This window comes from Thunnus maccoyii, chromosome 20 (assembly GCF_910596095.1).
Source record: "Thunnus maccoyii chromosome 20, fThuMac1.1, whole genome shotgun sequence".
Classification (NCBI taxonomy): Eukaryota; Metazoa; Chordata; class Actinopteri; order Scombriformes; family Scombridae; genus Thunnus; species Thunnus maccoyii.
The window spans coordinates 12,991,691-13,529,180 of NC_056552.1; the positions used below are offsets into that span (position 1 = coordinate 12,991,691).

Consider the following 537,490-nt stretch of genomic DNA (forward strand, 5'->3'; position numbering starts at 1 on the left):
TCGCACATGAGCAAACGTTTGCTTGTTACATCATAAAAGAGATTTGTCTCCTATCAAGAATTAGTAGGTTAATGTTTGACCCAGATACATCAGTGATCTGTGGATGTTCATTACATCAAAGAGTTTAAATTAAGCTTTCTCATTTAAATAGGAAAGGATCTTTAAAATAACACAGTTTTACACCGAGTGAGCAAGGCTGAGTGACTTGAAGTTTTTTTGTTCTCATAGACACAAGAAGTAGCTTTTCTCCTCTTTTAATTGATTATTAATCTTTAAAAGCATGTTGCACTTGGCAACCTACTGAGCCACATTGTCCAACATTGTTATTTCCATCACTTAACAATAGAGGAATATTGTAGCAGCACTGTAGCAGCATGGCAGATTTTCTTTTCTGAGGTCGACAGCACTTCAAGTACATCTACTCCAGCACCACATATTTAATAACTGTTCACATTTCCATCATAAACCAGTTAAAACTACAGTATCACGTACACATTTTGTCTACATTCCAGTCATAAAGCTCAAATCATCAACAGCTCTGACTGCTCCAAGGCTCAGTTGGGAGGCGAGAGATTTGCATCCTAAACCCTGCTGCACATGATGAGATAACATGTGGCGACCGTCCTCAGTGGCCTGCACAATTTTGCACAAACCTGCGCATACTTGGTAAGATCATCAAAATCAATTGTCACGGCCAAACTAGGATTATAATCATCATCTGAATCGTGTAGTGTCATGACTTTAGGAAAATGTGGGTGCTGAAATCTTCCAGGACTTGAGGCCAACTGTGCAAGGAATTTACTGGACTGTAGTTGTTACATCATAAGTTGTCATGCTTAGTTTAACCTTTAAAGTCCTTCTCCACTCAAAAATGTGCTCTTCTTATTGTTGCTTGAATGTTTGAGCTTCACTATGCAGAATAATTTGTGTGTAGAGTTTAAGACTAGAGGGCTGTTTTCACATTTCATCTGCTGAAAGTTTCTCTGTGTTCATTGAAAATCTGATTTTAAGGCATGAATGTACGAACATCATTTGTAAGATCACAACTAGTTTTTAGTCAATTGTGGTCCAGTATGCAACTTACACAAGTGTGATGTGGAAACTTGAAGCCTCCAGTGCACACACACCGAGAACAGACTTTCCAGTGAAGTAGGAGACATCTTGTGTCCAGCAGTTAACTTCCAAAATGAACAATATTTGCATATTCATAGCTTCTGGATTTTTAATGAGGTAGAAGTTATAGATGTCATTGTAGGCCTGTCAGTCCTTTTCCCCTCCAAACCACTGCAGTTGTTTAAAGAAACAACCTATGTAAGTTGGAAATAAGTGTTTTCACTTTATCATGATGTCTGTTGAACCTTTGTCTGTATTCCTTAAATAAATCATTTCATATTATAACTTCAAATAAGGACTTTTCATCCTCATAATCCTATTCATAATATTACATGGATTTGTTTCGGTGTTGAATGGATTGTTTTGTGTTGCATTTAAATTAGATTCCTATGTTCAGTAAGACCTGGGGTAGTACAAAAATGCCAAGATAGTGGGTGGATTAGAGATATAATGATTTATTATGTAAATTCAACCCTGTTTACTGCCAGTGTTCTGATTTGTAATACTTTCTCTGTAATTTTACCTTTTCATGTATTAAAAAAAAGAATTACCACTGATGAATTGCTGGATCCTTGTGTTTAAATATTTACCCCACACCAGATGTTCTGTTCCATCACTCTTACTGTGGTTTTTTTCAGTTGTACCATTAGTAAAAATTACTCAACATATACATATATTGCTTTGTAATTTGCTATTATTTGCATTTGCTTTCATAACCTTTATTTCCACAGTTACTATCTTTAAGACCAATAACATGTTTGAGTTGACAAGGCCAGCAGCTGACTAATACATTTTTACAACTTAATGTTCCCCAGATGGAATCTATGGTGTAATTTTGTTTAATGAAATCTGTTGGCACCACACAGGGAGGATCCCTGAGCCCTGGGTTAGATGTGTAGGTACTTCATTTACTTTCCTGCACTTCCTCATCTGCATTAGCAAGGTCATTTCACAATATTGTCCTCTAATTATGTCCTCGATGCCCCTTTCTGTGGAGAGTTATTGCATATAATGAAGATGAATAAAGCACTGAGAAACTTACTCAAGAGATTTAATGTTTCATTGATTCTTTTTCTGATTATGGTTATGATAAAACATCAAACATCTGTACACACATCACAAAGACAAAGACAGAGTCAGTCAGGCATCATTCAGCATGCAGTTACTGCATTGCACTATAACCAGTTCTTCCTCTATTATTATGGAGAAGTATATGTTGTGAAACGTGGCCAAGCAGCACCACATGGGAACTTGTCAGTCTCCAGATAAACCACAAACCAAGCAGAGTCCAACCAAAGCATCTCAGAGCAAAAACTAAACTCTCTGGACATCCTGTGCGCAGAAACAGCTGACGTCAGCTGCCTCACCAGTATGCCTGCTGCGAGAGATGGCTCCTTTTCTGCTGGAAATAGATGAGAAACATAGTTGGCATAGATGACAAGTGATAACGAGCAAACAAGAGGGAGTGTGTAGAGTGAAACATTTAAAACTGAGAGAGGAGAAGACAAGTGGGTAGATACAGGGGAACGCAGAGAGAATAGGGTTATGCTAATTTGAGTGGATGGGGAGATTAAATGGAGTCATTTCAGGTCACATGCCTACCAGAGACAAGACCCTAATCCTCTTCTCTTGCTACTTGCAGCTCCACATCACATACATACAAGCACACGCACTCTCATACAAATGCATATTCCTATATAATAGATGGTGACAGTTGTGGAAATGCAGTAAGACACCTGGTGCTGCAGGGGAAAAGACTGGAGGAACAAGACAGGTAAAATAGAGGATACATTATAAAATCTGCATGTAACTGGGACCAATACATTCCTTTTTAAATTGAGACATGTGTTCAAAATGAAACATTTTTTGAGTACTGCACTTCAAACATAGATTTTGAGAATGTTTGTGTGTTTTACTTGAGTTTGTGTGTGTAAAAGAGACAGAGAGAGAGTGAACGAATGGGGGGTATGTATCGTAAGTAGAGCGTAAAAAAAAGTTCCCCGAAGCATTTAATAAAAGATGATGCTGCAAATTGGATACCAGCTAGAGCTTGGACATGACATAAAAGCAAAGGATATCACTGTTTTCTTCTGTCATTCGTCTCCCATGTTTTGTTCTGAAAGACATTTTGATGGTTTTGAATGGCCAATACTTATGAAATTCTTGAACTTCATGAGGTTTGTACCAAACCCAAACCCAAAGTATTAACTATATGTATAGTGAAAGCTGATTCAACTTAAAGATTATATCAGCTATATAAAATATATTGTATATGTGCAGCTTTGCAGTATATGCAGTGAGGTCACATCGTCGCTTCACAGTTGATTTTTACAGTTAAGCTGATAGCTCTGTCTCTGGCATACACAATTACACTGAGAAGCCCTTGAGAAGTCCTTATCAGCCTTTTCATGCATTTATGATAAAATAATATGGACTTTCATTTGCATAATTACCTGCTGCACTGCAACTAAATATTGTGTCAGTGTTGGAGAATGGCAGGGGCTTTCAGTGTGCTGTCAAGCTACTCATTGCCAGCCTTGATTGTTTCAGACAACTGCCACTAAAAAAAGGACATAGTGTACAGACCTACTCTGTCTCTGAGAGAATACGTTCAGCATAAAAAGAAAAATCTACTGGTGTTTTAGTTGGGAAATTCGCACTATAATGCATTTCAAAGAATTAGAAAAGCATAGATAGATAGATAGATAGATAGATAGATAGATAGGTAGATAGATAGGTAGATAGATAGATCTATTCTCCCAGTGCTCAAGGATGAACTGGTCTGTTGGAGAATATTATCTAAATATTAATGAAATGCGGCGCCAAAGGCAGAATTTTAAAGGACGTTCACTTATCAGGCTTCTGGCTCATTAATTATCATGCCACAATTGTCCTGTTAACTTCTCATATCTGCTTGGGTGAGAAGAAGAAATCATTAGTATTCAGTGCCATTCCTTTGTTGTTCTATACTTAGCTCAGAGTGGTGGAGTACACTTCATACTGTACACAAGGTATCAATGTAAAACTGAGCGTGCTTGATAAGAAAAAAATGTCTATCATTAAAAAATAAATATGATTTGGTGGGAATGAAATCATGCAGTTTTACATGGGAAGGGAAGGCTGATAATTACACACACACAGAGAGAGGCAGGCAGGCAGAGAGGAGCTGTCCTTGGTGCTGATTCAGCCATCCATACTGGACTACTGGCTCTCTGTAGACTGTTGTGTCTGCCTAGTCGCCTGTGGCTCTCAGACTGTTTCACCCCAACAGTGTTAGCTTGTTTTACAGCAATGTACTTCTTTATTAAAGGAAAGGTTTATATTATTTTCAGGTCTATCTAGCTCATACAGTATGCACTTTACGTTTCACTGAAATCATTCCTCTTGTCTATGCTGGTCATGATTAGATCTGTTCCTAGAGTAAGTTCAATGTAAGTGATGGAGGATAAAAGCCACAGTCCTCTTTCTGTGCAGAAATGCATTTTGAAGTTCAGCTGAAGCTAATATGAAGCCTCAGGAGTTAAACAAGTCTAGTGCAGTTAAGTTCCCTCTTTCTACTTCCTTTATTTAACCAGGTAAAAGTCTCATTGAGAATAAAATCTGTCTTTCAAGAGAGACTTGGCCAAGAGAGCAGCATAATAATTGTTACAGCAATAAATACAAACCACATAAACAGACTGAGACACCTGTCACACACTACAAACAAGTGCACACAATATCCAGCCAGTAATACAAGATTATAGACAGAATCCAGTCAAGATGCATAAACAGTTATGGTTTTCCAAAACATACCTTTGTGTTTCCTAAGATTGTGTTTCCTTGCTAAGCTTCAGTGGAGGGATAATAAGAGGAAATTTTGTAAAAAAGACAGCAAATTTGGAAGATAACCACTTGATTAGATCAACTCAGACTGCTGATGCCTCATATTACCTTAAGCTGAATGCATTTTTATGAGGACTGTGATTGATTGATTCTGTCCCCCATCATTTACATTGCTATAGTATCGGGAAAGGATCTCTGCAAGCGGGGCCAGTATGGACAAAAGGGAAAAACTGCAGGGACCAATAAGACTTGAAAAATGTGAATCTATCCTTTAATTAAATATAAAAACATAATAGATGAGTGGAGAAACATAATGGACGCAGATACTTTCATACAGGGAAGTATCTGGGATCACTGAATGGTTTGATAACCAGACCAGATGAGGATATATCTGAAGTATTATGAGAGAAGAATGTGTTTATGCCATATGTACTATACTGAGAAAGTGTGAGCATTATTGAAACATTTAGTCATTTTTGTGTATCCTATTATCAAATATTTAAGATGTAAACAAAGCTGCATTAGTAAAGTTTCACACATCTCATCTGCTCTCAGTTGATCCACCTGCAACTCGCCGCCCACCTCTACGAGCGTCATCATCTCGGAGCCAATCCTGACGCGCTCCAGCGGTGCTTTTTGGCGTATTTTAATGCGTCTGGACCAATCAGGACGCGCCTAGCACTTCGTCACGGCGAAATCGAAGTTGTTGTAGAGCGCGTGTGTGTGCGCGAGGAGAGGAGAGGTAAACTGGCCGGTAGATGCGAGAGAGAAGCGCGAGGCAGCGGAAAGAAATAGACGAACCGAGTGACTTCCTGTGGATATTTTCTCCCAGTTTAGTTTATTGGTCTTTAATGCACCAATTTGAATCGCTAAACACGAAAACAAGACGCACGTTTTCGACGGAATATCTCACTTAAATTCAAATTCCCAGATGGATGCTGCCAATGAAACATGACTTAGCCCTACCTCTTTGGATGAGAGCCTGTAGCGATGTTTAAACCTCTGTGTGCATAGTTTCTTCATTACTCTATCGCCGTGGACTTATCAGTTTGCTTCAGTTTTGCTGTTGAAGGAGCATTTTTTTTTTATCCGAGATGACGGAAATCAGCGAGAAGGAGAACGAACCACAAAACCGGGACCTGCACCGACAACAGGCAACCGTGCCCAGCCAACCTGAATCAAAGGTAACAGCACACCTGTGTATATTACAACGTACAGCGAATAGATCATTGGTTATTGAAAAAAAAAAAATTCTGATGTTAATTTAAAGCACGGTTGATCTTTATTCTAGCTTTGGGTTCGTTTATGTTTAAGGAAAGTTTGACAAAGCTTGTTTTCTTTCTTTACGAGGCTAATTCTGTGTTGTCTGCAGGTCTTGCATAACAAGTCTAAGCCGCTTTAATTCTTTAACTACTCTGACCTTTAGGGCAGAGATTGCACGAAGGTGTGTGTGCTCTGTTGCATGTATATTGAATGCACAGAATAGCAGAGACACTGACTCAAAAAAAGACAGTTTTCTTAAAGTACAATGATGAAATGAGCTCAGATGAAGACTATTATTAATGAGAATGAGATGCAGGAAGATGCTTTATGTTGATAGTGCATCTCAATTTATAGAAAGCATCCTAAATATTTAGTACATACAGTAAATAACAGTGTCCCAGCAGAGTTATGAGCCTGTACCTTTGGTGGTCTTGTATTTTCTTGCTCAGAAAACACATCATAAGACACTGGATGACTAACACCATAATTAACCTGGTAGGTAGGGTGGCCCAGGTAAAAAGTGAGGTGCTGGGCTCCTATTAATCCCAAATTCCTTCCCCTCTCTGTACAATTCATACATTTCTTCTGTTCTTTCTCCACTAGAAAATTACCTGGATCCATAATTTTCTATGGGGCAATTTGACTGAACACATTCATTCAGGGATATGCTTCATCTTGCGATCAATATCCCACATCACAAGCTATACAGTATATCTGCTGTCCACAATGTAAGGACAGAGATGGGGAAAGAAATGCTTCATGTTTTCTGCTTCAGCCACTTGGGATAGTCTGCAAAAGGAATATAAATTGATGAAACTTTAAGACTATTGTATATGATTTGTTATTATTGCCTCTGCTCTTCGCTTACGTTTAGCCTTATTTTAGTGTTATTACTTGTTTTAGTGTTTCTTTATCCATTGCTGGATTTTGTATTGTTTTGTTTGCAACAGTTTGTGTTGTCTTCTTGGTCAGGTCTCCTTTGCAAAAGAGGTTTCCAACCTGAATAGTACATGCCTGCTTATATAAAGATTAAATAAAATATAAGGTGAAAATTAAACTAATTAAGGTCTATAATTAATCAGATTTGGCCTTAAGATTAGGAAGTAAAGCAAGACCCACCTGAAGGCCTTTATCTTGTCAGTTGTTATTATGCTTTAGTGGTGCATATTCTCAAATGAATACCCAATTAAATTAGCATAAATTTGACAGGTCTTGGGGCCCTGTAGTTCTGGGGCCCCAACTGATAATCCAGTTTTGGGTAGAAGTGTATAATAATCTCAGTCCAAATATGAAAGTATATTTTAAGAAATGATGAGCTTGTCATTTGGGATTGATCTTTGTATTTCTTACATGCAAACTTCAAACTGAGGATCTTTTGAGCAAATGATCATTTACCGACTTGACCTAAATCTCCTGCAACACATTTATTTTTTAACATTTACAAATGAGTGTCAAGAACAGCCTTAATTGCAGCGGCTACAAATCACATTATGGCCGCCTTTTGTTGGTCATCACCACAGCGGCCTGGAACGAGCCTGGCGGGGCGGTACTCTTGTTCTTTCTATTTGAGTATAGACAACACAATGGATGGTGGGCGTTTAGGTGCTGCGTGAATTTATGAGCAAATCAGCTAGCAGATGTTTGCTGTGTCTAGCTAGGGGCTTGGTCATAACTCACACAAATGGCCGCCCAGACAAAACAGAACTGGGCGGAAACAATCCTCCAAGCTGCGTCAGCCATGTAGCTCTGTGTTTGCCAAGCCCCCGCTGGAAGAAGAAAAGAGGATGGTGAAGATTAAATGCGTGTTACAACTTGGTTTCGGTGAAATGTACCCTTCTCTTTTAGAGCAGTGTGCTCGAGGGTATCTCTAGAGCTCCACTCGTTTCTTCCTGTCACTCTCAATCTTCTCACTTCTGCGTATTGCTCTATTCATCCTGTAACATTATTCTCTCCCCTCTTCTGCCGTCATCTTTTTCTCTCTCTTGGTTCCTCTTAATGCTTCTCTCTGCAGTCTTTCTCATCTCTTCATCAACCCCTCCTTTATCTCTCCCTCTCTGTCTCCCCTACTGTCCCTCGGCTCTCAGAGTATTTATTACAGCACTAAGTGAGCCTACCAGCTTTCTGAAGTGCTTCTAATAGAGGCTGTGACAGTGAAGCAAATAGCTATTCCACCTCCACCTACGGGCAAGGTGATAGCTCCAAAAAAATATTATTATTCCACTCTAATCACTTGGAGCACATGCTGCTGAAGTGCCTCGCATTAAGTGAGGAATGGAGCTAAAAGAGGATGATGAGCGAAAGTTTGGGAAGACAAAACAAGCGTTAAGCTCCATGTTGTTCAGTGATGGAGGAAATGAGAGTCAGCCGCTACATAAAGTTTGATATTTACAAAAAGACAAGTGGATGTAAGTGCTGATAATGCAGGTGTGCTGCTGTGCTCCGGTCCACAGGGCCTTCACACGGCTCATCACATCTTCAGCCAACACAAAGACGTTTTTATGAGGTGAAATGATGGCAATGCTTTTTCTCTCCTTTTTGCCCTTCACACTCACTTCCCCAAGCTCTCCTCCTTCTGCTTTTCTTCTCACTAACTTCCTTATCAGCCTGCGCTCTCCTCTTCTCATCTAATTCAATTCTAGTTCTAGACTTACAGTATATATTTCCCATCTTTTTTTTTTCTTCTATTGACTGTTTCCTATTTAAATTAAACCTGAAACGTGGTCTCACGTGTTTCCACCTGCACTTCACCTCTCTTTAAGTCCAACTTCTCTCATTCTTCCTTCCTTCCTTTCTTGCATCGTCTTCTTTCTTCACAGCTCTCTGCTTCCCTTTCTGAAGAGAGTGACCGGCTGGTGAAGGCTGCCTGAGCGCTTGAAAGAATAAGAGAGATTTAAAAATAGGATAGCCAGCGAGAGACATAGACAGAGAAAAAGAGGGGTACAGTACCTGGATGTGAGAAACGCATGGAAGAGGAGATAAGAAACAGCAAAAGAGAAGAGAATGTCAAATTAAGCCAGACTGGAAAAGAAGATATGAGTGACAGTGAACAGATGTTTCTTCACGGTCTCTTTATTTGTCTGAGAATCATGCAAGATCAAGGTTGCCAGTTCAGTCAGTTACTACAAACTACAGTTTATTGTTGATTAAGACTTCTCAATTTCCTACATTCCTTATCTTCAGTTTTAATTCTCAAACCATGCAAACATGAAAAACAGTCAAAATCCAATTTGTGTGTTTTACAGCTCATGAAAGAAATCGTTATACCCAAGTATAGCTTTAAAATTAACAAATGGTGCTGTTTTTGTTCATTTCGAGAGAGTTTTCCTCTTGGTTAACTTCTGAATTCCTGCATCAATAGGTGAATAAACTCCCTTAATGAGCAAATGAGACTGCAGAGCTCTCCTAATGCGATTATATGTATGTAGATGACATTTTGGAACAAACTTTATTCTGCCTCCTTGTGTTTGTTTCCTCTCTATCGCTGTTGGCAGGAGGATACATCACTCAGTCAATTAACTTCTGACAAACTATGATATGTTTGTATTTCTCCTGCCAGAATGATTGACTTGCACCGCCGACCTTTGAAAAAAACTAGTCTGCACAGAAAACAGATGAAGGCTTGCAGATAGTCAGACGCACAGTGAAAGACAGATACTTACGGCGACAGAAAACTTGCAAAGGATAGAAGAAGAGAGGAACGACGTCAAGAATGAAACAAATTCATGAAAGAATACAAGCTGAGAGTTTTCAGTTTTCACCGTGGCACCCTGCATGGATCCAGCTTTGACCCAGCACTGTTTTGATTAATGATGAAGTCATTGAATTACTGTCCTCGATTGAGTTCCGAAATGCTGCTGATCCAGCAGAGTGCCATGCAGTGTCAGGGTAAGAGTCGAGTCTGTTGGGGATAATAGACTTTGTTTAGTCCTTTGTTTAGTACTGACCTCAGGTTGCTGCTTCATTGACAGTGAACTTCTGAGGTTATTTTCTCTCTAAGAGGCAAAGTTGATGTAATGGAGTGGAAAAAATGCGTAGTTCTACTCTTCAGCTCTGAATAGCACACTCACCCTGATAACACCTGAAAAATGTGCACCTTTGACTGCAAGACTGAATGAATGATTAGTGCATAAACACAAATCATCACTCATTAAGAGCTTGTGTTGCTTAGCAACTAGGTTGTAACATGGTTATCTACTCCTCAAGAGCGCCCTGCTAGCACATAATTGTTAGAAAAATAACATTTACGCTTTAATTGTTTTTTGTACTTTGAGTCTCTCTTTCTCCGAGTGGTGGTTTATTAAATTGATTATAGAAAAAAATCTGCGTAGAAGAATTTCTCCGTTTACATTTATCCCTCATTTGCCTTTTAGTCAGTAAAGTAGGTTATGTTTTGAATACAGTATGGAAGATGATCTCATCCTGCACTCTGCACATCCCATTTTTTTCTCTCTACTCTCTGAAGTCAGGTCAAGTCAGTTTTTTTTGTATAGCCCAATATCCCAAATCCCAAATTTGCCTCAGAAGGCTTTACAATTTGTACAGTGTTACAGCACCTTTATCCTTAGACCCTTGATTTGGATAAGGAAATAATCCCTTTAACAGGGGAGAAATGGAACAAACCTCAGTTGACTGTGTGTGTGTAACATGAAGAGAAACACAGTGTGATAGTTGTTAACAGGGTAAATGGGCTGCTCAAATAAAAAAGAAACTGGACATGAACCTGTAAATCTTGTAAATATGTATTTTATCCTGAAAATCATGTGTGTCAACCTTAAAGTGAAAATACCATCAAAACATAATCAACTTGTTCTTATTGAGCACCCCAATAAGTGTTCTTTCGCCATTGTGTGAACATCAAAGAGCTGTTGTGGCAGTCACCTACAGTAATGCAAGCTACAAAAGCTCCTTATGCAGTTAAGCCTTTTAAACGGCTGGATTTGGAAATGCAAGCTTCTTTTGCTGCACACTCGAGCGGGCAGAAGTATCCGCTAGCACGAGGCTCATGCATCACAGCCCTTCAAACAACAGCCACACACAGAGCTGTAAATGTGACAAGCAGAGGAGCATAAGTGAATAATTTACCTTAATTCACACCTTTTCTTCCATCCAAGATATTTACATCTAATATAAGAGGTTAGAGGGAAACCTCAGGCTCTTGAGGTTCACTTTAGGTTCCAATGTGGAAGATCCTTAAAATAAATGTTGTATTGCCAATTTTGTAATTTCCTCGATATATAATCTTTATGATCTATAATCTTTAGTTATAAAGTTTTGACATGACAATGATTTGATATATAATACACTAAGTTCAGTGAGTCATGCTTGTAAAAAATTAAATGAGCCCCCCAAGCTGCTGTAACTATTTCACATAAAAGTAAATGCCACTACATCTGACTTTTAATAGTTGTTTTTTAAGGGAATTGACATTACTAACAATAGTCATCACTTCACCTCTCACAGGTGCTTTTTGGGAGCAGTGAAAGAATATTAAATGCATAATGCAAAAGTTATGTAAAAACCCTTAAAATCACTTTAATATATAGAGACAGAGGAAATCTATCAGTTCCTGCAATGAGAAAGCTGCAGTTAAACTGTCGGTTTTGTTCTGTTCCTGGAAGGTGTCAGTTTGTTCCAAGCCCAGCGACCAGCAATACAGCTTGTGCAGTGAAGCATTACAACTTTCCATTTGTACAAAAGGTCATTTCAGTAGGTGCACTTTTTTACCCAACAACGTTCAGCTGGAACAACGCCTAATGAGGTCATCTTTAATTCAAAACTCAGGTCACTAAAAGAAGAATGCCAAACTTAATTACGTGCCACTGAGTTTAGTAACGCCTTGAATATCATGAGCAGCTAGAGATGCGATGACAAACATGCAAGAGTCAGGCACTGTGGAGTAAGTTGTTCAACTGAGTCCCAGCTGCAGATCAGGCTTCTGCAGACGTGGCATGACAGGAGACCATCATAGATCTGGTTTCAGAAATAATGCATGTGGCACTTTTCATAAAGAAACAAGAGAAATATGGAATAAGGAGATATATATTGTCAACCAAACTATTCAATAATATTGTAGGAATAAGATGAACTAATATTGGATTATTTAGTATATTTGGCCTGCTCATGTTTCATCAATCAATAGGCTGTTGGGTCTTATAATATACAGTATACAGCTGCATAATAGCCGTGCACAAGGACACAAAGACAGCTGTGGCACTGTTCAAGGATAACTAAGATGCCTGATCAAGGACAAAACAAGCATTTTTTTGTCCAAACTAGTTTTATAAATGTGGCATAGTAAGTGCTCATGCATATTTCTGTGACCTGTGTGTGCCACATGTACACAACTGTACCTAATTTTAGTGCGACATCACTTCATGGGTGGCTTCTATCTAAATAATTTTAGAAATCTTTGACATACAATGTTCAGAAACTGATCCAGAAGATGAAGACACTGTGTTCAATCCTCTTTCCTGAGGTTTCCTAGATAACAAGGCTGGTCAAGAGTGTGTGTTGCATGGCCACAAACAAAACATTATTAATAAACCGTTAAACTTTAAGATCTGTGTTTCTTTTATGATGTGGTTCTTCAGCAGTCGCCTCACTGTATGACCTGTTATGGCGTGAAGCATGTAGAGTTCATTCAGGTACAGCGCTGAAGTCATGCTTGTACTGGCTGTCAACTGTTTCATACATGCTTCACAATCACTGGCTTATTCACAGGTGTGTCACTAGTAATGTCCAATCATTCATGTGGCGCATCCACCACCCACGTCTCCTTCTTATGCGGTATTTTTGGTGTTGTTAATTTAACTAAGATGTTCATGTATTTTTATTAGAGTCTTTGTTACTGCTCTGGTTCTTTGAGAGTAGAATCAGAGCCTATTCAGCCAAATCTAACTGTATTACCATTTGATATAAATGGTCGATTCTTTGACAGAAGTGTCTGACTGAAATTGCAGTTGTGCCTCAATCCTGAGTGTGCAATGGGACCTCTGTGTTGCATACTAGTGGCACAAGGATGACTTTTCGCCTTTCTCAGGCATCTCGCGTGAACAACCAACCCCCCACTTCTTAATCATTAATTTATCCAGGCATCCCTCACAACAGCCTATTTATAGAGGCCTTCACCGAACATCTCTACGCTCTGTGCTCATTTTCAAACGGACCAAAGAACAAAGCATAGACGTCTGCTCTGTCTTCCCACTGTTCTGTTTGTCTGTCAGAGGGGTGATAAAGAAAGGCCTCTGTGCATTGTGGAGTTTTAAAAGACAAGGGGGGTTGATGGTGGTGGTGTGTTTTCACTATCTCTTCCTTCACTCTCTTACCATGTTCCTCTTCCTGTTTCTGTCTTCTGTTTTTCCTCACTCTCTTTGACTGCCCTCGTACTTTTCTCTTATTCCTTCCTTCATCTTCTTCTTCCTCCAACCGCAGTCTGTTCTAGTACACATCTACTCGCACTGTGATGAGCTAATTGCTGTCAGTAGTTCAGCGTGTGACGGGTCTCCAGTTCTGTGATCCATAAATAGACTTTTCAAACCCCTTACAGAGACAGACAAGAGTGCTATGGAGAAATATAGAGATTTGCATTCATTAGAGCTCTGCTTTTGATTCTGTTCTGTTTTCAGGGGAGGAAGTTACAGGGTGTAAGAAAACACAGTGAAGCTGATTTTTATTTCCTCATATTTATGAACAGCAGCTATACTCAGAACCATGTGTACAAAATTTAAATACAAAGTCACATATACTATTATAAAGATTGTGGCATGTGAGCTCCAGTTGCAAAGCTCAGGCAGTTGCAGTAATACAGAGCTGCAATGATTGGTCAATTAATCAATTAGTCAATCAACAGAAAATTAATCTGCAACTATTTTGATAATCAAGTTATCATTTTAGCCTTTCTTTTTAAGCAAATATGCCAACATTTGCTGGTTTTAGCTTCTCAAATGAGATGGTTTAATGCTTTTTTTGGTCATCCATGATAGTAAGCTGATTATCTTTTGGTTTTGGACTGTTGATTGGACAAAATAAGTCTTTTAAAGATGTAAGCATTGACTTTTGGAAATTATAACACACATTTTCAGTATTTTCTGACATTTTATAGACAAAACAATGAATCGAGAAAATAATTGGTAGATAAATCGATAATGAAAATTAGTTAGTTGCAGACGTACAATAATATTTTCGTTGTAATAGCACTTGTACTTTGCACTGACAGTTAAGTTAATCTGAATACCTGTATGGGTTTAATGTTTCCCCTAAGAGACTTGCCTAACTATGTGAGGTTAAACCCTGGTTTTATGATCAGATCCCTCTAACAGTCTAATTGTCTCTGTAGGCTTTATCACACTGAAATTCGCACACTGGTTCAGCCAATGAGAGTGAGCCCACCAAACCCCTTTGGAAATGGTTGTATCTATGGCTGCTATGCAGTACTTTGAAACTACAGTCCATGGTTATACAGACCGTCAGAGGATTTGTGAAATAGAACTCACCTTGGTCCTGAAACAGTCAGATACGTACTCTACTTAGCTAATAGTATTTGTAAAAAAAGCAGGTGGACACCCAAACAATACAGCCATACGTGATTGTTGGACATCTCATTCCAAAACCGTGGGCATTAATCTGCTGCTATAACAGACTCCACTCGTCTGGGAAGGCTTTCCTCCAGATTTTGGCAGATTTGCTCCCATTCAGGCACAAGAGTGTCAGTGAGGACAGGCACTGATGTTTGGCAATAAGACATTGCTCTATTAAACCCAAAGGTGTTTGATGGCATTGAGGTCCAGGGTCTGTGTAGGCCAATCAATCAATCAAACATTTTTTTTTTGTATAGCACCTTTCATACAGGTTAGTGCAATTCAAAGTGCTTTCAAATCACTGACATAGTCATATTGAAACAGGATGTGACCTCCCACCTGCCCCCCCCCAAACGGTTACCACAAAGTTTGAGGCACACTGTTATACACTAATAAAAGACTATTGTATGCTGTAGCATTATGATGGCCTTTAATTGGCAGGCTAATGGACACCAACCTACTGGTCTACATACTTTTGACTATATATCATACTTCTTTAACTGTTTAACACTTTTTCTGAAATATTTCAGTGCTTAAACTTAACGGGATACAATAAAAGGGATTTTGTAGAAACAGTAAATACTGAATAATAGGTCTTTAGATAAACTGTATAAAAACACCCACTTAACCAATGTTTATTCATTGTTTTCATTCATACAGGTCTGTAGATGGTATAGATTTCGATGTGAATTGAATAGAGGAAACAGATGGAACCTGCTCATGTCAATATGGTAATTTGGAGCACCCCACTTTCATGATTACTCAACCTTGTAAAACTACTTACAAAATTAATTTTGCATTAAACTAGCCAGTATTCTTTAATCTCCATTTTAGCCTCGGTTTAATCCCTGTTTCTGTGTTTCTTTAATCTTTGTAAAAGCTCAGGGAGGTGTTTTAAGCTATTAATTGTATCTGTCATGTGTTGCCCGGTTTGTGCTTGAAGAAGTTGTTTCTTTTCCCTTGGAATTGAAGCAAAGACCGGCCTTCACCACAGATAAGATTAACAAAGTCAGGCAACTTAAAACATCTTATGGAGAGGAACATCCATTACTGAGTGGGCCACCAGTCGAGCCAAGAAACGGCCATTAAGGAAAGCATGGACTCAGCTCCCTGTAGGAAACATTTATGAGAGGCACTCACTAATGGGTCAACAGAGAGAACTCTTTTCATCACTCAAACTAATTGGCATCTGTGAATCTGTGGCTTAAAGAAGAAAAAGAGGAACCTGCTCGATGCTATTGATTGAATTTTCTGCGGAGGAGTGCAGATGGGTGATACAGTGGCTTTCAAAGGCATGATGAGGATGCTACCTCCTCAAACATGATTTTGTTGCAGAGAAACACTATTTGCTACATCGCTACAAGAAAAGATATGTTAATGCCACAAAATATACAAAAGTTAATGGTTCTGCTGACTAAAGAAAAGCAGACACTCTCCATGAATCCAGAAATAAATAAACATGTACAACATTGAAGTTTGAGGCAGGTCTACAAAACAGTGTTGCTGCCCAGTCACTAACATAGACAGCTAATGAGCTCTGTGTAAATTGAGGAGGTACTCTTCAGTCTCTATTTCATCCTTGCCCTCATTCTGCAGGCCATTCCCTTGATGTATGAGTCCACAGCAGTTATTATTATTTCCATATATTGGATCCCATCACTCCTGAGTCCCAGTAATTGTTTGTCCCCTTTATGTTCCCCTTTATCAGGGCTGGACTGGCAACAAAAAGCAGCACGGGAATTGGCTGTCCAGCGGCCCCAATTTGATACGGCAAATTCGAACTGACACATGTTTGTATCAAACCTCTCCCTTTCTGACTCTGCAACTGAATTTTTCAGATGACCAGTATTTTGTTGTATTCAATCAGTAAGACCATATAAGAGTGCAAAACATACCTATGCTTCAATTACTTTTAAACTTTATTGTTCAGTGGCACACATACCTGTCTCCATAGAGAAAGACTGCAAAGACTTCCTCAAAACTTTCCCTGTCTGACTATTGTTGTACTCATTAAATTCATGATGAATATTCCAACCGTGACATAGGCAAATACATATGTGGTGTATTATGCTACGTACTTGCCATCAATCTTGTAATGCAACAATAAATAACTTGAATGAAGTAGTCCAACCTGATCATATGAATGATGTATTGTGTTCTACTTCACTTCACAGACACACAATAACATTTAATAGTGCACACACACCTCTAATTGGATCTGTGCTGGTTTCTGCTCCCTCCTCCTCCATCCTTTCCCTTTCCTATTCAGAGCCATGTTCACCTGCTTGTTCAGATTGTAGAGTAAGTATATAACAAATCATTTTTATTGCTGGGCAATAAAATCAAAATCAAATATTATATGCCTCATAGTAATCTAAAAGAAAATTATCTAATTTACATGTTTATTTGACCCATTTACAGTGGAAGTTGATGACCATTTTTTAAACACTTTAGAGAAGTTTAGTGTAAACTTCTCTAAACGTTTGAGCACTGAGTCTGACTAGTTAAACCTTGAAAATGGTCAAACCTGCAGCGGGACCCTAGCATTGAAACCCTAAGGTTAACAAAAACATTTTGTTCTTTAGTTCACTTAGCTAGTTCACAGCACATGTAAGCATGACAAAGCACCTGCTCCCTGCTCACTACTCTTTGATGTTTCTACCTCTTCGCCACTGTCTTCATCATCACCCACAGACTGCTTAAATAAGTCTGTTATCTTAGCACACTTTGCGGTGTTAGCCAGTAATATCTTTTTTCTTTACTTGGCGCACCCTCTCTGTGCCACCAGCCGCAGGTTTTCTCTTTCTATCCATGTTTCGGCAGCGATTGCGAGATATTTTTAATGTTTGCTAGATACTAACTGCCCAAGTGCTAGATACTTTGAGTTTCAGTTGTGATGGCAACTGGTACCTGCTATTACAGATTGCACCACCATGTCACTGCAGCTAAGATGACCTATTGAATATTTGTATATATGTTATCTAATGCTGGGGTTGGGAAAAAAAATACCAGCCCTCAGAAGACCGACTCACCAGAAAAATTTGTGAAATTCCCAACGGCCAGTCCTCATCTGCCCTTTATTGTGGTCGAAAACACTGGATGGCAAGCAGGCGGGAAGCGGGGGCGGGCAGTGTCAAAGATAAACACAGTGTTTGCAGTGCATCACTGACAGCATCAAATGCAAAGGTGCAGGCCGCTCAATAAAACTAATCAAAGGTGAATTTTAAGGGGTATTGACTCGCAGGGATTCGCAAGGGATGGCAAATTTGTGATCTAAGGAAAGGTGGGAAAAAAGCTGAACATGGAAGATCAGAAGCCAGCCTAGCAGGGCAAGGACAGGCAGAGGGTAGAGCTAACAGGCTGTATTTTAACAGACTGATTTTTTTCAAACACTGCACATCCCCTCAAGCTGAACACTTTTTTGTTATTTCAAAGGTCATTCGTGTTGTTTCTATTTTAAATTGTCACTTCAGGACTTTATAGCACCCTGAAAATTTGGAAGTGTTTTTCTTTACCTTCAAAAAGTCATGACTAAATAAGCAATTTAAAGTTAGGAAATTGACATCCCTGGCTGTTATTTAATAAAAGTCCTGCCAACTACACCTGTCGAGTTGCTAAAACCTGATTGGTGCATAGAAGTATGTGACACTGACTTTCTCCACCTGAGCTCAGACCTACTTCAAACTACTGAGAGCTAAAGGCAAGAGCACAAATATACAGTAACCTCTTGTGAAATAACCAGAACTACTCTAACTTTTGCAAAAAGTTTTGTGATCGTATAGGACCCCGTCTTTCAGAGAAAAACTGATTGAGAAAATGGGTTTTCAAGACCTTTCAGATTTTTTCAAACACAGTTCTCTTGGCACTTGTTGTAATTTGTCATGTTCTTCATTGTAGAAAGTCACGTAAACTACTTCTTCTTCACTTTTTCTTTCAGCTTCAGCGACTGAAGCGCTCCCTGTCCTTCAAATCGGTCATGCGCAGCAAGAGCATGGACAACTTTTTCCAGCGCAGCAACGGAGACACTCGCCCACCCTCCGCTCTTATTACCACGCCTCCACCTGCGCCATCTCTTCCCCCCTTCTCTGAGTCTCCCCTGGCCTACGAGCGATCTCCCTCCCTTTCCCCATCTATCAGTCCCAACCCATCATTGTCATCACACTCACCTTCCATCAGTCCTTCATTGTCAAAGTCTCAGGCCCTGCCGATGCAGCCAGTCAAGACACACTGTTTCCAGGAGCACGTCTTCCGTAGGCCTGCCAACTGCCAGCGATGCAAACACATGATCCAAGGTAGGTAATTGTGCCAGTTACTTTAAGAGCAGTGTATTTGTGGTTGTGCCTGGATGGAGTAACCCAGAATTAGTAAAATTCACTATATTTTCCTTTTTTAAATGCATATTGTCAGTGGTTTCTTTGTTACTTCCATCACTTGAAGACGTAGGTGTCTCAAAATGCAGAAATCAGTGGCTGAATTTATGTACAATTCAGCACTGTGCAAAGATATCAGTTAAAATTAGCTTTGTGTAACAACAGATTTAAAGGGCAAGTTCACCCAAACCACAAATAAACCTATTTTCTCACTTAACCCCTCGTAGTATCAAGCCATGCAGATAGTTTTGGGTTTATTTGCACAGGATTTGGACATCTCTGCTCCTGGGACTTCTGCCACTTTGCCCAATATAACGAAGCTGAATTGTGTTGGTGCTTCTCAAAGGATTACTGCAGATCATTATGCAGGATAATCCACAAATCTCACTGTGGACAGTTAGCAACAAGATTATTCCCTCAGCAGAAAATGTTCCCAATGAAAATTATTGACAGCAACAACTGCGATCCAATCTTCTGTTCCATTAACATACCTCCACCGGGAGTTGTATCGGCTTTTTCTACAATTGGTATGTGGACATTTCTCAGCTGCACCGTTCATAAAACCAAATCTGTTGGACAGGTCAGCTCACTTTCTAGAATTTTTAGCCACCAGGAAAAAATCGGTATGGTCAGTTACATCCTGCAAATTGTAATAAAATTGAACTGCTTATGCTTTATGTGTGACTGATTCCACGAACTTAGGAGTTTATAACCAGTTTTATAACCAGAAAATTGACTTTGAAAGACACGTCAACTTATATCATGGTTTATTTTGTCTCATGACATCACTTTTGACAAATTGGATTATTTTATTCCGAACATGTTGAAATAACAAAATAAAATATATTGGCAATGAAACAAACAAAACAAAAAATAACTGCAAACTTTCAGTAAGCCACACAAATAATAACCTCTCAATGTTCGTTTGTCCACACTGGATTTTTCGCTCTTAAAATTACTGTAGCAAAGCCATTGGCATTATGATGATTATGTACAGGGCCCATATTCTGAAATTCCTGATACTGGCAAACTGCAAGGGCCTTCTTTAGGGCTTACTATGATTCATTGGTGTAGCCGATATGCTCTAAATTAGACTTCCGGGTGTTTCCGGGTGTTAAAACCTCACTGTTTTTTTTTTATACAGATTTATTGATGTCATTGTGTTAACTGTGAAGTATGTCTGTGTCATTTGGTTTTATGACTAGTATAACTCATTGTGACTCATTGGCTTTAGAACGATCTACACAAATAAACCACAATTTTGCCCAAATTAATTTGCTGAAATACATTTTGGTAAATGCTATAGAATTTCTGTATTGTTCAAAGACAATGCGTTGTAAATTTGCTATCAGTCACAAAATATCTTTGGAGTGTGGAAGCTTGTTTCTAAACATCTAAACTGTCACCCACATTACTTTTTTCAGCATTTTAAACTGAATAGATAATGAAGTGAAAATGAAATAGTGATTCAGTCTGATTATCAGGTCAGAAAAGTGGAGCAGCTCTCATCTTTTTTATTGTAAAAATAACTACAATTGCAAGCCCTCCAAGACAACCAAAGAATAGACAACCAAGGTGGCTTGTAAATGCAAATAAGCAGAAACAGGAAAGTAAAATGCAAATTTGCAATAATTAGACATTTTTTACTCTCAGTATATACAGTAGTTAAAACCATACTGGACAGACCACACCATCATAAACAGTAGTTTCTTTCTGCTTGCAAGACATTGCTTTTATACTTATAACACAAGTTACTGGTGTTTGCAGTGGGTGTGTTTGCTATAACCTGTTTATAATAGGACAGCTGTTTTCAGTCTGCCAAGATGTCTGTGTGATATAATGGATGTCGGTGTCCATGCAGGGAACTCCAAGCAGGGGCTGCGTTGTAAAGCCTGTAAGGTGGCGGCCCACCTCTGGTGCTCATCGGAGCTCTCCCAGCAGCCCTGTATTGGCAAGGTAAGATCATTTCAGTCTGACTTATCATTAAGTCTCACTACCACACACTATGCACCTTATGTGGCTAACAGTTACACCTAACTGCCCACATAAAATAAAACACAAAGTTTCGGCCTGGCACTTGGCTGGCACAGAAATGATAGCCAGCTTTCAGGAGATATTTGGTCATCTCCGGTGTGAAATTCTGTCTCAGATGCTTCTCCAAAGTCTGGCTGGATTTGTGGCATGGTCAATGAGACAGTAGTGACATACAAGTACTTGCTGATAACCAACTATTAGTATTAGGCCTAATAGTATTTCTAATAATAATGATTTACGTCAAATGCACTACATTAACCTCAATGATCATTCAATTTTTCTGATCTGTCTCTTGCTTTTTTCTCTTGATAGTGAAGCATTTAGTCACTTTATTTAAAATAGTGACCATTTTTTATGATCATGTGTTGGTATTATAGTTTAATTATATTTTCATTCTTCTGAAATCTGTCACTAACTTGTAGAAGGGAGCATTGTCACCATTGAGGAGATCACTTTTGATTGGACAAATTTCTCAGTCACAGGATTAGTGTACCGGTCAGTTTGGCTTTATATTAATTGATATAGTCACTGCTCTTTCAGAGGTTTGTGCAACTTAACCATATTTCTCAGTTGCTTTGCTCAGTTACTGCAGTTCCCTCCCAGTAGTAAAAACCCCAGTAGTCAGGCTTAGCATAGGCATTTTTTTTTTTACATAGGTAATTATATTTTGTGCATTTATTCAAGTAATTTACTGGAAATGCATGAATTCTATGTAGGCCATAGACTAACACAGACTGCATTGTGTCAGCAGAATTAAACAGCATCTGGATGCTGTAATTGTCTCTCTCAGTCAGTTGGCATAGCCTTTAGTCCTTGTAATATGCTTAGCCTCAAAGCCCCCTTCTTGTTAAAAGAGGATAAAGCCCTTTTCAAACCAGCGGAGACAAAAAGGTAGTGGTTATAAATGGAATGTGAATTGACCAGGGCTTTGCAGAGTAGACTAAGACACTGGCAGATGTGTGAAAGGGAAGCAGTGGGATAGAATAATCTTCCAACTATAAATACCATAAGAGGAACAAAAACTGAGGAGGATGATACTGATAAAGTTTCAGCGGCCAGGTCCCAACATTTTTTCACTCAGCCTTTTTGTCCTTACTCTCGCCTGTGTTGCTCCTCTCACATAACGCCCTCCTCTCTTCCTCTCTCTTGTCTGGGTGCTACATTTCCTTCCTCCCCTCTCAACTCTGTTGGAAAATCAATATCTCCCTGTACCAGCTGGTCTGGCTAATTCAGTGTGAAATTCAGTGTGTTTGAGGCACACACAATCCCTCGAGGATATGACACGGCAGGCTCTCGCCAAGCCTTCGGCAATGTCCTTTTCGATCACTGCACACTCATCAAAGCAAGTATTAGGCATTAAACAGAAACTGGATGGAGTTCGAGGCTACTTCTTATACATCTACGAATCAAGGTCTGGGATTCACGGACTCTCGACTAAATTGAAGTTACAGAATTGCACAAAGCTTTTGAGTACAAATAAGTTGTTGTGGAATTTTAGTAAAAGCACTGCAAGTGCTCATTTTATGGCAAAGTGATTGTACACATTTGAACTTTAATGGAAATGCAGATTGTAGACCTGATTTTGAGCAACAAATGTCCTTATGCTGATTAAAAAAAAAACCTGTCAGAAATAGTCAGACAACAGCATGATAGAATAAATCTAATCCTTGTGATGGGAGGGGAAACTTGATTTGCTGAGTAGAAGTGCCAGTCAAACTCCTGGGTTGACTTCAGGCCAGACAGAGTAGCAATGTTTTTGCTGCAGGGAGGAAAAAGCAAACTGATCGCTAGCACCAGAGTTCAGTGAAAAGCAGGAGGAGCGGACCATCTTGATGTGACTAAGGCACAGCTTGTGCAAGCTCGTGTTTATGTAAATTAGTACAATAACAGACAAAAAGAGTATATTGATGGCTGCACTTCTGGCTCGCTTTCAGCCCATTTGCCGAGTGCATCCATATATGACCACTAGCTTTAAAATATACCCAGAATCCAGCAGCTTTAAATTACTTTGGAATCATGACAACCTTTTGATAATCAAAGTTAATTAAACTTAAAGATGTATTACAGTTTGATAAAGCTGAGCACTGCATTAAATAATTGCCTCTGCAGGGATGCTATACACACTCATCCTCAGCAGACTTTGTGTGAGTCTCCTCTGTTACATCCCAGAGGTCAGAGTCTAATCTTGCTTTCTGTGAATCTCAACCGAGCAAAGTGAAATATCAGCTTGTCTCTTGACTTAAATTTCAAGATTGTCCAGTCACGCTGCACAGGCACCACTGCCGATACCTTGACATATAATTTGTCTGGTTGGTGTTTTGCTATGTGAGGTGAAAGGGAAGATTCAAGGTTCCTGATGATGAGGAAATAATTTAACTAGCTCCACTTCTGAGCACAACAGCTTGTTTCAAATTGGAGCACTGGCAGAGGAGTTGAGGGCAATTGTCTCTCATAATTAGCGTAATCCGGCAGCAAGCAAAGCGTTTGCCAAGTTTGTTTACATCTTTTATTTTGTTTGTCACAAAGTGCTTCACAGGAAACGCAGGACACACATAGATTAAAACAAGGATAATGAAAGTAATATTCAGGGAAAAAAAAAATCAACACAGATTCAAAGACACTTGGCCAGAGCTCGAGTCGTCTTTACACAGATATGTATATATGTGGGCACCTGTGGGATTTTCTAAATGGGTAGAAATGCTTTTATGTAATAACTTCTCATGTTATGATGGCATCAAATCACATTTTGAATTCATAAGGGGTTTCCAAAATATTACTAATCCTTATTATCATTGCATCATTAGTTAAAAATATGTTACAACTCTTATGAAATCAATATAGCGTCATTTCAGTGTTTAAGAGGTTAAGTTTGTGTTCCTTAAGCAAAGAAATAAAGAAGAGATTCTGGGCAAATTCTTATCTGTCAGTCCTGAAAGCAGTCAGCACATTCCTTCCATACCTTAAAGTGATATTTCACTTTTGGATGACTTTTGTACTTTGCAGAAGGTCTGCTCTCACCAGATCTGTCAAATTGTCACGGCAGTCATTTTGATTTATTTCCTTTTATATAAATGTATTACTTTACTTCAACTATCAGACATTGTTGATGAAAAGCATGCAAAATGTTCAAAAATGTAAATGTTGCACTCAAGTGAAACGTCTCCATTCGTTGACAGTGATATATCATGACGCAGCATACGTGTGAAATACTTTTTATGTAAAGTAATAGAAACATTTCCTGAGGTCAGTCTGGGTGAAAAAGTGGCAAGTTTTAACATGACAGATATTTTGCCTCCGTAGTAATACGCGGTCCTGAAAATGCTGTTTTATCTTATTTATATAATTAAATGAAGCGCAGTGATTAAATGCTGCTGAATTCAAGCAGCAGGGAAGCTGAAAAAGAGCTTTTAATACACTTTCTCATGGCATGTTATTTTCAGCATATATCACTTGGACAAGATGAAAAAAAGATGCTGAGATGAAATAAAACCGGTTTCTATTCAGAGAACATAGAACAGATTCATCACAGCTCCTCTGTCAAAAACAGGACTTTGTAATGTTATCTATTAGACTGATGAGTCATGTACTGTAGCTAAACATATTTCTCAGGCTAAATAAAGAAACAAAATCAGATATCAAAGGTTGTACGTTACCTTATCTGCATTGGTTGATCATCCCCAGTCTGACAGTGACAGGCCTTTGTGGTGCTTAAACACTTGGACCATGTAGATAAATTTGCTGAAAGGGAGATGAGACAAAGTTTAGTCATGCTTCATTAGGCATACAGCAGTGCTGGGGGAAATTTCTTTGAAGACTCACCCTTAAAACTCTTGGTGAGTGTATCATTTCCACTGACAGTGGGCAATAACACAGTAATAGATCGTAACGGCTGATCTTACTTACGTCTATCAATATGGAAAAGTATGTCAAAGGCATTTTTTTTGCTTCTGTCAAACTGTCTTTTAGGGGGAAAATACTGAACTACAACCTCATTCATCATAATTTCTCTTCTTCCTCATGCTGTCTATATACTGTGGGCTCAGATGAAAAAACTAAAACTCAGCTTGACATAAAAATGAGCAAAGTAGTCCCTGCTGTCCCTATTTATTTCTTTCCTTTTCAACTATACTGCATTAGCAATTGAACTTCAATGCTTGGCAGATGTGTGACATTCATTATAGCGTAGCAAAGAGTAAAGTAATGGGGGTCAAGCTGGAGAATAGGCATTAGTGTTTGCACTCAACAGATGTCAGCATTTGTATTGTTTAACCACGGCCTTAATCTTCTCCGAACCTCAAAGCATACATTAATATACAGTACCAGTCAAAGGTTTGGACACACTTTCTCATTTAAGAGAATAGGAAAGTGTGTCCAAACCTTTGACTGGTACTGTACATGCACAGATAATGTAGAACTATGTGAATAAGTGAAACATGTTTGTCAATGTGTACAAAATGAGACTGTAAAAGCCCTCAGCTTCTTACCTCTCTTGCACTTTTTGTATGCACATTATATATTTATACTGCAGTATTTTTAACTTGCAAATAAACTAAAAATAGATCAAATAAATCATGTATTTGAATGGACTAGTTGAGACTCAGAAGAAAAATATAATCCATGTGCCCACATTTTTCCCAAAATGTGTTTATAGTGCAAAATACCTGCATCAAAGTAATATGGTAGAGATTTCAGTTGAGCTGAAAAACCTTTTCAGCTACTCAGCTTTCATCACACAAACTGAAGCCCCACCTTCCCCAGATAAAATCACACAGGTATTGTCTTACAGCAAAACATCTGCCCTTTTTTGCCTTTTTCCGCCTCAAGTAACATTTCTCCTTCCCCTGTTCTCCCCAACCTGTCCTCTCGCCTCTCTATCTCCCCGTCTCTCTGTCGGCCTGTCAGACAGGAGCTTTTAAGAGAAACTTCAGCTCTCCTCTGCTGACCAGCGATACACTGGGTGTGGTCAGAGAGGCTCCTGCTGCCCAGGGTGAGTGATGGATCCACTGGTTGATTTATTACAGCATCAAACAACTGGATTCTCAGGATGACTAATCACCGTGTCTGTGGCCTTCAGCTATTGATGTCTGACAGGCCTCTGTATGTATGTGTGTGTGTTTCAATATAGTGTCAGCTATAAAACTGCACATATGTTTCTCTGTTCCATCTCGTCTGGCTGTGTAGAGGCGGGTAATGGCATTGTTGACCCTGTGTATGAGGCACTGCGCTATGGGACGTCGCTGGCTCAGATGAGTCGCTCCAGCTTCAGCAGTATCTCAGAGTCGCCCTGTCATGAGGTATAAAACACACACACATAAAAAACACACAGACACATAAAACACACAGACAGCTCCAGTCATTCATATAAATTCATGCTGACTATAATCATACTAAGAATATTGTTGACATTGCTGGCTGCAAACATCTCTTTATTACAGGAAGAAAAAGTGCAAGACAAACTAGAGAACCAGCCTATAGCTGAAGAGGAATCCATCCCAGGAAGTAAGTCCATTTGTTTGCAGCTTTGAAGATGAATCCCACCATTACATACTCTTTCATTGTTCACTGATTGCCTTTATTTGTTATGGTCAGTGCATTCAAGGTGAGTTGTGGTCAAGAGTTGCAAATTATAGATTTCGTTAACCTGCCTCATCTATTCCTATTTTAGTATCAATTTCCTATATTTTCTCAGACTTTTAAAAACTGAAAAAAATGTTGGTTTACTAGTTTTCTAGTCAAAATACGTCAATTTAGAAAGATCAATGCCAGTTGTCCAAATCACAAAAAAGGTGTTGAGGTTGTTGGATTATGCCACCAGTAAGCAGATCCAGAAAGATGTAAGCTGTGGCTGCATTGCATTCTGGTCTAGCGAGGCAGATGTTAGTGGAGACATTTGTATCTCCACCTTTTTCTACAGTTCATTTCCCCTTGATATTTGTTGGACATCAGAGCAAATTGATAAATCTTGAAAGACGTTTTGATTCAGAAGGACTGAAAACACAGTTACAGTTTCTCTATTTATCTGCTGTTAAATGTCAGTTTGTTTGAGCCACAACTGAAACAATGCAATTGGTCTGAAATTTAGATAATAAATTGTGAAACCGTCCTCCAAAAGCCTTTATAACATTTCAGAAAAAACAGTCTGGGTATTTGGAAAATTACAGAAAACCTTATTTTATAGGGTATACATTTTATTTCCATGGCAGTTTAGTACAGATGTTGAGCTTCTCTCCACAATGTGAGATGTTTGTCGTAAAGGAACATTACAAGCTAAATGTTGGACTGTTAAAGAACTACATTAATCCAAGATACAGCACACTATAGCCGGTGTGTGGGAGTGTGTGTGTGTTCTCTACCCAGAACGTTCCCTCTCGGTCTTTAGTCCCAGGAGAAGGGATCATCTCTGTTTGTACTGCTGCCACTTCACAGTAAATGACCTTGGCTTCGGCCTTCCTTCTGTTTGCCGCAAAGTGACAAGACCTCTCTCTCTGTATCCCTCCCTTTTCTTTCTTTCTCTTGAACCCACACTCTTTCCTCCCTCTCCTCCTCTGTTGTACACGTGACATTTCTTGTTCTCACACATACCGTCTTTCCCTCTCTTTTTCTTCTCTCTCTCTCTCTCTCTCTCTCTCTCTCCTTTTGTGTCTGTCTCTCCAGTGCTCACCCCTCCTGAAAGCGAGAAGGCTGATTCAGAAGACAGGGTCAGCCTGAAGGTGTGTAGTCAGCATTTCTATCTTCTTTCAGCTTGTTTTTCTTGGCACAGCTGCACTCTGTCAGTCCCCTTCAAACTCTCCATCCTTTTCACTTAGTTTCAGATTTCCATATAAGGGACATACAGAAAATACTCTTCATATTTCTCTCTATTTTTCTTTATTTCAGACTCCCAAGCGGGTAGAGGTTCACCCCATCCACACCTATGTGGCTCTCTACAAGTTCTTGCCTCAGGAGAAGAATGACTTGGAACTGCAGTCAGTCCAGCACATTTCTTTATATACTGTGTATTTGTGTGTGTGTGTATGAGGGTAATCAGGTGGGAGAGAGGAAGTGTGTACCTAGCCAAACTTTCACTGACACTCACAGACCATCTGCCTCCTCAGCGGGATGATCATAGGGGGTTGTAGGGTTCGGGTTGGGAGGAGGAGGGGAGCGTACTGGGAGGCCTGGAAGGACAAACAGCTGCGTTGAGTGTGTGACAGAAAAAAAAGAGTCTTTGTATGTTAGTAGGTGCAGGAAACTGCTGAGTGGTATGACACCCACCAGTAATCTGGAGGATGCGTCTGTGCAGGAAGACAGCACCGAGGTAGCTCTTCATGTGGACAAAGCGGTCCACGCTCAGCAGAAAAATAACAAATTTCCTTGTGACATTTACAGTAGTATACATAAGACAAGATAGAACAAGAAAAATGTTATAGCAACATCAACGATGCAGTGATAAAAGCTGCTGTACATGAACAATGTAGCCTGATTTTCCAACTTAAATGACTGAAATGGTTAGCTACATAGATAGGTAATGGATGAATGATGAAATAGCTAAAAGTAATCAATAAATACTAGAAAAGAGGCCCAGAAATAGCTAAATGTATCATATATGGTTGAAATAGTTAGCTAATAGAACAGATAGTTAAGTAAATGTGTAGGATATTGTTGAAATAGTTAGCTAAATGGATCAAGCAGTTGAAATATTTAGCTAAAAATAACATATGGTTGAAATAGCTAAATGTATCAGGTATAGTTGACATAGTTAGCTAAATGTACCAAACTGTTGAAATATTTAGCTAACATAAATAGTTGAAATAGCTTAATGTATCGGATATGGTAGAAATAGTAATAATACATTACTTGATATAAATATGCTTTTTATGGCATTAATCTTTACATTTGACTGTCCACTCACTTCTTGTAATGTAACTATGATATTTTCCTGTGAAGGGAAAAGTTTGACATTTTCCAGAATAAGTTTGCTTTTGTGCCGAGAGTTAGATGACAAAATAGTCTCGTGTGTGTACACTAAATAGGAAGCAAAGAGTGAGCTTAGCATAGCATAAAGACTAGAAGCTGGGAGAAACAGCAAGCCAGAACATTTCAGATGGTCATTTGGGATTGGGAATGCTCATAAATGCTTAAATAATCGTGTACAGTACAGTTTTCTCTGCAAGCACTTTGTCTGAATGTTTTTGCTCCAGGCCTGGCGATAGAGTTCAAGTCACAGATGACTCCAATGAAGACTGGTGGAAGGTGAGCAATGAAAAGAATCCATTTAACATTGATCCTTTTTTGTTTTCTCTCATTTAATTCTTCCTACTTAGCCATTGCTAAGCTGAATATGGAATAGATAATACGAACATGTGGCCTTCAGTTAGGCAGTCACAGAATCAGTTGACTCATCCATTCAAAGCAGATCCATGCAGAGACAGTAAAGACTAAAGAGCTGGCGGGTGTGCTTGAAGGACAGCAGGTGTGGGTGTTAGCGGAGCTAGTTAGCATGAAGAGGAAAAGAGGAATGAGGCAGATTGCAGTCAGTGTTTAATAAGGCAGCTGAAAATCTTAACCTTCACCTGCCGAAGGACAGATGGGTCTTTACATAAACAAAACACCTGGGAAAAGGACCAAGTTATTCACTTCAATAAACAGGCTGTAGAGTATCCATATTTGCACAGGTAATATTACTGGTATAAATGAACTAAAAAATTACATTAAACAATAAGAATTTTGTCAGATTGTTTGTTTTTTTGTTTGTTTTTTAGTTCAAATCTGATTATTTGAGAAGAATAAAACAAATTTCCATTTAACTGTCTAGTTTACTGTTGGACAGTTCAAACTGAAATGCTTATGGTAACAAAGTTTGCACCCTGTAATGGGTGTGATTTAAATGTCAAAATACATACATATTTTTTAATAGATAACTGACAATTACACCCAGAGAAATGTAGTGCCATTTCTGTGTAAACATGCCTTTGCTTAACGTGGAAGAACCAACTTCTCATGTGACTCCAGCCCCTACAGGCTTTGTACGCCTTTGGACAGAGTCTCTAAAGAGAATAATGGGGGATTAGGTTTCCGCAAATACAGATGCTTTTTGGTCTGATGTTGCTAATTAGGGAACAAAAGCAGTCTTTATTTTCATTTTTCTGCTAATTGTGATAGTTTATTCAAATTCAGTTTTGTTACTGTGAAATAAATGTGATGCATATTCAGGCAAATGGTCCAGTAAACAAAAACACACAAAGAATCTAATTATATAAAGTGGGACAAGGACTGCATTAGCTGCCTGTGTCATGTTTTTCCTGTTTGTGTTGAAATGCAAGCAAGCAGAGTAGTTACTTGTCAAAAATTAAGCACATTGTGGGTCATTCCATAAGGGATGAATTTCACTCAAACTAAGAGAAGTCCCGTACTTCTTCCATTCTGTACCATGATTCGAAACGAGACGTTATGGGCCATTTCTTTTTCCATTCTAATCAGCTCAAAACTGTCCAGAAAATATCTATTTATATCTGTCAAAGACTAACAGTGCGTTTGTGTATGTGTGTGTGTTTGCTTGTGTTTACCAGGGGAAAAGCAGAGACAAGGTGGGATTTTTCCCGGCCAACTTTGTGCAGCGGGTCCGCCCCAGTGAGCGGGTGTGGAAGGTCACGGCTGGTTTCCACGGCAACCGAGACAAAGGCGAGATGACTGTGAAAGAGGCCCAGGTGAACACGCATAAAATACACACAGTTTATCACTCTCTCTCTCCGTCTCTCTCTCTCTCCTTCTCTCACACACACACACACACTGAATACATTAAAAAATGTATGCAAATTCATGCAGAAAACTGCTGAGATTACAGAGGACAGCATGTTATGGCTTCCAGTGCAGCTCACTTTTAGCCTCAGTCCAAAAACTCTCTCACATTACAGAATGTCATTTGCCCCTCCTCTGGCTCCCCTACTCCCCTCTATCCCCCCCCTCACAGATCTGTGTGGGGAAGAATGAAGAGACTGACGGTTTTCTCCGGCTCAGCAGCGGGAAGAAGAGAGGCTTGGTCCCTGTAAAGTGTCTGCTAGAAATATGATGACGGCTCTCCTTGACCCCCTCAGTTTGATAATAAAGTTCACGATAACGGAGGAACACTCAGGAGCGTTTACCCGAAACCTCACTGACCGCCACCCACCTCCACCCCTCCAAAAGTGAATTGACAGCTTGAGTGGATGATAGCTCTGCCCACGACTTCGCTTTTTTAATGCAGACGGGTTTTAAAGGTTAAGACATAAAGGAGAGGACTTCTTTAGAGTTCTTTAGAGCTACTTTTCTTGTAGCATAACTTTGCTTTGTGTGGTTTTATACACACTCACAACACAAATGTAGCATCACGTTGAAGAGGATAGTGTGCAGGAAGTCTGGCTACCTCACTTGGCCATCTGTCTGCGAAAAATGGGAGAGGACTACATTACTGTGATGTCAAGGCCTACAGAATTTGGGGGACTTTGTGAGCAAACTGTCTTAATTTCATTATATGTGTAGTGATAACAAGGCATAAGAGATTGTGAATGATTGTAGATGTTTATCGTAGTTGCTTGTGCAAACACTTTTTGGTTGTTTTGTTTTTTTTCCAAACCTCTGAAAATGGATTTGATTTAGTAGATTTGATGCAGGAGGTAAATCACTTTTGTACTGTATGCGCAGACTGCTCACAAAATGCACACGTCTGCTGTAGTGCTATGAATCCATGATGTACATATATGTCACTCCTGCTCTGACTAGAAAATGATTCAGGTACTACATTATGTCTATGTAAAAATTTAAAAAAACGAAGTCTTCTCTGCTACATCTTGGTCAAATGAAAGTCATAACACACATACACACACACATAGAAAAAACGCACTCTGGGGTTTCTTTATTTCAAACTGCTCTCCAGTGATTAGATTACGGTGTATTGATGCTCTTCACAGCTCCGATGTGACAAATGCTTTGTGTGCACCTCGGGGAGCTTCTCTCTCAGTATGCCCTTCAATCACACAACTCTCTGCACACACAGATTTTTATAGTTCACTCTGTTCCATATACTGTAACTCTTAAAATCAACCGCTAGAATCTGCTTCCTGTCATTATATTCTCAGCGTTGTTTATCTGTATGTAATGTCCTGTAATATTCGCTGTCATATCCGGTTGTGCGCTACGACGTGAGGATGATGTGCTGTCTAGAGTTTCAGAAACGCTTGCTTTTTCTTCCATGGGAAGAGCAGAGCAGGGATATAATCCAGGATGATTGATTAAAAACCAAACTCAGTGTTGTTGTTTGTCAAAAAAAGTCAAACTTTCAGTCTCTCAGAGGGTCATGTACCAAACTCTGGCTGTCAAAAATTTACAGGATTTTTGATTAAAGGCTACCGTTTCTCTCAGCACACATGATTACTTTTTAAGTAACTCTGAGGGACTGTTATTGTTGCTCTAATTAAAGGTGATGAAAGGCAAAATCACCTAATACAATTTGATTTGTTGCTATGTCATTATAAACCATAAGGTGGTGACAAACTGCCTTTGTTGCAGCAATAACTGTAAATAAAATTATGACAGTATTTGTAAATAGCCTTATAAAGATACTGTATATATTGGCTCTAAATAGCACTCTGACCAACAGGTTTGCAGCTGTCCAGGAGCCAATTAAGGGCATTAACTTCACAATAATAATAAATTACAGGAGATTATTGTTTATTGTCCCACTTACATATGTATGCATCTCTTTGCTCAATTAACATCTAGCCCAATCAGCACAAATCTTTTCAAATACTATGCACAACAGTTCTAGTCACTCACTTTATTTTGTACTCAACTTATTTCCAGCGTAGCCACGTGCGTCTGTGTATATCTGTGCTTCTGCAGTTTGGATAAAGATTTGAATTTGGACTCCGGCTTTGGGAGCATAGCAGCTTTTACAAAGTGCTCATCTTGGATCAGTCTGTACCACGCTAATCCTTAACATTACCATCACTGACTAGAACCAGGATTGGCTCAGGATTAGTATTATCCAGGTGAATTCCAGCTCTCACCGTAATGCACACTATCAGGATAGTTCTCTGCATGGCTAGCAGCCCTGTGATCCTCACATCTCTCAATAAAGTCAGATGAACTCTCAAACTGTGTAATGTGTTATTTGGTTTCATACTGTGCTTTTGTTTTGTTTTGTCAAAGAGCTCAGGGCATTATCAGTAAAGGCGGTACTGGTATCGTAGATTGACTTTTGAGAAGAAATAGATATTTCTTCTCAAAAGTCACTCCAAGTTATGACTTAATTTAAAAAATCACAGAGAAGAACAATTATTTTTCCCAAACTGGCAACTGGGTTGTTTACCTCATAAGTGCTGGAATAACTTCAAAACATTCAGATTTAAATTTTATTCCCTCAAGACCTTGAGTGCAGGGTACAAACAACATGTATGATACAATAGTGACAAAAAATAGCACCTGGCAGGAATGAAGGGCAACAAAAATTGATGCAAAATATTCTTAAGACAGACACCTAATTTACATATAATGCTGTATTTGACGTGTTTGACTGTAATGACAAAATCAAGTAAAGATGGACATTGTACTTTGGCAAGTACTTTTAACTCAAGCAAAATGTGACACTCGTCTCCCACACAACTGTCATTACAAAAGGTAACAGACCTGATTTTTATCTGCTGTAATATTGGAGATTCTGTCGTTGCTAATCCTGAAGTTATGTAAATTCTGTCTGTAATTTCTGTTTTCATTCAATAGATACTTTTCCAATTTCAATTTCAGTTTTGGAGCATTATGCCAATTCTGTATAAACTGATCTTTCGAACTATGTTCAACAATTTCATCCAGCCGCACAACTTTTCTGGTGTGGACGCATCACTCATTTATTCACCACTACTCAGTCTTTCATTTGTATGTAGGAGAATACTGAGACTAGAGACTCACAAAAGACAAGTACCTAGGTTTGTCTCTCACTACTTCCTCACTATTTTGTACCCCAATCATGGCTGTCCATCCCTCAATTGGTCACTGGCCAGGCAGTGATTGTCACTAATTCGACAGTGACCCTGGAAGAAGATTAATTAGTGATGCTGTCAACCACACTTCTTGAAGAGTCGATGTGGTAAACGACAGGAAGATTGGGCGATATATTTCACTGTGTTTAATCAGTGTTGGTAATTTGAAGTGGTGACCTCATGGTGAAGGCCACTCCATTTTTTAAATGGGTATTACCAACAACACAGTCACTGGCTATCACAGACTAATAAGACATGAAAATGCAGATTTTAAAATATCTCAAAAGAAAAAAAAAACTTCTCCAGCCATGTCTTGCTGTGGCTTGTACTAAAAAAGCACTCATTTAAATCTGAATGTCTGCACTTTACCCCCATTTTCAATCTGTCATTTCACACTTAAATTCATAAGCTATTGAATTCAAACAGAAGACATCTCCCTTCGTGGCCACAGTATTCAAGTACATTGAGATCTTTCATTTGAGTTGACAGTGCAAAGCCTGAGAAGACTGCTTGTTCCTAATGACCATAAATAATATGATTAACTCCCAATGAAATTAATTGGCAACGGGCAAAGCTGCTGGCAGGCCATATACTAAGCTGGCAAAGACAGTGTTGTGTGTCTCTGTGTCTGTTGTATGTGTGTGTGTGTGCCTGCTGTGGTGCGAGGAACATTTCTCAAATCCTGACCCAGTTCTGTTATCAAATTGGATCAAATGTGATTTTCGTCTCTGTAGAGAGACAGAAATGTGTGCAACTGGCAGTACATCAAGCTACTCGTACACTTTACAAAATTGCTGACTATATTGCTAAAGATGGCGTGTTGCTTTCCACTTGATGTACCACTGAGCTGTCGCATGACAATGAGCAAAATCCTTTCTGTGGCTCAAATGGCTGTGATAAGCAGAGAAGGGTGAGTAACTGTCTCTCCCTTCTTTTACGCTACATCCATCAACCTCACGACAAGAAACTGAAGTGTTTGGTTTGGGGCAACAAATCCTAACTAAGAGTATCAAAAAGACTGGTGCCAAGCATATCATGCTCACTCCAGAAAATGAAATCAAATGGCTCATTAAATGTGTGATTTGTTACACAGTCATTTCTTGTCTTATAATATTCACAATCACAATGTTGCATCTTTTAAAACAGAGCAGCAGCTGGACAGACTTACAGTAGGGGTGATGATGGCAGCACAGGGGCGTTAACAGCAGGAATATGGCAACAATGCAAATTCTGGAGGAAAATCCGCGCTCAAAATAGCACTTGATTATATAGGCAGGCAGGCGGGCAGAGGGAGAGGAAAGTACTGTCAGAGGAGAATAAAGCTCTCTGGTTCTCAGCAGAGAGAAAAAAACACCTTACAGACCCCTGCATCAAACACATGCAAATAATAATAATCTCCTATCCCTCACTTTCTCTTACATATGAGTGGATATTATACACAGCTTGAAAATCTTGCTTCAGTTTATGGAATACACAGTAATATCATACACCGTGGATGCTCCCAAGAATCTTTTTAAATGCAATTCAGTCAATCAGCTCACCTGGATTTATTATTAGAGCATGGACAGAGTTGATATGCGGTCTCTGTTGTCTGACCCTTTACAAGTGGATTCTTGGGTTTGAGGTAGGGTTTATGCCATGCTATATAAGCAACAACAGCAGCAAGTATTTCCAGCAGTATTGCAGTGTTTGAAAATTGTGTTTGAAACAGCAGACGTAGTTTACTAAAGTAAGGGTGTGGAGGACAGGGTGGTGGATGCAGGAGACCAAAGTTTGTTACCAACCCTGTCTCCTAGAAATTATGTTTACATACCACTCAATTGTTTCTCCAGTTAAGTTGCATTGTCAAATGTATCACTGCCTGGATTGTGTTGTGTGAATGAAGCTGTATATTTATATGCCACACTGAAGTTGTAAGGGCAAGGTGCACATCTTGAGTCCCGTGTGTGGTTAGGTTTAGGCAACCACAGGTCTTTGGTTAAAGGATAGGTTCAGAATTTTTCAAATTTTCCATAAAACAATAGTCAGGTGCCCAAATAAACACTGACACCTGTTTTTATTGCTGTAATCATTCCCTCCATTCATACTGACCATTATAAGATCCCTTACAAATGCACTTTAAATTCAAGTGATGGGGGACAAAATCCACAGCCCTCCATCTGTGCAAAAATGTATTTAAAAGTTTATTTGAAGGTAATATGAGGCCTCAGCCATCCAAATGAGTCAAATCAAGTAGATATCTTTCAACATTACAGTCTTTTTAGTGCCAAATTCCCTCTTTTTGTTATTGTACTTCCAACACGGCTCAACAGGGAAACACTGTCCGTCGAGACTTTTTTTTATTGAGTTTGACTAACTCAGACAGCTGAAGCCTCATATAAGCTTCAAATAAGCTTTTAAATACATTTTTGCTCAAAACGAGGACTGTGGATTTTATCCCCTATCACTTACATTGTAAGCGCATTTGAAGGAGATCTTCTGATGGTCAGTATGAACAGGACGAATGATTACAGCGAGCAAAACATGTTTTAATGTTCATGTGGGCACCTGACTATTGTTTTAAGAGACACTTGAAAAATTGTGAACCTATCCTTTAAACTGTCTCTCATGAAGTGAAATAAGTTGAGCTTAACTTAAATCTACACATGAACAGCCAAGAAACAGTGAAACTTAAAGTGTAAGAACTGCAAGGTTTTGATTATTGTTGACTTTGAATTGTAATAATCATCATCTGGTTTGGTCCCCCTTGGTTTATAATCAGCAACACTCTTCAACCCACAAAGTTTCTGAATATCATGCAATTATGTGAATGAAACTAGTTTAATGAGTTGCAACATCAACACCAAATGCTGCACCTACAGCCTTTGCTGCCCACCTGAATTCTGGATTTGAACAAATTTTTAGGCACTACTTGCCTTTTCCTCCTCCCTGTCTTATGTTGTCACCATCCTCCAGTTCCAGTCATGTTTACATTTTTCTAGACCCCTGGCCAACTGGACCATTAAAAATGAAGAAGGTACACGGAGACAGCATGTTTAATGCATGGTCTCATCTCCTGCCGCTGAGGCTACCTCCGCTTTCTCAGGATGCTGCTTGCACAAACACACTCTCGGTGACAGGAATGAAGCACCACATGGCACAGTCCAGAGGTAAAAGACGGTACACTGAGTCCCAGGGCTTAAAGTCTGAATAAAGTCAATGCATATCCTCTGAGTTGATCTTGGAGGTTAAACAGGACAGAGAAATAGGCCCTGGGGTTGACACATGAAAGCTGTCTTTGAAGCATGCTACACTGTGAATGATAGATTTGAGGAATATGCTTCCTTGTTTCTATGGAAGGAGTATTTTCGGGGTGGCCCTGGGTGTTTTTCTGTTATGCAAAGAGATCAATAGAGTTTTATTTATGAGGAATGGATGCTTCAAACCATTGCTGTCTTTCTATTGTCTTACAGATAAAACATTTATAAAAAAGAGTGACATAGTACAATACTCTGATTAGAAAGAGAATTGAACTCAGCAGGAATACACACTTTAAAAAGAAATACCTTATTCTTCTTTCCAGTCATAATTAAATAATTAAAGCTCAAATTAAGGTAATACCCAGGTAAAATTATATTGTAGTGAATAGAAACACCTTCAGAATGGGAGTTTAGATGGATTAATTGGAAGTACTTTTCAAAACCATAATTTAATTGATACAATAAAGTATTTAAAATCAGAAACCAGGCGACAATTTTACTATAGACGTTTGGATGGACTCATCAAGTATTTAAAATAGTGCACAGAAACAAAAGTAGTATGAGAAAATCTTATTAGGCAGCCATTTCTTTTGCACTTACTTAATTTTCAAATATGAAGGTATAACACGATGTCATGTTACAATTAAATGTATGAATGTTGCTGCCAAATTAGCTCTTTTAACAGAATGGGCTGGAGGGTACTTAGGATACTGCCCAGTCCCAAAAATGTAATTTTTGTGGCTACAGATAATACACCAATTTACTAAATGACCCTTTAAATCATGTGATTGATGAAATGATTACCTCAGTGTTGTCTTTGAAGTAGTTTTCCACCAATGCTTGAATTAATGTTATTTCCATTTGATTGCTCCTGAGCAATCAAATCACTTCTTTTACTCACATAAGTGCAAAAATATATGCTAGCAGCATTTATCCCGCAAATTAGAGCATCCAATCAGAGGGCTCTGTTTATATGCGTGAAGTGACCCATTCCAGCTTTTTCAAAGGAAATCACTGGCAGTCATATGAATTATGAAATTTAAAGTTACATCTTCAACATGAAATGAAAAAACTAAAGAATTGTGTGAAAGGGTAAACAAAAATTTTATAGCGCTTTCCGACCCTGACGAAAGTTGCTTTTTAAAAATTTTGATATGAGAGTCAACATACCACTATATTGGGATCTAACTATCTCTATGTAGTATAATGATCTCTTTAACTTATCCTTAAAAACTGAGGTGAATGTCTACCCAGGAACCTGCCGTGTATGCCAGATGGCTGTCTCACTGGTTATCACAGATGTTTCACTGAATTAAGCCCATGACATCTCATGAAAACACAACACTAAGTTCCAGTCTTGCAGATTCATCCCACCTCCACACCTGCTCTCGGTGCTTTCACTCCAACCTGCAATAGGATTCAACACCACGGCACTTCACCTAACATACCTTTTCATCAGTGATGACTATTTATATGTTTTCTCTCTTCATCTCTAACCTTCTCAGTCATTATGTAGCTTTGATGTTATTGTTAGCCTCTTGACTCGGCTGCAAAAGGAAAATCAAGGAAGGTCAAGTATCACAATCGAGGGACAAGGTAATGAGGACATGACTCTTGGCTAGAGAGAGGAGTGTTTTTTTTTAATGTAAATAAGTTCCCCAGTCTGTGCTTTGATTTAAAAGGTTTTGATAGCTAGTTTGCTTTACTGTTCATGCCTGCTAATGACTACAGGGCCTCTGGTAATTTATCTCCACACTGAGCTGCTACTTTGCATTAGTTATACAGTCAAAAGGCACAGTTTCTGTCAACCTAATGATTGGGTAAACACACTCTTTTTGTCACTTACCAGTTTCCTAGTTACTTACTGCTTTCTTGTTATACATTTACTCAATCTACATGATACTGTGAACTATCAAGACATCGATGTGAGGAGATTAAAAGCCAAATTCAACATGGGAAATATGCTCATTCATTTTCTTTCCAAGAGTTTGACAAGAAAATCAACACCAGTCTCATGTTTGTACCATAAATATTTAGCTAGCTGGAGCCAGCAGCTGGTTAGCTTAGCTTAGTGCAAAGACTGGAAACAGGAGGGAGGAAAAAGCTAGCTTGGCTCTGTCCAAAGGTAACAAAATGAAGCTCACTAATCAACACATATATCTTGTTTGTTTAATTTGTACAAAAAATAACGCATGAAAACTGAAGTATAAACATGACAAAGAGCTCGGCTAGCAGTTTCCCCCTCATTTCCAGCCTTTTGGCTAAGCTAAGCTAATCAGCCACTGGCTCCAGCTACTTATTTAACATGCAAACATCAGAGGGATAACGATCTTATCTAACTCTCAACAAGAAAGTGAATAATTCTCCTTATTGTGAGGACTTTAAGCCAGTTAGCTTAGCTTAGCTTAGCGCAAAGACTGGAAACAGGGGGAAACAGCTAGCATGGCTCTGTCAAAGGTAGCAAAATCCACCTACTACCAGCAGCTAAAGCTCACTAATTAACATTATGTCTTGTTTGTTTGATTTGTACGAAAACTAACACACAAAAACTGAAGTGTAAAAACAACAACAACAACAAGAGGTAGGCTAGCAGTTTCCCCCTTGTTTCCAGCCTTTTGGCTAACATAAGCTAGCTAACCATCTGCATACTCTACAAAGATCTGATAGCCATCTCATCTAACTTTCAACAAATAAAGTGAATAATTCTCCTTATTGTGTAGACTTTTGAACACAATATAACACAACCTTACTGTGATATTTCAGAGGCTGTCGATGAACCCTGCAATTTTTAAATGAGGACTAAACAGAGTCTCATTTCTGCAGCATCTTTGTCTCAGTCTGAGTTGCGTGTTTCCTCTCAGGCATACATGATTGGAGAGTGTGTTGCCACAGGTCCTCTTTGCCTCACCTCCCCAACCTCAGCCCTCCCTGCCCTTTAATGGTTTCCAAATCCAACATGCTCTAAAATCTTGAAAGTGTACTTCCAAATCCATTAAGTCGCTAAGAAAAGGATTTTAAAATCCATGGGACAGGCTTTCTTTGCTCTCTCTCTCTCTCTCTCCCCACAGCTCATATCACGGTGCATTTGTGAATATGAAGATATTAATTTTTCAGCTACTCCGCCTCAGCTCTTTTCTCTGCCTATATATAAATATATATGCAGACACACTTCACATTCCACCACTCTATTGTTTTCCTTACGATAGGCTCAATTCAGCCAAAGTCTTCAATTTAGCCATATACCCTCAAAAGACCCTCTAAAATGTCCCATCCCGCTATGAGGAGGATAGGCAAAACTAATCTATTCAATTTGAAGTGCTTCACAGACTTTGGGGACTCTTTCTTCATGGCACAGGGATTAGAGGATAATTGGGGCTGCTCTGCTTTACTAAAGATGCTTTGCTTGCTATCAGCTGAAGTTACTTTTTTATACCACCCAAGTCAACAACTATGTTATGGCAAATAGATGAAAAAAGGGATAATATTCAGCATACTGAAGAATCAGCAAGACCAGGAAAGAGTTGGTAATAAGTCTAGCCTTGCCTGGTATGTTCTTACAAAGTGCAAGATTTTGAGAAAGAGTGCAGCAGAGGAGGTGAAGGAAAAAGATAGCAGACGATGACGATAGCAACAAGAGATAGGGCAAAGATGAAGACGGTGTGAAATACTGGAAAAAAAAATTCTCCTGTTCCCTTAGTTGTGAGATACGGTGATGAAAGTGTCTGCACAGCCTAAAGTGGAACTATAAAATGCCCAAACTGACAGTGCATGACTAGATTTAGTGCTTAAATGAAACATGCATCTCCAGTTTAAATTACTTTTGATCCTGTTATCTATTGCAAAGATCCTGTAACAGGGTTCTACTGCACTGCATCCATATCATTGAGGATCATTATATTTCCCTCCTTTGACCCTGCTTAAAATGTGCCAGCTCACTTCCATGACTCAGCATGCTCCCCATTGATCAAAATTGGTTTCTTCCATTGATTAAACATTAAAAATGAGTAATGTTATCCAGATGGCCCTTTCATAATCAGGTTGTTTTTGCTTACTTGATTTTTTTTTTCTTTACATGAGGAAATCCATCTGGCCTTCGAGCTCATCCACGTTTTGTAACACAAGTGTGATTGGGCCTACATGCGATGAAAACTTTCACACTTGAGCATTTGCTCAGAAATGATTTTTTTTTGTGAACAGTGAAAAATGCCTTTTACCTTTCCTATTTAGTTTAACTTTCTTTTCACGATAAACAGTGACTGACAAAGTTATCCAAATGTAGGTTATCACTGTTGATTACAACTTTAAGCAGATAGTCTATAAACTGTGATGGATTTCACATTTAAAGTAACAATGGTTGATAAAGTAAAGTACCCCTGAATTCCTGCTTCACTGATCCAGCACTGAGCTCATGCTGCCTTTTCTTCAACTCTCACGTTCCTCCAGTTCTCTCTCGAGAGGCTTTATTTAGTTTTTTATCTTTGTTGTGTTTCTTTTTGTTAGTAACTGTGTATATGTGCTTTCTGAGGGATGCTCCAGGCTCATGTGTAGACAGTTACACTTGAGGAGTTAAGTGTTGCTCATTGTTGGAAAAAAAAATAATCACAGGAAACAATTTAATTCATTTTGTATTTTCAAACAAAATATGGAATACCTTCATTAAAATTCACACATTTCTTGGAAAAATGAGAAAATGAATCATCATATGATCATGCTGCAGGAGTCAGATTTATTTAGCATTTTAATCAGTTATTGATGAATGAGTCTTGCTGACTCATTTATTATTAAATGAAGCATTTAGTTTACTGCTGCCTATAACTGTATTGATTCATTTTTGCTCTGTTTGCTGTTAAGCTCTGTCTGCTCTTAAGCTGTAGCTGTACTTTCTAAATCATAACTGACAACTGTGTTTATACCACTCTAACAGTCTCTTAGGACTGAAATTCAGATGTTAAGCAGAGGGTGGAGGGCTGCACAGCAAAGCCATCTCACATGAATCTAAATGGGACAGTCAGGTTGCATCCAGGTTAGGTACATCTCCCCTGCCTGTTATCTGTCAAAACAGCCGTGCTGACCACCAAAAGCATCACACAGTCCCAGTTATTGCCACTGATATTGTCCTCACTTGAACAAGTCTCATATCAAATTTGAGGTCGGTCAGCACCATGTGATGCATCCTGACCTCTAACTGGACACCTGAGCAGCCGGTGAGTACATGTCATCCTACACCACGACTGAAACAGCAAGAAAAGCATTAGATTAATGTTCTGGAAGACCAGTACAACAAATAAACAGGGGCCATAATGTGTTTTATGGGGTTAATGTACAAACCATGTGCTTAAAGTGATGTGTACTCGGCACAAACACTTTTAACTGATACTTCATTGTGTGAACATTGTTCAGATATTCTTAATCTGTGTTCAAACTGTGTCAGATTTGATAAATATGAAAACTTTGGCATAACTCTTCATGTACATGAGTCAAGATTTAAGGGAATAAATCATCTTTTTGTCAATCAAATGTGGTTATTGAGATAATGTCTTGATCATATGTATTTGATAATTTCACAACAAATCATAAAATTGTATAACTACTTACTAAATGGCCCTATTTTCAGTATAATTGGTAAAATTGAGATTTTGAGCTGTTAACTTTTTGATGATCACTAATGTGCAGAGGTACAAGAGAGCAATAAAAGCAATGACAGAGGCCTGAAGTCAAACCAAATGTGTCGTGACCAGAGAGCTGCCACTTTCAACCAGCTTGGATAAAGTCCAGGAGACTCAGATGATCAACATGACAACATTTCAAGAGCATCAGCTGACGGAAGTATTTCATCTCAACTGTAAGAAGTCCATAAAATCAATAAAAAGAGTAATATTTTCCCCAGTTTGAGCCAGTACACACATACTTAATGTGACTTTAGATGTGTTTTTGTGTTGAGCATGTCTGGGTGTAGCTGTAACGGACGAGCCCTGCTGGAAAAGAACAAGTTTAAAGAAGAAAAAAGCACAAGACTGGTTTAAGAAAGACATGACAGAGGCATCCATCTGGATATCAGATCTGACAGCCCTGTCTATCCGATTGATCTGTGATCTGTATCACCGAGCACTCCTCCAATCATCAATTGAAAGAGACAAACACGAGGGAGAGAATTAAACCTGATACAGTATATCAGTCCATCTACCCAACTAATCCAAAGAAATTAGTTAATAGAGGTGAGTGAAATCAACATGCGAGGAGTGAATATAGAATCAAAATGAGCAATTAGTGGATAAGACAGTGACAGAGCAGGATTAGGTTAATAATGTCAATTTATGAGCAAATTAATCCAAAAAGGTCTCATGATACTTCATAATACTTAACAGAATCAGACTTACATCATACATGAAAGTCAAAAATGACAAAAACACATCAGCTGATAGGACGAACAGCAATTAATTATAGCCCAAAGAAGAGAGGCAGCCCGACACAAAATGTGAAAGAGGGTCATCGAAACTGGCAAGTGCGGGGTAATTCTTTCAGATTTTAGATAATTGTTTTTACATTTAAAAATAGGCTTCCATTAATTGCTTTCATCTCCTCATCTCGATTGTTATCAAAGATATCCTGAACTCTTAAGGGTGCTCCATTTGTTTTGCCTGGGTTGAAGGCCAACTGTAATAAAGAGCCCCGCTTCATTTCAGCTCATATTCCTCGCCTTATCTAATCCCATTAAGGCTCACGCTTCAGGAAATAGGAGTGCCTCCTGGTAATGAAGAAATACATTAACTGAGCTACAAAATGGCCTCGCTGCACAAAGCCTGTTTTCTCCTTCAGTAATCCCTATGACATCTCTGTGAAGATCCTTCATTTATCTATCTAGATGGTTTCTTCTTTATATATATACTGCAGATCCATTTAGTAATGATTACATATGTTTAAACTGCAGTTTTAGGAAAAGCACTGTGTGTGGAGCTACTGCGTGGTGAAATTAAATCAGGATGTTGAGTAAGCAGATGCATTATGCTGTGTAAGCCTTTATTCCAGCTCCTCAAGGCCTTTGAAAGCCAAATTTTAAATAGGGTTCCTCACTGCCAGCCTCTAAAGCTGTCATATTGCTTATGCATGATGGTACTTGATCCTCAAACACCAGGTGTAGCCAGACTTAAAACATAAAGTCATCTGCCAGTGAACAGGGCTTATAGGGCAAGTTGTGGAAGAAAACTAAGGTTAAACCTTTAACTTCCCAGTCAAGAAGTCTAAAAAGTCAAGTATATTGTGTATCAAGCCATTCGCATGATCTGAATTGCTGCTATTGCTTTAAATAGACCTGAGAGCTAAAAATCCCCCCTAATTCTCTCTCTCATACCCACAAACACACACACACACACACACACACACACACACAAACAGCAGATCTCTCCTGGTTGGCAACAGATGTATCTGCAAAGACTTCAGTCACACCTTCTCCAGGGAGCATGAAAGAAGGAATCCTTCAGCACCCGAGCAGGAAGTGAAAATGACTGGATGACTGGAGCGTCAGCAGCTTAAGTTTAACGTAGCTAACGGCGGTTGTAAGCTGCAGCATGGACAGTGTTTGTATGAAGGTGTGATATAATCATTTAGGCTTCTCTTGTCTTCATGAAAAGCTCAACAGAGAAAATAATTTATGATCTACATCATTTATTAATAGCTAAATCATTTATTTATGAAAAGTGGGCTTTTAATAATAATTTGCTGGCTTCAGGGCTTACATCGTGTGACAAGAAATCAACTGTCATCAACTTTGTATGTGTTCTTCATCTCTCTCTGAGTTTATGCACCAATGTCAGCTGCAATCTTATTCAATGACTGATAACGGGCCAAATGATTGCTCACACAGTTAAGCGGATAAATTGATAAGTCGCTGATAAATGGACTAGTCACAGATGAAACGCATCACCAACACACCCGTAACAACTAACAAGCAGACATGCAAATGGGCAGACAACCAAACACAAAGGTGGAAGCAGCACTGGGTCTGCTGTCAAGGTATTTGTGCTAAATAAAGGCAGTTATTCCTCCTCTGGGAAGTCTGTTTTTTTTTTTAAGTAGACAATAGAGGTCTAAAATAGAGTAAATAAACAGTATGTTCTCTAAACTTCCAAACTCATTGCTTCAGCAGGGTAGCATGGCTTGTTTTATGTACGGATGTTTCTAAAAGTGCTTTATAAAAGATGGATTTTGCTATCACTTTGTTCATGTTTGTTCAAAAATACAAAACACACAAATATAAAACCGAGACCGATAAATAACACACACTTAGGTCTTAATCAAATAATTTAAAAATATAACTGAAAAACATGATAGAAGTGTAAATGTCATGCACTATGTAATATTAAGTCACAATGTATTAAATATTTGTTGTAATCTAGCATCTGCTGTTACTAAACCCTTGTTTTCATTAACTTGCTGGTCATTGGTTTGGTCCTCTACATGCATCATCAGCAGTTTCTGTATTTCACTGCACAGGAACAGCTCAACTTTTGAGAGCTATCTGCCAATGTGATTGTGATCATAAATCTAATATCTGAACAAACACTGATCATGTGCTGATGAAAAAGATAGGCTTTTTGGTTGGTATGACTAACTTGAATCTAGACTTCTTAGATTCTGGTGCTGGTTCTCTGCTGCCACCTGTTGGATTGTTGAGAACAGTGGCCCAAAATACAGTATACAGAACATTTGAGCAGGAATATTTACATTCCTCTGACCTAGTGTTGAATTATTCTGACACAATACATGTTTTGGTAAAAAAAAAAAAAATCTGAAGATCAACTCTTGCTTTTTACATACTTAAAGTTAAGGCATGTGTGTCCACTAACTAATGGGCAACTAAGTGATCAGGAATTTTAAATAGCATTCTGAGAAAATTCTGGGGAAAAAAAAGGTTGCAAGACAGATATGTAGCAGATTTGTTACTTTGACTTAAAAGTAAGATCCTAAGGATTGACAACCACAACACTGCTCCTGTTTGTAACTTGTATCACCTCATATGAAGTCATTTCTGATACCAAAACTACCTCTAAAACCAGTCAAATAATCACAAAACAATGACATTCTTTTGTTCAAATTTATTAACAACACAAGCTGAATCTGAGAATAACGTCAATTTAAATTCACTTCTTTGCAGTTTCCTCCTCCTTTGACAGGTTCTTAATGATCTCCTCTTTCTTGGCCAGGAGACGTTCCTCTCTGCGTTTGCGGGCCTCCTTTGTCTTTGAACGGCGAGCCTCAGCCTGGTCACTGGATGAGAAAAGAGAGGTGGAGACAGACAAAAAAAAAAATATGAATCTGACAGTTATGTCAAATGAAAAAAAAAAAAAACAACATTAACTAATGTTTAGACCAAGTATGATGTTCTCTAGGTGAAAATTTTACCAGTAGTAAAATAAATCATTTTAAAAAATGCTTTCTTTGTGCTATGACGGGGCCAGCTCCCATTCTATTTATATGCAGTTATATAAGATGATTATAGTTCTATAAGTTATATATTAAAATAAAATAACTTTAAAGCTCCTGTTTTTTGAAAATATTCATCTGAACTTACGCTAGAAGCTTCTTGCGAGCCTTATCTGCCTTCAGTTTGTGGATGTGCTCCATCAGGATGCGTTTGTTTTTGAAGACGTTACCCTTTGCCCTCAGGTACAGACTGTGGTACCTGGAGGAAGAGGAAAATGATCTCAGAGCGTCTCATAGCAAGATGACTTCTCCTGAAATTGGAATTAAAACAGTATACTGGCTTGTTCACCAGCTTGTTCATACATACATGTGCCTGTCAATTTTCTTGGACTCCCTGTAGCGACGAAGAAGACGTCGCAGGATTCTCATGCGACGCATCCATGTCAGCTTCTCTGGCATACGAGCGTTGGCAGTACCCTTTCTCTTACCTGAGGTAGGAGAAAAGTTGTAAATTGAATAAATTATAATGAATAAAATACAAGTGTAAATGTAAATGTATAAGTGTAAATGTGATTACTTTAATTTTACTTTAATTTTGGTCCATGGGCCAGTGAAAGTACAATTACAACTTTCAACTACATAATGATAGTTAAGGATTCAATGTAGAATCTAATCTAAAATAAAAGTAATATGCATTTTAGGAAATAGAAAGGGATGTTAGTTTTACCTACCATAACCCATGTGACGGCCCTTGCGGCGTGCCAGTGTGTTCTTGCGGCAGCGAGCACGGGAATGAACCGTCACAGGTTTTCTGATGATCAATCCATCCTTCACCAGTTTTCGGATCTGCTGGCCTGTGGTACAAATACAATGCAATACAGACAAATGATGTGCTGGCCTACGGGGTCCCGATCATTCACATGTATTGCAAGAGAACTCTCCTCAGCAAAGGAAACAACTCACGAGAGTTCGCGTTGGCAATCTCATTGGTTTCATTGGGGTCCAGCCACACCTTCTTCTTGCCACAGCGCAAGACGCTGGACGCCAAGCGCTTCTGGAGCCTGAGCATGCTGGACAAACAAGCCAAACATCTTTGCTGTGACAACAGGTATAATGTGATAGAAGCAGTTCAAGATATCCTTAAACGTTCCCTATGAACATATCCTAAAAGCAAAGGGTGATAAGTAGTAGTATCACATCTCATTTAACATTTTCTCTCAGCAGTAAGGTCTATGTAGTCTTGCATTGACAGTGGTGTAGTCCAAGTTTCTATTTGAACTATATTTAATCCTTGTTCATTCCATGGCTAAATACTTCATTAACCTTACTGACTGATGATTGTTGGCCACAGTTAATAGTGAGTAGATGACAAAAGCTTTATATGGCTCTGGATTACATATAAAAAGGATACAAGTGCATACAAAAAATAGCTAATAGATATACACAAAAAACAGAGGTTCTATTATTATGCTCACTGCAATGCGAACCATACTACCGAAATGGTTTGTTGTTGAATTACCATAAATATTTAGTATATCATTACTGTCACCTGATATACATGTGACAACACACTTTTCAAATCCAGTGAGCTTTAAAAGTATAAATTACATTAAGAAGAATTAAGTTCATTGACCTAACGCGTATTTTAGGTTGGTCTTCTGCACGTCTGACAGGAGATGGCAGACTGATGACTGCGACGCACAGGTGTGCAGTATTATTCTCTGTCGGAGTGAGACCCTGTAGTTGATTTTTTGAACGTAAAATGGGAAGGTACAACACAAACTGGAAGTGTCTGGCATAGAAACATTAACGTTGACCTTTTGATCGACTAAAAGGTAACGTTACTGGGACTCACTACGTGCCACCGAAGCAGATGAAAGTGGTACCTGGCCAAAATGATTTCTCTTTGTTATTGTGGCTAGTTTATTTAATTAAAGTGATTTTATTGATCAGCTTGTTCAACTAACATGCCCAAAAACTGATTTGTTGGCAGTTGCCTCGCCGATAAGAACCTGTGTTTTTTCGGTAACATGTTGTGACATGTATTACTAGAACATGGCTAACAGCTAACACACCGACACAGGCCCTATATGTATTTCGGTAGAAATAAACGACTTAACTCAAATTCGGACTAAGCCAGTCTTCCGTCTGGTCTTAAATAACTAAGTATATAACACTGTAAATGTATTTCCTAGAATAGAAACATGTTATTAAATGTCAACCGTCTTGCTTACCTCATGGCTGCAGCTAGCTTGATGAAGACGAAGGAAATAGAAAGGCTGAGTCTCAACCATTATTGCTGTCGTCACAGGTGACTCAACTGTGATAGTATCAGCAAAACCAGGTTATAGCTATTTATATAGCTCTGACAGTGCGTATATTTAAATTTTGTTCCAACTATGAATATTTTATGTCATATCTAGACTATGCTACGTTTTTAAAGTTAAACGTATTTATTGAATCGAGTGTATTGAATCATCCCATCCCACTCCCCCATTGGAAACACAGTGGTACGCTCCAATAAGATGCGCTTTCAGTTTCTGAACACTGGAGGGCGCGAAACATCCGTGAATCTTGACGTCTGTGTACTTTACAACGTTTTAAACATTTCCTGAATTAGTACATGCATAGTTTGTTTGTTTCGATAGATAGATAGATAGATGATGATAAATAGATACTTTATTTATCATTTAAATTCAAATGTCACAGCAGCCAATGAGGTAAAAAAGATAAAAGAAACAAATGCAATTAAAGGATAAATTATTGTATATACAATAACTAAATAAACTAACACAAATATAAAAAATAAATAGGAAAGAAAGAAGAGAATGGTCAAGTGGAAATTGCTATTGTAGTAAGGTGCATGATTGTCCATAGATGTACAAAATATTGATACCTGAATAATCTACACAAAGTATATACGTATGATAACAGCAGCATATACCCAAAATATGAATCTGAAATACTGCAACAGATGTGACGGAAAATGTAATAAATAATAAAAGTCCAGGTGAGCAGAGAAGAGTAATTTTTCTTGGTGTTTTGTCAAGATGATGCTGAAACAGGAATGCAATTTAAAAACCTTTTTTTTCTTAGTTTATTTTCACAAAATCAGAATATCACAGACCTTTAAGATAAACGTGCACATTTTTAAAAAGCATTATAAGATTATTTAAACAGAACAACGCACAGCCATGTCTGACTCTGGAAAAAAAAAGGATGACAAGAAAGAAACAATGATACAGAACAAAGTCAGTTCAACAGTAAAAAATACAGGTAGGTCGAGGAAAGAAGAGGTGATTTTCAGCAGAATAAGGGGAGGTCATTTCAACTTTAACAGCACACTCAGTATAATAGGAAAGCATCCAACCGGTTTATGTGAGCGTTGTCACCCTGAGGAGTCTATTACATATGCAATCATAGATTGTACTCAAGATCAAGAAAGACAAGCTCAGCATAAAAACTTTAATGAACCTGCCAAGTGGGTCGGGGTAGTAGAGTTTTCTTTGAGTTCGTCAGACAGACAGGATTATATAGGATTCTTGGTGTCTGATCCACACTCCGAAGCAGGAGGTGGCGGTAATGGGCTTAATACGCTGGTTTCCAACTGCCGATAAATCATGAAGAAGAGGAAGAAAAAGACCATTTTAGAAAATTGAATTCAATTTTCTATTATTCATTTTTATATGGAAAATTAACCGATAGGCGCTACAAAAACATGTTATTTATAAAATAAATAAATATTCATATTTTATTTAACCTTTATATATCAGGCACGTGCCATTCAGGTTGGAAACCTCTTTTGCAAGGGAGAGCTGACCAAGAAGACGGCACAAATTGTTGCCAACAAAACGATACAAAATCCAGCAATGGATAAAGAAACACTAAAACAGATAATAGCACTAAAGTAAGGCTAAATGTAAGCTAAGAACAGAGACAATAATAAATCATTTAGTCTTAAAGATATCAGTTTCATCAATTAAATTCCTTTTGCAGAGTGGCTGAAGCAGAAAACAAAGGGACGACAGGTGGATTTACGTCCCCATCTCTGTCCTTAGACTGGGGACCGCAGATATACTGAATATCTTGTGATCAAGGATATTGATTGCAAAATGAACTCAAGATACAAGATGTTGCATATCCCTAAATCAATGTGTTCAAATTGCCCAACAGAAAATTATAAATCCAGGTAATATTCTAGAGGAGAAAGCATATAAGAACTGTATGAATTGTACAGAGAGGGGGAGGAATGTGGGATTAATAGGAACCCAGCACCTCACTTTTTACCTGGGCCACCCTACCTACCAGGTTAATTATGGTGTTAGTCATCCAGTTTCTTGTGATTTTTTTCTGAGCAAGAAGATACAAGACCACCAATGGTACAGGCTCATAACTCTGCTGGGACACTGTTATTTACTGTATGTACTAAATATTTAGGATGCTTTCCATAAATTGAGATGCACTATTAGACTAAAGCATCCTGCATCTCATTCTCCACAATAATACTCTTTATCTGTGCTCATTTCAACTGATAAGTGTTACACGGACAGATTTTCCATTTTTCAATTTTCCATTTTTTATCAAACATTCCACAAATAGAAAAGCAGAAAACAGACCCAGAAATCTTAATTATACATTGCTCCGACAAACGAAAAAGACAATTTTAGAAAATTGAACTAGATTTTCCAATTCTCTATTATTATTGTTTTATATGGAAAATTTCATTGATAATCGTTACACGGAACTTCAGATTTTCCATTTTTCTATGTTTCTATTCAACATTCTACAAATAGGAAATTAAAAAAAACGACTTCAAAATCTTATTTATACATTGATCTGACGAACAAAAAAAATACATTTTTTCTATTATTCTTACCGAAGAAGAAGAGTGTCACAGTGTTGTAGTGAATGAGCAGTTCGGTGAGCAGCGCCGCCCCCTGCTGGCTGCTGGCTGAAGTGTGTAGCTGGCAGTTAGCTGCTGTCACACATCTCTGTCACCACTGAGCCGTCCAGTCTTCTGAGGAGGAGGAGGAGGAGAAGAACATTAGAGGTGCTGGTGTGGCGAGCCACAGAGGCTGTAAAAAAAACCACCCAAAGGGCTGACTGCGGTTCTGTCGACGGATTTATTTTTGAGATATGAGTCATCGTAACACTATATTGAAGGTAAGAGATGTCGTTCTCGCGAGCCTTGTTAGCGAGCTAGTGCTAGTTGCTACATCACCAACGTTAAAGTAACTAATGCCGCGTGTGTGCATTGTCATGACAACAGTAACCGTATTGTAAGGTTAGCTTACACCATGTCGTTGACACATTTGTGACTGGTAAAAGCTAAATCACGTTAGGGCTGGTTTTAGCGGTATAGAGCCTGTCGTTAGCCGGTTAACTCTGCATTGACATTGAAGTTCAAGAGGACCCTTGGCAGCACCAGTGAGGGGTTTTACACCTCTTCTCTGCTCCAGTGACTCAAATTAAATTGAACTAACGTCAGCTGCAATCCGATTTTAACGTATCTTACGTCAGGCTAAATGAGTCCCATTGTCGGTATCTGTAAAGCCCTACAATAGCGTCAGATATGCCTCATGTGGCTCTGCAATGTGCAGGAGACGGTGGCAGAAACCCGGAGACGCGGTTTAATAACTTCTATCACGAATCACGAAATGGAACAAGAGCTGTTTAACAAGGATACTGTATTATCAGGAGATGAGACGCCCTTCAACCAAACAAAAAACGGCGTTACTTTTGTGACTAAGCCAGACGTCAGGCAACCTGGTTTTGAGCCATTGTTGTCTGCACTGCTAGTTATCTGCACACAGCCCATCTGTCACATAGAGACTTCTCCTGTTTGACCTGCTTATTGCAGACAGCTTGGCTCATGTGAGACGGATTAACCTAGTGATATACAGTAGGAGTGATGCTTTTGTCACGTAAAAGACAAATTAAATGTAAATGGGTGCAAATGTAGCCTCATAAAAAGATTTCATATTTTACATAACAGTCCCTGTCACCTTATTAGGACGTTTTTTTTAATTGGTGAATATAAAAGAGACGCTGAATACTGTCTGTCTTTGCTGATATACCTGCAATACAGGTGAATAATACTATTTTTACTGTTTTATAACTGGAATTTTTTTGCCAACGTTTTGACATTTTTGTGATATTTGCTAGGTGTGTGTCGCTTAACTTTACAGTAAAAATAGTGATAGAACAAAATTATCTAAAATTAATGCCACAGATCAGATTATACTGATGGTAAGTAGTGGATATTAATGTTGCCTCAAAATTATTATCAGTGCGTTGCTTATAAATATAGCAGCAACATCTCGATTCTCATCTGAATTCTTATCACCCTGACACATTCTTGTATGTTTTGGGAATCAAGATAAGATGGATCTAATTTTTTTTTATTTGAATGCGAAAGAAGGCATAATATAGCCTCATTACTCTACATGTGCCAATGTTTTTACTTTCATGGCAACTTAAATGTTGCGTTAAAGGTTGCCATCACCTGTTACATAATCCCTGCTGCTCCTTATTCTTCAACATCTTTGTTTGGCCTCCAACAAAGTCACCCCATCAAGTGGAGTACTCCCGGTCAGTGACCCTTTTTTAAGAACCCAGTTTCTCTCATCAGTGTGCATATCATCTACTAGCCATCGCACCACAACAGCAGGACAAAGTGCATACATCCACTCCTCGACACTTGTGAGGCTGGAACATTTTTGCAGAGACGTCCCTTACCATCGATCTCAGACTGACTGATTCACAAAACATGAGCTACACTACCTTCTGACACACAGACAGTGTTTAGTATCAGACCATTCATTCATTAAATGACTCACTAACCTATTTCCAAACTAATGAGAGGCACTGGCTGTGGTGTTTTCTGTCAATTACCTTTGTATTCTCTTTGCACTTTGTCCTCGTCTCTACAAGCTGTTGGACTAAACATGTACTCTGCATTTTATTGTATAACTGTACATAGTTTGGCATATCAGTTGCTTCAATACATCATGACAGTAACAAAATGCTTATCATGAAAGTTTTGATTTATTGATTTGAAGAGTCTATTGTATCAGCCACGTAAATGTGAAAGTAGGGTACTTGTGGATCTTATCACAGCCATATGGCGGTCAAGGTACATGTCCGACTCAATGCATAGAGGGGCTGTCTGTTCTACTTGGTTGTGCATAGTTGGACAAGCATGTCCAATGAAGCTGATTTGCATGCGCCAGACAACTCAGATTAACAGCTCAGACAAATACAAAAGCAATCTTTTGATTACACATAATATAAACTGTACATGTAGTTAAGTGTCTGCTAGTGCTGTAAATCAGATCCATTTGCAGTCCTTAATTTCAAAATTAGAGTCAGTGTCTCCCAATTAATATAGGCCTACATCCCTGTTTTAGCGTCAAGTCCACATTTATCCAAGAAAGATGAATTTCAACACATAATTAAAGCAAATCATAAGGAAGTTTTCACAAGGGGATGAAAATTACGTACCTGTGTACAAAAATGGAGCTGAATAGTGCAATAAAAAAGGTGAGTTGAGGATAGTTACTGCCTTTCTTAAGCACACTCAGGTGGTCATTGAAAGACACAGCTCATACCTCCAGACACACACATGCCGTGTGTTCTTGGAACTACTGGTGGTCATGTTGCTTTTTTGTTTTTACTAGTCTCAGTTTCCACTGAAAAGCATATCCTCCAGTTTGCTAATTGATATATTCAAGTAACACAAACAAGAAACAGAATAATTAAAATGTAAAACTACTGTAAACCCCAAACAAGAAGCAGTTAAATGCACTGTGGACTGTACTTTATGTAAAGAGAGTCTTTGAATGACCTGAAGCTCATTGTGTCCCACTGCAGCGACCTCATCCCAACTATCATTCACCTGCTAATAAGTACAGAGAAAACAATAGAGAAACAACAGGCTGACAGGGGTGTTGTCAAAGTTTTTCATTGTCTTCACTGTAGGTATTTGGGGCCCAGACACTGCACACCTCCAGTGTAACAAAAGGTTAGCAAGACAGTAACCAGCGTAGTGTGGGACCATATGAGTGACGGTCATTTCAGGTCTTAAAAAAGACATATAAATAACAAATAAACTGCAGGAAAAACTGTCAAATCTGCTGTTTTACAGGGGTAACAACAATCCCTTAAGTATTAGACAAATTACTTCTCTTTTTAATGTTGTTAGGGATTTTTCTAAGTAGCTGAAGCAGCAGATTTTAATACTTTACAAGTATGTTTTTGGCACACCCCAAATTCTTGCCATTTCTGTATTGTCTGAAAGTCTTTCATGGCCTCTGACTAAACATTCAAAAGTGGCCCAGCCCTGATAAAGAAAGATTACAGATTAATCAAAACCTTTGATTAATGAAACCTATGTAATATTTAACTTAACCGTGAGAGATATTTATAGAGCTACAGTGAATACAGTAGTGACTCATCCCAACCCTCCTCTGGGAACTCATTATTTGTGCCAGTGGTCCAGGTTCCCTGGTGGTGGTGGATCGCAGGGCTGTACAGCTTTATGCGACATGTCAAGTGTAAATCAAGTGCTGTGTAGTCACGGGCACAAGTTCTCATCTGTGATAAACTGACTTGTAGCTTCTGTAGATAAAAAACATTTATTGGCTGCTTTGGTGGCATTATAATACTATTATAGTGCTGTTTTATTTATATTTATCTTTAATAAGGAACAATTTAGTTTGACAAAATGTATTTGAGTTAAATGTTTGTACATTTGAAGCATGTTCTCTATCAGTTAAAGAATTGTTTTCAAAGACAGATGAGTAATCTAAATCTGATTACACAGCACTATATTTGGCCTCATAAGTTGTAATAGTTGCGCCACATCTCTGCTCTGACATTATATTGTAAAGCTAGTTGTTTTTTTGTGTTAGATTCAGCTCTTCTGGATGAATCACAGCAACTTAGCAGCTTAGCTTAGCTGCTGCTGTAACGTCTCTCCGGTCCTGTGGTTGCTTCCTCTCCCAGACTCTGTTGTTTCTGATTCAACAGTGTGATACTTGGCCTCATATCTTCAAACTAGTTTTCTTCCAAATATACTGACATTTTAAAGTATTTAGTAGTATGGTATTTTAGCGTCTGGCTTCTTCCTATCGTTGGTGTAACATGGTAGACGGGAGTGTTTTACCGCCCTTGAAGGCACCACTACTGAAAATGAGGAAACGTAGTTTGTAGTCTAATGCAGATCTCTAAAGTCCGGCAGGTGAAGCGTTTTGCATCACCTGGCGGACTTTTGCTGGCAAATGAGCGGGGAGCTCTTGGTGCAGACAACATGGAGGGAGGTCAAACATTGTTTATTTGCATATACTACCCACACTGTAATGATACAATGCTGGTTGAAAATTGGCAAAGTTTCCCTTTAAGATATAGGGAAGTCACAAAGTTGTTGATGATGTTGTTGTTGTTGGTTGAGAGGCCATAATTGTGAACTGTAGTATACTGGTGTGTAAAATAACTCGCTAGCATCAGTGTGACTTAAGCAAGTCAAATTGCTGAACGATTAAATGAGGAGAGGCAAAAGGTGAACTTATTAAAATAATTCCAGACATTTGAGCAGCATAATAGACTTTTCTTTTAGGAATGTCACCTGGTTGTTCATAGTCTTCCTGTCTCTCATATCTTTGGGTGTGTAATGCACAATACTTTCTACTGTGGATTGTGGTCAAAATGAACTGCAATTGTATCTGGGGTTAAGTGTCTGAGGATGACTGAAACAATGTAAGCGTCACATTATTCAGAAAATCTGGCCTAACTGGACCAAACAGGTGCTCAGTGACACCCAACTCGTACCAGCAGGGTGATGGATCATGTGGGTGGGGCTAGACTTTTTGACTCTCATGTTGAAGTGAGGCTGATAACATCTGATTCGTGCTCAGAGTCAGATGTTGTAGCATGTGCAGAGCTATTGTACATGTATATATTACAGTATACATAAAGTAGAAAAATACTATAGAATAATAATAATAATATAATATTATAGAATATATATGTAACAGATGAATAATATACACAGAACATACCAGAGCTGCAACAATCAGTCAATAGGCAGAAAATCAATCTCCAACTATTTTGATTATTAATTGTTTTGAGTTTTGTTTTGTTTTTTTGTTAGAAAAAAATCTCTTGTTCCAGTTTATCACTTGTGGATATTTTCTGGTTTCTTTATTCTTCTATGATAGTAAACTGAATATCTTTGAGTTGTGGACTATTGGACGGGACAGAAGACGACATCTTTTCACCATCTTCATATATTCTGTAGACAATAATCATCAGATTAATTGATAATGAAATGACATACCAGTATCATGTTTCAGCTTTTCACCAGAAAATAATCTAGTCGTAAAGATATTGTCCAACAGATGTTGATGGATTCTTAGTTTGTCTGAAAAAGGGGCAAAATTTATATATATAATATATCTATCTATTATACTTATACATCTATATTTGAAAATAGGTTGAAAGTCTTCGATTATTATGGATTTTATTCTGTGATAATTTGTACTTGCTTTGTCAGGAGTTAATTTTTAAGGTGAAATGCTTTTTTTGTCTATTTTAAGAATGATCTGGTTGACTTCTGTGTCTTATTTAACATTTAAACCACACAAAAAGCCAACTATAACATTGTTTCTATGTGTATGAGCAATATTTCCATAGATTACAAAAGAAAGAAATTTTAATGTGGCTGTAATAAAATTATTTTAAATGTAATTGTATGATATCTGTGTGTCTCCTCAGCTTGCCAGCTAGTGGTGTGTGATCTGGAGGGAGAGTAAAGGACAGGAGAGAATATGGAGTTGTCAGATGGCTTGTTGCTGCAGGTCAACAACGGAGAACAGTGGTGTAACCGCTGGAAGCACCCCAATGACGACTCGGTAAGCCAACAGACCCACATCAACAATTCATCCTTGTAATGGCATTATAAGATCAGCATTACACATCTTACCAGATATATTAGTGTTTAATCTTGGCTTAGCACGCATTTGTTCCACAGAATAGGTCCATTTGTATTTTTTTGTTATTTGTTCACAATAATTGATTTCGGTGTATGGATGTGTGTCAAGGACCGCAGCACCAGCCCTTCAGTCCTGCGCTGTGTCACCAGCACGTGGAAGGAGGGACTGCTGAACAGAAAGAGGCCCTTCGTTGGTCGTTGCTGTCACTCCTGTACACCGCAGAGCTGGGTAATGTTACATCTCAGCTAATTAACTTAACATGAATACATTTACTAGACTCTGTGGTCCATTATATTGTTTATTCCAATGTGGATGTGTATAATTAAGAAGAAAAGGAGACGTCACCTGCCAAAAATAATTTACTGTGGCTTTTTAAAGACACAAGAAGTCCAGTTGAACATTAAAATGTATTTTCTAAGAATCAACCATACTCAAATTTGATTTAAAGCACACATATATTGTTATTTTACCCTAAATTATAGACTGTTTAACAGACATGTGTGTATCATGGTTGTCTCAACAACATTTACATGATCAGAATGAAAATCTTACTTGTTTTATTTCTGAAAGATGCTACAACAGGCATTTCTCGCATAGTTTTTTTGTTTCTTTTTAGTATTCACTTCCAACATAAGCCCCCCTGCAGCCGTGGGAAAAACACAATGAGTCATGCATTAGAATGTGACAAGCCAATGAGATGGCAATAAAAAAGACGGTCTCTTCATGCATGGGCACAAGAAATACTGGATAACAAATGGTAAATCAAAACAAAACTGACCAGACTGGCTTCCCAACTTCCCAAGAAGCCCCAGGTTGTTTAGCTCTTTGAGGACTGACAATTGAATTCAGTGTGTATTCCCTAGCATAATTAGCCAGGTAATTAGCCAGCAAACCAAGGCTCTTAGTGTAGTTGAAGTTATGTTGATTATTCCAGTGTTAATCATCTTCTCATGGTGAGTAATCATTTTGTTTCTATTCTAGGAGAAGCTGTTCAACCCCAGTATTCCATCTCTGGGACTGCGCAATGTCATCTACATCAACGAGACTCATACTAGGTACACAAAACAAAATCTACTCCATTATAATTATAATTTCCCTTCCACGGTATGTTGCTCTGTGTAGTTGATTTCCCTGTTAAGAGGAACATATTCAACTTTTAAAACTACATATTTAGCTGCTTGGTTTTCATGTGTTGCCTTGGCAGCTATTGAGCCTTAAAATTCTCCTTGTAGCTTGCAACAAGAGCTCAAGTTCTAATTCCTCCTGTATAGAGTACAATCAGTACAGTGTGAAGAGGTGCTTGCCTTCCTAACCTGTGTAATATAAATGGTTTTAAGTTAAGGGGATCATTCTGTGAAACAGTGGAAAAGTAGACAGATGAATAATTTAAAGTGTTTGTCAGTGGACACTGGACACATGCATCCAGTGACTGACCTTAGCAAGCAAAACTCAATAAGACACCTTAATACCTTGACTCCAAACATTATAATCATGGGTTTACTGTAAATCTAGACAGTTTTATTTATGAAATTCCAAGGCAATCCTTTGGCTAGACATACCTCAATGTAGGCTGTTAGCCATCATGCTACAAATTGCATGTCAAAAACTTTATATTCAAAGTTTATATTAACATTTGGACAGAAACATCCCTGAGACAAGATGGGCTGAAGTCAATATGGATAAGTTAGTGTTTACAGTTTTGTCAAACACAAATCTGTACAATGTTTTGTACATGTTCAGCAAGGTGTAACAAAAACTGACTTTAGCATGTTGTTTAGAAAGCCATGTGTAATGAATCTGTCAGCCTGAGCTGCTCTCTGGTTACTGAACATGTGTTAAGTTACCAGGAAATCAGTACAACCAACCCAGACAAAGTTTGGCCTCATTTGTACTCTAGCAGTCGTTCCTTTTTAACTGAACACTGAAACTATCATTTTTATTTTGTGTCTATATGTTAAATATATTCACAGATAGTTTTTTCTGTCAAATATTGTTCTGTATTATCAGTAAATTAATGGACACAGAATAAATTATTTGAGAATGTGTTTTCCCTTGTTCCATTGTATGTTGGTGCATGTTTGTGTTTGTGTGTGCTCGTGCAGACAGCGGGGCTGGTTGGCGCGCAGGCTGAGTTATGTGCTGTTTGTCATGGAGAGGGATGTTCACAAGGACATGTTCACCAGGAACGTGGTGGACAACGTGCTCAACAACAGCGGGTAGGAGTCAATGTAACATGAAACTTTTGTAGGAATGTTCCATCCAGTGCATGTCAGAGCATCATGACAGTGTGTCGTGACCCCAGTAGGATTAAAACCGATGACCTTGGCAACATCAAGGGTATTAAACTATACAGGGAGTGAAAACACTCAGCTATAAACAGTTTGGGATAAAGTGTGCAAAAGGAGACACAATTAAGTGAAATTCTGAAAAACTCTGCTCTTACTAGTTTTGTCTGAAGTGGTCAGTAGACAATAAAAGGCATCGTTATGTTTGTGATTTGTCTGTTGCAGGGTGGAGAGGGCTATTGTGAAGGTTGCCACAGATTTGGATGCTACAGCCAGCCAGCCTGGGCAGCAACACAAAGCTGTCAGTAAAGTAAAGCAGAAAGCCAGGGCCTTCCTCCAGGAAATGGTGGCCAACATTTCACCAGCCTTCATCAGGTACATACACAAGTCAGACCTCATTGTATCTATCCTTATATTATGTTACTGAATAACCCTGAATTGGATTTGATACTGCATCAGCTTAAGTTCTGCTTTTTTTTTTTGTTTCCGTTACGCCCTTTCACTTTTTGTCTTGTTCAGGCTGACAGGCTGGGTGTTGCTGAGGCTCTTTAATGGTTTCTTCTGGAGCATTCAGATTCACAAGGGCCAGCTGGAAATGGTCAAGAAAGCTGCTACAGAGGTCAGAACACACACACACACACACACACACACACACACACACACACACACACACACACACACATACACACTGAACATGGATTATACAGTTAAATGAGGATCTGCACCAAAATGTGCAAGGAGGTGTTTTCCATGTATATTGTACACATACAAAATTTGTGACAACTAAACACAGACAATGTCTGATAGACGTGCTACAAATACATTTCACACACTGACACAGTGACATGTTTACAGCACTTTTTGTTAAGTATATAATACTATGCACATACATGTTTTGTTCATGGATACAAGATAAATATCACTGGAGACGTTCAAAAAGAAGAATTTTGCTTGTACAAATCCATAGTCTTTTTTTTTTTTCTGAAGTTTCAAATTCCATCTGTTCCATCTGCCATCCTTCATCTATAAAATGCTCTATGTCTTGTCTTTGCAGCAAAATGTGCCCATGGTCTTCCTCCCTGTTCACAAATCCCACATTGACTACCTGCTCATCACCTTGATCCTGTTCTGTCACAACATCAAAGCCCCACACATCGCTGCTGGAAACAACCTAAGCATCCCTATCCTCAGGTAAAAGACCCAGAAAGCCTCACGTCAAGTTTGATCTGGTGTATTTTTGTTCTCTGTAAGTGAAACTACAAAGATCAGTTTGGTATCAGAAGAAGGGAGCTGCCTGGAAGTAGATTAGAGAAATGAAAGCAGAAGTAAAGGGTGCGTCTTAAGCACTTGTTTTACATTGAGGGAATATAAATGGATAACAGGTTGTCAACCTGTTTTATTCTAACCTGCTTTGAATACTATATGAAATTGTGAAGTGCATGGGTGCTTATCATGGAGGGCAAATAAATACTAACCTTAACTATTTCTGCCAAGAGCAGAATTAAATTCAGCGCCATGTACTTACTGGAGCGAGATAAGATCAAATTTCAGTGATCTTATCTGAGTGCATTTGCAATATCAAAGTGTGACAGGATGCAGAGAAGGAGAGAAAGATCAAGGATAGGAAGAAGTTTAAAAAATATATAAGAGCATGGAAAAAGAATGAGATAAACACAAGTGATGTCTTCACTGCTACAGTATGATACAGAGAAATATATGAATGAAAGGAGGAAAAAACTACAATAGCCTTTTTCTCATATTGTAGAGAATCACCTGTGTTTAAGTGTCAGGATTCGTTCAATCACAGTAATCTAAATGTATAAATAGGAACTAGTCTAAACAAACATTGCCTCTTCTGTTTACTGGCCTGTCACATTTTCTGAACTGCTATTTGATATATATTGACAGCTTTAGATTATGTGCTGGTGCAGCCAAGCAAAAATTGTAGCTGTCACTTCAGAAAGTTTTTTTTATGTAGCCACTTGATAAAACTTTCTTTGTTATCAGCACCCTGATCCGTAAACTGGGAGGATTCTTCATACGGCGAAGAATGGAGGAAACTGGAGATGGAAAGAAAGACATTTTGTACAGATCACTCTTGCACACAGTGAGTCTTTTTATTGTCTATAGTAAAAGCAGGTTTAACTTGCTGTTCTTCAGTCTGTGTTTTTTTTATCTCCTGGAGGAGATCATGTGTCCGTGTGTAGGTGTCTGCGTGTGTATCTGTCCGCAGCTAATCTCACATACTACCAGACCCATCAGCCTAATATATTTTGTGGACGTTTACTGTATGCTGAGGGACCTCTCATGGTTGCAGTGATTCACAACTTATTTTATAACACGTTTTATACCGCCATTGACTACTGACTCACTACTCTTTACCGGCTGGTAGGGACTGCAAGTGATCAACAACGGCATCAAAACGCATTTCCGGCAATCGGCTAGGCTAAAAACAAGACAAAGGCCACATTTTGTCGTGACTCAAAAACTGACATCCATAGAAAAGTTGATGAATAAATCCCTGTTTTTGTTAGTTTTGCTGCCATCTTGACTGTAAGGGAGCCAGGAGGGACAATTTAGTGAGATTCAACTTCTTTGTTTGGGAGGGGAGAAGGAGGTAGGGAGGGGTTTTATTTTGTGTGGTGTGTTACGAGAAAATGTTTGAAATAAATAACAATGTTTAAATTGAGAAGTTTGGGCTTATTGTCCCATTTATTGTTACCTTATTAAGTTTATACAGTCAGGCGCTCTGTAACAATACCATTACACTATTCTACAGATCTTCAAGAAAACTGAGACTATACATGCCCCCAGACACACCTGGCAGAGATCTGCACTCTACTTAATGCACTCTTCTAGTTGGTTTTGGGGTTTTTTGTTGTTGTTGTTGTTGTTAACATTCAATTATGTAACTGCAAGTAGTCTTCAGGCTTTTCTGCTGCGTGCTCTCTAATGGACAGGGTAACTTAAAAGCTTTTCTTCACATGATGTTTGCCCAGCTTTTTCATTTTCTCTTTTTCTACTTTATAGGGCTGCTGCACCATTTGCCTTTGTAATGACTTTCACACCCTATGGAATTTTCCCTTTTTAACAAAGTTGTTCAGACTGAGATATGCTGATTTTCATCACTACAGATGAGAAACCTACAGGTTATATATATATATATATCTGATATAACATATCTAGACCCATTATCAGCTATTTAATAATGCACATAGTAATGAAAAGATGTGCAGGTATAAATTTAACATGATAAATGGAGGTGTAGCCTGTTGGTTATATTGTTATATAACAACAGATGGTCTCAGTTTGACTCTTGTGACTGGTGGTTGCCTGGGTAACATTGTGAAGGGATATTAATTTAAGCAATCTGTTGTTTTGCCTTTCAGTTGACAGTTTGCCATATTGTTTGTGAGCATTTTAAGCAGCATCAACACAACAGGTCGATGTATAGTGAAAATGATTTCTTTGGTAAATTATTCCAACTCGTCCACTTATTGGAATGTATTTCCACAAAAACCTAATATGCGCAGTTTGCGTGTCAAGAAAGGCACTGGTGCTCGTGCTTTTTGAATAGACTTCATGAGAAATTAGAGAACCTGATTAAAACTGGAATCTGAACCTTTTGTTCAGGTCTAGTATTTGGATAATGAGGCTTAACAGGCTTCTATTAAAGAGCTATTCTACTGAGAATATTAATGCTTTGTCATTTTAAGCTACTTGTAGCATGCCTGGGGAATTGGAAGACTCTAAATGTGCTTTCTACAAAATAGTTGGGCTACTTAGTGGATTTAATTAATAGCACCATTCTGTCTGAGTTGAGAATTACTGTTATTATTTATGTTTGGAGTTTGTGTGAAGGAGTTTAGAGGCTGCTCTATATATTGTTCCACCAAGATAAGTTTGTATTGTGCCCCTAAGATAAGAGTTATCAGCTGACAACATGAGCAACTGTTGGAAATGACCTTCATCTTACCCCATTGTGCCTCCAGTATTTTACTGCACATCCTGCCGAACAGGGTATACAAATTTGTCACTGCAGTTGCGAAAAGTGGATCAAGTAGTACTTTAATGTGGTAGAAGATAAGACTTTAATCAGGCATGCCTGTGTGGTTCACAGAAAGGTAATTAGCTGAACTCGTTCACAGGCAGAAGTGCTAACAATAAAACAAAGCCAGGCGTTGCTTTAACTCCAGTTGTTCATATGAAAGCTGAATGTAGATGTTTGTCCTCTTCACGGCTATATGTCACAGCCTGGGGTCTATTTCAGGCTGAAGCATCTCTTCTCAAAAGTCTCTGCATAGCAAGAGACAGCTGTGTTCATACTGTTACACAACATGGCTGCCTTGGCATGTGCCCAGTTCCCTGTAGTGTGCAGAGGGGTCAAACTGTTGGTGACCACAACTCATTTTTAACTTGTAGTTAGGCTGCATATACAGCAGCAGCACAGCCTTCACCTGTCTGACCTCCACTCTGTATTGGAGTCAGTGTTGTGTTTTATATAAATTATAAAACACAACACTGACTCCATTCCAGCATTTGTCTCGCTTCTGACAAGCAATGCCACCTTTTTTCGTTCACCTTTATCCCACATGAACATGTTTCCTCTGTTTCATCGATCTTCCTCCAGTATACTGAGGAGTTGTTACGTCAGCAGCAGTTTCTGGAAGTGTACCTGGAGGGTACTCGCTCCCGAAGCGGTAAGCCGTCTCCACCGCGTGCAGGCATGCTGTCCATCGTGGTAGACGCACTGTGCACCGGTTCCATCCCAGATGTACTGGTGGTGCCAGTTGGCATCTCGTACGACCGTATTATTGAGGGAAACTACAATAGCGAGCAGCTGGTAAGAACTGAGATGATGTCTGTGTTTGCTTTGGCAACAAAGATACTACCGTCAATAACACAGTACAATAAAAATGCATTATATATTGTTTTTGAATTTGTGATTTGGAAGTTTTTTTTGACAATTCTCATGTTTACGTTTTAACTGTCTGAACTGAACTCTTCAATCCTATCAGGGCAAGCCCAAGAAGAATGAGAGTTTGTGGGGAATAGCATGTGGAGTTTTCAGGATGCTGAGAAAAAACTACGGTTGCGTCCGAGTTGACTTCAACCAGCCCTTCTCCCTAAAGGTGATTGACTGCAGATATACATCAGCTTTCAGACAAATAGAACTGCAGCTGTTATGAAAACTATTATTATTATTATACCAAATTGAAGAACACCCTTGATTTTAAGGCACCAAAAAACTCAAAAGTGTGTTTTATATAACATTTAAACTGGAATTAATGTCACAATTAAATTGTGAAAAATGCCAAAGTTTAGAGAAGTTTGTAGCCAGCACCCAGCTGTCACTCTGTTTGTCTGCCTGATTTTGTGTTTGTAATGAACCTTTTGTGTGTTGTGTGTAGGAGTACCTGGACTCTCAGAGAAGCCGTCACATTCCACCACCAGTGTCCCTGGAACACAACTTGATGCCCTCAATTATTTCTGCACAGTAAATGCAAACACGTTCACCTCCACCTCTGAAAGTCATTGATATCTTCCTCTGCATATTGCACAGGCACAAACCGACAGTCCCACCTGTAATGTAATAAACCCTCATGCCCGAACTCGACTTCTCCCTCCTCCCACTTCACAGCAGGGTCTGTTATCTGACATCTGAGAACAGCACTTGAGTTAACATCGGCAGGGGTCACTTGGGTTCAGCGCTGTCGCTGCATAATAAAACTGATACAGTCATACAGTACAGTTATAAGGACAGCAGTGTTCCATCCCAGCTGGTTCAGAGTCACAAGATCAGACACCACGCCAGCAGAGCTGATCAAATGCATCAAATACTTCATATACGTCTCATAAAAAGTGCCCTTAAGCGCGTATAGTACTACTCACATCATGCTAAATGATGGCATTTCTGAGTAGCCTGTTCTTGTTTGAAAATACTGTATCCTGCATGCTTGGTTGAATTATTTAATGCCATATTACAGATTACAGGTAGCTCAGATTAGTGTTTATGCAAAACACAAGTTTGTTTACAGCATCAAGCAATTAAACACAGAAAAGTAGCACAGAGGGCTCAAAACGAATCAAACATCAGATCCTGCATAAACACCGAAAAGTGCACGCAGGATTTAATATTGAATTTATTTTCATGTCGTGTTTTTCGAAACAAAAATGTAAATAATTTTGTCCCTTTTTATATTAGTAGATTTCAATCATGTGCCACTGTGCTTACATCGGTTTTCATCCTTTCAACAACCTACTACTATTTCACACAACCAGCCAATCAGAGAGAAGGAAACCAATTACTGAAATGAGCTAGTTTTCAAGTCAGAAACCACTGTTTGAAATTATGCCATTTCAAGCTGACTTAATAAGAGTTTTTTTTGTTACATAGTGTTGTTAGTGAAACTGTTTTTTTACTTATTATTCTTCCAGGCCCGACGCTCAGCTGTTCAATGGGCAGGAGGAGCAGCAGCTGAACAGAGAGCTGCACGATGACATCTTCAGGCGACAACTTATTAACAACCTGGCCAAGCATGTCCTCTTCAGTAAGAAATTTACAACCACTCCAGTGTATTACTACCCCTATATTGATACTTTATTACCACCAAGAAACTCCAGATTGTTGAGCCTTTAATATCAATGTTACAGTGAAACTTTTACCTTTTGTGTTGTTAGTTTGTGATATAGAAAGATGGGACAGTAAGTAAAAGACATGTCACAGGTCAACAAGTCATCTCAAACTCAAGCTAAATGTAGTAAAGCACGATTTATTCACTCACATCTCATTCATTTGTGATGTTAGAGCACCTGGCTGCTGCTTTATGAGGCACTCCTCCTTTATCTTGTCCAAGCACAACTGTACTCCTTTTCATCCTGTGTTAAAGGTGCACCTGCTTGCCGGAGCAAAGGCAGCATTCATGAAACACTATCCATCATACCGCCTTCATTAATTGAAATCCAACACAGCACGGCATCAGTCCATCCGCTTCACATCACTCAGGGCTTTTTGCCCCGGGGTAGCACAACAGAAACCGGTTCTCCCCAGCTCATTCAGCTGCATTCTCCTATGCAAGCCCAAATTTTTTTTTTTTTTTTTTTTCACACACAGCCAATCACAAAGCCTCCAGCTGGATGGCATGTTGTTTTGAGCCAATAGAGTGAAGGGGAGGATAGAGAAGCAGAAGAGGGGTGGAATGCAGTACCAGTGTTGGTGTTCACTAATGTTTTACACTCCTGAACTTGAGCTATGCTTAAGATGACCACTAGTAACCCTCATCCTAAGACATGTGCACATGCGAGTGCCTGCACACATACACACACATCCTTTTCTCTGTCTCACTGTATCATCAGTATATTCAGCTCTTATGGATCTTTTCATACCTAATTACCTAAAACAAACCTGGTACATTGAACATTTTTATTGGATTGTAAATTTTATTTTTATTTTTTTAATACAATTGTAATATTTATCACATTTATAATATTTGTTAGAATGTAATGTTAGTCATTATCAACCAGTCTTGTTTTTATGCTTTTGCTCAACATTAATGTCCCACATAGTGTTCATGTTATTGTCTTAGTCATTAAATTTTTATGTATGGTGTCATTTTCAAAGTGGGAAAGGTATTTGTTTTGATTGAGGTTGGAGCTGTGTAGCGTTAAATTTAGTTCACACGTTGTTTCCGTTTTGGTCTTGTTGTCTTTCTGTTGTGTGTTTTAACATATCCTGTTTCTGTCTTCCCTCACAGCTGCTAACAAGTCGTCAGCGATCATGTCTACCCACATTATTGCCTGCCTGCTGCTGTACAGACACAGACAGGTAAGTCCAGCTGTCTTTCATGTCCTCTCTATAACCTTCTCTTCTACTGTTCTGCTTGTGCATACTGCACCCTCTTTCCTTTTTTCCCCCTCCATTCTGTTGCTCTGATTTCAACTCCATTTCTCTTTTTCTCTCTCATTGTTTCCTCTTAATCCTCCCCATCATGCTTCCTCCCTTACACTAGCCAAGGTGATCCAAATGTCACATTCCTCTGCATGGTGGTAATGAATGTCTCTATGCTGGAGATCTTCTTCTTTCTGCATCCTCTCTCAACACTGCTATACATTAGTAGAGGACTTCTGCCCTCTGCTGGCACATTGATGGAAGTGTCTGAAAGTGAAAAGCATCCACTGAAATTATCTTTCTGTCCTGAGGAATTGTCCAGTGCTACACATAATAAACTTAACGCCACCTTAGTGTGTTTTACATGTTTGCAGTTAATGAAGTCAGTCATTTTTGGACATGATGCACATTTTTCAGCTTGTGTTTCCTCCTTTTTGCTCCAGGGCGTGGTGTTGTCCAAGCTGGTTGAAGACTTCTTCAACATGAAGGAGGAGATCCTGTCGCGGGACTTTGACCTGGGCTTTTCGGGGAACTCGGAGGATGTGGTAATGCGCGCCCTCCACCTGCTGGGAAACTGCGTCAATGTGACCAGCAGTGCAAATCGCAATGGAGAGTTCACCATCGCACCCAGCCAAACTGTACCGGCGCTTTTCGAGCTCAACTTCTACAGCAACGGCCTTTTCCATGTCTTCATTTCTGACGCAATCATTGGTACGTCGAGCCATCGGGTTACGTTTCGTGCTCACACTGATTTTTTTAGTCTTCAGTCCTTTTACTAAGAAAAATCTTCTCCAAAAGTCAGACTGTTGTCACTGTAATGTTGAGAAAGACTCGTCGTTTCCTCAGGCCTACAGATGTAACAGATGTTACAGTTTTTCTCCTCTAAATTTCTCTCATCATTTTTTGTCCAGCCTGCAGCATCCTGTCCCTGCAGCGAGAGCTGGTGGTGGAATCAGAGTCTGATCAGCAGCCTGGTGGTCCCAATAGCCTCCCTCTCAGTCAGGAGAGACTCATCCGCAAAGCTGCCGGGCTCTCCCACTTCCTTATTAATGAGGTGGCTGTCGCACCAGTAAGTCCTGTCCATATTGCCATCTTTCTGGACATTGCAAATTGCACAAAATGGGCCCATCAAGTAGTCAGAATACATTTCATTACTGTGATCAACCTATATCAACACTAGGTGTTCATTACTGTCATCATACGAGACTATTTATATGATCATTGATGAATTGATAAGTCGATTGACAAAAAACTAATTGAATAATCGTTTTAGTCATTTTTTTAAAGGGAAGATGCCCCTGGTTGCAGCTTCTCAAATTAAAGGATTTGAAGTTTTTATGTGTCAAACATGAAAGTAAACTGAATATCTTTGGATTTTGGACTGTTGATCAGACAAAACATACATTTTTCACTTTTGACATTGTATAGACAAAATGGAGAAAATAATCTGAGGATATATCAATAATGACAATAAATGTTAGTTTTAGCCAGAAATCTATTGGACCATCACCACTAACAGTTGATGGGCATTTCTTTTAAACTTCATCACAACAACACTCCTTGTCAATCGGAATATCTTACCCCTGATGATGTAAGTAATGTTTCAGAGGCTCTTACAAATTTGAAAACACAGAATCCTTTTTACGCCTCTAGAAATGGTAAAATACATTTATTGATTACCTATTGGCAGCTTCGGTCCAGTTATTACTATTGATGTTTGCCTTCAAAACCTCAGATTATTTTAATGTTTCTTCCATGTTTCACAACCTTTCCTCCTCTCTGTCCCACAGCCCTGTCAGACTATTTACCAGGTTTTCCACGATGCAGTGACGCGACTGATCCAGTATGGAGTTCTCTACGTAGCAGAGGTCAGTTTACGCTGCTGGTGGAAAAGAGTGACAGTAACCACTGTGACTAATGTTGGAAGTTGACTCCTGCCGAACATCCTTGGAGAAATACTGTCAACTATAATCAAATATTTGTAATATTTTGTGGGATTCTCTTTTTTATCATGGCTGTGTGTCTCTGTGTCAGGAGGATCAGGAGGAACTGAGCCCCAGCCCCACAGAGGAACCCTGGCCCAAAAAGTTCCCAGAGCCCCTCTCCTGGAGGAGCGATGAGGAGGATGAAGACAGTGACTTTGGAGAGGAGCAGAGAGATCGCTACCTAAAGGTCTGGTTTAGTAGACTTTTATACTTTCTTATTAAAGCCAACAACACCAAACAAAACATTAAATAAGGTGGTCCAACTGTTGTTGTTTTTTTTCTCCAGGTGAGCCTCTCCGCAGAGCACCAGGAGTTCTTCATCTTCCTACAGCGACTGCTCAGCCCGGTGCTGGAGGCCTACAGCGGGGCTGCCATCTTCGTCCACAGTCTGAGTCAGCCCATGGCGGAGTCTGACTACACCCAGAGGCTCTTCAGATACCTGCTCACCCGCACTGAGAGGGGAGTGGCTGCTTATGGTAATAACGCAATATTTCTCCACATACAGTACACTATAGAAAAATTAGCAAAGTTATTTAAAATTCATTATCCAGGCTTTGTTCCCACAGGGAATAAAAAAATAAAGGGTGCAGAATAATGCATGTGGTATCCTTTGATTCCATTTATTATCCAAATAAGACTCATTATTAAACCACAACAGGTACCTGAACTAATGCACTGGTGCTGAATTTATGGAATATGGACACAGTATAGTACCACAGAAAAATTACGTCTATCCAACATAGGAGATTAAGTGAAGATTAAATGAATTAAAACTGGGGTAGGCTTTTTTTTTGGCGTCATTAAAAAAATCTCATAATAACCTTTCAGCATATTGTAATTGAAGTGGTCTGAGAGAAAACTAGACTCTAGCCTGTGACGGGAGACTTTAGGCCAATCACGGGTCATTTTAGAGTAGGGCTGTACCGAATACTTCAAAGCTTCCTTTGTTTCCACAGGATTCGAACAGCAAAATCAATATTCAAATATTCGTATGTATATATTTTACGGCAGTCTGATAGGAAGAGGAGTTAGGAGAGCAAAGAGAGAAAGGGAGAGAAGATGTAAGCAGTGGGGGAGAGTGAGTCATGGTGCAGGTGCCTCCTCTTCCTCTCTGCCCCGCTGGCTGCCTTGGTGTCGCTTGTGCTGTTTGTGTTTTGTCAATCGGCGTCCAGCTCACCAACAGCAGCTGTTGGTGCTGCTGCTTCCCTGCCGGAAGAATCAGAGTAATTGCTGCCAAAGCTTTGAAGCTCCAAAAAAAGTATTTGGGAAAGCCCTATTTCAGAGAGAGGGCATTCCTATCAGCTGTTCTACAAATGTAGGTACGCATGCACATCCCTACAGATGGTGAAAGCCTGATTCAATGGCGGAAAATCCTGGAGAAAAAGTTGCTATTCCAGCATTGGCAACAGCTTTGGCTTTGATTTGGTCTATAAAGGGAAAAACTTCCAATGCCGGATCTATAGGCTAACGCTACTTTAGCTTTTGCCGTCATCGGTCTCTATCATTATTTTTACACTAAGCATAAATACTGTTTGTTGTTCCTTCATATGTTCAAATTTGTTCACAGTAGCTAATTGTGGTCTGTGTCATAGTCTTTTCTCACCTGTAACTCAGCCGTGGCAATTGAAGGTAACATTTACATTGAAAAGCACCCAGATGACCCGATGAACTCCAGGGATAGATCACTGGCAGTCGCCTCTGGTCAGCTTGTGGTGTGTGTGTGTGTGTGTGTGCGTGTGTATTAAGCACGTGCATATGCCCGTGCTCATCTGGCAGGAGGGGCTTAGGACAGAGAGGGGAGGCGGGAAAGCTGCAAGAGGAGGGCTGTATTTTCAAATTCTGGCTTTTTTTTTTTTTCCTTTTCTAGAAAACTGCCTGCCCCAGCTTTAACTAGTGATTTTTTTTCTTTAAGAAATATAAATCTGATTAATATATCTGTGCGCTTTGTAATCCTATTCTCTTCTTCTCCAGGTGAAAGTGCAACTCATTACCTGGTGAAGAACACAGTGAGGACATTCAAAGAGCTGGGGGTAAGAGGGTGTTGTCTTTAAATTGTGAATTCATTATTTACTGTATATATATTTAGCTCCAGCAGGAGTTAAGACACGCCTCTTGTCTTGTGGTTTTCTGTAGGTCCTAAAGGAGAGAAGAGAGAACCGGGTGACGACTCTGGAGCTGAGCAGCACCTTTCTACCTCAGGCCAATCGGAACAAACTCCTGCAGTACATTTTAGGTTTCACCCTGCTGTGACCTCGTCACCTTCAGCCCAGCTCAGACCCCCCCCAGGCTCCTTCCAATAAAGGGCTTCTACTGGTTACTTCTAAACAATCCCAGGTGCTACTCTGTGGAAAGCTTTACCAGGAAGTGCCTTCACGTAAAAGCCGCTAACTGTTAGCTGTTAGCCGGAAGAGACTTGAAGCCAGTCTTCCCTTTTGGTTCCAGTCTGACTATCTGTCGTAGAACTGTGCAGCTGATTAAAAAAAAAAACACACGTGCGGTTCATTGAAGAGGTACTTCTAGGAATCATACTCTCTTTGTGAACTTTGCCAGTAAAGTCATGAGGTTTTAATATAATCAGAATTTTAGTAATATACTCAAGCAGGTTAGTAGGTAAGAATCACAGCAATTCAAACAAAGCAAGCTGCCTTTCGTCTATACACGTGAACAAGAAAAATATGCATAGAAAATGGTTAAACATAACCAACAACGAAGGCATTTTTATATTAACTCTTTCTGCTCGTTTGTGAAATGCTGTATTCCCTCCAGTGCACCCCACTATCATACAGTAGAGAACTAGTCAGACGTTTAGAGAAAGACTCATTTTGAAAAGAAATTCCTGTACATAGACCATTAAAAACAATCTCTCTTATAGTTCATCAATTTATTTGTAGTGCATAATCTAAAATGTGTGCAGTCAGGTGTCATCAAATTTAAAAATTGAAGCAACATTAGAGAAGACGTTAAAGATTTGCTGACTCCTGAGGGATACAACATCCCTGCAACATGCATACATATCCAAAGTTTCATTTACAAAACTATCTGTCCTGAATCTAATACTACATACAAACAGTTAAGGTCAGTCATACTGCACAGTTACTGTTACTGAGATATCAAAAAAAAATAAGCAGCAAACAAGTTCATCCTCGCAAAAATCTCTGCTTAGCAAACACAAGATGTATCGGTTGAAAGTCAGACATAGCTTAAAACACGAGCATCCACAGTTAAGTGCTTTCAAACCACTACTATCTAAGTGCATTCGGTTACACTCTTCGTCATGGGTTTGGATGAAGAGTGAGTTTGATCTCTGTATGTGTAACACTTGTAAATCACCCTTCAATGAATGTTACATAGCACAGCACTTAAAAATACCTAATACCAGCCATCACATCCATTTAAGTTCAAACGAAACAAGCTCAGAAACTCTTTGGTCATGCCTTTCAGGGAAAGCAGAGATTTGGGATTACCACCATTTTTTTCCTGTATTATGAACACACTGTATGAAAGCCTTTAATAGCACCACTGCTGAGAGAGCATTTTTTTTCTTTGCACCAGTGGTTGGGCATTTGTTAGACAGAGGAATGGCGTAGTGTGGAAAAATAAATGGTACATATCCACTCTGTAATCTGTTTGAACAAAAGGTCACATCTCTCAAAGTTGGCTATTTGTGAAAAGAAGATAACGCTGTGTCCGCTGTCAAGAAACTTGAGGTCTTGGAGCAAGTGGGGAGGACATCTTTCTCCATTTGAGTTGTTTACTTTTAAATCCAGACTGCTGCAAGGAGCAGTTAACATTCTTGAAAGAAATAATAGTCAGGTTTACATATTCTTGTTTTTTCTTGGTTAAAGAAATGTTTCACCTCAGTTTTTCAGTAATTCAGTCTTACTTTAAAAAAAAAATCACAGTCTAAAAATGTACTTTTACTACCTGTAAGTAGATCCTGATAGTTTCATTTTGTTTCCCAAAATACAAGTGTGAAAAAAATATTGTGTCAGACAAGTTTGGAATAAAAACTCATGAAAATCAAAAAACTACCAAAGTAGAACATGAGAGAATAAAACCTGATAGTGAAACCTCACTGCACAGCGTCTGTGCATGTAGCTGCAGAACATTTACCAGTTTGCATTTTTATGTTAAAAACAACTTACAACAGGACTCAATAAACACACAAACACATTCTAAACTTTTTTTTTTTTTTTTTTTGCATTGTACCTGAACAAATGTGTAACAGCCAACTTAATGTTGGTTCGTGAATGTGCGCGATGCTGAAATGAGGCACAAACAGCTGACTGGAAAAAAGGAAGGAACGTGTTCGGAAAGGTCAGAGGAAGTTTGGTTAATCACTGTCATGATCGGAGGAGACGCGAACTCGAAATCTCAGATCGATAATGTGAAGACGGTGTGAATGTTAGAAACTTTCATTCAATAATCTGTCAGGGTAATTTTTTGATAAAAAATGAATCAAATGAGAATTGGGTGTCTGGTTTAAACGTATTTAAATAAATATCTTAAATATGTGCTGACAACGGTCTACAACACTGCTTGTTACAATTAATTTGAATAACAGCTTTATTTAATCTTATAAATCTGCATATTTTCATGCAGTTTTTTTTTTTTTTGTCAAATCTATGTACAAAATGATCCATAAATGTTGAAGGTTACTTGTTGTGGATTGATGAATGACACCCGTAGCATGTTGAAGAAGAGAAAAGTATGTTTTTTAAACGGGAATGTGAGCAGAGTGCGCAAAATCAGTTGACATCCACGTAACACATTTGTCCGTGCTGCAACTCAGTGGGAGACATTTAACGCATTTCTGAGCCCACAATCTGTAAAAGGTCCCCCACACACAGAGGGACCTCTCCGCCAAGATAAAAACCACTCTACGTACTGTACTGCATGTTTCCTCTTTGTCGCCTTTAATCATCGACACTTCAATGTGAACCTCTACTTAACCTGAGAATTGTATTTTACAGTCTAGTGTGTGAATTATGTCGAAGAGAAAGGTAGCTGTTTGTGTAGGAGATGAATTTGTTACCTCTTGAATGTATCTCATCTGTCCCCATAAAAGGTCAGTGTGATATTGTAGAATACTCAGTGGAGTCGGTACAGATATAAACTACTCGTGGGGGTTGTTGAGACTTGTTGGCTCTTTAAGCTGCATTAACAGCATCCCGCCACAGCTATGTAACTTTGTAGGTTTAAAAAAAAAAACAAAAAAAAACAAAGCCTGTATCTGGGGAACAGGTGCCTTTTTTTAATGCACTGTAGTGTTCTTTGGTTGTGTTTTTGTTCTGTTTTTGTGCATGTTAACAAAGATTATTCTGTGTGTGAATCCAAAAGAACACGAGTAGATTGTAACTTTAAAAAAAACAAAACAAAACATACACACACACACAAGAGCAGAGAACTTGTGGTTACCATAAGAAGAATCACCAGCTACTAAAATAAATGTGTCACTTTTTTTGTTGTTGTTGTTGCTTTCTGAGAGCAAAGCACAATTGGCATTATTAGATTTTGTTTTTAAATAAATTAATGATAGATTAACAATGGTCTGTTGTTTGTCTTTTTCTTTTGGCAGGATGGGACAATAAATGTTGGGATATCAGTGTTGTCTTTATTAATATTATCTGTATCATCAATCCAGAAGCAATGGTGTAATTACAGAATACTTTTAGTGTTAAGTTCTCTGTCCAATATGTAGTTCAATGAGAAAAAAAATACTGTATATATAACAAAAAATAATAAATACTTATCATAGACTGATACACATCAATAGAGCGAGCTCAGCTTACCTCCAGTAATAGTAGATGGTTCATCATAGCAATTTGAACATAACGTCTTTATTCATTCAATAAAATGTTAGCTCTCTAGTTTTTCATTTTTCTTCTTTTTGACAGTTGTGCACGTTTTTGCGGCCTAATTTTAGTAATTAATTTCAATGCAGTTAATATTCTTAACTGATGCATCTCATCTCTTTTGTCCAACATTTGTCTTGACATAATGGTGGTTTCTTTTAGGGTTTGGAAGCTGCATCTGCTATGTACCCCAACACTTTAGCATGAACTTCTCAGATTATTTTTTTTGTCCTATAAACCGGGCTGTATGAGTGTTCTGTGTTTTGTTTTGTCTTTTAAGTTGTATAAATGACTAGAACCCAAACAGATTCACTGCATACAGAGCCTCTGGTCATTTTGTGCGGCATAAACAGTATAAACTTCCTAAATTCCTTCACGTAGCTCACAGTAAGATCAGAAGTCACTGCGTGCCAGGTTGAGGAGGAGGAGGAGGAGGAGGGCTGGCTTGTTCATGTTAGGCTCACTGCAGGACAAGAGGAGGATATATGAAGGGCTGAGATGAACTGAAGCTGCTGTGGTCATGAGGCCGAAGCAAAAACGACAAGTGTGCGTCCTTCTACCCAACAAGCAGCACCTGGACTGTACGGTCAGGGTGAGTGGCTCTCAAAGTCCTTTACGGTCTTTATTTTTTTTAAGTTTTAGATTATAATGCATCAATTGAAACTGGAGAAATGTATAGACTCCAGATTTAATTGGACGTCAACGAAACTGTCTTTTTGTTTTTTTTGAAGACTGATAATAAACATTTTACATAGTTTTTGTTGATGTTCCAAAATCATGCAGGGACCAAACTGATCCTTAAAAGTGATCATTTGATCTCTGCAGAGTGGAAAAGCTTCTGCAAGAGTCTTATTACCATTATGGGACAGTGACGCTCATTTAATCCCACAATGATTAAACTCTCTGGAGAAGAGTTGACAGCTTTTTTGGGTAGGATGGTTCATTTTTTTAAATCTTTGGAATAAGCCCTTCAAATTAGGTTTAAACAACAATATGCTTTTCATGCAAATTATAACAATGAAATTATTAAAATATGCAAAGAAAATAAAGTCACTATAGATTTTACAGTATGTATCTGTGGTCAAGGAGGGATCACCATCACATCAAGGTTGCACCACACAACTGTCTGATGATATCACTGAGCCGAGTGGTGTGAGCTCTTGCTTCTTCTTCTTGTTTGTGTTATTGAATGTGTGTTTTTTTAGACGCAGGCCAGAGGCCGTGAGGTGTTGAACAGTGTGTTGAAGCAGCTTGGCGTCAGTGATCTCCAAGTCTTCGGCCTGGCTGTTCTCAGAGGTCAGTTTGAGCTTGTGTGGGAGTTCGGTAGAAAGTGTTTTGAATTAATTTAATGTGGAATGGTGAGAATTAGGGAGGCAGCTAATAACAAATGAACTTATGGGAATAAACAAAGGATAGAAAGTTATTCACTTATCAGCCAAAGAGGTTAAATCACATTAAATAAAATAACTATGTCGCCCATGTTCACTTAATATGTGAATTTCTTCCCTCAGATAATGAATACCTCTTTGTTGATTTGGAACAAAAGCTGAACAAGTACTTCAGGAAAAGGTGGAGCAGAGGATCCTTGATGGTGAGTTCTTTTCTCTCAAGTCTTTTGTAGTGTTGAATTTAAGCTCTGCAACCTTTTTCTAACAAGATTTACACTCTTGAACGGGCATATAGTGATAATGTATTGTATATTGTCTTTGTTACACAAATTCAGTTTGCTTCTTGAACTATCTAGAGAATGGAGGTTATATTCAGAAAGCAGTTTTTTTCAAATTAGCAACATTTCCCTTTGACTCTGTTGAAATATTTATTGTTTTTTACATTTACAGGTCCCATTCATCTTATTTCTGAGAGTGCAGTATTACGTAGAGAGTGGGCAGTTAATATTGTAAGTTATTCCTCTGTCTGAACATATACAAGCATGAACATTCTGCCCTCTTTGCATAACAATGTGTAAATAAAGTGTCTTATTGCCATGGATGAATTTATAGACTTTGTTGAACCCATGAAACAGAGTCAACTTCTGTGATTTGGTGTCTTATTTGGTTGTTTCAGGAGCAGCAAAGTGCAGCAGCTCTACTACACCGAGCTGAGGCAGAAGGTGCTGCGCTCACAGAGCCGCCATCAGGAAGCTCTGCTCTTCCAGCTGGCAGCGTCTGTGCTCCAGGCTGAAGTGGGAGATTTGGAGCAGAGAGAAGGGAGTGATGAAGAAGTGGAGGAGGAGGGAGAGGAGAAAAGACAGGAGAGAAAACACAGACATTACTTTCTTCCTGAAGATTACTTTCCCTCTTGGGTAAAAATTAAAACTTTTGGGCAGGATTTGTTGGACATTGTAAATTATTTGACATGTTTCTGTAACACGTGCTCGTGTCCACAGTTGATAAAGCGTCGTGGCAGAGAATACCTGCTCCGACACAGTCCGGTGTTGCACGGTGAGCTGAGAGGTGTGTCACGCAGCCAAGCCATCCTGCAGTTTATAAAAGAGGCCAGCAGCCTGCAGGACGGACCAGTCACCTTCTACAGGATGAGACAGGTCAGACTGTACACACAGGCTCCGTGTTTCAGATAACTAAAGAAAACTATCAGAAGGAAGACAGTAAAGGTTTAAACTGTGAGGATGTTTGCTGTTGTAGAAGAAGATGTTTTTTATTATGTGTCAAACAGTATCTCAGACACCACTGGTCTGATTTTGATTAAACTTGTAGGGATTAATCAATCATAAGTATAGACACTGTTCTGGTGTTAACAATTATGTAAATGTACATGTACAGCTCTAAATCTATATTTTTAAAGGTCCAATTTCAGTGAAAATCAGAGAGATTCTTATTGATTTGACTCCAATAGGCTGCATTATTTGACATGTTTGACTTATTTATGATTTTGTGATTTTTTTCCTTTAGTTTAACTTCCACAATTATCAGGATTGATGACTGACACGGAAAAGACTTAAACCTGACCATTCATGCTGGGAAAATATGTTTCCATGCTTATATTATCAACTGTTGTTCCTCACTGTCAATCACTGCGCTATATTGTTATTGTCAAGAAGATTATGGGAGACACAAACAACTTAAAATGTAACAACACAGTCATACAAATTCCTCCGTGTCCTGACGGCATCTGTCTGCTGCAACACTAATAATATGACCAAATCTGTTTACAGTCACCTTCTTCTTCTGTCATTTCATGTTCAGGAGAAAAAGATGCTCAAATGTTCAATTCTTCTTGGCGTTACACTGAAAGGAGTCCATATTTATCAGGTGAGTCTTCCACAGTGATAAAGTTAGGAATTTATTTTATACACATTAATTCTTGAAGGCTTTGACTGGAACTTTCTTAACTTGGCTCCTGAGTTTGTGTGTTTTACAAATGTGAACTCATTTGATTTTTCTTAAGGAGGTGGAAGGGAAGCAGTGTCTGTTGTATGATTTGTCCTGGACTAATATAGACCGCTTCACTTTCCAGGTTGGTCCCAAAGACTACACACACAGAGATACACAAAGACAAGCATACATGTGCAATACAACAATAAACTAATCTTGCACATTGCCACTCATAAACCTCTCTCTTTTATTAAATTCTATCTCTTATTCTTCAGGGCTGCAGGTTTGAAATCCACGCAGTGGGCTCTCTGTGCCTCCCCAAGCTGCTCTATTACACTCATTCAGCCTTCCACTCCAAACACATCCTGAGGCACCTCAGTGACAGCCACAGACTCCACATCAACACCAGAGATGCAGTCAGCTACATCCAGCAGCTGGAGGACATGCAAGGTCAGCAGCCTCATCTTTAATTTCCTCTGCTAGAACTGTACATGTTCATGAGTTGATGTAATTAAAAAGTTTGATCAGCTTCCACATGAGGGACCCAAATGTCCTGAAGATTTCAGGTAGCTGCATCTCCAGTTATTGCCAGCTCAAAAACAAATCCTTTATTTTGTTATAAGTCCATTTCAAACTTGATTTGTTCCTTTAAAAAAAAAAAAGTTAGTCATTTTAATGAGTTTTACATGATTGGAAAGCCTCCACTGAACATCTAATCAAACCATATTGCTTTTATTATTCAATTATTCTTCACATTCATTCAATAAATCCAAATTTAACTAAACAATATAATTGAAAAAACTTAATGAAGAATATTATTCAGACTCTAAACCAAAGTGTTTTCAGACACAAGCATGAAAACAGAATAAAATGGGACCTTTATGTAAATCAGTTTGTTACATAATCAAAGTCCCTGGATGTCTTTCTCTGTGTCTCTGCAGCCAGTCAGTTCTACAAAGAGGCCTACATCTGTGACACAGCACGGCTTATACAGAAACTCCACTGCAACAGCCTCACATCCTCCATGTCTGACTGCAGCGCTGCAGTGGAAACAACCACACATACCTGGACCGAAGAGGAGGAGGAGGAAGGCTCTATGACAGGTCAGCTGAAAGGAGACAATGGTGCAGCTCTTGATTTAGTCAGCTGTACTTCCAAGCTTATGAAATCTATTTTAGTAACTCATAGTAAGGCTACTTTGACACAGACAATTTACAAGCTAATTGGTCATAAATAGTTTTATTAGTTGTAGTATTTTTGGCTGGATATGAAGACACACTGTGTTTATGTTGATGGCAGAGTTTGAGCTGTGTGTGGACGAACCAGAAGAGGTTTTTGTTGACAACCCAGCTGAGGTGCCCTGGCTGGCTGAGGTGCTCCGTGCTGTGCCTATTGATGGACGCATGGTGTTACCTCCATCTTGTTGGACAGGTTAGTCCAAAAATCACTATGAAACAGTATCTAAAATAAGCTCTCATTGTGTGCTCATCATTTCTATCTCACATCATTTTATGTCCTCTTTCATGATCAGCTGTCACCATGGAAATGAAACAGGTGAGAAACTGCAGATTTATCTAACTGATCATTCATGGAAGATATCTACATCAAAGGTACCAGGGATCAACCAGAGTTTCCTCTCATGTTTGCTCAGGTTTTGAAGATGAGGGCTGATGAGGGCCTTTCTGTGGACTAGTGCACAGCCAGAGGCAAGATGGACTCATTACATGTTCTGCAGCTCAGCACAAGACCCCTAATACAACTGCCCTGATACTCACATCATTTTACAAATGAGTAATCACACTGAAGGTTGAGAGGTCAACTAATTCTGTACCTAACATATCAATTATAGTGGCAATTACTGTATTTCCAGTGTAACATAAGCATCTTTTAACTAGTATCTGCAACTATAATCAAAATAAAAATGTCAAGGAATAAATAAACGTGTCAAAAACGTGTCTGTTTCTGCTTACATTGAGATTGGTGACCTAATGTAATAATTTCACCTTCGACCTCAGCAAAATGCTAAATAGCCAGATTAAGTGGAAACATCTGTGTGGGTGTGCAAGGCTTTTAATGAGCATTTAAAAATGAAGGGAACAGTTTTGCCAGCATACAGGGTGAACAGAGACACAGATTATAGCACATGAAAACAGAAGTGAAATTATAAAAGTGACAGTAAAAACCAAAATAGTAGTGCATCAGTAGAAAAAAAATCCTAAACACAGAAATTGAAGGTTTAAATAGTATTTTCTTCCTTCATGTATTGTTTGGATTAAAAAAATGAAAAAGAAGAGCTTCTTATTACTACCAAATAATTTAATGAAATTTATAAGATAGAATCACTCAGTATTATCCTTAATATTGTCAGTGAAGCCAAATAATAGAATCAACATCAAAAACAATAAATTAAATATTAAACTAACATTTAACAATAAAAAATGTATTATTTTGGGTTTGGTTTCTCTCTATTGAACAATGTTATTGCACCATGTCTTGTAAGGAATAAGGCATTAATAAGGAATCACACATGATTCTTCCAATTCAACCAAAAGAAATCCAAAATAATTTTCCTGAAGAGCTGAGTAACATTTTCTTTGTCTGTTATTACAAGAGTACAACTCAAATATAATCAAGTATACATCTCTTCTAACTTCTCCAAGGTAACACTTTGTCAACAACTCCATTAAGACTTGTTTTAACTACAGAAACGAACTGCTTGTGAAAAACTGAAAATCTGAGTAACCTTGAATTGTGATGATGAGACATTATTATAAATTAGATCAGATAGTTGTACCACAGGGAGGGAAGGTGGCTTTTGCTTAATTGTATTATCTTTGTTATTCCTTTGCAGTTCTTTGTGAGGGGATATTAGATGGAAAGTTTCTATTTCTTTTGGTTAAATCATTCAGGCTACCGATGTCGTCTGTAGTCAGTCAGCCAATCAGCGCGACCGTTTATTGCTGCATTCAAGTTACATGGGATGAATGATACTCATATTAACGACTTGCCAGCATTAACGTCATTAAGATGGTTCTTTATATCCAGTATCAGTTTGATTTTCAGACACTCCCATAATATTACTCACCAAGTCGTATGTATCAGAGCTTTCTCTCAGTCGTAATTACGAATTGGCTTTTGATGTGAACAAGATTTACAAGTTGGAGTCTCGTAAATTACAACAATTCAGTCATGCCGTGAAGGCGGCATGTGACCCAAACACGGAAGCAGTACAAACGGATGCAAAAGTAAAAAGTTCAGGTTCCTGCGATGTCACATAAACGCAACCTAAACTAAACGTTATTACTATTACTATCCACACTAACTGTTAAAACAGCAGATACGTTTTGGATGCTATTGTTTTGTCCAGATGACTTTCTCTTGGTTTCGCGTTGCGGTGCCGCTTTGTGTTGCGGTGTTATCGGCTGCTGTCGCCTTTCTCGCACACAATCAAGGTAAGTGGATTAAAAGATGAGGCTGAAACTATGAAATGATCGAAAAAAGTCACTGTAACGGTGACAGATAACAGCTGAGAAGACTATCAGCTGTAATGTTGACTAACAGCGCCCTCACCTGGCTCTACTTCCGCCGTTATGTTGCTTGTGTAACCCCGGTTCTCCCTACAGCGATGCCGCCTCCTCTCCCTGCCGCTCTCGGTATCTGCTCTCTGGCCGGGATGGCACTCATCTGGAGGGACATTAGCTCGAAGATGAAAGGTGAAAGCCGGACACTAAGCAGCCTGCTCAGCCAGTACTTGGCGGTGAAGGGAGTCGGCTGGCTGGGCAGACGGCAGAGACGGAAACTTGAAGCCGATACGCTCAATGTGAAGCAAGTTCAAGAGGAGACTCTGCTGAAGCGCCTGCAGAAAAACCAGCACACATGTTATGGAAAACAGTATGACTTCAGCTCAATAAAAGGTAAAAAAAAAAAAAAAAAAAAAAAAAAGGGCATTTGTAATTTATCTGCTGTCTAACTGATGCAGGATAACAACCTGCATGTGTTGTACTACAGCTCTGCACACTGATTTGTCCTCTGACTACCTGTGATGTAACATTACGTACTACTGTTATGTATAGGCTACTATGTGTATGTGCAGAGGGCAGTGGCAGCATGGCCGTAGCCAGGATTTCAGGTCATGAGTCTAAATTCCCCAAAAACCACCCCTCCCTCCCCATCAAGAAAGTTTTGTCTAGGCATCAAACACGACCGTATAATTCTCTTCATAATTTTTTTTCACGTTGTTTATATTAGAGCTGCAACGATTAGTTGATTAATTATTAGTCCATCAACAGAAAATCTGTAGTTATTTTGACAATTAATTAATCGTTTTTGGTCATTTTCTAAGAAAAAAGCCAAAATTATGTGGTTACAGTTTCTTAAATTAGAATATTTACTGGTTTCTTTAGGCCTGTATGACAGTAAACAGAATATTTGGGTAGTGGACCGCTGATCAGGACAAATCAAGACATTTGAGGTTGCATCTTGAACTTTGGGAAACCGTGATGAACCTTTTTCACCATTTTTTGATATTGTATAGACCAAATGACTAATCGATTAATCAAGAAAATAATCAACAGATTAATTGATAATGAAGATAATCAATAGTTGCAGTCCAAATTTATATTCATTTAAATGTTAAATTACAAAAGATGCAGCAAATCCTAACAAATATATGACAGATTAATCGATAATAAAAAGTAATTGTTTTTTGCAGCTAATCTAGTTATTACTTACAGCACACTATAGTATTTTATTTTTTATCTACAATGCTGTCAAATATAAATATCATATATACAACATGAATATATAACATATTTTATGACAAATTAAGTCCTGCCTATAAAAATGTGGGACCACTTAGGGACCACTAACTATCTTTTTTAGGAGCTTTCAACTGCATCTCACAGTCTTCATCATTGAAAACAGTTTTCACTCATAAACAGAAACCTTAAAACTAACTGTGTACGGATGTTTTTCAGACAGCGGTGGCTTTCGGGCGCGTCACCCCATCACCACATACGAGCACTATCGTGAGCTCATCGGTCGCATCGCTGCGGGAGAGGAGAAGGTGATCATCGCTGAGAAGCCGCTGATCCTGGCCATGACCTCTGGGACATCGGGAGCCAGCGCCATGCTGCTCAGCACCAAGGACACTAACACTGAGTTCTTCCTGCAGGTGAACAGGCTGCTTGATAACGATGACAATGTATTGGGCCAGTTGCAGCCTAAAATGTGGAAACACAGTCTTGTGAGTGTCTGGAGAGTTGACAGTTTCAATGTCTTGTCCGAGGATGTCCTCCAGGGAAGAGGGGCATTGCTGAAAATGTTTGTGAAGTTATCAAGTTAAGTTAAAAGTTCAGTTTTAAAGTAAAATCGGCATAAAGTCATATGTTCACAGTGTTTCAGTTGCACTCTACGAGCTGAGGTCTGCGTAACAATTTCTCTCTGCTGTGTTGTTGTGCATGTAAAACTATGTTAATGGTGTAATAATGTGTGTGTGTTTTCACCAGGGAGTGACTGTGTGTTTAGACATCATGCGGCAGGCGTTCCCCGCCACAGATAGCCTCCAGCGCACAACCAAGTTCTTCTACACACCGACTTTTCGCCAGTCAGAAGCTGGCATTCCCATTGGGCCAAACTCCTCCACACCAGCCTCCTCCCACCACATGCTCAACCTCTATACCACCCCAGCACCTGCCTTCGAGGTGAGATACACAAAGTGATTATTAAGAGCGTCATCTCTTTGTCATGTATTGTATGATTAAAATTTACTGCAAATACCAAGTGATTTTTTTTTTTTTTTATCCCTTCAGGTTCCCAGTGAGAAGGACACTCTCTACCTGCATCTCCTCTTTGCTCTGAAAGATCCCAGTGTGGGAACACTGGAGTCCAACTTTGCCTCCACAGTCTTCTATGCCTTCACTGCCTTACAGGTACAGCATGATTGATTTATTATACATGTCATGAGAAAACACTTCCTGTGTTACCTCTGCTTTGATCTCTTTCATTGTTCTTTCATTCCGTATTCTATGTGATAAGATGCATAGAGAGAAAAAAATAGGCAAAATTGTCACTAAAATAAAGAAGAATGTAGAAATTTTGAAAAGAAAAAATCACAAATGCATCCATGAATGTTACATTTGTGAAATCATCTAAAATATATAGATTGTTATGTTTCAGAAAATCCAGGCAGGCAAGCAAAAAAGTAAATCAACTTGAATTTCATCAAACAGCAGCATCCTGTTGTTAATTTGGTGGAGAACTACTTGCAGTATCCTTCAAGCTTGCCTGGTTTGAGTCCCACTGGGACCTTTTCTAATAAAGTGGTCTGAAATCAGACCACTGAAAGTGTCAAGTGCTCTCTGACCAAAAAAAGAAGCTCTGCTAATTTGCTTGATGAACTAAGGATTAGAGAAGTAATTTCTGTCTGATCTCTATGTCCTGCAGGAGCGCTGGCAGGAGCTTGTAGAGGACATTGAGAGAGGGAAGGTCAGCAGCGCTCTGGCTCTGGAGCCTAAAGTGAGGGCCAGACTTGAGGCTCTGATGAAGCCAGACCCGGAGAGGGCTGCTCAGCTCCGGGCTCACTTCCAGGACGGCTTCCGAGGGATTGCAAAGCGCCTCTGGCCTCACCTCCACCTGGTGCTGGCAGTGGACTCAGGCTCCAATCAGATCTACGGGGACATGTTGAGGGAGAACTACTGCCAAGGAATACCTTTCTACTCGCCCTTCTACGCTGCTACTGAAGGTAAAAACCTGCACCTGTCATCCCTTTGAAATTAACTCATCTAAATGATGAAGTGGTGTGTTCTGGTGGTGGCGAGTTATTCTGACAAAGGGTGCATGTTTTAATATGAAACCTTCATGAAGCCATCTAACGCATGGTTTAATAAGCTGAATGTTAAGAGGGATGTGTGCATGTGTCATTAGCATTCACAGACCAATGGTTGTAAAATGTATGGCTTTGATAGGATTGATATGAATGTGTTTATTTCAAACTATAGTAATTTATAAAGCATTTTAGGCTTTTACAGTATAAGAGAAAAACACATTTTCTGTTTACAGATTAAAAAATGATCAGAGGTAACTTATATTGGGCATTTGTCGTCATTTTTGACAATTTATAAAAGAAAAACCTGTGATGCTCCATCGAAAAAATCAATGAGTAGATCAATCAGTAATGAAAACTGTCACTAGTTGTAGTTCCCAAACAAGAATACTGGGATTTTACAAATCAGAAACTCATCCACAGTCAGTTTCGGCTTTAACTGTGTGTATGTCCCCCCTGCAGGTCTCATAGGGGTGAATCTGTGGCCTGAGGAACCAAACAGACGCTACCTGCTGTGTCCTCGTTCCATGTTTTGTGAGTTTCTGCCAGAGAGCAGCCTGGAGGAGGAGACGCCTCACACTGTGCTGATGGAGGAGGTGAAGGAGGGAGACAACTATGAGCTCGTTATCACAAACGCTTCAGGACTCTTCAGGTCTGAGAGATGTTTCTTATTTTCAGTTTAGTTAAGTATGCGTAGAATTGTTCTTTTGAGTTGTTCCCAGTTTTGGTTGGAGTTTTAAAGTCCCAGTCAAACATTTTCTCTACAGAGAGCCGTTCAGTCACACAGGGAAATTGTCAGATGAGTGCACTTTTGTCAAACTCTAGACTACAAAATGAGACATTGTGTTCCATAATTGCTTTGTTTCATTGGTATTTGGATGTTGTTCCGCTTGGTTGCACAGCATCAGGACAGGATGATAATGTTTCTATCTGTGCTCCGGCTCCGTAAGACAAACTGACATGCAATTAAAAACTTATAGATGCTCAGTGTGTACGACCTACAAAACGTTTGAGTCTAGGTACTTCATGAATATTTGATGTGTCGGACAGCTGCATAAATGAGTGGTATTCGCTGTGTTACAGATATCGCATTGGAGACATCGTGAAAGTAGTTGGATTCCACAACCAGTGTCCTATTGTTGAGTTTCAATACAGGTACGGTTGTGCATATGCGTGCACGTTTATTGCATTTCATCTGCTCTTGTGAATGTTTGAAATGTACGACACACTGTAACTGAGTATTTTCGCCCTGCTTCTCCTGTCAGACGGGGTCAGATGTTGAATGTTCGAGGGGAGAAAGTGTCTGAGTCGCTGTTCCTTGATGTTTTGAAGAAAGCTGTTGCTCAGTGGCCCGGAGCACAGCTGGTTGACTACTGCTGTGCAGAGAGCGGCATCTTAGGTAAAAAGTCTCAGACAAAATAGAATTTTGAATCTAATACATGTGTATGAGCTCCTCTGAGCAGTTTGTCAGGCACAGTTTGCACAATAATGAATCGTATCTTTCTGTGGTGTTGCAGGAGATTCGATAGGCGGCTCAGATCCTCATTACCAGGTCTTTATAGAGCTGAAAGGTGTGAGGAACCTCACAGAGGCACAGCGATATAAGGTAAGACAATCCTGATAAGCATCACCAACAGACAGCATGTTTGCGCTTTATCATAAAAACTGTTTTTTTTATCCTCCTTCCTTCCAGTTGGACATTTGCCTCCAGCAGGACTCGGCTGTCTACAAGTCTTTCCGTATCAAAGGCAGCATCGGACCAATGAGGGTGCAGCTTGTAGCAGAGGGTGCATTCAAGGAACTTCGCAAGCAGATGATGGCCTTCTCAAACACGTCACCCAACACGTTCAAAATGCACCGGGTGCTGCGCAGGAAAGAATACGCCGACTTCCTCTTGGGAAAAACAGTTTCCTGAAATCTGAAGGAAAAGGAATTGTCGGGAAATGAGACAGTATGTGTGTGGACTGTAGTGAGCACTGACAGAATATAATATCTCCAGTTGTTATATCAGCGACTCACGAATGAGTTGATGAATTGTGCCTTTTGGAAAGTGACAAACACAAAAACAGAACATCATCAATTATTGGCAAAGAAAAATGTTAGTTTGACTGATTGATTGTTTTGTTGTTTCTTTGTACCATATTTATAAGTTTATTAAAGTGAACTGTTAAGCTGTTACTGTAGTTTTGTGTAATTCAATGTTTCAGGACCTTGTCTGACTTCCATGAGAATCAAATTTACACCATACAGTACCTGTTAAAAGTTTGGACACACTTTCTCTTTCAAGGGAATGAGAAAGTGTGTCCAAACTTTTGACTGGTATAAAGAATAATCATTCTGATGGTTGGAAAACTGATGAAGAGGTTCGCTGCCTTATCACCACTGGCTTGATGAAGCTGAAGAAAAATCCACACAACATCTAGAAAATTATCCGCACTAACCTTGCTAAATCTTGTAAAATGCCTACATTGCTATGTTTTTTTGATTAATAATATTCTTTGAATAGATACCATCTGGTGTTATTTATATGGCACCACCACACTCGCATTGTCTCATAAGTGCAATCAACTGTGAAGATTAAAGCAACATTTGGCAAGAAGTTTGTCTAAAAATAAAACTCCTGTTTTCTGCAGAAATCATGAAGGGGGGCCACAGTGTAACACAGAATAACATTGTAAAACCTTCTCTTTGAGAGAAGATGTCTTTTATCTAATGTATCTGCTGTAGGTTTGCGTCTCCAGCAAGTGCCAATTCAAAACCTAAAAGTGAAATTAAGGAGCCTAATGAGCAGCGAGCTTGTTAGAAAACACTGATTAGCTAAATCTGGACACAGAAGCATTAGATGTTCTGACTCTGTTGTCTCGTTTGTGTTCTCTTATTGAGAGCACTCAGACTGGATGTGCTGGTACAGGTAAACTAGGAGCTCTGCAGTTTCCTGTAATCAGATGGTGTCTTCTTTGGTGCTTAAATTCAAATTTTTTCCCAATCAATTAATACATTTGTCTTCAGAACTGATATTTTTGTCTCAACAAACTCCCCCTCATGAATAACCCTTTTTTTTCAGATAATGTAGGGCTGGACCAGTTTTCTTTTAGAACTTGCTGCAGTGAGTTGCTAAATTCTTCTAAAGCCACTAAATGTACTTGCCATGTCTGCGTTTACTCTTTATCATATTATTGACTTCTCTCAGTACAATGCCACAACTTTATCAACCACTAGAGGGCGATAGTCAATAGCTGTCATTCCTGCTTTCTACTCCAGTTTGTCAACTTGCAACTCTTTCTTTTCTCTGAAGTAAAACAGTGACTTCTTTGTCCTTATGCTGACTGTTGGTGCCTTCAACTTTATTGGCTCATTGTAAGTCAACCCAGCATAAAACAGTTTAACAGTTTTCTAGTGTAAATTTAGTAGAGAGGTCATTTTTAGCTGCAGTCATTTTGAGATCAGTGAGAGTATGGACTTAAATGTTTTCAACATCATTATGAGATTTTATGAGATGTACTTTTGCACCAAAGTTACACTCTTAGTCAATCACTGATTATTTAGCACAGGATGAGGCACATAGGCAGCTGAATACTGAATAAGCCCAGATCAGAGTTGAACCTGTCTGAAAGTGTTACTCTCATGTGTTTTTGTAACACAGGCTTCTCTCCAGCAGGTCTCTCCAATCACAAAGTGGGCTAATATTTTTAGTAACATCCCATTTCAGCAGAGACTTGACACTGCTCTCGTTGTATTTTGGGTTCACAGTATGATCAGACCAAAACAGCAGTGAAGTGAAAAGAGCTAAATTTACTTCCATTGAAGCTCAGACCAAATGGCTTTTTCATGAGGCTGAGGTGGTGTTTTCCTCCTTTGAAGGCTTTAAACCGATTAAACTGTACTTACATGAAGATGTGATCTGAAGTCTGGCATCTTACTCATGTTCTCCAGCACATCAGAGGTACCCAGGTGGTTCTGAATCTTAAGCACCGCAATCTCTCATAGCTCTAAAAAGAACTGAAACAGTAGAAATGATGGCTTTTCCTTGTTGTTTTAACAGGAAAACTTTGAAAGAAATAGTGATTTTAACCTCAGGAAATAGATAACACAGGTTGAATAAATAAAATGAAACAGTTGATTTCACAAAACCTTTTAAACACATACTGTAAAGAAGAAGTTAAAAATCCACAAAGATCACACTGAAAATGAGGCTATTTTCAAAATCTATGTCCATTGTTTGAATTTTTGAATTAAATAATTCCAAGTCAGGGTGCCACATAACAATATCTGGGGCAAACTTAAATTTTCTTAAAGGTGCTATGTGGAGTTTCCAGAAATTTCTTCTCATTAATGACACCTGTGGCCGTTAAGTGAGCCGCAGTCGACATCCTCTTGCTTGCACATGCGCTCGTACTCCTTCAGTGTGAGAGAGCAGTGGCACAAGACTATTTTTTGTGCTTAAGTGGACTCTTTGTTGGACTCTGTGTTGTGGTGGATGCCGGTCATTTGTTGATGTCAGCGGACTCCATTTCTAAGCTAACGTTAGCTAGTGTTGCACCTTGTTGGCACTGTAAGTGGGCATAAGAGCAGCTAGGCCCTTGGGAACACACATAAACGTCACATCTTTTGGATTTTCCCAGCAAAACCATCCTGAATCCTTTACATAGAACTCAGTCCACCGAGAAAGTCGGGTAGGGTCTCATTTTTTTATGTTACGTTACATCCGTTCACACATTGGCAATATAAAGCAATTAATACATGTAAATTGCTTCACAGTTCTTACATATAGCACCTTTAATGATGACAGTCTGCTCTTGTGATTTTATTGTGCATTATTAGTTTGGTTCCAGAGTTGAATATTATGACAGTATGGTAGAGAAATCTAGCATATTTCCATGCTTTCACTGTTTACAGATTGGCATTTTTTTCCCTCGTGGAGGTTTAGTGAGATGGTGTGTGTCTTCCTCTGTCATCTGCACGTGCCTCAAGGATTTACACATGCATATAAACACACACAAACAAAGCCTCTGAGCCCATCTGCTCCGGTCACAAGTTAATTCAATGTAAACAGCTGAGATTTGAGAATGACGGGCTTGATTTCTCAATGGGGAAGGACGATGTGTTTAATTGAGAGAAGGGATGGTGCATATTGAGTGAATGGAGTTGGCCACAAAGCTTATCTATCTTACAGTATAAGTCTGGATTAATTCCAGATCCAGGCTGTGGTTTTTCATTGAAGGTAAATAAGATTCCTATTTATTTTTTTATATATTCCAATTTGTTTAAAAACTTGTATTTGATTTTTTTTATTTTCTCAATTTAAATTGAGTAAAATCCCTCAGGCTTCACCTCTTGTAGTTTAGACAAACACAAAAGTCAGTTTCAGGGTTAATCTTAAATAACCCTTCAGTAATTTACTCAGTCCAGGTAAATGCCACCACTCCCCGCAGAGCTGAGAACTGTGGGAAATGTAGTTGGGGTTATATTTCATCTGGCCGTCTGTGCGTCACTCTGTCCTATTAGACCACAGAGTAGATAGTGAGCATGTTTAATGGATTAGCCTCTTTATTAGTGACAAGAAGAGATGGATGAACTACAAGATGAAAGAACAATAAGAGGCCATTAAAAATAGATAGCAGTGAAGGGCTGCCAGGGTTTGAATAGGATCCGAGAGGGGGAACAATACTCTCTTACAGTCTGCCAGCCAGTCTTTTACTTTCACTGGTTGTCTTTTTTTTTCTCTTTTTTCTCCAAATGCAGCTGGATGGTTTAATTGTGCACCTTTAATCACCAGTCAGCTGTACAATACATTGTTCTCATTGCTTTTTTAAAAGAAAAAACTTTTTCTTTTCAATATTGTTAAATTTTACCCTACAGTTATCTTAATGGGTCTATACAATTTCAAAGAAAGGCCACTTCATTGAACATCGCAGAGATCAGTTCATAAAAACAGCAGTTGCTGCCAAGACTGTCAATCAAGATCAAAACCAAACTTATTTTTCACCCTAAAGATTACAATCTTCATTTCTGGCTGTAGGAAATCCCCACACAGCTGCAGCATCTAATCAGCTCTTCCAATATTACCAACTCTATATAGCTGCATATTGTCAGCTGTCTATTGTTTCTGTTTACTGGACTCTCAGTCTGCATGAAGCTACATCTAATGGTCCAGAAAATATACTGACGAGATTTAAACATTCTTTTTTTTTTTTTCAAACTGACAGGAAGGCATAGAAAGACTAAAAATATTCTAGTTTCAAACATAGACAAAGAAGACTCTCCTGTTTTTAACCAAGGGAACAAGACAGCCCTACAACAATTAGTCTCGACTGTCATGTTAATTTGAATATGGAGGTGAGGCGCTGAACGGTGTATAGGAAAGCTTCAAAATGATATATCATTGCAGGATCTGTTCAAGGTTTTCTTCTAGCTTCTGGGGAAATCTATACAACCTTCGCACTGCATTGTCGCCTCCGTCCTAAAGCTCCACATAAATCACAGTGACAAAAAAAAAAAAAACCCAAAAAAACAATTCAGCTTCACATTTTAGTGAAACTCAGACTATTCCTCCCGCTGGAAATCTTTTACCCTCCACTTTAAAATGAGCTGAATGGACCTAGTCTAAATTATTATATGTCTAAATTATGTAAATACCTAAATTATACCTCTAAACCATATGAACCATGTTAACTCATGTCCACAAAAAGCATCCCCTAATTACCACAGCACTTGTTTATTTCATAATAATGAATATTTAATGGCAGTTGCATTAATTTAATTAATAGTAGAAGATCATCTTTCCACCATTACTGTTAAATTTAATGAGATTAATATTGACAAAATTCATTAAAAATGGAGATGATGTGGTTTAAAGATTAATGATTGTCTCTGTTCCTGTCAAGCAACTGCACTATCTAGAGGTATTTCCCCTCGTCGGCTAAGCTGTATTGTTTACTTGGTGAGTTAAGACACGATGTTACTTTGGTGTGTTTAGCATCAAGTCCTCATGAAAAACATCTCCAGGCTTATCCTTTTAATCCGCTCTTAGCGGCTTAATTCGGAGCTTTAATTCTCTCATGAGGATGCTGGAGGGTCCAGGAGGACAACAGTGACCAGCTCCATCCAATGAGGCTGAATCAGAGGTGCAGTGAGACATAGTTTGAAACATATACTCAAGGAATGGGATTTTAGGATATGGTTCAATAATGCTCCTGCAGCTCCTTCACTTAGCACAGAAAATATGTAAGAAAAAAAAAATCTGAATATTTCATTCTGTCCATTCCCTGAAGTCCCATCACAAAATAGCACAATAGCACACAGTCCAGCTGAATACAATAGGCTGCATTGACCGGCATGCAGGTAATCCATCTCTCCTTGATTTGCAGACATGCACACAAAAGCCATGTGCTGATAGTGGCACTATGGGATGTAATGGTGCTGTCAGCTGCTCCAAAAGCATCCGCCCTCCCTCTTTCCTCCACCTCTCCCTTCTCTCTCTCTCTCCCTCTCTCTCTATACCCCCACCACAGATGAAAAAAGGTCCCCACAGAGGATGCCAGCATCTCATTGGCTGGCATATCACAGGAATTGATAGGAGCAGGAGCAAGAGAGAGAGAGAGAGAGAGAGAGAGAGGAGCAAGTGAGAAAGCTCAAGAAGATGCAACTACTCTGCCACAGCATCCTGACAGAGCAGAAAGCTGAGCGATGCGAGAGCTGTAGACACATGCACTGTCTTTTGTGTCTTGCAGATACGTCTTATAGATGGAAAGCACAGTGGACTTACAGTAAAGGATGACTCCCTCCACGTTGCTGCTGGAATGATCTCTTCAGCTTAAAGGCTCATACAAGCAACAGCTGGGCTGACATATCTCAAGATCTTTGGATTTCAGCGTCACCTGGACTTGATCTCTCCTTGTTGACTGAGCAGCTGCTGGTGATTGCTACTCTTTATTTCCTCTACTACTTAAACGACAACACTCCACACCTCTGCATTGTTGGAGTGAGCTATTTTAGTCCTCCTAGGCTACACTATTGTCTTTGGGAGAGGCATCGCTTGGAGAAGGGTGGCTGCTTTTTAAATGTGTGTCCTCGCGGACGGCAGCGGACTGTCACCCTCAAAGTCTCCTGCACCTGGAAACCACCTGCTGTGCCTCTGGGATGGTGTGACCGCCAGCCAGCTGTTGGCTGTCCCACATCTGGGTCAAGATGCCTGTGATGAAGGGCCTCCTGGCCCCCCAGAATACCTTTCTGGACACCATCGCTACACGCTTCGATGGCACCCGTAAGTATAATGGAAACACTTGTACTTCTACAAAACTTATCCTTAGTCTTTACAAATAAGTAGAAATTGGGGCGTCCAGGTGGCCTAGTGGTTTAAGTCCCTGACCTAATCACAATGTTCCCAGTCAAGTCAGGCTAGGACCTTTGTTTCATGATATCCCTCCTCTTTCTCCTCTCATTTCCTATCAGCTCTTTTCTGTATCATAGCTAAAAAAGGGGAAAATGTGCCCAAAATATTTTTTAAAAATAACTAAAAACTAAGTCAGTAAAAGTCTTGAAGCAGTAACAGTGGAGCAGTCATCACAGGAAATAAAACTTACTGGAACACACTTGGTGTTTTCTCTGCCAGAATGAAAATTAATTACTTTGCATCACCTGCTAGAACTTGAATATTTGCATAAATATACCAAAAACACTTCAACTCTGCCTGACTAAAGCAGCATCTGCTGCTGCTGGTTGCACTGGGATGTGGGGAAAAGTTTGTTTGCATGTTTACAGGAAGACAAGAGCAGGAAATTGACCTTCAGAAATCATGTTGTCTTTTCACATTTGTTTCACATTCAGTAGTTATTGTAGCTTTAAACAAGCTGCTGCAGCCATTAGGCAGCGCTGCCATTTCTGCTTGGCTTGTGTCTCTTGTTTTGTACCTTGTGCCACCTCAGGGGAGGTTGTGGCTCGTTGTAAACAAATACCGTGGGGACGTCTGTGTTTGTTCGCTTGTCGATTCACCCTGTCCTCCCTCTGCTATAGTTGCAGCAGCCTGAATGAACGACTGTCTCACAGTTAGTCTCCGAGCTAGGTCTCAGTTCAGTGGGAAATAAACAAAGTGAAATGGGTGATATTACTGTGTAATTGATGTGTAGCGTATGTAATTATAGCTTTGACTTGTGAGTCAGGCATTCTAATGAGGTGTTAGAGGATCTCTCAAGAGCTTAAAACACACTGACACATCACTCATCAGGGGTTGTTCTAATATCTGAGCACTGAAATCGAAAATACAATTGAAGAGGTTTGTGAGAGGAGAAGATACACACAGAGAATCTACAGTGGAGATGACGTGTCACACGGTTCAGCTGGAGGACCAGGGGTCGTGCCCCCTTGTTGTGTCCGCCATGCTGAAGAGTCCTTGAGCAAAACATAGACTCCCTGCCAACTCCAGAGGGCTGCTCTCTGGTTGAACCTCCCCTCTGACCTCCCAGTGGAGGGGAACAAGGAGATTTCCCTTTGGGGCTCAGTGTCTTTTCTAATGTGTAACACCATTTCTCCTAGAGTCACATAAACTAAAGACTCAGTCTAATAATAATAATAATAATAATAATAATAATAATAATAATAATAATAATAATTCATCAGTTTTCCCTCTTCTAATGTTGTGCTTATTCATTGTTAGTAATGTCTGGAAACATCTAGTGGTCATATGAGTGTCACAGGACTGCAGATGTTGAGGTATTTCAACTCTAAATTTTGATGTCAACAGACAGCAGCACAATCGCAGCTCTAGACAGGAAATCTGAGCAAGCCCACATCCACTACTTTACTACAGACACTGCTACAAACTTTCACATTTTCAACATTCACTTCAGTGTATTAGACTCTCTATGCTTTCTTGCAGCATGCTTGTGAATGCAAAACCAAATAATTGCAATTTAGAACCACAATCGAGAGAAAAACATGCCAGTAGCAGCGGGATACACGTCTTTGAAACTACATGCCAATATTCCTCGTTCCATGGCCACTGCCATTCTCAATGCCACCATAGGGCTGTGGCTCCTAGAGGAGTGGCAGAGTGCCCATAGCTCAAAATAGCTTCCTTCCTGTTGCCCAGGCGACAGGGTCCCGCCACTTGACATGGATGATGCTTGAACACTTTTGGTCTTTGAGAAAAGATGGTCCGCTGAAGAGAAAACACTTGAACTTGCTTTGCAATCAAGGACTTTTAGAAAGCAGCTGGTCTCATATATTTTAGAAAGGCACATCTTAAAGCAAGTGTCATTGTGGGTTTTGCAGCTGCGGTCGTTTTTCAGCATCACCTCAAACTGTCTCCAAGGTGGCAACATTTTACAGCTTAAAAACTGTGGCTGTATATGCAGCCCTACAAGTTTTGCAGAGTACTTTATCTAAGCTTCTACATAACAGATATTCCTCATGGTGCAATATATAAATCTGAAGTGTTATCAACCAGGCATGCAGAGTGGGATCTGCAAAAGCAAGAAAATTAGGCTTTTGTGTCTTGCACCTGCTAGTGTGCTTTCCAGTTAAATCAAGATACAAGATAGGGTTTTGTGCAGTTTAAAAGATTATTTCTGAATAAAAATGTATGCCATCATTAATTTTGAGAAGATACTGCAAGCTACAATCAAGAATAAAAAAAAATCAGTTTTTGTCACATCAAATCTCCTATACATAACAAGATGTACACAAAATACTTACACCAAATAAGAACATACTATCCAGCCTTAAAACATGCAAAACATAATGTCTGTCACATATTTTCAGTACTTGAATTATTTAGACAGTTTCCGTCAAAAAAATGCTTTTAGATAAGCAGAATAAAACTAAAGCGTCACTGCGGACCAAGCAGCCACGCCATCAAACTGTCTAAATTTTTATCTAATATGTCACTCCAACCTAGCCTTTGCCTACACTGCTACTGCTACAGTAAATACAATTTGTATCAGACAATTATTTTTGTGAACGTCATTATCCTGTTTATTTTCCAGCATGCCCATGTAATTTCTCAGATTGCTTCCACTCTGCAAAACAAGACTGCATTCTCTGTGCAAAGCATATCTACGTGCATACACCGCTGGGCCAAATAATAGAGGCTTTAAAAGCATGAAAAAATCTTCTTTCAGCCATTATCTATTGTGTAGCTCCAAATTCCACCTTTTCCCTGCTATCAGGGGTTTGAGTGTAATTTCTCCATTTTCTGGCTCTGGGTGAGAGGTATTCATGCTCACAGATATTGATTGGACTATGGCTGTGCTATGACCTTAGGAATAACATTTATTAATACTGAAAAGCAATTTTAAGTTGATTTTAATTTTAACAGTTCCTGGACCGAGGAAATTACTTGTCTGTAGCATATAAGACTCCCCCAGTACAAGCAAAATGTCAGAACAGGTTCAGTCAGTAACCTTTGACACAGCACAGTGTATGTCTCATAGCAATGTCAGCGTTCCTGCTCCTCAAAAGAATTGCGTTGTATTGTGTATGTGTGTGTTTGTGTGTTTTTTAGCGCCTGTGCTCAGGGCTTGTGTTTGTTATGTGTGTTTGTATATATGTTGATTTCATATGACGTGTGTCTATAGTATGTTTGTGACATCTATTGATCCCTGAAGGGAAATTATTAGAGGTCAAAGGTTGGGGTCAGGTTGCAGAACAGCACCCTGGGAACTGTATTTTTCTCCAGGGCATGTCGGCAGGGCAGATGTTTGTTGTCATACAAGCTCAAACCCCAACTGTCCAGTTTCCTCCTTGGTACCACCACCACGCTGAGCCTGCCATATGTGTGTATGTCCGTGGGCGTGTGTTTGTGTGTCACAGCATACATGCCTGTCCTTTACACCCATCCCCACCTCCTCCCACCACCCGCGGCTCCTTTACACGACCTCCCCAGCAGCGTTTTTCGCATTGACAGCAGCGCTTGCCCTGTGGGGCAGTGTAACCACAGGGCAGCTGCAGGCAGAGATAAGAGCCAGGTTTATTTTCCCCCTACACACTTTTCAGTTGAAAGAACCAAAGGGGAGACAGCAAGGACTGTCAGATTGAACCTTATGGACCTAATTGTTACACAGCTGATGAACGGATCTTAATGGGCAACTGCAAAGGCCAGAGCACTGCAGGAGCAAACAGACAGAAATCAGTGAATAGCTGAAGCCATTGTGAGGCTTCATCCTTTGCTGCTTCTTTTGAAGCTCCTGGTATTTACTCTTACAGGTGCTATGTGTGATATACGCATTGGTTTGACATGGGCAAAGACCTGTGATGATACTGTGATTGTTAAGTAATCGCATGGTTGGTGGCTCCATCCCTGCCTCCTCCTAAAATGTATGTTTGAGCAAGACACTAAAATATAAATCCGCACCTTTGTATGACAGCTCCGCCTCCATCGGTGCGTGATTGTAGGTGTCAGTGGGTGTGAGGCTTTTTTGTCAAGCACTATATAAATGCAGTCCATTTGGCTTTTTATGATTCAGATCACAACACAACAGATACTTTTGTCAAACAAGTTCTAAATAATCAGACGTTGCCTACACGTGTCATTCTAAAGTCTTGAAAAAGCCATAGTTCATCAAAATATACAACAAGTGATTTATGATTTCTACTGATTCTCCTCATGCCTCTTTACCAGACCTCTCCTTGCATTCACACCCAACTGCCCCCATTAGGTAATTACATGCTGCTGGGTGATAATTAGCTGGTGAAGCAGTGGCCGAGCCTCATGGGCTTCATCTGTCTTTCATGCACTTCCTTCCCCACATGAGGAACTTCTGTGATATGGACACAATGCAGGCTCCTTGTGGTTAGCGGTAGCATGTAGTGTCATCATGTCAGATTACAGTTGTAGCGAGTCAGCACAGTTGTGTAATTAAAGAAGCTGGCGCAGCAGACCGGCCACTCGAAGCAATATCCCTGAGAGGATTACGGCCTAAGAATTGAGGCATTGTCACAAACACACAAACACACACACTCATAGAAACCGTTTATCAAATTGGGTCCATGTGGGTGAGACAAGAAATAAGTAAATAGAAGCTGAAATTTCCAGAATATAACATTGTCCACTCAGAACAGAACATACATCAATATCTCAAAGGAGACATGGTGTGCTTTTTGTATGTTGGATATCTATGTTAAACGTGGTCAAAGTTCCAAAACTTGATGTTTTTTTCTAGCTTGACAACTGATGTCAGCTCATTGCACATGCCTATAAACGGCCATCCGTTCCATAGGCTTGGTTACTAAGGTTTTTCCATACGTTGTTTTTGCTGCTCATATATTAGATTGGATTGTATTGCGGCTCAGACATGTACGGATGCATTTGAGAAGTTTACATTTTGAGTGAAGAATGAGAAGAAGAAGTGAAGTCCTGCCTCTATGGTGGCATAGTTTGTTTACATAGCATCCCTAGCTTCCGGAGATGCAGAGGGGCGGGAGGGGGGCCTTAAAGACACAGGAGCGGAAACAGCCTGTTTCAGGTAGAGGCTGAACTGATGGGTCAGTATGAGTTAAATAAGGAGTTTTTTAAACTGTAAATCATGCAAAAATGAATGTGCATAAATGTGCATAATATGTCCCTTTAAAGGAATATTTTGCCATTTTGGGAAATATGCTTATTCACCTTCTTGCTGAGAGTTATATGAGAAGATCAATATCTAGCTGGAGCCAGCAGCCAGTTAGTTATGATTAGTATAAAGACTGGAAACAGGGGGAAATAGCTCGCCTGGCTCAGTCCAACTTTTGAAAAAAAAAGAAGCCTACCAGCTCCTCTAAAGCTCACTAATTAATGTTATTTCTCTCCTATTTTACAGGGCAAGGCTAGCTGTTTTAGTCTCTATGCTAAGCTGCTCATTTGAAGAAAACTGGTGTTTCAAACATCCCAACTTGAATAAAACTTCTCTGAATCATGCAGAAAACTTCAATGACCAGTCTAATCCACAGTGTGAAGCAACACAGTTTGCAAAGCTCACACAGCAGTTTTTTCATTCTTTCTGGTTAACCTTTAAAGGCCACATATTATACTCCTTTTCAACAAGTTAATATAGGTCTCTGAGGTCCCCAAAACAAGTCTTTGAAGTTTTTTGCTGAAAATACCACTGAGATTATGCCTCTATAGCCCTCTGTTTCTGTCCTGTTCTGGATGGGCTATTTCTATGTCTATGCAAATGAGCTGCTGCTTCCCACGCCCCGCTCAGGAACTGGGTGTGACTTTCCAGCTGTGATACAATGTGTACAATGTGAGATTATATGAATGCAACAGGACTGTTGAGCTGTAGTAGTATCACTAATACTAGTATTACAGTAACGCTAAGCGTATCCGTGGACCAGAACGGACATATTAGCCTCGGCTTGACTCAACACACTCTGCCACAGCGGGGCACTACAGCTTAATGGTCTGAGCAAGTAGCTGTTGGCTGCTAATCAAAGTTACAAAACGTTGCCAAGCAAAGGAATTCCTGCCGTTTTACCATTTCTTTTTCACACGTGTATTGCTTCATGGCATGTCTATCAAATATATTTACATAACGTTATAGCAGCAACACATACATACTGGCAAGGATCATGGAGCAAAATGGGTTAACAACAAAGCTAGCTGAACTAGCGCTGCAGTATGAAAAGCAACATGAAAAAACAGTTATGTGTGAATAGTTATACCACCATCCAACCTACTACTGTTACTAGTTTAGTTGGTTTCAAATGAGGCTTAATGTTCACACAGTTTCTCTTGACTGTTGCTCAATATTACGACATTAGTCCAACATTGCTAGCCATATTAACCACGCAACATGCTAACGCCAAGTTCAACAGGCTAACCTGCTAAATAAACAGAAAAATGGCACAAAACATGGCAAAACTTACAGCTTCCAAGTTTGAGGTCGGGTCACGGACAGCTGGTATCGATCCATCCATGAGTTTTGAAGCAAATCCTGCTTTTTAATGGCCCTTGTTCAGAAGGCTGTCCGAAGTAAAATACAACAACACATACAACAGTTTTCCAGTTGTTGTGGGGATCAAAAATAAAGTGAATCCAACAGGTCACTTCTTCAGATGATAGGAGGACATAAAGACTAATGTGTTGGTTTTTGCAGACAACAACAGAACAATTTGATTCAGTAGATTCCAGTTGGTGGGGACCGTCAGCCTGCTGGGTGGAGGTCTATGTTAAACAGATCCCTTTATAATGTCATAAAGGGAGCCAAATTTGCACACATTTACTGAAAGATGGAGCAGGAGAAAAAGAGAGAGGATGGTCTTTTCGCATAGTTTGGGGGTTTCTAGACAGATCAGGGACACGTATTTATGTTGAAAAGACATGAAAAAGTGCATTTTGCATAATATGTGACCTTTAATACATCCTTACAAAGTGATTCATGACTATACCTGTCCTTGACCTGTTTGAAGGACCGATTTAGGGATGCTGAGTAGAGACGTACCTATTCTTAGGTAAACATTACATAATTCAGAGATGTGGTTGCTCTCCAACACTTGCTGGCTCACTGGGCCAGCAAGGGGTGGAATTTATAGAACATGAAAAAGAGGGCATGTTTTTTTCAACAGGATAGGCTATCACATTGTGTTCAGCCATTGTTTCTAGGGCAATTTTTTTTAGATATGAAAAACCAGAGCCACAGTTCCAGAGCTTTGGGACTTTACATGAAAAAAAAGCTTCATACATGATAAAAAGCAACAGTTATCAGTCTCTCTTCATGAAATCTATGTTCACAAAGATCTGCAGCAGACTATAAAACAGAAAACATTTCAGTTTCTCTATGTTGAAGTGTGGGAAGCAGTTACAGTAGCGAGGCATAGCAATAGGCATATAACCTCCCCTGCCTTTTGATGGATCCGACTAATGCCTGTCTCTGTAATTCCACAGTGACAGTTTAGTTGCTGCTCACTGCACATTCAAGAAAGGTTGTCACCGCTCAGAAAAGACATCCCTTATGGACTGCTTTCTGTTCAGTCTGGCCAATTAAAGTGCTAGATTGTGGAAATCATGGTAGCAGCTGCTTAATACTCCTCCTCCTTAGGCTCGCTCTCCATGGAATCGCAAAAATTCAGACCGGTCTGTGTGTGTGTGTGTATGTGTGTGTATGCTGCCTCTCTGCTTGGCATTCGGGAAATCTGGAGTTTTATGTTTTCATTTAAGAAGTAGGAAAAAAGTCAGTAACTGGGTGAAGTTTGATGCCTTAATCCTGATTTCTCTCTATAAACTGTAAGAAATAGCAAACAAATATGCATTGCTGTTTCCTTAAATATGTAATTACATCTAATCTAATAGATACATGAGTGTCTTTTGGTGAGTAAATCCCAACCAGGGATACTTGTACCTTCTGCATTGAATAGGAGGACATAAAAAAAATTGTGGCGTAGCTCAGCTAATTTAAAAACAAAAAAGATAAATTATGGATTGATTCAAATAGTTATACAGTAAAAATAATAACTTGTCAAAATAACCAGCAACCTTCCAGCTACAATAGGCTGACTGCAGTTTCACACCAAGCTCGGTCAGTTATAACACTTAAACACTACTGTATGTTGTGGGTTCAGGAAAACTAGTTAGCAAGCTAGGAGAAAAGTCAAATTGGAAAGCTAAAAGTGATGGAAAAATCGAGATTCTGTCACCCCAAGCGATAGTAGTATCATTTCAAACATGATCAAACATACTGAAAAATAATACTAATAATAAAAAATACACCAAACATTGAAAATTCTTGAATGACTATCTCCTGTATGGATCCACTGTAGCTATTGTGCTTTTTCTGCTGTGAAGGACTTTTCCAATTCCACAAAGTCGAAAGGTGAAGGGTACCTGAGCCTATTTGAGGGAGCGATGGGAGTACATTGGACAAAAAAGATTTTGAACCACTGTTTTATGAGATCCATGCTGTGTCTACAGAGATTGGACTGGGTAACAGGACAATTTAATGCAATCTAATACAATGTCCCTGCAACAAATACTTTTTTTTGTGAAGCTCATAATGGTTTAATTTTTTCTTTGTTTTTGAGATACATTGGTTCAACTATCAGCAATTCTTTTCCGGCTGTTGATTTTATTGCATTGTAAGTTGTTGTTATGTTCCCTTCATCAAATCCTGTGAAAATAATACATTTAGGCATTGTGAAAGTGGAGGTCCCACATTAAGTCTCTCGCTGTTTTAGTCCCCGCTGAGCATGCTGTTGTATTCCCCTTTGAAATGTTAAAAAGAAGAGCTGAGCAGGCTCTGCTTATAATGTGATGCATTTCAAAGCTCCTTCTGCTGGTAGACCATTCATAGTTCTAGCAGACAGATAGCCAAAAAAAAAAAAAAAAGAAAAGCAGCAAAAACTTGTTTTAGCTTATGAAGGTCACAGGCAACAACCAAGGGAATGTGTGACGTCAAACTATACTTATCACCAGAATAAATGTGTGTGGGTATTCAGAACAAATGCCTGTTAGTGCTGCAGCCTGAAGTTAGTTAGAGAGCTGGTGCTGTGTGTTTATGTCCTGTAGCCATAACTGAACAAAATGTAGCAGGAATTCAACAGAGACAACAGGCCAGCTGCTGGAGAGCTGTCCATGGTGCTGAAAACATGGCAAGAAGGAAAGTCAAGATGGTTTGTGGTGCTGAATGAACAGGACAAGTGACATCCAATATCTATATTGCATGATCCTGTGTAAACAGAGAAAAAGCCGGCATACCAGACTTCATATTCCACCACTTTAAATTCGCATTTAGATGTATGGCCCTTATGGATCTTCATCAGGTCATGTTGGTATATTGCATTTTACCATCCACAGCTTTACTCCCAAAGCAGGCACATCACAATATCAGCACCTTGAGATAAACATACAATGAACAGGTGAAGAGGATGGGGCGCTGACAATATTCCAGCATTATATTGGATGCTCAAATTAGGCTCAGTCCATCGCGGAGGCTGGATCAAGATTTGATAAGAAGCTCTTTTCATAAGCTGTAGAGTCACATGATGTCATTTAATGTGAAATATATATATATATAATAGAGTATTGAGGTCATCTACTGTATATTTCACATGAAATTAAGTGCACATAACATACTTTAATGTGGTAATATTAAAGTATGACCTAACCCTAACGTCTAACCCTTTCTTACATTCATCAAAATATAATTGAAGTGCCATTCAAGTGTCATCATATATTTTACATTAAATATTTTGTACATGTTGTAATCAATCATTTTAATATTACATTCCTTTTTCTACACATACTGGCTGGGTTAGGTGGATGAGAGGTCTTGTAATTACTCATGTGACTACTGAAAGTGTATTAATTAGTAAGTAAAGGCAATACATGCATTTGATGTGACGAGGAGTTATGTGAGATTAATAAGATATTAAGAGGAAAATAGGAACCTATCCTTTAAAAACTGTATCACATGAAAGTGGTGAAACATTATGTCTAGTTGTGTTTTTTCTGTGTCTGATCACCTTTTCTGTGATATCAACATCCAAAAACATGATGAAGATAAAAATATAAATATTTAAAGTACATGTTTAAGTATTTAATTCTTTAAATCACTAATTGGTCTTTGGTGAAATAACATGAAGCTTGTCTTAAGTCAGTGATTCTTAAATCTTTCTCTTTTTTCTCTTCATCCACAATTCACAGTTATGTTTTTATTCCTCTGGGACTTTTCTGCTTCCCTGCTCTCCTCTATTACCCAGTCAGTTTTTAAATTCTAGTCAAATCCTTCACAGGTTCATCTCATCCAATCAATTAAGCCTGAGTAACCTAAGAATCAATCGCTAACCTTTGTGCTCCTTTTAAACCCCAGTCAGCTGTTTTTATATCTTTCTGTCTGCAGCTCAGAATTCCCTCAACTACCCACAGCCTTCCTGACCACTGACATGACTCAGTTCAGAAATCAGACGATGGTGGCCTGGGGAAATTAATTTGGCCCGAAACTGAGTCCACACCAAAGTCTGATTTATGTTTACTTTGAACTTGTAAACTAGTCTCTCATCTGTTGAACTGACCCTGCAAAGCTTTGACACATGTTCAAAGAGCTAAACAAACTTTGATTCCAGTGCAAAGAACAAATTGAGCACCAAACTTCAGACTGAAACATGATGCAACTTGCTGTTTTGGTTTAAGCAAAAAAAAAAAAAAAAAAAGTTAAATGTCTGTATTTATTACTTTAGTTGCTCTTTTTTTTCCACAGAAGCATGTCCAAAAACATGCCTCCACTTCTTCTAACACCTCTTTACCTTCTCATGTCACCCTTTGCAGACAGTAACTTCCTGTTGGGTAACGCCCAGGGCCACCGTGGATACCCCATTGTCTATTGCTCAGACGGCTTCTGCGAGCTGACGGGCTTCACCAGAACTGAGGTGATGCAGAAGAACTGCAGCTGCCACTTCCTGTACGGGGCTGATACCAGCGAGCACGTCGCCCAGCAGATGGAGAAGGCTCTGGAGGGCCGAGAGGAGTACCAGACCGAGGTCCACTTCTACAAGAAGAACGGTGGGTGAATGGAACAGCCAAAATGTTTATTTATAACTTGTAGATCTCAGCAGGTAGTTTTATTAATTTAAAATTCAAGGTTATGAAGTAAATAATATGCCTGTCATCCTTTGTTCAAATGAAAGCACTTGATAAAACTCCTCTAATAACAGACTTTTATTTCCTAAATCTTTTTCTGGTTTGATCAGGCTGTGATCATCTGTTTCAGTTTTTGAAGTGAGATTAAATTTTTGCTCACATCATACCCATCTCACCACATTTATTTTTAGATTTTATAAGAGCCGAACATTTGGTTGAATTATGAGTCTCCACAGTGATGCACAGTTTTAAATACAGCAGTGCAACGCTTGCTTTTTGCAGACCATCGGATCGAGTGAAAATCATCAGTCAATTAATCCTGTGATTTGTTGACACTAAGTGTGGAGGTGCTGCGAGGATTTTCAAGCTTCATCTCATTCTCTGTGACATATTTCAAAGTCAGTCGTACTCTCTTAATGCAGAAAATGCAGTACGTTAACTGTATGTGTTTGTGTGTGTGTGTGTGTGTGTGTGTGTTTATGACTATAAGCTCATTTTTTATTACAGTAGCTTAAATATCACATTTAACTAAATCCTTCAAACTCTTAACTTCCAACTAATCCCTCTGACAAAGTTCTGCACTCTGAATACAATGTCATGCATGGAAAGAAAACATACAACCCTGTTTAACCTTAATCCTACTGACTGGGGTACCCGCAAGACCCCAGAGGTGTACTTTTTGTCATATCTCATAGGTGCTTTATTCTATCATTCCAATTTTTCATGGCTTTTTCAATCAATGTGTTCCTACTGATGTCATATCATTGTTTTCTGTCTCTGTTTTAATTAGTGCTTTTTAAAAATACCAATGTATTGTCAAAAGCACCCAATTCCGCCTATGCAGTTTTAATAGATGGAACTATTTATTGAGTTCATGTTTGCCATGGGTACACTCAAAAGCAATGACACTATAGCTAATGAGGGGAAAGACATTATCATTTTGTAATATATGCAAAAATATTATAATGCTGTTGCAAGAGCAAAGCAATGGAGCTCTAAAAAATACAGAGGAAAAAGAATAAAGACAGAGAAAGTGAGAGAATATTAAGGGGATTTAAGACTAATCTTAGCAGGTTTTCCATGATAAAGTCTGACACTAAAGAATTTCAGTAGATACACACACACACACACACACACACACACACACACACACACACACTGTCTGCTCGGCTGTGTGCCTGCTGCTTGCAAGCACAAAGCACACACAAATAGCGTCTCATGTTGTACAGTATTTACACCCACAGCCTTGTGCTAAAACACCACCATCTACACTGTTTTCTTGTTTTCTCTCCGTGTCTGTGCCTATCACACACACACACCTACACACACACACACATACACACACTAGGGGCACTATTGGAGATGTGAAACATCTGTTTGGTGGCAGGGTACAGTTTCTGCAGAGCTGCTAATGAGCATACTGGGTTATGGCAAGGTCTTGGATCTATGGTGCTCCTTCTCTGCCTGACTTGTTATAACCACCCCCTTACTTGCTCTTTCTCTTTGTGCACAATCCTCCAGAGCATGATCCATATCTAATTTGAGGTATTTTTAGAAAGGTTTGATAGTATCCACTGTTCAGACATGGTGAGAGCTGACATGACATGGGAAATTTCAAGAACTCAAATCATGAAAAGAGACACTCCAAACAGGGAGAAAGGAAGGTAACACAAAAAATAAAATAAAATAAAATCCTGAACTAAATGAACATTTCTGGTTTTGTTCCAGGGATGGCCTTCTGGTGTCTGTTGGACATCGTGCCCATCAAGAATGAGAAAGGTGAAATGGTTCTCTTCCTCTTCTCATTCAAGGACATCACTGACAGCCATGGAAAATGCCACCACAACAGCAAGAAGGAGGGTAAGCTACAAGCCCTGTTTACAAAAAACTCGCATTATTTGCTTACTTTGAGCATGATTTACGAGCGGGCTGTCTTTTGGGCCCTAGCTTTCATTTTCTCTGTGCACTCTTGTTCATCACTGTCACCTTCTACCCAGCACTTTTGTTTGTGCTGGCATTCCTTCACTGAACTCAGACAATGTTTTTTGCAATGGGGAGTTTGATTTGGGCAGTGGTGTGTCGTCAAGTGGAACCCGGGCACAGTCTGCTGCAAATACCAAGCGATACGCCGGGGGAAATAGTCTGTCATTGTGTTATAATGGAATCGAATGGAAGTCAAGTAACAGAAAACATCACTGATGGTTGTTTTTATGTCTTACTTGTGCAACAGGAAAAACGATTTCATTGTAAAAACAGGACAGAGATCAAACGTTGCATTAGACGACACAATACTCTCATTAGGTGGTCTCTGTCTCCAGCTCCCACCAAATTTCTTGTGATACAACCTTGTGATCTAGTGTGCCGATTGACATGCGCTCATCTGAGTGTCTGCATGACAGTTTCAGAGGACAAGAGGCGCAGGAGGAAGAGCAGCTCTCACTTCAACGAGGCCAGGAAGCGTGGACGTACCATGTTGTACCAGCTAACCAGCCAGTTCTCCAGGAGAGGCAAAAGAGAAGTCAACCTGGGTGGTGTGAGTATACCTTTGCCACTCCCACGTACTTCCTGTTTAGTTGGTTGCTTGTGATCATATTTTTTTCATGTGTACTCTCTCAGAAAATAAGCAGTCAGGAGTCACTCAGACATGCAGCGCCCTCATTTTTCTCCCTGAATTATTAATGTTGATATCTAAAAGATGTGTTTTCCGTAAAACAATATGAGGGAAGTCTTGACCCAGATTCCCAGAGTGCGGCTTATCTCAGTGGAAAATTCATAGAATGGATTTTTCTATTTTTAAGTCTGAATGATTTTCATCTTGCTTCTGTTGCATTTTTTGCCGGCAACCTGTTGTTTCGTGGCTTTAAATGGACAAACAGCAAGGTCAGCATGTCAGCAGTAGTTACTGGGAGGCACAAGGTGGTTGTCACTACCGATGAAAAGTGTCATTGGTCACGGGGAGTGCTGGGTGCGTCATCATCATCACTTTTTTGAGGTGGGGGGGTCCCACAGGTCCAAATGAGGCCGCTGTCTCTAACGCTTCTGTACAGTATGATGTATTTTGGATAGTGCATGACTGTCGGTCTCATTCCATATGGATTTCAATTGGTTTTTCAACCCTTTTCAGATAAGTGTGTCATTTTCCCTGTGCAAATGCTTGCCGTCATCTGTTTTTCAAGAGTGTTTGTCTTTCAAGTGCCTTAAGAGGCTATTTGTTGTGGTGAAACAGACCCCGGCTATGGTCTGTTTTACTGCCACTTGTCTTATTTCTACAGAACAAAGGCCTTTCTGGGCTTTGAATAATAAAACTCCAAGCAATGTTATTCAGAACGAGCTCCCGTGTTGCTCTAAGATACAAAACCAGAGCAGTTTTTTTAGCAGAGATAATCCCGCTCCCCCTCCCGCAGAGGCTCAGTAACCAACTGGATCTGTACTCAAACCTGTCCTTCACAATGTGGCGTTTCCTCTCAGCTGAGTAAAACCAATTCAGAATATTTCAGGGGTAAATGAAAAATCTTTAAAAAGTTGAAAACCTGTGACATGTGTGTGACTGATTCAGGGGGCTAATATTAGCATTTGAAAAAGAAAAATGTGAAAGCAATGAGAGTGAAATGTGAAAGTGTGTTTTTAGACAGATTCATTTTACCTTTTAGGTACTTTGAACTAACACTCTTGTTCATTTCAGCACTCAGATTGAAAAATGTCAAACGAAATTTTACCATTGAGGAGCACTCTTTTTCAAAGTACCTTGAACATTTTAATGGCATGCCTCTTAAAATGACACAAAAAATTTGAGTGCAGATTCATGCAGTGCTACAATCTGATCTATCACAGAAACTACTACAAAAATCAAGTTGCCTTTTGAAAACTTATTATTAATCTTCAAACATTCTGTCATTTTTCAGTGACTGGCCAAATGTATTTCAATTCCAGATATTTTATAGACTACTAGCCATTCATAACACAATGAAAAAGAATTTAAAAGTCATGTATGACAAATAATACATTTCTGAAACATACATTTACCATATTATATTGGAAAATGCGAACGTAGTTGAGTGAAATGACATCCATTTTATACTGTACTGTACTTGGCAGTGATAAATACCCTCACATGAACCTGTGTGCAGCTGACCTGCATCCTGTCAACACCTCCGAAAACAAAAGCTCTGCCATCGCTTTCAGACCCGACCTGCAGGTGCCATCCTGGGAATCAATGAGCAACACCTCCCCCTCTTTCTGCCAAACCTCCTGCTGCCCTGCTTCCAATCCCACCTACTTACAGATGGCACTATTCACTGGCACCATGCATGCAGGCACCACACATACGCCTGCTCTAATAGTGCACACACATATTATCAAGACAGTAAATGATGGCTTGCCCTCAGAGGAGGGCAGAGGAAAAACATACTGTACGGCAAAACATCAACACACTCCCCTGACACGCAGAATTAGATGCATAATATTTATCATTCAAATTTAATTCCAGGACTCTCAGTGTGAGACATTTTCACACATACAGTTTGCAGTTTCTCTTTCTTTCTCTCTCACACACAAACACTGTATGAAATTCAACCAATCAGAGATAATATGTTCACACCCTGCTCTTTTTTTTTCACACATACACACAGTCCTGCAGAAATGTCACTGTTCCCCTGTTCCAACCCTACCACCAGGAGAGTAAGTGTTTAATAGTGTTTATTAATTCCCACTGAGATGATAATTTACTTCCTCAAGGTAGACAGGGCTGAGAACATCTTAATGTCTGACATAAAGTTAGCAGAAGAACAACCTATAACTCATCATTTTACATAAAAAAAACACATTACAGGTTACAGAAAATTCAAAGCTTGGCCATAAAAAGTTTACCTTGCGATGAAGCTGGATTTGGAAGATCACACATCTGGCGCATCAGATTAATAAAAAGTCAGCAGATCACTAAAAACAGAATAGAAACATTCGGGTTTTAACTGCCTTTTTCAACTTTTGAGTCACTTTGTTGTAAATTCCATGCAGAAGAACAAATACAAAAATGCATTTTTGCCTACTTTATTTGTAACCTTAGGGACTGACAATAAAAAAAACAATAATTTCCAGCAGCAGCATATATTCAACGCAAGCTTATAAAAACAAAGCATATTAAAAATATAGGCTTCCAGTGTCTTTTTTGTGTGCAAAATAAAAAAAACATGGTTAGAAAACGTATGCCTTGAAGGTGGTGTTTTGTTTTCTCCTGAGTCTTTGGACTGTGTGTTGTGATTTCTACTGGTGACTTTGGGAAACCTTTATCTTGCAGACCTGTCACTGGTGTTAAACAGATACAATGCAGTTTGTATTGGAAATTAGATTCAAAGCTATAATGGCATGCAACACACCTGAGATAAAACATGTTAGTGTTTGCCTGTTTGCATGCATGGGTATTTCCTTACACTTTACCCTCTGCAGTTTTGTTCAGGTAATTTTATATCTATGTGTATATATGTGCAAATCAGCACATGTTATACATCAGTGAGTATTAATTAGAAGCCAAAATTCAAAAATTATCCCATGATAATCTAGTTGCCCATTAACCAGTCAGCTATCCAACCATTTCCCACAAGTGTAGGTATGTTAGTTTTTAGATTAAAATATAATTTTCAGATAATATGTTTCACTTCACAAAACTGCCTGTTTATATATTCATGAAACATGAATTAATGATGTGAATGCTGCCAGTCCTTCACTTCTACTGACAATGAAATGAATAAAAAGCAGAAAATATGATAAAGGCACCTTAGGGCTGCAACTACAGTAATGAATATGTTCATTATTGATCAATTTGGATAATTTATATGATTAATGACAGATTCTGAAAGCCCAATGGGACATCCTGAAATGTCTCGACAGTCCAAAACTCAAAGATATTTAATTTAAAATAATATAAAACAGAGAAAAGCAGCAAATCCTCACATGTGAGAAGATGAAGCCAGCAAATATTTGACATTTCTGCTTAATTATATCACTTACAACAATAAATTGATCATCAAAATAGTTGTAATTAGACTAATCAATTGGTCTATAGACAGAAAATTAATTAATTGATTGTGTCAGCTGTAGACGGCACAGTTCTTCTAGTTTATGGACTTTTTTTGATTGTTTGTTTTGTTTTGTTTTAGCACTATTTACCACCACCTTCTTCAACCACACTATGAACGTTATTGAACAAACTTTCCAAATTAAACTGTGTTAAACAATATAGATTAAATTTACAGTCATATCTGAAAATGGGAAGGAGAAATACAAGGAACAAATATAATAGAGATTAGATTAAATTAAGTGAGCAATATTTCTAAAATGCAGTTTAGATTTTAAAAAAATGTGTTGACAACCGTTTCTAATATCAGTGCAGACGTTACTACAGGTTACCATAGCAACAGTACGTGGGCAGTTAAACTAGCTAACTGTAGTTTAGGTTAACGCTCGCTTGCGTTAAAAACACTACAAACAAACTTTTAAAAAATGGCCGGCTGTTTGAAATTTTGGGTAAGTATGTAAGATATATAATACTGTACTCTCTAAGGTATCCTCTCATTAGAAAATGGTTGACTCAACGGAGCAAAACGCTTCTCCAAGCCAGTAACGGCTCCTTGGCATATTTCGCCATCGCCGGAAAATTAGCCAAATCATTAGCATTACCTAAGTTATTATTTATTCATGGGAATCGAGAGTAAATTCTGGTAAAGCCTGGTTCTGTCTCTTTATCTCTCATCCCCTGTCATCCTTCTCCTCCTTTTCTCTTTCTCTGCTGCTTTTATACGTTTTCTCTCCCTCTCCATCTGTCATTCTAACCTCATCTCCTGTTGGCCTCGTCCCTCTGGATCCTGCTGTCTCTTTCTCTATTGTCTATCTCTCACTTTGCACTCCTATTTTCTTGATCGCTCCTTCTTCCTCTTTCTTCTCCTGGTAGTGCAATTCAAATACCGAAGCACCCCATCCACTTCAACTTCTCTAATGACTAATTGATCTTGTGCAATTTTAAAATAAATGTACTTTACCTGAGTGCTTCCATTTTCTGCCTCTTTACTTCTGCTAAACTACATTTCAGGGAAACACTGTTCTTTTTGACTATATGACAGATACGATTTATAGATATAAAATCTATGGTAAGAAGGAAAAAAAAACATGCATCGTCCATGGATAAGGTGTGGCATAAAAAACTATAACTAAATAAAAAATAGGGGCTAATACATTATGAAACTGCACCATTGGCACACTTGTGTTTTGGCCATGATAGCACGAAATTGTGCTGATTTTAACCATCCACTTGAGTTTGTCTGTTTGTGTTTTTGTTATGTTTATTTCCCCCCTTTTTTAAAATGACTTTCCCCTCTTAGATCAATGGTTGTATGGAACACCAGAAGCCTCCTGTTATCATTCATTTTCTTTAAAATCTATGATCAGTTTATAAATATGATGCACATATGAAGTACTTAGAATTAGCTCCACCTCAACCAGCTGCATTAAAATGCGGTTTACACGGTAATGCATCAGTAATAATAATCAAATATAATTTATTATAACACTTAAAGGAGCATTTTAATATTGCTAATGTAGCCTACTTCTACTTAAAGATCCCCTAAAGACATCTTAAGATGTGTATTAAGTAGTAAATCAGCCACAACACTCCCCATAATATTTCATTTATCTTTTAAAAATCCATAAATGACATCTACTGCCTCTCCTGTCATTAAAAATTACAGAATCTATGAATATGCAAACAGTCCACATTAGACTTGTGGAAGTTGAATATTGGACCAGGACTGGCTCTAAACTAGTTGTGATGTCACAAATCATGCTCGTAGGCCCGCCCCTTAAAATCAGATTTTCAATGAGTGCAGAGAAACTTTCCACTTTCAGCAGGTGAATGTGAAAACAGCCTTCTAGTGTCAAACTCTGCTCATACATTATTCTGTACAGTGAAGCTCAAATGTTCAACTGTAGGAACAAGAAAAAAAAGCACATTTTTGAGTGAAGGGGGAGTACGAATGCAGGACTTTTACTTTTAACAAGTATTTTTACATTGAGATATTGCTACTTTTGTCCACCGTGACCATCCTCCCACTCTGACTATCACTATATTTTTCCCATTCTGTCTTTCTTCTACTTTGTCTGTTGCCTCCTCCATCATTCCCTCACACTGCATCTCTGTTTCTCATTGTCTATTGCCAGTGGCTGTTAGCTAACAATGTGCTCCTCTGCCTCCACACCACAGACAGATCTTCTCTGACTAGGTCTCTATTTGTAGCCCAATGGCCTGCCAGGCAGAAAAAAAGAGGGAGAGCTATACCTTTGCTGGAAACCACAGACACGCACAGAGATCTTTAAATAGGAGCGCAGCCATAAAAACATGGAGAGACAGAGGCGACAGGTTACTACTTAAAATTTCAATCATTTATAGAGATATCCTGTCATTTCCAAATGGATGTCTCTTAACTGATTTCAGAGGTTGCACATTTCCACGGCACTTTACGTACCTTATTCTGAGACTGTAGAGGTTGCATACTTGTTAATGCACCACATACTACATCAGATGCTCAAAAAATATTGAATGTTTCTTTCATAGATACCAAAACACAAGCACTCTGTCTGTGTTGTTGTTTATGTCTGTCCTGCCACTTTTGATGCTGTCAACTCATTAGTGTGTCAGCTGTTGTAACCAATCCAAGTCACGCTGACAAGTAGCTAGTAGACTTGATGTCAAGCTGCTCTGTTTCCTACTTTAATGCACTTGTTAAGGGCTATGAGAGCAATCTAAGGGCCTCTTAAGTTATGATGCATACAAGTCTTTGACTGACTATGAAATACAGAGCTCATTGTTTGGGTCCATGGCCTGAGCTCCTCGTCTCTCATCGGACTTTTCTCCTATCTCTCTTCTTTTTTTGCCCTCCACACACTCACACACAAACACACTCTCAGATAATGAATGTACAGTATATTTTTAGTCTGTTGCTGCAACCCGTTTCAGTGTAGAAGAAAACTGGACTGTTGGATTTGAAGATCATGTTGCAAGCCTGAATTAGACAGTTAAAAGTATGCACACTTCAAATTATATCTAACAAGTAGAACTGCAACGATAAATCGAGATTAATTGAGTAGTCGATTGACTGAAAATTAATCTGCAACTATTTTGATCATTGAATAATCATAATTTTTAAGCAAAAGTGTCAGAAATGTAATGGTTTCAGCTTCTCAAATGCAAAGATTTGCTTTTCTTTGCCATACATCACAAAAAAAACAAAACTGAATTGGGTTTTGCATTGTTAGTCAGACAAATTAAGACATTACAAGACATTATGTTTCAATCTGGGTAATTAAAATGGAAATTTTCAGTATTTTCGGACATTTTATAGACTAAACGATGAATCAATAATGAAAATTTTTGTTAGTTGCAGCTCTGCTAGCAAGTGTAATGATCCTTAAACCACACAATAAGAACTGAGCAATTAAGAATCAATCCAAAGAGTTAATGTGTTGTAACAAATGTACACCTGCTGCTTTGTTACTCAAGAGTAAGTAAGTAGTAAAGTAATATTTTGAGATGTAAATTCAAGGCTGAGGATCCTCTGCAATAGTTAGCTCTTCTTCTTCCCTCTTGCTTGAGGGAGTTTAGGAGCGGTTGAGTCACATGATAAGCTGTGGGTCTCCTCTTCCCCATCAAGGACAGGCTTTTATCAGCGGCAAAGCCCAAAGCCTGCTGGGAGATGTAGTTGGAAGAGTAAGCCATGGGCTACAGCTTGAGTTAATGAAGTGCGAAGATCAGCTGTAGCTGTGTGACATGCAGTCCCATGTGTCCCTGCAGTGCTGGGCTTTTCTTTTCTAATCATTGGGATGTGCTCGTCTGACCGCCTCGGGTACCAAAGGTCGTGCAGGCGTCCTGACCTCTGTGATGTAAGGCAAATTAAAAAACAGTCCAGCTTTCGCTGACATTGCTTGAACTATCATTACAGTGGCCACAGCTGTTGATGGCAGTCAGCATCTTTCTTCTAGTTTTTCCACTGTGGCTACAACGTCTGGATCCCATGATAACCCAAGAACTGAGACATTGTCCAGCAACCATAATCCATAGTTTAAAAGTAGTTTCCGTGTACATGTTCCCTCCTCATATAAAGCACCGACATATATTTAACAAGGAACAATTTGAACATTTTTCCAGCTAGAGTGTGTCATTGTTCTCTGGTATTTCTCTGAAGTACAAGCAAAGGTTGTTCATAGTCTCCCAATTACTTTCAAATGAAGTCAATCTATTTTCTGCCAAATCACACAGGCAGTTTAAGAGCCCATACAAGAAAGTCTTAAGTTAAGACTTCATTAACCAGCCTCCTTGTTTCTTGTCTCGCCTGTTTGTGAAGTGGCCACATTGTTCTTGGGTGGATTATGCCTATTTATCTCTCCTTTCAGTTTCCCTCTCACCACCGTCACAGGTAATAGCTTCTCCTCCTGTCTCCTAAACATGGTTAAGGCTATTATGTGCCAAGTGCACGGCCCCATTTGGAGAGCCTCAGTCTCATTATGTGCTGAATGGACTCCCCAACTCATCAACAATAGCAATTCATACTGTTTGCGATTGGATTTTCTCAGTAAAAAAAATAAATGAGCGGAATGAATAAGCATAACTCTCAAAAATAACAGTAGTGCATGGTCAATGTTCTAGTCCCCCTCAGTTTCTTATAATGGCACAGCTGCCATTTTGCTGTACCACCTGAGACTTAAAGCACTAATGGCATTTTGAGAGATAAAGTCAAGCGAAGGTCAAATCATGTATGAAATTATCAGTCGTCAACGTTGGTAATAAGTTTCTCCCTCACTGACCACAGTCCTATCTCTGTCATTTTGTATTTTTACTGCACGGTCATTTAGAAAGTTTATCGCTGCTTATAAGACACTGTGAAGAATAGATAACCAGCAGCATTACCATATTTGTTTCACTCGAGTTGCCCACCGTACTGAATCACCAGTGGTCAGAGCACATGAGAGGGTGCTGACATTTATATTGTCTGTCTCTGCAAAATCTTGGCACTGCAATGTCCATCTGATTATCATTTATTTTCACAGCACTCCACCTCGAGACCATCTGCTTATCAAGTTATGCGTTAATGCAGCTTCTCTAATGTGCTTTTTTTGTGTTTTATGAATTTAAGCTGAAAATTCAAGAGGCTGTAATTAATGGACTTTCTCTAACACCTAACAGCCAAACCCCCTTTATATATGTGTAGGCCTATATATAAGTGTGTGTTTATATGTGTTTGTGTTTTTACCGATCCTTTTAACCTCTATCTTTGTTTCTAACAGAACATGATCGACAAGCCCACAATACCGGAGTACAAGGTGGCGGCGGTGCAGAAGTCTCGTTTCATTCTGCTCCACTACAGTGTGTCAAAAGCCCTGTGGGACTGGCTCATTCTGCTAGCAACCTTCTATGTGGCTGTCACCGTGCCCTACAACGTCAGCTTCACGCCGTATGACGACTCGGTCACAGCTGGACGCTCCACCATCGTCAGCGATATCGTAGTGGAAATGCTCTTTATTATAGGTGAGTGTTTTAAGAAGTTACTGAGGAAAAACATGGCTTCTTGATTTTGACCAGAAGTTCTTGTGTCAGCCAGACTTAAGGTTCTAAAAGTTTAGTCACATCTACCCATGTGGTACTCTCAAAATCTGAAACGTAATAATATTGTGGCATTTTCAACTAAATTTTCTTATGAGGTGACACGACATTTTCATCATTCATTTTCTTGCCAACTATGGCAACAGAGCAACAAGTGCAACCCAGGCATCCTTTTCCCCAGACAACTCTCCCAGTTCCAGGCAACCTGGGTTTTGTAGTCCCTCATGGATTTCCTAGGTCTCTCCCAGGGACTCCCGCCAGTCAGTAATGCCTGGTAAACCTCCGAAGGGAAGCACCCAGGGGATGAATTGAGGTGCTTGAGCCTCAACGCGCTCCTGTCATTGTAGACGAACAGTGCTTTAATTCGGTTAACCGCTCATTACTGAAATTCTTACTGAGTGAGGAGCTATTGTCTCCTAACATTGAGAGCTGGAATGACAGATGAGATTTTGCTACATCAGACCACACACCCAGGGGTCGGCTTGTTGTGTGCTTGCCACATTTTGACACTTGGGTTAGACTGTGGTGTGGAAGAGTTTTGTTCATTATGCAAACTCCAGTTCTTTTACTTTATACAGTTTACATGAACCTGAATAACATTTCAAACCACCCTCTTGCCATTCTAGTTTCTAAAAATGTGGATGACAAACATCTTGGTGTGTTGTAAAGTATGCATCATATACTGTATAAGTGAAGCAAGGGGACTGAATCTGAGCTTGTGACCTTCCACACTAGCAATATTTCTCTTCCAGCCTAATTAATGCTGTATGAATGTATGTCTTTTTGTCGTGGTGGAAAACATTGCTTTGACTTTTGCATTTTCAGACATTATCCTGAACTTCCGCACCACCTTTGTGAGCCAGTCAGGCCAGGTGGTGTATGAGTCGCGCTCCATTTGCATTCACTACGCCACCACATGGTTCTTTGTGGACCTGGTGGCTGCCCTGCCCTTTGACCTGCTGTATGCCTTCAACATCACAGTGGTGAGTATTCCTGGACAAAAATACAGTGTGTTTAGCTCTTTTTCACTGCCCTCTGTGGCCACTGACATAAGCTGAAAATTGATGACTTATACAGAATGAAAATGCAGCACCTTGCATTCGTAATGCTGCTGTCATTTCTGTGACATGTAATCCTTAAATAGTAATTCATACAACAGATAAGCACATTTGTTTGAGCAAAGCAATATTCAGCTGTGTATATTCAGTATATGAACAGTCAAAAGGCAAGGGGATACTGGGTCCTAAAATCTGAACAACCTATCTTTCTCCTACTGCTGCCTCTTCCCTCTAACCCTTTCTCTTATTTCTTTTTCACTTTTTCTTCTTTCTCCACTATCCACCCCAGACCTCCTTGGTCCATCTGCTTAAGACAGTGCGCTTGCTGCGACTCCTTCGTCTACTTCAGAAGCTGGACCGCTACTCCCAGTACAGCTCCATGGTGCTGACCTTACTAATGTCTGTGTTCGCCCTGCTGGCACACTGGATGGCCTGCATCTGGTACATGATTGGACGCAAGGAGATAGAGACCAGTGATACTTGGGACATAGGTGAGTATGACCGAGGCCTTGCTGAAGGGGAGCTGTTGACATATGAAAATTGGATTTGGGGTTTCATCCAGCAAGTGTAGAAAAATACATTTTCCTTTCTCTGTAAAAGATAAATTAAGTAATACTTCCAACTATCTCTATCTGTGGGTGTGTGATTGTGCATACTTTTGTGTCTGTGTACTCTGTCTATAGGGAGGTGAGGTCATACCTGCTAATTAACACTCGGACTTATTTATCCCGGCAGTAGCCAATCTAATTCTGCTCTGTCCTACACCAGCATGCCAGCCTCCTGACACTGCTGATGACTTTTTTTTTGTCTTACACCATCTAGCTCTGAGCTGACAGAAGACATGCAGACATATAGACACTATAAACCCTAACCTTCTTCTCTTATGCTCTCCCTTGTCATTCAAGGATGGCTCCATGAGCTGGGCAAACGTCTGGAGACGCCCTATATCAACAGCACGGTGGGCGGCCCGTCGGTGCGCAGCTCCTACATCGCTGCCCTCTACTTTACCCTCAGCAGCCTGACCAGTGTGGGCTTTGGCAACGTCTGTGCCAACACTGATTCTGAAAAGATCTTCTCCATCTGCACCATGCTTGTCGGTGGTACGTCTGACACTAGGGTACATTCTCCCTCTGGCGTTCTGGCATAACAGTGCCTCTGATTGGCTGGCCAGGGCAAGAAATTCAGCAGGAAGTGGGTTGGATGGCCTTTAAGACGCAGCCTGTTGCCATCTTAATATACCAATGAACAGATTATTTTAGCTGAGGTGGCCATTATTGGTGCAACAACCCATAAGATACTTATTGTTCATTTATTTTTTTCCATCTTAATGAAATTGCTGTGTGTCACTGTGGTCCTGTGTGGAACAATGTTTCAACTCATTTATTGTCTTTGTTACAATTTAAATCACCCAATTTGTAATAGGCTAAAAGAAACAATACAATATTTGGAGATTCAGGGACAAGCTTGTATTATTTTTTCATTACTTCCATTTCTCTCCATCTCTGGTGCAGCGCTGATGCATGCCCTGGTCTTTGGTAACGTGACTGCAATCATCCAGCGAATGTATTCGCGCCGTTCACTCTACCACACACGCATGAAGGACTTGAAGGACTTCATCTGTGTCCACCGGCTGCCCCAGCAGCTCAAACAACGCATGTTGGAGTACTTCCAGACCACATGGTCTGTCAACAATGGTATAGATGCCAACGAGGTAGGAGTCCCTTTCATTGTTGTTGTCACGTAATACCTTTCTACACACAGCTATCTGTCCTCAAGAAACTTGAAAGCAATGTTGTGACAGCCTTTGAGCAATAAAATCTGCTCTACAATCCTTTCACAACCTTTTGCAGCGGTAATTGTTGATGATCTTTCACAACACATGGCTGCCTGTACACCAGCAATTGACATTCTATTGAAATTCAAAAGAGGGTAACTGGTGGCAACACAGTCCATTCCCTAATTGCCAATCAGTGTCACGCCTCATTGCATCTGTCACACATTCCCAGCTCCTGCACGACTTCCCTGATGAGCTACGGGCTGACATCGCCATGCATCTGAATAAGGACATCCTCCAGCTGCCAGTCTTTAAGGGGGCCAGTCGCGGCTGCCTGCGCTCGCTTTCTCTCCATATAAAAACCTCTTTCTGCGTCCCTGGGGAGTACCTGATCCGTCAGGGTGATGCACTGCATGCCAGCTACTTCGTCTGCTCCGGTTCTCTGGAGGTGCTGAAAGACGGCATGGTGCTGGCCATATTAGGTTTGTATTGTAGTCAAATGAGTTTTTGTACAGGGCTCGGTTCTCTTCACTGCTCTGGTGGGTAAAATTGTGGTAGTTAGGATTGTATAACAGGTAATGCTTTGGTAGCCATGACACACACTATTAAATCTTTTTTACCTTGACATTTATTCATCCAATGCTGTGAAAATGTATGTTGGACATTAATAAGCAGTAAGACTTTCTTATAATACCATTAAAATTCACTAAATTTCCGCCCAGTTTTTTAGCATCATGTTTGTGTTTGTTTTCATTTGTTATTGTGTCATCTACTTGTATCATGTAGAGCAAGAAAGTGAATATTATTGTCTGTGTTTTAGGAAAAGGGGACCTGATTGGGTCTGACCTGCCCGGACCAGACCAAGTGACTAAGACGAACGCTGATGTGAAGGCCCTGACCTACTGTGACCTCCAGTATATCAGTGTTCGTGGGTTGAGAGAGGTACTGGAACTCTACCCTGAATATGCCAGTGTGTTCGCCTCTGACATCCACAACAACCTGACCTACAACCTCCGAGAGGGCAGCCAGGACGAGGTACTAAATGTTGGAGATCACAAACACACAACACAGTAAACTAGTGTTAAACATATTGTTAGAATTCTGTTTACAGTCATCATGCCTTAATTCCTAATTACCCTGAATATGCCAGTGATGAGGAGAAGTGGTGATAAATGAGCGAGAGTTTATAAGCCTGTAGAATTCAGAAATGCAATGTGCTAGGCTGCTGTTGTTAGAGAAATTAGTATATTTCCCACTTCTACCTGTATGATAGTTGGTGCAAAATGGTGAGACTAGAAAAAAAGCATTTGCTCATTGATCTAGGGGACTGACACCAAAACTTTATAGCTTTAAAAAAACCTGCTTACTGTACACATTTAACTGTAGATCGTGTTTACTGACTAAAAAAATGGACACACAGATTGCAGCTCAGTAGACTTTACACGCTCACGATTTCCCCTTGCATTTGTCTGACTGTGTAATAGTGCATACAACATACCAAACAACACATGTGTGCCCCCCTAAGGTGTCTTTGTCACTCTCCTTGACAGTTGTTCTGCCGTAGTGACCAAAGGGCTGTTGGTGGCTTGATTGTCACACCAATTACCATGCGTGGGTGCCACTGTCAGGCAGCCGTATCACTTCCCTGTTACCACCCCAAAGCACAGCAGGATACCATTACACCCAGACACTGACCTCCTCGCAGTACTGCCTGTTACCTCTCACGGTTATTTAAGAAAGCATTATGTAAGGCAAGATAATCCTCCATCTGTGGAGAAAAAGCACCTGTTGATGTTACACATGTAGTCGTGTTTTCAGGCATTGTTGTATAATCTGTTTAAAAAAAATGCATCTTGAGATCAGAAAATTAGATAACAGCATTAATTACAGAAAAGTTCTACAAAGTTCAGTGCCTGTTTTGCACTGCATTTTGCTGAACCGTACGATCAACATAAATTAATGCCATAATGTCTTTGATGTGTGACTGACAAAACTGACAAAGCTCCCCAAGGATTTACCCAATCTCCTCCTTATTGTCAGTCTCAAGTATTTTGTACTTGTGTTAAGCATTCCACTTGGTTCCCACAGGCCTAACTCACTGTTTGAAGGTTTTGTTGCTCATTAGTTTATTCATTTTGTTCAGTTTGTTAGCTTTGGAACATGAAGGATAGGACATCTGTGCTGGCTGTGTTAATTACCGCATGAGGCCGAGGAACACAGCTTTAACTACTTATTAAAATTAATATTCGAGGAGTTTCATACATATATGAGAGATCATATGTCGAATTTGACACCTTACAGAATTATGTATGAATAAATGACAAGAAGGCTCATGAGAAAGGTTAACTATATTAAGATCTATGTCAACAAAGAATTTACAGTGCCAGTCAAAACTTTCCCATTCACTTGAATGAGAAAGTGTGTCCAAACCTTTGTCTGGAACTGTATTTATAGTGTATAGATGCCGTATTTATACATTACAATCTTTAAATTTCAGTCTTTAAAATTAGAAACTGGTGGATACAAATTGCAAGTCTTCAGGTTTTTCTGGGATGTGGCTGATCACGAGTACTAGCACCCTACTTCACTCACACCATCTGCTCAGAGTTTATGCTCAAGCACAAAGCCAGGGCACTGCCGCCGCCCCTGACAGGATGAAGGAGTGCTCAGATACCTGACCGAGCTGCCAGATCGCACAGACTCCTGCCGCACACGCACACGCACACACACACACACACACACACACACACATAGACATACCTCACATCAGCACAGCGGGTAGTTTCAGGTGGGAGTTGTTGGAGGATGATGGGAGTTCATTTACACTCCAGAGATACTTGAGAATCGCATGCTGACTGTACAGCAGTAATTCCATTGTAGTGAAATATTGCCAGAGAAACAGATTGTAGGAATGCCCGTTACAGTATAAGGTATCCAAAAGGGACAACTTTATCTTGTCTGAAATTTAAAAACCCAGACTGCCAGATGGAAAATTAGGCTTTTTTGTCATATCTTTAATTTAATTTCAAATTTTATTGCTTTGTATTGTCAATTAAATTCTTTTCAGTCAGTTTTGGTGGAGGACATAAAAGTTAGTAAAAGTTTGTGAAGTAACAGCATCTTTATTCTGAAAACAGACACCAAAACCACACAAAAAGTATTGTTTCATTGACATTTTAGTATTGGAAGAAGCCTTAATCCACTGCATCTTACAATTTTAGCCCAGTCCAGCAACTCTGAACTGTTTTAATCAAATAAGTTGAAATTATTTGTTTACCAACTTTCTAATCAAGCAAAAAAACAAAAACACTACCTGGTGATTAGTTTTATTATTAAGATCAGGTTGAATGATTTTGTAGGGACTTTGTCTAAGGGCCTGGTCTATTTTTGAAGGGAAGTGAGTTTTTAGAGATAAGAAGTGACTGTGCTGCCCTGGGCAGACTGGGAAGGTCATACCTCCACCAGGGGGCCAGCACTGAGTCAAAATTTGGTGGAGTATAATAATGACAATGTCATTGGGAGAGTTCTGATATCAGTCGTCATGGAGTGTGAAGAACAAGCCTCAACTGATAAGTTGATATATATGGCCACTGGTAACCAGTGGTGGGATTTCAAAAACATCAGAAGATTTGTGATGTTAGAGTCAAGATGAGCTGTAGCGCTCTTGACATGCTGGACGGACTGAAAACACCAATCAGGAATGAGCAGAGGGAGGACAGAGGAGAGATGACAAAAAAATGTCACAAAAACTGTTCCAGGTGACCGTACCCTCAGACTACATTACTATTATTTCAAGCATGTCCTTTCATTACAATAGTTCACAGCTCTCTCCCCCTCTGAGATATCAACATGACCCCTTCCTACTTCTGGATGAATGCATCACTCACTGGACCGTACACATCTGTTCTGGCAACATCAAATTAGCCAAATTACCCACCAACATCAGTTTCTGAATTTCTAGATTTGTGAAAAGAAGCAAAGCCAACATTTGTTAAATCATTCTTCATACAACACCCACTTTAGATGGGTTTTGTTAAGTCCCATAGTTCACTGACTGGTCATTTTGTGTTTATTGTCAGGTTGAACTGATTCTCAGTCAGTGTTTTCTAGACTTAAAGAGTCTTAACACCCCAGACAATCTCCATTTGATTAAAAAAAGAGACTCATTAAAAAGAGACTCAGTAAAAGACTCATTGAGATTTACAATCTCTTTTTCAAGAGTGTCCTGGACAAGAGTGTCCAAGACTGGCAAAAGCACAAATAACATGACTGCAGACATAAAACAAACATATAACAATTTAAAATGAAAATACAGACACTCTTCATAACAGGTGCCGTTATGATCCTTTTTACAGAATAACATGCATGTGCAAGCACAAGAGAATACACGTTTGAGTGACAGTGCCTCAGTTGAGTCCTTGCAAAACCCACTTTGCTAAGTGGGACAAGTGTGGTGTTAGTGCCCCATTAATTGATAATGATGTTCAACTGATGTCATTTTGCACCAATATTCATTGCTGGCTGGTTAATCATTCCATGCGCCATGCTCCAGGGGCAGTTTTATGAGGAGAATTTATCTTTGCCATGAATAGATTTCACAGTTTTGTTCCCTCTGCCTCACACATAGTACCGTCTGATGTTTTTGCCATATTTTCCTTTCAGTGGTGATGATTTTTAAAATCAGTATTGTGCTTCAATGAAGGATTAAATTTAAAACGTATCCTCGGTGAATTGGCTTCCTGCGTCAAAGAGCATTACTGGCACTATACTGGTGGAGCGAAAGACTCGTGTTGTCACATTAAGCCATGTTGTCAGAAGCACATTTTTAACACATGAGGGAAGGCTTCACACTAACAGTTTCATTTGCCATCCAACTGGTGATTATGCTAAATTGCTAGCAATTTCTCCACACGCCAGTAGAAAGACAAACGTGCCCTGGAATCCCTCAGTAAAACAAGTGAAGAAAAAGGATCAGTTATGTGATTCAGCTTGTGTGTTAACAGCTGCATCAATGTCCAAGGTTATTTAAATAGTTGCAAAAGGGAAATCGATTCAATGTTATGCTATAAATGCTATAAATTAAAGGTGTCACCTATTAATTAATTTCCAAAGATGTCATTGCTTGGGTTACTTTTTGTTTAATAAAGAAAAAACAGAGTTAAATACATGCATACATTAAGCCTTTAGCTGTGTCTTGTGTAATCCCTGTTGCTTTCTTTTTCTCTCTTCAGGGCCTCAACAGGTTTTCAAGGTCACCCGGGCTTCCCCATGTGAGTTCAAATTCAGTATGCTTTTTGTCTTTCTCTCAGAGGTGTTCCACAAGACAGGGTTTCCATAACATATCTGTTAGTTCTAATGGATTCGCAAGGCCAGGGTTTTGAATGCTCTGAAATATAAAGTAGGCAGGGCCATGACACAATTGTACATTTCTGCCATATATTTCAATCCCAGGTTTTTTAGCAGGTGTGTGTCTGGCTTTTCAAGGTAGAACCCCTCCTGTATTTCTGGGACGTACAGTGTTGCTAGTTAATACTGTGGGAGGGTTTGTGCAAGGACTTCCCCTACAGGTTGAAACTCATTTGGAACAGAGAGAGCCGTTCAGTCCCTGGGGTTAGCTCTCTAACTGGGTCAATAGCTCTCCTAATGGGAAACCTTATGAGCTACTTTTCTCACTATGTACTGTATGTTTATCTCCTCATTTTTCTATGATTAAAATACAGTCTACAGTGCTCTCTCTGTCTGCTATTAAAAGTTGTATTTAATATGAAACCAATTGTTTTTGGCCACAAGCACACATGCAGCCATGGTTAGAGCGTAATCAATTTTTAACAGGATTAAGGTAATATGATTAAAAATCACCAGCTGTAACTCATTAAAATCTAAATAACACATTAATGGCTCTTTTAAAATAAATAGGTTATTAAATCCAAGATTAGATTCAATGTTTTTAAGGAGAACAGGTATTGTGAGTGACATTTGAAATTTGCAATTCCAATATTTTAGCATATTTTAGAATCTGTGTAATTATTATTATTAGTATTTGCAAATCGTATTTTATTTCTTCTTGAATCAGTTTTTATATCGTCACGGTTTGTATTTTGACAAACATGATGTTCCCCTTGGTTGTGATCTAAAAAACTACTTACTGCTTACTTTTGTCTAAAATAATAATTTCACATTTAATTATGTACAGTTATCAATGCTATATACTGTATTTCCTGTTTTGCAGGAACCCAGGCTCACCTCTATCGTGGAAACCAAGGGAGATGAGCCGGACGACTCATTCCACCTCTCTCCAGCTACGCGCTCACGCCGCAACCTCCTGCTGCCCAGCCTCAGCAGCCCTGTTCGTCGCACCTCCTTGGGGAACCTCCTTGGGGATGAGCTGCGCCAGTTCAACGCCCTGCGACGCTGCCGCTCCCCTAACCTCAGCCGTGGCTTCCATGGCTCATCACCTCAACCACCAGCAAAAAGAGAGCACAGCACCCTTGCGGCAGCCCCGGCTTCAACTTCAACCCAGGGAGGGTCGGGGGCTGAGCAAAAGCCCTCAAAGCTGCTTATCCCAACTGTCACCTGTTTTGGACCCCCAGACCTCAGTCCCAGGTATTGTCAAAGCCATCATCCATTTCAGTTATTTTGAAAACACAAGCGAAAACCTAATAAAAACCATACCTTACATTGAGTGACCGAAAAAATAAATAAGAATAAATAAGATAATCTGTCAGTTATTTTCTCGATTAACCAATTACTCATTTGGTCAATGTCAGAAAATGGTGAAAAATGTCAATCGCTGTTTCCCAAAGCCCAAGATGTAACCTAAAATGTCTTGTTTTGTCCTGACCGACAGTCCACAACCCAAAGATATTCAGTTTAATTTTCTGTCGATCGATTAATCGACTCATTGTTGCACATGGTTACACAATCTAATAACTATATTGTACTTTAACTAAGATGACTAGTTTATGTTTACACTACACTGTGTTTTGACTCAGTTTTATAGTACATTTGGAAGCTGGTCTTTGTGCTGGTGCTGTACTGCACTGAATTACATTTGAAAATGGTTCTAATAAATTTACATGGTGGTGGAGGAAACAGTACAACACAATGTAATACAATCTAATTCAACAACATTACATGTGCAATTTTTCATATTTAATGTATTTTTATTGATGCTTTGTTAGTGCTCATTTGTTAAGTTGTTACAGATGCACAGTATCCTTCAATTTTCCATAAAGCATACAGCTCTACACAGTAGATCCATCTGAGTGAGAGTTGTCATTAGAACTGATATGGAAGTCCTCCAAAAATGCAATAAAGGGGGACAAAATTCTCCTAAAATACCCAAGTTTATCCATTCTGTCAAGATGGAGAATATGCAACAATTATTTAGTAATGACTATAGAGTAGAATCAACACTATGAAAAAGAATTAAAATAAGCTTCACAGAGGTAGTATTTATTACAGGACTGTTACTGAAACGCATTACAGTGTAAACAGGTTTCTAATTTATTGAAGTAGCAACATGGAAATATCTGTCCTTCCTCTTCCTTTGTGTCCACAGTGGATTGCCTCACTAAATACACCACAATGTGTGTATGGTTGAATTTCCCCATCAATCCTGTACTTCATGTCTTTTTTAAACACCCTGTTTTAGTCTTATCATCTAATCACAGTCAAATTATGGAAGCAAAGCACAGAATGCTGTTTCCTTGTAAGATTTAAATGCTTTAGATGTAAGCCTTTTCTGTTGCAGTCTCACTGAGCTTTGTGGAGTACATTATGTTGATATATTAAGCCCTCAGTATGATTTCCTTAAAGCCTCTGAGATGATCTGAATAAGGTGTCGAAGTAATTGACACCTAAAGTCACACAACAGAAACCTGCATCTTCTACTTAATGTAAATGGAGTGTATTTGCATTGCATATTTCAACAGATGTCACTGCATTTCATTACCACAGCACCTTATCCTCCTGCCCCAACCATCTGTATTCATAATGTATCCCTAAGTCATCCAGTAAGTTCTAGATATGGGTAAGTGCTGGTTCAGAGAGCTCAGGTGTCCGCCCCTCCAGACTGGGCTCTTCTCCTCATGTTCAAACCCACATGGGCCTCTGCCAGCAGCAGCTCTCATGGCACATTCCTGGGTTGTTTGCTGGCTCCAATGATAATTGAAAAAGCTCTACTGTTACATTAACTCCAGCTTCCCTCCCCTTTCACCCCTCCCACCAGGGTTGTAGACGGCATTGAAGACAATGGACACACGTTTCATTTCAACGTGGAGCACAGCGGGCCTAAAGCCAGCACAGGAGGCAGCGCCCAAGGTAAGCCAAACCACCTCCAGCTGCGAGGGTCACCTGGGTGCCAGATGGCTGGAGGTAAACTCAAGAGTTCAAACAGTGGATGCCACAATGCTGACCTGCCTCCTTCTGGGGAAATATGAGAACGCGGAGGGATGAAACGGCAGCCGGGTGTCCGGAGAGTCACCGAATGTGTTAAAGGACAACTGAGGTCAAAGCAGGATGCAGATCATCTGACCTGAGCTTTTACTGATGATCGCTATCATTCAGGGATGACTATCAAATTAAGTTCAGTTCAAGCCCAACTAATTTACTGTAGTATAGCGAGTGCTTTAGCAACAGAGGCAGTACAGTTTGCTAAATAGTTTTGAAAATCTGTGGTGTAGGATGATTTTTGTTTTTGCTTGTCCTGGCCATCCTGCAGTACCTCTGCTTTTTTTTCTAGTCCAGATTCCAGATAGTTGCTGCTGTGGTCTGTCGACTTTCATGCATCAATATTGGTAAATCCTCTGGGTAGTTTGCCTGAGGTGAGTGCTGCTAAGTCAGCTCTCTAATTTTTCCTCTTCCTTATTTCTCCAGACGCCACACAGGTTAATGCCACTCTGCTGCTGGAGACAGAGGAGGTCAGGCAGAGTATCAATCAACTCAACCAAAAGGTAAGGTACAGCCCTTCAAAGCTGCAGTGTGTAGAGTTTAGTGGCATCTAGCAGAATGGACATGGCAGAAATATAATATAATATTCATAGGTATGTTTTTATTAGTGTATAATCACCTGAAAATAAGAATTGTTGTGTTTTTGTTACCTTAGAATGAGCCTTTATATCTACATAGGGAGGGGGTCCTCTTCCACGGAGGCCGCCATATTTCTGCAGTAGCCCGGAAAGGATGAACCAAACACGGGCTCTAGAGAGGGTCTTTCATGTTTTTCGCGAGTTTCACGGCCACCGTAGGCTCCCCTACATGCTTGGATGGGGAGGGTTAGGGGTATTTAGTTGGTTGCAATCTGCAACCTCACCACTAGATGCCACTAAATCCTACACACTGATCCTTTAACCCTATATCCTTCCTGTCATTCCTTCTGTCTAAAAACAGAAAGCAGCTTTTCTTAATGTTTTCTGTTTCATCCTGCAATGACACACTATTTTGGAGAGACTGAATATAAAATATATGACGCATAAATGAATTTATAATGCGAAAATACAACCTGTGTGTCGTTTCAGCGTTAATATTTTAGTTCCTTTATTTAGTCTTCAGAAATGGAATCACTGAGCAAGAAAATAAACAGAACCTGTGTTTTTCATCCATTATCGGCTAAGCTGTACATTTACAGGGAGAGATGTACTGTGAGATCAAGTAGACTTAATTTCTACCTTGTTTCTCAATCTATTCCTGCACTCTTAATTTGGATGTAAATAGAGCGAAAGAAAGTGCAGAGAGGATCCAGATGGGCGCAGGTAGGTGCTGTCTAAAGTCGATATTAATTAATCAGCAGGACACTTCTGCAATGCAGTGGGTAGTCTGGAGTGCTTGCTGACTCTGCAATCTTAGAAAAAAAAAATTGATGACAACCCAGCTCTACTTGTGGCTCTTCTCTGGCCCCCTTTCCTGTTTGTTTCACTTCTTTATTTCCAGTTTTCTGTCTAATTTCATACCTATTTGCATCAGTTAACTGTGGTCTGTGTACATCTGGATTTCAGAGCTGTGTAAGAAGCCAGTGCTCAGAGTCAATGAGGGGATTATAAATTGTTTGGTTCTATTTTGGGGGTCATCAGAAAATTATATCTGGACATGAGTCCAAGATAAAAACATAAAGATAAAAGCTGATTCATTTGTTACTCTGTGCCTGGGACTTAATTGGGTAGAACTAGGTCTTTTTGTACTTTGAAGTTGTTCTTGTGTACTTTACCATGTTTGCTCAACCTAATAATAGAATATGCAACGTAGGAAAGAATATGCTCCAAGTTGTGATGTGGCAACTACATTGTGTACACTCTCTACACAGATGGGAACATTAAACCAGGAAGTATCTGAGCTCACCAAGGGCCTGCACCACATGATGCATATCCTCCAGACCCATGTATCTGTGCATCACTACCAAGCCTCCCTGGCGTCCTGCCCTTACGGTGTCCAAATGGTGTCCAGTTCTCCCACAGACTCCAACACTGGCATGTCGTTCAACATAGCTCCCACCTTGCATCCTCATAACGATCCTGGGAGCCACCAAAGTGTCCCATCTGCTGGCCACTGGAGCCACAGTGGAGCTGCTGAAACCCAGACAGAGAGCCACCACCGGGCCCAGTCCTCCAGTCCTCCAAATGTTAACTCCTGTCCCCCCCTCTCTGTAAACTCTGACCCCAGGTTGGACCCGTGTCATAGCTCTGAGAGCATGACCACACACCTGTGGACCAGCCCGTCTCTTCTTAGCATCAGCCCAGACTTCCAGGGAGGAAGTCCAGGCCCTGTACCTCATGCTAGACATGAAGACTCTGACAACAGACCTCTCAGTGCTAACCCGACCACTATGAGCAAGTCCCAGCCTACTTTGTGCCTGCAGCCTCCCAGTGATACTGATGAATATTCTTGCCTTTTGTCCAGTGGCCCTACAGGAACGTCCACACACAGCCTGCTGGCCCCGTCACCCAGTTCTTATCCCCATCTCTGCCTGCGCTCCGAGTCCCACCTCAGTTTATCACAAACCTCACATGAGGACATCTGTGCTCTGATGTCCGCCCCAACATCTCATAATCTGATCCAGGACACCTCCATCTTCCAACTGGAGGATTCACACGTCTCCTTACACCCTGTCTCTGCCTCTCCGCCCACATTGCCCAGCCACCCTCTTGTCTCTTCCCTGGACTCAGAATCACCACGATCTGATTCTCTCGAGCCCCATCTTTCACTGGGAGACCCATCTTCCATAGAACACACCAGTCTGCAGTGCCTACTGGGAAATGGGGGCTCTATGGAGAGCAGAGACAGTGAAAGCGCATCATCACGGAGGTCCAGCATTGGCGTCCAGACTCAGAGCACAGAGCAGTCGTGGTGTCTGGACCTCACAGATTAAACTGAGGCAGACAGGAAAAAAGCAGCACTGAATGAGGAACTCAAATTATTGACATGCAACTTCTAACAGTGTTTAAAAAGACTCTGCTGGAGATTGTCAACGTGTGCTGTATTTCCCCCTCTTACGTCCTGGGCTCTCATATTTGTCAAACTCCATGCAATTTACACCATTTCTATGCAAAAGCATGTAATTTGTGCATTATCTTGGCTTTACTGAAGTGTGTCTTTAAAAAAAAAAAAGCCCCACAGCAGTGGGTTCCAGTATATACTGTATATTTTTTTCAACATCCTCAGAGCAATTTGCAGTTGATAATACCTGTTACCTCCTTGCATGGTAAAGTTGTTTATTCTTTTTCCTAAGGAAAAGGTTTCCAAATCAATGTGTAAGCATTCTACATGACTACCTGTTGATTGTGTGCACAGATATTGTATTTGTATGGCAGGTCAAAGACAGGTCAGAGTAGTTGGATGTTTTGTTGTGGAACAAAGGAAATGACACATGCTTCACCTTGCATATAGGGAGTAGAGTAGAGTATGTGCATCACACAGCATAGATTGTTTATTGTTTTAAATTGAATGTTTTTTCTCATTTTTTATTTGTGAATTCATAGAGTTATTGAACTATGAATATCTAATATCAAAACTCCACCAAGCAGTATGGTTTTGAGTTATTATTCCGTTGAACATCTATTTATGCTCTCCTGAAGATCCTTCAGGGGATTTGAATAAATTTTAAAAAAAAAATTCTTACCAAGGCATTAAATATATCGCTGTGAAATAGGTTTTAATTGCTAAAACCACTAAAAAATCTTTTAAAAGCTTGAAAAATACTTTCTCAAGGAACTACAATTCTATAAACACGACATAGCCGCTGATGAATTAGACATAAATAAATAGACATATCTGGATGAAAAAGTGGGACATATTTAATGCTGTTATTAATTTACAAAAAGTGAATACCTCCTGGGGGAAAGAAAACATTAATTCATGATACTCATACAATATTCAGAGTATTCAGGAACTTTATTTGTTTTGAATGATTTCTCCTTGGCTGACAAAATAAAGTATGCACAAACATCTTACTGTGTCCTTTACTCTGCTATCACACTTACAGAGTCACATCTCAAACACATTTTTTTGTGTCAGATAAAGTGACATATTGCTCAAGCCACCATGTGGTTTAATAGGCTTGCAATTTATCTTCTCCCATCCTTTGGAAAGCCAGTTCAAATATCTTCAGATTTGAAAAGAACATTTGGCAAAATGTGGTAGTTTAGTGTAACTTTGGACCAACTGTAGTTAAAACTCAACAAATACAGATGTCCATGTATTTGTGTCAAAGTTTCAGAAAAGAATAAACAGGAGTGGGATTATTTTCCACTGAGGCAACAATCTAAATTTCCTTGAATTAAAAGAGAGGCACTTTACTGTTTTTCAACAGAGAGATGATGGAAAGTAATGACAGTAAATTGTGTTTGACAACTGTTGTTTGTTCTCAAAATATTCAAAATAAAAAAATATTCTCAAAATAAATAATATCCCCAAATATTGTTGTATTTGATTGCATCAAAGGGTTTTATCAAGTTTCATGTGATGGGATATTCACAGATTGCATAACCAGACGTAGTGGTAGAGGTTAAAAAAACAACTATATTTGAACAGTTTGTGTTTGTCTTTTTCTCATTCTGACACATGGACAAGAGATTCTTTGGTCCCGTTCTTAAGATTACTCAGTGTTTTGTTTATGTTAACATGACCTTGCAGTAAATCTATTAAAATCTTTTTTTTTCTTTTTCTTCTAATTATAACATATTATCCAAAGTTAAAGTAACATGAGGTTCATCAGGTCTTTTCTCATTACTGGTTGATCTGTTGTGGCTACAATGACAAAATGAGGTGGACCGTAATGATCTATCACATATTATAATGTCACAAATTTGTCAACCAACATAATGGACACATATACATACTTAATTACAAGATTCAGACAAAATATGTGTTCTGATGTGACAATTAAAAACAAATTTGTGATCCCCCCCAAGATACCTAAGTAATGAATAATTGATGCAATAGTGCAATCAGTCCTACATGAAAAGAAAAACAGTTACAGCCTCATGTTTTATTTAACTGTTTAAGGTATTTAAGAGAGGATTCTGGAGGAAGATTGATTTTCAGGTGGTTTACAGGAAGTTGTGATGTCTAATCATGCAGTATTGACATAATTTCTAACTCCAATTAAATCTGGATTTTAAGGATTTATCTCCAGCACCATAGCGGTGATAAATGCACACCAGCTTAATGACACTAAATACCTTAGAGCTTTCAGAGCTAATTCAAAATATTCTACATATATATACACATATACAGTACCGCCAGTAGGAAGTATAAAAAGTCATTCACCCAAAGAAGAAACTATCAGTAAGTTGTTTAAAATCTCTCAAGAGATCAAAACAACAGCAAGTCACTAGTCTTAGAAGAAAAGAGGATTTGCAGCTGTTGTTTCTCTCATTAGTGGCTTTGAATTCAATGAGTATTTTGGGGAACGGCTGGTTTATCCCTTTTTTCCTGAGGACAGATCTGCCTCGAGTATCCGATTATATAAGTGAATGTATCTTTCACTTATATAATCGTGTATATGCATTTGTTGAGAGCGATTTTTGTGGACGAAACTTCCCAGATGAGAAATTTAGCAGCAGTTATCAGCAATAACCCTAAAAATAAAAACATTATAAAAGTGTCATCTCTATATTTTTATGTGGAGTTTATTGCTCTTTTTAATTTTGTGTTACTGAAAACTTGAACCTGAAAAACAAACACATAATGTTCTGTTGATTGCATGGATTTTAACAGTCAAACAATATGAGGTTTTGATGATTATTTGATGACTATTGTTTTATAAGAAAAGTATCAGAGAGGTAATATTGTTTATTTTAGGAATGTGTAAAGAGAATATCTCGGAGAAGACAAAAACAAGCTGGAAAACATCACAATATTACCAATATTGCCTCATTAATCACTTATTATTATTACAAAATGTTAACAATGTTGGGACATTAATATTAGCAGTCAGTAGTAGTAGTAACAGTCTTTATATGTCTTGTTTGTGTGGTTATGGAGTTACTAACTTTTTGTTTAAATGTCTACCACACACTACAGTGTATTTCCCTTAAGTCAGTGGTGTAAGACTGTGTTTTCCTGACATCTTCATCTGGCCTTGATAGGAGTTAATAATACACTGAATATTCAACATTGATGGAACAGTTGTGCAACAAGACTGAATAAAAGAAGAAGTCAGGTCTCCACACAGCACACATTTGGGATAACAACTATCCAGTAGGACAATTCATCAGGTAGGATGTCTTTTTGTTTTTGGATTGTGAAATGAATCTCAGTAATAATTAGGATAATATGTCTAATCTTCTCACACTTTTATTCATACAGACACTTGTGTACAGAGACGTGACGTGTTGTGAAAACATGAAGACTGTGATTCTTGCTCTTCTGGTGTTGCTGGTCGTCAGTCAGGGTGAGTTAACATTCAGGATACAACCAGTGGTGGAAAGTAATTAAATACATTTACTCAAGTACTGTAATTAAGTGCAATTTTGAGGTACTTGTACTTTACTTGAGTGATGATTGATTTCCATTTGATGCTACTTTATACTTCCACTCGACTACATTTCAGAGGGAAATATTGTATTTTCTACTCCACTACATTTATCTGACAACTTTAGTTACTTTTCAGATGAAGATTTGACACAATGGATAATATAACAAGCTTTTAAAATGCAACACATTGTTAAAGATGAAACCAGTGGTTTCTGACCTTTTTGGCTTTCGACGTCTTACAAAAAGCAGTGTGTAGTCGTGGTAACATTGCAGATGTCTATGAGTTGTTAACAGCTCCACCAAATAGTGATTTTTCCCTCTAAACTTCTCACATGGTTTCATTTCAATAAATGTTCAAATGATTCAATATTTCACCAAAAATCAAATATTTGAGAAAAATTCTAAAAAATGAAAACAGATTTATGTATCAGAACTTTGTTTTTTCTTCTTTCCTCTTTCATTAATCATCTCATGACCCCTCAGATTTATCTGGTGACCCTGTGGAGGGGCCCGACCCCTAGGTTTGGAACCACTGGACTAAACTAGCTAACTGTATATAAAGTAGTTCAAACTAGCTTCATCTCCAGCAACAACAGTAACATGCTGCTTACACACTGATGCTTCAGTATTAATAATCTAATCATGTCATATATAATAATATATCAGTCAGAGGAACCAAACCACTACTTTTACTGCAATACTTGAACTACATTTGGCTGCTAATACTTATGTACTTTTACTTAAGTAGGAATTTTCATGCAGGACTTTTACTTGTAATGGAGTATTTTTACATTGCTGTATTGGTACTTGGACCTGAATGCTTCTTCCACCACTGGATACTCCCCAAACCTGCAGTCTGTTTGAAAAATTGAAATGAAAATGCAGCATTAGTGTGATCAGAATGGTGAAAAAGATTTTTTTTTTTTTTAACCAGGTGAAGCCTTGAGGTGTTTCTGTGGAGGTGTGCATAAATACTGTCCAAGCCCTGTAGAGACCTGCTCTGGATCAAACACTTTGTGTGGCAAAGTCACGTTGACTGGTGTAATTGGTAAGTATTGTGGTATTCACTTACTTGGCCTGTGCAGCTTAAGATGCAAAAGTCACTATATGGTGAACAACTGCCATTAGTATTAAAACAATAAGAAAAATAATACATTATCTAATTGTTAATTCTGTCTTTTCCATGTTTTCACAGTTCCCCACAAACAGGGCTGTATGTCAGCAAATGACTGTAGGACTTACAATACAGACGTATCATCTTCCAATTGCTGCAAGAGCGATATGTGCAACAGATAAATGAACATCATCATCATTATTAATTTCTATAATAAAGAGCAATGTATTACAAGTTTAGCTGTTTTTCATTTTCACTTTTATTTTTGTCTCTCTTGTTCATTCATCAGTAGTTTTTCTCCTTAAGACACATATCTTATATACAATCATTCTGTGTCTGATTAACCTGTAACATGTCAGTGCAAAGCTTAAACTGACCAAATCTAACACAAATGTGAGCTCATCCTATATTCACAATGTTCCACTTTTACCATATGATCTTTTATTTACAGTTAATTAATCATTTAGTCAATTAAAGCTAATACAGGGTTTTTTTTTACAAGCTGAGTTCATTTAGGTGCTTTATCTGGGGCCAATGACCACAACGTCACAACCCAATACACTTCTCACCATCACTGGCTGGTTTCCAAATGGATGTCATGAAAACCTAATATTAAAAAGCTAAAATAAAGTTAGCTGAATGAATGCATACTGTAACGTGTAATGAGCTCAATGAAATAAGCCTAATGATAAGAATTATTATTACGTTGTTCTCGGCCCTGTTCCCTGGATCAGCACTACACAGCATGCAGGGAAAAGGAGGGGGGAGGAGATGGTTTTGCCAAACCTGATAAATAAAACCTACAGTACACTTAAATAATATTTTATCAACACCAGATGAGTTGTCTGTACTTAATTGTTTATGTATTGGAATATGTCCACATCTATGCTTGCAGGAATTACGTTATAAGAACTGATACCAACACAAATACAGACATGAAGTAAAGTTTTACCTGCAGAGATGAGAACGCTTTCATTGGTCGGTTCATTAGTAATATGGAGTCATGTTCTGACTCTTTATTGGTTAATCTTGTGACTCTATTACAAAGGATGACTGAGTCTTGCCTTTTCTCAGCTTTGGATCTCCCTGTTTCAGTATCTCAGCTTAGCTAAATCAAAATTAATCTCTCAAACACTTCTTAAGACTTCTTATAACTCACTTCCACGAAGACTTTCTCTTTGTTTTAAAGGATCCTGATTTAAATTACATTAATTTCATGCCTCTGTTTTTTGTTTTGTCTCAGTTTCACTTCTATCGTCACACTTTTGCTTCGTATATCTATTAATTTGTATCCTACTTTGTTTTTGTGGCATAGCTTATTTGACAAAATATGAAAAATCATTGCACAAGGTCCACATAATGGAAATTATCTGAAGTTTTCAGTCACATCTCTTGGAAAATATCTAGTAAGTGGCGCTTGTGTTAAGAATTTTTTTTGTCAAACTTCTGTTTCCAAAGTCAATAATGAATCCTCAAGCTAAACTTGAACTGGTACAACATAAACTATAATAGCCTTCAGTGTGATGTCACAATTTGTCAACAAAAAGCACAACATTTTGTTGTTATTTCAACATTGTACACTTCCCTCTGACTGGCAGTGTTGCTATTTCACTAATTGGAGCGCATCATGAGGGAAAAATACCTTTACAGCTTGATTAGTCAGCTAAAGTTGGCATCAGCAACGAGTCACTTTTTTATTGTAAATATGGAAATTAAAAATATTTGTCACATTATTTGACATAATAGTGTGTTTTCTTGGCATAAATGACTGGCCTTGATAAGTTATTCTGTGTTAAGTGAACCCAGATGATGGTTAATAACACACTGGATTTGCATCGATTAACAAAAACAAATAGCACTGATAACTATTGATTTGGAGTAACAACACATCAGTAGGAAAGTTCATAAGGGGGGAATGTTTTCAAGTTTTTGTATATTTAGGAAAATGCTCCCAGCAATAATTAGAAAAGTACAGAGTTTGATTTTTTCACACTTCTCCACAGAGCGGTGTGCAGCAACGTAACACTGTGAAAACATGAAGACTGTGGTCGTCGGCCTTCTGGCGTTGTTGGTTGTCAGTCAGGGTGAGTTAACAGCAAACCTGCATTTTAATAAAACTTAATAATATCCTCCTCAAACCCAGCCAAGACTCTGCAGTTGATTAATACCTGTAAATGTATGATGTGTTTCCAGTTTGAGCTCAATGTCAATCATTTGTGGCAGTGAGAATGCAGCAATAGTTTCATTTTACAATATCCGAACACGATTTTTTCTCTTTTTCTATGTGAAGCTTTGAGGTGCATTTGTGAAGGCCAGCTGAGCTGTTGAAGGTCGTTGGAGACCTGCCAAGATTTAAATGTCTGTGGCACCGTCAACATGTATGTTGGTCCCAGTAAAGTCTTGCAGTAGTCTTTACTAGGCATGTGCAGCAGCGTACTGAGGCATAAAAATCAGTCAAATCAGCCACCTCTGGTATGAAAACAAGTAGGAAACAACTTACCTGAACCAGTTCAGAATCATTACTTTCATCGAAAACTTGTCTAATGATCCAGTTTGTCTTTTCTGATGTTTTCAATGCTCCCAACTACTACAAGGTTTGCATGAGCTCAGGTGAGTGCATGGTGATGATTTATCCAGATGTATCATCTGCCTCTTGCTACAAGAGAAATCTGTGCAACAGATAAGTGAGTTTAATACAACACATCTTCCAATAAATGAATCAGTTGTCATGTAGTGTTTCATTTTTTTATACATCACTTGTTCCTCAATTTGTCCAATCATTTTCTAAAACTTGAATCTAATTGTTACACAGAAAGCTTTGTAGGACAGTTATTGTTTGTTTTTTAATAATTGAGCACTGTATGATTAAAGAGATGACACTTTCTCTAAGATTTACTGGGAATTAGTTTGAGCCATAGAAGAGACACACTTCCAATTCCCACAGACTTCATATTAAAGGCCAATTACAGGTATATTCACATTTTGGTTACATTTTTAGTGTGTTGCAGACCTGTTTACTCATTTACTAGTTTATATCTATCAAGTATCAAAAAACAAACATCAAAGTCCCTGCACACGCAGTCAAATGTGATTTTATTTATTTTGGCTATAAACAGACCTCTTTCCGGACTGACACTCCTCTGTCTCTGCTGTTAAATCGTTTGCATGAACTCCCCGTTTCTTTACTTTTCTTTTCCTTTCATGGGAGTTGTAGACAGGAAACATGGGAGAGACCTTCAATAAACCTTTTTCACAGCAGACATTCATGACCCTGGTATAGTGCATGATGGTTTACTTAAAAGGAACAGAGTCATGGTTAATGTTGTCAGTTCCATCTGTGCTTATGCTGTTATGAAAAGTCAAAGTGTTTGCTGTGAAAAAGGTTAATTCATTAGATTTTTAATTTTTTTATTGTATCAAAACACCATCCAATCAGTCAGGGGAGTTTGTGTTATGGTGGAGGGGATTGTCTGTATTTGAATGGCACATTGTGCCTTTAACAATAGTATTTTAGTTTTCATCAGCAGCATCCTTCTGTTGTTAAACATTACAGGCTAACTAAGCCTGTGGCACACATATTTCAGCTTCTCTCTGCTTGTTATCTCGGGACTGTTGATCTCAGACAGATAATTAGCCTGCAGACTTTTCTCTTTCCTGATCATATTGCACCATCTTGTGGTAGACAAGATTGCAGAAAGGCGTGTTAAAAAAGGAAATCTATGATGTTCACTAAACCAGTTCATTAATGCCTGTTTTTATTGTACAATTAGTTATTCATTAATGAAATGTTTTATTACTACTTCTGGGACACTTGTGGTCCCCCATAGTGAAAGTGTGTTTTCCTGACATCTCCATCTACCTTTATAGGACATTCTGAGTTAATAATATACTGAATATTCAACATTGATGGAACAGTTGTGCAACAAGACTGAATAAAAGAAGAAGTCAGGTCTCCACACAGCACACATTTGGGGTAACAACTATCCAGTAGGACAATTCATCAGGTAGTGTGTCTTTTTGTTTTTGGATTGTGAAATAAATCTCACTAATAATTAGGATAATATGTCTAATCTTCTCACACTTTTATTCATACAGACACTTGTGCACAGAGACGTGACGTGTTGTGAAAACATGAAGACTGTGATTCTTGCTCTTCTGGTGTTGCTGGTCATCAGTCAGGGTGAGTTAACATTCAGGATACAACCAGTGGTGGAAAGTAATTAGTACTGTAATTAAGTGCAATTTTGAGGTACTTGTACTTTACGTGAGTATTTCCATTTGATGCTACTTTATACTTCCACTCCACTACATTTCAGAGGGAAATATTGTACTTTCTACTCAACTACATTTATCTGACAGCTTTAGTTACTTTACAGATGAAGATTTGACACAATGGATAATATAACAAGCTTTTAAAATGCAACATATTGTTAAAGATGAAACCAGTGGTTTCTGACCTTTTTGGCTTTTGACGTCTTACAAAAAGCAGTGTGTAGTCGTGGTAACATTGCAGATGTCTATGAGTTGTTAACAGCTCCACCAAATAGTGATTTTTCCCTCTAAACTTCTCACATGGTTTCATTTCAATAAATGTTCAAATGATCCAATATTTCACCAAAAATCAAATATTTGAGAAAAATTCCAAAACTGAAAACAGATTTGTGTATCAGAACTTTGTTTTGTTTTGTTCTTCTCACGACCCATCAGATTTATCTGGTGACCCTTTGGAGGGGCCCGACCCCTAGTTTGGGAACCACTGGACTAAACTAGCTAGCTGTATATAAAGTAGTTCAAACTAGCTCCACCTCCAGCAGCTACAACAGTAACATGCTGCTTACACACTGATGCTTCAGTATTAATAATCTAATCATGTCATATATAATAATATATCAGTCAGAGGAACCAAACCACTACTTTTACTGCAATACTTGAACTACATTTGGCTGCTAATACTTATGTACTTTTACTTAAGTAGGATTTTTCATGCAGGACTTTTACTTGTAATGGAGTATTTTTACATTGCTGTATTGGTGCTTGGACCTGAATGCTTCTTCCACCACTGGATACTCCCCAAACCTGCAGTTTGTTTGAAAAATTGAAATGAAAATGCAGCATTAGTGTGATCAGAATGGTGAAAAAGATTTTTTTTTTTTTTTTTTTTTAACCAGGTGAAGCCTTGAGGTGTTTCTGTGGAGGTGTGGCTAAGAACTGTCCACGCTCTGTAGAGACCTGCTCTGGATCAAACACTTTGTGTGGCAAAATCCTGTTGAGTGGTGTAAAAAGTAAGTATTGTGGTATTCACTTACTAGGCCTGTGCAGCTTAAGATGCAAAAGTCACTATATGGTGAACAACTGCCATTAGTATTAAAACAATAAGAAAAATAATACATTATCTAATTGTTCATTCTGTCTTTTCCATGTTTTCACAGGTATCCACAAACAGGGCTGTTTGTCAGAATTTGACTGTAGGATTTACAATACAGTAAAACACTTATCAATGGCCCTTTGCTGCGAGAGCGATATGTGCAACATATAAATGAACATCATCATCATTATTGATTTCTATAATAAAGAGCAATGTATTACAAGTTTAGCTGTTTTTCATTTTCACTTTTATTTTTGTCTCTCTTATTCATTCATCAGTAGTTTTTCTCCTTAAGATACATATCTTATATACAATCATTCTGTGTCTGATTAACCTGTAATATGTCAGTGCAAAGCTTAAACTGACCAAATCTAACAGATAAGTGAGTTTAATACAACACATCTTCCAATAAATGAATAATCAGTTGTCATGTAGTGTTTCATTTTTTTATACATCACTTGTTCCTCAATTTGTCCAATCATTTTCTAAAACTTGAATCTAATTGTTACACAGAAAGCTTTGTAGGACAGTTATTGTTTGTTTTTTAATAATTGAGCACTGTATGATTAAAGAGATGACACTTTCTCTAAGATTTACTGGGAATTAGTTTGAGCCATAGAAGAGACACACTTCCAATTCCCACAGACTTCATATTAAAGGCCAATTACAGGTATATTCACATTTTGGTTACATTTTTAGTGTGTTTCTCAAATAAATCATTATTGAAAATGTAGACCTGTTTACTCGTTTACTAGTTTATATCTATCAAGTATCAAAAAACAAACATCAAAGTCCCTGCACACGCAGTCAAATGTGATTTTATTTATTTTGGCTATAAACAGACCTCTTTCCGGACTGACACTCCTCTGTCTCTGCTGTTAAATCGTTTGCATGAACTCCCCGTTTCTTTACTTTTCTTTTCCTTTCATGGGAGTTGTAGACAGGAAACATGGGAGAGACCTTCAATAAACCTTTTTCACAGCAGACATTCATGACCCTGGTATAGTGCATGATGGTTTACTTAAAAGGAACAGAGTCATGGTTAATGTTGTCAGTTCCACCTGTGCTTATGCTGTTATGAAAAGTCAAAGTGTTTGCTGTGAAAAAGGTTAATTCATTAGATTTTTAATTTTTTTATTGTATCAAAACACCATCCAATCAGTCAGGGGAGTTTGTGTTATGGTGGAGGGGGTTGTCTGTATTTGAATGGCACATTGTGCCTTTAACAATAGTATTTTAGTTTTCATCAGCAGCATCCTTCTGTTGTTAAACATTACAGGCTAACTAAGCCTGTGGCACACATATTTCAGCTTCTCTCTGCTTGTTATCTCGGGACTGTTGATCTCAGACAGATAATTAGCCTGCAGACTTTTCTCTTTCCTGATCATATTGCACCATCTTGTGGTAGACAAGATTGCAGAAAGGCGTGTTAAAAAAGGAAATCTATGATGTTCACTAAACCAGTTCATTAATGCCTGTTTTTATTGTACAATTAGTTATTCATTAATGAAATGTTTTATTACTACTTCTGGGACACTTGTGGTCCCCCATAGTGAAAGTGTGTTTTCCTGACATCTTCATCTGGCCTTTATAGGTCATTCTGAGTTAATAATATACTGAATATTCAACATTGATGGAACAGTTGTGCAACAAGACTGAATAAAAGAAGAAGTCAGGTCTCCACACAGCACACATTTGGGGTAACAACTATCCAGTAGGACAATTCATCAGGTAGGATGTCTTTTTGTTTTTGGATTGTGAAATTGATCTCAGCAATAATTAGGATAATATGTCTAATCTTCTCACACTTTTATTCATACAGACACTTGTGCACAGAGACGTGACGTGTTGTGAAAACATGAAGACTGTGATTTTTTCTCTTCTGGTGTTGCTGGTCGTCAGTCAGGGTGAGTTAACATTCAGGATACAACCAGTGGTGGAAAGTAATTAAATACATTTACTCTAGCGCTGTAATTAAGTATTTTGAGGTACTTGTTCTTTACTTGAGTATTTCCATTTGATGCTACTTTATACTTCCACTCCACTACATTTCAGAGGGAAATATTGTACTTTCTACTTTAGGGATGTGCAGAGAGCCCAGTATTTGTATGAGTATCTATATTTGTTGAGGCAGCAAAATTATTTATATTTGTAATTTTATTCGAATAAAAGTGGACATAGGCATAAAAATCCAGTTTTTGTTTTCATTGCGCTTTGAATTTTAGGATATTAAAGTGTTAAAATAATTGTTTACGAATAAGCTATCTTACAAAGGAGGTCCCCACATCAGGTCTCAAACTCTGGTCTCCCAGATCATATACAACTGCACTGACTACTGAGCTAAACCAAGTGCATCACCAACATGCAGAAAGACCTTATACACCCATAACACATAGACAGCACAGCATGTAACATGTAGAGAAGAACTTCAAAGGCGATTCTTGCTTTGCACTTTTCATTTATTGCCTATTTTTTACAACCTACATTTGTGGAAAGGAGAAGGGGAACAACATGTTATGGAGAGTCCCTTGTAAGCACTTCGCTTGTGTCTGTAGCTCAGCTTAATCTCTGGGGAACACCCCCAACTCCGGGAGTGATGTCCAAATAGGGACGTAACCAACCTGCACGCTGGTATCTGAGATGGGGTTTTTTTTCTTCCTGAAAACAAATAATTTTAATAATATTTGCATGAAATAAATGTTTGTAAAAAACCCACTATTTGTGCTTTGCCAAATGACGGATTTGGATTTGGGCACACCTCTATTTTACTTCACTACATTTATTTTACAGCTTTAGTTACTTTTCATTCTTACAAAAAGCAGTGTGTAGTCGGGGTCACATTTCAGATGTCTATGAGTTGTTAACAGCTCCACCAAATAGTGATTTTTCCCTCTAAACTTCTCACATGGTTTCATTTCAATAAATGTTCAAATGATCCAATATTTCACCAAAAATCAAATATTAGAGAAAAAGTCCTTGTGTACTTTTACTTATGCAGGATTTTTCATGCAGGACTTTTATTTGTATTGGAGGATTTTTACATTGCTGTATTGATGCTTTTACTTAAGTAAAGGATCTGAATACGTCTTCCACCACTGGATACTCCTTGAACCTGCAGTCTGTTTGAAAAATTGAAAATAAATGAATGAATGATCATGATAGTGATGTTTTTTTGTTTGTTTTGTTTTCAGGTATTTCCCAGCTGTTTCCCTTGAGGTGTTTCTGTGGAGGCATACAACCATCCTGTTACAACTCTATAGAGACCTGTTATAGACCAAACAATGTCTGTGGCAAACTGATCTTTAATAATGGATTCGGTAAGTATTGTGGTATTCACTCACTTGGTCTGTGCAGCTAAAGACGCAAAGGTCACTATATGGTGAACAACTGCCATTAGTATTAAAACAATAAGAAAAACAATACATTATCGAACTATTCATTCTGTCTTTTTCCATGTTTTCACAGTTACCAAATACTACAGGGGTTGCATGTCATTAGGAGATTGTAGACTTTTTCATGGATCTTGCTGCAACAGGGATCTGTGCAACAGATAAATGAGCATCTTCATTATGAATATCAACATATCTTACAATACATTAAAACTCTGCTGTGAGTTCTCCTGTATCCTTATAATAAAGAGCATTGTGTTAAAAATGTATCTGTTTTTCATTTTCACTTTTGTTGTCTCTCTTATTCATTCTTCAGTAGTTTTTCGGCTTAAGATACATATCTTATATACAATCATTCTGTGTCTGATTAACCTGAAACATGTCACTGTGAAGATTAAACTGACCAAATCTAACACAAATGTGAGCTCATCCTATATTCACAATGTCCACTTTTACCATATGATCTTTCTTTACAGTTAATTAATCATTTAGTCAATTAAAGCTAATACAGGGTTTTTTTTAAAGCTGAGTTCATTTAGGTGCTTTATCTGGGGCCAATGACCACAACGTCACAACCTTTGGGTCATGAAAACCTAATATTAAAAAGCTAAAATAAAGTTAGCCGAATGAATGCATACTGTAAAGTGTAATGAGCTCAATGAAATAAGCCTAATGATAAGAATTATTATTACGTTGTTCTCGGCCCTGTTCCCTGGATCAGCACTACACAGCATGCAGGGAAAAGGAGGGGGGAGGAGATGCTTTTGCCAAACCTGATAAATAAAACCTACAGTACACTTAAATCATATTTTATCAACACCAGATGAGTTTTCTGTACTTAATTGTTTATGTATTGGAATATGTCCACATCTATACTTGCAGGAATTACGCTTGCGGAAAGGAGTGTTAAAAAAGGAAATCCATGATGTTCACTAAACCAAATCATTAATGTCTGTGTTTATTGTACAATTAGTTATTCATTAATGAAATGCTTTACTTCTAGGACACTTGTGGTCCCCCATAGTGAAAGTGTGTTTTCCTGACATCTTCATCTGCCTTTATAGGTCATTCTGAGTTAATAATACACTGAATATTCAACATTGATGGAACAGTTGTGCAACAAGACTGAATAAAAGAAGAAGTCAGGTCTCCACACAGCACACATTTGGGATAACAACTATCCAGTAGGACAATTCATCAGGTAGGATGTCTTTTTGTTTTTGGATTGTGAAATTGATCTCAGCAATAATTAGGATAATATGTCTAATCTTCTCACACTTTTATTCATACAGACACTTGTGCACAGAGACGTGACGTGTTGTGAAAACATGAAGACTGTGATTCTTTCTCTTCTGTTGTTGTTGTTCGTCAGTCAGGGTGAGTTAACATTCGGGATACAACCAGTGGTGGAAAGTAATTAAGTACATTTACTCAAGTACTGTAATTAACTGCAATTTTGAGGTACTTGTACTTTACGTGAGTATTTCCATTTGATGCTACTTTATACCTCCACTCCACTACATTTCAGAGGGAAATATTGTATTTTCTACTCCACTACATTTATCTGACAACTTTAGTTACTTTTCAGATGAAGATTTGACACAATGGATAATATAACAAGCTTTTAAAATGCAACACATTGTTAAAGATGAAACCAGTGGTTTCTGACCTTTTTGGCTTTTGACGTCTTACAAAAAGCAGTGTGTAGTCGTGGTAACATTGCAGATGTCTATGAGTTGTTAACAGCTCCACCAAATAGTGATTTTTCCCTCTAAACTTCTCACATGGTTTCATTTCAATATAATGTTCAAATGATTCAATATTTCACCAAAAATCAAAGATTAGAGAAAAATTCTAAAAACTGAAAAGAGATTTGTGTATCAGAACTTTGTTTTTCCTTCTTTCTTCTCTCATGAATCATCTCATAACCCCTCAGATTTATCTGGTGACCTTTTGGAGGGGCCCGACCCCTAGGTTGGGACTAAACTAGCTAACTGTATATAAAGTAGTTCAAACAAAATACTTGTGTACTTTTACTTACGCAGGATTTTTCATGCAGGACTTTTATTTGTATTGGAGGATTTTTATATTTTATATTTTACTTAAGTAAAGGATCTGAATACTTCTTCCACCACTGGATACTCCTCGAACCTGCTGTCTGTTTGATCAATATTGAAATGAAATGAATGAATGATCAGAATGGTGAAAAAGAATTTTTTTTCCCAGGTGAAGCCTTGAGGTGTTTCTGTGGTGGCAATCAATTCTGTTCAAGCCGCCAAGAGACCTGCTCTAGACCACACAATGTCTGTGGCACAGTATACTTTTATGGTCAATCCAGTAAGTATTGTGGTATTCACTCACTAGGCCTGTGCAGCTAAAGATGCAAACGTCACTATATTGTAAACAACTGCTATTAGTATTAAAATAATAAGAAACAATACATAACCTAACTGTTCATTTTGTCTTTTTTCTGCCATGTTTTCACAGCTCCCTACCTCCAGGGTTGCATGACATCAAAGGACTGCAGGGCTTATAAAACAGGTTTATCATCTGTCACTTGCTGCAATCGTGGTCTCTGCAACAAAGTTTAATAAACATCATTTTTATCAATATCAACATATCTTGCTATACATGAATACTCTACTGTGAGTATTCATGTATCCTTACAATAAAGAACAATGTGTTACAAGTTTAGCTGTTTTTCATTTTCACCTAAGAAACACATCTTATATACAATCATTCTGTGTCTGATTAACCTGTAACATGTCAGTGCAAAGCTTAAACTGACCAAATCTAACACAAATGTGAGCTAATCCTATATTCACAATGTTCCATTTTTATCACATGAACTCTTTTTACAATTAACTAATCATTTAGTCAATTAAAGCTAATACAGGGTTGACAGTATTAATTTTGAGAGAGGATTTTTTTACAAGCTGACTGTGTTTCATACACAGATCTATTCAGGAAGTTCATTTAGGTTTTTGGGCTTTATCTGGGGCTTATGACCACAACGTCACAACCCAATACACTGTTAACCATCACTTGCTGGTTTCCAAATGGATGTCATGAAAACCAAAATTGAAAAGCTAAAATAAAGTTAGCTGAATGAATGCATACTGTAAAGTGTAATGATCTCAATGTGCGCTGTATTTCCCCCTCTCACGTTCTGGGCTCTCATATTTGTCAAACTTCATGCAATATACAAACCCTTTCTATGCAAAAGTTTGTAATCTGTGTATTGTCTTGGCTTTACTAAAGTGTGTCTTGAAAAAAAAGCCAGTATATACTGTATATTTTTTTCAACATCCTCAGAGCAATTTGCAGTTGATAATACCTGTTACCTCCTTGCATAGTAAAGTTGTTTATTGTTTTTTCCTAAGGAAAAGGTTTCCAAATCGATGTGTAAGCATTCTACATGACAGCCTGTTGATTGTGTGCACAGATATTATATTTGTATTATTGTATTACTGAGTGATTTGAACACTAATAAAAGGATCTTAAAATCTATTCTACAACTGACAGGCAACCAATGAACGGACTTTAGGACAGGTGAGATGTATGCTCTGCTTCTGGTCTTGGTCAGTACACGTGCTGCCACATTCTGAAAGATCAGTAACTTATTTATAGCTTTCTTAGGTAGAGCCAGATAGAAACTTCTCAAATATAAAGCTGAAATTTGGATAATCATTTAGTTGTTTAAATACTAATTTCTTAAGAATTTTACTTAAAAAGAAAGGTTTGAAATTGACGTGAAATTGTTTAGCACTAAAGGATCCAGGTTGCTTTTCAGGTCACTGTGCAGACATGCATGCAACATTCTGCATACAGTGGAATTCACTATTTGATGCAACACTGACACCCTCCCTTCAGGAGGAGTTTCACAATAGCAGTTTGCAGTGCCAGGGGGAAAATACCAGTGCACACACACACACACACACACACACATAGATACAGACAACCAAACACATGATCCCCTGCCTAGTGCGGATATGGTCAAGTGAGCATGTGGAGGGTTTTAGTTGCATTATGTCGTTCCTGAGCATTTCTTTGTCAACAGCAGCAAAATCATTCATAGTAGTCTTAGGCAGAGGGAAAGTATCCAAAGACAGGGGCTCAAACACATTCTGTATAATATGGTTTGGATCTAACCTAATTTTTGTGATCTTGTCTCTGAAAAATGCTGCAAACTCTTCACATTTCGATGTTGAGGTAGCTTCTTGGAGCTGGATTTATGAGGCTGTCAGTAGTTGAGAAAAGCATTCTGGGATTATTGTGATATTCAGAAATCAGGTTTGAGAAATTAGCTTGTCTTGCATTTCTCACTGCTTTGTGTTCTTTAAAAATGTCATAATGGTCTTGCAGCTTAGTTTTTCTCCATTGACGCTCAGTTTTTCAACAGTTTTTCTTTAAGTTAATAACATCCCCAGTTTTCCATGGTGGTTTATGTTTACATTTAATCTCTGATAACTTTGATCAGCTGAAACATCACAAGAGGAAGGAAGGATCTGTGGGGGTAGGCTTGATAGGGTCAAGTGAGCAGGTGGAGGGTTTTAGTTGCATTACGTCATTCCTGAACATTTCTTTATCAAGAGCAACAAAATCATTCATAGCAGTCTTAGGCAGCGGGAAAGTGTCCAAAGACAGGGGCTCACACACATTCTGTGTAACTTGGTTTAGATCCAACCTGATTTTTGTTATCTTGTCTCTGAAAAATTCCGCAAACTCTTCACATTTTGATGTTGAGGTGATGAAAGAGTGGCTTTTTGGAGCTGGATTTTTTGGGCTGTTAATAATTGAGAAAAACATTCTGGGATTATTGTGATTTTCAGAAATCAGCTTTGAGAAATTAGCTTGGCTTGCATTTCACATTGCTTTGTTGAAGATAGTGAGGTGTTCTTTAAAAATGTCATAATGGACTCGCAGCTTAGTTTTTCTACATTGACGCATCGCTTTTCCACAGATTTTATTTAAGTTGATAATGTCCCCAGTTCACCGTGGTGGTTTCTGTTTAGATTGAATCCTCCTATGTTTGGTTGGTGCCATAGAGTCAATGGTAGTCTTAAGCTTATTGTAAAATTATTGGCTAAATCATAACAAGAGGAAAGAAGAATCTGTAGGGGTATGTTATAAATATGATTTTTGAAATTTTCAGCAACTTCAGGGGTAAGATAACATTTCATAACAACCTGCTCAGTAACAAATCTAGATGATGATACAGTAGTGGTCTGAGAATACCAAGTCAATTACAGAGGATACAACAATCCTTAGACCATGAGTGATAATTAGATCCGTGAACGTGTGACTGCAGTTGTGAGTCAGCCCATTAACATGTTGAATAAAATCCATAGAGCCAGGCATTCCACCAGGGATTTTGGACCCCATGAAAAGATATCACATTGGACCCCACCACCACAGGCCTCACCAACCCTGCACAATTGCTGTAACCACACCTCAGGAACCCAATCTCTTGTAGTCCAGCACTTACTGTATGATATTTACTGACAGTGAGCTGTGAAAATATAACCCTGTGCAGACATGCATGCACCATTCTGCATACAGTGAAATTCACTATTTGATACACCCTCTATAAGAAATGTATTAAAGACCATCTTTAACAGTCTAAATGTAATTTTAATGGTAAAATTCTTGAATGGAAAATTATCTTTAACATTAATTAATAACTTAAAATACATATAAATTAAATATTCGTTAACATCTTTAATTAAAATGAATTAAGATTATCATCTATAGAATGATATAACAAACAGAAGATTAAAATCAGCAGCAGATTTCTGAACTAAGTGTACATACCAACTAAGTATACGACCATTTCTTATCATTGAAAAGGATTTAATCATTTTTCTTTTTTCCATAATAATAAAAAAAGAAATTACGCCAACTGACATGTCATTCAACACAATGCTGCTTACCTCCTTTTTCAGTTGGGAGTAGGGCTGGTTCATTGTTGGGGGATGGGGATGGGGAGACAGGACGGCTGATCCCGAAGCTGCCTCTGTTGGGCCTGGCACCAGGCAGGACAGGAACAACTGATTTAGTATCAATAGCTTGCTAAAAGTTTGCCTGCATTGATTAAATGTCGGCTATAAGTGGAGCAAAATATAAACACTCAGAATTTTCTGTGAAGATATTAAGTAACTGATGTTAGGGAAGCAAAAGTGGCCTCTTTCATTATGGACTAAGCTAACAGGTTAATTTCCACCACTCATGGACAACACCCATCTTTTTTTGTGTATATGTATAAGTGTGTAAGTGAATGTATCTTTCATGTATTTGTTGAGAGTGATTTTTGCAGACGAACTTCCCAGATGAGAAATTTAGCAGCAGTTATCAGCAATAACCCTAAAAATAAAAACATCATAAAAGTGTCATCTCTATATTTTTATGTGGAGTTTATTGCTCTTTTTAGTTTTGTGTTTCTGAAAGCCTGAACCTGAAAAACAAACACATAATGTTCTGTTAGTTGCATGGATTTTGAAAGTCAAACATTATTTCATTTTCTCTTTATAATGAGGTTGTGATGATTATTACAACAGTTTGTTTTATATGAAAAGTGTCAGAGAGGTAATATTGTTTATTTTAGGAATGATTAAAGAGAATATCTCGGAGAAGACAAAAAAAAAGCTGGAAAACATCACAATATTACCAATATTACCTCATACTTTCAAAGTACATCATATTCTCATTCAGCAGCTTCATTACTCAGACCAGATAAACATAACCAGTGAGTCACTCACATTACAAAATGTTAACAATATTAATATTGGTAGTTACAGTATTGATATGTCTTGTTCATGTGGTTATGGAGTTACTATCTTTTTGTTTAATTATCTACTGCAATACAGTGCATTTCCCTTAAGTCAGTTGTGTAAGACTGTGTTTTCCTGACATCTTCATCTGGCCTTTACAGATCATTCTGAGTTAATAATATACTGAATATTCAACACTGATGGAACAATTGTGCAACAAGATTGAATAAAAGAAGAAGTCAGGTCTCCACACAGCACACATTTGGGATAACAACTATCCAGTAGGACAATTCATCAGGTAGTATGTCTTTTTGTTTTTGGATTGTGAAATTGATCTCAGCAATAATTAGGATAATATGTCTAATCTTCTCACACTTTTATTCATACAGACACTTGTGCACAGAGACGTGACGTGTTGTGAAAACATGAAGACTGTGATTCTTGCTCTTCTGGTGTTGCTGGTCATCAGTCAGGGTGAGTTAACATTCAGGATACAACCAGTGGTGGAAAGTAATTAAATACATTTATTCAAGTACTGTAATTAAGTGCAATTTTGAGGTACTTGTACTTTACTTGAGTATTTCTACTTTATGCTACTGTATACTTTCACTTCACTTCATTTTATAGAGAAATAATGTTTAATGATTTTTCCCTCTAAACTTCTCACATGGTTTCATTTCAATAAATGTTCAAATGATCCAATATTTCACCAAAAATCAAATATTTGAGAAAAATTCCAAAACTGAAAACAGATTTGTGTATCAGAACTTTGTTTTGTTTTGTTCTTCTCACGACCCATCAGATTTATCTGGTGACCCTTTGGAGGGGCCCGACCCCTAGTTTGGGAACCACTGGACTAAACTAGCTAGCTGTATATAAAGTAGTTCAAACTAGCTCCATCTCCAGCAGCTACAACAGTAACATGCTGCTCTAACATTTATGCTTCAGTATTAATAATCTAATCATGTCATATATAATAATATATCAGTCAGAGGAACCAAACCACTACTTTTACTGCAATACTTGAACTACATTTGGCTGCTAATACTTATGTACTTTTACTTAAGTAGGATTTTTCATGGAGGGTTTTTACTTGCATTCGAGTATTTTCACGCTGCTTTCGGCAGTCTGTTTGATCAAAATTGAAATGAAAATGCAGCGTTAGTTTGATCAGAACGGTGAAAAAGATTTATTTTTTTTCCAGGTGAAGCCTTGAGGTGTCACTGTGTACGCGATCGAGACTGTTCAGGCCCAATACAGACCTGCACTGGACTAACCGATGTCTGTTACTACGCCGTCGCGTATATACCCGGTAAGTATTGTGGTATTAATTGAGTAGGCCTGTGCAGCTAAAGATGCAAAGGTCGCTATATGATGAACTACTGCAATTACTATTAAAACCATAAGAAAAATAGTACATTACCTAACTGTTCATTCTATCTTTTTCAATGTTTTTACAGATCTCACCGTAGCCAAGGGTTGCATACCAGCAAACGAGTGTAGGACTATGAGATTTAGTGATCATGTCGTATCTTCCGGTTGCTGCAGGGGCGATCTGTGCAACAAATTTGGAGAATAAAATAAATGAGAATCATCATTATTAATATCAACATATCTTACAAGAGAGTCATACTCTGCTGTGAGTGTTCCAGTATCCTTATAATAATGAGCAATGTGTTAGAGGTTTAGCTGTTTTATATTTTCACTTTTATTTCTCTCTCTTATTCGTTCTTCAGTAGTTTTTCTCCTCAAGATACATATCTTATATACAATCATTCTCTGTCTGATTAACCTGTAATATGTCAGTGTTTATGTATTAGAATATGTCCACATCTATGCTTGCAGGAATGAAATTATAAGAACTGATACCAACACAAACACAGACATGAAGTGAAGTTTGACCTGCAGAGATGAGAGATATATATAATAAATATATACAAATATAGTTACAAACAGTTATTGCATTACACAGAAACCTTTGCAGGACATTGTTTTTTTTCTTGTTTGTTTTTTTTAACAATTGAGCACTGTATGATTAAAGAGACGACACTTTGATCCAATGTGTGCCGGTGGTTGTGATTTGGCATTAAAATGTTGAATAAAATCCACAGAGCTTAACACATTTAGGAACTCAGCGGCTTTAGAGTCAGTCACATTATCCACATGTAGATTAAAATCACCTATAACCACAATGTTGTAATAATTGGTTCTGACAACATTTCGGTGAAGTCATCTAAAATGATAGGACACTGTTTGGAGGGTCTATATATTGTTATAACAAGCACAGGGGGGTGGGATTTTAACATTACAGCATAGTGTTCAAAGGAGCAAAAATCAACAATAGAGATATTTCTACAATGTAGAGCATCAGCAAATATAGAGGCAGTCCCATCGCCTTTTTTACCATACCTTCTAAAATTCTCAAAACTATAGCATGGAGGGGACGTCATACTACAACAGTAACATGCTGTTTACACACTGATGCTTCAGTATTAATAATTTAATCATGTCATATATAATAATATATCAGTCAGAGATATTGTATTGGAGTTTTTTTACATTACTGTATAACAGATAAATTGACCCTGTATGAGCCAGTCCGCAGCCTTAGATCCTCAGGTTGGGCCCTTCTGGCTGTTTCAAAGTTGAGGCTTAAAACTAAAGGTGACCATGCTTTTGCCATCAAGGCCCCTCGGCTTTGGAACGACCTGCCTGACAAGATAAGGTTAACAGAATCACTAACTTCTTTTAAATCACCTCTTAAAACCCATGTCTACAGACTTGCTTTTATGTTTCTTTTAATCTTTTCATCATCTCTCTATTGTGTTTCATTGTCTTCTACTGTTGTCTTCTTAATGTCGGACTTGTTATTTCTCTCTTTTTATCTTTATAGTAAAGAGCAATGTGTTACAAGTTTAGCTGTTTTTCACTTTTATTTTTCTCTCTTATTCGTTCTTCAATAGTTTTTCTCCTTAAGACACATATCTTATATACAATCACTCTGTGTCTGATTAACCTGTAACATGTCAGTGTAAAGCTTAAACTGACCAAATCTAACACAAATGTGAGCTCATCCTATATTCACAATGTTCCGCTTTTACCATATGAAGTTTTTTACAGTTAATTAATCATTTAGTCAATTAAAGCTAATACAGGGTTGACGGTATAATTTTGAGAGAGGATTTTTTTATAGCTGACTGGGTTTCATCCACAGATTTATTCAGGAAGTTGATAAGCAGGAGTTCATTTAAGTTTTCAGGCTTTATCTGGGGCCAATGACCACAACGTCACAACCCAATACACTGTTCACTGTCACTGGCTGGTTTCCAAATGGATGTCATGAAAACCAATATTAAAAAGCTAAAATAAAGTTAGCTGAATGAATGCATACTGTAACATGTAATGAGCTCAATGAAATAAGCCTAATGATAAAATAAGATTACATTGTTCTCGGCCCTGTTCCCTGGATCAGCACTACACAGCATGCAGGGAAAAGAAGAAGGGAGGAGATACTTTTGCCAAACCTGATAAATAAAGTAAACTTAAATCATATTTTATCAACACCAGATGAGTTGTCGGTACTTAATTGTTTATGCATTGGAATATGTCCACATCTATGCTTGCAGGAATTACAGTATAATAAGTGATACCAACACAAATACAGACATGAGAAATATATATAATAAATATATACAAATATAGTTACAAACAGTAATTGCATTACCCAGACAGCTATTGTATGATTAAAGAGATGACACGAGATGACAAGATTTAATGTAAATTATTTTGCTCTGGCTGCACTGGAAGACATTTGAGCCATAGAAGACACACTTCAAATTCCCACAGACTCACAACTTTATATGAAAGGCCAAATACAGGTATATTCACATTTTGAATAAGCTTTTAGTATGTTTCTCAACTAAAATCATTATTTAAATGCGGACCTGTTTACTCTTTTACTGGCTTTTATCTATCAAGTATCGAAAAACAAACATCAAAGTCCCTGCACACGGAGTCAAATATGATTTTATTTATTTTTGATTTTCAGGACTGTGTTTGATTTACACCCCTTTGACTCTGCTGTTAAATCTGTTACATAAACTCCCCCTTTTCATCATTTTTTTTGTTGTTTGTTTTTTTGGGGTATTTTTTTTTCATCACATTTGCCTATTTTAGCCAGTTTCACATGGGAGGCGTAGACAGGAAACATGGGAGGGACCTTCAACAGACCTTTTTCACAGCAGACATTTTTGAAATGCAGTAAAGAAAACACAGGTGCAATTAATAACATTAATTAAAGTTAATTGTAATATTTTGGTCTAAAAAAGTTTTGTTCAGCGTTTGGTTGTTTTTAGTAGTTTTAAGCCTATTTTTCGCAAACGAAAATTAGCATTAGGATTTTCACAGTTGACCATAGTATGTCAATGCACCATGCTAACCAAGCTAGCAGCTATGACCTAGCATTACGGTCAGCTTCACCCTCTTGTCCAAATAGGGTCACTACTGGTTGTCAAAATGCAAATTCAAGGCTTCAAAATGGGAGTCCACAAACCAACGGGTGACATCACATGACATGCAACAAAGGTCTGCGGCAGGAACTGAACTGTGAACGATGCGTTTATGTGGGATGCTTCTTAACCAGTAGACTACCAGGGTGGACCTAAACTACCATGAAAAACTATTGAAGAAAAAATAAGAGAGACAAATAAAAAGTGGAAATGAAAAACAGTTAGATTTGTAACACATTGCTCTTTATTATGAGGATACTGGAACACTCACAGTAGAGTATTAATGTATTGCAAGATATGTTGATATTAATAATGGTGATGGTCATTTATCTGTTGCACAGATCGCTCCTGCAGCATTTGGAAGATGTTCGAGCACCCTGAAAATTATACCAAATGCAGTTGTCTGATGACATGCAACCCTTGAAATAGGAGGGATCTGTGAAAACATGGAAAAAGACAGAATGAACAGTTAGGTAATGTATTGTTTTTCTTATTGTTTTAATACTAATGGCAAAAATCCTACTTAAAGTAAAAGTATTAGCATTGGGTGTATCCTGAATATGAACTCACCTTGAGTGACGACCAAAAATACTAGAAGAGCTCTTGCAATACATTAATACTCTACTGTGAGTGTTCCAGTATCTTCATAATAAAGAGCAATGTATTACAAATTTAGCTGTTTGTGTTTGCTCAATGCTCCTCTCTTCTGATTGGTTGCCTGTTTTCTGAGTGACGCACACCCAGGCCAACTACTGTAATGGATTATAGCCTACTGTAGCAAGGAAAAAACAAGGCTCTGGGTAAAAGTCACCAGTAAATTGTGATGGCCATGAGTGAGGATAATGTTATCCAACCTTGGGAAGGCTGTGCAATGACAAATTTGCTTCCTGACATCAAACAACTGTGCAATGATTCCCCCGCTGTCTGTCTCTCCTCTGCTCTGCTCTGTGTGTGAAGGCTAAGCCCCGCCCCCAGTGAAACACAGAGCAGACAAGAGGAGAAAAACCATAAACGACCATAAATGACAACAAAACGCAGTAGAGACTCTCACACTGAGCTGAAATGAAACACACATTTCCACACGTTATCGTCTAGTGTCTTTTCAAAATAAAGCACTTTCATGTTCATGATAAACAAAATAAAAGCAATATAACAAATACATTTACAAATGCAAACTTTACACACATGTTACTCACTGTATTGGGGTAATTTAAACTCAGCATTAATAATTAACTTGATAGTTACTGCATTAAAACCATTTTTCAGGTACTCAACCCAACCTATCTTACAACAGCACCATATAGTCTATACACAAAATCTGGTGCAATGTATTTTAAGTATTTTTAATGTTTTTTTCTTATTTGTACAGCACCTTGAGTTACTACTGTATCAAAAGTTCTATATAAATAAATAAACTAAAACTTAGATAAAAACAAACATCTTAAAAATGCTGGTGATGTCCACTTCTGATGGTAACCAGGCAACGTACACATTAAAAGCCCTCTAGCATTTTATACACATTTCATTTCACATGTTCTCACCATATACTGGGTTCTGACCTAATCTTGTTTCCACTGTTTGTTGGTGCAGTAGATATCACCCTATTGTGTCGTGTAAATGTGTACTATGTTCTTTAACAGTGAAGTAACCATGGAAAAATATCTATTTCGACTTGTTACTTCTTTTTTTAATAAGCAGCAACATTTCACAAGCATGGGTATTGCAGCTGCATATAACATACTGTAAATAATCACAAAATAATGTAGAAATAAAAAAATAAATAATAATAATAAATAAAAATAATAATAATGGTGAAAATGTAAGAAAAAAGAAATAGACATGTAATATTGATGTGGTATGAGAACAATATTAATGGAAAAAAGCAAAGGGAGAGAAGAAAAATTTACAGAATTTATAGAATTTACTGTATGCTGTCATCTGTTCACAAAGTCAAAAGACATTTTGATGCTTTAGCTTTTTTAGAGATTTAAATTAGCTTCTCAAATCATTTTCAAAAGCTGAAAGTTTTAGATATTTTTTATCATTACCATATATGAAACTCCAAATTATACCTAATTTTTCACAAACTCATTACAAAAAGGGTTTACGTCATTAACCAGCCTTGTTCTGACGTGCCACCATCCCGCCATTTCATTGGTTGTGACACTGCGTCACATGACAGAAGAGTTCAGGAAGTATTTTGGTTACACAAAGCGGAAGCGTACAGTTTACTGAACCTGAAAGTGTTTCAGGAGAAAAAGAGGAAAACTGCAGTCCACGAGGAACAACACTGTTATAAATCATAATACACAGGGCGGAGTGGACATTGTTTTTCGTGGCTGGTAAGTATGTTGGCGTGTTATTTGTTTGTTTTTAGTCATTTTTCCTGTTAGCCGATGGTAACATTGCTAACTTAGCCTCGTAGCTAACTTGCAATTTTTGTTTTTGTTTTCTTGTGCCGTTAAAGTTAAGATTAGCCTGCTTAGCGATGTAATCAGTGTCTTTATCTGTTATTGGTGCGTTTCTAAGTAGAATATGAATCCAGATTGTGTTTACATCTTAAAGCTGCCGAGGTAGTATAAATAAACCTTTTGCAAGTGTCTTAAACTGCTTCACCCATTTTAATAATTGCACAGTTCGACCAATATTGGATTTTTGAGACTGATATCAATGTTTCACAGTTTAAAACAAACCTAACGACGATATATCGGTCAGAAGTTTTTACATAAACACATAACAAAGAATTAGAGCTGCAACTAACGATTATTGTCACTATCAATTTATCTTTTACTTTCGTGACTAATCGATTAGTTGTTCGTTTCCCAAAGCCCAAGATGGAACCTGAAATGTCTTCTTTTGTTCTGACAAATAATCCACAACCCCCAAATATTCAGTTTTCTTTCATAGAAGACTAAAAGAAACCAGAAAAAATGCACATATAAGAAGCTGGAACCAGAAAATTTGACTCAAAATGATTAATCTAACATGAAAATAGTTGGTGATTCATTTTTTGTCGACTGAGAAGTCGATTAATCGACTAATCATTGCAGACCTGTACAGAATTGTGACTCAGAGAGAGACTAAGCGATTTTTCAGTTGAAAAATAAATTTGTCAGTGCCCTCTGTTGAATAAGCATGCAATATTAAATTGTTTATTTTAATTATCTCAAACATAATTTAAACGTTCCTGACATATACCCCAATGCAGACGTCTGCAATATGCTAATATTAGCCATTATATCACTCTGGCTGATATTAGCTATAGTTATTGTTAAGAAGGTTGATCATTTAGTTTGGTGACTCCACTATTATGGAACGTCACATTATTAAATGAAATGCAACATGATATGCATAACTCCTTACTTGTGTTACATGCTAGTTACACATTTTTGAATTTTATTTATTTTTATTTTTTGTCTTTGTATGTCCGTGCCTCATGCTTAAGTGAATCTAATGCTGAAACAATTGGTCAGTTAATTGATTGGGCAATCAACAGAAGATTAATCTTCAACAAATGTGATAATTAATTAATAATTTATGTTATTTATCAATCAACATACCAATCTTCCTCTGTTTCTCTGGTTGTTAATGACACTTATCAAATAATAATCAAATCCACTTTTGAAAGCAGATCTGCAACACGAGAACCTCCATAATTTTGCCCTTTTTAAACTAATTTTTGGTTTGTTTTCACATAATTGGCTCCACTGATTCTGATGTCTTTATTTATTAAGGTCCCCCAGGTCACTCCACCTCTGACCGTCCCATCTGCTTCTTGTCACCAGGAGTTTGCCCCTGACGTCGTTCACCATCAGTGCCGGACTAAGCGTACTCAGCTCCCGTCACCACCTCTCTAGTCTGTAGTTTCAGCCCAGCTCAGGTCGTCTCATCCAGAACAGCCTCTATCTCTGTCAATGGCGGGGCGCGGTGGAGGAGCAACCAGGCCTAATGGTGCCGCAGCAGCAAACAAAATCTGCCAGTTCAAACTGGTGCTGCTGGGGGAGTCAGCAGTGGGGAAGTCAAGTCTGGTGCTGCGCTTTGTCAAAGGCCAGTTCCATGAATACCAGGAAAGTACAATTGGAGGTAAGAAAAACACATTGAAGAGTACAGTCTAGACTTGCTCTATGTGAAAAGTGTCCTGAGATAAGGTCTGTTGTGATTTGGTGCTATATGAATAAAATTGAATTGAATCTTGACATTTGAGGGAGTAAAGTCTGTTTAAACAGACTGTGTGTTTTTTATGTAGGCAAAAATTGGATATCGTTGGAAAATTGTCAGTACTTGTGGTAGTGCTAATACTTTTTTTCTGCAAAACCTTACTTTGAGAAATACTAACAGTTTTCTAAACTCAAGCAGCTGTATAAAACTTTGCTTTGATAATAAAATAGTCAAAAATTGATAAAATTGAAATCAAAAACCTGACCAGACATTTTGCTCAAGTTCAAGATACTTCGTTACAGACACATTTTGCTTGGTACCAAAAAGTGTTGAGGTTCGATACCCAGCCCTAGCGTCAGTGAAGTTCACTAAATGATGTAAAGGCCCTGTCATTTTCCATATTATGGTACTAATACATTTTCATTCCACTGATGTACATTTGTCCTTCTCAGCTGCCTTCCTGACACAGACTGTCTGTCTGGACGACACCACTGTGAAGTTTGAGATCTGGGACACAGCAGGTCAAGAGCGCTACCACAGCCTGGCTCCAATGTACTACAGAGGAGCCCAGGCGGCAATCGTGGTCTACGACATTACCAACACAGTAGGTTTCACCTGCAGGGTAACTGTTGGGGGACAGAGCCTATGCGGCCAATTGCAATATGATGAACTTTGATGTACAGTGGTGTTTTAACAATACAGTTTTATTACTTGTAGTTTTTTCTGTCATTTTGTCAATTTCAGTGTTACCAGAAGTGACCGTTAAAGACCGCTAAATTCAAAAGTTTAAAGCACCACTATGCCGAAAATAGACTGCAAATATGACTTTAAAATTAGGTCTGTGAGGGTGTTAAGACTCGTGGGTGTTTTGAAGGCATGTCTTTCGGTCAGGTGTTGGTCAACCTCGTCATGAAAATGTTCTTCCAAGGTTAAATTATATATTGTTATGAGAGAGCAATATTAATCAAGTTTGTTGCTGCTTTTTTTTTTTTTTTTAAGGATACTTTTGCACGAGCGAAAAACTGGGTGAAGGAGTTGCAGAGACAAGCCAGTCCTAACATAGTGATCGCTTTGGCCGGCAACAAGGCAGACATTGCAAACAAGAGAGCTGTAGAGCTTCAGGTATGAAGACATATAAATATTAATCTATTCTACATTTTAAAGCAAAGTCATTTCAGATATTCAAAGCTTTGCCAAGAATTTATTAAATCATAACATTGTGTTCAACTTGTCTCTGGAGTCAATTTCTAATATTCTCTTCAATACTTTGTTCTCAGGAGGCACAAACATATGCTGATGACAACAGTCTACTCTTCATGGAGACGTCAGCCAAGACCGCCATGAATGTCAATGAAATTTTCATGGCTATTGGTAAGTGCCTCACTCTGTTGAGTCAAAGCTTCCTCCTAACAGGTGGATATTTTAGGCGTTAAGTTAGAATACAGCCTACTTATTTCTTGCTGGTTCAATTAAACACAAATTCTAAAAATGAAGACAAACACGACTTTTCTTTCCTGACCCTGAGCACTGGTTAGATGGAAGAAGAAGAAAACAGCTGCTAAACAACAGGAAAACTACAGAGCCCAGCAGTTGTCATGGGGGAAAAATATGACAATTTGTGCAGACAAATTAGTAATTCTTACATAAATGAACATGACTTGAAACAATACTGTAACATTTTATTATATGTCCAACAAAACTGTATTAAACCCAAGTGGCTCATTCATGTCAGATTGTCTATGACCTGATAACTTTTTTGGTTAAGATCTTAGAGAGTTCTGATAGAGAAACCAATAATTTTGAAGGTGGGTTAGTTGGATAAGTTTGCTTTTTGTGAGAAATGGTCAACCAGGTGAAAAAAAAATCAATATGAAGGAATAAGTAATGAATTTGTAGGCACTAAAATGCCAAAACACAGGTGCAAGCCTGTTGCTAACAGTCCGAGTTTTGCTGATTTACTAATTACAAGAATTCTTTTTTCCCTCATGACACCTGACAGGCGCAGAAGAAAATAGTGTTTGTTTTTTCCTTTTGAAATGTTAGAAGTTTCTGTTAAAAGTGTTATGTGTATAATACTATAATTTGATAAATTGCATCTCTGAACTTATAAATGATTAATATTTTAACATGTTATCCTGCGTCTGCCTTACCTCTTTAGCAAAGAAGCTACCTAAGAACGATCCTCAGGGTGGAGCTGGACAAGGAGGGCGGACCAGGACAGGAGTGGACCTACAAGAAGCCGCTCCGCAGGGCCGCAGCAGCCAGTGCTGTGGTGGCGGCAATTAGCAAGTACAAAACAATAAACTTAGTGAGCGAGCCTTGAACATGGTTTTAAGGACAGCACGTAGCTAAAACCCAGAAAGGCAGGAAAGGGCAGAGCCACTCGCCACTCCTGCACTTAAACTGAGATTACAGATGAGATTATCTGGATCCTCTTTGATTAAAGGAACATTTTTTTTAAAAAGAATCATAAGCTAGAGGGAAATACCAAGATCCCTCACTACTCTTCTCTTCTGTCTCTGCCCCCTGTATCTATCTACCTCCCTGTTCATCCTCAACTTCTGTCTCAGTTGATTGAATTCTGTCTTAAATGAATTTTTTGAAGGGTGATGCTGAGGTTTTTGCCATTTGTTTGTGTGTGTGTGTGGGTGTGTGTGTGTTATGTATGTGTATGTGTGTATAAACTATATATATTATATATATTTACATATACACACATATACATATATATTTTGTGTTGTTTACTTTTCTACTCCTGTCATTTCCCTCCTCATTGATCATCATAATGAAAGATACAGATACCCAACTGTAAAGTACTAAAGCTGAAATTGCAAATGAAAGAGCAATTAATCTTAAGTGGGTTTTTTGTCTCATTGCAGTTGAGATCTCAGCATTTTGTCATTCTTGTTAGGGACCGAGGTTACATCACGGTGATAAGGAAAGCTCTAGACTTCGCTTATTGAAGCAGGTCATGATTCATTAGGCTACACATCTGAAGATGTTTTTGAACTGTGCAACAAATGCAGTTGTTTGCATTCATTGTGTATTGATACCTGTAACACCAGAGAGTTGTTAGCCTTTTTTAAGAGAAATGTGAAAATAAATTGTAAATCTAAAACGTAATAAATAACATGAAAGAGTATTTGTGTTCTGAGTTGTTTTCCAGTGTATGCTGAAGCAATGGTGGACATTTCGAATGAATTAGTTCATGTATGATGATTATTTGCAGTAAGAAGCAGTGCAGCCTCAATTTAAATACTACAATAAAAAAATATAATGACTGTATCTGTATACCTTTGTATTAAAAGTGATTCCTATCTTCAAAAAGTCTTAACAGATGTTGGGAAAGGGGGGTCATTTTAGAGTTAGGACCTCCTATATTTGAGTTAATCTGGTCCATCCAGATGCTTTATATGATATACTGATTGTTTACAAGTTATAGAATAGTTATATCACTTGAAGGATTCTGGCTTGCTCTGTGATAACCGGCTACTTTCATATGATATGATGATGATTATTATTATTATTTACCTAAATACACACTTGTTTCTACATAACATTCGTGTTAGGTGGCTGACTCAGATATACTGTGTGTCTGGGTGTTTCCCTGCTTTCATCTCAAGCACGGTGAGGTAGGCTCCAGCCCCCTGACTCTTTATAGCAGGTAAAATGAAATAACAGTTCATCTGAATCTGACGTGGCCAAAAAAAAACAATTTCATATTAAAAATGTACATCTGGAGGCAGCTGAAGTCACCAAACACTAAAGTTGAATGAGGCATCCAAGAAACAGCAACAATAAACATTTCCAACCACTAGATGGAAGCATCATCACACTTAGGTCCACAGAGGACGTAATGTGTCTAAAGTATCTGAACAGTATTTGTCTTATTGCAAAGGTTGTCAGTATTCTGTACACATGTTTATGTGCAGGAAATGATAAATATTATTGACCACAATACATAAGCTAAAAGAAATTTAATACACAGAAGATGTTTGCATTTGTATGTATGGTCGTGTGTGTGTGTGAAGGTGGACAGTATGTAGACTGGACATGCAGAAAGCCATTACTGGCTCAGTGAAAAAAGCTGTCTGGCAGAGAAATAACATGGTAGTGATTTGCTTCATTTGTGCTACAGCTCATTTTAAGGCAGGGTGTCTCCGGGTTAATGCAGCAGTTCACTGGTTTTGATAAAAGGTGCCTTTGAGGTTTTAAGTCTATAAGTTGAAGAAACTGCATAATATTTTAAAGGACCTCCATGCAAGTGGGGTTTTCTGAGTCTGTAAAGATTTTTAGAAATGTGTGTGGCATCAGCCTGAGCAACGTAGACAATGTAGAAAACAGTATCACATGGTGGAAATTCTGTTACCATCCACTCAATTGCCAGTTTATTGGATGCAATAAACCTTCATGAGGGTTATAATGTTCAGTTTTCTTCAGACTGTTTTAGAGAGATGTTGATTAAACTTGATGGTCATTTTGGAGGTTGTTGTTTGTGGTGCTGTTGAGCTGTATTACTTTATGCTGAGAATATTCTGTCCACCGCATTTATATCAGAGAAAAACAGGACAAAAATTTTAGTTTAGATGGAATCAGTGGCTGTATGCAGCCTAATGTTAAGAATAATAATAATAAAAAACATCCATAACTAGTTTAACAAGACTAAACCAGGTTAACAGCTCTGTGAGGTTATACTGTACATACTTTGAACTAAATGCTTTTTAACATGCTCACAATGACAATGCTCACATGCTGATGTTTAGCAGGTGCAATGTTTACTTTGTTCACCTTTCCTAATTCAGTGTGTTAGCATGCTAACATTTGCTAATTAGCACTAAACACAAAGTTGAGGGAGGTATTTGGTTATAAACCAAAGTATTGAACAAATTAAACTTTTGACCTGATGATGGCATCATAGTTATTACAATTCATTCTGAGGGGAACATGAACGTGTGCACCAGATTTCATGGTAATCAACATCAAATATCAATCAAAGTCATCAGCATTCATCATCTGGAAATCATGAATGTCTGTACAAAATGTAGTGCCAATTCACCATGTTGATGTTGAAATATTTTACAGGATAATTTAAAACTTTTAAGTTCTGGTGGTGCTGGAGAAAAGGTCAAATGATCGTCTTGGCACTTTGGATATCTGTATCAAAGTCATAGCAATCCATAAAATAGTTATTGAGACATTTTACGAAGAACCAAGAACGTAATCTTCCTGGTGGCACTAGAGGAAAAGTCAGGAGATCAAATTCAGCAGGATACATCCTCAGGGGACCATGAATGTCTACAAAATTTCATAGCAATCCATTCAATAGTTGTTGAGATATTTCAGCCTGGACCAAAGTGGCGAACACAATGACAGACTGACATTACCATCCCCAAAATCTCAACACTTAATATTACTATTTCAGACAATGCTTCCATTTAAAAAGCAGTCTGAATGTGTATTTTATCTTCATACAACAACTAGTTAATCTAAACAAGAGGACATGAACTAAATTTCATTTGGATATTAAGTTAGTGAATGGACTCATTCACGGTTCACCCGCAGACAGGAAATACTAATGAATGAATGTTTGGTTTCAAAGGTTTCTTTGTGCTCCACTCACAGGTGTAACACATGACTTAAAGCTTGTCCTGTTGGTCTGAAACTCCTTGTAAAAAAAACAAAAAAATTAAACTGGAAATGGTGTAAACTGTATTCCAGACTTGGTTGTGATGCATCAAACCTTACATTAGGCCATTTACACACACACACACACACACAGGCACACACACTCGTCTCGAAGACAGGTAGCATCTCTGCCAAAAGGAGAGCAGGCGGCCGCTCTGTTCACAGTAAATGATTTCTCATTTGTTGAGCTGTCAGTCAAGATGTGTTCTGTCAAAAAAGAAACTCATTTCATACTTGGCCTCTGTGAATCATAATGGTGCGAGAGCCAGACTGAAATTGACTGTCTTTAGAGGAGGAGATTTGCAGAATAAAGGAGATGTGACCTGAAAATAAATGCAGCCACACACCTCTTACGTGTTCACATTTTGTTACAGTGGTGTCCCTTGTTTGTCTCAAATTCATACAAGAAATGACACAGGTAATGTGTCCAAAACCTAGCTTGAGAAAGGAGTGGTTGTCATAACAACAAGGATTTTTGGATTAGCTTTAGTACTGTAAATGTGATTTTTGCTCGAGGAAGCACTGGCCCAGTTGTACAGCATAGGCCCAGTTCAAAACGACAGAAACCAGTTAAACATTTCCAAATGCTCGCTCTGATGGGTTCCTGCTATCTTCCTGGATTGAAAGAAATGTCATTGAATACCAAGGGCACGGGGACGCCATATCTGGATTGCATTCTATGCGGCGGTTTGAGATTTCTGCAGATAGCAATAGCGTGTGTGATGTGGTACAATAATTGTCTCCTATCTAAAATGAAACATCTAACAGTGCTGTGCGATGGGATGTTATTGAAAAAGGAACCAGAAGAAACCACAATAAATATATTAAGGATATATACATTTTTTAAATATCTTAGACTCTGTTGCATTTTATTTACATATACTGAGTTTACTTTCAGTAAAACATTCAGTGATCACTGATAACTTCTAGTCAAGAAAGATTACGTACTGAAGACAGGTGCTGAAGGAAAAGCTTGACAATTTGGGAAATATGCTTATTTGCTAATTACTGAGACTTAGATGAGAAGATTGATTTTTTTCCCCTGGAGGGGGAGATTTTTTCAGGCATTTGCAGCTTCACAATCTTCCCCAGATAAAAAGACCAAAGGAAGAAAATATACTTATATTTATACATCTGTTTCAGAATTTCCATTTTTGTCATAGTCTATTTATGATTTTTTTAAGCCCAACAAGTTCTTCAAAACTTAAACGCAAACAAACAATACCTAAATTGTTTTAGTGACTCGCAAAGCCAAAACATGTTTAAGATATCTGAATGGATTTTCCAGATTGCAGAACTTTCATTGTGTTCCCTTTTGCACTTCCTCTTCAGGGAATCATTCCCATCTTGAGCGCCTTTCCATTACTGAGAAAACTCAACTTGAGTGACACTGACCCTCAGAGGGGGTGAAATTGAACAAAGATGTACACTTAAGGAGCACATCGTACCCAGAATGCACTGCGATCTGTCTTATTTTCATCGGCGTAGCTTTCATCATCATTTATCTTCAATTATTAGATGTGCGTAAGAGTGATTGTGTTCTATTTTCAAATGCTGCCCCTCTGTAAATGGCCACTTGCGATGTATGGCAGCTTGTATTGCTCAGTGTCGAGGAGAAGTGGAGTAATGCATGTTAAATGAGCACTGGGACACATCTCATGTCTGGTCTTGATGACTTGTGACTTGTGAAGTAAAAGAATACAAAGGAGGCAAGGTCATGTGGATAAAAAGTCACGGTTTAAGTAACTGTCTTTAAGTAAATGTCCTCTAATATGGTATTTATATATGTATATAACATTTGTAATTAAAAGTAAATGGGAAATGTTTTTACTTGTTGACAGCAAACTTACTTTCTTAAAACTCACCCTTTTTATTGGTAATTTTCCACATTATTACAGCTGCAATAAATGCCATGCATTTTGTATTACACATAAAAAGTCAGTGTCCTATTGAAAAATGTACTGTATATATTTGCTGTTACTTTTTAGTGTAGTTGAAAGTGTATTTTCTGTTCATGAGCTCTGCTGACTTCATGTACATCAATTTCAGAAACAAAATGCTCTTAAACTGACATTTTTCATTATTAATTTTCATTGATTTAAGCAAGAAAATCAGAACCAAACCATGAATAGGTTAGAGGAGTAAATTGATCAAGAGCAAATCTTTTTTTTTTCATCACAGATTAAAATAGTATTAATGTACCAAATTTTACATCCACCTTTTATTCAAACAGAAAAAACGCTCCAGCTCTTAGCCATGTCATGAAGAGTTTTGAGTTGCAAGATTTTAAAAATAAACCTTAATTTTTCCAAGGTGTTGAGCATTAAATAATTTACCAATTTGATTATTGATTGTAGGAATTCTTGTTCTATTTCCAAATATATGTTTGTGAAATCAGATCAACAATTGACATCAAACTCTTGGAAACTTTCATTGATTCCTTCACATTCTGGTAAAATATCGAAGGATGAGTTGAGAAAAAACTAAACTATTGAGAAATGCCCTTTTCATTTCCTGACATTAGTCACATTTTTCTGTCTTAATGTTAATTCATAGACTGCTTGGAAGTTGATGATGGACCTAAATTATTATTTTACCTGCTTGCCAGTATTTAAAATCCTATTAGTCACATGTCACTCATGCCAAGACCAAGAAATCAGTTGTGTCTTGTGAGGAAAAAAAAGATGCAAATCCTAACTGCTGCAGCCGCTATAGTGGACTTGTAACTAAGCCTACTGTATGTCAAATTGAGTCAGAAGTTGGATATTGTCGTCACACTCAAATACTCTTTACCGCTGAGGCTCACATTGTTCCAGCCTGTGAACTGCAGTCATTATCTGGCTCCACCGTTCACAATGGTGCTATTCTTCTCCACATTCGAGCTCCATCTTTTTAAATGAACCACTCGCATCCTTCAAGTGCCATCTCAATCAAACTTTGAAGTCAAAAAGACAGAATGAATAAGTTTTTTTTTTTAAAAAAAAAGACCTTGTTGCCATAGTGACGAGGTTAACTGAAATGTGCGGGGGTCTGACTGAAGAGCAGCCGGGGTTCTTGATAATTCTCGGACCAGAGGAATAAAAATGTCCTATAATGAGAGCACTTGAGATGATGATGGAGCCTAGTGCCGGCATTAACTTTGATGCAGGGAACATGTTGATTGGGTTTGAGCTGCATGGAAATAGAGCAACCAGATTTACCTAACATATTCTGATCCAGCCTTAACAACAGGAGGCTGATTCTGCTATTGTGGGGGTAGTATCCAGTTTGAGCTAGCTTTTGTGTGTATCTGTGTGTAGCCATTGTTTGTCTTTTCTATCCGCACACAAGCAGACACATCGAGTGCTCTTGATGATGAGCTGATATCTTACACCCTTGCCTCTGCTTGTGTGTACATACAAGCACATGTGCACCTTTTATTTTTAGGGCGGCTGCCTTTTGGCGGGGTCAAGCAGAGTGCCAAAAGGACTTCAATGAGAAGGACATAGCTCAAAATCCAAGTATGTTTCCACTATGCATCCATCACCGTCCAGCTGACAGCTGACCCAAACGCACACCACCAGGTTGGCTGCAGCACATACCGGCATGTGCCTGTGTCACTGTACTCCCAAATTCATCTGCAGGCATCTGCTTTTGAACGCAGCCCAACAATGTTAATGAGGGGCTCTAGAGGGGCGGCGGGACTGGGGAATGATGGCTGGTGATAGCCCCCCCCCCCCCCCCCCCCCCACCTTGCCAGCACATAAACACAACCTAAAGGTGAGGAGGATTCGACATGTCAAAGTGATACAACATTTTCCTTTGACCCCTTGACTAATTTATCTTACTCCAAGTGGCTGTTATGCGATAGTCGGTTTTTAATAGCATTGTTTGTGGATATACATTAGCATTGTTTCAAGGCCGTAAAAATGCCAGCAGGTGTTTTGTAAAGATTATAAGTGAGGTCATGCAAAAATTTAGACTTTCACTGGTCAAAATAAACAAATAATAGCACAACTACATCAGTCTTATGACAACAGAAGTCAATTTTAAAGAGGTATTCCACGGATTTTACTCATGAAATGCACGGTTAAGTATTTCTTTGTCACATCGTTTAATATCTGATTCAAAATGTACAATCAGTGAGGAAAGTAAAGTATTTTCTGAATGAGATTGAATGCTGTTATACATGAAAGAGTGAGGTAAAATGCTGTGATTTCCCACACACAATATCAATGAATAAATAGCGTTATTACAGATGAATGTCAAATATTACGTATATTTTCTGTTTACATGTTACAGGGAGCTGACAGAAAGTTACACACTAAAAAATCACTGGGTTCAAATTTTACCCAGTTTGGGTCAATATAGCACCCACACAATACTGGATTAATTACTTAGATTTTTATTTTACTGTTGGGTTATTTACCCAAACTAAAGCTTATTATAATCTAATCTACCCTTTTTAAACTTACATGTCACGGTTTGTTATTGATTGTTAATAACTTGTGTATCTTTTGAATGTTGTATGCACATTGTTTTGTACAATAAAGTTGTGCTAATTCAGCTAAAACTTGAGCTAGTTGTGTGTAACACTGGTTCAAAGTAACAAACTGGTATGGCGTTGATGCTATATTGAACCAAACTGGGTAAAATGTAGACCCAGTGATTTTTTAGTGTGTGTATATTGTCTTCAGTGGCTCTTGAGGAAGCCTTCTAAAGAGAAATGAGAAATTAGTTATCTCAGCTCGGCCTTGGAGACAAATTTATAACAGAAAAGCTTGTGTTACAGACTGGAGGAGTGGAATTTGATAGATGTGGGCTTTTATCAGTAGAGTGAAGCTTTAATGTCCCCAAGGGGTAATTTGGTTTACAGACAGCAGCCCATAATAATAATAATAATAATAATAATAAATACATAAAGAACATGGACTAAAGACAGGGAACAATACAAAAGAATATACAAGAACACAGGTTAACGCCAACATTTCTGTCGTCATTACCACTTGTCATCAGAGGAAGTAGTGAGGAAGTGATCCAATTGCACTATGGGAAACGTAGGATTGGTGTTTTTGGAGTTTGAACCATGGGAACTAAAATTCTCAATATCTCAGCCTCTGCTGCTTGAATTTTTATCATTCTTTTTAAATCTGGCTCTTGCAGTTTCCTCATCTATGTGGAAGCAGAGTAGCCTTTTAAGACCATATACTTATTCTATTGAGTAGAGCCCAGCCACTAAAACAGCTGATATATCTGCTGACATTAGGTTATCACAGATATTTTGATATAAGCTGGGCAATAAGTAACAAGAAATTGCAGTTGGCCCACAGAAATGTGAAAATATCAGGTTGAAATTGAGTTCAATATAGCCTAAATTTAGAGGATCCTTTTTAGAAATGTTTGTGTTTATGTTAAAAGAATAAATATCAGGCTATTGTTGTTGGATTTCTTTTCACTTTCAAACATCAATATCTGCATCAGCCTAAAATATCCAGTTTGGTTGGCCTGTAATGGGAACCTGTAATGTCTCATACTGTTATCCTACTGCATGACTCACACTGAGTAGCTACATGAAGGATATAAAACACTGAATCAACATTTATTTAGAGTATAGAAAGTGAAATGTATTTGGGAGGGAAACTTACCTTTAATAGGCTACCATTGAAAATGCTGTATTATCATTTACATTCATATCATTGTTGTGACTCAACTGCAGCCACAGACAATCTTCGTGTGGCACTAAAAAAAAAAAAGTTATGTTGTTTTAGGTAAATTTTGGATTTACACATTTCAAACATTTAGAGCTACTGTTGCTTCAGCTCTGTGTTTTTCTTTCTTTTTTTTTTTTCAACACCGACTGATTTCATTTGTCCTTTCCTTTTCTCTCCTCCTCGCGCGCAATGATTTGGTATCTCTGTCGCGCAGGCGGCGGTGGCACAGCGCGCGCACATTATCCGCGTGGTTATCTTTTCTTGACTCGCTCGCGGGACTGAAACGCCTGCAGCTGAGCGCGCGCTGTAATCTGTGACAGCTGGAAATGGACAGCAACAACGGAGGAGCTGTGAAACCGTCTTACACAGGTAGATAAACGTTTTTACTTTAAATGTTACTTCCACATGTCGAAGCTGTTTCTTTGTTTTTGTGTCCGCGTGTCATTTTGACACTATTGCAGACTGCTGCCTGTCGACTAAATGTTTCTATAATAGCCTTTATGTGTCTTTGCTATGAGGTGAAATGCAGTTGTTTTGGCTAAAACTGTCACAAACCCACAAAAAATAACGACAGTATTCTTCATAAATCCTGTAAAGACGACTTTCTGTAGCTCTGTACTTATTTTTCTTTCATATTTCAACATTAATTCCTCAATACAGCCTACCTATGTTTGTGATGTCATACTTTTTGAATAATGGCTATGTTTATTGCAGATACTTAAACAAACAGACCTTGAACTAAACTGCTGTAAATGCTTGGGAAACTGGGAAACTGTGTGCCAGGATGCTTTATATAGGCTATATATATATATATATATATATACACATACATATATATATATATATATATATATATATATGTACGTATGTATGTATGTTTATATATAGGTAGCTGTTAACTGCTGTTGTCTCCAGTATAAATACTTTTGATAAGAGGAAACTTTTAGTAAAAGGACTTATGCAAAGTGTTTGTAGAGACACAAAGGTCAAGTTGTTCGCTGTTTTTTCTGCCTCACTCATATTTGTTAAGAAATCATTTCTTTGGCTGCAGTCCTGTTGATGGAGTTTAAAGGTGTAAAGGTGGCTAACTGGGTTAATGAATGGAGTAATTATTTTGTCCTTGGACTTCAAGGATGTTGGCACTGCCTGCAAACCCCTCAGTCAAGGTGTGACTGCCTGTTTGTGTTCCTGTGCACTCATTTTAAACACTGTAGCCCTTTATGTAAGTGTGTTTGCGCATGTGTGCAGATGTTTATGTATGTCAGCCTCAGAGAGGAAGAGATAACTTTAGCAGGTAACTGTAGGTATAAAAAAAACACTGCTGAATTTTTCATCAAGCGTCCCTTTGACAAATAGCTCTCTGCCGTACCAGCTACCAGTCTGTTTTCAATAATTCTCCTTTTCTTGTAACGTGAGGTCATTTTGGCTTCTTTAACATCTCATCAGATGTGTGACTTTGCCCTTCCAAGAAGGAAAAAAGTGAACTCAGTGATTAATGTTCTACACTAGTGATCATTTCATTTTCCAATTATTTTCTAGATTAATAAATTTATTGTTTGGGCTGTAAAATGTCAGAAAATAGTAAGATATTTCCAACATAATTTCCTAAAACCCAGGTTGACATCTTCAAATTGCTTGCAGCAGTCCAAAATCCAAATATGTTCAGTTTACTATTATATAAGACTAATAAATAACAAATATTAACATCTGAGAAGTTGGAACGAGTTAATTTTTGACATTTCTGCTCCAAAAATAACTAATCTATTGATTTCTTAATCAGTTTATGGTTTATTCAATCAAGTGTGTCAGCTCTATGGTTCAGTATACACATGTAGATATTCACCCACATCATTCAATATGTTTACATCTTATGTGTCAGTATTGCTTGTCGTATTTCACTTCAGTCTGTATATCTTCCTATATATGTCTTACACTGTCATCACTGTGAGTGTTGCCATGGCATACTCAGCTGCTACTCAATTCAAGCAGAGTAGACCCACTTAAACAGCCAGCACTGGCCACATCATCATCTTCTGCATCCTCTTTAAATGACCTTGCTCTCCTCCTTCCTCCTCCTGCGTCAGCTTCAAACCTAAATGGCTCCAAATGACGCCCGCCTGTCTGCCAAGCACTGCCGCACCTCTGAAGAGATGTTCTTTCCAACTGCATGCAAGCAGTCATTTTCACTGTGAACAAAAGGTCCTTGATTCATCAAATCCCGCGCCTCCTACTGCCCACTCCCCAGAGTGATGCTGTAATTTTCACCAGCACTCCTCCTGTGTGACGCTGGGAGAGTTTGGAGTTTTTTTAGTACCTTGTGTGATTCTGCTGGGTCTTAGTGTGTGTGCACAGCTGGGCCAGACTCACACTCTCCAAGCAGCATGAAGACTTGCTTCATAACACAAGACAACGCTGACTATTCGTAAAACATATTTCATGCACAAAATAAACCGACTGTAATTTTTGTAGAACGTATTTTACATTAAAATGTTAAGGAAACAGACTGATAACAGCTTGCTCACAGCAGGCAAATAAAAAGCATATGTTACTCATTCTTTGGAAATTAATCGTTTTGAGGTTATGAGCGATAGTCTCAAGGCCTCAAAAAGACAATTTGGTGACTAGAAGTATAAAAATATAAAACAAAAAGATTTGGGATTGTCTATGTAGAGCTGCAAAGATGAGTTGATTAATTGAGTGGTTGATTGACAGAAACTGCAACTATTTTGTTAATCGAATAATCGTTTCAGACATTTTTAAAGCAAAAATGCCAAATATTTGCTGGTTTCAGCTCCTAAAATGTGATGATTTAATGCTTGTCTTTGTCACACATGACCATGAAGTGAATATGATTTTGGGTTTTCAACTGTTGGTTGGACAAAACAAGACATAACCTTTGACTCTGGGAAATGTGACAGGCATTTTTCACCATTGTCTGACATTTTATGGACAAAATGATTAATTGATTGATCGTGAAAAAATGAAAATAATCGTTAGTTGCAGATCAATGCTGGATAACCTGAGAGGTTTGGGTGGCTCATAGCTTTTAACGTATGGTGGAGCAAGGACATCCAGTGCTTAGTGGACAAAGCACTGGAGAAAATAAGCCGAGCTATATTTCATTTTGCTTTCTTACTGCACTGCACCTGTTCGCTATCCATTGTTTAAAAGATACTGACGTGCTCGTATGTTCACTGAAAGGGTTATTGGTCGCTGTAATTGTTTCTGCTGTCCACAAAGGAATCCCCTCCTGAAGCAATTTCAGTGCAAGAGATGTGGGACAAAATCCACAGGCCTGTGCAAAATGGATTTTAAAGTTCAGCTGAAGTTAATATGAAGCTTCAGCAGGCGGCGGGATCTTTAAAGTCTTTTTAAATTCCCTCTTTGTGCTTCCATGGACAGCGTTTTTCTTACTTTGCTATAGTGGAGGGATAGTAACACAAAGAGGGAATTTGGTAGTAAAAAGACTGTAACTGTGGAATATACCCTCTGGATTTGTCTAACTGAGACTGCTGAAGCTTCAAATTAGCTTTAACTTTCATTTATGCGTGAAACGAGGACAGTGGATTTCATCTCCCATCCCTTACATTAACAAGATGGGATCTGTCAACAGGAGGAACAATTACAGCGACCAATAACCCTTTCCATGTAAATATGGGTATGTAAACATTTGTATTAAGATAGACTTGAAAAATTTAAACCTATACTTCAATATTTACCGGGGTTCAGTGGCCCATTTCACGAAAGGATTTGCGAGTATTGCTCAGGGCGCAAATAGTGGCAGCATTTATATGCTCACAGATTGCAGATACATTTTGCATATGCATGGGTCGCAAGTATTGCATTTGTTTTGATTAGTGAAACGTGTCAAGATAAGCGAGAGGAAATTATCACATGTTGGGAATTGTAGCTTACATGGTGCAGATCTGGTGAAACGTGGTTTTGAGCAAATATTTAATTTAGTGTGTATTTGGCTCATAGAGGTGTTATGTCTCAGGGATGGTCTGAGTTTAAATGTTTCCAGAATTCAAAATAAAAACGATTTCATTTGGAGTTATGTAGAGCTGCAAAGATTAGTGGATTAATTCAGTAGTCAATCAACATTTCTCTTCATTTCAACAATTCTCTTCATTTTAACCTCTGTAACAGCTATTTTCACTGTATTTTACAAAATTTATATCACAGATTTCTATTTTATATTATTTATGGTTACTTGACTTTTGTGGTTTTTGTAATTTCTCTATTTTGATTGTTATGCATCACAACACCAATGCAATTTCTTGTAAGTGCAGCAAACCTACTTGGCAACAAACGTGTTTCTGATTCTGACTCAGACAAAAAAAAAAAAAAAAATCAACTATTTTACACTCGATTAACCACCGAAGTCACTTTACATTTGATGGTTTCCGGCTTCTCCAATGTGAAGATTTGCTGGTTTCTTCGTCTTTTATGATTGTAAATTGAATCTTTGGGTTTTGGACTGTTGGTCGAATAAAACAGACAAACATTGGAGAATCTTTTGTTTTATATATTAAAAGATTAATAGTCAGGAAAATAATCAGCAGAATAATAGATAATGAAAATAAATTATTAGTGAATTAAGAGTGTGTCCTCTCTCTGATGTCTACCTGCAGGGCCAGAACCTCTGCGATAGTGTGCATTTTCCTTCAGTTCTTCAGGTTCACATATGGCCAGTCTGCATTGTCAGACCCAAGATCTAGCAGCGCCCCTCATCCCTCATGATCCTGCATCTGGCAATAGGTCACACTCACAGATTACTTCTATCCCAAATATTGGTGATGAAGCTGAGTGGTCAGCCTATCTTTTGCTCCCTCTGTAACTTTCTCTCCCACCTCAGAGTGCTCTCCTCTGTACTTTGGCATTTGGCTGCCGCCGTCTGTCTCAGTAAAAACCGTCATCTGTGAAATTGAGAATAATCATGTGGAACGAGATTGGGATGGGAGCAGCTTGAGCTCCAGCCTTTCACTGTCTATAGACTCATGGCTCCTGCTGATAAAGTCCACCAAGGATTGAACAATCACCCGCAAAACACTTTTTGTTGATGTGTGAGGAATATTACATTTTGTCAGCAGAGATTTTTTCTATGAGATTCATCTCTCTCAAGCCTTTAGTGTCAGGGCAGTAAATTGCCACAATGGCCAATAATTACAGTGGTGTTTTCTCAAACACTATGAAGATATCTTATTAAGACCCCCCAGCACTATAGAGTATAGCCGACATGGGGTGGTGCATTACTGATGTGTGTGTTTGTTTCCTTTGTGAATATTCCACTGAAAGTATTCAAATTTGACTAATGCATTGCCGCTAGGGCAGCAACTACTGATTATTTTCATTATTGATTCATCTGTTGATTATTTTCTCGATTAATCAATTAGTTGTTTGGTCCATTAAATGTCAGAAAATGGTGAAAAATGTCGATCACTGTTTCCCAAAAGCCCAAGATGACATCTTCAATTGTCTTGTTTTGTCCACAACCCAAAAATATTCAATTTACTGTCATAGAAGACTGAAGAAACCATATGTTTACCAATATTAATGTTTGAGAAGCTAGAATCAGAGACCAGACACTGGCTCTAGAGAGGGCCTTTCGCATTTTTCAAGAAATGCCCTAGGTAGGTTCTCCTACACACTTGGAAGGGGAGGGTGAAGGGTATTCAGTTGATTCCAATCTGCAACCTCACTGCTATATGCTATTAAATCCTACACACTGGTCCTTTAATCTAATATTTGGCAACTCAATCGATCAACAATCGATTTATCAACTAATCGTTGCAGCTCTAATTGCCGCCTATGACAGAAATCGCTCTGTCTTTATTTGAAGTGCTACTGTTTGCAAAATATAATGCACTTATAATAAGAGAATACACACAAATCAAACTGTCCAAAAATAATAATATTCCAAATCCACCACAGAAAATACCATAAATCACTGAGTTGCTACAACAGAAGTATATTATCATTACCACAATTAAAAATGTTTCCAACATTATAATAAAATTCTAAATGACATAAAAGAGTTTATTAGATCAAATTTAATGTGTTAATATTACTAAAATGTCACTTAATGTAAGCAGATAAGTTCCTCTATTGTAACATTATTATACAGGTCTTTTAATAATGATTTATTGAAAGTAATGTTTGGAATTAAAACTGCTCTTTTGAAATATTACAATACTTGCTGCTGTATAACGTTGCCAGATTGAATCAGTAGGCTGTCAAACATAACCTCTTTATTTTGTCTCTCTGCTAACCTTTTCTTTACGTCCTGAATAATGCAAATTACAGAGAGTAGAGTACACGCAGGTTACAGGTCACATATGCTGAGTAAAATTATAGTTTCTATACAGGTCCTCTGGCATGTGTCTCATACTGCCTTAAAAACACAGAAATATAATCATCTGTAACACATTTCATGCTTCAGTTGTCATTTCAAATGCACAAGAAAAATGCATCATTTTAAATAGGCAACCTAAGACATTAATTTATGTAAATTACCCCATTTGAAGGTGTAGGAGAGACAGTTCTTTATTTTTAAGGTGGTAATGAACCCATTTTATTTTTCACTAAAATTACTGCAGGTATGTTAATAGTTGTATGGCTCGTTCACAAGCAGCCTGCTAAAGCTAATTTTAATCACATGTATCTTTTTAGACTGTTAGTTTCTGGCACCTGTGGATTCACCTTTGTCCTGTAGATAAACAAAATACAATATTTACAACACTAAAAACCGGAGAGGCCTCAGAAAGCACATTCTGTAATTTCTTGTTTACAAAACAATGTGATATAATCACAGTTTCATCACGGTCTCTGTCACAATCTAAAAATATGTTGGATCAGAAATTTGTCTAAATTGTATCATTGGTTATTCTTTATTGTTTATGACAACACCAACAACAAATACGAATAAATAAGAACAGTTTTTAGTAAAAAAATGTGATATCAACCTGTCATTGCTCATCACTTTCCCTCATTGTTTCTACCAGTTTTTCACAAAACCTTGTGAGTTTGTAGCTGCTCGTCTGTTTCAGAAAGTAACATTGAAATAAGCTCCGTCTCACTCAGGATATCTCATGAAGGTATTTTTCACTGTCATCTGTGTGACCGTTTGGTTTTCCAGAGGACGGACTACATTCAGGGTGATGTTTGAACAGCAGCAATGCATCAGACATACTTCATCATGTGTGAGGTATTACATCATTTCCAATAAATTGCTTTTCTACAGATATTGTTCATAGCAGGGTGATTTTCCTGCCTCTGAAAGGTACAGGCGGAGTGTGCCACCTGCTCTGTGACACCCAGGACCACAGGTCTTAAATCAGTCAGGGCGGTCCGTGAATAGCATCGGTCCATTGAGCAGAACACAGGTTTAGACACTCCTCTCACCGTGGTAACCCCAGTCTGTTGGATGTATCACAGGTTTCATTTGTAATTTGACTTTAGATCGTCATTACCACTCATTTAATGTCATTTTCAGGTGGAAACCAGATGTGTGATGTTTTACATGTTGTAAAACTTTAAATTAAGGATTGTTCAGGGATTTCTTTATTTAGGACTATGAGATCTTCTCGAAATGAGTTGGATAAACTTCAGCTGGACTAGGGACCCAACTAACGATTATTTTCATTATCATTATTTTTCATTTTTCATTAATCTCTACCACATCCCAAAATTGTGAAAAATACCAACCACAGTTTTCCAGAGTCCAAGGTCTTCGGATGCCTCATTTTTTCTAACCAATGGTCCAAACACCAAAGATATTCAGTTTACAATGATGTGAAACACAGAAAAGCAGCAAATCCTCATATTGGAGAAACTGCAAACTGAGGTTTTGCATGAAAAATAATTTGAGTGAATAGCAAATATTTTGTTGAATGTCTAATTGCTTAATTGAACATTACGAACATGATAATGAAAAAATTAATTTAAAGCATGGTCCCTGGATTATCCATTTGTTTTTTTTATTCTTTTTCATTAGAATAGTAGAACAACAGAAATAATTGGAGAAAGCAAGAGATAAGTGAGTAAACATAATCAAAATTGTCAAAGAGTACCCGAGTAGCGTGGTCGTGCATCCACCAGAGTGACTCATAGCAGCCATTTTCTGCCCTGGCTTTTATGGTTGCACCTCCTGCCTGTTTTGTTAACACACATTTCCTCTGCAGATGATAGTAGTGTGGCAAAAATGACACAACAACATATGATTACTATAGAAAAAAACACTTCTGTCTTTATTCTCCATGACTAATCTGGCAAACAAAAATCCTGTATGTAGCTGCAGTAATAATTTTAAATGGACTGTCAGTAAAATTACAAACCATCTTCAAAGGAAGCTTCCAAGGTAAATTGCATGTGCAGCCCCTTATCACAACAGACTCAACAACAGATTGCTCTTTCCCAAACCTTTCCCTCTCAGGCTGCCTCACCTCAGACACACTGAAATGGATTTCTGCTTAAGTCTCCCATCAAAGATGTAATGGCTCTCGGGATGTGTCATTACAAGTCAGATGACAGTCTCCTTCACACAGTGGCAGCTTAAACCTGCCTCTGGACTGATAACTGTGATCTTTATTTGGCTGCTTAGAAGCAAAGACAGGGCAAAGCCACCCCCCTCCCCGACAAACCTCTGTCAGCTGGAGCCCATGGTTGAAAAACAATCCTTCAAGGCACTGCGAAAATGTCAAAATGCCCACAAGGATCAATAGAGGACACGTAATGACAGCAAAAGCTGGTCAATACCAGGCTGTAATAAACTGAAAACTGGAGACCGACAGGCTTTCTGGTTACGGTTAACTGTTTGGTTACACCCACAGTAAGTAGTTTTCACAGCTCGTACATCACTACACTGACAATATGAATCTTCTTCCCTGAGGCTGGATCAGCAGCTTCAAAATATTAAAAGCATTTTTGTTAGCTGCTTGACTCATGTGAAGTAATCTGAATCTACCTGGAGATAAAAGAACATAAATACTGGCTGTTAGGAAAGAGACTTTGATATAACATGAACATAACACACACAATCCGTCTCTTTTTTCAGTCACACACACACTACAAGCTACTGTGTCATTGTGTCACGCAATATCAATGCACTGGGTGTTAAAGAATACAGGAGTGAGTCTTTTTCTACGTCCCCCACTCTCTTTTTCTGAAAGTAACCATGAAGTTGCTTCTCAAATGCCAGAGTAATTTTCCGAAATGCTGTGGGTTAGTGAGTGTTTCTTCCACATGCATTAAACACTGAATCACACTGAATAAACACACACACACATTTATAAATACTGCTCTGAAAAAAGCTTTTTGTTGGGTTATATGTGGACACCCACACTGGCATGATGTATGTATTGCATCAGCACTGATAGTCATATGGACGGAGGGCTGGACAGACACCTTGAGGGCTGTGTGGGAAGTTGAATTTTGGTACGCTACATTACCTCTCTATTCCCCTGTGACTGCATTGCAGGTACAGATTCAACACAGCAGGCAGCAGTGTGAAGATGTCTCTTTTAGTGCTTGTGTGTAGTGTATATATGTGTGTATGGCACACACACATATGTGTGTGTGTTTTATGATTTACAGTTCAAAAAACTGCTTATTTATCTTATACTGTCCTTTTATACAGCCCCTCAGTTCAGCCTCTGTCTGAAACAGGCCGTTTTAGCTCCTGTCTCTTTAAGGTGCCCCTCCCAATGAGCCCACTCTGTTCTGATTGGTTTGTTTCCTGAAGTAGCCCCTCAACAGACTTCTGGCAGCTCCGGAGGCATTATTTACTCAAAATATCAACTTCCCAAATACATCTGTACATGTTGAAGCCAAAATCCAATCTGAAAAATGTAAATGTACAACGTGAACCGTAGCAGCAAAAACTACGGAACGGATGGGCGTTTGTGGGTAAGGGTGAACGATCCGACGTCAGTTTGTTGGGGGAGTAGAGGTAATTTTGTTAAACGAAGTGTGAGAGCAGGCTGAAGCCCTGGCTTTTGACTTGCAGGGAGCATTTTTACATGCTTTCACCTCATTTTTTTGGAATTTTGACTATATTCGACATCCAACATTATAACACTATATTAATGACAGAAGATCCCAAAAAGCATATGTCCCCTTTAAATGATTTTACTCAATTCTCCATCTAAAATAATTATTTTGACTTTAAAGTTGTCAGACATCAGGGATTACCTCAGTGTTTTATAGCAGAGTTGACTCATCTCACTTGAAATTTAGACCACCTCAACTAAAAGTTATCTACTTTTATGGAATAAAACATTAACCTGGGGAAGAGATAAGATGTACTGTTATACACAACAAATGCCAGATATTTGGCTCATCACCTCAGCTAAACAATGACCTGGGGAACCCTCGATGCTTTAGGCATCTTCACAATGAGTGCATTTACATGCACAAAAGTATCCTGGTTTTGAGTCTTCCTGGGTTTGATCATATTCTAGATTTGGTGTTTACATGGAACATGAGAAACTTCAATATTCATATCCCTGTTTACATGATTTTAACAGTATCCAGTCTCTCCCTGTTATTTCTCCACAAACAGAGAATGTTTAGAAACCTGGATAAGTTGTTTAAATGCTACAGTATCCTGATTTTTATCAGAGTACTCCGACTAACATATTCAGGTTTCCTAAAACCAGAATAAGGTGTTTACATGTGCAACACATAACTGGAATATTCCAAAAACCTGATCACATGTAAACACACAAACTGCACATTTTAACATTATACAAAATTAAATACCACTAATATTATTTCCAATTTTAAAGTGAGCAGAACACTTTCAATGTCAGAGAACCATACCTTTAGCTTTTGCTTGTTTTCAGTAGTTTGGTTTCAGCATAAAACCATCAATGACATCTATTATCCACTATAGTGATGTCCCATGCATTCCTCCAGGTCTTAACAGCAAAACTGCAATTACGAGTGCAAAGAGTTGAACCTCCTACAGATGTATTAAATGGAGGGGGCACCTTGACACTATTTTGCAGCAAATTAGTTTTTCCTGCTCTGAATATCTCTCTCCCACTGCATATTATTATGTCCAGAGGGGACAATATACAGTATATACATGTGCTGCATGTGTGTGTGTGTGTGTGTTCCTGCAGTGTATAAGTATAATAATCATCAGAGGAGGAGGAGTAGACATCACCCAAAACAACAGCCAATGTTTTCTTGTTTTAAAAAGCTAATTAATGCTGAAGTTTTACAAAAAGAGAGTTTGCACACTTTTGCTTTTAAGACAACCTCATCTACAGTATCTGTACATGACATGGTGGCTTTGAATAATGGTCTTGAGGAGAAAATGTTGTTCCTTCAGACATAGTGAGAAAACAGTATTCGTGTCCCAACCCAGCAGAGAGCCCTGCAGTAAAACTAGATGCAAGTCACACAGTAGCTGATGACATTGGATGTCAGTAAAGGGGCACTTTGGCCACTTTGAAGCTATTTCTGCCCTCTCTGGTTTTCTTTGGATCAAATAGCTTTTCTTCGCACCTGATTTGTCATGCAGTCTCTTATTCTAAAATAATTCTGCTCTTTGTTCGTCCGTTAAATGGTGGGTTATAGTCCCCTATAATAGCCATTACCACTGAACACAAAAGACTAGTCATGCAGGCCAAATTAAATGGTCGTTAATTGATGGAGCCATTATTGCATGGCTGTCTGTTTCAATCATAGCTGAATCACATGGTGAAGGCTCTGGACTATTATGTACAATAACCAGTTATAATCATCTTACAAAAATAACTTTCTCAATTTTATTTCAAGATATCATTCTCATTTCAATAACAAACTGTTTTATAAAGCCCTTACTGAGAATGTTTTTTAGTGACATTTATCATTTTCCGGTTACCTCTTTATAGTAGAGAAAATGCTTTGTGTAAAAGCAGGAAATCTACAAGAAATGTTTGTCTGTTAGTATGGAAATTCAATTAACTGCGGAGAATTCGACTCAGGAGAAAGATGGGCACCGGCCATCGGCAACTGGAATATACTACAACTTTATATTTTTGCATAGTACAGTGCAGGTTGGGGAACTGTCCTTGTGAATTTTCCAGACAGAGCGATGTAAAGGTTAGTTAATTAGTTTAGTTTATTATCCTTTGGAAATGTCTTGTGTAAAACAAAAACAAAGGACATTACAATTAAAGACAGACATCAAACAGTTGTAAAATCAAGTACCACAACTACTGAAGCACTACAAGAGTGCAGGTGGGACATTAGTTTGGGGTTTCTTTATAATGCCATATTTGATATTTAATTAACTTTGTGGGGAAAGTGAAGAAGAGGAAATAGAGGCAAATTCCATGTTGTCAATGTTCTTTGAATCAGCTTAAATCAATAATTTTATATTAACGATGGATGACTACTTATATATAGAAGAGATTGCTGGTTGTGATGAAGCCATTAATTATCACCCAACTCTTTTCAGCGTCTTTCAGCTCAGTGTTTTGGTTTTGTAGCTTGCAACTTTACTGTTTTGGTTTACTCCCACTACTCTTGTAGTATCGTTTTTGGCTACAGACAGCTGTGGTCGGAAAAAAAAAAAAAAAACGCTGTAAGCTTCTTATCCAGTGCCAAACATCAGACAGATAAAATTAGCGACTAGCTGGTAAAGAGAGTGTTGTCGTCAGTAGTTGGAGAGCAAAACAGGGCCAGAAGTAGACTGAATATTGGACCTTTTACAGGTGGCCGGAGACGCAACTTCAAATTTATGCTAATTTTGCTCCTTAGCTGCTAGATGTGTTTTTGAACAAATTCACCATGTCAACTTAAATGGTGATAATAATGTCAGTTACAGGTTTAAATAAAGATTGTAAATATTTATCACCAGAATTATCTTTTCATTTCTCTGAGACATGAGCTCAAGGCCTCGTTAGCCAAGCGAGTAATTTTAAAGATGTATCCCTGATGTAGCTTGTACTACTACAATTATTATTACAATTAAACATTAAACACCAAAACTACTCAGGCCATGAATGGTATCACATAATGCTTGTATTATTTAAAAATAAAGATTTCAGGTAATACTTGTTAGCATGGACAGACTGTAATTATTATCTGTTACAGGCTGATAAGAACTGATTCAAACTGACTTCACTGACTGGTTTATTTGTTGGAAAAGCTATCCAGGTGCTTCGTGTTGCCCTACCACCTAAAGGAGCCTGCGAGATAATTCAGGCAATTAAACCCAATTTACCTAGGGAGTGAAGCTAATTAAAAGTCAATCCAATTTAGCCTGTCAGGTTTCCAATACGAGTCAGCACAGATAAGAACTCAGGATGGATGATTAAGGGAATTGGAGCGAGAACAAGCAGTCATCTTATCTGCAGTCATCTGTCTGTAAAACACCATTGAATTTCTTCACCATGTGATTAGATACCTTAACAATTCTTGTTTAAGTGAAAAGTAATTTAATCTAAAGTCTTTGGTTAGACAATTTACCAGTGCAAATATCCCAAAAAAATCAACATTATAACACCTACAGCTTTTATAGTATAACCAAACTACCTTCCTCATCCAAAGCAGTATGATGAGCATCCATTGGGAAATCACACTGGGAGGTGATCACATCGAAACAATAGTAACATTGTCCAATGAAGGTTAATAGAAGAGTGAACACAATGTCAAAGCAGAGTTTTCACTGAGTGCTAAACCTGTGTACACTTCTTTTTTGACCACTTATTGGTTTCATGCAGTGAAATAAAGTGCATCATTTTGCATCTCTGGGGAATGCACGCTAAACAAACGCACAATCATTTTGTAACCAAGGTCGTTGCAGTGAGTTAATCAGTAACACAGACAGTCAATCCATTAACAGTCATTAAAACATGGCCACTGAGAATTCTCAACTCTGATAGGCTGGACGGTGTAGATTAAAATTTAATAACCGGCTTAAAAGAGCCTTAAGCTTTAGCTAGTTATTTCATTAACCAATAAAGTAGAATAGATGAATAACTCCGCAGTGAAAACCCCCAATTTTAATATCAAATGTGTTTGATATTTGCATGAATCTGGACAAATGTGAAATAATGTTGGTTATGCTGAAACATTAAATGGTCTGTGTCACCTCAGAGGGTGTTATCCCCTACCTAAAATAGATGCAAGTCAAACCTGTAGTGACTTGCAGTGACTACAGTATACTTTTACGGCAGCTGTGTTAGTGTGTCTGAAATTCATGTGCTATATGGTTGATTGCATTACTTATACTTATGCATTACTTATGCTTATCACTTGTTTTATTAGCTTTAAATGTACTTTACTTTAAATGGGTATGTGTGTGAATATATGCATGACTGTATAGTGAACCCACACAATCAAATTTTTTGTTTATTATGCTAAATATTTCCTTTCTTCTCATGTGGTGGTTGTTTTGACTGATAAGCTGATTGCCCCTATATTATGATGATGTGAAGGCCTTTGTGCAGTTTATTGGTTTTCAGGCTCCTTCCTCAGTCTGGGAGAAATAACTTTGGTGCGTATGTTGTGAACAATCATATATTTCAAATATCTCCTATCACTTGGTCTTTGCCATATAATGAGCCAGAAATCGTTTGACAGGAGCTTCACCACCAACTCTACACAATGTATATTTATCAACTGATAGACTAGACATAGGCTAGACAAATGACACGGAAAACCACCCTGAACTCATCTCTTAGTCATCCTCATTAGTCATCCAAAGCTCCAGGCGTCCCTCCTCCTACCTCCTGCTATCACTCCACATGGAAAGCATATGTTTCTCCATCAAATGGAGGGATTTTCCTCTTGGCACGCCATCAGTTAGCATAAACATACTTAGCATTTTGCGGAAGCTCTAGAAAACAGTGAGAAAATAACTTGGGAGCAGAAACTAAAAATGCACTTAAAGAGGAAGACAGAAAGACTGAGACAGATGGAGATAAGGTGCATGTCTCCGTGACTGAGATGCCACGTGTCCCTGCTTCAGCCTGTGTTATCAGTGTCATGCAGTTACTGTTCTGAGAGCTGTCAGGAGCGCGAAGCCCAAAGGGAGCAAGTGTCGTAACCTTGCTCTGCCCTGCGGTCCTCTCCAAATGTAAACACGTGTTCACACCCATGTATCAGTGCCAAGAGAGTTGAATAGTCCTCAGCTGAAATTCCACAAATAGCTACCGGAGTTGTTTTTATTGGTAAGTCTGTATCCAAAGTTATTTTCAGGGTTTAAATGATTAAAACTAATAATGGACCCAACAACCTACTACCTCGATTGTTCAAAATAGACATTTGGCATCTGGTGTTTGGAGAATCTATTAGTTGTATGTCTAAGTTAAAAGTTGAACAACTATTTATAAACAAGGTATATATAGTTTGAGTTAGGGTTGTCCAGCCAGACAACTAATGACGTCTTCAAATAACTTTTTCTGTCTGACCGACAGTCTAATACCTCAAGGTATTTAATTTACAACTAGAATAAGAAAACCAGCAAATATTTACATTTGAAAAGCAGATGCTAAAAAAAACAGATTACATGATACCAAAAAAAGCACATTTTATGTACATAAAAAACATAATTGTCCTAAAATAGGTTGTAGCCCATACAGTATATTTTTAACATACATGTTTCCAGTTCACATTGTTACAAATGTACAGTAACAGAATAATCTTTGCAATGTTGGGGTTATACTATAAATAGAAAGAACAAATCTGTGATTAGCCTAAATTTGGCTAATATGTTTTTATGTACATGGTATATTGTTTTGGATGATGGGTCTTTTATGCATCATGTGATCTCCTAAATGTAGGTGGAGCTGTCATTTTTATCTGTATCTGAAGCTGGCTTTTTGCACGGCTTGAGAGTCAAATGTAACTTCATTAAATTTTGGATAGCTTGCAATGTACAGTGTGCAGATTTTTTTGTTTCTGAACAAATCCTGTACCTCACAGTTGGCGTCTGGGTGTAGTGTTGCTTAACAAGAACCAAGTGCAGAGAAAACACCACATCACCACCACGTCGTCATTTCAGACTTCAGAAACTTTACATAGATCTTTGCTGGAGTGAACAAAAAACAGAATGGGCAGAGAAAACTAACTGAACTGACCACTGACATTAGACATTGATTTCACAAAAATAACTCCCTTCATCGGGGCAGAACAGACTCGAGCAAAGGTAGCTTGCTGGTGGCATCTCCAACTCAGCAACCAGAATCTGGAACAAGGTGTATATAGTGAGCTAAACAAGGGAGGCAAATAATGAGGCTAATCAGTCAAGGCAAACTATCCCCAGAAGGATTTCAGCCCACAAGACAACACCCAGAATCTCCAGAATCAGCACCCTGGACAGTGGTCGTGACACACTGAATGTCATTTTTTTAAAATCTGGGGATTAGAGAGACAGAAATCCTCAACTTGCTCATGCACGACTTTACAATGGGGAGTGACTCAGACAGTCAGTAAAATAAATGAATTGTTCTTGGCTGGACCATTAAGTAAGTCTGCCAAATATTATGTAGTGAGGTTTCCAATCCATTACTGCCCTCCAAAAAGTTCCTTTAAATTTCATGTTCAACACATAATATAGCAGATGCTGCAATTATATATAATTTGAATAAGCACAGGGGGCCTAGATTTGCACACAATGGATGCACAACAATTTTCTGGTAACAATACGAATCCACCAGGCAGCCAGCGTGTCTACGTCCCTGTAGTAGCCATGCTAATTCCTGTAATAGACCTGCTTTGTTAAGTTTATCTATTACTATTACTATTATCTATAACTATTAAACAGAATGTAGGTCAAGTCTTGTGCTGCATCCAAAATTCCATACTAACATGCTATTTAGTACGCTAAAACAGTACGTGAAACCAATAGAACGTGATCTGCATACTATTTCTGGGGAAATATTACAGTATGCAAGTACTGGACACTACGCTGGCATAAATATCCCACAATGCAATGCAGTAGTGACGACGACAACAACAAAACAGACAATAGGGGACAGCGACCAAGGCATCTCTGGCGTAACGTCAATAACGCTTCAAATTAAGTAAGGTTTCACTTGGCTAGGTGTAATATATTTTTAAAATTAGTTCAGACTTTATGGTTGGTACGAGTTACCATGGTTACTCATATCCAACCAGCAAGGAAGCTCTCAGGAATTGATGTGATAATTACAGCTCAGTGCCTCAGAAAAAAATACATACTTCTGTTTATTCACACAAAAGTATATTGAAAGATAGTACACATATTGGGTATGTAGTGCATAGCATGTGATTTCGGACTCAGCATTGTTTTAAGCATGGAAAGAAGGAAGGAAGGAAGGAAGGATGGAAAGATGGATGGATGGATGGATGGGTGGATGGATGGATGGATGGATGGATGGGTTACAGCTGATTGCAGGCTGATTCCTTCAACAGGCCACCTTTCCCTGTCAGAGAAGGAGAACAGCACAGTAGTCACAACTAATCCATCTCATTATAATCAGCACTTCCTCAACACATTTAATGGCTCTCAACCAATCAAAAATCTTTCAATCTAACTTCATTTAGTTATATTAAAAGCATTTGCTGGCATGCAGTATGTTGGTTGGTTTGAGAACTGAACAATGAAAGATTAAAGAGGTAATTTGTCACAGATTTAACAGATTTATCATCAAAGTTTTGTTATCAAAACCTCTTTTATTTAGCACCAAATGACTTTAGCTTGCAGCTGTGCCTATTTTACTTTTACTTTTTTTATTCTTTTGAATTTCACATCATATTTTTGTTGCTTTTAGTTTGATTAATTACATCATCTTGGTGCCATGACTTTGTACACGTTCAGTACAGCCTGAGAATGCTCTTTCTGTTTTGCATTTTCATTTTATTTAACATTTTAATTTGGGCATCCTGGTGGTTGAGTGGTTTGATTCAGGCAGGGAGCTTTCGTCTCCGTCTGTTTTCCTGTCCAGTCTCTCACCGCCACAAAAACAAACAAACAGAAATACATTTTTGAAATGAGTTTGAATGGAAAAATTGAGCTTTGTTTGACCTATTTAGAGTGTTATTTAGAGTACCAAAACAAAACTCTGCTCAACAACCTGACAGCATTGCATTTTAAAACAAAACTAATTAATTGTTTGATTTATCAGTTGTTTTGACTAGAAAGCCTTATATTGAACGCTGTGATTTATTGCATTTTTCTATTAGACTATAAGCAAATTCAAATTATCCATTCGTTCTTGATTTTTCCCCCCAGTGTTTGCATGTGACTAAAAGCGCTGTTGGTGCTCCAGTACACTGCTGTCATTCATGCAGAGGTCACATTTGCTTTGGTCCCCACAGCAGCCTTAGGGCTCTCCCAGATGGCCGATGACAGATGCCCACAATTGCTGTTGCCCTTGGTGGGATTGCAGTTCCTCCCTCCAGATAAAAAAAAAAAGTCCTCAATTCCCCCCATCGTTCCACTTCTCCCATTTGTCATATAGCCCCATTTCAGCTCATAATTTACTTTCCATTATCTACTGTTGTTACTGGTTTGTCTACCTATTGCTTTTCCCTCGCTTATATATTCAAATTGCTTTAATCTTTTGTCGTTCTGCCTTTAGCTAAACATCTCAAAATCATCCTTTCCTATTTAGATTCTCCTTAAATATAAATCTCTGTCTCTTTTTTGCCTCTGCCCTCTCTCATTTTTTCTTTTATTCACCCTTTAACCAACACATCCCACATTTTGCTTTTGTCTTTTTTGTCTCCTCTCCTCTCCTCTCCTCTCCTCTCCTCTCCTCTCCTCTCCTCTCCTCTCCTCTCCTCTCCTTTCCTCCTGCACCACTCTTGTCCTTGGCTTGATCTCATGTCCTCTACTCCTTTTTTTATCATGGAGCTGGATGCTTACCAGAGATTTTAGCCACAATGAGGTGTCCACTCTTATATCCTTTATGTCCTGTTACTGGGTACTAAACATGGCAGGGACTCATCTCTTGTTATTCAGGTACACTGTCACATGAGGTACTGCATCATCTGCGTAATCTTTGCAGCGAAAATATAACTGTGGTGGAGGAATGATGCCAAATCTGCACTTCAGTGAAGGGTCATGCTAGTGTTTTTTCATATTTTTGCCTATTTTCTTTAAAATATATGACAGATATGACAAGATGTTTTTAAAGCATGACAAACAGTTGAAAAAATAGTTGACAATGGATAATTAATTTGAAATTATTCTCTTAATGGTATGAAAATAGGCTTGTAGAGACTTAAAAACTTGAAACACTGTGAATGCTGCATGCTGCTTTTTCTTTCTTGTGACATTGTCATCCAATAATAATGTAGCTTTGACAAAAATATAATGAAACATGATGTTCATTGTGATGAATTACTTGACTGACACAATTTTCAAGCAAATTGATGTTCAGACAATAAGGAAATGAATGGAGACTAATGGCCACTTGGAAGGTGGTGAAACAACAATTCAATAGTCCATAGTTGATTTGCTTTGAAAAATAGTCAGTAATACAAAGTATACAATAATATACTGTACAGTGTTTTGTAATAAATGGGCTAAAATATTAAATTACATGTGTATGAGAAAATATAGTAGTTTCCTGGTAAAACTAGAAACTGTCCAGTACAAATTCTCTGCAGTGTGTGTTTACTTTCTTCACCATGTGACAGTAAATCTCAGCTGTCCGCCTGGCCACATGCTAGACTCTTCGTTTTAAGAGACTCCACCTGGGGGAAGAAGATTACATTTTGTCATTCCTGACTGTGACCTACCTCAGCACTGTTTACTGTTCACAAATTTATGCAAATGTGTCAAGGTTTCTCTGAAAAGAGAAGTACAAGGACAGGGATTTATTCAAAAAAAGGCATGGTCGTTGGATTCCTCCGATTAGAGAAATGTTTAACAGTTTGTGCCAAAATGTGGCCTCTATACCATTCAAGAAAACAATATTTAGACAATTTAAAAGATGCAGTTTTGTAATATACTGTATAGTAATATAGTATGGTACTGTATATGATTTTTATTATATGATTATGATTATTTCATCCTAACTCTGATGATACTTAAGCACATATACACTAGTGCACTGGGGTGTCAGTGCATGATGATCTGTGTAGAGTAGGTGTGTGTGTGCAGGTCTGACCTGCTTGTGTTTCTATAAGCCGGTCGTATTCTAATAATCCTTGGTGGCACAGTGGTTTAGCTGAGTCAGAAACTAGTAGCTGTAAATGAAAAAAAAACAATAAACAGGTATTGAGAATTGATGGATGGATATTCTGGCTCTTATAGGTTGATCTTGTAACGTTTCTCTGTTGTTGGGAAAACAAACAATTCCTTATTACAGGATATTTTGCCTACACTGCTTTGGTTCATTGTAAGTAAGTAAGTAAGTAAAATTTTATACGTAAGGATAAGGATACTTTTGTACCACTGGGTGTAGCTGATTTTCTGGGGTTACTAATTTAATCTAAGGGGTCACGAGACCCCGTAGACATACACGAATGCTACCGGGGCTCAGCAGCATCTTGTTTTGTCTTTATTGTCAAAGACATTCATATGATTTGCTAAATAATCAAGTTTTGAGTCTGAGTCAGCATCACATAAAACATTTTTGCTACACCAGATTTCTGTTTTTATGGGGTAACTCCTCACAGATGACAAATCCTGTCTAATATTATTACAGATTTTTTTCCCAGTAGCAAATCCTGTAACAAATTATTTTTATGATTGTTGCCATAATAATTATTTTTGTGCACTAAACTTCAGATATAACTGGAACTATCTAGAAACCCATCCCATACCATTCACTCACATCATTCATCAGTATGCACCACGTTCAGTCTTTATGTTGGAGAAAGAAACATTTTTAATTATAAAATAAAATGATAAATAATTACAATTTGACATACTGACAAACTTATGATGTTTAATCGTTTTAAACTAGGGGGCTGCAATTCATCCAAAAAAAAAGAAGTTTAAAACATGTTTTTGGATTCATAGAGAAATTAATTGCTATATTATATATATATGTTTGACCTCCTTTGTAAATACAATAAAGTTTAAAGTTTTTTACTCGCAAACTTGCATTTATAAACATGAAATCTAGCATTAGAATAAAAAAATTAGTCATGTACCACTGAGAGCTCAAATTTTTTGTACTCTTCAAGGATACTAAACCTTACATTTTCCCAGAATAACACTAAATGATCAGCTTTGTTTGAATTGATTACGCACTGAAGAGACCATGGTGTTAAAGGCATTTTACATCCTATTTCTATGAAAACACTTTTGTATCCTGTGATTTTCTCCTTATCAAGGTTGCAGTTACTGTTTTGTTGATGCCAATAGTGATATGTAACTTCTGTATAAGCTACAGTTACTGAGTTGTATATAAGAACATTTCCCCAGTACTAAAATACCACACCTGAGGCTACATGCATAAACAATACATACACACAAAAACAATGCCAACGCCTACGAACATAAACTGGTATTTATAAAAACAGAATGGGCACACCTCACGCATTCTTTAGACCAGGTGTACACATGTTTTTCTAAAGCAATCTGAAGGTGATGTGACAAAGTTAAATATAAGATGAGAGACATAATCTTTTAGTAAAATATTGTTTAGGTTGACAACCAGCTGCACTGACTGTGTGATTGTTTTTTGCGTTTACAGATTTGTAAAATGCCAATCAAAGGAGCATTTATTAAAGTAACATTGATTAATGTTTAACTTTTGTGTGATTAATTTTTATCATTCTTTTAATTTATATAGGAGTCAACATTTTATTTTGCTGTTAATATTGTTTTTATTTTATCCTCAGTTGTGTCACAAGTTGTAAAGTTGGTTTGAATATGAGAGCTACAAACTAATCATTGATTACATTTCTGAGATATCACTCCCAATTATGGTTTATGGGTCCATGTGATGAATTAATGATATGGATGATATAAAGAGCTGTTGGTGAAACGGTACTTTTTCATTTCCTGTTTCTTTCACTGACTGGTGTACAGACTGGTGGAGAAGGTGAATTGATATTAAAACAGCTGGTGAAGGGTGTGTCTTCATCCATCCATGGCTAATTGTAGTAATTGTGGGAGCAGAAATGATGCTTGTGTACGTGCGCTCAGTTTCACAACCACTGAAATGTATAAAACAGAACCAGCACAGCTTTATTAATCTGACAAAAATAATGCATATTTCTGGCTTTGTGCGTACACACAGTTCTAGTCAAGAAAAAAGAGTTTTATGCGTGTGGCCTCAGGAGTCCTTCACAAATCAAAGCAAAATAAACAAACATGTTAATTTCTTGTGTCGTTTTTATGAGGAAAACGCTTAAACCAATTAATTTGTTTGGTCCCCACTGGATAGGTTATATTATTCAGAAAGCTTATTGGATTGGTTTAGTTGCCTGTGTTGTCAAATATAGTATAATACTCATCCAGAGGAGGAAGAAAGCAGGGCTGTCTGGTCCTGTGGAGCGTCCCAATGTATCAGAGAAGGTGACAGCTGATTGGCTGCTCCTCCTCTTATCTGACTGTCTCACCATCTTACTGTGACAAACACTAGATGGACAAACAACTCGGATTACACGGCCGCTTATCTAGAGAGGGTTTATGTGTGTGTGTGTGTGTGTGTGTGTGTACGTGTGTGTGTACGTGCATGTGTATGTATGTTGTCAGATACCAGCGGTCTAATTAAAGAGCTGGCATGTCAGAAACCTGCTCTGCCTCTTTGTTTAACATTGGACCTAATCTCCTGTTACAGAGAGTGGTGTGTGTGTGTGTGTGTGTGTGCGTGCGTGTGTGTGTGTGTGTGTGTGTGTGTGTGTGTGTGTGTGTGTGTGTGTGCGTGTGTGTGTGTGTGTGTGTGTGTGTGTGTGTGTGTGTGTGTGTGTGTGTTATCTGGTGATTGCTGTGAGGTGTCTACAAGATGGATGCCAAACATGTACAGACATTTGTTGGGAACTCAGCCAAGCTATCTCAGAGTGTGTGTGTGTGTGTGTGTGTGTGTGTGTGTGTGTGTGTGTGTGTGTGTGTGTGTGTGATTGTGTGTGTGTGTGTGTGTGTGTGTGTGTGTGTGTGTGTGTGTGTGTGATTGTGCTTTTTTACATGAATGCTACTGGGGCTCAGCAGCATCTTGTTTTGTCTTTATTGTGAAAGACATTCATATGATTTGCTAAATAAACAAGTTTTCAGTCTGAGTCAGCATCACATAAAACATTTTGCTGCACCAAATTCTGTCCAATATTATTTCTAATTTTTTTCCCAGTAGAAAATACTGTAACAAATTATTTTTATGATTGTTGCCATAATAATTATTTTCGTGCACTAAACATCAGATATAACTGGAACTATCCAGAAGCCCATCCCATTCCAGTCACGCACTTCGTTCATTATACTGTCTGTCATCCTTTTTAATTTATGTAGAGAGACAGTATGTGCCACGTTTAGTGAGATATGGCAGAAATATTTTCTTTATGTTGGAGAAAGAAACATTTTTAATGACAAAATAATAAATAAATAATTAAATTTGACATGCTGTTTGAAGTTCACAGGATGAGTACAGTACGATGCAGCAGTCGTCCTAATTAAATGACCAAATATGCCACTTGACCCTCTATAACAACACATAGGAGCATTTTTTCTAATCTGGCGCCGCTAATTCTATCAGCAGTAATCAGCAGGACATCATCATTTGTCCAAAACCAAAGAATAGTTATGTTTTATGATGTGATATGGTTAAGATCTGGTTAGGTTTATGGAAAGATCATGGTTTGGGTTAAAATGATCACTTTATAATGAAATCTAGCCATTAGCTTAAAACAACTTGTCATGTACTGAGAGTTCAAATCTTTTGTTGTCTTGCAGGATAGCAAATAGTGAATTTTCCAAGAATAACACAAAACCTTTGTTTGAATTGATTATACACTGAAGATATTGTGATGTAAGAGGCATTTTATGTCCCATATCTGCAAAAACACTTGTGTATCCTGTGATTTTCTCCTTATCAAGGTTACAGTTATGGTTATGGTCCGGTTAGCTTGAGGGAAAGATCATTAGGGTTAAAATGATCACTTTTTTAAGGTAGGAGAAACATGTGCTGTGGTTTAAAGTTACTACTTAAAGTTAGGCGACCTTTGTCGTCACGGCTATAAAAATAACCACAGGGTTAAGGTTAGGGGGACGACTCACGGTTGGAGATGTGACACTTGCAGTTGGAGACGGGAAACGGACAGCAGTCTTCTCTGGCAAAGTCCACTGTTGCGTTAATGCCTCCATCATCTCCTCCTCTGAAAGCGTAAATTTGTCGACATACGTCATCTCCACTGCGCCGCTGCTCCGGGTCACAATTACTACAGCTGCTAGATGACATCTGTCATTCAAACATAACTATATATATCATTTTTGGGCCTCTTGAATGCATCCTTGTTCTAGTTTAATTATTTTACTCTTCCATTCACAGAGTTGCCTTTTTTAAAAAAGCATGTGTCACCGCCTTCACGTTACCTACAACCACACGCATGGACACAGCATTATTGCCCCGTGTTTCCAGTACCAGTGGAGACCAAGGGAAATAGAGACTAAAAATATGCATCCTGTTAACAGCTCCCACTCACTTACCTAACAGAGTGAATCACTGCATTATATGAGTGGAACATTTGCAAATGACCTAGTCATAGAGATCTGACACACAAAGGGCCACTCATGCTGCGGGATTATGTATACCAACACAGTTGTGTCTATACCATATGTACAAGGTGTATATTGTCTGTGTGTGTGTGTGTTGCTCTGAGGGTTGTGGTGTGTGAATGTCAATGTGTCTCAGTTGTGTGCATTTATACTTCCTTGAGCCCTCCAAGTGAATTAAGAGGGGATCTCTTAGTGGTCAGTATGAACAGGAGGAATAATTACAGCTAGAAAAATGTGACAATGTTCGTTTGGGCACCTGACTATTGTTTTAGGACAGACTTGAAAAATTGTGAACCTATCCTTTATTTTTCTCTGTAACAGTCTTGTGCTTTGCAAGTCTGCCATCCACCTCTACCACCTCCCTACGACTTGTGTGCAGTACATAAACGTACCACTACTTTATAATGTGAAAGAAGAAACCTGTGGTGAGCAACCATGAAAATTGCACAGTGCACCACAACTGAGAGAGTATTATTCTATAATCTAGTTCATCCAGGTTTCAGCGCAGTGATCAATACACACTGTAGAGTTCACTCACCTCAAGCTCTCTCTGCAGATTCACAGTCTGTGTTTCTTTATCTACCATTCACTTAAATTTGGCTTTGTCAATTTCTTTGCCTTTTCTGTACAAATCACAGCATAATTGCGCTGCAATTTGTGTGGAAAAAAGTTCACATTCATGTTCACACAGGATGTGCAGGGTTGCCTAGCAACACAACCCTAATTGTAGTCCACCTGTTGTTCTGTATTTATGTTCAATATCCATTCAGACTGTCAAGACTCAAAAGATCTGTGAATGTTGGTGATATAAGTTATGTGTGGGGTGTCAGCTGTGGATATAATGATCATCTGAAATTTCAGCACTCATCACTCAGTAAATATATCCTATGTAGTGATTACTAGAAGCAACAAGATTATTACTCATATTCCTCCGCTGTCCAGTTTGTCCACGTGAGGCCGAGCGCATCATCTGCTGTCGTCTGTTGCCGACGTAATGGAACAGTAATGACAGCTGTTGCGGAGAAGGGAACTCATCTCGGCCCGAGTGTCTGGAACAATGCCATTTTTAAAAGTGCATATGCCTTTGTCAAAACATCTCAATGCTTTGCATAGAAGTGCTGAAGACTTGAAGACCTTGGTCCGCCGCTTAACACAGCTGGATTAGACCTGCCCATTCCAGGAAAACTTCTTAGATGGCAGAACTGAAAGAGCTGCAAAAGTTCACAGGTCTGGGTGGATTAAGAGCCCGGAGGGGTGTTGGATTTGTTCTGTCTTCATTCTGAAAGGCCAGTCTAAACAGAGGACTTGTTTCTCTGAAATGTATTCCTAGGCCACCTTGTACTTGTGTGATTATCATGCATTCAACAGGCTTTAATTGTATGTATAGAGACAGACGGACAGAGTGTACAGTTAAGGAATAAAAAAACTTTACATAATGATATGGTCTTTATAATTTAATAGATGTACTCTTGAAGGGAAGTGCAGCTATATAGAGAGGAGTCTTGTGCTGTACAACTCCCCGTTGAGAGATACAGGACAATTATCCAGACGTTGACAAGTGATTTGATCGTATAATTAATGCTATTTAAAAATGGGATGAGATGTATTTTTATTTTATTTTCTTTACAAAACTGAAACTGTAAACCTACAACTAACTGGGGCTACAACTAACGATTATTTTCATTATTGATTAATCTGCTGATTATTTTCATTATTGATCATTTAGTCTTTGGAATGTTAAATAATAGTGAGAAAATGGCATTCACAGTTTCTCAAAGGCCACAGTAATGTCTTAAATTTTCTTCTTTTGTCTGACTAAGAGTCTGAAATATTGAAGTATTCAATTTACTGTCAAATATGACAAAGAAAGACAGAAAATCATCACATTTAAGAAGCTGGAACCATCAAATGTCTGACATTTTTGCTTGAAAAATTAATGAAACAATTAATTGATTATCAAAACAGTTGCCAATTAATTTTCTGTTAATCGACTAATCCATTAATTCAACAAGTCCTCCAAATTAGACGACCACATAGGTCATTTGTATCATGCACTCCAGAATGACCCATAGGACTGTTTTCTAATTAGGCGCCTCTATCGGCAGTAATCCAAAGGACAACATGTCTGTGCTTTCCATAACCATAACTAATCACTGTTTAAAAATAATGATGTTTTATGATGTGACAACACTTGGGTTAAGGTCTGGTTAGGTTTAGGCACAAAAACCACTTGGTTAGAATTAGGAAAGATCATGGTTTAGGTTAAAATGATCACTTGAAACATGGGATCTAACATTAGGATCTATCCATCCACCCAACCCGCCACCTCCAAATATGGAAATTTGTCAGCTTATATAGACGTCGTCTGCAGGTCATAATTAATACAGCTGCTAGATGGCATCTGTCATTCAAACGTAACTATAGGTCGTTTTTGGCGTTGTTCCTGGGAGGACAGGCTCAATTAATTGTCTAATCATTGCAGCTCTAGTGGGTTATACGGAATAACTCTTTTACCCTTCAAAGCAGCACAGCTTTTCTTGCAGCAGCCCTCCCATTGTTAAAGCTCAGTGATAAACAAGTTTGCCCCCGGTGTTAAACCACAGCACATGAAGACAGGCAGCACATCATACAGATGGGGAAAGCAGCTTAGGGGACACAGACTGAACAGGTGCCAGTTTAATAGCTGCCTGTCAGCTCAGTACCCCACCTGGCTGGACTGTGTATGACTGCTGCTGCTCTATCTAACATCCCACATTGCCCTATTAGCATTAAAAAGACCTTCATGGATGCATTGTTAGGCAGTAGCAGTAAAGCTGATGTATATAAGCTGTAGCTGAAAGGACAGGATAACATCTTTAAAAGCATAAAGCTGGTTGATTTTCTATATTTTTTCATTGTCAACAAAACTCATGTGCAACAATGAACTCATCCTACTTTTAATTATGTGTATCCAAAGCCTGATATATCATATTCCTCTGTGCCGTAGACCTCAGGACTGCCGTAGTCACCCAGTGCAACAGTGTGGTTCATTGATGTGTTTTTAATAGTTTTTGGACAACAACGGAGGTTCACAGTGCAGAGGAATAAGATATATGAGGCTTTGGATACACAGCCAATACTTCTAAGTAGGATGAGTTCATTGTTGGTTCGGCTCAACACATGAAAGGAAGAAAAATATAGAAAGTCGTCTTTGAGTACTAACTTCCAGTTTTTATTTCAGGCTAAAATTCATACTGACTGGGATAACTAAAACCTCCAGCATCACACATAGGACAGAGAAAAGGCTACATACAGTATATGAATAATTTTCTATAAAAACAATGAACAAAAGGACAATCTTGAAATAATATTTACGACTTGCTTCCTCTTCCTCTGACACTGTAGCTGTTAATTTGATTTACTCGACACTGAGGCGTAACGTCGTCCTTTGACTCTCTAACACAGAATAAGTTCAGTCTGGGACCATATGTATGTCACAGGGCAAAATGAGTGATTGCTCCTTTATACAGGCACCCACGTGGAGAACATTACACTGTAGAGACAAGTGAGTCCCTTGATAGAGTAGTTTATGAAGCTGACAAGTCATTTCCATGCAGCTGTCTTAGGCTATAAAACAGAGATGTTGAGCATGCTGTTGGCTGGGAAAGTTTAGTGGAGTGTTGAATGAAGAGATGAAACTTACAAGCAGGTGAACTGTTTTTTTATATCTTCTATTGTCAACAGGAGTTATCTTGATTGTGGTGACAAACATGATTAATTAGAATTATTTTACAAGTTGCATATGCAGGTTTGATGGTGGGGGTTTTTTGTGCTCAAGTGGAGAAGTCATGTCAAGGGAATATGTTTACTTGTAATGAGACATTTGCTAAGTTTACATGCACGATGGAAACCAAGTTACTGGGAAAAATCAAGAAGGCAGGAAATGCATCTACTGTAGGCTACACATGCTGAAAAAAACAGATTACTCTTGACGCTCGGTAAAGATAGTATATTTTAGGTGTAGTAAATTAAAAAAAACAAGTACAGTACCTCTTCAGGACCAAAAAGTGATACTCAAAGAAAATGGGTGTTTATATAAATTTATATATCGAAATGGATCAAAACACTGTCTATTTGAATAAAAATTGTGGCTTTGGAGTAAGTCTTCGGGCATTACTCTTTTCCTTTTGGGGCTGTTAATCGTTGTTGTTTAATAGCTTTGTGATGTGCGTATAATTGTGTTGTTTTATTATTCCACGGGACAGTTCGGGATTCTAAAAATCAGTATGATTGAGTGCGATTTCTTCAACTATATTTAATAGAGCAGGACTGATATATCACAATTGTAGCTTTTCAAACTGTAGATAAATACCAATAATATCCCACTCAGTACATATATTGGTCACAATAACTGAATATAAACAAATTTGAGGAATCCTTATCAATGTATGTTTGTTTGTGTTAAAAAAAAAATTACTGGCCGACATATCGTTATCATTTTTTAAAAATTCTTAGATATCAAACAAACAAACATGCAGTGGTTATAATAGTATTTATACAATAAGAACAGGAAATGACTTATTGATTGTTAACCAATTAGAAAAAGATCCTCATGGTGCTTTCTGTATCTGGTGAAGCAAACACACACACACACACACACTTCCTTGTAAAGTATCTTGTGTCTTGCTGCTGTGTGTATGATTTCAGCTGTATGAGGGACATCATATCATGTCATATGCTGCCACTTCTTCCTGGAATAATGTACAGAAGGACCTGAAATTGTCAGAGCTCATTACTATGAGGGAATTCAAATCAATTTTAAAGGATCAAGAAAACAGTGCTCTTGGTAAATGTGATTGCTCCTAAATTTTATTGAAATCGTTTTAGAAAATTGTAACTGTTTATGTATCCTAACTGGATTTTTGTCCTTGACCTTGTTTTGCATATTAACTGGATATTGTGTTCACTCGTTTGTATCGTGTGACAGTAATTTATCTGTTTGTATTGTTTGCGTTTATTGTTGTAACGATGTTTATGCTGCCACGTCACTCTTAAAAAAGAGATTTGAATCTCAATGCCTCGTTAAATAAAAGGATATATATAGAAACAGAGAGAGACATAAAGCCGCCTTTACGACCTGTGCTTTATATTCTTGGCTTTGATGTGGTCTTTTCTCATCCTGGACCGACAGCCAGACAGGCTGATGAGTGCTGGTATTTAAAGAGCTGCTGGGGCCAGATAGCTTCACTACCAAAAGGACAGCACAGCAGATACTGTGTTCACAGATACAGATACTGAGTTTCTGATGCTTGAGCACCACTCAGAGCTCTCTGTATCATGAAACTGTCCAAGAAACAAAACAGCTCCATGAGTCAGAGAAATCTTAGACGGGATATTTTTGACTGAAGGATATATGGACTGAGCTAATGTCTCCTGCATGGATGTTAATGCCAGTAAGTAACTTGTACCACTTTACTGCATGTCAGAAACACTGCGCTATCCCTTTAACAAGATGCTCTACAGACTATTTCCAATTACCTTGTAATATTGTTGTACGGCAGCACAAAACAGTACACTGATATGTGGATTTTTCTGCATCTTTTGCATGTACAATAAGTGTTGCATGTAGTATTTATAGCATCAATCCCTCTGCTCATTTGTTCATTATCACACTCAATTAAGTCCTGTTTTCTTTCTTTATTGGGTCAGTGCAGTAATTTGTCCTTTGTCTTGTCCTTGTTTGTTGTTTGTTTGTTTTTCCCTCATTTAGTCATCCTAAATGTTATGTTTGATTTTCATTTTATGTCTTTTATGCTGCTCAGTTGTGTTTTAAATATTTTGTTTTCTCCTGTTCTTTAAAAGATTACAAGGTCTCACCTACTGTTAACACCTAGAGTATCTTTAAAGTGAACATTAGAGCTGTAACGATTAATCGCCAGCTATTTTAATAACCAATCAATTGATTTGAGACATTTTTTAATTATTTTTTTTAATCTTGTTCCAACTTATTAAATGAGAATTTAGTCATCTATGATAGTAAATTAATATGTTTGAGTTGTGGACTGTTGGTTGGAACAAAACAAGACATTTGAGGTTGGGCTTTGGTAAATTCACAGTTTTATCACGTTTTATACAACAAGTGACTAATCGACTAATCGATAAAATAATTGACAGATTAATCAACAATGAAAATAATCATTAGTTGCAGCCCCAGTGAAAATAAACATAAATGAGACCATATGCTTACTGTCTACTTGAGGAAGAACATGGTCAGTAAAATTGTATTTATGGTGTCATTGCACACATTCACTTTAAAAGATAAAAGCGAGGCCAGTTAAATTCTGAAGACCAATTTCACAGTTTATTTTATCATTCTAACATTGACAGAAGTTAACAATTCAAAAATGACACCTCCCGTCTACTGTTTAAATCCTCTGTAACAATAGTTGGAATGACGCATCAAATAAGATATGAGAATCAAATAACACAAATGACCGAACATTATTCTTGTTCTAATTAGTGTAAGTTACAGGATGTTACTGTCATGTCAGAGTAAATTTCAATGTAACTACACTTTATACTGTTCAGCTGTTTACCTGTACAGTGGTTGAAGTTGGTGTTGGACACAAAGTACAAATTAATCCTCATACTTAGTTTGAAATTATGCTTTTTCATGTTAAATTGGTCAATTGGTGAAGTGTCCCTTTTCTTTGATTCAAGTTAAATAATGTTAACTGCTCAAATGCAGTGTTGTTTTGGTTAATGGTCCTCTTCCATGTTAATAAGACTACTCAGTTTATTTCCTAGTGTTTGCAGAGTACAATGCGATCACGTGTTAAATGCTCGCAATTTTACCTTTTTTGTTTATTAAATACAATAAAACGCATCATGTCCAGTCTGGCTCTACAGTTTTGCACCAGTATACCATCCAGTACATTATAGATCCAAATAGGCCATTATGAAGGATGTTATGTAAAGCTAAATATGTCATTACATCCTATAGGGATCAACGACAACACTGGCAAAAACGAAAAATCAATATATTGCGATGTTAAAATATCTGCAATAACTTTGTGAGGAGATTTCACTCTAACTCACATCTAAATGCACCTTCAGCTGCAGGTTCCAGGTGACTCAGCTCACTGTGTATATAGCATCAGTTTCTCATTGTGTTTGTAGCCATTTGGTCTTTAGCAGAGGACTGGACTGTTTCCAGCTGCTCCCTCAGGTGCCAGACTGGCAGAGGAGCCCTGACTGTAAGTGCCAGCAGAAACCCACCAGCAGCTGCTGGCCAACAGGCAACCTGTTAAAAGCTGTTTTGTAATGAGACTGTCAGGTGCCAACTTCCGCTGACCACATACAGATGAGTGAGAGGAGCAGCTTGGGTGGTTCTAGTGAGGATGATGAGTTATACTTCGATGAGTGTCAGCAATTTACAGTATGAATTAGGAAAGGGCATCCCCACCTGAACTGTGCTTGTCTTGCTATAAAAAGAGTGCCAGGACTCAAAACCAGCACCCATGCAGGCTGTGCAGGGTTAATGGGAAAAGGGTGTTTAGGCTAGTTTGGTTATATACTGCAGTGTACAGCTGCCAACATGAAAAGATTCTTTTCATATTATAGCATGTTCTTTTTATAAATTTACATGTTAAAACAAGAAAAGTTTGGTTTTTTGAGATACGTTCATTTTGTGAAATAACAAGAAAGTTTTGCAATATGACAAGATAAGTGATATGTTGTTCATACAAGAAACATTTCTTCTTAAAAACAGAATAATTTAGTATAATAATGATGAGAAAAGTACACCATTATAACATGAAATCATCTTGTCACGTGAAAAGGATCTAATAATAACATAACAAGGATCGTGTTAAAATGTTTCTTGTCTCGTTCTGACAGTAAACTGAGCAAATTGTTTTTTGTCGTCATGGCAGCAACACGCTGCTGTACATACAGTATATGACCAACTAGTGGGCCTTTTTAAGAGACGATCATTGCTTATTTATATTTTATACAAGTATGTCACAATAAAAAATAAATTGTTGACGTGAAAGCAAAGATACTAGTCACATTAATGCAGTTACTGGTGTAGTATGTACATCACTAATTCTTATTCATCAGAAACGCCATCTGGGACCATTTTCTCTTAACTAAAGAAAAAAACGACATGTCTATATACTATAAAGCCACATACAACACAGGATCTGACACACTTATGTCTACATTTCAACATATAAGCTAATAAAAACAGTCCAATAGTTTTTCATTTGTTCTGTTATATTTTTTGTAAATGTGTTTATATTTACAGGCTGCAATATAGTTTCCTTACCTACTTTGACAAAATAATTTTAATGCAACAGTGACATACCAGCTTTTTCCTGAACTTTCAACTGCATCTCATGGTCTGCGTCAGTAAATGGTCTGTAAGTCGCCTAAGTTGTCATGGAGATGGCTCAGTTACCATCATATGACCCAAGTATGGAAGATCAATAAAACGGAGCAGGACAACAAAGTTAACTCCATTTACTGACTAAGACCATAAGATGTGGCTGAAAGTTCCAGATAAAAGCTAGTAAGTTGACCGTGAATGAAGGAGTTAAGATTGTTTTGTTTTTTTACCTTGGGAACTACTGTTCTTTGACATTGTAGCAGAAATTCTGAATCCTAATGTTTTTGGCCTAAATCATGGCCAAACTTTAAGATAATGAGTTGTTTATTTGTTTATTCATGAGCACAGTGCACATTAATCAACTATGTGGTTTTAAAACATCAATGTAAATATTCAGTGGTTACTTCAACAGCTGATTGGCAGCAGTTTTGACACACAACTAAAAAAGAGACAAAACTGATCAAACATTTACGTCACAACAATGTACAGCTCAGCTTTAGAAGATTAGTAAACTGACTTCTGGTGGTTTTACCATTCATTAGATCCATAAATAGCGGAGCCTCGTCAATACAGAAGTCTTTAAAGTGAGTTAGACGGCCCACACTCGTCTGACGGACCCTGTCTGTTGTCTACACATCAATACTGTTCTGTGATGACAGACCATTTATGGAGAAAAGATTTTGGAGGCGAGAGCAAAGTCTGAGTCTCATATCCAGCAGCTGTCTAACAAAATCGAGACACATATTGTACCTCGGATGACCGGAGAACAGCATCATCTGTTCTGACACTTCAAAAGATGACGTGTGTGTCTGAATTCACAAACAGTGATACACAGTGATACAATAAGTAACCAAAAAAAAAGGTTGCCAAAAATCTAGGTACTGGCTCAGTTCAAGTAGTACTTTAATGTATTGTCAATTACAACAACTTCATGGTCAATCAATTGTTTGCCATTTATTGAGCATAAATGTTAGTTTTTGTTTCAGCCTTTGTGTGAAGGTTTGATGTTTTTCTCTGCTTCATATCATCGTACAGTCATTCTGGACTGTTGGATGGACAAAAAAGCAATTTGAAGACATCAAGTTGGGCTCTGGGCAGCAGCAGACTTAAAATCTGTGACCTGAATTACAGGGAATATACCACTGAAATACTTAAAATACTTAAAAGACTTTTATGGTGTTTAATTATAATCAATTAATAAATAGATACAGTCAAGTCCAAAAGCCTGAGACCATTTTCCCATTCAACTAACAATTAAATAGACAACTAATTGACTAACTTGATTAATTTCCCAGAATCAAAGATGACGTCTTAAAATGTCTTGTTTTGTGTGACCAAAAGTCCAAAACCTAAAGAAGCATTCAATCACCACATCTGTGAAGCTGAAACCAGCAAATATTTGGTATTTTTGCTTAAAAAATAACTTATCCAAATAGTTTTAATATCTGTTGATCAACTAATCTATTAATTGACTAGTTGTTGCAGCTCTAAAAACGATATAAATCTCAGTTAAAATAATTATAAAAAGGTTTTTTAAATTCCTGGTATTAAAGAATGAATTGATAAAAGATTAATTATTAATTAATCAGAAGTCCCGCCCACAGAGCAGCAGCAGGAGATCTGATTGGCCGGCTCTTTTTTGGCAGGAGTCTGGTCCTGCAAACATGTTTGTCACCAACATCCCATTGATCTGAATGATGATAGTGAAGTAATGAAGTAATTCTCTCTTACCCCTCCATTTTACATTTATGCACATACCTTGTATACCTTCTATTTTTTCGTTATTGCACATTTTTATACTGCACAGTTAGTAAAAAGTCAGTATTTAGTAGAGATTTTATATTGCAGCCTTGTATTGACACTTTCATCTGCAGAGTGGGTTGATTTTTCCTTATAATTAAGTGTTCTTGCTATTTTTCACAGTTGCCTGTCAAACGTACATTAAATGCATATTTTATTGTGAGAAAAAATGAGGGCTTCATAACAACCCTGCCAGAGACCACATTGTATTTGTGTGCTGTACATGTTAAACATCTCTGGGTCAAACTCCAGAGCTGCTTTTATGTCCCAGTCAGACATTTTATAGACTTACTGTTATGATAAATTGATTAATGGGAAAGGTGATTGACAGATTAAACAATAGTGAAAATAATGGGTAGCTGCAGCCCTATATTCTGTTAGATGTTTGACATGTCTGGTTGTGTTGAAATAACCATTATTCCATCACCATCTTTCTATTGCAGCAGTTACTCGTGTCCCCGCTGCCAGACGGCAGTAAAACATCATTCAAATAATCTTGGTGATGGGCTGCAGCTTTGAAGTCTCTGTTGCTGGTCGGAGGCTGATGAATTCCAGTGAACACATTTCCATTCCGCTTTCATCTTTCCACCAGCCAAATTGAATTTTTTTTAACATCAAAGATTTTTTTTTTTTTTTCAAATAATGGTTTCAGCACCAAACAAACCAAAACAAAGAATTCGGTTAGACTTTGGGTGACATTTTCACATTCACAGCAGAGCTCGTGTTTAAGCTGCAGCTTGATTTATGCTGTCAGGGTGCCATAATCGCTCAGCCATTACAGGTATCTGGCTGTGTGCTCTCACAAAGAAACACGTCGCTTTGTGTACCCTGGGAATCTTTTATTATGTGATAAATGGAGAGAAGCTGGAACAAGATACTTATCTACTGACTGTACACGACTCTGTTGTATTGCTGTGATGTGTGCCAGAGATAGGCCAGTCTTTTCAGCTAATGGATGTCTAATTCCAGCCCATTAATGGGACGTCAACGATTTTAAACACGTTCGTTTGAATGTATTGAAATTTGTACATGCCGACACTGAACACTGTGGTCAAAGGATGTACTACTAGATAAATCCAAGTTATAAGTATCCTTTGTATTCCTATTAAATGTCTCTTTGATTTCATTTCAGTGAACAATCAAGCTCTATAATGGTGGTGCACATAAAATTGCAGTTTGAATCACACTATAGAAAAGCACCAATGCTACTCTGCTCTGGAGTCATGCTGCTCTGTTGCCCCCCTGTGGAGGCTTCAACAACATACCTCACATTCTGAGTGAAACGTCTTTCATGGGCACTACACTGCTCACCAGTTCTGATTAATAATGATCTAAATGACCTTTTTCTTTCTCTAGATATGAAGCGTCCCAAGAGCCCCGACTGGCTGGACAGCAGCCTTCCCCCCAAGAGTCAAGAGGAACAGGAGGGGGAGGAAGAGGACGACAACGAAGAGGAGAGGAGGGTGGTGGCAGGACACAGGGCCAAACGGGAGCGCCGTCAAGCTAGTGGCAGTGCCACTATGTGCCAGGTGTGCAGCATTCAGCTGAACTCGAGCGCCCAGGCACTGATCCACTACAGGGGCAAGACCCACCAGAGGAGGCTACGCCGACTGGCAAAGGCTGTCAACACAGGTAGGGACACATCGACTTCACTTTTGCAATAATTATTTAGTTCATCAGTGTAAAAAGAACAGTTAAATGTGGATTTACTGTAGATTAGATTAGTCATTTTGAGAATTAAGCTATTATAAGGTATAGTCAACATACAGTAACAGATAGACCTTAAATACAGTAGCTGCAGGGAGTTTAGTGAAGCTCATAATGTTCATGATTTTACTGAAAATGTCACTGACTAGCTTTTTTTTTCCAGAGCTGTCAGTCATATCATACAGTCTTAATGAATGGATGGAGCTATGTCAGTTTTAATCGAGACAGATTTGTTAGTACCTCTCATGATTTCATCCACAGTGCTTTGGTAATGAAGACCATGCAATATGATTAACAACTCTGAGAAAAGCTAGTAAGTAGACCTGGAGCTGGGAGTGATTTGTGAAACTATGTCCAAGGTGAAGAATGAACTTTCATGCTTAACTCTAGGGTAATTTTTCAGGCTGTAGATTATAATTGTTAAATCATGTGCTACAAAAGTGAGTAATATTAAGATGAATTCAACATTAGAACGTGTGTCAGCTTCAGCAAAACTTTCAAGACAAATTAAGACAAATTACTAGGATTCCCTGTATGAGTTGACCTTTTCCTCAGCAGAGATTCGACTTGTCGTAGCAGGAAAAGCACAGGTGTGACTCATAACATTAATGATGGCTGCATTCCATTTCAATGTCCCAGTGAGCCAGCACGCACACACCAGGGCCCTTTAACTGGAACACCTAAATGGGACAGAACCATCATTTATGTTATTAAATACACTCGTGCTCTTCATCTAATGTCAAGTCAAAATGTCTACTGCTGCATCAGTCTCAAACACTGCAAAACTAGGTATTAAAGCAGCCATGAATTGTGACAATGTAATACTTAGTATGATAGAGGAACAACACGTAGACCTTTGAAAACATTGATTCATAATAACTTTATATTTGCGAGACAACACTTCAAACTACAGTCTCAAACTGGCCACAGTTTAATCAACAACTCTTCCAGTCTGAAGCAAAACTGAATATTATGAACTTCCCCAAATTGATATTTACTGCAGGGCTTTTGTATTATCAGTGGTGCTGTTATTTTATCCATCCCTTGTATTTTAATCATTTTCTCCTTTATAGAAGATCTGTATACAAGCGGCAGAGACAGATGCTTAGTTGCTTTGTTTATGAGTCTGAGACCTCTTGGTGGCAGATTTTGATTTCAAGAACACTTGCCCAGTATCTGCTAACAGTGTAAGTGTTACTACATGTCACAGAGCAGGTAATGGGTCTGGCCTCTACACTGTAATGGGTTTTTCTGCTGCATTATAGTCAGAGAATTTTAAATCCAGCTGCCAAATAAAGGAAAAATATATGGAGTATGGAGGCATAAAAAGCTGTCAGAAAAGTTTTGTTGCTCCTCGACATCGATTCTGCAAGTTCTGCAAATTCAGGCTTTCTAGGAGAGGTGTTTTGGTAAAAAAAGAAAGTTAGATAATGGACTGAGAAAACCAAGAACACACTTTGAAAATGTAAATACCTTATTGAGTTAGGTGTTTATTTATTTTGACTCATAGTGTTGTCTCTGTCCGGCTCTTGTAAACATTCACATCTGCAAAACACGAGGAGGTGTTGCACATTCAGTATATATTTACTATTCCAGAAGAGCCCATCGCCATTTCCAAGCATTTTCTGCACACCTGTTTTGACGAGGGGCCATTCATCACCTTCAATCATCGCCACCTGTGTCACTCTGCCCCGCTGACCAGCTTGATCAATCAGCACTCAGACAAAAAAAAAAAAAACCTGTAATGAGCAACTGGCCAGTAAGATGGCACTTTTAATGCTGATTTATGAGGCTGTCTCTCTCTGTAGGCTTACCACACATATTCAGCTGCTCCAGTCTAACACAGTGTATGAAATTAAATTAATACTTTATCCATTGTTTAACTTCTGCCTTGTTTCAACCTCATTCTGTTATCATCAGAATGTTATTGACTTTTTCTGTGTCAGATAATAGCTTTTGAAGATCATCATTCATACTTAAAAGTGTAGGACTGATCCAGTACGAAGGGAGACAAAGTGGTGACTTCTAGCAACAACTTTTAGTTCCTGACTCATTGAAATCAGGGGTTTTGATGTGCTCCAGTATTTATGCAAATCTGGGTCAATGTCCAACTGTCCAGCTTTCTGGTGCGGAAACAGACACCTCTGTGCATGTCATCTCTCCTGGTGAAACTTTCTGGTAGCTGGCAGGTGAAAATCAGCGACTGGTGACTCCATATGGAAGGAGACACGTGGCTGTCCGCAACCTCCGCGGGCCAACAGAGGGAGTTAGCAGAGCAAGGACAATCGGGTCATGCCAAACTGGGTGAAAACATGAGACAACAAAAACCAAAAAAGTGAATACAGATACTGCCTGAGGTGAAAGTGTCCCGTGCATGTCTGTGTTCTAAAAACAACGAGAAGTCGGCTACTGATTTGATTTTCAGAGTCATAACTCTGAAAATCTGAACACACAGACATGATAAACATATTTTTAGCTTCAGTGTGACTTACACTTCCCGAGGATATTATTGTCTACTATCATCTACTTAATTAACATCCATAAATCCATTTAGAAATCATAATAAAAAACATGCTCCTTATAGCTCCAGAACTTGCCTGAAAATCATCACATTTTTAAGTTTTCATCAGTATCAAAGTAATCCAGTGACAGATGTTTGTATATCCATGAGTACATTGTGAACAGGAACTGCTAAAAGCTCATTTGGAATACTTTTAATAGTGCCAATTTGCAGAATAGCAGAAAGAAGAGAGTACTTACTCAGCAGGCATGTCTGCAGCCTGCTGCTATACGTGCGGTTTATGTGTTGTATATTCATCAGGCAATCACGACTGATGCCAAATGTTAGCATGCTAAAATATTACCCACAGCTAGATAGAGTTTGTATCTACCCACAATCCAGAGGGGTGAACTGTAGTTTTTCTGCATGACGTCACCATGTGGACAGTGTGGTGCTCTGGAGTGGCTTCCTTTTGTGATGCTAAAACTTGAAGCAATTCATTGATCTTATACCATTAAAACACGATGGTGATAAAGTCGACATGCAAGGTTAAACACACTGACAAACCACATCCTTTAAGCTTCCCTGTTGCACAATGAACTCTTCTTCTTTGACCACTGATCAGTTGGATTTACTTGAACAAATTAAACACAAATTAACTTCACTTGTCTGTAAGTTTTTGTATGTGTTTGTATTTTGTGCTTTTGTCCTTGTGGGAACATGTTTTAAACCTGCAAGGATATTTCTGGAAAGTGATTTCAGTTTGTCTTCATTTTCTTACAGTAGGAAAAGCACAGATGTAAGTAGTTGGTTCTATTTAGCTGCTTCAGTTTCAGGGTCCTGGTATTGTGCATTTAAATGCTATGACAAATCAGAAATCCCTAGAAATAGGAATCATTTCAGAATAAGGTTAAAGTTAAAAAGTGGACAGGATTAACATAAGGATCTGGGAATGACGGGGATGTATCTGTTGACCTCTGTGTGTATGTCCAGTTGTGAATAACAGCAGCACATCATTGAGACTGTGTCAGCATGTGTATCTGACGGAGGAAATTTATAATCTGGAGAATAATATGGGCTTTTCAATGTCACCTCCAATTTGCTCCAGTTTGCTGGCGAGACAGCAGGGTGAAATTAGTTCTCTTAGATGAAATGCTGCCCTTACTGACACATTTCTTTAATACAAAAGGAAATATGGCCATACCATCAGTGATGAAGGCTATTAAATGTTCATATTTTACTCCTCAATGTACTGTAAATGAAGGGATCTTGACATATTTAGAATTACACCATCAATTATCACCACTGCAACTGTAATAAAAACAGTCCATTTAGTTTGTGTTCATCTTGATGTCAAGTTTTCTCATTGAGCGTCATGCAAGAACAACTTGTTGAATGCCACCTGTTCATGATCATTTGCATAATCAACGTCCCCAAATTCCTATTTAAGGGTACCTTGTTCTGTATGTGCTCAGTTTGTTAGAAAGTTTCATTCACAAGAATCAATGAGAATAATAATTCCACGACTCTGATTTCACAGTGTCAATAGTTTTATTGAGGGACCCGAAACAATTAGAAAATATAAATAAGCTGCCAACAATCTGTTGATACTGTACTGTGACAGAAATAAAGAGGGAATGGTTTGACATGATGTTAGATGCTTAAAAATATATTTCAAAAGCAAATAAGGTGGGAGGGATCAAGGACACAGTCATGGAGGACAGGAGAATATTATACAGTAGGTGGTCTTACACTGTCGGGTGCAACTGAGGATGTTGAACAGCTACATGCATAAAGAGCCAGAGGCAGCTGTGGGAGTAAGAGACAACTGTACATGTTGCTGTGCCAAAATATGCCAATAAAATTAAAGAAATGTGTTCATTGTTCATTATTTAATGCCTTTCATTGTGTGCACCTCTTGAGATGCAGCAACAGCATCTGCACTGACAGAGTTTGAACAACCAACCAGGCTGCAGGCCACAGTGTCAGAGCCATCTCATCCACTAATTGAAAGTTAAGATGAGGCTCACTCATGGGCCTCATTTTGTCAATCCCTCAGGGTGAAGGGCCTCTCATCTCCCCACGCAGAGCACAGAGTGATTTCACACCTGCCATGTTTGAACCGGTTAAATGAACCCCATGGCACTTGACCCCTTTTGTTTTGGCTGTATTGAAATTAACAGGCAAATTGAGCAGTGAGACAAACAATTGCTTGTACTAAAATTAGCCATGAAATGGTGTATTTGGAGCAAAAATGCCGATGGACAAGAGCCTGTAAATTGTCCCTTTAAGACAGATAGACAGTAATTTTTGCTGGTTTCATGTATCTTTTGTCATACTTAGATTTGCAACTAATGATTTTTTCATTATTGATTAATCTGTCATCTTTGTCAAGTGATTGATATCATTTGGGCTATAAAATGTCAAAAAGAAATGAAAAATGGCCACTATAAAAGCCTGGAAATCCTAGGTGATATCTTTAAATGTCTTGCTTTGCCTGACCAACATATTAAAACCCAAAGATATTCTTCTTATTATCCCATAAGACAAAGTAAAGCAACAAATCCTCATTTTAGAGAAGCTGAAACCAGCCATTGCCATTTTTGCTAGAAAATGAATGCAGATTAATATTCTGTAACCTATTAATTGACTTCTACCAGTCTAACTCTAGTTATATTTACATCAAAATCACAATAATTGTCTTTTTCTTATTGAAAATATCTAATATTTTCAAGTCACATGCATAATTATTTAGTATCTAATATTTCTGCAGTATAAATTATAAAAATTTGTGACTCACACATGTACTTCTTCAGAATATTTTGTGCAATCAATATCTTGGTGAATGTTGATTATTAAGGGAATTTTGTTTAACGGTGGCCTTTATCAATAAACCAATACAAATCTTAAAGTTATATCTAACCAACAGAAAACCACATGGATAAATGAACCATTAGTGCAAGATAGATGGATTTTTTTCATTTATAGCACTGAGCATCATTTTCTGTGGTGGCTGATGTACAACAACATTCTGTAAAAACAACATGAGTCACTACTGGATTAAAAAAACAAATCAGTTTTCAGGCAGAAGTTGGCAGAATAGCTAAACAGATCGTCTCGCGAATCTTGTAAACCAAAAGGAAGGAAAATTCCTATACACAAATCTAACAAATCCACATGAATGCGAGGTCTCATACAATGTCTCACACACAGTTTTCTCAGGAAGCCAGTTTCCCTGTTGCCTGTTTTTCAGTGGAGAGGAGAGAAAGAGGACGAGCCAAGTCAATTAAGGTGTATATTAGTATAATTCAGTCTGTGCTGCGATTAAACCAGCCTAATAATACCCATTCCCTTCCCACAGCTGAACTAGCATTCCCTTTATTTAGCTTCATGAAGTGATTGCTCAAACGAAAAGAGATTTTAATAAGGTTGTTCTCACTGGGGGCCTTTTGAAAAGGGAACGGAGCAAAGCACTTTCCACTTTCTACACTCCACACTAATCTACAGGACTACTGTGGAGTTTGTTCACCTCAGGGGTTACATTTTTCTCATTTTCAGTATGCTTTGTGTTTGTGTCATGCGTGTAGAGGAACGTGATGAAGTTTCTGTGTCACATGTGTGTTGTAGTGACAAGTAGGTACATTTTTAGCCACGCTAGCAGCATGATTGTATGGATTCAGCCTGTTGGTTGGTCCACCACTTTGGTCCAAACTGAAATATCTACAACTACAGGATGGTTTAATAGACTGTATATAAAGATGGACATAGCGAGTTGTGATGTCACCCATTGGTTTGCATTGGAGCCGGTTTGTAGCCCAGAGTTGCAGCTTTTGATACAGACATTTATGATCCACAGAAGATGTATCCTAACGAGTCAGTGATCTTCTGAGTTTTACTGTGGCGCCAGCATGAGGTTGAAGTTTGTGATTCTGAGTGAAATACCTTAACAACTTTTAATAAAATCAATGAATCAGTTAATTAAAACAACAATTTTCTTCCTATACACTCCTCTACTCATCATGGATCCTACTTGAACACTATTTTTGTTCAGTGAATTTCTGCTTTCAGTCAGTCTGGTGAAGACAGTTTGCTCGAGTACTATCCTTTCAGCACCTCAGGAGTTGTGTTGCTGTAAAAGTAACTTTAAAGTCTTGTCATTTTGTTTGTGCACAGTTGGACTATAAAATAGGCAGTAGAGTTTGCCATGTGATAAATGATGGAATATAACGAGAATTTATTAGGAGATTCACTAGACTGAAGCGGGAGTTCACGTCCCTCGCACTCATAAAATTAAGGCTTCAACAGAAAAATAAGTTGTAAAATCCATCAGTGATTTCCTTGAGAACATAACGTCTTTCAAACGTCTCCTGTCTACACTCTACCCAAGCCAACAATAGCATTTTGGAACAAAAAGGACTAGGACAAAGGCTGCTTTATTTTCTCAGTGTTTCTCAATAATTACACCACCATTTAAATGTATAATTTGGGTCAGTAGAGTACATAATTGTGCTGAAAGTACAAATGGTTGTGGTACAAAAATGTAAAAATTTAAGAAATGTTCTACCGTAGTTTGTATTATTCTGCATCACCTCTTTCCCACATAACACACAGAGATTTGTGGTGGGTCACTTTGGCTGCTGACGTGTGGTCCTTCTGACATGGCATTCATTCATTTGAACAAGTGTGGCACCGTGAGTCAACAATAAACTAAAATGTCTCTGTAGTTCTCTCTATTTTGAGGAGGAATCAGTGGGGAGGCAAGTTCCTTTTATTTACCTCCAACAGGATTTAGAGAAGAAAAGAGATGAGAGGAAAGTATTGAATGAGGGAAAGTCACAAAAATACAGGAACAACCCTTTGGGGGAGATTTCGATTCTACTCCTTTCCTGTCTCTTACCACATATACTGTATCTGCAAGACATATGTCACATACATCCCACAGTGTGTTGATACCTTAGTGATCAAACAATGTCAAATGTCTTTGAAGGTTGTCTGTCAACTGGCTGGTGGTGGTATTTCCAGTCGAAGTAACCCAAAAGCAGCTGAAGAAAAATCATCTTAAATTAATGTTAATTAAAAATGGAAAATATGTACTGCAAGAGCTAGAAATCCATATTTCTTCTTGGATTTGGTTTTTCAAAGAGTGTTCAATCACACACCCTAAATCAAACCTAAACAAAACTAAGTCGAAACCTGGCTGGACCGTATGAAATGTTAGAGAGCTTTTCATTCGAAACAGATACAGGAAGTGATGGCATTCAGCTGACCAATGGTGTAACTTCATCACTCAGTCAGTGGCTGTTTTCAAAACATAAACAAAATTATAAGAGCTGGATATGGCAACGCCGCTCAGCCTTGCAGCTAGTTTTTCCCAGTGGTTTCTCACATTTTCCCATAAACCAGTATGTACTGATTTAGCCAAAATGTAGCATGTAGTATGCAGTATGCAAACAAAAGCAAAATCTGCAGAATGCCAAAAATGCCCAGATGTTGTGCTGGATTCAGAAAAAAATCTCCAGTAGCCTATGTATCCGACCAGTCAACTCACCTACTGTGTCCAACAATGCAAAGCACTGGAAAGGTCACAACAATCGGTCATTGGTTGCTTCAGATTTTCCACGGGTGCAGAGAGACACTCCCCCACTATGAGGAATGGGGAATGTTGGGTCTTGACCTGTTCTATTTGAAAAGTACCCTGAAATAGCCTCTGCTGTGATTTTGCACCGTTTAAATAAAATTGACTCAACACTAATGGAAAAATCTCAAAATTTCTCAAACAGAGCTCCACTTGTGATTGACTTGTCTTTCTGAAGGTTGAATTGTTGTCTGCTGTATGCCAACGTACAGTAGATAAATGGTACCACAAAAATAAAAGCCTGTAGGCACATATGCACACACAGACAGGTTCTATCATACACGCTGAAACATACTCTGTGAACTGTGAAATAGGACATTTATCAGAGTTTTGTGTGCGTGGCCTCATTTCATACAGAAGGGCTGCTGAGAAAAAGCAACCATTTTTAAGATGTCTTGATCTGTCATCACCGACCAGTCAGCAAGGCCGGCAAGAACGAGTATAAGCTAGAGAGGGAGATGCAGAGACTGAAAGGAGGGGGTGATGATGGCTTGTTCACCATTTCCCAGTTATTTTTGTTGACTAAGTGGCTGGCAGATATGGCACCAAAATCCTCCGGCAGCTCATAGCTTTAAAGCAGACACCTGTTTTACAGCATTCCCAATGGTCACGACATCTAAACAGGTCAGGGATGTCTCTGAAATTATCCAGGGAGCTGAACCTGCAATAAGTAGTTCCTTTTTGGTATTCATGGCATTGCATCAGGGTTGTGTTTGTGAGAACATGAGTCATTATTCTGCATGTGAAGCAGAGTCACATGTACTGAAGAGTCAGTGAATATATTTGAATACTTGAAAGCAAACATGATAAAAACTGGATTTATCATGTTAGTGAAATGTTGCTTTTTGAGACTGAGATGAATTGAGATAAATCTTCATATGTATACTATATTTGGTAAGCGTAATTATTATAATACCTATAACCATGTATGTAATGGGTTGTGACAGCATTAAAATTCAGAATACAATTTTGGTAGGGGGTAAATTATAGGTTAAGAGGAGAGAGGCTTTGTAAACAATTCCCGTCTTTGTTTCTGTCTCTCTCTGTCCTTCTACAAAGTCAATGTCTACCACATCTATCTTAACATAGCATGTGACTCACACACTCACTGAGTCCATATAGGTAAATAGAGGTATGCAGAACCAATGTTTAGTAGGTCCACGGCAAGATGAAAGCCTGCTGCGTGGAGCCGACATACGACCGCTCTGCTCGAGGCAGTCTGCCTGCACTTTCATTTGAATGCAGCAGCCTGAAATCAAGTGTAAAACTGTCAGGGTTTGTCAGTGTTGTGCTTGCAAACCACACTTATTCAAGTGGACAAGGAGCCAGCAAAGAGCACGCAGGGCAGACACAGGCATTGTCTGTGTGTGTGTGTGTGTGTGTGTGTGTGTGTGTGTGTGTGTGTGTGTGTGTGTGTGTGTTGACAACACTCGTATGACATTTGAGGGCAGGGTTTCAGGTTAGAGTCTGTGAGAATAATTGCATTTATTTGAAGTGATTATAGTGCCTGTGGAATGAATAACAATGTAATGAAGGCCCGCCCTCCTCAACAAAACAGACAAGTCTCAGTGGTGCCTCTTGGGTGGTGTTGTGTCTGAAATGAGTCGAGTTTTCAGATGCAGTGAATCTTGAGGTCATTGTATAGTCTGAAAAGAGGGATTAGTGTATTTTTTTTTAAAAGTGTCTGCAGTGAAAATGGCCACAAATTGTTTATCTGAAAGCTGTAATAAGCTGTAAGAAGTCACCAGATCCTATACTTGTGTAAAATTTGTAATACCGCAATGCAAAAGTACTCTGTTACAAGCCCTGCACTTAAAATATACTATATATATTTATGCTCTGAAAGGGGACATTCTACATATTGGTTACCTGGATTATTATTATTATAGATGCATGAGCATGTAAGTAGCATTTTAATGGTGTAGCAGGTCTCTGTCAAGATATTTTTACATTCTGTACTTCCGTACACACACCCAAATCAGTTACATTGTTCCTTTTTATTTAGTTTTCTTCGTCAAACTTGAGCACAAGGAAAAAATGTTTTGTCAATGCCCTCTTCAGTTTGCAATTTGGGTTTGTGAACCCCTTTTTTCTGCTTTGAACGTTGTGATTCATTAACAGCGCCTTAACTCATGGGCCATGACAGCAACCTATGTACATTAAATCTCAATTTGCAAAGTAACTACTAACTTATAGTTAGAGCTGTCAAATTGAATGTTATCTCTTTGAAATGTAGTGGAATTAAACATTATGTTGTAAAACATCGAAATTGCATTTAAACACAGCGCTTGAGTAATAATACTTAATCACTTTCTACCACTGCCTACTGGATATAATTAAAAGGCTCCTCATAATGATGTATCAGATGATTATGTAAACAGCAAAGAAAGGAGCCATTAGCAAGTTTTGAGTTGTTCACCTGTTATAAAGGCTGACATGTTGTTTTACTGCTGTATATGAATGAAAAACACAACTCATAAACCCTTAAATAACATTGGTTCAAGTGCAACTGGACCTTGCCAACCGTACAGTAGCTGGTACAGATCAACTGGAATGACTGCTGGACAAAATATTTTCATCACGCATCAGATCATCGTCCAGTTGTGATGCCGAGATCATTGCTGTGGTTAATATATTTCAACTCAAAGAGCCATTCAAGGTAAACATGTTTTGAATCGCAGTGGAGGATGACGGAGCAACACAGACTCCAACTTTGCTCTGCACCGTGTCGACACAGTAATCATCGAAAGATTTGTCTGGAGAATGATTGAGCTATTAGGTGAACAATAATCTCTCCCACCTGTTCATTAAAATAAACACACTGTTACAGCATCACGCTTTTAGTTGCTTAATCTCAAGTAATTTAAATCAGCACCGAGCTGTACAAAGAGCTGTACTATCAATATGCTAAGTGTGCATGAATCAGATTTTCTTACTGTCACTGCCCGCAAACTCACTGTCCTCACAGCAAGAAGACCTTACTCATTCAGGTTCCTCTTTTAGACTATAAAATGTGTCCACTAATTCCAGGGACTGTTAGTAAACAGCAAAAACATTGTCCAGGTTCACCACTTTACATGATAATACACCTCCATCATTGAGCTTGGCTTTGGCCTAACAAGTAGCCAAACTGAACAGCGTTGCCTTGAGGTAACAAATGGAAAATCACAGTTTAGGAAAATACAGTGTATAAACATAAAATACATCTTTAAACCATTAATTTACTTGTTCAGTGATTCATGTGCATGATTGTATTTTTTTAAAGTCCCCCTCTACTCAAAAATGTATTTCTTCTTTTTCCTACAGTTGAATATTTGAGCTTCACTGTGCAGAATGATGTTTGTGCAGAGTTTGACACTAAAAGGCTGTTTTCACATTCATCTGCTCGAAATGGAAATCATTGAAAATCAGATTTTAAGGGGCGGGCCTATGAGCATAATTTGTGACGTCACAAATAGTTTGGAAGCCAATTCTGGTCCAATATTCAACTTACACAAGTGTGATGTGAAAACTTGAGGCCTGCAGAGCACATGACATCTCGCCACACTGTACTTGCCGCAGGCCTTAACTGAGGCATAAAATTCACATAAGTTGTCTTTAAGCATAATCTTTGTTTTTGGTAGAGAGAGTCTCTCAGTATATTAACTGCCCATTTTGTTTGCCTTTTTTTGTATAAATCTCATCCTTCTATTCCCCTATCATTTTAAGCTCCTCAGGTGTTCTTGTGCTGTTTTTCGTTTGAATTTTTTCTTTTCCTCTCCATCTCTTTTTCCTCTGCTGTGTCTCATTCTTCAAAACTTCATAACGAATTAAACTTTGACAGCTGTGCTCTTTAATGTTGCTATGGTTACAAGTTGGGTAGCAGATAGATTTCGAGTGGTGATTAACCTGCCACACTTGCCAGCCAATCAGAAAAGAGTATTCACCTAGACCATGGTATAAATTTGCATACTCATAGATTCTGACATTTTTAATGAGGGAGAGGGAGTAGATGTAATTTTAAGGATTTTAATAAGATAATTTAACTTTTTTCCATGGTAAACCATATCAGACACACATTATTATTCAAAATAGAGTATTTTATATATATCTTAATAATGTCTGGAGGGGATCTTTAGGTTATCTTGATTTAGAGGTGTTAAATAGCCAAATGAATCTTACCCTTTTATGGCACTTTAAGACATGTGGCTCTGCCTCCTGAAAGCATGTTGCTACCCCAAAATGCAACAGTATACCCACTTCGATCACTCATGTGATTTGTCAGAAACATATTGTCAGATATTGAAACATGTAAAAATTGAATGAAAGGGTGTCAAAAAGACTTTCTGATGCTTCAGGGCAACCATATGCAGTAGGTTAAGGTATGCTGTCTTAAAGGGGACGTATCATGCACATTCCCTGGTCTATACAGTATGTATATTCTTGGGCTCTGATGGAATATCTTTGCAGTTAAAAAAACTCCCCGTATATCTTATACTGACCCTTCATGCAGCCCTTCTGTTCAGCCTCTGTCTGAAACAGGTCGTTTTAGCTCCTGTCTCTTTAAGGCCCCCCTCCCCATGAGCCCACTCTGTTCTGATTGGCCAGCTTCTAAAAGCTGTGCCTCGGAAGACTTCCACCAGCTCCAGAGGCTAGATAAAAACAAAAACTAGTAGTTGATTCTGACTTCTTTTTACCTTTCTTTACTTGAAATATAACCTTCTTAAGTACATTCGTACATGTTTGAGCCCGAATCCTATCCAAAATATGTGAGTGGACAACGCAAACAGCCAGTGGAACAACCTTAGCAACAACCTTAGCAACAAAGAGTGCAGAACGGATGGCCATTTGTGGGCACGCGCGAACAATCTGACATCAGTTTGATGGGGAACTAGAGGTAACTTTGCAAATGGAACGCATATAAATGACAGAAAATCACAAAAAGCATGTTTTGCCCATGTAAAACATGAACAATCTCTCAGGTTTTGCAGGAAAACTGTAAACAAACAGGTCATTTAAAATGTAACTCCTACTTCAGCTGAAAACTAAACCACTGCTGTTTTAATTATGATGAAGATTATATATCAGTCACGCTGGTGTGGTAGTGAAAAAATAATGACTGTGCTGCATGAGTGATTCAGGTGTTTTGATTGAAACCCCTGCACACTCAACCTATTGGAAATGTAAACAAGAGTGTAGAAATAATTGATTCTAATCAAATAGGACCTCGCAATCAATCAACACGTGACCGCTGTACGAATCACAACAATAGTATCAGTTGTGTTGATAACCTCAGCATGTGAGGTTTATCATGGGGATTGAAAGCTTTTAAATGTTTCGCCCTAGTGCCCATGTTGATGCTGATAACTCGTTAGAATAATGTAGCACAGCTGCATTTTAAGCAGGGATGTAAGCAGAATAGAAACAGATTGATAAATGGTGTCTATTGTTGTCAAGTAATGCCAGGAAGGAAATTACATTTGAGTGTCCTTAAAGGAGCATGCAGGTGTGAACCTTGAATAGGAAATGGTGCTGGGAAGAAGAAGAAAAAGAAAGGGGAGATGTGGGATATTCATGTTGTTAATAGCCAGTCCTCTGCGAGCTCTCTCTCTCTCTCTCTCTCTCTCTCTCTCTCTCTCTCTCTCTCTCTCTCTCTCACTTCCCCCCTTTCTCACTCACTCTCTGGCTTTTTCACTCTCTCTTACATGCTCATACACACAGAAGAATACACACTCACTCTTCAGACACTCTCACCATCACACTCTCAGCCTCTTTTCCTTCTCCGCTGCCTCTCAGTCCGCCTTGCTCTTCTCTCTCCTTCGTCTCATAAAAGCCAGCGTGTTCAGCGGAAAATGACGCTTCTAATTGAAGCACATATGTATCGTTCTTTAGCTGAGGCAGTTTGGATCGCAGCCAAGATGGGTCACTGACCGAGAGAGGACTCTGCCATTTCACCTCACTTAGAGAACCTTAAGTGGACGAAAGATAGGAAGAAAGACTGTAAGGAGGCACTTTGTTGGTTTTTGTTGAACTTCTCTGATGGGAGACAAGCTGACAGGCGAAGCCTGAGTCAAACACAAAAGAGAGTGGCGAGCAGAGGATTCACAAAACACGTGGAGATGCTGTTAGGTAAGACTGTTTGTTTACCCTGATGGTGGTGACATGATTTGTCAGGGCCACTTATTTATAGGAATGTGACATTACCCTCATAAGGGGCTGACAAAAAAATCTATTTAATTTGTCTAAACTTATTGTTTCTTTTTAATTAATCTGCCTAAATGCATGCAAGCACTCCCCTGTCACTGTGTGTTTTACAACAATGACTTCACATCATTGCTCAAGGGCAGAGTCAGTCTCCTGCCTACCATCTGCCCTCTTTCAGTTCCCCTGCATACAAAATGAGTCCCAAGCCTGTTTGTTTTTCTAATTGACCCCTTTTGATGATGCCAAGTGTGGAGCTCAGACCCATACAACACTGTCGTTCCCAGATGTGTCAAGTCATTTTAAAGCCACACAAGAACAGCGCTGATATCACTGTGCAGATTGCTGGCAATTATGTCTTTGCCTCCCCAGGGAAATATGCCCAGATTAGCTCGCATAATTGGAGCCTGTTAAAGATAAAGGCAGTGTGGGGATTTTTAGTCATTTGTGTTTATGTTTTTTTCCAGCTAAAGGAGCAAAATGCTGATTACATTTGGACTTTTTAAATGTAGGATTACCTTAGCTTTGCCAAGTTAAACCTATTCATGTCACCGACACATGGTACATGAAGAACATCCTCAAGTTCTCAGTTTGACCTCTACATACATAGACAAGAGTTTAATATGTATATGTTTATGATTTTAATTTTCAATTAATATTGACTCAAAAGTTATTATAATCTTGATGAAATGATAATGAAATAGCATTTATCCTCTCACAGTTAACCTAAAGCGCAGGTTTAAAATTAAGTTGTATACATTTTGCATTTTGCAATATACTCCAGTAGCTTATCCACACATTCACACAGTGCAGTATATGCCTAGATGGAAATACTAAGAAGTGTCTGTGTGGCAGCTCTGGGCGCTTTCTTCTTTAAATGGCAGATTAGGAAGATCAAAGGGAAACAGTTGGAGAGGAGATAACTGTAGAGTTTTGCCTGGTGGCCATGCTGCAGCTGTCCCCACCCCTGCACCCCTCGTCAAGAGCTGCAGTGACAGCTTATGTATATAAATCTCTTTCTCTGTAACATGCAAGAGATGTGACAGTGGGTGAAAATCTCAGAATGAAGAACATGTTTCTACGCTCGCTGTCTTTTGTTTAAAATCAACGGATGTAAAATAGGATGTTGCACAGCAGAAACTGGAGAAGTTACTCTGGCATTGTTGGCACTCCCTTGTCAGTGTTTTGCTTTAATAAACGGGATAAAACCAGGAGCACAATAGTGTAATAATAACATACACTGAAGGTTGTGTTTCTGTGTATCCTACCCTCAGTGGTATGAAATGTTTTGAAAAAGGTATGATTCCAAATTGCTGTATGGATGGTGAAAAACAAAGCAAACATGTTGATATGATAAAACAAACCAGGTAATACAATAAAACAGAGGATGACAAGTGTAAGACTTGTAAAACTTGTAAAATCACAATCACAACAAAATCTACAAGACAGAACAAGAAAACATGTTGAAATGATTAAATACTGAAGGTTTAAAAGTTAAAAAAGGTTCAAATGTTGACAAATTAATTCTGACATTGCCAGATAATTTATTCCAGAGCTTTGGGCCAAATTGTCGCCTTTAGTTTTCAGTTTAGTTGTCAGCCCCGTGTTTCCCCTCCTACATGTTTTCTGTTGCTCACTACTGTCATGATAATTCCCTGATCAGCCTAAAATAAGCTACTGCAGGTAACACTTACCGCAATGGATGCTCTCCATTGTGTGTGCTGACGTATCTTCTGCTTTCTGCCAAATCAGACAGTCAGATGTCCCTTATCTTTTATACAACAGTTTACATTCTTCATCTCTTATTTCAGCTTTTACCTCGGTTAGAAATCTTCCTCCTAGAAACATTACTGCTCTCTCAAAACATATTTATTTATTTTTGATCATCTTATGCAAAGTGATTAAATATTTCACAGTTGAATATTAAAAGCAGCATTTTTCTTATTATATCAGTCAATAGCTACCAGATTTTTGGACATTTTGTGTTCAGTTCTGGCTAGGCGAAAGTACAAACCTACTGAAAAACAAAACATTTTACATAAAGTCATTATCTTGTTAAATGCAGTATCCATATTAACTCTTTCACTGTTATAGGAGGAAGTAGTAGTAGGAGTGCAACAGGGTAAAATTTTGGAATACAGTAGAAATAATTCATATACTGTAGAGATTTCTGGCATGATTACTGACTTAATTTCTACTCTAATAATCTGCTAGAAACCTGTAGCATTTGAGTCATAATGACCCATCATATTAGCTCTGTGACAATAATCTGTGTTCTGTTGGGATGGAAAGAGATAGAATAAACAAATCCTTGTTTCCTTGTTGTGGAAAACTTTTTTTTCAAATGTGTGAGGAGACAAAAGTTCATGAGTCAGTCTAGATGGGGCCATTAATTTTCCTGTTGGGGCTCATATTCACCATCCAGCAGCGTTAATGAATCATTATTCTAATCGTGGGGTAATGAGTATGGCGCAGTATGGTTTTAATTGCAATACTGATCGTGCAGATTATCGTAGTGAACAAATTTAATTAGGCTGCTGTACTTTGACTCGACGCCTCGTGTCGGTGAGATTGTTTTAATTTCTTTGTGCCACAGCAGTATTTGAGACACCCATCATCAATGAGAAGGCAAGTTTACGAATCAGTGCGGATGGAATACAATATGACATCCCAAATTGATTTCAGACATGTATTTGTGTCGGTGAATGTACCAGCTTGTATGAAAATATAGTCCAAACAAAGTCAAAATTCACCTATTGGACAAAAACAACAATATTTGACAATAACACACACTATCTTACTTTTACAGATTTCATATGTGAGTAATGGTTAGACATGCCAGTTTTCTCCTGTTGTCTTGAGAAAAAATGACTAAGCAGATACTTTATGTGAAAGAACATTTGGGTCAAAGGTAATAAGAGAAATAAAGGGGACGTGTCATGCACATTTCCAGGCTGCTCAGATAGAAAATATAGAAAAAATATAGAGAAATAGAAAATATAATTATTTTCAGGGTCTCTATTGGAATATCTTTGCATGATTAACAGTTTAAAAATTCCTTATTTATCTTATACAGGCCCTTTATGCAGCCCCTCAGTTCTGCCTCTGTTTGAAACAGGCCGTTTTAGTTCCTGTCTCTTTAAGGCCCCCCTCCCCATGAGCTCACTATGTTCTGGTTGGCCAGCCACTGGAAGCTTCCCCCAGCTCTGGAGCCTATGTAAACAAACAGTAATAGTCAGATTTGACCTATTTCTTTCATTCTTTACTTAACTTCTCAAATACATCCGTACATGTTTGATCTGAGCCATGAGTGGACCACACAAACAGCCCATGGAACAACCTTAGCAATAAAGACTACAGAATGGACGGCAGTTTCTGGGCTGTTGACTGTAAGGGAGAATTTTTTACATATGTTCACCTCACGTTTTGGAACTTGGACTATGTTTAACACAGACATCCTACATCATAATAGTATATAAATGACTCAAAATGTGAAAATCACAAAAAGCATGATATGTCCCCTTTAATATGAAATGATGACGTGACGCATCGCGCTCATTTCACAAAATGTATCGATCACGTGAGCTCGTTTGAATACCATATGCATACAATCTGTATAGATAAATGTGGCATGCTGTTTAAATTGTTTTGGGTTGTGCTAAATCTTAGGCTGCAGTAGAGGCTGCATCAAACCCTGCCCTCCTTTACTTGAGCCCTGCTAACAGAGACTGACAGGCCCAATCAGTCATTGTTGAGTGTTGACAGTGTGAGTTTGATTAAGCTGACTGGTAATGACTGTGGGAGTTCAGACACACACACACACACACACACACACACATACACACGCAACCACAGACACAGACACAGGAGGATGTTACAGTGACTTACAGTTTTTCCTGAAAGCCTACTGCAACCCCAATGCTACCACTAACCATAATAAATACACTTGTGGGGACTTGGGTTTTGTTCCCAGATTTAAGTCCCTTCATCCTGATTGACACAAGTATGAACACACACACATTACTGCCTTTGGTGGCTTAACCATAACTTATAGAGAGTATGAATGTGATGTCATTGTACAGTCACAACAGTCACACTTCTTTCACACCAAACAGGCAAGTGCACAGCGAGGCCAAGATTCTCGTATTTACTGGCAACTATGTTTAGAAGGCGTCATCTTGAAAGACATGATTAGTCTTTAATTGTAGTTTTCTTTTTCTTAATCAGATTTAACATAATGAGATAATAATAATAATAATAATTTTATTTATAGATGGGGTTTATGTCTGTAAATCTGTACTAAGCATCTCAATAATGCCATTAATTGACTTAAAAACATCAAAAGTAGTTAAAAGATGAAGATTTACGCAATGATATTCTCTTCAAAATCACATAAAACTTCTAGCTGTACATGTAGGAGCTTAGAGTCCGTCACATCTTTCATCAAAATGAGGACAACATTTTTCCAAATATACCCTGGCAAACGGATTGTACGCCAAGACCAACACATTAAGTCATTTTAATGGTTTAGACACATGCCGCAGATTTCTCTTATATTCCAGATTAAGAGCAGCCTCGAGATATGTGGTACCCACAAATTTGGCACAGTTCAGCATCAGACCATGGGGCAGTGGTGGCTATAGTTAGAGAAAAGAGTTTTTGACTGCCAGTTCCATCCCCCAGACTGGCAGGATAATTCTGGGTGGGGAAAGTGAAGAAACAGCCCCTCCCTCATTACAACCACTGTGGTGCCCTTGAGCAAGTTCCTTAACACCAACTGCTCTAGTGGAGCTGCTCAGTGGCCAGCGGATCAGACTGTGGTTGTACTGGGCAGCTTCCAGGTATGAATGTGTAACTGTGTAAATGTGATCAGGGCGTTCCTGAAAAAGAGAACATTGAACTCCCCTGAATAATTAAAGGTTAAAAAAAAAGACCATTACCACTTGGACTGAGAGAGGGTGATCTCAGGGGTCTGTGGAGGCCATGTTGGACTGTTTTTGGGAGCACAGTGAGGTTATTATAACAGATTACATCACCTGCTGTGTGTCCAATGTGATTAAAGAAAAATCTGAAGTCTGGAGAGATTGTTTGTAGGAGTTTTTTTGGTAGCCAGGGAAAGCACTGGGGAAGAATTAAGACAGGGAAGATTAATTAGACCCAGGGCCTGCTTCCCTTATCACTCTGACCACTTTTACCTGCCCTGCTCCTACCTGTCTCCTTCTAGAGGTCAGTCACATGGCCCGTGACAGCCTGTAATGGATTTCCAACTGTGAAAGAAACCACTGATGTCTGTTACTAAGTGTAAAGAGGCAAAGACAGTGCAACCTTAAATACCTTGGGGATGCAAATAAATGAAACTGGACATGTGACAATAAAGAGGCAATGTACAAGAGAGACTGATCCTACAAAATCTAAGGGACCTTTTTTATGAAATCCATCCATGTTTGAAACTTCATTAGATATCTCTTTTGGCAAAAAATTTCTAACAACAGACATATGATCAATATGACAGCTGTTTAATGGATAGTGGTTCCATTTGCTGTGACCAATATGGTCCAAACTGGTCAAAGACATTAAGAGTGTTCTAGTGGTTTTATTTTAAAACTATAAATATAAACATTTAAAAAGTGAAGGCTAGACAACAGTTTCTGTTGTTGGGATCAGTAATCTGGTTATAGTGACAGTATTAACACAGCAATTAATTAAATGTGCTACATGACACAATAACAAAAACCTGGATACCAGCTGTTATTCCAAGCTGATGGCTAAATGAACCTTAAGAGACTTCTTAACATGCTCCAACAGTGGCCTGTGCACTATTCTGGAGAGCCAGCGTCAGTGTTAGGATGAATAAACTGATTAAAATAAAAAAGGCTGAGCCTGTACAGCATTAGAATAACAGAGCAGTAGAGTTAGAAACAGAAGGGAGGATAAACTAAACTCTAAACAATCATCTCCATCTCTTCAAGATGGGTTGTCTCAGGTGTTATTTTGTGTCAATAGCCATCAGACTGTATGATGCTACCTGCCCAAACAGCTCCAGCCTTCCAGCTCGCTTTTCTATATCTAATCTTGTGTCATTTTTGCATGGTTTCTGTCCAGTTTCTCGAAATTCTCAGTGTATGATTTAGCATACATTCTACTATACCTGACATTGTACAGTAATAGTGCACATGGACTTATTTTAAAGTCCCTGATGTCTGTCAACCTGTTGGTTGGTCAGCCTGTCCAACACTTTGGTCCAGAGGAGGATATATAAACAACTGCTGGTCAGATTGCCATGAAATTTAATATGAATATTCACTGTGCCTTGAAAATGATTCTTGCTGATTTTGACCTTTTCATATAACACCACCAACTGATCCAAGTTTCCCTCTCAACATTTTGCTCCTAAGGCCAAATTTCCATGAAATTTACTGTGAATATTCATGGCCCATAAAGGCCTAAAATTGTGTACAAAAACTAACAAAATCTAATGGGCAGATTGGCATGACATGTGATGAACACATCCAAGCTACAGGAATGATGTAAAGTGAATCAGAACGTTTTACACAGTTAAAGAGTCCTGCAGTATCACATTTCTGTTTAGTTTTCATTTGGTGTTCTTGTGGGACACAGTTCTGTCATATGAAGAAAGTATAACCAGTTTAACAACAAAGATAAACAGTCACTTTAAATGGATATAGCACTCTGTGGCAAAATGACAATTTGTTCTGTTGGAAGCAGTTTTTTCTGTGTCACCACCAGTGAAGGAAGGACACTTGAGGACACTGGCACTGATGCACCTTCCCTGTCCTTCAAACAGGAGTTGTTAGCTCTTCCTCTGAAACCTTCTCTCAGAGGAAAGGTGCTATAGCTATACTCTTGACACGCATGAAGTTGTCTTTGCAGTATTTCTACCTCCTGCTGGCTACTGTACATGAGCGATTGCTGACTGGGGACATTTTCTAAAGTTTTCTTAAGGAATTAATCTCTCTTTCAAGTGGTGACAAACGACTGAGGTCAACTGTTACAGAAACTCCTAAATGGCTCAAATGTTGCACAGGCTTCAGTTTCATATACACACGTGAACACACGGACACACACACACACACATTCAAGCTACACAATCTGTCAGCAAAAAGCTTTCACGTTTTGGTATTTGCTGAAATGCTGACATGAATGAAAATATTGTGCTTCCAAATCCGGCGACGTGCCTTGAGAATCAAGCAGAAAATGCAAAACCGGCTGAAATATGCAGCAGCCAGGAGACATGACATTGCCCGAAAAATGTTGACTGCAAATTGAAGTACTGCTCTCCATTTGGATTCATGTAATACACTGTCAAGATGTTTGCATGATAAGGTTAGTGTATAATAAAGCTGCTCAAAATACTTTTAAGATTCAAGTAGAGGTGCTTCTTTTACCCCTGCAGCCTTTGGCATATTCCTTCAGATCTGTGTTTCAACAAACATGATGCTATTAGCACTGTAGGATCAAATGTTTTCAATAAAATATTAAATACATTGTTGCTTTTCTTTAGTGAACAGTGTTAACAAGAAAGAGCACCAGAAAGACCTCAGTAATGAATGTACTAGCTTGTCTTCTTTAATGTAGCCCTGATAAACATCTTTCAAGACGCACCAGTAAGCAGAGATCCCGTGATTCTCATCTCTGAATCCTTCAAACTAACTCCGCCATGCAGGCTGCCAGCTTCACCGCAGCTCAGAGAAGAGCATCGAGACAGAAAGCTGCTAATTACTAAGTTCATGGGGCGTATAAAGCTACAGACAGACTTTAAATATCAATAAATGTGTGCTGCACATCTGCCGGCTGCCGTTCAGCAGGTCTGATGGATTCGGGCTTATCTCAGTTCAAGCAGATGGTGGCAGTTTATTTTAAGTGTGCTTGATACAAACGTGCAGAACGCTATGGAGGGGCAGGAGCTCTGTAAAAGAAAAACACTGCTCTATCTGAGCAGCACTAATAGTGTATTCATGCTCATTTCCCTGCAGATCAGCTATATTGTTAGTTTATCCTTTATGGCCACGATGCAAAAACTCATCAGAACGGCACATCAGTACAGAGTACATCATTGCATTAAAATTCATTTGGTGTTTACCTGCTTTCAGAAGACACATTTTTCTCTACATAAACAAGACAGAGATCATAGTGGGAATAACTCAAATGTTGCTTTAAATACCAAACATTTTGCATTCTTAATCTACTGGACAGAACAGTTAGTTTACATCATCTGGTGCCAGTATAAACATTACACTACCAGATATTGTGAATACGAGTGCTTATGGAAACTATGCTGGCTGCCTCCTTGAGAGTTCTGGTCAAATGTCTTTGTGTTGTCTTGCACTAATCATGTGTAGACTAGAGATATTCATTGCATTTGCTCGCTGATCTGTTGTTTTGTGCCTGCAGCCTGGCTAGTGAGACTGTAGAAACCTGATCAATTCTGACTCTCTTGATTGTTTTTGCTTTAATTCTGCTGTGCGGATAACAAAAGCCGCTGTAGCTTGTGTCCTGTGTCCAGGGTAATCACAGTATCCCGTGATTTTTCTTTGACCAGCGGACACTAGTCCTGGATTTCACCTTGAACACATTCAATAGCAGTTTATGGACCCTGGGGTGAAAATGGGCCCACAGTGCTCCAGTTGAAACTAGGACAGATTACCGCGGGGAGCCTGATCTGGGCTGGATGGTGCCCCGCAGGTAGAAATTCTCACGAAGCCGCTGGTTCTGCCAGCTGCGGCTGTATGAGTTTAAATAGACAGTGACAGCCAGCGGGAGAATTTGCCTGTTGGCTGCCAGTCGTGGCCTAAATGTGTTTTGTCACAATAAAGATGATTTATTTAAAGACCACATAGTGCAAGGTGGGGGCAGCATATTAAGCCATCATGGAAATTAGGCCTTGACTCTCCACCTTTTTGTTTCCAGTGGAGAGAGCTTAGCGGAGCTGTCAATGGCAGTTTTAATGGATGCTAATTCATCCCCCAGAACTCATCATAAATGCCTAGTTCTCTGCCTGTTGTGTAAGCAATGAATGGCATCATCATTACTGCAAAAGCACAGTGCACTAACCACTTCTGTTTTATGACTCAGAAAAGCTGTGTGCTTCACGCCATTATGGAGTAAATGCAAATAGAAAGATTACTGTTGGTTAAAGATAGAGTGAGTGGGATTTTTTTTAATATGCACCACTGCACTGTGCAGCAGTCACTTATGGAGGCTTTATTTCATGCATTAAAAGCAGCTGAGAGGAAGAAGTTGGGCCAAAAGGAAGCAGCTCATAAATATAACATAGGTCATCATAGCAGTATATTTAAAGATAATTAGTGATGCAATTCTTACATTCATATTTAATGTCGAGTTTGTTTTTTCTATGATTGCATGGATGTTGATATGTAACCAGCTATGGTGATACAATACAACTAATGCTCAAAATATGCATTCTGTCATATATAGTAAATGTTTTTATACATGTAAAGTATTAACAAGGGTGAGTTGTATAATATAATGTGTTTTTATGGGTTTAGTTTAGGGTTTGTGTAAGTGTTTACTGCAACCAACTTCACAGATCATTATATTGATATTAGCACAAGACTCAGATTTACGATGTGTGTCCCTCGGGTCAACACCAGATATTATATAAACATATTCCCAGATAAGTGGTGTCCAAAAGCAAAAACATGCAATTTAAAGTTCTGATCAGGCCCATAAACACAGATCATATTGGACCTGATGTGAATTCATTTTCAGCTCAACACAAGCCTGCACCACTGCAACATTTCATCAACTGGAAACCTTAAAGTCTTTTTTTAACTCCACTATAGCTGTCTTGTTATTAAAATTTCGGTTGCTGCCAAAACCAACAGATCAGCTCATTGTTGGATTTACAATGAGCTGAAGCATTGTCTGTGTAACCAAAGTCTAGTATAGCTCAGTCCTTTGTGCCATAGAGCTCTATTGTTCTACACACACTGTAGTTTATTTTGAGTCAATCCCTCATACACCATCCTGGTGACATAAATATTCACTAGAGCACCAAAACCATAACATATATCACCTGCACTAATGTAAAGTCATGTGAAAACTATCCTCACAGGAGCATATTAGTCTGGTTTTCCATCTGCATTTTGTCCTGCTATAGATTCACCCAAACAACATCAGCTCTGGTGTCTGTCACTGCTTCCATGTTTAATTCGTTCTCCAGAGATGCATAATTCATTTAACGTATTATTGTGGTAACATCCTGGATGTTTTCCACATTAAATGCAGTAAAATTCTGAAAGATCCCTAATTCTTTTGTTAATGTCACAAAGCATTAACACCACACAGAGGTAGCTCATCAGGGGATGTCGGTAAGTGTCGGAAATGAGAGCGTGCCTCCGTACCGCCATGTTGGTTCAGACTGAAGACAGAGAGCCCGGCTCAGACAGATGATCCCAGGGAAATGCATTCACCATGAAAAGTGCCAAAGCAGCCTTTCCTCTGATGCTTTTGCTCTGATTCGCCGCTATGAAAGCTTCTCATCCCCCCTTTCTTTCCGCTCTTCATGAAAAGAAGCCATTTCTCTCCCTCTGTGATTGCTGTGATGTTGAGTCACCCAGAGACTAATCTTGGAAATAATAGAGATTAAGCTTTTCCCCCCAGTTCTTTTTTTAACGGTGCTGTAATTTCTCCAGCTCATAATCTTTCATCCCTTCTCAATACAGGAAGGTTGGCTGCTGTGACCTACACTCCCAGCCTCTTTGAAGAAGCTAGTTTCCTGCATAAAAAAGAAAGTGAATGCAGATTAGCGAGCAGGAGCTGGCTCATTTTAATGTGTTGAGTAACATTTATAGTTGCAAAGTGTAGTGATATCTAAAGTGACGTGACCAACTCCCTGCTCATTTTTGTAATAGTTTTGTTGTTAAGCACTGTTGGGATGGCAATTTTGATCAGTTCACCACTTTGATAAATATTAGATAATCCATCTAATAGTTGATGAGATATTTAAGTCTACACCATAGGCTGTATATAAAGATGGACGTAGTGAGATTAGATTTCATCCATTGGTTTGCATTCGAGCCAGTTTGAAGCCCAGAGTTGCATTTCATTTCCAAAATGACCACTGATTAGAGGGCCCGAATTTAGCGATTTAGACCATAATGACTCATTGAAAAAAATTATTTACTCAGTATTTCTAGAGGGAAATTGAACGGGAGTCAATCGGAGCCAGGGATTTTTTGGAGCCAGCATCTAACAGCCATCAGTGGCATTGCACTTTAAGGTATCTCCGCATTAGCTTCATCCTCAAGCCTTGGTAGTTGCTGTTCGGTATAGACCAGATATTCATGATCCCCAGAGGGTGAATCCTAATGACTTTGGAGATCTCCTCATTTGTAATGTAGCACCACCAGCAGGTCAAAGTTTTGACTTATTCCTTGACTTGTCAGGTTAAAATTCATGAGGTCAAAATTTGAATTTGTCCAATACTTTGGTTTTCTGACCAAATATATGCAGAACATTCCCATCAGCCTCATCTGCATTTTGTGTGTAGTGCTAATTAGCAAATTTTATCACACAAAACATTAAACGTGGCAAACATCAATAAGCTGACATTTAGCTCAAAGCACCACTGGCACAGCTACAGACTAATGCTGTGTACTTCCTTGTATGTGAGGTCATTTTCTATCTTACATGATTTACTAAATCCTTTCACTCAACCTTTTTATTTTTGGTTATGGGCACAGTATGAGTTCATGAAATTCTACAGTGATGAGCTGCTATTTATAAAAACTAATCAAGGCCTGCTGGTTAACACATTCCCAGCATGACTGGATGAAACAAGTATAACCACAGCTTTAGTCCATCTTGTCAGATTCGCTGGAATGAAGCTTTTGTGCAAACGAGATGGGTAACTCACTTGAAAGGGACAGTCCTGTCAAAAGCATATTCCTCTTGTCGCCTGATGTTGCACAAATTCTCATAGTTGATGGCGGTTTCTAGTTTGTTCAGTGCAAAATGCAGTTAATTAAACGTCTCGCCCTGCTGTGTTTTGTGAATTTATGCGTAGGAGATTAATGAGATCAATTTCAGATTTGTGTCGGAGAGGGAATCAATGTCCCCAAAAGTCATACTGACAGGCAGATTAAGCACAGCGGCCTAGCAGAGAGGAAAAAAAAAAACTGTCTCTCATCTGCCTGTGGTTGTCTCTCGCTGTCTCTCTTCCACTTTCTCTCATTTCTCGCTTCTCTATCGTGACGCAATTCAATGCACTTCATTAGTTTATCATTATCATTCGGTAGATGAGCAGTCCTGGTGGAACATTTAAATAAAATTGGAATTCATCAAAAACAAAATCAAGTCAGTAAACACTTGTAACTTATGTGTGTGTTGCCGAGGGATCCGGGCTGCACATTACACATGCAGGATGAAATAAGAGTAATAAGCAGATCAAATCACCCCTCTCATTTCCAAGTATAATCTAAATAGTGCATGGTATACTGGAGTGACTGGAAATCACCGAATAAGCAGTGCTAAAGCAAGACAACAAATGATCCAACATATATTTGATTAAGAGGATGTGATATCTGTCTTTGCCTCAACTGTTGTGTAATCTTTCTTTTTTTAATTTTTCTTTTCTCTGTATCTCTTTGTCTGTGTGTGTTTGGTCACATCTGCCTCTAGTTTTTATGGCTTTGAATCAGATAGAAATTCATTTGATTCGTTGCTCATTTTTTGGTGTTGCAGACATGCAGTTTTGGTCTGTTCAATTTAGATCTGCAAAGATTAGTTGATTAAGTGTTAAATTAATTACCAACTATTTTTATAATTGATGAATCATTTTGAGTCATTTTTTAAGAAGGAAATTCCTCTGATTCCAGCTTCTCAAATGTGAATATTTTCTGGTTTCTTTGATAGTAAACTAAATATCTGTGGGTTGTGGACTGTTGGTCACATGAGGACATCGTGTTAGGCTTTGGGGAACAGTGATTGACATTTTTCACCATTTTTTTGACATTTTACAGACCAAACTAATCCATGAATTGATGAACATTTTACAGACCAAACTAATCAATGAATCGTTGCAGCCCTAGTTCAGTTTAGTTTCTCTCTAATTTGTGACTGTGTAGCAGTGCTGGTCTGAGGTTAATCCCTCACTAGTGTTATTTGATTGGTCTGTATATGGAGCAGATGAGGGAATTAAGTCTTGTATTTGTTCTTCTCAGAATTGATTCCCAGAAAGTACATTTTTAATTTTTAATTCTTTATTTTAGATACCCTTTTTGTGAATGGTCCAAAATTTAGGTATTTGTTCAGATATTGTTTTGCCAGAAAAAAAACTACCCTGCAGTATTTGAAGCTCCAGGTGATGATAAAACAGGGTGGGTGGTATGTTTCACCCACTGCTGCTGCTTTATTTTGTGTTATAAGAGGTCTAGGCCTATGCTAGACACCAGGTCTCTAATTACTTTGTATTTGACGCTGAAAATCGTGCGCCTGTGTTAATAATTTACCCCACAGAACTGTTCATACAATTATTTTGACTCTGAAAAGGTTGTTTTTCTTTTCCCTTCCCATTCCTCTGCTCTGTCTCTGTGTTCCACTCAGGCTTTAAAAACCATTTTGAATAAGGGGCCAGATCAGTAAAAACATGCAAATGCTCAAGAGCTTTCAAACCTGCCTCATCCTCAGAGTTAAAAACCTAAAATCCAGAGGTGAAAGAAGCAGAAAATTATGGAAAATTGGTTTCTTAGTGCTGTGCTTTTCTGTAACAACCATAGACTTTAAGAAGAATGTCTAAGTCTTCATGAAAAATGAGAGACGCTTTATTATAATTGCTGTTTTGGTATTATATAAAGCAACCATTTCTTATGCTATATTTTTTAGTAATTGCCATTTATTTCATAATGTCATTCAATATCTTTCATGGAATAAAATCATTTTAATAATTAGAGTAGAGTAAAGCTTTCATGTCCCTGAGGCATTCAGGCAGCAGCTAGTATTAATAAATACAGAAAAATACAGAAATGAATAAAAAGAACAATCAATACAAAAAAATACACAAGTTAACACCATGGTCACTGTTGCCTTTTGTTTAAAAAGCCAATAGGTTCATCACATATCTAAGCTAAAAAAAAAAGAGCCATCTCTCTCTTTATCCCTCCTTCAGTCATCATCTGGTATGTTAATACTTCTGGCTTCGTCAGTCAATTTCATTCAGTTTTTCTCTGCACCAGGCTCCACCTACCAGCCAATACTCCCTTCAGCTGTCTCATCAAGCTTCTCTTGACATTTTCCATCCCACCAAGGCCAAACCTCCACTCCACTTCAAAGGACAAGTGTGTAAGATTTAGGGGGATCTATTGGAAGAAATATTGGCAGAAATGGAATAATGGAATATTCATAAATATGTTTTCATTAGTTCATTAGTGTATAATCCCATGAAAATAAGAATAATTAGGGAGTGGGTCATCACGCCATGTTGCACTGCCATGTTTCTACAGTAGCCCAGAATGGAGAAACCAAACACTGGCTCTAGAGAGGGCCTTTCACGAGTTTCACAGCCACCGTAGGTTCCCCTACACACTTGGAATGGGAGGGGTTAACAGTTGGTTGCAATCTGCAACCTCACTGCTAGATGGCACTAAATCCTGGTCCTCACTGGTCCTTTAATGAACTACAAATTTTTATTCCATACGAAGGCAAGCTCTGTCTTTCAGATGAAAAAAAATACAACAAACACTTGATACTATACTGTATAAGAAACAGAAATATAATCCTGGTTTCCTGTTTTGTTTGATTAAGACAATCACAACATGCAGACATAAAGGAGAAGCAGATCTATTACTTATTGACATTCATTTTAACTTCGGTTTTCATTTACACATAACCTTTTACTCTTTCCAACCTCGGGACTTTCAGCATACAGGCATTGTGCATTTTAATGCGAGCACTCTAATGTTTACTTTGGGTCTAGACAAAGGTCAATGCCGCAGTACTCTTTAAAGCATGAGCAGTCTGAAAGCATTTAGGCCAAACAAAATGAAGTGATGAGACGAGAGAGGTCATGTGAAAGGAAATTTCAAAGCATAATGTGATGCTAAATTTGCTGTGGGATTCATATTAAAAAAAAAAGGCTGTAGAGGTAAAGTAATGTATGCAAGATATGCATGAAGATAGAAAACTGATAAAAGGGAAAGGTGACATTAAAGATCAAAAAACATGTATGTGAAACATTAATATACATATTCTGTCAGTCTCTTTAGGCCTCAAACCTCAGCCCATTACCATTTTCTCTTCATGTTAACAAACCCATTTGCCGGCCAAGAGAAATAACAAAAACACACACCAGTTCTGTGTTTAAAGGCCAGCGATATTTGTCAAGATCAACTACGGACTAATAAAGCAGGGAAAGGCCACACAAAGCCTCTCATCATTTATTCTCTGCTACTACTGAAGTCATTAAAGCTTTGCGTGAATCATTCACTGATCTCATACGCCGTGTGCTAAACTCCTACTGTGTGTGTAAGGATGAGCAGCGTCAGTGGCCTAAAATGAAAAAGGGTGACATTTCTATCTCTCCATAAATCCACAAATGTGTTTTAAATCTAACTGTTATGAAGCAGAAGTTAGAGTTAACAAAAATTAAAAAAAACAAACAGTTCTCTTGCTGATATGTTTACTCAAATATGATCCTCCCTGCTGTAGGTGCGCTGTCCCAGAGCCAGGTCCACCCGCTCCTGGGCTCCCTGCCTCTGCCAGGTCCCCCCCTCCAGCCGCAGACTCATGCCCACCTGGAGCACTTCCTGCCGCTCAGGATCAACAGCTCCTCGCCGCTCAGCCTTTTCCCCAATTTCAACACGGTGAGACACAAATATCACATTTCCCATATGCAGACATGAAGCTACAATGGACACTCAGAGATTTCAGCACCAACCAGAACCTCAAAATGTTTTCTGCAAACTCAAAGCAAGTTAGTAAACAAGTATAAATATAGGTAAGTGCATATAAATATCGCAACACGTCTCTATATTGGCAGGTACTAAACATTTAATTGCTTGAATCAGGTGCAAAAATATGATCGAGCCAAATCCCAAACACTTTTCTCCCACATGCACACACATTTTGTCTGGCTCTAAATGATAAAGCAGCAGACTTTCACAGTCTCCATTTAGCATTAACTCCTAATAAAACAAGTCAAGGGAAAGTGCTAAATGTATCCGGCATGTGGGAAGCTGAGAGAAGATTCCTGTCTGACACCTAAAGCTAAAAATATGACTCAAAAAACACAGCTGCACCGTAGAGATTAAAAAACATGAACAGTCATCAGAAAATGTTTAAAATTGAATTCAGGACTGTAATTATAATAAAATCTTTTACTGTGATAAATATACTCAGTCTGCATTCATTCTTTACACTGTTAAAAATAAATGTGATTCTTCAAAAGTTAAGCATCATGTAGCATAGAGTTTTGATTTCTGTCTGAGTAGATATTAAAGAGTCAAACAAATCTCTCTTAACTACAAATATCCACACTTGCTGTAACATCACACAGCAACAATTAATTCAATGGTTGTTTCTGAGCAAAATTCCCTCAGAAAATTAGCGTCACTCATCAATCAAATCAACACTGACAAAATGTTCCTCACTCACCTGAAATATGGTGGTGGTGGTATGGATTTGTGTTGTACATCTGCACTCTTTAAGGTCTATGCATAAATCTAATAATTAAGATAAAAATTAACTCCATGCTATCCCACCAGAGAAACAATATGACAGCATATTGTAAGCAGTTGTATGTAATTAAGACCATTTAAGAAGATGAGGTTAAAACATGCCCCAACAGGTTATGTGAACAGTTACAAGAAGTCTTCTGCTTAAAATATAAGTGTTGCACATATTCTTGAACAACATGATTTATAGTCCTTTTACTTTTGGTATAGGAAATACTAGTTAATGTTTCACACACACTTTTCTTTTCTATCTTAATTTTGCAAAGTGCTCAAACTTACTACTCAAACACAGCAGGGCTTGATTTAAATAAATGAATTAAATAAAACATCACAGAAATTTTCCAACCAGAATCAGAATCAGATTTATTAGCCAAGTATGTTCACGCATACAAGGAATTTGACCCTGGTTTCTATTAGCTCTCAATGTACTTAAACACAACAATCTTCAGAGAGATACACAAGGACAAAAAGCCATACAGATATAATTAAACATAAATATATCACTCTTATGTACAAGCAAATGGGTGAAAAAATAGATACATAGATATAGAAACAACAAGTGGACGACAACATACAATGTCTATATACAGGTGAAACTGTTTCTGTAAACTGTAAACAGGATACAAATAGTGCAAAGGTGTGAAGAGTGCTGAGTTAAATATTGTGTGGGTAAAAAAAAAGTGATAAGTTACTATATATACATACAGTAGATGGTTATGTACAGTATATACAGCCTGTTCAAATTTACAGTATTGAATGACATGCTATCGTACATTTTATATTTTAAACTAAGATAAATATATGTGATTTATAGGTACAGTGGGAATTACATTGCAGGGTTATTGCATAGCGACCAAGTTTACTGTTCATCAGGGTGATGGCGAGAGGAAAGAAGCTGTTCCTGTGTCTGGTGGTTTTGGCGTACAGTGTTCTGTAGCGTCTACCAGAGGTAGTTGGAACAGGTTATGTTCAGGGTGTGAAGGGTCTGCAGTGATTTTCCACTGATATTGTTATTCATATTAGTGCAGAAACGACTTTGTGGATTTGAGGGAATATTGGGACAGATAGTTGTGTCTTTATGGGGAAACTTACACATATTGCATGTTTACACTACTCTCTGTATCACCAACTTTATTCTGCCAATGTGTGTGTGTTTATGTGTGTTTATGTGTGTGTGTGTGCAGATGGATCCGGTGCAGAAGGCAGTGATCAATCACACCTTTGGTGTAGCTCCACCCAAGAAGAAACCCATCATCTCCTGTAACATCTGTCACCTGCGCTTCAACTCCACTGTAAGTGTAGTGTTTTATGTATGTTAGAGTTTTCCTCTTGACAAAAGCTCAAAGACAGGATTTATTGTTAATTCACTGCATGAAAGTGGGAAAACTACCTTTGACCCCTTCAGCTCTTATCTGCCTGTTTGTTTTTCTGCAGAATATAGTCATTAGTCATCAACCTGTGATGCATATTTAATATGATAAAGTGAAAGGAATGATAAATCAACATTATCTCACTTTACTGAAAGCAGGTATCTCTAAACAAAGACGAGAGTTCATTTTTTAAAATACAGATTTATTGACAAGTGATGTATTTATCTAAAGTTCACCCTTCAGTCAACATACATATCACACATTTAATATTTTTGCATCCCATCGGTCTAAAAACAATCTTGAAGCAGGTTTTTCTTCTTATCAGTCCAATCAGTATATTTCTACCTCTTCCATTTTTCTGCTCACTCAGTAGGTTCTGAGAGGAAACCAGTCAGCTAGTTCTGTTGCTTTTTTTCCTCCTTATCACACCTCCCCATTCATATTCATTTGGCTCCCATTCCTATGGAGTTCGTTTATACATACGGTATTTGCATTTATATTGTTAGGAGGAACCTGGTGGAATGACAATGACTCTTCTTTGTGTGAATTGTGAAACTTGAAGGAAGAAGGACACTGGCTCAAGCCCATTATATTACTTTGCTTCCTCATCTGTCTCTCTCTCTCCCTCTCTCTCTCTCTCTGCTCTTTACTTTTGAACGAACAGTGATGTTTTTGGGAGTCTGTTTGCTAGCTAACAGGCTCTCTCCTCCTCCCTCTGTGCTACCTGCAGCTGAGATGAGAGTGCTGGTTGACCCGGGAGGTGGATGCCAGGTTGCAGGCAGGTACCAGGTCCCAACAAGGGGCAGAACTGACCGGCTGGAATTTGCACTCCACAAAGAAAATCGATTAAAGGAATAGTTCAGAATATTTGAAGTCTATGTCTGTTTTATGCTCACTGCTTGTGTAGATACAGTAGGTTTGGTTTTCATATCCATCCACCCTTATTTTTCATATTGGACACAAAGCTTCAGCCTCCCATCCAGAGTTCAACACAGTTCAACTAGTACATTGAAGCCATTAACCCTAGAGCTTACAACACAAATCAGCCCCTTAATACCTTCTGGGTCATTGGAAGTGCAGTTTAGATTGAGGACAAGAGACAGCACAGGGTCTTCTTGTAGCCCTGCTTGCAAAAGTCTCATTGGCCTTGACAGGCGTTTTGAGAAAGGTTCCCTAGGTTGGTCTCATGAAGACATATTACACTTTCTAGTTATTTTCTTTTTCTCAGGGGCCATTGCACCTTATGAGTAGGTGTGCTAAACATGCAAGCTATTAGCAAGCTAAACCGGTGTGGAAGGAGCAGTAAAGAAATATCTGTTAGCTACACAAAAAAGCTACTGGATGAGGATGTGGATTTGTCGCTAATAGAAGAACAGCTGAAGATGTGTGTCCAGTACGAGGATACAGATGGATGACTATGAAAATTTATATACTACAGTACATGACCAGTGTGTATAAAAAAGAAATAGACCAGAAAATTTCCAAAATATTCCTTTAAGACTGCTAAACTCACTGAAAAAGCATGAACGATTCAAGCTTGAAGGATCACATGCAACATTCTGATTTTGCTTCCCTTTTGTGGAGGACAGAGGTTGCTCACTGTGTATGAAGAGTTTGGGCATCAGTGGTGTAAAGACTGCATAAAGCCATACAGTGCTGACAGTCTCCTTCAGGTGTCTTTACTGAGGATATTTGTTTTGCCATCCTGGGACACTTATTCCACGTGTTTTTCTTTAACAAGTTACTATGGTGGAACATAGTAAACTCATACTACACTGGCATGCCAGATAGTATGCAAATGGGAGCAGATTCATCTCTCTGAGTCAGTTGAAAATCACGCTGAATGGTCAGTGTGCACTGACATTCAACGTAGCCAAAGGGGTCGTACACCCTTTGTCCAGCCCTGTATTCCCCACCACACACTTCTACCCACTGTGGTGCCCTTTCTGTTTGTGTAGCAGGCCAAGCTTTTGGCAAAGTGTTGATGGGACGATTTCACTCTATGAACAGTCACTAAAAGATCACCTCTACACACTACAGGTTTGAATCTGCCTAATCAGAGGCTGTACTGAAAACTTGTATGGATAATTTGAGCAATGACAAATTATCTTATGTCTTTTTTCACTGCTCCTAACTCAGACTCTGTTTGTCTAGGAAGTGCACATGTGTCTTTCATACACAGAAAGGCACTAATATGTTCTTAAAGAATAAGACTGGTTATGTTGTTAGGTTAGGTAATTAATATTTTTTTAATTGTTAACAAATCCCATGAAAAGACCAGAGCCGTTATGCATTAGTTCGTCCATCTTCTCTACCTTCTCTGTGGCACTCAGCGTCAAGCTGACAATAACTGACAATGTAAATATTTAAAAATGTGTCACAAGTACCATATGTAGTTTCATTTTTAAAAAGGGCGTAATAACGAAACAGCTGGGCACTGTCATTTTTTGCAAATGTTACTTAAACAGGAGTAAATATACCATTTGTTGGGGACTATTTTTAGTGGCGGATTAATACACATTTGTGCTGTAGTGAGTATTTACAGCAACAGCATGGTATATGTGGAGTTGATTTAAAATAAACTACAGTGCCCATGTTCTTCGTAATGAAATGACTTGTCATCCAGTGCAACAATTAGGCTCACTGATGTATTTTTAATAATTTTTTAGACAACAATGAAGTAAGATATATCAGACCTTTGGTACACAGTCAAACATTTTAGTATCCATTGTTTGTTTTGGTCTTTTCATGGAATTTGCTAACTGTAAGAAATACATGAAATATCACCAAAACCTATCATTTAAATCTTCATCTTGTTCTGTACACTTTATGTCTTGGATAGTTTTCTTAAGTTGCTAAAGCTATTTGAACTTTTCTCCAAGAGGAGGTAGTAGTAAATTTATTTCTTCCTCTGTTAAAAGAGTTTAAAAAAATTATTTCATTCTTGACATGACAAAAAGGTAAATTTGCATTTTTTTCTCAGAAAGACTCATAGCAGTAATGCTTTTGTCTCAGTCAGTCATACATAATAATAGTAGGAATACGTTTGATTAAATTTATGAAATTTAATTATTTAATAAATTTTAATTAAAAAAAAAACCCTTAACTCAGTGGTCACTTACTAGCTTTTACTTGAGGTTTCAACTGCTTCTCACCGTCTTCATCTGCAGATGGAGTTTGCTAAGTTGTTATAGAAAATATTGTGTAAGCATATTGTATATTGTCATACAAAATCAGAGAAAATAATAAACAAAATGTTTTCCTTTTTTGCTGTTTGTGTCTCCTAAAACTAATTAGTGCATATAAAATGTCTATGTTGTACAGAAATATTAATGTGTGTGTGGATTAGAAGATAAATGTGTTTTGCTTCAGTTGTTTTGTTTCACTGTTGGTGCACTTCTACTTGCTGTAAACTGATCTTCCTTTGTAGAGCACGTCTTGCTTTATCTACAGCCATTCAGAGCCATTTTGCGATCCCAAATCTGCATGTATTTGTTGTCACACTGCTACAAAATTGTTTTATCTCACAAAGGAAGGCTCAGAGGTCATTTCAGCATAACGGACACGGGCCATTTTGTGTCAGAGTGAATCAGTGTAAGGACGAGCCAATGAGCTCAGAGGATGGTCATGAGATGCCATGAGTCCAACTGATGCTCATTTGTGCACGACATGGCGATGATGATCACAATGTTGATGTTACTTTTCCTCCAAGTCAAATGCTCACTCGCATAATTTTTCCTCAACTCCACGGAAGCATGTGAAGCCAAAGAGATGGAACAGATGGAAAGATTACAGTTTACTGATTTCATGCTGTCCTTCACTAATACAATCATGTCAGTGATTCTGCTCATGCACTTTACACTGACTCTCCTCTCTGCTTGCTCAGCTCATGTGTGCATATTTGTGTGTGTGTGTGTGTGTGTGTGTCATGGCCAGACCCAGGCAGAGGCCCACTACAAGGGTCACAAACATGCTCGCAAGCTGAAGGCCTTGGAGACCCAGAGGCATCGCCAGAAAAACGGACACAGTCCATCCACAACAGGGAAAGACAGAGACAGAGAGAAAGAGAGGGGGATGATGGGAGGAGGAGGAGGAGCAGTGCCAGCAGACTCAAATTTAAAAGATATAACAGGTATAAATCTTTCTTTTCTTTATAGGCGCCCTTTTCTCCATCTTCTGAGTAATTAGTGGTAATTGGAGAGACGTAAGCACTAAAGCTTGGTAGCTGCCACTCAGATAGCTAATTACCAGCTATTACCTGTCCTGCTATCATTGGCTTTGTCAGATGGGTAATTACTCCAGTCAAGCAAATACATTCTGCAAGATGAGAGGCCTTAAAGAACTTAAATAGAGATGCCACCTGAAAAGTGATGTAATGGTGTTTCTTTCTTTGAGTTTGATGCTTGCAAATCAACAGTGGCGCAACACAACTCCCACTTGAAGTTCCCTTTTCTTTTTACTTAAATGTGTTGTGATTTTGCTAATGGTCATGTCATCGGCTGTGGACAGTTACGGAAAAAGTTCCACAAGTAGAAGCCGTGGGAGCCTACGTGTTTTGATGCCCAAACAGATTAAGCAGCAGTAGATTAAAAGAGTGGCGAAGTGGAGAAAGAGTAGCCCATATTGCTGAGGACAGAGGTTGCTCACTGTGTATGAAGAGTTTGGGCATCAGTGGTGTAAGACTGCATAAAGCCACTTGAATCAAGGTCAATCGAGGCCAAACACTGCTATGCATATACTCACAGAGGCCTGTAGCCATCAGCAATGGCTTAAACAAATAGCATAGCAGATGCACACTAATTTACACAAATATCTTTCTATTAGCAACATTATTTTTAAAACCTCACCACAAGTGTAGATGTTAGAATTTCAAAGTTGTAGTAATTCTTGTAGAATAAACCATTAACTTTATATTTTTATAAATGTGCTTTTGTCTAAGTGATGTGTGTATGTAGAAGTTGTTCTGCAGCCAGTCAGAAGAGGAAATGAGCAGGAATTTGTGTCTTGGTTCCAAAAGACATGTAGGGCGGCAACTGACTTATTTTCACCACCAATTAATCTGTTAAGTATTTTTTTGATAAATCGTTTATGAGATTAGATGAAAAATGCCCATTGTAAGTTCATGAACAACACAGAAACACACTTCCTGGATTCTTTGCTTGATTAAACAACTCAAATGTTTGTAGATTTATTTCTGGTCATTCAGTTAAACAAGCCATTGTTCCAGCTCTAATGATAAATTGATTTGAAATTAGTTTGGCATGTTGCTTTGGTACTTTGGTATTTTGGTGAAAAACTGGTCTTTGAAGTTATTCTGGAAATAAATATCTGCGGACCAGGTCTCCTTAAGATTGCAGTTTAAACTGAAGCAACATATATATGCACAAACATGAAGCTGTGCTTGGATATATCCTCACTGTCCTTATTATGTACAATACATAACTTTTTGCCTTTGATTGTAATATTCGTAGTATCTAGCTATAAAATCCACCATGTGTATCTTTCTATTGTAGATGTAATTGCACTCCAGTTTGTTATAGTCCCCAGTTTCACAGACAAAATACTGAAGAAATGACATCAGTGTCCTTAAAAGTGGTTACAACCCTGGTTCCTTTTTATTTTCCTGATGTTATACTATAGCTGTTGATTCTTCAACAACATTGCCAGCAAAAAAGCTGATGTAATGACTTTGCTCTATTTACTCCCTTTCAGTCATTTGTCTTTAAACTTCTCATTCTGCGTGACTAAAAAATTCACCATCTTCTTTTTTATACTCTGCCTAGCTTCCCTTTTCATTATTGATTCCTTGATTCTCCCCCACCCCCATTTTATTCCAGTACCTATCAATTTCCCTCCATCCACATAATGATAAGCTTGTTACATCCAGTGGTTGCCATGGTTGTTGATTGATGTGACAGAGGGAGCTTCAGCAGAAGCAGCAAACAAATGACAGAGAGACAGAGGAAGAATGATTGAGAGGCAGAAAAAAACACAGAAAAGATATGAAAATTAAAGAGACATGATAGAGCAAAAAAAAAAGTATGTATAATAGGATGAGGAAAACGAATAATATGGTGTGATAAGATTAGTAGAAGAAAGGGAAAAAATGACAGGTCGGACAAAAAGACTGATAAGAAAAGAAAAGAAAAGGAAAAGAGGTCACACTTCTCTTGTTGAATGATTGCATTAATCAAGAAAATATATACCTTGATTGTATAGAATTCATGTATTATCATACATTTTATATCTGTCTTTATATATCTGTGCTCAGGCCCAAGCACCTCTTCCCAACCTGCTCAACAACAACTAGAAAATGGCCAGGGGAGTTCACTGGCACCCACTCCTCCCTCACAGCCTTCATCCACAGACTCCTCCTCACCCCACTCTCCTCAGATGTCCCTGCAATTCTCCCCTAGCTCTCAGCTTTCTGATTTAACTTCAGATGGTCCACCGTTGGAGGGCTGCAGCCCGGGCCCCAGCTCAGCGCCACACCCTGAACCTCAGGGGAGCTCCACTAGAGGTGAGGAAGAGGAGGTGAAGGGGGAGGAGGCTAAGGAGGCCAAGGGCAACAAAAAACAAAATCTTCACTGTCCCACGTGCAAAGTGACGGTTAATTCCAGCTCCCAGTTGGAAGCTCACTGTAGTGGTATGTACTACAATATTAATATGTACTACAAGAGTTAACTATAGTTATGCAAGAGTTAACTATAGTTAACTCTTGTAAGCCACTTGCTATTTGATCCTTGACCTAATAGATTATCATGGTGTTACCAATAATTCTGACATTTGTCCCTCCCTCTCTGATTGGCTGAATCAGGCTCTAAGCACAAACAGATGCTGGATGGTGAGAACAGCAGCCAGTCACAACGCAGGGTCAAGATGACGTCATCGCCCAGACTGGCCTGCCGGATTAAGCAGCGAATGGGCAGCAAGACCAGAGCGGTTGTGGGTGTGAGCAGCCAGCCCTTTCACTGTGAACTGTGCCAGGTGTCCGTCAACTCCGAGACACAGCTGAAACAGGTGGGCGGGACTTCTGCTCATCCTCCTCTGGGTCTGGCATTAGGGCTCCCTGTATAATGAAAGAACTGGCTTGATACTTATTTGTATCTTGTAGGATGATATAACATTATCCGTACATTTTTTGTGATAAAGGCAGTTACTTTTTATAAAAATCCCCCACTGATATAAAAAAAAGTCTAACCTTAGTATTCTACAAGATAAACTACCCAACTGTTTGGCTCTGTGGTTTGTTACTTTAAGCTGTCGTGACTGAATCACTGCATATCCTTGTCCCCTTTTAGCACATGAACAGCAGGAGACACAAAGAGCGCTTGGCCGGGAAGCCTGTCAAAGCGAAGTTCACCCCCTATAATAAACTACAGCCCAGTGCTGTGTTAGCGGTAAGAATATCTCACACACACACACACACAAACACAATCGTGTTTCCATCACTTCAGAGGACATTACATTGACTTATATTCATTTACTGGAGACTTACCCTAACCATAACCACTACTTGACTAACCCTAATCCTTACCCTGACCTCAGCCTAACCCTAAGCCTTAACCTTAAACCAAGTCTTCACCCTAAAATTCAATTATTTAAATTATGGGGAATTGCTTTTTGTCGCCATAAGGGTAATCTGTAAACAGATTTATGTCCCCACAGGAGGAACACCTGGACTACATTTGACTGCTCTCATTTGCGTTTCCCATAGCACATAGTCATTAACATAGAACACTATACAAACAAGATATACACATAGTCAGTAGATGCAAATGGTAAGCTGTGAGTGGCACCTGGTACCGTATTTGCAAGTCCTATAGATGCCAAGTGGTAAATACAAATGATCAGAGTGCTTCAGTACGTTATGTGAAAAAGATGTGCTACTTTGAAATGAGTGCCTTGTTTTAACTCAAGCTTTGAGAAGCTTCAGAATTAAGCTTATTAGTTAACTCAAGTTTACAATATAAATAAAGAATGAACAGCCTTTATAGTATCATAAAAAAAGAGAGATGGAGTAGATCTTTTGTGAGATCTACTCTTTTTTGTAGTTTATTTTCATATTTACTGTGTGAACAATTTGAACTGCATTTTTTAGACTTTGAAAATGACTCTTCTTCTGTTTCAGACTAAAGTGGCCCTGCAGAAGCAGCTGTCTAAGGCCCTGCCGGCAGGGTTCCTGACCAGCCCTCTCAATCCAGCTGCCTTGTGCACTATGGCATCTGGACCGCTGGCACTACGCCTGCCGCAGGGTCCCACAGCCATCATCCAGGGTCCCCTGATCAGCCCCACACTCTTCAGGCCTGCCCCAGGACCTCTGAGGGCCACACATACACCTATTATCTTCTCTCCTTACTAGCATTGAGTGAGCGAGAGGACCCAAAAGTGGACCTAACCTAGAGCCAAAGCTGGACTAGGAGAGGAGTTTAGCATGGTGAGGACCCCCTGAGTGACACCAGGACTCAATGCAGCGACAACGAGCGAGCAGCATATACTGTAAGCATGTCAAGTTTGGCATGTTCAGGTCATGAGAACAGTATGCACAATCCCCTGGTGTGGATTGAGATTTCAGCGCTGACTGACCAGAGTCTCACCCTCAAAATGGAAGGAGCATCGCTCAGCTGTTTCCTCTCGATAAACTGTTGAGTGCATTTTCCCTGGGGTCTGGACCCCTCTGGAAGCCATAATGACAAGTATCTTTTAGTTTTATTTATAAGGCTATAATAGACAAATACACTAGGGTGTGTAAATGTTACTAAGTGTTTGTTGCCAACATTTTTTTTTCAACTTGAGAGTTTTCTCTGGGAGAACAAATACAAAACTGCATTTCTGCTTTAGTTTCCATAATCACTTCTAAATCAAGTAAATCCAGACTGTGTTACTCACCCATGAAACTGGCTACATCCATATACCATAGAGCCCCTCTTATAAAAACAAAGAACATCTCAACAGATATCAGCCATTGTCAGATGTGGATGCCTTTACTTTATAACTTATTTAGTGGATGCCTTTACTTTATAACATTTATTTTTCCTCTGTGTCTGTTTCTGTCTGTCTTTCTCTCTCTATCTAATGAGGTGACAATCAACCACCACCCTAATATGATGCCAAGAATATTAACCACATCTAATGCTTACAATGAATTAATTTAAAGTTATAAAAGTGGAAACTTTTTATTTTGTTGACATGAGCCATTAAAATAAACTCTGCAGGTGTTGGTGAGATGAATAGGTTTTGATTTTTTGCACATCTTGATGCTGTTTGTGCAATATGAAGAGGCAGGCTGATGTTTGTTGTTTCCCAAAATCAAGATGATTTATCCACAAGTATTTACTGTGTCTTTGATGTTATGAAACCTGTCATTTTTTATAGAGTTGTATTAAAAGAGTATGTTCTTTCAATTTAGGAAATCTCCCTCCCACCTGATTGTGCTGAATCATCCTAAGCAATATGTATTTTTGAAGTGTCACCTGGTAAAATTAATGACTTGTGTAACTGTGCATCAATTGCAATAATGTAAATTATAATGTGCTAAAAATGTGGATACTGTATTCTATATGAACCTATAAATAGTACTGTTTTTTTACAGCGTTGTGGTTGTTTTTTTAGTATTGAAAAATGAGTTTCTTCTACCTCTCATCATAGTTTTATTGTGAATATAGTCTTACTTAGCATATGAATATAGTTGTAGACAAGAACTCCTGCTCTTATTTCAGATTACTCAAAGGTCAGTGAATATCATTTGCAAAGAACATTTTCATTCTGAAAAAAAAAACACATTTTGTAACAGTATGAAACGTAGCATAGGCCCCCTTAAATTATACAAAAATGTTTTCAAGCCACAAACATTAAGTATATGAATTGTAATTGCATGTGTGGTGAGTCACTGAACCCCTGAAGATCTGAAGACACTGAGGTACTGATAACCACCTACATAAACAAAAAGAAAGTAACATTTGTCAATCCTTTAGCCAGACTGGAGACAATATGATGTTTGATCAGGGAAAAAAAATACACAACTGATGTGTCCCCCTCTTAAGATCATAACCTATATTTTATGATACTCTGGTGCCCTCTAGTGGTATGTTGGTGTTGCTCACCAGCAAATCTGTTATGCTGCCCTGCAATCTGATGTACTGTGGTCTGCTGGTGAGGTAGTCCACAATCCAGGCCACCACGCTATGGTCTACCTGCATCACTGAGAGCTTCTCAGCTAGCCTGAGTGGCTAGATGGTGTAGAAGGCACTGGAGAAGTTGAAGAACATGACTCTCACAGTGCGGCGCAGGTGTGTGTAGGCTCTGCGGAGCATGTAGATGATGGCATCATCCACACCAATGTTTGCCTGGTATGCAAACTGCAGGGGGTCCAGAGACTCACTCACCAGGAGCTTGAGGTGCTGCAGGACCAGTCTCTCAAAGATCTTCATGACATGTGATGTCAGAGCCTGTAGTCATTGAGAGCACTGGGGCATCCCTTCTTGGGCACCAGGGCAATGCAGGAGGTCTTCCAGAGCTGGGGTACCTTCTTCAGCCTTGGGGGAGGCTAAAGAAGTGCTGGAACGCTGTTGGCAGGTGCACGCCTTGAGCACCCTGGGTTTGATTTTGGAGAGCTGCTTCCTCACTTGCCTGTCTATTTAGTAGAAAATTCCTTCTTTGTGTTTTCCCAGACAGTGTTTCCATGCTGATTTGCGGTGGAGGGATTGTAACAGAAAGAGGAAATTTCATACTAACAAGAATAAAACCTTGGAAGATACTCACTTGATTTTATATAACAGAGACTGCTGAAGTCTCTGGAATACATTTTTATTTACTTTTACTTTGTCCCCACATTACTTACATTAGAAGTGCAATACAAAGGGGCTTCTTAATGTCCAGTATGGACAGGAGGAACAATGATTTGATTAGTTGATATTACAGCAAGCAAATCCAGTTTCAATGTTCATATGGGGACATATTGTTTTAAAACAGACTTGATAAATTGTGAACATACCCCTTAAAGATCAACTCCAGACATATTTTAAAATACTCTTCTTTGAATAATAATTTTGTCTGATATGGTTTTTCCAAAAAATAAAAAGTTCAATCATCTTATAAAAACTCTTAAAATTACATCTACTCCTTCTCCCTTTCAAAAGTTTAACTACTGGGCACAAGATGTCTCCTACCTCACTGTAAAGTCCATTCTCAGTGTATGTGTGCTGGAGGCTTCAAGTTTCCACATCACACTTGTGTAAGTTGAATATTGGAAATGATAAAAAAGACACACACATCCCAGTACCCAATAGGATGGGTGCTGGATCAAAAAATACCTTGCAGAGTTGAGCAGAGAGATCCGCACACCAAGTAGCTCCCGTTTAAAGGACTTTATTTTCTGTTGAGTTGAATATAGGACCACGATTGGACAACCAAACTATTTGTGATGTTACGAATCATGATCGTAAGCCCACCCCTTAAAATCAGATTTTTAATGAGCACAGAGAAACTTTCTACTTCAAGCAGATGAATGTGAAGACAGCTTTCAAGTGTCAAACTCTGCACACACATCATTCTGCACAGAGAAGCTCAAACATCCAACTGTAGGAACAAGAAGAAAAACACATTTTTGAGTGGAGGGAGACTTTAAGGAAAGAACCACAGGTTTTCAGGTGAGGTTGGCTTACATTAGACAGTTGGTTAAAATAGTAGCACATTACATATTGGTTGTTTTTTATTTATTTATTGCAATATTATTAATAATATTTGAATAGCCAATGTATGTACGTTTTCAATATCCATTTTTAAAAGTAAACATTTAAAAGATATATTTTTTTAAATCACAAAAATATCCTGTCTTGTTTTGGGAAAGTATATAAATGTATTTATTCTACTAATTCTCTTCTTAGCAGTGGCCTAGTTTCTGGTCGTGTCTAGATGGTAACCCTAGATTTGATCTCGCGAGACTCATCATTTTTACCCGAACCATGATCTTTCCCTAACCCTCACCAAGTGTATTTTTCAAACCTAACCAGATCTTAACCACAGCGTTGTAACACTATAGAACATAACTATTTTGTACAATGATAAACAACATGCACAATGAAGGAACGTGTTCAAATCTCGCGAGAGTTCACATCTAGGGTTACCATGCAGACGCAGACATTAGTTTCTCATGACCTAAAAAAAAAAGAAAGAAAAAAAGCTATGGGAAGTGACGTCAGTTCGTGTTCGTCCTTTCCAGAAAAAATGGCAGCTGTTGACATCGACGTGCCGGTGGATACAGAACCCCTGATCTTCAATCAGGATGACATGGAGCGGTAAACATAAACTTATGTACCATGTTTCATTGCGCTTTAGTTATTCTTTTAAAAATAACCTGGATCGTGTGACTAGATCCGAGGGCCGTTATCTGACGAGGCTCCAGCCCGGACACAAGCTAACCAGGCTAACGTTAGCTTTCCCCGAGGAAATGTGCATTTTACATTTTAACGGTTTTCATTGAGTCGCGTGTAGTTGGACTGAATTTGATAGCAAATTATGGACTCTTAATACTTCAAATAAACCAAACCAAACAGTTTTATACCAGCTCGCAGGTTACGTCAAACACATATTCGTCAAGATAACCGCGTAGAAACTTACTCAACCAAAAGATTTACAAAATTGATCATGTTTTGACACTCGTTGGGTTAATAACCTTAGCTGATTAACTGATTTCTGTGGACACATTTTAAAATATTAACAAAGGAAGGAAAATATAAGTCAAAGCTTACACGACAGGTTTTGTCTGTTTTCGAGAAAGTTCCTGATGAGGTAGCTTGGAAAATTAGCTTTAGCTTAGCTCGTCTTTTTTACCGCTGATAATATCTTAACTATGACACCTTCCAAACCTCCTGAAACATCATAAATAGTTTCAGTTTTTTAAGCAGAAGATGGATTTGACACCGCAGTTCTTACTAGGTATAGCAAAAATACATCCGGTGGTTTTAGCTTTTTATTTGCTGCTACCTCCGGATGAGTCAACAGTGCACCTCTTTATAAGTAACTTATAAATATTAGAGCTGATTGTCCTGTCATGTAACGCAACCTGATCAAATACACTCAGGTATCCGTCTCGTAAACTGGCAAAAATCACAGTGGTTTAACGTTACCTAGTCAGGCAGCATTTGATCCAAGTTTACGTTAATTCACGCAAAATGTTTAAGGAAAAGGATTTAACAGCGGACAATTTCTCTAATAATATGGAAAAATTAATAAGGTAAATACACTCGCCTGTGTTCATGTCACACTTCAGCAGAAGAATATTGGCTTTGAAGTTGGTTTGATAAATAGAAAATAAACTTTCAAGTCAACCTGAAAACCAATTTTGTTTTGCTTGCTTGTTTACTTGTTTGTAGCTACTCCCACATTGAGCTCTAAAATGTTTTACAGTAGGGCTGCAACTAACGATTATTTTCATTATCAGTTAATCTGATGATTATTTTCTTGATTAATCGTTTTGTCTGTAAAATGTCAGGAAAATTTTGAAAAAGGCCCGTTATAATTTCTTCTTCAGATGTCTTGTTTTGTCCCATCAACAGTACAAAATCAAAAGATAATCAGTTTACTGTTATGTGTGAGACATAAAAGCTTAATATCATCACATTTGAAAAGCTGCAACTAGCACATTTTTGGCTTTTTCCTTTAAAAAAAACAAAACACTAAAACAATTATTCAATTATCAAAATAGTTGCCAAGTAGTTTTCTGTCAATTGACTAATCAATCCATCAACTAAACACTGCAGCTCTATTTATGTGGATGCATAGTAGTAATTAAATCATCAAAGACATTGAGGTTCTCTATGTTTGAAAAAAGATGTCACCATTACCGTCTTACTGGTAGAGTAAGACGGTAATGGTGACATTACTGGCACATGCACACATTTATAATCATACTTTGGGTGTCGTGAAATGGAGGGAAAAAGTTTATATTTCTTCTTAACTGTTAAAAATGCAAAATATTTAGCTATTGAGACAAACAATCATCAGTTGTCCTGCAGGCCCTGCTGGTCTGTGTGTTATACACATGAAGGCTGAAGTTACATGGCTTTGCAGATTTAGATAGACCTGTAAACAAAACAGTCTTTGTTGCAGCCCCACAGCTAATACACTCAATACAAATAATATTGAGTGTATTAGCTGTAGTAGTAATATTTCTAAAGAGTTGATCCTTACTTGAGTGGTTATGTGTGGTCTAACTACTGGAGCATGATAGAAAACACCTACTATGATGTCACTGATTGGGGTGTGGCCTGAGTTGCAACATGTAAATGGTTTAAGGGAGCTCAGGGAGCAGCGCAGCCTGCCTGATGTAATTCAGTGCTGATTTACCCTTTAACACTTGGCATTTATGACTCGACTGCGGCAGGTGAATTTCAATGCTATGTTTAGTACTAGAGATATCAGGACGGTGTGTACCTAGCACTGCTGTCCCAGTTCCATGTGTAACACACCGCAGTTGAGTCTTTTCAGATCTCCAGTACTGCAAGAAAAAATAGGTATGATAGATGTCTTCTTATTAAAACCTAGCCAAGGTGAGCTGATGGGCCTTTTAAGAACACCAAATCATCTTTTGTACATCATGACTTGAGGATGACATTTATTAGTTTATTGCTGAAAAGTTCAATTCTTCTACATTGTATCAGTTAATTTCTGCTGTCTTTGTATCAATTCCTGTTCAACATTGACTTTGGTTTCTGTTTTCTCCTCTTTCCAGTCAGGCTGAAGGTTTCAAAGAGCAAGGAAATGCATTCTACAGCAAGAAAGATTACTCTGAGGCTTTCAACTATTACACCAAGGCCATTGGTGAGATTACCACTAACTACTCCTTATCGCTGGAATTACGTTTTTAGGAAGGTCTGGTGATTTTAAACATCCATCAACCAAATCTTTCTTCATACTCTCCTGTTGAGTAATGTTGATGATCTTCTCATGTCACACCTCATCTGGTTAATCGCAGTGACATGTGTAATAGTCATCCAGTGTACTGAAAACAACAAATCGTGTTTTTCACACACAAACAAATAAACAGCTGTAACTTAGTAGTGACAACATCAGGATATGGATTTCAGCTATAAATTTAACAATGGTTCTATTAATGGTGACTGGGAGCAGGTGTTGATGTCTGCTTGATCTGTAATCTGTAGCTACTTACCAGTTTTCCTTTTATAACGTGGATTTTTTTCCTTTTATTTCAAGATGCATGCCCCAAAAATGCCAGTTATTATGGCAACAGGGCAGCCACCCTCATGATGCTCTGTCGCTTTCGAGAGGCCCTCGAAGATTCCCAGCAGGCTGTGCGGCTGGATGACTGTTTCATGAAGGTCAGTTTCAACAGACTCTCGCCTCACTCTCAGCTTTACATGCTGCTACTTGTCTCCAAACCTTGGTTGCTCTTGCAGAGAAGCTATTAATATCTATACTTAACAATGTCCTAACAAAGAGGTTTGGCCTTTTTTCCTCCCTCAGGGTCATCTACGTGAGGGCAAGTGCCATCTCTCGTTGGGAAATGCCATGGCGGCCAGTCGCTGCTTTCAGAAGGTTCTGGAGATGGAGCCCAGCAATAGAGAGGCCCAGCAGGAGGTATAGATCACCTGAATGTTTCACATTTTATTTAATCACAATAGAAAACAAACCTGCCTGACATACTGAGCACAGTTTTGTTGCTAAATGTTGCTAAATGTTGCTCTCATTGTAAAGATAGTAGTCTTACATGATTGTTGTTTGATTTCAGAATAAGAATGCAGCAACACTACTGGAGTATGAGCGAATGGCGGATTTTGGCTTTGAGAAGCGGGATTTCAGAAAGGTACTTTATGATTAGAGAAGTTTTACCCTACTTTTGATTTTTTCTTTTTTTTTCCTGCATTAATTACGCAAGGGCAAATATACTGGAAAAACACTTTTTCAGTCACATATTTTATTAGTTGAATAAATCTGAAGAAGTTCTTTAGTGGTGGACATTCTCTTTACAGAATTTTTTGTGTTTAATGTAACACTTTAAGTGGCTTGTTTGACTGGAAAGCCAACAACAATATTTAGATTTTCAAATGCTCCAATACGGCACTTTTGGCCGTGTTGATTTGCATTTCCATTACCAGTTTAAAAGTGCTGAGTTGTGCCCAGTCGGGTCAAGGCATGCCCGACCAGCCTCCAAGCAGATTATGGTGACGTCTCACTTTTCCTGCTTCTCCCCCTCAAACAAGCTGCGTTGTGAGACTCAACTCATTTCTGTGCTGGAGACCAGGGAGAAAGATGTTTTCTGTGTGTTCAGCTCTCAGTACTGTTTTAGCTTCTAACTGAAATTCTGTGGTTTGAAGTTTAGTTTCTCTCCTGTGTTTCTGTTTCCACTTTCAGATATCTGCTCTAGTTTACCGTTTCCTGAACACTTTCAGCCATATCTGTGCCGTGTTAAGTTACCGCTGATGAAAACATTTCCTGCGGCTGCTTCATGTAAAAAGCTTTCCGCTGACAAACTAACAGAAGGCTTTTATCGTGAAGAACTTATAGGAAATTAAATGTGTTTATCCACCATTTTACAGCCACGACTTTGACCACTAGTCACAGCCATGATGTATACAGCCGGCTGCTTTTCGACTCAAGACAAGCGTGTCATCAGTTAAAGACACACCGTCATGCGAGTAGCCCTGTTGTAATGGAGATGTAAATCCCTGCCGCCCTGGGCTGACACGCTGAGTCAAACCGAGTCAAGCCAAGCCCGCACATGTGTATGGAAAAGGCCTACAGTATTTGTGTTGTCTGAATGACTGAGTGTAACAAGTACACTCATATTTTGCTATGTGGCTCTTGTGTTCTTGTCCTGATCCAGGTCGTGTACTGTATGGACCGGGCCTTAGCTCTGGCTTGTGCCTGCCACCGCTTCAAAATCCTCAAGGCGGAGTGTCTGGCTCTGCTGGGACGCTATCCAGAAGCCCAGTCTGTAGCGAGGTAGGAACAGTCAAGCTTTTAATTAGGAGGAACTGGTATTTTGTTACAGCGATGCTTATTTTTTCTCCTCCTCTATTATTATTTTTATAGTACGAGCTTCTTGGACTCACATGAGGATTTTAAATATGAGCACATTCTGTTTTACTAAATCGATTCTTCACAGCAGATATTATACCCAGTCTTTCTTTTCCAGTGATATCCTGCGAATGGATTCCACAAACGCAGATGCGCTATACGTTCGAGGCCTGTGTCTCTACTATGAGGACTGCATCGATAAAGCTGTACAGTTCTTTATCCAGGCTCTGCGCATGGCACCTGACCATGAAAAGGCCCGGCTAGCCTGCAGGGTGGGTTTGTTGTTCTATGTGGTTGACCAAGACTTGAACTTATCTCACTCACTGAGCAAACAGAATTTGTATGGCAATTCTTATGTTATGAAATCTTTAATGTTACATGACTAGTTACAAAATGTAAAATAACCTAAATAGTGTGCCAAATCTTGCCATAGGTTGCATTTTCTGTTTTTTTTTCTGCATTCAAGTGTAAACAGCTATAGTTAAGAATATTAAAAATGGACTGAATAATCCTTGGGTTCACACATTTGACATGGTGGATTAACACAGTAAATCCATGTTTGAAGACATTATGAGGACTTGTTCTCTATCTAAATCAGAATGCCAAAGCCTTAAAAGCCAAGAAAGAGGAGGGCAACCTGGCATTTAAGAACTGCAACTTTGAAGCTGCCTACCAACTGTATACTGAGGCCCTGACGATAGACCCCAACAACATCAAGACCAACGCCAAACTCTACTGCAACAGAGCCACAGCAGGAGCAAAGGTAAAAGGCAACAAATTAACATGGTTAACATCATATAATGCTGTCTGATTGTTGCCTTTGAAAATACAAACCATGGTCAGTGCTGCTTTACCTCTTTGTCTACAATCAGCTCACTGTCATTTACTTTTTCCTCATTCATCATCAACAGCTGAAGAAACTTGATCAAGCCATTGACGACTGCACCAGTGCAATCAAATTAGATGACACTTACATCAAGGCCTACTTAAGAAGAGCTCAGTGGTACGTTATACGTTGAGTACATTTCTACTCAGTTGTGTGTGTTATTGTTCAGCACTATGCAGTTTTTGAGTGACTTTGTGTCACCTGTAGTTACATGGATACAGAGCAGTATGAAGAGGCTGTGCGGGACTATGAAAAAGTGTACCAGACAGAAAAAACATCAGGTAAGCCGCTGTCTTAGTTGTGTCTTATTAACCCGTCTTAACTGGTATGCTAGCTGGTCTCAACGCATGCTTTTCGTTATATCACTGTAGACCACAAGCATCTGCTGAAGACAGCACAGCTGGAGCTGAAGAAGAGCAAGAGGAAAGATTACTACAAGGTGCTGGGGGTCGGCAAGAACGCCACCGAGGACGAGATCAAAAAAGCCTATCGCAAACGGGCCCTAATGCACCACCCAGGTAGCCCTCTCAGTCCTTACGTGCCGATTTTGATTATATTTGATGGCTACTTATGATGGGGTCTCATTTATAGAAAACTTACATTCTCACTGTCACATAGACCGCCACAGTGCAGCGACGCCAGAGGTGCAAAAGGAGGAGGAAAAGAAATTCAAGGAGGTGGGCGAGGCCTTCACCGTGCTCTCCGACCCAAAGAAGAAGATCAGATATGACAATGGACACGACCTGGCTGATGACGGCGGCTTTGATGGTGGAGGTAAATGGTTGTTTTTTTTAAATTTCTTTGGCTAGATTTGTGTTCAACTTGCAGGTCATTCATAGGATGAAAGAGAACGTATCTGTGCTACCATCAACTTATCAGTTTTTTCTCTAAGAGTTTTTAAAACCTCCCCAACATTTGGAGAAAAACCTGTTTTACAGCCGTCTTCACCAAATGTCACTCATGAAAGTCTGAATCGAGTCAGATGTACTGTTCTGTTTTGTCAGAATTATTTTGCATATGGCAGCCAATGTATTTTACATGAACTGTCATAAATCAAGTTTGCTTTGTGCAAATGTAACCAAATGTGGTTCCCATGCCAACTCTGACTATCCCTGCAAAATCTAGAGATCTGCTACCTCTAGGGGGTGGTACAAGTTCAAAAAGGTTATACTGTAACACATAACTGAATGCAACATTGTTTTTCTACAATTACTGTTATGTAATCTGGGGCCATATCCAAGTCACCATGTGAAATTTGGTTTGGATTACTGCAGTGAGGAGGGTTTGTATCCAAATGACCAACGTTTTAGCAGATTTTCTCTCCAAACTTCATAAAATGATCACCAGTCTGTCCTTGAGAATTCAATCTTTTTGCAGCACATGTTGAAATGTGTGGGGGGAAAAAAGAGATTTTGCATCATTGTAATCTGAGTTCACCAACCTTTTAGTTTTCAAAAATGTCAAAATTAGTTCTCCAGCAACAGATTCTTCACACCCTGGAAATAAACTGCTTTAAACTGCTCACAGTACCGTACACAAGATATTTAATAACTGTTTAGTTATTCATTTATTTGGAATTTGATCTGTAAATTATACTTTTCAGATTTACAACTCAGCCGGTAGAAACCCATTTTAGCTTTTCCATTCTCACTTGTACTGCACTTTGTATTGATAGTGTTTTTGAGTATTAGACAATTGTGAAGTCTGCTTTGTTTTAAAAAAAAAAAACAGTTTTATGTTAGTGGCACTTGTGCTGCAAAATTTCCTGAATTTCATTATCACCCACTAATCCCACTGTATTTTCCTTTGCTTTCTCTCCAGATTTCGATGCAAACAACATCTTCAGGGCTTTCTTCGGTGGCCATGGTGGAGGTGGATTTTCTTTTGATTCCAGTGCAGGTAGGTTTAGACATCCTTTAAGTTTATTGAAGCATGAGAAAACTGAGAAAGCGCTATTAACTAACTTCTTTTTTTCTTTCATTTTTTAAGACTCTGGGCCTGGAAATTTCTTTTTCCAGTTTGGCTAAAGTGAAGGAGGAGCATGTGGGAAAATGCAGCCCTGCAGTGGACAATATCAAGTTGGACCCACAGTCACCTCGCGAGGCTCATACTCCCGAGTGTCTTGCAGAATCCCCCTACTGTTCTTTTTCCATAGGTTTTTGATTATTGCATTCACTCCTAAATTTATTCCTTAAGTTGATGCTATCAAACATTGAGAAGGATAATTCAGAGGCTTTAGTTATGAATTAACATTGTAGAAGTTCTTTAAGAAATCTTTTTTTTTTTTTTTTTTTTTTTAAGAGGTTTTGATCAGCTGATCAGAGCATGTCCCTATCGCCAAAATCAAAATGATACTGAATGAAATCTAATCTTGTGAAAACCGCCTCTACCTTCAGTAAGGTGATCAGTAGTAAGGAATGCATTGGAAATGTGAGCATCATGGCTGATTAGTATTAGAAGACATAACATGGTCTACGTTTTTATGGTTCTCCTGGGACAACACGTCCCTTTAGTGCAAGAGGCAACGAACTGTGGAAGTTCAACGTTAAAACTGACCTCAGGACAGCCTAACAAGGACAACGCCGGTCTCTTGCGAGTGTGTGTCCAGGTTTTATTGGCTCACTTGCCAAATATAGAATCGACTTGCAGGGTTTTTTTGTTTCCTCTCCTTTTCTCCATGCTGCATTGTATATTTGACTCGAATGTAAAGCCCTATTGTGTCCATAAATTTTTTTTCTTTTTCAGTCCTCCTTTGGTCTATTTATATTTATTGTACTGTATATTCTAAACATATGCAGCCAGTGTTCATTGTCTTCCTCCTTTTTTATAAAAAAAAAAAAAATCATTTGTAAATGTTTTCCTCGCCATCCTCTTCGCTGTGCAAAACTTTTCTCTGAAACAGGCTAAAATCTGAATACATGTACAGATGTCTCCTCTATTACGATTTGACAGTATGTCCACTTCCACTCAGCACCGACCACACATCTGTACTGCTGTCCTATTCAAATTCAAGTGGTGCCTTACCAAACTGAGTAGATTAATTAACCTTCTTACAACTTAAAAAGCTGCAGAGAAAGCCACTTCCTATTTGCAAAAGCAACAGTTAACATTTAAAGCATGTTTTATTTGTGCTCTTTCATAGGAAACCCATTTCATGTCTGGCCAGTAAACACAACTCAATTTTTGAAGAGAATTCTTCATCCTGTCAAACATGAAAAACCTGAATTTTGTTTTCATGTCGTCACCAGTCACGCCTAGCTGTCATCCACTTATACTCGTCATGCACGTTATGTCAGTGCAGCCCTTCCCCTACTTGTTCCGCCTGTTTGAAAGGGCACTGCTAGTAGGCTGGAAACTTCTGTTGTTCTGTCATTGATCTGTGTATCATTTTTAAAACGTGTCACAGTATTAACAAGACATGCATTTCTTATTGGGAAAATAAAGGCTCGTTTTACCATAATGTGTGTCTTTTTTTTGTTTTTGCTGACATTTGTTGGGGATAATGGGATAATTTGTCTTTCCATTTTCTGCTAGTTATCATTACGCCTCAGTAATATATGTCATGCACATCAGCACTTTATGCCTAAATTACACTGGTTAGATGCCAACTGCATCTTGTTAAGTACTTGTACTTATTCAATGACAAAGTTGAACCAAATTTAATCTAATCTAATCTAATCTAATCTAGGCTAATGTAATCTAATCTATAGATTCTTCCCTGGTTTCATTTAGTGAACTGAAGTGAAGCCTCTAAAATAAAAAATAAGCAACATAGGCAGGATTAAGAAGTGGTTTTGTCTATTTTTTTAACAAGTGGTCATTTTAATGGTTTTATATTTCAAGAAATTTATTGTTGGCAGCTTCTAATATTTTTTTAACTTTTTGTCATCACTTTATTTATAGAGATCACTTACATCGTGTGATATTAATACAATACAAAATAATTAGGCATCATAATGAAATGAAGACGACATAAAGGACATTACTTCACTTTCAGTTTGTGGATACAGTCCACATGGTAAAAGGACACTGGGTGAAAGTAATAATAATAAATAAATAGATAACTGTAAATAACTTAACGGAAAAGGTAGGCAATCAAATCTTTAAAAAAAATTCTTGGAGCAAATTATCTGTATGTGCACATTTCTTATTGTTTATAAGTTTGTTAGACCCAAAACATTTTCTAAATCCAATCATGAAAAGTTCAAATGATGGGCCAGACTTAGAGAACTTGAATTTGTTTGAATTTTGAGTCTTTTTTTCCTAGTAAAACTAATGAACTGACAGTCCGTGTAACTTTCTGTCTTTTGTTTTCATAATGTAGTATTACATCCTTGGTTTCCATCCTAGATGAATGGTTGGTTTGAGAGTCGAAAAACATTTAATTATTATAATTGTTATTACTATTATAAGGCCGTGGGTGCGTATATATGCTGTGGGTGTCACTGACGTCACCACGTGGCCATGTTTAGACCAATCAGCGACACGTACGGACGTTGTAATCGGTGGGCAGATTTATGGTGCGACGAGACTGGAGCGTGAGGTGGCAACTGGCTGGAGCAGACTCCGGCTGAAGAAGAAGAAGAAGAAGAGGTAGCGGCTGCTTATCCGTGACATTTCTTTGACCAGGACACAACTCCTGTACACCCTCAAAGGTGCTGCTTTCATTGACAAGGTAACCACTTTCCGCGGAATAATTCTTAATACCACGTTTTTCAGCTTCTCAGATTACCAGTTGTTAGCTAGCGGCTGCCTGCAGCAGTTAGCCAGCCAGTCAATCAGCACTTGGTGCGAGATGCGATTTGGTTTGTCTGCTAAAACCGCAGTCACTGTCATGCCGGCAGAGACAGACATCTTCTAACTGTTTCCTACATTTGTCATATGGGCGGGTATTCATTGAAATATAACTACACGCCCCATAACTGAAGTAACTGCTCCGAGAAGACAGCAGAGCTCATATTAATCATATACTCAGGCTTAACCTTACATCAGCCGCCATGGCAAGCTTATTATTTCCCCTCCATGTCTCACTCTGGAGGTTTTGCTACTACTACATCTGCCCAGTGTTCCTCCTCTCTAGGAAGTTGTTCTTTGTGTACCTATGATTTTATTAGCTAAAGTTATTGAACTTGCCTGGCTGGCTGCAGTGTGTGAGGTGGGTGTGGTAGCTGGTACTGGAGCCCCATTCACTTGTGTTGGCACATGATGTAACTCGGTGGTTTGCACTGGAGAAATGATGCTATAGCACTGCTGAGTTCATCAAGCAATAGCTGTGTCTGAGGGAGTATCCCCCCCCCCCCCCCCCCTTACTGTCCCCCATGTGATGCTACTCCCTCTAAATCCTAACCATAACCATCTCAGGAGCCTCTAGTGACACATATTTTACGGTTAGATAGCTTCAAACAATGGACTGGACCCGTGGATTATGGCAGGCTAAACACTCGGACATCTGCCCCTGAAAGCATGACAGGATAGCCTGCTAAGCTAAATCCCGACCAGACTTACAGGTTAGACATCAGATATCTTGCAGGCTGACTTAAAGGATTGGTTTGCAATTGTTTGAAGTGTTTCTTAAAACAATAATCAGGCACCGGAATCAACACTGATAGGTTTTCGTCGTTGTAATCATTCCTGCTGTTCATACTGGCTATGAAAAGATCCCCTTCACATGTGCTTTCAATTCAATGTAAGTGATGGAGGCCAAAAGCCACAGTGTGCTCACACTGTCACTTTGTGAAAAGATGCATTTAAAATTTTATTGGAAGCTTATATGAGGCTTCAGCAGTCATATCAAGTGGATATCCACATTTATAGTCTTTTTAGTAAAAAAAAAAATCCCTCTTCATGGACAGTGTTTTACTTTTGAGCTGAGGTGGAAGTATAGTGACAAAAAGAGGGACTTTGGCACTAAAAAGACTGTAACGTTGAAAGATATGGACTTGATTTGACTCATTTGGATGGCTGAAGCTTCATATTAACTTCAGATAAACTTTTAAATACATTTTTGAACAGTAGGAGGACTGTGGATTTTGGCCTATGTCACTTACATTGTAAGTGTATTATGAAGGGATTTTCTAATGGCTAGTATGAACAGGGGGGATGATTCTGGTGAGAAAAACCTGTTTCAGTGTTCCTTTGGGAACCTGTCTGAAAAATTGTAAACTTGTCCTTTTTAATGTATAGAAGTGCTGTGCAGGAGCTACTACTGCATCATGAAGCCACCGCTTGAATTGCAGCAGTTGACATTAAACCTCTATTAAATGTTATCAGTAGACAGAGGAGATAAGATGCATGTTATCAAGGCTCACTGCTTATCATAAATTAGAGCTGTAAACTTAAGACAGTAGGACAATGAAAACATGACCGATAAATGCATGGGTGTGTGTTTAAGTCAGCACTGACAGTAATGGGTCTGGCTTAGCAGGTCTGACAACATATTATTGTATTTGAAATAGGAATGTCAAGGTGGTGTGTAGGTTCATCTCATCCAACACATCATTCTCATGATAAACATATTGTTGTGAGATTACTAAACATATTAGATATGCTAGCCTTTTGGTTTTAAGTAGTAAGTCTTTGTTTTCAGATGGAGATAAATTATAACGGTTTCTTGTCTTCTGTCTGGCTCATACCTTGTTTTTATCACTGGTAAAACTAAGTTGTTAAAATGTGAGTGAGGTTTGGTAGTAATGTATCAAGACCAATGTAGTAACTTTTATTTTGCATCAAGGGCTGCAATTAACCACTATTTTTATTTATTAAAATCATTACAAGTATAATTTTCCAGAGGCCAAGGTGACGTCTTCACACCTAAACCCAAAGATATTTAATCAGCACTGATATAAAACAGAAAAGTAGCAAATACTCACAGTTCCACACTTGGAGCCAGAAAATATTTGGCAATTTTGTTTGAAGAATAACTCATAATTATTAATGATCAATCATTTGAACTATTAAAACATTGATTTTAGCTCTTTCTGCGTCTTTACTCTGAGTACAAACATGTGATCTTGTCTTTTCCTTCTTCTGCTGCATCCTGTTAGACAAAGGCTGGTTTGTTAATTGAAGGGAGTGGACTTGAGACTTGAGTTAACTGTGTACACATTATTTTGTAACTTAAGGTGGGCCTTTATGACTGCCTTAATGTTTGAGTATTATTGTACCTCCCATTTTAAACTTTAAAACTGTTAAAGCCACACCTATCAAAGTATTTTATGACAGTTTGACTCACTGAGATGAGGACTGTTGAGGGCGGCTTTGTTAATCTTTTTAAAATCATGAGCTCATGGCATGGGATGATATGAAAATTTCATGTCATGATTGTCCTGGCCAAAATAATTGCGATGAACGATAGTAACCTGATAATCATCAAAATATGCTTAAAACTTTTTACCTTACATTTTGTTAAGTAGGAAATATTTTTATTGCATGATTGGACACGTCTTTTTTTGTGAACATGCTTTATAGAGAAAAACAAACAAGAACAGATTCAGACTCTTGCCAATACCCAGAAGAGGTAATTATAATGAGAGAAAGAAATCCACTAGACAGCATTTTCAAGTCACTTGTGAGGATATTCACACTGATGTGAGGATATTCACAATTATCCTGGTAATGGAAATTCATCTCAATTAAATTATCTTGAGTGTTTTTATCTCCATATAAGATCAAGTCTGGGAGATCTGTTGCATCACACTGAGCACTCTCAATTTCCTGAACTGTAATAAATGACAAGTGTGTGTGTTTTGTTGTTGTGGTCTCAATTCTGAGAAAACAAAATCGTGATTCTTATTTTGACCAGAATCATGCAGCTATACACCAATCTACAGCTCAGCTAGCACACATGACTGTCACAGTAGTCCAATTGGTAGGACTGCAGACGTACAAAAGGATTTGTTTTCCGTGTGCAACTCTGGTTTCAAGGTTTGGAACAAGGAGTGATTGAACTGTCAGAGAACATTAAAAGTCAGCGGTGTTACTGTTTAATCTGCATTTTTCAGTGGCTAGCTTTTTTTTTTTAGCTTATACTGAGAAATGATTATTTTTAGATGAATGAAGGCTTTTATGCACATCACCAACAAAATAAGCAGAAAGGCACCATGACGAAAGGATACTTGTTTATGCTTTTGTAAACATAAGATAATTTTGAGCATTTCCCAACTGTGAAACCCTCCATTGCAATCATCCAGAGATATTGACAGGAACTGTCTGTAGGTCTGTTTGGATACCCTGCAGGCTCATAAGTACTAAATGAGAAAGTAGTGTGGAATCACCCTTCACAAAAACAAATATGATTTATATTTTTACAGTTGTCTTCATGGCCAGTTGAGTGTGTTGGCTAAATATGTGGTCATGCAGCCTATCTTGAATTTAATTTTTTTATTTGGCACTGTAGAAATATCACACATAGATAAGTGTCTCTGGTAAGGCATCAGAAAGCTTTAGTGGACACTTAGCTTGAATTCAAGAAAACTTGATGCCTGTTAGAGTTTGGCTAGTCAGTCTGACTTTGTAAAACATCACTCTGTGTCTCTATTAAATTATAGCACATTTAATCAGTCACTTGTGCCCAGTGTCCCATACAGCATGTGCACAAAACCTGGATTTATTTTCCAAGGTTTCAATTTTTTTGACAGGCATGCAGTGTCCTGATAACATCATGAAATGATATAACAGAGTACATAGATTCACATCAACACTACATGCATACATTTCCATCAGGACTTGATAGTAACCTAGTCCCAATCTTGGTTTAAAAATCAGAATTGATGTGGCTCATAGTTTCTAGTTGCTCAAAATGCATCTATGATTAGTTTTTTGTTTGTTATATCCATCTGATGATGTTGTGATTCTGTGAAATTCCCAAAGGTCCTGTGCTGTCCAGCGCTGCCATGTCGGCGAAAGCCATCTCAGAGCAGACAGGAAAAGAGTTCTTGTCGAAATACATCTGCACCTCAGCGGCCGTGCAGAACCGCTTCCGCTATGCCAGTGTTACCGCTGAGACTGACTGGGACCGCCTCACACAGGACCATCCATGGCTGCTAACGGAGGTAAGGCAGCTGCTAAAGACCTGATACAACCTCACAAGCCTGACTTGGTTAATGTGTTTCCTCAACTGGCAAAGGATGATTGAAATCATGAGGGTAATTACATATGACACTGAAACTCTCTGTACATGATGCAGGACATTAGGTTGTAACAACAGTTATCTGTGTGTGTAGACATTATTGTGATTGTTGATTGTTGTTGATTTTATGTATACTTGAGAGAATCATTATAGAAATTTAAAGCAAAGTGAAAAGAAAAGTATTAAACTGGTAATGTTGAGGTAGTATTTCCCTACTTTCCCTACGTCCCCTATCACACAAGTGATCACATTAGTGTAACTGGATCATATAACAAGATGATTATGGTAGGACATTGGGAAACTGGTGCTTTCTATTATATCATTAATTGTTTAAGTCTCACAGGCAGTTTGATAATTTGAACTAAACCAGGGTGAATGTTTAATTTTCCCTTCAATTTTTAATCTTTTTCCTTCTTTAGCGGCTGGTGGTTAAGCCAGATCAGCTGATCAAACGGCGCGGGAAACTCGGGCTGGTGGGCATCAACCTGGACCTGCAGGGTGTCAAAGAGTGGCTCAAAGCCCGCCTCATGAGAGAGACCACTGTGAGTTGATGGCAACCTTTCTGTTTGTCTGTGTGGGTGTTTGGACCAAAAATTTATGCTCAAGGGAGTCCAGCTGGAGTAAACATCCAAGAGTTTGATGGAAAGTTCTCATGCTAGTAATCATTGTATCTTTTGTTGTGACAGTTGTGAGAGAAAACAGAGGAAATTCAATATGCCCATTACAAAAATAATCTACCAGGAATATTTGATTGGCCAACACAGCGTGCTGGGGGATGACGCTGCTTTGCAGTTTGGTACAATATGCCAGGTTCAACTGTTTTTGCTGGACGACCCTGCGTTTTTTTTTCCTTTCCTGTGCTGTTGTTGTTTGGCCCCCACTGTGTCAATGGAATGATCCCATTCAAACCAATGCACTGGATTTGTTGGCTGGATCGGCCACAGACCAGCCCTGTAACCACGGTTCTCAGTGTGTGAGTGACTGAGTGATGAAGTTACACCATTAGTCGGCTAGCCGAGTGTTGGAGTGTCCCCATTGGCCGTTGTGCTTTCAAAATGAATTGGCGCAAGATGATGGAGGTGGAGGACAGCAGCGCGACTGTGTTTCCTCCTCTGACGCTCTCAGCTCCGATGTTAGATACAGCAAAGTCGGCTAAACTCCTGTTAAAACAGATGCATACCAGCGTCTCTGCCGTCTCCTCCTCTACCGTCCAGTATGATCGACTCTCCAGCTGGCAGTGCTCTCAGCAGTCAGCAGGATAGATGCTTCGCAGTGCGTTTGGATTTTATAACTGACCTAAATACTATTTCTTTGATGTTTTCACATCATAAACAATAAACAAAAGCATTAAAACACGTCTTGCAGGTAAAACATGAGACTCATGTACACACGCGGTCCAGCTGTATACAAGGTTTTGACCTAGTCTTGTTCTTATGTTGGTCTGGAGTTGGCCATACTGGTCACTTAGCTGTCTTGTCACCCAGACAAAACCCTGCCAGTCTTTTCCAAATGACTAGTCTGTGTTCTTCATTCAAAATAAGATGAATTAATTTACTCAGCATCTGTTTTAGATAAATACTCACTCTGCCAGTGGACCATAACTTTTTTTTTTTTGGTGTTAATTTGTTCCGCATACCTTTTTGGATCTTCTCTGGGCTTTTGATCATATTCTTTATTTGTTTCTCATCTTTTTGAAATGAAATACAACTTTATTATCTTGTATGATGGAAATTTAGGACATAACAGCAGACGTAGCATTATACACACCAGTATAGTTAATGTAATAAAATAAAAGCACGCTTCTTATCTATTTCTATAGTTTTTAGCACACTAACTTTGCTCCTTAGTGTGATTGTCTGAGTAATTATGTCATAAATGAGGATTACAAAGCAGTCTGACCCGAGTAGTACATCACATTGAATTTACCACCTCGTATGAAGAGTATAAGCCACAGTGCCTTGTCCATTAGTCCCAACATATGGACCTTTTTATGTGTACCAGCATGTTGCGTCCTGAGCCAGAGGGCACGGGTTTATGTTTAGATCTGCCAGGTCAGAGGTTATGTAATGCTAGTGGAGGAGGGTGGTCTATTCTGGTATATCATACATACACACATGCTGCACTTTACATAGGCGATCGTCATACTTCCAGTACATAAGAAGGGGAATACATGAATGTATTTTCAGATGTCCATGTGCTTTCCTCTTAATAAAAAAGCTGAAATGTGCAACTGTATCTATAAATAACAAGCAATTGTAAATTGAGCCTGAGAGCAGCATTAATGTTCAGTCTCCACTTCTGCCGACACCGTTCTTTACACCACCAAAGTTTCCTCTAGGAGAATGTGTTACATGTTTTCTACTTTGGAGCAAAAGTCATTTTCTGTAGAGCTTTTCACTTCCATACACAGTAGTTTTACTGTCAAGACCATAACTAGGTTAAACTAATATGCAAAGTTTGTGACATACAGTATTTGTTTTCAATAGGTGGGAAAGGCAAAGGGTGTGCTGAAGAACTTCCTCATTGAGCCGTTTGTTCCACACACACAGGTAATGTATGCCAGCTTTTTTTTATGTTTTTCGTCAGTCCACATCCTGTTTGTTATGTTTGAAAGCCAAATTAAGCAATTTTGTGTAACCTTTAATCATATTAACAGTGTTTATAGGCCTGCGCTAACCAAGGAAACAAATTGTCAATCCACTCAGCAGGACAATGAAACATCCAAAAGCCAGCACACAAAAGTTATTTTGTCTGCTTCATATTTAGGTCAGTGTGCATGTGATTAGGTGGTTGATTTCTTCAGTTTTGTGAAATGAACAAACTAAGGGTAAATTATTTTCCAGTATGTGTGTGTGATGTTCAGCTGCTTCATGTTTTGCCTGGTTTCTTCTTTTCAGATTTGTTCCTTGTTTTATTGTTCTTTTAATTGCAGTAACACTGACAAATAGTCAGTAATTGTGATCAATGTGCATTGTCCATGTAAAAATGAATGAATAAATAATGAAATAAATGTATTTGTTATGAATGAGTGTGCAAGAAAATATCCTTGAATGAATGTCAGTTATATAAGGAGCAGAACGTTCTCCAAGACCGAGCCTTTTGTAAATAATGAGAACATGTTCTACTGTTTGCAAACTAAATCTAAGTTTACTTCTGTGTATGTGTATCCTTGTCTTTGCCCTGACTCTCAGGAGGAGGAGTTTTATGTGTGTATCTATGCCACACGTGAGGGAGACCATGTGCTTTTCCACCATGAGGGAGGAGTGGAGGTGGGTGACGTGGACACGAAGGCCCAGAGGCTGATGGTTGCAGTGGATGAAAAGCTCAGTGAGGACCAAGTCACAGAGCAGCTCCTCACACATGTTCCCGATGAGAAGAAAGAGTACGTAGTGCACTTTGTAAAAAGATCTACAGGAATAACACTAACTTATTTGTTGTATTGTAGGATGTTTTTTTTACATGAGTGTGAAAATACAATGTAATACCACCCTGTTTATTCAACTTCTATTAACAGACCTTGATGAGAGATTCTCCTCCTCCTCCTCCTTTTATTCATACAAATACAATGTTATGATGTAAATCTAAGCCCCAACAGTAATAACCAGTCATGATTTAAATTATGAAACCCGGTTGTGCTGGATCTTATTTGTTAATGTTTGTTCTTATATTTTTCTGCCAATGAGCTAAAGAGGTTCTCTGTCTTCAGTGTAGTTCTTGTGACATTCGCTGTGACCTTGAGCAGTGTGTTTGAGGCTTTTTTTTGTTTGTTTGTTTTACCCTTTTTCCAAACACTGACCCCAGTGTGCAGAGAACATACCGATCTCTATTTTATACAGTATAACGTTTCTGTTTGGAACTCATTTTTCACAAACTCTGCCCATGGACACAAAGTGTGATCCACTGTGAATTTTATCGTAGCATACGTGTCGATTATTAGTGGCAGATTTTAGCTCAATTGTTTTGCAACAAAATCAATCAATCAAACTTTATTTGTTTAGCACCTTTTCGTACAAGTTAGTGCAATTCAAAGTGCTTTAGAGATGACAAGCTGATAAGACAGAACCAGTAAATACCAAAATTTACTGTACATTTAAATTATTGAGGATGGAAATCACTGATCTATACTCGTTCTGTTTTATTTAGTTGTTTTCTTGTGAGACATGTTGTGACTGCCCTCCATTGCAGGCTGATTTTAATCTATTGATATTTTTTTTTTCCCTCCTTGAAGAGTCCTGGCCAGTTTTATAGTGGGTCTCTTCAATTTTTACGAGGACCTCTACTTCACCTACCTTGAGATCAACCCTCTAGGTATTTTTTTCTTAACTGTTTATTTAACTAAAAACATAAAAAAAAAATGTAAAAATGAATGAATAACAGTACTTTTATCCTCTTAACCAGTCGTCACCCAGGATGGTGGCGTGTACATCCTCGACATGGCAGCCAAGATTGATGCCACAGCAGATTACATCTGCAAGGCTAAGTGGGGAGACGTGGAGTTTCCCCCACCCTTTGGCCGAGAAGCCTATCCAGAGGTGAGATCAGATTTTTTTTGTCTATGTGTATTAAGATATATTGGATTATGTTTATGTAAATGGGACTCATAGGAGGTGTATAAGTTATATTTTTGGGGAGAGTAACTTGTTTTTTCTGTTTTTTTACATAATAAGTTTATTTGTTGTAACTATCATTTTACATTCAAATATTTCTTGGAGAGGAAATATGATGCTAAATTTAATCACAGCCTTAGCTTTCAAATAGCACTCTGACATTCACTGATATTGACATTAGTCAGCTGCTTAAGTGCATAAGTAGTTTGAATCTCAGTTAATGCCCCCGTCCTTGGCCCTGTGCACTCATTGACCACTGTATGATCTTCCACTTGTAGGAGGCATACATAGCTGATCTGGATGCAAAGAGTGGTGCCAGTCTGAAGCTGACCCTCCTGAATCCTCGTGGCAGGATCTGGACCATGGTGGCTGGAGGAGGGGCTTCGGTAGTCTACAGGTAGTCCATTGATTTGCAGAGTTTGAGACTTTTTTAGCAAAGATGAGACGTGCTTTAGTTGAGGAAAGATACACTATGTGTTTCACAGTCTGTGTCACTTGTCAAATATGTTGTACTTTCAGCCACAGGCAAGTTTTTGCTGTTTGACAGACATCTGTTTGATGTTCCTGTTTGAAGTGTTGCAGACTCATCAAACCAGAATCAGGACACAGTATTTGACTGTTGGTCTCCCCTCTCCTCTTTAGTGACACCATCTGTGACCTGGGTGGGGTGGATGAGCTGGCCAACTATGGCGAGTACTCTGGTGCACCCAGCGAACAACAGACCTATGACTATGCGAAAACCATCCTCTCCCTCATGACACGTGAAAAACATCCTGAAGGTGGGTCCGGCCAACAAGATTTAAGATTCAAGAATGTTTTATTGTCACATGCGCAGCAACACTGAAGGCAGTGAAATTTGGCCTCTTCAAGCTCTAGCTCCAATTATCACAAAATAGATATTTACAATTGTAAAAAAACAAAAAACAAACCCTTCATTAGGTCTTGTTTCCCCAAACCAGTGTCAAAAAAGTGGGCCACAGGTGAAAGTGGGGCAGGGAGTTACTGGATACTTGTGGAAAACTTGACCAAGTTTGCTTTAAGCATGTAAATTGATGTTAGATCCGTCTTCTGCAATGTGACCTGCTTCCTTTAGTGTGTCACCAGGCCACTGTTCACCATGTGTATGTTGCCAGCAATAGACTTTGTGGCTGTCACCAAACTATGTTGCTGGGGTGTCAAATTTCAGTCACGAACATATTCTTAACATGTTACTACAACCTTTGTGTGTCCTACAGGGAAAGTGCTAATCATCGGCGGAAGCATTGCCAATTTCACCAACGTAGCAGCCACATTCAAGGTGAAACATGTTAATGTATTTGTCTGAAACACTACAGTTCACGTCTCTAAACACTGTGGTTTGTAAGCAACATTTTGTTCTTTCTGAAGCTATTGAGTAAAGTAGCCTCTGTGTTGGTTGACGCTAGTGTGTTTTTAAATGAGTAGAGCTGCTTCAGCTTCATTCCTTGTATTTGAAAACCACATTAATCTCATTTTATATCCAGATAACATTTTTAGACAGAGTCAGCTATAAGAGTTATACCTATAATTTCAGATGGTTTGGTTTGCCTTGCCTTCATTGTACTTGTCAAGTCAAATTTCAGAGTCCAGTTTAAAGGACTCAAACTCAGCTGCCAACTGTAGCTAACTTTGTTACCCATTAGAATACATTATCTATGCTCCTGTGGTTAATTCAGAACCATAATTCATTAACACGGAACTAATAAATAACACATTGTGGTGGACAACGTGTGTAAAGCAGTCGCCATAGAGAAATACAAAGGACACTATCGTTGGTGTAAACACACAGTGTGAAAAAATGTACTTTGGTCCTTTTGAAGGGCATGAGATTGAGGTTTTGAATTTCTGAGATGAATATATATGATATTGTAAATTCAAATAATAATGGCGGTGTCCTGTGTCTCTCAGCCACTCTTACATTTATACAGATGTCAGCTCCACATACCTGACGTGCCTCTCTTTGTCCTCAGGGCATTGTCAGGGCCATCAAAGACTACCAAGGTCCTCTGAAGGAGCACGAGGTCACCATCTTTGTTCGACGTGGTGGGCCAAACTACCAGGAAGGGCTGAGGGTGATGGGGGAAGTAGGTGAGTGAAACGCGCCTCCCGGGATCCCAACAAGAGAATGAGATTATGTTTTTAAAATATAATATGATGTCAAGCTTTTTTAAATTGAACTGATTTAACTCAGTGTTCTTCTTTCTGCAGGGAAGACCACAGGTATTCCCATCCATGTGTTTGGTACAGAGACCCATATGACGGCCATTGTTGGTATGGCACTGGGCCACCGGCCAATCCCCAACCAGCCCCCGACGGATGCACATACCGCCAACTTCCTCCTTAACTCAAGCAACAATGCAATGGTATATTCATTCAGAAACACACTGGGGGGAAATAAAGCAGTCAACAGGTCATTTGCTACTATTTTAAACAGATTACAGATGTTGTATTGCTTGAGACATCCACAGCATTCACATGTGCTGACTAGTCAGTTAAATGGACAGTTAATTGTGAAATATCCAACTGTCTAAGATGCATTAACATTAGAGATTGCACAGTTATATGTAGCTTCTGTTCACATGTAGCTAAAAGATGTGTGAGACTTGTGATACAGTCTTAGTCTTGTGTGTTCAAACATTGTTTAAGCTTTGAAAGGCCTGGACTTGGGACCTTATATATGAGTAGTTTATTGTATAGAGTTACATGATTTTTCTATTCATGTAGGCCGTTATCTCTGAAGTTTCAATATTTGTCAACTGTGGTCCTCCGTGTTGAGTAAATGTCATTCAGTGAAGAATGTTTTCTTTGAAAATCGAAGGTCGTACTCATATCAGTCATTATGTGACGGGAAGCAGACATTTACATTTTTGAGCTTGGGTTAATGGAAAAGCTGAGAGCTGATCTGCTAATTTGTCCTCATCAGTGTTGAAGCTTTTCTGTTCTTTCTTTATTGTGGAACTTGCTAAAGACAAAGGACATGAAACACCAAATTGTCACTGCAGTACATTATAATTCACAAGACATGTATAAGTATTATTCTCTTTTGAACTGTAGCAACTGGTTGATTAATTTTCTGTTGATTGACTAATCAAAAAATTTTGATAATCAATCAATTGTTAAAGCCATTTTTTTTTAAGTAAAAATGCCAAAAATTTGTTTTCAACTTCTCAAATGCAATGATTTAGTGCTTTCCTTTGGCATATATGAAATTAAACTGAATATCTTTGGGTTTGGGCCTGTTGGTCAGACAAAACAAAGAAGTCTGAAGTCATCACTTTTGACTCTGGGGAAATTGTAACGGTCATTTTTCACAATTTTCTGACATTTTATAGAGCAAATGAATAATTGACAGATTAATCGATAATGAAAATCACCGTTAGTTGCCGCTAGGGCTGGGTGATATAGACAAAATCAAATATCACAATATTTTTGACCAAATACCTTGATATCAATATTGCAAAAATATTGTAGGGATGACTATTGGTGCTTTCACAAAATATTTACACAAATATTTTTGATTTAAATAAATAAAAACAGCTAGATCAGTCTGGTAAGTTCAAAAAATTGCATCACTTTACTTTAATGCAGCTTTTAAAACCAGAAAAAGACAACACAATATTAAGATATCCAAAATCTAAGACGATATGTAGTCTCATATCAACATATCAATATAATATCAATATATTGCCCAGCCCTAGTTGCCGTCCTAGTTCTTTAGCATATAACTTGCAAATGTATACCTTTCAAGACTATATTGACTAGTGAAATATCACCATGAGAAAGAAAATGTTACTTTCATGCTACAATTCATCCTTGGAAGCTCCTGCAAGGCTTTGAATAACATAAATGCTCGTATCTCTATCTTTTCTCTGTACCAGACTCCATCTACCACAAGGACGGCCTCCTTCTCTGAACCCAGGACGTGTAATGATGTCACTCCAGCCAAAAAGTCTAAAGCAGGTCTTCCAGCAGGTAACTTAACACAGTGGCACTCACCTCTCCACAGCTTCATATCAGCAAGACTCCATATTTACTCACAAACTTCTGCTTTTTCATTTTTTTCTTACACTTGCTTCCTATATTTCTCCCTTCCTACCCACCCAAATACTGTCACTGCTATTCTGCATTTTAATTTTCTTTCTGTTTCTCCCTCCTCCTCCTCTTCTTCTTGTTTTTGCTGCACAATCTATCCTCTCACCCTCATCCTTTTCACGCTTGTTTCTCTAAGACTCTCTTCATTCTATACTGTGGCCTTTGAAGAATGTGGTCACAGGCGATTGGAAAGGTAAGTGATAGGTGTGCCATGCTCACACTGCGCTCGGCTGCCCACTCTCTACATTGGTTTGACCCCTTTTTCTTCTTTCCTCCCTCATCTTCATAATCTTGGTAGGAATTTGTGTGCAACACTTAACAGCCTGCATCACTGCAGTGCCTCAGTATTTTATTGTATTCTTCTGCAAAAAAAATTTCATACTTTTTCAATCAAAAATATGTGAGTCAGTTGTCTTAGGCCTGATTAAAAACTGTAAAGAGGATTGTAGATGATCCCCAAATCAGGCATATTGTCAGGTTTCTAAAACTGAGATATATCGATACAAGGAGTTTTAGGAAAAAAAACCTGTCATCTTTAGATTTAGGTGCGTTTTTGTTGTGTGTCGTTAGGTTTGACTGTAGTGTCAGAAGACAATAGTCAGGTGTCGACTGTGGAAATGTGTGTCATGACTATACTTTTTTTAGATTGCTTCTTACAGCAGCACAGTAGAGGCATGCTCTGTAGCAGCTGAGCTTTGCATGCTCTTTCCTCTGCTGTGCTTCTCATGGAGTGTTTTTCAGAGATGACTCACAGTTGAAAGAATGCATTGAAGTCTGTTCAATGAATAAGATGAAGATGCACTCATTCTTTTCTCTTTTTTTTGTTTTTTTTTTTTTTGTTTTTTTGTTTGTGCTCATTTTGTCATATATTGTGTTTCCGTCCCGTGGGGGTCACAGAAGTGCAAGCCTCTTCAGGCTGCAGCGGAGGTATGGAAGGGTGTGAAAAAGCTGTCTTCCTGCCCTCTCCGCCCTCTGTCCACTTCCCTCTGCCTTTCCGTTTTTGTCTGTTTTCTGATGTTCTCCTCAGTCTTTTCTCCTTTTTTCGCAATCTTATGGTAGCTTGATCATCTTAAGCTGTTGCTGCTTTCTATTACCAGACTTAAATCGGTCAAACTAGCAATCCCATTCAAATTAAAATTGTTGAATTGCCTGGAATTAGTCTGGTACATCATGTGAGTGCTGAAGAAATTGATCATTTCAACATTGGTGATTTACCTTCAAGATCAACTTGATCTCTTAAAATATTACTCAACACTCTAAAGCCCCTGTGTTTTTACAAAAAAAAAAGACTGTTGAAAGCTTATTGCGCAACCTCTTGTTGATCAGATATAACAGCAAAAGGCAGTGAGACAAGCAGAGAGGGGAGGAGCAAGGTGGAGATGATCTATAAAACAGATGTTTCATATCACATTGAACACTGACATCGTGTTCTGATGTTCTGCTTTCAAAATAGAACAGTTTACACTTTTTGATGTTTCATATTAGATGCAATGTAGTTTACCTTTTACTTTGACATGGACATGAACATTTACTAATGGGCTTGAATTACTGCTGGGTTGCTGGGACATCTGGATCTTGCTGTAAAATGTATTCATTAAATTCAACACTCAAGGGTTTTCTGACTTTTGGACAAGCTTAGAGGGTGTTCCTGCTTGGTGATGGGCCGTTGGGTTTAATATCTCTAAGAAAACACAGTGAAATGATTTTCATTTGAAAGCTATGGATGTAAAACTAGTATTGAAACTCCCTTAAATACACTGAAAAAAGGAAAATGTTTTGTATTTCATCAACATTTAGGTGGTCAGAAAAACAGTAAATACATTGACAGATAAGTTCCTCGATGGTTCAAACTTGCTTCCCTTTAGGGGAAGATTTGACAAATGTCTTATCTGATACAAGCTGTGTGCAGTACTTGAAGTTGATAGCAGCATGTGAGAGTGGAAAGTGTTTTTATCTGACTTCAGAGAGTGTAGCTCAAAGTGTCTCCTATCCTAAGCTCTAATTTTAACACTGCGAGACCCCAAATTAATCCTTTTAGCAGCGTGACTTAAAGGGGGTGGACAAAATAATGGAGTCTCTGAGTAACTTTTATATTAGGTTGAATGTTAATTGGCAGCGTTTGTCAGCTAAAAGATGTATGGAAAAACATCTGCACCCAAATTACGAAGTATATGTCAAAAAAAACAACAAAAAGTGTGAAAAATCATGACAACATATATAAACGCTGGCAAACTGCATCACCAACGAGAAACATCCTGTTGTAGCTCTGTTTCCAGTGGTGATTTTCTAACTACAAAGTCGATAATGAAGTTATTTTCTCTACCTCCTGTATCTCTGTCCTCAGAACGAGTTCCCTCTGTACTCTGCTTGTTACCATCCCTCCTGCTGCTGTTTTCCTCCGCTCAACCCCCCTCTCTTGTGTCTGTGATTATTTTTATTTCTCCTTTCAGTACTGACTAGAAACTCTCTCTCTCTCTCTCTCTCTCTCTCTCTCTCTCTCTCTCTCTCTCTCTCTCTCTCTCTCTCTCTGCCTTCCTGTTACTTCAGCCAAAGCCACCACGCTCTTCAGCAAACACACTAAAGCCATTGTCTGGGGCATGCAGACGCGTGCCGTGCAAGGCATGCTGGACTTTGACTACGTGTGCTCCCGGGACGAACCCTCTGTAGCAGCCATGGTTTACCCCTTCACGTAGGTTACCCGAAACCTCATGTTTGTCTGAAATTAGTTAAATTAAAGGAATTTATATTCTACTGAATAAGGACATTTCTACACTGAGGATGTGAGATCTAAGAAACACGAAACTACTTTGTGTGCCAGCTGTTACCAGCAGATTTTAACTTCAAGTAGTGAGGTTTTCAAATCTTTATTTCCTGCTTTAAAATATCAAGTCCTAATATATATTATAAAGTCATAATTGATCATGATACATGTTTTATCTTTGAGGTTACATAGTTTGACAAATAACAAACTTGGCAACTTGTAGTCAGCTCAACTTTCTTACTTATGGAAACCAAACCTAAAAGATTTGAAGAACATTAATTGAATTGAGTAGTAATTTTGCTATTGCAGTTGTTGATTTCTACTTTAGAAGGGAAAAATAGAAAATCTCCAAATTTTTAAATCAAACTGCTCCTGTGAAGTTAAAATAACATTTTGCTATATTCATGTTCTGCAACTTTTTTTTTCTGTGTTGCCTAGTGGGGATCACAAGCAGAAGTTCTACTGGGGTCACAAGGAGATCCTGCTGCCGGTCTATAAGAACATGGCCGACGCCATGAAAAAGCACCCTGAGGTGGATGTGCTGATCAGCTTCGCTTCACTGCGCTCTGCCTTCGACAGCACTGTGGAGGCCATGCAGTACCCACAGGTAGAAAGAATACCATGTAATATGTCTACTTTAAATCTCATATATTACTGTAGGAACATCTGTGATTCTGTCAAATAATCAAGGTCATCTGTTTGCAATCGGATCGGACCTGACTTGTCTAATTGTGTTTTCAGATTCGCACTATTGCAATCATAGCTGAGGGCATCCCCGAAGCTCAGACGAGGAAGATGGTCAAGATGGCCGACGAGAAAGGCGTCACGATCATCGGCCCCGCAACGGTACGCAGCCTTATCTCGCTAAAACATGTCTGTTGCTAAATGACTCAAGTTCTGCAGTAGACTGTGAATGTAGTGCTTATTGTCTGTGTTTGTGAGTGTATAGATGTGTTAAATCATTAATTAATGACACACATAAGTTAATTAAGTACTTATTACATTCTGTCTCTTAGGTTGGTGGCATCAAGCCAGGCTGTTTTAAGATCGGCAACACAGGCGGGATGCTGGACAACATCCTGGCTTCTAAACTCTACCGTCCTGGCAGTGTGGCGTACGTGTCGCGCTCTGGGGGCATGTCCAACGAGCTGAACAACATCGTCTCCCGCACAACTGATGGCGTCTATGAGGGTGTGGCCATCGGAGGAGACAGGTGCAATTACTGATTTGCAAATGATTTTGATTTTTGCTCAGGAATGACAGACAGTTGACCTGTTGAAGCTTGTTGTGTTAAAGTTAGATTCAAGGGTTTTTATTTAGATGATTTTGTTCCTCTCCGTCCAGATATCCAGGCTCCACCTTCATGGACCATGTCCTTCGTTACCAGGACACTCCAGGGGTTAAGATGATAGTGGTGCTGGGAGAGGTGAGAGTAGCTCCATGAATGTGTCAATTTTCACATTAACCAGAACTTTTTTTTTTTTTTTAAATTTAGAGCATTTTGGCTATGTTCTATGTTAGTTGCGCCACATGCACTTAAGGAAATGTATTTGTTTGCAACTATTTCCCATTTTGAATCTCTTTCAATTTGTCCCCACAGATTGGTGGCACAGAGGAGTACAAGATCTGCCAAGGCATCAAAGAGGGCAGAATAACCAAACCTGTGGTGTGCTGGTGTATTGGAACCTGCGCCACCATGTTCACTTCAGAGGTCTGTTGGCTGTGTTTTTAAAAAAAAAAAAAAAAAAAAAAAAAACTGTCTTGGGTTTTTTTGTTGTTACCTGAGAAATGAGAATTTTTTTTTTAGCTCAACCTGTCGTGTTATCGTCTTCAGGTTCAGTTTGGACATGCAGGGGCTTGTGCCAACCAGGCTTCAGAGACGGCGGTGGCCAAGAACCAGGCTCTGAGAGACGCTGGAGCTTATGTACCCAAGAGCTTTGATGAGCTGGGAGATGTCATCAGGTGAGAAGTTCATCACAGTCATACCACAGTTTGTCAGTGAGTCATTTTTTGGGCTTTTCACTGATTCATTGTTTCCATGTGGTGAAACAGGACTGTTTATGATGAACTGGTGGCCAATGGTACCATCATTCCTGCCCAGGAGGTGCCTCCCCCAACAGTACCTATGGATTACTCTTGGGCCAGAGTAAGAACATAATCAGTACACTTTTGAGAATCTATCAAAAGCAGAGAAGAGGGAATCATTTCTTAGAAACCAACAGTTTTCTTATCAAGCTGACTGTTCTGCACTCTGTAAATGGATAAGACTCATAGCATTTTGACACTGTGGTAATTAGCTGTTTTAGAACCGAGCTTATACTCTTCACTCTTTTCTGTGTATCCCCAGGAGTTGGGCCTGATCCGTAAGCCAGCCTCCTTCATGACGAGCATCTGCGACGAGCGAGGCCAGGAGCTCATCTACGCTGGCATGCCCATCACTGAGGTCTTTAAAGAGGAGATGGGTTTAGGAGGAGTGCTGGGATTGCTCTGGTTCCAACGCAGGTTGGTATGACGACTAGAGACACTGGTTCAGGTTTTGAGAGAAAGTGTTGGGTTACTTACTTTTCTTTAAATAGCTGTCTCTCCAGTGGAATAAGCTTGGGTGTTTTTCCGTCTAGGTTGCCACGCTACGCCTGTCAGTTCATTGAGATGTGCCTGATGGTGACTGCTGACCACGGGCCTGCCGTCTCTGGTGCACACAACACCATCGTCTGTGCTCGTGCTGGCAAAGACCTCATCTCAAGCCTCACGTCTGGCCTGCTCACCATCGTCAGTACTGATCACGCACACACACACTGACACTTACACGCATACAATAATACTGTGCCACCATTTTTAAACAGCAAAGACGACACATATTTGTCAGAAGAATCTATCTAGCACCTGAGGTCTGATGAATCTTTATTTGTTTTTATTGTAGTTTAAGAATATTTTTATACCCACTGGATTTGAATCTAATCCAGGGCTTTTCTTGATTGATCTTCTCCCTCTCTCGTCTTTAATGGCCCACTTTGGCCACTTTTAAAAATGGTTAAATGTTTCTGACCTGAAAGATGATGTATTCATATGTTCCAGGGGGACCGTTTCGGAGGTGCTCTGGATGCAGCAGCAAAGCAGTTCAGTAAGGCGTTTGACAGCGGCCTGCTGCCCATGGAATTTGTCAACAAGATGAAGAAGGATGGCAAGTTGATCATGGGCATCGGCCACAGGGTCAAATCAGTAAGCATCTCCCAGCTTTATCTTCACACTACCTGAAGTTCAATTATTCTGAGCTGTAAATTATGCAGCAGTGTGTTAGATTATAGTAGAAAGCTGATAAGATTACAGTACCAAAAGTATTGACACACCTTCTCATTCCCTTGTATATCCCTGAATAATTAAAATTATGAATATCTCACAGTAACAGAACTTCTTATGAGTTTATTAGATTCATTCATTAAAACAGTCACAGAGCCGCAGCATAAAACACAATTTGTCTCTGTTTTCAGATCAACAACCCAGACATGCGGGTGCAGATTCTGAAGGACTTTGTTAAGCAGCATTTCCCCTCCACTCAGCTACTGGACTACGCTCTAGACGTAGAGAAGATCACCACCTCCAAGGTACTTAACTGCGTGAAGCTAAGACTTTCTACCAGTCGCTACCCTGAAAAGATCTATTATCAAATGGTAACAGATCAATACTACATGTTAACAACAAATATTTTGCAAGTCCAAGTAAGGTTAGTGGTTTTTTCAGTTGAATAGATGATATAACTGTTATGTCAGGGGTTGTTTTTACTTTTAATACGTTGGTCCAAGTAAATGAGTCAAACTGAGAATCTGTTTACAATCCGTTTCTCTCTGAACACTCATGTTGATGCTCTACTGAACACTCTCGTTGCGCCATCGCTCAGATCAATAGTAAAGATGGCCAAAAGCAAAAAGACTCCGGTTTTAGAATAAACTGAAAACTAGTCCTATTGAAATAATTGATCAAATGGAAAACAGGACTTATTCAAACTCTGACATGAAGAAATTCAAACTACTGTACATAAGACATAAAAAGGCATTAAGAAAAGATGCAAACCCAAAATGTCTTGTAGGGCTTTTGAATATAATTAAGTGCTATATTTATCATTTTGTTATTTTATCACATACAAGATATCCTTTTATGAAAATCTGAAGTGTCTGAAAAGTTACTACAAAGACAGGATCCTGCACACTGTCCAAATCTCACAACTAGAACATTTTACTGCCAAACAAACACACAACATTTCAATCTGATGCAGACATTCCTCAGATTTCTCCTCAGCTTTAGCAAGTGTGCAGCATCCTTTCCTCTTTTTTTTTTTTTTAAATTTTAAAATTGTTGAGATGTTAGCTCACTTGCTTATATTCCCCTGCAGTTTAGATAAATTGATTTCTATTATGTTATTTTCAGAAACCCAACTTGATCCTCAATGTAGACGGTTTTATTGGTGTTGCCTTTGTGGACCTGCTCAGGACGTGTGGTGGCTTCACACGGTAAGAATATTCAGCTGCTATATTATGGAGGCACTGGTGATGTGTAAGGGTCTGTCTATAAAGCTAGGTTTTGTACAAGTAACCGCTTGGATGGGATGACACCTTCTATTATTTAATTTCAAAATTTCTTAGTGTAAAGTTTCAAGTTTTCAGTAAAAAGCTAGACTGCTGTTACTGTATATTCATGGAGAACTTTCTTTAGATTAGCATATACAGAATATAGGTCCATGTTTTTGGATAGTTTCTGAGATGATGCACTTAATTCACCAATGCATTTTGAAAAAATGTCAGCTGCCAAAAGCGCTTTGTCTGTATTTTTGCCCTCTGCATTGATAGCACACTGTCAGTATTGTTTCTCACATGAATGTTGAACTGGTTCCAGTGATGAGGCAGACGAGTTTGTGGAGATCGGTGCACTAAATGGGATCTTTGTGCTTGGCCGGAGTATGGGCTTTATTGGTGAGTCCCATTGAGATGAAGCGTTGTGAATGACACCAACTGTAGTAGCAACAAATCAAGACATCTAACATCGTGTCTGTCTTACATTAGGACATTACCTGGACCAGAAGAGGCTGAAACAGGGTTTGTACCGCCACCCCTGGGACGACATCTCCTACGTGCTTCCTGAACATATGTCCATGTAATCCCTACATCACAGAACGGGACACACTTCCAAATGTGACTGCCCAAATGGGTCAGGCATTATCACACATCACACTTAATGTACATGTACTCTCCGATTATGACAACAGCTGCCTGGGGAAAACTGGCAGGATGATTCTGGGTGGTGGAAGAACTGTCTGACTGAGGGATCTGGGTAGAAGTTTTCGGTCTAGTTTTCACGGAGAAAAAGGGGAAGTATATTTTTAGATTTAGTTTTTGACAAATTATTTAAAAAAAAGTCTGAGATGTAACTTATTCAGTTTTGAACAGAGAACCAAACTGCATAGTACAGCAGTTGCAGGAGCACAAAATCTATTGGTACTTCAAAAAAAGAAATCTGTTTTGCATAGTTTGTACAAGGGGAGGACAAGACTCCTGTATTATGGAGTCTGATGTGACATTTGTTCAAACTCAGCAATACAGTACCTTTTTTTTATACTAACCTATTTTAATCAGCAACAAGAAAGTGTGGTTAAGCATGCTTTCTTAATATTGCACCTTAGTTAAACACTAGCAAATCTAAATTCAGTATCCGTTAAAAAATGCCTTCAAGTTTCACTCCCGCTGAAAAAGATCTCCACGATAAACCAAAGTTAGTTTTAGTAATTTATTGTCTTCACTAAACCAAGTAAAAAAACAAAAACTAAAAAAAAAACAGGGTCCAGTGGTAGATATTACAAAGCTTATCTAGATCTTATGTTTTGAAAAAGATAATTCATTATCGGCAAAAAAGGAAAATAAGCACAAACATGCTGACTTTAAGTGTCACTCCATCATTGCCTTTCCTAGTACGACGCTGGTCGCAACCCTGGTTGAAATTCATCAGCTACTGTAAATCAGATGCAGTTTTGAGGTGTTCAAGTCTTTCAGTATGAAGTTGACTACATGTGTTGCTATTCTGAATAACTGTTTTGATAATCTGTCAGAAAAACAGGGAAATGTAGAAGCATCAAGGGAGAGGAGGAGGGTGAAGAAAATGCTTCATGAATGAGCCCTGTGAGTCTTGCTTAGCATCTTTTGGCGAGGGACCATGAAAGCAGTGTGCTTTTACTTGGGGAAGTTATTGCACATATTATGTATGTTGGCTCTGTAAGAACTGTCCAGCTTTCACTAAAGACTTGACACTACCTTTGTAACTGACCACTGTACGGCCTGCTGTGTTTGATCTTTGTTTTGCTGTTTTTATTTAACTGTGAAAAAAAATGCTTTGTTTTTTGTAATATGCTGTCATATAGTAGTATAATAAAGAACTTATTGTTTTACTTTTCATTTTGGCTCAAGTGTGTAATGGGTTAATCACCTGTCAGTAAAGTGTGATCTCTGAACAGAGGTGAGGAAGCTCATATAAAAGATTTATAGCCTGGAGCAGGACTCTTAGTAGACTTACAGGATATTAGAGCTGCAATTATTAGGCAATGAATTGATTAGCTGCCAACTCTTTTGATAATCTGTTAATCGCTGAGTCTCCTATGACAGTAAATTGGATATCTTTGGGTAGTGAACAATACAAGACATTTGAAGATGTCACCTCAGGCTCTGGAAAACAGTGATAGACATTTTCACCATTTTCTGACATTTTATGGACTAAAAAACTAATCTATTAATCAAGGAAATGATCATTAGTTGCAGCCCTACAGGTTATAGGATACTTATAGTGTCACCCACAGTTTAACTGTAACAGTAGACTTACCTATGTGTGGCATTAATACCAACTCTGAAAGACCCTAATACAGCGCAAGATCAATGAAATCTTGCACATATACTACGACCAAAAAAAAAATCCCTCCATTACACATAAGGCAGTATCACAATTGTGTACGTACTGTGACCTAATTACAATTTATAAGTATGATTCTTGGACTGAATGTATGAGTCATCTTTGACGTGTTGTGACATAAAATAATCAATTATAGTTCTTAAGCCCACAGGATGCAACAGCATCACCGGTCATATAATTGCCAACACGCATGCGCGAAAAGGGGTTCATCCCTTAAACAAAGTTCAATTTCGGCATCAACAGATATGTTTCTGTGCCTTAGAACAGCAATAAAAACAAGATAACACTTTGGACTTTGCTGTGTATCCGTCACAGTTATGCTTCTCTTGTGGGAAAGGAGTTATTAGCTTGAATCTGAAGCCTTTCATTGACACTCCAGCAGAAAAAAAAAATACAGTTGTGATCTTCTTGGAGACGGAAGTGAGCACTCCTGTTTTTCCAGTCAAGCCTCGCTGTCAACGCTGCGCATGCATGTCAGTTTTTGAGTGCTTGTTTACGTGTGTTATATACGCCTATGAGTTCCTACCAAAGATAGTTCAGAGCCTTCATTTGCCTCGGAGACTGGCCCTCTGCGGTATGGCAGCGGCAGCCGGCGGGTCGGAGGACTGCAGCCGGAGCGGCGGCGCTCAGGGCGCGCTGACAGGTGACGGAGAACCGGAGGAGGCCGAGGAGTTCACCTGTCCGGGCCACTGCTCGGAGCTTTCCCGGCGGCAGAGCGAGCAGAGGAAGGCGGGGCTGTTCTGCGACGTGACGCTGGTTTTCACCTCAAGCGGCAGCGGGGTGTCTGGGGAAAGGGTCCAGACGTTGTCCGCCCACCGCTCAGTTTTATCCGCAGCATCGCACTACTTCACCTTGCTGCTGGGCGGCCAGTTTTCAGAGGCTCAGTCCGGGCGAGTGGAGCTGAGAGAGTGGAGCTCTGAAACCGGACCCGACCCAGACACGGTGGAGAGTGTCATACAGTTCATGTACACCGGGGAAATCAGGGTCACCGCTGCCAATGTGCATGAAGTGTTGGAGCTGGCTGACAGGTGATTATTGTATACATGCATTTAATCTGATTTCCACTTGCTTTATACACGGAAGTACTGAGTAATGCTTTTGTTTCTGTCAAGGGGTTATTAAGCCACACCTTGTCTGTACTCTTAGTAAGCCAGGTGTGACTGAAAACAAACACCTGTGGCTCTGCATGTCTAGCCAGCCATTTTATGAAGTTACAAGTCTTATTATAAGAAAACAAACATAAAAGTGTCTTTAGCAGAGATGTGGGCCAAATAAACAGTAAAACCATGGCCCACGACAGATTGAGGTAGCCTAAATGATGGCCCACGTCTACCAGTAATGTATAAGATGACCCATTACATACCCATACTACTACCAGCGTTGCCTTTGCCTTTTTCATAGGAGTCATTTGACACAGCACAGGTGTAAATAATAAAATGAATGATGGCTGAATTCCATTTAGCTGTCTCTGCTGGCTCACTGCCACACTGTCAAGGCTTACTGGGACACTTGAATAGAACAGAGACATCGTTATGTTAGTAGTAACACCTGTGCTTTTCCTATTTACGACGAGTCAAAATGTCTGCTGTGGAGAAGCTATACAGGGAATGGATCTTAATCAGAGTGTCTGTGTGTCGTTAAAGGCCCTACACACTCATGGTACATCTACACAGGTGTTTTCACTTATTTTTCCTGATTAGGATGTACAGATTGATTGATCATTTATTGACAATTCTCTCACTCTCCCATTTAGGGTTGCAACTAAATATTGTTTTCATAATCGATTAATCTTCTGATTATTTTTTGGTCTCTAAAACATCATAATAATGAAAAATGTCCATCACAATTTCCTGGAGTCCATGGTGATGACATCAAATGTCTTTAAAAAAAAAAGCAGCAAATTCTCAAATTTGAAAACCTGAAACCATCAAATTTGTGGCATTTTTACTTACAAAAGGACCTAAGTGATTGATCAATTATCAAAATAATTGCAGCTCTACTTTTGCCCCCATATAGGCAGGACAACTTTAACATTGGTGACTGATTATCATTTGATCACGTAAACATGATGACATGATAAAACTGCACTTTTGATGATTGGCGTATTTTCATGTAGTAGCCAGTTAACTGTCATATGTGACCCCAAAAGTACATGGTGTTTGGAAGGCAGATTTTAACATATAATCCTGAATTCAAGGTTACAGGCGCGTGGAAATGCAGGAAACACATTTTTTTCACTGCAAAAATAAAAAGCAAGTCACTACATTAGTTTTCATATTCATAAATGCAATCAGGGTGTCTTAGTTTTTGTCTGGGATCCATATTTCTATACGGTTGACTACAGAACATGAGTTTTTACTAGGATGGTGAGGGAAGTCTAATATTTCAGTGTATTGTATGCTGCAAGCTCTTGTTCCATCTATTTTCACTGCTTAGTTCTTCCTCTATAACGTTGTACTAATCAACTGAAAAACATCACAATATTCTGATAATGCTGACATGTTTACACCGTTAGGTTCCTGCTGGCGCAACTCAAGAGCTTCTGCGGAGAGTTTCTGATGAAGAAGTTGAGCCTGGCGAACTGTGTAGCGGTGCACAGCCTGGCCCACATGTACACACTGGACCAGCTGGCTCAGGGAGCCGCTGACATGATCCGAAGAAACTTTCACAAAATTATCCGCAACGAGGAGTTCTACACGCTGCCTTTTCACCTGGTGCGAGACTGGCTGTCAGACTCAGAAATCACCGTGGACTCTGAACAGGAATTGTTTGAGGCTGTTATAAAATGGGTGAACCAGAACACAGAAGAGCGAGAGAAGCACTTTGAGGAGCTATTCAGGCTTTTAAGGCTGCAGCAGATGGTTCCTACTTACCTAACACGGGTGGTGAGAAAGGAGCCTTTAGTGGCGAACAATGCAGCTTGTCTGCAGCTGGTGTCCGACGCCCTTGAGGTCCACGCTGTTTGCTTTGAGAGCCTCAAGTCAGCTGATCTGGAGCTCTGTGCCTCCTACATGGCGGCAGCACAGCCACGTTTTGGCCAGAACATGGATGTAATCATGGTGGTGGGTGGTGTTTCAGAAGGTGGGGACTATTTGAGTGAGTGTGTGGGATATTTCGTTGCTGAGGACCGTTGGGTCAATCTGCCGCACATTCACAACCACCTCGACGGACATGCCATCGCCGTCACCGACAGCCATGTTTACGTGGCAGGGTCCATGGAGCCAGGCTATGCGAAGACTGTGGAGCGCTACGACCCCAACCTCAACACCTGGGAGCAGGTCAGCGGCTTGACCATCCGCAAGCACTCCTTTGGCCTCACATGTGTCAGTGACATACTCTACAGCATCGGTGGTCATGGCAACTTCAGTCCAGGCTTCAAAGATGTTACTGTCTATGAGCCTGAGCAGGACCAATGGCATAATCTTGAGCCAGCACCCAAGATACTACGAGATGTAAAAACGGTGAGCGTGGAGGACCGCTACGTGTACGTGATGGCCAGAACCCCAGTTGATATGGACAATGAGGATGGACTGAGCACTGTGACCAATTGCTATGACACAGAAAGCCACAAATGGCAGGAAGTGGACTCGTTACCGCTCATTGATAACTACTGTATTTTTCAAATGGCTGTGGCATCCACCAACTTCTACCACACAGCTTCCTGTTGCCCTAAGAGTTACAAAGTCACAGCTGAGGCCGCTCAGCAGAAACTAAGCAGAAACATCTCAGACGACATCCTCGACAGCCTCCCTCCAGAAGTCACCAGCATCGAAGGTGCTGCTGTCTGCTACCTAGGGGAAGACATCTTCATCATCGGCGGGTGGAGGAACAGCAACAACATAGACAAGCAGTATCGAAAGGAAGCCTACCGTTACTGTTCCGAGAGGAAGCGATGGATGCTGCTACCGCCCATGCCCCAGCCACGCTGCAGAGCCGCCGCCTGCCACGTTCGCATCCCGTACCAGTATCTTAACGGCTCCCAGCGCTACCCCATGCCCCAGAACCTGGCAAGGCAGCGAGACCGCATGCAGCAGATGCAGCAGCTCCATCGGCGCACCCTCAGTCTGCGAAGACAGCTGCAGTCTCAGATCGAATGTTGAGATCAGAAGCTGTTCACATGAATCTGAAATTCTGCTCTGTCTTGTTAGCACTTCATCCGCTGATTATTGCCTTGTTGTTTCCACAAAACTACTGTCTCATTTTTTACCTTTAATGAGATAAAATGTCTGCATGAATTTACCTGGAGCAGGTTTGCAGGAATGAAAAAATTGAAAGATTTAGCGCTGCTAAGATTAATTGATTAATCTGCAACTATTTTGATAATTTAATTATTTTTAAACTAAATTTCAAGCAAAACTGCCAAATGTTTGCTGTTTCAAAGCACTCAAATCTGAGAATTCGTTGCTATTCTTGCTCTTAAATTACTGTAAATTTAATATGTTGGGGTTCTGGACTGTTGTTTGATCTAAAATAAGGACAAATAAGACATCACCTTGGACTCAATGATATTCTGACGGGTGTTTTTCACCATTTTCTGATGTTTTACTGACCAAATGATTAATCAATTAATCAAGAAAGACTACACTGTGTGAACTAGTGATGTTGAAAAAAGAATTAGCCAGACAGGCTACTAAATTATCAGTCTTACATATTCATTTTGGCCTTACATTATTAGCTTATGCCTTACCTTTATTCTGCCAGTAAATTATACTCTGATTGCTGTAACATGTTGTTGATTTAATTGCTAAACAAGTAAGCTTTGCTTTTTTATATGTACCTTAAAGTAACAGATTTAAATGTGTTGTAGTGCAAGTTAGAATAAAACTGAATACCAGTTAAACTGATGTAAACACAGCAGAGCAAATGATGTCTACATTTACTATGATGTCATTGAGAAGAAAGTGACAGTTAAATGAAACTGTAACAACCAGCTAAGATATAAATATAAGCTTTAACTTTTTACTGCTCTGCTACATGCGTCTAATTTCTCTACTACCTCCTGTTTCCACCATGGTTTTACCTTTTTTTTTTTGCACTGTAGGGATTGAAGTATCTTGTTGATCATGTTAAGTGTATGTTATGTGTGCGCCACTTGAAAAAGACAATCATGTATCAGAGTTTTTGCAGTGAGAATCAAGTATTGAGCAAAGCACATATTAGGGAAAAGCAGTGAGTATGTTTTCCTTCTTGTTGTAACATAACCCCTTTTTCACTGCACTAAGATATGTGGACTAAAATGTTCAGATACTTAAATACTTTTTGCCATTCCAATGAATGTGTATGAATATGTGTGATTTATTTCTTTGATATATCAAACAGTCAGGAACTGCCTTATTTAATTTTCCAAGGTTGTTGCACAGCTTCAAAGGTTGAAGGATAGACCAAAATACCTCTTGTGTTTTTGCTTTCTCTGATAATAGTGACAAGTCATTTTTGGCAAAAGAAACTGTACTTCTTTTCTTACTTGAGTTATATTTACATTCAGTTAGCCTTTTTTTTGTCAGGGCATGGTTTAAAGATAGTGGCTTCCTGGAATTATTTGGTTTGATTGGACTCATTGGTTTGTTCTGTCTTTGTACTTGTGGTCAGTTTTATTTATTTATTTGGCATTTCACTTTTTTTGGACCTCTGATAATGTAGAAGCAGACATGAAAAGACGGGAATGACTTGCAACAAAGGGCCAGATTCAAAACAAGGAAGTAGCATTTATGTGGTGTTTGTGTCTAACCATTCAGTTATTGTGATGTCTCCTTTCTGGCTAAATTTGCTCTCAGTGAGTATGAGCACATGTTAAGATATGGACACTGCACTGTGGAAAGACAAAAAGATGTGTGAAACACATTAAATCAGAAGCTGGATTTTTTTGTTTGTTTGTTTGTTTTATTTTTTTGCCAATAGTTGTATGAATTGATGGGATTTCCAGCCCTGAAAGACATTGTACGCTGTTGTTTGTTTGTCTCATCTGACTCTATACAGTGTTGTTGGACTGTTTTCGCAGTATATTTTTCCATCGCTGTTGAAATTGCTAGTGCCTGTGATATTCTCAGCCAAGCTCTATTATTTCATTAGGCATTTCGTGTTGTGAGCCTAATATTTTTACTCTAATTTACTGTACAACTGATGAATGAAAATCGTCTGATCGATTCTATGTTGAAGTTAAAAAATTACATACGAGGTCAGATGCACGTAAGCAGAGAGTTGCTGCAGAATTCAGCGGAGCCGCCAGTGACCTCAGCAGGATCTATTCACTGGGTTGCAAGTACTGATTTTTGTCTTAGATGTCAAAAAGCCCAGTTGGAGAATTTATTTTGGAAAACGTATTATTTGCCATTGCTATATACACAGATGTCATGCAGCCACATGTACTTTGTGTCACTGCATTTGTATTTGCAAGAGCTGCAAGTGTATATTGTTTGGCGTTTGCAATAAATGTAAGTTAATTCATTGAAATCAGTTTGTCGTCATCTCTGAAGAAAGATGCAATCTATTTATTTATCTATCTGAATCCAAATACTTTAAGCTTTCTGTCATGACAGAAGAAAACAGTGTTGCCACAGTTACACAGGTTATGATGATGGTTTATAATCGTGAACATAGCAACAGCGTTTATATGTAACAACAAAGGAAACAATACTGTAAGACTATACTAAACATCACACTACACTTAAGGAAACCATAATATAGTGAGTTTAAAGTTATTAATCAATAGCTGGAAATTCATATGTACAGAGTCAAAATATGACTGCAATGATTGCGATGATGATTGCGCCTTTAGCACCTGTATCAATAGACATTTTGCAACATAGTGACAGATTATCATTTTCTTTGCTTCATTTATCAGTGTCAGCAGTCATTAGTTAACATCAGTGTGATTTAGGTGAGGTTTTCTTAGTGTGCCACATCTAGCTGACAGCTAAACGGCTCATTTTAGTTCCTGGGTAGAATAATACAATAATAATAGTAAAAGTGCTTTAAATGATGATGAAACAATCTTATTAAATGATTCACTTCATTCTGCAAAAGTCCAAAATAATACTGTGAAATTATTCCTAAGGAAAATATACATCTTACCCAATACTGCAAAGCTGAATAGCAACAAAAATGAATGTGGTGAACTTTCTCCTGAAATAACACAAACAAGTAATGTGTGCATTAATTAAGGTTACACTACTATTGGTTGGTGTTAGACAAGACAAACAACAATAATATCACTTATAGCGTCTGTATGTTATAAATGTAACAATTCAAATTTGAAGATACATTCAGTACCAATAAATTTCTACATTTTATGAGATTGTTAAACGATGAAAACCATCGATTTAGAAACGAAAAGGGCCTCAGTGAAGTAGGAACAAATATACGTCGGAACTACTTGTATTTAGCACACAGAGTCGGGGGAGTGCTGACGGTGCAACAACCACGGATAGTGTAAACAAACCATTCAAACCGGCTGTCCACTGTAAACTACATAAATTTTAATTAATTCGTGTTTTAAATACACACAGCTTGTTAATTAGCATGATGTGTTTTTAACGGCGGGACTGAAAAGCAGGTTGCACATCGCCTTTGAAGATGGTGAGTCAAACGGTCAACTGTTATGTAATCGATACGGTCGATATTTATTATTAGACTGTAAACTAACAACATTTTTGCATGTGCACCTGACCTACTGTGCACTTACTTAAAAACTCACAATGTTACACTAACACTGACTTGATTTATTTGACACATCAATACAAATAAACTCACTGGTCACTTCATTATAGCCACACCTGTGTAATCTAATCTAATGCAATTAAATACAAACAGCTCTGCCATAAATTATACATTTATGAAGCTTATATATTTTTAGTTTTTATTGACATTATCAGAAAGGTGATTATTCTACTTTATGTTTATTATTGAGGTCGTAGTGGGTGGTGCTGGTGTACTGGAGTCCATTATATTGAACTGTGTTTCTAATATTTTGTCCACCCCATTAACAAACATGAGGAGGGCAAAATTTTAGGAACATTACACTACACCACCATCACACACTACGACCTCAATAGTAAACATAAAGTAGAATTATCACCTTTCTGACAATGTCAACAAAAAGTGTATAATATATACAATAACTATAAAATGTATAAGCTTTGTAAAAGTAGAATTTATGGCAGAACTGTTGTGTTGAATTGCATTAGATTGCAGGTGTTCCTAATAAAGTGGCCGGTGAGTGTATATATAAATATATATGTATATAAAATGTCATACACAGCGACAAATACATATTAATTTAAAATGTTGAATGGATAATACAGTAAAGTTAAAAGATAACTTATTTCCATTGTGGTCGTCTAATCTAACTTGTAATGTGTTTTTTGTTTTGTTTTGGGAATATTTGTCTGTAGATATTTTGTCTGTGGTCTGTAGATATCTTAATGAACATACTGTAGTCGCCTCCAGGAAACTTCTGGAAAATTACAAACCTGTAAAATAAAGCGCTGAGTTTTCTTTACATCCAGGTGTACCATATTCCCTGGATCTACACACCAGTGCGGAGTATCCTGGCAATCTGGCACCAGTTTACCAAAACCGAGGTGAGGAAAGAATTTTTTTTTTAAATGTTGTCTTTATGTGTATGTTTTTTTGTTTTTTTTTTTGTGTATTCACTGTAAAATATATAAATATTGTACAAATGTATGAATGTTATCATATGTAAGCAAATGTAAATTTACTTGAAATGCATTTCTGCAATAAAGTATAAGAAAAAAAGACAGATGTTTTTGAGTCAAGATGATGGAAGTGTCATTTCATAAACTTTAATTTTGGGTACTTCAAAAACTTTCACAAACTGTTTGATGAACCTGATATTTACTTAAGTGCAAGCACATAACATATTCTAGTATAATGGCTCCCGGGGTCTGCTTTTATCCCCCATCACTCTCCTTTTTTGGAGAGATTTTACTCAACTCTTTTCTGTTCAGATCCCAGAGCTGGCCAAGTGCTCGGTGCTGATGAGGGAGCGCAGCAGAGTGGAGGAGACAATCTATGCCATGCAGCGAGCGGGCGCAGGCAGCCTGCATGTGAGTGAATTAACTGTGGTGCATTTCATGAGGAGTGAGAATATATTCTGAGTCAAATACCAAACAATACCTTAATCACCTTACCAAGGTGCTTGTCTGAGCCTACAGAGATGGAAGATACTTTTCTGTTAGCAGTCTGCTTGTCAGTCCAGGTGACTTTTGTTCATAAATCTTGGCTCAGTAATAAATGAGACTTGTGAGCTTTTGTGAAAGAACACATAAATGCAAAAATCAACCTTGCCTCAGAATTTAACCAAAAGAAAATGTACTGTTTGCTGATTGGTAGAGTACTATTATACTATTATTTGGTTCTAAACAGTCCTCTCTCTTCAGGTTATTTCTGACTTCGACATGACGCTGACCAGATTCGCCCACAACGGAAAGAGAGTGCCCACCACCCACAGTAAGCACACAGGCCACAGATCACTGACTGACTTTCAGCTTTGTCAGCTTCTAATGTTAAAATATTGGATTAAATTTGTGTTTATAATAATTGAACAAAATTGCCCAAGAATCAAACCAAAAACATTTAATTGAAAGTTAAAAATTAACTGAAAGCAAAAAAGTGTACTCAAATACAAAACCTATGATAAAACTATACAAGAGTGAAACATTTGATTACAATATTTTCCACTTTTCCTCCCCTGATCAGGATTTCTCTTTTGTAGTCACTTTTTTTCATGTGCTGTTCTGCTGCTTAGCTTTTCAGTTTCACTGTTGAACATTTCAGTTTCAGTTCAGCATTTTTCAGTTTCTGGAAGTGCAACAAGTAGTACGACTTACCATTGACCTGTCCCTCCAAAAGTATTTGGCTAATGGAGATGCAGCCATGTAACACCTGCTCACATTTGTGTCTGAACTGAAACTGAAAAATTCAGCAACTGAAAAATGTGACCACAAAAGTTTTATTGTAAGTTTTGCCTTTGAGGTCATTTTTTTTCTTTCAGTTTATTTTTTATTCACTTTCAATTTATTTTTTTGTGTTTGATGCTTGGGAGATTTTGTCCAATTATTATGACACAAATTTAATCCCATTTTAAGGTAGTACACATATGCATAATTAGATGCAAATGGTTTATGAATTGACCCAGTTTCTATTTGTTGATGCTTGACTTTTTTCATTATTTGTTCATTTGAATGTGTTCTGCTGTTATAAACCTGGTATAAACTTGCTTTTCTCCAGACATCCTGGACAACCGGTTGTTGATTAATGAAGACTGCACCAAAAAGGTAAATATGCTACAGGCATTAATTAGCATACAGTTAAACTTCCTACCTTAGTAGATATAGTTGTTTGATAAGATAAGATATACTTTATTGTAACCTCAGGGATGTTTTTCTTGGGCACAGCATCACTGCATTACAAAATATCTCCAGACATACTAACATACTTAGCAACATTCTTACAATCATTCCTACAAAACATTTAAGCAAAATATGTTGAATTTCATACATTCAACAAAAAAAAGAGAAAAAAAAGAAAACACAGACACACAATAAGACCAATAAAACCAATTCAACTTATAAAACTAATAAAGTGCACCAGTGTTGCACTTTTGTTACGACTCGGCCTAGGGGAAACCCCAGCGCAACATGAAAAGTGTGAGACTCCCTTCTTCCCAGTTTCCAAGAACCACCAGCCACAAGGAATTTACAGCCCTTTAGCTTTTTATTCAGAATTTCTTAAGCTTCAGGGTGGGCTAACAGGAAAATAACAAACAGAAGTAACTAAAGCTGAGGAACCTAAACTTACCTACTCAAACAAAAGAAGAACAAAAAGACAAGCCACTAACCTAACTCCTAATCTAACAAGAAACAGGAGAAAATTGGATTTAACAAAATTACTGCCCACCCCTACGAAACGTGGGCAAAATTACATAGAACATCAGAACGTGTTGGTTGGAAGTGGAGAGAGATGAGCCTCCTCAGAAGCTGGAAGAAGCCGTCCTTAAAAACTACAAGCCTCTGGGGGCTGGAACCAATCAGCTCTCTAGAACAACCCACAACTCAGACAGTCACAATCATTCAATCAGCCCCTACACACCTGCATCCCAACACACACACACACACACACACACACCTCAGCAGGAACCCTAGGAAGAGAGAGATCCACAACACAAGCACAAAATTGAAGCACATACAAATTACACAGCAGAAAAGTGCTCAAGTGACCTCTGGGTCATAACACTTTGTACCAGAAAATTGCACATTTCACGTAAAACCAACAACTAGAATGTTGCACATGCTAATGTAATCCCTGCTATACATCACACTCTGTGACCATAATGTAATGTTACATCAACACAGCATTTAACTGCAGCTATTTAAAATCGTAATAAAAGTTTTCATAACAATTAAATCTGCATTTTGGAACTCAAACATGCAGACAGTTTGTTTTGGTGCTGTGACATGCACATATTTCCAAACTACAAATTATGGTTCAAACCATGATTTTCTAAATTCTCTGCGCTTGAAACTCTGTAATTCTGCATCCACCATTGTAACATGTGGACCAAGTCTACCCTTGTAAGTTCTCTTTTGTTGGTTCATTGCAGATGAGGCAGCTGTTAAACACCTACTATCCCATAGAAATTGATGCTAGTCGGACTGCTGAAGAGAAGCTGCCTCTCATGGTGGAATGGTAAGAAACAGATAAAAGCATCATTTGTAAGAAATAATAACCCCTCTCTGTTTTAATGTGTATTTCTCAGGAAATAAGTTGATTCCAGGACTGGCTGGAATGATGAGAAATGATAAAATGCAAAATATTTTTTGAGTACTTTGAATAATAAGCTCTACATCTTGATGACACTGACAGGAAAGGAAACTAAAGGCAATCATGGTTGAAATTTGTCTCGTGTTGCTCTCCACAGGTGGACTAAAGTACATGAACTCCTCATTCAGCAGAGGATCAGGAAGGACATGCTAGCTCAGGCTGTCAAGGAATCCAGCGCTATGCTCAGGTACATACAGCTCAATGTCCAGATTAACCAAGATCCTGATTCTTCTGAGAAAAACGTATTTGTCAAAAACACCTACAAAATGTAATAATCCATTATACAATTTTTGTCATTTTATCATAAATCCAAATACTTTTTAAACTATTGCAATTGTATGTGCTACTACTTTACTATTTACAACACATAACTGGAAGAATAGTTGTTTAAGATACTAACATAAACCTCTGGCAAAGATGATTGTTGGTTCATGTGTCTAATGAGTGGTGTGTCGATGTCTTCAGGGAGGGCCACAAAGTGTTTTTTGACCGTCTGGCTGAGCACCAGGTCCCTCTGTTGATCTTCTCAGCCGGTGTTGGAGACGTCCTGGAGGAGGTGATCCGACAAAACCAGGTCTTCCATCCTAATGTGCATGTCATCTCCAACTACATGGACTTTGACCACACTGTGAGTTTGACCCCACTCGGCCTATGATGTATGTTATTGTATGAAGATCTTCCACTTTACCTTGTAGGGGAAGTTATCAGAATATAAAAGTACAAAAACTGTTTTTAACAATGCAAATGGGCAAGAAGCAAGATTCTTCTTGCCTCATAGCTACACAGAATCTCACTGGATGTTTGACAGGGTTGTCAATGAATACCAATTACACCAAAACCACCTTTCCTCAACAGTTTATTGATTTCAAGGCACAGAAAACAGGAACAGAATAAAGGAAATGCTAAACAAATCAAGCTAATTTGAAATAATGAAAGCAAGCAGTATTACTGGTGGAGTATTTACCAATAATATCATCAGGCTGTTTCTGTTTGATCTTTGTTGTTCTATAGATCATTTAAGTACGTTAAAGATAGTCATTACATTCACTACAAGGATCAGCCTGATTCTTCTCCCCAGTTTTAGTCAAGGTATTTGAGGTATGAGTGTCTCTTCTTGTTGAAAAGGGGGTCCTGCGAGCCTTTAAAGGCCAACTGATCCACACCTTCAACAAGCGGGAGGGAGCTCTGTCACATGCAGCTCGCCTCACAGAGCTGCAGGGTCGACCCAACGTGCTGCTGCTGGGAGACTCTTTGGGAGACCTGACCATGGCCGACGGGGTGTCCGAGCCTGAGAATATCCTGACCATCGGCTTCCTCAACGACCAGGTCAGACCACAGGGAGGATTTCTTGTATCAGCACAGCCAGTTACGGGAATGTGATTGTCACCGTCTGTATGTTGTTTATCGCAGGTGGAAGAGAGGAAGGAGACGTACGTGAACTCCTTTGACATCGTACTGGTGAAGGACGAGACGATGGACGTTCCAAACAGCATCCTCAGGTACATTACTTCATCGAGAGACAACAAATAAGAAGTGCAGGAAGGAAGTGGACACAACTCAGTTCAAACCAAATACATTCACTCCATTCACTGTGTTGCAAGCTGGACAATCACTAACCTCAAACAGACCTCAAGACTGGACTTTTTCACCTCTGTGTCCGCAGGAGTGATTAATGGTGCAAATCACACACACTATACTCTGAAATCTTTATTTTTACACTCTGTCTTTAACTTTTGACCTGTATTTGCTGTAAATCAAAGCCATCCTACCACAGTTCAAAGTTTTGAAAAGATCTAAATAAGGTCATCCAGTTGTAATTTATTTAAGAAGAATCTCTCTCAGTTTTTTTTTTTTTCCTCATTTGTTTGCGGGAATCCCCAGAACTTCTCGATGGGAAACAGTAACAGCAGAATGGCAATGTGTCAGTTTACCACCACTGAGGGAAGGGAGTAGTTGTACTCCTTTGGCTTCAGTACAAAGTAAACGCCAAGTTAACACCATCTGCCTCCCCTCTGGAAACAAATTAGCAACTCAGAGACCTCTTTCAAATGTGTCAGTACGAGTAGTTACACAGCATATTTCTAATATAATTCTCATTTTTTGTAGTTTTACTGTATGAGGATGAGCTGGTTTTTAAATATCTTAAACATTAAGCTCATGTATGAAGACATAAAACACATTTCGTATCTTTCAACTCTGCCAGCTCTTCTGCTTCATACTGAGACTGTTCTGCTGTGTTTTTGTTGTACTGTATTCTGTTTTCTCTGCAAGTTCTTGATACTCCAGTCTACATACTGTACACATGGATCATCACATACTCGCAGGGTGCAGCTAACTTGGCAGCGATGCTATCAGTCTTTAAGCTATTTTATTAAATATTGAGTGAGTTTTTATTAACCATTTTTAAGATGTGACAGTGAAGACAAACATGTTGACGCAGAGCGTTTTGTCTTTCAGCTGAAATATTATAGCTGCTATTAGTAAAAACTTAACATGTAGCTTGTTGCACTTTACTACAGGTGTTCCTCTCAGTTATAAAGGCAGAGTTAACATTTTTGTTAGGATACTTTATGGTAAAAAGAGGGAAGTTGTGGTAGAAATATTACTAATAACCCATGTCTCCAACAGAAATTTCACATACATTGCATGGGATTCTAAGAAAAATGTGAACTAACCCTTTAATTAACATTTTAACAGTCTGTAGGCCAATAATAATTTCTTGCAACACAGTCTTAAGACAGTAAGGCTGTCACTAGTGGATAGATGACCTTGTCTTTTAAATTCCTTCTATTAGAGACGCATCAATATTAATAATACTAATATTCTCACCAATATCAACATTTTTCTACTAACGTCTTACTTATCGTCGTACATATGCAGGTGCACGACAGGTTAAGCTTTTCAGTACTTTCTACATTAAGTAAATATATTTGTTTTTAGTCTGTTACTAATTTCCAGTACTGATATTTCAGTTTTAAAGACTCAGCTGCTAACATACAAGTTGTAGAAAACGGAAACATTTTATTTTTCTTACAAACATTTTAATTAAATGTGACTTTCAGGGACAAATGAAGGTGCTTGTTTGGTTTTCTGAAATACAAATTGTAAACACAAACAATCATACAACACAAAAGTACACAAAAAGATCTTTTGCACTATTTTCTTGTCATTTCAAAAGACTGTCCAACACGTTATAGAAAATATTAAACAACGCTGTGCAGGAAAAGTCTCTTGTGCGTGTGTTTTTTAAGGTGTTTGGGTTTCAAAGGTGTTTCGTCCTAATCACAACTCCTCATGTGCCGCCTGTTCCCGTTCCTTGTCCTCATCGACCTTCAGTTTGAGTTCGTCAGCCGTGATGACTCCATCTGTATTTCGGTCCTGGTTGTTGAACATGTCGGCGACGACCTGATCCATTGTCAGTCCAGGCTTTATACGGCCTTTGCCCTCTGCTACCTGCAGCTTGATGAACTCCCCAAACTAAAACGGGGCAAAGAAGAGTGATCAATAATGGCGTGATGTGATCAGAGTGCTGTGTGGGCGGTAGCTCACTGGAATGAAAGGGAAACATACTTAACATTCTTTATTTATTGGTACAAGACTATTCCTGTGTGAGGTTTGTCAAAACACCACACTCTCCTCACTTTTACCTCACATGTTCTAAGAATTAAGGGACAATATGCATCAAATGTCAAGGATAGCCACATATTTAACAATTAATCATAATTAATGATTAGTGATAAATTCATTGTCAGTCACTGCACTACTCCTAGTGCTAGAAATCTAAGTTAAGTTCTCCCATTCACAGTTTTTGTCGCCATAATGAAAAACATCTAAATGTACACAGACATTACTTAAAGTCTCTGCCCACCCTCAGAGGTGTTATCAATTACTCCAGCTGATTAGATCTGTAAAAACCATGTGATGTCACAAAACTATGGACCAATAAGAGAGATAACAGGGTAAGTTATTATCAGGCACAGAAAAAAATTAACGGCAGACCAAAAATGATGTCAATCAAGCAAACTTTGTTTACACTCACACGGTCTTGAGAAGAGGTCTAATCATGCAACATAAGTGAAACCACCTGTGTGGTTGTACTACAGTATCTGTCACATTTCCATGTCATCATAGCATCTTTTAAATGATTCTGATGGCATAATTTAACACCAGATGGCGCCAAAGTGAAGAATTTTCAAATCCCTAGTGGGTTTTATTTTTGGCTATACTGATTTATGTTGAGTTTTATCATGATTTTCAGTCTTCAGGAAGCAAATTAATACAGAACAAACTTACCACCATCTGTCTGCCTAGTAAACCTACAGTTTCCATGAATAAACTTTGCCTTGCACGCAAGTTTTATTTTGGTTTTGTCTCATTGCTCTTATCAGCAAAACAATGGAGAAAAGGGAACAGACTATTCCATTTAACTGTCACACATGACATGACACGTGTAAAGTTAAAAAAAAACTTGGTCATGAAAATGCTGAATTTGACCATTTGCATCTGGATTTGTTTTGTTGGGGAAAAGTACTTCCTGTGAAGGTACATCCAACTCGACTAGAAAACCATAATTTCTGAGAAGTTGCGTCAGTGCCATAAAACATAAATTCACGAGTCGACATGTGGGAGCAAGAATATAAAATGTCATCAACCGCTTCAGTAGCAGGAAGAAAGACATGAAGTCATATCTGCTCGCTGCTAATTCAAAAACAAAATCATTTCAGCGCTGTTATCCGCATGTGAAATGATGATGAAAGTGGTCAAACTACCAGGAGTAACTTACCTCCTCCTGGGGAACCTCTCCGTTCTTGTTTATATCCAGGGCCTCAAACAAGTCTGCAGGGCTTTCACCCAGCCACACAAACAGGTAACCTGGCGGCACACCCTTCTCGAGGCCCATCATCTCAATCTCAAACACCAACACGGCACTGCTCGGCACGCCAGAGGCTGACGGATAGAAAGCAAGAAAGGCACTAGTTAACTTTGGGTTTACCTCTTAAATACCTAGTGAAGAGTAAACCTGTGCATGTGAATAAATGTCTTTTTATTTATTGTCTGAACTCGCAGCTTATTCCTAAATTGTGTATTGTGAAAAGGTTAGGTTTCATAACTTATTGTGAATCTATTTGTGAATCTGAAAATCTGATCTCAAAGTATACATTAACCTCAAACAAACAAAAATAGCGATAATCAAACCATCTTTCTCCTGATAAAGACGGCAAAGCTGAAGTCTCACCTCCTCTTTCTCCGTGGCCCAGGTGAGGCGGCACCGTTATCACCCTCTTCTCTCCCACACACATGCCCTGCAAGCCTTCGTCCAGCCCATCAATCACTTTGTCCGACCCCAGCACTGCATCCTGCTGGCTCTCATAGTCATGTCTAAGGACAAGGTCATTTATCAAAACCATTTCCATTTTTTTTTTAAGTCAAAATGTCACTGTTAATAAAAGTTTTGTGGTTACTCACGAGGAGAAGAGGCGCGTGCCGTCCAGCAGGGAGCAGTTGTAGTGATAATGGACGAGGTCGTTCACTGCGGTGGTCTCGTTACACACCTCGGGTTTGTGGATGATCTGGATGTCCACGGTGTCGTTGGGGTTGTGGAAGTCGATGACGTGGATGTCAAAGACGAGCACGGCTGAAGGGGGGATGACGTTACCTGGACGGACACAATGAAATTATTTCATTGTCATGGCAACTCATAGTGTTGGGAAATACTAAATTCATACTCAGATGCATCTATCTTTCACATACAGCGTCAGCGTGTTTTCAAGTTTCAGTTTTACAAAACCTGTAATTATGACTTATGTTATCTAATTTTGGTGTCATATTATAAATATTATTAAATCTAAAATTCACTATGGCTGCAACTTATAATAATTTCCTTATTGGTGGACCTTTGACATCTTCACTTTGTTTTTTCCGAGTAACAGTCCAAAATCTAAATGTATTCAGTTTGCTATCATCAAAAGTCAAAAATACAGAACCAAAATGTTATTTTACAAGCTTAAACAACCTATTTTTTAAAACCTTTGCTTTGTGTCAGTACAGATGTGGCATTTATTATATTTATAACATAGGAGATCAGTTTGGGGTAGTTGCTCTGATGCAGAGAATGTAACTGCAAGTTTAGTTTACTCACCTGCCCCTCGCTCTCCATACGCCATGTGTGGAGGGATGATGACTCTCCTCCTCTCCCCAATGCAGACTCCCAGCAGGGCCTGGTCCATACCTGCAATCACATACCCCATCCCAATGTAGGTGTTGTATGTGCTGTTCCTCTGGTAGCTGTTTCAATAAAAGATAAGTATGGTTAAATGTCAAAATAGGTCTCCTTTAATAGAAGTACATTTTTCATGTATTGGGGCATCCACATTTTAAGACACATCAATGCCCCAAAATTGCTGCAAAGTAACTGACGACTCATGTCAGTGTGTCCTGAGCTCACCTGGTGTCGAAGGTGTTTCCGTTCAGGAAGGAACCGTTGTAGTGGTAGCGAACGTAATCCCCAACCACAGTCTTGCGTGTGCATGACTCGGGCACCACCTGGTGCTCAACTGTGACGTTATCCTTCGGGTTGTGAATGTCCACCAACAGGACATCAAACACCAGAGTCGCCTGGGGGGGAATTTCTGTACCTGGTGGACCAAATTTTAAAACTTCACATGAGTTTCATTCTGGTGATGATAGAATTTCATTTAGCTCATTTTTTTTACCTAGTTTAGGATCGGAACGAAGTAAACTATCAATTACTGTTGTTCTATTAATGTAATTGACTACGTTTTACTGCATGAATGTCAGTACAATCATAAGACAGATAATATGATACGATAAAACTTGGTTTACTTCTTTCAAACATGCAACAGTGTAAAATACTGATCTGTTCTACTTATTGAACATACATGGCATTCACACATTGCATTCACCAAAGGAAAACATATTCGGCGACCTTATCTCATTATCATGACTTCCATATCTCCAGATTTTGACTTATGAGAAAGGCCCTCATGATCAACAAGACAAGATCCAGATTATATAATTATGGAAAAACTTTTCATAACCATGAGAAAACTATCTCATAATTATGAGATAAGACCTTCAATATTTTATTCCTTTGGTGAATGCGATGTGCTTCCATATGAACAGAATATAGCAAATGATTATTATAAGATAAGATAAATAATGATAACTGTTCATTTCAATGTGTGAGCATCTTGGTAGTAATCAATGAGTTGTTTTTTTATTTATTTTTTTACAAATTATAAGCCTTGCTTTGCAAAGGAAATGGTTGAACATCGTTCAATAGTTTACGATATTTCTGTCTCAAGTTTTATGAAGAAAAGAAGTATGTTCTGTGACATGTTTATGTTATTGACAAGGTGGTTTTGAGGAAATTGTCTGTTGATTCCTTCTCTATGACCTCTGATTCCCGAAATGTTTGGAAAAATCAGCGATCAACCAGAAAACGGGAACACCAAATCCACCGTAGCTTCTACATCCTTCTATTCCAACCATTCATACTTATACATACCAGATCCTTTTTCTCCGTAGGCTTTGAAAGGTGGGATTAGGATATTTCTGATCTCTCCCACACACATACCCAGCAGGCCCTCATCCATGCCCTTGATCAGCCAACCCTCGCCCACCAAGGAGTCGTGGGTCTGCTTCCTGGCGTAGCTATGTAGGGCTCATACAAGCGCAAAGTCAAACACATAACTTCACACAGACAACATACCTGCATGGAAAAGTACAAACACACACACAAGAGCTGTCATTCGAACAGGGCTTCTTCAAACAAGAACCTCTTCCTCATATTGCATATATAAATGACTGTTTATAATAATTTTAGGACAACAATCCCCTTATCTCTTCACATCCCAATGGCCTTAGAGCATTCTGTAAATATCTAAACTTCGACAGAAATTCACCTGGAGTCAAAGGCGGTGCCATCAAGGAGCGTGCCGTTGAAATGGTAACGCACAAAGTCAGTGCGCATCACAGAGCGTTTGCAGTCTTTGGGCGTGGTGATGGTTTTGGTGACGACCATGTCAGCCTTGTTCCACAGATCCAATAGATGGATGTCAAACACCAGGGTGGTGTCTGGAGGAACCACATCGCCTGTAAACATGGTTAGCTGCAGTTTAGATGGACTTACAGGGTAAAATCCTCACTGCTGAGCACTAAACTATTAAAAATAATCAACAGTTTTCTTAACTTGAAAACTCACCTTAAATCATATTATTTCCCCAAGTGATGCGTTCCAGTTGAAGTTGCTAGGGCAGCAACTAATGATTATTTTTATTATCGATTAATCTGTTGATTTATTTTCTTGATTAATCGATTAGTTGTTTGGTCTATAAAATGTCCGAAAATGGTGAAACATGTCCATCACTGTTTCCCAAAGACCAAGTTGACATTGTCAAATGTTTTGTTTTGCCCACAACCCAAAGATATTGAGTTCACTGTCATAGAAGACTAAAGAAACCAGAAAATATTCACATTTAAGAAACTGGAAGCAGAGAAATTGGACTTTTTTTCTTAAAAAAATGACTCCAAGGGATGAATCGATTATCAAAATAGTTGGCAATTTATTTAATAGTTGTCAAATAATTGATTAATCAACTAATGTTGCAGCTCTAATCTAAACTGCAATATAATATAACACAGTGGGATTAACCTGCTACAGTAAAAATGATCTAGGATCCTTTGTTGAGCTCCAGAAACCAACTAACTGTAATACTACCGTTCACCAGTTTTGCTTTATATCAGTTAGCTTGTGGTAATTTGGTTAATTGATTTAAAGGTGTTAAAACTAGATTTTGACACTGGCACCCTCTATAACAATGGTTCCCAACCTTTTTGGCTTGTGACCACTTAAAATGGAACAACATCTACTTGTGAACCATTGTCATCAGTTGCATATGTCTCAGAATATGACCAAATAAACCAAAGAACAATTTTTCCCTGTTTGGGAACCCTGAGGGGAACCAAACCTCCAGGTTAGGAAGAACTGCTCTAAAAGATGGGGCTCCATTCAGATTGGGTAAAAAGGTAGGAGCTGCCTTAAGGCCCTAACCTTTTCAGTTTTGAATTATGCTTTTGTGGTTTGTGATTAAAGTGATTGCGACACAGACATCCTGAGGCCTTCAGGGCAGTTGTTAATCCAGCCTGGCTGAAAAAGACAGTTTTCCAATCAAAAGGTGCCAAACTAAAATCCCTCTGGATTATCTGCTGTGTTTGAAAAACTAGAGCAGCCTGGTCTTTCAAAGTCTGCTTTAAAAACCTGCTACACAACACAGACCTACCACTTGTGCAGAACAAATTTATTCATGACATTTTCATCTACCTGCACCGGTGCTTCCGTAGGCCAGGTGAGAAGGGACGGTGATACTTCTGCGCTCATTGACACACATGCCATGCAGACCTTTTTCAACTCCAGCGATGAGCCGGCCCTCCCCTATCAGGCCGACCGTAGGTGCTCCTCTCTGGTGGCTGTGAAGGAAACCAAACGATTGACGAAGGAAATGTCAGAAGTCTGTGTTTGCTCAGAGGATGTAAACTCTTGAACAGCAGGAGTGCAGCTGCAGAGAATGCCTGCAGTGATTTAACAGACTACAGCAAACTTTCTTGACATGCAGATCATCATTATTTCAATTTATTCACATTTTTCCTGCTGCTGCATCCGGATTAAGGGCCTCTGCAACGGTATAACTATCATCTTAGAGATCAATGAGACAAAACTAAAAGACTCCATTGAGATTTTCAGAAATAATGCGAATCAACCTACCTTGAATCAAATGTTTTCCCGTCGACAAATGTGGCGTTATAATGATAGCGAACATTATCCCCCTCTTTTACTTCTCTGACACAGACTTTGGGGATGAAGTATCTGTCCACGACTACATCTAACACGGGACTAGGATTGGACTCCACGGAAGACCACGTAGTGAGGAGGAAAAAGACAGTGCAGCAGGCAAACATTTTGTTACAGGCTTACGTCAAATAACTTAAAGGGATATAAAACAAAACACAACAATAATAGCAATAAAAGTAAAAAAAAAAAAAAAAAAAAAAAAAATTAGTCGTGCGGCCGTGTGCGCGCTTTACGCAGGAAGGAGGCTGCAGATGTGGCGCAGGGCAGCAGTGTCTGAATGCTGTAAACGTGGACAATCTCCAGACTGCTGTGCAGTTTTACCACAGGGCAGGAATGTTGGAGCTGGGAGTGGGAAGCGCCTCTGTCAAGGCAGATATAATAAGACAAAACTCTACTTCCGTTACGAGAAAAGACCACAATAAAGATTTAACAGCTTGCAGAGGTTATGTTGGTGTCACAAAATGCAGAATCAGGGGGTCTTTTTTCGTTTTTTGCAAAATTAACGTAGGTTAATTCATCCAGATTGTTTTATAAAGCAGGTTTAACTCAAATGTTATTTCTAATAGTTTACGAAATATCTTCTGATGAGCGATATCATTTTCAGTTTAGGTCTAGTGTGAGGTCTATTTTGAGGTCTAGTCTAAGTTTGGTTCATATTTCTGGATACCTGATTTGTTTCCCCTTTTGAAAAATAATCTTAATTTTCTGTTTTTATGTTGAAGGCTGAGTCGCCTCTAGTTCAGCTGACTTGACTCTTTAGCACCGCTGCGCACAGCCGCAGGAGACCCGCCTCTCTGGATCTGGATCAGCTTCCCAGAGCCGTAAAGTGTCCTGAGAACCCCGAAAGTGTCAGTTTTTTCATTAATGCCGTGAAGTTTTCGTGCAGATACATTGAAAAGGATAACTCAAGTTTTATCTTCCATCGCTTCCTCTTCGTCATCGACAAATCTCAAATTACATAAGAAAGGCGATGACTTCACTTTTACTTGTAACAATACTTGATCCTGTGAGATTTATTTAAAAAAATAAAGCACCCAACATCACGGCAAACTAGAGATGACATTGATTTTTAACTAAGTGGACATCATTTTGTCCAAATAATGCCCACATACACGAATCTTCTGAAAAAGCGTCCAAACCAAACCTCTTCCATACAGCCTGATTTTACACCACAAACTAATAATTATGTAAAGTAGTGAAAATAAACCTAGCTGGGACCTCCAGGTGGTGCCAGAACCACGACCCGTGCCTGAGTGAGCCATGTTGGAGCAAATAGGAACACGATGTGCACGAGCGGTCGCTTTTACGCACGACTGTTATTACGCCAAACTGTGCCAGCAGCAGCTCGTGACAGCTGTAGGACTGATAAACCCTCTAACAGATGATCTCAAAGCATATATTTCTCTATTTAGATAATCTGTCATTTAGACAGGAATCATACTGGATCCACAGGTTAAAAACATCCACACCTTATGGGCTCAACAATGCATTTGATCTCAAAAGCTTCTTTTTAATTAAATATATATTCTGATTAATCCATGTCTGTATTATGTTGATCTTTTGGACTGATCTTCACAGCAATGCTGAATAAAAACTCTCACTATATTATGAGTTAACATCTGATATGTACTTAGAAAGGCCTACTTAAGTGTTTCATAATATGAGTGTATAGAAAGTCTTTAAATGTTCTTTTAATGTTTTTATTACATCTTGTGTCTCCATATTATTCAGTTATATAGCTTGGGTTCCTAACACTACATTTATTGCCGTGGCTAAATAAATACAGGATCATGTGTCCATTTCTATGTTGCCTTTACTTTTTGATTGTCCTCTTTAAACTTATTGAGACATCTGAACATTTTAGAGGTTTACTGTGTCAAAAAGTGTAAATATAATGAAATGTTGATGTGTTCTCTTAACTTTTCTAGTGTTCAGTGGTTGTGATGAACTCAGGTGTACCCTTGTGACTTGTTGATGATGTCACTGATTATGAAGAGATGTGTTTCTGACATTTGTATTAATCTCTCCTAGAGGAAGACTACGTGAGGTCGGTTATATTATTAAATCATTGGAGCTGTACACATTAAAAATTAAGTAAACCTAAGTTTCTACTTGCTTACTACATACACAAAATATCTGTTTTCCACCTTTTCAAATGTTGACTTGTATTGACAGAGAAATATTTCCTGTATGTGAGATACACAAAACACAGACCTGGTTCCGTTCCTGTGATTCTGAGTAAATATTTAGAAATGTTTACAAATCTTCCTGATAACTAAGTAGGATGAACTACAAGCAGTTAACCCTTCACTGTCGCAGGTCTAGCCCGGGTGATAATAGTGCTACATACTGTATCTATTATTATATTGTATAAGTATAATCACATGTTGATATTTAGTAATTCAATAACACTTAATTGCTTTAAAAGAAGAGCTGTTTCATCTGTAAAAATAGTCATTTTAAAAAAGCATAATTTTAAAAAAAGCAAGAATCAGCTAATGATGTGATACAATTTCCACAATGTAAAAAATGTTTCAAACATATATAATAAACATTTTTACAGATTCTAAGTACAGTTTAGGGTTTTAAAGTTTGAATTTTCATAAATAAAGACTTCCTCCGTGCATATATATACTGAACATTTTTCATTTATCCAGATTAAAGTTTGTGAATACACTGAAGTTTGACCGATCAGTTACATTTACATATTTTAAATGAAAATTACAACTTTCAGTTTTGCAATAAAACCTGCAAAAGTTACGGTGACTGTTTACAGTTCAGGAAAACTGTTAATGTAACTATTAGATTATTGGAAAAAGTATCAGGATTTCTGACAGCAAATTGCAGTGGGGTTAATTGGAAGTTATTTTAACAGCAAAAAAAACAGACACATGGATGGAAGTCAACCTCTGGTATTCAGATATGTTTTAATATGTATTTTAATATACAGTAATATGAGTATTTACATTGACAGCTAATACTGGTTACTTTCCTGTAAGTCTAAACAATTTCGACCTGCTTATGTGAAACGGTGCCAAAATCCTTCGATGAGTCCAACAACGATGTTTGATCACAAACAGTGGCGGTAAACACAGAGTGACCTGAGCTTTCAGCCAAGTCTGTCCTTGAGTATTTGTTTTTATACAGTGTATACGGAGTAAAGAGTTCAAGTATGATTAAAGAGATACATTGACAAGTTGATAAAATCACCTGTTGTGTAAAGTCAGACATATTTCCTCCAAAAAACAATCTCTAAATGCATTTAACTTTTTTTAAAATCAGGAATGTCAAGTTAATTTATTAACCTTCAAAAGACAGGTTTGTGTACCTGAAAGTAACAACTCAAAATGCCAACATATTCCTTTAATGCTACTGTAGGTTGAGTGGCAGTGTAACTTGGATCATCTCTTCTGGCACCCGTGTTATTGTGCAGTTCCTTATTGTCACTGGTGAAATAAAGTTTGTATATAACCACAGGAGTATAATCCTCTGAACCTGATATATGACTCTGAAGTCACGAGAGGATAAATGAAGAGTGAATCACACAAAAGCTCAAGACTGTTTTCTTTTTCTTTTTTTTAAAGGGAGAAAATTTGAGATTGATTTTAGTTATTTCACCCTGAATACACTCTAGAAATAAACCTTCTAATGTTATTTTTTTAAATATACATATTTATTGCTTATTACACGGATCTGTTCAGTCAGAATTTAATTGTCTGGAGCAAATCAGAGATAAAGCATATTTTAAAATCTGCTTAAATTTTCATTTCAATTTCTACAGTACTACTATCTCAACTAAATTTAGGGCATCAAAGCCAAATTATAATTTGTAAAACTGAGAAAATCTTAGGTCTAAGTCCTAATTTTGCAGCTTGAAACTTGAAAACCTCTCAGAGGCATGTACGAAATATACAGTCTCACATCTTCTCTACAGCCCAGATGATCAAGCATATATCCGACAGCAATGTTGGAAATCCAAAGGAGCTCAAAGTTCCCTAAAACTTACAAATCAGACAGATTTAAACTCCCTCACCTAATTAAATCTCACAAGACGAGCAGTTTAAAGCTTGCGGGCTGAGAGGCAGGAAGAGTCTTCCTCGCCAGACTTGTGCTTCCACTCAGAGCGGCAGTGAGTCACTGCTGTCTAAATGAGTCAACCTTATGATACACTATGTACAACAGCACCCATGTTCAGCATACTCGTATGCATATTGTTTGTATATGGATTACGTATAATACAGCGGGATAAAACATGTGGTGTTTACATGTGCAACAACGTCTATCCAGCTTGGCGGCGGTAAAGAACAAAGTACTCGGATGTCGGCACACAGACACAACAAGCGATTGCTTCCTTTTGCAGGCTTGAACTATACGTTCATACATTAATGCATATTATGTAGAAGCATTGATTTAAGATGGACTACTGTTTGATCATAAAAAGCAGCATAAGAGGAGAAAATAAGGCTACTACTGTGGAATGTAAAGGCCTATCACACAAAAATAACCCTCTACTAGACGGACATTCACTATTTGGTGATATTTATAGATTTCTATTGCAGTTAAAATTGCACTACTTAAAAGGAGGTGGCACACCAGTACAACCTTACTGGTTGTGTTCTCCATGAGGTTAAATAAGTTAACTGTGTATTAACAGAAGGCTTTACGTTGCCTCCTTCCATGAAATCACTTAAAGAGGTAAAGCATAATAACAGTCGAAATGGCAGAAGACCAGCTGTAACCAGTGGAAGAGAAAAGAAAACCAAAAACATTAACTCGAGCAACAAACATATGTATTGAATAAAAACTGGAATGATCACAAAACAGGTCTGTATCACCTACATCTGTATCGACTTGAACATCTGTAACTACACAATCTTTGACGACTGATCAGATCTCGATGTGTCTTCAGGGTAGACCGAAAAAAAAAAAGAAACCTTTCTGAAGGAGATGTACTGATGTACTGAGGCAGCATAAATGAAGTCAGAAAAGAAAAACAGGAAAAGTCTGAGGGCTCGTAACCATTTGCAGAGCAACTGGAAGACATCTTTTGTTTTGTCTCCTCAGAGCTGACGGGACACAGTGTAAGGAAGACAGGACAGCAGGGAGATACGGCTCAAACTCCCGAAGATCTGGAAAAAGAAGAAGAGGAATGGAGAGAGAAGACGGAGAGATAAAGAGGTGAGGGGAGGAGAAAAAACCGAAGACATGGATGCAGAAACTGTAACTCATAAAATGTCATAACCAGAAACATAAACTTAAAAGAGCTGTTCACCTTTTATTATTGCAAGTCTTATGAAATGAACATTACAAAGTCAACACTGCATCTATACTCTAGAAATGGCAGCCAAGTCACTGAGAAAACATGCAGTAAAAACAATAATGAAGCAAACTGGGATATAATGAAATGTCTCCTTTCACTGTTTGTGAGTTGTTGCACCTGTATGAAAGAATCTATAATGTGTGGAAGATTAAAAATAAGGCAGAGGAAGCAGGTGACACATCCGTGTATGTGTGTGTGTGTGTGTGTGTGTGGGCTCCAAAATATCTGAAAGTACTCGAAGCTGTAGGTCATCAAGAAGCAGATAATTCTTATAAAACAGATGGCATTATGTTGACATAATGAACGATGACCACGGACAAATGTTTTAGTGTGAGCTCAACATCACTGAAAGGTGGGATCGTACCTTCCTCTTCGGATGTTTCTGGAGCCGCAGGAAGGGAGGCGGGAACAAGATGGAGGGGAGCAGACGAAAGACAGAGAACAAGTGAAGTAGAAAGACTATTAACTTTTGTCAGGTGAGAGCAAGAAGCAGCATCAAAATACATGCAATGAACCTAAAGCCTTAAGCCAAGCATTAAACAGCTGCTGGAAACATCCCCCGTGTTTATATTTTGTTATCTAGGAACTACTGCCAGGAACCTGACACTGCATTATCTATACCAGGTAAATTTGATGCTATCATACAAACTGTACTCATACCATCAAGACAAACCTTTACAGTCAGAGACAAGCTTTTTTTTAAAAAAAAAAATGTCTTTGCATGCTGCAGGCATGCCACAGCAAAGCCAGATGAAGCAAAACAGCATTGTTGTGTGTGAATAAAGGAAGCTGCAGAAAGGCGACCTGGCGTCAAATCCAGCCGTGCAAAGAAGAACATGACAGCGAGAGCACAGCGGATTCAAACAACACTTGTTAAAGTGTCAACAATTCATGTGGTTTTGTCCTCTTTCTGTAGAAAAGCTTCATCACCACGTCAAACTTAACCCTTACATACTGTTTGACCCATTTTTACATTTGAGAGAAGTAAAACAGCCTCAACAAAGCTTTTTAAGCCTGAAATTTGATGACTTTTAAAAGTGACCAAAAATATCAAAACAATTCGATATTTCAGGTTTTTTTATTTATGTGCAGCTGATACACATAATTGTACATATTTATTTTATAATTTCAAAAAAATCACCATTCAAAAATATTATGACAATCTCCACATTCATTGAAATCATTATGGTTGTTATGTTGCTATGTTTTCGGTAACACGGGAGCATAATATAGTGTGATTGTGAATGTTTTTTCTCCAAAAACAAATTGTGTAAAACCTAAAGAATACACTCTTTCATGATTCATTAAGGATTTATAAATGACTGATAAGGTATTGATAAAGAGAGACTAATAGGGTCAGAATATGAACAGTATGTAAGGGTTACAAGATATACTGTCTAAAAACTCTTTGATCTATTTAGTTCTGTGTGGTGTGAGAGTTTCACTTGAGTGTTGGTTATAGCCGGAAAGTAATGCTTATTTATCTTAACAATTAATGTGTTGATTATTTATGTGTTTACTTGATATTTACTTCATTAAATGTCTATCACAATTTCCCAGAGACTAAAGCGACGTACGTTCAAAACACAATCACAAAACCTCGAGATATTCAATTTACAATTATATAAAAAGAGAGAAAACCAGCAAATCATCCCATTTGAGGAGCTGGAACCAGAGAATAGAATAGTAGATGAAAAAAATCTACTGATTGTTTTCTTATTTCTCAATCATTTGGTTTATAAAATGTCAGCAAACTGTGAAAAATGTCCATCATACAAGTTTCCAGACCCCACGGTGACATCTTCAGATGTTTTGTTTTTGTCTGACTGACAGTCCAAAACCAAAAAAGTTTAATATTACAGAAGACTATGAAACCAGAAAATTATTGCCACTTAATTTTGTTGATTGACTATCAGCTTAGTATTTACCTTATTACAGATAATATATCTTTAGCTTTGCAATCCACTGGAGAAAGTGTTTAAGTCTCACGCAATGATGGAAATTTCATTTAAGATCTTAATAGCCAAAAGTGTTAATGAAGGCTTGAAGAACTATCATTCTCTTAAGTACTATTGTTCATGCTCCCTGCAGACAGTAAATAAAGTACAAGTCTGGCAGCATTAACCACAAACCGCACACAGTGTCTGGTTGTGATTATGGATCAGACAGCAAGCACAGGAGCATTCAGCAGCGAGCCGCAGGCATGTGTGTTAGCTGACAGAGGAACACAGCAGGCACACACAGATGGAGGCATGCCAGAGCTCTTACTTAAATCCCCAGCCAGTTCCCCCCAGGACTATCGCTGCCACCAGAATTGCACCAGCAACCGAACCTATTATGATATTGGTACCACTGGGACCTGTGGGAGTGAAGGAGTCAGCCAGTGAGGGAGTGGGGAAATAAATTTAAAAAAACTGCATGTGAGAGAGCTGAGTACCAATAATTAACTATACTTGTGGTTATCGTTTTTATATTTTGTGTCTGTTTTGGATGTAAAGCATTAAAAATGAGTCAAGTTGTAACAATCCAGAGTGGAAATCAACTGGGAGTAAATCTGCTTCTTCTCTCTAAAGGTATAAGAACAAGTTATTATATTTGCTATCAGGTTTGAATCACAGTGTGATGCTAAATAACAGGGTACAACAATTTCTTATAGCTTATATTGTTTTGTCCTTAGTGGGAAGAAAGATGGTGATGACTGAAGTGGCCCATAGCCTGAGAGGGAGCAAAATAACATTTCATTCATATCATTTGTATCAATTAATAAATTGGGGCTCATGCATTTAATGCGTTTAAAAAGGAACCCCTATATTTGTGTGCATATATGTTTTCTTATGTTAAGTGTTTTGGTTTTTACAGCATCATCAAAGGAAAAGATAGAGTGAAATACCCTCTAGGAGATGTAAAAGAACAATTGACATGAAAACACAACCTCTAAATTGCCAAATATGATGCACATGTTACAATCTGTGTGAATAAATAAAGCTTTTTTAATGTTGTCATAGTTTCAATTTGTCCTTTGTTGCTTTTTTGTTGGTTTTTTACAATGCATTTCATATTTTTCTGTGTCTCACTTTAATCCGCTGCTGTTACCTTGCATATCCTTTATACAAAGTGTAATTCATATATGTGTATATTTCAGACATTTTCATTCACATACCTCTATTTAGAGTTTTAATTGTTCTTACAGCTAATGAGATGTAACAATATAACTTATTTTCTTTTTGTTTATTTATTTGTGTCTACTTTGCTTCTATTTTGCACAACAACTTTTGTTTTGTTCACATTCTTTTTTTGTCAGATTAGTTGTTTCACAGCAGAGGAAACACTGTGACCGAACTGACTGGCTGATAAAAGAAACAACGGTGTGGTTACCTCTGTATTTCTCTGGTCCCTCTGGTGGAGTAGGGATGGGGATGGGGTCAAACACACTACAGTCCTTCCCAGTGTAGTCTGGATCACAGATACATTTCACCTCGTTACTGCAAGTCTGTGGGACACGAAGGAGAAAAATGAGGTGGGGGTATTCAACATTTGATCTCCTTACAACCTCCAAACCTTTATTTTCATATATGAAACCCCAAAAATGTAATAAACCATAAAGCTCCACAAAACAAACATAATAAAATCTTGAAAACAGCGGAGACAGACTCACTCCGTGGTGGGAGCAGATGCGTGAGGGCGAGGAGCCCGGGCAGATGCTGAGGTTGAAGGTGGTGATGGGGAGGCAGCGGTGCTCCAGACACATCATGTTTGGTCCACATGGCGTCCCGTCCTCAACATAGCCGAGGTCCAAGCCATCATCCAGCACTGCATGACCACCTCTTTTGTCATATGGTGACATAAAATCATGGTTAGTTTATCTTAGTTCTTCCAGAGTTACCTGTATGAACTGGTATTACCTAGACAGCTGTTATTCCTACAAAACACAATTTCATTCATTCACCACAGCCACCATAGCAGCCCTAAATAAAATACCTCTTTGAATACTACGTATAGATGTGTGTATATATATACAGGAACGAGTGTATGTGTATATAATGTAAGACCACAATGGTTTACCATTTATTTCTTGTGAGATATGAACACACAAAAACAAATTTGCCTCCTGGAAAGTAAAGAACATCCATCTTCTGAATCTGTTTCCCTCACAGACTCCTAACAGGCTGATAGTAGAGTTTGATCAAAGTCAAAGGTGTCAGGTTCAGTTAAAGGATTGATTATCTCTCTTACATCAGATTGTTTGGCCACTCATCTCACTTTCTCCTTTTTCTCCCATTCACCTTTCCCTCCGACTATTCCTTTTACCCCTGGTTGTCTTCTCTCTTTCACACATCACTCTGTCATTACTGAAACGAAAATACAGGTTCTGACAACTTCCCCTCATGTAGGGAATCTGAATGTGGTTAAACAGCCCTCTCTGTACCTGCAGTCCAGGTATCTGTTCTGATGGTAGATGGTCAAACTGGTGACTTTTCCCTGCAGTTCGCCAAACCTCGGCTTGGCTGTCAGGTTGGTGCACAGCAGTAAACCACACAGAACGTCTCTGATGAAGGTGACAGAGAAAGGTGGACAAAAAAAAAATAGTGACCAAAAAATCTTATTAGTTACAGTTCATATAGAAAAAAAGTATGTATAAAATGGCATACTCCATGAGTCCAAGTTGTCTTTGGATTAAAGTTTTATGTGTACACGTGGTTTCAGAATTTATTTTACATGCTGTTCACTCACTGTTTGTTGCACTGGATCCATCCCTGTCCACTGGAGTCCGGACCACAGTTTCCTTTGTCTGTGCCCTCAGAGTTGAGCTTTTCGTAGCAGAATCTGTCCGCTGAGTCTGAGAAGAGAGTACAGAGTCTTTAACACCGTGCATGACAACCCTTGTTACAAAGCAAAAAGACCTACTACAAAATGTATCACTTCCGACTACCATACAACTCCTGCTGTAACCACCAGGGGGTCATGCAACATCAAGAAATAAAGCTCAACATCGAATCCAAACCTACTGTAGCCCCACAGAGTCCTGCACTGGCCATCTCTGGTCTTACAGCGACCTCCGTAACAACGACCCTGAGGACGAAGAGGGTAGTCATGATGTTGATGATGAAGAGAGGAAAGAGAAAAACTCATATGTTTTACTGAATCAAACAAGACAAGCACTAAAAGATTCAACAGGTAGCATGATTTTTACCTGGCCAGCATCGCACATGTAGCCATCCAGTTTGTGGACATTATGAGGACACTGCAAGAGAAAAGAACATTATCTGTGTTTTAAAGCATCTTGATTAATGCACAGATGTGTCAGTGCTTTTTCCCACCTGGCTTGAGTCTCCCATGCAGGTTTCAGCAATGTCGCAGTCATTCACAGCATCGCGGCACGTCACCCCTCTCAGCTCGTACTGTTGCAAAGAATCACAGAGGAAACAGAGCAGAAAACAGAAAGACGTGAGGGTAAAAGAGTCGATCAGAGACTTGATGAATGGTGACAAACTACACAGTTGAAATGGCGTGACACATAGAAGCAGCTCACCTTGCAGTCCCTGCAGCAGAGCCCGTTGCTGCACATGGCATTATGGGTAAGAGTGCACTTCTTACAGCAGTTGGCTCCACTCCGCGCACACTCCTACAAGTCAAGAAGGGGTTTAAAGTACACCTGTAGACACATAACTGACTTATAATCCATCTACAATCCGACACAGCGCACAGAGAACTGTCAGAGAGGGATTCTGGGCTACATACAGTCCACAGTAGAGTTCCCAGTTTGGTCGCTTATTAAGCAAAAAGCTTTTCCTACATAGTTTAATGCAAAATATATTAATTATATATTAACTGCAGCACCTCTGCCATGATACAGGGAATGACAGAGATCCGATCTGCAGTTTAGTTTAAACTGACAGATGAGAAAAGGGTTCTGAAAGACAAAATCATGTAGTATGTGAATACTACTCTGATTGACTAATATCTGTTTGTTAGAAAACAGTCCAAATTCATCGTATATAAGACGACCAACAGGAAATTCGTTAATTCAGCTGCACTCACCACTAGAGAGCCACAGTCACATTCCTCTCCCAGCTCCACATATCCATTGCCGCATTCTGGCGGGTCTAGCAGCTACAGGAGAAAAATATTATGTAAGGGAGCTATCGAGTCAAACAATGTGTTTCAATAGGACTGTCGATTAAAATACAGTTATACCTACTAACATGTTTAACCTCTGATTCACTTTTTTATCACTGCATTTTGAACTAGTGTCACACAACTGTTGTCTCTTGTGACATGATGTTATGTGAGTCTATGTTACCTTTTGTCTTGAGTTCATCCTAAAAATGTTTTAGTGATTGTTTGTTCTTGGGATTCAATTGTCTACATTAGATGGTCTGTGAAAACACCAGGGACAACAATGGAAATAAGTCTAGGACTTTATGAATTTATCCCTGACAAAGTCTGGTATACTGTGTTTTAAAATATATTGGAGTGTTGTCAATAAACCTAAACTTCACTTTTGTAGAATGTCAATTTTAGGTCACACACATGACCACTTGAGTACAATATGAGTTGATGCATGTTCAACCACAAAACTGGATAATCTATGCATGTACACAGCAGTGCCTTCTATTCTTAATTTTGCAACACTTGTTGGTATTTGCTCATAACTAAAAATGCTAATGTGAAATAGGTCTTTGAGGTAGATTTACTTTGATTTGAACTGCCAAGAGAACAAATTAAAGAAATTCATAGAGGCCACGGTGTGAATCCATTCATGCTTCAAAGTTTTTCTTAGATTTCTATCTAAGTGATTAAACCCCCCAGACATTCCTCTCTGATGATAACAGAGCGTCTCTCACCTTGCTGGGCTTGTTAAAGAGGCAGCTGCCTCCTCCCTGTTGTAGGAAACGAAGGTACTCGTCTATACTGCAACGAGAGAACTTCCTGGGCAGGTAGTAGCTGATAATTACAGACACAACACAGTAATCACACACTGATACATTTGTTTGTCAGAATTTGCAGTATTCTTAAAAAGTATTCCTTCAAAAGTCTGAATAAAATATGACCTGTCAAGCTAAATCTTGTTGATATTTAGGTCAAATAAAAGTTTACAAGGTACATTTGATACACCTTCATTTTCTCATCACTTTGTAGATCATGTCGCAAAGAGGAGAGACAAGCAGGAAAAATGTGCTACAGGTGTCTGACTAATTTATAGTAAATTGATTGCGTACCCTGTATCCTCCATGATGCAGCCCAACCAGGGGTCTGGACACCTGCAGTCTCCTGGATGAACACACACACACACACACACACACACACACACACACACAAAAATATAAACAAAGAACATTTGTGGAGTCATGACAAAATCATGATGAAACTGCATACAGTAAAACATTTTGAGCTCCCTTTTTCAATTCTGCTCTACAATTATGAGTTCACACCACTTGAGGGAGTTGTAAGTACAATTAAAAATGAAATGATGTGTTTTCTCAGGGATAGATTTAGATAGATAGATTTAGTAATATCCACAACTTATCAGTGGGAAATAGACTCACACTTTAATATAACAGCACAATACAAATTAAAATATTATCTGACACAGCTTGAAGACATTTAAATAATAACTGAAATAATCACATAATACAAGAGGACGCTAGAAATTTACAAAAGGAAAAAACTCGAGTATGCATGTATTTAAAGATAGAAGCTTGCATAACAACTTGGCATCCCCTTTGTGTTTTTGAATCATGAACTTTGAGACTGTCTTTGCCTGCCAATCTTCAATGAATGTTTGTGCAAAGCTGGAATCAACACCTGCAATTTACTTTATTTTTACCTGCAGCTGGTCGCTCCTTGTTCCTCAGCATGCCGATGTTCTGGCCAAGGCTCTGACATAATGTGATGGCCATGGGGCCCACACTACCAAACTGAAGAAACACACATATAATTCAAGTTAACAACAACTAGAGGGAAAAGAGAATAAACTGTCTTTGATACCAGATTCATGAGAAACATTAACATCTTTAAGAAATACACAGATTCCATAACTTTACTGGACATACGCCTTGATTTTATGGAACAAAGGAAATCAGTTTTACCTCATTGATGCCACCACCTCTGGTAAGAGAACAGATGCCCCCGACGTACGCTGCTTCGCTGCGGCTGCTCATGAACGTCCTCCCACTGCGGGAAACACAAGACTGCTATAATAACAGAAGAAGAATGATAACAACAAAACTAGAATGAGACGAGGACTGAACGCACGAGAAGAGGTGCACGGTGTCGCAGCGTTCCTTGATGCTCTCCTTCCTGTACTTCATGAAGTCGCGCAGGGTGAGCAAGGCATCATCGCCCACGGAGACCCTGTTTTCAGACGACCAGGTTTCCATGGCCACCAGGACGATGCGCGTGTTGAGCTGCTCCTTGTAGATCTGGACACATCAGAAGGAAAGAATTATGAGCAAGAATTATGTACCAGGTGAGGAGGTGCAACCAAGAGACATTCAGAAGATTAAAAGGAGTCTCTTTTTGTCTGTCTGATGTTTGTATCGTCCCTCTCAAGTAGAGAAAAACTTCACAGCTAAAAGTAGAACAAAAAACAGCAAGATTCAGGATTACAGCTGATGTGCATGGTTTTATGAGGGCTTGAACATGCAAACATTCATGTGTAATAGACGTTATAGTCATCTCATACATCAGAGTTATTTAATTCAGAGAAGTCTGAAAGTCTGTTTGAAGATGTCAACATGCTTTTTTCGCCTTAAATCAGCTGCAAAATGAAATACAAACATTGGGACCAATTTGTAAAGAAGATTTCTAGTTTTGTTTTTTATAAAGATGAAATTTGAGAAAAGCACCAACAGAAATCCACTGCAACATCTCATAATAAATAAATAATAAGAAATACAATAAAGTCTAAAGTTGACATAACATTTTTGATTTAGCCCCATTTCTACATGGGAAACAGGTAAGAATTAAAGAGTTTTGGTTCGATCTCTCTATGACATTCCTACGGGCCATGGCCGCCATATTAGATACATAGGTGGCGCTATAGAGCACATTTTGGCACTTTGGGGGATCATTTTTACATTTTATCAAATTTTTGACCAGACTTGATGTGTGTGCCAAATTTGGTGAGTTTTTGAGCATGTTTAGGGGGTCAAATTTAGAGTTGAAGTGGCGGATTAATAAAGAAAGAATAATAAGAAAGAAACAAACACACGAAATACAATAAAGAAATAAAGAAAGAAAGAAACAGAACAAATACAAGAGGGTCTTCGCCCCTTTGGGGCTCAGGCCCTAATAAACTGCAAAAATTGTGTCCTGTGAGTGGAAAAAAAAAAATCTGATATAAAAGGGTTAAGTGATGTGGTTGCAACAGGCTTCTTCTAGAGGAAGGGGGCACTATTGGAAATGTTTTAATTTTGAATTTGTGAACTTATGACAAGAAAAACTGCATTCTGTTAACAGACCTTAACAGCTGAGGGAGCTTTAAAGGAGCATGAATCTAATGAATCAGCATCTATCTAATAGAAACAGTCATATCTGTCTACAGTCTAGCACAGGTAGGAGAAGACAAACAGCAGTTCGTTGCTATGGAAACCAACACCATTGTGTTTAACAGTGACGGGTTTCCCATGCTGATGCTACAGCAGAGGACAGACAGAGGAACACAGAGCAAATTTTCTTCACTTCATTCAGCTCTTTTGAAAGGTAATCCTCATGCGTATTACACATGCACGCAGCAAGATTTGTCATGACTGTAAAGCCTCAAATCATCATCATTGTCCACTGTATTCCAGGACCAGCTGTCCATCTTTGCATAGGGTGAGACATTGGTATTTGTTTATTTATAAAGCTAGCCAGAGTAAATGGTTCTCCTACCTTTGTGTGTGTTACTGCACATAATTAGGGCCTGAGCCGCAAAGGGGCGAAGACCCTATTGTATTTCGTGTGTTTGTTTCTTTCTTCTTCTTCTTATTCTTATTCTTTCTTTATTATTACACCACTTCAACCCTTAATTTGACCCCCTAAACATGCTCAAAAAAATCACCAAATTTCACATGCACATCAGGTCTGGTGAAAGTTTTGATAAAATGTAAAAATTATCCCCCAAAGTGCCAAGATGTGCTCTATAGCACCACCTATGTATCTAATATGGCTGCCACGGCCCATAGGAATGTTGTAAAGAGATCGAACCAAAACTCAATTATTCGTCTCATGGACGAATGGAGCTCATTGAGTGGGAGTGACAGTTTAGTGATAAAGTGCTGCAGAAAAATAAAATCAAAACTAAAATTTGTAGCTCTGTACTGCAGTTTTTCCTTTATTAGGGCCTAAGCACCTAGCGGTTCGCTCATACTCTCCATTCAAATATATGAGTATTTTTCTGTGTCCAGCTGCAGTTACTTATTGTCTCTACACACCCGACCAACGCTGCTTGCAGCTTTAATTAAAAATGTTTTTGGGATGCTTTCTCGTACCTGATTCTGTTTTGGATGGCCAAACCTGACATAACATCAAATGACTTGTGGCATTTTGTGAATAAGGGGTGGCAACTGCCCAGAGCTAAGCCTAAGAGACACCTAGTAACAGATATTCAGTATGAGGGATGCTGATGTTAAAAATGATAGATAGATGAAAGGATAAGGAAGCACAGTGAAATATAACTTTTCCACAGGATTGCAATGTGTTCTCACCGCATCGGCCATGTTCACCACAGCTTTGGCAAAGTTCTTTGTCACAGTGGTTGAGCGACGGAGCTGGACAAACTAAGAGAAGAAGAAGAAGAGAAACTGCCTTTTCGGTTACTGCCTCTCAGAATTTTTCTGTGCTGATCACAAAGTCTTATCAACAAAGCACCCGGCTGATTTAATTCTTATTTTAAGTACAGTCACATTTCATATTGTTGCCTCCTTCATGCTTCAGTTACACAGATAAGAAGAACACCTTGGAGCTGTCAGCCTCACACCTACCAGTTCATGGTCATTTACCACCATCAGCTCGATGTACTTGGTCTCAGTCTGCACAGTGCGCTGGCCTCGCCGCACCTGGAGGAGGCAAAAGAAATCCACACAGCCAGACCTTTGAATCGGCTGTCATAATAACCTTCACACAGGACACACACATAAACACAACGCACACACAAACCCAGGACGTAAAACTATTACTCACACCACGCGCGCGCACACACGCGCACTGATGCCGGTGAAACTCTAGTCTTTGTCCTTGAGAGGGAAACACAACTTGGGGCGAAGTAATCAGTCATTCATTTAGAAGATTATTGCTCTGCTGATATATTGCAGCTTCTGTGAGTCTGACAAGAAAGCTGTAGATGCAGAATATGGGTTTCTGGCACAACTTCACCTAGTTCTAAGGTGCACGGAGAGGGGAAAGAAGTCTAAAGAGATCAAAACTCCAGCGACACTTGTAGTACATAGAACAACTTTATTGTTTGACCAACACGTTTTGGCTTGTGGCCTTCATCAGGGTCATCCCAATGAAGGACAAGGAAAGTACTTTTAAAGCCCCTATAAACATATTTTTCTCGATAACACTACTTTGGTAGAAATGTTTGTGTTCACGCAGGACCTCACTGCTCAGAATAAGAAGCTGATTAAGAAAATATGTTTTCAGGGATTTTAAAAAGGCGAATTCCAATTTGTTACAACTTTTTGTAGTTTTGGCCATCATGCCTTTTGGTTGTGATAACATTGAACTTACCCAGTTAACTGCTGAGATCTGGGAACATGGAAACATCATTAAAAAAGTGAATGGTAGAAAACATCTGTCACTTTTTACAGACCGACTTCCTGGTTCGATTTGACTGATCATATTTAGCAAAGAGGGTTAATTACTGACATTTGGGGTGTTTTTACTTTTCTGTTTTACCTTTAAGTGGTTTAGATAATCTATCTAAACTGTTAGCTTGTTTACAACTTGTCTCATCCATGACCACAACCACAGCTCGTGTTTTTTTGTCTGAACTGACTTTTTCCCAGATTTGGCTAAACACGTACCACACTAATCTCTCTTTGTACTTATCTCACTAAGATTGTATGTGGAAATTTGGCATCATCTGACAGGCATTTCTGTGAAATATAAATTGTGTTTACATATCTCTACTCTGATGTCTTCTTCATGGTGAGATCTGCTGCAGCACATGTTCCTCGCAGGCCATTTGTGTGCATACATGGAGGTGTGTGTGTGTGTGGGGAGAAAGAGTTGTATGAACACTGACTTGTCTTTTTGAGCGTCTCAGGCCTTCTGTAAAGACGGGTTTCTCCTCCTCAGACCAGTCGTCTCCAGCCTGAGCCTCCATGTCCTCCTCCAGCTCACCGTCTTCTTCACCGTGGCCATCTGTCTGCCCCTCAGGCTCTGTGCTGTTCACAGAGCATCCTGGGACACACACATACAGATGGTAGAGACAAAGACAGAGTATGTGAGAGAGAAAAAAGTGGCTAGTCATCAGTCCAGGGGTGGATGTAACCATGTATTTTAGTCCACTGATCTGTGGGGAGAAATCAATATCACACAGCCAGAGGAGGTGAGAGAGAGGGGTGAGCAGGCAAGGAGGGAGGAAAGGCATGGGTAGGGTAACAGGAAGGAGAGGGGAGACAAATACAGATGAGTGTCAGGGACAAAGAGGAGAGGAGGAGAAGAGATGCAGCTAAATGAAACGTTGAGGAAGGACGAGGAGGGGAGCTGGACAACCTGAGGAGGACACAGTCTGTGTGTATATTATTTTAGGTCATCCAATGTCAAGGACAAGGTTGAACATGTCGTCTCAAACCAAATAATAGCAGGCAATCTTTGGGCTGATCAATAAGCCTGCCAGCCTCACGTTCAAATCACCATTTAATCAGACAAGTGATGCTTGAGAAAAAAAATGTGTCCAATTTGTATTATAGCTGGATTTATACAGCAAGTTTTGTGTCATTATGATTTAGAAATTAGAAGGTGATTAGACAAAGAGTTTGTACCCATCAAAGCTTTATCAGTATCAGGGGGGACTGAAATAATTTCCTGTTCAGTTCAGAGAGTTCAGAGAGTTTCAGAGGAAGGTAACTGTGAAAGAGTCTCAGAGGACTGCAAAGTTTCCTACCTGGACAGGAACGTGGGAAGAAGTCAATGTCAGGCAGACGATACACAATGTGGTCATTCTGCTCCTGGTGGGAGTCAAAACATAATGAACACAAAGAGAGACACAGACAAAAAAGGGGAACGGAAGGACATTAGTGCATGTGTGAGATTAATGAGTTTAGCGTCAAAAAATGATGTTTGGACCTCTTTTCTAAGCTGAACAAATTATGAATTTTAACTTCAGATTTATTAACATCAAATGTGGCTCAGGAATTATGACTTCCTCTCAAAAAAAACAAAAAAACAATAACAACATGCTTTTAAATCACACAAAAAATCATTTTCTGTTCGTCTTTTCTGCTAGGTTAAAACAAAAAGATTATTCTTCAACAACCGGTGGTCAAACACTCAACAACAAATTACATGATTGTCATCAAATGTTTTCAGTTTTAAGCATTAATGCAGCAAAATCCCATTTGCAGTTCTTCTGTAGTCATTTTTAATGGAAGAAAAATTACTATCAAGGGTCCACAGAAAAATTTAAATTGTTTAATAGTCTAGGAATAAGGAACGAGAAGTGAGGAAGTTTTAAAATTAAACGTCCTTCAAGCCAAAAATAACTGTTCCTATGAAAAAGCACAAATACGTAGATCTTAACAAATCAAAAATTTTTATCTTAGATTTATTAACAGTGAATGTCACATAAGTGCTTTTAAAATCATACAAGCCTTGAAATGACTGCCTAACTCATCCTGAACCTAAAAGCTTTTCTGTGTAGAGAAAGTGCTACCGTGTCCTCTAAGGTAGAGACGGATCAACGGGAGGAAAGTGCTCTGATGCATAATTAATCAATCACTAGGCTGTCATAATGGCAATAACACTACTGGACACGGTTGTACACTTGAGCTGGGAATAAATACTTTATGAAAATGACCCATCAGAGATATAGAGCTGAAGAGAGAACAAGAGTGAGGGAGTTTGAAGATGAGCTGGGAGGCTATTGATCCATCTCTCCAGTCTATGTAATTGAGCTCTATTTCGATTCATGTGGGCCTTAATGGAAAAAAAAGCTCAGCCTCTTCCACTCTAAACACTTTCTTCCCACTCCTTTCTGTCACTCTGCTGTACGTCTATTACTTCCACAATGCCAGACACGTTCTGTAATCAAATCTGAATATGTTTTAAAGATCTAAAAAGCTTGTTACATTTTTTACATTTGCCTGTTTTTTTTATTTCTCCCTCCTCTCCTTCCCCTCTGTCTCAGTCAGATTATGTCTCTCACAGAGATGAGACAGGAGACGTGTTTCACTCAGGGTGGATTGTGTATCAACTCAATACTTTCCATACAGCAACTCGGAGATAGAGTAACACTGTCTGGACTGACGGAAAGTCGCAGAGAGATGTGGAGACAGAGAGAGAAAGTGAGACTGTGGGCGGGTTTGTTCTAGATTGGATGGGCCGGAGGGATGATATGCAAAACTCTTGCAAGATTTATATGCTAACCTTAACTTTAACCTCACCCTAACCTTAACCATAATATTATTCTTAACCTTAACCCTAAACCTAACCTTTACCTAACCCTAACCATAACCCTTAACCCTAACCTAACCATAACCCTTAACCCTAATCCTTAACCCTAACCCTTAACCCTTAACCCTAACCACATTTGCGAGAGTTTGTCCCTCTGGCCCATCCAATCTAGCATTTACCCTGTGGGCAGCTGCTTTGTAAAGATTTCAACTGTATTTCGATGGGTTTGAAAGACTGGTGCCCGATTTTGAGATCTTTTTCACATGATCTCAGTGTTGCTGCTAAATAAAATGTGTGTTTAACTGAACTAGACCCTGCTGAGTCTGTCGTCCTCATGAAATCCTGACTCACCTCTCCACTGCCAACGGGTTCAATCCCATAGGAGAAGTTCCCGTCAGAAAACATCCCCCTGGAAAAATGAAACACAGCAGTGTGTATAAGTGAAAATATTAATGTGCCTGTGTTGTTGGAGGTGAAAGACAGGATGGTGGGCAGGATGACAGGTATGGAGGGTTTTGGAGGAGTTTGGAAAGAATGAGTTTTTAGGTGTTGGACTGTCAGACCAACCAACAGATCCAACATTTGCCATCCCTGGAGCCTTCAGCTAGCTTAGCTAAAAATCTTTGATAGCCACCTCCTATTAGTCTGTTGTGTGTTTACATGTCCACAGAAACACAAATCTTTGTGAACAATAGCTTGAATTCTAATTATTATGTATGTTAGGTGTAGTGTATATTTATCAAGTAAACCCAAATAATCCATCTTTTTTCCCCTCCTTTAAATTTGGGCTCTTCCAGTAAATATTTTTTAAATGTATTATGATTTTTTTTCCCAAGGCTTTACCATGTTAAACTCTTGCTGTAATCTTTTATCTTAAATTTTATCATTTTATATATGTAAATGAGCCTTTTTAGGAAATATACTGTGTTTTGGTCACATTTTAGTACCATAAGCTTTATTAAGTTTAGAGCACTTCTTTGAACATTTGATTCACATAAAACAGTGAATGTATCCTGACTGAGTCTACATTTCAGGTGAAGTGACAACATTTAGTCAAAGTGGTCAACTCACTGCAGGCCGTGGCAGGTGGATAGAGCGACCAAGGAGCCAGGCCGCCCCCGCACTCGTCCATGGTAGTAGCAGTGCTCTCCTCCCTGGAATCGAATAATAGATTACAGAAAGACACTGAGCCCTCCATCATCCAGTCGCATGTTCACATCAAATTTTTACAAAATGAAACCCACACCCACTGTGATGCCCTCACTGTTGCTGATCTCCTGCCCCCAATATACACATGGCAGGTATATTCTGTCAGCTTGGGGCCTACAGCCGACCAGATGAGTCAACCGAAGGATATCAGTGACTACAGTATGACTCGGATTCCGGGAAAACCTACACCTACGGTGGCTGCAGCAACCTACACCTACGGTGGCTACAGCTGAGTTGAGTTTCACCAAAGAAAGGCTCTGTGCCTAGAGAGAGGGAGTGTGTGTGTGTGTGTGAGAGAGAGAGAAAGAGAGGGAGTGATGTCCAGATCAGTTAAAGTACAGGAAGGACAGGGGTCAAGTTAGCAACGGAGTCCATTTACAATGTAAAGTAACTATGTAAACATGTACAATATGAAGATTGGGCTATAAATTCATATTTTTCTTTCAGGCAACACAGTTTTTAAGAAAGTAAACGTTGTGCATGTGTTGACCTTGACATTGTTAGCATGAAAGCTAAATAACAATTCCAGTTTTCTGCAGCACAAAATCAGAGACTATCAGAGTAGGATAATAACCCATCTCAAAGTTACAGCAGCTGTAAGTTGTTACTGAAGAGGTGGCTTTTCCAAGGAACCATTCAGATACACCAACTTGGCAGTACACAGGATGTTATAGGATTAGAATTAGGAGAAAACAAAATAAAAATAATCAAATATAGTTACATGGATGGATTCAGCATAAGGTTTGTGGTTGTGAATGGACAATAACCTGTAAGGGAAGCTTTTTTACTTTACAAAAAAACTAATAGTCAACTGTCTGTGAGAGAAGTACATGTTCATATACTGATTGTGTTACCTGTATTCATGGTAAGGGATGCACAAATACTAATATCAATATCAGATATCTTACAAGAGCTGTCCAGCGATTCATGCACTTCCATTAAATTGGGGCACTTGAGAAAGAGATCATAATAAGAGTCTATAGTAATGTGAAAATATATGAAATCAAAGGGTACATTATTAAATTCATTCTATGGGAACATGAATGCCTGTACCAAATTTTCACAGCAATAATATTTGTAGACAGATTTCACTCAAAACCACAAATGTGAACCTTACTGTGGCGCAAGAGGAAAAATCAGGGGATTACTAAAGTCAGTAGGATTCATCCTCTGGGGACCATGGATGTCTGTACATCCAAGTTTTATAAAAATCTGTAGTTTTTGAGACATGTCTGTCTCTAGCTCAAGCTTGAAAGCAGAGGCAAAGATATCCTGAACTTTTACTCACTGTAACCTAAGTTTCTCACAATGTAACTTGTCCCTGCCTGGTAAAACCCACATCTTTCAAACTATACAATCTCAGTTTGTGATGCAAGCTTTCCAAAAATTGTAGTCCATACCCCAGCAAAGTTAGTGAAGTGACACTTGAGTAATTTTCACAGATTTGAGAAAACTCCACCAAAATCTACAGAAGACAATATATAAGTGTTTCCACAAACTAAGTATATTACCCAACATCTAAAAATGTAACTTTATACACATACAGTGGAAGCATGTTGTGCCTTTTTGCCCAACATTTTTGAAGTATCCACTATATAAATATTAAGCACACAGCAGCAGCTGATAGGTTCAGTTTGGCAGACCTGGTGGTGTCACCTGTACACCCCTTCTCCAGATGCCTTCCGCTGATTATTCATAATCCCCTAAAAGGCTCCAACTGGATGATCATGTTTTGAATATTGTTTCCACGCTGCCTCTCAGAGTACTGGCATGATCAGATTACGTCAATTGGAGAGGAGACACACCAGTGTCAATCATGCCACTAGTGCATTTGTTTAGCTGTGCAAACAAAGATTGTTGAGGTGAAAATAAAGTGAAAGCCAGACAGAGTTCAACTGAGGAGAGGATTTTTGGTAATCAAAGATCGCTGCAGATGGAGATTACAGTCATTATGCTTGTGGCTCCTTTGAACTAAGGAGTGTATGTATGCATGTGTGCGTGTGTGAGTGGGAGGGGTCAGTTTCAGGTGTTTGTAATGAACTCCAATAAGTCATGTCTGCCACCTGAGACTGCTGTTGTCTGGCACGGCTGATAGCCCAAAAAGAAAAGAGGCATCGAGGAGCTGCTGTTATGCTTGATCAACCTTTACTCCGACCTGCAACTCAAACCTGATCTCTCTGCAATACTGTCAAATGAAGTATGAACTCACAGAAAAAAAAATTACAAAGAACACAGTAAGCTACTTCTGTGTATTAATTAGCTTGATCACTGGATATAAAATCAGCGGCTGTGCCTGCTTCACATTAGGGATATATCTGTCAATTCAGCAGTGATCTACTTCAAGGCAAACTAAATCCTACTGGGTCTAGCCTCACACGCAGTCAGCCAGGATCCTGTTAATGGGAAATCAATAGCTGACCTGGTTGTCTGTCAACCACAGCATCCTCATCTGGCCTCACGTTGGTGTCACACTCAGCCCAGAGAGAAGGCTGAAATCAGGCATTTATCCCTCACCTGGTGGAATCGTGCATGGGGAAGCTTTGGATAAAGCAAAAACAATTGGATCCAAAGGGCATACACTGCTTGTTTGCTTTTGATCAAATTTGTGGGGGGAGGGGGGGTTAATGCATTTTGTCTACTGCTGATCTATTACATTGTAGATGCTGTTAAATTATAAAAGGACATAACTGCTTTAGCATCAGTTCCACCGATTATTTTAGGCTTGGCCTCTTAAAGACTGATCAAAATGAATGTCTGCATGATTTTTGATGTCATATGATGAAGATGTCATATTTATATGCACAAGACCCAGATATACAGTGAGGTACAGCTAATTGGGAATACACATATTGATAGAAATTTGAAAATCTTCCTACATCAAAATCACTACATCAACCTCCTCTACTGCAATCGTAGTTCTTCAGCAATCGTAGTTCTTCAGCAATTCTGCTGATTGAAGAACTTCAGGATGTCGGAGATACAAGCAATGTCTCCATAAAAATATTCATTAGATGTACAAAAAACTAAATACAAATGATCAAATAAATAACTTCAGTTGAAATAAAAACAAAACTAGGATTCTACATCGAGCTAGCCACTGAGTGAAGCTTTTCTTAGTGCTTTGAGCTAAATGCTAACGTCAGTAGCATGTTAGCATGCTAATGTTTGATTATTAGCAAAAAACAGAGTATGGCCGAGACTGATGGGAATGTCATTAATTTTACACATATTTAGTTATCGACCAAAGTATTGGACAAATTTAAATTTTGACCTGATGATGACATTAGACGAAAAAGTCAGATGGATCACCAAATTCATTAAATTTCATCCTGAAGGGAACATGAAAGTCTGCACCAAATTTCATGGCAATCAATCCAATAGTTGTTGTGAATTTTTGCCTAAAATGTCAACCTAATAGTGGCTAATAATAAGCAGATTAATGGATAGGTGGTGAATAAATAAAGTATAATTAATTGGAAGTAATGGAACAACATTAGCAGTTCTCAAAATAATAACCACTTAGTCAGGTTAAGTCCTGGCATTTTCATACAGCTTATTTATATTCAGCGTCAGTTCATCTGTTGAGGAGGAAAAGGACTTTCATCCTTCATAGTGAATCATAAGACCCACAGCACTTAGCACGGGGCAAGATAATAAATAAATAAAAGGTAGGATTGCAAGGCTAAATGGAGGAAATCAAATTGCCTGACACAGCAGACACATACTGATTGTGACGGACTGAGTGCGCTTTTCAGAGGAGATGCATGTGCTTGAAATAATGGACATATGCACACACATAAATAAACCCAAATCATGGGTCAATCATGAAATATCAGCACTGCAAGGACAGGGACAGGTAGGCAGGACACTAAATTAGAAATGACTATATGGATAAAATATAAAATTGCTAATGCAGACAAATGGAAGCAAATAAACAGCTATGTCCTGCAGAGACAAGAGGATTAAATTTGACATTATCAACTCTAACCGAATTAGAAAAGCTGGAGTTTACTTCATGTCTGGACTTTGACTCAGCATTGTTGAGTGCAGAGCTGAGAGGACTGAGAAAGAATAAGAGCTTATATAAAGAGAAAAGAGGATAAGATCGAACAAGAGCATCAGTTAAGAGTATTACAAGTCTTCAGTGGATAAGATCATTTTTTATATACAGTCAATGACAGACTAAATAATTAAATAGTAAAACTATTAAAAAAAACATTTCAACTTCGCTTTCTCCCTGTCTCCCTCTGTGTGTTTGACAGAAGCTACTTCATGATCAATGCCCAAATACTAAGATTATCATTTAATTACTGTAATAATAATGGGTGAAATACACTGTCTATCAGTGCATTAGTCTGTAATTCGTATCATCAATACTGAGCAGGAGTGCTGGAGTAGCAATCAGAGTGTCAGGACTTAAATATGTGATTTTTTCCATATTGACATCTTATGTTTTCAACTGATACAATATGTGTTTGCTCGGTGCCCAAGCTCACAGAGCACTCAAAACAGATTTTGCAAATTGCAAAAAATAAAAAAATCCTCTGTTTTTGTCAGACATCAAGGAGCATTCAGCAGGACAATGTCAAATACTATATATATAACTGTTCCTATCAATTCCAGCCAAACCTCATCTCTAATTTAATTCCTCTGTGTCATTGAGATTCAATCCAAACAAGCCAGGCACCAGTTCAATGGAATAGCATAGATCCACAGGGACCAATAAAAAAAACTGACACACAAAAGCAGGAGGATTTATTGGCATGTCAATAAAACTAAATAAATCAGGACTGAAATGGTGGTGACGAGTAAGGGGGCTGCATACATCAGGCTCTTAGTCCTGCTGCATGCAGGATGTCCCTAACAGCAATTTGTGTTTGTGTATTGTATAATTCTCCACAGATGAATGTGTAGGTGTTTGAACATGTATCTGTACATTTGCTTGTGGGTGTGCATTTACATATATATATATATGTATATATATATCATCTAACACTTTTTGATATACAGTACAAATGTATAATTTTAACTGACACCTGAAAACTAATTCATGGTACACAGTAAATGGTTTTAAATGTGTAACATCTGGTCAATCACTGAGCATTTTGCCATGTGAAAAATGTAAGTACACTAATAAATAGTTATTTATATCTATCTAAAATACTACAAAAAAATCCAAGGATGGTTCCATACTCCATTAATTTGCCTACATGGCTTTGCTTCATCTGATGAAGCAAAACTCAGCACTTGAAATTTATTTCTACCATATTCCTTTATCTTTTAAATGTTTTGTGCACGTTTTGTGCATGTTTTGTGTGTTTGTACAGTGCACAAGACACTATATTGAGTGGATTGCATAAATATGGTTTTCATAAAAGGGTTTCTTTATAGTTAAAGTAATTATATTGTACCCCTAACAGAACAATCTATTAGTATAATTGATTGCAGTTGTCACAAAGTTTGATTACTGCATGGTGTTCCACAGGGATCCATTCTTGAGCCACTATTTTATATTATTTATATAAATGATTTGCCAAACATATAGTTTATAATATAATACAATATAGTATCTCAACATTATATGCATAATGTTTGCAGATGACACAACACTGGTCCACTGAATATTTTATAAGAGTCTACTAATGGGATTACAGGATATTCAATGGCAAGACATAATGCAAAAAACGTATCAGTGGTCCCACTGAAGAATAATGAAATACCTCAAGTCTTTGCTACCCAAACATCTAACTAGCAGAGGCCAATTTTCAGGGCAGGGCAGAGGTTGGAGTAAGATTTGGTTTAGTTGGTTCTGGGAATGGACATGATTTGAATTCCCCTCACGACACGACATAGTAGACCCACGCTGCTGCTGCTGCTGCTGCTGACTGCTGGTTACCATGACAACCTTCTACTGATTGGTCAGGTGGTCTTTGGCAGAGAAACAGGGAGTGAAAGAGAGTCAGAGAGAGGCAGAGGAGGACCAGGAGATCGAGAGAAAGGGACAGAGACAAAAATAAAGCAGGAGGATACAGACAGAGAGAGACAGTCTCCCAGATGGTGTTGAAATCCAAGCTGTGTTCACTGACTAACACCTCACCCTGAACTGTCTCTGATACTTTGTAAACAAACTAGACTCGCAAGATGATTTTTGTAGGGCATTTTGCACACATTTATAATGCATGACAGAGAGGTCAATAACAATGTCAACAACTCAGTCAATGTGCAACTGTAGCTAGAATTTTATTTTGAACACATTTCCAAAGATTCAGTATGAAGAGTGGGATTGATGGGTTGAAGAAACAAGTGTATGCAGTAAAAAACAGTTGGTTACTTTAAAGTTGAAGCAAATATCTTTGTAACCACTCACACTAGTAATACGGAAAAACACTTGCCATTTCTATGAATTTCTGCTTAAGGGGCAGGATAAACAAGTCCTGCTGCTATTGGTTATTGATTCTGTTCAATTTCACTCAGGGGGAATATATCCATGGAAACATGTTCCAATACACTCCCGACATAAAAGATACACTGAGTGCTGTTGTAAGCACTGGCACAAAATCAATTTATATTACACTGACTGGGATGGAAAACTAGCTCACATTCTGAGAGAAAGAGGGAAGGCAGCAATTATCAAGAGTTTATGGTAGTCTTACCATATTCTGGGACGGCTGCCCGTCCTCGTCAAAGTGACGCTCCACATAGTCTGTAGACAGGAGATTGCTGAAGAGAAGAGGAGGAAAAAAGTGAGAGAAGCATAATAATTATTGTAAAATTTGGTGTTGACCCGATGTGTGACTATTAAAAGCTGCTATGATTGATTATTTTTTAATGATATTTCACAGAATAATGTTTATCAGCATCAAACATTAAGACTAGATCAACAAATGGCCAATTCATAAGTAAAACCAAACTGTGTGCAGATTCATTTATTCTAAGTGCTTAGAAAACCAGAGAAAGGTATTACATACATGCAGTCCATTAGAGCAAAATTTGATTTGAGTAAGAAGAGGGGGAGGGGAGATAAACATTAAGAGTGCAGTTTAACCTTCAGCCAGTCCGTATAATGCCAATACTCAGGATAGAGTAGGTGTGTGGGAGATATAGATGAAGAAAGATGGGCAGTAAGAGTGTGCATGTAAGTGTAGTCATGTAGGTCTACGGTGTGGATGTGTGAATGCTCAAGCAGATATGTGTTTACTTACTGGTTGAGTTCCAGGTCAAGGATGAAAGATGTGCCAAAGGCCTTCACCAAGAAGCTGCTCCGGGCCAGATGGATGGGCTAAGGGAGTGATGGAGGCAGGAAAGGTGGGAGAGGGAGGCATAGGACATAGAGAAGAAAAAAAAAGGAGACTTGAGATTGACAAAAACTGTGAAGAATTTAATCTTGTTGATTATGTATATCCATAGATGTCCACTGATGGTAGTTAACAGGTAAAATGGACACTGTTTGGACAAGATTGCAGTAAATAAATGTAATCGCTGCAAATCGATGGCTTTATTTAACAATTTGCGAGTTGAGTTGAGTTTTGGACAAGGTATTGGATGTTATAGAGCAATGTTTTTAAGAGTGGGTACCCGTTTTGTTTGTATCGTCCACAGGAATGACTCATATCCTGCCTTTTCACACCTTTCAATGTATTAAGACAGTTGGTAGTGGTAACGTGCTAAGACAGTTGGTAGCGGTAACATGCTAAGACGTAGCAATGCCTCAACTCAAAGCTCTAGAGAAGAATACTGCTAGCTATGTACCACAGATGAAAATGATGCAGGATTTAAAATATTGAAAACAAAAATCAGCTTTGTAAATGTTTGTTATTCCTAAAGGACACACACAATGGAAAGGAATTTCCGGTCCACAACAATTATTAACTATATTTTTCTAAGTCAAGGTCATGCGTTCATTTTTATGCTGCTTTTGTTTGCAATGCTGCAAGGATTCACCAATACTGGTGGACAAACAGACAGACATGAAGACTTCCAATAAAGTGGGGCAGAATAGAAACTAAGCATAAATAGGAATTTACATGTCTAATGCTTACTTTTAGATTAATAAACTGCGCATATCTACGTCATATTCCTGCAGGGCGTTGGTCCCAGTCTCTGACTCAAACAAATGACTCACTAATTTATCAAGTATTTCATGCTTTCAGGAAACTGTGGATAAGAGCTTGTGAGAAAAAAGTGACAGAATATGATGTAGAGAGAGTGGAGGAGGGGAGAAGATTGATGGATGTTCAATACAACATAATTTAACAGTGCGCATAGAGAACAAAGCAACAAAGGCTCAGATAATAAGTGACGTCCTCTTCCATTGCCCTCTCTGTGAAAGCGAGATAGTCTCATCCATCCCGGAGGCTTTTTGGATAAAACTCTGTGTTGGGGCTCATGAGCACTGGCTAACCTTGCTCCAAGGTGAGTCCCATCCACATTATATGACAGAGCTCTATGGTGGATCCCACCGGCCAGGTCTCATTAGTATTACCATGCGCTCTCTGCAACCACTTAGTATCAATCTAAACCTCCGCTGGGTCCATATACTGTACAATAAAAAGCCCACAGTGGTGCCTGCGAGCAGAGATAAGAAAGCTGCATCAGAGGTCTGACTGAAAAGATTTTTATTGTGTGGTTTAAGGGTGGCCTTTCTAACATCTGGACAGGGACAACAGGCAAACTCTGGCTCATCTGTCCCTGCAGGATAAACTAAACTAACAAATTTGACAAATTATTAATGACTTAAATATCTTTAAACATAAATTCAAAATACAATGTTTAAGTTCGTCCGATGCAAGCATCATTTGGGCTCTGGTACTTTTTGATAAAAGTCATTTCTGACATTTTAAAGACTGGAACATTGATAGATAACTAAAAAACATATTTGAGGAAGAGATTTGCCTTAAAGTTACACTAATCAATATTTTTATACTTAAAATATAAAATGTCTTCATGTAATGTAAAAGTTGCCTATGGTGACGAACCCACAGAGAATTATCACAGTTCTGTGGAGCATTTTAGAGTCTTTCAGCTCATTGTTTTGGTTTTACAGCATTCAACTTAACTATTTTGGTTCATTCTCACCACTCTCATCAGCTTCATTTATAGATGCAGCAGGCAGCTGTTTTTCAGCAGAAAAAAACCATTGATAAACCCACTGTACACCACCAGTTCAGCACCAAACAACAAACAAGCATTAGCATTTAGCAGCTTAAGAGGTAAAAGAGGAGAGGACATTGGACTCACATTCATCAGGTGACCAGAAATACAACTCCAAATGGATGCTAATGTTGCACCATGTCAGCTGAATGTGTAAATAAGCGGCTGTTTGCTAACACGCTCGCCATATCAGCTTTATAAAGGAACAATACAGTATGTCGGTGCTGTTTTTAAAGCTTGTCACGTTGCCTCCAAGAGATTTGTTGCTTTCATCCATATGCAGTCACTTTTCAAATACCTGAACCTGGAGGGCTGCGCTAAGCCTCATACAAAATGACATACAGAAGATAATTATTGTGCCTTTGCATAAAAATGTCTTTCCTATGTTTAGTTTATAGCTAATAGAAGGACTCCCAAAGTACTCTCAAACGTCTACATTATAAACAGAGACACATTAGATCTACATTATAAAGGAGAGGTCATGAGACAACATAGTGACAACAGCTCAAGGTCAGACCTGTGTGATATCCACTGACTGGCCAACCGTTAACTGACAGCAAGTGTTTATAGTGAAGGTAACGAGAGAGGAGAGGTAGAAGTGTGAAATATAATCTAAGGGATTGGAAAGCAGCACGCGGCCAGAGTTGAGGTGGGCTGATTTTTTTTTCCTGCCCTGTTGTTGCCCGGGCAAACTGTGCATCACGCAGGGGAGGATGGTATCACAGGGTGGGGTAGGAGTGACAGATGCGTGACCTCAGGAGAGAGGTCAAGTCCTGACAGGAAGCAAGTGAAGCGTAGAGGTGGATCAATTCCCAAAAGTTTTAGAAATCAAGCAAAAATACAATATTTAACCTTAAAAACGAGGGACGATATTTGAATACCAATAGCCTCAATCAACATGCAAACTGACATTCTTTCAACAATCTATATATGCCTTACTTGCAAAATTGATTTTAAGTGTCACTGATGTGAGAATTTCTAGAGACGCCAACGCCTATTGAAAGCACCGGACAGTTAGAGGTTGGACAGTTGAATCTTTTTTAGAGGAACCCAGGCATTCTTAACAGGATGAATAAATCTGCTTTCTGACCTTAGTCAACATCTACTTTTGCAGTGAGTCATACCTTAAACAAGCATGATTGAAGACATTTTACTGGGAAGATCTAAGCCATAATTTGATCTCAGTAATTAATGTGTAGAGTGTGAAGAAACTGAAATCAAGGGAAGGGGAATGATACTAAATGTGTGCTCAGCTCTGATGGTTTGGAGAATGGCTGTAAAACCAATCACAGGTGCAGGCAACACTCACCTGCAGTCCCGCTGTGGAGTTTTTGACCCGGGTGTCCAGGTGGCTGTGGAGCAGCTCCTCCGGGGAGTGGATCTGCTGCAGGAGCCTCTTAGGCTGAACAACCTCTTCAGCAGGCGTCTGCCTTCCTTTCAGACTCTCCCATTCCCTCAGACCTGCAGAAAACACAGGAGATGTTTCACTGCACAGGCAGGCTGAAATACTGCTGAAAGTGAATGGAGCTCTGAATGTAAAGCTGTGATGCTTCATGTCTTAATCCTGCAGTCCTCTTGCTCTTTGAGGATTCAACAGCTAATGGTGAGCTGCTTGTTGATACCGATGCAACATGGTCCTTGTCATGAGAGCACAGGTTAACTGGATGCAATTACTTGAAAATCTAAAGTAAACCTTAAGATAAAAGCCATATCAAGAAGGCAGGCTTACCTGTCACGACGCACCGTGCACACACTGCAGCGAACAGCAGGCATCTCACAGCGAGCATGATGCTCACATAGTCCCAGTGATTTCCTCGGTGCAGCGCCGGTAAATGAACTAACAGGAGCCGTGCAGGAGCTGCAGCAGGACTGTTGTTGACAGTGAAGACAATCAGAACAGCAGGGTCCCTCTGAGCCCCGTTTGGGACTGTTTCATCCACTGCACCGAGGAGACAGTGCCGAGCGATGCCATAGAAATATCAGAGAAGCGGCTGTGCGCTGCTCTTTAACGGAGGTGCTGCAGTTAACCAGACGCGCATTTGCCCAACCGACCAGTTAATCCTCATCCTTGAAGTCTCTTGTGGAGCCGGAAAATGATTGAAAACATTTCTTATAAAAGCATAAATTTCATCTTTGTGTCGCTTGGCCAAGTTTGTTGTTGTTGAAGTGGAGGTGGTTGGTTTCTAACCAACATGGATGTATTAACACCAAATGCCAGTAGGCAACCTGATCTCAGAAATACGTGAAATGTCCACGACCTCTAACACCGCATTACGTGGTGGTGGGACGTAATGTATTCAACACAAACGTTGTTGGAGCCCTGACTGAATTTTATGCAAATTCACAATGAAGCAAAGAGTCATGTTAACCACAGACGAGCATTGTTATCATATCTACAAATTCGTCATTCCAATGGGGGGGCGGAGTGGTCTTCACAATCATCATCATCATCATTATTTAATCTATTATTATTAGGGAGGAAATGATAAAAGAGGGATTTAATTGCGTTTGTGACAACGTAAAGTAAAGGGGACAATCTATTTGACACAGATGAAGCTCTGACATTCCTTCAAACCTACCTCAAAAATCGTAATAAGGCACTATAATAAATTCAGTCAAATGACCATGAAAATAACAATTAAATAAAGTTTTCTAAACTAGAAAACAACATTAACCACAGTACATTGCGAGACGCTGTTGAACCAGGACTGCACCAAGACAAAGGATCCTAATTGACTTTCCATTGTTTCTGTGGTACCGGTGTATCACAGTATTTGGTGAACCATCAGACTCTGTGAGCTGCAGTGTTGGAAAAAGTACTCAGGTCGTTTATTTAAGTAAAACTATCTGATATTTTAAGTTAATTTAGGAAAGTACATCATTAGTACTGATGAGTCAATGTACAAACATATTTTAATAAATCAGTCACAGCCCGATTTTCTGCTGGTAATACTTCTATATTTTTCGTATGTATGATTTTAAATGCATGATTTTTACCTGTAATGAAGTATTTTTATATTGTGGTACTGATAGTCTACTTTTACTTAGACTAAGTAAAGGATCTGAGTACTTCTTCCAACACTGTAGGTCACAAAATCTGATGGGTCACCAAATACGGTGTAACACCTGCACGTCATTTTAACACATTTACGTGCTACCACCACGTACAGGTCGTGGTCCTTTCACGTATTTCTGTGAGATCAGGTTGCTTTCCCGTCGTCCGGCCTTTAGGGGGCAGTAATGCACCAATTACAGCTCGGCGCACCAGAATGAAGCGCACCTGAAAACTTTTGAGATTTGTGCTTTATTAGAAGTGTTTCCCAGCAGTGTTTTTCGCTTTTAGAAAATAAAAGGCTTCGAGGATGAGGACTTACTGGCTGGTTTGTCAAGTGTACGTCTGTCTAACGGCTCCATCTCCGTTAAAGAGCAGCGCGCAGCCGCGTTTCTCTGGATAAACTCCGGGACTGTCTCCAAGCGGTGGATGAGAGTCCCATGCAGCGCGCATTTCTCACCTTCCTATCCGCCTCTAGCGACTTAAAAGCATCCCGACGAGGCTCCTCCGCTCGGCTCCGGCAGCATGGTGTGTGTATGTGTATGTGTGTGTGTCAGTGACGTCTCAGCACGTTCACACACTGCGCGAGGAGCAACCGTGGACCTGGAAACGAGGAGCATATGAGTGCGTGACGGCCCCACCCCACGCGCTATGATGAGCACGGGATGGGTCCCAAACTCTGGTCCGAGGACCCAGGGGTAACACCTGATACACCTGAACGACCAACTCAAACATACACCTGACTCGCACTAACAGTATTTACTCAGCAAATAATATATTATAGTTATTGGTATATCTCTAGTCTCTATTCTATTTTTATTTTTTATATTTGAGTTAGTTTATTTAGTTATTGTATACAATTTAGCCTTTCATTGTACTTGTTTCTTTTACCTTCCTCATGTATTGTGATTTATGTCATGTGTCTGCTGTAAGACTTTAATTTCCCTTTGGAATTAATAAAGTACTGAGTTAATTAGAATTATATGAGCAAACCTGATAAAAATGTATTGATCAATATAACAGACTTTTCTCTACTTGTGCCACCCTGCTCGGTTCTGGGTTTTCAGGGTACATTTAAGACAAACATAGCTGATATGTTGAAAGTGGTTTTACATTATTTGCATATACAAGTTTCACAAAAAGGTAAAAAACTAACTATTCTGATATGGTCTTTATATATATATATATATATATATATATACATATATATACATATATAACATAATGATCAGTGTTGACTGCTGACTTTAATCTGGGAACAGTGATCTCAGCCTGCAACCCCTCATATAAAATCTGATCAAATGGGAGTCTGTGGCTCAATGTGCCAAGTACTTTGTCCAGAATATTTGGGATCTCAAGCTTTGTATCTTAGATGAATTTGAACCCTCTGTTGCTTGTTGGAAATGACACCCCCACAATTCCCATATTCCTTTCCAACAAAATCTACACAGTCCACAACTTATCAAAAAGTCTGAAGTTCTGAAATGCAGAATTGTTCTCCCGTCTTTGGTGACAAGCTGCTATTTTGGTCTGAGGCACCAATACAACGGATCCCTTCATTCCAACAAATCTGGATAGTTAAGGGTCACGTATCAAAGCATGAAGATATCAAATATTCTTTGTGTCAGCTGGATGTCAGGCTGATGGGCTAAACAGGACACATCGACCCGCTCTTGTCCTTGACTGCTCCTCCTCCTCTTCCTGTTTGGCTTTCCATTAGCCTACAAGCAGAGTCAGCATTTATTAAGACGACAGCAAAATCTACCCAACAATCTTGCTTTAACTGAGCGTCAACTTTCTCCAAAAATGGCGGGATGAAATATTTATGGTTAAAAACATTTATTTCAAAACACAGTACAAGACCTGACTTCACATTTTCCTAGGACAATCATGTGTTGTGTTTCTCATTGCTTGTTGCATTCTGCATCCGTTGTGTCCATTTAAGATATTCAGAAGTATCCATTTCATAGTTTTGACTGTCATGATGTGAAATAAGTCTGTAACGGAAGGTGACCGAACACAATAAACCTCACAGGAGGAGCACACCGCTGTGAAGCAGCAGTCCGTCCTTGACAAAGCAAGTCCTTTGGCCCACCTTCAAGATCAGGAAAAGCTATTTGACTTTAATGTGAGAGTTCTCTGCCTCACAGATAGTGCGAGTCCTCCACTCTTCTAACACCACGCCTGTTTGACCATCAGCGCCGGCGCAAGTGGGATCTGATCCAGACGCAGCACTTACAGTAATTGAGTAATGCTCCCTTTCTGAAAAGCCTCATTAAATTCTCAATATCACCATGTGTTCCCGGACATGCTGAAAGACTGAAGTCAGCATGACATACAGAGAGTGTTGCCTGAGGGAAGATGCAGCATTCATGTACATATGTAGAATCTACTACAATAAAAAAAATTAAAGTAAAAATAAAAATATGCATTTCTGAAAACAGCTGCATATGACATTTTAGTTTGCACTACGTTTTTATATTTATTCAGTGTACACTTGCTTGTTTTGATGAGCGTAAGTGCTGCAGCAGCTGCAAAGTCAAATTTATGCACCAGAAGCTTTACACAGCTTCCAGTTAGTGGTTCTTCCAGTTCCTTAAAACGACCATTAAGACCCATCAGTGCTGAACCTCAACAATCTGTACCACAGTCCTGGAAAACGCTGAGGGCTCCATTTCTTCCCCACACATTGGGCTCGCTGGGGTTGACGGCTGAAGGACGGTGTGCAGGCGTGACTCGTAGCTGGTGTCGTGCATCCACGTGCACGGCCTGTGGAGGAGTTCCTTGTCGAGCTCGCAGCTCTGCTCGGTGGGCGACAGGGGTCTAGTGGCTGCCGGGCCCAGCCGCGACAGCAGCTCGCTGTCCCAATCAGAGTCTGATGATGATGGAGAGAGCGTGGCTAAGTCTGGGATGAGGGCTGACTCAATGCAGACTGAGGTAGAGTGGGATAGTGAACGTTGAGAGTCTTGACTGGAAAACGCACTGTGAGATTTATCCGCAGGGATTTGAGGTGGAGCATTGAAACTCCTTGCTTTTGAGGAGGGCGGCCATGATGGCCGATCTGCAACAGAGGTGCTACCACGACCCAAAACGTCAATTTGATTTGGCACCCGAGGGAAATTCTGTACAGTAGGAACACAAAATGTGGTTTGAGGTTGTTGTTGTTTTAAACAAAACTTTTCCACAGTGCATGTTGTGGCTGTTGAAGAGACCTTTGGGTTTGAACAAGGCTGTATTATTTGACAAGAGACTGTGTTGAACAATAAACAGCTCTCACTGTTTGCCATAATGTCATTTTTTGGTTTTACAGATTTATTCTTTTGTGCAGTCCGACAACCAATGTAGCCAAAGGTCACAGTCCTCCGTCTTTTGCTCCGGCTGTGCTCAGGGCTGGCCGATCGACAACGTTTTTTGGGGTTTGGTGCAGTCATTGGCTGCCGAGGGAGGGAACGAGATCTACGCAACGACAGCTTAGCACACTCCAAACCACTGCTGGAACATAAGAACCCACTGAATCCTAAAAGAGCATTTTGGTGTAGTCCCTCCACTCCCATTGTATCTGTCGCAGCCACAGAGGGAATTGTGACAGCTGAGACAGACAGAGACACGCTCTCTTCAGTGTCCATTTCACAAGCGTGTCCTTCCACATCCTCCTCTGCAGTGTAATGCTGAGGACTGAGGATAGGAGGTTCTGAGTAAGAGCTGTGTGCATCCATCACGTAGTAGGGATCAGGGACTTGCGGGCTGAGGACCGGAGGCAGGGAGTAACGGTCAGGGGATGGACATGGGGTGTTAGGGCAGGTGGTAAGATGTTGAGGTGACTGGCTGGCTGGGCCATGGTCTTGTGGTTCAACATTCAGTATGGGCATGGCCGGACTTAAAGCGACTTCAGGCTGGCTGTCTGGCAAGTGGCACCCTGTCTGAGGAGTGAAAGGCTGGATGTCAGCAGGTGGAGTGGCTGGACTTGCGACGGGGCATGGATCTCCTGGTGGTGGACTGGCAGGGACAGAGGAAAGAGGACCCTTAGTAGGGCTGGAGATGTGAGCATTAAATGATGAGCCTTGTCTCCGCAGGGCCTGAACAGCAAGCTCCGTCTCAGCATCAGTGAGAGGCTCCAGTTCATCTTGGATGGGTAAAGGAGTTGGTGGTCTAGGAAGGCAACATAGGAAATATTAAAAATCGAGCTGTAATTCATCGCCATAACATGACTTTGTGCAGTGTAAAAGCTTTGTGGTCCAATGAAAAAGCAAATTACACAAAGGCAGACTTTCAAAACTCACCTGTTCAGTAAGTCCTCTGATTGCTGTGATGGATCGGGGTTGAATCCCGGAAGCATTTCAGCCACAAGTTGGTCCACCGCACTGTAGTTGGATGAATCCAGAACAAACGTACGGTGCTGATCGGACTGCAAGTGCTGCAAGCCAAACCAAAACACAAAGATCAAATTAAGATAAACAATGAAGGCAAAAAAAAAATGCTATGTGCCAACAAGAAAAACTGAAAAGATTCCCACCTCCTCCAGATTAGAGAAGGGTTGATGACAGCATTCACAGTAAGCCACGTCCTTTTTGCGTGGCCGCCAAGGTGAAGGGTTACAACTGAGCGGGCTTTGAGATTTGTCCTTAATGCTGCTTACAACTTTATTCTTTTCTCTAATTAATAAAAAGAATAAACATAGTTATGATAAGTAAATCTCACACAATACTTTTACACAGCGTTAATCAAATTTTCTTAATAAGTTCTACATTTCCTGATACAGTGTTTTTATTTCTGTGGCAGACAGAAATTAACTTGAATCCAAACTTCAATAATCCAATAATCTTTATCATTCAAATAATGACTTTGGCTCAGTTAAACAAACCTGCTTTTATTTTCTCCTTGTTCTTTCCATTTTTCAAACTGAGGAGGAGGAGCTTCAAAGGGACTGAATCGGCCCGAGTAGCACAGAGTGGGGAAGGTCATAGACTGCATGTGCAGAGGCTTGTATTTCCTGGTTATATAACAAGACAACAGAATTCAATATGTGAAATATATATTAGATAAAATTGTTTTAGCAGCAAAAACATCAAACGTGAAAAAGGACATTGACATCTGAATACAGATTGAACATTGACAGCGATACTATTATTATAATCAATTTATCATTTCAGTCATTTTTCAAGCAAAAGTACTGAAAACATTCTGTTTTCAACCTCTGAAATAGATAATTTGCTGCTTTTCTTCAGGAAAATGATTGTTAAATTAAATCAATAATGACAATAATCATTAGTTGCAGCCCTAATCTAAATATTATCATTATCATATGATTAAACTGTAAATATTTCAAACCACTTTGTCAAACTTTAAGTGAGACTACACCGCTGAGATCAACCCCAGCTAAGCTAATATTCAACTGTTTCAGCTGTCATGGGTTCAGTTTCTCATATCAATGGTCTATGCATTAGCCAAAGCACTTCAATTAGCTGAAATGAGAGGGCAAATGAAAAGACCTGTTAGCACATAGTGATCCCCTGCAGGAGTAGAACTGGCAATGAAGCCTGCAGAGTCTCATCAAATGGAAATCGTATCTGCTTGAGGTCTGGGCTCCTGGGGAGCAGCATCACTGAGGGGGGAGGCTAGTCACATTACACGATGGGACTCCTTAACGGGTTCAATTAAGAAAATCATCTGGGCTGAAATGCAAACCTCCAGAACTGGCACCCAGTGGGACAGGAAGGGCAAAAACAGCGGGATAGGTCACTGCCGCGTATTGTTGTTTCACTGTCATTATGCTGAACTGCAAGAAAGGATTTAATCTGATACCAAACAACTACTGCATGAACACGGCAGGCCTAAAAACACAATTTCCCTTTGGCTTGTCGAATTCCAGCTTGTCTTTCTTAATTAAGGTTAGGTTAGTAAGGTGAAGGTTGAGCCTCAACCGTAAAACAGACTTTGTGTAATGGTTGTGGTGGTCAGTCACTCCTACAGCCCTCATGGGGGTCACAATTAAACAAACTCCCCATCTGTCTGAGCCCCACAGAGTTGGCCTCAGGGGATCAGGATGTCTTTGTACAGGAAAGGGGAGGTCAAAGAAAGTTTTGAGGGATTTCTGAATGAGAGGGAGAAGTGTACTGTCCTCTGCTACAGAGTAAACAGACACAAATGCACTGAAAGAGGAATGAAACTCACCTGCTCAAGTCTTCAATTTTAAGGTAGGGAGATCTCAAAGCTGCAGCTGTGGACAAAGAGAAGTGAAACACAACAGAAAAAAATTATAAAAAATAATTAAAAAATACATAAATAAAAATAATAAAATTTGCCAGATCACTTATGATAATATTGTTGCAAAATGAACACATTAATAGCATGTACACATAAACTAACCTTTGACAACATGAGAACCTGTTTGTTTGGCGTAAGTCCGCTGCATTAAAAAAAAAAAAAAAAGTTAAAATAAATAAGACTCATCAATATTAAAGAACAAAGGCGGTGCATTATATCATTAGAGCAATTTAAATTTATAAATAGCTATTTCTTCATAAACCTGAGCAAAGGTCATCTTATCAGTCCTGCTTCAAATAATTATTTTGAACAACATTTGTGTTTTTACACATGATTTATTATTATTGTTATTAATTATCTATTTATCGTTAATTGTTTAATTACTTATATTTTCCATTAAGATATAAAAACTGCTATATTTGGGTATCTGATGAAGTGAAAAGACATCTTACCTCTGGCCTTTTCTGTTTTGGCCTAAAGCTTTCTCGAGTCAACTGTTTCAGATATAAAATGACATCTGATGCTACATTAAGGAACAATTACAAGGTTTTTTCAAACACTAATTTTTCATCACCAGTTCACAGCAGACTTCAGCTTGTATCAGTAAGACGCAGCAGCACAGAAACTCGAAGCTTTCACATGGTGCCATCTGCTGTGAGCAGAGGTTCACTGCACTCCATGTGAACACATACAGGCAAGATAAGAGTTTGCTTCAAATCAAATGTAATAATGTTGATGTGAAATTAATTCTTCTGTGATCACCACTCAGTGAGTCAAAAGGATACCATCCACAAACAAAATCTTCACTCCCCATGACCGTGCGTTGGCCAAAACACTGCTCCCCTGCAGTCGTTCCTACAAGACACATCCATCAGAATCAAGTCAAGATAACAGACTGTGTCAGTATATTATCACCATTATTCACAAACTAAAACTTAAAGCCTGCAAGATAAAGATAAGACATATTTTGGCTGCAATGACCTACATTGTTGCGAATGGCTTTTTCAAGCAGGGCCTTCCCCCGGCTGCCACAAGCCTGTAGAGACAAATACAGCATGAACACAGCTTTCATTTGAGCTTATATTTTATAGTAACATCCACTGGTATTTTGTTCAAATAAGTTTGCTTGAGGCATTAATTGATGCTTTAAAAAAAATAATACAAAGCTGTAAAATCTATAAAACATATTATAAAGTTCCATTCATGCATTTCAACATTGCTCCACTGATTTGTATGGTGTCCAGATACATGAATTAGGAAAGAATATATACACAGACCATACAAATTTGTTGTAATAATCAGATGTCTGGCAAAATTACCAAGATTGGTACTAGACTACAGCATTTTAAGAGCACAATGATATTTATTTTTTGCCAATTATCAATTAACTGGTTTAAGGCTGCAACAAATTATTATATTTTATTATCCATAATTCTGGCAATTAATTTCTTGATAATCGGTAAATAGTTAGATCTATAAAATGTCAGCAAAAGGTAAAAAATTCTCATTCCAATTTCCTAAAGCCCTTCAAGACACTTGTTTTGTTCGTTTTTGTTTATCATCACATAAGACAAAGAAAAACATCAAATCCTCAAAACTGAGAAGCTAAAATTAGGAAAGGTTTGGGTTTTTTACTTGGAAATTACTTAAAAAGATTAATTCACCTGTTGATCCACTAATTGATTAGTTGACTGCTTTGGTTATAATGATATTCCATCTCATTTCTAGAGTAGCAAAACTCATCCGCTGTAAGCTTAAAAAGATGGCTGTAAATGCTTTTAGAAATATGCGAGTGATGCTCAGTACCACTGGTCTGGGAGTTCCTGGTCGCTGTTTGTCTTTGCTGAGGACGCTCTCTCGCTGCTTGATAAGATGTTGGGCTTCTTCACTCCCCTTTGTCTCTGCTTGCCTCTGCTCTTTCAGGCCCTCTTGGCTTCCAGTCACAAGAAAGCTCACATCCTTGTGCAGAAAACTTTCAACCCTCTTCAGAAGAAAGAAAAAACATCAACCGCTCATCAGTTTCTGCTGGACAACATCAATCTTTCATTTACCACAGTAACACAGTGTTATATGGGATATTGTCAGCTGGAAACGATCACACACAATGTACAGACACTTCATCAATGGTAACATATATTTTTGTTGAAAAATTAATTAAATAATTTACTACAGCAGATCAAATACAGTGAATAAGATAAGCACTGTTTATTTCTAGTCAGTGTTATGTACTGCATGCCTTTTGATTCATTTTTAATAACTTAAGCAAATAGTAACAAAATAATGCCTTTGCATTACATTTAACATGTAATATTCTTCAAGAAAATTTTCCCTGGCACTCATTAATGGAAAAATGTCTTGGAGGGTAAGTAGGGAAAACAATTTGACACTTCAGTCAAATTCTAGCATGATATTTTGTATTTGAAATGTTATTTCCTGGACCAAATACAACACACGCAGTAGTAAACATCATATGATCCACATGCCTTTATCTTCACACACACACTTACCCCTCCTAAAAGAGATATGACCTCCAAAAGCAGGGCTGTTGGACGTTTCTTCACGTTGTCCAGGTAGAAGGTCTTCCCCTCCAGCTTCTTCTCCCCAGGACACAGCTTGCCCAGAAGGTTTCGATCCTCTGCATATTGCTGTTGCTGCATGATCCTCCTGGTGCAAGTGAAGGAGCTTACAACTTAACAGAAAACACCAGGATCCTGCGAAAGAGGAAGATGTCAATTAAAAGGCAGTAAAGGTCACCATGTGACAGAAGAGCCAAATGGGCTCTTACATAAAAGACCATTAACATCTCATTACTTATTTTTACATGTGTCCAAAAGCCTCTGTGGAACTTCATATAAGGGTAATAAATAAAACTACAGCATACCAGACCATAATCATAAACCATTTTCATACAGAACTTCAGTCTATCAATAATATGGTGAATGCCATCTGGTTTCCTCTCAAAAGGTTTGATTTAAGTAGATTTTACATCGACAAGTTTGCTCAAAAAGATATTGCAACAGTTTTAAATCATGTCAACTTCAGGTCATCATGCTCTGAAGAAAAAAAAACAGTAGTTAGCAAGTTATGTAAGTTACCTAATGCGCTAGAACAGTGCAGAGAAAGCATTAGCCTAGCCACCTAGCTAGCTAGCTTATTTAACGCTAGTAGTGACCACTTAGCTGATGTTAGCTCCCCTAAAACTAGCGTCGAGGGAAGATTAAAAAAAACGTTTTACTAGTTTGTACTGCAGATTAATGATCTATAAAGTTGCCAACCGGCTCACTTACGCGTTTCAATGTGTTGAAATTACAGCTATTGATTCACACGGAGGTGGTCATGATGCAACCGCCACTTTTTTTAAAAACAAAAGTCATCGTCACATCCGACATAGTGCTGCCTTCCAGTGCTCTTTACAGGGTTGTCCTTCCGAGCATCAAAGGCTTAGGGTCTTTCCAGTCGATTTTTATCTTTATTTAATTCAAGTACTTTAAGCGTTTAGCAGATTAATTGGAAACTTTAAAAAATATATTACATTGAACAGGACAAAACAGAATTTTAGGGTATCCTTGTCCTTCACACACCGGAATGATTGTGCAAGTCGATTTAGTTCATTCTTCCATTTGTTTATTTGGGGCTCAGCATTACTTTAACATATGAATATTATTTACCCAATAAACACAGTTATTTACCACAAAGCCTTGCTTCATCACAAATATCTCCATCTTTAACAGACATCCGATTCAGTTGTGTGGAGCGTTATACTCTTAGCCGGCAATGAACAGAAAACCAGAATGCCTGCACTAATTCCCACTGGAAGAAAATATGTTCTTCAGTCCCAATATCTTCCTCACAGAATACAGAAGTGTTATTAACCTGCCTCAGTTAAATCTTTTACATCTTGTCGATAATGCGCTCTACCTACAAGTATGCGTTTTACGTTAGGCCCCGACAGTATCTTAAACGCAGCACGAGGATGTAGCGTTACTACAATACCAACAAACAAAATAAAACGAGAAGTGGTCATATCAGCCAAAATTTGTGAATACTGGTGAAATACACAAAAACATAAAATGTCATTCTAATCAAGCCTGTGTTGGTGTGTGCAGGTATGTCTGTATTTACTATATCAGTGCTATCATTTTTCAAATTTATTTTGAATTTCCTGCAGTTTCATTAAGCTGCTAAAATTGCTTAAAATGGATCCCATTGAAAAAAATACTTAAAAAATACCCTCATAACAATACTCATCCTGACTTATGTCTCCTATAGTAGGCTGTAAAACAATAATAGATTGGAGCGTATCAAGAAACAGTAAATCAAGTATTTAAACACACAAAATAACTCCCTTTATATTTCCCTTTATCTTTTACCACACATTACTTTACACGAGTAGGGATGATGTAATGTAATGTAAATACTGTCACATTTACTCACACTTGATCTAGCAAATGTTTTTCTCCTCTTTCTACTATAATACTATAAAATATGTATTACCGTGCCTCCCCAACGGGAGGTTAAATTGTTGCTGTTTCATAGGCTGCCCACATATAACATTATAGCAAAACCCACATGGATATTGAAACCTGTGATCAAACCCAGGTTTTATCAGTGGTAATCTATTTGAGTAGGCAGTAGAAATATTTTTACTTCTTGTCCAGCAGGGGGCAATGCGCCTATAAACACTAAAACCAGTAGAGAAAATGTATTAGCAGTTAAAATCTTTATACTTGCCTGCATGAGGTAAACTATAACCTACATGTTGGACATTTAATGCTCAACCCATCATGTATTCTTAACTAATATTGTGTTTTATTATCTGTCATCACAGCAACTTGTAAAATGTAAGACAAAAACCAACAAATACAAATTGTTTATTTATTCATAACTTGGTAAAAAAAAAATCAAAACATGCATTTTTCATAAAAATACTTAACACGAAATGAAAAATTGGCACAGTGCAAAGGACTAGCCTTAATGACATTTCAATTTGAAAATCTGCCCATAAAAGTGTGTATTAATGACAAGGAATTCTTCATACCAGGCCTGGAAAAACCACAACTCCTCGGCCAGATGTTCTGATTATATTTCATCATCCTAATTATATTGAATAACAGTAGAGAAAACCTTCATAGCATTAACTTCAAACAGCCAAAGACAAATGTCAAAAATATTCTAACAGCTTGACAATGACACACAGACAAAAGTTTGAGCACCAGTGTTTGGTCACTAAACTTCAGACACTTCCACTGACTGATACATTTCAACATCTCACAAAACATTAACGAGAACATCTTTTCTCTTTCCAAAAAAATGACACAGAAACACTGAAAAACTACCAATTACAAAACATTTGGAAACATACTACATCTCATTTGTTCTTTATTGCTGGGGGGAACCTACGATCAATCCAAATCAAACATAAAATCAAACATAAAAGTACCATTTTTGCATGTTTCAGAAACAGCAGTATAGCTCAAGGCTTTAACCCATGAATGACAACAAAACTAGTCACAAAGACAGTAGGATGTAGCTTCTGTGTTCAGTTCCTGATGTTGAGGACATGACAGAAAAATAAATTATTTATCAGGTGTTTAACTTGAAGTGATGCAGTGTCAATATCAAGAAGCTCTTTGTTGAAATAAGGCACCTTAGGTAACAGCATGGAAGCCTCTTGATATCTCCAAGAGACACAGCACCAACATTGTCCAGCAAAATTCATTTAACAAAATATAAATAAGTTATTTTGATATTTTTAATCAATCGTTATTTAGTGTGGTATACGCTGGCCACAGTTATTCAAACTTACTAGCAAGCTTTGTCACAAACTTACACCAATTTACATCCCATTTACATTATCTTCAATGGTTTCCCTGCAAGCTTCTATTAACATATTGATAGCAGAATCTATCTCGCACCGTTGGCTACTCAAACCTGAACACAAACACAAACTGTAAAATAAAAATCTTACTCTAAAGCATAAGCTGATGCTCATCATAATGAGGCCATAAACATTTTGAGTTTCTCCCAGATGTTATTACTGACAAAGTGTTATCTTTAAGACCAACTTTTTATTGAAACACAGAATTTTGGATACTTTTCTCAGCTGTGTTCAAAATGTTACAGTATATTTGCTTGAACATGTGCTCTTTATGATCTGGATGGATGTTTAGGTTTATAGAAGTGTGGCCATTTATTTAATACTACTGATAGTAATGTAAAATGGCTGTGTCTTCCCTTTGTATGAACATACAAACTTAGATATTGTGTCTGTCCGAGAAGTCTGTATTTCAGATCCACTCAGAGCCCTTTATCTCTCCATATTTGTAGCTACTACCGGTGGTGCTGCTGCTGCCTCTGTCTGCGTCTGCCTTGCTTGAGGCGTGTCTGGAGGTCTGCCGGTGTTTACGGTCACGGTTAGACCTGCTGTGGTTATTACTGTGGCTCTGCTGCTGGCTGTAGGCCTGATTGTCAGCCTCCAGCCTGTTCTGAGGCTGGCGATTGTCTCTAAGACTACCTCCGGGGGCATCTCCTATCCCTGCTCTGCACAGGTTGTCCTCATTATTGGTGTACTGCTGGCGCTCCTCTTGGGCAATGTTCACGTGGTTTTGCCGGCATGCTATCTTGGCATTAGTGAGATCAGTAATGGGTAGTGGTTGGTCATGGGGCCCCTTAGATACCAGGAGAGGCTTGATAGCGATGTTGTACCCTGGTGGAGCTGATGGTGCATTCCAAGAAAAAGGGTAGCTGCTGTAATCCTCTCCGCTCAGTCCTGCCTCATTAAGAGCGCCTGGTCCCTTTGTCAGTCCATACAGCTCATTGTCAGAGAACTGCACCTGTTGGGAGCGTACGATCTCACAGATGGTACCTATGCCCAGATGAAGCATCTCCCATATATTGACTAACAGACAGAGAAAGGAGACCGTGTACATGATGAGGAGAAAGATAGTTTTCTCAGTGGGCCGTGACACAAAGCAGTCCACCTTGTGAGGGCAGGGCAGGGTTGAGCACATGTAGGTGGCGGGCACCGCAAATCCATACAGGGCATACTGCCCGCACAAGAACGCTACCTCCAGCACGGAGCGTGCCAAGAGCTGAAGGACATAAATGCGCATCAGGCCATCTTCTTTGATACGCCGGCGCCCATCGTGGCGCACCTTAACTTTTACTTGTCCTTCATCACTGCCTCCTTTTGCCGCTCCACCACCATCACTCTCCACTTTTGCCATTTCATAGATCATTGGGTCTTTCTCTTGGTCATCCTGAGCCTCTTCAATGCCCCTGTGCTGCTTTCTGCCTTTCAGATACTGCTTCTTGGGTTTTCTCCGGGACACACCACTCACTCCTCCACCGTCTGCCTGCTCCTCCACCCGAGCGATTTTGTTGACAGCGTAGCCCAGATACATGAGCGACGGTGTGGCCACCAGAATGATTTGAAAGACCCAGAAGCGGACGTGTGAGAGTGGAGCGAAGGCGTCGTAGCAGATGTTCTCACAGCCCGGCTGGCCTGTGTTGCAGACAAACTTGCTCTGCTCATCATAGTAGATGGACTCACCTCCTACAGCCGTCAGTACAATGCGGAAAACAATGAGGACGGTGAGCCAGATCTTGCCCACAAATGTGGAATGGTTGTGGATTTCTTCCAACAGGCGAGTCAGGAAACTCCAACTCATGGTAATGGCAGGGAAACTACAGCGAGAGGCAACATACACCTCTTGTTACGCCCCTGTGGAGAGAGCAGAAATGATTAACCTCTGAACTATGCATATAAAACATCGACATTTATGCTCATAATTCATTGATTCAGTCAAACAAAAGTTAAGGGTTAATTAAGGTTTTAATGTATTTCTCATAATGTTCTATTGTTTAACTGCATTATAGCTTTTTTTATAGTCTCATATGTGTAAACATCCAATCTACAGTAGTGCTACTGTAGCGAGACAACACAAGTAAAATAGTGACAGGTAAATAAAGTTATATGCAACTAAAGACCCAAATTAAACTGCACACTAAAACAACTTTGAATGCAAGTCATGGTGTGAAGACTTTGACGTTGCCTGTGTAAGACTTTTGAAGTTTTAGCACCTGTGGTTTACACCTAAAAAGATTCTCTGGTGAAGAACATTTAACATCTAGCAAGGGTAGACCAAAGCAGGACTAAAAAGCAGGTGAATATCAGACTGACGTTAGGGATGGCATATAAGAGGACTGAGATGTGTCTGATGGTTGTGTATCTAAGCAGCTGTTTACTATAGCATAAGTCATAAGAAATCACAGGCTGACTGTATATTATGACTGTTGTTGTGAGTTTCTTTCCCCTTATATTCAAAGGTGAAGAAAGCAAGCTGTGTCAATTCATTTTGGGCTGCTGTTGATATATCGAACGTGAAAACCTTTATTGTTTTGTTGTTTTGCTCCTGACATGCCCCCCAGATCCAAATCACTCTTGCCGCAGGCTTCCTTATAGTCAAATATTTTTGCCATTTAAAGAGTAGAAAATATCTGCCTGCCCAGAGCTTTGTAAAATAAATCAGTTTTAACCTTCTTAACAATTACTGATATGAGGAGAAAACATCAAATATGAGTGTTAATCTGTCTTTTTGTGCCTGTCTCTCAATTTTTCTCTTTCCTACACTTGTTTTTATCCTATAAATAAATAAATAAATAAATAAACACTCACACACTCACATATGGAGTTGTTTAACTCAAATTGTTGGCAATGAAGCGTTTGAGTACTGCCAGATGTAAAACAGGAGGAAGCATACTTTCCTCCAAACAAGGTTCAGTGTGGAAATGATTTGAAAAGCAACACAGACAAGCTCTTTTTCTTTCCTATACATGGTTATCAAATAGTGCACTTCTACACAATAACACCTTTATCCTTGATTCTTTTAATAGCTGTGCCCTAAAGCTCATGTCTAAACATACCCTTGGCATTAGTACACAAAGGGAAGAGTAATGACGACAGTGGAATGTCTAACCATAATTGCTATTGTTAACTGAATGTCCCTGATAGGTATTTTACCTTGCGTCTCCTCTGTCTGACCATCCGTAAACTGGAAACTTTCTCATCTGGTTTAAATAATGGAAGAAGAATCGCCAGTATTACTTTTTTCACTGCCACAGTATTATTAATATCAAGTACTGATATCATTTTTTAAATATTACTAAATTACAGTGGTAATACAGAGTATCTAATTATTTATGATAATAAGGTGTAGTGGTGATACGCAGGGTATGAGGGCGCTCAAACAACACAATAAATGTGTCATTATTTCAAACACTTTCTCAAAACTCTTTTTTGACTTTTGTGATTTTGTTGACTTATTTCTTCACTTAATAAAAACAATGAAACCAGAGTTTTCCCTGAATTTTTTGAGACAAAGGTGGCAAGTTTGTGCGCACACCTTTAAAGTGCCGTGTGCTTCAGTGAAAAAAATCATGATTTGACAGACATAAGTGTCCAAAGGGATTTAAATTTTATACCAAGATGGAACAAAAAGATGACAAATAAAGGTTGTGACAAATGATGGTGTTTATTTTGTAAGCCTGGGACGATATGCTTATCTCCTGATTTGATAGGTGCCGATTCGATTGAGAATCAATTCTCAATTCAAAACCGATTCTCAATTGAATTAATAGAAAAGGAGGCACTATTTTCAGTCTCTTGCTGCAGTATACTATGTGCCAAACCATTCACTGGTGTCATTATTCCACTGAAATACAATATGAAACATAAGTGGCAGATAAGATAAGTGGTCTGTAGCCCTTTTATTTTAAAAAAGTTAATTGCATTAATGAATGAATTAGTTAATGTGAAAGCATCTTACAGTCTCCTGCCTGTATGAGAATAACAAAATGAGGGGGAGGCGGAGTGCTCCACTGTGTTATTAACGTCATGTCTCCTGCAGAGGAGAGCAGCCTCTCTGCTGCACTTTTAGCTCCGGGGAAAGACATCGTTGTACAACACGCTGAGCAGGCGCAGGGTTTTTGAGGTGAAACAGACTGAGCACCAAGTTATTTTCTTTACCTCAGAGTTGGTCTAAGTGCTGCAGTGTGTGTTGGTCAGCCGGTCTCGTTTGTTACTGCTGGAGTTCACTGCTCTGCTCCGCTAATGTCAGTCTCTGAGTGATGGCGTAGGAAGTTCAAGTATACGTCATGTTTGTCTCACAAAGGTAATTATTTAGTGATTAAATCAAAACACGCTTGCAACCGGTGCATTTCTTTGAAGATGAACTACAAGATAACTCTAGTCTGTGCGTGCTGTAGACTGTGCGGGTGCTGCGCTGCCCTAGCAGTTTATGTCCACCTTTTTCGTTCCGTCAACATCACATGCTGGAATTTCAACAAAGGCGGCGGCCAGTAATTCAAAAGCGGCCTGTTTTTGAGTTAGATAGGCAGGTAAAACCCTGGAAACCTTTATTATCAGCTTTCTGTCAGCTGTGGAATGTGAACTAACTTCAAATGACCCCCATTGATGCCCTAATGGCCTAATGGTTCAGGCGCATACCACATAACTGCAAAATCTACAGTTTGACTCCCCTATCTCTATCTCTTTAAAAAAATAAAATAAAATGTACCCCTCATTTATCCCTTATGAATGTGACATGAATTCACAGAACAAAAAATATGATTTACTGGAGAAAAGCCATTACTGCTAATCCATAATGGCACCAGTGTACTAAAATAAGAGATTATTAGTATTAGCATACTAATATATGACATGAACAGATATTCTGTGATAGGAGGTTCTCATTAACACACTTAAATTATATTTTACATTAGGAAATTGTTTCTATTAAGTTGTTTAACTTACTGAAAAATAAACTCCAATCCTCAGTTTTAAATGTGGCTTTACGTTCATGCTTTGGTTTTCACATACAATGCAGACAAAGAGCTGTGGGATTATAACTGATGGATGGAACTAGAGCTGCAAAGATTAGGTGATTAATCCATTAGGTGATTAACAGAAAATTAATTGGCAACTATTTTGATTTTGTAAATTTAGTAAAAATGCAAAAAATTCACTGGTTTCAGCTTCTCAAATGTAGAGATTTGCTGCTTTTCTTTGTCATAAATGACTATAAACTGAATATCTTTGGGTTTTTTGGAATTTAGGTTGGACAAAACAAGACATTGTAATACATCTTGAGCTGTCAGAAATTATAATGAGCATTTTTTACTATTTTCTGATGATTAATTGACAAAACGATTAAGGAGATAATTGAGAAAATAATCAAATGAAAATAATGATTGCAGCCCTAGATGGATCAAACTAAAATTAGTCTTAAATATGGCTCAGCTACATGCAAACACGGTTCTGTGTGCCGTAATTAGCGTGCCAAGAACGGCTTGGGTAAAGAGATGCTCTGAGGCAGTAGCACACTGGATGGCTAGCTCACTGTCTGTTGATTTCTTTATCTGCACACAGAGAAACCATATTTGTCCTCATTGTGAACTGGACCACCACACACTCTACCTAACCACAAAAAACCTCTGTTTAACCTGCAGACATCCATCTGCCCAAATCTAACACTGCCGACGTCTCCATTAATCACTCATGTGAAGAGAAATGTAAAAGATTCACACTTTTGTGGGACACGCTATGTCTGCAAGTGATGTGTGAGTATGTGTACAGTCCCACAATCTAGGAAGCTGCACTGTTGTATGTACTGGCATGCACTTGGCATCCATCTACCGAATGGATGGTGATAAAGGAACATGCTTGAGGTCGTTCTGGGACTGTATGAACTCAATTATGTTATACTGTTTGGCAAAATAGAAAAAAAGGCTTGTCTAAGTGTTTAACGCTTAAACCAAAAAGCCATTTGTTTCATCAGCTTGCAGTTTTGAACTCTGTGTAACCCCCCTATTAGGCCAAATAAGGCCCTCTGGCTCTGGAGGCACTTTATTTCAATAGGGTTGCATGACCACATCAAAGGGGATTTGCTGTTAATTGTTTTGACAGAAACAATTCATCGATTAGTCAGTCGACAGATAATTAATCAGCAAATACTGTGTGTTGGTTATTGATTGATCACCTGAGTCATTTATCAAGAAAAAACATTTACTGATTCCAGCTTCCAAATGTGAGGACTTGCTGCTTTTCTCTGTTTTATGTCACTGTAAACAGAATCCGTTTTTGTTTTGGACTGTTGATCAGATAAAACAAGACATTTGGAGATGTCTCCCTGGGCTCTGGGAAACTGTGACACTCTGACAGGTTATAGACTAAACAATTAATCTATTAACTAAACAAAATTAAAGGATTAATTGATTAAGAAAATAATCATTAGTTGCAGACTCAATTTGTTTTGATTACTGATTACAAATTGAGAATCAGTAATTGCCAATTTACTGCTCTGTCCTCTATGCAAAAATTACATGCACATCGGGGATATTATTGTGATTCACTCTTTCGTAATATCTTTGGTCAACAATAATAATCAAAAGTCTGAAAGGCTGAATCAGTGGTTTTTTAAAGTTGTTTTTGAGAGGACTTCACTATGCAAAAACTCTGGTAACCCCTGGTTAAAATGTAAGGCCACACATACTAAATTTAACTCAAGTGCAAACGCAACTTAAATGATGCCAAACATCTGAAAACTCCTCTCACTAACACTTTGCATGTCACACTGACATCTTATCCTAAAACACCCCCATGAAACCAGGTCCAGCTGCTGCTAACTTCACATGCTTCCTTGTGTCTCACTCTGTAAAGAAAAAAACAATCCTGACTGTCTCATTAAGAGTAATGTGCCCTCTAAAACTGCACATCTGGCCATGTTATGTAATGTACTATTTGAAGGCCCAGTAGCGCAGCTATCATCACCCAAACACAAGTCTCACTGATGACAAGAAACTGTGAGCGATCCTTCACATTACTCATTTTCAGCTCATCAGCAAAACAGATCACACTGCTACAGAACGATGAAGAAAAGCAGATTCACTTGCTTGTATAAAGTCATGCATTTATGGTTATAATAATGTTCTATAACTGTTAAATCCATATTCTATGAATGACGTTTTCATTTGTGTACAAAACACAGATTTTAAATCAAAGTGATGACCAACCCAACAATGAGCTAAATCAAAGTTTAAGTTAAAGGACAAGTTCACAATTTTTCAAGTCTGTCTTAAAACAGTCAGGTGCCCATATGAACACTGAAAGAGGTTTTCCTCGTTGTCATCATTCCTCCAGTTTATACTGACTATGTGTTAAGAACGACTTGAAAAATCTGGTCAGAAGCCTGAACTTAGTCACACTTTTACTACTGTAAAGTTAGTTACTTTACAGAATCAGGATTTACATACAGTACTAAACATATGACTAGGGCTGCAACTAACAGTTATTTTTTATTATTGATTAATCTCCGGATTATTTTGTCAATTAATCCATTAGTTGTTTGGCTTTTAAAACATCAGAAAATGGTGAAAAGTGTCAATCAAGCCCAAGAGGCAATCTAAACTGTCTTGTTTTGTCAGACAGTCCACAGCCCAAAGAGAATCAGTTTACTATCAGAGAAGACTAAAGAAACCAGCAAGAAGCTGGAACTAGATAATGTTAGTATTTCTTTTCCAAAAAATGACTCAAAACGATTAATCAATTTTCATAATAGTTGGCAATTAATTTACTGTTGATCGACTAATAGGGGTGCAACGGATCACAAAACTCATGGTTTGGATCGTATCACAAATTTGAGTCACGGATCAGATCATTTTTCAGATCAGCAAAAAAATTAATTAATTAATTTAAAAAAAGGGGGGGGGGGCACATTTCTTAAATGAAAACATTAAAGATCTCCAATGTTTAAATAAAATCTTGAAATATATAAAATATTCAATGCTCAATTGTTAAATTTAATTGCAATAAGAGGCATGATATCTTCTTCTCTTAAACACGGTACTGAAGGAGACAACAGCCAGTGTCTACATCATCAAAACTTGATGATAACTTACAATTATGAGGACACGTCTTGCCTGCAGCTTGTTGAACAAGCCACCAAACAAACATTCATCGGGGAAAAGTGCACCGCTCCCGTCAGTTAGCAGCTAGATAGCTAATTAGTGGCTCGCTGCTGCACATTAAACAGCGTGTTAAAATACCTGCAGATGTCACTTTGATGCTGGTTTGGTCATTGCTCTTTAAAATCCCTGTTAGTGACACGCTGTCTGTCCATGACTTGTACTTACAGCAGTTTGTTTACTTTGTCTTAAATGAGACATTAAATTTAGCAATTAGTCCGTGGTTCACATGCATGCCGAACTGTGGGGGGCGATCCGTACGGATTACGAATCAACTACGATCCGTTGCGCCACTATCGACTAATCGACTAATCAATTAATCGACTGATCGTTGCGGCTGAATATCTGATGAGCTTATAAAATATGGTGCACACTGTTATACATTAAACTACTCAACAGTACATCAGTTAAAATTAGCTTCAATAATCTTATAGCATAATATAAAATGGTAAAACACTCACTGGAGGTTGTGAGGTTGAGACTCTATAAAAATGTGGTGACCAGGTGCCAGATACAGTGCTGATGTTCTGCCTGTTCAACAGTTGTTTGATAAATTGATCGTACCATCTCCCTTACTGCCAGATTTTGTTGCACTTATGGCAGCGAGCAGTCGTAGTTAACTCGAGTAAAGTATAACTTAAGTCTATTTCATTCTGTCCGCTGCGGACTCTGCTCTGCTGTCTGCTCTGTGTGCGTGTGTGCATAAAAGCACAGACAGAGAGCAGAGGAGAGAGACACTGAGCCGGGGAGGAGAGGCCTACTCTGAATGTTGTGTTTACAAGCTGCAGCTGACAAATCCTGAACATTCTGCCTTTAAGTGATATTTTCAATGCAGAACTTTTACTTGTAATAGATTTTTTTTTTTTTATCGCACTGTTGCTACTTCTACATAAGTAAAGATGTTCAAGTGGCCACCAGGGGCATTTCAGTCTATGTGAAACTTCTTAACAGCAAGTGGGCTGTAAAAGAAAATCCACACACAACTGCTAAATTAAGTCCATTTAATCTTGGCAAAAAATCTGCTTAGTCGCAAAATGTATAAACAACTCCATGGCACAAGTTGCTAGTAGTGTCACATTAAATGCCTGACGGCAGTACAATGCACTTTCCCCAGATGTCTCCCAGCCCCAGACCAGCAGCCTCCAGTTTCCTACAGAGCCAGTAAAAGAACCATTTGAGGAGCGTGACTTTAAAGAGCACCCAACCTTGTACACGCCTATCTAGAGGGCTTCAAACTGTGATCGTGAAGGTTGTGGTTTCCTTTAAAGCAGTTTAAAGTGACGCTCTGCCCAAAATCTGTCTTCTGGGTATCAAACACTCACCCACATTTAACTTGGAATGTAGCCGTAAAAAAGTTTGTAGTTTGCTGATACTGCACGTCCCTTATTAGGGGGCATTTTTGCATTTATTAGATACTTCGCAGTAGAAAGCTGAAAGGAAACAAAGGAGGAGAAAGTGTTGAATAACATGTAACAAAGGTACCTGGTCAAATTTGAACCATGGAGGCTGAAACCACATGATCAGCTTCATAAGTCCAACACACAACTGACATCAACAAACAGAAGAAGTAGTCAAGGTACACAAGCCACGATGTGCGGATCTGGTGAGTGAGTGATAAAATTGCTGCTTTACATTTTGACCAGTTGACAAGCATCAACCCACAATGGCCCCATGTATGGGTTTACATAGAAAACAATGAGTATAGGAGCCACCACACTGACAGGATGCCCAAATACTAGACATCGTATAAACAAACAGCAAAGCTCCTATGACTTTACCAACACGTATTTAGTAAAGATGAAGAGAAAGAAAAAAAAATTATGTTATAGTAACTAGCAGACCAGAGTCTGATGTTTTGCTTCCAGAGTATGTAGCTGATTCCATGTTGCGCCCAGGAGTTTTTGACTCCTATTGTAGTGAACCACAATAGGTATTCAGATCAACACACAAACTGGAGGCAACGAGGAAATCTAAAACAGAGGCAGAAACCTCTTTTACCACATTTCATACAAGTCTTGGCAAACTTACTTAAAAAAATAATGATTTTTCCTGAGGAAAAGCAACAGAGACGGACTGCAAGTGTAGTTACTTGAACTTTAGACTCAGTATCTCTCATCGCTGTATCTAGTGTTTTAGACGTGGAGCCCACAGGGTGTTTTGGGGTCACTTTGTGAATCAACTACTCAAAGATGTCAAACCACACACAGATAATGCACTTAACGTGATCTTGACACAAGCCTCCAATGCAGAGAGCTAATATGTCTTCCCCAATTATCCAGTTATAGTTATTATTTTGCTTTGTGTGAGTACAAGAATTATATAATAATAATAATAATATATAAATAATAATTATTATAATAAAATCCAGAACAAATACAAATGGGCTGCAACAATGGTTGTGCTTGGACCCCTAAAAAGAGAGTTTCTCCAGTGATATGCCAACTTTGTTTGACTTTCACGTGTTATATCATATGTTATCTTATTAGGCCTATATGTGTTAGTTAATAACATCATATGTTATTTTGTTTTGGAAGTAAACACAGGTCATTGACTACATTGTGGCTTACATCTCAAACTTTGACACATTTCAAGTTTCTAGTTCAACTTGACCAGAAAATTCTGGATGACATGAACATATTTATGCGTTGAAAACCAAGTACACTATACAGTAAATAAACATTTTTGAAAATACTACTTATCACTCTTGCTTTACAGCAACCAGCACTTGTCCTGCTCCTCCTTCTATTACAACCACTACTACTCATAACAATAATAAAACAAAATCATCATAGTTTATTTCTAATTCTATGGATATTTGCACAATTGAAGTGAACACCACTACCTGTTTTTGTTTTATCCTTTTTGTCTTCTTCGTTTTCCTGGCCAGAATTCAGAGATTTCAAACGACTATGTGCCTGCAAAGGGAACAAATATATTAACATAAGACATCAGTTTAGTTAAATTAGTCCTCACAATTTTCAGTCTTTGCTAGCTTGAAATCTAAACTGTATTTCAAAAAACTGAACATTAACATTGTCCAAAGTTGAAGTCTAAATGTTTATTCATTCACTAATCATTTCTTTCTTATTCACTACTGCTGAATTAACACTGTAAATAGATTTTCTAGCATGTAAAATTAAATAACCCCAAAGAGACACACCCGCAAAATCACTTATCACCGTCACCATAAGACATTGTGCTGTACTTAGATTATAATAAAGTACAAAATAATTTAACTTAGGTAACTGCTTGGATAATAGACATCCCTGTGTGAGTCACAACGATGCAAATAAAACAACTGGTGACTAATCAATACTGATTCATCTGGGCACTCATCAATACTGATTCGGCGCCAAAAACATTAACAAATAATTCAAATAAATATATGTAGGGCTCATTTCCTTGGGGATCCCCTTAGTGCTACAATGATTAGTTGTTGGATTAGTTATTATCAATAACTGTCAATTATCATTAATCAATTGACAGTAAATTGCCTGACTTTTTGGAATGAATTATTTTGATAATTGATTAGTTGTAGTCTTTATTAAGAAAATTGTCAAACATTACCTGGTTTTAGCTTCACAACTTAAGATTTTATACTTTTTATACTTATTGAATATATTTGGGTTATTTGAGTTGGGCTTTTTCTGACATATCATAGACAGTTAGTTAATCGAAAAATAATTGATAGAATAATGTTAACTGAAAATAAATAGCTATATCCTCTGGACTTAATAAAACATCATCTAACTTAACAGTTATGTTTGGATGCTAGCATTCGTTAAGCTAAATTAATCTGTTAGGCGAAACGTTTATGGAGAGGGGTTTTTTTTGTTTTAACCAAAACATTATGCTTATTAATCCATTATGCTTATTAATGCCTACCATTTATTATCAAGTAAATTTGTCGTGTTAACTTAAAAAGCTTGTTAATTACAATAGAAGAGGTTAATGTACATTAGCTAACTGAACCTGCTAGAAAACGTTAGTAACATAACGCTAAATCAGTTAACCTAGCATGACAGTTTGTAGTCAAAATTCGCCCTGACTGACCTAGAAAATAGAAAAAATAATCCTGTAGTATTTCTAGTACCTTACCTTTCCCATAAAATCTTTTAATATCTTTCCTCAAACATATTTTCATAAAGAACAGCTTATATTTATCTTCCTACTGTATGAACTCACCGCAGCATCCTCACCTTTTCAGACGCAGATTTGGCGCCGCTCGCCTCCGTCAAGATAAGAAAACCTCACAAAATAACCGTCAGGATAAAGGTACTTTTGTCCAGAGGGGGATAAAAAGCTACACCAAAAACTGTGGTGCTCTCTTTCACTCGTTAAAACAGCCTCAAAGTTTCAGGTGAGTGAAGCAGTAGCTACTAATTCAAGTGTTTAACTGACTTCTTATCCTGGAGTCTGGCAGAGAGCAGATGAAGACAACTGGGCTGGTGCAAAGCAAGGAGGGGTTTGTGAGTGTGTGAGAGAGAGAGAGAGTGAGTCAGTGAGTGAGTGTGGGAGAGAGAAAGAGAAAAAAGAAAGTCAAGCATAAGGGTTCATTCACATTATTAGGAAAGATAAAAATAGCTTTGCTTAACCCTTATCATACCAACATATTTAACATACCGACTGGGGCCCCTGGGGACCCCAAGAATAAACTATTGTGAGAAACAACCATCATAGTAAAATGTTAACTTATTTCTTCTCAATACATTATTAGTTATGTAATTAATGTGATCTGAAAAAAAATGATTACTATTATTTAACCTACAGCTAATTTGTGTATTGAGTAAAATTAAAATATATACTTTTCTTTCATATAAATTGCAGCTTTTATTCCAAGTGCAGTATTTCCACAAAGCCCTCAAAATGACTTACAGAGTGCTCCTACCCCCCCTGATAGTGTGTGATACTTTAAATTAGGACCCATGGCAAACATGACCTCCATAAATAGTTCCATCTATCAAAACAACATGGGCGGAAATGGGTGCTTTTGACTGGGGTCTCCCAGGACCCCAACACATTGGTATTTTTAAAAAAGCACTAATTAAAACAGAAACAGAAAACAATTACATGAAGTCATTAGGAACAAATTGATTGACGACATCATGAAAAATTGGAATGATAGAATAAAGCACCTGTGAGATACAATAAAATGTATACCTCTGGGGTCTGCGGGTACCCCAGTCAGTAGTGGCAAGGTCCTGGTATACCTCCACCTTTTTTATAAAGGTTGATGAACATCTGCATTATGCTGTTGTGTAAGTAAGTAATATAATTTGTGGGGACGTGAGATCTTTTTTGGGGGGGGGTAACATTTTACTTTACAGGTCCATTAATTTTACACAAATCTCCTGGAAATTGGAAATTTAGTAATTTGTGGGTATTTAACAGTTAATTTTTAGGACATTTTACAGAGAGGGTGGTGCAATTTGGTACAGATTATAAGAAACAAAAAAAAATGTTAATTGTAAAACGTATTAAGTTGGTTTACTTGGTAATTTTTCTTTAACTGACAGAAAATACTTTGCTTTCAGTGTGAAATTTTGTGTGTCAAACTACATATGAGCATATTAGGTTGTTTCTTGAAAATTTTATAATAAGCACATTTCCTGTTTACTACCATGACATAACCCTTTCAAAGAAATGTCCTAAGAATGAACAGTTGTTATTGAAAAAGTGCAAAATTACACACTGAAAAGTATTTTCTGTCAGTTAAAAAATTGTCAAGAGTCTGATTTATTAAGAAATTTTAAAAAAGAACATCTACTTACAAACCCAAATACCCTCTAATGAGTGAACTAAACCAGTTTAACACTTTTTCATTTTTTTCATATGATTTGTCCTAAATAATTATAAATACCTGCAAATTATTCAAAAAATGTCCAGGAAATTTATATACAATTAGGGGACCTGTAAAGTAAAGTGTTACCTTTTTTTTTCTTATTACTCTTGTGGGTTTTTTCTCTCATTGTCATTTTTCAGGGTCAAAAGCAGGCTATGACCTACAATCAATGAGACAAGTGACAAGTTGCCTTCATTTGTTTCCTTTTACATCACTGACTGTATACATCACCCCAGTTCTACCCGTATACTTTTGCACAACCACTGCAGAGAGTCCATTGTTCTTTTGCTGCACATTTTCTATTTTCTATACGATTAACTTATGACCTACTTTTAGGTCTTTATCCACCTTTCATCATGGATGTGGAAGATTATCTAGTGACAAATGAGGTCTCACTTGAAATGGGGGCTTCATGCACTTGCAGGGCAGATGTAAGACGCACAGGGATGGATTATGATTAGATAGAATTCAGAGTCGCAGAGCTTGTCAAAAATGTGTTCTTAAAACATGCTGCTTACACCTTTTCATACTGAGCGCTGCGGTTCATCACAAAGTTTTCTTATTTGCTCCAGTTCCTTCGGGTCAGGCTACACAACATAGAGGTAGTTAGGGCTTTATGAAAGGGGTGAAGACAGAAGTTTTCAGACAACCCATATATTTACCACACTGTTGTCTTTGGACCGAGTCTGAGACTGAACAGACACAGACAGTTTGTTTCATCTTCTTCCATTCGGCTTTGGATACGAATCTTAGATCTGTAAAGCTTGTTTTGTAAAGAGGTTTTTCACATGCTATCACACAAATACCCTTAAAAAGCTGCCTTAAAGTGGCATTCCACCAATTTACACATAAAGGTCAGTTTACAATCATGGACAATAATACTCAGCCTGTAAAAACATTTGTACAAAGTGTTCTGTGGCTATGGAGGAGCTCTCTAAAGTCCTAGAACAACCTTAACAGGAAGGAGGGCTCAAATTAAAGGTAACCAGTTGCATTATGGGAACTGTAGGATGAAGAGTTTTTAGTGCTTTACCCATAGTAGGGACTCAAGGTCAGGATATCTCAGCCTAATTTTGCTAAGAAACATTTGGTTCTGGTATTTTCAGCTACATATTATGACTACTAACACTGTTACAGCTTCAGCAGATAACTCAAATCCATGCATGCAGCTCACAATACAGTGAGGTTTTTGTTTGTGACTTTCAACATCCTCAAGGACATGCAGATACACTTTGAACATTGTTTTTTTTTTCCTGTGGCTGATGACCTGCAAGCCAAGGAATCTTTGTTTTATCTCTACCATTCATCTTTACACAAACGTCAGCTTAGTCAGCCCACACTCCTGGGCTGACTAAGCTGACTCCTCTCCTTCACATCACCATCTGTTGCTAACTGACTGTCTCTTTCAGCGAGGGCCGCAGCTCAAAGCTATTAGCTTGACTTTTGGCTCGTTTTGCATTCTTAGACTATCAGCAGAAGAATCAAACGCAGAGGAGAGGAAACACAATCCTAATCAGCCTGAGAGCATTTTGGCATAGAAAGCCTAATTCAGAATGACCTTTTACAAGACTCAAATCCCTTAACTGAGTTATGTTTCACTTTTGGAGGTGGGGGGAGTAATTGAATGGAGAGAAATCAATGAGGTTATCTATAAAAGCAATCATCGGACAGCACTGGCAGTTTAAAGCATTTCGACAGTTGGGAGTCTTCTGTTATTGGTGGGGGAAGGGCAGTATCAGCTGGTTTATGGATATTGACATGGAGGTACAACAGGAGGTGGTGTCATTGACGGGTTTGAGATCCTCAAATACAATTTGTCATCATTCTCCACAGATTGATGCTAATTGGGTTTCCTATCCATTCACTTACCTGTGGAGGTCATTGAAAATTGGGTTGGGCAGCAAGTTATCTTGTGCCTATTTAACAATAATAGACACAGCATGTACTTCTTTCCCTAACAATGTCAGCCTCTAGTATATGACCTAAATTGAATGATCAATTGTGGTAGGATCATTTGAGCTGAGAGCTGCATTTTCTCTTGTGCTAACAGAAAGGTTTTCTATGGAGTGATGGCTAAATTGGAAAAGAAAGAGGAGAATAATACATAATTAACATTTGGAAAGTGAGTGAAGGCTACAAGTGTTTTGTACAGTCAGCTGCTTCTTGCTGATGACATTATCATTAGAGGGTCCCGGACTGACAGCAGCAAATATAATGGTAAACAACAACAATGACATGGTATCACCCGAGGGACAAAGTGACCGACTAAATCAGAGAGACAGAATCTCATGAGAGAGAACAATACTGGAGAGAAAGGAATTTGGAGAGAAAGGAATTTGTTTATCTGATCTGACAGAGGGAAGACTAGAGAGGAGGAAGGCAGTATAAGGGTTAAATGCAGAAACAGGGTTATGGTAGGTTAACTTTACAAAATGGACTGAATTCCCTACCAGTAAGAAAGCTGAATCGACAGATTACTTGGCTGACTTCAGCAGCATCTCAGACTCACCACTGCATGAGCGGAGTGACATGGAGTATGCACTAACACCTCATGTCATCTCCGTCACCACAGCCTTGAGCCTTTCCTGTCATATTCAGTGAGAGCTCTTTCATGAATTTACATCAGTATAACTGTTTACGCTGAAGAAACCTTCATTCTGTTGCTGTCACTTGGTTTTCTTATAAAACTTCTTATATTATATTATATTATATTATATTATATTATATTATATTATATTATATTATATTATATTATATTATATTATATTATATTATATTATATTATATTATATTATATTATATTAGAGCTTCTAATTATACTTTGTAACCACAAGCTATTGAGCATAGGCCACGGTTGACAGTTTTGCTAGATATGTTGACATGGCGCCATCTTCTGGTCAAGAGATACAGACAAAAGATGATTTTAAGGAGTACGTGGAACACATCATGTATAAAACAACACAGGAAAATGCCTGATATTAAGCACAATAGAAGGAATTCCTGTTTAACACCGCCTTAAAACTTGGCTCCTTTTGGACTCCATTGGTCACAGAATCTAGTCAAGGCTGATGTGGCTACGGTTTCAAATGTCTAAATTTGCTAGACACGTCTAAACACAAACCCTAATTGAATAATAACGATAACAACTAATCAGCCAAGGCTCTTACTGTATAGGTGAAACAAATTGATGTGGCTTTTAAATTAAAAATGAGACTAAGATATTAGTTCAGAGAGTTAAACTGCCCGACAGTTTAACTTTTTTCTATATTCACTTCCATTTTCTTGCTCTATCCTGCAGTCCTCCTAAAAGTTTCTATTCCTTCTTTTGTCCCTTGTCCATGTCTGTTAATGTAGTCAAGCATCATATCTGCCTCATATCTACAAATAGTGCTCTGTATCCACTTATCCTGACCATGGTGATTGCAGATGTTTATTCATGTCCTCTCTAATGTCCTCTCATATCATCTCAGCTCATTGCTGCTGTCCATCTTTCTTCTCCTCCCTCTATACTGCTGACTCTCTCTTTACTGACCCTGCCGCCTCCACATTTCTGTCTGCGCTCTCATCCTCTCTCCTCTAATCCTGCCATTCTGTCTTCACTCTGTCTCTTGGCTGTCTAAGTCATGCAAGTAGAGATAGTGGCTCGGATGACCTCTCCAACTCCTGGTGTTTTCTATCTTTCCTGCTCTGCATCTGCCTCTGCTGCTAAATCAACCTGTCACATACTTTGAGAGGACAAATTGAGTCATTTGAGGCTTCTTGTCCTTGCTACTCACTGTCCCTTCCCCTAAATCACTCCCTAATACTCTTCTAATTACTTGGATTAGTGGTTCCCAAAGTTGGTGCTGCTAGTACGGGCCAGGGGCCAGGGGCCAGGGGCCAGGGGACAGGGGTGCCATTAATAACGTTTCACCACATTAAAAAAAAAAATCTGCAACATTTACCTTAACTACGTTTTATGTTGAACATATCAAAACAAAATAAATAAGCAATAAATATCAAAGTCACCATATTAAAAAAATGTTTAATATGCAAGTTGTCGCAGACGACATGTCAACTCACTGTCACAGAGAATTTTGCAGGAGCTCAGCAGTCAAAAAAAATGAACGTCAGAGCAGCGATGGAAAGATTTAAGACGGTAAACAGAGCTCAAAGAAAAGCTGAAATATCTCAGCTCTCAGCACAGAGACGACTGAATCTGAGCAGGCCAACTAACGGTTAACAGGTTGACAGGTTTTGGCTGCTTGTGGAAGACAAATATCCTCTTATCATTGTCCATGTTCATTCACTATAGTATTGCATATTTTTGTTATGTGGCTCTCTCATCGCTGGTAAACATGTAAACAAGACAAGAGATGTCCTGTCAGTGGAGTCAGACCTGCAGGTTGTTCTCTCTCTCTCCACATCAACAGCTGCCCACATGACTATTAAAATGCCCCAAACCTTTTCTCTAAGTTTTGTTTGTTAGTTTTTCCTTGAACATCTTTTTTTTAAAATCTCATTTTATTTGAAGAAAATGAAAGAAATACATTTAACATATTAATGTATTTAATTGTTTTCATTGTTTATTTTAAGTAAAATCATTTATCTATAAATTTGCACAGCACTTGTTGGCTTTTAGTTATATATTTGTTAAAACTGATAAGATTTTGTGTACATATAGGGTATGCAAGTTATATCAGGGGTTGGGTGGAGACATTAAAACATGCATATCAGCTTGGCCAAAACTTGCCTCAGATTTGTGAGAAATATAGCTTTTCTATGTTATGTTTCATATGTTTCTCTTCTGAAACTGACATATCCATCACTATTTTAAAGATGACATTGACCCTCTTTCATGACACAGTTTTAATATTGTCAATATTGTTTTCTTCTTGTTCCTTCAGTTGAATGTTTGAGCTTCACTGTGCACAATGATGTATGTGCAGAGTTTTACTGTTTCCGCATTCATCTGCTGAAGGAGGAAAGTTTCTCCATGCTCACCGAAAATCTGAATTGAAGGTGTGTACCTACCTGCAGTCATGATTTGTGACATCATAACTCGCTCTGAGGATGGACTTTTCAGTGAAGTAGGAAGCATCTTGTATCCATGTGAACCATATTTGTATATCTTTGTGGAAAAAAAACATGTCAGACACAATTTATTATTCCAAGCAGAGGATTTTTATACATCTTAAAACATGCCTGGAGGGGATCTTTAAGTTTTAAAATTCATTATTTGACTTGGAAACAGCAGCTGAAAAAACAAACAAACAAAAAAAAACAACCTCTCACCTTAAGGTCCATTTAGTGCTGTTTTGTTTTTTTCAATCATATACCATAATACTCATCAGTAGATGGAGTTTGCCAAGTTGTCATGGAGATTGTTTATTTTAATTTGGATAATTCTATATATTTTTTAACATTTAGGGTTGCAACTAACGATAATTTTCATCACTGATTAATTTGATGATTATTTTTATGATTAATTGATTAGTCGTTTAGTCTATAAAATGCCAGACAATGGCCAAGATGCAAATTAAAATGTCTTGTTTTGTCTCAACCAACAGTTCACAACCCAAAGATATTCAGTTTACTATGATAGAGGACTAAAGATACCAGAAAATATTCACATTTAAGAAGCTGGAAACAGAGAATTTTAGCACTTTTTCCTTAAAAAATGACTCAAAACAATTATCATAATAGTTGCTGATTAATTTACTGTCAATCGACTAATAGATTAATTGTTGCAGCTCTATGTATTCTTATATATACCTATAAGTGCTCGTATTGGAAATTGGGAAAAATCCATCACCATACAATATGATCAAAAGTTCCAGAACGGCGATTAAATGGACCTTTTTTTTTGGTCAACAATCCCAATATGATTCTGCAACACCATCTGATAAGTTATGATGTGTCTAATTAATTGTTAAGGAGAAATCATAAGTGGTATTAGCTTAGGATCATGGCTACGAAACACTCAAAAGAAACAGATTAATCAGATAATGGCTTTATATTCCTGTTACAGTGATGCCTTACACACATAAATGGATTTCTGATTAAAAACACATACACCCAATATACAGCAAACCACAAAAAATGAAAAAAGGTAGCATATTAGTCGAGCAAAGACCTAATACCGTTTAAAAGTTGAATTATAAAACACCACAATTTGTTGATCTGGGGTCATTTCACATCCCTGAATCAAAGCAGGAAGCGGAAAATGTCAAGTTTTTCTCCCTGTTTAACTTCATACCTCTTGTACATCATATCAAGTATACAGCGTTGAATTATTGCACAAAACTCCATGGAAGTCTTACAGGTACACGCACACAGTTAAATTAAAAACACCCCTGTTACATACATCGTAATAATTCTACCATCACATGGAGTAAAGCTAGCAGAACTTTAGTCTCCTAATCACAAAGCATTAGTGGATTAGGTTTTGATCTCAAGAGAATTTCAGGATCAAACTCCAGCTGCGTTGATTACATCTCATAAACATGTATACGTTTTTTTTTTTTAAATAACAAAGGAACATTTTGTTCTTAGAACAGCAAATCTGAAAGTGCAGATAAACACATTGTTTTTATAAACATCTTATTATTATGTTTGCCTCTTAACACTTTCTTCTCTACTCCCTGAGAAACTAAAACACTGGTTAAACGACATTTCCAGCACTTATACAGCATTTTTTTTTAAAGCCAGAAGTAATTAATCAATTAACAAACATATTAACTGCTTTCTTTCATGTTATCAGCACCCAGACTTTCTTATCGTCACCAGTAATGAATTGATCAACATGTATGTACGTGGATTTATATTGTTAGAAATATTTAAAATACAAAATGAATGCTAGTTTGGTAGTTATTTAAATACTACACTCAGTTATTCATAAGTTACTAGACAGGACCAATGATTGTTTACTTATGTGCATATGTACAGTATACATGGCCCATTAGTGTGGGAATTTATACAGACTATTGTAAACAAGATGAGAACAGGATGAGAGCTGCAACTCTAAGACATAATATTCCACTATTTCCTGAATTTGAACAGAACACTGATGTGCTGGTAAACAGACGATGAGGGTGAATATAAGTGCTCCTTCTTTATAATTTTAAATGTATTTTACAGTCCCTGTCATGAGCTTGGTGAGGCAATATGAGGTTACATGTTAAGTTAATTAATGCAAATGTAAAACGTAGACTGAAACGTTCATCACCTACAACACTGTGTTTCAACTGGGAATACATTCAAACATTAAGAAGGTGTTGCACTATTCAGATAATATAAATGCTCCCCTTCCTAAATAGAAAGCCTTTAAACAATAATAATATTCACTGGGAATTGTAGTAGGGTACAAGCAGAGCTAATAAGAGATTTTAAAATCTTAAATTGGTGTTAACACTTTTGTTTGAGTCACAGGGGATAACGTTGGGCCAAAGTGCAGACGTATGGCTACAGTGTTCCCTTTGGATCTCATGCTGGTGTAGATTACCGTTGTATAATCAAGTCCTAGATTAGGTATCAGTAGTGAGTGGTGGAAAAGTGCACAGGTAGTTTGCAGGAGTCTCTGTCACTTTATCCCTGTTATATGCTGCTCTTGTCCCTGCCTGACGCGACATGTGTGGTCTTTTGTCTCAGGTAGTGCTATAACACCTGATCCTACTTATGTGTCTATCGTCGAGGCCTTAGCTTTAAGCTGTTGGTCTGGTTGTCTGACGCAAAATTTCAAATCTTGCTCAAAAATGTCAGATTCTGTGAAACGTTCAAATGTAAACTAAATTACATTTAATATGAGGGTGTATTAAATGAGCTGTCTGCATTGGATTAAGTTCACTCCAGAGCACACTAGGCACAACTTTGGTTAAAAATATCTTCAGCATTTTGTGTATCATCAATACTGCATATCTCCATTATTGATTCTGATTATCTTGACTGTTGAGCTTATTGATTTGCATCCCAATCTGAGTCCAGGTCTAAATACTGCATTCACACTTTATGTCATTAAGGTGGCAAAAGGAATAGTTTGACATTTTGGGAAATGCCTTTACTTGGAGACCGATACCACTCTCACATTTGAATGGTAAATATACTGCCAGTTAGCTTAGCACAAAGACTGAAAACAGGGGGAAACAGCTAGCCTGGCTCTGCCCAAAGTTGAAAAAAATCAGCCTACCAGCACTCCTAAAATACACCAATTACAGTATATCACTTTATATTGAGTTTAATTACTTTGTACGAAAAAAGGTAAATGGTAAAAAGTGTAAAAATGACAAGATGCTGGAGTCCCCGCTGGTTGCCCGGCAACTGGTTCCAGCCAAGAACTAATCAAAACATAACCTTCCATAAAACCACAATTTGCATTTTATGTATCTTGGTTTAGACAAATGAGATATAACAACACTGTTAAATTGTGAGTTTTGGAGTGCTCATAGGTGGATTTTGTTACCTTTAGACGGAGCCAGCCTAGCTGTTTCGCCTTGTTTCCAGTTCTTGTGCTAAGCTAAGCTAACTGGCTGCTGGTTCCACCCACATATTTACCATGCAAACATGAAAGTGGCACCGATCTTCTCATTTAATTCAACAAGAAAGTGAATAAGCGTATTTCCCTAAATGTCAAACTATTCCTTTAAAATATACACTGTTTGGCTACATCTTTATAAGTTGTACCAAGTGCGGCTGGGGTAAAATCATGAATATCCTGACTGGGGTCGGTGCATCTTTGCTATATTTGCCCCTTTATCTTGTTCTCTCCTACTCTTACAAACATACACACACACATACACACACACAGACACACACAAATCTCATCTCTCCTCCATTACTTTCTTCAGGCAGTCTACTATGTCCTCGCCACTGGCCCAAGGAACTACATTTGCTTTGAACTTGGTCTCCTGGGACTGCTGCATCTCCACCAGCAGCTTGTGCATGGGGAAGTCCCTCCTGGGAAAAGTTGTGTCCCGGGGCCCCAGAGCCAGAGAGGGACAGATATCATTGGCCCCATCTCCGATATAGAATACCCTCTGGAAGGGTGCACCACCACGCTCCTTTTGCCGGTCAGCCAGATACTCTCGAAGGATCACCTGCTTGCACATGTTGTCAGGACAACGGGAGCACGAGTGGGAGTGGAAGGGGAGCAGCACAAGTCGGCCGGTTGCATCAAAAGTGGCTGGGTTTGTGAAAATCTTCCGGAAAAGCTGACGCACCCCAGCGCGCTCCAGCCACGTCTCGATGAAGTACATGTTTGCATCAGAGACCACCGCCAACTCAAAGTCCTGCTGGTGGCTCTGCAGATACTGGAGGAGGTTCAGGAGGCCAGGCGTGGGCGGGATGTTCACCACTGCTGAATGGATCGAGTTCTTAGACACACCTTGCTCCGCCATATAAGCCAAGATCCGCTGCATGTGCTCATTGTAGTGCCCCTCCCTGTAGCTGTTTTTCAGCCAATCAGGGAGCTGCTGGCCCGGCAGAGCATATAACACAGCATCATCGCTGTTTTCATTGATGATGGTCTCATCAAAGTCGAACAACACCAAAAAGCGTTGTTCCTGTGGTGCAGCATGGGTCAGGTTCGACGGAGCTGTCATCTTCGGTGAGTGGAGGTATTGACAGATGGTCCCTCTCTAGAAAAAAGAGGTTGGAGGAATAAAACAGTCAGTACATTGCTTTTTTTTCTTTGTCAAGGACAACAAATTATAAGGAGCACAGTATTGTTTTATTGCAGCCTTCCCCTAAAAATAAAATGCTAGTGGACAGAGTCCAACATCACGCTGTGTCCAGGGTTCAATTAAACTGCAACTCTGAACCATACGGGGCTGAGGGAACATCAAAATATATAAATACTCTTAACTATAGGCAATTAGCTGTAGGGGAAACAGATGTTTACAAGAGGAAAGGAAGGGAGGAGAGTTTAAATGAAACAAAAAGACGACATAAACAGGATATTCATTACAGTCAATGAAAGAAAACAACTTTGAAGAAGCCCAAACTATTTAAAACATTGCAGTAGCTTCTGATCTCCAACACATAGTCATATCCTAATCCCAGTTCTCCATACAGACATTCTTTCATTCCGTTAGGTTCAAGGGGGCAAAAAAAAACCCCACTCAGGTATTCATTTATACATGCCAGCTCACGGAAATATGCCAATTCAATATTTACATAGATATAGAGATATATTTGTAGCACAGTGCTTTCACTGTTGCAGGCATGTTGTAACACGAGTTACGAGAGAAAGCTGTTACAACAAACCACTACCATATGTGGAAAAACTGGGAGTGCAGATAACAGACCAGCAGTGGTGGAGAGTAGCAAATGTAAAGTACAATTTTAAGGGATTTATTGTGAGGTATTCCTATTTTATGATACTTTCAATATATCTCTTTTTACTCCACTACATTGATATGACAGCAATATTACTAGTATTACATGAATACAGTAAGCTTGGTGCATAGTCATAGTTCCAAGAACTTAACAGTCTTATTGCTCCATTTCCTGTAAACCAGTCATACAGGAAAGACAGAGTTATATCTCTTTCAAATACATTACAAAATGGCGTGAATTTACAGAAATATAGATATGTTAGTAATAAAACGTAATGTAATGATAGATGAGAAGGAACATGCGCTGCATGCCCTGACAAGATTGTGATTTAAGAAGGTCATGTGTGAAAATAGCCATGCCCAGAGTTTGACAGAGACCTTACACAACCTGTGCATGCAAAGCTGTGTAAATGTGCATACCATTATAGCAGAGTTTACACCCTATTAATAGCATAACAGAAAGTATAACATAGTGACAAATAATGAAACAGACCAATCTGGTACGAAATAATATGCCATTTTTAACTCTCCTATTTAAATATATACATCTAAATGCTATTAAAGGTTTTTTTTTAAAACCAACAGAGTGAATTGTTTGCAGAGGGAATATGCTTTTAAACTAATTTTCTGCCTTTGCAGGGAAGCTAAGCCTGGCTGGACATGATGAAATGTATGCATGCCCTTTTTTCTTACAATGTCAGCTCGTTGACAAGAGTGTAATAACAGAGACCAGCTGGTTGAGACTGCTTGGTGGTCTTGTAACCTGCAGCTTCGGGCTGCACCGACGAATTGTGCCCAGTCGCTTTCCCAGAGCAGCTACATTATTAATAGGGCATATTTACACACTACTAAGCTAATCTAATTTTAACCCCGGGCGCGCTATTTGTGCACCAGAGGTTACCACTCAAAGTCATTAGCGCGGCTCGGTCACCAGTCATTATTAAGCTGACTGCCTGAGACCGAAGATTAAAAGGCAGATTGAAATAATGAAATCACACACAGAGGAGGACAGAGCAGGAAAACATGTAAGGAATAAACAGAAAAAAACAGGCCTACCAGTGTTGAGCATATGAGAGGGGATGGTAGGCTAAGTGCCCGGCTCCAGCAACCGCATCCCAGTGACGCGGCAAGATTTTTTAAAGGAGACTCCCACAGCAGCACAGAGGGTATTCCCATTTAAAGCCGCTGTGTCGAGTCAGCCAGTGTAAACCCGCCACTTCCGTCAATACCTTTCAAAATAAACGCGCAATCACGGTTGTATTGTAAAAAAGTAGACTTTTCATATATATAGTTATTTTTTTAATAGCGCTGTTACAATTCAAAGTCAATTTCTTCGATTAGTTAATTAGTTATTAAATTAATCGCTAACTATTTTGATAATCAACTAATCAGTTTAAGTCATTTTTAAAGAAAAAATGTCTCTGATTCCAGCTTTTCAAAGGTGGATATTTCCTTCTATGACAGTGAACTGAATATCTTTGAGGACTCTTTCTTTGGCTTAGGGAAACTGTAATTGACTCTTTTCGATTCAAATTTATTTGTATAGCATCATCTGATACAAAAGAAGCGCTTTACAGAAAAAAACAGCAAAATTGTGCAAATAAATAGAAACATCCACACATGAATACACATACAAACACATGCATAAACACATACAAACATGCCATCTCATCAGACTTTGAAAGTGGACAAGGAGGAGATCTGCTGGGGTTATAAACTGACTGCATGTCTGAGAAGTGCTGTGGAGCCAGACCAGCAAGTGCTTTGTAAACCAATAGAAGGATTTTTAATCGTATTCTGAAAACAGCAGGTAGCCAGTTGAAGGTTCCAGATGACTGGAATTATATGGTCTGATCTTTTTGTCCTGGTTACCATAACAACTAATTGATTCATTGACTACTAATGAGCTGATATCTCAAATATTTTGTATCTCGTTTTGTGTATTTTATATCTCAAACAGCTTGTTTTTATACTTCAGGAGCATGTTGAGTACTATTGTAAGGTTATGATTTGATATCCTACTGTGTCCAGGGAACAAATTTATATGAAAATGTTAGATGGAGCAGAGTGTTGAGGAAGTGGACCCAAACGCAGGCAGCAGCAGGAACTGAAGAATACTCTTGATGGAGGTTATTTGCAGGCAGAGCAAACTGTACAGGACAGAACAAAACTGAGCTTCACTGAACAAAGCAGAACAAACTGAGCAGAGGATACAACAAATACCGAACTGAAAACCAAGACTTCAATACAAGCTTAACTAATGAGGGAATGGAGAACAGGTGACCAAACTGAGAACAGGCAGGGAGCTGATAGGCTGAGGGAAACACTGGGAGCAGGGCAAGACTAACGAGACTGAATGAAACACAAAAAACAAAAAAGTGAAAAGGCAATAGCTGCTCTGCGCTGAGGACACATCAAAACAGAACTTCATCCATAAGCCAAAGTCCACAATATAACCACGCACAGTCCTCTTAATATCTGAACCACAATTTATTAAACTGTCTTGGAATTACATAAATATAACTCAAATAAGTGCAGGTCACACTGAGCAACACAGAAAATAACTTGAGCCAATAAACTTCAGTTAATATTGCCAACCTAGGAACCTTTACCAGAAAGACTAGAAACATAAATTGCTGCTGACAAACAAGAACCAAACAATCTGTCTGTATGTAACATAAATTGGACTGCCAGATAACTGTTGCTCTGAGTTTCAGTTCATTTTTGCACTTTGATCCAATGAGAGTCAATGTAGAAAGCAACAGTTTCTCAAGTGGTCCTTGAATATAATCTACAACCACTTATCTGTCCTTCTTCCCACTCAGTCCAGTCTTAGGCAGAAAAGCCTGAAAGCATCTGGTGGACTGGTGGACAGAACCATAACAGAAAATGTATTCAGAGTGCGTATACAACATACTTTAGTACATTTCAGCCATAATAAAGGTACTTACATGTATTCCATTTTATGTACATTAAATATATTAACATTGGCTTTGAATTGAGTCTAGGAATTGATGGCAGATCATACGTAATGTTGCTTCAAAATAACACTTTTAGTATGTAATGAGTATAGTATAAACACTACATGACATTTGGAATAAAAAGTATAACTTAAGTACATTTCTTTATCACCTGTGATTTGTTAGCAATGAAAAGGATTTTAAGAGTAAGTCTAGTTTTGCTAAACATTGTTTTCCATAGTCAACAGATTGAATATTTCTGCTACAGTATGGCCAGAATGTAATATTAGACAAATAAAGTTGGGATCACTTGCTTGAAAAAAGGTACAAATTAGTATTTAGGAGGCAGCATTGGGAGACACTGAAATATGTTGCCTATATCTGCGAGTTACATTACAACCAATTACTGTAAAGTTCAATATTTATCTTCTGCTCTGTACTGTACATGCTTTTATCAACCTGTAATAATAATAATAACAATACATTTTATGCATAGAGTGCTTTTCAAGGTACTCAAAGACGCTTTACACAGAAAACACACTAAAAGCAAGAAAACACTATAAAAGTACATTAAGTTGTACAACCTAAAAAACTTCAATAAACATTAAATTATTTTGCAAACCAGATGCTTCCAGCTGTCATTATGTTGTTTCTCATTGGGCCTTTTTGAAGCTTGGCCTTTCCCTCCACTATATTTGGACACCATACAATAATTCATCACCAATCGTGTAACTACACCATAACATAACTACACCATATACAGTGCTGTATATTGCCAGCATTTCTTTTCATAATTAGGCCACATTCCAGACTGAGACCATAGCAGCAATATTAACAGCCTACTAATAACTCACATGATTGACCATCAAACAGCTGCCACACTGTAGAAGAGACACGTGTTGAAGTTCTGAAAAACACAAGTTGTCACTTTGCCGTGTGCTGGAAATGTCCACCTAAAAATAAACAGAGGAATATCTGCTGGCCCGAGCCAGCAGCCACAACAAGTACGAGACTGTCATCCACTGCAGACAGCTGTGGGTTAAACAAAGACAATCATCTAATTTCCCAAGTCTTTGTAAAGAATATGCTGTACAAGGGGCTTGGACTATTTCTTTGTGAGGCAAAAACAAAGTTAAACCACCAGAGTTACATTCTTGGCTGACAGAGAAAAGGGGATAATAAGCATAATTTTATCACTAAATCAGAACATCACAGCCTCTCCTCTACACCCTTTATAAACATGCTGTAATGTAGTCAATGTGACGGGTTCATCTTCCCTCCCTCACCCTTTTTTATGATTCTTTAACAGTATTCTGTGATCATTCCCACAGACAGTTATTTGAATATAAAATGATAAACGTAAAAGTGTGTTTCCAAGATTTTGATCGGACTGCCGAGAGCCTGTGTGTGAAAGTCCAGCCCTAACTTTCTTATACAGTAGGTTTTTGTGTGCATCTTAGATTTTATGGTAGAGGGATCCCAACATGTAGCCTACGACACGTTATCAAGGGTGGAGGGTGCAATTTTTCAAGTGATATATGTCTAAAGCTACATTTGAGTCATCTGTACTGCACACCTGCACTTAGCTGTACAAACGGTGTTAAAATGTCATGACACCTGTACTTTTGACCTTTGGAGGTAACATTTTGCTTAGGAAAACTTGACACTTTCTGACACTTTCAGTAGGTGTAGATTTGTCTACCTTCATTTTTGGAAAAACATAATTTCTGCCTTAAATTCAACATCTATAACACCTTAGTTGTCTTTTTTTAAAAAGACATTTAATGTCAAATTAGACTGACATGTTTTCTAGTTTGATTTGTTCACCCAACTCATCTGGATTTAGTAAAGTCTTCCTATATTCCACATTGGCCTATACATCCATTATACTGCACTTCAGACGAGTAAATTCCTATCTTTTTTGTTAATCTTTCCAAATGAGAGAAAATCGAGTTTCGTGTATACAACAGGAGATTTTCAATGTGATCTGATGCCCAGAGAATTATCGATTTGAACAAAAAGGTTTTTGTTCTGTTTTGAAAATACTTAGAATAAAACCTAATTAAAAAAAGAACGCTGAACAGCTGGATTTCTTAAGTGCCTTTGGCATTTAAACATTCAAACAAGATGGTTCACACTGGCATGTTCAGACTAGCAGGACTGAAAATCTAACAGTTACAGGCATGATTATATTTGGTAATTAGCACGACACAAAGTACATGGGCTAAACATGAAATTTTGACCCAATGGTGGCACTAAAGGAAGACAGGAGACTGCTGTATAGCACAAAATATCAGGATTAGTCATCAAAATCTCTCATCTATGATCATGAGACGGTCATGGGAACTTACTCACAAGTTTTAGCTTAATGGGCAGAACAGGAAACTGTCTTCTTCTTTCTGGGACAGAAACATACTGTTTTAGAGAAGCCAAAATGACTAACACTTATTCTTCTTATGCTAAGATATAGCTCAAATATTCTGCAGTTTTGGTCTTCTAAAATAGTTCAGAAGATAATGTTGATAATTAGTTGTATGTTTTAGAAAATTATATAAATATGATACATTTTGTAGTAAATTAGTTATAACTTGCAGATAAATATTGATATGATCCTTTTAGTATTAGTTTGTTGAGCAGAATCCAGCAGCTTTCAGTGCTTCAGATCCCTGCTCTCACATACATGACCAGCTGAGGACCCCTGCTGGTGTCCATGTATGTAAGGATATCAGTCAGTAAATACAAACTGTTTGCGGGTCCAATACTGATATTTCTCAGACAACTAGTGGTGAGTTTAAATTACATTTTATCAAGGCTATGATCTCACTTGTGGTTTCTTTTCTTGGCTGCAAGAAAATTTGAATTTGGTTCAAGTAGGTTGACTGTAAATAATCTATGATTACAGCTATTACTCACTAATGATTAGTAATCATTAGTGAAGCTAAAAGGAACTTGAATTAACAAACATCCGTTCTGTGTATGAAACATAGTTTTGTTAACCGTCATTCAGTGTGGTTTCAGTTACAGAAAATCTTATGATTTATCATTACCTGACAGTGTTGTTATGACTACTGGTAAAGGTCAGTAAAAATAATTAAATACTCAATGTCCCTTGAAGCATCATGGAATCAATTCAGTGACTCACAAGCTTGGAGGAAGATGTGCGATAACACTTTAATAACACAAACATGTTAGTGCGACATAAACACAGATAATCCTAGAAGACCTATGCAGGTGCACATTAAGTGTGTATAAAAATGACCAAAAAAAGAAAACACATCATTTTTCTATGACCACCAGTAACACCTCTAATCTTTTGGCAATACCACTTATGAGACATTAAAAGGCTTTGGAGCATAACATCCTGCAGAACAACATACTTTTAGTGGGTACTACATTCAGCACACAAAATGGTTATACTTTTATCTGTTATATTGTAATTAAATGCAACGATTACTGTTTATTAACAGTGGATGTCTGACAAAGCCTGCCTGAATCTTCAAACAGGTCAACCATCATTACAAATATATTCAAATACCTATAATAATGTTTTAGACTTTTCTAAGTAAATGCGTATGTAGTTTGTGATAGTCTTGAATAGATATACATGGTTAAATATTTTCTTTTTATTTGCAGGATTTTTACTCTTTAAGGCTGTCATTAAACAAATGCAATGTCTGATTCTGATTAGGAGGATTGCTGGAAACCAGTTTATTTCATGATGTAATCACATTTGACAAGGCAAGCTACAGCATATTTTGTTCATAGGCAACCTTTTGGAAAGTATTTATGACTAATTAAAAGGCACAATTTTTCATTGACCACCAGATGTCCCTCCTTGCATGAGCGGACACTATACCACTTACACTGGTGTCAAATTATCATTGGAAACATGACACTTTTCCAAGTTTAGACAACTGCTTGGGTTTCTACATTCCCAGATGTTTACAGCCACTGCAATCAGACATGTTGAATCTTTAAGCGTTACAGGTATATTTGCAAAAGGGAGTTGGTAGGCTGCAATGTCTTCAGCAAATGTTTCTCTACTGCATGCTCATAATGCTCATATATTTTCATTAGTGAACCTCATCCGCCCTTCGGTTAATTCAGTAGTAGGTTGGAAACATCAGGCAATCACAGGAATTGTGGGTTTAGTAATAAGCAGTGCCACAACCCAAAAGAATGCAATTACTCTTGAAATAATTAAAAAGACCTCCAGATAAATCACACTGGGTTTTTTTGCAGTAAAATTTACTTCGCACAAACACAATGAGAATCCAGTTCCCACTCAAACTCCACATCAGATCTTACTGCATACTAGGAGAAGGAAACCTGGCCAAGCTTAACAATACTTGTCCAAGTGGCAAAGAAAAAAAATGTCACAAGTGTAAATAACAAAAGCATTATCTGTGAAATTTCGTTACAAGTACGTTTTTAGATATCAAAACAAAGTAAGCTGGAAGGAGAGAGAGTCCAGCTCCGGATACTGACAGAAAGCAGGACTGAGAGGGTGGGGAGAGGAATGTGAGGAGCTGATGTGGTGTGGATGGAGGGAAAAAGTCTTTCTCTTGTGTCTCAGTGGCGTCTTCTGCGTCACAGCATTGAATTACACCCACAGATGGACAAAACATCTGAATAACTGAGCCTAAACTCTGCTATTTGAGGTCATCCATCCAAAGAAACATATATGCAAGAAATGAAAATCAATATGCTTACTAATGAATACGTAATGGACATTTAAAATACAAAGTTTAAGTGCATAATAATAGAAGCATGATTAGAAAAAAGGCTGACACAAAAGCAAAGCGTCGTCCCATACTGCGAGTTCTGTAAACTTGGCACTCCTCATTTTGATTTTGATGAGGCAGTAAAAAGAATTAAGAAGCAGCTAAATCACAGGACAATGCTGAAGTGAGAAAACCTGCCTTTACATGGTGTGCCAAAAAGTTTTAGCTGTAGTTCAGCATGACATTGTTTTGGAAGAAAACCCAAGAGTGATTGCCAAGGCAGGGGAAGTCCCGCTAATTGTTATTCACAGTTGGCTTGATGGCTGTGGTGAAAGCTTGCTTTAAATTTGGCACAAATGTGAGGAAAACACAACAATTAAACTACAGTAAGATACTGACCTGGGTTTTCCACAGAGAGATAAAGTAATGTTACAACTACAACAGATTTTCTGAGTAGTGCATCACAATCTTGACTTGAAACTTGACTAATAATCACTATTATTTCTAACAAGTCTTACTGATAAAACAGGCCTGGGTGGTTAAATTACAGTACAAAAACTGCAGTTACTAATTACTCAATCAAATTTATAATCTGCAATAGCTCAGTAATGTATTCTGATTACATCCCAATTATTTTGCCAGATTTCAGGAATGATTCTTTTTCTGTGACACGTTTAATAAACAAGTTGAGCTTTTGTCAGGTCTGTGATCAGAATATATCATTCTTTAGCTGATGTAACAGATTACATTTTACTTATAACACAGGTGTTCCCAACATAGACACTATACTATAGACATATTGCACAACAAATTTTCATAGACATTTGAAATCATGACAAAATCCAAGAATTCATAGCATCTTGCTTTTCTTCTCTTTTCTTTTTTTTGACAATTGAATAATGGAGAACCTCAATGAGGAATTGGTTGCAAATACCATCCAAATAAACTCTCTTACTCAATCCTTCTCTGCTTTAACTTCCTCTGTGGTGTCTTCTTTCTTCTCATCGACGGCAGCTTCAGTTTTTTCCACATTTTCCTCTGGCTCGGGGTTGGACTTTGGCTTCTCTTCCTCTTTCTTGGGTTCAGGAAGAAGGATGACTTTCCCAATATTTTGGCGTTCGTGCATGCGCTTCATGGCATCAGCCACCTGAGAAAAGACAGGAGCAAAACGGATGTGTACAGAAGATCATTTTCTGACAAAAACAGAGTGTGTCTCCTTTTAAAATCCCTGTTATGTCAAAAAAAATCAGCTCTAAAATCAGTCAGGAAACCCTGAAAAAAACCTGTAGCTGCTGTAAAGCTGCTTTGAGGGCCACAACAGAAACATTCCTATTTTAGTGGTCAGGTCAAAGGTATTGGACTGAACACAAACAGCTGCTTATTTACACATCCAACAGACATGGAGCAGCATTAGCATTCATTTTGGAGTCATATTTGTGTCCATTTGACAAATGTCAGTCCAATATTCAGTCTCCTATAAGTTTTGTTTTTGGTCTCTACTCATTCCTGAGGCAAATATCTGGCTCTTTCACTACTAAATGCTCCACTTTGTACACCAGCTGGTTGCTAACTTTGTCTGTCTGCCACGCTGGAGCCTTGTTTATACTCTCAACAAGGAAGAATTTATCTTCTTATGGCTATTAAAACTACAAAGGCGATGCAAGAGGAGATGGTCTGTTTGTCCCTTACATGCAGAGAGACGTCTCAATGAGGAATATAGCCGTATTGTGAAGCCGATGCGTGCTATTGACGAGGAAATGCAAGTCAGCCACTTCTGCAGCAAGAGGGGTCTGTCTGCAGTCTTGAAGACCGACACAACATGCCTACTTTACCACACGACACGCGATGTTGTCACCATAAGGGCATGCCACAGGAGAGCCCCCCTGACCCCTAACCCTAACCCTAACCATCTCACTGCTCATGCCTAAACCTAACCAAGTGGGTGTGCCATGTAGTAAAGTGGGTGTGTAGATACTGTGAGGTAGATCTACTTGCGCACAGCATGTGCCTAGTTACAAAAATTCAGAAGTGCACAACCAAGTGCTGCGTCAATTTGTGGACTCTTCGTGCTTGGCGCAAAAGACGTGATGACATAATTTCTGGTGTGCACACCTTTGCGCCAAAGACCCTGCGTCGAGCATAAAACTAGCTTTAGTTTATGAAAACGTTTTAGCTTAAAACTGCTGCCTGCTGCAGCTAAAAAACAAGGTTGGTGAGAGTAAACTGAAACAGGTGTTGTAAAACCAAAACAGTGAGCTGAAAGACACTAAAACACTCCGTAGCGCTGAGGGGAACAGGAGGGTCTGCTGGTAATTCTCTGTAGGTTTGTCACTTAGAGCGACCCCTTTAACATTAAACATAAACGTTTGATGCATTAATGTATTAAATGATGCATTAATAATGTAATAATGTCAATTAGAGCAGGTTCCTTGATCATCATCATCATCATCAATTACATACTTTTTTATTGTTGTATTTTAGCATTTTGGTGTGGATATCTATTTTTGGGTTAGTGTGTACTGATGTAACTTGTGCTTTAAAGATTTTTATTGTTTACTTTTATGTTTCATGTTTTGTGTGTCTTGCTTTTTATCTTCTTAAGATCACGTTGGAAACAAAATCAAATCCAAATCAGCAGCATGTCTAGGTCATGTTTCCTTGGTAAAAAACAAAATACATAATTAATTGGGCTTGTTTTGCAGTGACTACATGAGCGCACACTAATGACTGATCTGTAAGGACTAGGAGGAAGATGAATGAGACAATGGGTATCCATGCCCCAAGTCACCTGTGCTTCCTTTGATTTCCTGCCTCAGCTATTGTCAGTTTCCTGCTGTTTCATACATATAGCCAGGGTGAATCCAACTCCTGTCTGTCCTTGAAGCCAGGCAGAAAAACTGAAAACACAGATATCCATAGTAGTGGATGCCACGGCAACAATTTAGACTGTCACCTAGCAACGGCCATTAAGTACCATCTCATCTGATGGGGGGACAGAGGCTTGTTCATCCACCACAGCACATGAGCAATGGAAAGGAGGAAAACACCAGGTTTTTTTTTAGGTTGTGACGCAGAAGAAGCCTCAGTGGACCTCCTGTCTTTACTCCCACAGTTGATACACAGCCATGCTTTTGTGCAGCTGAAAAAAACCATTATCTACTTAAAACCAAAAAGAAATAGTTTGACATTTGACATTGGTATGTACAAACATGAGAGTGCATCTTTTTTATCTAATTCTCAGCAGAAAAAGAAACTAAAAAAAGAGTTGTGTGTGGCAAATCGGCAAGATATCAACTACAATTTTCATTTTTTTTCCTCTTTAAAGACATTTCTTCGCAGTTTGGCCTTTAATTGATGAGAACAGTAGAAGTAGAGGTAGATGCCATTTCACCTCAGTCCAAACTGTGCTATTATGCATGCCAAGAAAGTCGTAGCCATTTCACATTTTAGATTTGAAACATGTTCAAACTAACCTCCTCAAAGTGGTAGCGTGAGTCAATGCGGGGCTTGATCTTTCCCTGACTGTAGAGCTCCAGCAGTGTGGACATAGTCCTGCTGATGAGCTGCTCATCAGAGATGTAGCCCAGGTGGAAGCCGCAGACCGCCTTGTTGGACTGCATCAGTTTCAGGGTTGTGAGAGACAGCTGGTTGTACCAGGTCTTCGCCATGGCCAACAAGTTCTTCTTCTGGCCCGTCACACAATTGGCTGCGCCTGGAGTGACGAACAGTAGAATAGACCATGTTGAAAATGTCTTAAATTAAGCTGCGTCCCAATTCTATACTGTATACTAATAGTATTTTCATAGTCACTTAGTATACAAGATATCACTGTACTCGTCCATTTTGTGATACAAGACCAACCAAAATTAGTTTTTCCAGCTGTGAAGAGCTCATCCTCCTTCTTTGTTTATTTCATCGTGGGACAAATAACGGACATTATAACAACTACCAATAATCTGAACATCATATTTGTGCAGATTACATAGCTCACGAAGGAGGAATAAAATAATTCTGTTCCCTTATCAATTTTGAGTGAGATTCCCTTTGCAGGTCTGAGAGTTACTATGTCAAACACACTGAGTATTTGATGTAGAGCTGCAACAATTAGTCCATAGATTGTTTGGCTGATTGACAGAAAATTAATTGAACTTTTTTGATACTTGATTAATAGTTTTTATTCATTTTTTTAAGGAGAAAATGCCTATATTTTCTGATTCCAACCTTTCAAATGAATATAATATAATACAAATTAATATTTTCTGACTGTAGGATGTCACCTTGGACTTTAGGAAACAGTGATTGACATTTTTCATTGTACAGACCAAAGGACCAATAAATTGAGAAAATAATCGACAGACTAATCGTTAGTCGCAGCCCTAACCTGATCCTAAGCTGTCATTTAAGTTCATTTATTTTTGATAAAATGATACAGAAAATCATTATCCTAATTACAATTACTTACAATTAGTTTAGTTTAGTTTATTACATTATTTGTCAGAGACGATGTACAAAATACATTAATCTCATACAGAGAAAAGAGATGTATTAAACCAGATTTAGCTACTAACTAATTTCCAACTGCAGTCCCTGGGCAGGTAAACACAAACACTAATACATTTGCTACAAATGGGTAGTAAATTCAATTATAGATCCAAACATACAAAAAAAATAAAGTAATTCAAGTAAAATAAAGCTACACATACAGTATGTTATGATAAAGTGAATGAATGGTTGAAATATATGGTGTGTCTTACCAAATACTATAAGCATTCCCAAAGGTTTCAACAAACTAAAGCCTTTTTGAGTGTCTGAGCCACCAAGTGGGTCGAGGACTATGTCCACTCCTGCAGAGACAGAATAAAATAACAGAATAGATGGAACAAAATAATCACATTTTATGTCTCCATATCAACTTGATATTCAAGAAAAAAGACATAGAAATCTTGCTAATATGAAATATGAGAATATAAAATTTCCTGGCCAGTCAAGAAAGCCAGGAATTTCAGTATTATGTGGCACATGAAGATGTCTTTTCTCACCTTTTGGGCTGATTTTGCGGATTTCCTCCACGTAGTCTTTGGTGCGGTAGTCAATGGGGTGAGTTACTCCGCCTTGGGCAATGGTCTCATGTTTAGAGGCGGATGATGTGCCAAAAACAGTCACATCCTGCACAGTCTGGCACAGCTGGGTAGCAGCAATACCCACACCACCTACAGATGTGCAGACAGCAGCACAAACAAGAGTGAGAACAGTAGCAACTGCAGGTGTTTCACTTGCCACAACAGAGCTTTTCACCCTCTGTCTAATCCCACTCTGTAAAACACCTACCTATTAACACTTAAGTGCTGTGGCAGCACAGTGTTGTTCTAATAGAGATAATCACTAAATAAGCTACTAGCTGTGCCACACAACAAACTACAGCTTACTCATGACCGTTTCACTGAGCACCTAGGAAATAGTAGAATATTGCACATACTGTATCACTCATAACACATTGTACCTAAGAAGTTAAGAATTTACCAAAACTCAGCAGAGACAAATTGAATACAATCTTACGTTATTTTATTATTTCATATTTAAATAATAAGCCTGCAGGGTAAAGAAATGTGACCATCGATTCAAGGCTGGTTGGCAAAGGGTCATGTCCTTTTGTAGAAAATCATATTTTTCCAGACTGAAATATCTCAACAAATTCAAAACATTCAGTAAAGGAGTGTAGATTTATACATGCAAGGCTATTAACAATCAATGTTTGACAAAAGTACAACCTGCACACCAACTCAACTGAATCTGTTCATTTTATTTCACTAGAAGCAATGTTTTGATCCATTTTGAACTCATAAATAAAGATTGGAATGACTGATATTTGTGGATTCTAGCTGGTGTTTACCACATTTACCTTGTAGTTGAGTGTATTATGCTGAACCATGAAGTACAGCTGAAGCTAATGGGAACCATATTAGGTTTGCATGTATTTGGTTGTAATCCAAAATATTGGACAAACTGACTTGACGGTGGCCCTAAAGGAAAAGTCAGGGGATCAGCAGTGTCATTAGGGATCATCGTCCAGGCACCATGGATATATGTACTATATGTCATGGCAACTCATCCACAATTTGTTAAGGTATTTCAGTCTGGAACAAAATGGTGGACTGACAGATGCCGGACTGACATTGCTATCCATAGAGCCGTTAGCCGCTAGCATAGCTAAAAATGATGCAATGGTGCAACCATAATAAACATGGTTGCTGATTTGATTTTAGGGTGGCTGGAACCTTGGAAGGAAGAAACTGCTGCAACAGCAAACAGTGCCTTCTGGTTTTTATCGTCTTGCACTGTGGGAAAGGATATTTTCAAAATGACGGCTGCCTGGATGTGCAGGCTCACCAGTAATCCTTCCTGCCCTCCTCTTCACCCTGACCTCATGTGGCTGATTCATTCAGGTCAGCTGACAGCCGCCCACTCAACACTGAATATACAAGAACTGCACTTTCTGTTGTCTGAAAGAGGTTTCGCTGCCTGTGTGAAAGGTTTTGTTATCTTCACACCCTCATGTGAGGAACATCTGAAGGTGTGACTCTCATACTTCAAGTTTAACTGTTGCTACAATAAAGCAGTAAAGGTAATGCTGGATCAATCAGGAATTTATTGAGAATTTTAGCAAAAATAAGAACCTAAGGAGCCACTGTGTTTCTGAATGGGAGTGAAACAATAAATTGGCTAATGGGAGTGGTATCTAATTCAATTATAACATGATTGCTAATAGAGCACAAACTAAACAACTCAAATTAATAGTTATTACTTTTTAGCCATGCTAGCGGCATGATTGGTCAGTCCACCATTTTGGTTCAGACTGAAATATCTCAACAACTGTTGGATGGATTACCATGAAATTTACAGACATTCACAGTGCCCAGAGGATGAATCCCAAAGACTGGTGATCCCTTGACTTTTCCTCTAGTGCTACCATGAGACATTTGTAGTTTTGAGGGAATTTGTCTCAAAAACAATTGTCATGAATTTTGGTACAAATATTTATGTCTATCACAGAATGATCCGGATGAAACGGCATTTCGAGAGTATCTAACTTCTGTATCATGACGTATTTCTGAGTAAAATAGGATAAACAGGTGGAATATAATGTTTGGAGGATTTTGATTTAAAGGTTGAAAAGTAGGCGTGTCACAATGGATCTTAACTCTGCCCTGCAAAAAGTTGAAGATTCATTGATAGGTGCATGTCATGATATCATTGGTTGAAATTAGTTGGTTCAAGCCTACATAAGCACACTTCATATTTTGTTTTACAGGAAGAAAACATGATTGGATTTTGATATAAGAATACAAAGAAATTGATTTTTTTGTTTTTTGTTTTTGGCATATATTGTAAAATAGGTGTACAATATGATGTGGATGTAGTCTAAAAGAGTTAAAAAGACGTTTTTCATTTCATCTTGACTTAAATCACTTTGCCGCTCCCTTAACTTTTCATCTACCGCCATCATCAGGTCAAAATCAAAATTTTTCCAATATTTGATTACTTTGAAAACTAACGACATCCCTGTCAATGCTAATTAGCAACTGTTAGCATCCTAAAATGCTAAATCAAGATGACGAACATGGTAAACGTTATACCTGCTAAACATCCACATGTAAGCATTGCATTGTGAGAATGTTGATGTTAGCATTTAGCTCAAGTAAAGCCTAAGTAAAGCCTCACAGAGCTGCTGGCGTGGCTGCAGGCTAGAGTCTTGATACATATTTAGAGTTAATTCTTGACTAGACACAACTACATACATAAAACTAGAGTGAATATGTATGATGCAGCGAGAGTCACAGCTAAGTCATTTTCATGGTACAGTATTGTGTGTACTATTGTATCTTACATCACTGACACTGCAGGATGTCCCAGTAGAAATTTTAGGCAGTTAAAAACTGTTGTGCTCTCTCTAGTCTGATTATCTTTGTCCACAACAACCAAACTGTATATTCAGAGGAACCTTTAAGAAGATTTATCAGTTTATGTTTCTCATTTTATAGGCTCAGTAATTTTGAAGCATAACTTAACACTTCTGTGAGGAAATGTTGCTTGTCAGTGGCTAAAGATCCATCCAAAAATCAGTTATTTACATCTTGTTGATCAGAATAATACTAGGATGCTGATTATTTAAACACCTGGACAAACATGATCCTCCACAGTAAAGGGGACATATTTGTATTTCACAGTGTTGGAGCCCCTTTTTGAAATGTCAGGTGTTGCCAAAGCAACCATGCCTGATAATGATCCTGTTTGCCATTTTATGAATAAGCTGTTAAGAGACCGTGTCTGTGGTTACACACACATACCACATACACACACCCAACATATCCTAACCTCTGACCAATAGTCTCTCCGCTGATAATTTTTCGGAACAGAAATGTGGGTGCATTCAGAGAACTGATTAGTGACCCGGACTGAATGAGCAGTGTGACTCTTCACAGGTTACCCGGGAGACTAGGGGGAGGTGTTTGACGGGTTTGTTGTCCTTCACAGTGAAATCATGGCGCAGACTGCCTGTCCAACCATATTATATGTTGGAAATCACTAATCTAGTTTGAGGAGATTAAATCATAAGAAACTATTAATTTCTCAAAACAGAAGTATTTGTTTCTAAACCACAGTAGGGCTGTGACTTATTATTTAATTATTTTCAATATCAATTGATGTGTTGATATTTTTTGGATTAACAGAGATTAGAAGAGAGGGAAAACTTTGGAGAAATTAAAGTTTTTAAAGGGAATTATGCATCTCATCATTATATTGTCATATTTTAAATAACATTGATCAACCTAGGAAAGGGTACCACATTATTTGCTTGCATATCAGTGTGTCAGACACCACTGATTTAATGTATTTTGACTAAACTAGAGCTGCAACAATTAGTGGAATAAATTGATAAGTTGATCAGTCAACCAAAAATACTCAACATTGTCTGGTTCTGCTTCAATGGGAGGATTTGCTGCTTTTCTTTGGTTTGTATGATTGTAAACTGAATATCTTTGGGTTTTGGACAGCTGACATGAGGACACAGGGAAAATGTGATTGACATATTTCAATATTTTCTGACATTTTATCGACAAAATGATTGATACATTTAAAAGATAATTGTCAGATGAATCGATAATGAAAATAATTAGTTGCAGCTCACGACTAAACTGAGTGAAATAATACACTTATGCGGTCAAAATCACATCTCAAGTGATCAGTATGTACTGCATGTGTCTTACCTGCTGCCATGTGGACAAGAACGCTCTTGCCCGGCCTAACATTGGCCATCTCAAACAGCATCATGTAGGCGGTCAGATAGTTAATGGGGAGAGCAGCTCCCTCCTCAAAGCTCATCTGCTCAGGCATGAGGAAGGTGCGGTTAGCGGACACGACAACTATTTCCTGCCACATTCCACTGCGAGTTAATGCGATGACACGATCCCCCACCTGAGGGAGGAGAGATGGAGAGAAGAAGAGAGGGAGACATAAGTGTGTAGTTCACAGTGGCAGGAACTACACAGCAATGTAGGAGATTTAAAGGGTTTATTCACCAAAATTATTGACAAAATTAATGACAAAAACCATTTTCCTGACTTACTTCTAGTGGCATCTAGCCATGCAGGTAATTTTGTCTAGTTAGTCCAGCTTTTGCAATATCCTCCTTTGAGATTTCTCTCTCCACTCCAATACAATGGAGGTAATTTTTGTTTGTGGTGTTCACTATACTGAGAAATTACATTAGAGACTCAGAAATGTGTCCTTCCAGAGACAGAACAATCCACAGACATTGCTGTAAACATTTCTTGTAGGATTTATTTCTTCTGTAAAAAGTAGAAAACAAAAATTCAATGACCTCCATTATGTTGGGGTGGAGGCAGAAATCTCAGAGACAGAAATCAATACCTTGGCAAATAAAAACAAAGCTATCTCTATGGCTAGATCCCACAGAGGGTAAGTGAGAAACCATGATTTTTTTGGATGAACTAACACTTTAAACCTATAAAAAATACTGCCATATTTTCCCCTTCTACTCAATTCACACATCCAGCAGATTATGGAGCACAATTATCATTCATTTGGAGTCGTATTTCTGACCACCTGAATGGAAGTCCCAAATTCAATGCATTTTAGCTCTGTTTTGATCTCCACTAACTCTTGGGAGAAATATCTGCCCCTTTAGCAGTTAAATGCTCCATTATGTTCACCAGCGAGTTGCCAACTGTGTCTGTTTGCTGTTTGGAGCTGGGGAGGTAGCATACAATGGGTTTTTAAAGCTTTTGTGCAGCACTGAAATAGGTCCTACAAAACAGGGGATGCACACAAGGAGATTTTCAACAAAGGGTACAAAGTACTGTGCATTACTTATGCATTTTTGAAACTGCCCCCTATAAACACTGACTGCATGACGCCCCTAATTTCAATTACACTGATTATAGCCGCTTTAAGGTTATGAAGGAAAGAGTATAAGACAGGTGTGTGGACATAAGAGAGAGCAGCAACTGAATCTTTCATCAGACAGACACTTTTTTTCTACACGGTGCATCCGGTGGTATCAAACGGCAAATTGAGGTCAAGCAGGCAGGAAGTCATTTGATATATCTTTGATGTTGAATGACATGTGAGCCAGTCATTACATTTCAGCTCTGCTTTGTGTCAACATCCACATTCATCTTCAAAAAGCAGTGGTAGGTCATTTCACGGTCGCTATACCTTGTGATATTTGGCAAGTAACTGAACTTAGATTCAAATTCAACTACATTATCTTCATATATCATTATCTTCATTATCAATTAATCAGTCGAATATTTTTCTCAATTAAATATCTAAAAAGCAGTGAAAAATGCCCATCGCAATTTCTCAGAGCCCATGGTATCGATATCGTCTACAAAATGCTTGTTTTGTCCTACCTTACAACTTGTTTTAATGATGTTGGGAGTTCATCAGTTTCAATTGATTCTTGAAACATATCAAGCAGGAAAGGAGCTAGCTCTGCTTTATAAATCTCATATGTTTACCCATCATTGTCTAGTGATTTGTTATTTTTAAGGTTTCTTATACAATCAGTTATTTCAAGTGACTCATCATCACATATCTCCATGAAATCCTTGTCAACTTTCTTGACATTGTGTTGTAATTTCTCTAAAAAATTATCTATATTAGGTTCTTTATTAGCTGATGAATACAGGTTTTGATAGAACTGGGCCACATAAGAAGATAATTATAATGGGTTGTCATTGGGAATGTTATTTATCATTAATTTACATGCTGTTTGCTGTTTTACTTTTCCAACTTAAAGAAATACTTCGTATTTTTTCAAGCCATTTACGTCTGACCTAACAAATGCTCTCCTGACCTTTTCCTCATATAGTCTGGGCTTCAAACTGGCTCCAGTGCAAATCAATGAGTGATGTCATGCCTTGCTACTTCCATCTTTATATCTATGTTTAAAACCCAAATATATTTCATTTACTGCATAACAAAGAATATAAAATAACACTAATTGTATCACAATAGTTGCAGATTAATTTTCTTTCTATTGACTAATTGTTTCAGCTCTAACTGAAACACAATTTAACTGCTTAGTGTGAATTAATTACTTGTACAGAGAGGCCTCTCTTGTGGACTTTCTTCAGTATAAGACTAAATGTGTGACATGAGTGCAGAAACTTTATCCTGCGCCATGACTTCCACACAACCAGCTCAAAATATATTACATGTATTTAGATTCATGAAACCTGCTGCATGTGCCTGAACATGTGACTCTTAAGGCACAGACAAGGGGGCTTCTGGGAAATGCTGTTCCTGCTTTATGTGCTTCGTATGCTGCTTTCTTCCATAGAGACAAGCTGCTGTCGAAGTATCATTGGTGTTGCGAAATCTGCCAAAAAAGTGAAGGGCACAGGAACGCTATGCCGCTTCCTGTTATAACAGCTTCAGCAGCACTGAGTCACACCTACTTCCTGCTGCACACAAACCCATGACAATAGACAGCTGGCACACACAAACACACACACACACACAAATATCTGGACACAAACATGCACAACAAGTAAAAAAACCTCACACAAACACATTTTGTATAGTGGGACATGTCACTTTTTGCTGCCTCTTTTGTGCACAGATTGTATGTATATATATATATATATATATATATATATATATATAATCTATGAATAAAAACACACTCAGCACATTAAGTTGATTAAAGAGCTTATTCACAGAGAACATGGTGCATTTCTTTCAAAGAGGCCAGTTGAACCAGTTAAACAGAAACGACTGCTCCCATCATTAATAATATCAATAAAGTTGCCAAGCATATGATAGACTGTCAATACATCTTATCCAGAAATTTCTGCGACAGGGTACCGCCTCTACACGCCATCCTATACGCCATCCAACACGCCATCCAACACGCCATCCAACACGCCATCCTACACAGTCTTATGAAACAGCAACACCCTTTTGTTCCTCATCTGGTGAAGCCTCACTGACCCAGTCCGGCTCGTTCTGGCCCCATTTAAACATGAGCGCACCACTCCCCCTATAGGATTCTTGCTCTCCGAAAATGGAGAGAAGGATGGAAGGAGGGATGAGACGAGGGTGAAATAAAAGATTGGTAAGCGGAGGAGGAAGAGGAGGGAAATTCCAAACGGACACAGAGGGACAGGAAGGAGCTTCAGTAATAAATACAAAAGACACATTTGTATAATACAGAAAAGACTGATCTGATGGAAAGGTCTGATGTCTGACCCCGAAATTCAGGCCTGCATCTATCTGCCTGTCAGTACATCTCCTTTAACTATTCAGATTCACAGATGAGTTATGTGCCTTGTTCACATTACAGCTAAATATGGTTGTTTCTTCTCGTGTTAGTGCCTAATATGGTCAAGTTCACACTAGATACGGTTACATATGGAATTGGAAGTAAAAAATCCTGCATGAAACAAGCACACAACTGACTGAAGTCCAATGAAAATTAGCCTTGTGGTGCATGTGTGGATGCATTTGTGCAAAGCTCCCTGGATTTATCATCTCTGTTGAAAACAGTTACTGGAAAGGATGAAAATTTTAGAGAAAAATAAGCAAAAAACATCCTGAAGTCCTGAATCATCTGTTGGTTGGATAAACTTAATGACGAGGCAGAAAAATATATGAGGGAGCCCTGTGATGCATCGATGTAAGCACACAGAGCATGAATGACTCCGGCTAATAGCTTTGGTTTCTAGAGACCAACAGTGAGAGCATAATAAAAAATAAAAAATCAGCTGCTTTGGTTCTTTGTGCCAACAGTATGAGCATAAAAATCTAAACTTACAAGGAAACACTGGCTAGCATTCACAAAAATGTGACTTTATGTCACTTGCAATGAGTCACTGTGGTTTTATATGTGATATGTAGTAAAAATAAATACAATAGGCGGGGCCAGTACATTAAACTTGGGGAGGCTATAAAATTAAGTGGTCAAGCATAATGTTTATTTATTTAAAAAGATAAATAAATCTGATTGATAGGAGCTCTGACACCGTTTACACTAAAGATTGTTAATTAGTTAATAATTACTAAGTAATTATGTTCAGTTAATTAGTACAATGGTGATAAAGGTACCACTTTCTGATAAGGTACCCTTTATAAAGGGTTTATAAGCATTAATTAATGGTTAATAAATCATTTATAAGCAATTATTAAGTACCAATTTTGGGTTGCCATGTTGTGAGAAACCTAAACCACCATAACATTTACTTTATCTAATTCTTTAGGAAGACACTTCAACCACAACAGTTACAGATCTGATGACATATCAGAGAGTGTGAAACCGTTTTAACTCTTACACAACCTGGCAACCCAGAGACTATGCTTATTAATAGCTTATAAATGATTTATAAAGCATTAGTAAAATATTTATTAACCATCAATTGAGCCATTAATTAATGCTTATAAACCCGAATTTATCCGACGCCTCTTCACTCGTGATGCTCATGTCGTAAGCTGTCACATCACATTGCAAAATGTGACACAGCAGTGTTTACACCGTCATGCATTTCAAGAATAAAACATGAAACGCTGGAAATAATACAAAAAAGAAAAAAAAGTTGGAAAGGGAATCAAGATGAATGAGCTTCTCTAATCCCACGTCTCCTACATAACCAGCATAATACAGAGTTATTTAAGAGTTAGTTAAGGGACTAGTCTGATGGATTTAGAAGTGTAAATGTGTGTGTGTGAGTGTGTGTGTGTGAGAGAGTGTGTGTGGTTATTTGTAGCAGCCTGGTGTCATCTGCAGCTGATTTAATGAAGACAAACACAGTGAGCAGCTTTGCATAATGGCACAACGCTAAGGCGCGGCACTCCTAAAATCAGAAGCTGCAGATTTCTCAACACATCTGCTCTGCTGCCTTCAGATGCTGCAAGAATTTCAAGAACTGGAGAAGAAGCTTCTCATACAGTATAAAACAGCTGTGGACAGCAGATACTATAGTCAAATCTGTCTTAAAACAATTCAAATGAACATTGAAACAGATTTTTCTTGCCATAATCATTCCTCCTGTTCATACTGACCATTAGAAGATCCCTTCATAATGCATTTACAATGTAAGTGATGGGGGCCAAAAAAATGTAATGAAAAGTTTATCTAAAGCTAATATGAAACTTCAGTCGCCCAAATTGGTCAAATCAAGTAGATATCTTTCAACATCACAGTCTTTTTAGTTCCAAAGTTCTTCTTTTTGTTACTATACTTCCACTGCATCTCAACAGGGAAACACTGTCCGAGGAAACACAAAGAGGGACTTTGATGCTGAGAAGACTGTAAATGTGGCAGATATCCACTTAATATGACAAACTCAGACTGCTGAAGCCTCATATAAGCTTCAGATAAACTTTAGCATTTTTTCACAAAATGACTGTGCAGACACTGTAGATTTTGGCCTCCATCATTTACACTGAAAGCACATTTGAAGGGGATCTTTTAACAGCCAGTATGAACAGGAGGAATGATTATAGCAAGGAAAATCTCTTTCATTGTTCATATGGACACCCGACTGTTGTTATAAGACAGATTTGAAAAATTGTGAACCTATCCTACAACCACATCAAATGTTAGTGAGAAATCTGGGCAGTTTTCACACCAAAATAACAAATTCAAACCACAAGCACTCACACCTGACAATACCAGCTGTTACTACCAGTCAATATCAACTCTGTCTGACCTCCTAAAAAAGCAGAAATGTCATAAAAACACTAACTAATGGCTCTTGAATTCTGGCAGATACTGGGGGAAAAAAATGTTAATGAATTAAGAGGAGCTGGCAGGGAATGAATGTTTTGAAAAAGCCCACAGACACATAAATATTCTGTACCTTTTCATCTCTCTTGATAAATTAAAACTTAATGAAACTTGACCTCTGGAACACTCTTTTCAAGCAGAGGGTAAATGTAGTCTTGTGCCGGGGGGGAAGAATGTAAAAACACTTTAAAGCACACACTGTAAATCAAACACTGTAGCTATTCATAACACCAGAATTTGCAGGAGAGAGAGACTCTTCCTGCAGCGTTTTTTTTTTTTCAAGCACAAAGACTAAATCACATTGATTGATTTGATTTGCACCTTATTAATGAAGAGTGTTAGCTTTTTCATTCTGCATATAAAACATAATGCATATAATATGGAGATATAGTCTGTTTTGAAAAGCTTTTCGTCACTCTGAGTCAAGAGGGAAGTGAGACTAACTTATTAATAGACGTTCCTTCAAATTCACAATGAGTCTATGGTTTTCTGTGCTCAGCCATCAAATACCAAAGAATTACAGGTTTTCTTCATTTCCCTACTAAGAAGGGGAACACTATAGCAAGAGAAATAATCTGGTGTTGTGTTTGGAAAGGTTTACATGCATGTCTTGGGCAGGAATCAGAACCCATGTGCCACTCACTGAGGACCAGTAGGATGCAGATTTTCCACTCCAAGCAAAAAGCACATTTACACAGAAACACTTAGCTGCTGTAAAGATGGTTTTAAATCAAATCAGCATCTTTTGCAGCTCAAGAACACAAGATAAGACGGTTTATGGACATTTTATGGGTGTGACTGAGCACTCAGCAGGCCCATACTCACTTTTCTGTCAGTCACATCCTCCCCGACTGCCTCAATGACCCCGGAGCCCTCCATCCCCATCGTGACAGGCGGAGCAGGCAGCAGCTCATACAGCCCCTGCCTGCCCAGCAGCTCGCCGAAGTTCAGCCCGCACGCCTTGACGCGCACCAGCACCTCTCCCGCCTGCAGCTGCGGCTGGCTTTGCGCTTTCACCTGCAGCTTCACTTTGTCGTAGCCTCCGAAACCCGTCAGGACCAGAGCGCGGCAGGAGAGGGGTTTCTCCTCGGCTGCGGGGCTGCTGCATGACTCCTGCGGCGCGTCTGAAGCAGCTGGCGGGGGTTCATCAAGCTTCTTCTCCTGCTCAGGTGGTTGCTGCTGAGTTGGAGCCTCTTCAGACATGATGTGCGCTCTGGAGGTTTTTCAGTCCGGATCTCTAGTTGAGCCTGTGGGGCGTTTTTTTTTTTTTTTTTAAATAAAACACACACTGAAGAAAAAAATGAAGAATCCTGTTCAGTGTAGATATTTCTGGTCAAATTGATTTGCAGTCATTAAAAAATGTGTCCTCCTTCACTGAAGACAGTCGTGAGATAATACTGCCTGGTTTCCTGTGTGTGCGCTGCGCTCAACAAGTGACCAGAGACAAGACACACACATTTAAAACGTGGATTCCGGTTTGCATTTTCAAAATAAATACTTTTCTAACTCTTACAGCCTCAAGAAATAATTAGATTTGTCAAAATGTGAATTTCAGTATGCACAAGTTACAAAGCCTACATTGAGTCAGGATTTACTATTATTATTAATGATAACAATAAGAGTGTTTATATAGCGTCTTAAATACATTAAATGCAGCTCAAGGATTTAAAAGAGGATGGCAGTAAAATAATGAAGTTTAAATTAAAATAAGAGTAACAACAGAAATATTCATAACAGCAACAACACTTATCATCAGCATCATTTGACATATAAAACATTTAAAGTCTAATAGAAGTGTAATTAGAGCTGCAACTAACAAGTATTTTCATCATCGATTAATCTGCTGCTTATTTTGTTGAATATTTGATTAATGGTTTTGTCCATAAAATGTTAAATTGTGAAATAAAACAGTTTCTCTTTGCCTGACTAACATCCCATAACCTGAAGATGTTTAATTTACTGTCACATTGGCAAATTAAAACAGCAAATCCTCACACTTTAGAAACTGAAACCAGAACGTTTTTTGGCTTTTTTGCTTAAAAAAATACAAAAATGATCATTTGATTATCAAAATACTGTCAATTAATCTCCTGTCGATTGACTGATTGACTAATCATTGCAGCTCATACTAATCCTTTACTTTTTAACCCTGCAGGTTAAACAAATGTCAATTTATTGCTGGGACAAAACATGCTGCTAAAATGCAAACATTTCTGTATTTCTCATAGTCCAGATCAAACTGCTGAATATTTATTGTGGACATAATACCAGTAATGAATATAAACTCATACTACACATTATCCTTTTTAACTCTAAAAGGCTTTTATTTCCTGTTCCAGATGTTGTGACTGCCGGTATTGTTCTAGCTGTTTGTGTCTGACTTGACACAGCTCAAAAAGTGACCCATCCGTTTTGTTGGCCAAAAGCTCAGAGATGTGAGTCAGAGAGCTGCGGAGAGCTTAAAAGCCCGGATACTGGAGTAATATTGGGAGGCAGAAACTGGATTATTTTAAGTGGGAGGAAACAGATTCAATTACAAATGAGGATAAATTATAATCTCCAGTAAGTATCCATTAAACAATCTAAAGAAATCAGCCCTTTTTATGCATTTAAAACTTGTGTAAATATGTGTATTTAGTTGATTCTGCAAACATGGGAACCAATCTGAACATCCATGAGTTTATGAAAAATTATCTTCATGCCCCAAAGAGAAGAAATACAAGACTTTTAGAGAATGAGAGTCACACACTTCTATAAACTGGCACTTTAATATGTCATTCTAATAGAAAATTAAAGAAAATCCTGATGTATTTCAAGGCTTTACAGTCTGTAGGCTTGTATTTGAAACGCCTGGCACAGCTGGAAGCCATACTGTAGTGAAATATTTACAGCTAAGGAGGTAATTCCCCACATTATTACTTGTTCCTATCACCCAAATGTACCCACGCACAGTCTGTGCACACTCATAGATTCTCGTTGCTACTTTCTCTCATCTTGTCATGGGGGTTGAGTCTGCCAAACAGGAAGTGAAGCGATGGTGAGAGAGATATTTTTTATAAAGGACAGGAAATTCCTTTTTTTAATATTAAGACACATAAAAGGTCAGATGTTGCCTTTTTACACTTCTTTTTCAGTTCCGAGGGAACTGAGACACCAGAAAAGGCTTCTGTCTGTAAACAAATAACCACATGGCACCGACTTACATACACACACACACACACATTACATGAACACACACTTCACACAGCAAGTACTAACATGGTGTTAGTTGGGAAAACAAACAGTGGTGGTAAATAACTCTGGTCTAAGGGAAATGTGGTAAGTGTTATCAGACACTCTACATTTTCTAGCCACACACAAACACACACACACACATGCACACACACACACACACACACACACGCACACACACACACGCACATGCACACACGCACACACACACACACACACACACCACGATAATCAGTTTTTCCACTGAAACTCATCTTTACTTACACATGCACAATGTGACCGCAGATTTTACATCTCATCACAGGCTAACAGCTGCTGTCAGTCATGATTGTTTTTATATATATATATATATATATATATATATATATATATATATGTGTGTGTGTGTGTGTGTGTGTGTGTGTGTGTGTGTGTGTGTATGTATTATATATGTGTATATATGTGTATATATGTAAATATGTATATACAGATTACAGATTTTAATATGTTAAAGATCCCTCCAGACATGTTTGAACTTATATAAAAATGCTCTGCTTTGAATAAGTTGTATCTAAAATGTTCAATTACCTCGTTAAAATCCTTAAAGTCCCCCTCCACTCAAAGATGTGTATTGCTATTTTATATATATATATATATATATATCTTACAAAATGTTTAGAAGGGATCTTTAAAATTTCATCTCCTGCTCCCTCATGCAAAACACCAGAATCTATGAACATGCAAATATTTTTTCATCTCAAAATTTTAACTGCTGGACACAAGACGTCTCCTACTGAAAAGTCCAATCTCAGCATATGTGCAGTTTCCACATCACACTTAAAGTTTAAGATGTAGGCTACTGTATATGTGTATATACACTGCTTATACTGTATGAACTATGGACTACAATTGGCTCTAAACTAGTTGTGATGTCACAAATTCTGATTGTAGGGACAGTGAACACAGAGAAACTTTCCCTCTGCAGCGGATAAATGTGAAAACATGCTTCTAGTGTCAAACTCTGTACAGTGAACCTCAAAAATCCAACTGAAGGAACGATAAGTAAAACATATTTTTGAGTGGAGGGACACTTTAATGTCTCTAACTCTCTAATAATTGGAAAAAGTAAAAATGAAATAATAAGTTAAATATTTATTGATACATTTCTATTCAAATGTGTAGGTCTACACTTTAATTAGACATACAGTGCTGCTGCAACGTTTAAATTGAATAGAAAAATGAATGATGAATGAATAAATGAATGAATGAATGAATGAATGAATGAATGAATGAATGAGACCACTTTTCTTTGTAAGAATGATATTTCCCAAGTAAAATAAACAACTGAGTTGGCCTACACTTACAGTGAAGCCTTGGTGAAAAAAAACAACTTGCTTTTGACCAGAAGATGGAGCTAAAACACTTGTGTAAAGTTATTGTGCAGCTCTAGTGAGCTCATTTTTTGTTATAACTGAGTAAATAATATAACTGATGCATGAACAAAGTGAGTCATAGGCTACCAAACTATCATGAGCCAATTTTATATGCAGGTTAATTAACTCAGCACCCCTAATTTAAAACAATTTAAAAGCCTGACCATCTCTGTATACTAATTAACAAAGCTTGTAAATGAAGACAGATTTTTATTTATGTATGATACTTGTTTGCATTGACGAGTTGCTTATTAATCACTTCATTTAATCATTAATTATTCTGCTTGTGTGCGTGTGTTTGATAAGAGGAACTATTGTACTGGTTGACACTTTCGGGTGATAAAGCACTCCAAACTGCACCATGTATCACTATTTATTTTCTGTTACTCTCTGCTGTGTGAATTTGGATCATTGACATAAAAAATGTTGCTGAATGGAGTCACCATTAATAAACTGGGACTCGGCCTTTACTATAAAATGATCCTCTCACATGCTGCTGAATGGAACAATATAATTCAGGCTCTTGACATGCAGAGATTGATCCTGTGACTTGTTAATAAAAAGTCAGTGGATGGGATGGAGACGCAAGGTTGCTGCGCCAAGCCAGCCAGAAAAGACGGGAAGTCCAGTGTCTTAGCCTTCAAAGTAGTAGTCGTTGTAGTGGTGGCAGTAGCCTACTACAACTTCTACAACTGGTAATACTAAAAAAGCTAATAACTTGAATGTGTTTCATTGTTTTAACCCAAATCTAAGGAGGTCAGAGGTCTAAAGGTCAGGGCCAACACTCACTGACACTTAAATATAAACTGATGCTTCAATCATGGCTGTGTGAGGTTAAAGTTTGATCATTATGAACAATCATGAAGTCCAACCTGACACCACTCTTGCTAAGTTTTGGTGCATCAGGTTCTATTTTTCCATTAGAAAGAGTTAGGTAGGGGTTTATTTTGAAACACCTAACAGGAAAACGCTTTTTTAGTGACGCTCTATTGACAGGTGGCGTCAGTGTCCCCTCACTTAACCGGTGGAGCAGAGGAGCGCAGCATTGCGCAGAGCATGTAGCCGAAACTACATCAGACTGTGGATCTGAAGTTTTAGTGCGAAGTGTTTTCTTCTTCAGGAGAAACATTTACAACAGTTAGAGCTGCTCATCGACACTCAACTTGCTGGGAGCTAAATGACAAGTAGGCAGCGGTACAGATCCACTCAGTGATACACCGGGCACGATGGAGAGCAAGGGATTACTTCGCTGTAAGATTGTGGTTGTCGGTGATACGCAGTGTGGCAAGACGGCTCTCCTCCACGTTTTTGCCAAAGACTCGTACCCCGAGGTAAGACATGATTTCATAAAGATAAACGCATAAGTGATGACTGCAGCACAGGTGCGTAAAACCCCTAAACCGTACGGCACGACAAAGTCTCCACCTAACCTGACATTTCCAGTAAAACTTCAAAACCTGCTTATGTCATGTAAAATCTGGAAACTGACTGATGACTTTATTTATTTACATTTATTTATTTTAATGCGGTTTTTTCTCCTTTCTCACCACGGACTAACGCACTGTAAATTGGAGCAGAATGACACCCAGAGGTGATATCTTTAGATAGGTTTATCTCTTTTTATTACACAATGATGCTTGAACTCTGTGCTCCATTATAATATAAACAGCGACAAAGTTAACAATCCGTCTGGGCTTCAGATCCGTGCTTATAACGTGTGTCTCTGCCACAGCGCAATAAAAGCTGGTCGTCTGTGCGCTTTTGCGCATCGTGCGCATCAGCGTCTGGTACCGTCGGATAATGAACTGGAGCAGCCTGGTCTGTAAAGACTGGAAAGTCACAACAACTACCAGTGTCCCGAAATACTTCTGAGCAACACACTGAATCACCACCTGCATGTGTAGGTTGTGTGTTGCAGAGAGTGTGGCGACTCAAAACTCTGAATGTCCAATGAGCAATCAGGATAAAACAATTTACGCAATATAGAGTTTGTCTCTTAAAGACGTTAATTAATGGACAATATACTTTTAGTGACTGCATAAAAATAACTACATTTTAATCTCATTATTCTCATTATGCTGGAACATATACAGTTAAATTAACACTAGACAATTTGGAAGTGATCAATTGAGATTTTAAATGGATAAATACTATATAATTTATATATAAAATTATATATTATATATATATGTAATTTTCATCAAATCTTTCCTGTTGTTTTGTCAACACTGATGGCAGAACATGTACAATACATTAGCAACTACAAGGAATGACATTGATTTAAATATCTTATTCTGAACAGATGCAGAGCACATACTGTATTTTGTTCCAAAGAAGGAATAAAAAAGATGACTCGGACTTGAGTTTTTTAGTTCAGTTGAAACTCCTGAACTGTTGAGGATAATCAAATCAAAGCTTGTTGACCCAAATTTCTGAATTTGAAAATAGGTCAAAGCTTAGAATTGGCCTCATCTACTTTCCACACACACGCACCATCTCGTGCCTCTGATATTCTTCATTGCACCATCATCTGCACCACAGTTCGTTTAATTAATTAATTTGTTTCTACCCTAAAACATCTTGTTAACCCTTCTAACAAATATGACAATGTACATTACACACCTCTCAGCTTTGATCTAACTGTAGCCACACACGTCTCATTTCAGAATTATGTTCCCACCGTGTTTGAGAATTACACAGCCAGCTTCGAGATCGACAAACAGCGGATCGAGCTCAACATGTGGGACACTTCAGGTAAGACACACTTGGGTTTGGTTCGAGCATCATCCATCTCTGGTGTGGCAGGATTACAGTGGCATGCGATAAGAGGTGTGCCGCATCAACCCACGAAGAAGTTAACAGGCTCTCCAGATTGGCAGACAGCTGACTCCTCGGAGCGTTCAACAACATCCAGGCTGTGGGCCAAAAACATTAGCAGCCACAGCCTGAGTGTGTCACGATAATCTGTTGGGAGTTCTGAGACATATATTTAAAATTATTTCAAACTAATTTGAGTCTGTTTCACATGTAGACACAGCAGTGGCAGCCGCAGAACTAGTCAGTGTTTACGCAGTGTTTATGTAACTCCACTCCTGTCATCGCCTGTAGAGTTAATTTGACACTCGTAGTTAGTTTTAAACAGATGCTCCAGAGTTATAGCAGCTCTGTGAGAGGATAAACAACTTCTCATTCAACACTTATCTGTTCCAAGTAAAAAGCAACACTTATGATATGACTACAAGATTCAACTGCTCTTATGATTTGGCATTATGACCGAATACATGCGACAGTGTTATAGCAAGTTGATTTTGTTATTTTGAGTTAAAAAATGTTGACTGCAGAGTTGTTTGTCCACTCCAAGTGGTAATATAGCTTTGGGCAAGCTGTTCAAAATGGTAAAGTTAACTCTGATATGTGTGGATGTCACAATGTTGACGTTTTAGACTCACAAATTCAGTATTTTTCAGTGCAGAGTAAAAAAAAGCTGAGAGTTTGTGGAGCTCTAACAGTCAGTTTCTTTCAGCCTCCAGATGCGAGTTAACTTTCTCCCTATTTTAGCCTTTAGGCCCTTTTGCATTTCATTCCCTCTTATGTAACAACACCCTAAAACTTGTTCTCACAGTGCAGCTTTAATGCACAGCGTTCCATTTACCTCCACCCAGGCAGACAGACAGACCAGCTAGACAAGCTGGAGATTAAGAGCTGCAGCTGCTGAGGCCGGTGTTGCCTGTTGGTTTCGCAGTGGGTGAGGCCACACCGCTGTGTTTGAATAACACCCTGTGACATTGCTGGCTGTCCCACACACACCTTTCTCTCACCGAGTGGTGCGGTGGATAACAATTACACCGGTGCAACACTTAAACAGTAATTTACTCCATCACACACACACACACACCGAAAACATTCAATTCATCCCTTTGTGTGAAGCTTTTGCCATTCAGGACTTCATTGTTATATTACTGGAATACAATAGAGGCTGAACAGGTGGGAATGTGTGTACCTTTATGAATAAGATGTGAGGTGCTTCTGGAAAAGAGTCTGCATGCTTAGCAGAGTTTTGCCAAACCTTCTCCATAAATAAATTGAACCAAAATCTGTTTCTATCTGAGCATCTGTGAAACCAGGAGAAAAAAGTAATATTATTTTTTAATAAAGAATACTTTCAAAGAGTTTATGAGAGGATATACACCAGCCAAAAGGGATTTTTACAACCTGGCAACCCAAATGTTGACTTAATTAATGGATTTTAAGTGATTTATAAAACAGTAGTAACCAACTTGTTTGCCTTTTTCTAATATGACTTATTAGAAAGTGATAGTGAAAGCTGTAGAGGTAAAAGTAAAGAAAGGACCTTGATTACACCAGGGTTTAAAGAAATAGACATTTTAGAAAATAAGTGTATTAATTTTCTTGCTGACAGTTAGATGAGAAGATTGATACCCATCTTATATGTGTCCGTTAAATGTGAAGCTGGAGCCTACAGCTGTGTAGCTTAGCTTAGCATAAACAGCAGAAACAGGGTGAAACAGCTAACGAAATCCACCTACCAGCACATAAGCTACAAAGCTCATTAATTAACATGTTATATCTTGTTTGTTTAAACTGCACAAAAACTGAAGCGTAAAAATGACAATTTGTGGAAGTTACTGTGCCTGGTCAAATATCCTAATCGCAAGTTGAAGTGTTAAATTTGTGAGTTTTAGAGGTACTGGTGGCCAGATACTTTCTACCGTACAGAGCCAGACTAGCTGCTTTTCCCATGTTTCCTGTGCTAACAAGCTAACTTCTGCTAATGTTAGCATGATATTTGGTGTAGGGAGAAATGAGAGTGGTATCTTCTCATCTAACTCTGTTGAAATGTCAAAATTATTAAAATTATAATTAAATTGTATTTAAAAGATGAGTCAAAATGTTGAATTTGCCCTTTAAATATAATTAATTGGATTCTTGACAAAATCTAGCTCATGGCTAGTGATCCATGTCTGACCTTCGCTGGCTTCCTCCGGATCCCCATAATCTGTTGAGAGCAGAGGTGTGTGTGTTGCCTCGCGGCGTCCCTGTGAGCTATTCTGAGTCTTTCTCAGGAGACAGGTGAATCTGCACCTACATCAGTATTACGACAGCTCCCCCTGGTACCTGCTTCTCCCTACTAATGACTGAATAGCGGGATTATGGACACCTGGTGAGCATAGAAGGATGATTTTGTATGTGTCTGTGTAATACCCATGAGTTTTTAACTTCTGGTTTTACTTACATTCACAATTGCTTATGCAATCACAGTTTTGTTGGAATATGTCCATACCTCAGCTGGTGTGTGTTTGTGTGTTCACAGGCATGTGCAGGCATGCGTAAGAGACAGCCGGGAAAATGTTTGTTAGCATTCAGTTTCTCTGTGTGTGTGGTTTTGTGTTGCTGTATGGCATGCCAGTGTGAGCAGTTTGCACAATAGCAGGTGAAGCAGACTAGTGGGAGTGAGGGCATGACTACACTTTATAGAAAAATCTGTTATGTTTTCATCATAATTCCAAAACCCCAATAGTTTGAAAAACTTCCCATTGGACTGAAAGCCAAATTCAGCATCCTCAACATGAACAGTGTGTGTTTTCAGAGCAATGGGCCTTTGAACCAATGGGCAGTCCCCTAATTTTTGAGTGATTGAAACAACAGCAGGATATGAAGCCACAATAACAGTCTACTTTCAGGATAAAATATCAGACTTTAATTGAGAATGTTGGATTTGCACTGCGAGTAAAGTGGTACTAATTGAATCATATCAAATGTCGAATTCATTCAGAAAACTCCTCTAACAAAACAGATCTGTGATACGTGTCTTCAGAGCACCAAAGGATGAAAACTCATCACAGATTTGAAGATATAAGGCCAGAGCTCCTGCGTGGATAACAGCGGAGAAGATGAGATTAGAAGAAGGGAAGATAAGAAACGGAGCAGGCTGAGTGTTGTTGAGTCTCACAGAGACGAGAGAACGTTAGGCAAGGTGCCAGAACGAGCCTCTGAGCCGCCTGCTCTTTGTGCAGAAACAAACAGTGGATTTAATTAATCGGGCACTTGCTGTGTGACCAAACACTTGCCCCCTGTCTCCTTCATTCTTCATCTTGCTGCACCCCCCTCTGACTCGTCAACCTCCCGCCTTCCTCCTTTAAAGCCTTGTTTTCAGACTCCCTGCCTCGTAGGTTAAACTCTATTTCTCTTTTTTTCGTTCTTGCTGCCAAACTGAATTCCTCCTTCAGTCTTTTCTGTGCACATCTGTGTTAGCCTTCAGTCTTCTCCTATGTTAATCTTTCTCTTTCCCTTTCTTGCACTGCTGAAGACGAAGATCGATGGTGACTTCAGTTCAAGACCATTAATGCAACTTTGCCAGTATGCCACCGTAACGAGGAGTTAAAGTGAAACAGGGACGGATTTTTCTCACTCTCTGTGCGTGAGAGTCGCTCAGTAATTAGTTTGTGGTAATATGATTCAGCACAAAGTTATTTATGAATATGCATCATGAAAGCACAGTATAAACAAATAAAAAAAACTAGATTTTAATTTGGAATACTAAGATGTTGCCTCAAGATTACTGTAGGTAATAATGCTTGTGTCCCCTTTAGGCCCTTATTATTCAAGCTTAACAAAAAACTAATTAGTAAATAATGAAATTATCACAATCTAATTGGCATATGGTGAACATGGACCCTTCTGGCTCCAAAACTGTGGGTCTGGGACCCCTGGGCAGTTGCTGCTATTGTTGTTAATCCAGCCTTCAAGTGATACACTCCAGGGGTTGTTATTTTGTCCTAAACTACAGTACCAGTAGTGAGTGGGTTTGGAAGGAACAGTTAGCTCAATGTTTTTCATGTCAATCAAAGAAATCAAACCTTTTCTGTGACATTTTTTCTTCTATTTCCATTTTTCCTGGCTGTGGCACATGCCGTCAAAAAATTGAGGAAAGTCTCTGCACACCTAAATATGTGACAGGTGCGTCAGATGAAAGCACAACTTGAATAAAACTCGTCATAAACGAATAAATACTCCGGCAGTAAGAGTCACAGTGTGTGGGAGGTTTTTTTTATAATTTTTATTCAAGCCAAGATGTTCTTAATCCCGCCTGCAGAGCTCTGATTGGCTTGGTTGTTTGGCTTGGTTTCTGTAACCAAAATCTATCAAACTCTCACGCTTTTCAGTCTGTTTTGTATCTGCATACAAGTTTTCTACGATACTGGGGTCGAAAATAATTAAGTCTGTTGGGAAACACTTAAAACACTTCTGCAATATTTTAATGTGCGATGGACCTTGTGGGGTCATTAAAAAGTGATTATTAGATCAATGCACCATAAAACACAAAACAGTCTCATAACCTGTAAGAATTATTGATTATAAATACACAAAGTTGTGTATTGAGCGTTTTTTTACCCTCCAAATAAAAAATACAAGACCGAGAACCTGCAATCTGATCCCAGGTGACCTCACATGCTATAACACAGTTTTTGTGTCTGGACTTGCACTTGTGCTTCATCTCTTTAAATTCATTCTTTCTTTTTAATATCCACTCTGGCTGCTGGCCTCTCACCGGTCTTTCTGTCTCTGTTTCCAACAAGTCAAGGTCAGGAGTTGCACTGTACCGGGGCAGTGCCCTCTCAGCACTCTTGAGCTTGATTAGCTTTCCTTGCGTTTTCTTTGTCTGTCTCTCTATCGGTCTCTTCGACTTTCTCGCTCAATCTTTTTCTCATTTCCTCTGAAAAAAACCCTGCACTGCCTCCATCCTTTCCTCTGTGCATCCTGGCATTACAGATACCACATATGGCTCACTCTAATCTGTCTTTATGTGCTGTGACGAAGAAGAAAAGACTCTGTGCTGAGTGCAATTTTGCAGCTGATTGATCTGTTTCTAGCTGACCATCTTGCAACCGGTATCAAACATAGCAACAAATGATCTTTATCCAGCATGTGTGTATGAGGTGATTTGTGAACGTCAGCGTGTTACTGGTTCTCTTTTCTCCCGGTGTGATTTTATTTCATTTTCCCAGCGACCTTTCTTGACTGTGTGCTCGCTCAAAGGAACTCACTTTTCATAAGCATCTGTTCTGGTTTATCGTCAACTAATTTGCCAATGCAAGACTTAAAAAGGTCATAAATTAGATTATGTAGTCACAGACGGAACAATTATGCAGAAAAATTAGCGACTTCTCAACAACGTGACATGTTTTGTTTATTCTGTAATAACGTGCATAACAGGCTCTGAAATTAGAGTTTGAAGTTTTGTGGTGGTTGGCAGGCAGGCAGGCAAGGCTTTCGGTCGTCTTTGCTGGTTTTCGGTGTATTTTACATTTGCTGCAAAAGTAGTTATTGGTGTAAATCTAAGTTTAGTATCCTCCGTGGCTGGCTGGTGACAACCAGTTTAATGCCTGCAGGATACCATAAAAACATAAACATGCAGGCATCTCAGCTGATTTCTGATTATGTGAAAGCGTGAGTCATGAAAACAACCGGCCCAACCGGTAGCGTCACACCTTGAAACAGTGAGCAGTGAAAGAACGCATTGAAGTTTGCCGCCTTGAACTCTGTCCTCCAGGCAGCTTCCTGTTCAGAGGTTTTTCTGGGACACTTCCTTTAGGGCCTGATGAGTCAATAAAAACATGTCCTAACATATTCTTGAACACATGAGAGCATTTGCTTGCACGTACTCTCACTTTAAACACGCTGATCCTGATATTGCTGGCACTATATATCCTGTAAAGACCCTGTTGCATCCATTCCTGTATCCATCTCAGGTCGACGGAGTCAGCGGCTGAGATTGCCTTAACAATCCATCATTCATTCATGAGCAGCTTTTATGACCCCAATTACACGTTCACTCCTTGAAAGAACTACCCAGATGTGCTCTGGGTGAGCATCTGCGTGTGTGAGTGGCACCTGGCTCCATGTCAGAAATGAGCATGGAAAATAGCTTGGTGTGTTGAAGCGTTTCAGAGGCTTTTTGGATAGAAGCACAGATAGCGGGGGAGAAGCACAGGGAACTGGGTTTTTAGTCCAAGTGCTGTTGTGTTTTTTTTTTCTCCACAAAACATGTGCAGGGGTGTGTATGTTTGTGGTGTATGAGTGTATGAGTAAGTGCCCTGAGAGATTAGAGGAGTGGGAAAATATATAAATAGAGACAGTGAAGAGACAGAAAGATATAGTGTCAAAGAGTGAGTGCTCAGTTTTAAGTGCCCATAGGAGAAAGCATGCTGAGTGAGAACTAAATGAGTGTCAGTAGGTTTTCATGGTGCGAGCCTGTGCTCCAGTCATCCTGGTCTGATTCTCTGCGGCTCATGCAGCCCATTAGAAGAGTGAGGGTACATTGAAAATCAATGGCCTAGATGCGTCTCCATTCTCATTCCCAGGAGACTCCTGGTCTGTCTTTCAGCCAGTGGTGCATGTGTAACTGAGAGGTCTGTCCAAGAAAGACACTGAGTCTGGATGAAGATGCACACGGTAACACTAACTTTTACATGTGACTTTTGCATGACTCTTTCTACAAACTGGTTCTTCTTCTTCCTCAAACTTCTTTCCAACTATTCCAGTTATTCACTCCTACTCCACCAGGCAGTATGAACACGTTCATCTTCCATTACATTAAAAAAATGTGGTTTATCATTTCATTTAGATCAGTGTAGATTAGCTGGAGGGAATAAGATGCTTCCTCTGATGCTGTTAAGTCCAAATTCTGTACACTTTGAGCCAGTTATCAATACAGTAAAGGTCCTTTTTCTACATTTTCCAATTCATTAAGACTGTCTTTTTTACTGACAGAGCTGCAGATTTAATAAGATGCTGTGTTTGCTTTGGCTTTACATTCTTATGTTGTTTTCATAGTAAATTTTTTTTGAGTTTTTTTGTTTTGAAAAGCATGTCTTGTCCAAACATTTGTTCACATCATCAAAGTTCTACTTTACATGAAATGATGCAGAATAACCCAAATAACTTACTAAAACAAATATTTTCAATGCAGCTCAGTAAGAATTTGGACATTTTTAGAGTAGAGGTGGAATCCCTCAATGAGAAAAATTTGGATTGTAACCAATAGAGAAAGCCCCACAAAAATGGATGAAAAGTGAATATTACTGACATCAGGTAATCCAAGTATAGGCTAGACTGTAAAGAAATCATCATTTTCCAAAGCACTTGCACTAAACATAAATTTCAAGATAGAAAAAGATATTTTGGAGGACTTCCACCTACGAGTATGACAGCTTAGGAAACCTCCTCTCATGGCAGCTAGATCAAAAGTCCTTGAAATCAATAGAAGAAAACAGAAAGTTCACCAGTATACAAGTGAAAAAATGTTTTTCCATATGCTCATAATGAAATGTCAGTAACAAAATGCAATGTGTCTCTAAATATTAATTTCATGTCAACTATCAATAAATGTAGGCATTTATGTATATTGACAAGAGTATTTCAGGCTCTCACGTGAGTTGCTCTGGCAAAAATACACCTGGCCTGTAAAGATGGTTAAGATGCTCCACTCATGTGCCTCATGTGTAGATGAGGGGTAACATGAAAAGAGAGACACAAGCTCTAGGTATTGTAATCAGGAATCTCATATGTGGAGCTGCACCTCAGGTTGTCAATATATCTAGTAACAGTTGGGAGAGATCGCTAAAAACTGGCTAAAAACTGGAAACACTGTTTCCTGCCTTCATGGCAGCTAGATCAAAAGTCCTTGAAATCAATAGAGGTAAACAGAAAGTTGTTCTAAAAGAAATAGAAAGAGTTAAAAAAAAAACTTGAAAAGAAAAAAAAAACACAGGAAACCCAAACTAAACTCTTCAACCTTTCACATTAGCTGCAATGCTCTTCTAGCTAACGACTGCTCCCAAGCTAACGCTAACATTTTGCAACAAAGAGGAGGATGAAACGATCATCAGTGTGATGAACATACTCATGAAAAAAAACACACATTTTGACAGGACAACAAGAACAGGAATTTCAAAATGTTATCAGACCATGTGGATACACAGAGGATTAGATTTCCATCTTTTAGACAGTGGGTCAAAACCATAAGGGCTCAGTTGTTACATTACATGGCTGTAAAAAAGTAATTAGATTTTGTAGTGCACTTTGTTTAGGCACAAAAACACACACTGAGGGCACTCAAGGGGTCTATCCATCCACTTTAGACCCTCTCTATCCTTTATCTATAATTCAAGACGTAGCAATGACCACTCCATTCAACCCCCAACACCTCAGCCATTACTGAGAGGTGGGAGGAGTGATGCTGACCTTGTTTCTACTACGTTGTCATATATGGAAATAAAGCGTTTCCTGGTTTCATGTTTCTAGGTTTTTTGTACAGTACATACAGCTTGTAATATGTTATTCCTCTACTATTTTTTAGTAGATTTTGTCTCTGTTATTTCTTTTCTTTCCTTTTCCATAGTCCGTATGGCTTTATAAAGTCAAGGTGAGGTTTAGAAGCAGCAGGACAAAGTGTTTGCTTCCACTAACTGAGATCAGAGGTTCATATATATTCTCAGAGTTTGATCTCAGAGTCATGGCTGCAGCCAGGAATATAAGATTCTGTGCTGAACTTGACAGCATATAAAATCACAACAGGAGCTGGGAGGTTTAATGTGACGGGGAGATGCCCAGATGCCAGTCTGCTCGCTCTGTCATTAATTTTAGGTATTCCTGTAGGATTACTGCTGATTTCAGGCAAAACTGCACTCACTGGCAGCGCTCTCCCTCTGTGCCTACTGAGTTAGAAATATGCCAGAACATCACGTAGAATTTATCACTGAAATACAGCCCGGTGTTCAGTCACTCGTCCCACTTTTAATAAAAAACTTTCAGTCAGAATGGAGTAATGCGATTAGATGGAGCTTGAGTGAATTTAGCCCGATCGCGCTTTGTAAGTGGCTGATAAACATCTGACATCCTCATGCATCATTTTTTATCCACACACCAGTTTTAAATGCTTAAAGAAAACCTGAAGATTCTCCCCATAAAGACCTGTTCAGCTGTCTCTTTATTACAAGACACATGGGCCTCTCTGACTGAAATATGTCGCAAATACATAAATGCATGTATGTATGTATGCATGTGTGTGTGTGGTACAGAAAATATAAATCTGTTCTCACATTTTTGACATGCACATCCTCCTCTCTCTCTGCCTCTTGATGTGATTGGCAGGATCAGCATCACTCGTTCCTCCATGCTGCTTTCAGGGCTATTGTCTTGTACTCCGGCAGAGGAGTATGCATGACAACCAGCAGTTTCTGCTCCACTTACATGAATTCATGTTATATGAAGACTAAAAATGGATTATGCTCAACATGGAAAAGAACATCTTATAGTGTAAATTCACCATAAATTTAAAATAAACTTTGAATAGTAGTAGGTAGTTTAACCTCTCATAAGCACACTGTTAAATATACAACTAGCATAATGCAGCGATATATGTAACAGTTCTCTAAAATGTAGTGCAGTACATGAAAAGTTTTAGGTGTTTAATGGAATGAATACTTACTAACAAAGATAAATAATAATCTCCTTTATCATCATATTGTTTTTCTGATAAGATTATAACATAAATAATACATTTATATATTTATAATGCACTGTGGGCTGTTTTATCTTCCAATTCCACGTTTAAAATAGAGGGTAAATCAAATAAAGTGAAACCAGGCAGTCAAACTCAGATGTGGTCGTCATAATTTCTTACATACATACAGATCAGATACAAAGATCTGACAAAAAAGTATCTTAACTCAAGGTCCACTTACAGGCTTTTCCTGGAGCTTTCAACCATAGCTCACAGTCTATGTCAGTCCAAAATATGAGACCAAAACTTCCAAACTTCCAAACGTCACTTGATTAAAACCGTGTAATCTTCGTGACAAGTAAGCAAACTCCATCTTTGATGAAGACCATGAGAGGAGGTCAAAAGCACAAGAAAAAGCTAAAAAGAAGATTTGGGAAGAAATTAACTTTCAAGGTCAAAAGATGCAGAATGTTTGATCAGTACGTCATTTTTCTACTATTAACCGTAAAGTTTTAGTTCCATTGAGACGTCACGTCTGAGAAAAATCATCAAAAATCTGTAAGAAACCCATTTAATGACCTTCTTTTTACAGTTAAATGGATAATTTGTTTTAATCAAATGCAAAACAAACAGACACAAATGGAGAAAAAGACAAACTATATCAGACTGAATATTGATGTAATTCTTGACAGGGAGAGAGAGCACATTGTCTCTGCAGGGCGTCTTAAAGTGTTCATGCGTATACGCTGAGTGATTAGCCATGCTGAGCAGGTGTGTGTGTGTATGTGTGTGTGTGTATGTGTGTATGTGTGTCTACTGAGTGGACTCTATGACTGTATGATAATCATCTGAACGCACAGGCTGATTTCCCTCTTCTGTTATTTAGTAGACAGTCGTATCGTCCCCACATTTCACACAGCGTGAGTGTGTAGCAGTAATGGCTAATCTCTGTGGGTGGCATTATTTTTATGTTCAGGTGGTGGAAGAAAAATTCAATGTGATGGCATTGAATTTTACTGCCACTTCCCCTCTGTAGCTCAGGATTTCAGACCTGGATGAAACATTAAAAAGGCATTATTTCATTAGAAGGGCATGGCTGTGACAAACAGGATTTTAATATTAATGAGCATGACTGTGCTGCGATAGAAGTTGTCATAAGAGAGGATTAATAATGATTTTCTCCACAAACATCTCAAGGTGTGTGTGTGTGTGTGTTCCTTCTGAATGACGCAGAGCCATGAATACTGAAAGATATGACATGCAAGTCTGATTGTCTCTTATCAGTCACTTTACAGCTTTGAGCTTCACTAACGAAAGAAATTTCCGAAAATACAACAGCAGATGTTTAATAATGAGTTCAGTCAAAATGAAAAAAAAGGAGATATCTCTGGAGCATTGAAAATCATTAACAAGATTTACCATATTTAACATAGAATAGATAATATGCCTCCCTTCATTTCATAATTAAGAAACCTGCCTAGTGGGGCTCATTAAAGGTTGCTCATCAAGAAATTCATAAAAAGCTTATATTCCTCTAAGCTGAATTTACATTACAAGGATACACATGAGTGACAAATTAAAGGAAAAATCTGGATAAATAAGTGGAGAAACATATAGAATGCAGATGATCATAACTCGTAACCCAACTGAAAACTTACGGGAGAATTCGGAGTGACGTGTTAGACAGCGCTCGCCACCGCAATCATCAAAACACAACAAGGGAATATCCTTTGCCAAGGAGCATTCACGCTGGTCTGGAGGTTCATGATAGACCTACACCTTACTAAGACTTTTTATGTTACTTTGTTGCCCTCTAAAACCACAAATTGTTGTTTTCTCTCTGTTCAGATTACAGAAAGTATTAATTAATGAGCTTTAGAGGTGCTGGTAGTCGTATTTCTAGCCAGAGTAGGAAAACTGTTTCACCTGTTTCCCCTTGTCATTATGCTAAGCTAAGCTAATCGCCTCCTTGCCCCAGCTCCGTACTTTACGAACGGACATTTTTCTCATTTAACTCTCAGAAAGTGTATTTCCCAAAATGTAATGGGGGTTTATTATTTAGGGGTACACTCTCTGACTCTATATCTTGGTGTTTTTCCAAGAATTATTAGAGTGTCACCTCTGAGTATTTTGTTCAAACTCAGAATGAGTACTCGCCTGTGTCCAGTCAGGGATGGACAATATGATCTAAAATCTATGCAACACCATACTGTCACATTTATCTTATGAATGTAGTGATAAGTAATAAATAATACGTCAGTATGTGATGTTTCTTTTCTCATGCTAGTTCACTTTTTATATGCTTGATTTGCTTATAGTTTGAACTGATTCTGGACTGGTTAGATGTCATTGGTTATTGTAGATATTCTCAGTTTTATATCAGATTCAGATTATTTATTTGTTAAAACTGTGATGAGAGTAAATTTGTTGCTAATTGTAAGTTATAAGAAGCTAATTATGTTTGGTTTGTCGTCCAGCGCTAAAGGACAACACATGTATGCGTGTATGACGTGCGTCAAAACTCACATCTACTGTTGAAGAAAAATGTGGGCATGTTAAACTGTGAGCGTGTGCCGCCTTCGTCAACCCACAAGGACTCACGCCAACCCGTTAAACCACTGTTCTATCTAACAGCGGCACTCTTACGCTTTTTTCACATTTGCTCCCTGGATCGGCTACTTCTTTGATATGAATGATGCATTTGGAAAACTTTGTGATACACCCAGTGTGTGCTGCACTCAGGTCCACTTGTGTTTTTGAGTGCTCACACTCAAGGAATTATATGTTTGGAAAACAGGACACACAAGCTAAGCCTCTCCTGTAATGTATCATGTACGTTGAGGTCGCCTACATACCAGCTTCTCTGTATTTAAATCTTCAAAGTATGTAGTTAATTTAGGGTTTTATATCCAGCCTCACGTGTCACCTGAAAAAATGTGCTGTATTTCTCTTAAAAGAAAAAAACAACAACAAAATCTTTCAGGGAGGACAAACCTCTCTTAGCAGCCACTAAATGCAAAGGACCTGTTTAAAGCCTTACACAAGTGGATTACATAAAATTACAAGGGGGCAAGGACAGTTCATACTTACAAGTGTGTAACTGCGAGCTACCAAACAGACAAGAGAACAAAGGAAACGCAGCTTTCATAAGCATCAAACATCAAAAGCATGGCAAAATCATGTAGAGTCACAGCATGGTGTTGCTCTTTTTCAGACTGTTGTGCGTCACTGTGCCATGCAGCAGCTACACATCAAACACAGGCTTGACGTTTCGTTGGCTGTTTTTCAGTGAAAGTAAAATATGAACCTGTATGTTATTTGCTTCATCCTAAAGTTCTTGTTTGTAGAAACTTTATCAGGCAGGATATTTCAATTTCAAACTAGCTTTGACATTCTGTACTAACTGGATTTTGGTGTAAACACGTCAAAAAATAATGCCAAACATAAGTTAAGTTGTGTATGACGCCTCTAAATGCTCTAATAATGTCCTTTGAGAGTGTTTTTTTATGAGTTTAATCTTGATCTGAAGGTTTTAGACAGAGACAGATGGGCTGAAGTTTCTAACAGCAGGAATCTTCCCATGAGGGGCATCATACTACAGGTCCCAGAGAGGGTCAGAAAAGCTCACAGATCAATACACATTAGCTGCTGCTCCAATGCTGAACAAGGATTAGTTGACATCATGGAGCCTTGAGGCTAGAGCTTGGATTGCTGTCGGAAGTGTGTGAGTGTGCGTGTGTGTGTGTGTGTGTGCGTGTGTGAATTTGTTCTTATTACGAAGAGTCAAGTAAGCACTTCCATTGTCCAAGATTATGCTAATACCAGTTTTTATGAGGAATAGTGCAGCTGAATTTACTTATAAGCATGAATGATTTCTTGGTTTCCTACATTTGAAGTATTTGATATAAAAAACATAATAATATGATAATAATGAAAGAGAAAAGAGATAATTGCTGCAACTTCAGACCCCCCCAAAAATGATCAAAATGAGGATCACTAGTTATAGTCACATGCACATGATACTGAAATCGTTCGACATTTGCTGTGTTTGAAGCAAGAAAGGAAGAGTTTATTTTGGGAAAAATGCATTTATGCGCTTATTTCATTACCTCTCTCATGTGTGTAAAGTGTTGAGCTAAAGCCTGGAGGCGATTAGCATAAATTTGCTTAACATAAAGACTGACAACAGGGGGAAACAGCTGGCCTGCCTCTGTCCAAAGTTCAAAAAATATGCCTACCAGCATTTCTAAAGCCCACTTAAACATGTTAAATCCAGTTTGTTTAATCAGTATGAAGAGAAGGAATGATTACAGCGAGGAAAACCTCTTTCAGTGCTCATTTGGGCACCTGACTGTTGTTTTAAGACAGACCTGAAAACTTAACAAGGAAACTATCCTTTAATGTAAAAATGACGATTGTCATGGTGACAACAAAGACAACTCCAGGCAATCATTGCACATGACTGTTGTTCCTAACTCATAAAGCCACAAATTGTCATTTTTACGTTATTGTTTGTGTATGCATTGAACAAACAAGCATCAAGAATCTCCTGATGTGTAAAATAGAAAGCTTTAGAGGTGCTTGTAGGCATATTTTCTAAATTTGGACAGTGCCAGGCTAGCTGTTTCTCCATTTCCAGTCTTTATGCTAAGCTAAATACTCAACCTCTAGCTCCAACTCCATATTACTAGACAATCAATCTCAATCTTTCCATCTAATTCTCAGAAAAAAGCAAATAAGTGGATTTCCCAAAATGTACTATAAAACATGTATGTAAGCACAGCTTTAAGAAACATTTAGAACATCTGTACAACCTCCTGTATGTAGTTGGGATGGTTGACGGCACGATTCAAAAGCCTTTGACAGTTCAATTAAATGAGATGTTTTTTTTATTTCAAATCTGGCTTCGGCAGGTATCTGTTTTTGGAGCCTCTGATGAGAAGAGGAGGATTCAAGTGCAGAGAGACTTTAATCTCAGGAGATTCTTGATGCTTGTTTATTCTGGACGGTGCAGGGGGACTGAATGGACTTGGCAGAACAATAAACAACCATATTATTGTTGAGGGGGCTACAAGCTAACTGAATACACCAGAGAAAAGCAATCACCGAAACCCGATAGACAGGCTGCTAAATACACAGCTCACGTTGTCTTAATGGGTGGCCAATTCTAAGAATAAATGATTTGAAGTGAGGATACCGCACAGGTGCATTAAATAACACTGTAGATGTTTCTGTTGATTGGTTAGACTATCTGGTGACAGCTGGAGATTTGGTTCCCTGCATTGACAGTTACAGAATGTACCACCTAATCAGCACCCTGGATAGCTCTTTTTAAAGTTTGATTTTGAAAAATCTGGGCGCGAATTTTCCAGACATGTTATTGTCTGCAACTGTTACATGTCCTAACTTTTATAATGGAGAATAGCTTTCTGACTCCATTATTTCCGCTTGAAAAAATGCAGACATGGACCAGAAAGTTAAATTCCTTTTTAAAATAACATTAAAGCACAATGGAGCTTCATTATGTTATTATTCAGCATTCTGCTCCGTTTTACTCCCCCCTGCCTTAGGGGAGAGTTTAGGAGAAACTTCATTGTTTGGATGTGAAGTTTTATACAGTGGAGAGAAGAAAAAGCACAAGGGATGGCAAACCAGGTAATGTGGCTGTTATTTTTCAGCCTTTCCGCATATAAAAAACTTGACTTTCATTCCCTCCAAAAAAACAAACAAAAACAAAACAATCTTAACTCAAGATCCACTCACTAGTTTTTTGAGAGCTCTTGTCCACTTTTTGCCTTCCTCAGCGGATGGAGTTGCTCGGTTGTCATGGAGATAGCTCTATTGTTATGAGCAGTGGTCGAATATGTTGGGACTCTGTGACACTTGATCAAATTCTATCTACTGAGGAAGACTGTAGAATGTGGTTGATAGCTGTGGTAAATTGTAGTAAGTGGACCTTGAGTTAATATTTTATTGTTAAGTGGCTGTTTCCAAGGTCAAGATTGAACTTGTAATTTCACAAACATGAGCAAAAAATGATTTATATATGACTTAAACTTAACACATTGTAACACACTGTTGATTTAAGCATTTCTTGTAATTGTTATAATAATTAATAGCATTTATTTTTCTTCATTTTTGTGATGATTTACATACAACTTAGTTGTTGAATCTTTTATAATCAGGCAAAGGCAGAAAAAGAAAAGATGTGGACATTGAAATCAATAACTTATAACTGATATTGTTTGTCTCTGTACATGTAATAATTTTAGGTGTGTGTGGTCAAAATACATCATTTGTTATTTTGCAATAGTCGGCACGACTTCTAATGATAGCAGCTGACCAAAAGACATTACTCTGCATAGCTGTAACCTATATAGACCTGGTGTACTTGCAGAAGTGCTTACTAAGCAGCTCTGCAAATGACTTCTTTTACTGCATCCCATCGTATTGCTCAGATTTGGCCGGCAGTACTTCATAAATACAGTTTGCATTGCATGACTTTAGGTTGCTCGTAAAACAAAGACCCCTTGTTGTTTCATACAAATGCAGAAAACAGACTAGAAGATATTAGATACATTTGATTTCACACTCTTTACTTTTCTGTTTGACCAATATGTCTGGCACTGGTACAAAATTAATAAATATTTTGCAATTATGTTTTTAAAAAAGGAGTAATATTAAAAAAGGAAAAGTCTGAACTTTCTAACTTTATGGATATAATATGAAAGACTGAAGCTTTTCAACACTGCAGTTGATCACAGCGGCTGTGTGATGCAGAGGTGGAGCTACAGTTGTCGGAGTCGGTTCATTGCTGCCAGTGAGTGTGTGTGGAGGCTATGGAGACCACGGGTGGTTTATGGGGACGTCAGATGCGCTTCCACTCTCCCTTGCTGCCTTTGCCGCTTGTTGAATGAATCATTTTCTGTGTATTTTAAGACATAATCTGAACCCACAAAATGCTAGAAAACAAAAGGGAAAGTGAGATAATGTGTTTGTGTGTATGTTCGCATGTTGAAACCCAGGAGCAAGAATTAATCAGAGGGACAGAAATAAATGGTTATGGCCTTTACTTTGAGATGTTTGACCACAGCAACACACGTGCACAAAACACGTGTTTTGCTTTAGGTACAGATTTTGACAGCACAATACAAATTAGGGTTAATGTGACAGCTTCCACACATACTCTACCTGTATGTTGGCTTGCAAGCGTGTTGACGTTGTGTAATCAAAATTCAAAATGACTTGGTATGAGGTTTTTTTTTCCATAGTTTTGGCCATCCATTATTATCATTGAGACAATATTTTACTCCCATAAAATCAACAACAACAACACAAGACAGGTTGCGAACAAACCCCCATTTTTACTGTTTTATCAGTCAAATATATTGTGATTGCTGTTATGTCATGAACTTCATTTTAACTTCCAAATGTATACAGACAATATAGTTTAACTGGGGATTTGTTTACAACCTGGACTCTTTGGTAAAGTTGCGACAGAGCAGCAGTTACATTGGTGAATAAAATACCGCAACTGATAAAAGATGGTCAAAACTACAAAAACTGGGTTGTAAAATAACAGATTTTATATTTTAAAGTCACAGTGAAGTTGGCATCTAGCTTCCTTAATGTGAACTATTTCTGAGTGAAATGTAATATGCAGACAGGTTATAACCTTGAGGGGGATTTGATGAAACTGTTCAGGGATTTTGATTTGATTGCTCAAGGTGGGAGTAACTTTGCAAGTGTCTGGAAAACAGTGATTTGGAACTGTAGATTTGTTCGCCTCCACTCACATGTCCCTTATTATTAAAAATAATAGATAAGTCCACAACCACAGTTTGGACACACTTTTCCATTCAGTACCATATGTTTGGAAATGTAGTTAAATTTATTGCCAACTGATATCCGAACACACTGCAACTATTGCTGTGCTAAGTACAAACAAGCAGATTAAATATGATGTGAGGAATTATCTGGAAACCTGAAATCACATTACACTGGATAAATTCATGTATATGCCCCTGAGTACAGGATGAGTCATCAAAAAATATTTTACATTTTACAGGAAAAGAGAGATTTTGCTGTATAAATACTGAAAAAAAAGTAATTTAAATTCTTATTTTTTATACATATATTTGATTCATATCAAGAAATAATACAACAATTAATGTTGGGACACAGAATAAGGATTTCAAACATGTATTTTTTATTTCATTTGATCTTTAAGAGTCTACTACTAACATAAAAGTTGGGTTGTTTTTAAAATAACGTCTCTGTTTAAAATAATTTGAATGTTATGTATTGCGTTTTCATGTAGCGGCTGAGAGACAGTCAGGTTCTATGGGAATTTTCTCTCGAATGTTTTTTTGTGAAGTTGCCAAAGCCCTGTGTATTGATACAAAAGCACATAGTGGTGGAGACAATGAAATGGAGAGGGAATGTTGTCCCCTCTGCATAGGAATGTGTCCCTTTGCCCAGGTCACAATGCTCGAATTCAGCCTGGGCCCCCACAAAAAAATGCCATTCTGAAATACCAGGTGACACTTTGTGTGAGCCATTCATTATACCACTGTCACTTGTCTGTCTGTTGGCTTATTCAAGACTGTCAGACAAACAGACCAGGGGTTGTGGACGAGGCCCCTCTGTTCGTTTCGAAAGCCATGAATCACGCCCACTCATTGTCATCTGCCGAGTGGGTTAGTTTATGGTAATTACATGTAATCATAGTTATTTCTGCCAGAGGTGCTCCGTAATGACTCACCTTATGACAAAAAATTCAACTCTTGAGCCAAGTAACTAAATTACATACAATCGACCTGGAAATGTTGGTCACATCTGTGTGTATTTTTCACCCACAGGTTCAGCCTACTATGACAACGTGCGGCCGTTAGCCTATCCTGATTCAGACGCTGTGCTCATCTGCTTTGACATCAGCCGTCCGGAGACGATGGACAGTGTGCTGAAAAAGGTCAGTGTCACATTAACAGAAGTGTGAATGTGTCCTGATTAATTTTTTGCCTTTTTTTTTAACATAGCCGAAACTGTTTTAAGGTACATTTTGTCTCTCAAACAGGGCACCCTTAATGGATAGGCTGGTGATATTCTATATTTGATTATTGCCAACAAATCCCATTAAACCACCACAGCTAATGATGAATTAATGCTACTGACAAGTATTGTCTGTATAGGCAAAGCCCAACGTAGCTTATTCCACTGTGCCACAAACCTCCGTTGTTGTCCAAAAACACAAATACTAGTTTACGAAATCTGCAGCTGAAAATAGTCCCCAACAAATGCACTAATTACTCCTGTTTGAGAGATGATGCAAAATCCTTGTTTGTTTTGGTCTTTTCATTGGGTTTGTTGACGATAAGAAATATATAGAATAAAGCCAGATTTATCCTTTAAAACTGTTATTGTCCTAAAACAAGTGGACGAAACCTTCCAAGCATGAGGCAATTTATCTTATCTTCTTGGAAAAAGAATGATTTCTTTTGAAGAACTGTTGAAAAGTTTCACAGCTAACTAACACACATCAGTATTAAACATCAAGTGCATTGGAGCGTTTGATGGGATGTCCTTTCACTTGGTAGACATTCCTGCATCACTCTATTCAATCAATCAATGACATCATCAGTGCAAGACAAAACACTTATCTTTTATGGTGGACGAATTGTCACATCTACAGGGGGTCCACTTGAGAACTAACTTGAACTTTGACCCTATTAGATGACCTCAGTAACAGCGGTGAATATACTTATCTCACAATGCATGCACAGGATGCCAAAGTGACATGTTGAGAGATCACTATTCAAGTTTAGAGGCAAAACAAAAGAGAAGTTATTGTCAAGCACTCAGATAAAACTTCTTGGGTATCTAATTTAAGTGTTCAATATGGCAATGTGCCATCATGTCTTGTTTCCATTTACTTTGACATGTTTTTTTTATTTTCCTTCAGCAAGCTTCCTTTCTCAAATAACACCCTTGCAGTACAAAGCACTTTTTCTTCTGCCATTTCTGACAGCCTAACCAATTCGTGCACCCTCCAATTTTCCTTATAGAAAGGCTATTCTTTCTCAGCATTGCTAAGCTAGAAAAATACCCCTTGACTCCTTATCACTTCCCTTTTTCCTTTTCGTTTCCTTTGTTCTTTTCAGTCCGATCTCTCTTCAAACGCTCATTCAAATCTCCCATGTTTTGCTGTCTGCATCTCTCATCTAGTATTACCCAAGCTAAGATGTTATCCTCGTCTCTATCAATTTTTTTTAAACACTTCAACTCTTTCTCTGCAGCTGGAAACATTTTCTCACCCTTTCTTTTTTCATAACTCTCTCACTAGGACCCTAACAGCATTCCTGCACCTCCTCCTGTCTTTATCCTTTCTATCTTTATTTCTGCTTTCTGAGTGGGTTGAAGTATTGGGTTATTTGTGAATGAAATGCTGAAGATTATGAAAGCTGTGATGAGACAGCCACTTCATCCAACCCTCAAGGATGCTACACAAACTTGAAGGCAGAGGATGACAGAGGCACACTCAAACAAACAGCCCTGGCTGATGATGTAAGGGTCATAGTATCATCACGGTTCTTACGACTGTCTCGGTATAGCTAAATAAAACTCCTCAGGATCAGTCAGTTATACACAAGAGTAACAATAACATAACATACAGTGTGACTGACACACACTCATACACACTGGTTACTTGTTTTTTATGAGCTGGAGAACCTGGTAGCAGGGTCATATTTAGAAAAACTGAGTCCACATTTTTCCCATTGCCACCTACCTTAAAGTAATTTTGACCAGCCACCTCCAACCAATTTTAGGCTAATTTAGAAAAATCACAAATTTCACAATATATTAATTGTTTTAACTTTTCAATTATGTTTTTTGTTTTGTACATTTTCATCTTCTAACATTTTGGTCTAAATGTTGTTTCAAAGCCTCCTCCACACTGTCACGTACAGTATGTAATTGTGGTGGAGAATATTATTTTTATTTTTTATTTTATATTTGCTTAAAAGCAATAAAATTTTAAATCTACACTACCCACACCCACAGCTTTGTGAGGCTGTACATAGGCACAATGGTGCATTGAGCTATGTCATCTGATGCTGATGTAATCACAATGGCCTAACATGCTGATATCAAGCATTAGTGTGTTAGCATGCTAACATTTACTGAGGGGTATGTAAATAGTTTTGTAGGTATTTCCTCATAAACCAAAGTATCTGACAGATGAAAAATTTGACCTAATGCTAGATGAAAAGTTAAGTGATCACCTGAAGGGAAGATGAATGTCTGTACTAAATTACATGGCAATCCATCTAATACTTGTCAAGACATTTCAATAAAAAAAAACACAAATTTCAGCCTCATGGTGACGCTTGAAGAAAAGTCAAGAAATTAATGACCAAAGTCATTAGGAGTCATCCTCTGGGGACCATGAATATCAGTACAAAATGTCATGGCAATCAAATCCAACAGATGTGTGAAAAGTGGTGGATGGACTGACTGACGGAGTAAAATTGCCATTCCTGGATGGGTAAAAATATCAGAATCAGCCTTAAAAACCCAATATGTGTACCATATGTGTAATCATATAATGTGAACTCCTCCTCAGGTCATTAAACACCCCAAATTTCATGAACTATTACTGAGGACATGACCTCAGTGTCCTTAAGCGTAACTGGAGCCCTGCCCGGTGGTTCTCATGTGTATTTTGAAAGTACAGTTACCTGGGTAGCGCAGTTATTGTTGGATGAAACATGAATACATGAATATAAGCTAAAGTAAAATGTTTCCACTAACTCTTAGACAGTAATTCTTATCACGGACATAAACTGCATTGTCAACTGAAGTTACTGAAACACCCAGGCTCCATTTTCATCCTTTGATACAGCAGACTCTCGGCTCCAACAGCTCGCATTTTGCTCTTTATCCAGGACAAAACTCTCAGCAATTCTTAACATTAACGCAAACAATAAGCTGCTCTTCCCATGGGTCCTTTGTGACTCATCAAAATTGCTGCTATTCACCAGTTGCACAGTATTCTACAGAGAGGCCTATTGAAAGGCAACAGCACACTCTGCACAACAGCACAACAAAATGGAGCCCGTAACAGCCACGGCACAGACATCTGGGAGAAAAGGTCTCCTTGTAAGCGATGAACAAATGGAGCAACAGCGCTCAAAGTGGTTGTCTGTGCCATGGTGTGAGCAGATAATGAAAGGACTCTCAGAGAGAAGGAGGTTAATAGTTAAAAACACGTCTGTGGTCTGTAATGAGTATTGTCTGACTCTGTCTTCCCCCAGCATCGTACTGTTGTGAGCTCACTGTGCAGCTAACAAAGCAGCCATATTGTACTGTTAGTATGTCTCTTTTATCCAAAGTGGTCTGCTGAGGCCAGTTTTCATGTCTCATGATTGTCACATAAAGTGAACATTTAAAGCAGTTAGTGCAGCAAATCTTGGGCTAAGGTTTTTAAAGACCACACTGTGCCAGCATGTTCAAACCAGCGACATCACCTAGTCAAAAAAATACACAGGGCTGCACTAGTATGAGTGTTACTACAGGTTACTAATGAAAAACAACGAATATGAACCAGGAGGTTGAACTTACAAGACACAGCAGCTTATACTTAAGCCAGAATTTTACAAGTCTGAAAAGTTATCATGGCAGCAAGAATATGCAAGAACAATGTAATGGTCCTTTAAGGTGTGCACATGTTGTGTTATTTGAAAATGTACAGATACGCAGCATTTTCCTGTAAAACGTCAGTGGCACACTAACAGAAAGCATTTTCTTTCAAATCCAAATCAGTATGAAAGTTTGAATAGAAAAAGTTGTGTTTTTGTGTTGTAAAATAATCGCTGTTAACGGCTATAGGTTATGCTGTTATTAGTAAGGCTGGGTGTTGTTTAAATTATTTAAATGTGGTGTCAATATGATAACTGAAGTTGTTGTTTTTTTAAGCAAAACAAGACTGATTTATTAAACATAATAACTGATATCGATCAAAGTGTATGCAAGCTTGAAAAGCTTTTGGCACTTGACAGTTTGGGATAGTTGATGACACATTTTAGACGCTATTCCAAAAGCACTGAGGTTCAATACTCAGCAAGGTTAATAATGGAAGATATTAGTGATAACAGCTTCAAGCAGGTAAGCAGAAAATGTGACCTGACAGCACTGTGAAAGAAACCCTCTCCAGCTTTAAGTAATCTCAGATCCGCACTCCTCATATGAGAAGTTTAATAAATAAACTTTGACTGCTACACAATATGGCCAAAACTATATGAGCGACTCTGTTTACATACCTGGGCTGTTTAGGTTCCAATCAAGAGTAATTGTGATGCTACAACATAAAATCATATTTTAAGAAAACAGTCAGCTTCCAACTTTGTGGCTACAGTTTGAGCACTTTCTTGTTTCAACACGACAATGCCCTTATGTAAAAAGCAAAATCCAAAAGAAATGCCTTTTCCAGTTTGGTGTGGAAGAGTTGACCAGCCTACACAGAGCACTGACCTCAACCCACATGGTCTCATGGTGTATTATACTCTATTCAACTCATATTTAATGTATAAGAGCCCCGTGCACTGATATGTATTTGTCTATTGATATACAGTGGCAAGGTGAGACGCAGGAGTTCTGTCCCAATGCCAAAGTGGTGCTGGTCGGCTGCAAGTTGGACATGAGGACGGACCTCAACGTCTTGAGGGAGCTTTCCAAACACAGACTCATTCCCATCACCCACGAACAGGTGAGGAGCGCAGAGAAAATGTTACTCATCACAAAATATCTGTGACCTTCAACATCATCTAGCTTGAAGTTAACTTCTGCTCCTGCAACCATTAGTAAGAAATAGCCTACACACAACAATGTAACCGCAATTCTGCATGCGTGCAGTACTGAACAGTATCTATGTAATTTATTTAACATATTAATATTTGGAACATGCATGACATACGGTTCTCAATGTACACTCCTTTGTAATTTTCTGCTGCAGCGATTTTCATTTGCCTATAATAACAGTGATTTACGCACAAATTTCACAGTATAATCCCTGTAAAATGACACCCATTACTTCGCTCCCCAGTGCACATAAACAAAACTTCTGAAAATGAATTCGAAGAATGACATTTGCTTCAGATCATAACTTCAACAAATATGGAAACACAAGGGGCCAGATGCATAAAACTCTGCGTAGATTCATGAACAAAGGAGACAAACAGCAGGATGTGCGATAATGCAATTGTTTTGTTTGTGTCTTGGAGCAATGAACAGTGGCATGAATGAATTTTAATAGCCTATTTTCATGTAAATGTGAATTCCCACTTCTTGGCAGCCTTTTGTCAACAAATTAATAATTTCTCACACCTCCAACAAAGCAAAGGTAACAACCTTCATTGTCCTGTCAGTAATGGCGTCAAAATTGGTCCATGGCGATCGTAGATTAATTTTTCTGCGTAAAGTGATTTGAATCCAAATCCAGATAAACCATTGATTGCTCCAAAACATCCTTTCCTTTAAATGTAACTGCAGCCATTTTAACCACCATTTGAAACCATTTTCTGTTTCCCATTCATTTTGATCAAAATCATCACTGAAAGCAACTTTGACATTGTTTGGCTAGAGCTACAGCTTTCCAGTGCAGCCCTAATTGAAAAAAATGCTAAATAATCTACCCCAAAAATTTAAAAAAAGCTGTTTAGTTTATTCTCACATATTTTCACTTTAGCTGTGTTAAAATTGTATGAACTTAGCTTTGATTTATTTACCTGTTTTGCCAAATATGTCATTGCAGAGTGGGCAATCCAAAAAAAAAAAAAAAACAAAGCTTTGGGTGCATTTGAGGCTGAATAATGAGCATCCACTGGCTTTGTAGTAGCCCTTAATCCTGGCAACAAAGACATAAGCACAGTACGTCTATGGTCAAACAATTGATGCAACTGCGGTCAGACTCAATCAATATCACAGAAAACAACGGGCTGAAAATGGTTGAATGGTGTAGTGTGAACCAAAGAGCTTTTCTTAATGAGCCCCATTCAAAGGGCTGCACAGCAAACGGCCACAAACTGGGACCTTTACATTTCAGCCACTTGACCAAGTGATGCGATCCCCAGGGGAAGTGCATTCACCAGAATGAACCGCACATGAACTGCGTGTCTACCGCTGTTATCGGGCTTAAGGGCGTCAAAATAGAGGCTTGAAGTGTTGGAACATTTCCATTAATGCAAAAGTAATGCAGCCTCCCTGGTAACACGGCTGAAGCCTTTAATACTTTTTCATAGAGAAGAAATAATATTGCCCCATCTGCCAGCTTGATACTCCTTCAATATGGCATATCTCTGACACTGATGACTCAACACCTATGCTGTCACGCAGTGTAGCTGTTTCATTGCCAAACTGAATCGAACTGATGACACGCTCTGAAAAGAATGAAATAAAGTGAGAAACTGGCAGAAGACGACAGAGGAGAAGTGTTACTTAGGACCAGAAGAAGGATAGGCTGAATTAATAGGAAGTCTAGGTTTTCTTATTATCAGATACACCCAAACACACAGAACCAGTGTTGTTGGAAAACCAGGACGAGAAAACACCAGCCACACCAGATTTAAGATGATGCTAACCACTGCTGGGAATAATCTGAGCTTTTACGCTCGAGTTTTACAGTCGGACAGATAAGCCTTGAATATTTCATAGCTGTGTGGGGAATCTTAGATTTTTGTATGCTCCATCTAGCTTCTGAGAGTTTAGGCTCTTATTAAGTGGGGAGTTTTTACTGTACATGAGCAAGCACAGCGGTCTGATATCCACAAAAGCAAGGCAATGATAATCTAACAGCCCATAACAAATAATAATGATGAACATCTAGAGAATGTTTTAAAAGACTGTTGCAAAAAGTCTGCTGTGTATGCTGTACTAAATGGCCAGATTCGATAAATACCATGCTTTATGTTGTGTAAATGTTTTATTTGCCTCCACTGAATTACATGATATTTCACTAAGTAGTCAAGTATTTCCTGGATTCAACATGATTTAAGGACACAGGATGCAAAAAGCATCATTTCCACCACACAACTCCTCTCTCAAACACTCACACAGTTTGTTTGTCATGGCTCTAAGTACTGGCTCTCAGCAGCTCTCTTGGTGAGTCACCTGCTTTTGAACTACAAACACAAACTGAGTCACACAAATGGATAAATGTTTGAATTTTACGGCTGCACTAATAAACTTCCTGCTCCAAAAACTATTTGTGCGCCAGCTGCTCAGCAGCAAAACAGCAGACAGGCAGTTTACAGCTAGCTGGAGCATATAGCAACTTAAGAGCCAGATATTTCCCCAGGATTCATCAGGTTGCCAGAAACACGTTAATATAATATGTTGTTTACAGCTTGCTTGATGCCTCCAAGTGGCCAAAAAATCAGTTAATTTAGCTTTAAGTGTTCAGACTTTATTCGTCCTCTTAAAAGACCTGTTTTCTGTGTTTTTCTGTTTTTCTAGGGCACTCATTTGGCGAGGCAGATTGGTGCCGTGGCCTACGCAGAGTGCACCTCAAAGTATTCGGAGAACAGCGTCCGTGATGTTTTCCACGTCACCACCCTGGCATCTGTGTCCCGCGTCCACCGGCCTCAGCTCAAACGTGCTGGCTCACGTCGCGGCCTCAAGCGGGTCTCCCAGCAGCCGCCCCGGACTGAGATTCACGAGCACCCGCCCGCCATTAGAAAGGACCGGGCCAAAAGCTGTGTGCTCATGTAGAGCCGGACCAGCAGCCTGACCTGTGTGTGCTGATGGACACTAACCATACTGCACATGGACTTAATTTATTGGTGAATTCTTGTCAGATCTTATCACTGCATAAAAGACAATGTGATGAAAACAAGAACGAATGCTATCCTGTGGAGTTCTTTGAGGAATTGTTTGTCCATCTTTAGCAAAACTCTCCTTGTTATTTTTTTTTCTGTGGCTGTATTCACATCAGGGGAGGCCATAGTGGTGGCAAAAGCTGTTTTTTCTTTAACGCTTTTACTTGAACAAGTGGACAAAAATGATCATGGACACAAACAAGCTGGTTAGCAAATAAAACAGAAGGACAGAAAAAAAGTGAGAATGAGGAAAAAGAACAAAGAAATATCAATTTTTAAGGTCACCTTAAAGGAACCAGCAGTAACAGTGCTGATCTTGACCTCCATTATGTTGTTTTTCTGTTTTGAAACGCTATTCTCTCTTTAAGTGTTTAAGTAAATGAAGCACAATATGATGCACGCAAACTGTTCCGAGTTATCCGTAAATGTCAGGGAATGAGAAGTTCATATGATAAGTTGTAAAGACAAAAATATGGGCAGGTAAAAAAACTCGTGGGCTGAGATGACACAAATTTTCTTAAACCACAAGTGCTTTTAATATTGAAAACTAAATAATCACTCACCACATAATACTGAAGTGTTGTGAAATTAATATTGTTCTAATAATCCACACTGGGAAAGAAAGTCACAGATGGAGTACAGTGGGTGGCTATTATATTGTACATGTGATAATGAAATAAAAAAAACTTGCTCTGCTGAGTGTTTGAACATCTTTAATATGTAACATATTCATTTAGCCTTTATTTTGCCTCGATCCTGAATTTTCATGGTTTCATGCTGAAGTTGAACGTATAAATGAGAAATTTTTTTTATTCATTATAATGTTATCTTGGCCAGTTTTTTTTTTTTTTTTCTAACTGCATTTCTGTTCATTGGAGCGGGGAGCAAAGTAGTTTCCAGCTCTGAATATTTTGTCTGAGAAAGAACATGTCTCTTTGAAAAAGCTTCCTCTGTTGAGGGAGATAACATTTCACTTAAAGAAATGTTTCCAAACGGAATAAATATCACAGAAAGTGTCATTTCAAACAGTAACTTTGCTTGAAAAATACATAAAATCACAAATATTCCTGTCTATAGAAACTCAAGATAAAATAAGACATTTTTATAAATTAATTAAACGGTAAGTAGCAGATGATATGGTTAAAAAAAAGTAACACAATAGTTCACATCCAGAATTGCTAATTTGGGAGTGTTAAAGCAAAATGGAACTTATTGACCTCTTTATAAAGGTAACAGCTGGCTAGACAGATAAAGACAAAGAATTTCAGATTTATCACCAGACACAACAGGTTAGTTATGAATTCAAAGCACTCGACTGCTCTGTGCTCATACTAAACAATGCTGTAGCAGGAAATGTTTGTGCCAATGAGTCCCTCGGCTCTCTGATGAGTAAATACATTCCTGAGGACCTTAGTATACGAGATAAATCAGTTGGACTACACCTGCATTGTTTGTCATTTAAAGGAAGTTGAAGTGTGAATCAAAAATTCAAGTTTGAAAAAAAAAAAAGTTTTATAACAGCCTATAACGGCTTTTTATAACAGCCTTTGAAGCAAGACTGTATTTTTAACTTTTAAAAGAAAAAAAAAAACATCACCCTCCTCTTCTTACAAATGGAAAACTTGAGTTCAAAAGTAATAAAAGATACCTTTGCTAAATTCAATACATTCAGAAATTTTGCTACTACAGCCTTTCTTTGCTAGGCCTAGTAGCTTATGGTGGCTAATGTATGCTAATGTTAGCAAACTGAAGATAGATATTTCTATGTAACTGACATCACTGAGTCCGTTTGCTGACTCTTCTTTTCTTATTCTAGTGCTGCACTAATTTGTTGTGTAGTAAGTACTTTTATCCCATAATTGTCACTTGTAGCCACAGTGGCTGCTAACTTTAAGCTAAAGTTACATAGTCTGGTTTTAAAATACAACTGTTGCTGAAGAAAGTGTAAGTGTTTAGCATTTAGGAGCTGCATAATGAATGGTCACAGTCAATGTGCACCAACTAAAATAACAACTGTCCAACCTTTAATGGTCACAGTAGCTACTTAACAGCTGTAATAGGTAGGAGAACTTTATTTTATTTTATTACAAGAATTTAAGAGAGCTGTAATTCACTTCAAACAAGGAAAGCTGTGTAGAGAAGAAGTGTGGAGCAAGAAAAGCAGTAAAAAAGATTAAATTTGGACTTAGGCTTACCAGAGTAGATACAACCACAGTAACACCTTTAAAATGACCTATTTATAAGGTGCAGTAGAATTATCAAGCTGTTAAGTCTTTTATCTTCATGAGCTGATAATACAATACAAAGCTGTAGCTGGCAGCGTATTCCATCTTTTCCTGACCTCTCCTCCTTTACAGTTGAGGGGATCATTGGAGTGATTGCTCCTGAAAGGCAGCCAGCTCTAATACACAGTATATGTTCTGTTGGATGGGAATAAATTGCCATATTTTCTTTATTGAAATGGCAGTGTGACAATGCATACACACACATTTTTTTAATGTTTGGTTTGAGCTGGAAATCTTTGATGCCAAAACCAGCCAACATTTGTCAGTACTGTCATCAAAAATACATTAAAAATACTTTTAGAAATACTTTGAACCTATTCATCAACATTATATATAATATGAATATTATCTCCTCACATTTAAAATGAATACAGCTGTTCTGGACAATATTTATGAACCTCGTAGTCTGACCTTTAATTGTGACTGTTGTTCCATTTGTTTCCCACCACCATGGATGAAGCCCCGCAGCCACTCGCTGCCTCTGTGAGCAACTGCAAAGTGACATTTCACAGCATCGCTGCCATGTTGCCGTGCAGGGAGCGCGAGGTCGCACCACATGCCCGAGGCAAGACCAGAGCAGACCTCCAGTCAAGGGGGGAGAGGACATCCACACAGATGGAATAGCAACGATCCAGCATTTTTACAGTATAAGACAGTGTCTGCATAATAATTTAATCTCTAGTGCTGGTGGCTGTTTATAAAAAAAACACACAAACAAATTGTGTCTGAACAGCTGACACATTCACAATTTGTCTGATTGTGTCAGCTGGTCAAATTTATGAATATGGATTCTCAATAGGGTGGTCTAATTCTGAATATAGTGCTTAAATACTAGTTTATGATCCATGAACAAAGTCATGTTCTCAATTATCATTATCATAGAAAGAATAAGCCTGCTGGCCAGCTGCACTGTCAATGTAATAGGACCTAATTTGCATTGAATTTTCAATTTAAACTCTGATACTGTGCACTTTAGGTCTGCATGCCAACTGCAGTCCTTTGAGAATCCAGTTAAATCAAGTGATGGGATAAACTTTAAAGCGACCTCAGGCACTGGGTCAGTCTCTGCTTTGGTCAAAGGAGTGTTTGTTGATGCTACAGAGAACGTGAAAGATGTCACTTTGCAGTCTTTCTAGCCTCCGGCTGAAGTGAGCAAACATATTTAGCAAACAGTCGTCCCTCTTGTTTTTGCAGCCTCACCTGGCTCAATGACATTCCACTCAGTGGAAAAGTAACACTGCAGAGCGACTGCAGAGTATACTGTAGCAAAGGCTTTCTAGAGTATTAATGGAAACAATTTTTCAGCTATTGTCAGATGCTTCCCACTAAGTCGAGAGGGTTTGTGTGAGAAAAACTGTTAAAATAGGTAGGCATGTGGGGAAAATTAACTCAGGAAATACAAGAAGAAAGACCCCAGAGAGAAGACCATTAGACACCCGCATGGACAATGTTTGAAGAGCTTTTCCATTGTTAGAAACCACAGAGTATCTAAAGCTTTACATTTCATCTTTAGGTAATGTGTATAGACATTATAACCACATTACAGCCCAGTGTGTTTACATGTACAGCAGTCAGTATACAGAGGATGAAATGGGGAAATGGTTAATGATTTTCACTTTAGGTATTTAGCGAACACTCTTTTCCAGAAGCACTTACATTGCATAGAATATAATGCAGTTCCTGGAATAAAAGCAACCAGGAATGACTGTATAAGAGACAAGTATAAAGGAAGTGAACAAACATAAGCTAAGTGGAGAGGTAGAATGGTTCCTGTACAAGAGCAAGTGGAGGAAGAAGGTGAAAGAGAACAAGATACAGTTGCAACTAATGAGAGGTCGATCTGATCTGAGTAACTCTGGTGCTCCTTGAACTTGTCATTTCATGCCATCATCAAATGCCCACATGGCTGACAACAGAGCCTACTGTAAGTCTTCAAATCTTACTAACGGAGCAATAATTTCCAAAATGACCACAGCACACTTCATATTTCTAGAGAGAAGTTGACTCTTTTCAAATGAGAGTCTATTGGAGCCAGGGATTTTTTGGAGCCAGCATCTAGCGGCCGTTGTTGGCATTGCACTTTAAGATACTTATGCATCGGCTTTAGTCTCAAGCTGTGGTAGTTGTCACTTGATGCAGACATATGACTGAAATTATCAGTCAGGCAAGTAGATATGGACGCCTCAATTTGCATGCAAGGGGGGCAAAACAGAAAATGTAGAGTTGAGTCTCATCATGCATGGCAATACTAATGGAATTGGTGTGACGTGTTGCTAAATCAAAGCGATCAAAGAACTGAATATAAGACCTGAAGGTACTCATTGGAGACATGGCTTGGAGAAGAGAGAATACACAGAGAAGAATGCAATCAAGTGGTTGACATACATTAGAGAGGGAGAAATCAAAAAGATTTATTGAGTGACTGAAGATTATTTTTGCTGCACACCCAACAACATAATGTCCCAGGCTAATACAAAAGTTCTGTAACAGGTTGTGTTCATGCAGCAAATGCCAAAACCCTTCTAACTCATGCATGAAATTTGCAGAATCATCTGTAAATTGAAGCTACTTGAATGTAATTAATTTATGTCTCATCCCACCAGGGGCGAAATTCTCCTTTTTCCTCTGGTTGGGACAAAGGCTCAGCTGGTAAGTAAAGCTGTCTCATTGCAGAGAGGAGTTACGCATCTTTTGCAAGGATACTTGAGCAGTTACAGTTTCTTACAACTGTTCCTCAGGATTCAGAGCCCCACTGCTTTTCGATCTAACTATCTAATCACAGAGTATTTAGCTGAAATGTGAAGTGATGCACAGAGATACAGAGAAGCAACAGTCAACTCCAACAACAACATTCAGGTTTCAAATCCAGTCTATGACCTGCATTATGAGTCTCTTGTGAGACGAGCCAGCCACATGTAAAATAATGTCAAGTCATGCGCAGGTCATGTGAATAGGTTACATGTAAATATGGTAATAGTGACATGTAAAATTCATTGTGGTTTTTCTGCAAAGGAGGGAAGTTTGTTTATGCACTTTTGAGTGAAGCAGGAATTTATCTAGATGTATTTCTTTGCCCGCCTTATTATTATATGCACCATTATCTTGGCACAAACACACTTTGCAGGGCGTCCATTTTTCATTTTAATTTCACTATAAAGTAGCACTGATCAGTGACCACTGAGGTTCAACCCGCCTGCATCTTTAATGCTTTTCCTGCTTGCACAGTGTCAGTAGCAATAAAACTACACTCTAATGCTGTGAGGGTAGAGGATGGATGACAGCACTGCTCTATTATCAGTTCAGTTTTTCTCAAATCCTCGCTTTTACCATCACAAAGAAAGGGAATTAAGTCAAATGAGGCTGGCAACAAGCATCAACCACCCAATACAAGCAACACAATAGCAATGCCAGGATAATGGTTGCCGTGTCAGTGGGAGAGAGTGAGTCATTAAAAATGCAAGACCCATTTAAATAGTATGTAAAATTGAGCAGATTAAAAATATATGTGCCCTGTGTCCACAAGGGCCAAGGCTTCTCCTTCTGTTCTCTCTGTGCAACAATGAAGGCGGCAAATTTGTGGAGTCAAGACCGGGGAGAGCACATATACAAAACAAAATGCAGCTGGCCATACAAGCGTGCATATGGCGCGCACACACACATAAAAAAGGGTGATGTTTCTGAAATTGGATTTTCACTACAGTGGAACTCCTGCAAATTTAACTTGGAGTAAACAAAGCTCATACTGGAGAGCCTGTCTTGTTAAAAAAAACCACTTTGCTCCAACTATGTAAATCCAGTGTCCTTTATATGAGGGAGAAAGTTTTGGGGTGGTATGGATTTGCTTGCCAGGAAACCAAACCAGATAATTCCCCTGTTCATGACCCAGCTTTAAGGACTTTTTGAAAAGACACTTGCATGACAGTGTTCGGGTCGTGGCCAAGGGGTGTTACACTGTTAAAATACTCTGAGAGGCTTCAGGCCAGCAACTAATGAAGATCACAGCAGAGAAGTGTGAGAGCAGGCGGTGTCATCATGGACACGTGCACACGTTATTCAGAATTTAGAATAAAAACTGTCATGTGGTCATTTTTGTTATTCACACCATTCTGTGCAATACTGACCCAAGATGATGCTTACACATAAATAAACCATAGGGTTGTGATACACATTACAAAGAAGAGAACATACTTGAGTTGAGAGTTGAAATGTTCAAAGGTATCAGTTTTCATAGAAAATAAGGAAAAGCAGCAAATCTTCACATTTGAGAAGCTGATGAATTTTTGCCATTTTTGCTTGAACAATTATCATAATTATTGCTGATGAACTTTGTTGATGGACTGACTGTTTCATCGACCAGCTCTACTAGAATGACAAAGCTAAGAAAAGAAATGTGAACAGTAAGAGTCACAAAGACATTTCGTCTTTTACATTTCTTCTGGCCTTGTAGTTTAACTCGTTGCACAGTTTGACTATTGTTGTAGCTCTGGTAGGAGGGACTGAAAATCCAAGACAACACATGTTCTTGTGTCACTGTTAAAAACAGGAACGATCACTCTGCTTATGCTGAATTTAGCTGGGGGGTAAATTACTGCCCTCAGGTGTTTGAAGCAAATGCCAATCTGCTTGTGCATATTTGCATACACGCACACAGATGCGCAGTTTCACAAACAAACAAACGCACTGAAACATTCCAGATGGCCAAGCAGATTGTTTTTTTGCTAATTTCCCCTGTGAAACGTTTGAACAGAAATATCATCCACGGTGGGATACCCCGGTCCATGCTGAGGCTTCAAGACTCAACAACTGCACACATCTAACAAGCAACCTACTTTTTACACAAAGACCTACTCACACATGCAGCCATAACTGAGTTAGTGTTTAAGAACCTCTAAGATAGAGAGGTCCTTACGCAGAAAAACTGCACCTTGTGACCAATTATGTCTAAATTGGTTATTTCCTGTACTGTGAATAACCTCAGAGTACTGGAAAACTCAACCACCCAGTTCTGACAATAATTTTACAACCTCATCAAGTGACTATAACGTGTCACTAAAAGGTTGTAAAGTATACTTTTAGTGGGGGTGGTTATGTCAGTCTGTCGGTTGATCTGTCTGATGGTTGGTCGGTCCACCACTTTGATCAACAACTATTGGATGGATTGGCATGGACTTTTGTACAGACATTCGAGGTTCCCAGAGGATAAGGCCTAATGACTTTGGTGATTGCCTGACTTAACATCTAGCACCACCATCAGGTTGACATTTCTGCCTTTTAGTTAAATATTTTGACAAGTATTGAATGGGTTGTCATGAAATTTTGGTACAGGAGTGCCCAGAGGATGAATCCTATTGACTTTTCCATTAGTGCCATCAGAGGGCCAACATTTTTCAACTATCCAGTGAAATATCTCAACATTATATCATGGATTGGTACAAAATTTTGAACAGACTTTCATTATATCCAGATGATGAATCCTAATGACTCTGGAGATCCTCAGACTTTTCCTCTAACGCCACAATTAGGGTGACATTCATAGTTCTGAGTCAAATGTCTCAACAACTCCAGGATAGATTACCATTAAATTTGGTAGGAACATTCACATCCCCATCAGGATGAAGTGTAATAACTTTGGTGACCCCTTGACTTTTCATCTAATGTCAAAACTTCCATTTGTCCAGTACTTTGGTTTGTCAAATACCTGCAAAACAAATGACATCCCCATCAGCTTAGTCTTTCTTTCTCTTATGACATTACTTGGATACAGTGAAATGAAATACATATTATTGTATATTTATTGCTAATCATCTGTTATGGTTAATAATGTCAATGTAAATATTTAACATTGTTTACATTGTTTATGTTACTGACATTTTCAACTGAATATCAACTGTTTGTCGCTTAGCAGTTGAGAATCAGGATTGGCGTCTCCAAGTGTCTCAAGTGTTTCTTTATTAAACTAACAAAGCAATCAGGAAACAATTCAGTGAATTGTGCACTAAGAGAAAGCAACACAGTGTTGCATTGAGTGAGAGTCTACTCAGCTATCACGCTGTAACCTCAGCCTCCATTCAGAGTAAGTGAGCTGAACGTATGCTCTGCTGCCGCTCTGCACTGAAAAATCAGCTGACTGGAGGAAAGCAGCGCCCTGGCACTTTGGCGTCTGGCACCGCACATCTGGCATTTAAAAGGCCTCGGAGCAAACGTGCTGACATGACTGTTTCGTGTGGGCTCTTTCTCTATTCTCAGCCACCTGGTTTTTGATATCTGTTGTCATAGCGATGAATGACACTAACTGGAGCGTTTGTATTCGTCTCGCTCATAGATGTCACTGACATAATTTACAACAGTTATTGATATTTAATTAAGGAAAAATCATAAATGGTCTCTTGACCTTCTTTTAATATGCTGGTTGAGTTTATCAGAAAAAGCTGCGCTAGAGTCTTGAAAATTTGTATTAATGTGTCAGATTTTTGGAAAACGACCCCTTCTTTAACAGATGTAGCTAAATAAAACATCTCCGCATTAAAACACTCTTTATTAACAAAATATAGGAAGTTACAATCACCACTTCGGCCTTCAAGCCAACATCCATATGGGTTAGATATAGGGTGCAGTCATTCAAGTAGATTCGTGTCCTAAAGGCATAATTGTCCAAAGCTCATTCTGCTTAGACAATTTGAGAATGGCCTGCAGGAGCAAATGTTTTTTTCTGCTTTGTCTTTTACATTCAAACACTCGCTCACTCACTCATTGCCATTCTTGTTTCGACGGGTTATCGTTCTGCAAATATGATTTCCCCACAACATCAGTTCTGCTTATTGCATAATTACAATCACAACTGTGCAGACCACCGTCGCATCCTTAGGGATCTCATGCTGTAAGCAGAAACATACATTATTAAGGTGGAATGTTTTTTCATATGTGAGGAAACATTGTCTAAATATCATCCAGGTTTGATGAGCCTCTGCCTCCCTATGAGTGAATTAACGGTAGTTTGCATTTTTCATGAAGTCCTTAAGTTATGAATGGATCACAGTGAATTGCAGTCTCTAGAAAGTACAGAATGCTATACTGGCCAATAATAATTTGCTTTTATTAACATCTGCACATTTAAATGGGCTATTTACATTATCGAATGAGCCAAGAGTCTTTGTTCATGGAGCGCTGGTTTCTCTGCTGCATATATAAATCCTTTGTATAACAGGCTGATGTCTTTTAACATTGAGTGGAGAAACTTGGGGCCTGGGGACTACAGGTGTATGAGGGAGAAATTCATGGAGATAAAACGCAAGGAAAATACTGTGCACTCATGCAGTTCACAAAGATCTAATCATAGCGTTGAGTCGAGGTAGCATCATTTTCACTAAAACCGTGCTAGTTGAACTGTATGAGGCTGGAATTTGCTGACATTACTACACAATATCGGAAAGCTGAATCTTACCCCTGGAAAATGATCCACCAATAAAATATGGAAGACAGCAGTGGATACTGTGGGATTGGTTAAGGCTAAAACAGTAAAACTCACACAACTTAGGTTAAAAATGGGAAGAGGTACGTGAATCATCTCCTCAGAACAATTTTGGTGCTGCTCCAGTATTTTGTTAGAGAAATCCACCTTTGTTTGTAGAGTAAATGTACTCAATGCAAAAAAACTATCATATTCTTTTTAATTTCACCATTTCGCTCAAAACTTCATAACCAGTTTTTAATTTACTGATATTACTAATGATATTTGAAAAGCAGGAAGTTACATATTCATATTCATTTGAGTGGACAGGAAATGGACCAGAGTAACAGAAATGCTGTTTCTGTTTCCGTTTCCAAAACCCAGAATTTACTTTATGTATGTCAAAGAGCTGAAAGTATTAGTGCTCTTTCCACATTATTGTTTGTTTTGAACATTTTGGACAAAAGACTGTATGTCTAAAACTGATTGAATGTTAAAGGCCACTGGTACCTAGGGTGCAACAAAATTATTGTTTTTAATTAGATTCACAATAGAAGCAGAAAAGGCCAGTAGCACTTAAGCTGCAAGTGGTCAAGAAATGCTATTGTCAGAAGGGAAAATTACCAATCAAGAATGTGTGATTATTGCTCAACATTTAGCTGCTTCAAAGCAAGTGTGTGAAATGAGGTCAGGGCAAGAAGTTTAATTTACTGCAGTTTAGTTTGGTTTGCTCATTTGTCTGCTTTTAGGATCCAAACAACATTCAACTGTTAAATCTTGTTAGTAAACCAGGTCTAATGATGATGATGATGATGATGAGGTTTTCTATTCATAAATAGAATAAGATTGTGTACTTTCTGTCATAAGCACGTCACACTGAAGATGTACAGCTTGGCAACCGCATACAAAGCTGACAGATTCGTTTCTTCTTAGTGTCCATGCAGATTTTTGAAGTGTGATGTAAGACTTTCTGTGCCGTACATTGTGGAAGGATACGGATTAGGTGTGTGTGGGTGATGCTGATATATTTAACCTTCACTGGCCTCTGAAGTAAAATGGGCAATAAATTAATTATTGAATTAATTAAGTAGGCGTTTAATTTGATTTTTAAGCAAAAATAACAAATACTCCCTGGTTTCAGCGTCTCAATTATGAGGATTTGCTGCTGCTTTTCTTTATCGTTTGTGATGAATAGATTTGGATTTTGCATGGTTGTTAGTATAAAAAAAGCAATTTGAAGACATCACTTGAACCTTTAGGAAATTACCATTGTGAAATATCGTGATTTGTCACATTTTCCGGGATATTTTGTAAAACAATTCACAAATTATTAGAGTATGTTTTAGATTGTACCTTTGTCACATAACACTTCCCTAAAACCCACTGCACACCAGTACAGCAGCTTTATCTTCTACTAGCTATTTTTTAATGTAGTCTGATCTGTGCCTTTTCTCCTCTCGGGGTTACATGAAAGCTAACAACTGTGCACAGAGAGGGGTCATTCTCCTGCCCTCATATGGCCCATTCCTCTAAATCTCTTCTCTCTCATTGCATTTCCACACACTGGCTGTTCAATAATTCAAGAAAACACTGTATAGAGCATGTTGCTGCATACAGGCTACGTTCAGGAAAGCTGCAGGCTTTCAGTCACAGAACCGTGGAACAGCAGTGGGAACACTGATGAACATGGATGACAAGAGCTTATTTAAATACATTAGACCCGACAGGAGACATCATCAAGTACTAAATTCTGGAAATGAGATTTTTTTTTTTAACTCCCAAGGATTATACCAAGCATAAAGGCGTCAAATGTAGGATTACACTTGGCCTTGGGGTTCTGCTTTGACAGTGCAGTGACCTAAAACCAATTCAGCTCAGATATTGTATGCTGAACCATGCAAAAATAAACATCATCTGAACCTGTATGGTGGGTGGCAATGATGGCTGTATATGTGTTACTTGTACCTGTGCTACAAAAACAAGACAAGACTCGATTCAAGGTTGGTTAAACTTTATGTACATCAGAACACACGCGCACACGAGACAGTGCTTTCTGTTTATCCACAGAACGGATGGATTACAGAACTGGACGTTAAAAAAGGAGTCGTAAAAAGGGTCAAGAGAAGGACAGAATGCAGGACAGGATAATGGTGATGATACCAACAGGTCATGTTGTATAGTTGCTGTAGTTTTGGAGGGTGTAGGTCGCCACCGTATCCAACAGCCAACCGCGAGTCACAACTGTAGCTTGTCTAGAGAGACCTGTGGAGTGAATAATAGAGATATTAAGTTCATATGTGTAACACTTCAGCTCCACTATGATATTCAGAGCTATGAGTTTTGAACCAGATAGTAGTATGCCTGTATTCTTAGAAAACTCAGCTGCTGAGACTTTAACTTTTCACTGTTTTACAACTGATGACACATCTGGCATTATTCCATACTGTCTTATATTCTAAATGTCAATAAATCCCATTAAAGATCAAAACTATACTGTTTTACTCCATTTCTCAATACTTTCAAAGTGTAAATTTTCTCATGTATTGGTATTAGAGACAATATACATATTAATGGAGGTAGACAGTGGTTTGGGCTTGCAGTACTCTCTAAAATAATTAAAAGTTTAAAGAATAAGTTGGTGTTTAGAGCTGCATTGATTAGTTGAATCAATTTGTCGATTGGCAGAAAAATTTTGATACTATTTTGATAACTGTATAATTGTTTGGGTTAATTTTTTTTAGAAAAAATCTCAAACATCTGCTGGTTTCAGCTTCTTAACTGTGAGGATTTCATGGTTTTCTTTGTCTTCTGTAAATGTAAACTGAATATCTTTGGATTTTGGACTGTTGGTCTGACAAAACAAGACATTTCAAGACACCAATGGGAAATTATAACAGGTATAACAGGCGTATTTCACTATTTTCTCACATTTTAAAGACAAAATGACCAACCGATGAATCGATAAAATATTTGGCAGATTAATGAAAATAATCATTTGCAGCCCTATTGGTGTTATTCTGTATTTTTCTCATTGTCAACTAATTCCATGCAACAACCAAACCTAACATGCATGCATTTTGGTCTTTTCGTGGGTTTTGTTGACAAAACCGACGGCCTTATCATTTAAATATGCACGACTGTCACCTAAAGACAAATATTCAATTATCATTACAGATAATGAAAAATAACTGGGAGAGAATAATTTAAAGATAACTGGAATAACAACACAAGAAATAAGATTCCAGACAGAAGTTCATTTCAAAATGCTGATCCAATCTGAACGTGTCTGCAAATTTGCAAAATAAGCAGCATATCCCTTTAAAGCGATAACTTGAACTAACAAATCCAGACTATGTCTTGTGAAACATAATCTGAAGTGTGTGATCATACTCAAATGCGCATCGCTATACGCCAACACATTTCCATTACATCAGAGAAGGGGTTGAGACAAAGACAGAGGTGTGTGTGATTTCAATCAATGGTGCAGAAAAGGAGGATAATGGGGGATAGAGAAGGGGAGGCTTGTGGAATACTCGATTACCTGCGCTATGAGTGCCAGAGGAGGCGGAAAAGGGAAAGCTGCATTAAATATGCAGCAGTGCAAATTAGGATGCCAGGAGGAGGAGGTGGAGGACGATGAGGAGGAGGAGGAGGAGGAGAAAGAGGACGAGGGGTGGGGTGGGGTGAGGGGGGGACTCAGAGGCACTTGCTCACTCTCTTGTTCAAACTGTCAGCTCTCTTGGTGCTATGGCAGCCTCTCTCTTCTGTGGCCAACTTGTTTTGACATTCCCCCCCCCCCCCCCACCACTCCGATCTGACATTTTCTCTCGGCCATTTCTCTGCTGCCTAACTTCTTTCACATTTGCTTTCCTGGCAAGTCATTCCCCTCGCTCTTGTCCGCAATGTGGCTGGCAGCGTCTGCCATTTCACTGTTCACTGTCACTCTCCGACCGCCTATCACACAGGCGTTCAAATCCACGCACTGATGATGGATAGACAGGTGCACCAACCAGGATATTTGACCTTAAACTTTTTTTAAATTATTTATATACATCAGAAAGTTTTGTAAAATGAGAGATGATGACCAAACAGGCAGAGGAATAACTAATTTCATTCTGGATATGCTGGATGGCAAACATTTGCGTACTAACCAGCTCATTATTTTGTTACATTAATAGAAAAAACTTTAACTTAAATGATTGTGTTTTGCAAGATAACACCAGAAACATGATGTCATAAGGTAACTACTTGGAGCTGAAAAGTTAACTTAACTACAACTCAACAGTCTTCAATAAATCTTCTGAATGACCTTAATTATGAAGTCTAGTGTAGAAATGCTGGTATTATGTGAGGTCATGAAAACTACATCAACAAATAAGAATAAAAAGGTGTAACTGCCCCATCTGGGTCAGAGGGATGTCAGTCAACCACAGTCCTTGGAAGAAGTCTAATCAGATAAGTGATAACACCTGTGTGGGTGAGCTGTGGGAGTGTAGGGCTTTTAAGTTAATTAAAAACTGTGTTTATGTTACAACAGTGAAAATTCTTATATGAGAGAAAAACTGTTGGAGAGCATTCTTATTGTTTGGTGTGGGAAATCTTTGATTCTACCTTGTCTGTTTTTTTCCTCTAAAAGAATAACCTATTATGTGCTTATTTGCTTATTTAAATGTTAAATTGTATTTGCACAAACATGTAATTTCATTATTGATTGTCTTTCTCTGTAAACTTGCTTAACTTACACTGTGTACTCCCTGATGCAGCGTCGCGTTCAACTTAAAAGTGTTGAGACATCACTTATTCTGGATCGAGATTTAATTATAACCTCATGTCTGGCCTCTTATCTTATTATTAATATCTTCTTTATATATCGCCAACTTCTGACAATATTTGAAACAAACTAATTTCTGCTGATGCATGACGCCCATGTGATCCTCACAGATACAATACAAATACAAGTACAAAACACACAGACATAAACTCCATAGGTCTTCCTCTGTGCTCCAACCCCCCTGGTGAAGCCGTACATGAATTATGTAATCAGCTCCAGCTGCTGCTGTCAGTCTAATCCCTATGTTTATGAGCTCTGTATGTGAAAGAGTGTGTGTATGTGTGTGTGAATGAGAGAGAGAGAGAAAGAAACTGAGTGAGAATGAGATAGAAGGTGTGTTATTTTGTAGTCAGGTATAAAAGTAGCAGGTGAAAATGAAATTTTGTCCTCCGGTAAGACTCACTGCTGTATGAGGACGACCACGACTCTGATCCTGGCTGCACAATAACCAGCTGATGGGACTTCTGTGTAACAAAAAGCATAAAAAGTTAGCAAGACTCATCTGTGGTTTCATAGTAGAACATAATATAATATATACAGTACCAGTCAGAAGTTTGGACACACTTTCTTATTCAATAAATGTATATATCATGTACTGTACCAGATCAAATTACAGCCAGCAATGTTGGAGTTATATTTTCATTCCTGACTGTTTTGAAACTTAACTAAAACATCCTTTGGTTAGGTTGTAGGGGTTATTGAGTCTGAGATTTTGATTATTTGTTGATTTTTGCTTTTTAATTGGAATTAATTAATATGGCATTTGCTTAACATCATTGCATTTATGTCCTACTTTAACAGAAAACCAAACCCAGGAGACAAATAATAATCATAAACTGTTATGGTGGTTGCAGCTTTGTGAATTAGCAGAATATAATGTTGGCAGAGACAAGCACTTTACAGTAGTCTAGTCCCTGCAGGAAATAGTTTGCTTAAATTATAAAACTTATAATATGATTCATAAGAATCATTCCAAGTGAGACATGCAATGTACTGCGAGGAAGGAAAAATAAACACAAAATCACAAAATCACAAGATGTTGAACGTCAACATCGTTGAGACAGGTAGAAACTCTTACCTGCTTACTGTCAAGGTGAAGAGGATCTGTCACTACAGCTGCTCCACATAACTCCACCATCCACTCCAATTCATCTAGAATAAACATACACGCCAATGTCAGCGGTGAAATGTTGACCGTTTTGGGGAAAATCAGAAAACTAATTGTAATTCTTGTTTACCTCTTTATCCCCTAAGGGGACTCGTGATGAGCTCAGACTTGCTTTGATCAGAGGGATGTACACAGGTCAATACTTAAGTCTCCTCTCAAATCAATGAGAACATCTCACTCAGTCAGTCAAAACACTTGGTTTTTAACCTGATTTAGGAAAATGTGCTCTTACCGGTATTTCAAGAGACACAACAAACAGGCCTTCAAAAAAAAAAAAGCAACCTTTAACATGTGAACACTCGATTAACTGGCTGTGTACTGTGTATATAACCTCATCATGTAACATACATAAACCTCAGCTATTAAATAATGGATGAAGTCCTGTCAGGCTGAAGAAAACAGACTCCATCCTCACGCTTGTGCCGTGTAAAAAGAAAGTCTTTAAACTATGTGTGCTAGCTAGCAGATGTCCACCCATTAGCAAAGCTTCATCGATCCAGCAGGCAGCGGCAGGATGCTGCAGGAGCACTTAAAGAGCCCCGGGAAGAAAGAAACCAAAGAATGCTGCCTTGTGGGTTTTTTTAAGCAATGTGCCCCCTGAGACCTTCACCCATGATCTATCTGTCAATTCATCCATGTTGGAAAGGTAAAGCAAAATGTGTTTTCCCATGAAGGGCGACCGAACTCCTCTCAACCTTGAATTTGGAGGTTAATTACAAAAGCAATTAACAGTTTAAATTGTTAGGATTGAAGTTCACAAATGGGTGCAGGAACTGTAAAGCCAGGCTTCACCTCATTTACACTGATTTTCAGAAGCACTGTCTACAAGTGAAACATCATTCCCACTTTCTTTTCAGAAATAATTTCCAGGCAGCAAGCAGACTCCATAGCAACCGCTGTGCAATACGACAACACTGCACCAGAAATGTCTCATACATCTCCTTAGTCCGTATTCAATCCACCCACTCTCTGGAATCACTTGTCATTGTTCTCTAGTGGCAGAATGACAGGGGTTAAAAAACAGCACAGGTTTCAAGCTGTTCTTTGTGTCAGTCAAAACCTGTGTGAGCTACTCTCACTGTCCTTTTTATCGTCGTTTTTTTTTCTCTCCACCTTCTCTTTAAAGCATGGCGGGTGTCTATCGGAGTCCTGCAGGACACCAACATCAATAAAACTGAATAAGTGTGGTTGAGCAAGGTAATTCTTGATTCAGAAAAACAGAACGGAGGAAACAGCATGACGGCAGCTGGAAAGAGGCAACAATTCCGTGAAATAACACCTTAGGTTTTCCGCAGTAGTTTTCTTTGAAATCGTATGCAAATGAAAGCGTAAAAAAAAAAAATACTTGTTTTTGTGGTCAGTAATCAGAGACATTATTGAGGTGTTGAGATACCTGTGGTGTTTGAGTGCTGTGTTTCTCAGACAAACAAGAAACTGAACACAATTGCGCTAATGTTAGAGAGAAAAACTAAAGTAATAATAATGGATGATATATTTTTATGATATATTTGACTGTATCTGAACCTATTAAGCACCCTCAGCTTTCTCATTACATATATACATTTCATGGTATTAAGTAAATCGCAGTTGTTGCAGTGAAAATTTCAAATTACCTGGATTTAACTCTCTGGTGCCAAATTAATTTTAACAAAAAATTGCTCATTTTATGCAACCTCTCTGCTGGGCATGGACAGATTAAGTGAATTTTAGGTAAATTTTTTCCCAAAATGTCAAACTACTCTATTAATAACCAAATTTAAAGGCAACAAACAAACAAAAAGATTATTAGCCAATATGTTAACTGAGTTTTTAATCTCTTAAATTTTATTGATATTTGCCTCAAAACTCCAGTATTGGTCGGGCTCTACTGGAGCTTGAGATAGAGAGAGAGAGAGAGAGAGAGAGAGAGAGAACGAGAGAGGGGGAGAGAGGAAGAGAAAGAGAGAGAGTGTACATGTATAGCTGCTGTAAGTGTTTCACGCTTTCACAGTGATCAGACATAACATCTTCGCTGTAGTCTATGATGTTGTTGCCATGTTGTTGTTTACCTGTAGTCATGTCTGTAAAAGGTCCTTGGAAGCAGATTTTGTGGTCCTTCATGAGCAGCTAAAAAGAAAAAGATGATAAAAAGTAAGGAAAAAAAAAAAATACTCCAATATGCAATATCTGCCAAACTTCTGCAGCAAAGCCAAAGAGAACATTTTATTCAGTGAATTTAACCTTCGGACAATGTTCAATAACACTGCATGTGATTGACTGCACCATTGCGACTGAGAGTGTTTCTGAACTCTTCACTGGTAGAGCTGAAGCACTTAACAAAGCATATTCCACAATTTATAACAGGTATTCCTCACTTACTGTGTAAAATAAAAACCACAGACCTTGTTCATTTTTTTTTTGCTCTCACTATACTATAGTAAATTCAAGGATGAGTTGAACAGAAAAGAGCAAACAGAGCCACCCTCACCGTGGTAATATCACGCTTTAAGCACGCCCGACACCGGGGACGTATTGTTTTATTGCACTCAGGGTCAATAAGCTTGCTTGAAATGGGAATGTAAAATTGTTTCCTTGAACCATGGTAGCGACACACAGTCTCATACAGTGAATAGCTGCATGTTTGGAGGATAAATGTCTGAGCTACTGGAGAGAGAAATACTCATTTCTCACACCTCCCTGTCCGTCCATAATGATCATTAGCCAGAGGTGCTTGGTGAGATGAAAAAGTGTTTCTGTTGCAGATTTTTAATTTAGACAACACCTAATGTCCTTGAGGGGGTATTAGAGTGGGTGACTTGATAAAGTACACGCCAGCCATATATAAGTGCAAGCTCATTCATACACACACACACACACACACACACACACACACACAAACAAACACACACACATACACACCCAGAGTTGCTTTGACTGATTTCCTGGGCATCAACATTCTAGTGACAGACTCCCTGGCACTCCATTTCATCTGTTAGTCTGTTTGTCACAGTAGTGCAGGTGACAGAAAGTGAATATGAACAGGACAATCTGTCTGGCTCCATCAAAGTGCCGGGGCTGTGGTGAAGCCACTTAAATAAGCCTGAAATTACTAGCTAATTCAATTAGCAGGGGTTTCTTCAAAGGCAGCGATACGGCCAACATGACATCTAGCCATTTCTAATTTTCCCCCTCAGTGGCAACAGAACCGGTCCTACTTGGCCTTACACGAAGAGGAAAATTACCATTCGCTCTTTGCAACAAGACCCGAGCTAAGAGGCTGGTGCAATAGAAGGAAACTAGTTCAAGGGCTAGTTTGTTGTTGAGGCGCTTTATCTTCTTTTCTTCATAGAATCACTCTCTTCTTTGTGGTCAGGGATTGATTGTACACAGTAGGGACAACAATCGTTGTTATTAATAACCCAAGTTATTGATGATTATTAATGTTCTTTCTTTCTTTTTTGTTTCAGAGACCATTCAAGAGACCATTTCAATCTCTTGCTGTTTTGATTACTTTGTGAAAACTAGTGGACTGTGTGATTGGCTGACTGGTACCTCTTCATGTCATCTACTGTATCTACAATCTACACTTAAGTAAAATTAAAGTCCAGTGATCTAAGATGCACAATATGTAACTGCATGGCCAATCACACGAAACCGTTTCATATCACCTTTCCTGTCTATCACTGCTGTGCCGTCTAATAAGGTTGAAATGCTCAAAAATATCATTTAACAAAGAGCTTTGTGTTACAGTAGAGTTTTAATATCTTCTCATGGGGCAGGTATTTCCAGGCACTTAAGGTGGAGAAAGAGGACAGATGATGTTTAAATCATAAAAACACGTAAAACTATAAACTATAGAACAGGAATGACAGTTAAAGTCACACGTTAACACGAACTCCTACCGCTGATTGAAGGTGGAAAGCAGCTAGTAGCTGAATCTGATATAAAAGGAGATTAATGTGTTTGTACAAGGTTGCTGACAAAGACATTTTATAACATAAAAAGTACAAATTGGATGAATGTACAGATAGCCCAGCTGTCACTGTTTCCAATCTCCAAACAGAAACTAGTTTGGGGAAAAGGTGAACCTCATCATTATTCAAATGCTGACTTAAGTATGTGACGTCTTTGAATAGATCGGTTATCGGGTGAATGTTTCCAGGCTTGTGAAGTGTACAGTGAATTAGAAAAAAAAAACATTTCTAGAAATGTAATGTTCAATGTGCAGGTATCAGAAATAAAAACAATACAGCTGCAGGTGAAAGCAAAGAGTGATATATCACCATTGTTTCATTCGTTCAGGGAGATCCCTGCCTGCACTTCTTACCTTTGGAAACGTTTAGATCAGATAAGCATTATTGTGTAATAGACAGTCTTGTTCAGTGTGCGAGGGACTCACATTGTTGTCATCAGTGGTGCGAGCTCTCATGGGGCCCTGGTGGTTGGGCCCGTTCACCACGTCACCTCTCACTTCAAAGATAGTCTGTTGGAAAATACAGCAAATCTGTATGTCAGTATATATGAAGCTCAGTGATGATGTTACAACATATTTCCTGCTGCTATTATCTTTTTAATAACTGATGCAATTATTCACAAGTACACTAAACATCCTTCAGTGTGACAGCATTCATCTTATTATTGAGTCCGAGTCCGTTTCCACATTCGCTGCGTGATGCATAAAACTGCTTACAGACCGGCCTAGACGTAGTAGAAATAAATTTAAATGAATGGCTATACAAAACAAAGCTTGGCAAAGGATTGTACTTGCATAGCAAAGAACCAGATGCGGGGATTGCTAAAGCAAATGGATGACAAATAATGCATGAGGTATCACAGCAAACCACATGGAGAGATTCATCATGCAGCCTTAATTCAACATCGAGACATACAGAGATGTAACAGGGAATCACCGGCGCGCAAATTCAAGGAACGCACAGGCAAGCCTACCTCATCTAAGAGTTTCTTCTGTTTGAAGCACTCTGCAATCCCTGCGGAGAGGAAAGCGGAACAAGAACTTAGGAGCTTATTATCAGAAGCACAAGCGGTATCTTGGTGGCTACTGTATTATGTAACACTCCTTTTATTCCAGCCTATCTCTCCATCATTATGTTATGTTTTGTATTTAGAGTAATTGTTCTAGACCCATCGGTGAAAAGGGCTTGACGGTGAAGTTCAGTGGATACTCACACTGGAAGCTCACCACCCACTTCCTTCCTGCGATGCCGAGGAAGTACTTCAGCGTGCGCTCGCATACCAGTTGTTCATCTGGTGGAGAAAAAAGAGAAGAAACAGAGATGTGTGAGAAAATGTGCAACAGTACACACAACCCCCTCCCCCCCTGCACTCACACCTTGCTTTTAAAAAAAACAAAAAAAACCCCAAACAAATCTCTTACTTTTGTTGACATTTCAGCTGTTATTTAATAAAGTGTTGCTGTCATACATCACGCTAAAAGCCCCAAAGGAATTTACTGGTTGACTCTTGAGGTTAAACAAAGTGGCGGAGCTCCGGAGAACACAAGTCACATTGGAAATACCAGCTGAGACACATGACAGTGACACAGATTGGAACACGTACTGCAGTATGTAAATACAGTCTGAAAACATGCTAAAAGCAAAACAAAGCAAAAAAAAACATCCTGCTTGACTAGCTATAACTATTCCAAGAAATGATTCCATCGCTATGTTAACATGTCAGCTAGTAAATGAGTAAAGCCTGAAGAAAAACAAAGTATTCCACCTTTATAAGTGCAGGGCTTGTTTCTTTTTAAACTAACAGCTATTGTAGGGATGATATATTCCTTTAACTGACACCTTTAAATTCATTTAAAACTTTTCAATTTAAAAAGTTAAAGTAGTTCAGTTCCCTTGATCTAAACCAAAGAAAAACAGATCTATTGTTGCCTTTTAGTTTTAGTGCAGTAAAGTTTATTCTGCTGACCCAAAGCAAATTGTGCACTTCTCTTTCTTTCTTTCTCTGACAATCAAAAAGAACTCACACGGAGACAACTCGCTGATTATGAGCGTTGTCATTCGAGACCGCAAAAGGACTTCATCTGTCATAAATCACAGCATGTGGCGAAATCCGCACAGCGTGGGGCCGAATGCTCATTGTGATCGACACACACAATGGGTTAATTTGGTTAGCTTAGCTCGTGAATTCCTCCATGTGTCACATATCCATAATCACATAATACTGTGTTTGGTCTGGTTTTTTGTTCTAACAAACAACAAACAAAACCACGGCAGAGTTTTTGGACGCGGTTTAAGAAGGTCTGGCTGGTGGTTGTTTGGTCTAACTGAGTGGTTCTCAACATGAGGGTTGGGACCCCCCCCAAAAGTGTCATAAGATGATTAATGGGATGGGAGAGAATAGAAAGTAATCAGTGAATTTAAATACTTTTATAAATGATTCTTAACACATTTGCAAAAATGTCTAAAAACATGTTTTCACTCTGGGTTTTTCTGTGTTGTTTGATGGGTAAAAATGGGGTCTGACTACTTCCTGAATCCAGTGTATTTCTTCCTCATAAAATCATATTTATGTTTCTGAATTCCCCTTTTCTTGTTAAATACTTGAAGTTTTAACATTTCAAGTCTCAAAAATGTATTCAAATTACACAATTTAAGAAGAAAAGATCACTTTTTCAAACTGATCACAGCTCACAGACATATTGAACCTGTAATTTAAGGTCATTTGCAGACATTGCTTCGTGTTAAGGGGACATGAGCCAAAAAGGTTGGGAACCAGTAAGTCAACTTTTTGGTTTGAATGACAGCCTTTTCACCAGCCAAACTAAATGAACAGTTCATTTAAACTGCACTCAATAGGTCACATGAACACAGCTTAGAGCAGCATATAGCCACACAGGTATAAATCACGGTTGATCAGGAGGGTCAGGGGTTATTCTTCCTTCAAGAGATATAGTAATTACACACTGATTTGTATTCAAGACAAAATACACCTCTAATGGCTTAAAATTATTTTCTGCCAACAGTTAGAAGGGGACGTCTACTGCTCCTTAACAACCTTTAACCGCAAAGATCAAGAAGCCCAGCTTTCCCTGTTTTTTGGTTGCCCGGGAAACAGCTGCCATTAAAAAGGCTTCTTAAACAGTGACAGTTAATATGGTGCTTTGGAGACAGCGAGCTTTGAAATTAAAAATAATCTATCAGAGAGGGTAATTAGCATAGAGCGGATGAATGGAGGAGCAAGTGTGTGGGTGAAAGAGAAACACAGAGCTTATCTCTAAGGAGTGCTTTAAAAAGACGCACAAAACTAGCTGTAACTACATGTAAGGAGAAAATGTTTCTCTGGAAAAAAAAAAAAATGCAAATGTTCTCGCTTGAAAAAACATTTAAACACGGGAACTAGAGAGATCTAAAGTGCAACTTTAAGAGCCAATTTAAATGCTCTAACGCGTATCAAGACAATTACCAACCATTAATTAAAGTGGATCAATTCAGTTACAGCAACGCTTGTAACAGTTACACTCTTAACTCGTTTGTTGTCATATATATTCACACGAGCGCGATGCATATATATATATATATAGTTGTACTGCAGGTGTGCGTACATACCTGTGCACATTATGACATGTGTCACCTCTGGCGTCACCCGGGAAACCACACGGGCACCAACTCGCTTGGCAAACTTTTTAACCATTATCTGTAGACAGCAGGATGTGACTGGTTAACGTATCCTACAGTTAAATGTGCTCAATAAACATATTCATTTACTGAATAGACACCTGTTCAGTAGGCTCTAATCCAGATGACACTAGCACCATTTTAGCTTTGTTCCTCTCTCTCTCTGGAGTGTTGTTTTCTTTGTCCTCTTGCCCATCTGATGGTGAGCCACCGCTCTTAAGTGTTTTGGCTGCTGAGCTTGAACTCGGTGCTTTGGAGGCTCCGGTGCCGTTTACATTTGGCCCTGTGTGTGTGGAGCGCTGCCCGGCTGAAGAGAGAGAAAAAACAAACAAGCAGAAAGTATCAACAACAGTCAGAAAGAACATCGTCTGACCAGAGATATCATAATCACATTTTTTGGTTATCTGGCACATAAAGGCTGCCATGAACCTCTTGAACTCAGCTAAACTCAATCAAACCAAACCTTGCTGGCCTACTAAAAACATCATGGGAAGCAATAAAGAGTAACTATCCCTAAGTGGCACTTTTCCATACAGATCCCCCCGTGTGTGTGCTCAGAGAAACCAAATGGAAAAGTGTGGAATCATCACATAATATAAAAACATATGTGCTACTGAAAGTTAGAAATGCATCCCCCCCCCCCCCCCCAAAAAAAATGGTTACATTTTCCAACATCACACCAGTAGCCTTACCCATCTCTGCAATGCCGCCAGGCTTTGACACACCGGGCTGGGCGAATTCTTTGCCATCACATGGTCGTGGATCTGACTCCCATCCTGCGTCAACAACGTCTTTCCTGCTAAAGGGACGACATGTATATGAACTTTTGCTCCACACTGAAGGAAAAGAGCCAACATGGTGAAGACAGTAGCTTCAGTTGCCAAAGCAGCTGCAGGGATGTCCTATGCAGACCTGCAAGATCAATATTGGAGCCAATAAAAGCAATTTTATATTGATTGGTAGTGCATATATCAAGCTTGTGCATCTGTCTTCTCAACTCTGCCAGTAACTTAAAGCAGCTCTTGGTTGAAAAATGTAGATGAACTTAAATCTCACCAAATCCTGTCCAAACCTTCCTGCCAGAACACCTTCAAACTACAAACTCCCAACAGAAATTGTACAAAACACTGTAAAAAAAAAACTCCATAACCATACTGGAAACCTTAAAAAAAATATTATCTGTGATCTAGGCTATGTATGTTTTAATGATGTGCTATCCAGCTCTATCTAAACTGAATTTGGAATTACTAATTTGAATTACGCAGTGAGAAAGTATTAGGGCGGTGACACATACTTGTTGTTTTTGACTCAAACAGATTGGATTTGAAATGAAACAATAACTACAAGTGCTGACTCTCATCACTTATTTGATGGTGTTTATATTCACACCAGATGCGCGGTGTAGGAACAGTAGCCCCTCGTTACACAGCAGTCATCCAAATTTTAGGGGACACAAGAGATAGGACAAGATAAACTTGACTGAGTAAAGTCATCAAACAGTATTTCATATATGGTTGCTGCTAATCCTTTGCTGATATCAGCAGGTATCTTCCTCGGTGATGCTCTGACACACCTGCACTGCAGTCATCCTCACTTGTTGCTTATTTCAGAGGATTTTTGCTTTAAGTCTGGTCTTCAAGTGAAACACACGATAAGTTGGATTGATGTCAGGTAAATGACATGGACGATCAGGAACATTTTACAGTTTGGTGGTTAAAAAAGTTGTTTTGTCTGTAACATGTAAGGTCATTCTCCTGCTGCACTGTCCTAAAGCCGGGGGGATCATGTACCCCTAAACCTGAATAACATTATTTCATTTCAAATCCAATATGTTGGAGTCAAAACAATGAAAAAACACTGTCCTCATACTCTCTTATTGCACTATAAGTGTGCACTGTGAAAAGAACTATAAATATTAGATCAGAATTTGTTATTCGTGGGAATCAGTGACAAGAGACGACCTGATCGGTTTCTTTTATATCTAAAGTTTTAAAAGTTCTCTTTCTTTCTTTTCTTTTGGGTGCATAAGACTTCAGTAAAAAACTGGCGACGTGCCTACATTTAAATTACCTGTACGAAAGTGATAACGGCTCATTGAAAACTTGTCATATACTCCAGGGCCAAAACATTCTTTCCAATTTCACCAGTGTGCTCGTGGAATCTGCGCTTTTTAATTTAGAGCACAAACTCCTGTCTTGTAAAGCAAAGCCCCTTCCATGTTTTTATCTGCCGTCTCTCTCCATCTTTCCCCCCTCTCTCTCTCTCTCTCTCTCTCTTGCCTGGAGGACAGCACTTAGAACCCTGCAAGGCGAGAGGTTGGGGGGGGGGGGGGAGGAGTGCAGTCAAGCAGGAGAGATAAATTACTGTGGCAACACAAGTTTCTCTCTAAGTGCTCTAAATGACATATAAGATGCAGTCAGTAATGACTTTTTTATTCTCCACAGCATAAGCAGATTCTGGGTTCATTAGTGAGATTATCCGCCTGTCCTCTTGAGATGCATCACCCTGAGAGAGAACAAGACCGGCGACACACAGACACTCACTAACTTTCTCCTTCAGTTACAGACTGAAAGAGACCAATTACATGCCACTTGCTCCGGTTACTGTTCTGCTTAATATGGCTGTACTGAAATATAGGTCCATTTAAAATGTATTAACAATGTATACAACTCTCTAAGAAGAGAAATGCAAAGCGCTGAGGCAGATATCATTTAATTACATTTATTATTGAAGACAGGTTTGACAATAAGGATTGTCTCTTGCCCTGAAGCTGAAAACACTGGCGTACCGCGACTAAAAAAAAAGACTTTCTGCTATCATTTCTCATCTAATTGACAACTCTTCTTGTTGCAAATTGTTTTGTATTTCAGTTTGAAAACCATCACATTTACTTAAAGTTACTGACAATTACCACAAATACAGAATAAATGTCCATTATAGGACCAGGCAGATCCAAAGTCATATGCCTACAAATCTCTCCATCAACTTAAACGTATTATCAGACATATAAACAGAAAGAATTGCCATCCGCAAGAATTTCCGCTCATTAGGAATGACAACTGTAAATCCGGTTTTTAAATGTCCAATTCCTGAATCGTTTGGCTGCGATACAATCAGTTCCTTTAATCATTTCCTGTGGTCTTCAAACTATGACCTCATGTTGGTAAGCAAGCTTTCATGTTTCTATCATGTTGGAAGTGAGCCATGCTAGTCAGTATTTCTGTGGTTTGAGTGTGGTTGTACCTGATGCTTGTTGTTTCAGTAAGACTGTTTACTTTCTCCTGAACAGAGATGAAGCAACAAAGCCTTAAACACCTGTGTGCACTATTTTTCCTGCAAACTGTTGTTGTGTTACTTTTTATCATTTTAATGTTTCTTTTTTAATATTTTGCAGTGTTATTTATTATATATAGAAAACTTTATTCACAGTCAAAATGTTATTTACTTTTCCATTCAGTACGGCTTACGGTAATAAATTACTCATTTACTTATTATTAAACAATGGTTAATCAATGGTTATTTCATTTATTTTACTTCATTGTTTTGTTGATTTTTACTTTTTCGTGGCAAGAGAAAAAAATCTACCTAAAAGTTAACATTTCTACATATTGGTACCAAAAGTTACCATTAAAAGGCATTACCTGTCTGAACTTTGGTCACATGGAGGGGGTCTGTGTGCGTCTGGGCCTGGGGACAAAAAAAAAAATCATCACATTTATGTCAGCTGTCATCATCCAATCTAATCCATGAGTTTAACTAAAAAATAAAGACTACAGTTTGGGGTCACTGTAATGTGATACATTTCTTAGAAAAGAAGAAAGAAGTTGATCTGCGATTCATATAAGAATAAGAACATTTTCATGTTCAACACCACTAAAACAGCAGCAGTAAAAATGTAGGGCTGCAACTGAAAATTATTTTCATTATTGCATAATCTGCAGATTATTTTCTCAATTACTTGAGCAATCGTTTGGTCCAATAAATGTCAGAAAATAATGAAAAGTGCCCATCCCGATTTTCCAGAGCCCCAATTGACGTCTTAAAAAAAGCTTGTTTTTTCCAACCAATAGTCCAAAACTCAAAGATATTAAGTTTAATATCAGAGAACTTAAAAAAAACAGCAAATAGTCACATGTTAGAGGCTGGAGTGAGTGAATTTTTGCTCAAGAAATTAAAAAAAAAGAGAGAAAGAGATCAAAATAGTTAATTGCCTGTCGATCATCTAACTGATTAATTGACTAATTGTTTCAGTTCTAAAGAGGCCTACATTTGTTATATGCTTACCTGTGGTCTTGGAGCTCTGATGTGTTTCTGAGGGGACTTTGCTGGCAGGACTGCCCTCTTTCTCCTGAAGCACCTCTGTAACCAGAGCCATCAACTTCTCCAGCCTCACCAGCTCCTTCTGCATCTCAATCTTTTGCTAAAAGAGCAGAAAATACAGTTAAGAAGAGAAGCTTATAATTACAAATGAGTCATACCGTTTCACATAATACACGGGGAGGGAAGGGATAGCGGTAAGAGGAGAAGGAATGCTGCAATACAACTTTTACTACAATAACATAGAGGGACACAAACTGGCTGGCTGCACATTTGGTGTCTTGCAAAACAAAAACAACTGTCAATCAGTGAAGAGGGACTAACACTCATCCAGTCAGTCATTATTGGAAGGAAATTGGTGTTTCTGCTGCCAGACAGCAGTTATTGAGGAGAATATATGGCGGAATAAGTGAGTGAGCACTTAGATTTAAATAATATTTTAAGTATATGGAGGAGGTTAGAAAACAAAAGAGAGAACAGCTTTCAATTGAGGCGGGTAAAATCTCAGCTCCATAATAGCCACAATGTGTTGAGTTTACTTATTACACAGCCAGCATCAGACTTTGTTACCTAATGATACAATTTATATGTCTAAAAAACAAGTCTAACACTGCTTCAGTAGGCTGATACCTTGAATTTTATCCCTTGAGTTTACAATGCAAGTGCATTGATTATGTATGAACCTCAGTTACATTAACTCGGGCATTTGTGTGCACAAACACACAATACAACAATACCAACACTCTGTTTGCTCAGATGTGTGTAATCCTGGGCCTTTTTCTAAACCCCGGGGCGTGAAACTTGAACTCCCAGTCAAATACAGTCGACAGATAACATTGAGAGCGCTGGAAGATGGATGAGGGAGAAAACAAGAATCATCTCCTAGGCTGCATTTCCTCTAACGTAAATGAAATGCAATTCAGAAAGCTGCTGAGGGGGACATTTTTTACTGAGCGAGGTAGTCTGTCATCCAGGAGCTGACAGGTTTGGTTTGGGGGAAATGTGTTGGCTGCCCTCTGTAGGGCGTAACATGACAGTGCATCATTAAAAAGAAGAAGAAGAAGAAACAGAGCAATGCTGAACGAGTAAATAGATAGACTTGGAATTTCTCATGTTTGATTTAATGGAAAAAAATCTCACTTTGACACAAACTAAATCAGATCCACTTAAAAAAAGAGTGTATTTGTAGATATATATAAAACAAAAGGAAAGTAATTGAGAACATAATTATATTTACCTGAGTGACAAGGACTTCGCTCGAGAATTGTGATGATTCCATGGAAACACCAATGTCATTTACTGGAACATCACCTGCAGAGAAGAAAAAAATCTAATTGCTTTGTGTCTGAACACTTGAGATTTTTTTCCCACATCTTCTAGATACAGACATTTTTAAAGTGGGAAACAACAGCAGAACAAGCACATCTTTTGCAGATGCATAACAAAAGAGAAGATTCATTGCGTTGTGTAATCTCAGCAGGCTGCGAGACCTTAAAATGAAGCCGTAAAAACTTTCAGCTACTGAGAATCGACTTACATTCATCTGGCGTGCCGAACAAGTCCACAGACCCCTGGCTGGAATCAACGCAGTCCGGGCTCGGGCACGCAGGTGGACGGCTCAGCTGCTCTGCTGCATCAGCTGTAACACGTGCACCTTCACATCTGAAGTCTCCCTGATCTTGAACACTGTCATCCTGGCGCGCCGCGGAGGGAGGAGCTGATGTTCCGAAAATTTGGGTCAAAGTCGGTAATTCTTCTTTGGATCCGCTGCAATCAGACTCGGATGAAGACTCGAGCCTCTGAGACTTCCTCCTCTTCCTTGGGTTGCTCTTGATGGAGGAATGGATGCTGTGCTCTTCACTTCCACGGCTGCTTGTCTTTGTTTCATGGCTCAGTTGGACAACTGGTATTCCAAGGCCGTCGGGAGTTAAAGAGGACTCTGCATTTAAGAAGTGTTTTCCAGAGCCGGCTGAATTTTCCGGTGAAATGCTGTCTCTTATCTTCTTCACTTTGTCAGCATCCCTTGCAGTACAACCAAGCTCACTGTCTGTGATTTGAGAACACTTTGTGGGTTCATTTAACTCCTCGTGCTCACCACCTCCAGACAACTCAACAGCTGCAAAACAGAGTCCAGAATCTACTATCTGAGGGACAACAGAAAAGTGAGGACTCTCTATTTCACATTTTGACACTTTATTAGGACTGAGGGCACTACTGACACTATTCCCGAGGAGACAGTTACCAGCACTGTCCTGAATTGAACTACTCGTATCAGGGATCAGCCCTTCTTCTACTTCTTGTTCTGCTTTGTTGGCAACTCTATTTTTTGTCAGGACGGGCGAGTTAGACGGGGGTATCCAATCACTACAAGATAAGTTGTCATTGTCTTTTAACACATCTTGGTTAGTGATGTCAAATCTTCTCTGTTGTGTAGCCTGTTTGACACCAGAACCAGCATCATTTCTCTCCTCGTGCACATTTTCTTCACCTAAACCACGGCTCCTTTTCACATTTGGACCGCCAAGATGGAAAGATTTCCTTTTAGTGGTTTTGAAGCTCCTGAGCAGTTGCTCTGTGTCCATCTCGCTGTCATTCTTATCCTCCTCGATTTCTGTACTAGCACATTTAGTCTCACAAACTGAAGTCTGCGACGGAATATTATTTGGGAATTGATCAGTTGGATTGTCACTTTCACGTGCTGAATCTTCTACAGCTGGACTTGTAGAGTTTGGGACCATGGGTGCATCAAAAGCAGCACTAGCCTCAGACAGAGTTTCAACAATGGACTCTTTGACAGATGTAACATCTTCTGTTGGTCTGGGAGGAGATCTTCTTTCACCAGACTCCAAGTTTTCAATTCCTCCAATATCTTGATCATAAACACATCCATTTATTTTGGCCATGTTTCCATTCTTAGGTGAGGCCAAATTACCTGATGTTCCACCGTTAGCGTCCTCAGATTGCTCTGCCACATTGCTGTCTTTTCCAGGTACATTCGTTCTGAAGTTTGTCGGAGCACATACTTTCTTGTGACCTTCCTGGACTTCCTCGGCAAAGAGTTGAAGCCTTCTGCTTCTCCTGGTGCTCCTCATAATGGGGGTTTCTCGGTCCTCGCTGCTAGGGTAATTCTCAATATGAACTTGTACTTCTTCTGGCTTTTGTCTACTTTTAGGACTGGTTTCTCCATTTTGAACTCCAACCAAAACAAGGGGCTTCGGCACTCTGATAGGCTTGCCTTTTTCTGACTTAGTGTTTTTACCCTTCCTCTTGTCAGTTTTCTTTTGTTCAGAACTTTCCACTTTTGCCTTAGCTTGCTCTTGCAAATCACTGTCAACCTGCTGCATAGTGCTACGCATCCTTCTCTTTGACTTTCTTTCTGGTTGACGTGGTTCAATATCAGACCCAAGACAGGAAACCTCATCTTTGCCATTATTATTGTCTCTTTCTGGAATGCTGTTCAATTCTTCCCCGTTCTTGTCTTTGTTCTCCTTTTCACTATTTTCCTCTGTGACTATCTCTTCTGCTTCTTTATAAATTTCACTACAGGTGTCATTTGCTTGTGCTATCATTTGTTGCTCTTCTTCCGTGTCACTTTCTTTTTTATCTTCAGAGCTGGTTTTCTTTAAACAATCAGCAGAAGTGAGGCTGTTCTTCTTTCCTTTGGATACTTTTTCAGGTGTCATGTTTTCTATAGTTGAAGGGTGTGTCGGTGGTTTGACAAACACTTTTTGTGGAGGAGAGATGTTTTTATTCCCTCTTCGGTCTCTTTTGTAGACAACCCCGAACACCTGCTCTTCGAGCGCTTTAGCACGATCCTCTCTCTTAGGATTTACATCACTGTAGCGTAGATTGACGTGTATTGTTGAAGTGGAAGACGAGCTGTCAGAATCGTCTGGGTCACAGGTGTCTTCGGTGGGTTTCTCTAACTCAAGACTTTCCTCCGTTGGAACTTTCATGAGCCACTCAGCAACCTTCTCAAGACTTCTCTTCTGTCTCTGCTCTAAAATCTTGTCAGGTTCCAAATCCTTTTTCTGCTTCTTCCTTGAGGACTGTCTTCGAGGTTGGTTTTCTGTCTCATCTGGAATAAGTAGAGGGTGAAGAGAGGATTCCTCCAATTTGGCATTTCTGATTTTGCTCCTAGTTCTGTGTGTTGACGTCGCCTTTTCAACAACTTCTGACGTTTCTGTTTCTACTGGTTCCGCGTCATCTGTAGGGCTGGGCGGTTTCTTTTCTGAAATTGGTAGGGCCCCACCGAGGCCGCTGTCAAGACCTTCATTTTCTGTTGTCAAGGGACTCGTGTCTTCAAGTCCCATCAGTCTTGCAAATCCATTTTGGGCTAAAAGAGGATGGAGAAATGACAAATTCTTAACCTTTAAGAACACACACTTCCCGAAAGATGTGCATAATGCATCATCATCACCTATTAACTCCACTGTTATCGACTTCTACTACTACTGCAAAATTGTTACCATAACAGATGCAATAATTTACATATATCACTTGTCACATTCCACCGCATAAAGACTTCATGACTGCACTGTATCCTAAAGTAGGCCCATATTAAATTAAAGCCAATCTAATTTAGATATGTTTCTTTATCCAACTAAGCACTTCAGAACTGTAACCACACTTTAACCAAGGCTGACTTTACATGACTTTTTTTCTAGACCACTAATAATACCATTTATTCTAAATTACTATAAAAAGAGCTTGTAAATAAAAGTAAATATGAAAACTGATTTGAGGTTTAAAAAAACACATGACCCACCATATAAGGCCAATAAGATTTTACCTGCTACAGTTGAAGAGTGAGACATTGGAAGATCATCATTGTCTACATTTTCCACGTTGTCAGCATCAGTACCAGGTGTATCCCCAGACGACATATTGTGAGTATGTTCATTAGCTTCAGCATCTGTGACACTGGTTAAAGGAAAATGCATTAGGTAAGCTACAATTGAAATTGAATACAGTGAGTGAGTAACTGAGGATAAGTGTTATTTGGACTAAAAGTGTTTCTTACCCTGATTGTCTTTTTTGCTGGGACATTCCAGTAAAGTCTGAAAAAGTAAAAATAATGTTGTTAGATAATGTAATGTAAGTCAGTTTCACAAAGTTATTTCAAGAAGTCGGTGATGTAGCCTTACAGTTTGTGCTGGTGTCATGTTCATATGCCTGTATCATATCTTGCAATCCTGCTACAAGTCTCTGAAACCCTGGGCTCTCCCGCAAACTCCTGCATGAGTCAAAAACATGTGAGTGTTATAATATAATAATGTAAATATTAAAAACAATGAACTTTCAATATGTCATTGCGCTGATTATGTCCAACCTTTTCGTTATCTCGGCTTTACACACTGGACAGCTGGCTCTGTTTTGTTTGGTGTTGTCCAAAAGCTTCGACATACAAAATCTGGTGGAATAGAAAAATGTGCATATTGCTTATGAGTGCATTTAAAAATATTTTACAAAAGTTTACATAATCAATCACCTAAACAAATGTTACTTACTTGCAAAACTGGTGGTCACACTTAGTAGATACAGGTGCAGTCATTAAATCCAGACTAATGGTGAAAGAAAGTATGGAGTAAGTACAGAGCCTGACAGTTTTCCTAAATTACAATCCTCATCTTATAATTGGCCAAAAAAACTAGAGATAGGATGAGAATGGATTTGGCTTGTTTAACACGTCTTTTTGTTCTGAATGACACTCACCATATGGGGCACTGCAGAGTCTCCCAAAGGACTGCGATCCCCTTTTTGACATCTGTGGCATTTGGAGTTTTCATGGTGTTTTTTAAAAGCTACACATGAAAAATCAGAGGACAAACACAGGTTGTAGACAATATGTGGCTGTCAGAGTACTACTAAAAAAAAATACATAGGTAAGTATTTTCCACAGCTGGACAGATACTGAAAATGTAGTGATATTGAATGACAGTCCTTTTGTTATTGTTTGTCCACCTTTAAAATGCCCTTTAATGAAACAAAACTTAGTGAAAAAAGAAAACAACCTTCTCTATGTGATGGACAGTATGTCAGACTGGCCCTGCGGCAGCAAAGTTACGATGGCTGTATAACTGTGTGTACTTTTGGTCATGTCACATCTACTGTACATGTAGCTTTGTTTTCCAGGTAGCTAGCTTTAATGGATCATGTAAATAGCAGGTTACTAAGGCTGCTAACAGTTAGAGTGACATAAGGTGGCCTACAACACACATATACATACACTGATTATTCAGCACGACATCCTACATGGCTGCTGTCATGTATATTAATTGGACACAGATACGTTAACTGAAATGAGTCGTGTCAGCTACTTAATTATTAAAGTCCTCCTCCACTCAAAAATATCTTTTCTTCTTGCTCCTACAGTTAAATGTTTGAGCTTCACTGTGCAGAATGATGTATGTGCAAAGTTTGAAACTAGAAGGCTGTTTTCACATTCATCTGCTGATTGCTTATTGAAAATCTGATTTTAAGGGGTGGGACTACAAGCATGATGTATGACATCACAACTAGTTTGGAAGCCAATTATGGTTCAATAGGAAATTTACACAAGTGAGATGTGGAAACTTGAAGCCTCCAGCACACATACATACAGAGAATACAGTGTAATTTACATTACAGTGAGTAGGAGACATCTTGTCCCCAGCAGTTAAATTTGTGAAATTAACAATGTGTATATTCATAGATTAGGGATTTTTAATGAGGGAGAAGGAGTAGATGTCATTTAAAGGATATTAACGTGGTAATCATACTTTTTTGTGGAAAAAAACATAACAGACACACATCATTGTTCGAAGCAGAGTATTTTTATATGTCTTAATACATGTCTGGAGGGGATCTTTAAGTTTGTAAGATGCTTCAGTCAAGCAACAGTCTAGTGGAAGGGTTGGCAGACCAGTCCATAATCAGTGTATACGATTAACTTTGCATAGCTGTGACACTGAAAATCACTTTGTGGCACCATTTTGAAAAAGCAGAATACAAACAGCAATGATGACATCCGTGAAATCACTCACAATTAACATTGATCGTTACCTTATAAAACACCGTTTAATGTTAATACAGTTTTAGCTGATGTTGACATTAAACTAAACATCGGGCAGGCCACCTGCTATCATGTTTTCAGAGCTTACACAACCATAATACATCCATTTTCACAACTAGCTTGGCTCTCTTTCTGACTTTTGAGGTTGAGACACTCGACGGTAACACGTAGAGAGACCAATAGGTGACTCAAAAAGTAGTTCACTGTTTCTGAAATGTCGCTGGCTAATAGCTAAAAAGTGAATGTTTGCAAATTTACCTTTTTCTTCATACAAGCTGAAGTTACCAACAGGAATCATTCGCTTCAGTTTTCCCGCAACTATCATCTTCTTCTATTTTTACATAACGGCCGTTTGCAGCTGATGTCACAGCGCCACCGACTGGTCCGGAGGGTGAAACACTCCTCCATCACAATGTTTTTATTCACTCCTTTCTCTTATCTTTTTTGCATTTAAGTAGCAAGTTCCAGTCTAATTTGGATAAGTAAGACAAAAAGACTAGATAAAAATAGTTATAATATATGCAACCGAAGTTTAATTTCATTTTTTCTGGGTAGTAGTAGAATAAGATAAGTTAAAACTTTATTGTCTTATACACACAATGCTGCTGCTGTACAGTACCAAATAATTCAACATTACTACACAGCATACATCTCATAAATGCCATGATAGAAAGTACAGTAATTACATGAAATTACTCAGGTTAAAAACTCAAAATCAATAAATACTCCAAATCCTGGAGGTAAAACACTGAAGGATCTCAGCTACTGCACTAGCCTCTGACATTATCACTTGTTGCAGTAATACAATCTAGCGGTATATTACATTGCATGAATTACATGAATTATATTATTTATATCACTATATAATAATAATACTATATTACTAGCTTGCTTATGCAACATTCCATAAAATGGTATTCTTTTTCTTTTACTTTGTCTATTATATGCTCGTAGTATTGCATTATTATTGCATAGTGTGGGATTATTTCATGCATATTATTATTATTATTATTATTATTATTATTATTATTATTAATAATAATAATAATAATAATAATAATGTAATTTTGATAATTATTATTTTTATTTATTATTATAGTCTATATTGTACAATTTAATGTATGTTATGTATATTGTATTTATTATTCATACTAATAAAAAGTCCACCGGCTACCACGTGACTTACACGCCTCTAATCTGACGTCACAACCGCCGTAAACAACAATAAGGAAGTGGAGAGGGAAGTCCCGATGTGCAAAATGCAACAGTCACGCAAACTATATTAGGAGAGATTTCTCGTTTTCCACGTGTAAAAGGTTGGATTATTATGTAATAGTTTTCATTCTTCACAAGTGTGAGTCAATCGTATGTTTACACACAAGCTAGCTGTAAAGCTGACGTTAGCCTGCTAGCTCCCTAGTTAGCTAACAGCCTTTAATGTGTAACGTTTACTTCTAGACCCAAAAACGTACTGTCAGGCTGCCAGTAGTGTTAACCACTCGGACATTGTTTTCTACACACCGATAGCTTAAATTTGTCAATTATTTTTTCAATGTGTGTACTTGTAGGTAGCGATGGAGGGCTCCAAGTCGTCGAGCACAACGATGCAGGTGAGCTTCGTGTGTCAGCGGTGCTGCCAGCCGCTCAAACTGGACACATCCTTCAATGTGCTCGATCGAGTCACTATCCAGGAACTTATTGGTATGTATACCCTTAACAATCCACCATCAGTGCTGTTAAATGTATGTAACATTAAGGGATAGGTTCACAATTGTCCAAGTCTGTCTTAAAACAACAGTCAGGTGTCCATATGAATACTGAAAGAGGTTTTTGTCGCTGTAATCATTCCTCATGTTCTTACTGGCTGTTAAAAGATCCCCTTCAAATGTGCTTTCAATGTAAGTGATGGAGGCCAAAATCCAGTGTCTCCACACAGTCATTTTGTGCAAAAATGCATTTAAAAGCCCATCTGAAGCTAATATGAGGCTTCAGCAGTCTGAGTTAGTCATATCAAGTGGATATCTGCCACATTTACAGTCTTTTTAGCATCAAATTCCCTCTTTGTGTTTCCTCAGACGGTGTTTCCCTGTTGAGCTGCAGTGGAAGTATAGTAACAAAAAGGGACTAAAAAGACTGTAACATTGAACGAAATCTACTTGATTTGACTCATTTGGATGACCGGAGCTTCATATTAGCTTCAGATAAACTTTTAAATATATTTTTGCACAGAAGGAGGCTTGTGTATTTTGCCCCCCATCACTTACATTATAAATACATCATGAAGGGATCTTCTAATGGCCAGTATGAACAGGAGGAATGATTATGGCAAGAGAAACCTATTTCAATGTTCACCTGACTGTTGTTTTAAGACAGACTTGAAAAACTGTGAACCCGTCCTTTAAGGTGATATAGTGTAACAATGTTTAAATTGCTCCATCTGTCATGTAGTGACTTCTCTGTGTCTCCTCTTCTTCTCTTCAGCTCCGTTGGTCACAGTGACCCCCAGCAAACAGACTGACAGTAGTGAGGGGGAGACGGCACCAGAGGTAGGTACAGCTGAAAAGATATATCTTAGCAATTAACTCTGAATTGTAAACAGATTATCATGCTCCCAGGTCTAGGGCTGCAACTAACAATTATTTTCATTATTGATTAATCTGTCGATTATTTTCTTGATTAATTGTTTGTCTTTAAGTGTCAGAAAATATTGAAAAATGTCAATCACCATTTCCCAGTGTTTTTATATTGAAAAATTTGCTATAATTTACAAGACTTTGAGATACCTAAGACGAAATGTATGTAAATGTTTTGTCAGAAAAAAAAAAAAGTCTGAACCTCAGAATTATGTTTTCACCCCAGGAGACCTTTGCAGAAAATAAGCAAGATGGAGTGTCGAGAAAATACATCCCTCCTGCACGGTGAGCACTTGCTGTTTTCTGATTAATATCAGTTGTCTTTTGATTACTGCTGCTTTAATTAATAAAGCTTTACCAGATGCTGCATTTGAAAACCTTCCTTTACAGGAGTCATTAAGTAGATATCCCATATGTTTCTTTGTCAAATGAGGTGAGAACTGATACATATGTGAGACTTTAGTGTTCTACCGAGTTTGAATCTTGTCCTTCTCAGCAGGATGATGTCCACAGAGAGCGCCAACAGCTTCACACTGATCGGAGAAGCATCTGATGGAGGCACCATGGAAAATCTAAGCCGGAGACTGAAGGTAAACTATTTTTAAATCCAGTCATGTCTTTTTGCTCATCACTGATCATGTTATTTAGGCCAGTATAACAGATGAGTAGACGGTCAAAAAATGGTGTTGCAGGGTGATCTATGTGGATTTGAACTTAAAACTTGTATGTTCACATGCTGATCTGGTCATGTGTTAGTGTGATGACCATCCTATGTGACTATGTTGTATCTGATCCTTTCTCACTCAGGTGACCAGTGACCTGTTTGACATCATGTCGGGCCAGACAGATGTGGATCACCCACTGTGTGAGGAATGTACTGACACCCTGCTGGACCACCTGGACACACAGCTCAACATCACAGAGAACGAATGCCAGAATTACAAGTGAGCTGGTGCACAACAAATTTAAATCCCTCGATGTCTCAGTTCAGAGGGGAGGGGAGATGCTTCTGGTGTTCATCACTACAAATAAACTCTGTCTGTGTAATAACCTACTGTGTGTGAATGCTTTTTCAGGCAGTGTCTGGAGCTGCTGTCACACCTGCAGGTGGAAGAGGAGGAGACCCTGCTGACAGAGCTGCAGCAGCTGAATGAGGAGGAGGAGGCCCTGGTCCAGGAGCTGGAGGCAGTGGAGGAGCAGAGAGCAGCTGTAGCCCAAGACCTGACCCAGAGCAGGATCCACTCTCAGCAGCTGGACACAGAGGAGCTGCAGTGAGTGATGCTAAGGGTGGTGTAGACAGGTGACAGCGGGATACTATAGATGAGAGAGCACCTAACAGCTCTGTTCCTTTACACTGTTTTGTGTTTGTGTGGTATGCGTTAGGTACCAAAAGGAGTACAGTGAGTTTAAGCGGCAACAGCTTGAGCTGGATGATGAGCTGAAGAGCGTTGAGAACCAGATGCGTTACTGCCAGATTCAACTAGATCGCTTGAAAAAGACCAACGTCTTCAACGCCACCTTTCACATCTGGTACGCACAAATGTTGTTGTTGCTGTATGCTAAGGAGAAATAATTAGTTTTTCTCTCCACCAATCAACCATGACTTTGCAAGTATTCAACACAGACCCCCTCAGATAAAATTAAATGCTTACTAACTGAGAATCTGAATTTCTTTTCCTTTTCAGGCACAGCGGGCAGTTTGGTACCATCAACAACTTCCGCCTAGGTCGACTCCCCAGTGTTCCTGTGGAGTGGAATGAGATTAACGCCGCCTGGGGGCAGACGGTGCTGCTGCTTCACGCCCTGGCCAACAAAATGGGGCTGCGTTTCCAGAGGTGAACACTCTAAAATGTGTTTTCTCTGTTGGATCTGTTGTCATTAATGTATATAATTACCTTGCCATGTTTCCATGAAAATTTAAAGTAGGTAATAATTTTAATTGTAATAATGTTTAGTTTAAATGTATCGCTTACATTTACATCCTCACACTAATTTGGTCTGTTTGAACTCATCTTAAATGTCAGTTCCACCACATTGTTTCTGTTATTTAGATTCAACATCGTAACACATACTGTAATCTCAGTTTTCTTTCTGTTGCTTTTGTTTGTTTTTTTTATTTGACTTCAACTGTTTACAATGAATGAGTAGATCTCTTATATTTTGTAGTTTTTTTTAAACATTACTTATTTGGTTATTCTGCAAGTAAACTTTAATTAAACTCAACTAACACTAACTCTATCCTCTCTTCAGATATCGCCTCGTCCCATATGGAAACCACTCATACCTCGAGTCCCTGACAGACAAGTCCAAGGTAATAAAACAGCACTCTCAAGCCCAGCTCTCACATCATGATTTAAACACTCCTCCAAGCTCCAACTCTGCCCTTTCTTTCTTTCTTTCTCTCTTTCTTTCTTTCTTTCTGTCTTGTGTTTGTCCAGGAACTTCCACTGTACTGCTCTGGTGGCCTGAGGTTCTTCTGGGACAATAAATTCGACCACGCCATGGTGGCCTTCCTGGACTGTGTCCAGCAGTTCAAAGAGGAGGTGGAGAAAGGAGACACAGGCTTCTGCCTTCCATACAGGTCAGATACCTGCAGTATGATTGTGTGCATATCCCATTTGGATGTCTGTCTTCTTCCGTGTTCATTAACTCCGGTATCTTTGCAGCAATTTAAGATGAAGCTCTACATATTCATGAATGCAAATTCTAAATAATTACTTCAGCGTATTCTAGAGGGGCTGAAGAATTGTCTGCTTTCATTATGCTGTTGAGGCAAATAAAGCACATTTGGGAAAGCTTTGAATATATAACCCTTTGAATATTTAAAGCATGGCAACCGGTTCAACATTTACTAATAATACTACAGTCAGCATCTGTCCAACCTAAAAATCTACACTTCATTTACTCTGTACTGCTGCTGCTGCACCATCAAATCCATTTATCATCAGGTTGAGCAGTAGACTGGTGGGACTGGTGACCATCAGAATCAGAATTTATCAGAATTTTCACCTGTACAGAACAAATATTTAGTGGAAATTCATAGAGAACATTCACTTACGTTTAGCATTTTGACCACTGAGCCTGCTTCTTGCTCCAGGCCTAAATGTCACCTTTGCACTAGAGGTGTTTTATAATCTAATAGGAAGATTATCATGAAATTTGCTAAAACCATTCATCCCCCAAAGGGGATTTATACCATTTTGCTTTTAATGACCCCATGGCCTTTCATTTATTATCACCCTCACAACATACTTAACATTTTTGGTGCTATTACTTAATCCCAGAAGTTTAAAAAACAAACTCCTCCCTCCGGTAGACTGCTCCGGATCAGAATCGGGTGTTTATTCCTCTAGAAGACCAGACAGCAGCAGCAACGCAGGACTCTTTGGCTCTGCTTCCCGGCCAGCTCTCTACTGCAGAGCTTGCCAGGGCTCAGCAGCAGCTCTGTCCCCCAGTCCAGCCCCACGATACAGGCAAATTTTCCGCCCTTGGCTTAGTTTAGCTTCGCCCCATGTGATGTAAGAAGGGGTATCAAATCTGAATGGCTTGTTGAATCACAGGAGCACAGAGAAAGCCAGCCCACACCAAACTGACTGGGTGGTTTTCACACAAGCTTATTTCACAGCTTGTGTGATAGTAGGCACATCAGAGACCCAAATACGTACGCCAAAGCACTGAAAAAGTGAGTTTTTCATAATATGGCCCCTTTATGAATAAATGATCAATGTGAAGGGTGTAAACTGCTACCAGGGCTTAGACTTGTAGTCTTGCTAAGATTTAATTAAGGTAACTCCTGCAATTTTTTGCTTAACATCCATTGCTCTTGGGTCTTTTGTCCTCCACCAATAAGGCAATATCTTAAACCCTGTCTGTGTCATCAGAATATATCAATATATTATTAGATTTTGATTGAATTTGGTGGACACACAAAGCCAAAGTCAATTAATATTTTCCCAGATTTAGGTGTGAAAACAGAAATCCTAACTGTCAAATAGAGACAGAAAGAGACGGTTATCTCCAGATCTAACCAAAAGCTGGATAATTTACATCTACACTAACGTACCTTCTGCCTTTTTAATGTCAGGTTACAATACTGATATCAGTATGTTCACCAGATCATATGTGATGACTGTAATTAATCTTTTATTCTGTGCCTCAGGATGGATGTGGAGAAAGGCAAGATCGAGGACACGGGTGGCAGCGGCGGGTCCTACTCCATCAAGACCCAGTTCAACTCTGAGGAGCAGTGGACCAAGGCGCTCAAGTTTATGCTCACCAACCTAAAGTGGGGACTGGCCTGGGTCACCTCACAGTTCTACAACAGATAAACCTGCTGGACGATGCCTTGGGATGTCAAACCTCACCCATAGTCATATGTACCTCTAATAACTGGAATCTGTGTGTGACTCTTATCTGGATAACATGGGCACCAGAAAAGAAATGGTTATGTCTGCGCCACTCTGCAAAACCTTTCAGCATTTTCATGCAAAATGCACAGAGCACTGTCTAGAACTTCAGTCTAGATTGTTTGTGTTTTTACATGTTCCAAAGAGGAGATCATAGAGATGGAGATTTGAAGTCCACTATGGAAGCTAAAATGCGGCACAGGATGTCTTTATGTGGTCTGAAAGTGAGGAGGATAAATACAGGTGTGTCTTCTGTTTTGATGTGCTTCACTAATTAATATCTGGCATTTTCCTAGAAGTGTATTAAAACTATTTCTCTCCCTCAGATTTGAATGTACTTTAAAGCTTCCCCAAATAGTTTGAACCACTTTGTCAACTTCAGCGTCTCCTGTTGCACCGCACAACTTTGAAATCACTGTTTAGTAATTCTCTCTCCACATTGAGAAACTTTTTTTTTTTTTTTTTGTCAACATCCCAATTCTAAGCTGCAAGATTTTGTGATAATTATGGACAAGAAGAGTTTAGTATTCCACAAGCGTGTCAGTATTTCATTAACCTTGAACACAGTTTATTCATTTGATACATACTTACACTGCAGGCAAACGGTTGTATTTAGAGATGCACTAACAACTACTTTGTATTCATACTCTGCACCATCAAATGAATTTGCCTGCTTCAGATATGACGGATACTTTTAATGACGTGTGACTTGAGTTAATAAACAATTTATGCTGTGAAAAAAAGTGTCTGGTGTGAGATTAAATGTTTAAATATACTTGCAGCATACATTCATCAATACACCTCAATACCAAAAATGTTAATTGTGTGTGAATTACAATAAATGCATAGTTTGCCCAATTATTTTCCCAAATCAACTAAAACACCACAGAGGTAACCAAATGTTTTTTAATGGTTTCATCATTACTTCTGTTGAGAATCTTACCTCTCATCACAACACTCATTCATAGTCATCCCCTTGTAAGGTTAACAAAAACATTTAAGGGGGTAAATTTCATGGAAAAATATGGACTTAACAACTGAAATAAGCAGCTGACTTCCAGTTATCCAGTAAAATATTCAAAATAGGTTGAAACCTTCTCGAATCTTCTGTGTTAAGTCATTTATGAACCTCTTAACAGTGCCATGTCAACAAGGCAGGCCTTTAACTTTGGTCATCATTCCTCATCACTGTAGGAGCCCTTCCTAAAAAGTCTCAGGTTCAAACCAATAGGGATACATATCTGAAAATGACCACTATAGTACTGAAAAATAGTTTGATAGATGATGCATTTCAAGCAGTATGGGATGAAATTTCAGTAATGCTTCTTCTTCTAAACCTTCCACAGAATAGAGGCAGGTGATCTTCCACGAACGGCATACTCAGCCTGTCAGTTGTGCAATCTTTATGGGTGCTTTTACTATTATTCATGTAAAAAAGCCCCTTGAAACGAGCCCAAAGTTTTTGTGTTAGTGCATGCATATGGGCAAATCTTTGGGTTCTACTGAGCCCACAGCCAGAGACCGGCCCTTCATTTTTAACCACTTGGACAAAGGTGGTGGGCACATTTACTACTACATCACCACATCATTATCCATCATTTTGGTTCCATTCACACTTTCACACTTTCAGGTTCCCTCCATCCCATCATGCTCTCTGCTCTCTTGCAACCAAGAGAGCTAAGGAGGAGTTTCAGCGAGTGTGTAACGTCTCCATGTGGCTTTGTCTTCACAGGGTTTTAAATCCAGACTTTCGGCTCCCTTCATTCGGAGGCATTGCTGCTGTAGCAGCTGGAGGTGGAGGGAATAGGAGGTGCCACGGGTGTGTTGCTGCCCAGGGCCTTTCGAATATGGGGCATTAGGAACGGATCGCTTGCCAACTGCAGCACGTCCACGCGGTCCTCCTTGTGATAAGCCAGGCAACGGCGAATGAAGGCCTGTGAGGGGAAATACGGGAAAATAATTCAACTCTGCTCGTATTTGGGCACCTTCTACAACCCCTCAGAGGCTACTTGCTGTGATACTTAAGTCCCTTCCAGAGGCTATAAATGTTAACAGCCTTGAGGTGCTGCCTGCTTATCCCACTCTGCATGTTTACAAAGACCATGAAATAGACACTTTCTAGCAAACACTGAAGCTTCACTCGTGACTTAATTGTCTTGCACTATCTCTGCCCCACCTACTATATCAAACATCCCGTCGGTTTACATTTAAGAAGCACCCTGTACTGCCATGTCCCACCCAAACATCCTGTTTAAAGGATGAAAATGCAGAATGTTGGAAGGGAACGGTGTGTTACATGAGCCTGTAGCTGTGTGAAAGAAATGAGTACCGCACCTTTGCTTCTGTGGTGACCACAGGTTTGGGGGGAAACTGCACCTCAGTAGCTTTTAGTATGGTGTTTTCTTGGAGGATATCCTGCTGTGACTGGTTATGACCGAACGGCTGGAGAAACACAACAGAGAGAGTGTTAATATGCAGCTTGTTCATTTCGTTTTTGTTAAAAAAAAAAAAAAAAAAATCCTGACAATCTGTGTTAATGGAATGCAGGTTAGTGATTACCTTGCGTCCGTATAAGCTCTGGTAGAAGATGACCCCTACTGACCAAACATCCACTTTGTTGGATATTTTCGGGGGCTCCTTGCCCACCATAAAGCACTCAGGAGGCAGGTACCTGCAAGCCACAAATCAAAACCAGAGACTGAAATAGGTTTTGCTCTCTGTTCTCTCTCAGCACTCTCTAAATGAGGAATTCAATTAACATCCTTTCTTTCGAATGTCTGCTTCTCTGCTACGGACTTGTGAAGTCATTAATGGCTGCGTGTGGATCTAAAGACATGAAATGTGTTTCTGTACGTACCAGTAGGTCCCTGCTCCTTGCGAGGTCAGCTCCATGCCATCTGCAGAGTTGTAGCTGTCATCATCCATGATCTTAGACAGGCCAAAGTCGGTGATCTTAATCTCTCCGCAAGCTGTGCCGTTAACCAACAGGATGTTTCCTAAACACAGGACAGTAAACATTCTAGTAAACTATTCTGCAAAGGAAAGACTATTACAAGATTACAACTACGTGCAAACTAAAACTCTACCGGGCTTGAGGTCGTAGTGGATGATGGGTGGCCGAATCTGGTTGAGATACTTGAGGGCGTTAACGATCTGCATGACAATAGAGCGGCCCTCCTTCTCAGTCATCAGCTTATTCTGCTTCAAGTAGAAGTCCAGATCGTTGCCTTCACAGTACTCCAGCACTGTGCAGAACCTGGGAGAGATAACACAAACAGATATTATTTCGGACGATGTCACCTACCCGCGTACACACATCTAAAGATGCTTAAAAGTGTTACTTGTAGCATATGAACATCAGTTAATCATCTACTGACCTACATATAGATATGTATATTACATGCAAGTGGGTCACAGGAAATCTATTAGATTCCTTTTTTACACTTCTGTTGCACTTTATCCAGACTGCTCTTTCCTCTGATCAAATAGAGCTCACGATGTGATTTCAGAAGGTGAAACAAGTGAATGGTCTATGCAGACGCAGACGGGGGAAAAAAAAGACAAGCTTATCCCTTTTATTTATGGTAAAGTGGTGATATTGAAAAAAATCTCATTAAAATGGTATTACAGCTTAAATTTTGCTACATTTGGAGTCTTTTCCTTGATTGACAGACAGGTGTCAGCCTACTACACGCCACCATGGAGGTTACTACTTGTTCGTTCCTTCTGAACTTCACTCATGGGTTTTCTCCCGTCGCCCTTAATAGGATTTTTCAGCTCCAGAACTATAAAACTGCCAAGATAAGTGTCAAATGCTAAACCCAAATCCAAACTTCAGAACAGACCATCCATTCTGTCTGCTAGATGCTACATCAATGTTTTTACAGGCATTTAAAAAGTTACATGTACACTTAAATTATCAGATTAATATTGGCACACCTGCATGAGCTTTATGAGAAGTGAAGCACTTACGAGTCTGTGTCGAGCGAGAAGTAGTCGTAGAGTTTGACGATTCTAGGGTGGTCGAGTTCTTTGTGGATTCTGTACTCTCTACAGGCGTGTCTGAAAAAACAAATGGATGGCCAAAAGTCTACTTCAACAAGAATTTTAAGTTGGAACTTCCACAATGCTATAATCAATTGCAGATAAGATCATTTTCAACAATGCAAAGGAAGAGAATAGCTGGTCAAGCCAAAAGAAGTTCAGACTTACTTGTGGTAGTTTTCCTTCTTCTCCTCCCTCCAGTTCTTGTTGAGTTGATGGATTTTAATGGCCACATATCTTTGCTCCATTAAATCTAAAGCCTAGAAAAGGAACATTAGACATTAAAGTTTAACAAAAAAAATGAAAGATGCAACTTGTGAGGAATGGATGCCAAATAAATGGCATTTGCTTACCTTGTAAACTTCACTAAAGCCACCTCTTCCAAGTAAATGTAACAGCAGATATCTGTCGTTCAGTGTGGGGTGGTCTTTAAATCTACAAAATAAAGACTTGTGTCAATCATTTGGCTTTTTTCAAACTGCATAATTAAATTAAAGCCCCACAACGGAACGGGTGAGGTAGGTTAAACGGAGGTGGCACGTACTGTGAGTTGTCCTCGTTGTGGATTCTCTTCAGCTCCCGAATGTGCAGGTTCCTTACCCGCTCCAAATGCTCCAGCTCTGCCTGGATCTCTGCCTCTTCCTGCGTACGACCACACAAATCTATTACCAACCCGAAACCCAAGATGAACAAGTGCAGCAGCTTTTGCAGTAGGTGATAATAAACTGGTACCTTTTTTAAATGACCAATTCTAAGTTTGAAAATCTCCTCTTGCTCGTGATATTCTGCAAGTGACAACCTGTGCGGGATAAATTAGAAATAGGTCAGCTTGTGAGAACAAAAATGTAATAAGCAACACATTTATTTCAGATCAAAGGAAGAAGGAACAGGCAACACAAACTGATTCAATATCCTGACAATTAGTGTCAACAAAAAGAAAATGCATTCTGTATCTTTTTAAGATTCTACAAGTAAAAACAAATCTTAAAATGTCCAAATCATTACTGTTGACAAAATTAAACAATAAAAAAAAATCTGTTTCAAATAAGGCATCGAGTAATTTAGCTGTTGTATGTAACCTTACGTTTCATTCTCCTGGCCGTTGCTCCTGCTCTTTCGTTTGTTCTGTTCCAGGCTGGGCGGAGGTGTCTGAGCCATGGAGGGAGGTTTCCTCTTCCCCAGCAGTTTCCTCTGCCTCTCGATGTCCTCCCGCTGCGAGTTGATTCGCTCTTGCTGCCTAGAACATGTAATAACAAACTACTGTGCACATTCTTTCATGTAGAATGCATAAATTGCAAACATATGTTTGTGCTTATTTGCATGCTGACTTGATGAGGTTCTGGAAGGCATATCCATCTGTCCACTGCTCAGTGAAGGAAGCTCCATGGCGTACGGTGGTGAAGTGGCCCAGACGTAGACGGTCTTGCATGCTCTTGTCCCTGCAAGCCATCTTCTCCTGCTTTGACTGTAAAAATAAATTACATTAAAAAAAAAAAAAAAAAAAGTGTCAACCGAGTAGCAAACAAATTTAGCATGCAGCTGTAACAAGGTGAGATAAGCCGTCTCTCTGAGGAAAACACTTCTAAGCACAAATGCATATGTACACGCACCTTCTCGATTAGGAGCTTCTTGCTCATGGTCACACACTTGTTAAGCCGCTCCTTGAAGCGCTCCAACATCTTCTGCTGCTCATCCACCTGTCGCCTAAGGTCACAGTTAGCCTGCCGAAACATACATCATTACTCTCACATGTTATTCTTGTTAGGATCCGAGGCTTTTTTCATTCATAAATTGATAATAAGTTTAAGCAAAATGTATTTTAAGCAAAAATGAAATTTGAAAATGAACAAGCACATTATGTATGATTATGAATGATACTGACTGGGGCTGTTGTGACAAGTGGTAGCAAATATGCCTAGCTTGCGAAGTGATAAATAAGGATATTTGTGAAGGGGCTTAATAAGTATGACATCAATTACTGTTATCAACTAAAATTTTTATTCAGTTACACAGCTTTCAAAACCAGTATGAGGTCAGTGTGAGGACAGATTTTTTTTTTCTTCTCATCTTACCCTCAGCAGGTCATCTATCCTGCCCTCTTTCTTCTCCAGGTCAGAGTTCTTGTCTTTCTCCAGTGCCATCAGTTTCAGCAGCGTCAGTTCTGACTGGAACAGGAGGACAAAGACAACAAGCCGACAGTAAGCATCTCATCTCACGTAAATGATACAGACACCCCTTGGGCCAGTCAGCAACAAAACACACCATCACTTTGAATTGATCAAAACCAGACCGGTGGTGTCTTAGATGTTAGACATGAATTCAAAATACTGACCTTTAATTAGGCCAATTAAGTTAATTTGCAAGAACAGTTCGATGCGTGTTGCGAGTATCATGTCAGTTGCGCTGCAGAGGAAGTGGCAGCGCCTTTTCAAAGTGTGACCTTTAATTTTAACATCTTGGCTGTTTTAAATGGCAAATAAGGTGTGAAGTTGTGTCAACCCTACAGACTTAGTCAAACTCATCCGGCGTTGTCAAAGAAACCACTTTTCACTTACTACACAACAACTGAAGAACAAAATTGTTTTCTTTTAGAGGTAAATGTCAAAAGTTGCTTTTAATGGAGCCTCTACAATGTAACAGAATATACTGAACGACAATCAGAAAAGTTGGCGTTGAGTGGTGATCCGGGCCAGTCAGTCAGTCAGTCAGTTACCTGGATGGCTTTGTGTGCACAGGTGTGTGTGGGGGCTGTCTTAACAGAGCTGCAAGATGAAGAGTCTGTGTGGGCTGAGCCTGTGGACGAAGGACTGCCGTGCTGAAACTGGATTCCAGGGAAACAGAAAAAGAGGGGAGGGAGGTGGAAAGACACAGAGGGTAAAATATAAACAGCAACACAGAGAGCCTAGGGAGATTATAAAGTAGATGAAAAAGGATAAAAAAGCGTATCGTGTCTGTAAATATTTTGCTAAGTCTATTCTAATCTTGCATTTAAGGCTGGGAAATGTTCAATGTCTGTAAGTGATAAAAACAAACTGCAGTTAATATTTTTGTTAAGATTGCAGGAAATGACTCAATTCTTGAACTTCTGCACCAATGTACGTACAGCCTTTTATACTGCGGATCACAATATTTTTACTGGGATGTTGGGAAAAAAATAAGGACATAACAGAGTTCAGTAGTCACATAGTCACACTAAGTAAGTTTGCTCATTAGAGACACATTGGAATAAAAAAGAGAAACAGCAAAACCACTTATAATACTGACTCTTTTTTGGCAAAGGAATAAAATGTGTGCTCGACAGTATTTGCTCGTTTGTAGCATCGGCCACCATTTCAAAGGCCTATTCAGAGTGACAGTGCATTAAAAAAGTGATCCACTGTGGCCACTCATCACCCAGCAATGCACTGTTTGGGCCGATCAAATACTGTATGTGCGAGCTCAAATTCCAGGTACCAGTAGATCGCTGTTAACTGGCGATTGTCACGAGGAAGGATGAAAAAGATGGCAGCCGTGATAACTTTCACAGATTGTAAAAGCTCGTCTCATAGGATTATAAATCACTGTGCAGTGTTTTTGTCTGATTATCTTGAAACAAATGGATTTACTACTCGAATGTGACTTCCCAGACTGTACTTAACTGTCTAACTGGAGCTTGAAACAACACGCCCGCACCAACACAAACCCTTGGGATTCTGGGATATTGTGCTGTATTCAGTTGGAATGCCTGGTAGCTATTTTGGTGCACAGAGTTTGGACCAGAAAAAATGAGTTCTGAAAGCCATAAATCTCAATGACTCAAGCTTAAGATTTCAGCTAATCATGTAGTCAAAGGTATTGATTAAAAACCCCTTTCAAACTGCCACATATCATGGTCCTTTAGTGCTATGGGACACTAGAAGTCACTTATCGCACCTTTAATTTAGAGCCTGTTGGAAAATGTTTACATACCGTTAACCGGCAGTGAACAATGTTAAGATGTTATCTTAACATTAGATGAATGAACATGATATGTGAGGAGATTCTTAATTAGAGACTTAAGTATTTCAGTGATACATTAAACTGTCATCAACAACCACTAAAAGTGTTAAGTACAGGCTCCGATCTTACATAATATACACAAGGCCCTTTATTGTTTGCTCCCATGTCTGGCTTAAATGCCAGCTCACTGTGTCCAATCTAAAACCAAAACAACAGCATCTGAAAACATGAGGCAACACCAGAGCTGAAAACATTAAATTTAGCTACAGTATCGCTGCCTAAATCTGATCATTCCATAAATGTCACATATTCAATTGTTGCTGTAAAAAGGGCTGTTAAAAAAAATCATTAAGAATCTTAAAACATCTCAGTAGTTACAAGGAAATGTTATGTTATTTCCACTGGCTGAACAGATCCAGACAAGACCTGGAAATCAGACATGAAATATATGCATGCTTCACTAACTTGAGCCCAAAGTGAAGACAGACACACGCAACTCAATCTCACTCTTGCTAATGGTTAAACAGGTTGAAAACCAAGAGTAACACAACTGAAGAAAGACAGCCAGAGCAGAAGAGCGCTATGGAGATGGATGGTGATGCTCACCGGAGGATTAGACAGTGAGTGCTGTGGAGAGGAGCGCACCAGAACGGGAATGCCCCGGGCAGGACTGGTGCCAGAGCCACTGCTACCAGCAAACTGGCCACAGGGCGGTTGATAAGAGTGTGGAAACAAGACAGAAAGAGAGGAGACAAGAGTTGTTATTTAGAAAAGAGTTTGATGAAGGACCGTACCGGCACAGTCGGAACGTGAGGGTGAGACATCGCACTACAGTTTGAGAGTGATCTGAAACAATGCGCACCACAGTGGCTAGAACACAAAATACATTCATTAGGGACATATTGTATGAACCATCAGATTTGTACTCACCTCAAAATAATCACTTATTTTGTGTCCTCTTCCTTTTCCTACAAAAAAAAATAAAAATTAAAAAACGCAGGACAAAAAGAAGAAAATCATTTGATCTTATTGTGTGTTCATCTTTTATGAAGCATATACATCTATTGGAGCGTAAAAATTGAGCCAAATAATGTGATTTACATCCCACATTGTGTTCTAGACCATTTTTACGATTTGCAACCATGAATATTTAGAGCCAAGAAGAAAAGTCATGATGAAAGTGAAACCAAAGACCACTGAGCATTTCTAAATATAAGGAGTGGCTTGTGTTGAAGCGTGCCAGATTTGTGCCGGTAAAGTATAACTTTGAGTCGGAGATGATGGATTTCTTTCAGTAAGTAGGTTGGACTCACCCTGGCTGTTGCTGTCATAGATGTCTCCTTTTCTCTTCCTGCTTCTCTGGTCATTGGCCTTCTTCTCTGGTGTCTAAACAGAGCAGGAAAGCAGCACATTAACATTACGGCAAACAACCCTTTACCATGTTAAAACCTTGCACCTGTAAGTGACATGCATATAATTACACTCCTTTCTCAAATAAACATTTTTGACATTATATAACAAGATTAATAACAGTCTCTTGTCTGTGCTCAGTATCTAGTCAACTATGGCACACACACACCAATACTTGTCAAATTATAGCGTTCACTTGGCATGGTTGATTATCACTTTACACTGTCGCTTTCTGGGTTGGAATCTGGGTCACGGTTCTTTCTGTGAGGAGTGAACATGTTCGTGCTGTGCTTGAGTGCATTTCTTCCGGCTACTTGTTTCCTCAATTCCTGAATTGCCCCAATTCGAATAGATGGATAGACAACCAGCCAGTGTACCATAACGTTCGCATGCATGTTTGTATACAATATATTTGACACAAACAATCACCACCACTGAAAATCAGGGAGTGCATACATGGTTAAAGGACCTGGAGATGAGGGGACAGTCATTTGTCATTCTGATTGATTCTTTCCCCCAACCAACCTCCACTTCCTTGTCACTGAGTGATCCTGCGCTGCACAGAGACTGGTTGGATGATTCACTGTTGGCTGAACTCTGGAAAACAGAACACAGACAACAGAGCTGATTGATTAGTCATCTGCTACTTTTAGGAAATACTGCCGTTTTCCGTTCCAAATGCTGGAGAGTTATGTTGCTTATGTACTCTTTATGAAGCTTGTATGTAGCCCTGTAAGTGTATTCATGTTGTGTTAATGATAAAACCATGTTTTCATATCAAAATGCAGATTTTAAACACATCTTTTCTGTCTGACAAATGATCCTGTCCATTTTTTGTAGGAATTTCTGCACGTATCCAACTGTTATCACTAAGGTATAACCAGATAGCTTTTGTATTTGTGCAACGCCACAATACGTGCACGATTTACATCCACTTGTTAATCTGGAAATCTTCGGTTTACATCCAGTTGGTAGAATCAGCATGGTGTGGAGCATACTATTCATGGCCAGCTGCTCAGCCTGATGAGGAAACAGCAGGCTAATTGGTGCAGGAGGCTAATGCTTTAAAGGCCTGCTGGCTTTCTGCTGCTCAAGGTCACACATACAGCCAAGAAATTCTCTCATTCTTTCGTCTTGACATGTACACTACACATGCTCATTGCAGTTTCTAGAACGGTGTCTCTTCTCAACATATTCGCTATCGTTCACATTTGCACTGCAACACCGGAACACGCAGACCTAACAATGCATTTCAGAGCACACGCTAGAGACTGGAGCATGAATGATAGTGATTTCTTCTCAGGGGTTACCGTTTTCTCACATGCACACCCACACACAGCCGTACTCAGTTCAACAGAAGGGTTGCAGCATAGCACGCAGGCTACGCTGTAAGCTTCAGCTGCGGTGCCATTTCAGTGTCACTAGTCTCCACTTGAACAAAGAGCTGCTGGCCAGCTCCCATGTCAGCCAGTACAGAGCTTGTGTTGTTTTAGCTTTAGCTCTGAGAGATAGGGTCATTCCACAGAGGGAAAACTCCTGAACACAGATCAGTCAATACTGGAAATAGAGAAGACTAAAAGCGGTAACATAGGAGTGCTGATGGACTGCTTATGTTTGCACTCACACACAACAGTGGGGATGTGTTTGCCTGCAGGAAAACCGCAAGCTAGACTTTGGTATCGTTAAATATAATGGAGCAGGGATACAAATGGAAACCTCATTCTGTTTTCAAAACAACATTTAAAATATCATACATTCGAACTAACACTCATTACATAGAGAGTAACATCTGCACAAACAATCTGCACTTGATTGCTATGCACTTTTAGCAACATAATAGCTTATATGAACTTTTCAATGCAGCCTCTAATTTTTTTTTTTTTTTAATATTAATTCTAAGAAATGCCAACCTTTGCGACACCAACTCCAGTGAAGCGAGCCTCAAGCAGTTCCTGCCTGCGTGGGTCCAGGCTAATAGCCTGGCTATTAAGTCTCTCCATCATGCCTAGAAAGAGAGAAACAGTGAATTATATAGTAACTTATGTGAAGTAGCAGGTGTGTTTGGTTATTGTCACACAGGACAGGATTGACACTCATCAACAGGGAGGGAGCAGCACATTAGTTACCAATATCACACTATTCTTCCCTGATTGGTGCAGGTGACCTAACAATCTAGTCAATCCTGCGGTCTGACCAGCAAAAAGTCACAGGTTTCAACAAGGCTGCCTGGGAGCCTGGGCCTATGCTGGGAAATTCGACGACCGACTGTTCAACGTGAACCAACGCACACAAAAATGACACAAAGCAAACTTCATTGTCTTGTCTATCTTACTAACCTTAACTGACACACTATTTTCAGCTCAGACAAATCACAGTGGAGTGAAAGAAGGCTAACAGGATAGATTTTTTTGGGAAGAATCCCTCAGCACCACCTCTTGAAAGCCATGACATGAGCTGACAGGCAAGAAGAATGATTACTGAGTTTAGTTTTGTGGTCAATTAAACCAATTGAGCCAGCAGTAATAAATTATTGAAGACAATGAAACTGATACTGAACTGAAGGGAAAGATAGATGCTGTCAGATTCTGGTGCATATGTACTGTAATGGAAGTCATGTCTATTCTTTCCAGTGAAGTTCATAATTTCACCATTTGTACAAGTTAACTCTTGCATGTGCAGATACAGGTCCAACAAATGCGGTTCCTGCAGCAACTGAATGAGCAAGGAGAGCCTCTGAATCTGGACATTACTGGTCAGGGAGGTAATTTAGAGCCATTTAGTTATGAGGACTCATAAAGATGATTTTTCGTAATTTTTTCCCTTTCCCTGATTATTATAACTACATGAAATGGCAGGGCACGACTTCCATCAGCTACCTGACTATCCATCACATAACCGAGAGATTCATCTGAGGGCATTTAAACGGCTTCAAATGGTGATGACAGTTATTTAAAATAAAACATAAACATTCACATAACATTAATCATCACAGTTTAGCCCAGGAAGTCAACGTTAGTGAATTCATTTTGCCCAACAAGCCCTTCAACTTGTCCATCACAACAATGCTAGTCAGCAAACGTTAAGTTAACTTACCTAAGTTAGCTTAAGTATGTCCAGTAAATTAGCTTGAACTCAACTTTCGTGACAAAGCCATAAGCTCAACTTTATTAAAAGTAAACCGACGTTTCAGATAAACCAACTTTATTGCAGTTGGTTGAACCACCGTTAGTTATTGATAAGATGCTGTCGATGTAAAACTAACTAGCCGTTAGCCCGCTAGTTAACGTTCGCAACGGCTATTATGCTAATCAAAATGTTGCGAAGATGTTGAGAAAGAAAATCGAAAAAGCTGTTATGCAGTGTCAAATTATAATACATCACATCACTGTAGAAGTTTGAAACACGTTAGTAGTAGCTAGCTAGGTTGTTACTGGTTACTAAATAACAGTCAGCTGGGCTACATGGTTGGTTACCTTAACTAGCTAACGTTCAGTTGAAGTTATCTCACCTGGAGAACCTTTAGCAGTTTTCACTGTCACTCACAGTCCTAAAAAAGGATCTTGTCCGTCCATCCGGCGACAGCAAACCCACCCTGACAACTCCTAGTCCTACATTTGTTAGCTTAGCAAAATGCTAGCTAAGAAGTGCAGTGTGGCTGGCTCCTGCTGGTGTCATCCGGACAGGAGGCCCCTGATCCTCGGGGTTTCCTCGTCCGTCTTGGTGCCGCTTGCACGGGCAAACCCGGAGCTGTCACTGCTCTGATGAAGCCTCTTTACAAGTGTTGTCACATTTCTGCTTCGCTCGGGTTTTTTCTTTTGTCATTGTCGGGCGGTGAAGACGGTTTACACCGGGAGAAGAAGTTCAGCCACCTTTGTTAGAGCCCATTATTTAGCTGGTGATAAAAAAAAGATCATAACCCCCGCAGCGAGGCCGCACAGGGCTCCAGGGAGAGCTTCGTACGATGCCTCCCGTCCTGTGCGCTTGTTTAGCAGATAATATAAAAGCCTCTCAGGTCAGAACCACCCAAATAAACAGCAGACTGTAGGTATTTCCTTAAGATGACTCCACCTGCTTCAATAGTCACGCTCAGTGATTTATCAATTAATAAATGTTAACTCACAGTTACATCCTTTTTTGTTTATTTTTTTTAGTTCGTGTGATAACCCTGTCGGCACTATTGAACACACTGGATTTTTTTATTGAATTTAGTTTTGTGGTCAATTGAACCAGCAGCAATATATTATTGAAGATACTGAACGCCGACAAAGAAGGGAAAGAGAGATGTTGTCAGATTCTGGTGCAAATGTACCGTAATGGTAGTCATGTCTATTCTTTCCAATTAAGTTCATAATTTAACTATTTGTCTTGCATGTGCAGATGCAGGTCCCACAATTGCTGCGCCAGCTGGATATTCAAAGTGATGAGCCATAGCAGCATCTGAATGATCAAGGTGAGCCTCTGAATCTGGACATTACTGGTCAGGGAGGTAACTATAGCCATTTAGTTATAAGGACTAAAAATATGATTTCTCTCAATTTCTCCCCTCCCTTGGTTTATCGTAAAGACATGAAAGGGCGGGGCACAACTTCCTTTAAGCACTACCTGACAAGGTATCCATCAACTAACAGTTGATGATTCAGTTTGAGGGCATTTAAACCACATTTGCAAATGGTGAAAAATTAAACATAATAATACTAATCATCACCGTTTAGCCCAGGAAGTCAGCATTAGTTGATTATACTATTACTGGTACTATAGAGCACAGTGCCCATATATACACATTATAGATTGTGAGCTCCTCTTGCACTAGTTTATGTGCTGTTTTGCCCTGTTAAGCTGTTGTCATCAGATGGGGTGCGTTTGACCCTTAATATACTACTGCCAATCTACTTGTCGTTTTGTGCTCAAAGTAATTGTATTCAACAAGATTCTTGTATAATAAAAATTGGTGTTTTTAATATAACATAGTTCTCTATTCGTCTTTGCCTTAACAGCGTTTGAACCTCCTGTCTGTGAGTGGCTTGTGGGTGCCACAATACATCAATTCATATGTGCTACAGACATAAAAAGGAACATATTCCTGAAAAATGGGCTGGTTACTTTTGCCAGTTAGATTTGTTGTCATGTGTGGAGTGATGCTGGTAGTTTACTGAGGTCACAAAAATCAGAAAAGAATAGATGGAAATAGTACTGCCATGACAGAATTAACACAACAGGGGTGTCAGGAATCCACAGCCAGTACACATCCTCAAACCCCTGAGAAGAAGGTGAAAACACCTGTGTAGTGAACCATAGGGAGCTGCTGACTCTGTCATTAGCCTAGCTGTAGTTTAAAGGATGGGTTCACAATTTTTCCAGTCTGTTTTAAAACAACAGTCAGGTGGCCAAATGAACATTGAAACAGGTTTTTCTTGCCATATTCATTCCTCCTGTTCATACTAGGCATTAGAAGATCCCTTCATCATGCACTTACAATGTAAGTGATGGGGACCAAAATCCACAAGCCTCCTTCAGTGTAAAAATGTATTTAAAAGTTTATCTGAAGCTAATATGAAGCTTCAGTCCAAATGAGTCAAATCAAGTAGATATCTTTTAACATAACAGTCTTTTTAGTGTCCCTCTTTTTTTTTAACTATACTTCCACCTCAGCTCAACAGGGAAACACTGTCTGAGGAAACAAAAAGAGGGAATTTGATGATAAAAAAGACAGTAAATATGGCAGATATCTACTTAATATGACTAACTCAGACTGCATCGCATTTGAAGGGGATCTTTTAATAGCCGGTTTGAACAGGAGGAATAATTACAGCGAGGAAACCCTCTGTTAGTGTTCATATGGAAAACTGACTAAGGAAGAGGATTAGGGCCACATGTGAAAAATTTATTTGAGTTCTGAGTTTAAAGTCCGAATTCTGAGTTTAAAGTCAGAATTGCAGAAGTCGTGAGGGGGACAGCTAGGAACGTACTTGGTGTGTCATCTGGACAAAGGAAGAAAGACAAGGAGACTTGGTGGTGGAATGAGGAAGTACAGGAAAGTATACAGAGGAAGAGGTTGGTGAAGAAGAACTGGAATAGCCAGAGAGATGAAGAAAGTAGACAGGAGTACAGGGAGATGTGGTGTAAGGCGAAGAGAGAGGTGGCAAAGGCTAAGGAAAGGGCATATGGTAAGTTGTATGAGAACTTGGACATTAAAGAAGGATAAAAGGAAAGAGTAGTGCAAGCTAGGTTACGAGGAGAGGTGATGATTAGTGAGCAGCAGTATGGTTTCATGCCAGGAGAGAGCACTACAGATGCAATGTTTGCTTTGAAAATGTTGATGGAGAAGTATAGAGAAGGTCATAAGGAGTTGGATTGTGTCTTTATGGGTCTTGAGAAAGCATATGACAGGTTGCTGAGAGGAGGTGTGGTATTGTATGAGGAAGTCGGGAGTGGCAGAGAAGTATGTAAGAGTGGTGCAGGATATGTATGAGGTGGGATTACACCAAGGATCGGCTCTGAGCTCTTTCTTGCTTGCAATGGTGATAGACAGGTTGATGGACGAGATCAGGCAAGAATCTCTGTAGACTATGATGTTTCGCAGATGACATTGTGATCTGTAGTGAGAGTAGGGAGTAGGTTGCGGAGAGCCTGGAGAGGTGGAGGAATGCACTGGAGAGAAGAAGAACGAAAATCAGTAGGAGCAAGATGGAATACATCTTAGCAAATGGGAGGGAGGACAGTGGAATGGTGAGGATGCAAGGAGTAGGGGTGGCGAAGGTGGATGACTTTAAATACTTGCAGTCAACTGCTCAAAGTAATGAGGAGTGCGGAGGAGAGGTGAAGAAGAAAGTGCAGGCAGGGTGGAGTGGGTGGAGAAGAGTGTCAGGAGTGATCTGCGACGGAAGGGTACCAGCAAGAGTAAAAGGGAAAGTTTACAAGAGGGTAGTGAGACCATGTTGTATGGTTTGCAGGTGGTAGCACTGATGAAAAGACAGGTGGTGGTAGAGTTTAATTTTTTCAGTGGTAGTGAAGAGGATGGACAGGATTAGGAACGGGTATATTAAAGGGACAGCTCAGGTTGGACAGTTTGGAGACAAAGCGAGAGAGGTGAGAATGAGATGGTTTGGAGGTGTGGAGGAGAGATGCTGGTTATATTGGGAGAAGGATGCTGAATATGGAGCTGCCAGGCAAGAGGAAAAAAGGAAGGCCAAAGAGGAGGTTTATGGATAGGGTGAGGGAAGACATGCAGGTGGTTGGCACGACAGAGGAAGATGCAGAAGACAGGATCCGCTGTGGTGACCCCTAATGGAAGCAGCCAAAAGAAGAAGGTTCAATTTAGCAAGTAGCAGCATTTGGCTCAACCCATATTAATAGACCCTTGCTACATTATTTTGTTGTGCATGTCCACTCACTGACATGGCTTACTGGGACAATCAATGGAATAGAGCAATCTTTCACTTGACAAGTCAAAATGTCTGCCGTGAAAAAGGTCTATCTTAGCTTAACTAATCAGCTAAGTGACAGAGCAGCTTAGTTTCCTACAGAGCTTTTGTTCATTGTTTTGAACAAACAATGTTGGTTTATTAACCATAACCATGGAGGTTAGTCACAATGGGCAGGGGATTGCTTCGCAGCATGTTGTAGTTAAAGACACTGGGGCATATACTAATTAGCATGCATGTTGCTGTGAAGTACTTGAGGCGGTGATTATTGTATATGGTGCCACACCTGGACACCAGCAATTGTCCAAAATAGCAACCCAGTAAAACAATGACTGGTGCGTTACTGATGGCACCTCCTGCTATCATCAAAGCAACAACTTATTTTGCCTGCCTGTTTGCACCAAGGTGTAAACTGTCTAAGCTGCTGGTTGCCACAAGTCCAAAGCAGCAGCTCTTACTGGGAGGACTCCTGGGTGATATTCCTGGTTCTTGCCCGGATGCTGACCTCTGTCTGTCAGGTTTCTCTATGGCAGCTAACAACTGAAACCTTGGCAGCAATGAGTCTAAGGGCTAATTTCTGATGTTGACTTGAGGAGACCTTGCAGTCCTACTCTGAACACATGCAGTGTCTGCTCTTTGAAAAATAAAAAATCTTCCTCTGCTCCAACAGGTAATTTCTACCTCTTCACATTCCTCTTGGCTTTATCAAATCTAATAGTTTGACCCTCAAAACCTGCACAGAGCTCAGATATGACTCTCAGGGCCAGCAGATGCGGACTTGAGGAGACCACAGTCTTCCTGTGAACAGCTGCACTGTCTCCTCTAAGAGTAGACAAAAATGAAACTCCTCTGCTCAAACAGTAGACTCTACCTTTCAAAGAAAACTCAACAAAGGTGGGCTTTGACTTTCTCAAATATTCAACTCTAAACTCTTAACTCTGTGACTAAACTGCTTGTGATATTTGGTGAAATCAGTGACTGGTTAGTTATGAGCATAGATGTGAGTTGTGCTATTGTGACCAACAGGGGGCTTGGTCTCAGCTGGGCCTCATTTAAATGGTACTTTATCCATTAAGTCACACAAACTCACGTGACTTAATCACTTGTTTACAGTGAGCAACATTTGCCATGATACACCCTGTATAAAATCGATATGAGTCAGTCAGTAGTCATACTTTACTTAAGCCTGTGTTTTGAATCATCAACAAGTGTTACCAGTTTTGCACTCTTACACTACCTAAACAAACCAAATAAGAGAACGTGACCAAGCCACACCTTGATGAAGAATGTAGTTATATGCTTAGGCAGGTTATAGTGGTTTTAGTGGCTTGTCTGTATACAGGACATCTTAAAGCCGTGCACAAACAACACAGATAGCAAAAAACAAAGCCACAGTTAGTGTGGCTTAAGACACACAGACCTCTCTAAAACACCTTTCATTTTGTTGAGTTTTGCTTCTTTTGTTTTGTTTTAAAATTTAGTGACTAAAGTTACTTCTAAATGCAACTTTTAACATGCTTAAGTCTCAATGGGTTCGGTTAATGGCAAGTTTTACCAATCCTATCATTCACGTCACTGAATGTTATTTTCTAAAAACTTCAGTATTTCTGCAACTGTTCTGTTTGTTTCTGACATCTGTTTGTGGTGCATCTTTTTTCTTTTGTGTTTATGAGATGCATGTAGTCATCACACAGCAGGAAGAATGATAAGTGTGTCTCCAAACTGAGAAAGGCGCCGTGCGCATTTTACGCACTGATAATTTAATTGCTTTGTGAGTGTGCAAGGCTTTTTGTCAGTAATGCACTGCTTTAATCTTCTGAACTTACTGATCCATGTACAATAAATAAGTCATCTGAGATAGTTCATCTTGTGTACTTGGTGTCATTCTTTTGGACAGATGAATTACTTCATGGTATACTTGCAGTTTAAGTCCAGGAGATGGAAGCAGTGCATTGCTGACAAAGAGCCCTGCACACTCCTGTGACAGCCTTGGCACAACAGCACAATCATTTATTCAGAATAGAAATCATTTTAAACAAGTATTGATTTTCTATCTCAGTCTTCTGTAATGTAATCTGTGCATGAGATTACTAATACTAATTAAATTTAGTCATTAATTAGAAAATCCTGGTTGCCATTAAAGCTCATGCATTAATTACAGTAGCCCTTCATGTTGAGTGATGTGCATCCCAAGTGGGCTGATTGCCACTAACAGACTGCAAAATAGCCTAATATATAATCAAATATTGAGAGGGTTTTATAAAGAGCTAATTAAAGGCATTTAAAGGCATTTTAAAAAATTGAAAGGAAGGAAGGAAAAGGAGCAGAAATTGGTCACTGTTGTAAATTTAAAAACCTGGCAGTCATTAAGAGGTTCTTTTCAAAATTTGACTTTTTTTAGAATAGTGTCACATTTGCTTAATGTATCTAAAAATAATATGTCATTAATTTGTAATCAGCTACTTATTCATTTTAAATTATGTTTTGGCCCAGCCATTGTCTTTCACATCTCACACCTGGACCTTATGTGGCTGTAAAGTTAACCTCATCAGACAGAAAGAATGAAATAGGTCTACATATTTTAGTTATAATATAGTAACACTGTACACAACGGAAAACACTTATCTTTCTCCACACAAGAGGCTACACCGGGTTTCAGTGAATTAACAGTTTTTACTCCAAACCACATCCTTTCTGTAGAATATCACTACATTTAGGACAGTTTATCTGACCATAGTCTTACTGAGTACTGCGAACAGGAAATCCCAACATTGTAATCAGGAAATGATGTACATTCTGCATACGATTATTTGCCCTTCAGTTCTTCTACTAACCTCAAAGATAAGTTAACCCAAATCACTTTTTTGTCATTTTTTCCCACTTGGCCCCAGTGCCTCCAGTCATGTGGATATAGTTTTTGTTTTATTTTGCCAAGGAAAGATTTATTAATCCACAGATCTTGCAGCCAATAGTTTTTTTGATGCTATTTTCCACCATCCATCATTTTCCCACCATTTCACATGCAATTTTTGGATGGTTTGAGCAAATTAGGTTCCATTAGCCCCCAATTCGGGATTATGGTGACTTCAGAGATATGCAAAACAGGGGCAAATAAAATAAAAAGTATATACACAGCAAGGGTAAGTATGTAAATATGCTGTTTTGTGATTTGGGTGTACTAAACCTTTATTTTTGCCAACACAACAGTTCTTAGTCATTCACACAAAATCAAAACAATATCATATGTCTCAGTGTAGTATGAATGGGTGTTTATGACAAATCCCTGATAAAATATGTCCTCAGAATCATTTCTACATATTTACAAAAATAATAATTAATTATCATTTATTGTCTTGTGACAGTAGAGACCTGCACATGATTCTGTGCCTTCCCACAAAGGACAGTAAAAGTTTATTTCATCCTTCATTCTTCATCCTTGTTCAGTAGCATCAGTCTTTTCCTCTGTACGTGATGTTTGTGAAGGTGGAAGTGGCTCCTTTGTAGAGAGGATTGTGTCCCTGTGAGTCAAATACACACGAAGAGACGTGAGTTTAGGCGAGTTTGACAGACAGAGAATAAATAAGAAATGCTTTTCTGACTGTGATTCAAGAGGAGAGAAAACCTGCAGGGAAAACCTAAAAAGGTAATTTGGAAAACATGTATTTGAAATTAAAATAACATGTCATCTAATCTCTCCATCTCATTACGCACATGATGTCATTCTTTCTGGTATCTGGCCTTGGCTCATGTTCTCACTTCCGTTACTCACTGAGCATCTTAAAACTACTATGATTCTTTGTGGTTTCAGTCCTTTGAGATTTGGGTGTTTTTGAGGCCACAAAGAGGCCTATTACCAGTGAAGGCTAATTAGCGTTAGCAAATTTAAACCCAGCCCTTCCGCTGACTGCCTTTTGTTCAGCTGGGAGTAACAGCAGGCCACAAAAATAATAGAAAACATCTTCAGAAAACAAGAGAGAGAGACTGCCTGTGTGGCCTTTTGTGTGTATGAAAGTGCAGGCATGTTTGTGTGTTTCAAAAAGTCCAAAAAAGGAGGAATTGTTATTACAACTGGTTAGAAAATAAAGGGGCATGGATTTTTTTTTAATTTCAATCTAACTGAAAGATAACTACCTTGATCTTGGTATTGAACAAACACCACATTCCTAGTTTCCAAGTACAGCACATCAGAGTATTTACACGCATTTGCCGCCTCATGCTGAAGTCACTCACCGTGTCCCACTTGGCACGAGCGCGTTCTTCCTCAAATTTGGCGAACTCCCGTCTGTCGTGGATGGTAACCAGCAGCTTCCAGATAAGCAGAGCCGCCAAGCCTAGAAACAAGATGGCTCCTGCCACTGACAGAAGCACCACCAAAATGTCTGGACCCTTGGGGCAGTCTGGATGGAAGCATGGAGAGATAAAGGTATGAGGAAAGTGGACAAACAGGAGAAGATAAGCCCAAGGCCAGGCCAGAGGAAGTCTGATTTCATAATGCTGTTTCCTCTCTGTTGCTTCCTTTACGCACATGAATTTGATGTTTCTTCTGCTAAAAGCTTTTACTTTTCAGATTCAAGAGTGTGCTTTAGGAAGCCAAGGTGGTGTGGTTCCATCTAGAATAAATGACAGGTGCTTTTTTAGGGCTATCAGATTTATGAAGTGATGCAAGAGAACAAGGGCAGATATGGGATAATGGGGCTGTTAAATACCAAAAAGCTCAGAGGAGGATGGGCTGAAGTGGAAAATAGTAACCTATTATAACCAAGCCACAAATCATCTTTCCCTCATTGTGGTCTGGCAAGACACAGTAGGAATTTGATTTGCATAGTTTCATTAGGCTGTACAGCACATGACTGACAGTCCTCTCTTTCAAAAAGTCACTAACATGTATCCTTCCCACACCAGACTGGAAAAACACATTGCTTTTTGTGCATTCCTTGGTCATTTTTTCCCATCATTAGCTATTCCCAAATACGTTGATGTTCTCCAAAATTACATCCACCGATTAAAATTCTGCATAAACTTGAGCGAGAGTACTGTAGTCGCAGAGTCATCCTTCATTTTATTCCGACAACATCTAATTTAAATAGTTGTTCACAAATTCAGGAGTTTCAGGAGAAAACCAGTCACATCATCATCTCAACAGTTGTGTAAATAACATTTGAAACCCCATTTTCAGTGCCGATGCTACACTTTTCTAGGGTGAGATTTGTGTTCATGGTCACTGGGAGCATTAACTGAAGTCTGGCAACAGTTCATTTTGTTCATTGCTTGCAAAAATGCCTTACCTTTACACTTGTATATCTAACCATTTGATTATACGTGCTTGTATGTACATGGGTGTATGGATAGCTAAGTGTTGGGTAACTTAGTGGGGCAACCAGGGTGAACTTTTACAGGCAACATCAAAGCTTCACTCCTTCCTCTCTCCCTCTTTCTTACTTTGCTCTGTTTCCTGCTTTTCAACTGACCCTTTTGATCTCTATACCATTACTGCTTACATACAAATCATGTCACGTTGGTGCTACAAGATTATATCTGCCACATTATTTATTAACTTCTAAATGAGAGAAATGCTTAGTCCTCCTCTAATTGTTTTCCATCTTCCCCTCCTGTGTCTTTCTCCTTTGTATACAGCTTCATGTTTTCTTTTTAAAATGTTCTCTATCCCTTTCTTTTGCTTACTTAGTTTCCTCTCTCTCCCTCTGCTGCTTTCCTCTTGAGGATATGTAGAGTCAGCAGGTTCCTCAAGGAGCTGGGCAGCTGTTTACAACCCTCTTTGACACGGCGGGGTGCACTGTGTTCAAGGCAAATTTTGGTGTACTTTTCTGCTACCCAGTTGTGTCTTAATTAAACACACGCATTCATTAAAGGCAGACCCACAGGACAGACGTTCTCTGCGGGCACTGGTGGTCATTAAAAGGCTGTTTTACTGCCCCGCACTCTTTCTTTTTGGCCATTTAACAAGCAGATGAAGGGCATGCAGCAGGGAAGTGACAACTGCTTGAGTGAAGAAAAAGCACGCTGACTTAGCAAGGTGAGGAGATTTGCTAGGATACTAATATACTAAAAAACAAATATAGGTTGCATCATGATGCTTTTGTGGTGATGAATTTTATCAGTGACTTTGGCTTCCCTCATATAATCTGAACCACTGTTACTATAATTCAATGTTTGTTTTGGTGACATGGTTCACGCAGCATATCTTACCTGGCTCTTTGACGACATACAAGATGGACTTGCCACTAGCGTCCTCGTAGTACTGGAAACGCTCCACACAGTCATCCTCATCCTTGTAAGTGCAGTTCACAGCATTTGTATCATGAAGCACTGGATTGAGGAGCAAAAGGAAAATTGTACATCAGTTAGTCAAAGCATAATGGAGTTTTTTGACCACTAGTAGCGTTGTGGAGATATTGTTTTTATGGGTGGGTCCCTCCTTTGTTTGCTCTCATGACTAGATTTATTCATGCAGGTTACATAATACACATTCCTGCAGATGGTTTCACACTATTCCACTGATCTACAAATGCAGCGATGTGCCAACAAAGACAGTGAAGAAGAAGACAACAAGCAAGTTACTTGTACAGTAAATGCAGAATTTAAAATGATCAAAAAAATCTGCTTTGGCAAATGTTTTATGAGGAAGGACATGCATTCAACGTGGTTCAAGGTATCAAGGATACACCATGTGTTTCAATGAGTAACACAAAATGTAAACTCCACAACACACATTTAAATATATCTTTTTTGGTCATGAAGAATACAGTATTTCTAAAACTTTAAAGCAACTTTAATTGATTTTTGGGCCACTTGGAGGCAGCACAACAAACTGTAAACACAACATTGACATATTATCACCTTAGAAGTGAACATGTTAGCAAAAAGGTGCTTATTTACACTTCCAGTAGACAAAGAACAACATTGACATACATTTAGAGTCGTGTTTCTGCCCCCCTGATGAATGTAAGTCGAACAGTTGCCTTTTTTTAGCTCTGTTTTGCTCTGTCTTTAATAACTACTGAGAAAATGTCCAACACAGGTTTCTTATCTGCCTCCATCACCAGATGTGAACAGGGCTTTGCAATTCTCTGGAAGTTTGCTGTGAAGATTACAGAGCTATTTTTTGGAATTTTATAAGTGCAAAATTCTCAAGAGTTTTTGTTCATATTTAAGAGGCCTTTGAGGTGTGTGACAACTATACAGTACCAGTCAAAGGTCTCGACACACTTTCTCATTCAAATGAATGGGAAGGTGTGTCCAAACTTTTGACTAGTACTGTATATCTTTGGTCAGCTGGGTGTCTCACCTAATTCATCCACAAGCTCAATCTCATCCTTGCAGATACGAGAGCAGGTGTTGTCCACAAACAGCTTGCCTCTCTTGAAGTGCTTACACTCCACACACTCCCTGCCAGGAGAAAAGACATCAATCAGGCCATCAGTTCATTTCAAGCAGCTTTCCCGACAAGCCTGTGTGTATATGTGTCTGTGTGCAGACTCACTTCTTCATAGTGCAGGCATCAGGACAGGTGGGGCACTTGTCACACGTGGCCCCGTAGGCACCGGGCTGGGTGCACTCACAGGCCCCGCACACACACTGGCCCCTGCCACTGCAGAGTAGACCCAGGTTGGACATACAGGTGTCAGTACGTCTGGAGCAGTTACAGTTCTCACCCTGCCAGTCTGGTGCACACTGGCAGAAGCCACAGTTACAGACACCATGGCCTGGGAGGGACGCAAGAAAGGATAGAGGAGGAGAGAAAAAGGATAGCATAGAGGGTTAAAATTCCAACCATGCCATTCCAACAATTTGAACTCTAATTTTCCTAATATCCACTTTGATGTTCTGTCACAAGGGTTTTCTGCACATCATATATGCTGATATTTGCTGTCTACTTGTGCCAGTGCTACACTGAAATATATCAGAGTTTGAGTAAAATATTCAAATTGAAGATGTCATTGTTTAAGGCTGGATTAAAATTTTGAAATGTCTTATAGAATATTATGTGCAGATTTACACACTGTTCATCCTGATATATTTGTTATCCTTAGACACAGTGGTTTGAAAATTGTTTGATAGTACAACACACTACTACTACGACTGTGGATTTGAAAAGTTTAATGTGTTAGCCCTAATATGAATGCTCTTCAGCAAAGCCACTGATATAGCTGTTTACTGCTGTTTTATATACTGCTATAACTTCTATTTCCAAAGAAGGAAGGGTGGTAAAGTGAAAGAGGAAGCAAAAAAACAAGAAAGGGGAGGAGGACAATGTGACCAAGAGAAATCCTGCGTGAAAATGAGGGAGTGGTGGGAATTGAGAAAGAGTAAGGAACATAGGTGAGAGTACTTAGTGGTAGAATTGATTGTAATTTCAATGGCTGTGCATCATTTGTTTTAAACAATGAGCTAATATTAGCTCATATTTTTAGTAAAATGATCAGTTAACTCTTCAACAGACTGTTATTCCTTTTTATTTCTCCTTTAAGTGACTTTAAGGGTCTTAAAATCATCTTATTCACTTGATCTGACAGTATCGTATGCAGTATATTTGGTTTCAGCTTGTTCCAGCTCTTCATTGAAGCTATACAATGTTTAAATGGAAATATTCAGCATCAAGACTCTCTGTTTTTATGGCTGCAAAGTTCCATCAAACGGAAATGTCTTGTCCACTATTTTATACACATTTCCCAAAATTCAGCCTGATAAATTTTGTCTTAAGAAATTTTGGAAACTCTGTGGCGAATTTGAACAATGTTTGGCTGCTCAGTATGACTTTGTGATGACTGGCCGTTGCTTCTTGAGCGTTTTAAATGAGTGAATTTACCACAAGCCTATGTTGTACTCTCTGTATAAAAGTCCACACTGACCTTGCAAGGCTATTTCTTCCAGTGCATAAAAAGCTAGCATCACAGGACACAAGGTTTTCATCAAATGTATTCACATTCATTCCAAGTGTTACAACCATCATTTTTCAATATGACAAATTATGGTTGCTAAAACATTTCTCAGCTTTGTAAGTATGGAGGTTTTGGCTTTTATTCCCAAACACTGGAAAGCAGAAATAGTAAGTCATATTTCTGCAACTGTTGGAAATCTAAAACCTATTTCATTGTGTTCCTGTGGTGTCTAGGGGGCTTTTATTTTTGTCTGCATGATTCAGAGTGTGTCTGAGTGAATTTGTGCGCGGTGTATGTGTGTGCATGCCAATAAGAGAGTGACAATGCAGAAAACATTGCAGCCTATCACCACAACACAATGCCCAGATAAATAATAATACAGGAAACCACTTGGAGCAGTGTGACTGGATAAAAGATGATCTATGAACAAACTGTCCTTACCACTTGACCACAGAACCACTGGCTTCTAATTAGACCATTCTGCGGGGGAAGAAGAATGGCTCTTGCTCTGAATAAGGTATTACAAAACAAGCAGACCATGTTTTACACACACATACTCAGAACATTTCCAATACACCCCCACTTGGCCCTTTTCTGACCAAACATGGGTTTATTTTTAGCCTAACACCACACCAGCCAATGAGTAAGCACAAAGGTATTTTCATGTTAATCTATGGGCTTTGGGGAATACAGCAAAACATTTCTGTCTGAGTGCAGCAGATATATGAGTGAGTTGAGAGATATATGTGAGGTCTGACAATGAAGTATGAGGCAGGAAAGCAGCAGTGTTATGCAATTAGCAGCGTTCGATTAAAATATCCCTTCAGCAATACCAGTTCATGCATTTAACTACTAATCAGTAACTAAGAGGAATTGTCTTGATTAAGTAAAGTAGTTGTAATAAAGGCCTGTTAATTTTGGTTACATGTTCCCTGTTCTTAGCATTTTATGGGGGCAATTTTGTCATTTTCTTGTAATTCTTTCTTTGTGTTTCCTGTCTCTGAGATTTTAGTCTTGCCATATACTGTATTTACAGGAATGGTCTGACATTTCGAGAGTTAGATGAGAAGATCAATACCACTCTCATGACTGCGTGTTCAGCACAGAGCTAAAGTCGGAAGGTGATTAGCTTAGCTTAGCATAAAGGAGGGGGGAAATAGCTACCCTACCTTTCTCCAAAACTGTTTGTGTAAACATTAAACAAACAAGATACTACGAGTTCATATGTCAGCTTTAGAGGTGTTAACAGGTGTATTTTAGATCTTTGGACAGAGCCAGGCTAGCCTTTTCTCCCTGCTTTCAGTCTTTATGCTAAGCTAAGCTAATCACCTCTTGGCTCTAGCTCCATACTTAATGTACAGACATGAGAATAGTATTGTTTTAACTCTCAGCAAGAATATGAGTAATTTTAATGATAACAATGATTTATTTTTTTCTAAATGTCAAACTATTCCTTTGCGAGTCATGAACCAAGATTTTTTGAACCAGTTCATTTCCAAAACCAACTGTCAGGTATTAAATGGGCTCAGGGATGAAAAACAAAATGCCAGCGAGTCAAATCTTAATGTTTCAAAAGTCTATTCAATGGTAAGCTTATTTTTATGGATTTCTTGCAAGAAAATATATAAAAACTGCCTGTGCTTAAAGCAAGTGAACTGCTAACAGAAAAAGACTGACAGGTTACTGTATGTATTGTCTAACAGCTACTGTACACAGCTAATCCCACAGTAAAAAGTCACTCATAGAACAGATATCAATTATAAACATCATCTGGCTAACATCATGTGCTTTGACCTGATGACATACTGTCTCCTTAAAATATTAGAAGATGAGTAGTTAAAGCTTTCAACAATTACCAAACACAAACTCATTCCCACTGTTTAGAAATCTCAACTGCGATGGAGAAACTTTCAGGAAGGTGAGAGTCCCCTCTGACCAGAGAAAGCTACCGTCAAACTTGCAAAAGCTTTATCTTTGTTCATGAATCCTGTTGAACTAGGTGGTACAAAAGCTTGGCCTGGCTGATACAAACACACAACCTGAGCTTACACACACACACGATACACGCACCGCACCATATGTTTATTGTGAATGGAGCCCATGTCCTGGGCAGAAAGGAGTTGTTATTGTATGTAATTCTTCCCAGATGAGGTGAGTGGCAAGTCAGTGTGGTGAAGAGGACTGCCTGCACTGACTAAAAAGGTACACACATTCTCTACCAGAAACACACATAATGGACATGATGATAGGATAATGTGTGGGCCATTTTAACCTCCTCTCTACTTTCAGTCTCCTACTTCAGTGTCATACTAGTACTGCTCCTGACTACTTGACACACGATGTCTCCTGCTTCATTGTAAAGTCAATTCTCTGTGTAAGTGCACTGGAGGTTTCAGGTTTCCACATCACACTTTAATAAGCTGTATGTACAGTACGGCTGTAAAAAAATGATCCATTAATCTGTTGATTATTTTCTCAATTAAACGATTAGTCGTTTAGTCTATATAAAATGTCAGAATATGGTAAAAAATGTTCCAAAGCCCAAGATGTAACCTAAAATGTCTTGTTTTGTCCCAACCCACAGTCCACAACCCAAACATATTAAGTTTACTATCATAGAACACTAAAGGAACCAGAAAATATTCACATTTAAGAAGCTGGAACAAGAGACTTTGTTCCAGCATTTTTTCTTAAACAAGACTAGCTCAAAACCTAGTATATGGCTGGACTGTGTATGAAATGTTGGGAGATATATGCTTAGATCTGTTTGTTTAAATGTAATATAAGATGGTAACTTCTTCAAGAATTTCATTCTATAAATGTAAAAGAAAATTATTGACATATTATTCATCGCTGGAGAAATTAGGATTGTTATTAACAAACCATGTTTTTTTAGTAAAATTTCCTCACTGAAATATATTTTAGATCCAACTGAAAATCATCCCTAAACATTGTCACATGTACACACTGAATAAACACATGTTCTAGCATTTCCACCATATAATTACAAAAATAGCATTTGTCTTCTATATTATATATGTGATAAGCAACGTGATGGGCATATAATGCCTGTTGACAGTGCATTCATTACTCACTTTGGGAGACAGGAACACTATATTCCTCTATAAAATCTTCATATTAATACAGAAGCCCTTCACAGTTAAACAGCTGTTTTACAAGCAAAATGTTGTTGTTGTTAAAAAATGACGATAAGAAGTTTACTGACAGCATGAAGGCACATTAATAAACAATTAAGACCACCTACCTTTTTTAAAACAGAAATGCTATCTGAATCTTTTAGAAATCTTTGACCCTGTCAATTTTTATAGTATGATTGAATGAGGAAGAGTCCAAAATGTTAAGACCTTCCTCTGTTAGAGACATAACTTCCTTGTTTTCCTTGTTTTTTCCAAACAAAGTTAAGAAGCCTGTCTTAGCAAGAGGTTAAATGTTTGGTGACATCAAGGGGCGAGAAGACATAAGAGGCTCTTGTTTTGTATAATGGGCTGCTTAAGTGGCCCACATAGTGACCGGCCCCCACTCCCGACGGCCAGTCTGACTCTGCCCCGGGATGACGATGCATGTCGATCGGTCGGTCATCAGCTTCTCCTCATATCTCCGAAAACAGACCCTATATTGGCAATCTAAATGGTTACTTTCTTGCCTGAAAAAATATTAAAACTTAATAAAGTGACATATTAACAGTACTACAGCGAAATTTACAACAGCTTTTTCCCTGGCTCCACCAGGCAAGATCTGGCCCAGATCCGGCCCACACCCGACACTTTTGGCACTTTCAGCCGGCCCACATACCGCGTGGAATGATGGCACTTGGGCGGTCCACCCCTGTTTCTCAGATCTGGGCCACATGCAAGCCGTATGTCAACCAAGAACAAACCAGATAAACCAGAACTGGCCCCCACATCCAGAATACAAATACCTGAGAACACCGCATCTTTACTAAAAAAGGCCCACATCTGATTCGGGATACTTTGGCTGTATTTGCTATTTTACATGTGGGCCATTTCAGGCTCACATCCATTTTGTTCGGGCCAGAAGAAGGCCATCAGTGCCACATCATTGCCTGAAGTGGCCTTCTTCTTCTGTATTTTATTTATTTCTTATACATGGCAAGGAAAATGTCATGTTTTAATACTCATTTATAAGGCTGCAATTTAAGATTAGTGTTAAGACTGGTTTATTTGTTAGCCTGCATTCTTTTTTTCTAATAACATGCCAAATATTTGGTCCATAACAGATTAAAAAAATGAATTTCAGCAAATCTCAGTGATGTTTGCAAAAAGTCCAAAACCCACAGATATTCAATTTTAGATATAACACACAGAGAGGCAGCAAATCCTCACATTTTAGAAGCTGTAACCAGTGAATGTTAGCCTGTTTTCCTTGATAAATAACTTAAATAATTGATAACTGAAATCATTGTCAGTTGATTTTCTGATTGACAGCATAAGATGCTCAAGTAAATTAATTTTAAGACAAAAAATTCTGCCTCCTTGTAAGTTTAGCTCATAAAGTCACAATCTTACCTGAGCACAGTTCCCCCTTGTAGCGCAGGCAGTTGAAGTCATCACACTCACACAGTTTGCCCCAGACTTTGCCAAAGTCACTGCTGTGGCACACACACTGGCCACACACGCAGTCCCCGCGGCCGCTGCAAATCGCAGACTGGGGCCCTCCGGAGCCCGCTGGTCCACTGCAGCGGTCCTGCTCTGTGGGATTATAGTCACCCTCGGCACACTCACAGTGTGGTCCCAAACGACCTGGGTGGCACAAGCAGATGCCACACTCGTAGGTGCCGTTGCCATGGTTACACTTTGGGCTGTTGGGCTGGGCTTTGGTCTGGCACTTGCAGTCGCACTCGAAGGTGACGGTGATGGAGAGGGCGTCCTTGAAGCCCACAGGCTTGATGATGAAGGTTTTCTTCTTCTGTTTGGGGCAACCACGAGCTCTGGCCTCCACACTGAAAGTGACCTGGATGAGAGGAGGGAAGAGACATTGTAACATGTCAAACTTTGGATGAAAGAAGTATTTAGTTTTAATGTTTTTTCATGGCATAGAGATTCTGCATCCTAATTCTACAAAATCAGATACACACAAGACATAGTGAAGTGTATATGTGTAGATACAGTAGTGTGACAAATGTTTTGTGGCTAGTACAGAAATAATGTGTCTGTATGACTCTGGTGTATATTACATAACATGTAACCGCACTTAAATGGCTCACTCAATGTTCGTTTAATAGCTGCTCAAATTTCCAGCATTGTTTATTCACTGTAGGCTCCTTTAACAAGAAACAGCTTAAAGACGTGACATAGGCAATGTCTCCATATGTATTTGGTCAAAGTAATTGTTCATTCAGCATTACATCCCAATCTGGTAAATGTCCAAAAAGGGCAGTTACTACATCTGGAGAGACAGCCATATATGGAGAAAATAAGAAGAGCTTAGGCAGAGAAAAAGAAATGTGTGGAGGCCAAAAAATGTCACCTGGAGTGAGGAGAGAATGAGGAAAAGAGCCAAAGAAGCTGCGATAAAGAAAAAATGCAAAAGAGGGGGAAGAGGAGGGAACTCTTTAAGCAGACAGATTGCTCTGTTAAAGAAAGAAACAGAGCTGATAGAAAAAGGACAGAAAGACAAGAAAACATCAACTAAGAAAGACAAGGCCAGAGACAGCGTTGATATACTTTTTTCTGCCATTTGCTCTTTGACACCATGAGCTAACGTGGGAAAAACCCACGTTGAAGACATACTGTAGATAGCAGCAAGAGAGGAAATGGAAAGAGACAAAAAAAACAATGAAAAATAGTACAAGGAACTAACTGATATGTTATTTTTGCAATCAAGTGGTCATGACCACCATTAGTCCCTTGGTATTTTTAATCCATAGAGATACATATTGACTGAAGGTGCAAAAGTAGGCATGAAATTTGAACCTATTTTCTTATGAACACCAATTTCTTTGGGGATTTTAAATCCTGTTTTATTCTTTCAGTGTTACACAGAACCATCTGAGTGGTTGTCCATGGAAACTGTTTGGAAAAGGACAGGCACTTTCAAAAAATACTTGGTAAATGACTGGATGAACCATCTGTCTATCACTATCTATCACTGTCTTACTTTGCGAGGCAGCTGGATTTGCAAGATCACGCGAGAATCCTCATAGGATACTAATTGGTCCAAACCAGCGGTGGTTCGGACACAAGCACATAGCTTGAAGCCTGACAAGATGGATTCTTGCGTGATCTTGTGATCTCGCGAATCCAGCTGCCTTACAAGGTACTTCTTTTAATACTTCATGCAGCAGTCTGCTTTATCCAGTCTTGTTGCAGGATATTGACATAATTTCTACAAAATTTCTGAAACTGTGGAAACTACACTAAGAACATAAGAATGAATCTCATCAAGAATTTTTTCTTATCATAAGAAAATACATCTTGGAGGCTAAATGGAAAAGGTGTTGAGAAGAATGCTTTTTGCAATGTAACTGCTTATTGTGTAACTGCTAATTGTGACAATACACAGAGGATGAGACTATTAACACTAGTAAACATATAGTGATACAACTGTTTCCCAGCAAGTTTCAAGTATATCAAACTACTGGCTTTGTGTCCTTGGACCATTATAGGTATTACATAGTACATTTAGTATTTTATATACTACTTGTATGGTGTACTTATAGTATTTATATCAAGCTTTCATTGATTCTGGTATGTTGACAATTGATGTTGGATTTTGGTATTAGATTATCTGTATGTAATCTGTATGTGTAGTGAATATGTGAATTAATGTGAAACTATCCTTGCGGCCCTTATGGAAAGGTCTTGCTGGACTGACCGTGTCTCCAATCTTTAGTCCAGAGCAGGACTTGAGGCCAGGGATGAACTCTCCATTCAAACAGGTGGCGTTAAAGGACAGAGAGAGCTCCTCCGGGACGCCTTGCAGCTCCAGCTCCACCTTGGAACGAATTTTCTGATGACATCAAGAGCAGAAAACACATGGAAAGATGAGAATACAGACTTGCATCAAGATTTCAGATTTGGGTGTGCCAAATCAAGTCACAAGCTGAGATCAAGTCCTACTTATTCAAAACTAATTTCAAAGTTGGTGACATTTTTTTCCATTCTTTACTTATATGTACACTTAACTACAAAAGAATAAACTATGAAAATGCAAAGTAGTTCTATTTCAAGTCTGTTTTTTCCCCAATTTGTGTGCTTGAGGCTTCCTACTACTTATTCATCATGTTCACATTCAAGTTACAGCCACGGTTTATGGTAGTATAAATTTTCAGCTCATTCACTCTGCATAATAAGACTTGAATAAATAACAAGCAAAGCAGGGAGTCTCCCACATTTGGTCATCTGCACACCTCTGCCACTGTGGAATTTCTAGTAAGACTCTGGCTCGACTGTATGTATGACGCAGACACTGTGGGTGTGTGTCAACAAATGTATGTCATTCCCTGGAACACTGTCTAGCCTAGGGTGTGTGTGCGTGTATGTGTGTGTGTGTGCGTGTGTGTGTGTGTGTGTATGTGTGTGTGTTTAACACTTACAGCGTAGGCCTTCAGTATGAGCTGAACAACATTGCCTGAGTCATTGGACAGAGTTCCTACTGTGGTGCCAGGAATCAGCTCACTGTAGTTCTGTTAAGACAGAAAGATAGACAGACTGGAAGACTGTTGTCATCCTACAAAGTCAAGGAAAATACAGGATCCATTTATGTTCAATAATGTATCATGTGTTACAAATATATATAAAATACACCCCTCATAAATTGCCAAATACTTTAAAAGCTTGTGAATATATAGTAAGTTCTACCTGTTTGTGATATATAATGAGTAAACATCCAAGTCAATATTTGTTTCTTCAAAACATTTTTGCTGATGGTCAAATGATAACAATCGGTAATGACAGGATAATTCATTTTTACGTTCTTATGAGTTATTAAATTCTTATTATGACATTTTTATGACACTTAAAATGTTTTACATATTATGTAATCAGTGGAGATGATTTAATAATGTGTCATTACATTTTCCAGCAATTTATAGCATCGATAGAATTTTTTATTAAGCTTTTTTGTTGGAAAATATCAACAACTTTTTCACTTTTTCCTGAGTTGAGACAAAAAGGACAGTTAATGCCAAAAAAAAAAAACAGAGCAAGAAAATAAAGGGAAGTTCATTGTTGTTACTCTAACCAGTAATGTCACACTGGTTGGACTAGTGTCATGGTGTTGAGACCGTTGTACCAAACGTTAACAGTTGCATGATTGACAAAAACACCCTAAAAGAAGCAGAAGTGTGCCCGTCTTTGAACTCATGCCTCCCTCTTTATGAACAATGACAGTTTGCGTTCTCTCTAATGCCTATGAATACGCATGTAAAACGTTGGTTTCAACACTGTTTCCAATTTGGGAAAAACTGAGTTTGTATCTTGCTGCTGTGTCCAAACAGTGTGTAATAGCCTGATTAATTTTGAATTTCCATTCTTCCAGTGCAGGATCCAAGAATCTCTGTTTTAAAACCAGTGAGGTTTGGAGGACTTTGGTTTAAAGCGTACTGTATGTTCAAGATGAGATGATTACAGACTGTAATTTGTCATCTTCTCAGTTTCTGTTTAAAAACATTTGTTTAATTGACTTATTTTCATTTTTTAGAAACATTAGTCTCTGTTTTATTTGGCTCCGCAGAATTTGACTGCACATTCAGTATGTTGTACATGAAAGTCTTGAACTGAACTCAAAAAATAAAATGCCGAATGAACAGCAGCGCTCCTGACCTGGTACAGAGGAACCACAGGGTTGGTGACAGCAAAGATGAGGTTGATGTTGTTCTCTGACATCTTCTCTGTGATCAATGCTAGAGATGGATAATCCTGTGGGGGAAAACGGGATGGTGTGGTTAGCAATTGCACACATAAACACTGAAATCTTTCCGTTCTTACCGCCTCTGAAAACCAAACACACAATTATACACTAACCATGGTAGTCGACATGCTGTACATGTTCTCAGAGTTGAGGTGGCACTGTCCGTCGTTGGGCGTCACGATTCCAGCCAGGCGACCATCTAAAGCCACATGAGTCTTTGCATCTGAGGTGAAGATGAGGAGGTGGGATGCACCAGGGCGCCAGCCGATCTGCTCCTGGTTCCCATCAAACCAATGAAACAATGAAGGGAAGGTCAAACAATGTAGTTCGGCCTCTAGTTGACACACATTAGCAAAACCTCAGCAGCAAAGCCATTATTGATTACCTTCAACTCTAATCATATAATATATTTTTGTATTGTTTTGAAATCCTGACATGTTTTTGAGTCTATATGTGTGTGACAGAGGAGAAAACGATTGTGTGTGTGCACATTCAGTCTGTCTCTCTCCACCTTGCACACAGCAGCCTGGATGATGGCATCAAAGCCTCCCTCTGGGGCATCTCGGTTCCTGGACACCATCTGCTTCTTCACTTCCTCTGTGAAGCGGCCCACTTTCTCCGTCAGAGACAGAACGTGCTTGTAGCCAAACTGGGGCAGACAGGTGGTGTTTATGCTGTCAATCAAAGAGAGATCAATTGATCAGTCAATATCGGAGATCAACAGAGCTGATGTCAGCTTGTGCATTCATCTGAACATCTTCATCAGACACAAATGATCAAAAGCTGTCTAATTAGTGATAATATACTGTTAATATACAGTTTTGTTAATTGGGTTTATGTGTTTAAAAATATATTTAAATTATAAAAAAAATGCATTGCAAGGCTACATAAATAATTTTAGTTGTAATATTGTCCAGTTTTGTTTTGTTGATATTACATATTGTTTGTATCATATTAATTGTAATTACCAGACTTGACTGCATACATTTTTAAGTTACAATCCGGGTGACACCTTGACATGACAGCTTTTCCTACTATTGTATTTCACTGGGTCGTACTTTCTTACATGACATTTAGGGACGACATTAAGAGTACAGCCATGTTAGCAGCTCTGTGAGGTTGTACTTTGAGTTGAATGTTAACATCAGCATGCCAACATGCTCATGAACCAAATAATTTTGAGAAATTAAATGTTTGACCTGATAATGGTGCTAGATAAAGTGATAGGAACACCAAAGTTGTCTAATTAACATGTTATATCTCATTTGTTAATCTGTACAAAAACCGAGGTGTAAAAAGTGTCAAGTGGTTTTACATTACCCCAGCTTCAAGTCTTTATGCTAAGCTAAGCTAACCATCTCCTGGCTGTAGCTTGACAGACAAGGAAGCAAATAAGTAAATGTCAAACTATTCCTTTAATAATGTCCTAAATTTTTTCAATATCTTTTGAAGAAATATCTCTAAAAGGAATAATGTGATCATTTAACGTAGCAAAATATGAATATACTTGTACAACTAGGCTATATAGGCTAAGGGGCAAAATTCCTCAAGAATGTTTGTACCAAATTTCATTGCAATCCATCCCAAACCACAGATGTCAAGCTCGTGATGGTGTGTGAGGGAAATTTCAGGGGGTCGCTAAAGTCATTAGGATTCATTGTGTAAGGACCATTAATGTCTGTCCAAACCTTCATGGCAATCCATCCAAAAATGGACCAACTAACAGACCTGCTGCTAGCATGGCTAAAAATGGTCAAACAGTTCAGAGTTGCTTCACCTGTTCTTTAGTAAATTTTACTGTTATGAACAATGCTTTCCCCAAACACTTTGGTTCGGGTAAAAAAAAGGCTCTTGTGCACTGCTAGCAGACTCCTCTTTCACTCTGTATTGTACAGTACTATACTCAAAACGTCCACTTGTCTTATCTCTTATCCAAACATTCCTGGAGTCAGCAGACTGTGTGTAAGCGGGAGAATAAATGACCCAGATGGAGCCTAAACCACCAAATCAACCTCAGAGGAGCCTTCTGCTGGGTTTACATTAGCTCGCTTTGGGACACTCTTGCTCTCCAGCTAGATTACCTGTGGTTGATTCAGAGCAGCTGACCAAGCAATAAGGAGTCACTGTAAGCCTTTAACAAGTGCTGTGACTCTGAGCCTGCTTGCATTTTTACTTCGCAACACTGTGTTTAAAGTGTCCTCAAGAAAATTACATCATCTGTATAATGAAGTTACTTCCCACATGCAGACATAAACAACCACTGAAATTGACACTACTCGGCATGTACTAGGAATGTTAAACATTGTTAAATCTAAGAATGCTGCCACTAAAATAAACTTTCCATTACAAAGAAGTCTGGATTCAGTCTTGTGTACGGACATGGAAAAAGGTTAAGGAAACTAATCTTGATATTGTTGTTGTCATTAAGTGTTACCAACTTCTTAAAGGAATAGTTCAAAATTTTGAGAAATACAGTTATTCATTTTCTTGCCAACAATTTAATGAGAAGCAAAGTATTGCTCTCATGTCTGTCTGTTACAAATAAAGATAGAGCCAGGAGACAGTTAGCTTAGATTAGCATAATGGAGACTGGAAATATCTAGCCTGGTTCTGTCCAAAGATAACAAAATCAGCCTACTGGTATCTCTAAAGCTCATTAATTAACATGTAAAACCTAATTTGTTTAATCTGTACAAAAACTGAAGTGTAAAAACAACACATTGTGGTTAATTACGTTTACCCCTACTTTGAGTTTTTATGCTAAGCTAAGCTAAGCTGGCTGTTGACTTACAGGAAAGTGAATAAGTGTATTTCCCAAAATGTCAGACTATTTCTTTGAGAATGTCCTAATTTTTTTGTTCAGTTTTTTAATATGTTTTGAAGTCACATGTCTAAAAGAATGTAATCATATAAGACTAAAATATGAATCTACTTGTATAGAGTAGTATTGTACAATTTCAAGGGAATTTCCCTTTAAGAGTAGAGCATTTTTACATTTTTACCAACTGTGATGGTTTTACTGTTTCACTGTTTCTACTTTTGAAGCTCCTCTCACATGTCTTTTACCTGTAGCAAGGGTTCTTCACAGCCTCTTTGGGGGAGATGTACATGTAAGGTGAAAGTGGCTTGTCAACAAAAGCGCCAAAGCCCATGCGCAGGTTGCTGGTGGTGCGGTTCATGGCCTCAGCCAGGCCCTTTCCCAGCGTCCTCAGACGGAAGAGGTCATCATTCATGGAGTAAGAGAGGTCCATGAGGTAGTAGAGATCCACAGGGTAGTCCTCAACCTGACGCACTTTCACTGTGAACTGCTTGGCATCATCTGGGAAATGGAATAAGACAAGACACAGGAAATACTGTTGACCTAGCCTGGAATAAACAATGCAGAGCAAACAACCTGACATGTCTTCCTGTGTGACTTCCTGCTAGAGTAGAATATAATTTTGTCTTTGCTTCAGTATGTTTGAAACTTCTTTCACTAATCTAAAAGGCAGATAGAGAAGCTCACCTGGCCTGAGGGTGATGTGGAGTTTCTGGGGCTTGATCTGGGTGACATCCTGTGTGGCCCCCGCTGCTTTGTTGCTGAGGGGCCGATCCTCGATCACCTGCATTTTGCTGGTTGGAGACTCCAGATCTGACAGAGCACAGCCCGCTGCCACCAGGTTACTCTTCAGATCACAACGGGACGAGCTAGCAACCCCATGACCGAAATCCTGACGCAGAAAAGCAGTCAGTTTGCAGCAACATTATCAGTGATTGGGAAGTACTTACATTTGTCAAAAAATTTACTCAAATTGTTGCTTATTTGTAGAATTCCCATCTGTAATAAAGCTGTGTTGAGACAGGAGGACATATTGGATTCATTCAGGCTGAAAAAGTCCAGAATGGCCCTGAACTTTATGTTTTCTATTAAATAAATCTCCTGGAATGAAGAAGCACTCCAACATCTCTCTGTAGACCTAAAGGCAAATTCCACCTTAAATCAAAATGTGCACCCTATCTGGCCACCTTCTCATTGTTCAACCAGTACTGTTGCTGAACATGAAGAACTTCCAGCCAAAAAAACAGAGTAATCAGGCTGATGTCATCCTGAGAAATTTTTGCACTTGGATGGGAGGCTGAGTCTATGGACTCACAACATCATTAGCTCGAATTAGAAAATATGGTTCACTCCATGCACTCACTTGATTTCAGTCACTGTGGCAGAAGTGCTAGGACTCAAATTAGCGGCCCATTCAGTGTCACTGAAGCAGCTTGAAAAAATGATCAGCTCTAAGAGAGACATGATTGTTCATAAATCTAAAGCAAAACATTTCAGATTTCGGGTGTAGACTTGACTTAAAAACACAATTTGTGCTTTTTATTTTCACATATAAGTGGTTGTCACTAAAAAATAATCTACTGTACATCTGCATACATTCCTCTCAAGCAGATTATAGCTGGCTGATGAAAAGATCTGTGCCACCCTGCACCAGCCAGCCCGGCAGAAAGCTCATTGCCTGAAGGAAGTGAAGTGGAAAAGGAACGCACCTCTTGGAAGCACCACGCACAGTTGGGGTGCACAGCCAGACATTGCTTGCATGTGCTGGCCCCTCTGGAGGTGCAGACGTTTGAACCTGGAACCAAAGGGGAGTCATTAAATAGTCATGTTTGATCTCACTGGTATTACTCAGACTCTGTTTTGTTGCGTTGGATGTGATTGTTGTAAATGAATGTGTTTTTATGTAACTTTGTGACATCTATACCTATTACACTGCCATTTTGGCAAAGTCTCCCTTCAACAGATTTGCGGTTAAATAAAAAAATAATTAAAAAAAATATTAAAACAACATTGATTCTTTACTCATTATGTTCAGTTATAATGAAACAAGCATTACATATCATAGTAATCCAGTAAAAAACTTGACCTGATCTGAGAAGTTGTCAGCTGTTGGATATATTAAAGGATAGGTTCACAATGTTTAATGTCTGTCTTAAAACAACAGTCAGGTGCCGAAATGAATATTGAAACAGGTTTTCCTTGCTGTAATCGTTCCTCCTGTTCACACAGACCATTATAAGATCCCTTCATAATGCACTTACAATATAAGTGATGGGGGCCAAAATCCACAGTCCTCCTTCTGTGCAAAAATGTATTTAAAACTTCATTTGGAGCCAATATGAAGCTTCAGCTGTCCAAATTTGTCATATAAAGTGGATATTTTTCAAAATTACAGTCTTTTTAGTGCCAAATTCTCCGTTTTTGTTCCACTGCAGCTGAACAGGGAAACACTGCCCGGGGAAACAAAAAGAAGGACTTTTATTCTAAAAAGAAAATAACATTGGAAGATATCCAACTGATTTAACTAACTCCAACTGTTGATTCATCATAATATCTTTAGATCAAGCACATTTTTAACACAATGAGGGCTGTGGGTTTTGTCCCCCATCACATTTGAAAAGGATCATTTAATGGCCAGTATGAACATGATGATCACAGTGTGTAAAACTTTTTTCAATGTTCATTTGGGCACCTGACTGTTGTTTGAAGACAGACTTGAAAAATTGTGAACCTATTCTTTAAGACTAATTAAGATGCATCCCCTCACTGTCCCAACTTCCCGAATTATTCCTCAAATACAAAGGAAAAAAAAGCAAGTAAAAACTGTCCAATTACAGAAAAAACCAAACAAAAAACAGTGACACCCTGAACAGACTGAGCATGTTGCCAGGTCAAGTATATTTTATCCTGGTTGAAGCAATTCCAGCCTTTTAAATTCTTAGTAGAGATGAAAACCTGTCTCAAGACTGCCCAAAGTGCCTCATGTGTTTTCCCTTGCAATATACAATATTATTAGCTACACAGGCAACACATGACAAAGGCAAAACAACTCACCGCAAACTGCTGTTATTCCTATGAAGATCAAAACACACATCCACAGTATCCTTTGCGCCGGGAGAGCACCCATCCTGGTGCGGGCTCTCTGTGAGGACGTAGCCTGTCTGACCAAGGAGCTCTGGTGTTAATTACAAGTTCAAGAGAAGAAAAAACTGTTTTCAACTGCAACTGACACAAGTCCAAATAGAGTCAAAATGTCGTAAAGCCAGCCCCAACTCCAACATCCAGCTGCAGCTCTCATTATTATACCATTACATGTAGTAGGCGGGGAAAGAGCGCAGCATCCAGCCTGAGCTTTGAGTTTGGAGGAGTGCAGGTCTGAGCATCAAACGTGTGACGTCTTGCACCAGCTGTGTACTCTGGTGTGAGTAAAAGTCTGTTGTTTGTAGTGGTAATCGCATAAACATGTAGTGTAATACACATAAATAAGCACATTTGATCACAAGAAAAAAAAAGACACAAACTGAGCATAAATGCCATTTTTCAACTCATTTTCAGACAACGTAGGCTGTAGTGGTTGAGCTAAGAATTCATACGTTTAACCCCACTATTCAAGTAAACAGATTGACTTGATATAAAATAAACACTCACTGTAATTAAATCTATGTGAGGTTTGCTTTAGTGTACACTGCCCACTAGTGGACATTACCTATAATGACGCAGAACTCCGCCAAAACTACAGCAGTGGGTCTGAAAGCTGCATGATATATATATCTTATATATTTTATATGTATTTTATCACTGCTATGAAATAACAATGCCACATAAATTAAGTAATTAATTGATGAATGAGATTTGTCTTAGTAATTGCCTATTTAAATGTTTAAATATTTAGAACAGCTACAAAAGTTTCATATTAAACATACATAGTTGTTGTTTATAATTAAATATTCATTAAAAAGACAAAATCTGACAAAAATTCTCTCGTTTCCTTGACCAAAACACGCCTTAAATGGCTTAAGACCAGTTTCCCTTAAAATATAGGTTGTTAATTGGAAGTAATATTACCTCAAACCAATGTAGGCTAATCAAGGCATCGTACATTTTTCTATACATTTTATTGTTGTTGTTGATATTGTTGTTGTCCCACTCCTTCTTTCTCTCTCCATTCAAGGCATATTACCGCCCACCTAGACCGCGGTTTTGCTCGAGGTTTCTTCCCGTTAAAGAGAAGTTTTTTTCTGGCTGCTGTCAACAAGTGCTCGCTCATGGAGGAATGTTGGGTGTCTGTAAATTAAAGAGTACGGTCTAGACCAAGACTATGTGAAAAGTGCCCTGAGATAAACTCTGTTGTAATTTGGTGCTATAAAAATGTAACTGACTTGACTTGACTTAAGCCTATTGACAATTTAACAATTAGAGCTACTTTAATTGGCAATGTTGTCTATTTTTTTTTTTTTTTTTTACCCCTCTTCGTTTCGCCTTTGCAGGGCAGGAAAATATATATATACATTTGATTTATGCAAAGCTGAACAAATGTAAAACCTTTTTTGTTCATGTACTGTACAAGCTCACGTTTATAAAAAAAAAAAAAAAAAAAAAAAAAAAAAAATGACCTACGTGGCTATTATATTAATTAGGCTATTAAAAACTGTTACAAGTAGACTAATTACACCTACAACAGCTACTTCATGTTTCTGTGGTTGTAGTACCACGTTATTACCACCAGATGTCATTTCCTTACAATAAGTGGTCTATAGAGCGCTTCCCATTTAAATTACACTTACATACTTTTACTCTAAGAAATGACTCATCACACATAACTTGGAAAAAATACATTATCATAATCCAGCAAATTGGATAATGTGTTCTTAAACTTCCAAATAAATGCGTAATTAATTATCTCTATGTATGGATAACATAAATACTTCATTTTTTCCATTTGGATTTTTTTTCCACATTTAGTTTCAGTCTTCTTGGCATGGATCAATATGAACATGGCAGGAAACAGGCGTAAAAGTAACTGACATTTAGTTTAGTTGAATATATAAGCATTCTTGTACAATTCTCTTGCTTTCATTAAAATAGAGAAGTTCACTAGTTCATGCATTTGATTACACATCTTGTACCTCCAGCTTCTTAGCACACTCAAGGTTAAATCCGAGGTTGAATTCTTTGACCCAGACTTTATACATGGTGTTTTGACTTCAAGAGTCAATCTGGACTTTGTTGTGAGATGTTTCCAGTGAAGATCCATTGTCTGTAGATAGCTGAAGGATGTTTAGGGACATTTAGATTTCTTCTTACAATCGTGTTTTACTTGCCTTGGGCTGAGATCATTTATTTGCAACTGAGAGTTAAAGTTGAGAGTTGTTGACATAGCAGTAAGATGTGCAGAGGAATGGCGTGTGGAGTGGAGGCTTGAGGCATAGCAGATGTAAACAATGAAGCAGAAGAAACCAGCGGAGGCAAAGCCATCACAATCCTTCGGCACTGATGGCGTATGACTTGTGTGAGAGGCGCAGTTTCAGTTTTACATTTTGAGGAAAATCAATAACAGAGAAGCCAACTTTCACTGATTCCTGTCATTCTGTTGCCAAGTTTGTCTCCATCTTAATCACAATTTCTCTCTGTTTCTCTCCATCCTTGACAGTTGTTCTTCCTCTCTTAGTATCTCAGCATTTCTTCTTTCTCTTGACCCCCTCTGTTGCTCAATTTTCCTTTTGCAACTCTTTCTCTTGCTTCACGTTTGCCTTTCCCCTTCCTTCCCTCTTTTTTTGAAACTTCCACAAGCAGTTGCACAACTTTCGGAGAGGAAAAAGCTCCTCTTTTCTCCAGCAGGTTTGATTGACAGCCCTTCCTGCACACTCTGCAGTGTGTGTGTGTTTTTGGGGCGTGCATGTGTCTTGGCATCAACCTGTGTCTTTTAAAAGTTTAAGCGTTCGGTCTTTCTTCTCTGGGCTATAAGAGCATGTGTGGGTATTTTCTTTTTTTGTATCTGTGTGTATGAATGCTGCTTCAGGGAAACAGAACAACAAACCAGTCCAAAGGTTGCGAAAGAGCTCTCACACTGATTCATCTGAGTAGTGCAGGCACATTAGCACGTACACACACACACACACACACGCACACACACACACACACACACACACACACACACACACACACACACACACGCGCGCACACACACACACACACACACACTGGGGCTGTGTGTTGACTTAAGAGTTAATGAATGGATGATTGAGGGCTGCAGGGGTTGGGGAGAGCAGTGCCGTGGAAACAACCCTCTTTCCCAGGAAGGGAGTATAGAACAAGAGTTAGAGACAAAGAAAGGGATAGAAAATGAATGTCTCAGAGACAAAATGAAATTCAGATTGTGTGTGCAGAGACCTGAGATGGCTGTGGGGTGATCTACTTGAAGCAGAAGCTCTTTAAGTGCCAATAAAGCAAGTAGCATGTACTTGACAAGGACCCAAAGGGAAAGAAAGAGTGAGAGAAGCAGCTGTTGGAGGAGGAGAGTGAGACAAAGAAGGAGCGGGGGGCTGTCCTAACTTGCTCTTCAGTGTGAGGGCTGTATGTGGGAGGAGGCAGAGAGGGAGAGCAGGAGACAGAAGGGGAACAAGAGAGAAAGAAAAGAGCAAGCAGAGAGTATGTTTGGTGTGTGAAGAGATAAATATACATCTGAAAGAGCAGCAGGGGTACAGAGAGCGAGACTGAGTGTGTTGCATAGCTGCAGGGCAGTCTCTTCTCCAGCCTCCTCTCCTCTCCTCCTGTGCTGCACAACTTGGGCTGAGGGACCATGCAGCAGGGTTGGACTCTTCCTTGGCTCGCCGCTCTCCTGCTGGGGCTGATGGGGCTCCGGGCGTCAGGCTCAGAGTTCCAGCATCACCGATTCGAGGACATGGTGAGAGCTCTGTATGCAGTGCATAGTGAATGCCCCTACATCACGCGTATTTACAGCATCGGGCGCAGCGTGGAGGGGCGCCACCTCTACGTGCTGGAGTTCAGTGATAACCCGGGCATCCATGAAGCATGTGAGTAACACCTGATTCTCTGTTTGACAGTGCAGTGTGAATGGGCATGCATTAAGATTTAAAGTGTTTTTTATGAGGGATTTTATTATTATTCACCAATAACCTGCAGTAATCTGAAAATCAGTTAAGACTTTATGTGGCAGTAAGCTCACACACTGAATGCCGCTACATCTGAAGCTGATGAACAAACATTATACAGTGTTCGGATGGAAAAGAAAAGGGGTTTTAAGTGATTATGGATCTGAAATGCACAGCCCCTGTCATTGGTTGCCCATTTGTTTTTCACTTCTTTCTGTGGGGAGTGAGAACATAGCTGGCAGGAGACAGGCAGTTTGTGGGGGCTTTGGGTTTTTTTTTTTTTTTTCCCAAAGAGATGAAATGCAATCGTTTGATTCCTGAAGTTGAATTTCTGTGGTAATCTGTTACTCCAAGGCTTAATAGTGAAGCAGAGGAGGAGGGGTTATCCTGAGATGGTTTCTTTGGTAAAAAATCATGGACTATGTGGAAAACTCAACGTGAAAGAGAAAGAGAAGGGAAAAGTGAAAGAATTGAGGGAACATCTGTGATTCATTTCAAATATTTGCCATCCAGCCTCTGACAAAATGTGGGGTGTTATTCAAAGCTGAGCAGATGACATAAAAGTTCACTTTGAGTCAACAAAGGTTTAACCCTGAACCCGTTCTTGAAAAAACTCTGCTTGTCGCCCCCCCCTCTCCCCCCTACGACTCTTAACCGCAGAATCAGCTCTTCAGGTATTTATTTAGCATAGCGGTTGCAAATTGAAAAGCATAACCTCATTATATCTAATGTTTGCATTGGAAACAAGCCGAAGAGTCACATTGATTTTCAAGATTTTTCCAGTCTTGCATTTTTTAATAGCAACTAGTTGAGAAAAAAAAAAACAAAGCTTTGCAACTGCAGGGAATGCGTTTTTGGCTGGGGCTTAGCTTGCATTTTTTCCTGCATTTGCACACGCAGGGGTTTCCTTCAGTAGAATAGAAGGATGTGCGCCTGTTCTGTTGCAAGGTGACCGAGGGTGAAAAACAGGAACCGTGCACTTCACGGAGGGGAGTGACCTGAGGTCTTGTCTGGGTCAACCCACTTGCCCCCTATAGGAAGTTCACATCTTTCACATGCTGCTGAGTGTGTGTGTTTGTGTGTGTATGTGTGTGTGTGTTTTTTTTACAGCTGCATGCTAGAGCCAACACTGTTTTCTGAACCCAAGGCCAGTTGGCCCCATGTTAAAGAAAAGGAGGTGAATTGCAGCGCTCAAGCTGCCATTTGGGTGCCTGAAGCAATTAGTGAAGGGTGTTCATAAATTTGGACGTATCTACTCACCCACACAATACCACAACCCTCCAAAAACTACACTTACTTCTTTACTTGGACAGAAGAACAGAACAAACAATTACACTGCAGTGTTATGACCCATGATTATAGTGTAAAATCTTATGTTCTGGACACAAGAGAGCACTAAACATTTCTAAAGTTAAACCTCAGTTCTACACCAGTAGAACTTCAGTAGCTCAGTGGCTGATGTGTTTGGGGGTCCTTGGTCCTCTCAGCGCTGCAGCAGTGATTAATGAAGGGACCCCTGGGAGGAGGGAACCCTATACAGAGTGAGAGACTGTTTGGATAGGTGTCTCACCCAATCAGTGACAGATATCCACAGGAATGCCAGATTACCTTTGCCAAATAATTCAATCAGTTGTAATCAGAATCACTCCTCACAACTCAACTTCATCAGAACCGCGAGAATCTTCTTATCAACATGTTGAAATAATGTAAAAACATGACAGTTGTGTAGTCGAAGAACCTCCTTTATTTGTTTGGTTATTAATTTAATCAGGTAATGTGATTTATGTAAATTCTGTAACATTTAGAAACCCAAGACTCTGGATAAAAAAAAAATCCAAAAACTGAAAAGGAATCCAAAATAAGCATTGAACATAAAATAGACAGTCTACTTGTGAAGTCTGGGGTCTACATTGTAATGTATGAGTGTGCTCATGCATGTGTGCATGCTCAAGCAGTCATTTTAAATGTCACGCTTGGCAACACCATTTGGCTTCTTGACCTCATGCCTTCCCCCTCCACCTCTTCACTTCCTTCCCAGTGGAGCCGGAGTTCAAGTACGTGGGCAACATGCACGGCAACGAGGTGCTTGGCCGCGAGCTGCTCATTAAGTTCTCCCAGTTTCTGTGCGAGGAGTATCGAGCCGGAAACCAGCGGATCACGAGGTTGATCCATGACACACGCATCCACATCCTGCCCTCCATGAACCCCGATGGCTACGAGGTGGCTGCCAGACAGGTAATGTACACCCTGACACGCCATGTGAGCTCCTAGGCTTGCATGTGCCAAAAAGAAAACCAGGGAAAATCTCCCAAAGGAAGACCATTGTTGGCTGATTTTCTTCAGCAATCATTTGCCACTTGTGGAGAAAAAGTTTCCATTTTCCCTTGATTGTGTTCTTGCCAGTGGAAATGTTCGAAATATTCAAGTCCCTCAATAACACTAAACACCTGCAAGTTAAATCACAGCTCAAGACACACTGAACATATCTTATTTCAACAGAAGGTGTCTGTTTTGATTTAAAATGAAAGTCAATTGAAGACAAGCGACTAAACACTAACAGGAAGTTTTTTTTAACTTGAATCCTCCACTTTTTGCTAATGTCTGTAATAATCCCATCTATCAGCTTCCGGAGAGAGCCCCTTGCTTTCTACTGGGGGTAATTACATGGGCCGTGAAATAGACACACACGCAACCCCCTTTACCACAAATACACACACGTGTGCGCGATCTCTTTGAGACTAATTATATGTCCTGAAGAGTCCAATTGCCCATGACGGTCTCTCTCAATGCCACTCAGACGACACACAGGCACTGCACTATAATTTGTTGCGTAAACAGATGTTTGGGTGCAGCAGCATCTGGACAACAATGTGAAGGTTGCTTCATTTCCCAGCATCCTAGATGGCATGGTGTTGATTTTGGTTACTGGCTGAGCATTTGTGGAAAAACAACACAAATGTCTTGTTGTCTTACAGCAGGTCAGGAAGTCTTTAGACTGCATCTTTGCGTCATAGTCAGTAAATGAAAAGTAATTTAAGTGACGCTCAATGATAAAAGATGACATTTGGAGCCACAACAAATCAAACAAGAAAGAAAAATCCTAACATTTGCTAATTAGCACTAAGCACAAAGTACAGATGAGGCTGATAGAATGTCATTAGTTTTGCAAGTAGTTGGCCATAAACCAAAGTACAGGACAAATTGAAATTTTGACCACTTAATAGATCACCAAAGTGACTGCAATTCATCCCGATGGGGAACCACGAATATGAACCTTATTGGTGTGCTGGAGGAAAAGTCAGGGGATCACCAGAGTCCATAGGATTCATCCTCTGGGTACCATGGATATCTGTGCCGACTTTCACAGAAATCCATCAAGTAACTGTTGAGACATTTCAGTAAAAAACAAAAAAACGTGAATTTCATAGTAGCGGAAAGGTTAGGGTCACCAGTGTTGGTAGGATTCATCCTCTGGGGATCAGGAATATCTGTACAAAATTTCCTAGCAATCCTCCAATAGTTGTTAAAATATTTCAGTTAGGACCAAAGTGGTAGACTGGCTGACTGACCGACATTGTCATCCCTAAAAAGGCTTTAATATTGTGGCTGCCATGTGATATTAGAGGTTTATTATTGCACTCAGGACTCAGAGTTCCTTGGAATTTTCTGTCTTGTTTGGTTTAACTTTAATGTCCTTTAAAGTCGTATTGGGAAAGATTTGAGTTTGGATTCCTAAGAACACAAGTAAATCATTGTGAGTTAAATGTTACAGAGAAAAAAGGAGCCTTTTGGAAAATAATTCATTGTCAGTACACTTTGTGCACTATGCAAGTCAGTTTTCCTGTCCTGCTTCCAAGCAATATGAAGTCATATCTTAAACACATTAAAACCCAAGATGCCAAAACATGATAATTCAGTCACTCAAGTGGCAAAAGCAGAATTTAGAAACTTGATATTTTGTCTGGGGACCAACAGGGTCCAGAGTTCAACGGCTACCTGGTGGGTCGGGGCAACGCTAGAGACATCGACTTGAACCGGAACTTTCCAGACCTGAATGCCCTCATGTATTATTACGAAAAGACCAACGGACGAAACCACCACCTGCCGCTGCCGGACAACTGGGAGCAACAGGTCAGTGCTACTGGATAAACACACAGGACACACGCCGACACACACAAGACCCCATTTAGTGTATCTATCTGTCAAGTCTCTAAGGGAAATGTGTACGTGCAGATATGTGGGGGTCAGAGCATATGTGGATGAGAGAGGAAGATGGATGAGTGCGTTTCTCATGCTGGTGTGAGTGTGTGTACAATGTTTGAATATGGACTTGAATAATGAGCAACTGTAGCATAGCAGAGTTATCTTGGCTTTAACTCTGTTGACATATTCGAATTTGTGAGATTTGCGCTGGATCAGGTTCCACTGCCAGTTGAGCTTTTTCTAAATAAAAGAGAAACTGTCCACAAATTTAAACATGAATTAGACCCAGTGAATCACATGGTAGGATGATTTAAAGCCTGGTTCTTGGTGTATACGTTTGCCTGTGCTGTGTTTAGGGTTCACACAGTCTGACTGTGTTGACGTGTGTTTGCTTATCTTGCTCTTAAACCTATATCTCCTCATATAAACTGTACTTTTCCTCCTCTGGGTCAGAAAGAGGCCTCTCTCCTTTGTATTTGCAATCTGAAATAGGCAGGCCTCGCTCTTTCCAACTGGGATTACAAAGCCGAACAAAAACATCGCTAAAAATGTAGTTGTAAAGTTGAATTTGAATATCTTGATATCTGTTTGCTGTTTCCAAGCTCACAATTAACTTTGGAAATTTAAAAGGATGCCAGAAGATGAAAATAGAATAAAATGGGAGCCTCTGAGGCAGCCATTGCTCTCTCATTCTTGGACTTCTTGGACTCTTGGATTTCATAACACTTGATAAAAGACTGTACAGTATGTGACAATTTTTAGCTACAGCTAAATATTTTTATATTTTTGCCGCTGCCATGAGAATTTGAACTGGCCTACTCTGCGGTCTCAGAGTCTAAAACTGTTACCTGCTACTTTGAGATACTGCCCGACTCATGCCATACAAACTTCATTCATAGTCAAGTTTCTGTGTTTCAAAAGCTTTCTTCAAATGATAACCAAAAACTAAAATAAAAAAATACTATTGAAATCCCATCTATCAAGCACAGAGCTCCATGAAATATTTTGAACTTGGCAAAAACACATGAAGCTCTCTGCACAGTCAGGTACTGGACATGCAACTGCATGTCCTGCCCATTAAAAATGAAATGAAACAGAAACTTGCCCTGCACTGTGAACAAAGCTGGGAAGATAAACTTCATCATTCAATGGAAAAAATCATTTTGGCAGCTGATCTATTACATCAATGGTTTCATATTACAGGTTATATAGTTCAGATTGGCTGCAGGAGAGAAATAGTTTCATTCTGGAAGACTGAATGGCCTTCTCTGTATTTCACTGTGCACTTATTATTTTCGATCACTGTGGTGTAAAATGAACAGAGAAGTAAGAGTGTTCTGTCAAACTGATGCTGATAGTTAGCTGAAAAGTGCTATTTAAGTTTTAAGGTCAGATCCTTTGGGGTTTTTGCTCACATCTTATCTTTAACACTGAAAGGGGCTACTAAGGGGAGTGAAAGGCTGCTGCAGAGCTACTTCATTTCCTTTAAGTTTTTAGCTAAATTGGTCTAACCGTTGTCCCCTTCTGCTTGTAACTGATAGCATTAGAGCTTCAGAATAATGCAACAGTTCTCAAAATAGAATAAAATATTTCTCTTATTTTACAAAAATCAAATATATATATATAAAAATATTGAATATGCATCACATTATGACATTATGATGACATTTATTTGAGCTGACGATCCAATAATAATGTTGAAAATGAACAATGTAATTGAAATGTTGTAACTCTTCCTTTAGATTATATCTGTCATTATAATATTGATGTACATCATGAATTAAAATTAATGACAGAATACACTCTAAAAGTATAGTGTGATGCAATGTATAACATTCACAGGTACTTTCTGACCTTACAGTATTGGCAAGACACTACATAGGTGTTCATCTTACAGCATTATTTGTTACTTTATCACATATTTATAAATTGGTTTTGTTTCCGAGCAGAGGACAGCTGTTGATTGCTAATTTTTAGTTCCTTGACTGAAAATGCATTGAGAAAACACTGGTCCTCCCAGTTGCGGGCTGGCTGCCTACCCACATGACTGCCTCCTGAAGGGGAAACACAAAAGAGTAACTGTGCCACTGTTATAGACACTTCTTTCATGCTGGTCAGGATAACATCCTCTCAGATGATGTTCCTCTCACTCATGAAGCCTCAAGCCCCCTGTGCTCACAAGCAGGCTCAGCCATGCTACATTAGCACCGTTTAATTAGCCAAATGATGATTTTTCATACAGAAGATAGAGTTTAATTTGAAAAATCTTAAGTCTTTTTGCTCCATGGCCAAGTAAGACAGGACAGAGATGAAAAAATATATGTTTCTGGGTGACAGGTTAGGGAGGCTAAGCTTAACAGCCTTGTTGTTTTCATCTTAAAGGAATAGTTTGACTTTTGGGAAATGCGTTTATTTGCTTTTTAGCTGAGTTAAATGAGAGTATTGACACCACTCTCATCTGTCGTTAACTAATTTGTCCACTAAATAATACTTACACTTAATCTGCCTGACTCTTGGCATGAATAAGTATATTTCCTAAAATGTCAAACTATTCCTCTAAGCTAGCTGCAAAAACTGACAAACACATCTTGATGCTTTCTTGGTACCTTCTATTTTGAGCCCTGTATGACAAAGTATAGTTTTAATTCTCAAATCTTGTAACCAACTGGAAAACAGGACCAGCGCTTATTCTGGTTTCATTCTCTCAAAGTATAGATGTAGTATTCATGGTTAACTTCACTCAGGAATCCGTTTTTTTAAAAGTTTTTCACCACCCGTAGACTTTCAGCAGGGTCTGTTCTTAGAAATACTGTATTTACTTAGCCTCTGAAAAAGAGCCCACCTCACACCATGAGTCCGGCCTGTGCTTTTGCAAGAGTATCTGCTGACAATTGTTTGGCCTGCAGAGAACATCCCTCCTACAATGTGAAAACTAACCTTGTATTGTCTGTCAGTGAACCATCGTGTAATCCAGTGGAATTTACATTTATTTGTATTTAAGATGGTTTGGTATTCTCTGTCTGTGCAGATGAGGTTTGTAACACTAAGATATGATTATTTGTGTGAGTATGTGTGTGTCCTTCATATGTAACCCTACACCATGATGACAGCTCCAACTTCAAAGCATGCATGGGTGTATATAAAGATCCACAGATAATAATTACCTGCCAGTAGAATTCGGACTTTTCGGCTACAAGTGTTACGTTCAAGGCTAGTAGGCTGTGAACAGCCTGATTATTCTCACACATGTAACACAGCCAGACTGTGTTTATTGTCCTACATACCTTATTCAAGGAGAGGTATTACCTCTTGTCTCCATGCTTGATATACGGCTAGGAGTGTGTAAGCATACTTAGCACTGACAGAGAAAATAAATGGCAGCATTCATTGGAATTTAAAGGGTTAAGATGTCTGTAGTGATGCATGAGAGATCGGGTTAGGTTTTGTGGATGGAAGGTGTGCAGCAGAATTACATGCAGAAATTAACTATATGTAAATGTCAGCAGCCTTATGTTAAATAGCATTGGGACTATAGATCACTATTTTACTAAAGGTTGCACCTTGTAGGTCTGCTGAAGAAGTAGCTGTTGTGTTACCATCTTGGGAGCCTTTGCTAAAAGCCTGCATCATCTTGTAAACTCATCTTTCTCCCTGAATTTCAGACTCGGAAGAGGAGGCTTTAAACAAATTCTATCATGCCTGATTCATCAAGAATAAGACTCTTTATGAAATGAGATATAATGCAGCTGTGAAGGAAGAGGAGAAAAGACAGAAAGGCAGATGATATCCTGAAGAATTAACCATGGTTGCCTAAAGATTAACCTGGTTACTTAAAATTGAAAAGGAGTTATGAAAAATGGTCACGGTGCAAATACTTGCATATTGCATGGCAGAGAGTACTAGTATTTGTCCAGATAACCAGCCAAGCAGAGAAGCCAGTGGTTCTGGTTGAAAAGAAAACCAGATGTTTTCAGTCCACTGATGTTGTTTGGGAAAAGAAAGGGGCGATATGTAGGCAATGAGTAATACTTCAATATGTAAATATCTTCCACAGGTTGAACCGGAGACTTTGGCCGTCATAAAGTGGATGCAAAACTACAATTTTATCCTGTCTGCCAACCTCCATGGAGGAGCTGTAGTGGCCAATTACCCATTCGACAAGTCGAGAGACCCCCGCATTCGAGGGAGGACCACCTATGCAGCCACTCCGGATGACAAAGTTTTCAGAAATGTGTGTAGCAGATTTAAATTCTTTCCCGATGGTAATGTTACACTCATCTGATTTCATCACTGTCTAATGTGTGTCTGAAAACATGTTGCGGATGATTGGGCACTTGATCCACAACATTTGCATTTGTGTGTGTGATGTCAGTTGGCGAGGACCTACTCGTATGCTCACAGCTGGATGCACAAGGGTTGGAACTGTGGGGACTTCTTTGATGAGGGGATCACCAACGGGGCCAGCTGGTACTCTCTGTCCAAAGGTAAGCAAAACCTCTGCTCCTGAGAAAGCAATGAATAAATTAGACACAAAAACACTATAAACTCCACCGGTATTGTAAAAAGCACAAAACATCACTTGTGTCCTTGAAGATGCACTCCCAAATGTTGTTATAGTGCCCAACAATGATCCAAAGTCCTCAAATTTATTTTCAAATTATAACTGGTGAGGAATTTTAGGGATTTGGGGTAACTGTTCGCTGCTTTAACGAAGTATCTGTAAATTGCTACTTGTGAAAGGATAAGAATAGCTTTCGTGAGTTTGGTTAGGTTATTATGGTTTAATAAAATTAGTTACTGTGATCATATAATACCTCCAAAATAATCTAATCTTGTACAAAATCAAATCTATTTTAAAAAAGATGTATCATACACATGTTCAGGTCTATATTTATGTTCTCTCTACTGGAATATCTTTTATCTTACTTTGAATGCAGCCCCTCAGTTCAGTCTCTGTCTGAAATAGGCTGTTTTAGTTCCTCCTGAATTTTGGGGCCGAGTGGGAACTCGCAGGTGGGGCTACTGCGAACAGTACTGCGCATATTCAGTGGACTGCATACCCATGAAGTAAACCCAGAAGCTTTTTTTTGGTCTATGCGCCAGGCGAGCAATTCTTATTGGACTGAATAGGCACCATTTTTGGTCTGGTATCCAGCTCTTATAAAGGAGCGCGCAGACTGGATGCGATGACATATGTCAAGTGGACGGATTCTATTCATTTTCTATGGTGAGCCAGAGATGCAGCCGCACAGTGCATGATGCCGCACAGTGCCAATATGACATATGCGTGTGGACAATGAGTGAACGGCCCGTAGCTATGGCAGTTTGTGGGCATGAACAAACCATCTGACGTCAGTTCGATGGGGAAGTAGAGATAACTTTGCAAACACAGTGTTCAAAGCAAGCTTAAGCCCTGGCTTTTGACTTGAAGGCAACATTTTTACATACGTTCCCCTCAGGTTTTGGAACTTTGACCATGTTTAACATAGATATCCAACATTATAACATTATATAAATGACAGAAAATTACAAAAAGCCCCTTTAATGTAAAATTCTTGGTCGCGTTCTGCCCTGAGTTCTATCTCTAGATTTGAATTTGCATTTCATAAAGATAGCATGTAAATACTCCTTTAGGAATTAGTGCTCACACGTCTGTACATTATCCAGAACTCTTAATTACCTCTGCAGAAGTACTGAATAACAATACAGTATGCACCAGCACACAATATACGCACTGACTTAGTGAAAGAAAGGGAAATGTGCAACGCTGTGCATTGTCATACACCCCAGATAAAGAGGCAGAATTTAGCAGCAACCACAGTAAAAAGGAGGATTAAGATCACATTAACAAGAAACTTGTGGTTAAGAGCAAGCTGACGTTTTTCTCTCAGCCCTGCAAAGCACACTGCTGACTTGCTACTGCTTGTACATGAAAAAACACTTTGGTCATTCCCCATCCACATGAAAAATGTTTTGGAGAGCTTCCATTATCATTCCTGTTCCAAAGAAAGTCAAGGCCACCTGCATGAATGATGGCAGCCGCTGGCATAGTCTTCAGCATGAATGAAATGCCTTTTCCCAGTGTCATCATGAACTCCCTGACTCTTTCTGAGGCCTCTCTCCTCTACTCTTGCTTTTAACCTTTTCACCCATCCCCCCCTCCACACCGGCAGCTGCACTTCCACTGACCGCTCTGTTGAGCTGCTCAAGTTTACAAATTAACCACACAGTCAGAAGTCTACCTCCGATAGGTGACTTGACCTGGCAAGAACAACCATAATACTCTAAATGTTAGAGCTTGACTCAAGTTTCAATCCAAAGGACCGGCTCCTCTGGTAATTCATTAGAGATCCCCTCAAGTCATGTTTTAAGGCGTATAAAAATCCTCTGCTTTTTCCACAGAAAAAGTTAAATTACCTTGTTAAAACCTTGACATCTCCTCTTTCTCCCTTATTGAAAAAATCCAGAATCTATGAATAAACAAATATTCTTCATTTCAAAAGTTGAACTTCTGGATACAAGATGTCTTCTACCTCACTGAAAAGTCTGTTCTCAGTGTGTGTGCGCTGCAGGCTTCATGTTTCCACATCACACTTTTATAAATTGTATACTGGACCATGATTGACTCCAAACTAGCCACGATGTCACAAATCATGCTCGTAGGTACAAGCCTTAAAGTCGGATTTTCGGTGAGCGCAGAGAAACTTTTCCCCTTCAGCAGCTGAATGTGAAAACCGTCTTTGAGTGTCAAACTCTGCACATACATCATTGTGTGCAGTGAAGCTAAAACAAAAAAAACATACTCTTGACTGGAGATGGATCTTAATCTGCAACAGCCTTTGACAATCTGCGTGGCCATTGGATGCGCTTCAGCCATAGTAACTGTCACAACCAGTTTCGATCAAATTCCAGTTCACAATATGAAGCCTATTTTAACATGCCTCCATCTCCTCCATATTGTTTGACTGTAGGCTACTGTAGTTCTAAGACTAGAGAAAAGGAAACATCTGTCATTGTACTGATAGTGGTGCCACATAAGCACAAAAATAAACTCATGAACACATGCTGTCATATCTCTTGAACATGTGTCATTTTTTGATAACTTAATTTTACTTCTGTGACAGTATGTGACAATAAGTGTTTAAAGCCAATGTTGCTATGCTGGAGAAATTCCCCGGATTTAAATATTGCACCGTATTCAGTTCTGCATCCAAGTTTGTCATGTGGAAATACATTAAATGTCTCATCAGTAGCTGACCATGTCAGATTTACTGTCTTTCAGTTGCACGTAGAACATAAAAACGGTAAATATTTGAGGTTTATTTTTGCATTTGCGTGCGTCAGAATGCTTAGTGGGGCTGTTATTAAGGTTTAATATAATATTATTTACTGGCTTTGGCCAAATAGAGGCCGTTACCAGTTACAGGAACTTCAGCACTGGCAGTTAAGTCCTCCCTGGTTTGGTTTAAGGGTTGGGAAACTTGTGCTTCATTGTAAGATTTGATGAATACTTTCTGTAATATTTTGCCATAGGATGCTTGGAAGCTACAGTACACCAAGTTCATTAAATTGTCTGGGCATTTATTCAATTTCAGTTCAGTAAATCCTCGACTGCAATAATAAGTATACCCTTTTCTTTGATGTGTAAGTCCTGATCTGGGCTGGTCTGGATTCTTCTTTGGAATGTGAATCTGTTGAGCTTTTTGGGTTGAAGCTTTTGAAATGGATGAAAACGCCCACGGTCACATTTAGAAGGAGTACGTTATGTTTGTTTTAACAACTCCATTTGCTCCAAGTGTTATGTCATGGTTTATGAGGTTACATTTGAACTTTCCCTCCCAATCCTGGCCTCATATGTATTAGGCTTGATGAAAAGTAGTGCTGTATGGTTCAATTTCAAACTACATAACCAATATAAAGAAAGCCTGATTGTCTGATGTTGGGTGTATTGTAAATCCAAAGACCTCTCTTGAAATCTACAGTAAAGACTCTCATGATTACACTTTATATCCATCTTTAATGTCTGTTTCAGGCATGCAGGACTTCAACTACCTTTACACCAACTGTTTTGAGATCACCCTGGAGCTGAGCTGTGATAAGTTCCCCCCAGCGTCGGCACTGCCCAGAGAATGGCTGGGCAACCGAGAAGCACTGGTTTCATACCTGGAGCAGGTCAGAACAAACACACAAATACACACAAACACACACCCACATATACTACCAAAAGTCAAGAGTCCAAATCCTCAGCTTCCTGTAAATATTGGCTAGGATTCCCTGGATGAAATGACTCAAAATGAGCCGCATGAAATTCAGTGTAATACAAGTAAACTGACTTTTACTTTCCGTCAAGCATGAAAAGGGTTCTTGGTTTGAAGACAAAATGCCCTTTATCCAACTTGTCAGAGTGCTGCGATAAACTGCAGTGATGCATTGCCGCTAATAGTGTTTCTTAAGCCACAAGGGAGAGCTCAGAAATGCCTACTCTTTTCCGCAGAACTGATTAGACGGAGCAAACTGAAAGGATCTACAGATACTGTTCTGGTCTTGTTATACAATATGTCTGTTGCAGATCACAGAACTGAGGAATGTTGATACTGTACGGTTTAAGCTTTTGGAAAATTTCCTCAGAAATGTACAGTAGATTGTGACCTGATGCAGATTGCAATCAATGCAGGATTCCACTGTAGCATTCAAACACAAAACTTTCTGTGATCACACCTACCTAACCTTCCTATATTAGCACGTTGTACACCGTATTTTAGGTGGCACAAACCAACTCATTACTTAATACCATCATCTATAAATTAAATTACAGTGAGAAACTGGTAAAATAGAGAACAAAAAACATGAATACTTAAAAGTAATGTGTGTATTCAATAAGGTTTCTCTTTTTTTCAGGTGCATCATGGGATAAAAGGCATGGTGTACGATGAAAACAACAATGTTATCAAGAACGCTGAGATCTCAGTGGCTGGCATCCACCATGATGTGACCACCGGTGAGAAGGGGTTGGAGGGGTGTCAGTTCATTGTTCTACAGATGTTGTTATTCCATTTTTATTAGGGATTTTTTTCACTCCTTAACCCCAGCGTTAAAGAAGTATGTGTTAGATTTGTGGTAAGATATCTGCTAATGCCTTGGCTAGCAGTGTATGAGTGACCTTGTTATAATAATCTTAATCACATTAAGAAGTGACTTCTAGAGTCAAAATAGGCAGTGATTGTAGGAGAGAAGTCTATTTTCAGGAGCTGCACCTGAATTTTACTTACCAAAGTGATACTAAATGCGGTCAATCCTTAGATTTGAGTGGAACAAGCTGCCCTCTAGTGGTCAAAGATGAAAATACACTGTGAAAACAAACCATTCAAATTGCAGGCACTATGTGAAAATGACTGTTCTTTCCACATGTTTGCTGCTCCAGGAGTGGACGGCGACTATTTCAGACTCCTGTTACCAGGTACCTACACTGTGACAGTCTCTGCCCCGGGTTACGTCCCCTCCACCAGTACGGTCACAGTGGGACCAGCCGAGGCCATACAGGTGCGTATGAGTCATACCTGATTGCATAAGTTAAGAAATCTATCAGTTAATTCAGCTGACTCACAATTTTAGTCACCAGTTTACTTTTTTAGAGGCAAGCAGGTAGTAGGTTGTCCAAACATGCTTTTCTAAAATCCCAGACAAGGCTTTGGTTTAAAGATATTTTAAATTTTGTGATTCATTTTTGTGTGTCTGTACGTATTTGTGGGCTTGATCACTCACACCTTGTTCTTCATCTCTTCCCTGACAGCTTCATTTTTACTTGAAAACGGCACCAAAACAAAACCCGAAAGTGAAGCCCCACAACAGCAAGAAGAACCTCTCGTCTCCCAAGGCCCCTTTAAAACTCGGCCCTAGATGAGACTTAGACAATAGTTTAGATAACACACATACACTGAAAACCCCCACAAAAAACACATACACACATACACACACATACAAATTATGAAAATGATAAATGAACATAATACCATTTATGTATGTAATTTTACCTTTGTAGTCCTATGATTATGTATTTCAAAGTTCTGTGCTTGTTGTTGATAAATATAAATTGTGTGTCTTTATTAAGGAATTGTTTGTGTATTTATGTAACATGTTGATTTGTATGAACACAACGATCCTGTATTTGTAAAGGACTTTTTTGATTTTGATAACAATAATTTGATGAAAATTGAAAGTGAAAATAAAGTAATGTTTTTGCTGTCCAAATTTACCGTATCTTGCCTTTTTTATTGTTCTTGACAGAGTAATGGCATTTTTTGCTTGCGTAATGATAACAATAATGTCAAAATAATCTCTATTTTACATTATTTCAATTCAGTCCAAAACACACACACACAAGCAGTAGGAGTCCATGAAGCATGAAAATAGCAAAATAACATCAAGAGACATAAAAATAAATCTATAAACAAGATGAAGATGAAGATTACATCAATACTGTAAATAGCACCATGTAAAGCTGATCTAGCTCCTGAATGCTGGGCAGCTAATTCAGTTATAGTTAATGTTTTATAAAATGCTTTGATACAGCTATAAATGCTAGTAGTATTTTTATCAGATGCAATACAGAGTATCAAACTACTTTGATGTTTAAGAGGTGTATTTTATGTGAAGACATAATATAATTGTAGTTAATGGCTTGAGAATATTTGAATTAATATTATTTCAAACACATCTAAGATTGACATCTTTCCCGCTATATTTAAAATCTGGAAAGCTGCATGTAAATAGTTCAAGGCTCACTGGAAATAATTTGCTGCCTGTTATCTGCTGATGTTTCAGGCTGTGTTCTGCAAACCTGCAGTAGATGTCACTGGCTGCCCTATATTCTGAAAAGTAGAGATAATTGCACATATATATATATTTCAAAAGTAATAGAAGAAGAAAGACACAGTTTTGATTCTGCCAAACCAAGCAAACATTTGCTCCTAAAATAATATAATTTTGGCTTTTCACTGAGGAGATGATACGTGATTTTATTTTAGGCATCTCACCAGTGCATTTCTGGACACCTCCACAATGACCATTATAATATTATAATATTTCATTCTGCCAGAAAGCACATTGAGACCAAGTTTGGATATTTGAGGAGTTATATTACACTTCTTGAACTAAAAATTCAAATAGGGACTTCTTTAAGTGGGGAAAGGTCTGTTTTCCTTGCCTGATGTACCACAATAGTACAAGCTGAATGGTAATATGGTGATATGCCTTTCAACCTCATAAACTGGCACCAATTCCAACAAAAGTGCTTGTACAATATTGCAACAAAGGAGAATTTATTTTATGGGATGTGTCACATATCAGTCAGCAATGAGTTCTTATTCACTGCTTCATCAGAGTTGGCATTACATGATGCATCACTGACGGTATCGTGTTTTCACTCTTCTATGTACTGGGCTAATTCAATGATCCAAGGATCTGTGAACACTACGCCACCACATTGTTATCTGGTGCTTCATCACAACTTCTTACAAGTTCATATCAATGACTGAGTCTCATCTTCCTGGAGGTGGCAGCAAAGGACAGGATGACGTCTGTTAGACTGACGTACAATAACATGAATGCTCATGTTTATCTGCTGAACAGATACCAACAACAGCTCCTCACCAGTATTATAAATGTGTCCCCATAGTAACAGTAAACATTTATCAGTAAGTGTTAATATTCAACAAAGTGAGAATGTAGCACATTAAAAACAGTGTGTTTAGTGTTCAGTATCCTGATAATATGCTTCCTCTGCTTCATGTTCTACGCAAATAATATTAAGGCTTAAATTTGATTTAATTTCAAAACATGTGGCTGAAAAGTTGCATAAAATTGTTTAATTAGTGATGATGTTTTGCTGCACTGGAAATTCATTAGGCTCCATAATTTCACAGTTATTTGAGCAGAAGATGATCCTCCAAAACAAAAACAAGGGACCCTTTACTAAAAACTAGACTCTGTTCAGTATGACTTAATAAAAGATCTCTACACTTGTTTTTCCGGCGCCATTCACAAACACTTCCAAATGTAACAATGTCTCCTCTCTGACGAACAGGAAAGAGGAAAAGCACACTTCACCGGGCACTCTGTGACAAAGAGCTTTCCCTGACGACAAACATGGAGCCAAACACAAATAACAACTGAGCCCAAACAGTTTACATCAGACTATTTACTGCCACTAAAAGGCCATATACAACCTCTGTGCTACTATTACAAGTGAAAATAGTAATACATCTAATACTTAGAATGGTATTTCATTGCTGTACCATTGAATTTATAAATTTTTTTGCGTATAATTTACAAATGATGTGTCCTAACCCGTTATTTACATCTTACAGTTGTAG

General features: G+C 38.7%; 25 protein-coding genes and 5 long non-coding RNA genes across 54 annotated transcripts; 16 read left to right on the forward strand and 14 right to left on the reverse strand.

Annotated features, from left to right (window-relative positions):
* Nucleotides 1–5,564: 5,564 nt before the first annotated feature.
* Nucleotides 5,565–33,323, forward strand: LOC121887072 (SH3 and cysteine-rich domain-containing protein 2-like). Its single transcript, XM_042397621.1, has 11 exons — nucleotides 5,565–6,119; nucleotides 18,712–19,066; nucleotides 21,006–21,100; nucleotides 26,081–26,165; nucleotides 26,360–26,472; nucleotides 26,614–26,677; nucleotides 27,833–27,888; nucleotides 28,055–28,143; nucleotides 29,359–29,410; nucleotides 30,727–30,864; nucleotides 31,128–33,323. Exons 1-11 carry the CDS (start codon nucleotides 6,030–6,032, stop codon nucleotides 31,224–31,226), a joined length of 1,236 nt encoding a protein of 411 aa, XP_042253555.1. The 5' UTR covers nucleotides 5,565–6,029; the 3' UTR covers nucleotides 31,227–33,323.
* LOC121887073 lies at nucleotides 26,388–41,046 on the reverse strand. Its single transcript, XR_006092903.1, has 5 exons — nucleotides 40,160–41,046; nucleotides 30,724–30,847; nucleotides 28,433–28,530; nucleotides 28,228–28,335; nucleotides 26,388–26,462 (listed from the first exon to the last, which is right to left on the reverse strand). It is a non-coding gene; the product is annotated as an uncharacterized LOC121887073 (long non-coding RNA).
* A 5,440-nt stretch (nucleotides 41,047–46,486) lies between these two features.
* On the reverse strand, nucleotides 46,487–49,161 carry LOC121886909 (60S ribosomal protein L19-like). Its single transcript, XM_042397314.1, has 6 exons — nucleotides 49,064–49,161; nucleotides 47,793–47,899; nucleotides 47,561–47,683; nucleotides 47,197–47,317; nucleotides 46,978–47,088; nucleotides 46,487–46,673 (listed from the first exon to the last, which is right to left on the reverse strand). Exons 1-6 carry the CDS (start codon nucleotides 49,066–49,068, stop codon nucleotides 46,547–46,549), a joined length of 594 nt encoding a protein of 197 aa, XP_042253248.1. The 5' UTR covers nucleotides 49,069–49,161; the 3' UTR covers nucleotides 46,487–46,546.
* Nucleotides 49,162–51,811: 2,650 nt separating this feature from the next.
* Nucleotides 51,812–75,522, forward strand: gpam (glycerol-3-phosphate acyltransferase, mitochondrial). Its single transcript, XM_042397381.1, has 21 exons — nucleotides 51,812–51,992; nucleotides 57,603–57,739; nucleotides 57,929–58,048; nucleotides 58,802–58,875; nucleotides 59,923–60,036; nucleotides 60,331–60,480; nucleotides 60,625–60,724; nucleotides 61,160–61,296; nucleotides 62,113–62,212; nucleotides 64,736–64,948; nucleotides 65,124–65,237; nucleotides 65,517–65,602; nucleotides 66,544–66,656; nucleotides 67,860–67,930; nucleotides 68,437–68,704; nucleotides 68,905–69,062; nucleotides 69,784–69,861; nucleotides 70,028–70,165; nucleotides 70,265–70,454; nucleotides 71,950–72,008; nucleotides 72,112–75,522. The coding sequence occupies exons 2-21, from the start codon at nucleotides 57,656–57,658 to the stop codon at nucleotides 72,226–72,228; spliced, it is 2,484 nt and encodes an 827-aa protein (XP_042253315.1). The 5' UTR covers nucleotides 51,812–51,992; nucleotides 57,603–57,655; the 3' UTR covers nucleotides 72,229–75,522.
* A 767-nt stretch (nucleotides 75,523–76,289) lies between these two features.
* LOC121887621 (FERM domain-containing protein 6-like) lies at nucleotides 76,290–81,090 on the forward strand. Its single transcript, XM_042398540.1, has 13 exons — nucleotides 76,290–76,425; nucleotides 77,039–77,129; nucleotides 77,345–77,424; nucleotides 77,672–77,730; nucleotides 77,898–78,135; nucleotides 78,220–78,375; nucleotides 79,037–79,102; nucleotides 79,239–79,307; nucleotides 79,441–79,615; nucleotides 80,107–80,268; nucleotides 80,465–80,596; nucleotides 80,697–80,719; nucleotides 80,817–81,090. Exons 1-13 carry the CDS (start codon nucleotides 76,354–76,356, stop codon nucleotides 80,856–80,858), a joined length of 1,365 nt encoding a protein of 454 aa, XP_042254474.1. The 5' UTR covers nucleotides 76,290–76,353; the 3' UTR covers nucleotides 80,859–81,090.
* Nucleotides 81,091–81,540: 450 nt separating this feature from the next.
* Nucleotides 81,541–88,164, forward strand: ghdc (GH3 domain containing). The gene is made up of 11 exons (XM_042398539.1): nucleotides 81,541–82,617; nucleotides 82,789–83,079; nucleotides 84,142–84,338; nucleotides 84,673–84,867; nucleotides 84,976–85,095; nucleotides 85,610–85,907; nucleotides 86,451–86,640; nucleotides 87,072–87,143; nucleotides 87,254–87,387; nucleotides 87,506–87,594; nucleotides 87,682–88,164. Exons 1-11 carry the CDS (start codon nucleotides 82,533–82,535, stop codon nucleotides 87,901–87,903), a joined length of 1,893 nt encoding a protein of 630 aa, XP_042254473.1. The 5' UTR covers nucleotides 81,541–82,532; the 3' UTR covers nucleotides 87,904–88,164.
* A 5,996-nt stretch (nucleotides 88,165–94,160) lies between these two features.
* Nucleotides 94,161–132,443, forward strand: kcnh4b (potassium voltage-gated channel, subfamily H (eag-related), member 4b). Of its 2 annotated transcripts, XM_042398538.1 has the most exons (16): nucleotides 94,161–94,251; nucleotides 105,223–105,456; nucleotides 107,263–107,394; nucleotides 107,934–108,067; nucleotides 116,860–117,100; nucleotides 118,001–118,158; nucleotides 118,523–118,724; nucleotides 119,139–119,333; nucleotides 119,745–119,944; nucleotides 120,240–120,489; nucleotides 120,828–121,042; nucleotides 125,239–125,277; nucleotides 126,237–126,610; nucleotides 128,238–128,329; nucleotides 128,885–128,961; nucleotides 130,308–132,443. In XM_042398538.1, exons 1-16 carry the CDS (start codon nucleotides 94,176–94,178, stop codon nucleotides 131,367–131,369), a joined length of 3,681 nt encoding a protein of 1,226 aa, XP_042254472.1. In that variant the 5' UTR covers nucleotides 94,161–94,175; the 3' UTR covers nucleotides 131,370–132,443. The 2 variants fall into 2 exon arrangements, with proteins under 2 accessions (XP_042254472.1, XP_042254471.1); XM_042398537.1 differs by lacking the exons at nucleotides 94,161–94,251; nucleotides 105,223–105,456; nucleotides 107,263–107,394; nucleotides 107,934–108,067 and adding an exon at nucleotides 111,921–112,053.
* On the reverse strand, nucleotides 103,659–105,287 carry LOC121887627. Its single transcript, XR_006093010.1, has 2 exons — nucleotides 105,201–105,287; nucleotides 103,659–103,789 (listed from the first exon to the last, which is right to left on the reverse strand). It is a non-coding gene; the product is annotated as an uncharacterized LOC121887627 (long non-coding RNA).
* On the reverse strand, nucleotides 105,358–112,608 carry LOC121887625. Its single transcript, XR_006093007.1, has 3 exons — nucleotides 112,360–112,608; nucleotides 110,401–110,469; nucleotides 105,358–105,442 (listed from the first exon to the last, which is right to left on the reverse strand). It is a non-coding gene; the product is annotated as an uncharacterized LOC121887625 (long non-coding RNA).
* A 7,000-nt stretch (nucleotides 132,444–139,443) lies between the features above and the next one.
* On the forward strand, nucleotides 139,444–141,297 carry LOC121887628. Its single transcript, XR_006093011.1, has 3 exons — nucleotides 139,444–140,095; nucleotides 140,187–140,271; nucleotides 141,260–141,297. It is a non-coding gene; the product is annotated as an uncharacterized LOC121887628 (long non-coding RNA).
* A 2,631-nt stretch (nucleotides 141,298–143,928) lies between these two features.
* Nucleotides 143,929–153,121, reverse strand: LOC121887626. Of its 2 annotated transcripts, none has more exons than XR_006093008.1 (4): nucleotides 153,039–153,121; nucleotides 150,779–150,870; nucleotides 147,341–147,420; nucleotides 143,929–144,114 (listed from the first exon to the last, which is right to left on the reverse strand). It is a non-coding gene; the product is annotated as an uncharacterized LOC121887626 (long non-coding RNA). The 2 variants fall into 2 exon arrangements; XR_006093009.1 differs by lacking the exon at nucleotides 143,929–144,114 and adding an exon at nucleotides 144,496–144,995.
* On the forward strand, nucleotides 151,604–153,225 carry LOC121887624 (ly-6/neurotoxin-like protein 1). Of its 2 annotated transcripts, XM_042398544.1 has the most exons (4): nucleotides 151,604–151,913; nucleotides 152,005–152,089; nucleotides 152,820–152,927; nucleotides 153,076–153,225. In XM_042398544.1, exons 2-4 carry the CDS (start codon nucleotides 152,041–152,043, stop codon nucleotides 153,192–153,194), a joined length of 276 nt encoding a protein of 91 aa, XP_042254478.1. In that variant the 5' UTR covers nucleotides 151,604–151,913; nucleotides 152,005–152,040; the 3' UTR covers nucleotides 153,195–153,225. The 2 variants fall into 2 exon arrangements, with proteins under 2 accessions (XP_042254478.1, XP_042254477.1); XM_042398543.1 differs by lacking the exon at nucleotides 151,604–151,913 and having other exon boundaries at nucleotides 151,927–152,089.
* A 5,088-nt stretch (nucleotides 153,226–158,313) lies between these two features.
* LOC121887622 (ras-related protein Rab-5C-like) lies at nucleotides 158,314–163,423 on the forward strand. Of its 2 annotated transcripts, none has more exons than XM_042398541.1 (6): nucleotides 158,314–158,465; nucleotides 159,858–160,206; nucleotides 160,734–160,885; nucleotides 161,281–161,403; nucleotides 161,559–161,652; nucleotides 162,440–163,423. In XM_042398541.1, the coding sequence occupies exons 2-6, from the start codon at nucleotides 160,038–160,040 to the stop codon at nucleotides 162,565–162,567; spliced, it is 666 nt and encodes a 221-aa protein (XP_042254475.1). In that variant the 5' UTR covers nucleotides 158,314–158,465; nucleotides 159,858–160,037; the 3' UTR covers nucleotides 162,568–163,423. The 2 variants fall into 2 exon arrangements, with proteins under 2 accessions (XP_042254475.1, XP_042254476.1); XM_042398542.1 differs by having other exon boundaries at nucleotides 159,909–160,206.
* Nucleotides 163,424–171,915: 8,492 nt separating this feature from the next.
* Nucleotides 171,916–250,168, forward strand: LOC121887034 (zinc finger protein 385C-like). The gene is made up of 9 exons (XM_042397565.1): nucleotides 171,916–172,025; nucleotides 207,833–208,108; nucleotides 238,186–238,340; nucleotides 240,395–240,502; nucleotides 244,517–244,712; nucleotides 246,852–247,226; nucleotides 247,398–247,600; nucleotides 247,882–247,980; nucleotides 248,712–250,168. Exons 1-9 carry the CDS (start codon nucleotides 171,983–171,985, stop codon nucleotides 248,940–248,942), a joined length of 1,686 nt encoding a protein of 561 aa, XP_042253499.1. The 5' UTR covers nucleotides 171,916–171,982; the 3' UTR covers nucleotides 248,943–250,168.
* A 2,602-nt stretch (nucleotides 250,169–252,770) lies between these two features.
* On the forward strand, nucleotides 252,771–261,963 carry LOC121887472 (dnaJ homolog subfamily C member 7-like). The gene is made up of 14 exons (XM_042398254.1): nucleotides 252,771–252,876; nucleotides 255,312–255,400; nucleotides 255,794–255,918; nucleotides 256,064–256,177; nucleotides 256,329–256,403; nucleotides 257,424–257,542; nucleotides 257,736–257,889; nucleotides 258,216–258,380; nucleotides 258,529–258,620; nucleotides 258,711–258,784; nucleotides 258,875–259,021; nucleotides 259,122–259,277; nucleotides 260,325–260,402; nucleotides 260,493–261,963. Exons 1-14 carry the CDS (start codon nucleotides 252,806–252,808, stop codon nucleotides 260,528–260,530), a joined length of 1,497 nt encoding a protein of 498 aa, XP_042254188.1. The 5' UTR covers nucleotides 252,771–252,805; the 3' UTR covers nucleotides 260,531–261,963.
* A 1,044-nt stretch (nucleotides 261,964–263,007) lies between these two features.
* aclyb (ATP citrate lyase b) lies at nucleotides 263,008–285,545 on the forward strand. Of its 3 annotated transcripts, XM_042396865.1 has the most exons (30): nucleotides 263,008–263,178; nucleotides 267,372–267,553; nucleotides 268,050–268,172; nucleotides 270,117–270,179; nucleotides 270,822–271,012; nucleotides 271,859–271,938; nucleotides 272,029–272,162; nucleotides 272,516–272,634; nucleotides 272,880–273,016; nucleotides 273,473–273,534; nucleotides 274,226–274,343; nucleotides 274,464–274,618; nucleotides 276,134–276,227; nucleotides 276,484–276,540; nucleotides 277,245–277,274; nucleotides 278,895–279,036; nucleotides 279,547–279,715; nucleotides 279,850–279,954; nucleotides 280,125–280,321; nucleotides 280,453–280,534; nucleotides 280,709–280,819; nucleotides 280,943–281,070; nucleotides 281,161–281,254; nucleotides 281,456–281,610; nucleotides 281,727–281,877; nucleotides 282,184–282,327; nucleotides 282,597–282,710; nucleotides 283,531–283,613; nucleotides 283,996–284,072; nucleotides 284,163–285,545. In XM_042396865.1, exons 2-30 carry the CDS (start codon nucleotides 267,395–267,397, stop codon nucleotides 284,255–284,257), a joined length of 3,369 nt encoding a protein of 1,122 aa, XP_042252799.1. In that variant the 5' UTR covers nucleotides 263,008–263,178; nucleotides 267,372–267,394; the 3' UTR covers nucleotides 284,258–285,545. The 3 variants fall into 3 exon arrangements, with proteins under 3 accessions (XP_042252799.1, XP_042252801.1, XP_042252802.1); XM_042396867.1 differs by lacking the exon at nucleotides 276,484–276,540 and having other exon boundaries at nucleotides 263,009–263,178; XM_042396868.1 differs by lacking the exons at nucleotides 276,484–276,540; nucleotides 277,245–277,274 and having other exon boundaries at nucleotides 263,009–263,178.
* Nucleotides 285,546–285,620: 75 nt separating this feature from the next.
* klhl11 (kelch-like family member 11) lies at nucleotides 285,621–292,503 on the forward strand. Its single transcript, XM_042396869.1, has 2 exons — nucleotides 285,621–287,081; nucleotides 288,569–292,503. Exons 1-2 carry the CDS (start codon nucleotides 286,525–286,527, stop codon nucleotides 290,151–290,153), a joined length of 2,142 nt encoding a protein of 713 aa, XP_042252803.1. The 5' UTR covers nucleotides 285,621–286,524; the 3' UTR covers nucleotides 290,154–292,503.
* A 925-nt stretch (nucleotides 292,504–293,428) lies between these two features.
* LOC121887043 (7-methylguanosine phosphate-specific 5'-nucleotidase-like) lies at nucleotides 293,429–301,120 on the forward strand. Its single transcript, XM_042397577.1, has 10 exons — nucleotides 293,429–293,628; nucleotides 294,558–294,632; nucleotides 295,020–295,118; nucleotides 295,452–295,521; nucleotides 296,302–296,348; nucleotides 297,674–297,759; nucleotides 297,992–298,081; nucleotides 298,360–298,522; nucleotides 299,020–299,220; nucleotides 299,305–301,120. Exons 1-10 carry the CDS (start codon nucleotides 293,626–293,628, stop codon nucleotides 299,422–299,424), a joined length of 954 nt encoding a protein of 317 aa, XP_042253511.1. The 5' UTR covers nucleotides 293,429–293,625; the 3' UTR covers nucleotides 299,425–301,120.
* fkbp10b (FKBP prolyl isomerase 10b) lies at nucleotides 300,890–309,093 on the reverse strand. Its single transcript, XM_042397576.1, has 10 exons — nucleotides 307,679–309,093; nucleotides 307,238–307,383; nucleotides 305,820–306,009; nucleotides 305,423–305,568; nucleotides 304,340–304,529; nucleotides 304,034–304,179; nucleotides 303,361–303,550; nucleotides 303,131–303,273; nucleotides 302,678–302,841; nucleotides 300,890–301,371 (listed from the first exon to the last, which is right to left on the reverse strand). Exons 1-10 carry the CDS (start codon nucleotides 307,870–307,872, stop codon nucleotides 301,177–301,179), a joined length of 1,704 nt encoding a protein of 567 aa, XP_042253510.1. The 5' UTR covers nucleotides 307,873–309,093; the 3' UTR covers nucleotides 300,890–301,176.
* A 3,445-nt stretch (nucleotides 309,094–312,538) lies between these two features.
* On the reverse strand, nucleotides 312,539–341,979 carry adam11 (ADAM metallopeptidase domain 11). 6 transcript variants are annotated; one of them, XM_042396726.1, is made up of 28 exons: nucleotides 341,561–341,979; nucleotides 339,778–339,917; nucleotides 339,358–339,509; nucleotides 336,101–336,177; nucleotides 335,552–335,618; nucleotides 328,761–328,843; nucleotides 328,041–328,098; nucleotides 326,182–326,245; nucleotides 325,318–325,475; nucleotides 324,053–324,127; nucleotides 323,777–323,848; nucleotides 321,342–321,508; nucleotides 321,176–321,260; nucleotides 320,914–321,004; nucleotides 320,306–320,357; nucleotides 319,931–320,030; nucleotides 319,125–319,196; nucleotides 318,616–318,708; nucleotides 318,404–318,484; nucleotides 318,277–318,327; nucleotides 318,092–318,155; nucleotides 317,817–317,922; nucleotides 317,512–317,631; nucleotides 316,741–316,909; nucleotides 316,461–316,575; nucleotides 315,354–315,444; nucleotides 313,450–313,467; nucleotides 312,784–312,894 (listed from the first exon to the last, which is right to left on the reverse strand). In XM_042396726.1, exons 2-28 carry the CDS (start codon nucleotides 339,833–339,835, stop codon nucleotides 312,879–312,881), a joined length of 2,355 nt encoding a protein of 784 aa, XP_042252660.1. In that variant the 5' UTR covers nucleotides 339,836–339,917; nucleotides 341,561–341,979; the 3' UTR covers nucleotides 312,784–312,878. The 6 variants fall into 6 exon arrangements, with proteins under 6 accessions (XP_042252657.1, XP_042252658.1, XP_042252661.1 ...); XM_042396723.1 differs by lacking the exon at nucleotides 315,354–315,444 and having other exon boundaries at nucleotides 312,539–312,894; nucleotides 341,561–341,978; XM_042396725.1 differs by lacking the exon at nucleotides 312,784–312,894 and having other exon boundaries at nucleotides 313,021–313,467.
* A 943-nt stretch (nucleotides 341,980–342,922) lies between these two features.
* Nucleotides 342,923–350,758, reverse strand: dbf4b (DBF4 zinc finger B). Its single transcript, XM_042396722.1, has 12 exons — nucleotides 350,652–350,758; nucleotides 349,872–350,075; nucleotides 349,171–349,347; nucleotides 348,350–348,400; nucleotides 348,150–348,219; nucleotides 347,817–347,881; nucleotides 347,467–347,506; nucleotides 347,272–347,317; nucleotides 345,962–346,090; nucleotides 345,614–345,752; nucleotides 345,381–345,514; nucleotides 342,923–345,249 (listed from the first exon to the last, which is right to left on the reverse strand). Exons 2-12 carry the CDS (start codon nucleotides 350,019–350,021, stop codon nucleotides 343,719–343,721), a joined length of 2,532 nt encoding a protein of 843 aa, XP_042252656.1. The 5' UTR covers nucleotides 350,022–350,075; nucleotides 350,652–350,758; the 3' UTR covers nucleotides 342,923–343,718.
* A 2,850-nt stretch (nucleotides 350,759–353,608) lies between these two features.
* On the reverse strand, nucleotides 353,609–365,875 carry LOC121887066 (gap junction gamma-1 protein-like). 6 transcript variants are annotated; one of them, XM_042397611.1, is made up of 4 exons: nucleotides 365,586–365,875; nucleotides 364,229–364,301; nucleotides 356,387–356,433; nucleotides 353,609–355,087 (listed from the first exon to the last, which is right to left on the reverse strand). In XM_042397611.1, the coding sequence occupies exon 4, from the start codon at nucleotides 355,032–355,034 to the stop codon at nucleotides 353,652–353,654; it is 1,383 nt and encodes a 460-aa protein (XP_042253545.1). In that variant the 5' UTR covers nucleotides 355,035–355,087; nucleotides 356,387–356,433; nucleotides 364,229–364,301; nucleotides 365,586–365,875; the 3' UTR covers nucleotides 353,609–353,651. The 6 variants fall into 6 exon arrangements, with proteins under 6 accessions (XP_042253545.1, XP_042253547.1, XP_042253548.1 ...); XM_042397613.1 differs by having other exon boundaries at nucleotides 364,226–364,301; XM_042397614.1 differs by having other exon boundaries at nucleotides 365,572–365,875.
* A 7,329-nt stretch (nucleotides 365,876–373,204) lies between these two features.
* Nucleotides 373,205–378,702, reverse strand: LOC121886939 (probable phosphatase phospho1). Its single transcript, XM_042397367.1, has 2 exons — nucleotides 378,595–378,702; nucleotides 373,205–376,839 (listed from the first exon to the last, which is right to left on the reverse strand). The coding sequence occupies exon 2, from the start codon at nucleotides 376,801–376,803 to the stop codon at nucleotides 376,024–376,026; it is 780 nt and encodes a 259-aa protein (XP_042253301.1). The 5' UTR covers nucleotides 376,804–376,839; nucleotides 378,595–378,702; the 3' UTR covers nucleotides 373,205–376,023.
* A 6,607-nt stretch (nucleotides 378,703–385,309) lies between these two features.
* On the reverse strand, nucleotides 385,310–410,343 carry LOC121886955 (synaptic vesicle membrane protein VAT-1 homolog). Of its 2 annotated transcripts, XM_042397406.1 has the most exons (7): nucleotides 410,163–410,343; nucleotides 401,358–401,779; nucleotides 394,489–394,696; nucleotides 390,262–390,432; nucleotides 389,977–390,066; nucleotides 388,696–388,934; nucleotides 385,310–386,369 (listed from the first exon to the last, which is right to left on the reverse strand). In XM_042397406.1, exons 2-7 carry the CDS (start codon nucleotides 401,733–401,735, stop codon nucleotides 386,178–386,180), a joined length of 1,278 nt encoding a protein of 425 aa, XP_042253340.1. In that variant the 5' UTR covers nucleotides 401,736–401,779; nucleotides 410,163–410,343; the 3' UTR covers nucleotides 385,310–386,177. The 2 variants fall into 2 exon arrangements, with proteins under 2 accessions (XP_042253340.1, XP_042253339.1); XM_042397405.1 differs by lacking the exon at nucleotides 410,163–410,343 and having other exon boundaries at nucleotides 401,358–402,241.
* On the forward strand, nucleotides 404,799–435,284 carry LOC121886956 (rho-related GTP-binding protein RhoN-like). Its single transcript, XM_042397407.1, has 5 exons — nucleotides 404,799–406,506; nucleotides 407,842–407,929; nucleotides 426,563–426,672; nucleotides 431,332–431,466; nucleotides 434,211–435,284. The coding sequence occupies exons 1-5, from the start codon at nucleotides 406,402–406,404 to the stop codon at nucleotides 434,463–434,465; spliced, it is 693 nt and encodes a 230-aa protein (XP_042253341.1). The 5' UTR covers nucleotides 404,799–406,401; the 3' UTR covers nucleotides 434,466–435,284.
* Nucleotides 435,285–446,298: 11,014 nt separating this feature from the next.
* Nucleotides 446,299–469,661, reverse strand: LOC121887015 (breast cancer type 1 susceptibility protein homolog). 2 transcript variants are annotated; one of them, XM_042397531.1, is made up of 21 exons: nucleotides 469,561–469,661; nucleotides 467,964–468,052; nucleotides 467,759–467,812; nucleotides 467,581–467,661; nucleotides 467,396–467,484; nucleotides 467,272–467,308; nucleotides 467,041–467,171; nucleotides 463,786–466,584; nucleotides 463,486–463,559; nucleotides 462,216–462,351; nucleotides 461,573–461,618; nucleotides 458,624–458,727; nucleotides 458,033–458,238; nucleotides 457,863–457,950; nucleotides 455,470–455,547; nucleotides 455,230–455,270; nucleotides 454,682–454,765; nucleotides 452,352–452,409; nucleotides 450,214–450,287; nucleotides 449,539–449,599; nucleotides 446,299–446,566 (listed from the first exon to the last, which is right to left on the reverse strand). In XM_042397531.1, exons 1-21 carry the CDS (start codon nucleotides 469,570–469,572, stop codon nucleotides 446,472–446,474), a joined length of 4,437 nt encoding a protein of 1,478 aa, XP_042253465.1. In that variant the 5' UTR covers nucleotides 469,573–469,661; the 3' UTR covers nucleotides 446,299–446,471. The 2 variants fall into 2 exon arrangements, with proteins under 2 accessions (XP_042253465.1, XP_042253464.1); XM_042397530.1 differs by having other exon boundaries at nucleotides 458,624–458,730.
* Nucleotides 469,662–470,498: 837 nt separating this feature from the next.
* becn1 (beclin 1, autophagy related) lies at nucleotides 470,499–476,705 on the forward strand. Of its 2 annotated transcripts, none has more exons than XM_042396854.1 (12): nucleotides 470,499–470,618; nucleotides 470,871–471,003; nucleotides 471,784–471,848; nucleotides 472,162–472,220; nucleotides 472,432–472,525; nucleotides 472,743–472,879; nucleotides 473,012–473,206; nucleotides 473,319–473,465; nucleotides 473,621–473,770; nucleotides 474,186–474,246; nucleotides 474,374–474,516; nucleotides 476,095–476,705. In XM_042396854.1, exons 2-12 carry the CDS (start codon nucleotides 470,877–470,879, stop codon nucleotides 476,261–476,263), a joined length of 1,347 nt encoding a protein of 448 aa, XP_042252788.1. In that variant the 5' UTR covers nucleotides 470,499–470,618; nucleotides 470,871–470,876; the 3' UTR covers nucleotides 476,264–476,705. The 2 variants fall into 2 exon arrangements, with proteins under 2 accessions (XP_042252788.1, XP_042252789.1); XM_042396855.1 differs by having other exon boundaries at nucleotides 472,435–472,525.
* A 528-nt stretch (nucleotides 476,706–477,233) lies between these two features.
* Nucleotides 477,234–489,744, reverse strand: LOC121886666 (serine/threonine-protein kinase tousled-like 2). Of its 4 annotated transcripts, none has more exons than XM_042396849.1 (21): nucleotides 489,282–489,744; nucleotides 487,684–487,778; nucleotides 486,230–486,370; nucleotides 485,677–485,749; nucleotides 485,294–485,331; nucleotides 484,970–485,062; nucleotides 483,099–483,206; nucleotides 482,458–482,550; nucleotides 481,996–482,106; nucleotides 481,714–481,850; nucleotides 481,470–481,622; nucleotides 481,118–481,184; nucleotides 480,930–481,027; nucleotides 480,739–480,820; nucleotides 480,554–480,645; nucleotides 480,314–480,403; nucleotides 479,428–479,597; nucleotides 479,199–479,337; nucleotides 478,901–479,012; nucleotides 478,676–478,783; nucleotides 477,234–478,275 (listed from the first exon to the last, which is right to left on the reverse strand). In XM_042396849.1, the coding sequence occupies exons 2-21, from the start codon at nucleotides 487,774–487,776 to the stop codon at nucleotides 478,102–478,104; spliced, it is 2,172 nt and encodes a 723-aa protein (XP_042252783.1). In that variant the 5' UTR covers nucleotides 487,777–487,778; nucleotides 489,282–489,744; the 3' UTR covers nucleotides 477,234–478,101. The 4 variants fall into 4 exon arrangements, with proteins under 4 accessions (XP_042252783.1, XP_042252785.1, XP_042252784.1 ...); XM_042396851.1 differs by having other exon boundaries at nucleotides 486,299–486,370; nucleotides 489,282–489,742; XM_042396850.1 differs by lacking the exon at nucleotides 489,282–489,744 and adding an exon at nucleotides 488,867–488,998.
* Nucleotides 489,745–495,848: 6,104 nt separating this feature from the next.
* On the reverse strand, nucleotides 495,849–518,077 carry itgb3b (integrin beta 3b). 3 transcript variants are annotated; one of them, XM_042396848.1, is made up of 16 exons: nucleotides 517,870–518,077; nucleotides 516,859–516,979; nucleotides 515,514–515,599; nucleotides 514,492–514,696; nucleotides 514,053–514,305; nucleotides 511,498–511,660; nucleotides 511,100–511,261; nucleotides 510,899–510,994; nucleotides 509,671–509,760; nucleotides 508,950–509,084; nucleotides 506,642–507,086; nucleotides 500,696–500,918; nucleotides 500,501–500,601; nucleotides 499,402–499,521; nucleotides 497,425–497,591; nucleotides 495,849–496,712 (listed from the first exon to the last, which is right to left on the reverse strand). In XM_042396848.1, exons 1-16 carry the CDS (start codon nucleotides 517,915–517,917, stop codon nucleotides 496,644–496,646), a joined length of 2,484 nt encoding a protein of 827 aa, XP_042252782.1. In that variant the 5' UTR covers nucleotides 517,918–518,077; the 3' UTR covers nucleotides 495,849–496,643. The 3 variants fall into 3 exon arrangements, with proteins under 3 accessions (XP_042252782.1, XP_042252781.1, XP_042252780.1); XM_042396847.1 differs by lacking the exon at nucleotides 517,870–518,077 and adding an exon at nucleotides 517,117–517,358; XM_042396846.1 differs by lacking the exon at nucleotides 517,870–518,077 and adding an exon at nucleotides 517,111–517,358.
* Nucleotides 518,078–520,176: 2,099 nt separating this feature from the next.
* Nucleotides 520,177–535,367, forward strand: cpn1 (carboxypeptidase N, polypeptide 1). Its single transcript, XM_042396856.1, has 9 exons — nucleotides 520,177–520,838; nucleotides 522,955–523,151; nucleotides 524,892–525,047; nucleotides 529,174–529,350; nucleotides 529,492–529,603; nucleotides 533,152–533,291; nucleotides 534,018–534,117; nucleotides 534,541–534,659; nucleotides 534,910–535,367. Exons 1-9 carry the CDS (start codon nucleotides 520,604–520,606, stop codon nucleotides 535,018–535,020), a joined length of 1,347 nt encoding a protein of 448 aa, XP_042252790.1. The 5' UTR covers nucleotides 520,177–520,603; the 3' UTR covers nucleotides 535,021–535,367.
* Nucleotides 535,368–537,490: the final 2,123 nt, after the last annotated feature.

Coding starts and splice junctions, on each gene's coding strand:
- LOC121887472 (XM_042398254.1), top strand. CDS start 252,806: ATGGCAGCTGTTGACATCGACGTGCCGGTGGATACAGAACCCCTGATC. Junction 255,919..256,063: donor TGGATGACTGTTTCATGAAG/GTCAGTTTCAAC, acceptor TTCCTCCCTCAG/GGTCATCTACGTGAGGGCAA. Junction 256,178..256,328: donor ATAGAGAGGCCCAGCAGGAG/GTATAGATCACC, acceptor GTTTGATTTCAG/AATAAGAATGCAGCAACACT.
- LOC121887043 (XM_042397577.1), top strand. Junction 294,633..295,019: donor ACCAGTTTACCAAAACCGAG/GTGAGGAAAGAA, acceptor TTTTCTGTTCAG/ATCCCAGAGCTGGCCAAGTG. Junction 296,349..297,673: donor ATGAAGACTGCACCAAAAAG/GTAAATATGCTA, acceptor GGTTCATTGCAG/ATGAGGCAGCTGTTAAACAC.
- fkbp10b (XM_042397576.1), bottom strand. CDS start 307,872: ATGTTTGCCTGCTGCACTGTCTTTTTCCTCCTCACTACGTGGTCTTCC. Junction 307,384..307,678: donor GGGAAAACATTTGATTCAAG/GTAGGTTGATTC, acceptor TTTCCTTCACAG/CCACCAGAGAGGAGCACCTA. Junction 301,372..302,677: donor GAGAGGTTCCCCAGGAGGAG/GTAAGTTACTCC, acceptor GCCCCGTTTTAG/TTTGGGGAGTTCATCAAGCT.
- LOC121886666 (XM_042396849.1), bottom strand. CDS start 487,776: ATGATGGAGAGACTTAATAGCCAGGCTATTAGCCTGGACCCACGCAGG. Junction 481,185..481,469: donor AACGGCCAGGAGAATGAAAC/GTAAGGTTACAT, acceptor TATCCCGCACAG/GTTGTCACTTGCAGAATATC. Junction 479,338..479,427: donor CCACTACGACCTCAAGCCCG/GTAGAGTTTTAG, acceptor TCCTGTGTTTAG/GAAACATCCTGTTGGTTAAC.
- kcnh4b (XM_042398538.1), top strand. CDS start 94,176: ATGCCTGTGATGAAGGGCCTCCTGGCCCCCCAGAATACCTTTCTGGAC. Junction 107,395..107,933: donor CCACAACAGCAAGAAGGAGG/GTAAGCTACAAG, acceptor TCTGCATGACAG/TTTCAGAGGACAAGAGGCGC. Junction 118,725..119,138: donor CAGTGATACTTGGGACATAG/GTGAGTATGACC, acceptor TTGTCATTCAAG/GATGGCTCCATGAGCTGGGC.
- LOC121887072 (XM_042397621.1), top strand. CDS start 6,030: ATGACGGAAATCAGCGAGAAGGAGAACGAACCACAAAACCGGGACCTG. Junction 21,101..26,080: donor AGCAGCCCTGTATTGGCAAG/GTAAGATCATTT, acceptor TCGGCCTGTCAG/ACAGGAGCTTTTAAGAGAAA. Junction 26,166..26,359: donor AGAGGCTCCTGCTGCCCAGG/GTGAGTGATGGA, acceptor CTGGCTGTGTAG/AGGCGGGTAATGGCATTGTT.
- LOC121886939 (XM_042397367.1), bottom strand. CDS start 376,803: ATGACAGCTCCGTCGAACCTGACCCATGCTGCACCACAGGAACAACGC.
- LOC121887015 (XM_042397530.1), bottom strand. Junction 455,548..457,862: donor ACATGTCATAATGTGCACAG/GTATGTACGCAC, acceptor TTTCTCCACCAG/ATGAACAACTGGTATGCGAG. Junction 452,410..454,681: donor GCACCACTGATGACAACAAT/GTGAGTCCCTCG, acceptor TTTTCTTTTTAG/CTGCTCATGAAGGACCACAA.
- ghdc (XM_042398539.1), top strand. CDS start 82,533: ATGACTTTCTCTTGGTTTCGCGTTGCGGTGCCGCTTTGTGTTGCGGTG. Junction 84,868..84,975: donor CCCCAGCACCTGCCTTCGAG/GTGAGATACACA, acceptor TTATCCCTTCAG/GTTCCCAGTGAGAAGGACAC. Junction 87,144..87,253: donor ATTGTTGAGTTTCAATACAG/GTACGGTTGTGC, acceptor TTCTCCTGTCAG/ACGGGGTCAGATGTTGAATG.
- itgb3b (XM_042396846.1), bottom strand. CDS start 517,341: ATGGCATTTATGCTCAGTTTGTGTCTTTTTTTTTCTTGTGATCAAATG. Junction 497,592..499,401: donor GTATGTCGTCAAAGAGCCAG/GTAAGATATGCT, acceptor GCTTCCATCCAG/ACTGCCCCAAGGGTCCAGAC. Junction 496,713..497,424: donor CTCGTGCCAAGTGGGACACG/GTGAGTGACTTC, acceptor TTTGACTCACAG/GGACACAATCCTCTCTACAA.
- adam11 (XM_042396723.1), bottom strand. CDS start 339,835: ATGCTCGCTGTGAGATGCCTGCTGTTCGCTGCAGTGTGTGCACGGTGC. Junction 336,178..339,357: donor ACTCCACAGCGGGACTGCAG/GTGAGTGTTGCC, acceptor TCACTCCCTTAG/CCCATCCATCTGGCCCGGAG. Junction 321,509..323,776: donor TGGTGAACATGGCCGATGCG/GTGAGAACACAT, acceptor TGATGTGTCCAG/ATCTACAAGGAGCAGCTCAA.
- LOC121887066 (XM_042397612.1), bottom strand. CDS start 355,034: ATGAGTTGGAGTTTCCTGACTCGCCTGTTGGAAGAAATCCACAACCAT.
- LOC121887621 (XM_042398540.1), top strand. CDS start 76,354: ATGAGGCCGAAGCAAAAACGACAAGTGTGCGTCCTTCTACCCAACAAG. Junction 76,426..77,038: donor ACCTGGACTGTACGGTCAGG/GTGAGTGGCTCT, acceptor GTGTTTTTTTAG/ACGCAGGCCAGAGGCCGTGA. Junction 77,130..77,344: donor CGGCCTGGCTGTTCTCAGAG/GTCAGTTTGAGC, acceptor TTCTTCCCTCAG/ATAATGAATACCTCTTTGTT.
- LOC121887624 (XM_042398543.1), top strand. CDS start 151,972: ATGTCTAATCTTCTCACACTTTTATTCATACAGACACTTGTGCACAGA. Junction 152,090..152,819: donor GTTGCTGGTCATCAGTCAGG/GTGAGTTAACAT, acceptor TTTTTTTTCCAG/GTGAAGCCTTGAGGTGTCAC. Junction 152,928..153,075: donor CGCCGTCGCGTATATACCCG/GTAAGTATTGTG, acceptor ATGTTTTTACAG/ATCTCACCGTAGCCAAGGGT.
- LOC121886956 (XM_042397407.1), top strand. CDS start 406,402: ATGGAGAGCAAGGGATTACTTCGCTGTAAGATTGTGGTTGTCGGTGAT. Junction 406,507..407,841: donor CCAAAGACTCGTACCCCGAG/GTAAGACATGAT, acceptor GTCTCATTTCAG/AATTATGTTCCCACCGTGTT. Junction 407,930..426,562: donor CAACATGTGGGACACTTCAG/GTAAGACACACT, acceptor TTTCACCCACAG/GTTCAGCCTACTATGACAAC.
- gpam (XM_042397381.1), top strand. CDS start 57,656: ATGGAGTTGTCAGATGGCTTGTTGCTGCAGGTCAACAACGGAGAACAG. Junction 57,740..57,928: donor AGCACCCCAATGACGACTCG/GTAAGCCAACAG, acceptor ATGTGTGTCAAG/GACCGCAGCACCAGCCCTTC. Junction 60,037..60,330: donor AACGTGCTCAACAACAGCGG/GTAGGAGTCAAT, acceptor TGTCTGTTGCAG/GGTGGAGAGGGCTATTGTGA.
- dbf4b (XM_042396722.1), bottom strand. CDS start 350,021: ATGCAGCAACAGCAATATGCAGAGGATCGAAACCTTCTGGGCAAGCTG. Junction 347,882..348,149: donor GAAGATTTTGTTTGTGGATG/GTATCCTTTTGA, acceptor ATGTAGCATCAG/ATGTCATTTTATATCTGAAA. Junction 347,507..347,816: donor CAAAACAGAAAAGGCCAGAG/GTAAGATGTCTT, acceptor TTTTTAATGCAG/CGGACTTACGCCAAACAAAC.
- klhl11 (XM_042396869.1), top strand. CDS start 286,525: ATGTCAGTTTTTGAGTGCTTGTTTACGTGTGTTATATACGCCTATGAG. Junction 287,082..288,568: donor GTGTTGGAGCTGGCTGACAG/GTGATTATTGTA, acceptor TTACACCGTTAG/GTTCCTGCTGGCGCAACTCA.
- aclyb (XM_042396865.1), top strand. CDS start 267,395: ATGTCGGCGAAAGCCATCTCAGAGCAGACAGGAAAAGAGTTCTTGTCG. Junction 268,173..270,116: donor GCCTCATGAGAGAGACCACT/GTGAGTTGATGG, acceptor TGTTTTCAATAG/GTGGGAAAGGCAAAGGGTGT. Junction 276,228..276,483: donor TAAAGCAGGTCTTCCAGCAG/GTAACTTAACAC, acceptor TGTTTCTCTAAG/ACTCTCTTCATTCTATACTG.
- LOC121886955 (XM_042397406.1), bottom strand. CDS start 401,735: ATGTCTGAAGAGGCTCCAACTCAGCAGCAACCACCTGAGCAGGAGAAG. Junction 390,433..394,488: donor TCTTGTCCACATGGCAGCAG/GTAAGACACATG, acceptor GCACATCTGTAG/GTGGTGTGGGTATTGCTGCT. Junction 386,370..388,695: donor CACGCTACCACTTTGAGGAG/GTTAGTTTGAAC, acceptor GTCTTTTCTCAG/GTGGCTGATGCCATGAAGCG.
- LOC121887034 (XM_042397565.1), top strand. CDS start 171,983: ATGGACAGCAACAACGGAGGAGCTGTGAAACCGTCTTACACAG. Junction 238,341..240,394: donor TTTTCCCCAATTTCAACACG/GTGAGACACAAA, acceptor GTGTGTGTGCAG/ATGGATCCGGTGCAGAAGGC. Junction 247,601..247,881: donor CCGAGACACAGCTGAAACAG/GTGGGCGGGACT, acceptor GTCCCCTTTTAG/CACATGAACAGCAGGAGACA.
- becn1 (XM_042396854.1), top strand. CDS start 470,877: ATGGAGGGCTCCAAGTCGTCGAGCACAACGATGCAGGTGAGCTTCGTG. Junction 471,004..471,783: donor CACTATCCAGGAACTTATTG/GTATGTATACCC, acceptor TCTTCTCTTCAG/CTCCGTTGGTCACAGTGACC. Junction 473,207..473,318: donor CTGGACACAGAGGAGCTGCA/GTGAGTGATGCT, acceptor GGTATGCGTTAG/GTACCAAAAGGAGTACAGTG.
- LOC121887622 (XM_042398541.1), top strand. CDS start 160,038: ATGGCGGGGCGCGGTGGAGGAGCAACCAGGCCTAATGGTGCCGCAGCA. Junction 160,207..160,733: donor CCAGGAAAGTACAATTGGAG/GTAAGAAAAACA, acceptor TGTCCTTCTCAG/CTGCCTTCCTGACACAGACT. Junction 160,886..161,280: donor TCTACGACATTACCAACACA/GTAGGTTTCACC, acceptor TTTTTTTTTAAG/GATACTTTTGCACGAGCGAA.
- LOC121886909 (XM_042397314.1), bottom strand. Junction 47,684..47,792: donor GATTGCCAACGCGAACTCTC/GTGAGTTGTTTC, acceptor TTTGTACCACAG/GCCAGCAGATCCGAAAACTG. Junction 47,089..47,196: donor AAGAAAATTGACAGGCACAT/GTATGTATGAAC, acceptor CTCTTCCTCCAG/GTACCACAGTCTGTACCTGA.
- cpn1 (XM_042396856.1), top strand. CDS start 520,604: ATGCAGCAGGGTTGGACTCTTCCTTGGCTCGCCGCTCTCCTGCTGGGG. Junction 525,048..529,173: donor CGGACAACTGGGAGCAACAG/GTCAGTGCTACT, acceptor TATCTTCCACAG/GTTGAACCGGAGACTTTGGC. Junction 529,351..529,491: donor ATGACAAAGTTTTCAGAAAT/GTGTGTAGCAGA, acceptor GTGTGATGTCAG/TTGGCGAGGACCTACTCGTA.